Source organism: Rhyacophila brunnea, unplaced genomic scaffold (genome assembly GCF_057557595.1).
Source record: "Rhyacophila brunnea isolate RB1 unplaced genomic scaffold, BYU_Rbru_1.0 scaffold_7, whole genome shotgun sequence".
Taxonomy (NCBI): Eukaryota; Metazoa; Arthropoda; class Insecta; order Trichoptera; family Rhyacophilidae; genus Rhyacophila; species Rhyacophila brunnea.
Genome location: NW_028233339.1, coordinates 17,302,441 through 17,835,413, shown reverse-complemented (window position 1 = coordinate 17,835,413; position 532,973 = coordinate 17,302,441). Strand labels below are relative to the sequence as shown.

Here is a 532,973-nt window from a genome sequence, read left to right as displayed (position 1 = left end):
CAAAAAATACAGATTGAAAATAAATCATATGGAAATCCAAATTTTTTTTGGAAACAATGGTAAAATTGACATTAATTTTGGGCAGAAAAGATGAATACCGAGGAGGTCTTGCTTGATTATTGCATTATTTCTAGCTACCTCACTGTTTGTGGACAGATGTATATTGATCTAACTCGAGACCTAGACTAGATTTAAGATTTTTCTATCCACAAAACCAGAGGGTTGGAGCAGTCCGGTCCAGTCAGCAATAATAATAAAAAACACAGCAGTGGAGCACTGCAATTTTTCGGTGTTCCGGGTAATCCCCCATTGCTCCACTGCTCCGAGCTTCGCGCCAACGCTCTGCACAAAACGCAATAATGCACCCATATTTAATTTCACTTCTAGGAAAAGAAATAACACTCTTGAATTGTTGTGAACAGTATTATAACAAATGGGTGAAGTTTTCATCTCCGCTCAGTAGATATTGTCATATTTTTATTAATTATTTTAAATATTTGCTACCACCATTCAATACCCTGGCATATCTACCAACATCACACAATATTTTAGATTCAATCTTCAAATTCAATCAACTCAAAAATAATAGCCAATAAAGTAAGAACTGGGGTAATGAGTTGTTCAAGTTGAAAAGAAATCAAAAAATATGGACTAGGTAGGTACCTATATTTATTTATATACAAACGGTACATGCACCTATGAAACAAAGAGTAAAGGAAGACTTCTTTGGAAGAAACAATTCAGAAAGCAAGAAGCTTAAGACCTTGTCCAGATGATGCGATTTGACTCGCACATAAAAACTGCATTCATTCGCGTCATAGCGTGCATTCCAAGTACATGTGACCTCATTGAGCCGTCCACACACATTCGCGGCAAGACACGCGTCATCTGGACAAGCTCTAAGATTGATAATGAGCAACCTTGTCTATTATATTTCTTGTAACATAAATATTTTCTATTGCATTTCAGTTTTTATAGTTCATCCTAAGACGTGGAAAATGAACTGTGTAGTAAATTTCGTAAAAATGATAATCAGGGTAACAATAATAATAATGTTTTTCAAGCTCTTTGAAATTTCATCAGTTTTCTGGAATAAGGTTACTTTATTGTGAATATTCAGACAATAATGTAGTGAGAAAAAAATATTTACATAAAATTAGAGGTTACTTTATTAGTATATTCATAATATCATTACAGAAAAATTAATATAAAACAATCTTATCAAATTATATATTATCAATATATTACATTCACCAAGAATTAAAGTTATTAAATGAATATGTGGCGGTTTTCTTTTTCTTATTAGGCGGTTCTTGTGAGGTTTTTGCAGTCGGTTCAGTTTTAGTGGTGCTTTCAATGTTTATATATTTTCCAACTCCTTGACGAAAAGCTTTTATTTCGCCTCTGGGAAGTGCGCCCACTTTTTTCGGTTTGTCTTGAATCGCACTTTTTTTCAATTCTTCAGATCGCTCCATAGCCAACTGTAAAAAATTATATTTAAAAAATCAAGACACTCATTTGATTGAACAATGGTCATTTATTATTATAATATATATAATAATAATTACCTGTTCATCAGCTTCTTGAAAGGGGTCAACGAAGACTTGGGCAGATTCAATAATTATATCTTCAATTGGACAATCTTTGTTATCAACTTCAATCCTTTCAATAGCATTCAACGTGTCCAAGCCGCCAACCACTTTACCAAAAATAGTATGTTTACCATCCAAATGTTTACAAGAGCGGTATGTGATGAAGCTAAAATTTAAAAAATATATATAAACAAGCCTTCCATTCTTTTACTGCCCATATATTATAAAAAATGCTCTGTGAGTAATGTATTTTAACTTACAACTGAGAGCTATTTGTGTTCGGACCAGAATTGGCCATAGATAATATTCCTCGGCCAGAGTGATGGAGATTCGGTTTAATGTCATCTTCAAATTTTTCTCCCCAAATCGAATCTCCACCTAACCCACCGCCAGTAGGATCACCACCTTGTACCTACATATAAAAAAAATATTTTAAAATGAAATGACGTAAGTAATTATTAATGTATGAAATATATAAATATATACACAATAATTGTTAAGGCCAACATCAAGAGACGCATTCTTCAATTCTATGGCCATGTGGTAAGAAGACATCAAATCAACCTGGAGGGAAGTGGTTGTGAGGGCATGTAGTTTCTAGATGGAGCAACACCATCAAAAAAATGACTAAATCAACGATAATTACTTCAGCAATAAGATCAGCACAGGGTCGTTCTAGACAGAAGGAGATTGTTGGCAACGCTTGTAATTTTACCTCTCTCAGTAATGCAGCAAAGGATAAGAATAGTGACAATACTTAACAAGATTCATACCATAAAGTTTCTGATGGAACGGTGGAATTTCACACCATTGTAATAACCATTTGCACAATGTTTCATGAAATTTTCAGCTGTTTTGGGCACCATATCCGAATGAATTTCAAAGTTCAAGGGACCCATATTTGTCACCATGCGAACATATCCTATAAGACAAGAATATTTACATATAAGCAATACAGTCTATATGCATCAGTGGCGAAGGGTGGAGGTAGGCTGTGAAGATCTGACATCAATAGTGCATACTAAACTTTATCAGTCATACTCATTTGTTTTCATTGAACTACGAATACAAATTACAGATAGTGTTGGTTAGTTTTTAAAATTCAATTAAACCTTGCCCAAACTAAACCATAACCAATAAAAAATAGTCTTGTATCTAAAAAACATCTAAAATTATGTGGGGTTTAATAAAATAATATTTATTATTAATATTTTATAAAACAAATACGTATGACTGACAGAGTTTAGTGTGCACTATTTATGTCGGATCACAACAGCCTATCTAACACTGATTATTATGAATATAGTTAGGCACAAAATACTTGAAAGTGTGATAAATTGAAAGTACCTTTTTTCTTAACACGCTCATACCTAACATCGTCTTCATGAACGATTGCGGCCTCATGTATGGTTTCTGGCATCATGGACGTGGAAGTAAAACTTGCAGCCACAGCTCCGGTGGAATAATGGGCGGCGTTAAATTTGTCCGCTGAGTTTTTAACAACCTGTTCAATGTTAGGCGCCTTGTAGTCGCGTTCCAATTCGCTAAGAATTTCTTTTGTCTCCATCGATATTGTTTTGAGTCTCGCATTTGGATCCTTTCTTTGCGCCAACTCCTCTATAATAAAATAAAAATTATAATAACCATATATTATACATTTAAGTTGTAATTTGCTATGGATGTTTGGTAAGTACAGTGTCAAGAAAATGATACATTATGGCATCCATTGAACATTGTATGTAATGCTTTTTGTGAATTATATTATGTGCATAAGCATTGCAATAACATATTGATTGTTTCATTTAATTAAAATGTAGGAGAGTGTGAGGCACTCGGGTCGCAATGAATGAGGGCACAACCTGCAGCACACCATCCTGCTCATTGCACCCCACCGACTAAGTGAAATATGTAAAAAGAATCCTTGCATATCCTAATAATTACCTTGACTAGGTTTTCGGTGCAACATGCATCCATTAATTATAAGCTGTAGAATTAATATGCTGCAAATGATATTAATATACGGTGTAGTGTAGTTATGTTGCTCTCGTTATAACTCACCACACACAACAACCACTTGATGTTGCTACAAGCTCATAGCTTGGTGCACGGCACATATAACAATGGATATGGGTCGAATTGAGTAAACCGTATTTTTCGCCTAATTTACACTCCGCTTCGAAAACAACATACATCCGAAACCATCAAAACCATGAACAGCATTGACAAGTCAATAAATAAACATGATGTGCTATCGCGATTGGTCAATACCATTAGAAATAAATAACATATTACATATTGCTTGTGCATCAAGCTAATGATTAATATATTATTATCTGCAACACCAATGGCGTGAACACATTACGATCATGTCATGTGAGTGCATGTGTGCTCACAGTAAGCTCTCGCCGCGATCATGAGGTGCGCATCGTTTTCCTTGGTATTTAATATAAATTATCAAATCGATGCTCCTATCCAGTAACATATTTTGAACTAAAAACGAATTCAACCTCACACATGATATAACCTTTTTTATTTGATGAATAATTTCACATGCTGTCTGTAATGTATCTTTGATTTTAATGGTTTAGAAGAGGACTACAAATGACAGGCGATTGTCACAATGTTTTTGTTGGTTATCAGTTTTTCTTAATTAATGTTCTGATTGTTATAGCATGTGCACTCACGTGACGTGATGATAATGTGTTTATAGCATTATTGTACCTTGTACCGCCACTACTAAATAATCCTATAGATAAAAATGTTGTGCATCACAACTTGAATACATGAGATTAGGAAATTGCCTCTATGTACCAAAATAATAAATAAAATTATAGATGTGTTAAATTACAAAAGGTAGAATTAAATTTCAGTTATAAGTACAGTACACTTTCGATTAGAGACGCATGTTAACACTTTATTGGAGTATGTCGATGAATGGGGATTAGAACATGGCCCCCACATCCTGAAACGGGCCCCCAGGCTAGGATCTTTGGCGGGGCCCGCTACCTATCGCTAAGGATAAATCCAGTGTGATGTTCCACAGTAGCGTTTTCCAAATGGAGTACGCGGTAAAATTAATTTGTATATTTTCAGTGTTTTTTTGTATATTTTAATACATCCATTTGAATTATGGAGTTGTTGAGTATTGATACACAAATAAAAATTGTATCGTACAAACACTTCATTCAAAATTATAACATTACTGAAGGAAAATAGCGCCACAGGCGACTTTTTTTACTATTAGGAAGAATTTGTGATGTGTAGTTATATCACTTATCTGGTCGACTCGCCATGCCGGGCGCTTCCTGAGCCCGGGCCCCCAGGCTAGGGCCCTGTCAGCCTGCCCTTTGTGGGGGCCATGGATTAGAATATAGTAATATAATAGCTATGAGGAAAATTCATACTATTAGAAACTTTTTTTAATGTGTGTTTCTGAAGTGTTTCAAATTATGCATAAACCCGATCCTCTTTTTGCATGGTTTCAAAATAACACAATTTAAGAAAAGTATCGATTATTTTTTATTTACACTGATTTTTTTGCTTTAACACGGTTTAAAAAAACTAAAAAGAATTAATAGTACGTATGTATATACATATTTATCAAAAAATTGCGTTGCAATGGACCGCACGCCACTAGTGCATATGTTGTCACCGGATGCCGCCCAGAAAATACTTTTTATGTACTTATAAATAATAAATAAATTCGATTAATCATTTTTGAATTGAAGAATTTCGTATTTTGAATTGATTTTAAGTAATGGAACCTAGTATCTACCATTTTTGTATGGGTACCTTATCTTTTTTTGCACGGTAGTCTTTGGAACGTATCCCCCGTGCAAAAAGAGGATCGGGTGTACTATGTAATAGTATTTCAATACGAAAAAATATTTTGGATTATCTGTTCTCCCACTCCTTCTACCGGATATTCGGGCTGACTATTATAAATACTGTATTATTTGTTTCTCCGACACCCTGTAAAATTTATAATAACAAACTGTATAATAAATATAATATATTAGTGTGGAAAAATAGCTGAACCAAAAAATAGAATATGCACCTTCATCTTCAACTTTCAATTTGTTCTTTACATGGTGAAACGATGATATGTTAAACTTATCCAAATTATTTGGGTCCTGTATCGTAATAATATTGCTACGTTCAAAAGGTTCATCAGTGAGGAGATCTTTCCAGTTTTTCCCTTTGATATTTAACTGCTCTATAGCTTCGTACGAAAACACATTCCCTGTTGTAGATATTGCAACAATATGAGAATTTTTCGTGAACGGTTTGAATAGAACCGGACAGTGATATTCATCACTAGAATTCTTATGAAAATTCAGCTTCAACAGAGATTTTATATCGAGAGCCTAAAAGAAAAGAGTTATACACATGATAATTAGTGGGAAATTCAAATTGAAAACATGTATCTCAAATAAATTATAACCCTTGAACAATGATGAGAAAACAAATTATTTAAAAGTAACACGAATGATTTTCTTTAATAATGATTAATATTATCAAAAGAAATATTATCGATGACAAGTTTAAATCAATGTTGTTTACTCGTATTGCAAATGTTTCCAGATATCATTATATTGAAGTATTTTATGAATTTTTAAATTATATTTTTTTGTTACTATCTATTTTAATATACTTAAATATTGTAATATCAGCATACCGTGTTGCAAATTAATTGTTTTGAATAAAAAATCAATTATATTAAATATTTATTATTTTATTCCAATGTTGAGGGTCCGCAAAACTTTATTGATTTTTTGTTTAAAGGAGGTACATATCAGTGGTGAAACTACATTGTGCATGACTTCACATTGCAAGGGGAGTCTTTTGAAAATTAAAATATGTGAAGCGCCTAGTTTCAAAAGCCCCTAAAACGATTTTAGGTAGTTTTGAGAAAACATATATAAAATATCTATTAAATCTGTGAACTTTATGTATTTATTTTTTAATTCGTTACATTCTAAAGAGTATTTTGGCTTTCCATTTTTGGGTTATTTGAAAATCACCCCCAACAATTTTAGCGGGTTTTGAAATTTACCCTAATTTTAATCATACATATTGATGGTTTTAGGCGTTTTTTAATGTTCAATCTTTGGCTATCATATAGGTAACAAAAATATCCATCTAAATACATATCTAACTCAAAAATTTTCTAAAACCGTTTTAGGGGCTTTTGAAACTAGGCGCTTCATGTATTCGCCACTGTTGTATTTTTAAAAAGTAAAATTACATCAATAATAATTCTAGGTTCATTTATTGCAGCCTGCCGAAACATGCATTGAGGGTAACTCGAATGAAACACTCAACACGGATATTTCTTCCACAGTTCTTAAATGTCACACATGAAACCTTTACTACATATTTTAAGTTTTTACAGAAAGTTTTAAAGTAAATTCAAAAAGCTAGATCGTCCTGAGAATGGGTTTATAACACAAAACAGCTGTCAATATATCTTAGGATAAGCAAAAACTTTCAATCAAAAGGTCATGGAGTTTTACCACATCAGTTAAATGAATATATTTGGCATTGATTTTAATAAAAAAGTTATATGAAATATTATTTGGGTAATTAGGTAGGTACTTTAGATTTCTATGATATAGCGGGCAAACCCAGAACTTGAAATTCTGCTACTGGTAAGTACATATAAATAAATTAGGATATAGTGTATTTTTTTAGAATTATTAATAACCATGTCTTGCTTTTTGTACAAGGTGGTTGTTAGTTATTTTGTGAGAGCCACCCTAGGATATAGTGTTATTACTTAAGTCATAATATTATAGCTGATAAAATTAAGTTGCGATAGGATTTGATTTTATGTAATCGTAATCAACAGTAGACATTCACAGTCACAGTCACAGCATTGAAAATTAAATAACGAAAAACATTGCGTGGATATCGACACAAGAAAAAAACCAAATCATATTATTTTGAAATCACGTGTGGCATTATCTATGTCAATACAAATGTTGTCAGAAATATGTAAGTTTCCATTTCTGCAATAATTTTTTCTACAATTTACAATTATTTCTTGGAATATTTTGAATCAAAAGATTACATTCTACATCAAAACAGCTCATTTTTATAAATTCGTTTGTTAAATAAGTTAAAAAATTAAATTAACACATTATTTTATGTTTTCATGGACAACAAAAATTATAATGGAAAAACCAATTTATCTTCACTTACTTCTCCCGTAGCGGGGTTGATTTTAAACACTTTTATAAAATCAATAATTTCTTGCAATTCGAAAATATTTCCTTTTCCGTCACAATAAGGATGGATAAATGGTTGTAAACATAAACAACAGTGATCATATGGGAGCCGGCGAAAAGTAACATCTTCACTGCGCGGTAAGCCAGGTCTTTTCCCTCCATATAAGGTTGACCATTCTGTGTACGTAAGATACCTAAAAACAAAAGTAAATACGTATTGTTATCTTCTGAATATTATTTAACTAAATACCCATGCCCAAACCAAACCAAAATCGACAGTCGTGCACACTTCGTTATTGCTTCGTGAAAGGGTTAGTATTTTTTTTGGTAAAAATACAGTACTTAACTCCATATCGTTTTTGCGGTTAGTGTTTTGGTGCCAAAAACCAATCCATAACCGAACACAAGCCACTTATTTTTGGATTCCAGCGGGTTGTCGGGTTTTACTATGGCGTTTGGTCTCAAAAGACCTCGCGTTCACAAAAACGATATGGAGTACTGTATTTACCTGTTTGTTAAATAATATTGTATATATTGAAATATTGATAGAGTTTACTTACATTTTATCCTTTTGATGCTGTTTTTTACCCATTTTAGCTGATTATTGACAGATAAAAGTTTAAAAATAATAACTCAATAAGTTCTGATACGATTATATATTTGAACAGATAGTAGCTAATTTTGTATGATCGAAACCAATAAATCAATTACACGAGACATTGACAATCTTATTATAATATTTATTATTTTGATTTCATTCTTGACAGTTTTGACAGTTTCCAGAGGTAGAATCATAGACTAATATACTTTTGGTAGAATCATAGATAATGTAGAGGACACAGGTTCAGGCACAATAGCATATTAGTCTATGGGTAAAAAAAAATGAGTTTTGGGAATATTTCCCCATTACATCTTGTTTAATGAAAGGAGTTTTACCTACCATTAAAACTCTTATTATTCTTGTTGACGCTGAAGTCCCTTGAGATGTTGATCGTATTTTTTGCCTTGTGTTCTTCTGTGCTGGCCTCTTTTTACCCACTTTTCTTCTCAATTATTTATCTCTCTGGTTGCTCATCTTGTTTAGCAGGCTGGCAGGACTGACGCTTCTATCGTAGCGTCCTTTGTCTTTGGTTATTCAATTTGACATGTCTCAAGGAAACCAGGTAGGTGTTCTCTGGACTTCAGAGTCAACAAGAATAATAAGAGTTTTAATGGTAGGTAAAACTCTTATCATTATTCGCTATTGACTCTGAAGTCCCTTGAGATATCTGTTTGTTATCACCTGGTAAAGCAAGATAGATCCTGCTAGATAGGGTGGATGAACCTAACATGGGGTCTAACGGGGTAGTGCATGCGTACCGCACGACACAGTATCCTGATAGTGTCGCATAGCCTCTCCTACTCAATTCCTATCTCTACCTCCACGTGGTGAACCCTGGAAACCTGAGCAACTACACCTAAGATCAGGTAGTCAACCCTGGTGGAAGGTTTAGTCAGGGCTAACGGAGAAGGAAGAAATGGCCCTCCGAAAAGGGGGTTGGGCGTGGGGCTAACAACCTCATCCCGTAAAAAAACACATTGTTACGAAACCACACCAACAGCCTCGGAAACCGGACACTAAACTCAGACAACCTGGCAAACGCTTTAAGGAAATACGATTTGGAACATGGAATACATTATCACTCTATCGACCAAGAGCATTTAAACTCCTTACAGAACAACTCATAAAATACCAATGTGATATTACGGCCCTACAGGAGATGCGATGGATAGGTCAAGGAGTGATGGAGAAACGAGACTGCACTATACTCTATAGCTGCCATGATAGTGAACATCACTTTGGGACTGGATTCATCGTAAGCAAACGAGTGAAACATTTAATTATTGGGTTCGAACCAGTCAACCCAAGGATCATGCGACTGCGAATTAAAGGAAGTTTCTTCAATTACTCATTTATAAGTGTACATGCCCCTACAGAGGATAAGTCGGATGAGGAAATAGAGGACTTCTACGATGCGTTAGAAAGCACGTACAACAGTTGCCCAAATCACGATGTCAAAATAATACTCGGTGATCTAAATGCCAAAATAGGACGGGAGGAAATCTACACTGCCATTGTCGGAAAACATAGTCTTCACAATGAAAGTAATGACAATGGTACCCGACTAATTAACTGTGCAGCGTCACTAAATATGGTTATTGGTAGCACAATGTTTCCCCGTAAGGATATATGTAAGGGAACTTGGAAATCCCCGGATGGGTGCACAATAAACCAAATAGACCATATTTTGATAGACAACAGGCACAGATCGGATCTAATGAGCGTCCGGACATACAGAGGGGCTAATGTAGACTCAGACCATTTCCTAGTGTGTGGAAAAGTTACAGCAAAGATCTCGAACACCAAAAAGGAAATGGGAGCAAAAGCAAAACCCTTTGACACAGAGAAACTGAAGATTTCGCAGGAACTGGCTCGGTACCAGGAGAGCTTGAACACTCACCTGAGCGACAATGTTGAGGTTGGAGACCATGAAGAGGTGAATCAACACTGGGAAGAGTGCAAGACTGCCATAGTATCCTCAGCAAATGATACCTTAGGACGCCGAAAAACAGGTGAACGATCAGAATGGTTTGACGAAGATTGCCGCGAAGTCACTACGAGAAAGAATGAGGCTTACTTAATGATGCTACAGAAGAAAACACGGGCATCAGACGATGAGTATAAAAAGCGCCGGCGTGAAGAAAAGAAACTACACAAGAAAAAGAAACGTGATTATTTAAAAAAGGAAATGATCCTACTCCAAGAACACTATAAAGCCCAAGAAAGTCGGCTGTTCTATAGAAAGATAAATAATGTTAGGAAGGGTTTCGAGCCTCGTATCACAATGTGCAAGGATGACAATGACATGATACTCACAGAAAAGCACCGTATTCTTGCCCGGTGGGTGGGTTTCTTTGATCAACATTTAAATACCCCCCATAATGATGCCGGCAACACTAGCATTAATACTCATGACCAGGAACCAGTACAAAGTGACATGGATGATAACGAAGAACCACCGATATTAAATGAGGTAAAAGGTGCCATGTGAAGGTTAAAAACTAACAAATTGCCTGGAATAGATAAACTCCAGAGTGAATTAATAAAATGTGGGGGAGAAAGCCTGCTCAAACATTTACATAGCCTAATCCACCAAGTATGGACTTCAGAAAAGATGCCAGAAGAGTGGAAGGATGGGCTGATTTGTCCCCTGCACAAGAAAGGAGACCAACTAGAATGTAGTAACTACAGAGGGTGACACTCCTTAACTCTGCATATAAACTGTTGTTGATTCTGATATTCCAGCGGCTGGAACCCATTGTAGAAGGAATACTCGGGCACTACCAAGGAGGCTTTCGACGAGGGAGATCATGTGTTACTCAAATATTCACTCTAAGGCAGATTCTAGAAAAGACCACTGAATTCAATATTAACACGTATCACCTGTTCATCGATTTTAAGGCAGCTTATGATAGCATTAATCGATACCGGCTATACGAAGCAATGCGAGAATTTGAAATGCCGACGAAAATAATTAAACTTGTAGAGATGACAATGACACCAGTACAATGCCGGGTAAAGCTTCAAGCGGAAATATCCGAGCCATTTGTATCACTGAATGGCCTAAGGCAAGGTGACGCTCTGGCATGCCTTCTTTTCAATATTGCGCTAGAAAAAGCGATACGGGATGCAAAGATTGATACCCGTGGCAGCGGCACGATATTTACTAAGCCTGTGCAGCTGCTGGCGTATGTCGATGATATCGACATCATTGCCATATCAGAATTGGCGCTGAAAAAGGCATTCACAGCATTAGAAGCCTCTGCCAAAAGAATGGGTTTACAAATAAACGAGGCAAAAACTAAATACATGCCTGTCTATGTCACAACACGAGAAGTCGCACCAAAGTTAGATATTGGTGCATACAAGTTTGATACGGTCGACAGTATCATATACCTTGGATCTCTTGTAACTCGACATAATGATATCACAGAAGAAATCAACAAGAGAATCATATCTGCGAATAAATGCTACTTTGGTCTGTTAAGACATTTTAAGTCCCGCTTACTATCTCGTCGAACTAAAAGCACTCTTTACAAAACACTTGTAAAGCCAGTGCTCACCTACGCATCGGAAACCTGGACATTAACTCTGCGAAATGAACGGGCCCTGAACATCTTTGAAAGAAAAATTCTCCGCCGTATATATGGACCGATCAGGGATGGCACCAATTGGAGGAGAAGATATAATGCTGAGCTCTACGGACTGTACGAAGATTGCAGCGCAGTTCAATCAATTAAGGTTGGGAGACTGCGATGGCTAGGTCATGTGCACCATATGAATGACAATGAACCGGCAAAGAGAGTGATGTCCAGCAATCCAATAGGACGTAGAAGAAGAGGGAGGCCAAAGATTCGCTGGTTAGATGGAGGTGCCAGTGACTGCCGTATTCTGGGGGTACCAAATTGGAAAGCGGCCACACTGGATAGGGACAGGTGGAGGAAGCTGTTGGAGGAGGCCAGGACCCACACCGGGTTGTCGCGCCCCTGATGATGATGATGATGAACCTAACATGAGAATTAGGTATAACATCTCCTTGCTTTTAGGCTCAGTGCACCGGGCTGAACAGAGAGGTCAACATATTTTGTTCCCCCGCTGTAGAAGTCTATGTGTCTATCGGACTCTGGTAAAATGTTTTAAAAGTAGCTTCTTGGCGCCAATTACCTCTCTGCAAGATGTCATCCATGGGGTAATTCTCTAACCAATTTAGAGAGGCGACTGCTGATCGAGTACTGCCTGGTGATTCCTGTACCCTTGCATCAGCAAGTACTGACTTCACCCAATTTCCGATGACTGCTCGAGTCGCAGGTTTTGGGGGGCCTTTTGACGAGATAAATAATGCCGGAATATTACCACCCTCTTCTCTTCTCTCATTGGAAACGCAGATAAGTTTTCGTAGCCAAAATACTGGATCGATGTTTTGGCAACTGGAAGCGCTTAATTTCCATCCAGATTGGCGGTGCCTTGATGTGTCTGTCTTGGAACCAAACGCTGGCCATAGAATTATATGGTCGCCATTATCGACTAGGCCATTATCTGCTACACTGAGTAGGGTAAGGTCAGCAACCCGTCGTCCCGATGCGAGTAATAATAATATAGCTGTTCTGCGTGAAACTTCATATAGGTTGTATACTAGTGGTGTCGTTTTCTTGAGGTAATCCACGATTATGATTGGATCCCAAATCGGTGTTTTTGAAGGTCTAGTCTTGAGGGTGGATATGGTTTTTAACATATGACGCACTACTATGTTACTGCTGATGTCTTTACTAATCATAGGTTTGCAAAAGGAAGCTATGGCTGACTTATGTACAAGAATAGTGTTATATGAAAGACCTTCCTTATTGTATAAGTGACCCAGGTATCTAGCCACTTCAATCGGCTCGGGGGTATTATAGCTTATCGTGTTGGGCATGTACCATGTCTTCCATTTTTCCCATACAGGTCTATAAGTCTTCAAAGTGGATGGTCGCCAGCCAGAAGTGAGAAGTGATCTGTCCTCTGCCCACCAAAATTATCCATAACTGGAGTGATAGGGCCCGGACTTGTGGAGGTGGATGGTTTGTCACCGTATCCACTAGAAATGACTCCAAGTGCGTGATCGGGTAGGGGGGTTCCAGTGATCTCTGCTGTAGGTCTGCGCTCTAAAAACACTTCTTCCACCATGGGGCCACTAGTAAATATTTTCCCCTTGCCATGTTCAGGTGTGCCAATACTTGTGGAATTAGATTCGGTGGCGGGAATATCCAGGCTCGTTTGAAGTCCTACTGTCGACTGAAGGCATCGTGGAACAGTGCAAGGGCATCATTCTGATTTCGTGAGACATACGTTGCGACAACATGGGCTGTGTTGGTCGCGAACAGGTCTACGTCTGGGAGTCCCCATCTTTGAAATAGGGGACTGTAGCCGCCATAACTAGGTGCCATTCTCGGATGATTTTGCTGCATGAGAGATGGTCTGCCACGCAGTTGTATTTTCCTACAGGTATTGTGAAGTCAATGATATACTGGCCTGGTTGGCGATTTTCAGGATCTGTCGGCAAAGACTTAGTAGGGTTGCGGACTTTGTGCCCCCTTCGTTGTTGATGTAGGCCACCACTGTTTTGTTGTCGGATTGTAGGAGTAATTCTGATCCCCTGAGCGTTTGCTCCCGGAGTTGTATGGCTTAGAGTACTACATACAGCTCTTTTCGGTTGGAGTGCCACGTGGATTGGCGTTTTGTCCATGTACCTGATAGGTGGTACTCGTCTAACTGCGCTCCCCAGCCTGAATCGGCTGCGTCTGTGGTGAGGAAGTGTTTGTAGGTTGCCCTGTGAATCTTTCCTGAGGAGCCCACCGCTTGAATCCACAACATGATCTCCTCTCGAGCTTGTGGTGGAGTCGATGTTGTTTTGTGAGGGTGGCTCCTTGATAATTGAGCGCTCGTACGTTGTAGACATCGGCAATGCAACCTCCCCTGTGGAGTGACGAAGGTTGCAAAGTTGAGTCGCCCGAGGAGGCGTTGGGCCTGCCTGAGCGACCAACTGCCTTTTTGGACCTGCAGTTGCAGGTGGTGACGAAGTGCTTTGCACTTCTCTGTTGATAGATATTTCCGATTGTTGTGAGTATCCCACGTGATACCCAAGAACTCCAGCTGTTGGCTTGGAATCAGACAAGATTTTTTCTTGTTGATTATCCAGCCTAGAGCCTGCATGAAATCTATCATATAAGTCAGTTGCGACAGAAGAATCTCTCTGGACTGATTTGCCATCAGAAAGTTGTCTAAGTAAGTGACGATTCTCATACCTTTTCCTCGGAGGTGTTCGGCCACCCAGTTTGTTAATGAGGCAAACAGTGTTGATGCTGCCGACAGTCCGAACGGAAGGCACGTGAATTGAAGGAGTTCTCCTTGGTAAACTAGCCGAAGAAATCGGTGATGTTGTATAGCTATAGGTACATGTAGGTGCGCTTGGCTTAGGTCTTTTTTTACTAACCAGTCCTCCCTTTGCAGGAATGTTGGGAACTTGAAATGGTGGAACAGTTTGAACGGCCTTGGTTGTAGGAAACCGTTTAGGCGTTTTAGGTTGAAGACGGGTCGTTGACTGCCGTCTTGCTTCCTTACTAGGAACAGTGTTGAGAGGAAGCTCGGAGATGGTTCTGCCGATCAAATACTCCCGATTTCTTCAGTTCCGCGATTTGTGAAGTGATCTTCGGCGATTGTCGCGTTTGGAAATCCTTCTGGAATTCTACGGAAGGCATTATTAGAGGGGGTTTCTCTATAAACGGAATACGGGTTCCCGTTATTATTTTTAATAATGGTGGTGGTGCACCCTTGGCCTGCAAGATTTCCTGGAAATGCTGGAGGCGTCCCCCTTTGAACGTGGTGAGGGAGACCCGGTCACCTGCGTCTAGGGTAAGTGCCCATCCCACCACCTCGGTTATCTCTAGGAAAACCTCGGTTGGATGGGCGTGGGCCTCTCGGCAAGCCACCCCTAACCTGGTCTGGTATCCTCCTCGTGTATATCTGCCTTCGAAAGGTGTCCTTGTGTCCACCTGACGAAATGCTAGGTTGACTCTCCCTGCCCTGGTCAACCACTTTGGTGGTCTGGTCGAAGACCTTCTCACGACCCCCACCTCTTTCTAGGAACACAGCCAGTTTATCTTTATTGAAGATATGTTCGGTGCTAGGTGGGATCTTGTTAAGAGCCTCTTGCGTGAAGGTGTCTTTTATAACGGAGAGGATTTTCTTCCGCCTCGTCTGAACCAACTCTGCCCGCTTTCCACAAAGGATTCGGGTGACGTCCTCAGACACTTTGTTGAGTGCTGAAGAGGTCCCGAACTCCTTTACGACCGACTCAAAAAGAGCCGTACCGATGGTGTGGTCGCTGACAGAGTTGACCACTCGCTGTAACGCGTCCCTAATACACTTCTTTTGAGCGAGCATCGCATTTTGGAGGCCGGCGATCGTACGCTCCATTAGATGTATCGTTTGCGATGAACGATCGTAGGGGCGTAACTCATCGTTGAGTGCTAACTCAACGAACGACGGGGCCGCCAAATATTGTTTTTGGGTTTCAGCGTAGCGAACCTCCGCCCAATTATCTGTGTCGAAAAGTTGGAGTCTGGTAAGTTCCGCTACCCGAGCTTTGTCTGGCGTCGGCAAAGCAGGCTCCTGAACTACGACACTAAATACAGGCAACGGAATCCTGTTGGGTTTTTCCGCTGTTTCAGGCCTTGCGGGTGGCCGTAAAAAACTTACCGGAGAGTCGATGTTTACCGTCGGCCTCTGCGGAGTAGGCACCACTGCAGGCAGACGCTGTTGGGTCAAGATTGAAAAAATCTGAGATTCCTTGTTATCCAGTGACATTACTGATGCCCTCAGTTCACCTACTGGATCGTCCAACAGTAATTCCGACTCATTCGAGTCGATCTCCATCGCTAGTCCCTCCGCGACGTTGCTGGTTTCATTACGCTTCATGTTGATGCACAAATTTCACAATTTAACTGTACTTTCGTTTGACAATTTTTTTTCTCTTCTGACAAAGGAAAAAAAAACAATCAACTATTGAATAACCAAAGACAAAGGACGCTACGATAGAAGCGTCAGTCCTGCCAGCCTGCTAAACAAGATGAGCAACCAGAGAGATAAATAATCGAGAAGAAAAGGGGGTAAAAGGGGGCCAGCACAGAAGAACACAAGGCAAAAAATACGATCAACATCTCAAGAGACTTTAGAGTCAATAGCGAATAATATGGTTTATAGCATTGAAGGTGGAGTTTCCTGTCTTTTATAATTAAAAAAGAAGATATTTTTCAATAATTACTTTTTATTAGTAGCTAAGTAGTGTCACCAAAAGAAAAAGGAAGGCCCTGGTGCCCGACAGTTTCAAATTCCAGATCAGCGATTTCATCAAAAACACCATTGCCCCTGACGAATGTTTAGAATCTCTGACAAAGCTAAGTAAACAATAGCACCCTCAATGGGCAAAAAAAACTGTACCTACCGGCGAAATCGTCGCTCGGCCGAGTGACAGAAAAAAAATCACCGTTAGGTTTTGACTCGACCGAAGGCATTCCCTTTGTACCCCTCCCCGCTGTCTCACCACCGATAGGGTCGTGGCAGATAAGGGTGGACAGTACTCATTCTCCCGCCAAAGTGGAAGCTGATATCCAGGGTGGCACCTTTGGTGCGGCCCGGATTCTTTACGATGTAAACCATAAAGTCGCGCTCGCTTCATTATTATAAATCAGTGAATCCCTTTTGTGTAAGTGGCCCAATAATAATCCCTATAATCACCTCAAAACCATGCGTCGCGTCCTCGATAAAACGCCACCGCGCCGATTCAGTTAATGTGTTTAAACACGTGTTACCCTATAATGACTGTGCGATAGCTAAATCTAAGACTCCTGTGCAAGTGTAATTAATGATGTAATCCAACCAATGTCTGAAAAGTTAATGTAATTAAACGTCCCTGCGCAGGGAAATTGTCAAATCAAAGACGTGTTTTATCTTGAATTATATGTCCTGATGTCCACACAACCCTCAATCAAGGTGATGCTCGTGAAGAACGCTGCCAGCATACACGTGAGTTCTCCACCCATTTTTCCCGGTATTAGTAGGTATTTACATTAATTAAAAATGTTATATTAACACGGTATAGTTACATAGAAAAAATCATTTTGTAGAAAAAAAATACAACACTCGACGGGACTTGAACCTGTATCTGCTGAATTCGCACCTGTATGCTTTTCTTATTGAGCTACGGGCATTTTAACAAGTAGCTGTTGTTGAAATGCTTATTTATAGGTACCTACCAACCATAGTACCAAGCTAGGTATACCTAGTTTAATTTTTAATAATATAATAAACCGATAGCCAACATTATATGTAAAGCAATTCAATTCCGTAGATAGGTAAGTAGTATAAGACCATATTTCAAAAAAAGAATAGAAAAGTGGAGCCTCTATCGGTAGGTAGTTTACATCTATATATATATATAAAACAAAGTCGGGTTAGTTACACCATTTATAACTCAAGAACGGCTGGACCGATTTTTATGATCTTTGATTTGTTGGATTTGCCTCCGCCCCGAATAGCAGAATAATTATTAAAACATCAGATAAACCACGCAAAAAAATAATTATGAAGAAAATTAATTTTCTCATACATTTTGACATTTTGAACAATGAACCTCGCGCATTCGAAAATAAAAGAAAATCACAAAAAATTTTAATCCGTATACAACGCCTTCTCTGATACATTACAGAAACAATAAACAAACAAACAAAAGAAAGAATTATAGTCGAAATGTCTAACTGTCAATGGTGTAGTGTGCCCAACATTTTGTGCTTCATGTCAACAGCTCAATTTGTTTGAAAACGATACGAGTTACACCATTTATAACTCAAGAACGGCTGGACCGATTTTTATGATCATTGATTTGTTGGATTTGTCTCCGCCCCGAATAGCAGAATAACTATTAAAACATCGAAAAAATCACGGGAAAAAAATTGTGAAGAAAATTCATTTTCTCCTACATTTCGTATGGAGCGGCTTTTTTGATGATATCTCGAGAACTGATTTACTGATTTCGATGATTTTTTGTGCGTCATTTTTTCGTCGTTTGTTGTTCGTTTTGTACGTCAAAATCGAGACGGAGCGCTTCACTTTCATTCGGTTGAACCAAGCCAAACTGCGTTCGGAAGAGTATATTCATTTACGCGATACAATCAGCACCGAAGGACATGCAGCTAATGTTGGTCGATTGATTATTCTACTGGCAACGTACATTGGCAGCCCGCATCATATGCATGAATATGCGCAATATGCAATGACATTATATTATGTTCGTCATTACGGTCGTCCAGATCTATTCATCACCTTTACATGCAATCCGAAATGGATAGAAATTATTCAATTGCTGCTCCCGGACAAACATCAAATGATCAGCACGACATCACCGCACGTGTCTTCAAACCAAAAATCATGTCGCTGATGAACTACATTGTTAATCATCGCGTCTTTGGGGATACTCGATGCTGGATGTATGCGATTGAAAGGCAAAAACGAGGCTTACCGCATGCACATATTCTTATTTGGTTAGTTGAAAGAATTCGACCAGACCAAATAAATGACATCATATGTGACGAGATTCCTGATCCCGAAACCGATCCAGACCTGCATGATGTTGTAATTACTAACATGATTCACGGACCGTGTGGCACCATCAACCCCCAATCACCGTGCATGGTCGACAGCAAGTGTTACAAGCGTTATTCACAAAATTTGACGGCGGAGACTATCACTGGGAACGATGGTTATCCACTATATCGGCGTCGATCACCCGATGATAACGGTAGAACTATCACAACGAAAGTGAAAGGAAACGATATCGTGGTCGACAACACTTGGATTGTTCCGTATTTGCCACTTCTTTCCAAAACATTCAAGGCGCATTGCAACGTGGAGTACCTATTGCAATTCAGTGAAGTCCATCAAATACATCTGCAAATATGTCACCAAAGGCAGCGATGTGGCGGTTTTTGGTGTTCAAACTCCCAATACCAACGATAAAATCACGCACTATCAAGTTAGTCGATATGTGAGCTTCAATGAAGCGATTTGGCGTATTTTCTCATTCCCCATTCATGAACGTCATCACACCGTTGTACATTTGGCGGTGCATCTGGAGAATGGTCAACGAATTTATTTCAAAGCATAGAATGTTGTTGAACGTGCTGAAACACCTCCAGCGACAACATTGACCAGTTTCTTTTCGATTTGCCAAAGCGATCCGTTTGCACGAACGTGGCTCTACTCTGAGATGCCACATTATTATACTTAGAACGCTTCATCGAAGAAATTTCAATGTCGGATGCAAGGCGATGCAGTTCCTGATCATACGGATGTGCATTTTGCTGATGCTCTTGGTCGCATTTACACAGTTCATCCAAAGAATGACGAATGCTTCTACTTGCGGTTGTTGCCGGTGAATTTTCGTGGGCCGACATCATTTGAATCACTTCAAACTGTCAATGGTATAGTGTGCCCAATATTTCGTGCTGCATGTCAACGGCTCAATTTACTTGAAAACGATACTCATTGGGACATGACAATCGCTGAAGTAATTATTGTTTCTGCATCTCCAAGTCAGACACGTACATTATTTGCTATCATTATTTCGACATGCTTCCCATCGAATCCACCTGAACTGTGAAATAAGTACAAGGATGACATGTCAGAAGACATTTTACATTGAATTCGTGTCAGTTCAGGGAATCCCGATCTCGGGGTGAATGAGTAGATACATAACCAGGCTTTGCTTTTGATCGAAGACATTAGTTTCCTCATGTGCGGCAATTTGTTAGTCAAGCTAGGAATGCCAACGCCACATCGTGGAATGAACGACGCTTTCAATCGAGAATTGGAACGTGAACATGAATATGATTGAGATGCATTGAACCAATCAGTTCGAACGAATGTACCACTGTTGAACCCCCAACAGAAGGAAGTGTACGATACGTTAATGAAGGCAATTGATGATGAAAATGGTGGCTTATTTTTCCTCGATGCGCCCGGTAGAACTGGAAAGATATTCCTCATGTTCATGATTTCGCCATTGTTCGTGCGAGATCCGAAATTGATGTAGCAGTTGCTTCTTCCGGGATAGTGGCCATGTTGCTAGAAGGATGCTGAACGGCTCATTCAGCGTTGAAATTGCCGTTAAAGCTTAAACCGACATGCAACATTGCGAAATTCTCAGCAATGGCCAAAGGTTTGGAAGCAAGTAAAATCATCACCTGGCATGAATGCACAATGGCGCACAAACGCGCAGTGGAAGCACTCAATCGAACTATGAAAGATCTGCGATCAAGATGTTTTGGAGGCGCAATGATTCTACTATCTGGCGATTTCCGCCAAACACTACCAGTCATTCCAAGATCGACCGCTGCCGATGAAATGAACCCTTGCCTCAAATCATCGACTCTGTGGCGCTATGTGAAGAATCTTCAGCTGACGACAAACATGTGTTGCATTGCTAAACGATCCATCTGCCGAAGATTTCTACAAGCAATTGCTGACTATCGGTAACGGCCGTGTTCCTGTCGATGAATCGAATCGATTGATTTCGTTTCCGCTGAATTTTTGCAATTTCGTCTCAACAAAGGACGACCTCATCAACAAAGTGTTCCCGAACATCATTGCTAACCACGATTAACAAATCACAAGGCCAATCCTTGAGTGTTTGTGGCCTGAATCTAGAAAATGAATGTTTCTCTCACGTTCAATTATACGTAGCACGATCACGTGTCGGCAAACCATCCACTTTGTTCGTTCTCGCACTTGACAACAAAACGAAAAATGTCGTATAGCACAAGTTAGGTACCTACTTCAATGAAGGGAATCGACCCGAGTGCAACCCATCCACCAAATAGTTTAACAGAAAGTAGTGCAATAATGCTACGCGAATCATATTTATTCACTTCAATAAAGCAAATGCCTTGCTGCCACGTGAATTACATTCATTTCAATGTAATTAAAATACTTTTCATTTTGATTTGATTTTTGCACATTTATTGAACTTAATTAATTTTGAGTATTCATAAAAACTGAATTAAATTCAGCTAATAAGTTAACATAAGATTTCTTGATTCAGAGGCGGTACGAAGTTCGCCGGGTCAGCTAGTATTTAATAAAAAGATTGGCATTGGTACCTAGGTAGGTACCTACTTTCGGTAGAAAGATGGTTTTATCAGGCAATCTTATTATTGATAGTGTTTGGTCGAATATCATTACTTTTACAATATAGCAATATTAAACTCGCTAATCTCACGGAGAAGTGCTGCAAAAACCGTGTCCGTAGACCCATAGACATTGCGGGTTTTTTAAAAATGATGTATTTCGATTTGAATTTATACTAAAATACTTCATAATATCTTTATTACAACACACAAACAACATCTGTTGTAAATTGGAGCTATGTTTTCAGTTGCTTTTGATTTTACTAATTCCATTTTACCACACATATTAATTGATCTATGAAGTAAACTCACTTTTTTGTATACCTACCACTGCAGATTTTCAGCAGTCGGTACGAGTGAGGTCGCTGTTTTGCTTGGAAGTCGGTGTGGGTGCTGTTTGTGGATTTTTAGATACTATTTTATAAGAGGTAAGAAAATTATGCCTTTTAATACGCTAACAGTTAACTCCGATTTTATGAAATGCTAATGATGAAAGTATGAAAGCTTTTCTGGTTTTCAAGTTTGCATAAACATTCTTTCTAACTGAATCACCAGGTTAACCGACTGTCAAAGTATAATAGCATTACTGAAATAGTGATTTCCATAATTTCTATTCGGTATTGTTACAATAGCTTATTACCGGCTTATTATAAATATTCATTTTATACTAATCATCCTTACTAAGCATGAATTGAATGTATTATTCAGTATCTAGTTTTATACCTAAATTTAAATAACAGAACAATGTTACAAAATGGCCGACATGAATGTTTGAACAGTATTTTTCGATGTTTGCTTCTTTTGTTTGGTCCGTTTCATATCTAAAAAAGTCCGATCTTATCCATCATAATACATCTGAAGAAGGAATTCATTTATTTTTACGTCTTAATTGTCACCTAGTAAGCAGTTTTCTAAATGCGATGCCTTTGAACAAATGCTTTTCTCGACGAGTAGATTTCATTATTCTTTTTTTCATTGTAACATTTTTATGTCATTCGATAGGTGCCTGAGCGATGTCAGGCGCTTCGGGGTCTTCCGGGAGTGGAACTGGTCGCGGGCGGGGCGGTGCGGGCGGGTCTAGCGGCACCACGATGGGCGACAACAAGCCTGACACAAAGGAAACAAAACCTAACCCCAAAATGTCGAAAGCTCTAGGAACCTCTGCAAAACGTATTCAAAAGGAACTGGCCGAAATTACAATGGACCCACCGCCGAATTGCAGCGCTGGGCCGAAAGGAGATAACTTGTATGAATGGGTTTCGACCATTCTTGGGCCTCCTGGCTCAGTATACGAGGGCGGGGTATTTTTCTTGGATATTCATTTCTCTCCAGAGTATCCATTTAAACCACCCAAGGTAAATATGTCTAACTTAACTAGCAGAACCAGCCGTCTTGCTAGGTCTTGCAGCCGGCTTGTTATGTGTAATTCCTCAGTTGGTTTGAACCATTGTTAACCATGTTAAACCGATAAATAATTCTGTGTGTGAAAGGGAAAAGAGATATGTCCGATTGGTTTTAAAAAAATTAAACATTCAAAATTCATCATGCATATAAGTACCTCTTCTACACAAAGGTAGAAACGGACACATCGAATCTATGACATTGAATAATTAAAATTCATACAGAAACATTAAAGTTCCCATGTTCCAAACTCCGTAGTACCCAAATATCTTTTTTTGGCTCCCGTGAAAAGTAGTAATTTTAAACGTCTCCCCTTTTCTTTCGCATGTACAATAATTAGTTAATGTTGAAATGTACGTACCCACAGTGTGTGCAGATGCTAAATCAAAAAACCAAGTAGGCACTATTTTGCGTGACAAAATATCTGACTTCCAGTGGTCGAGTGTGTTTTACCAGTCTATATTTTACTCCATTTAACTATGTATATTGTATATAATATGCTTCGCATTTGAAGATGTTAAAAATCTTATTGAATCTTTATTATCTTTGTATTCTTAAATTTTGTTCTCCAAATATACATAGACATACCTAGTAATAAACCCAACATCCATTTTCTGATTTCAATAAGTTAATATTTTGTTAAATTGCAGGTCACATTCCGAACGCGCATTTATCACTGTAATATAAACAGTCAAGGAGTCATCTGCTTGGATATACTAAAAGACAATTGGTCACCTGCTTTAACTATTTCGAAAGTTCTGCTTTCAATTTGTTCGTTATTGACAGATTGTAATCCAGGTATGAATCTACATAATTCTCTCTTGTTACTTATGTGTACCTACCTATTTTACCATCAAGTGAAAATGTGAATATTTGCTAATTTAAGTTTGTGGCACGGTTGTTTTTTTATTTCTACACTTCTTGGCTTATGTGTCATTGAGGCAAAAGTAAGAGTACAATAATTGAATGTTTTAACGGAGTAAGGAAAAGCATCTGATGTTGAATTGCATTATTTCAGCGGATCCATTGGTGGGCAGCATTGCCACGCAATACCTCCAGAACCGAGAAGAGCATGACCGCATCGCTCGGCTGTGGACCAAGCGGTATGCGACATGATCATCCCGCCACGCTCCGCTCCTGTACCGCCCTCCGTGCCGGCCCCTTGTGTTTTACCATTTCCCCCTTCATTTACTCGCTCGTCATAGTTTCTCGGCTTAGATCGCCGAATAGGCCCTGCCGACATGTGAAATTCTTTCTACATCTGCAGCCTTCGTGTGCATAATATTTTTTTATATCTCATATTCGTTTTGTATTATTTTTAAGTAATCGTGAAAATTATATATCTTTGTCGAGCGGGCGGAACCGTCACAAGGCTGTAGTATAATATATTTTGCAAAGTTCCTCGAATAATGTACGATGAGAGCAGTGGGGATTGAACATTGAGGGGTAAAATTGACTGATATTTTTGTCTGTGCTTTTTTTTATGCATGCCATCCGTTTGAATCATATCTTCCCGTTGTTTTAGTGAATAATTTGATTTAGTCTTGATATTTCTAAACCAATGTGATTGAATTTTTTATTTAGTTTCACGGTGATAACAATACTAGTAGTTTAATCATCGTAAGGAATGTTATTTTAATTAATTTTACGATTTCACCGTGCGGACCGTTTCGGTGGGATGCGATCTCTGCTGAGGATTTCTTCAAATTAAATACCGACAGAGTTTAGGAAGCGCTCGTGCCAAAACTTCAAATTGTCGTATGCTGAAATTTAATCAACCCTCCGAAACAAATTTACTGTTGGTATTCAACTCTGCATTAGCCGTTTGATGAAACCTCAAAATAAAGTGAGATTTTTAAGTGCATACTCAAATTATTACAGTTTGGTTAATGAGACGGTGGATTTTTTTAAAGATATTAATTTTTAGAGTAAAATATATTATCTTAAGTATGATATTTCATAGTATAGGATTCGTATATCAAAGCTACATTAAATTCATGATATTATATTATGCAGACATGAAATCTAATATTGTGTAACAGGTGTCGTAACTGTAACTAAATAATTTTGTGACTGATGTTCCTCTAATTTCTTCGTGATTAAATCGAACTTGACGTATACATACTGGCTTTTTTATTTTGTCCTTAGACCTCGATGAACCTACAACTTACTCTATTCTGTTATGTAACCAATATTACGCATTTGTATTTTCAACAATCCAAAAATGTATTAATTAAAATAAAACAATATTTTTATGTAATTACCTACTTTATTAATAATCAGTACTATTATTTAGATTCTGATTGATTTAAGAGTTCTACTTTAATTTTCAAAGTCACTATAGATGATAGTACAATTATTTTTTATTTACATAAAATTCTAAACTCATTCTTTTTCTGACGTGTCCATGCTAGAGCTATGCCTAGACTCTTCTCTTCCCTACCATGCACTATGCCTTAGTCACCGTCACTGTGATGGGGGCGGAATTGGCTTCAAGCAATAATTATTCATTAAAAATTATAATTAACGAAAGTCAGCTTATCACAAAGCAAAGTACACACCTGAATAATATATTGAAAAGTAATATTCATACATTTTTGAAATAGGTAGAATAAGTTTTGATCTACAAATAATAACGGCATGTAGCACATATGTTGAATTTCTGTAAGACGTAGGTAGTGATGTCTTTCATAATACAATAATAAATACTCAGGGGAAAATGACAGCTTTATCTTTATCCAAAAAAAAAACATCCCTTAGCCATTAAATCACTATTTATATATTATTGAGGGTAACCAGACGAAACGGCGACAAAACAACATGAAGAAACAACAGCCAGTGGAAAAATAAAACATAAATTTTTGTCATTCATTTATTAACCTTTTCCACTCGAAATTTTTTTTATAGGTACATACCACCCACTCGAGACTTTTTCCCGCACAAAGCATAATTTCAATATAAAACATTTAATTGGTGAAAAAAATGTAAAAAAAAATTTTTTTTTTTATTCTGTAAAATAAATTTATAATGAATATACTGTACTTATTTTTAGTTTATTTATAATTCTTCATTGTGTGGTATTTCACAAAGCAATCTCCAATATGTAATCCTGGCTTATCACAGAATCGTAATGAAATAGCGGTATATAGAGAACTGGCTATAAACTATATGACTGTAAATATGATACAAATGAATTGCCTTCAAATACACTTGTAATATAAGCGGCTGTCTCGTAAATTTCCTAAATTAGTTTCGGGCTCATAACAACTCATTCCCAGTGCGGTACACATTATCAAAAGATTTCTCAAAAAATAATAAATCGATACGTAATAATTTTCATTTGACTCATTAGAGTATTTCACATTATATAGGTTCCGAATCGGCATAATATACTAGTAAGTATTGTCATCAAAAACAGTATTCAAATATAAAACTGTAAACTATACGAGACGCCCCTGCGCAAGCGAAAACCAATAAAAAATATAAATACACTTCAAAATCATGCGTGACAAACACTTCACTCTAGTCTGGGAACGTTCAATAAATAAAATTTATGTGACAAAAAAACATTGCTTGCAAGCGACGACCTACGAATAAAAAAAGAGAAGATTCCGATAAAAATACTATGTTGAAATTAGGCACGCAGTATTCTTTTGCCCACTTCTTTCTCAGATAAATGTAATAACCTATTATTATTCATTCTAACTTGATTGAAATCGCATTATAAAAATTTCTGAAAATATTACAAAAAATGACTTTATAGGCGGTGCCGCCGCTACGGCGGCACTCGAGTAATACGGGAAACTTCTAATGCCGCCGATATGGCGGCACTCGAGTGTTAAGGGTTAATTATATACTTAAAAAAACTTAAGTTTATAAAAGAAATGTATATATGTATTTAATATACAGTCGAACTTGGTTATTACGATCACGGAAATAGCGAGATCCCGAATGTAATGAGAAAACATTCGTTGACATTGTTCATGATTTTCTCCATACATTTATTCAGTTTTATAATGAGCTACTTCTCAGGTATACCGAGCAAAACTGTTTGTTTGATGTGTCGATTGGTTATGTCGATTGTTTAAAAACAACATTTTCGACTCTAACCAATAAAATCCGATCAGGCAGTTAACTAGACCGATGCCGCCTTTATGACACTAGTTAAATGTCTAAGTACCTAATTGGTATTTTCGCCGACAACATTGAAAAAGTATCCACATTGAAAAAGTATCCATGCATATGGTTGAAATTGCATGTAAAAAATCCAAGCTTTGTGAAGTCAGTAGGTACCTACCAGCGCCGGCGGCTCACCACTTCATTACAATAAACAACTTCTTTTGTAGTTTATGAATGCCATGCTTGTTTCGGGGTTTTTTACGATGGTTTTCAGATTTTTTATGTTCTATGCTTAAATAGAATGTGGCGCGAAAAATGTTGTACATGTAACGAGCAAATTCAGTCGGTCCCATCTTCCTCGTAATAACCAAGTTCGACTGTATTATATATCACTGCGTGTTGGCTATTCAGCGTAAAAACCTCAAGTTATCTGCTTGATTTTGATAATCATGCACAACTCGCATAATTATTAAACTCATTATTTCATTGTCATCCAAGCATTTTGAACATAATATAAGATGGGATATACCTAGCTTGCCAACACATCAAGTTGAGTCCCGTTTAATCGATTTTTTTTTTTACGGCGTATTGAAAACCCGTGTTATCAAAAATCTATACAACATAATATAGAGATAGGACAAATTCAATATTAAATGTTATATTTTTCCTGAAATGTCATTGTTCTGTTTATTCATGGAACCATTATTGAGACATAAAAATACGCAACGACCTCTGTCGCACACAATACACGCGAATGTCATTTTGATCATCTTTCGACGAGGCGCCTCTTCAGCACGAGTTCAAAATAATTAATAATGCAGTGAAAAGGGCCAAGAATGTGTGCCTGTGCTACAAGAATTCTGATATATCCAGACCACACTCGCCCACATATTTTTAAGTTTTTCCGCCGGCCATCAAGTTTTGAAGTTCGCATACTACTGACTTGCGATTTTCACACAGATCACATGAAATCAGCTTTGAAGCAGGCCTATAAGTGATGGTTAACACCAATTATGTAGTTTCATTTAGATCAGTGGTCTTCAAACTTTGTCGACTCACTGAACCCTTAGAATTAAGTTTTTTTCGGGGAACCCCATCCTTAGAAAAATATATCTTAAAATAATTATATTTTTTTTACACAATTCTATTTGTTGAATTTTTTTCTCACGAATTTTATTTTGACTCGCGAACCCCCGAACATAGTTTGAAGACCACTGATTTAGACCAAGGGTGGTGAACTGTTTTATGCCAAGACGATAAAAAATATTTGTGATAACAGATGGCATGCCGAAGAGTTTTTTAGCTCTTTTAACTTTAGTAGTCTAGTCTACCTATTAGACTAGTCTTTCCATAAATTTTCCTTACGATTCTACTATTTCCGAACAATAATTTTTTCTTCAGTTTTCAAGTCTTCCCCATTTAGGACGTTCCGTGTTCCAGTGGCTATGATTTTACAATTCTTCCACATATTATAGACAAAATATAATCAAATAAGGACTGTCACCAACTTAGCTCAGTTTACGATATTATAATGTTCTTTTTTTCTTTCGACCATGTCCGATCCTAATAAAATCATATGGGCCTCCACAGAGTGGAGGTTTATATTACAGATTTTGTTTTTACGAGAAATGGATGTCAGCCACTTGCTCAACCTATTAGGTCCATACTCTTGACTCATATACAAATTGAAAAACAATATGTGAACTTGCCAGACCCAGGATTCGAACCTTATTTATACATAACCGAAATTAGAAGAGTGGAATCACTACATGGCCAACGTACTAATACAACCATAATCTTTTTAATGTGGCCATATATGTATGGCTATACAACTATAAAGGGTTATAATAGTGGAACAAATTTGAGGTGAATTTAATTATTGTTACTGTTATTATTTCTGAAAGCCCTTCAGTGCTGCCAACCAATTTATTATAGTATTTGTACTATAATTTTGGTCTGTGTACTATTACCTCGTTTACACGTGCATGGATTTACTGCTGACATTCTCCACCAACAATGGGGAATCTCACATTGATGTCACTTTGATATCCACTGGTTCTGCCGGACGCGTCGTGAACTGGACTGTCCATTTGGAAGAGTCAGCAAGCGACCACCGTCTGATCACGTTCGTCTACAGCACTAAGAGGGGCCACGCGTCTCTCGCTCCACTTGTGAGCGAGTCACTGCCGAGGCGTTTCAGGACCAAGGGAACCAACTGGGTACGTTTTGACCGCGAGTTTGCTGAGGGTCTGGCAGGATGGCCTCGCGCCCTCCGCCAAAGGACATGCACGCTGCGGCTGAGGACCTCACGAATCTCATGATTGAAAAAGCGGAAGGCACTATCGGAAGGACGACCCCGAGACCGCCGGACCTCGCACCCTGGTGGAAGCCGAGACTGACAAGACTGAGAGACGCGATGAGGAGGGCCAGAAGGGCCTTACAAGCAGCGCGAAGATCGCTGGAGGGGCCGCTTGCGGTCAGCTACAGGACCACTAGACTTAAGTTCAAAAAGGCAATCAGTAAGGCTAAGAAGGTGCACTGGAGGGAGTTCGTCACTGAAATGGGTGGCAATGATCCGTGGGGCCCCCCCTTCCGCGTGATGAAGCTGGGCTCACGGCCCGGAAAAGTCATGTCGGCGGTAGGGCGCCCCGACGGATCGTTCACCAATAGCTCTGAAGAGTCCGCCACAGTCCTGTTGGATGCTCTTATCCCGCAGGACAACGAGTCGCTCGACATTGACAACGACCGATTTCAGCAGCTTCGCGTCTATGCGCTGCTCCCCTTAAACACTCCGCGATCCGCAGCCACTACCATGTCCAAACTAGGGATCCTGTTTGCCAGCCTCCCGGCCGGCAAAGCCCCGGGGCTTGACTGCATAGATAACGCGCTAGCAAGAAGGGCGTGGTCTCTTGCCTCACACGAGATCACGCAACTCTACAAAGAATGCATGAGTAGTGGCATATTCCCTGACTGCTGGAAGAAGGGCCACCTCATGGTGATCCCCAAAGCCGGCAGTCGCCCTCCTTGTGACCCGAAAGCGTATAAACCCAATGACATTAATATGGACGAATCATCTGGAAAAGAAAATGACACTCACTTTATTGTCGGGTCTGCTGAATGGCATAATCTGTTCTAACGCCATTACAATAAAGGTGATATTGCTATAAATTCCTGATGCTTTTTGTTGGATCTGCCGAATGGTTCGGTTCGAACGGGTTCGCTCAAATGAACATTGACATTAGAAACACTGCTCTAACGCCATTACAATAAAGGTCATATTGCTATAAATTCCCGATGCGTGATATCGCATAATGAAATTGCGTGACGTCTACATATACATGCGAATTTGCTTGCTAGCTACTGTATTGAGTGCGTCGTCCATTAATAATCTCATTGTATAGACCGATTACGCTCCTTCCCGTCTACGGGAAGATATTGGAAAGATTGATAAACAGCAGGATTGAGTCCCACCTGTCGGAAAACTGTCCAATCTTACCAAGACAATTTGGGTTTAGACCCGGAAAGTCCACCGAGGATGCGATTCGCTTTGTGATCGATTCTGTGGAGAGCTCTGGCAAGGACCTCGTTGCCGGGATTTTTCTCGACATCGCGGGCGCGTTTGGTACTGCGTGGTGGCCCTTGGTTCTGGCAAAGCTTCGGCTGAGACAGATCCCCGGGGACCTCTTTGCCTTGGTTCAAAGCTACTTCAGCAATAGGGAGATAACCTACGACTCCGGCCCCAGCCTGATTCACAGGAGGACCACCATGGGGTGTCCCCAGGGCTCCGTCCTGGGACCCCTTAGTAGACGACGTTCTGTCCCTGCCACTGCCTCCTGGCTGCACGCTCGTTGCGTACGCCGACGACTTACACCAGCTTGTTGGGGCGACGAGCCGACCGGCACTGGAGCGTGCAGCCACGGACGCCTTGGGCAGAATCCTTAATTGGGGGTTGCTGAACAAGCTGACCTTTGCCCCGAGCAAGACGGAAGCTGTCCTCCTCAGGGGTAGTTCTCGGGTCAACAACTCGACGGCCGCCCACTGTTCGTTTTGGCCAGACCTCAGTGCGTTTCTCCGAAAGGGTTACGTATCTGGGAGTAATTCTTGATGACAAGCTGCTTTCGTTCACCACGCCAAGACGGCTGTCGCGGGGGTGCTACCCCTCGATCTACACGTCCAAGTCAGAGGATCGATCACCCTCCTCTTGAGGGGGATCAGCACAATACTCGCCGGTGTCCATCTGACACCACCGCAGAGATCCGAGGACGTTCCTTACAGGAAGACTGTAAGTGACATTGTGTACAAGACCGCATTTGCAGCATGGCAGGCGAGGTGGACCGACTCCCCCAAGGGGCGGCACACTTACCGTTTTTTTCCAGACGTATTCTGCAGGCACCAAACTAGAAGACTCCAACCTTCGCACTGGATTAGCCAGTTCCTCACCGGCCATGGCAACTTCGCCGCCAGACTCCACGAGTTTGGCTTGATAGTAGATGGGCCGGGTTGTACCTAGTCCCGACTCTTCTGTAGACTCATCCATTTCAATTCGTGACACTCAGTATGCGGGTACACAAAGCGCTTAACGTCAGCGGACAGCAGAGCCAGTCCAAAAACAAAGATTTTCTTTCTTAACTTTCTTCTTTAAGCACTACGGTGCATGGTTGCAGCATCAGTCCCGTGCGGCTCCGTCTTGGGACGGAATGAGCACTTAAAATCACTTCTTTCAGGCACGTTTAAAGCGTCATAGAAAGCGGCCGTGCATATCCACGGTTGTGCATATATGACGGGTAGTGGTGGGCACTTTAACGTATGTTCTAGTACATATTATCGTGGCCATAAAAAAAATACGTGCATGGATTTACTTGGATCAATAGTGTGTATTTTAAAGTATCGCGACTGCGCTGCTGTCGGCACTTTTATGTGTGAACAGTTATTAATGTGATAGTTTAAAAAACACACTATTGGTACCAGTAAATCCATGAACACAACCATGGCCCCCACATCCTGAAGCGGGCCCTCAGGCTAAGATCTTTGGCGGGCCCCCTACCTATTTCTAATGTTAATTGTTATTGACACATCACATTAACATTTTTCAAATTTTGTTACTGCTCAAATTAAGGGCCCTTATTCAATGTATTATCAACTATTTTTAATACATCTACTTTCATCATGGAGTTGCCGAGTATCAATACGCAATAATCAAAAATTATTCGTATATAAAATATAATATATATCTATAATCGTTCAATTATATCATTTAAAATTAACAAATGTTAATAGCCATGAAGTATAGAAGCAGGCGACTTTTTTTAACTATCAAAGCAAATTTGTGATGTGTGTTTATTTTATTAATTATCTGATCAACCCGCCATGCCGGGCCCACCCAGAGCCCGTGCCCCCAGGCTAAAGCCCTGTCAGCACCCCCTTGTGGGGGCATGAAAACAATAGCTTGTTTTGAAAAATTAGGGTACTCTTCTGACATACTCGCCCAGAAATCATTTAAAGGCTGATCTTCAAATCAGAGTCACTAATTAAATCAATAAGATTTTCATAGTCACTTGCGCTTAAGCCTACTGGTTTAGCTGTCACGGAAAATGGATTCCGAACCCAGGAATCGTCCTTACTAGTTTTCAGAAAATATTGCAAAAGTGTATAAAACCTTTCCAAATTGTCGCGGAACACCTATTCAGGTTCTGCGGAACATAGTTTGGGAAACCCTGAGTTAGAGTAAGATAGAATTTTTACGGAAGAAGTAAACATTTCAACGTGGATCTTTTGGTAATGACTATTTTAATCAGTACTTACCCATTAGCGTTGCATTATTAAACGATTCATTGTTAAAGTACATACTTAGAAGCTAATTACGTCTCCAATAATATAATATTCAATACAAGAATGTGAACGGAATTTCAGATGTATTTTACAACCAAACATGTATGATTCTGTATTACAAAATCACAATAAATACTTAAATGAGAATTTAAACACAAAATAACACTTTCAACGGCAATAGTTATGTAAAAGACATGTAATAGATAAACAGCCTTTCTATATTACATTGACAACTGACAAAAAATCTGACGTTTACCATATGTCAAACCGACGACCGCGAGCGCCTCTACCACCAAAGCATATGTAGTTCAATCCCATCTGCGCTCGCACTCAAGTGCCGGTTGAGAAAATATAAAATTTCGCGCACTTTAATCGAAGTAGGTTTGCGCGACAGGTTCGTAGTGCTTCGTTCAAAATTTGGCCTTCAGCCCTTACATGAAGCAACAATTGCATCGTTTTCTCTCGCACGGCGTCGTTCGAAGTACATCATATTTTCTGTCAAAACCATCGAGCTTTACACTTATGGGGTATGTTTATAATAGAAGATGAAGATAGATTTTTTACAGTAAGTTTGTAATATCCAGAACTTTTACAACAGTAAATAAAAAACAAAGATTCAAATAAAAGATAGTATATTTCTACATATGTAAATAATAAATTAAAACATTTGGTATTAGCCAAGATTATGAAATCATAATATTAATGTTTTTTATCACCCTGTAAAATTAGTCTCGTACAGTCTTATTGTTGCATTTACTCAGCCATTACCATAACCCGGGGAAATTCTGTTTAATAACATTGGTCTTGGCAAAAGTAAAATACCGAAATGTAATGGAATATGGGGTCAATTGAAAAATGACATAATACAATCATTTAAATTGTAATTAGTAATAACATACATTGATCGGTCATAAGATATGAAAACTCTTAATAATACATAGAGCAATTTCAACATACATAGAACATTGGAGTATTCTTCGTAAGTTATTCATAAAACAAACCATGGGTAAGGACACTATAGCATATTTTTACGAATACCAATATGTGCACATACTATTGTGATGTTACAGTTTGATCCTAATACATATGCAACAACGTCTCACACATTGACACATGACAGTTAGCCCTTACGATGGCATTATAAGTATCCTACCTGCAGTAGACTTATCCTGATCCAAACAAGTAATAATAAAATAATACTAATTGACAACATACAGTGCGTCAACATTTATGTTCACAAAAAATTATCAAAGTTATACCAATAATCACATCCTACTAAATAAGGGAAAAGTGCAGTAATAATAATTACAATTGAACATCAACACCATATAAAAACTTTATTTTACTCACTAAAAAGTATGCCTCTCTACTTCATTGGTACAATAATTGCCATTTAGATAGGTATACTACGATTGACATTCAAATATAAATTTTTGAAGGGACATTTTAAACAGTTTGGTATTCTCTGCGCATCTTACGGGATATGCCCCATGCAAACATCACGACGAAGACCTGAAATGTAAAAAAAAACATGTATAATCATCTACCAAAGATTTGTACTTGAGAAGCGATAGCGATGCTGCATGTTAATCCTCCGTCACTAAAAATAATTTAATAAACAACTTTTTTATTAAACAAACAATTCACAAGATTTGAGAATGCAACATTCTTTATGGAACATACATAACTTAAAACACCTCGATGCAATTTGTGAAGTATTCAAAAATGATTTAATTTATAAACATGTTCATGGTGTTTAACTATCAATGTTGATAAAAAGGACATCATATTGATTAAAATAGTTTTATGAAGAAAAATGACACGGATCGCACTTCCTCCAGACCAGTGATGTACAAAATGTACAAAATTAAATTTTTCATCGAATAATACAAAATTCTAATTTACTATACATCAAGTTCTATCTTGTAAATACATATGTACGTAATGCTGAGTGGAGAGTGATTAGAGTAGCTGATATGTAACTATTGAATTAAAAATTATAAAATTTATGACTCGTTTAGTATATACCCACTGCGGCCTATGAAAAATGTATAAATTGGCCCTTCTTACAAATAGGTTGTGCACCACTGCTCCATCTAGACAGAGCAAAAATGGATGTATCGCAAAAATAACAAGTAACTGTGTAACCAACGTTTAAAAAAATCCCCACTTTCGGGAAAAAAATATTAACTGAGATTTTAATGGTAATCAAACATCATTATCTTGAATTTAAAATAACTGAATCGTAACTGACACAATTTTATGCACATGTTGTATAGCAATAACCTTTAGTAATATACTGCCCCCATAAACAAAAACACAGCTAATGGTAAAAAAATGAAAAATTAAAGTAAGTAGGAGGTGACATACTAGATAAAATTCTGAACATAATTACATAACAAAATAAACAGCAAATCATTTATTTTAATATACAAATCATCATAATGTGTTCATTACTTTTGCAAAAATGTTAGGTTTTTCGAAGCAACAAAACAGTAAATAATAACTATGTATTTTCTATAAGAATGTTGTCTATTATCTATGGTCTGCAGGTTGGGTTCTGTTCAAAATATTATCTATGAATATAATATCGCAAGTAATTTTAACGTACGCACACATAGAAACTGTTAAAATTAATTGAAATTAGCATGAACAATAATTCAAAATACTAATACATTAGAGTTGGCACTATCCATCATTAAATTTACAGAGGTGGTGATTGTTCAAAATATTTTCTGCAAAATGACGAAACCGTAGACTAAATTTGTCGCCGTGACAGCATGACATGCATCTCAATTTACTCTATACTTTCTCAATACAGTAAATCTTCGAAAAAGAGTTTTTTTTATAAATCGCATCGGCTTATAAGGTAGCGGGGTCCCGGATCAGGCAAATTTACATGTTGTTTTTCAATATGCATTTGGACAAAGAGTATGGGCCTGATAGGTTGAGCGATTGGCCAACATCCACTTCTGTCTACCTTAGGATGAATCATGGTAAGACAAATCTCTTTTAAAAAACAAATGATGATGAATTATATTGTTGTTTTAATGTGTGTTTGATTCAATGCAAGGATTCAATGGACAACCATTGGAACGAATCTCAAATAGTAATTTAGTTATTTTAATTTTAAAATAATATATAAGCATTGTTTACCTGGAAAACAGCCATTCCAACGAAAATAGCAATAAGAATTGAGGACTTCTGTTTAAGTGCCGCCATCAGAGCATCGAAACAACCTTTAGTGAATGCATCTTGTTGGCGGCAATCGAGCAAGTTCTTATTATCATCAAAGCTTAGTTCAGTGCAGCATGAATCGGGGATGGTTTGATTTCCGATATGCATCCAGTCATCAGCTGAATTAACACCGCAACATTGGAGCTACAAACAATATTCCACAATATTTATTATCCATACAATTTTTATATTTTTATACTTACTCGGGCGTGGAAAATTGTACATAATAAACAAATAAATTACTCTTCCGATAGAACAATTATAATAATTTATATGTTTATAGTTTTTTTTCTTTCAGACAAAAATAAGACAGGCCGAAAATGTTTAATAATCTTCTAGAAGAAGTCTTCCGTGACTTCCCTATACAAATTACTGTAACGTTCCAGTTTGACAAAAGAGCCATGTTTAAATACAACAAACAATTAATAAGTACTCCACTAGAGTTTTTATGAATATTAATTGCATATGTTTAGGGCTCAATCTTTATAAATAGAAGATTTACTTCAACATCTTTGGTGCATGCTCTATTGGACGACTGACTCGATAGTAACAAATAATATTATGTTTACACACAATAATATAGTGAACATAGGTACTGTAAATTATTAATCTCATATTACCTCATGTTGCATAATATCCCAAGACTTTTCAAATTCCTTATGAGTGGGTGAGAGTTGGAATGTTTCATTGAAACGGCTTTCAAAGTCGGCTTCAAGATTCTTATTGTTGTAACAAGCGATTCCAAATGATATCTCCAAGACGAACAAAGCCAGCAGACAGAGTGAGAACTAGAAATTAACATACCATTTATATTTCTATGTCATGTTTAATAATTGGAGTGATCTGTCAAAATGACCTATTTAATATTAAAATATAGTTGACGTAAACCCAATGAATAAAATAAGTTTAAAGCTACAAATCAGGATGCACCAAATCACCTGACAAAATACCTTGTACCTAAGTATTTAAATTACAGCAGTTTTATTACAATAACGTTTACTTTTCATGGTAAAATTCCATGACAATAATTTTGAAACAAAATTGATGCTAGTGTAATGATGACAGAAAGTTTTAGGTACATGGTACATATTGTATACTATAAAATTATGAGGGTATGTCAAGATTAAAGAGGTCATACATGGCTTACATTATAACAGTTAACTTTAATAAAACACCAATAAAGAAATTAACTATCATAAAAGCAGTCAAGATTTATTCTTCTTTGTGTTTTAATTATTATGCAAATGATAATTGAAACATATCAGAAAGATAAGTAGCGATAAATTAGAGAAGAACCCAGATGAGCTGTGAATAAAAAACATTGTGGTGCACTGGAATATTGGCTGAATTCCGTGTATGCATATCGATTGCTCATTCTCTGTGTGATTAGATTAATAATCATAAACAAAATTAATAACAGGAAAATGTCATGTGATACGTAATCTTGATTACTCATTTTACTGTTCCTGGGTATTCATTCATCATGCCTTAAATATTATTATGTGTATGTTATTTACATGACCACATAATCATTTTCAATTCTGATATAAAAATTTTTTAATACTGAAATGAACAAGTCATTATATTTATATCATATTATTCATGATTTTCAAAAAATAATTAATGAATACAATTAGACAACAATATGGTATTCTACAATTAAATAATTTTTGATTTTGAGTACAGTAATTTCTTTTTCGATCACTGAAGCCCTCCCTCCCCTAGCTCCTGTTTTTCTCAATCACTAGATCTTCGCTGCCATCTACATTCGTCGAATCCTATTTATGAGTTCGAGTCCCCGTAGTCGCTTAGTGACCCTTGGATGCCACTTTACGACTGCATTTGATTACTCGCCGAGCGACATGTCTGGCCCATTATCGGTTTGATGGCCTCTATCAAATCACATACTCTTGTCCGTCTCCTTATCCATTGTTTTTTTTGGGATGTTTTTTGTTTAATCCTTTCAACGCGGACGGCACACCTATTGTGCCCTCATTAATTGGCCATTCAATATAATTAGCATGTTATTTAAATGTGGTTATTAAATGCTCCGCGGTCAACAAGTTAATGAAGCATGAAAAAAGCTTTTGTTTAAAGCTGTAGGCTACATGTTCGAATTGTTGTGTTTAATCTTAAGTAGGGACCCAACGGGTTGAGTGATTGACTAAGAATCATTCCTCGTCAAAAAGAGTGTGTTGAAACAACTTCCACCTAAATGAAAATACCAATTCACTATTTAGATAAGAACTATTTTTTTTTAATTTACCGTGGTAATCATGCAACGATTTTCCTTCATGGCACCACAGCAACCGAAGAATGCCACAATAAAGATGATGGCACCGACCATGAGCAAAAGACTTGACGCTGAGAAGAATGAATAGTCCACAAAGGCATGTTCATAGTTAAACAATGCTTGTAACAAACCTCCCATCACCATCAGCGCCACTCCCAAAAACTGAAAACGAGATTGTATACAGTTAAAAAATAAGCAATCCAAAAATAATTTAATAAATAAAATATTAATAAGATAACTGATTTTGTGTTTTGATAACCTATACCAGTGGTCCGCAGACAGTATGCCGCGGCGCATTGCTTTAATGAAAATTTCCATAGAGTATGTAAGGTTAATGTTCATTGTTGTGATTTATATTTGTACACCTTTTAAAATACAGACAAGATTTTACAGAAAAAATGCCTGACTTCGTGTACCCAGTAAAACAATACATTCAATATAGATTTTCAGTGCTATAGTCCCCAAAGACTAGCTAGTCACTTCGGGAACAAAAATATCATTGTTGCTGTCCCTTCACGGAATGTTTAATAATATAATATTTTATGGACAAAAAAATAAGTTTTAAAAGCACTGATAGTATTTTATTACCTATAGATGCTCTTATCATGAACCAGAGATAGAACATTCGTTTCGGCAAGTGACATAGGGTAACTGCATTAGTCCCCGGACAGCTTCAGTATACGGACAGTTTTGTACAAATATAACGAAAATAAGCAAAGTATGAGAGTTTCATATGAAGGATGACTCACATATTGTGCCTGTATTGTTCCTGGACCAATAAAATTATATTTGTCACACACAAAGGAATTCATTCTATAGTATTACATTAGTAGTGGTGCACATGCTGACTCGAACAAAAAAAATATTCGATTTCTTAAAAAATAATTAGTGAATGAAGGATACAAAAAGTACATTAAAACTATGATTATTTCATTTATTCGCTTCAAAGATGTTTCATATTATTCAGTAATATGTTCTTGTATATTATTCAATGATAAAAATAATGTATTTTGTTAAATTTAGTTAAATATTTGGTGTCCGGCAACTAAAGTGCAAAATTTTATCTTTTTTTAGTTGTCGGACGCAGTGTCCGGGCACTGAATTTATAAGAGACATTGAGTATTTGTGTGTGTACAGTATCACATCGAGGCTTGCTTGGTTTCATACAAGTTAGAAAAGGACAAACATAGAATTGTAAATATTTTTAGTTTTCGGACACGATTTTATAATTTTGATCCTGCTGTCCGGCGACTAAAATTCAATATTGAATGACCGGACAAAGCTATTTTCTAATTAATTATTATGTATTTACACAATTATCTCCAATAGCTGGTACGAGTACGTCAAATGCAAGCACCAGTTCATCAAGTGTGAGCAATTTAATATTAAAATCTCATCTTTTTTACCCCAAACCTACTCAATTTGGGAGTAAAAATAGAATAATAAGACACTGTCAAAGCACCAAGCGCCATTTCTTCGGAAGCGTGGAGGAAGATCATAGAAGAAAAAGTGAAGGATGACAAAAGTACAGCAATTCATAAATGATGCAAGGTCTTCCTTAGAAAAGAGAAGACAAATAAAAAAAGGAAAGCGAAAAAGGCGATTTGCCAAAATTGTTCTGATGAATTAGAAAGTGATGTTGAGGATGGTTTATTAAAGAACATTGGCTGTGATGGATGTGTTCGTTGGTTTCACCGTAAATGCACGACAATGTCTATGTTATCTTATAGTGAAGCATCACTAAAAGATTTTGTATGTAATTTTTGTTTAAACTTAGACCTAAATTAATATGTTTATCACCCGTATAATCACTAGACACCCGTATTACCCGGTTCCGGGTTTGTAGGTGTTTAGACATTAAGTCACATATCCAGGCTATTGGGTTGGGGGTATAGCACTGAAGCATTTTTTTCTCTGTAAAACTACTGAAGAGTGCTTGATTCAAGCATGGATTTTTTACACTTAGTTCTCTTTTATATTTATGATTGAAAATAGCACTTGAAAACATTTATTTTTCGTCAGAGAAGGGATTAGGATTAGTATTGAAATTTATTTTAGTGTGTTTGGAAATATAATTATGGTGGCTGAAGTGTTGAACCTTTTTAAAATTATCAATGGCAATAATTTAGTTGCCAGCAGTTCTCAAGTATGTTTTTTTTTGTAAGCCTGCTTTGCATATTATAGAACACAAACAAAAGTTACACAGTTTGAGATTTTTTGGATGTAATAAAAATTAATGTCAAAATTTGGTCAACTCACTTGAGATGTTTATTAGTTTTACCATTTGATTTATGAAGTTCAGTTTTTTATTTCATTTTGCTTTGCTCAATTTGCACTCAAAATTAATTCGACAGAACTATATGAAAGAAACACATTGAATAAATAAAAATATGTTTTTTTTTCAAGTTAGCAGTTGCTTGAGTGCTCATTGTGAACTATTTCTGCTTTTATTGCATCACTGTATTAACTAAAATTGTTTAAGTGAAAAAATATTTTTTTAACACCAAAACTTGTCTTATTTTCTATACGAAATAATCTGTTCGACCACTAAAAATAGTACGTCCGGAAACTAAGATTGTGTGTCCGGAGACTAAAAAAACCAACCATATTTCTTAACATGAGAAATATGATAGTAATTTAAATAAATATAGATTTTTAAAATATTTATAAACCAAAAGAATATATATGTAAACATTTATAAATCATAACATATTTTGTTTTCTTCTAAAAATGGAAAAGATAATCGAAAATAAGGTGAGAAAATAGTTAACTGTCCGGATACGAGTGCATTTACCCTACTATAAAAAATTTACTATAACCACTGATAGGTACTTCACCAAGAACTTGGGCCCCTTACTCACTGTCAACCAGTCACCGTCAACGAGGTAAGTAGCAACTACGAGGAATAAGAAAAGAAATCAGCGTTTACGCACATAGTTGCGGCGACCAGTCACACTTACTGGTTGCTGACAATCACGGTTTCCTGGGACCAGTCAACAGTTCGTAGACCTTAGAGTTGCTCTTTTAAATATCGAGCCAAATTAATACAACACTATATTATTGTTCATTGAAAAAAACTCAGGTGTCACATTAATTAGTAAAGTTATTATTTATAATAATCATTATATCATATTGTATAAATGGTATGTAAATACATAATGTATTATATTATTGATTACATAAGACTAAAATAAAAGGAATAATGTTATTTATTATAAGTCTAGAATCTAGATCTTATGTGATTGTATAATAATCAAATAAATTGATGTCATTCATGTGTATTCTTAGTGTATCTTTTTACATTTATTTTTACTTGTGTCGGTTGCTGAGTACTGACCTATATATTCTTACATGATAGATTTCTGTATCACGTGAAACCTGGTCCAATTATAAATAATATTATCTGTTGTTGAGATCCTTATATTTCTTTACACATAAAAAAATTTGTTCATAGAGAGATCCTAGCGCCAACCTTACCACTTTAGACTCATATTAGGTACCTAGTAAACCAACATTTGTATTGATATATTCAAATACACTAGAAATATTAACCACTATTATTATAAATGGTTAAGTATTGGTCCAATTGACTGGTGGCATCGAAGGGAGGAGGTCACAAGCCTTCCATATTGAGCGACTGAATCAACAATTAATGAAGCAACAAGATCAGCGCGGGATCATTACAGATGAAAGATTGTTGGTACCGTTTCACAGTGATCACCATTCTCAACAATCACGCAAAAGATATAAGGAATATCGTTTTTGCGGTAGTGGTCTTTTGAGACCTAAAAACAAACCCAAACCTAATACAACCTACAGTAAACCTTTGATACTACAGTATCAGAAAACTACACTACCTCAGCCACATTATAAATGGACAAATGTACAGCATTCCCCAACTTGTAATTAAGGAAAAGGTAAATGATAAACGTAGCAGAGGACGACACTGCATTTCGTGACAATTCAGTACGAATCTTTGTTATTGGTACGAGTGCAGCTTCACCAAACTGTTCGCACCTGTATACGTGCATGGATTTACTGGCAACAATAGTGAGTAAATTAAACAATCACGATAATAACTGTTTACATGTAATAGTACTGACTGTCTCACCAATGTCACCTTTCAAGCGTAAGCGAGACGCGTTGTGATTTTATGGTTTTATTTGACTGGTTGTAAAAATTGGTAAACATCAAAAATGCACCGCAAGGTGTAGTTTGTATTTTTTCCGGCAGGTTATCTATATGCGCATACGTCATGCAAGTTCAAAATCAGAAGAATCTGAACTTTTTTGGTCCATGCATGCAATTGACAAGATACAATACGTGTTTACATGACGTGCATTTTCTTGTTATGGCCGCGATAATACATACTGTCAACAGTAAATCCATGCGGGTTATTACTTAGTTTATTTTTATTTTTCATAAAAAAAAGTTTAATAGGGTGGTTACATACTAAGTACGTTGTGATTAGTCAAGGCGCATGCAAACGCATTCGCGGACACAGAGTTGAGAAGCCCTGAAAGTAATAATTCTAGAAATGCATGTTAAGTAAAGCTTAAATTATTGAAATGGTCAATAATATTATGCTGGGAAGAGCCTGTTTCAAAATGCGTAGGTAGATCGCTAATTAGATTATAATTGAATTAATATAGCACACAAGATAAATTATAATTTATAAAATACGTTAGCTACATCAACATTTTCACATTGTTTGTTTATTTTAATAATTGAGGCGGAGAATCGTCGAATCCAAATAACAATGATAGAAAAAATGTTGCGATGTGTCATCTATTATTAGTCATAACAATAGATAGGTTTCCGCTTACATTGCTTGTAATAAAATATTGTTAAACGCGAAAGATTTTATAATAGTATCAGAGTATGATATTATGGGTAAACATACGGTACACCATATTGTGTGATAATTAGTCAGGAGATTATAATGTATAATAATATAATCTGAGATAAAATCAATACTTACGGAGAAGGCGATGCTGAACCAAAACAGCATCCCAAACGTGATACAATCGGCGTCGAATATCATTTTGACAAAATATATGCAAACGAAGACTCAAGAATATAATAAGACTTCAAACTAAATGAGGAAACACTGCAGTTGCTTTATTTACGCAATATTTTTCTGATAAAGTCAATAACCCGCTTCAACTACCAGAGTCGACACTTGACAACAGTGAACAGACCATGAACAGACAACTTGACAATATTATTATGTTTTTTCTCCGATCCGATTCAGTGTTGCCATCTTTTCGAAGTGGAATTATAGTACAGAGCCTCCAAAATTATAGTTTCTTCTTCTTGGTCGTGCACTCATGGCTGAGGATCGTGACCACATTTAAATTTCGCTATCCTTTGAGCGACCAAGATTTTCCATCCTTCTCGATCTTCTGCTTCTCTCAGGGCAGAATGGATGGTGCCCCCCCCCCAGTCAGCTCTTTCACTTGGTCGCTCCATCGCGCAGACGCTCTTCCTCTGCTTCGCCTTCCCTGGAGGCTACCCAAAACTACCAGTCTCTCCAGGTTGTCCGGTCCGCGCCTGACAATATGTCCAAAAAACTGCAGAATTCTTCTCAGACATATCGTCGAGAGCCGTTACTTTAACTTCAGTCTCTGGATGATTGACTGGTTCGTCCTGTGATCTGTCCAAGAAATGCGAAGCATTCGGCGCCAACACCACATCTCAAAGGCATCAATTGCCTTCCGTTCTCTTGCCTTCAGGGTTCACGACTCGACTCCGTACAGAAATATCGAGAACACTAATGTTTGCACAAGCATCATTTTTGTGGCAATCGAAATTCCCCGATCCTTCCATTATAGTGGAAGGCGGTAAGGCGTGTCTAAAATTATAAATGCAATTTCTGCAATCTGTGTGCGCCTTCTTATTTCCGCTTCGCATCCGCCCTTTCCACTGATGGTCGATCCCAGATATAAAAACTCATCGACTGTTTCGAGTTTTTGGAGTGTACTTGGTGTTGGTAGAAGGTTGGCCCGATCAACAACCATTAACTTGGTCTTATTCCTATTAATAAAGAGGCCGTATTTACGACTCTCTTCCTCTACCCGGTGTAGCAGCTCTGTGAGTTCTCTTTCATCAGCAGCGATTAGTGTGGTATCATCTGCGAATCTTAAAGTTGTTTATTTTCTGGCCACCAATTGTTATTCCGCCTTGCCAATGATCTAGGGCTCTTCGCATTATATGCTCTCCATATATATTGAATAACTGGGGAGATAAAACACATCCCTGACGAACTCCCTTCTCGGTTCGGAAACTCTCAGAGAACGCACTATTTACTCTTACCTTTGTGTGGCTATTGTTGTATAAGTTTTTGACAAGACAGGTAAGGTGTGATGGAACTCCCATTTCCAGAAGTACCTTCCACATACAGTTCCATCTTACGCAGTCTAATGCCTTCTGATAGTCAATAAAGCATAACATCATAGGGGTATTAAACTCTCTGCATTTTTCAATTAGTTGTCTGATGTTCAGAATTTCTTCTCGGGTTCCCTTGCCCATAACAAAACCTGCGTGTTCCTTGGGTATTTTTCGGTCAATGAAATGCTTCAGACGTCTGCTGAATATATGTAATAAGATCTTGCTTACATGTGGAATAAGTGAGATTGTTCGATAGTTTTCACATTTACGTGAGGTACCTTTTTGTGCAGGGGGATCAAAATTGACTCTGTCCAGTCCTTGGGCCATACACCACTTTTCCAGATCATGTTGCATAATTGATGTATGATTCTTTTCCCGTCATCATTGACCTTTTTTAAGGCTTCTGCGGATATGCCATCGCCACCTGGTGACTTGTGGGTTTTTAGTCTCTTTATCGCCTCTATCACTTCACTAAAAAGTATTTCAGGTTCTTGCTCATCAATACGTACGTCAACCACCTTATCATCCTCTTCTGTATCTCTGTATAGGGCTTCACAATATGTTTTCTACCTTACCGTGACCCTATCCAACTCCATAAGTAGTGTGCCGTCCTCTTCCTCGATGGCCCAGCTCATTTTCTTGAAATCTCCTGTGATTATTTTCACTTTTTGGAAAATAACGCGAGTTTCTACTCTGACAGCATGGGTTTCGATGTCTTCACACTTATTTCTGAGGAAAAGGTTCTTGTCCCGCCGACAGAGTCACTGTACAACTCTGTTTTGTTCAGAGTACCTTGCATGTTGTATAGTTGAATTAAGTCCCTTATTTCTAAGATCGGCTCTTGTTTGTATGGCCTCCCATGTTTCATCAGATATCCAGATCTTGCGACATTTCGGATGTTCCTTACTGTTATTGAGTTTCTGGACTTCCTCCATCGCGCATAAGGTGGCTTCTTTCAACTTATTCCATGTTGTTTCGACATTGTCGCTGGGGTCTACGTATAGTGATGCCATTTTACGATTCACCTCCTCGCTAAATTGCGATGTCGTAGTATCGTTAAATATAAACGGTCGAGTAGTCTCACATCGTTTAGTCTTTTTCAACTTTAATCTCATATTGGCAACAAGAAGTTGGTGATCGCTACCGCAGTCTGCACTTGGGTAGGTTTGTACATTAAACACTGATGACCGCCATCTTTTATTTATTGTTATGAAATCAATCTGGTTTCTATAGCGATCACCAGGTGAGATCCATGTATATAAACTCCTAGGGTGATATTGGAACCATGTATTCATGATTGCAAGATCCTGCTCTACGCAGCACTGCAAAAAATCTTCCCCTCTTGCGTTGCGATTGCCATGTCCAAATTTACCGATAAACTCTCTGAGATGATTGCCATTCATGGTATTACCGACTTTGGCGTTCATATCGCCTTGAACAACGGTGATCTCTCTTTTGGGTATTTCATGGATCGTGCTTCTTAGCTCCTTGAAAAATTCTTCGCTATCCTCGTCTGTTGATGCAGCTGTAGGCGCATATACTTGTATAATGTTCAGCAAATATGGCTGGGCGTTGATCTTTATTGTTATTATCCTGTCACTGATCGAATTGTATCCAATGACACTATCTCGGAGAGTTCGTGGTACAATAAGAGCTACTCCGTTTAAACTTTCGTTTTGTCCTGAACAATATACCATCTTGGCAAGTTCAGTCTCGAAGTGTCCGGATCCTTTCCAATGTGTTTCGCTTAAACCCATTATATTTACGTCGTATCTCTGCATCTCTTTTTCGATGATTGCGAGCTTTCCGGGGTGTTGTACAAGTCCCCATACGTTGCATGTACCTATTTTCTTTGGGATTTTCGTGACCGATTTACCAGTATCTGATTTCGCACACGTTGCCTGATAAATCACACCCGTGTGCCAGTAACCAATTTCACACCACGCGACCCGGACCCTGCGTGGCGTCGGGTGTCAGCCGGATCGCCTGACGTACTGTTACGATTTTGATGTTGCATTTCATGTGGTTTTCGTGGGATTTTAATGTGGTGGTTTCCCGTTGCCTTCCACATCGCAATATTGAAACCGTTCATAATGTTTTCATTATCGTCTTCAAGTATCTGCTCTAAGGCTGTTCCAATCCCCTTGATCACCACCCTTAATCAGTACTGAAGAAATTGCTGCCTTTCTCCAGTGGATCCCTTTTAGTCTGGCTCCTCAATATAGACCTGTCTGGCTTGGGTGACCCTTCCGATAGTTAGACTACCGCCAGCATAGCTCTACGAATCCTCGGAACGCGCAAGCTTCCTCACCACGACAAGGTGGAGATCCATTCGAGGAGGAAAAATTATAGTATTTGGGGTAAAAATATAGTACGCGTTGTCATCTATTGAAAATGTATAGTTTTTTGTTTCTCAGAAAAAAAAATAACGGAGAATTTGAGAAACTCCGAGACCCCTTTTTATTTTGGTACCTCTTCCAGCCAAAAATGCTTACCGAAGAATTCAAAAAAAAATCATTTTATCAGGGAACCAAATTATGATAATCTGTCGTTTCAACATAAATAATTTCATTCTTCTCATGGTTTATAATGAATGTTATTTTTTATAATATAACTTTTATTTATATTTTACTATAAATGAATTTTATTTTTCGTTTATTATTATTTTGTTTATGTACTACAAAAGGAATATATGTTGATTGTTATTAAAGTACTTATATGCATTTTTCTTTGACGAGGAGTACTCAGTGTTACGAAAATTATAGAAGGGGTACACAGATGTCGAAAGATTGGGGAACACTGGTCCAGAGAGTTACAATATTTATGCCGAATTCCACCGAAAAAATGTTTTTTTGATTTACACCACCACCGTAGTGGGTGTAGTCGTTCTTTTCGCCGAATGTTTATCGCAGATTTTGGGTTTTTTAATATTGAGGTTTCAACATATTAATTGAAAATGGACAAAAAAAGTATTATTATTTTAAATTATACACAATCTACTCAATACAACACAGCCTACTATCTCGTTTATCGGTCTTTTGTCTATTGCACTCGGTGTACCTACATCATGGCCCCCACATCCTGAAACGGGCCCTCAGGCTAGGGCAGTGGTCGGCAAACTGCGGTTCTTTGGCCCCTTGAGTGCGGCTCTGCCACAGATGCTCTCTGCCATATTTGACATGGCTACAAAGAAGAAGCAAAGAAAATGGAAGAGAATAACCGTAAATGTAATGTTGAATAGACCGTGACTTCGCGTTTATTCAAAACTTAAATGGCTTACCGACCTTTATTTATGTGTCGGAAAAAATTAGCGCATTCAAATTTAGAGAGATACTACAGCAAAAACTCGTAATTTTGCGCTAAATATTCTGTCGATGATGCAAGGAAGAAAGCAGCTGAGGATAAGAGTCAAGAAAAATAAAGTTCTGTATTTAATTAGGTAATGAATAAAATCTTTCAACAATGTTAATATTGCAAGTTTTGTGGTTAGTAAAAATATTTCCAAGAGAGGAAATCAAGAGTAAATTGAGAAATCGATTTATTGATGAGAACCTGGAATCGTGCTTAAAATTAAATCAACAACATATGAACCTGACTTACCCAAACTTTACAAGGAGATGCAATTCACATTGAGTTTGTCAGTCATTGTCATGATTCAATTTTATGGCTACCTGACTTACAATTTAATTTTTATTAATAAATAAGATCATTATTACGTATGATATTCAGTTATTCAGTGTACCTACCCATAATTTAATTAGGACTTAAAACTGTAACTTAAGTTTATTAAGTAAATTAGCAGTGTACCTACTTACTACCTACGCATATAATTCCAGTTTAAAAAATTTGGCTCTTAAAAGAAATCTCAATCGTTGTACTGTTGATATTTGGCTCTATTGACTAATGAGTTTTCCGACCACTGGGCTAGGGTATTTGACGGCCCCCTATCCACCGCTTAGATTAAAGACAGTGTGAAACACTACATTAACGTTTTTCAAATTGTGCTTTAGTTCAAATTGAGGGTACTTATACAGTGAATTATTGGCGATTTTCAATACATCTACTTTAATAGGTAATGGAGCTGTCGAGTATCGACACATAATAATCTGAAAATATATTGGACAATTATATAATTTAAAATGTTCATAGTCATGAAGTGTAATAGCGCTTTTTTTACTATTAAAGATAATTTATGATGTGTGTTTATCTCACTTATCTGGTCAACCCGACACGCCGGCCCCCCACAGTTCGGGCCCCCAATAATATATGTAGCTATCATTTTATGATGTTAGTTATAATATACAGTCCAATAGATTTTTTAAGAAATATTTGATTTATAAAATCTATTTTTATTTAAATTTGTCAAAATAATGATAAGTTCGCTAGGTATGAGGTGTTTGAGAAAGTAATAAACATAAAATGGCCCTCCATCTTCTAAATATCCTGAAAGTATTATATTTAGCTCCAGTTTTAGTATATCTTTCTTTTATTATTTACTTCTATCATAGACTTTTTATCTATGTAATTTTGTATAAAAAAAAGGCTAAAAAAAACCCAAAAAACTATATTTGACATATTTTTTTCATTCCACTTATAGACAAAGTTTACTTAAAATGTAAATACTTCATAGTAAAATTCAAAACCTATAAATATTTAAAAGATTTATTTGAATTGAATGAATAATAAATGAGTTATATCAATTTTAGTAATCAGTGTCCCTTTTAAAGTGATCCTGAAAAATTAATTCTGTCTGCAATGGGTTAACATTACCCAAAACCGAAATTATAGTACTTTGCACCAATTTATCGAAATTTTAGTACTTTTTCCGATATTCAAAATTATAGTATTTTGGGCGTACTATACCTGTTTTATGTCGTACATAGTACGCGGACCAAAATTATAGTACGGTTGGCAGCACTGATCCGATTGTAGTGTTGCTACGATGTAAAAATTCATGCATAGATAATAAATTTATGTTGCAGATTGAAATAATTTATTGTATTTTTGTACATTTTATATCGTCGCAACAAAGTAGTCAGTCAGAATGTAAAAATAAAATATTTGGAGTAGGTACCCTCAACCAGGCCACAGAAACTTACTATAGCAACAATTATAATTCAATGAAATTTAATATCTTTTATTTATGTGGATTATATACCTAGTGCAGGTATAAAAAAACTCCTGAAAAACTATTTTCCTATAGCCTGATAAAAACAACCAAAATATCATAATATGTGCAAGGATATTATTACCATGACCTACTTGAATAAGGATTAAAGGAGTCTCAAAAACTATTATAAAATAATTTAGACTATAGAATGTTTTCTTAAGAACAATGGATTTACCCAACGAATGAACATTGGTAAAGTGCATACATATTAAATATCATTAAGATGGTGTTTCCGATTCCCTATTCTTTTTTCAAAATACTACAATAATGAAAATTATATTTTGGAAGAAAAATTGAGACGTCTACATCATGGCCCCCCATAAGGGGAGGGGCTGACAGGGCTTTAGCCAGTTAAGTGAGTTAAACAGACATCACAAATTTTCTCCGATGGTAAATCACCTGGGGCGCTATTTTACTTAAAAATATGTAATTGCGATGCAATTTGACATGATTGATATAATTAAATGATAATTCACATGTCTATAATTTTATAATAGGTAATGTATTTCTTGACTAATAAAAATGACAATTTATCTAATATAGCAAATGGTCGCATGTTATTTGGCTACCACAAAAAGGGGTCGTGATCAGTGCTTTATAATATTATGATGGCGAGTGCTGATAACTCAACTATTGAAATGGATTTATTGAAAAATGGAAAAAAAAGCCTGAAAACACACGGAACACACAAGGCTATACTTCAGCTGTGGTATGGTCTAAAACGATCGTGACTACGCGACGATTGTGAAAATGACACGTGCAGAACAAAACATAATTTGTCATATAAAGTCAACATGCGTCCATTTAATGTTACGTTTATTGTTCTATTACTAATAATATATTCATTGATATGTTTTCTTTTTCAAGTAAATGGGTAAAGTTTTTTAGTCATCTTTACACGATTTTAAGAATTAATTCCCCCGACGCCATCACAAAACAAATTTGACGTGTTCACTGCTCGAATTTCGTTCTCCGATTGCCAGCCAGTCCGAAATTTCGTCGCACCTATAGTTGAAAATTATTTGCCATTTCACTGAAATACCGTCTTAATTATACCTCGCAGAACTGTTGGGTTGCGAGAAATATCATTTTGAGGAACTCTACTATAGGATATCACTGTTCTAAACCTTAGTGATAGTTAGGGGGGCTGCTTCAGGGTGTGGGTGCCATGGTATATGTCTACACAGTAGGAGTTCCATTGTATTAGGTATATTATAGCTTATAAAACAATATTTATTGATAATAAGTAATCCTATGCAATCAAGAAACGGCGTTCATCTTCTTCTTTCACCCTATCACGACCCAGCATTGGGGCATAGGGCAAGCACAAGTTCGCGCCACTCTCCTCGGTCAATTGCCAACTCTCACGCCTCCTGCCATGCAGACCTGTAGCGCGTAGATCGCTTTTGTAGCATCGCTGCAGGGTGAGGGAGGGCCGGTGATGGAACCCTTGAGGCTGTACCACAAAGATATGAAGTGTCGCACTCTCTGGCGGCATCCGGAATACATGTCTCCATAATTCCAGCATTATTCTCTATAATGGAAAGTTTGATTTAATCTTATAATATCATGACCAACAAATTATTTTCATTTTATTCTTATCTTGTGACAGATTTTAAACTACAGACCATGTGTTAAATCAGAAAACGATCAGGTTTTTATAAGGAACTAATTTATTATACTAGTTATTGATTTTTCTTAATCTATATTATTCGCTTGAATTGAAGATTCACACCATGAGACTTCATCGTGGTCAACCGTACTATAATTACATAATAATTATAGTATTGTACTATTTTTGGTCTGCATAGTGCATACTATGTACAATAAAGTTATAAAAAAGTAATACAATCACAGCAATAATAGTAAAGAGTGGGTATTTTGTCCAGCTATATACGGCTGTTTTCTTTGCGTATCACATACAATAGAACCTCAATTCCATAATTGAGCCGTTGCCCGGAATAATGTTGTATCCAACAAAATTGTCAATGTTGAGTTATTGATGGAATAATGTTGGGTATGTTTTTATGCATCGTTTAAGGTAGGTAGTATGGCAAAGAAAAAATATTTAGGCTTGTGGCAGCATTTTAAAGTTATTGGTTTGTGGAAGAACGTTGTATATGTTATTGTCAAAATGGCGTCGCCGTCCGTCAATATCACGGAGCGTGGTATAATTCACTTGAATAAAGGAAGAAAACGGACATCTAATGTTTTAAACTGGACAAATATCAAAGCTAGGAAGCTGAATGATGTAGGAAAAGAGTATTTATCCAGAAAAAATATTATTAAGCCTGCAATTTACCCGTCGAAACAGTTTTGTGGAATAATGTTGTATACTATTTGACAGGTCTGTTGATCTCATGAATAAAATTATTACTATATTTTATATTAATCGATTATATTCAATTGATTTAACCATATTGTTATTGGAAATGTTGTTTGATAATAATGCTGGCATTGTAGTGCTCTATAATATTGTAACTTAATCTAATACCGTTTCAGTTTTTTTAATCGTTCCTAGTTCTATTTTGCAATGTCGCGTTTGTGCCAAAAAAAATTAGCATTCAGGTTACTGAATCACAATGGACAAAGTCATCATCTCGTCTCATGTATTGAGAGTCGAATGTCGGACGCTATGTTCAGAAAGCAGACGAAGATAATTCTAAGCTCAAAGACCTCAATGACATGTGTGAATTCATGTTAGATTAGCATGCTGCCTTTTTTAAGGCACTATTGAGTGAAGCAGAATGAATAAAATACATTTTGCGGAATAATGTTGTATGTGAAATTTTCATATACAACATTTTTCCACTAATTTACTATATTTTTTTTGTAATAAATCCAAATTTAATTGCCTTTCTTCATCTTTTTACATTTAAAACTCTTAATAATTGTATGTTTATTGTATTTAAAATATAAAATGTAACAAAACATAACTGGTTTAATTTTTACCATTTTTCTCAAAACAAGAATATTGTTGGATACAATGTTATTCCGGGCAAGGGCTCAATTATTAACTTAACTATGAAACGTTATACCACAACCAGTTTTTTGTAGTGAAGCAGTGTAAAAAAACTGCTAGTTAATTTAGTCAGAATTAGGTGGGAAGAACGTAGCTTGGTTGGTTGAATACGAAACATCGATTTTAAAAATCAGATACATTTAGCGCATTCGAAAATGAATTAAATGTGATTTTTTTCATTGTCTACTTTGTTGACTGTAAATTGAATACAGAGAAGAAAAGCTGTGCTGCCAAGACGCAACTATTTAGAGTGCAGATGCTATTCTGTGTTTTTCATATAAGGCAGTGTTTTCCAGTGTGTAGGCAAGTATGGTACGCGTACCCCCTGGGGTACGGGAAGAGTTTGGTAGGGGTATGCGCCGCACCAGGCTTTGGCTAAGCCTAGTGCAACATGCATTAATACGACATCAAGACAACATTCTTGCTAGAAGGTTTATCGCATGCGGAAGAAAAGCAATTATTGTTGGAATTAGCTTCAGACGGATTCTTGAAAAATAGATACGGCGTGTACTTTCACATCATTCTGGTTGCAAATGCAACTTGTGTATACAGTTTTAACAGAGAAAGTCCTGAAATACATCTTGCCTTAAAGGAACAGGCTTTTGGATGTGGAACCGCACCTCCGATTAAAATTAACAACCAGGGAACCAAATTATTGTGATCAGTCTCAGCATAAACAATTTCACCCTTCTCATTGATTATAATGAATGTTATTTATAATATAACTTTTATTTATATTTTATTATGAATGAATTTTATTTTTCTTTTATTATTATTTTGTTTATGTACTGAAAAAAAATCAAATAAATATATTTTTATTGTTATTAAAGTACTTGTATGCAATTTTTTTTTGACGAGGGGTACTCAGTGTTACCAATATTATAGAAGGGGTACACAGATGTCGAAAGTTTGGGAAACACTGACTAAGGAGTCGATGTATCACAATACACCATTAAAGCGTCAATTACATTGAGCTTCTTTACGAGCTGTTTGTTGGCGAATTTATAATCTGCCTGTAAAGTCGCCCAGTGTAATCATCGAAGAAGCTAACATGTATGATGATTACACTGGGCAACTTTACACAGATTATAAATTCGCCAACAAACAGCTCGTAAAGAAGCTCAATGTAATTGAAGCTTAAGCAATAATTACTTAATTTAAAAAAAATATGGTACAAGAGGCAGGCTTGACATTTCCGATCTCATACAATACTTGCAAAGCTCAAACAAACATACGGACTTCTGAACTATAAGAAACATTTAATCCAAGCACAAAATCAAATATTAATTACTTATTGTAAAGGTTGTCTTTTTAGATTGTGATATTTTTTTTTACTTCCATTGATGAGATATCTCCTGCAGGCCTATTCTAAACGGTTATCACACATTTGTTTTTTCATCCTTCCAAGTTAACACGGAAGGTATTCTTTACACTAAACGATTAGGGGGGCCATCTCTAATTCGTAATATGTCAAAAATTTTATTTGGTAGACATGTCAGTCGCATTCGTAAATGTTCGTACTGCCGAATCAGCGCCATCTAGTCGGTAATGAGCTGAACACAAGAATTTTGTACTGATACGTCAGACATATCAACATAACCTACAATTTTATCAGTCATATGCGATTGCAGCAAAACAAGCCAGATCTTGCATCTCAATCATGTAAAATTTACATACTCTGTCTCGTTCTCTACGTTAGCATGGTCAAGCCTAGGGCTGTTAAAAAATATCATCTTTTGACAGTTCAGACGGTTACTTTTTTACATAATTAAGCACCAGGATACACACACAAAGTGATAAATTTATCACAATTAACTGTTTTTTGATGTTGGGAGTGGGCATACTGATCCTGTTTTCCCTCTCATTCGAAAAATTACATCTAAAGTGACTGACCAACAAAAGTTAAATAATAATAAAACAAGATCCATCAAATATATTTTATAATTTTAAAAGAGAATCCGAGGGGTTTTCTTGCAGCATGAAGATAAGATCAATACTAGCGACTCCACTTGATCAACTAGCCTTTTTGAGGGCATATTATAGTTCAAATTATCAATAAATTCAAGCTAAATATTTATAACAGTTCTACCATAGTAGTATTGTTTATATGTACATACATATATTTAAGGTCAACATTTGCGTCTTACCTTAAATTTAAATAGTTTTTCAACTACATATCGTCATTGAAACTATAAAATTATGTAACTCGCTACATTACAAGAGAGACAAAAAACATTATGGTTTCGTATACAATATGGTTATGGAATTAAATCATCCATCACTCAAAATCAATTTTCGATTAAAACGGAGTCATACATTTTTCTAGTTTCAACGACGATATACCTATTTACACATAAGATGCATACTTTGTTTTCTCTTATACCGGTATTGTAATCCCTAATTTATTGTGGATACAGTATACCTAGTAGGGTAAACTAGATTAATATTGATATTGTAATAATTTTGTATCAAGCCAAGATGTGTGTTTACAAAATTAAATGTCAACTTTGTTGATATTACAATGAGATGCATTTACTACTGCTAGTAGTTTGTGATTGTACTTTAAAAAAAAAAAACAAAAATAATTACCACTTTGTGTTTACTTACCCTACATAAATAAATCCTCTTACTTTCACTTTAATGCATCGTCCACCTTAACTTTTTGGATAATTCTGAATAAAGTCATCCTCCACTAAATTTGAAATGTTTCTCAAATGGGTTTTCAAATAGGACTACTATTTATAGTCAGCCATGACATGAAACTGTAAACTGTGATGGTAGTGCTATTTATGACTCATAATTCGAATGCAATATGGCAATAATTCAAATGAAATATGCTATCGAACACCTTTATTTATTGCGAACAGATTACCCCGCATTGCATTTGAAGATAATCAATAACTAGCAATACCATCGTAATTCACGATTCAGTGCCACAGCCTGAATAAAGCCAGTCTTGGTTTTAAACAATAGGTATTATCTTAGTAAATAAAAAGACAAAGTGTAGGCAGTGATGAGCAGATGTTTATTGCGCTGGCACCAATGCATACATTTATAAAATTAACTTAATTACTTAAAAGAAGAATCCTAAAATTTTTCCTCCAAGATGTTTTCTTCTTGCTTCTTCATGGTCCATTATTCCACCGCTGGTGGTCAGAACAATGAATCTGTAAAGAAATAATATAAATACGGTGAATAACATTGAACGGAGAATATGAAATTTAATGACAGCTAAAGGATATCATTGGATCCATGGCAAATCCACCAGGAAAAAATGTTAAATAAAATTTTCTAAGGAATATTTTTTTTTTGTAACACTACCAACAGACCGTGAAGCTTATTGATAGCGATGTAGTACCAAGTAGTGAAATAATAATGTAGTAGTAGCAGTGAAACAGTCACAGAAACATTCAGGCTTCGAGAAAATCATATAAACGTATTGTGACCCCACTGGGACTTGAACTTGGGACCCCTGATAAGAAACCGGTGCCTTACAAATTGGATTGAGAGTATCGCCCACTTATTCTACATCAAGAGGCAAACACGTTTTAATTACATCAGTACTGATTTTAAATCTGCTTTTCATGATTACATGTTATGATAAAAATAATAGTTTTTATCAATAATTTTTAAAATTCAACGGAATATGCTGACAATGCAGTCCAAGCCAACATACGTCAGTATGTGAAAAATATTTTATATCTCGCAGCGAAATACAAAAAATATGAACATTCATATCAAAACATGAAATGAATAAAATTCTTAGAGAAATGTTTAGCAGTAAAGTTATATACAATGTTCACTTCTTCAAGTATAGATGTATCTTGGTATGAACCAAGAGATTTTGTTATGGCCACGAAAAATTATATACATTATAAATTTAAAAAAAAACTCGTAAAGGGATGTGTTATACAACTGTAAGGCTTCGGCCACATATGCAAATGCTTCAGTAGTGCTGAGCTAGGTGCTATGCTTGTCTACTAAAAACACTACTGCCACATTGCACGCTACGTGCTTAGGTACAAATTCATTTGATATTTGGGAGCGCTCAAGTCAACAATGATAATTATGTCACTCTCAAAACTAACCAGGAAAATACTTCTCACAAAGAATTTAAGTTTATTAAAATTTTAAAGTCTCAAATTCGAACTTGTTCGGTGCATAATGTCAATTCATCCCATGTGTCATTATTCATAACTTCAAAATATACGGTGTTTGATGATTGTCATTCTGAAGAAACATCCGCCATCTTGCAAAATCACTAGGTGACAAAATAAAAATAACCAACACGTTTGTTCGCCGGGAGACTCACGAGATGACTAATAATCACGTAGCGAGGCGCGAAGCGTGCAGTGTGTCCGTTCGCTAAGATATATTACCCAGCACGTAGCCACCAAGCAAGGCATATGTGCCTATGTAGCCTTAGCCTAAAGCCGCGTTGACACGGTCCAAGTACACTCCGAGTGCCATCCAAGCGCACTCGTATGAGACAGCTTCTTACAAATTATTCCTATCCAAGCTAACTTGGATGAGTAGGACGCGGTCTGAGTAGCTTGGATAGGAATAATTAATATGAAGCTGTCGCTTGGATGGCACTTGGTCCAGTGTACTTGGACCGTATCAACGCGGCTTAAATCTTAATTCTAAAACCATGGAAACATTCATGCAAAAACAACCATAAACAACCACGAATTCAATTAACTCCATTTAACCTAACCTAATCGCCGAATTCAATTAATTCAATTTTTCAAAATTGTGGTATTTTTGACGTACTATATTTTTTGAATAGTACGCGGACCAAAATGTACTATAATTATAGTTCGGTTGGCAACACTGCGCCCACTGACAGATGGCAGCGAGCGATGGAGGAGAACCAGTCGAAAGACCCCAGGTTTTTTGTAATATAACTAATAGAATCAAGCATATTGTGAAAAAGTTTGATGCACATTTGCATCCAGTGTCTTTGTCACCACATGTCAGCCATAAATGGGAGAGCACAATTCTATACTATTTCAATACCCGAAATAAACAGAATATTGCAATAATCGATCCGAACTTCTTATAGTAAGATAGTTATTACAATTTATGAAGTATAAAAATAGCTGATTCTCACTTTTATTAATTTGATATTTCAACACAAACTTTTGATGTTTGCAATGGATATAAAATAACCTCAGAATATTCGATAAATATACGAATATAAAAAAATACTTTCACAGAAAATATGACACTTTATGAAAAATGGAGTCTTAGAACCTATGTATACTCCTAATTTACTTTACCAACCTATTTAGAAGTACTAACATGAAACCGGAGGTATAGGTATACCATAATATAAATAATTGCCAAACAATAATAATTATCCTGTTTCATAAATTATAAATAAAACTCCACTCAAACGCACAGAAAACATTTTAGAATACCACGGATTAAGAATAAGTAACACTTGAAATACATACCCAAACTGACGTGAAGGTAATAAGTTGTTGGTCCATCTTTCAATATCTCGAATAGGGACGTCAAATCGTGGTGAAATGACTCCACATTTGTTCAGACGTCCGGTAAGATTGACAACAATTTTTCCAGCCCTGTGATCGTCAACAATTTCGAATTCACCGATGTATCCATGTTTCATCATCACAGTTAAAAACCTGACGATGACTTTTGAGCAAGGCCTGAGAAGCACTTGCCTCTTGCCTCTTTTCTCTGCATTGTTGATAGATTTGAGAGCATCGCTCAATACGTTCATTCGCACCATGACTGAAACACCAAAAAATAACCTCAATCAAAACATAAACACTTAAACCAGGATACCCAGGAATACACTGCCCTATAAGTAGATCAACAGTATTTAAAACTGAACCGCGCGGAATCATTGACATTCCAGATACAACGGGTTGAGAAGACAGTCAAAAGTATTCGTAAATGACATGTCAAACATCACATTGACTTGGCGGTTTGAAATCTGAAGTTTGAACACAAATGTGAATAAAGTCACAAAAATAGCGCACTCGGTGGAAAGTTAAAGACTCTGCGTAGGTTTTACGGACCAAATATGATTGTAATTATTGTTTTTCGAGATCGATTACCTGAGATTTAAAGTCTCTCTATCGGCGCTACATACGGCCAAAAGATACGGATGAAAAAGGAGGTTATTTTTCCTGATGTTGGCAGACTTGCTTACCGGTTACCGGATACACAATTTGACAGTTAATTTTATACTATTTTTTAACACAGGGGATACATAATATTTTATCGGAGGGATACAAAATGCACATCTGAAATAATTGCAAAAATTTATTGATTTCAAAGCAGTTTTTGAATGATTATTTCATGCATTTTCATTTCAACTAAGACTGAAATAAATAACGGGTAAAATGCCGGCGCTCCATTGGCACGCAAGTCAGACGATTTACAGTCTTCGGACTTTTTTTTCGCGTGGAGCACCCCAGGTCTGCGGACTTTTTAATCCGCAGACCAGGCTCGTTGGATTTCAAACATGTTTGATATTTTACTCGCCGAGCCGCTGAAATTCGTACGTTCACCACGCTTTACCGTCACATTATTTATATCTATGCCGACGGACGACAGCGCCATCATTATTTTACTGTCATTCAAAGTGTTCGGACATCTCACATCGATAACAACAATGGTAGATCTACGAGTGCATTCGAAAAGTTTCTTGGAAGATTTTATTAGTTGTTTTAAAGACAACCCATCGTTGTGGAAGACGACCAGCCCACTATACAAGAATCGTGATGCCAAGTCCTTGGCGTATGCGGAACTTTTGGAGATTTTAATCAAGGTGGAGCCGCAGGCAAGGGTCGACGATGTTAAAAAGAAAATACAGACATTGAGGTCGGGTTACAGAAAGGAGAGAAATAAAGTAAGGACATCATATCGAAGCGGAGCCGGCACAGACGCAGTTTATCTACCCAAACTGTGGTACTATAAAAATTTGGAGTTCTTGAACGACCAAATGGAAGGTACGTAGGAATGCTTTAAAGCTATTTATTATACACGTGCAGATTATGAAATTGTCGTACCTAGCTCTGAAAGTGACATCGCATTAGATTAGCTACTATTAAGCAATTAAAACATACAGCTATGAATCATTTCTAGTCACAATAAAATTTCTTATTCTTTGCCGAGGTAGGTAATAAATAATAATAATATATAGGTACGAGGGAATGCTTTAAAGCTATTTATTATACACGTGCAGACTATGACATTGTCGTATCTCTGAAAGTGACATCGCATTAGATTAGCTACTATTAAGCAATTAAAACATACAGCTATGAATCATTTCTAGTCACAATAAAATTATTTATTCTTTGCTGAGGTAGGTAAGAAATAATAATATATAGGTACGATCATGGCGGTGGAAGCGCGGCTTATTGAGTCGTGGTCGGGTCCCAGGTTCAAATCCTGGGTCTGACAAGTACACATTGAATTTCAATTTGTGTATGAGTCAGAGTATGGACCTAATATGTTGAGCAAGTGGCTGACATCCATTTCTCGTAAAAACAAAATCTGTCAATACAAACCTCCACTCCGTGGAGGTCCATATTATGATCGGACATGGTCGAAAGAAGAAGAAAAGAAATGATCATAAAATCAAAAATCGCTCGAGTTAGGTTCCTTCAGAGACAATCAATAAATCGTCAATCATCAATCAAAATTAATGGTACAGTTTGGTTATGAGGAATACAGCGGAAAACACATTTTGAAAATACCCGATATACTGGATTACACCAATTATACCAATATCAATATTAACCGTATGAAGGAATGGGTACTTAGGGGAGAGATAATAAAAAACAAGTTTGAGTATTATGTTGTATTTTAACAATTTACATTTTGTTTTACAGAATCGAGCTCAATATCCAGCATGGTGGACGATTTGGAAAACATGTCTCCTGATGAGAGTTACTCCAACTCGTTAAACAACGAAGATTGTATTGAGGTAAAACATTTTAACTAAATTGTTACATTGGTTTAATTTATCTATTGCTTATCATACTTTCTTGCCATGTGACAGCCCCGGTAGTATTAAAATATTTTTCGAAATCTCCTCGCGCTTTCTTAGCATTGGCAGTCGAGTTCCGATTAGTCGTTGCTTCCAAAGGCGCTAAGGTGTCCTGTGACCTCAGTCCGAGCTCTATTAAACCTGTCTCAGGATTTTCCCTATCAAGGTCATGAGAAGGAGTATAAGTATGTGTTGATTTGCGACGAAGAAAGTTGTGCAGCACACAGCAAGTTAATACAACTGTATTGATATTTTCAATTTTCATGTTTATTGGAGCTTGAAAAATGCGGAATCTAGCAGCTAAAATGCCAAAAACATTTTCTATAATTCGCCTGGCTCTGCATGTCCGATAATTATATATTCTTTTACTGTGATTTAATTGCCTTTGTGAATACGGCTTTATGAAATCGTTACGTAATGCAAAGGCTTCATCGCCAATATAAACAAATGGCAGTGCATCAGAATTAGCAGTAGGTTTTTTTGGTGCAGGTATTTTTAATCTGCCTTCGTCTAAACGTTTGAAAAAATCAGATTTTCTCAGTACGCCTCCATCAGAAATACGTCCATTTGTTCCAACATCAACATAAATAAATTCATAATTAGCATTTGCAATCGCCATCAAAACAATGCTGTGGAAATGTTTGTAATTATAAAAGTGGGAGCCGGCACCTGCAGGTGGCACGATTGCAATGTGTTTCCCATCAACTGCGCCCAGGCAATTTGGAAATTGCCATTTACTATTAAATTCTTCTGCAATCGTCTCCATTTCTTCGTGCGTATCAGGGAACTGCAACAAAAAATAATCAACATTTTATTTACAGATAGAATATTCGCCTTCAACATCCACGTTGTCGACTACTCCAAGGTCGAATCTCAATAGAGCACCAGAACCCCCATCGTTCAAACGAAAAAAATCGAATGATAGCGCCAACAAAGTGTTAGAATTAATCACCGACAAACTAAGCAAGACTGAAGATGAATTTGATGTTTTTGGCAAAATGATGGCCATGAAACTACGATCGATGTCACAGGGACAAAGATTGCTGGCCGAGAAGCTGATGCATGAAGTTGCCTTTATGGGACAAAGTGACAAAATAATGCCAGCAACTACTGTTCATACTCAACCAGTTTATCGTATATTAAGCAAAAATGTACAAAAGCCGGTATAATAAATTAATGTTTTTTGTATGAATAAATATCTTGTAAAAATATTTGTTTTTTTGTTTGTTTTTATGCCTATAAACCTTAGCTTAAGCGATACAACAAATGGTAAGTATTTGAGCTATGTTAGCAAACCTATATTATTATGTGGCCTCATTTAGAAATCAAATTCCATGCTTGCTTTTCGAAGAATATGACTAGTATTACAATACATTCAACAGGAATAATTAAGCAGCTTGCTTACAGCCTATATGGAGAGTCCTGGCTAGGTACAGCATTCTAATGGTCTATTGAATATTTAGCATGTCAACGATGGCCTTATTTGTGACTATATATATACCTATCTCAAATGCATCTTGTCTGCCATTCTTATGATGTTGCCGTCTATGATTTATATAGGTAAAACAATCCACTAAACGTTCACTTTATAAGACCAACCAATGTCTACTTGTTAATGATATATTTGTAAATTTGCCCAACTTTATTAGATGACGTATAATATAATACACACCTTGAAATATTCTCCTTTCAAAACGTCAATGATGACTTGGCAAGTTTCGGGAATTATCTTGCCCAGAGTTTGTCTTCCAATCGCAGTTCTATAATGCAAGTCAGTGAATGTTCCGCCGGCAGCCAAAAATCGCAGGGTTGCACATAATCTATCATGAGGAGAAATAGCTTCCCTCATCATAGTATTTTTTTTTTTAATAAATGGGGAGACCAAATTATACAGTTCTGTGTATGGGCATTTTCGCCAAAGTTTGTACATTGCGTTTTTGGCATGTCCCATGACTTTGATTGATTTTTTCATAGTTATTATATTATAAAATGTTGGAAAGTTATGTACTTTTAACATGCAAATTTATTAGTTTACTCTATTCAATCAGTTAAATACAACTATCTGACCTGTATATATTTTTAATTGATTATTTAGATCGAAAGGTAGTGCGTTTTTACCATGTCCCACCCATAAATTCAAATAAACAAAGTCTGATTTCGTCATTAATTTTGAGTGTGTAAAATTAAATTCGTAGTGTTTTCAACAGCTTACATTATATATTTTTGGAAAATATATAGTTTTTTCGTAAATTTGTACCAATATTGAAAAAAAATCACGTTTAAAGTGTGTCCCAGGATATTTGAAAAAGTGGAACTCCACATTCCGTTACCACGATTTTAGCATGAAGGCGAAAAATTTTCACTATAAATATGTTTTTTTTTAATGTAGCAACATTTTTGTATAACACTGATCGCCATGTACACTTTAAATTGTTGGTGTGTGTCGGTATCGCTATCGGAACAGGTTGCTTTCTGGGTTGGTCATTTAAGAAGTTCCACTACTGTTACCACGATTTATAAGGTAAGAAAACACATATTTCTATTTCACATACTACACATATGGAGCTTATCTTTCATACTACAGATATAATAAAACATATCGCAGGTTTAACAATAAAACTAAGCTAAATTTTGGCTTCAAACACTTCTGAAACAGAATCCGTTACTTCCACTCCGAAACTATATTGGTGGTAACGTATATGTGGAATGTAAAAGTAACGAAATGGCATGCATAAAGTTGGGTTTACAGTGTGTGTTTAGTTCTTCATAGATTATAAAAAAAATTATTTTGTCTGTTCGTATGAAAAACAAAAATATTTTCATTAAAAAATATAAAAAATAACCTGACTATAATATAATAATATAATAAAGATTAAAAAAGTATGTGATATGTCTGAATACGCAAAAATAGCGCACATAAAAGTATGGAGATAAAAAAAAACAACAGAAGGAAAAGAAAAAACACCAGACTGAAATAATTGCGAGACAGGCACTGGCTCTGTCATACTCTTTCTGTTATACGCCACCAAAATTTTAAAACTTCTCCATACATTTTAGGCATAGAAATTTATAAAAATGTATGAAAAAGTATTTTTTTGTCACGTTTAACAGAAATGTGTACTCGATTAGATTTAATACCTAGAACTGTAGGTATTCACGAAATGTCAGAAAAGTACGTCTTGATTACAATCAACCTGTATAGCTACATTTTATGTTGATGAATACAATTAAATTTCAAGACAACATAAAGTCGAACTTGGTTATTACGAGGAAGATGGGACCGACTGAATTTGCTTGTTATAAGCGTTACTCGTTATATCAGAGAATAGGTATTTTTAAATGAGCATGTCACATTACACAAAAAGCCGAAAATAAAAAATTTGGAAACCATCGTAAAAATCCCCGAAACGAGCATGGCATTCATAAACTACAAAAGAAGTTGTTTATTGTAATTAACGCTGGTAGGTACCTACGGACTTCACAAACCTTGGATTTTTCAACCATATGCGTGGATACTTTTTTATTATTGTCGGTGAAACACCAATAAGGTAGGTACTTAGACACTTTACTAGTGTCATAAACGTAATCCGACCCCGGCGGCATCCTGTCCAATCGGATTTTATTGCTTAGGGTCGAAATGTTTTAAAACGGTCGACACATTAACAGTATTTTAGCTCGGTATATCCGATAAGTTGCTCGTTATAACAGTGAAAGAATTAAATGTATGGCGAAAATCATAAACCAATTGTCAACAAATGTTTCGTTATTACATCCGAGATCTCGCTATGTCAGAGATCGTAATAACCGAGTTTGACTATAATTATTTTCGTAAAAGTTATATACTCCGTGCCGCGCTAGGAACTCGCGTCTGAATCCCTTGCTGATTTTTTTTTTCATATATTGTTAATTTGCTTAAAAATATTTTTTATCTGAGTTACAAATAATATAAATGCCAAATAAAGTTATGGTAATGTATAGTGTGTCAAAATTATTACCTACCTTATTTTACAAGTATTGTGAAATTTATTATAAAATATGTCTATTTTAGTGATTAAGTTTGATTTGTTTTGTTATTTTGACGCACGTTGAATATTTATCTGTCTATCAAAAAATTCAAATAAATTTCATAAAACAAAAATTTGTTTTTATGGTAACATGTAACTTAAGCTTTACAAATTACACTCCGTTACCATTTCGTTCCATTCCGAAAATGTCCCCAAAAAAGTTGAACGTTAACTATTTTTCATTTGATTATTAAATAACGAAACTTATTTATTTTTCCAATAAAATTTAGTAAAAGTGATTATTGTCTTTAAAAAAATAGCAGAACGAACATTGATTGGTTTTTTCAAATACTAAAGGAAAAATGCTCTGCCATTATAGACATAGGGTAACGGAGGGGAACGAAATGTGCCCAAGAATTAAAATTCAATAATATTTTTTGACTATTTGTAGTTTTATTTTGAAGTGTATGGTTTTTTTAATCTAATAGAGCTCTTTTAAGTGATAAAAAGTGTTTCATTCATGTTTTAAAAGCTAAGTTTCGTAGTCACGGAACGGAAACTTATTATGCCCAATTTCATAATAAAAATGATATAAATATTGTATTAATCAATATTTTGCTGAAAAATTGCTATCACCAATTCAGCAATAGAACAAGGAATCTGCTAGCTATATAAAAATGGTTAATTTGAGTGAAAAAATAATATTACCCAAATTTCAAACATGTACAAACTTTGGCGAAAATGCCCGTATACATCCTCCGACATTCGCAAATAATTGCGGAAATCGCTCGGTTGCAAACGCAATTCTCGTATTAAATTTGTGTGGGATAATGTCGTTCGTTTCCTTATCCAATGTTTCACCCAGTATTTGTGTACCCTTTGCTTCGTTATTACATTATCTGCCACCCAATAACCCAAAAAACATAAAACGTCGGTATCATTTAACGCCATCACGATTTAACTGTCAGATATACGTATATTATCTATGCTGTCAAAGTCGACTGTTTTACTCGTCAAATTAAATATACTCGTTTCGTTGAACGTCTGTTGGCCAGTAGCAGAACGTAGAAAAATCTGAAGACTTATTGTCGTCGGACTTTTGGCTCGCCAATGGAGCGCTGGCATAACAGGGAAATAGCGTTTTGGTTAAAAGTGTTGTCAAAAAAGTGAATAAAACATTGTAAGTAGGTAGGTACTTAATTAATTGAATAATTTTATTGATATATATTCCTCTTAGTCATTAATAAATTATGTCAAAGACGTTGAAGAAAACTAATTTGTCACAGCCTACTGACTACCGACTGAAACGCAAGTCAGTGGGTCGTGAGACTGAGATCTTCGTATTTTTGCGCGTGGATCACATCGAGTTATTTGTTTTAAAATAATTAGGTACCTACCTATGTAGGTATAATATGTTTTATATTTTACTCGCTGGGGTATTGAAATTTTTCGTTAGCTACTAGGTACCTCGAACTGAAAATATTACAAAATAATCTTTATATAATTATTACCTATTAAACATAGGTACTACGTACCTACTTATATTTTCTTCATTCCTCTATTATTATCTAAATAATACAATTCTTCAGACTTATCTAACCGTTTATATCATAATTTTACGATTAAAACTTGGCTAGTTTACATATAGGTAGGTACCTACATAAAGTTTATTCTTTCCCTGGGCAGTAGCGAAGCAGAGGCAAAGTGGAAAAATTTTGACGGCGGAATTTTAACTAGTCAATCGATTGCAGGCTCAAAAAGTAATTCGATTGTCCAATATTAGGAGAGTAGTGATGGGCTTTCGGAGCTTTGCGCGGACAAAATAATCACAAAAAATACCACCAAAAACCTCACAAATGCTGTACAATGCAAATAACAGAACTACCTTGCATGGAAACGCAAGGGCATGGTTCGTAGTAAATTAATTAAAAAAAAACTAGGTACAGGTAGGTTGTGCTTGTTTGTAATATGTCAATATAAATACCTACTTAATTATTTGTGTAGGTACTTGATATATTGATACCTAATATATTATTATTAATTTATTCATTTTAAATTATTATTTTTTTAGAATTTCCACAACAAAAAATTCTTAAAAAATATTATTGTCTATGGTAGCTAGTATGTCGGTATAGAAGGAGATGATTTTAAATTTTATGTTGAGTAAACTTTAATAAATAAAAAGAGGTGGCAGTATACGGCCAAGTCGGACATATTTTGATATTACCTTGCGTAATAAGTACCTCCATACTGTGCAGTGAGCATGCGCCGAACAGTTACACTTTAACATTCTTTCGTAATACTTGTGAAGTACTTTCTGACAGTAGTTTGGCGTCAAACTGAAAAGTGTTTGTTGTGGCGGTGTTGTGTTTCATAGCGTTTCATCTATGAAAAATAAGTTAAACTTTACTCAACTTTTTATTTATGTTAATGCCAGTGTTGTTAATATTCCAATTATTTAATTGGTGATATTTATTTCTTAAATAAGTTGATTGAACTTCCAAGTGAGGTGTCCACAGGTGTGTTGTGGCGGTTGCGATGCTTAGCAACCGACCGTTGGCGGACGTCATCTCTCTACATATTCTTTGCACAATGAAGTGTCGTTTGAAAATATTGCATTTGCCAAAAGAGTTATCATCCCCGAGTCGCAGGTTTGGCATGCACGCGTTTAATTATTGAACGAACTTAAAACTTTGAAAAACTTTTACTGTGTACATTTTTTACCTGCGATGAGTAAAAGTTTAGTTTTGACAACTCAGAGACATATGAACATTGCATCTAACTTAGTGATGGAGGAAACCGAAAGACTGTGTTTTACTTTCAATAGAAAAAGAAGCCACGGTTTTTATTCTACCTGCCTTGGATTTATTTTACTGACTGCTGCCGTGTTTGTCCCTCCATGTCTATGCAATCCAGGTAAATATTAGTGTTTAATCGCAATGCAAATATAAACAACTTCCTGTATGGTATTTTTTAGTTGTAGCGTATGAAAACTTTCTTATTGATATAATATAATATAACTTTGCACGTACATAAGTATTTATGTTTCGTAATAAATAAATCGTATTAATTTCAAGAATTGGAAAATTATTGTGTGATCATTGTGTTTCATACCGCCTGAGCGTTGTCATATCGTAGTACTTATTCAAAACGTGAACGTAAGTACCTAATAATTAAAACCAGCGTGTTCCTTGTTAACTAATTCATATTATAAAGGTGAAACACATTTGCCTCGGCTAGGTACACGTAAATAATCACGATTTAGTAGGTACCTAAGTAAAATAACAAATTATTTTATTAAGTAATTTATAATCCACTTGCAGTTGGCACCATATGTATTTTTAGGCTGTTTTGATATCAAGAACTATTATATAATAATATAATATACCTACTTTGTCATATTATTACTCTTGTTATTGATATATTTATAATATACCTAACTAGTGGGGATTTACTCCTCCGCACCCGAGCCCCTACCAGAGCTCGTACCACCCTTCGCTGATAGCGCATAACGCAATGCAATGTCTGTTCCATTGTCTTGAAAAGTAGATCGACGACATACATATTTTTATATTTCTTTCTGAAAACCGCTCACAAGGAATATATTGGTGAAGATTTAAAATAACTAGAGAATATTTTTTTAAAACATTGTATAGATAGATACCCCTAGAGTACCGGACCGCCCCTAAATTTTAATATAATGTATTGGCACCGCATTAATATATTTATGGGAAGTAAGAACGTAACATCAAAACGTCGCAGAGTTTAGCTTGTATTTTTAGAGTAGATTGATTTAATTAGATACCATTTAATATTATTAATTCACGGCTAGCTATAAATATGAATAAGTCCTCGCCAGTGACGGATCGTAGAATGATAATTTAAATTCTTGAAGGATATACATAAAAATGTCGGTCGCTAGGTACCGAAGTATAGTAGATTTATTTCCTAAAGGCATGTCCCCACTTCACGGACCACGTGCGCCAGTTTTTAGATTTGAGTTTTGTTATTGCGCATCATAATATCTTCTATCTAGCAGTTCTGGGATGAATCTTTGTGATTTAAGTACCTACACTCTTCATGTAACTATTTTAAATAGTTTCCACGACCCTGTGTCACTTCTACTATGTAACTATGTCACTACCGGAGTTCCTTCGTGGACCCTGTGGAGAGATATGGATCTTTCGCAGATTATTACAGCGTGGACTGTCCATCTGAGTCCTCGCACTCTGATAAAGCTAGTTATCCGCGATTCCACAACCCAAGGAGCTCCTCCTATGTACGGATCTAACTGGTCAAATTATTCGTCGGTGAATTTGGTTTTTTTTTTAATATTTATCGTGTTAACCGTATGACCTGGCTTTGTTGCTTTGTTACGGCCCCGTGTTTCGCCTGGACCTGAAAAGAATTTAAATATATCAAAACTTAAAAAGACAAGACTGAAATAGTGGCATTTGTGAAATGCAACAGTTCAAAGTTCATCTTCACCTGCATAACGTATCGTCTCTGTTCTGGCAGAAGACACTAATTCGAAAAAATTACATATTGAGTTAGTTATACCAAAACGTTCCTTATTTCAAACTTTACCGTCTGGAAACCTTCTTAATAAATAAACAGTCTTTATTTTAAAGTCATCCTTTTTACGATTACTTATTAAACTCACATGATAGACCATTTCAAACATTTTAACAATTTCAAAGTCAAATTACTCAAAACTAGTATTCTCCAGTTAGTGTGTTCTGCCAGAACAGAGACGATATATTCGTGCCATTATTGTTAGTAGTCGCTACCAATGAACTACACAACGCATTGTCACGAAATCCAGTAGATATAATACCGAACGTAATTTTCGGTTATTGGTCATTTCCAACTTCGCTGACTGTTGTACTCGAAAAAATTAATGACGTGAAGAAACGATCGGATTGGAAATTCAGACAACAATCAATGTGTCAATTTTATGTAAATATCACCATTTAATCTTTACGTACCCAAAACGATCATACAATAATATCAGTTTATGTATCAATTTAATGAGTATCTATCTATCACAGAACAGATTAATCAATAGAATTCAGATGGGCTATACCCAATACACTAACTACATTTTGAAGCAGGGTTTTGAATGTTGAGAGTGCCTACGAAAATGAAACACACATTATAGACGTGCAATAGTGTGTGTTGCAACCTTTAAATACACCAATATTGCATAAACCGAGAGCAGTTGTCAAAACGAAGGACAGGCTTAGAATGACATAATCTTGACCCATGTTTAAATTTATCTCACATTCTTCCACACTTGAAATCGGTTGCCTGTTACTCCACACCCGTTAGGTATTTCAGTTCCCATTAATTCTGTATTTCCCTGGTATCCATATACTACAGGTATTGTAGGTAAGTATGTACCTACATTAAAAATAAGGAGCGAAAAGCAAACATCTCCATGTGAAGATGGGGGAGGATAGGAAAAAAAACTACAAAATTTATTACCTGCGACACACGTGAAGTCCTCTTGTCTGCTATGGGGAGGTATACTCATTAATTAAGTTTCAGCTTGAGAGGAGGTTTGATGATGTTGTATTTACGTAGTGCATAATAAAAAAAATGAGGATGTAAAGTACGAATAGAATGCATTTTGTGTGCATGGCAGATGATAACAGTTGTGGGGTTAATAATATTAAAACATGTACTTTTCATAAGAAGAATCTAAGAATTAATTATAATGATATTCAAGTTTCCAAGAATTATTGCGCCTAAATGTAATTTTAATAAAAAGCCCTCGCAGATCTTTTGATCTTGGATTCTTAACACGTTTTATTTTCTGTTAACGGACTGGGTTTTATTACTGAACATCCGCATGTGCCCAGATTATTGATTCATTTCATATTAACTCCATGACTGCGGTAAAATAGATAAAACTGTCAAAACGACCTAACCCGGCTTGAAGCGTTTTTTATTCCCGCCGAATCCATTCGAACATCTTGCCGAACCGTCGAAGTGGTTTTAACTTCTGCTGACATGTGGAATTGCTACTTACGACCTATTCTTTTTGCACTAACCTTACCAGCATAGTATTCTTAATAGCCGAATCTTGAATTAACAGCAGAGCTGCTTGCTGATTACGTAACTTTGCTAGAATCAGGGAATCGTTTTATAACCTATGTGTCTATTGAGATTAGGTTCTGGGTTGATGTCATTATTCACCAAATATAGACAACAGTGGTGAAGGGTGGAGTAGGCTATTACGATCCAACATAAATAGTACACATTAAGCTTTGTCAGTTATTCGTATTTGTTTTTATTGAACTAGGATTACAATTTACACAATATGGTGTTGGTTAGTTTTTAAAAATCAATTAAACCTTGCCTAAACCAAACCATAAGAGTTTTGGTATTTTATGGGCGATTCGACAAAATAGTGCACACTTTTTCATTCATACTTGTTTGTTTTCGATGAATTATGAATACATATTACACAATGTTGATTAGTTTTTGTTTTAAATCCATTAAGCCCTGCCTAAACCAAACCATAATAGTTTTGGTATGTTATGGGCGATTCGACAAAATAGCGCACAATTTTTCATTCATACTTGTTTATTTTCGATGAATTATGAATCCTACATATTACACATGTCATGTTGTTGATTAGTTTTTTTTTTTTAAATTCATTAAACCCTGCCTAAACCAAACCATAGTAGATAAAAAAATATTATTCTATCTATAAAATATCAAAAATTATGTATGGTTTAATGGCATAATTTTAGATATTTTATAGACAGACGATGATTTCTCGACTATTGTCTATTATGGCTTGGTTTTCGATGTGTTTAATTGTATTTTAAAAACTAATCAACACCATCTGTAAATTGTAAACCTAGTTCAATGAAAACAATTACGCGTGACTGATAAAGTTTATTGTGGACTATTTATGTCGGATCTTAACAGCCTACCTCCACCTTTCGCCACTGATAGACAATAATGGTCCCGTGAATGATCCGCTTTCAAGGGGGACGAGTCAAGTGATCGGAATTAATTTATTGCATATATAATAACTATAATAAGTAATATCTTTATTTAGTTAATATTAATAGTCTTTGACCCTTCTGTAATTGCATCTGACGAGCTGTTGTGCATGCCTACAAAGGTACCACATATTATACCTATCAATTATGCAATACCACTTAGGACATAACAGAGCGATCAATTTCAATACGTTTATCCGTATTAGAACACAATATTTAAGAATGTTTATTTTACAACATTTTTATTAGGTCGTATTCTTAGTTGTACGGTGGTTGTTTGTCCGGTACAAATCTTGCAATCGATTTTTAACTAACTTCCCGACTAGCTAGACATTTGAAACTTTTCGAATATAGCAGAACACGATGCCAATGCATTTTTTTAATACTTTTAGCCATCTTTAAGTAGAATTAAATTCATTTTCAGTTAATTCTGTTTTGTATGAAAAGTTATTTCGGAAGAAATCCGTAATCCAATCCACTATTATTGGTTGCTAGAGGGGTCTGGGGTCCTAGCAACCAAATTATTAATATATACTTACGTGCGTTACTATGGAAATCAATATGAAATGTCAAAAAGACATTTCAGTATTATTTCTATCAAATACAATTTTTTTTGATCGCTTGAGCTAGTCAAGTCATATGATTCAACAGAAAATTTAAAAACGTTTATAAAAAGTTCTTTTTATCTTGTAATTATTTCTTATAAGTAAAGGTAAAGCTTGATGTAAGTATTTGAAAATGATTCTAAAAAACAATATCGAAATTGCTATTGTACCTACATATTTTTCCGTTTGAATCTGTGACGACTGATGACATTCCATTTTATTGTTGATAAAAGCTCGTAAAGTGTGCTTTAATGGAAATCGTATGCGTGTGACGATTAATTGAACCAATTTAACCGAATTTACCGATTTATATTTTATGTTTGACAGGTAGGTCATCAATGTACACGGCTTGACTTTGATGTCACGCTAATTTGAAGTAGACGTTATGATGGGCGGAACAGACAAAACAATCGAACGTATATTGTGAATTATTAAAAAATCATGTGTTTGATTCACATTCGTGTAAAATTTATTTTAGCTTCGGAGTACTGAACATGGAAAACCATTGTAAATGGTTAATTACGAGACTAGAATTAAGTAATAGACAATTAATAGTAGATGTATATTTAGTTAATTCTATAAGACATGACTAACCCAAAGTATCTATCATTTTGATATTCGACAATATAAAACGTACGTAGGTATTTACCATAGAACAAATTAATAAATTGAATCCCGATCGGCTATTCTCCGATACACTACATTTTGAAGCAGGGCTTTGAATGTGTCCTTCAAATACACCCATATTGAATGAGAGTCAGTGCATACACCGAGAGCAGTTGTCAGAACGAATGACAAGCTTAGTATGACATATTCTTGACAGGTTTATCCCATATTCTTCCACGCTCGAGATCGGTTGCCTGTTACTCCACACCCGTTGAGTATTTCAGTTCCCATTAATTTTGTGTTCTCTGGTATTTACTTATCTTTCAATAAAAACTTCTGTATAAGTAAATACGTACGTATCTATCTAATTCTAGCTTATAGTATATTTAATAATATAGTTTAGTAGCATTGCGGCATAGGGCAAGCACACAACTTCCCTCGGTCCATCACCACGTATCGAGTCTCCCACTATGTGAGACATGCAGCGCGCAGATCGCTTTGGTAGTATCGCTCCAGGGTCGGCGACGAAACTTGAGGATGTGCCGCAAGGGTAAGGAGAGTCGCACTCTGGCGGTATCCGGAACATATTATGTCCCAGCCCAGTGAAGCGTCTTTTCGTGACTACTTCAATCAGCGAAGGATGCCGTGCAGTGTTTTTAAGGCGGTCGTACCAATGACCCCTAAGATTCGACGGAGATATCGATTCTCAAAGCTCGAGACCTTTGAAGCAGTCATACAGGAGCACAAGTAGCACGCACGCCTACGTACATAATATTTAGTGATAGTATAATTGTTTTTTTTCAACTAAGCTGTCTAAGTATACAAATATCTAACCAAGCTAAACGTTCAAAATGCTTCATTGTTTTATTAACATGTTAATTGTGAACGTTAAAAATACCTATTTTGTATCTACAGCGTGTGTCCAAACACTTCAAATTATAAACTCTAATGGATTTAAGTTTTGTACTATTCCATTTGAGTTGTTTTTTTTGCGAACCGGGTTTCGCCTTTCGGCATCTTCAGGCACTGTGTACATATATAGATATACATATCTCATTAGTTACCACCATTAATTCCCAATACGTTACCATTGTTCCCAGAATGGACGACTGTACACAGTGCCTGAAGATGCCGAAAGGCGAAACCCGGGTCGCAAAAAAAAAACGACTCAAATGGAATAGTACAAAACTTAAATCCATTAGAATTTGAATTGAAATTCCATCAAGTACCTTCGGTCGATAGTACCTATTAATACTCCAAATTATATACATGTAAGGAGGCAAATGGATGGAGCCGTCTGGAAACCAAATCCTATGACAAATACTTGTCACGGTGAAAGAAAGACATTAATTAAAACTACTCTTTAAGATTTTTACCTATTAATTGCATAATATATTACGCTGATGGGAGGGCCCGTTGGAAGATACGAGAAATAAACAGTTTTCCACATGATCCACAAAAATCCCGTTAAGCACTCGGTCGCACACGAGAGAGATGGTCGCATAGTGTGCACAAAGATTCAGCCAGAGTCTACATTTATCATGAGCCAGAATTTATCATGCAGGAGAGAGAAGGCTCAGAGTATACATATGGTGGACGCCAATACTGTATTCGGTATTCATATTGCAGAAAGGACCGTCTGTGATTTTCGAGAATGTTCAGGAGAGCAAAAATAAGATTTTAATTTACTCTAGTAAACAAAATAATTGAGTGATACCTATACATACAATTTTAGTGTATTGTTTAACCTGTTGGAGTGTTATTTGTTTAGTTTAAAGAAAAAAATAATCATATTCGGTTTAACCGAGATATTTGACAATATAATGCAAATGGCCCCTTTTGCCATGAAAATGTTATTGCAATTTTGTCAGATGTCTGATTTTGTCTTGTTCAGATTGGTAATAATTTTTTTTTCCATTATTGTGAGATGTGTATTTAAATCAATATTTTTTAGGTTGTAGAATATATCTATACCAGTGGTTCTCATATGCGGCCACAGTAGCTGCAGAAGTCCACCAGAGGACACGCCGTTATCAATTCCAAGCTATACTAAACATTGTTCATAAGGTGCATATTTGATGGTCCGCATGTGATGTATAACGTGCCATCTGTAAAAATCCTCAGAAGTTTCTATGTCAGAAGTGCCAACTGGCATCTAGTAAGTTATTTTTTTACATTTTCAGATGGCTCTTTCGGCATTTTTTGTGTTTGTAGTGCACTTGCAGATGTGCCCTTTTGCCACATTGAAGATTAATGCATTTCAAAACTTTTGTAGAACAAAACTTAAAAACAGAAAAATTTGCAGATGGTCTCTTCTGCCATATGACTACCGCTATGTGCACTTGTGCAGTACCTACTTCAGTACTACCATTGACGTATTAGTTAGAATGCCAAAAACAGAAACAGCATAATAATGCCGTTCATTCAAGTATTCAGACAAATTACGGTCGGCTTAATTAAATCCATGAACTGAGGGTTCATAAATATATTGATTTGTTGAATGCAGTTGGTAGTTATATTAGTAATTCCTTGTGGTGTCGTTAGCATCCAAAAAGTTTGGCGATCGAAGAGAATAAACTTAACCAATATTATTAACAAGTTAGCTTCCTTTCGAGTTTTCTACCATTCGTTCACTATGACATTCTTGTGTGGAATTCTGGATTGTAATCATGTGGATAATATTATAATGATCGTTAAATTGAATTCTGCTTATTTACTTATGCATTCATCTACAATCGTTTAATTAATGACCATTATATTATTATTTTAATTGTTGCTCTTCTTACGTCAACTTTCATTGTATAATGATATGCCTATATCTGACTTGATACTACATTCAAAGTGCTGACTTGATACTACATTCAAAGTGAAAGTTCACCGTGTAAATTTAGGTATTATTCAGTTTTATCGTTCTATGAATTTTACAAATACCGAATGACGAGTAGTATAGATAGGTAATAGACAATGACTTATAAGTCGTCGACAGGATTCTTAAATCCGGTATTTTTCTCTGTAGTGACAATCCAATGTCGGAAATTTATTTCGATCCAACCAACGCCAGCCTACTTAATTTAAGTACTTCTGGTTTATTCAAGGCAGAGACCAATGTAATTAAAATAATTAAAATTCGACTGTGTTTATGAAAAAGGACGTAACCCTCGATTTTTCGAAAAGTGCTTTTATTAGATATTAACACTGTATACAACTAAATACACGTTCTGTAAAAAGGAAGTAAGCCGCAAATGCCGATTTATTATCTAAATTCAGGTTTTAATTGAGTTTTAATTATGTTTTAATTTAAGGAAAAAAGCATTTTCCCTCAATTTTAACGATTTTTTTGTAATAACTTCTTTAATTATTAGTAGATCGAAAAGATATTACACTAAATAATCAATCATCATGCACCCAATGTCTGTGACTATTTTTTTTATTAATATTGAACCAAAATCATTCAAAAAACGTTTTTTTGCCTCTCCTGTAAAATTTGTTCTGTGTGGGTTACGCCCTTTTTCCTAAACACAGTCGAAATGCAAGTTTTATAAGATTTAGTACTCTCTAGCTCTAGTAGTATTATGTTGGCTAAAAAAAGTATATTACCATGTTCGGGACTAAACCAAGCATATATGGGCATCCATATTTTTTTTACGAATAATAGTTAGCCATTTTTGTCCAACGCATTGAACAATAATTAATGCACATTGAAAAAAATAACATGCATTTTGACCAACCCTATGCAATAGCCGACGTGGGTGCTGCAAATTATTTAATTGTTTTACTACGATATAATGTATTATTCAATGAACACTTACTTGATAATAGGAAAGAGGAGGTAATTATTATAGTAGGTGGCTTATTTTGAATATTATTTTTGTAGCTACTTACACTTACCTATATTTTTTTTTTTTATACTTAATATATTTTTCAATGTGGCGACAATAACATACCTATATTCAAAATTGTAGTTACAATTACAGTTGCAATAATTTTTATAGTATATGTTTAAAGGTGGCGCTCGTTTTTCACGTCATAATGTAATTATTTACGTATGTACCTACATGGATAATTTGAAATATTCTCGAATTCAAATTATTTTTGTATTACGGTAAACATTAAATAAAGTTTAGAATCGAGTCATCGCCATTGGTAATTCTAACATAACCGGATTTCAAGATTATCGTTTTGCTTAGGTATTTAGGATACACTATGAATTATTACTCACTAAATATTTGTTTATGGTATAGTATCCTCTACGTAACTCTGCAATTGTACACAGTGACAAGATTTTTGTGTAATACACACTGCGTATTAGTGTATTAGTAGATGCCAGGCGCCCGATTGGCTTACATACTTACATACTGCAGTCTGCAATTTAGAATAAATCTTTATTTAGCTACGTATTTTTGTCGACTTATACGAGGTATAAATGAGAACTCTGCCATTCTGGGCAGTGTTGACCCGTGTGTCCCTGATAACTATCTTAGAAATAGAGGACATCAGTTGTTTATTCTCCCAAGGTGCAGAACCAACCTGTCACTGGTAATGCCAATTGGGAGGGCGATAACTATGTTCAACGAAATTGCTTCGGGTGTTGATATATTCCACCTACGTGAGGATGAGTATAGGTGGACGTTGTTTTATAAATTCTTAAAATAGGGTCTGCTTAACTCATCCGGTGTACTTCCTTGTACCTATCTAATTTATATTTTTTCTCGTATGTACATAGGTATTTCTACTGTTTAATAACATAAGTACTATCTATCTCTATACTGATCTATCTCTTTTTTATGTAATACTGTTTTATATTTCTTTGTTTCTAAATGTCATGTTGTGAACGTCTTAAACTTATAATTTGTAATGTCCACAATATGTTATAAATAAATAAATTGAAATTGAAATTTCATCAACTAATTCAAAATAATTCAAACAAATCTATTCCAAATTGCGAGGTTACGTGAAGTGTGGTCTATAAAAACAATCTGAAACTCTTTTGCATGAATCTAGATTCTAGAACATATTCAATTTCACGTTCATGACGTGTTGTATCGGATGTTCATCTCGTAAGATTAGTCCTGCTGCCTAGCGGAATACATAATATAATATTGGCGCGAGCGTTTTGGCGCAGAGAAAGGGGTAATCAAGAAGGGAGTCGCGGAGTCGTTGACTCTGTCGACTCGCCGGTTCGCCTGTGCTTTTGCTTTGCTCGCAACTCAGGTAATAAAATAACGCGAGTCGGGGACAAAGACAGGAAATGGCCGCGGGAAGGAATGCACACGCGACCTTCGGCCGGGGGCCGCCTCTCAGAAAATGCCTCCGCGGCGCGAGATTGTGGGCTCTCTCGGATCTCACCGTGTGACACCACCCGCGTATTTGGCAGGAAATGAAGAATTTAATATCACAATAATTAGGCATTTTCGTCTGTATCTTCAAGCAAACAGCTCAATTACCAAATTATTACTACGGAATTTAGAATTATGAACTTTGAATTAGATACCGGAAAATGACTTATTGTGAAAGAGGATATTTTTATATTAATACAGACAATGACAAATACAGAGCCTTAATACCTATACATATTTTAGTGGATTTGTATCGTATTTTATGCTTGTGAAAGTGTGGAATAAAAGGTATAGAATAGGTAAATCAAAATTTGCATTTCATATCGGCAAAAGCTTATTATTATTACCAATAGGTATAGAATTCAGATAAAGTTATATCTAGTCAGTTTATATACTTACTTATTGTTTTTATCAGTAATTGACAATTTTAATACTGAGCATACATAATTAAATTAAATTAAATAAATACATAATAAGAAGCCGGGTGGGTGGCTTACTTTTTTCAAAAATATTTTTTATTTTGGATATAGGTACCTAATATAATATTATCTCAGAAGTGTTTTTCAAAATTATGTATGTTCCATAATTAGAATGGTACATTCTTAAATCTTGTGAATTATTCGTTGAATAAAAGAAATAGTTAAGTAATTAAAAATTCTAATAATACTGTATAATATAGGTGATTCTTTTATTTTTATAAAATAGTAACACCTGTGTGTATCTTATAATTTTATTTATCATTATCGACTGATGATATTAATTCTTTGCATGCGAAATATGGACCCTTGGTAAAAGAGAGATTCAGAAACTGAAACACCTTGGTATGGAAACATGTAGGAGAAAAGACAAAATAATTCGATACGAATTAAATAATCGAGTTATGTAATAAGAGAGAGAAATTGCTAAAAAAATTAAATGGAAACGAACAGGCGCATAATTCGAACTGATAATCGGTGGAAAAATCTAAAAACAACACACAGTATTACTAAGAGGCCGCTGACTATAAACATACCACATTAGCATGAAGTTTGATAGTTTTGACAGAAAATATGACGTAGTTAGAGCGACGCTGAACGAGAAGAAACGATGCAACAGGCTTCATTGTAAGAGCAGTCGGAAATAATAACGGTGACAATACAAATTTACCTTATGTAATTTGTGCGCTGTAGAACAAATCGCAATCTGCGCAATTTCAAGATTAAGTTGTTCCACTATAATAGTAGCAACACAATGCGTAGAATGGAGTATAATGGAATCAATTAGACTAAATCAATAATACTTTTTATATAAATTGAATATAAACGTATAAGGATTTAATGTAGTTCTACTTATTTTCATTGAAATGTAGTACCTACATAGGTAATAGTTGGAATGGTTTAATCTTTTATGGCGGCGAGTTGCGTATTGAATTTTGGCATATTTTATGATTGATGATATTTTTCTCCATTTTTTTTGTACTTACCAATTATTGACCATAACGTTGTTTTCTCCTTTGTGAAATAAGCGTGAGGTTTGGTCGAAAGCACGCGGGTACACACTTGATTACCGTATATTGTAGCGGGAAATATAATTTTTGGAATGCGTTAACCCAACTTTGGTGCATCTTGTTAAATGAAATACGCATGAACGGTTCATATACTTACTAAACCAACTCATTCGATAATGATCTACAGATTTTTCTAGTTATATTAAAACTATATACATACGTAGATACTTATATCGACTTGTCACCGCGTGACTTCATTTCGGACAATAATTATTGTGCAAAAAAAATCCGCGATTATACATATTATCCCAGTGGAAGAGGTAGGCTGTCGAAATCCGACGCAAATAGTGCACGTTAAACTCTGTCAGTCATATTTATTAGTTTTTAAAATTCAATTAAACACTGCCTGACCAAACCATCATAGTGAAGATCCGACAAAATAGTGTATACTTTTGTCAGTCATACTTATTTGTTTTCGTTGAATTAGAGTACAATTAAAATTGCAGATGGTGTTGGTTAGATTTTTTTAAATTAATGTTACCCCTGACTGAAGCAAACCATGATTGATAACAATATTTTTATTATAGATAGACGAATATTTTTGACTATTATCTATTATGGCTTGGTTACGTAGGGTTTAATTGAATTACAAGAAAACAACACAATCTGCAATGTGTATTCTTAGTTCAAAGATACCTACAAATAAATATGAATGGAAAATTTTAGTATGCACTATTTATGTCGGATCTCGACAGCCACCTCCACCCTTTGCCACTGACATCCCTATTTGTAATTCACAACAACTATACCAAGCTAGCTTGTGTGCCCATTACCTGACGAGTTAAACTTTTTATCAGCAAAGTGCACATTAAAACCAAATTACGATTTCGAAATGAGAATTGTATAATAATAAGTATCTTGTAAGTGTTATAATGTTAAGTCGACATTGACACAATAAATTATTCGCGAAAAAGCCGTCAAATCATAGGTTTCATACCTGTTTCATAGACGACGCCATATTTGCGATTATTTAATACATAATTGAATTCTGTGTTTTAATTGATATTCAATTGTATCTATTCGTATTACGAGTATGTACCAATGACAGAACAGATGAATAAGATAAAAATACTAAAGCCAGTCACCATGGACCTAGGCTTTCAGATTCGGTTTACGACTTAATAACGACCATGCTACGAGTACAAAACGAAAGAAATACAATGCCCATCTTGCGTGACGAATATTAATGCGTATTATGGTAAAGCCGAAACTATTGAAAATAACAATATTTTTAACTTGTCATCCCACTCTCGTGAATCAAACCTTTTTACAGCCTCGCCCAGAGCACACACTACCCATTATACCAATCGAATTCCGGTAAAATCTTTAATTTTTATTACGCGTTTTTTTATTGGCTACAATCTGGTGTGGGTCCTGGCTTGGCTACCTCATCGTTTTGCAACAGATTTGTTTACGAGAAATGGATGGTGGCTACTTGCTCAACCTATTAGAATAAATTAGATCCATGTTCTGGGTGCAAACACACATTAAAAAACAACACGTAACATGTCACATCTAACTCCGTTCATATGCTCAAAGTATTATAGGTTTATTATAGGTATCCTATACGCATGGAGTAAATTATTTTAATATTATAGTATTAGCGTGAAGTTGTATTTATATTTTTTATGTTATATTTGTATTTATATTTTTTAACATTCAATATTTTTAGTATTTTAGGCGAAACCAGGGCTCGAAATGGACCGGAGCGCCGTTCCTGTTCGTGAAATCGGTAAAATTATCGCTCCGTCTCGTGGAAAAAAATCACCATCTGAGCTAGATAGGCCATATAATAGAAAATCTGACAGACTTATTTTTATGAAATATACATAAATTTTGATAACTATGTAAATATCGTCAGAAAACTATCGAGCGCTCCGGTTTTTTTTCCGGGAAACTTCCATTTCCACGCTGGGCGAAACTAATATGAATGATGAAACTATTTTTAATTACAGTTTAATACTTTTGTATGATGGTGTTGATATCAATTCAATAATTATCTGCTTGTTGATATTTTTTTTTATTTTATCTTTATCCATAACTACATTTTCGTTCGGTCGAGCAATGAGCGGTTTAGTTATGTTTTGTAACTATGTTGGACATTTAAATTTGCCAGTATTTGGAATTGGCGGGACTCGCTGTATAAAGTTGAAAGTACTACATAATATTTAGTTATTCATCAAATATCTACCTATAAATATAAATGAATAAACACGTGGCGGTTTAACCAACCAAAGAAACATGAGATGCCTTATTGTACCGTCAAGCCGGTATTAAATATTCATTTCACATTTTATGAAAACTCTTATTCAATTGAAAATTTTAGCAGACTATAATACACGGTTTTTTTCTTTCACTACGTGCCCAACCAATGACCATTGTTATATTATATTGGTATGCTTTTATTAGCACACATCTTTGAGTATGTTTACAAGGATGTTAGTATTATCAGAAAGTATGTACCCATAGTCTTTTATTTTGATGGATACGTACCTACATGCTTACTCTACATCAGCGATTTCCAAACTGGGAGGCGCGGAGTGTTGCAAAGGGAGGCGCGAAAAGTTTAACACAATTAATGTAGCCACAGGTTTGCAGTTTGCAAATGCATAGTTTATAAAACGGCCGCTAGTTGTAAACTACATCAAAACAGTCATATAAAAGGTTGTTTGCATACCTGTCTGAAAATATGAAGACTAATTTTATAATACCTCAGTTCTATACTAATGTGAAGCGCGCTGGCTATCTCGTTGGAGCTTTAGAAATCAAAACTACAAAAAAAGTTTACCATGTGGAAACACTTTTAAATGATTTCTGCGTCAGATATATTGAAGCAAAAAAATCTATATACTGAGTTCTCGGTTAATTTGCTAATGCACTTTTCACATCATTTTATTAATAGTAAAAAAAGTCGCCTGCCTGCAAAAATCCATTTGTCAATGAACGATCACTAATTTGAATAGACTACCTACTACTTTGATAAATTTGATAAATTAATTGTGTTGTTGTGTGTAGAGCACATTCATCGTATGAAAAACAAATTAATTAAAAAAAATGAATATAATATAAGTAGTAAAACCTTGTATATTTTTTTCATTTTTGTAATAGTACATTGTTGACTATTTAAAAAGGTGTCTGTATTATTTAATGAAATAAAGGGGGGGAGGCGCCAAGATTAGATTATTTTCAAAGGGAGGCGTAGTAACATAAAGTTAGGAAACCACTGCTCTACATTACATAATATACTTATATATATATATTTTTTAATGAGTTATGAGATGGGTCGAATCCAAGGTAGCCTCACCTGGGTCGTGCTTTGACTACAGAATACGCCAGCTGCCTACTTGTATCTATCAGCCTGTTTCGTAGTGGCCGTTAGATGATGTATTTTGACGCTTCAGGTTTGTGGCAATGTGACTAATCGACTACGAAGAATTATGATCGTCTGACACATAACTCATCTGCCAGCCGGAGTCAGCTATCATACGAAAGTCTCTGGTCCAGCCACGATTACTTACCTGGGGTTTTGTACTACCTGTGCCTGTCGCGCAATCGCAGGTGTTTCCAACTAGAAACAGGGCTAGATGTATTTTTATTGAATATTATACTGTCATTTTAAGTAGAGATATTTTATTAAAACCTAGGTTCATTACTATTTTTTCATCCCAGAAGTATATACGTATTTTTTATGCGATATTCGGGATGAGTTTTGTAAGAATCGTGTCAATATTTCTGTATACCAGAGGTAAACTACGGTAAATCCAAAATGACAACTTCACAGGGGAGACGAATTTGTGATTTTTGGAACTTTCAACTTGTGGCATTCGTGAATGGAAAAAGATAAAATTTATCTATTTATCAAAACCTTTTTGTTTGTTTACCGCTGTAGTTCGATTATAACGTCTCTGTTCTGGCAGAACACACTAACTGGAGAATACTAGTTTTGAGTAATTTGACTTTGAAGTTGTTAAAATATTTGAAATGGTCTGTCATGTGAGTTTATTATGTAATCGTAAAGAGGATGACTTAAAAATAAAGACTGTTTATTTATTAAGAAGGTTTCCAGACGGTAAATATTGAAATAAGGAACATTTTGGTGTAACTAACTCAATATGTAATTTTTTCGAATTAGTGTCTTCTGCCAGAACAGTGACGAAAGTTTCATCAAAAGAATTGTATGTTTTCTTACTGTTGTTTACCTCTAATAGTTAAGTATGGAGTTACAATGACATTTTTAGTTTTTAACTTTTATAATAAGAGTAAAACGAGTTACAGCTGTTTACCACGTATGCAGGATAAGTAATGAAGTAACAATATAACAATAACTCCATTTCACGATTTTTGGAGTTACAATAGTTTACCTCTGGTATACAGATTTTATCTAAAATAAGTCATATTTGGACTTATTCTTGTAGTCGCAAGTAGAGGTAGGTAACTCCTCCGCACGTAGGTATTGTATTACTCATTATTGGGCGAAACAATTACTCTGCTGCATCCTTTGAGGTTTGCGCCTTATGATACCAATCGAATGTTACTTGGTTTTTTTTATCAAACCATGGTTGATGAGCATATACCTATTATACTCGACAGTATTGTCAGTTATCGTTAGTTAGTTATGAGACTTATGAGGATGGGTTTATTGCCAGAAACATCTGACAATATCTTAATAATTGTAGAATTATCAAAAACTTCGTTTCAAACCGCATTCTATTACGAAACATTCACTTAAAATACATCATATATTATGTATATCCAAGCTTTTCAGCATATATACCTATTACCATACATATGATACCACCACAGAACAGATAATAAATATAATACCGATAGGCTATATTCAATACGCCGCATGGTGAAGCAGGCTTTTAAATGTGTGAGTGTCCTATGAAAATGAAGCACGCATTATGCACGTGCAATAGTGTGTGTAATACACCATCATTAAATGAGCGTAAATGCATAAACCGAGAGCAGTTTTCAGTATTCGACGTAAAACGTATTCTAGACACGTGTGTAAGTTTAACCCGGATTCTTCCTTACTCGAGTCGGTTACCTGCTATCGCCTTACCCGTTGTGTATTTCAGTTCCCTGGATACCACATTCAAGTTAATGGACCCCACCAAGCCACGTCTGAACCGCACTACACCCGGTATTACTCAGGCGTATCAGGAGAAACATCCTTGTCATAAAACACCAGTTTTTTATGACAAGGATGTCTCAGGACCCATTATTCCAAGATTTAGGTCGCCATGCACTCAAATGTGCTTTATGATACCACATGGAGAGTAACGTACACAGATAGAGTTTCTTCGTGTGCGTAAGAATTATGTCGATGGTCGCTATGGCCGACAGTATTTACGTAGTTTCTGTCGTATCGATTTGTCTAACTCCGGTCATCCTCCCACTCTTTGGTGTTACACGCTTGAAATGTCTACACTTATGATAAATTTGTAAAACTATAATTACGATTTTTCCGTTTTGTTATTTCTGTCACAATCATGTATTAGATTAGTTGCATACCCCTGCATAAAAGTGTCCATGATTCAGAGACGGAGAACGAGTGATGCTACCTGACGATGAATCACTATGAATAAAATATTTTAATATGTATGTAGAATTCCATGTCTGCTGTGTTGAAAAAGACATTTAGTTTTTACACCTTGTAATAAATGCCAATACCACGTATGAAAGGTAATATACCTACGATCTTACTGGATCTTATTTTAAAAGAAATATTTCGCTAATCAAGTTTTTTAAATTATCTAATTAAGTATATCTCCTAACATACAATCAAAATAGCATGATCCTTTAAAATTATTTGAACATCTTCTATAGAGATTGTGCGTATATTTATTATCCACTAATTTTCATCCAAACTGTGAGAAAGAAGAGAAAAGAATAAGAAACTCACTGTTTGTTGCATTGAGAATTGGCACGTATGACAGATTAGAACTTGCTCTTTGATATGGAAACCACAGAAGGCTCCATCTTCTATATGCAACATATTTGCTAGACCACCAATCTGACGTACCTACTGCTAATTACATGATACTACAATATATATTTATTTATGATATAGGTAATAGATTATAAAAGAAAACAATATATTTATTTGGTGTCATTGTATTTGTATGCATGTCATCATCATCAGGGGCGCGACAACCCGGTGTGGGTCTTGGCCTCCTCCAACAGCTCCCTCCACCTGTCCCTATCCAGTGTGGCTGCTTTCCAATTCGGTACCCCCAGAATACGGCAGTCACTGGCAGCTCCATCCAACCAGCGAATCTTTGGCCTGCCTCTTCTTCTACGCCCTATTGAATTGCTGGACATCACTCTCTTTGCCGGTTCATTGTCATTCATACGGTGCACATGACCTAGCCATCGCAGTCTCCCAATCTGAATTGATTGAACTGCGCTGCAATCTTCGTACAGCCCGTAGAGCTCAGCATTATATCTTCTCTTCCAATTGGTGCCGTCCCTGATCGGTCCATATATACGGCGGATAATTTTTCTTTCAAAAATGTTCAGGGCTCGTTCATTTCGCAGAGTTAATGTCCAGGTTTCTGATGCGTAGGTGAGCACTGGCTTTACAAGTGTCTTGTAAAGAGTGCTTTTAGTTCGGCGAGATAGTATGCGGGACTTAAGTAGCATTATTCGCAGACATGATTCTCTTGTTGATTTTTTCTGTAATATCATTTGTCGAGTTACAAGAGAACCAAGGTATATGAAACTGTCGACCGTATCAAACTTGTATGCACCAATATCTAATTTTGGTGCGCCTTCTCGTGGTGTGACATAGACAGGCATGTATTTAGGTTTGTATGCATGTATTGTTTGAAAATAAAAATGGTAACAAGGTAATTGCGATTATACGTGATTAGTCATCTAAATTATCATCATCATCACCCTGAATCTATCCACTGCTGGATGAAGGCCTCTTCAAGCTGATTCCACTTGTCTCGGTCCTGTGCGTTGCATTGCCACGTACTTCCGCAGAACTTATCCATTTTATCGGTCGAGAGTCATCTAAATAATGACGATTAATTATTGTATGTATAAGAAAATTTAGGCAAATGCGTTACCGAGTATAAGTGTGAAGCTTGTCATAAATTAATATGAAATGTAAAATGACTTGTAGCTTATTTGATCATTAGCCTTAGTGACCTTTTTATTCAGTTTTGTTATCATATTTGCCAATAATTTATTTTACACTAGCAACATTTTCAGTAAACCGCAGAATATTATCATCAGAAGTCAGCTTTATTGTGACCGATTGGAAAAATTGTACGTAGATAATATTTTTATTACTGAAAAAAAGTCTAGGGAATGTTATTCTTCTATAAAAATCCATTCATTATAAAAAGGAATAAAACATGATCTCTGGCGTATATTGGAGTCTTTGTCGCACTGTTTTAATTAAATTTTCGAAATTGAAAAGAATAATAAAATCTTGATCATTTTGTATTCATACCATCCCATTTTATGCCTGTTACTATATTATGTATCGCAGTAATAATAATTCAACCATTTTTGCTTTCGGAGTTTGTATGTAGAGCGAAACGAAATAATTTGCATTATGGTAATGAATTCTGTTGTATTCTCTATGGCCTATGCTGTATCTATGAATCCATGTTCACCAGATAAGAATATTTAAAGATGGACGAGATTAAGCTATATCCATATGAATAATAAAACCCGGTAATTTTGTTAAAATAATATTAATATTTTTATCTTATAGAATAAAAGTATGTGAAATTTAACGAATGACCGATGTTCATTTTTATACAACCTCATTACATTAAAAGAGATTATGAATTGTATGATAATTTCACACTACAATTGTTTTTGGTCTCAATTAGTAAGAACATCTATTTGGATTAGGCCACTTGCTATTAAATTACTGATACCTCAAGAGTATTTATTCTAAATTCGACAGGGTTCTTTTCACAAAATCTATCATGAATGAATTTGTTAATTACTCCATAACATCTTCGCCTTGGTCTTAGTCTCTTAGTCATCTTAGTCTTTGGGACAAAAGTGTACATTTAAATAGTGTATGCACAGAACAGATAATAAATATAATACCAATAGGCTATATTCAATACGCCGCATGGTGAAGCAGGCTTTTGTATGTGTGAGTGTCCTACGAAAATGAAACACGCATTATGCACGTGCAATAGTGTGTGTAATACACCAACATTAAATGAGCGTAAATGCATAAACCGAGAGCAGTTTTCAGTATTCGACGTAAAACGTATTCAAGACACGAGTTTAAGTTTAACCCGGATTCTTCCTTACTCGAGTCGGTTACCTGCTATCGCTTTTCCCGTTGTGTATTTCAGTTCCCATTATTTCTGAGTTCCCTGAGCGTATGCCTCATATTTCGGATGCTATCCTGGCTATCCACTACTGACAAAAATATGTTCTACGTTTACTGGTACGTTGACCGTACTTTCATGGGCGAATGGATCGACTTCTGGTAAGTAGGGATCAGATTGGCGTTTATCTAACCCTTGTTTATATTAGGTACGAGGGTGGGTCAATACAATAAGTCCTTAGAAAAGCCGACAGGTGGCGCGACTAGTACTGTAAGCGGTTTGTTTTCATGCAGCGGCACTACCGATTCAGTATGCTGCGAAGTTTCAATCATATTGGTCGGGTTGTTGTGTGTTTCTCGTACATTTAAAAAAAAAATTTGCTTGTGGAAAATGGAAAAATGGAAAATGGAGAAAATTGAGTTTAGAGCTGTTATTAAACATTTTAATATAAAAGGGTTAACAGCAAAGGAAATAAAAAATGAGTTGGATTTAGTTCACGGCATATCTGCTCCTTCACTTGCAACTATTTATAACTGGTTAAATGAATTTAAACGTGGTCGTACATCAACAAAGGATGAACCACGCTCAGGACGTCCTGTAGAGGTGACTACACCAGAAATGATCAATAAAATCCACGATATGGTGTTAAGTGACCGAAGATTAAAGTTGAGTGAGATAATTGAGGTTACAGGGATCTCAAAAGGTAGCGTCATTTCTATTTTACATGACAAATTGGGCATGAAAAATATTTCTGCAAGATGGGTGCCGCGTTTGCTCACAGTCGACAATAAACGCAATAGGGTGGTGGCCTCTAAAGCCCTGTTGTCGCTCATGCAACGCAATCCGGATGAATTTTTTCGTCGCTTTGTGACTGTAGATGAAACATGGATACACCACTATACTCCCGAGACGAAAGAACAGTCAAAGCAGTGGATTGCGAAAGGCGAACCATGTCCAAAGAAGGCGAAAACCGTAAAATCAGCTGGTAAGGTTATGGCTACTGTATTTTGGGATGCACGTGGAATTATTTTCGTTGACTATTTGGAAAAAGGAAAAACAATAACAGGGGATTATTATGCATTTTTATTGGACCAGCTAAAAAACGAAATTGAAGAAAAACGGCCTCATTTAAACAGGAAAAAAATCCTCTTTCATCAGGACAATGCCCGTGTTCACACATGTTTACGATCAATGGCTAAAATTGAAGAATTGAAGTTCGAATTGGTCGACCACCCACCGTATTCGCCAGATTTAGCCCCCAGTGACTTTTTCCTTTTCCCAAACTTAAAAAAATGGCTAAGTGGACAACGTTTTTTTTCAAATGAAGAAGTCATCGATCGGACAAATGCTTATTTTGAGGACCTTCCGAAAACTTATTTTTCTGACGGTTTAAAAAAAATTGAGAAACGTCTAACCAAGAGTATTGAGCTCCAAGGAGATTATGTTAAGAAATAAAAAAAAAATACAAAAATAAAAACTGTTTTAATGCTTTTTTCTAAGGAATTATTGACCCACCCTCGTACCTACCAGAAACGCGCATTATAATATGTTTTAATGCATTTTAGGCAATTAAGCACAATTGATTTATTTATTTATTTGCTTCGGAAAATTTGCCTACCTCGCGAGTATTGTTTAATCCCGCACACTTTCCCTGCTCACCATGGTCTTGGTGAGTACAATTTATTATGTCTTTTATTATGACAGTAGGTATTTCAGATAATATATAGTTATGCTAGCTTTTTCGAATTATTTGGTTAAAACTTTCCTTTGTTTAACGTTTGACATTATATACCTAATCTGATTCTGTTTATATTTTTATACACTAATCTTACCTCTCTGTTTCACTGTTGTATGATGTCACGATTGTCTTATTACGGTTATTAGAGCTTTTAATAAGCATATATTCTGACTAGTGACTACACTCACGAATCGTGTGGGAATTTTTAGAGCATTTTTCGTAAATCTTTTTAACCGCATTTGCACTTCATTAGCTGCTAATTGCCATAGACATTGTGGGATCTTAAGGCGAATTCTTTGCCTCAATTTACCATCAAATGTGACTTCAACGCCATCTAAAGGCATCTACAGGCATCTACCATGAATTTCTAAAAATGTGTTACTAAAAACTTTCGTCGATCGCAACCAGATGGCAATAAAATATAAAATAAAATATTGTGTGTCGCCACATATTAAAAATCATAAGCTTGATAAAAATGCATTTAAATTTATTATATATTTACTTACCTATGTAAAAATATTTACAATTAATATTTCCCCATAAAATATTTACAATTCTAACATGTCTATTTGATTTAATTTAAAGTGTTTATGATTTTTACATTTTGTTTACCGTAGTTTTTTTTACAGTGGCAATACAAGGGTATCCTGTCCAGTCAATGAACCAGATTTTTTTACGTTGTCAATACGAATTAATATAAATATTTTTCTACAGTAAAATTCATTTATAGTAGTAAATGAACATTTAAGTACAAATGTTTATAAGATTGAGTTTAATCTTGTACAATTGACAATTACATCGAATTTCTACTAGAGGTGGAATAAAAGAATGATATGAAATGAATAGCAAAACAAATGCCATTCGAATTATTATTAAACAAAATAAGGAATATACAGTTGTACTTGGTTATTACTAGGAAGGTTGGACCGGCTGAATGTGCTCGTTATAAGCGGTACTCGTTATATCAGAGAATAGGTATTTTTATTGTCGGCGAAAACAACAATTAGACACTTAACTAGTGTCATAAACGTAATCTGTCCCCGGCGGCATCCTGTCCGATCGGATTTTATTGCTTAGGGTCGAAATGTCTTTAAACGATCAACACATTACCAGTATTTTAGCTCGGTATATCCGATAAGTATCTCGTTATAACAGTGAATAAAAATGTACGGAGAAAATCATATACCAAATGTCAACGACTGTTTCCTCATTACATCCGAGATCTCGCTATGTCCGAAATTGTAATAACCGAGTTCGACTGTAGTTATAATTATGACAATGTCGATATTATATAGACATCCCAATTCATTTCGTTTCAACCATGTCCGATCCTAATGGGTTCATATGGGCCTCCACAGAGTGGACGGTTTGTATTAACTAACTAACTATATCTGAGATAAGAATAAAGTAAGACACGCAACGAATTGAATAAAAAAGAAGTTGGAGGTAAGAAAAAACGTAAATAAACATGCGAACAAATCTTGATAAGCAAACCCAAGGACAAAATAAGTGACAAATTAAAAAAAAATTGTAAAACGTAAGAAAAAAAATTAGAATTTGAAGTAAGTGCACCACTGATTACATAATATTCTAAGAAAAAGACAGAACGTTATTTCTTTGAAAAAATCTAATGTCGATTTTAAAGAACAGTGCAAGATAAAATAAAAGATAGTTTTATTTATTTTACCTATAAATGTGTAAGTGAAATGGATTTGGAGATATAAAAAGAAACCTTATTGGCCCAGTGGTTTCTAGGTGTGGACTTTTGTAATTCCCTGAAGATCTCGAATAAATAATTAAAAATTATCAACACCTATACCATATTCCTAGGTATCTACTATGATTGAAAAGTAGATCTTAATTTTTTGTATTTATGATTGCTTCATAAAAAAACAATATTTACGACTTTATGATGTAGCAGATAAATGAGCAACTAAATAGTGATCCAAATATTATGAAAAGTTCAACTATCAAAGCATCACGGCATAAAATTAGTAATACCACGGTTATACACAATTTATTGTACCTACCTATTGTTATAATTTTCTTAGTTCATTTAATCGTTTTTAATTTAATTTATTTTCAAATTCACCTCTTATGTGTTCATTCACTGAATTGTTTACCCTATATTTTATGGAGACTAATAATAACTTCTATTTTCTACATACTAAATTATCAACCTCCACTTTTTGACAGGACGGCATACAGTTATATAGGCACGTAGATAATAATTTTAAGGCCGTAGACAGGAATGAACGTTTGATGGCCCAAATATAGTACAATAGTATGTATGTAATTAAAATTAGGGTACAAGTCGGTTATCCTGGATACAGCGGCAAAGACATTTTGAAAATAGCCTATATACTGGATTATTTGTTAGGATTACCTAATCTAACTTAAACTAACCCAAACTAACAAATAATCCAGTATATCGGCTATTTTCAAAATGTGTTTGCCGCTGTATCCAGGATAAACATATAGAACAAAAGTTAGTGAAGTGGAAGTTTGTCGAGGGTGTTTTGATCGGGTTAATTTGTCTATGAATAATATTGTGACTAGAAATTTTAACAATTCTTATTATTTTTAACATTGTATATTGTTCATAATTTTCGCGACTACCACGTGAATAGACGATTTTTTTTTTTACTTATAACATTTTAAACACTTAACATAAATATGGATAAATTGTACAGTTACTAGACAAAGATTAAATTTGATGTGTGTCAGAAGTATCTTAGGCATTTTCGCTCGTATGCTTTCTTTATATTATTATGAAACTATATTTATTTTAAAATCGCTTTATAAAAGGTAGGTACGTCAAAACAGTAATAAATATCTGAAATAATTACACAACACTATTTCAGAAAGTGGAGGTTGATATATGTAGTCCATTGACATATGCTCCAATATCGCAAACAAAAATTATTGACAGCAGAATTAACACAGTTTTTGTCTTCGTACCTGGCGAACCTTTATTTTCAATGTATGTGTGTGTGTATGTATTTTTTAATCTATGCAAGACTGCTTCAAAAATAGTTCGATTTATTTCCGCGTTAGCAGCATATGTCGATAAAGTCTTGTCAAATATTCATTTTATTTACAATCGATTCGTTAATATACAAAAATACAAGATTAAATTTAAATAACTAGCCTAAAAATTATTAAATAATATTTTTAATAGAAACGCTAATCGTTTTTTGCGATAAATTAAGTCTGAACCGAGATGTTTCGATTTTAATTGCATGCTTTCTAACCTCTAAATCGATGTTTTTTAAATTTGAAAAAAAAGATATAAGGATATAATAAATTCCAATTAACGTTTAGCGTTTCCCTAGGTAATAGATTTACGTACATTTTTATCGTAATTTTGATAATAAATCTTATGTCATTCATTCTTACCACCCGATAGAAATGTACCGAATTTGACACGTATTTTTGGTATATAGAACTCCACGATACATCTTAATTTTTATTTTATTTTTCTCATTACCTTTGAATATATATTTACCGATTAATAAACTTTTCTAGCTATTTTTCGATAACAACTTTACCTAGAGACATCACCTTAATGCGGGACGTAGCCAACTGGAAACGCAAATCGCAAACCATCCGTATCAAATTTGATGCGTCTGGATTTGTCATTTTTTTCTGCAATAGCGAGGGATAAAATAAATAATATTAACGTGTAATTAAAATGCAAAATGATGATGTAAATTTGTCATTATTTATTTCAACTTTTAATTTATTTTATATTCATTTAATTATATTGACTGTGGAAGACAGGAATAGGATGAAGAATTCTGGAAACTGAAGAAGTACAAGAACCAGTGAAGGATAATCGTGATTCGTGAATGAGGCGAAATTCCTCCATGTGATATAAAATAATAAATATAAACCAATATCACAATATTACTGAATGAACGAAAAACTCAAAAGAAAACAACTAACTTACGAAAATTTATCTGCATCTTCTGATTTTTAAATAAGCACTTATCACATTACTTAATATATGCATTATATTATAATAATCCCTGTGTTATGGTGTGCTTTTACATTGTACCTATTCACTACAATCTTGGTAAATAAAGAATAAACGTGAATTTAATACTGCAATTAATGTTGCTGTATATATTACATTTTCTAGGTCAAAATTCCCGATTGAATATAACTATAGAATGTGAAAAAGCTTTTTAAAGCGTCAGTTCGAGGTGAAAGATCTTGTTATAATTTTTGACTCTTTATTATCTTTTCACTCGCACATCACCTCTACAGATCTATGTGCAAGTTAGCTTTCAGAATTCATCATGCGACAAGCTAATACATTCAAGGGTCCAAATATCTTACGTACACTATGTTTCGTTAGTATAACTATTGTCCTTTCTATAGTTCGTGACTACGATTACTTTCCGACTGCCTTCAAGGTGTACCTACTCGCTTTTCACTCCCTTCAAGCTCGTAGGTCATTTCTGCTCTTAAAACATTTTTGCCTGCTCTCGCAAAGGATTAATTCCAATCTTGACCTGAAGATGTTGGATTTATATGAGCTCGTCAATTACTTACGTGGTCGCAGTTCATGACTTCTTCTTGATCAAAATTGTTTCATCGTGTCAGGCTTATCAGGCACCATTAGCAAAGGGTGCGAGACTAATCAATGCAGTCACAGTGCAGAGACAGTCATCTTCAGTGATCTACTGTGTATTTTGTCTTTGAATTTTATTTTATCGTTCATCATTGTTTATATTTTTTCTTCTTTTTTCTGAGATAGAGATGAGATAAAGATCAATGAGCAAACATATTAAATACTCTGAAAATAGGAAATTCGTATGAAATGACTGATTTATGAGTTGCCGTTTTTATTATGTTGTCAACTCCAGTGAGTACCAACATGATTTTACTGATGCACTATTTTGTTGATAAACAAATCCGTCCAGTTGCATCCGAATGTTCTTGTTCCTTTCTTATGATTGTTCTGTTTCCTATAAATATGGAACGTCGGTGTATATTTTTCATCTTCACTCAATGTAAACATAATGAAAATGGAAATCTGTGATCGTATCTTTCTCATCGATGCATTTAAATAGCGGAAACTGCTACTAGTTTTGGGATACGTGTTCCACCCATGTATGGTGCACAATGGCGGTTAACCCGATAAATACTGCAGCACGTCATTAACCGTTACATTTTAGCGTGCGAGCATTGTCCTGCAATGTTACAAAATTGAAGCGAGCTGCAGTCCACCCCGGCTTGGTGACCATCCATATTGCACGCTCCTAAGTGCAGGTATGTGTGCCCTTCGTTCAATAATTAATTTATTCACCTGACGCCATCGAAAAAACACGATGCTGTTTACATTTTGTAACTATTTACGACGCATTATCGAGGCGTGTTCTATCCAATGTCATATTTTTATGCAGGGCTTAGTCATTAATTTATGGCGTTATGTCTGTTTAGTAGTGCTGTACCCATCAACATATTCCATAAGATACGTTAAAAATCCCTTAATGGAGTTAATGTGATTTTTTTGGAAAGACATTGTATTAATGAGAATAAAACACAATTAGTGCATACTTATTCCACATAATTTATTAATGTTTGCGACGCGTTTCATCCGCTTCAATACAACATTATCAACCGATATAAAAATAGCTCACAGCTATTTATACTAACAATGTAAAAATATTAATTAAAATAAATCACACTATGTTTCACTTCGTTAAATATTAACTTGGACCGGTTTCTTCCGCTTCAAAGGGACATTGTTAACATTACTGATAAATGAACTTCACCAGTATAATAATGTGATATATTGGAATGTATTAAATATATTCACAGAACAGATTACAAACATATTATAAATGTTAAAAGTTTATCCTATAATTTTGTAAAGTTGAGAATCGTAACTTCTTACACACACATGGAAGGTAACGCATTTCCCGTTATTTTTATGTTCTCTGAATATCATTGTATTATTATTTTATTTTAATTATGACGTTACAATAATTACTATTACCTGATGTGTTCGTGAAGTGAATTCAAATTGTGCGTAGCAAAGACTATTCTGAACGACGTTTTTTTTTTGTTTTACAAATAATAGTTATTGTCAATTTTTACAATTTATTAAGATCATACATAAGTGAAACGGCAAATAATTTTTAACAATAGGTGGGACGAAATTTCGCACTCGTCGCCAATCGGAGAGCGGCAGTCGAGATGTGAGCACATCAATTTGTTTTGTGATGACGTTGGAGGAATATATTCTTATATCGTGTAAAGATGACTAAAAAACGTTACCCATGTACTCGAAAAAGAAAACATGTCAATGAATATATAATTATTATTACTAATATAACAATAAACATAACATTAAATGGACGCATGTTGAATTTTTATGAGAAATTATATTTCGTTCGGCACACGCATTTGCACAATCCGCGCGTCGCATAGTCACGATTTGTTTAGACCATGCCTCAGCTAAGGCCTAGGCCTATACTATACTCAACCAACCTAACAACGCAAACGGTACACAGTAATTTGAGATAGTAATCGTCACCAATATTTGAACGAAAGTAATAGATAAAGTCGATGTTATATGGCATTATTAAACTGACAAATGAGAACACGATGTCGATGTTGTGAACCGGTTCGGGCGAGCCGGTGGGGACTCTTCCAGCGCATCACTGCATGCAGTTTAGTTCCAAGACAGGTTACCGTGGCCGAAGAAGACGTAACATATTTTGACGCTCGTTCTCGAAGCGGCGGACCTGACAGAGACGAAAACGAATATCTGGACGCGTATTTATTTTGCTTGTCAGCCAACTAATTTGTTGGAATTGTTTATTTATTTTCAATTTCCTAAATCTGAATAACGGCTTTATAAATAGGCATACTCACGCACCTACGGGTGTATCTTTCCCTGCGATGTTTAAAAGGATTCTCAAAATATGCAAATTCCATAAAGGGTATATTCAAAATACATACATCACGAAATTATTTGCACAGCGCTAGTATCTAAACATATAGGGCTTATTTTATCAAAGGGAATGTTGGGAATTGCCATACATCCAATGAGATAAATTGCACGCGCCTACACTTACGTACCTACATATAATAACCGTTTTAGAAATTATGATTTTAATATATTTATTGTCAAGGCTATTCATCACCTACCCCTCTGCGCTTCAACTCTACATTCTCTATATAAATATTCGAAAATTTATACTGTTTTGTTTTATCTATTATGTTTTATATAATTAACTTTACTAATAACTCAATTAGAATTGGACGTAGTTATGCAGAATGAAGCCAGTCCACAATAATGTCGAGCTGAGATAATGGCACTTTAGCAACACCATGATATTAAAAATGTATGTAAAATGTAAAATTGTAAATAGTATTTTATTTCAAGAATATTTTTTTTTGCGGCTTGGCTATTTTCAGCAGAACGTAGAGAAAACCTTTCCGCATCTGATCTATACTATATCTCATTTATTTTTTATTTTTTGTGGACTGGCTACTTTCTGCATAACTATGTCCAATTGAAATTCCGTTAAGTATGTACTTACGAGATCAGTCGATGTATTTTGTTACAACAAAACGTTTTGTGATTTTTAGAAATAGTCTTATAGTGATTTGATAATTTATTGTCTCACGATGGGACTTAATGTAATATTAATGTAGTAAAAATAATCAGATATGTGCAGATGCACTTTTGCAACATTAGAGCAATAACAATATAGATAGACGATAGAAATTATCCGGCTAATATATATGAAGCCGTTGTCTTGTGTATGACGCACAATTAGTAGAACCTCAATTTTACAATTATTTACGTTATAGCCCATCTTGCTTTTCAGTACGGTTAGGTACCACATTTAAATACAGAGTTAACCATGTTTTCTAATAAATTAAACAAACATATTGACCAGTAACTTTATATTTCGCATAGAAAACTATATAATTCAGCAACACGTACTCCCGGTTTCGCCCTAACAGTGACGTCCCGTGGGAGTAGGCAGATTGAGCGTTGCTTGAGGGCGGCAGTTACTCGAAGGGCGGCAAATCAAGGGTCATTAGGTATATTTAGAAATAGGTACCTAAACTTAGTAATGGCGGAAATATTTTTCCATTAAAAAAATCAACTCACTGGTTGGAAACAAAATGTATTAATTTACAAAAAAAGTTTAATAGGACTGTATTTTTTGTCGGGTTCGCGATGTCTAGTTTACTTCTGTTGTCTTTGAACGTCACGTCGTTGATGACCAGTAATGACACGTGTAGATTTGAGAATTATATTTGAATTATAGGTAGGTACAAACTTATCTAATTAATTTAAACAAATATTTTTGCCAGTCACTCGCGAGTTTTGAAGGGTGTTAGGTGTATTTTTTTGTATCTGAAACCGTGGACTCGCAATATTGTCTATTATTTAGTGGTATATATTTTGTTAGTAATGTATCCATACAACACATTTCTTAGACATTGGAGTCATGAAAGGATGATAAAAAAATACTTTATAAAAAAATGGGGCGGCATTTTGGCGCTGGTGTCTAGGGGCGGAATTTTGTCTTGGGACGTCACTGCGCCCCTAAGTCAAAACAATATTTATCGGCTTAATTTCTAGCTTCACTAAGTCGATTGTTCATATCACTCCTATCTTTCTCTAACACTTATTGCGGATATTATATACGTGCCGAATGCTTTCTCACTCAAAATAATTATGGTTAGGCCTTGATCGCAACGCTTGATTCGTATGCAACTGATTTCAAAAATACTTTCAAGAATATGGAGAAATTCATGATATGAATTAAAAATTCATTCGGAGCAACTTCATATAACTTTAACCCAGCAAAACAGTGTGTTTAAAATATAGTTTGTCGATTTTTGTTAAGTTGTGGATGGATATCTTTTCCTGAGTTCCGGGTTTCATACCTATTCAATATCGCTTAATAATCAACGTGGAACAGGAAAGAAGCAGAAGAATATGTCTAGTTTAATATTTGCTACAACATGCTCAGTTATTTTGGATATTTCTTACAGCAGTTTTTAAAAAGATGATGGGGCTAAAGAACTGATCATCAAAACATACAAAAGCGCCGCCAAATAATGGCACGTATATGGTTTTTATAGTGTACCTACTTAAATCTAAAGGCAACATGACTTCGCAAGTTTGGTGTTATGTGGTCGTGTTTTGTGTCATAGTATTCATTACTGTTCTATATTTCTTTTTTGATAAAATTGACAACCCGTCTCCATACGAGGAAATGCATGAATGTATACAATCACTCATAGTTCATTACTTTTCTATTTTAGTAATTGAATTTGTTTCATTATAATAAAATAATATAAAATTTCAAATTTTCTATTTGAAAATACAGATACTCATGACTTATATTTTAAAATTAATTACGTTTAAAAAGTTTTCGGAATACTGGTGTGTACTATGTTTAAAGTAGTTGGTGAATATGATGGTAGATCTCGTCTCTTTATGTAACTATCGTATATATATATATATATATAGACTAAGGCAAATAAAATTATCTATTTATATAGGTACCTTATTTTGATAATAATTGTGATATAGCCGATGTATATGTATGTACATTTTTATACCGATTATTTTTTAGTGGTCATTGCAGTGTTCCCTGTCATTGCATAACATAAAATTGCTAATTTGTCAATTTTAACTCGTAAGATTAGTTATTGTTAGTTCAGCCAAATGCTTAGAGTATTTAGACAATGCAGTTTGTATAACACTCGTTACCGTTAACTAACATGCTGTTATAGGCAGGTATTTACTACAAAATGTAAGGTAAGTAGGTACGTATGAGGGAAAAAAATTGCAGGTACTGTTGTGGAAAGCCTTTGTTTACAATCTTTAATACGTACATACACTTTGTAATAACCCAAACGTCAAGAACACATTTTTCACATTATTTAATGCCTTGCCTAGTTCACCGAGCATTATTTGTATTAAGTTTTTCTTTACAAAAATTATTCAATTTCGTACTCTTGACATTTTTTCGACTACAGAATTAGTACATTTACCCAAGCCTCAAGGTTTTTGCCATATTTTCTCACTTGTTCATAAAGTTTATTGTCGGTATATAATCTGTTCCAAAAGTTTCCCATGATTATTATTTCAATTTCGTACAAAACGAGGCCTTTTTTAAACCGAACATTTTTTATCGTAATACGCCTTATTTAAAACGAATCTAATGGAAATCATGTTACGGAGACATTGCGTTTGAGTTTTTCCTACCAAGTATTTTTCCCTCGCGTTGGAAACTTAGTGCTTTTTCATTGTTTTCCCCCTGGCAATCGAAATAAACAGATTTTTATCCGAGAAAGTAGGCAGGCGCTTTATGTTTATAAACACCTTTAGAATGAAAATAAGATTTACCTGCAAGTTTTCTTAGAGGCTTATGCAATAAATTTGTTTTTATCCATACCAGAATATTATATTTCGATTTGACATTTTTAAGCAGTTAATATTATGTACATAATTTTACCGTAAGTATATCAAATTTATTAAGTTCCGTCTATCGTAAGTAGGTGCTTTTCTTGGACGTTTCTATATATATATAATATTGTACAAAATACTCAGCTACATAGTACATACTAAATGTCTACGTAAGTAATATGGAAGTGGGTGAATAATACTATTGTATATGTACCCAAAATCAGTCAATATCTACTTGATGGACATTTAATTAAAATCATAATAAAATGTTAAAGGTGTGTAGGTACGTAGCCATTATTCACTTTGATATAAATGTATATTATTTTCAGTATGTATTAAATTTGGTTGTATTAAAACAATCAACTAAAATAATTAAATATTACAAATTCTGTGGTTTCGGGGTAAAAGTGTTTTGTCATTTTGGTTGCAGCTGAGATAATCGGTTTGGAAATAAATCTCAGTTTTCAAAATTCCCTTGCTTTGAAGTTAATTGATATCTTTTTTAAATTTCTTTTACATTATATGTGTATAATTAAGTTTTGATATTGTGTTATATTCAATGTTTTGAATGAGTAATTTTACTTAGAGTTAAAAAATATTGTCTCAATTTAAGCTATTTTTACAAGTTAAAATATCTATTTATTTTGCTTATAATATGTATGCGACAAAATCTATATTACTCAAAAAGAGCACAGTTCTTTACACATATTGGTATTAAAATCTTAATTTCGTAAAAATGCGACTTAAGAAATTTTACCTGCAACCATAGAATTTATATTATATTATAAATACGAAGTATTCGCTAGAAATTTCAATCTCGGGATTACATGATTAGCATTTTTTAACCAAATTTTACCGACCGTAGTACCGTCACAATATATTATTATTAACAAGAAATCTTTTAATTTTAAAATTTTAGTAACACTCGTGTGATTGTTGATTTAGTTTACAATTATGGATGTCATTTTCGATTCGGTAATCCCTCGAAAATTAAGGGATGAATGGTATTTTTTTGAGGTTTCAATATTTTTACTTTATAAAGCATACTTAAACCAATCATTGTATTTAATATGTTTCGGTTGACAAAACCATGACTATTTTGGCAATTAAAAAGTAATTTCGATATTCAGAGATACCGACATCTTCAAACACGGTATGGTAGGGATTAAAAACTGAAAAGAATCCCGGGCTTGCAAACAATAAATAGTACACACCGCATATAAAAAAATATTTGGTTGGTTTTATAATATGTGGTAAATATCAAGCAAGGCCGACTATATTCGGGCCGCGGCACTGTATTCCGAATTACGATAGTAGTGCTTGTCATTGATTACATATTATTATCTTCGAATGCAATGCGGTAACCTTAACTTAATAAATAGAGATTTTCAATAGCATATTATTTCGTTCAAATTATTACCATTCATTTCAATATGCAGTAATCATCATTGTCTACAAACAGTTTATCATATTGCATTCGAAGTATGGGCAATTACTAGCACTACCACCGAAGGTTACAGTTACGTGTCAAGGCCTGGGTCATAATATTAAGTAATAGACACATTTACACGTTAAATTCTTAAAAATGATTAAATGTGACAAATAATATTACACTGACAAACGGAAATGGCTCCAAACCAAGCGGTAAATTTTAGTTGATATTTACTTTGTTGTAAACTTTTGTGGTGTTAAAGATTTATGTAAACATATACCTAGTGTTATCTTTACAGATTCTTATGAATTAATAGTAATAGAAAAATTAAATTACTTATATATACCGCATCTGTGCATATGGATGTGTGGACTGCTTCATATATTTTATACATCGCATGTGCATCCTGTAAATATTGTGGCAAATAAATAAACATATCGACGCCGTACGTTTAGTATAAACTTCAACGTGGCCCTTTGGAAAAATATTAGCTGTTGTGACTTTTAGTATAAACCTGCCGCCATATTTAACCGCTGGACTTTTCACCGCTTAGGAACGCTATTTTATTTATAAAATGTTCCGCGTTTTGTTTGCCGTAAAGTTTCAAGTCACTTAGCTGGCTAATGTGGACGGTGGAAGTCAATAATATAATATGCCCAGTGAATATCAACACCTGGCATCCGGGACTTTGTAACACTAAATAAATACATCCCTAGTATTATCGTAACAATATTAAGCTAGTGTAATAATTATTACGTTATATTTATCTTGATTTATCTGAAACGTATGAGAGAAAAAAATCGTAAATGTGTAGGAGAGAGTGAGACAGGAAGAATACATTTTATTAAATGTGGTACTTAATGTGAATGACAGGATACACGTAAACGGAAATTCTAAATTTGAAAAATAAACTTCCACGAAAATAAAGGAATCCTTTATTTAAGTCAAATTATCGAATACTCGACTGTCTACGATATGGTTACGGTCGTGCGGTGCGGAATAACCATTGGTTTGCGAGCGTGGCGCCTATCATACAAGTATCATAGAATGTTATAAATTATGGTAGAAAATAAATTTTTAATACAGATAAAAACCTTAAAAAAATAAATCACTTGGAGCTGAACCGAACCCATATATATATTTTTTACTTGAACCGGAACGTAAACCGATACGAAAAAATTAACGATTTGAAGCCCTGGTTACTTATATTTTTTTAGGTGTCGGCAACCTCTATAGAAATTTTCTAAAACACCTTGGCCAATTGATAATAAAGAATTACATTAAGTTTGTATGCTATTTATACTATTAAATTCCACATAAAATAGTTTTTTTAAAGTCGATCCTGAGCTGTGTTGATAATGGTGTTACAATCGAAATAGATATCGATTAAAAAAATAATTTTGTAGAATTTTACTTCACACCGTGTTTACAATAAAATTATAACTATTATTGAATGGGAGAAAGAAAAAGCTACATAGTGTGAAAAGGGGACATTCGGGTAAAGCATGGATTAGAAATTTACGTCTTAATACAATAAAATTATCATATATGTACTTGAACAATGAACTTAAACGAAACATCACAATATGTCTTATAAAATCGTATGCAGTGAGTACCTACACATTGATATTAAATACATAAAACAATATCTTTCCACTAAACAAGTTAAACAAACATTTTTGTTTACAGGTTTTCTTTATCGAATTATAATAACTTGGCTATAAAGTTTAGTCGATGACCGGATTAGAATGCGCGACAAACTCAATCCCCTATCAATCCTATGAAAGAACTTGTAAAGCCTTATCCGGTATCGTAAATCAACCCTAAGCTCATACCAACGATTCGCCATTCAGTTATTGACTAGTAACACTCAATAAAAAAGGTTTGCTACTCTCTTTATCAGAGCTCCGCGGGAAACTTCCTGTTGCTTATTCAGTCACGGAAAGTTTATTTTCACTGTCGAATCTTTCGAAATGCATCGAATGTATAGAATTTTAACACGGCTCGGTTTACATTTGCAATATAATAAATTAATTTTATTATATTCATTACAGCACTGGTTTTCAAAGTGTGCGCCCTCTTTGCGTGCGGTCACTTTTTGACCTCCAATATTTCCTCCCACGATATAAACAATGTTTTTGAACAGCACCTATATCAGCTTAGCAACTGGTTTCTAAAATACTCTTAATAAGATACTATAGAATATAGATAGAGAACTTCACATACAGTCTTAGCGAAATAAGCATAGTTGTGTCAGCAGATCGGGGATTGCTTGGAGGCGGCACATTCTAAAATGATTGACAATTTTAAGAAGGAATCCGAATATTACAGCCTTTTTGATTTTTTTTGTATTGGTTCGTTTAATTTAGCGAAATAATAAATGTAAAAGTTGAGAATTTACCAAACTAAAAATCTTAGAGAGCGGCATTTTGAATTTGCTTACGGGTGTCACTTTGTCTGTGCCACTGAGTAGGTCTCGTTCACAGAATATATTAAGATATAGGTAGGTATATGCGAAAACCAGTTACCATCAAACGAGTCTTTAAAGCCAGCGTGAGTTTATTACTTAATGACGGCCATGCCATAAAACGCAAGTCCGTTGTCTTAAACTATTAGCAATATTTGAGGACATTTAGCGGGTCAATGATAAACTTTTGTGTACTATGATGCAGACGTAACTATTGAAAATAACACATTCATTAACACGTGTTTATCCTATACTTATACACACTGGATAATTATACCTTCTTACAGTCTCACCCAGAAGTTAACCCATTTCGCTTATTTTTGTGTTCATTGGTATCGTGTCTTTTCAAGGTTTGAGAAGCTATTTGTATTGAACAATGTGCCCACCCATCGCAGATATTTTTTGACGGCACCGTGAAAAAAATCTTATACACTGAGGACGCCGTGAAACGGAAAAAGTTTGGAACCACTGCATAACATAATTAAACATTGTCCAAAATGTGCGAGAATTTTTATAATAAAACCTTGTAACTTGATTGACAACATTATATTATACTTATACTGCTTAGTTAATGTGACGGAACTTTTATAGGAAAAAAGGTGACATTGACATGGGTTGATTATTAAATGCATTATGTTCTGTGTTTTTAATTTTAATACGTAACGTATATTTACTTATAAAATAAATAATATATACTAATCCAGACCAATATACATACATATGTCCACAAACTGATTTAATGGTTAATCACTCGATTTGATTTAATTGTTTGTAAACTTTTTCCGATACATAAATGCACGTGCACACACATTTTGGTCGAAACTCGAGCGTACTTGCAAACATTGCTATCAACATAAATAATGTACTTTGCAAGTCTACATCATGCAAATTCGCGCACTTTCATCATTTATTAGCACTTATCCATGGGCATTAAATATTGTATACAAACATTTAAATTGTTATTATGGAATGTTTATTTATTTAAAGGTTTAAGTCCGTTATTTTTTTTCGTTCCGGTTCAAGTAAAAATATGTTCGGTTCCGGTTTTCGTTCCGACAAAAATAACGGTTTTACCGGTTTTCGGTTTTTGGTTCAGCTCCGAGTGATTAATTTTTACGTTAATAATTAATTAATTAATGATTAATTTTTATTTAAAAAAAAAAAACCGATAGTTTTTGTCGGTTCGGTTCCGATTTTCGTTCCGACAAAAATAACGATTTTTCCCGTTTTCTGTTCAGTTCCGGTTCGAAGCCTTGGGTAAAACAGCTCACGGTAAACGGTGCTGCTATGACGAAATGTACCTACTAGGGACAATTTTCATTTAACCCCTGCGGGTGCATGTTGATGGAAAAAGCAAAGTACCTACTTACAATGAGTGACATAATTGCCAGTAACCGCAAATTATGCTAAGTATATTTCAGGCTTCTTGTAGAAATAAATTTAAATGTGGAATGCATGCTCTGTATCTCTATATCTAAACTTCTCGATGGTTTTAGACTTTAGTTATAGATATCGGGAAGTTTACGTATTCCGGTTGTGCAGGCAGCTGGCTTCTTTGGCGTAAAAATAAATGTCCGACCAGGCTCAATGTTGAATATTTAATGCTAATGTAAATGGGTCAGACCTGAGGGAGGTTTGGTGGAGGTTAACGCCAGATGTGTGAAATTTGTGTATAATCCAAATAAATTTCTTTAAATTTGCGCCCTTTCATTCATTGGTGTACGTGGAATGGTTTCCACTACGAAGTTATACACTCGCTTAATAATTCCTTCAATGGAAAACATTAAGTGGTGGCTCGACCCGAATTGATATCATTAAATTGGAAATACGACTCGACTAATTCATTAAATATATATTTAAAACAAATTGCAATTCCAAGGCCTGAACAAAAACGAACCATAAGTACGAGTGGGAAAGCATTCAGCACGCCTATATTTCCGCAACATGCATTAGAGTAAGATAGAGTTTCTGCGGCTGAATTAAATATTTTTTGAACTCGTCGCCTGTAAATATTGATTTGAATGACTACATTCATTTAAAAACTACGAGCACGTGTTGCTGAAATTTATTGTTTTTGTGTTAAATATAAAGTTAGTGGTAATTATTTTTTAGTTAATTTAGTAGAACATAGGGTTACTATGTTGTGTTTAAAGAAGCACCATGATCGTATAAAGTTTCATAGTTAAGTTAATAATGATAACATTGAGGTTCTATTGTGCGTTATACACAAGAAACACGGCTTCATTTTGCTGGACAATACCCACTCTATTTATATTATTTCTCTTAGAGCAATTCCTATTTGTTTCTGCTTGTGGACAGAGTTGGTAACAGAAAAGTCGCCAGCTCTCTTAGTTTTAATAAACTGATGAAACAATGCATTATTGAAAGTTCTGATTTTATTATCAAATTTGGATGATTGTTGACTTATTAAATTTATCTATTCTTCATGTTTAAAATTGTTTGACATGAAAATAAATCGTGGGTAAGTGCTTAATTAATATGTAGTGCGATGCGCACACCTAACCATAAACGTAAAATTATTTTAAAAGAAAATGTTGCATGTTAATTTCGTGGATCATAAAAATAAACGGCTATGTTTACGCTATGTAATTAATTTCATTGAAACAGTAATTTTAGGAATCCAGTAGAGATTTTAAATCGTTGCAGAGACACGCAATAATTAATGTATAATCGCTTACCTACTTTTACTTGAAAAAAAAACTCTTCGCAAATCGGAAAGTAATTTGCATGTTTAATATCTTGCTTATCTTCATGCGCACGTCGATAAAATCGCTCATAATAAAAATACCGTTTACACGCCTCAGCGATTCCATGATTGAAGATTTATGACTTTCTGTCTTTTCATCGTAGGAACCGTTGCTACTGCACTGCAATTGCACCGTAGTAACTCTCAACCAGACGAACGATTTTTCGTAGATGAATTTGACTGATGATTTATTTCATAGGATAAAAAATTGTATTGTGCATCAAAATTTCGATGTTTATGCATACTATCGTAGTTAATAGAAAATTGTCTCGCCTGTGACATGGTTATAAATTAAAACCGCCGACAATGTTTCAACTCTCTTTTGCGCACACATACGGGATCATGACGGGACAGTGACTCGGCTAGAGAAACGAAAAGCAGCATCTGCACCTGCACTAATGCAACATTTTGCTATGGTACTGCGGCTCATGTCGAATGAAATTTGTTACATGCGACAAACAGTAGTTTTTCGGTGGTTACATTTAAATTGTACGTAAAACATTTCACAGTGGCACAGTTCACCGTGAGCTTTCTTATCGGAAAGAGATGACCGTATACAGGTCTCCAATTTTATTAGATTCAATATGAACATTAATGCAATTTTCATAGCTGATTTTGGTAAAATTCATGAATTTAAGAATGTAAACCTAGCCTAACAAATAATCCAGTATATCGGCTATTTTCAAAATTTGTTTGCTGCTGGCTTCCTGTAGTAAGCCGACAAGAACCGTGTTTTATTTAGACATGAATTTTATGTCAGTACTATACGACCCAAAGAGGTTGGACGGTCTTTAATATACGGCATATATTTCCGATTCAACATTTCACGGTCACATGTTTTGTGAATGATAACAAAACCACATCGACAATTTCGACGTTTCTAGTTTTACACAGTCATTCATAAAGTTTCGCGAACAAATGAAGATTTTATATCCAAATAATAGTTTAACCAGGTTTTTTGTATTACTATTAAATGACATAATATTATGCCCGTTTCCTTCCGTTCACAACTAGATACGATGCTTTTATTTGCCATGTCTGTCGCAATACTCGCAATACTCACACCTCGTACTATATTAATAATTATAAAGAGCAACCTGTGTTCAGAATTAAACGTCGATGCGATTCCAGCGAAGATTTTTCATAAATCTGTTATATTCGTACCTACTTGTAGACTTCCTGTTGGTTATTTATTATACTTACCTCGTATCCTCCATAAATTAACAATACACATTGTGTATTTTGAATGTGTGCTGAAGCGAGCATGATTTACTTACTAAAATTCTGATCCAAACAATTTTCAATCGCCGTATTTTTATCGCTTGATATTGCAACCAGCAGCGTATCGGGGATTTCAGTTTCAGTCGATACATAATATTGTGAAAGCTTTTTTCCGAAACATTAGTACATATTTTTATGAATAGTCATCGTAGTTCGAAAAAGTTGCAAAGTCGTCGCTCACTTTGTGTTATTAAGAAAAAATAATAGTTACTTAATGCTTTCCAATTCGGATTGTATTTGGTATTTTTTTTCAACATGTTTAAAGAGGCAACATTAATTAATACACCTAGCAGTACACTTTACTACATTATCTCTTGAGAATAGTCGCTGCAACGATTCCGAAACGTCGAGAAAGAAGACAGTGATAGCCTGCAAAAGAATATTTAGTAGGTATTCATTGAATTACAAAGAAAACTCGATATTAATACTATTTACTTGGGGTCATCTCATCACTAAGGGTCGTCTGGTTTATTATCTTATATACTTAACCTTTTCAATACCGGCAAAAAATAAATAGAAAACCCTCCCACACCGGCATGATTTCAGAAAAATCTTTCATTACATAGTTTTGTACGAAAATGCTTACAAAAGATATATTTATGGAGACATTGGAATAAAACTCAGATTTTTTGACAATACAATCAATATTTATTTATTGTGTGGTATTTTTGCCAGCATGATCCTTTGTGAAGAGGCACATTGCACTCTGGACAAAGGTATCTGGTCTCTCCTCGCCTCTTATGCGCAGCACATACTTGGCAGACTCGCGATGGATACTGTTTTTTTGCAATCTGTGGAATCACCTTCAGAGTATGTCTGGACATTATTCCAGACAATCTATTATTGCCGGTGAATTCATTTAATTCGGGATTCGGAGAATCCGAACTGTCTCCAAGTATCTCCAACTCTCGCCAACTGTCTGCAACTATCTCCAACTCTCGCCAACTGTCTCCAACTCTCGCCAAATGTCTCCAACTGAGTAAAACTGTCTTCAACTGTCTCCAACTCTCGACAACTGTCTCCAACTGTCTTCAACTCTCTCCAACTTTCGTCACCTGTCTCCAACTATCCCCAACTCTCGCCAACTGTATCCAAATGTTTTCAACTGTCTTCAAATGTCTCCAACTGTCTCCAACTCTCGCCATCTGTCTCCAACTGTCTAAAACTGTTTCCAACTATCTTCAACTGTCTCCAACTCTCGTCAACTGTCTCCAACTGTCCCCAACTCTCGCCAACTGTCTCCAAATGTTTCCAACTGTCTTCAACTGTCTCCAATTGTCTAAAACTGTCTCCAACTCTCATCAACTGTCTTTAACTCTCGCCAACTGTCTCCAACTATCTCCAACTGTCTGCAACTGTCTCAACTCTCGCCAACTGTCTTCAACTGTCTCCAACTCTCGCCAACTGTATCCAAATGTTTGAGACTTTGGGTAATTAATTATACGGAAGTAACGACGCGTGATCTCCTGGATTGTTGTTTTGATCAAACAAGTGCATCATTTTTTACGATGTGTACCTACTGTTAAAACTACGTTTAATTTTATGGAAATTTTTGCAGTTGTTGATAATATTGTAAACAATAAATTGTATAATTTGTTTTCAGACGTAGGGGGTAGATACATATTGTAAGTCTGTATTAGGTTTTAGAGTAGTTAGAGAAATTGAAATTACCTTTTTGTTTCTTCTTTATTTGGAAGCAATTGAGCTCTTCTCTGAATGGAAGGCTATTTTGCTTTACAATGGTTTATATTATATTTGTTTTGATTTATCAGCAACGCATAAGAAACACCATAATTTATGCACATGTGTAGGAGAAAGCGAGACAAGGAGAAGGCGAATTTAACGGGTTAATGTGAAAGAAAAATGCAAATTCTAAATTTGAAAAATAAACCGACACGAAAATAAAAAGGAATCGTCTGTTTTAATAGGATCGTGAAAGAAAATAAAAATGATAGGTTACTATCATAATATACATAATTTTGGAAACACTTTGTAACCAATAGAAAAAATCTTTTTGAAAAAAGTAAGACACCCAGAAGAAAAAGTAAGACACCCAGCAGAATGTTACATTCTTAAATCTTGTGAATTATTCGTTGAATAAAAAAGTAATTAATTAAAAACTATCATCATACTAGTTGACAAATACTTACAGTGCAGTATTAGCATATCGAGTAGGTATATAGAACGTTTTAACGACATTACAATTACATTCAATTTATTTCGACAGGTGGTAGGTACCTACTGCTATCTGGTATTTTTTCTAGTTATATGAAAGAAGTGTATCTAATAATTAATTATTTAAGCCTCTAAAATTTTAAATAGCGAAGTTCATCGTCAGTTGCTTTGTATCGCCTACAGTTTTTAGTCCCCTAAAAAGTAAATTATTAATGGTTGCGTATCAAGAGTAATCCTTTTCTGAAATCCCGTTATATAAAGCCTCTCACTGATTTAGCTAACCGTCACGTTGGAAGTGACAGGTTATGTATATAAAATGTGAGGATAGTCTGCTTCTATCATACACCTATTATAAATTTGAGTGGCGTTTTGTTATATTTAATTACCCGCTCCAGGTGTATGGCGTGTGGATAAGCAATAACGTATTGTAGGAATCACGAGCTGGTAATTCATTTATCCTCTAAGCTTTTCTACGTGTTTCTTTTAATTACCAACGTAGTAAGCACTTGTTAAGTTAAAAACGACTATCACGTGCCTGTCACTTTTTAATGAATTGGATGCAAAATGAAATGCTACCGTTTTTAAACATTAAACTCTTCGGCAACATTTTAATTTAAAAAATAATTTACGATTTAGATAAGTTTAAGTAAAGTAGTTCGAGTCATTGACCCTGAGAGAAAGGAAGCGGAAGGCAATTGATGCCTTCGAAATTTGGCGTTGGTGCTTTGTATTTCTTGGACAGAGCACATTGAAGTTAATGGCCCCAGCAAACCACACCCGCCCTTAATCGGGCTATCACGGGACCCTACGTCTGGATGTGAAGCATATTTTTTTTAATGACTGGGAATGTCTCAGGAGCAGTTACCCAAGACTAAGATCGATATGCACTCAAATGTGTTTTGACTTGATTTACAGGACTTAAAGTTAAGGTATACCCATGGTAGAGATGAGTACGTAGAGGCAATATTAGAAATTGTAGTAAGTAACAAATTAAAGCTAATACAAAACTGCCGAATATTCTATGTGAAGAGATCTTCACGTTGGCAGTATGACGCCGCAAACAGAGCACAGCACGCACCAGTTAATTATCTAAATAAGACGACCAAACAATATGCCTGAGACGCATTCTGCAGTTTTTTGAACATATTATTCGACGCAGACCGGATAACCTGGAGATACTGGTGGTTTTAGGTATCCTCCAGGGAAGCTTAAGCAGAGGAAGAGCGATAAAATATAGGAGCTCTTCCTGTTCTGCGAAAGGCAGATGACGGATAGGGGTGGACAGTCTAGGTCGCCCAGAACATGACTGAATTTCAAGACGGTCACGATCTTCAACCAAGAGGGAACGACCGAGAAGAAGAAGATTGTTATATAGATGGATTTAGATTAAACTGTTTCAAAATATCTGCAATCATTGAAACCATACATCAAGATAAAAAAACAGTTTCCATTTAAATAATAAATTAATAGGGGAAACTTAAGTAGGATTGAATACGTCTCTCTGAAAGTTTTCGATTAAGCGACATTCGGCCGGATTTCATACATATTTAATAAAAGAAAATCTAATTATTTCAGTTAAGTGAAAAGCTGATTCCATTTTATTCAATTGTCAAATGCTGATCTTATAATTTAACTCAAAAAGTCGGAACTACTTACTACACACAACTTATTTGGAATGAATCCTAGTGGAATAAATATAAATCTAGTAATTCTAGTTTATCAACGTGATATTATTACTATAACTAGAATCATCATATTGTGTTAGTGCTATATGGACTGTTACGGACTTGAGCAAGGGTTGGGGTAGTAGATTTATACTTGAAGTGCGGGGGATCCGTAGTTCCGATGATCGCCGCTAAGGCGTCCGTAGCCAAGATATTACAGTAAGGCTAAAACTGTGTACTTCCTTTTAAAATGATGTCATGATATTTATCATTAGATATTTTTTGTACTGCAAACCCTTGATGAGTCAAAGTCTTTACCCCAACACATGATTCAGCGCTTCCGCTATGCAATGTTTTTGCATTGGCTTTTCAAATGTGTCCAATCATTTCAGTGTCGGTCATTTAGGAAAATTCTTTTATCCTCAGGTGGTGTGTACCTACATACCTTGCTGATGGCTCCTTCGTCATGTTATATACTTGGTCGATCCTGCGCTGTATTTACAGTTTTGTATGCCATGTGATCGTTTCATCCCCATGAAATAAAAATTGATCTTCACCCAAATATAATTTCCTTTGAACATACGAAAAAATCTTCTCATGCGCCACCTCTCAAAGACATATATCCGTCTTTCTTCTATTTCGTGACATCCCAGCATTCTGATCCATGTCATAAAATATATTCGAATGTTAGAGTGGTTCGCTTTTCAAGCCGTGAACATTGGAGTCTGAGAATTACTATTGTTGGTTTTTCAATGTGCGTTGTTATACAGAGCATGTACCGCATAGGTTGAGCGAGTTGCTGACCATCTTTCTTCAATATTCTTAGCGGCCAAGATCCATATTAGATTTTTGAGCCAAATTGAGAATTAATAAAATATTTAATGTACATTATTATTTATAATATAATATTACCGAGTTAATTGAAACGTCCGATTCTTCATTGAACAAGACATATTTTTAATGTTATGATTTTACCTTACATTATTTAACATCTCTTATTTTAATTTTATTTTGTATATTAACTGCCACATATTGTATTTTTTAAATCCGAAACAAACTTTCAAATTGTAATATATTTTTTATAAAAGCACTGGACACATGCAATAGTATCCCTTGGGAGTGGTGGAGTACGATATGAATATGGATGAAAAACTTGCGGGATACAGGCATGAGAATTAATGCGAATTCACACTTTGTAAATATTTTACGAACATTCAAATATATTATGTAGTTAGCATTGCAGTTATACAAGCTGTCTTGTATATTTTCATGCCCAGAGAATGGCAACAAAAAGTTAAGTTTTAATAAATGTTACGGTCATATTTTACTTTCAAACTCGTAGCGACATAATAAAAATATCTGATACGGTTTTTTTAAACATTGAGATAATATTATGTAAGTCATTGCTTGCGATATCTTGTACTAGTGTGCATAGTCAATAGCAATCAAATAAATAACATTATTAAATTCTTGAATATAATTCCTTATTTTTATTAATGCCTATGTTAGGAATGAATGTCATCAATGAAAGTATGCCTAAATATATGAAATCTATGCATATTTTAACTAAGTGACAGATAAATATTGTAACATGTCCAAAATTCTAAAAAAATTAAATACTGTCCAACAACACCATCTCAGCGATAACAGGATGTCGCCGTAGTCGTACTTAGAAGATTAATTAGATTAATTTGAAGAAAAAAAAATACGGCGAAAATATGTTTTTAATTTATATCAATAAAATTGTATTCTCAGTTATTCACTTAGAAGTCTAATTATTATTAACAATATGAAAATAATTTCACCTCTTAGTTATTATGATAGTTAGGTTAATTAATACTGTATTAATAATACGGTAATTATTGAGTTTGGGGAAGAAATAAATCATTAAACGCACACAAAACGAAACTCCGATTAGGTGTACTAGAGGGGTTGCTAGTTTACAATTTTAACACGTAGACAAGAAGTTCTTGTTCGTCGGTACTTCATTGAGTTGAGTTAAGTTAATAAAAATACCTACCTGCGCTACAAGTGGGGACACAAATAAGTAGACTGGGAATAAATGGAAGGTTCTTGTATTCCGTTTGAAAAATAATTTGGTCTATCACCATAATATATTACTTCTAGTCAAATATCACATTATGATTTAATTTACTCAATATTTCCATTAATAGTAAGTTGTCACCGATAAGAGCGTTTTATTAATTACATGCATCAACCTCAGTATACATGTCACTGACTAATAAATGTATGAGGTATTATTTTCTTCAAAGGTAAATCCGATAATTTTACCCTGGTCACCGTTAGATTCTGGTAAAGTTTGATTTGAGATTATTACGAAATATCGAAATAATTATTACGGTGCCGCTTAACATACCTAGAGAGATTTTTTCGTGTGGCTTTCTGTTGGACTTGAACGTCCTTGACTAACCAAGTGAGATGGCTGTTGTCACTATTATAATATATGTAATTGTCAAGAAAATTATATTTATTTCCAATATTTTTTTAAATATCTAAATAAAACTAAATATTGTAAAAAAATATGTACATATTCTAATCGTTCTTGATCTCCAAACATACATACAAATTTTATATACTGTCTCAGTGGCGCACCCAGGATTTAATATTGGGGGGGGGGCCAAGGAGGAGAATGTAAATTAGTCCTATAGGCTCTTTTTCTTCTTCACAGCCTAATTTCTCGTTTATCGGTCTTTTGTCTATTGCACTCGGTGTACCTACACCATGGTCCCCACATCCTGAAACGGGCCCTCGGGCTAGGATATTTGGGGGCCCCCTACCTACCGCTAAGATTAAAGGCAATATGAAACACTACATTAACGTTTTTCAAATTATGTTTTAGTTCAAATTAAGGGTACTTATACAGTGAATTATTGGCGATTTTTAATACATCTACTTTAATAATGGAGCTGTCGAGTATCGACACATAATAATCAAAAAATATATTGCACAATCGTATAAGTAATTGAAAATGTTCATAGCTATGAGTATAATAGCGCCGCAGGCGACTTTTTTTACTATTAAAGCTAATTTATGATGTGTGTTTATCTCACTTATCTGGTCAACCCGACACCCCGGGCCCCCAGGCTAGAGCCCTTTCAGCCCTCCCCAGCCATGACCTACACCACTCCGGAATTCGGGTGGACACCGAGAATTTTTTGACAGTTCCATTAGGGATTGGGTTTCTAAAAAAACCTGACATTAGTGTTTCGAAATTTTGTTTTAGAAATTAAAATCTAAGAAATTTTTCTAAAAAGGGTGCTGGAGAATTATTACAAATCATTTTTTTGCCGTGTTTTTATTTGTCTAAGCTCAAAGGTATAGTTTATTGGCTTTCAATTTCAGTGTTTAAAATCATTCTAATAATTTTCATTATTGGGGGGTGCCAGGGCCCCTTGGCCCACCCACTGGGTGCGCCACTGTTCTGTCTACCATAACACTTGTTTTAAAAACCCTGAAAAATTGATAACGAAAATCGAAGTTGAAAATAATATGTAGCTCTCATTCGTGTGAAAGGCATTATATTTTGTATTTATTAGACGTTTACTTTGTGGAGAAAGGGCTTAGAAGACTACAAGTTCTGACGATGCAGGCTGACGTGCTCTTAAATAGCGTAGCTGTCAGGAAGTTACCGATGTCATATTGAAAATAATTTTACTAGAGTGGGAAAAGTTTATAGAATATCAATACGTTAGTAAGTACCATTGAATTACTCTTCGACAATATTTGTCTGAACGGATAGTATATAAATATGACTATACACATAGCCGGGAAAATGTAAGTAGAATTTTATTAAATTTACGTAATAAAAGACGTGTTTAATTTTATTACATGGTTACCAAAATATGTACTAATATTTTAACAAGTTACATTACCTCCGATGTTCATCTTCAATGTGGTAAAATGTAGGGCCATGCGTGGGAGAAATGTGCCACACTTTTGGCGTGCGCCCCTCGCGCCTCCTAAATCTGCCGTCACAGGAAGTCGCCCCCATCCTTCTAACCGCCGTCTTTCCGCGGGGTGGGGGAGGGTAAAACACGTTCCGTTTTCAATTTTCACTCCATTCTTTTAAGGCGTTCTATTCTTGACGTGAAAAGCTCCCACCTTCGCAGAAACTTTTGAAATAATTACTTATACCGCATACTTACATTATAATGTATCTTACTACAGTCACGGCACGCCTCCTGGGCCCACCGGACAGTACAAATATTATAATACATTCTGCATTGTTCAGATATTTTTTCATAAGTTCACATAGATACGTGAAGTTTTTTGTCGTACAACTAATACAGCTACCTACTAAAATTGTTCAATTAAAAAGTTTTTCTTAAATTAAGAACACATTTGCAAATATTATAGTTGTAGAAAAAATCGCGATACACTGGTTGGGAAAAACTAAGCTAGACAATATAAGCGTTTGAAATTTTCAGTATACTCGGTAGAATTCCATCAATAATTATCGGTAGATTTTCCGATTGTGTGCAAGAGTATGGTCAACAAGGCAGGACATAGGCCAATTACGAAAATCTACAGGAGATTCGCGAACTTGTGTGTAAACTGTAAAATGTCACTTTTTCATATTACATAATTATTAATTTTAAACCCAATCTATTTATGACGATATACTTTTGACGGATTTTTTGAAAAGAGCATCATTTGTCACTACCTTAATCAATTAAAATATGAATTTAGTGGGATTTGGCGTTTGTCCAACTTTAATACCACGCTACTCATAGTATGGTAAGAATAGTAGGTACCAGTGGCGAAGGGTGACTTTTGGAAAGAGCACACTTGTCAGGTATACTTACGAGAATAGTACGATATTTACTACTAATGAATAGGTACACACTAGTAAATGACAACGACACACTAATTCAATGAAACTTCAAAAACTCATTGACAACATAAAAATGAGCGATGTGTTTAAATTACGTATTTTTCAAAACATGTATTTATACTTCTATAAACTTTTATATACTATACTTATAAAAAATGCATTGTTCTTATTTACTAATTATAGAAAGATTACCCATCAAAAATCATTAAATAAAATTTATTTTTATTTATAAAAACAATCTATAAGTACTTATTTATTAATATTCGATTAAACGCCGTTGAAATTATTTTTTTAATTATCTAATTGTTAATGATTTTGGACAAAGTGCGCAGTCGTGACAACATTATTATGCGCGAATGTTTTAGGCTCTGCGATAGGAGCTTACCTTATTTCGTACAAATCAGCAGACTTGCTGAGGTTACGAGACGTAAAGTCCATACGAAAAAAATTCAGAATTATTTCACACATAATCGGAGATTTATTTACGTCGAGACGTCGCGGCGTTTATTATTTATTTACGGTTGCTATTAATACTTGCTGGATTTTTTATTAAAATACTTGCTGTTATTGCATATAATATATACTTACCCAATAATTTGAAGCCATTAATGTGTCCTACACCCACGGTGGCCGCGCGGCATAAGCGTTGGACTATCACGCCGTGGGTCTCAGGTTCGAATGTTTATTATTTATTTACGGTTGCTATTAATACTTGCTGGATTTTTTATTAAAATACTTGCTGTTATTGCATATATATACTTACCCAATAATTTGAAGCCATTAATGTGTCCTACACCCACAGTGGCCGCGCGGCATAAGCGTTGGACTATCACGCCGTGGGTCTCAGGTTCGAATCCTGGGTCTGGCAAGTACACATATTGTTTTTCAATTTGTGTGTGAGTCAGGGTATGGACCTAATAGGTTGAGCAAGTGGCTGACATCCATTTCTCGTAAAAACAAAATCTGTTAATACAAACCTCTACTTTGTGGAGGCCCATATGATCCGATTAGGATCGGACATGGTCGGAAAATATAACATAAAATAATGAAGTGATTAAGTATATAAATATGTCAATATGCAATTAAAAATTATTTTTCTTAAAAAGGTAGGCTTTAAATAATCGCCTAGTATGGAGTCTTCGCCACTGGTAGGTACCTACCTAAATGTTTAATTTCTTAAAATATTTTTTTAAGAATCCATGGATAATTCGACGAAGATATTTATTTTCGATACTTATATATAAGGATGTAGAGTTATAGAACAGTGCACATTTTTTTACATTAGGTAGGTTATTGCTTTTAAGAAATTATTAGGGCAAACGTGTTTCATGTCATTCGTCGTTTTAGGTACTTAGGTATCTAGGTAAATTTTATTTTGGGTAATCGCGTCAAATTACAATAAATCTGTACATACACGGTTCGGGTGTATGGCTGAATAGTATGTTTCCATTTATTTGTCGAGTTGGTGTGAACGACCAGAATTCAAACATTTCTTCAGACGGAAGTTTAGTTTTTTTATGACATTTATACCTAATGGAATCAATAAAACATCTTCGGTCCGTGGAATCTTCTAAGTCTGATATGAGACTATTGCGTAACGGAAATCATCTTTTTCTTCGAAGCAACGAGCTAATCATACATGTTGGTTTTATTACATACTAAAAAAACTTATGTGAATTTCAATACCCAATTATTGATGTCAGAGCCATACGGTGCTCGTAGACATTCTGATGGTACTTTTTTGATATCGCAACATTATACATAAAAAAACAATTAACACATCTAATAGATTTTTCATTCGATATAATGTTATACGTTATGTATTCTAAAGCACATATTGTAATTTATTCATCTTCCTTATTAATTATTTAATAATAAAATTAATAATATTCTTTCCGCCAAGAATTATTATTGACAGTTCACATCATTAAAAAGATTATATAATATATTTCCATAACATATGTTACTCGTATGTGAGGTATTGAATATTTTTTTTCAATTGAACTATCGCTAAATAGAAATTGCAAAATATTCACCTATTGATTAGATAAAAGTACAATCATTCATAAAGTCTGCTTATGCTTGTATTTGGTTTTTAGGCATATTATCCGAAATGTTCTAAACTAATCTACAATCAATAGTTTTTGTAAGTTTGATGTTTAAATTTATATTAAGTAAATTGTGTAGCATTAATATTGTTGGTATTAAAAGACTTATATCTATATAGATAACTAGGTTTATTGTGATATCGAATTTACCAGTTATACATCGTACATTTGTATACATACATATTATCGACTATAACCTCCATGTTTTCGGTTGTCTACAACGGTGATAGAGCTACTAGTTGACGATTTAAATTTGAGGGGTTGGCGCATTAATCAATTTCCTAAGTTAAACAGCACATAACATTTAACAGGTGAACACATTACTAGAGTATACAAAAAATACTGTTATTAAAAGCACAATAAAGGGGGTGTAAGGAATTAAATTTCGTGCCCCTCGAAAAAAATGACGGCTGAATTGGCATGTTACATAGCGGAAAGAGGAGCATAATATATTGCTCGGTCTTAAATGATCAGAGAGGCCACCGCGTAAATTATAGACAACGAAAATGTGGGTTTTCTCCCGGTGTTTATAAAGTCTTAGGTTTGTAATAAAAATCGAACGGGGGTGTGTTATATTATAAAAAAACTAAAACCCCAGCACAATAATGCATTCGTTCATATATCTAATGCATTTTTTGGTACTTTTCGGTTATCAGGAATACAGCGGCAAACACATTTTGAAAATAGCCGATAAACTGGATTATTTGTTAGGTTAACCTAATCAAACCAAAACTAACTTAACCTAACCCAACCTAAACTAACCCAAACTAACAAATAATCCAGTAAATCGGGTATTTTCAAAATGTGTTTTCCGCTGTATTCCTCATAACCGAACAGTACCGTAAAATACACCGATTTAACTTTAAAAAATGTAATTAAAGGGAAATTAAAATTTCCCTATATTAAAAAAAAACATTTAAATTGGTTTAGTGCTTGTTTTTACAAAACTATTTAAATATTAAAAATTGGTTTGAAAATTTTGTCTTGTACCTAAGTCATCAATGCATAGCCTTTACCCCAAGGACTGCGGACGTGTCTATAAATATAAACGCAGTTAATTATTAATTAATATTAATATTATAATTTAACAGTTACACATGTTAAAATAAATTAAATTTTTATAATGTAACGTTGATTGAATTTTGAATATTTCAGTCGTAAATTGCGGGAAATATACGGAAATATACTTGTGGTGTGAGTAAGTAGAAAGTTCCTACTTTAGTTGGTCTGTCAGGAATCTGAATTATTTAAAAAAATAATAGACGGTTTAAGTCGCCAGACATAACCGAAGCTGAAAATATATTGTAAATGTAATTTGTCAACTTGTTCGATAAATTTGTATCGAAATCTCATATAAAACTTTACGGAAAACAACACTCTAAACGGGCCCAGTCCCGTGGGACGCCGAGCAAGGAAGGGTTTTCCTAATAGGCGAAAAACTCTCCCATACCTGCGCGGGCTAAATTCTAAATTGAAGTTGTCGCCAAGGCTTCAGCGGGAGTCGCACCTGGCGAACTAACGCATACGTTTGCCTGATTTATTAACTCGACTTTAACCGCAAAAAGGTTGCTATCGGAGAAAAAAGTTTCCGCACTTTCCATGAATAAATTACCGGCTTTAGGGTTTTTTTTTTGTATTCGGGGACATCCAACTCACTCTTTATATCTAATCTGTCTTTTTAACGGAGTGTCTGAAACAATGCTTAACAGTTTGCGGAAAAAAAACGGATACCTATTTCGGAGATGACGTATCTAGTGACTTTAAAACCGACATTGACATATTATACTTATAATTGTCATGAATCATTGGGACTATCGGGGGTGAGGGTTTTCATACATTTCGTTTTCCTGTTCCAATTGTCCACTTGGGACGTTCCAATTTAGTTGACCCGACATATAGTATATTTTTGTTTATGCTGAACCCGACTAAATCGGGTGTTGTCTTCAGACGTTTAAATTTTGTCAGTTGATTCTTCCTTCCCTTTTTTACTTATGCATATCCGTGCCTCATTTTATCAAAAAGCCAAAAAAACTGGGATCGCGCTGACAGTGTAGCATGTTTTGTTATTAATGCCGGTCAGCCAACGTCGCCCTACACCACTTGACAAATTTATATTACCCGACTCATATACAGTATATATTTTTAGGTATATACTTAGAAGCCCAATGTACTTACATGTTTGTGAGGCCCCCTTGTATTTTTCCCTGTGCAATAAACTGCCATTGGGTATTGTAGATAATAATATAACAATACTTATGTTACATAATTTAACAAAAATCTTTTACTAGATTTTATAATCCAATTATAAAAATATGCGTATCTACAATTATTATTCATCGATTAACAGGCCATAGAATCGTCCTCTCTAGTATAAATTGAGTTTAATGTAATCAAAAGTATAACTATCCATAATTCAGTGTTTGGAATAAATGATGATAAAAGATTTGTGTGTTTTTACTAATTCACTATTTTTACTCTTCGAAAGGGTTAATTTAATTAATTTATCATAACAATAAGTAATTAAATCAAGTGGTATAGAATCATAAGTAGAACTATCCATTATTCATCGTTTCGAGAAAATGACGAAAAACGTTTTGTTGGGGTTTTGAGTTTTATAATACCGTGAAAGATTTTTCTACTTTTAGGGACCAGAAATTCAACACTTGGGCAGCTCTGTGATTGGTCATAAACAATTCTACCTTTCCAAAGCCTCATTTTCATTCACGTTTTTATACCACAAATATATGATTTTGATACGAAAAATTTTTTGGTACCTAGTCGTATGTTATGATCAGAAAAATACTATGGCATCATTAGTTCAATTCCAACATATATGGGACCTAAGGGAGAGTTCTACTTTTGATACTATACAACTCAATTAATTGATAGCACCACTTATGCGTCAATGACATTGATATACTTTACAAGCTATTTGTTGGCGAATTTAAAAGCGGGCGATTCAGTTACTGCGATTGTGATTATGACACACAAAACTTTCCATTCGTTGAGAAGCCAACAAGCTAGCGACTATTTTGACAGAACGTAGTTCGTTTTTTTACCGGGAGGTCGCCACTAGGCCCACACGCTAGCGTGTAGCGTGTAAAGTTGACCGGCTTTCAACTTTTCCCGGTAGATTGTTTACAATCTGCCTGTTAGCTTGTTCGATGATGACACTGGGAGACTTTGCAAGCAGATTGTAAATTCGCCAACAAGCAGCTCGTAAAGTAGCTCAATGTCATTGACGCTTTATTGAATTATGGATTGTTTTACACTTGATTGTAAACAATTCGATTATTGTATATTTTCTGTAATCTCTATATATATTATACATAATTATGTATTTTTACATTCTGTATAGTGTACAATTATCTACGATTGAAGTAGGTAGTAGTCCATAATATAATATGTGAACCTTCACACAACAGTTTTTTGTTTTGTTAATTTATACAGTTTCCGGAAAATGGCTTTATTTAGTTATTAATGTGATCAGGAAGTAGCGCCAAGGTAACGAACGATTTTGTTACTTATTCGCTGCGTTTTCGTCTATTCTGATAATTAATTTAGATTCCGTAATCTAAACGCTTACGCAGTAAAATAAACAAATCCACAAGATATCAATTTTTAGAACGTTTTACACTTTAACGCTCTACCCGTCGTCTGTGTACCTAAATCATTACTATCAATTATTTTCAATTTGTTTTTTCACGGTTTATAACGAAATATCTCTTCGACACGGTTACGCACTCCGCTTTACTCTCGAAAGAGATCTTTTGTTGGTCTTTTCGCTCTTGAAAAAAACTTGTTATCTTGGTTTCGGGGCGTGAGCGCCTCTCCTACGCGCTCTTGTTTCTCGTATGCCCCCTTTTTATTTTTTAATAGGTAAGACTTCTCAAGTAGCCCAATCAAGTGGTGACTTTTTGTCCTGTAGTAGGTCGTAAAGTGGGGTTTGGTCGCCTTTGTGGATACGTGTAATTTGGGAAAGGTCGCCGTGCCATGTCTCGCATGCGTGCAATATTGCTGTCAATTGTTTACGACTCCTTAAACTTTTTATTAGCGATGAAATCAAGGCTTTATTTCCATTTTATACTGTTTGTATATAACAAACCGTTTCAATTTAGAGTAAATCTTTTTTTTAACACACTTTGATATACTTTTTTACAAACTGCAAGCTGAAGAAGATTCAGTCAAATTGATGAAATATATTAAAATTATATACATAATCACATTTTGCCAGTGTTGCAACTTATCTAGGTAGTTAGTGCATGTGTTTTGTTTTCTTTATTAGGTTAGGTTTATGTAAATGCACATAATTTAGTGGTCCTTATTTTCAGGTTTGTATTATTATTTTCTAATAATGCTAAAAGTCGTCGAAAGCCGTGAAATTGTTTAATATTATACTTATACATTTTTTTATTATTTTTAGTGTAAATTCATTTCGTATGTACGCATCGATGGCCCATATGGCGTTGATTAGACGGTAAAATATCCTTTTAAAAATGATGATTCATCAAGAACTCAACACACGGGCCAGAATGAAAATCGAAAAATTCTTTTATATTGGTGATTGACAATACAACATGTGCCGGTCACCGTGATTAGACTTTATTACTTCGTAGTGCCAATCAATATACTACTTTCAATTGTTAATCCACTGTCCTTTTTTCGTGAGTAAATAATATTGTCCTTAAATACATTTTCGTTGGATGAGTACAAGTAGATGGCCGACAAATAAGTCGCCCCCAAATTCATATTATTCATTGCAAACTGTAAGTGTCATTCGCCGTCACCTAATAAAAACCATTCGTGCTAGTGGCTTATGGAGACACTCCTAATCGTTGGTAACCACACGCTGCAGACTGCATTTCCTATAATATGTACTCTTCGTATGTGACGTCTGAACGCACGCGTAGCATATGTTGACTGGATGCAACTAACTGCGGCATTACACAGCAAAATGTTACCACTGACTTCCAATCTTACCCCACCGCAATGGATCCACGCATTCCCTATCTATACCCACAGGACATGCTGTGATTATATCAAGGAACACCTGACCTGGTGCTAAACGTTGGAAACTGTTGCACAGTGGTTACTGGTTATCGTGTGCGCGACGCCTTAGGTACCATTTGAATTGCAGAATTGGTGTTAGCAGAGTTTCAATAAAGTATCAATAAATTGAGTGCATTAATCTAATGGTAACTGGTAAATTATAATTTCGTTTAGTAATAACTTAATCCACATACATTGAGTAAAGATCAGGATCAGTTTCATCCACTTAGATGGATATTTTCTATACTTATCAAAATTATATTATTATGTTCACAGCCATCAACAAATCTAATATCTACGAAATACGATAGAAGAAAAAAGTACACATGACCAACTTTTGTTGTATAATTCCACAACCTCTCAAAGTTATTATCATAAAAACAAACCAACATTCTACATGACAGTTTATTCTAGTAACTGAAGTTTGTTTACTGGTGCATAAATGAGATGGTGAAGTTTTGTTGCTGGAAGAAAAGAATACACTAAAATCATAAATCATCCGATATTATTATGGGGAAGAGTGGATAAACATCCAGTCCGAAACACCTGTCGGCGTTTCTAATAAATATTTGTAGCATTAACATAAATTATGTTCGCGCCATAATTTTTGTACTAATTACAGATCATTATGGCATATTATAAATGGCAGGTTTTTTTTTACTCATTCGCTGTATATAAATGGCGGTACAGATCGTTGTAAGTAAATTCATTTACTAGGCTTGTTTCTTCGCGTGCGTGTTGAAAATGAAAGCCACAAAAACCTACACAAAGGAATATATTTTAGCACCGCATAATCCTTTACTTTGTTTTTATTTAAAACGGTGCATAATAGTGACCTGGATGTGGTTTGATTTGATTACTGTTGACATGTCAGGAACCAAGTTTATATAATATTAGGGCCACCCGCAACGTCACTTCATTGGAATAACAGAGAAGTCATTCCACCTTTCACAAGTACATATTATTATTATGTATGGTTTCAATTTCTTTTCGTATGTAAAAATACAAAAAAAAAAACAATATTTTCCATACTTCTGAGTATAATTAAAAATGTCGAATTTACGTTGCAGCGCATTGAATTAACGTAATTCGTTAATAATTTTCGATAAATGGTAAGAGTATCTACCTATACGTTTTATAACTTGCACTTTCCACTACACTGATACGCCTCTTTGCTTGATTATCTCGCATAAAATTAGATCAAATGATATTTACTTGTATTAATATATGTGGCAATAAGTAAATAGATCGTTTATGTAAAAAATATATTACATTATTGTTATTCTAGAGCCGGAGTGCAAAGTTATGATGTGGCAACTTTAGAATGATATCAATTCTTCTGGCAGTGCAAGCGACCCATTTAGTATCGTTACTTTCAAATGACACTAAAACCGTTCCAAAGTACCTAATTTCGTCGTGTCCGCAATGTCAGAAGAATTTGTCCTTCTAATAGTGGTGTGCGGTGAGTTTTGCTCGTAGGGATGTGGTCACCATTGGACCCGTTCAACAGTTTTTAACTATATGTTTGCAGACGTGTTCAATAGGTTAAATTTGTAATTGTTTTATCATTTTACTGTACTATTTACATTAGTATATACTTTCCTATTATATTGATTGTTACTAATAATTATGTCATTTTTATAATTTATGTATTATGGCGCATTGGCCAATCGAAAATATACTTAATTAGATTATTCGTCAGTTTTGTATTAAGTTATTTACGACATTTTTTAATTTTGCCTCTATTCCTTTCTCCCACAAGCACTTTAACTTACAGTCGTGTAAATTCGGTCAAAGCACACTTGAGTGCACGGCGACCTAAGTTTTGGGTAACTGATCCTGAGACATTCCCAGTCATAAAAAATACTGATGCTTTTTACACCAAACGTAGGGTCCCGTGATACGCCCCGATTAAGACAGGGTGTGGTTTGGTTTGACCATTAACTTCAATTACTTCGTTACTTACTATTCGTGACATACATTGGAGATTGGTTGCCTTGCAATGTTCCATAAATATTTACGCAATATTAATAGTGTAGAACATTAGAACCTTCAGAAAAAAGTAGTACTTTGTATTATTTTGTAAATTACACAGTATGTACTTTATCGATAATTTCTGGGTATGCTTCGTAACTACATCATCGATGAACCACACGCACTTGCTGGGTACCTTGTGCGTTGACCATCATGTGGCCATTAGATATAATTAGCATGTTATTTAAATGTGGTAATTAAATATTAATTAAAAGGTCCGCAGTGAATGGGTTTGGAATGGGATTTTTTTATAGCTTTATTTTCTTATTCTTGCCGTAGATTAGTATAGACAGACTGTAGACCGTTGGAGGTCTGTTTTATTTAAGTGTGTTTTTTTTTAATATATATATAATATCTTCCGTCTTTTGGTCTTCGTTGCAACATGATGTGTGGGATGCTAGTTTCGTCTATCTTTTCTACATGACTTGCTTTCACATGTCTTTCCCAGCTGACCACATCCTGAACTATATAAAATTCTCAAATTTTTATACATAAGCCCTTTTAATGCAAACAATCTGAACGTCTTCATGTCTAGGTTTCTCAGCATAAATTTGATTTCTTCTTATCAATGTAATTGTTTATAATGTAAGTACAGCATTTGAAAGTATTTTTCATAAAGAAAAATCTTGGCCTTCAAGCTTTTTAAGTATTTATTATTTTTTACGCTCTTGTCGGTTTTTGTGTTGTTAGAAATTGGTTATCTAGTAAATAAGATGTTACGTTTTACATACATAATGTTTTAAAAATACAATTTTAATTTAATTTCTTGATTCAATGTTTACTATGTTGTGCCGTATCCGCAGAAAATATTAGTGTATATATTATTTTGCACGTTGGAAAAGCGAACCTCGCACCTCAGTTCGGCTTCAAAGCACTTCTTCCGGCGCTACATCTTTTGTTTTAGATATTCATGCGGTTGCGACAGCCGCAGCGAGAGAGGTGTCGATTTCTCCCTGGGGCTTATTTCCCTTCGATTTTTATGGTTTTGGAAGGATTTGAATATTCAAGCAGCAGTTTTGTATCGGCATGAGGGTGCGTCTGGGAATAATTACCTTCCCTTCTACACATGTACGCACTTATTTCATTGACTTACCGCCTACGCGCGTTCACCTGGTACGGATGCCACCAACAAACGTACATACTCATTGCATCGTTGTTGATAATCGTAATTCGTACTTGCAGATAATCTATAGAACACTTTGAGTAAATACAAATTTTTGGTTTTATGATGTTAACTGTTAATTCCTGATGGAACGGTATTATATCTATTAAATCTAAATAATGTTAAAAACACTTCTGAGAAAATATATTATAACGGTTACGTCCTATATAAGTCCTATGTAAGACACCCGCAGGAATCGAACGCGCATCTCTTGTGAATTATTCGTTGAATAAAAAAATATTTAATCAAAAATTATTAGCAAGTTCAAGTAAGTTACAACAAAAAATCTTGGAGTGATCCGTGACGTCGATTAGTAATTAAAGTAATACCTACTTTGATTTAAAATACAAAAGCCGATCGCCAATAGTAGCTCAATTTGGAAAATGTTTCAGAGAGTATTAAAAGCCACTAGTTAAAATGTGTCTCAATTAAGTATGACACCTTTAGCATAGTAGTCTATGTGCAAGGGCGCGATACCCGAGAGACGCAGGTTCGATTCCTGCGGGGTGTCTTGCTTTTTTCAAAAAAGATTTTTTCTATTGGTTATAATATATTTTTTCAGAAGTAAATTATGTATGTTCAATAATTTCAGTGTTACATTCTTAAATCTTGTGAATTATTCGTTGAATAAAAAAATAGTTAATTAGGTACCTACATATTATATTAATTTAAATAAAACACAATAATTATCTATTTAGTATGTAGGTACCTACTTATTCCTTATTATATGATGTATTTTTTAAAATTAAATTTTATTACGGAACACAAAGAGTTACATTGCTTATATATATGTATAAAATAGATTAGATAGCAGATATTGCAACCAGCAATGTTTACATATATACATTATAATATAGCTTAAGCCCGCCCACCAAGATAGTGATAACATAAAAAAAAAAGAAATTACAGATGAATAGAAAAATAATATTGAATAATATATAAATGAAAATGTAATATTTCCTTTCGTTTAGAAGGATATTAGCAACTAATACAAGAGATTCTGGTTTACAGATATTTATGTCAGTAATTATTTAAGTACCTACCTATCAAAATTATTAATTTAATTTAATTCATTTAGATTCGAAGAATGAAAAATGAATATACTCATGTAGGATATCGCACAAGTATTTTCATTATAATATAACACATATAACCCTCCTTACTAGGGAATCCAATCCCGGGATCCCGAATCCCGGGATCCCGGGATCCCGAGCTTTTTTCGATACCTATGAATCCCGGGATTGATAAACATAATCCCGGGATTTCGGGATTGATTTTTTTATCAATTTTTATGGAAAATATAACAGAAAACATACTTTTAATACAAAATAACTACATTAGAAATAAACTGAGTTTGAATGAAGTTTGATGTGTAGGTTGCCGATTCATTTTATTTTTTCACATAGATTATTAAAAATGAGAAAGATTGGTAAAAAAACAATGCTTCGCACTTTTAACAAAGTAATTCCACCATGATATCATACGTTTTACGGCAGTTTCATATTTGGCTGACTAATTAGATTTATGAAGCGGAAAGGCCATAAGTACGCCATGATTATTTGCTTTACTATTTTAAATCTCGCTGATCTATTCATTATGTCTTTACTATCAGAAATAGCAATCTCATATTAAATTCACATTATTATTTATATTACAATATTATTTACTCCATTAAACTTGTGTATTTCCAAGATTTAACGTATACAATATTAACAATAAATGTCTTAAATAGTATAAATTATACTAGATTTATTTTTGACCGATTTTATCAATGTTATTTGTAAATATAAAAATTTTATATTAACAATGGAAAAAAATCCCAATCCCGGGATCAGTCCCGGGATCCCGGGATTGTCAAATTGTAATCCCGAAATCCCGGGATCAGAATTTTGGCTCGGGATTGGATTCCCTACTCCTTACTAACTTCAATAGATTATTCCGTAATCTATCTGGAAAAACGTACACATAAGCAATGAATGTAAGTGAACGCAAATTAAGTTTTGATTGCCTCGTCTGGTCTGAGATCATCTGAGTAGGTAATATGTAGCTACCTATATACCGAATTATTTTTATTTGTGTTTATTGATCTCCATACCTCGAAAACAGGTAAAAATGCGCAAAATAATAAAATAATAATTTAAAATTGTGATTATTATTTTATAACCTAACTTATATAATTACTTAATAGTTTGTTAACAACGTTTTTTAATTCTACAGTTTTTGAATTATATATTTGCTGCTTTTCGCGTTATAAGCCCATTTTAAGTGTGTGGTATAACTAATGCTACACATCTAAACAGCAAATGGAAAGTCCAGAGTTTCGATGTTCGCTATTATAGCTTTAGGTATAGTTAAGATAGTTTTGAGGATGGGTTTGTAGCCATTAACACAAACACCGGTTCAATGAATTACTTCAAATGCCTATCTTATTTTGGACAAGCGTCTTTCATTTATTCTACAGATTGCGAATACGTTATTCGTTGCGACCATTTTAAATATTTAAAAAAATGTGTAAAGTAAAACATGATACAAATTGTAAGATAATTATAGAAACACTAGGACTTGGAAATCATTCTCACATCGAATAAACATTTACATATTAGCATTTGTGTTATAGGTATCAATTCACTGATTTCACCCACGAGATTTCATTTCACTATTTTTGAATAATCTATGTATATAAGTTGACTTTACATTTTCTAGGACCTTACCTGGAAATCGACAACCTTCTCCCCGATACTTTGTGATGTCTTTTGGTATCACATTACTTACTTCCTTTCAAGCGGTTTTATGCTACTGCGGCTAAAGAAGTTTACCTTCGAAAAGCAACGGTGAAGTTTTCATTACGTTAAAACACACTGGAAAAGTTTACTCTGTTCTTTATTTTAAAATACGCCACATATCATCCGATACCGATGTATTTAATGAACATTTTTGATTAATGTAAGCAAGCTAGCAACTTAACAACCCATCAACCCACTTCAGTTTTATTTTGCTAGCCTGGCACAGAAAATGTAAATTAACAATTTTGATGAAAAACATGTTTTCGATGTTTCCTCTGCAAAACTCTCTCTCGTCATTTTTGACAGGAAATTACACTGGTTTACTTGTAAAGCAAAGCTTTTCATTACCCACATGACTCGTGGGTTTCTGTACGTACGCCAATACTTACTAAACTCGTGCTTCGTCTTTATTCCGAAAAGCATTTACTTATACTTCTTAGTTTGTGATACCTTAAATTTATACCCTCGCCGCTTGGCATTGATTTATGAAGTTAACGTTACTAATTAGAATTATCAAGCGTTCACACACTGGGCTTACGCAAATGCCTCGGGTCAGGACCCCTAAATAATCAAATACTACAACAGTGTTATGCAAAGCCCATTGGAATTAGTCGCCGGCTATTTTATGACAATATTTTAAACCGACGGTGCCCTTAAGGTCCGGGAGTCGCCATATTAATTAAATTTAATTATTTATAGCTACTATCGCAGGGTGCTTGATGATTTAAGAAGATGTCACATACTAGTATATCGTCACAGTGTGTTCATAACCTGTCTGCCGTAGTCTAGTTACTCTAGTTAGTATCGTTGCATACATAGATTCGCACGGTCTGAGTTCGATTCTCCTCGGCTGGTTTAAGTCAGTATTTTTTATTCAATGAACATGCATCTGAAAATTTGAACAAAACATACCATAATAAGTCTCATATTATTTAGTAAAAAACACTATCTAGATTCTAGATCAATGATACTCAACCTTTTTTTTCTTCGGGCCAAATACATATATTTGTAAAGTAACGCGGGCCGCGTGTCGAAAAAAATCATGAAACCCCCCCTTTTTTACAAAACATTTTTGAGATTTTAAAAATTATGCATGTTTTTTAAATTAATCGTGTGCAATAGCAACACTCTTATACCAGATCTGATGTGGACCATAATGACAATCCTCTTCGGGTGTCACTATCTGTGCGTCAAAGTCGAAACGAATCTCAAGATTTACGAAATTCCTGATAATAAATGTGTTTCGGGCCGCACATAAAAGCTTAAAGGGCCGCAGGTTGAGTATCGCTGTTCTAGATTGATGATTAGTTTTTTTTTTTTTTAATATAATGTATATTATTACCGCTCCGCCTAACTTTGTTTTACCATTTGATTTATCTCACAACAGGCCACATGGGTGAGAGAAGGAGAAGATGTAAATATACGCGCTTTAAACTGAGGCGTAGTTTTATTCACCGTCGCGCTGTATACTCTTTTTACGGTATGAGAAAAGTTTGATGATGTGTATAATGAATGAGTGCCCAAAATTTATTATTTTCAATGACAAATGGGAAATTTAGTATGTATTTCTTTGTGATTTTTATAACGCGTCATTATTTTCAGCCAAATATTATAATAATGTGTTGACATTAAGGTGAGAGATGGGAATGAGAGAGTATGATAGATCACAGCCAGTTGAAATTGGGCATGTCTGCTTAGCAGAAGGTTATTTTCTTCTTTAGATCCTTTTAAATCAATGTGTGTGATCGGTATTGTTATACGCGAGTTAAAATTTATTTTGATTAATTTTGCGCTCTTTTCAATTTCAATCGACGTAGAAAGATGTTTTCATAGATACAATAACTTCTAATATTCGCTCATTCATTAACTGTCATCGTAACATAAATTTCCACAGAAAAGCAATATCGTCCATTGTTTGGAGTGAATTAAGGCCCGTGTTAAAAAAATCAATTGTGCTCACTTTCATTGTGTCGATAAAACCCTTCGAACTATTTAGGCAGCTTATGAAAATAATACATGCCTAAAATTTGATGGATTATCAAATATCTTGTGCGAAAACTATTTTTATAACGAAATAAATAACGTTTAATCTCTGTAGTAATTTTATTTTTTAAATAATTAATTCTTCTGATAATTTTGAATTAGTTTGCCCTAATAAGCATACCTATTGCTCGCGTGCTAAAGCAACATTCAAGCTCTATTGTCGCTGTAGCTCCATGTAAGGCTTACGAAAACCCATTCAAGATTATAAATTATCACGCTTTATGAAAATATATCGAATATTTGAAAAGCTTATCTTTGAAAATGAAAAATTGAATAAAATATACGGAATTTATGTTTAGATTTTCTTCTCATAAATTAAGGGAAACCTTCAGAATGTTTGGACTATAACCTACCTTGTTTGTGGGAATCATATATGAAATTTATGTGCTACAGCAGTTGATAGCGACTCCAGTACGATTTTAGTACCGTAGAATTGTTACTACAAAAAAATCTTTACGTTGGCACTATTTTTTATAAAAATGAAAATGGCGACCTTTTTAGGTTTTTATTTGCTTATTTATTGAAGCACTTACTGTTATTTGCGATTGTGGCCAATGTGTTATTTTTTTATTGACAAGTTGTTAGACATTACAAATTATACCGTAGTTGTATATGAAATTTAGATGTTTTTTTTTGAAAATAGTAAAAAAAGGATAATATAGAATAGGTACCTCTAATCTTAAGATTGTTGTATGAGTGTTGGCAAATACAGTAAGAACAGTGAAGAAACGTAATTCTTCATCAAAACAACGATGATGCATTATATATATATATTTTTGAGGCTATCTTGTTGCAATCCTGACAAATAAGTATCAGAGCACATTACGTGTAAAGCTTGACGAATGATTTTCAGATGCAAAATGACATGATGCTAATTTATTCAATAGATAATCATACTCCACCTTCAGTTTTGTATAAATCGGCTCCATCTTCATAATTAATTCTTCAGCATATTTGGAAAACTAGCTTTTTTGTGATTCGTTTATATCCGCGCCATTTAAATATGACAATCGTTTAATTTACTACAATAGATTTCGAGTAATACGTTACAGCTGCAATTAACTTTGAAAATAATTACAAGATAAAAATAAATTTTTTTATACAACGTTTTTAAATTTTATGTTGAACCATAAAAACTTGACTTGACTAGCTTAAACGATCAAAAATATTTGTACTTGACATGTCATATTGATTTCCATAGTAACGCACGTATATATTAATAATTTAGTTGCTAGGACCCCAGACCCTAGCAACCAATAATGGTGTCGAAATAACTTTTCATACAAAACAGAAATAATTGAAAATGAATTCAATTCTACTTAAAGATGGCTAAAAGTATTAAAAAATGCATTGGCATCGTGTTCTGATATATTCTAAAAGTTTCAAATGTCTAGCTAGACGGGAAGTTAGTTAAAAATTGATTGCAAAATTTGTACCGGACAAAGAACCACCGGACAAATAAGAATACGAGCTAAGAAAAACGTTGTAAAATCACTATTCTCCACCCACACCACCGCAGGAGATCCTCAGCCAAAATCCACTGCAGTAATCGCTGTACCTATCATGCAGTTTGCCGCAGTTTTTGCGGCAATGGTGTGGGCGCTGACCCTTATTACAATGTTTTTTTCGGCAGTTATAAAAAAATGTATAAAATTCCGTACTTTGAATTCGCATTCGTTTTGCTGTCCATCTTGTAGTCAAGTGTGACTCTTTTAAGCCGCAAGGGTCACTTCTAAATGTATTCAATTCAAGTACTTTTTTGTTTTTTGCTCGGTCTTTGACATACCATATATTATGGCGTTTCCTTCTAGATAAGAACGTAAGGCACTTTTCCGTTGTTGGTCTGTTTGAATACTTATTTACTAAATGACATGTTATTTTCACCACTATATACCTACATGCCACATGGAAGAATACAGAATCACATGAATTTGAAATGGTGACCGTTCCTTTATATGAATTTACTTCTTCATAGTATCGAATTAACTTTTCTAGAAATTAAGAAAATATCTAATGTATTGAAATTTATACCCATTTTTCTGAGAACCGTTTAGTAACTACATCGGCGTTATAATCTGAGTTAAAGTAAATTTGATAAACATCTTTTGGTAACTAATCTTCTTTTAAGTTACTGAATTAAGGGTGTATACTGTATATGTTACAATCTTACATCTTACCTTGTAAATTGCCTGTAATACATCCGAATATTACATTTTAATTTAAAAAAAAACCATAGTTAAATCTAAACAACTCTTGTATCAGTAACATCTGATGAGGCTAGCTGCGTTAACGTATATTTTGAATTATTTAAGCTGCCTTATCTCGCTGTTGTCATCTAGAAATCTTCAATTGATCAATTTGTTCACCTGCAACAAAATACCTGCCACCTAATAGGCAAAAGCAAACAGAATATTGAGTGGATTAAAATGAGCGCGTGCACCTAGCAATTACAGGTGCTGCAACGGTCTTTATTTTTGGCTTCCGATCAATGAATTTCTCCAAAGTCTCACCAGAGAAAAACGCCTTCTGGGCTAACGATTTACGCACGCGACGGAGTATAGGTACCTAACTATGTTCATAAACGTTCAGACATACAGTTTTAAACTTCTTGTTGTTTGACGCACGAGATTGCGTTCCTCGCTCTATTATCGAACTTATTAAGAAGTACCTTTTATTAAAGTTTTAAGTAACTAGAACCACTAAGTATTATGGACTTTTAAAGACAGCTTTGACCTTGAATGGGCTCCAATTAAGCGCGCATAGAATTTAACCAAAATAACATAAATAAAAATAATAAATGTTCAGAGATTAAAATGGATGCACTTAAATAAAATTATCTCACATTTCAAGCGATCAATCATACCTAGTCCAGACCAAGAAACACACGAGATCGTAACAAAATATATATTAAAAAACATTCAGAAGTTTACAGATTTTAAGGTAGCGTTGACGTATTCTGTGAAAGTGTCAACTTTATAGTGTTGAAATGGGTTTGACTCAAATTTAATTTAATTTATTTTTATAAGTAATATAATAATATGTTGGAGTCGGTAATCTGTTAGTTTCAAAGATAGAAACCTCCATATTCCGCCACTTGAAGATATTTAGAAAAACCCGTCAATCACATTTAGGACTGTACACACAATATTTTACAAGTTAGTAAACAATTAGAAAAAGCGAATAGCAAAATAAAATGTCATTAACAGCACCAGGTAATCATGTTTAAAGTTAGTCGTAAAATATAAAAAAATGGCGACTGAGGACTTTGCAATAAACTAACAAACGGAGCTGCATTTGATATTTTATATAATATATTACATGCGATCGGAATACCAGGTAATCATGTTTAAAGTTAGTCGTAAAATATAAAAAATGGCGACCGAGGACTTTGCAATAAACTAACAGACGGAGCTGAATTTGATATTTTATATAATATATTACATTCGATCGGAATGTAGCAAGAATCACGAAAAATAACACACATAGTAAAAATGGAGCTTAAAGACTGCAGCTAACAGCCTCTAAAAATGTTTAAACATTTTTCTAGTACAATAGTCCATATATTAATTCATGTAATAACTACTAGTTAAAATCGTCGTAATTAAGTAGGATGCCAGTAGCTTAATTGGAAAAGCACACGCGCGCGAATCCAGCTGTTACATGTTCAAGTCCCCTCGGGTGTTTTTGAAAAGATTTTTCTAGTGGGTATATGCATGAGATGTTTTCAAATTATGTATGTTCAATATACCTAACCCACTACCAATTACTAATGCTTCACGATCTCTTTTTCGCGCTTTCATATAAAAATACAAATCAACAAAAGCTCTCAAGCCACCAGCTATCTTCTTTGTTTTAAGTAAAATATCAAATTCCGTAGTTGTCATTCGATAGCTGCCTGTTTCCCGGAAACAAATTCAATATAAGTTTTGTATATTTCGCGTGATAGGATTAGGTAGATTAATGCAAACAATATTCTTATTAATCTGTTATGATTGCTATGAACGTCTTAGAACTTGAAATACAACCTACCGTAAGCTTTACTGTTTGTATTTCGTCTTAAAAGGAAATTGAAGGGAGATTGATTTTTACTTTGAAATTGTGATACCCGCGAGATGCTAATATTTATCATGACGTATATTATGAATACCTACGTGAAGCCGGTGTTGTTTTTTCATTAATTTTTCATTATGTGTGTCGATTTATAATGTTACTATTTTTAATTTGTACCCATTTAGTACTATATACATTGCTAATCGATTGTTCTCTTTTTTATAGGTAAGAGTTTGATATTCCACTCCCACTTCATTCAACTATTTCGAGCCAGATATTGCAGGTAAATAAGCATACATACTTGCGTTTAACATTTTAGCTGCTTTCAAATTCCCAGTGAGAAATCGTCGCTATAGGATTGGTTTGTCGAATATCCGTTTTTGTCGAAATCGACCTTTTAATGCATAATGATCTTTTGTATTTAAATGGACCAGAACCATCATTTTCTTTAAATTACATTGTAATGAATGCATCATTCATATGCTGTAACAACAACAATTTAAATACTATCATGTATTTAAATATAGGATAATGCAATTTGTTTTTCGTCTCCTGAACATTCGACATTTGGTCTATTCGACAAACCAATCCTACAGCGACGAAATGTTACCATTTATAATTATTGACTTAAAAAATATATGTTATTATTTATAAATCACCCTACAATATTTATTGTGCGACATCGAAATATTATTTTAACGTAATTAAATGTGCAAAAAAAGATTCGGTTTGATTATATATAGCGCAGTAGGAAGTTCCCGAAGTAATTTACCATTTCCGTTGTTTAAAATTCAAAGGGTTCAAGTATTTTAACTGCGGTATTAATTTAGAGTATGTCTTCTATAAGCTGGCGTGCCGGTTTCATCCCCGCTTCAGCATCCATCTCGTTCCCTCCCATTGAAAACTTGCAACAGTTGAACGCGATGGCACAATGCTTTCCGTGTGACGTGTACGCCAGTTTATAGAATACAGACTCTAGTTAATAATATACTCGTAGTTATTTCGCGTATGCCAAATAGTGAAGATATTTTAAGTAGACATTTTTCATAATTATTAAGATATCCCACTAACCTAGATCTGAAACTGCGTATAGTTCGATGTTCTTTCAATACTGTTCTTTGGCATGTATGGACGTTAAACTATGTGATGTCACGGATAATTTAGGTGACCACATATTATGTTGAAGTCATCAAACGAATCGGAAATGACCGGGAAGCTCTGGATAGTATTAAATCCAGAAAATTACAGTGCCTCAAACACATTATTGGAGAACAAAAGTACAACTCGTTATCCAAGGAGAAATCAGCAGTAAACGTTGCAGAGGACGACGTCGCATCTGGTACCGGTTTCGTTCGGTCGAAGGGACGTGTTTAATACAGCTATTCAAGATGTATTTTTATTTCCATGTCAGTTGACAATATTCATCTGAACGGACGAACCCAGTTTAATTGTTATTAAATTACGTGTTTTAAGTAGGTACTACATATATCATTTGTTTTATTTTTACAACGTTTTTATTAGGTCGTATTCTTATTTGTCCGGTGGTTGTTTATCCGGTACAAATCTTGCAATCGATTTTTAACTAACTTCCCGACTAGCTAGACATTTAAAACTTTTAGTATATACCAGAACACGATGCCAATGCATTTTTTTAATACTTTTAGCCATCATTAAGCAGAATTGATTTCATTTTCAGTTAATTCTGTTTTGTATGAAAAGTTATTTCGATAGAAATCCGTAATCCAATCCACTATTATTGCTTGCTAGGGGTCTGGGGTCCTAGCAACTAAATTAATAATATATACGTGCGTTACTATGGAAATCAATATGAAATGTGAAATGACATTTCAGTATTATTTCTATCAAGTACAAAATTTTTTGATCGTTTAAGCTAGTCAAGTCAAGTTTATATGATTCAACAAAAAAATTAAAAACGTTGTATATAAAAGTTCTTTTTCTCTTGTAATTATTAGTAATAGGAATAATGTTATCACCGAGAATTAACAATAAAGGCAGAGGAAGGACAAATTCTTCTGACGTTGCGGTCACGACGAAATCACTTTGGAAAGGTGTTTGTGTCAATTGAAAGTATAATCGAACGATACCAACATAGAAGAATCTCACAGCATTCCACGTGGGATTGTCTATATTGTTTCCGACTATAGTATTGATTTTAGTTAAAGAAACATTTATATGTACACATGCCGTAATAGTGGCTGTAGTTGTTTTATTAAAAGCCTTATTATCACAAATTAATTTAATGACTCCTGTACAGTGAGTTTTGTTGTTGTTATAGCTATATAAACAATTTAACTACGTAAGTACGTATGAAAACATCGGCCAATAGTAGGCACACTCTAGCTCTTAGCAGGTGATGCAATTCAATCTGTATTTGTATAGGCACGTAATGGCATTAATATCCAGATAGATTATTTTTTCTTTTTTTTCATCCGTGGTCTTGAACGTTAAATAATACTCGTTCATACAAATCTGATCATCCGTCGATCTGCTGGCGACGGTAGATGCTATCTACAAGCCAGTTAGAAGTTAAAAAGGAGTACCTTAGTGAAGTTATTTCTAACCCGTTCAATAATACAGTGAAAACTCGCTTCGGTTAACTCTATCGATCATTCATTGGTGACATTTTTAATACATTGAATCAGCGACTTCACTCAGCAATAATAGCATTAAATTTATTTATTTATTATTATTATTAATTTGTTGTGTGCATATGCCATACATATTAATAATATAACATGACTTATTAATCTTTGTTTTACATTTACATAATATATAGAATATTACAGTGGCGAAGACTCCATACTAGGCGATTATTTAAAGCCTACCTTCTTAAGAGAAATAATTTTTATTTTCATGTTGACGTATTTATATAATCACAAATAATAATATATTCAATATGCCCAAAGACATCTATCGTACAATTGTCATAATTTTACGACCTTTTACCATATTTCAATAAACACCATCTATGGCATCTCTCGAAAGTTTTAAAAAATAGAACACACCGCGTTTCGCTTCACATATTGTATAGAATTATTTTCGCGTGAATCGACGGGTCTTTCAATATGAAGTTTTTTCTCATTATTTCAAAATGTCTGGCGTCCCGCATACAAATGTATAAGCTGTTTCGTTAGCGCTTACGTCGCGAGAGCACATTTATTCAAAATAATTAATAAGAAGATAATTTAAAAAAATAATTTCTATAGGATTCAATCACTTAAATATGTATTGATTGTTGATAAAAATATAAAATAATTCATTTCGTGATTTTTATTTATTTATTAGTTCACTCATTAGACAATTTAGATATCTGATATTGTACCTACCTAAGTCTGTGTTTTAAATATAGAAGTATTTTAAAATGTCTAGTTTTACGGGTTAAATTATAAATTGTTATGGAACATAATATATATACAACAACGGATATTTTCATAGATGATAGGTAATATATTTTGAGCGTATGTTAAGTTTATAAATGTTTAGGAAAATACATAAGTAATTCAAACTAATTGCTTATTTTTAAGAACTAATTATAACAAACCAATTAAGCTTTTGAAATTTCTTCGTTTTAGCGTACCTATTCATCAGTAGTAATATTGGGTTATCTTCTTATTTCCCGCAAATATATCTGACAATCATGGTTACTCCCACAGCCTACCTCTTTCTAAAAGTCACCCTTCGCCACTGGAATATTATTACTTTATGTATTTGCAATTGCATTCTTCACTGTCGTAGTTTTTTTTCTATGGGTACTTAACATTACATTTAGGTAGGTACCTACTTGTAGTTATGCATAATATAGATTTAAAACAACAACTGCATTATAGTATAATACTTCCCTATATTGAATTTTCCTGTATTTTTTTTTCGACCATGTCCGATCCTAATAGGATCATATGGGCCTCCACAGAGTAGAGGTTTGTATTAACAGATTTTGTTTTTTTACAAGAAATGGATGTCAGCCACTTGCTCAACCTATTAGGTCCATATCCTGACCCACACACAAATTGAAAAACAATATGTGTACTTGCCAGATCCAGGATTCGAACCTGAGACCCACGGCGTGATAGTCTAACGCTTAAGCCGCGCGGCCACCGTTAATATCAATTGTATGTCATTAAGAAAACACGTAAATATTGTAATGCAATGCACTGACGTACATTGTTGATGGAAAAATCGTTTTATTAAATTGGAAGCGAAGCGGTATGATTGTCGCTTTCACCTGAAGTAGCATCAGTGGACTATCTGTCAAAGCTCAAAGGCACGACGCGATAATGGCGGACGATGATAATAACTATTAACAGTAATAACATACTTTTCGCCGAGGTTTCGTTGAAGAGAAGTCTTTGCAACGATATTATTATCTTGAATTCACGAATGTATCCAAAGGTAGGTAAGTACATCATTGTCTGGCGATATTTTGTTCAATATACGTTTATCTGGTTTGAGTGTTTGTAAGCTTGCTCGATATTGACGTTTTGACTATGGAATAAATCGCCTCAAGCTCAGATTAATTTGGGGTCACGACGATTGCCTGTGTGCAGTCTTTTTCTGTATTTATTTATGCCAATCGAACAATTCAAGGCCCGATATAGTTAATGTCTCAGAGGGACCGGTCACGTTGTTAGATGCGATGGATCTAGAGCTCTCTGAGTTTATGACTGAATCCTAGTAGGCAGTTGGCCCCTTGTCCACCAGCGGATAACGTCACGAGAGACGTAGAGAGGCTGTGTGTGAGAGTGAACTCGGGATCCTAGAGGACGGGCATGACGTCGGCTATGGCAATCGTCTGCAGTTAAGTAAGTAGTCAATGATCGAATTTTGAACTTGTATAATCTATTGGACCAGTATCTGTGTGGGCGGCTGAAGGTTGATATGTGGACGAAATTATTGGAGGGACCGCTGGTGATCATATGGTCCACCTAAGTAGAAAACGTGATTTAATAAGAATACAAAAACTTTACAGGGCACCCCTTATTCATAATTCAAGAAATCGGACATTCTAGACCACGACCTTCTGTAATCTACTCATCATACCTGCTTTTAAAAGCAAAATAGATTGTTTGAATTCAATGTTTAACGTGAGTTATGTATGTTGTCGTTCTGGCGTTTTAGTGTAATGCTTGGTCAATGACCGACATAAAAATAATTTACATTTATTCTACTAGAAGAACATCGTAGAATGTATAAAAAGCAAGAGGTATAATTATATTATTAAACGCTGTGTACACGGATTAGCCAAATAATGTATCGCTAATGGGGTGGTAAAATATGCATTTGATAATTTATTAATGACAGTAAGCCGACGCAAAATTTTCCGGGCACCATGCTAATGTTTTTTGGGGATCTTGTTTTTTTTAGCGGGAAATATTATTTAAAATAAAGGGGTTTAATTTAAACTGACTACGCAAAGACGAAAGTGTAATAGCACATGGCAGACGGCCTGGGCTATATGGCCCGCGAGACCAATTTTTTTCAAAAGCTTTCTGCAGCTTTTTTCATTTAATATATACACACAGTCATATTATGCATTAATATGGAATATAGAACTATTGTGAATAGGTATATTTAATCTTTTTATCACAAAATCGCGTTTTTATCCAAATATTTTTTCCCCCTGTAACAGTCAAATAATACGGATGGATGCCATATATTATGTGTCTGTCAATTCAGCAGAGGTCGGTAAACTTTTTAAATAGTAATGCATACTTTAAGAAAGGTAATTCGTAGATCGACAATATAATGAATACGTGTATTAATTAAGGCTCTAAGTACCAAAAAGTAGTATTGCCTGTGGTTACAAAATACGGAGTCATTGCGGTAAAATTGCATGAAGCAGACCTTTTGAAAAATGTATTTTCACAGTGTGAAGCAATCTCGGCAGCTTCCATAATTTTAGGAATTAAGAACTCGCGAGTGTCAACACACCGTCGTCAGTCATTTTATATTGAATGCCGTTGACCACTGCAGTGGTACTTACACCATTATATATAAAACACGCCAACGGACTTACAACGTCACCAGATTTAAATATTTTGCTGCATTTTTTTGACTTTGAGGCACTTAGACCATAGTTGACATTATTGGCGTTGGTATGTAGAACATTTTTCTATAAAAATGTCAGTTTTTATTTTTTTGGTACTTAGCGCCTTAATTAATACACGTATTCATTATTATCGCATGATTGAGGAAGTGAGCCTTGTTCCATCACACTAAGCCAGGGGTCGGCAAACTCTTGGACCAAAAGAACCAAATATGAATACCACAACGGTTAAAATTTTTTTCGAGAGCCATACATATATTTTTATAAATATGATTTATTTCAGTAAATGTTATTGTTTATTTATCAAGTGAAGAAGATTTTGCAAAAAATAAGTTTTTTTATTGTTGAAATTATAAATATAATTTTTACAGAAAATGAGTGACATACAATTTTCACGCATTCCTTAAAAGTAATGTGAACAATGACCTTCCTTGCATTTCTTTGGAGAGTGTCTGTATGTTCGGTATGTAACTTGTAGTTTTCAATTTTAGGTGTGACTCCAAATTGTCATCGGTTATTTGGTTTCTCTAAATGCTTTTTATATTGTTCATGTTTGAAAATGATTGTTCACATTCGTATTATGTAGGCTCGAATATGAGTTCGGAAAGCTATACCATGTATTAAAAATCGTAGTATCTACCTTATTATGTAAATCTTTTAGAGCGCTCCGCTGTGTTGTGAAATTAAATTGCATTTTTCTCTCTCCAAATCCTCAATTTTGGTAGCAAGACCTACAAATTTGGAGCTACATAACTCTTTGCTTGTTAAATCCAACAAAAAATCTATTTTAAAAGTGCTCGTGTCAATATGAAATGGAGAAAAATTTAATTTGTCGACTTTTGCAATGGGCAGATTTAAAACGACAACAATCATACCTTTTATAAAAAATGTGAATTGGGATTTTGGCAAAGAGCCGCACGCCAATACCCAAAGAGCCGCGGTTTGCCGACCCCTGCACTAAGCAATCGCTCGCAGTTTAAGAAAAAAAATGTTTTAATACATTATATTTTATTATATAAGTATTATATTTTCCACACCATCGTTTGCCGATCCCTGCTGTATATATTTATTTCTGTCGTGGGGGCCTTGACTATTGTACCCGCGAAAGGTATGTTTTAATTTGTAAAACGTTTTCAATGATTTTTGTTTATAAATGTGAATAGACCAATTATATAATATTATATACTTAATATATAATTATATATTTACATATTATATTTATCAGTTGAATCAAGCGAAACCAATGACATTAATATGGACGAATCATCTGGAAAAGAAAATGACACTCACTTTATTGTCGGGTCTGCCGAATGGGATAATCTGTTCTAACGCCATTACAATAAAGGTGATATTGCTATAAATTCCTGATGCTTTTTGTTGGGTCTGCCGAATGCTTCGGTTCGAACGGGTTCGCTCAAATAAACATTGACATTAGAAACACTGCTCTAACGCCATTACAATAAAGGTCATATTGCTATAAATTCCCGATGCGTGATATCGCATAATGGAAATTGAATAACGTCTACCTATACATGCGAATGCGCCAATTTACTTGCTAGCTACTGTATTGAGTGCTGAGTGCATCGTCCATTAATAATGTCATTGAGCGAAACCATCAACATACGACTGATCGTTTTGGCCGGACTGGCTTTGCCACAAACTCTCGAGTAAGACGTACATCGTGTAGCTCCCGGGTCTTTTGTGCTTTAAAAATCGAAAAGTCATCCGATTTTGAAAAAAAAAAAGGTTTCTCTGTTTTGGCTCATGAATGTCAGTCAACCTGGTGATACAAAACTTTTCCGAGAGATTCCTCCGGAAAGCCGTAAAACCGGAAAATCTTTTTGAATGTTAGTTTTTTGATAAAGTGTCGCGAGAAAGTGTTTCAGAAAAGTCGGTTTTTGCTCCCAGGCGTCGACGGGAGCCCCCTTGCATTCGAAGTCGTCGGAAAGTTTTCGGAAAATCTCAGGGTTCTTCGTGAATCGAGTGAAAACCATTTTTTTTTTGTCTTTTTTGTGCTATTTGTGACATTGTGAAGGCCCCCTTTGGGCTATAGTGATAAATTGTTTGTGGGATACAGGCGTATGTGCCCTCAACGTTTTGGTGTTTGTCCGAAGAAATTCGGTTCAGACCAACCGATTCTAGCTCCAAAAAACCATAATTTGTATTGTACCATTCCCCGAACACGTGCAAATTATTCATGTTTTGATTTGAACGATTTCCAGAACTTTCTCGAATGATCTGGAAGAATCGAATTTCGAAATCCGCATAGCAATTACACTTAACTGCAAATCCTTCTAGAAGTTTCTCGAAACTACTGGAGAAAATCGAAAACTTCGAGGGACTTTTTTATTAAGGCCATGCATTAGTTGAGGCACGGTCTAAAAAGATCGTTGCTAGGCGATGTGCGGATTGCGGGTCGCGGGTGAAAATGACGCCTGTCAAACGAAATATTATTTCTCATATAAATCCAACATACGTCCATTTTATGTTCTGTTTATTATTCTATTAGTATCAATAATAATATATTCATTGACATGTTTGCTTTTTAAAGTAAATGGGTAAAGTTTTTAGTCATCTTTACACGATTTTAGAATTAATTGGCCCGTCGCCATCACGCAGCAAAGTGACGTGCGTCCGACTCCACGTTCTCTCATGAATGCGAAGCAAGTACAAATTTTCGTCGCGCGTACAGTTGAACATTATTTGGCGTTTCACTGATGCGTCACCTTAATAATATTACTTGCATATATATTTTAAGTTTAAATTTAATTTAGATTATTTTATTGAATTGAATATTATCATTTACCTAGTTTCTTTAATAAAGAATATATATTTTATATATATTTTTAGAAATATTTTTTAATTTTTTTTTATAATTCTAAAAAAGGATTTTTTAAATAGTTTTTTAATATTTTTTTTAAATAACATTTTTTTTTTTTTTTTAAATATTTTTTTCAATAATTTGAAAAAATATATAAATTTTTTTTTAATTTTTAAAATTTTTTTTTTTACTTTTTCTTTTACTTTAGTCATTTACTTATGCCACTAATCTTATATATATATATTATATAATAAGCTTCTCCACAGCAACTCCACAAGAAAAGCAACGGCATGGGAAAACCTGCAGTCGATCCGCCCCCGGGAGGGGATAAGCCAATAGTTCCCGAGGACTGGTACAATACGCAATCCGACCCCTCCTCCGAGGACTCTGACACAGATGCAGTGCTTGACACCACCAAATCCGAAAAGGAAACGGTGAGAACTAGGGCGGAGGCTGCCACAAAGGCGAAAATCCTTGCTCGAAAGGCTGCGGATCTGAAAGCGGAAAAAATCCTAGCGGAAGCTGCCGTGAAAGCCAAAGCATCCGAACGCCAAGCGGCCACAGAAAGAAAAGAGAGGAAAGAGGCGGCAGCCACCAAGGCCAACAAGAAGGTCAAAAAGGTCAGGAAGGAAAGACGTTCCCTGGCTGAGGAAATACCACAGGACTCCGAGGAAACCCCGAGGCCAAACGCCAAGAATCCAAAGAGCGTTGCCCCTCCCGGGGGTAGGATAGCCGACTCGGATGTTACGGACTCACAAAACGGGGCTACTAAGGTTGCTCAAGCAATCCAAAGAGTGAAAGAATTACTCTCCGGCGACGGAAATATCCCCGCATCGACAATTAAGGCGATAACAATGGAACTGGAGGCAGTCGTCGCGGAGACTTGGTCTCTCGCAATCAAGCTTGAATCCAGCAAAGCCATACTGGAAGATCGTGCCTCCTACATAAACGCGGTTGCCGCTGCCACTGGTGACGCAGTCAGTGAAGGAACCAAGTATTCTTGGAGCGACGTCACTCGAAAAGGCGCCAAGCCGGTCAGACAGACTTCTCCGGAATGGCCAATTGTGCCACCAACAACCGCCGCAAGGCCCGGCGTGTTCTTTTTTCCTACACAAGAAGGAATGGAGTCTCCGGCCACTAAAGAAGTCGTCAAGAAAGCCATCGTGCCCGCGGAACTAAAAGTCCAAATAACGGGCTTGAGAATGGTACGTGGAGGTGGGGTAATCATTCACCCCAGAACCGAGGAAGAGGCCAAACGACTGGCCGCCGCTCCTGGTCTAAAGGAGGCCGGTCTCCGGGCTGAAATCGCAGGAAAAAGGCTCCCGCGGATAATTGTATTCAACGTGCCGGTCAAGACGACGGAGGACGACCTTAAGGAAGCCATTAAGGCCAACACTCAAGAGGTCACGGGTCTCCCCTCGGAGGCATACCGCCATGTTAAACTGAGCCACAGGGCAGGCCCCAGAATCGGAAAATGTCACATGGTGATATCGGTCCCGGCAAAGGTGAGGGAAGCGCTCATCAATGACGGGCGCATATATATGGGATGGGAATCCTTCCCAACCAAAGACTTTTGTGGCGTCATCAAGTGCACAAGGTGTCACTTATACGGCCACATGGCAAAGAATTGTTCGGCGAGAAGCGCCACATGCGGCCATTGCACCGAGGAAGGACACGATAGGGCTGAATGCCCTAATATTAAGGCCCCCGGAAAGTGCCCGGCCTGCGCCAGGCACAAGAAGCCGCATCAACATGCAGCGATCGACCCAGATTGCCCAGCGCGCAAGTACGCAATGGCACAGGAGCGGAACCGAACGGATTATTCGATTCAATGATTCGGTTCGGTCAGTTAAATGCGGGCAAAGGGAAGGCTATAACGGCGGAGCTGATCAAGACGGTTCGGGAAATGGACATCGATTTGGTCCTGGTGCAGGAGCCTTACTCCTACGGCCCCAACCTGGGTTTCAGTGGGGGTCGGGTAATGCACCACGGCCTGGGGTCCATGGCCTGCATCTTCGTTGCGAATCCTACCCTAGTGGTGCTACACCTTGCCCACTTGTCGAGCGAACTCTTTGCCGTAGCGGAGGTCTCCGACCGATCGGGGAACTCCATTGTGGTGGTCTCTTCTTACTTTAAATTCAGCGTAAACATCCTGAAATGCGTCGAGCAGCTCGATAAAATTCTGGTTGCATGCCGCGGCAAACAGATTATAGTGGGAGCGGACGTCAATGTTCAATCATGGCTGTGGGCCCCCCGGGGGCCGCGGTCTGGCCGGGACAATCCGGCGCCCCTCGAGGAACTCGTGGCAACTCACGACCTGACGGTGCTGAATAACTCTAATGGTCCAGCCACATTCTCTACCAACAATGGGGAATCTCACATTGATGTCACTTTGATATCCAATGGTTCTGCCGGACGCGTCGTGAACTGGACTGTCCATTTGGAAGCGTCAGCAAGCGACCACCGTCTGATCACGTTCGCCTACAGGACCGAGAGGGGCCACGCGTCTCTCGCTCCACTTGTGAGCGAGTCACTGCCGAGGCGTTTCAGGACCAAGGGAACCGACTGGGTACGTTTTGACCGCGAGTTTGCTGAGGGTCTGGACAGGATGGCCTCGCGCCCTCCGCCAAAGGACATGCACGCTGCGGCTGAGGACCTCACGAATCTCATTATTGAAAAAGCGGAGGGCACTATCGGAAGGACGACCCCGAGACCGCCGAACCTCGCACCCTGGTGGAAGCCGAGACTGACAAGACTGAGAGACACAATGAGGAGGGCCAGAAGGGCCTTACAAGCAGCGCGAAGATCGCTGGAGGGTCCGCTGCACGCGGACCATCCGCTTGCGGTCACCTACAGGACCACTAGACTCAAGTTCAAAAAGGCAATCAGTAAGGCTAAGAAGGTGCACTGGAGAGAGTTCGTCACTGAAATGGGTGGCAATGATCCGTGGGGCCCCCCCTTCCGCGTGATGAAGCTGGGCTTACGGCCCGGAAAAGTCATGTCGGCGGTACGGCGCCCCGACGGATCGTTCACCAATAGCTCTGAAGAGTCCGCCACAGTCCTGTTGGATGCTCTTATCCCGCAGGACAACGAGTCGCTCGACATTGACAACGACCGATTTCAGCAGCTTCGCGTCTATGCGCTGCTCCCCTTAAACACTCCGCGATCCGCAGCCACTACCATGTCCGAGCTAGGGATCCTGTTTGCCAGCCTCCCGATTGGCAAAGCCCCGGGGCTTGACTGCATAGATAACGCGCTAGCGAGAAGGGCGTGGTCTCTTGCCTCACACGAGATCACGCAACTCTACAAAGAATGCATGAGTAGTGGCATATTCCCCGACTGCTGGAAAAAGGGTCATCTCACGGTGATCCCCAAAGCCGGCAGTCGCCCTCCTTGTGACCCGAAAGCGTATAGACCGATTACGCTCCTTCCCGTCTTCGGGAAGATATTGGAAAGATTGATAAACAGCAGGATTGAGTCCCACCTGTCGGAAAACTGTCCAATCTCGCAAAGACAATTTGGGTTTAGACCCGGAAAGTCCACCGAGGATGCGATTCGCTTTGTGATCGATTCTGTGGAGAGCTCTGGCAAGGACCTCGTTGCCGGGATTTTTCTCGACATAGCGGGCGCGTTTGATACTGCGTGGTGGCCCTTGGTTCTGGCAAAGCTTAGGCTGAAACAGATCCCCGGGGACCTCTTTGCCTTAGTTCAAAGCTACTTCAGCAATAGGGAGATAACTTACGACTCCGGCCCCAGCCTGATTCACAGGAGGACCACCATGGGGTGTCCCCAGGGCTCCGTCCTGGGACCCCTTCTGTGGAACATTCTGTTTGACGACGTTCTGTCCCTGCCACTGCCTCCGGGCTGCACGCTCGTTGCGTACGCCGACGACTTGCTCCTGCTTGTTGGGGCGACCAGCCGACCGGCACTTGAGCGTGCAGCCACGGACGCCTTGGGCAGAATCCTTAATTGGGGGTTGCTGAACAAGCTGACCTTTGCCCCGAGCAAAACGGAAGCTGTCCTCCTCAGGGGTAGTTCTCGGGTCAACATAACTCGACGGCCGCCCACGGTTCGTTTTGGCCAGACCTCAGTGCGTTTCTCCGAAAGGGTTACGTATCTGGGAGTAATTCTTGATGACAAGCTGTCTTTCGTTCACCACGCCAAGACGGCCGTCTCTAAGGCCAATTCGGCCTATCAGAGAATGGCCCGAATGGCGGGCAGCAATTGGGGACTTAAGCCTAGAGCCCTTAAGGTTGCATACGGCGCAATTTTCATGGGAATTGCCGGTTACGCCTCCAGCATTTGGCATTCTCGAGTAAACTCCTTAACTCTCGTGAGACGCGCACTATTAAGCGGGCAGCGACTTGCGCTGATCTCGCTTACCAAAGCCTACCGCACAACTTCTACTGACGCGCTTGCCGTACTCGCGGGGGTGCTACCCCTCGATCTGCACGTCCAAGTCAGAGGATCGATCACCCTCCTCTTGAGGGGGATCAGCACAATACTCGCCGGTGTCCATCTGACACCACCGCAGAGATCCGAGGACGTTCCTTATAGGAAGACTGTAAGTGACATTGTGTACAAGACCGCATTTGCGGCATGGCAGGCGAGGTGGACCGCCTCCCCCAAGGGGCGGCACACTTACCGTTTTTTTCCAGACGTATTCTGCAGGCACCAAACTAGAAGACTCCAACCTTCGCACTGGATTAGCCAGTTCCTCACCGGCCATGGCAACTTCGCCGCCAGACTCCACGAGTTTGGCTTGATAGTAGATGGGCCGGGTTGTACCTGCGGGCATGACCACCAAGATGTTGAACACATCCTCTGGGATTGCCCGCTTATGGAATTCGAACGAGCGGAGCTGTTTGCCAGGATCCGTCCTCACACGGGCCCAATTGGTCATGGAGATCTGGTAGCAACCGAGGCCAACTTTGCGGCATTTGAGAAATTTGCAGCGTCGTATGGGGAGCGGGATAGTCCCGACTCTTCTGTAGACTCATCCATTTCAATTCGTGACACTCAGTATGCGGGTACACAAAGCGCTTAACGTCAGCGGACAGCAGAGCCAGTCCAAAAACAAACATTTTCTTTCTTAACTTTCTTCTTTCAGCACTACGGTGCATGGTTGCAGCATCAGTCCCGTGCGGCTCCGTCTCGGGACGGAATGAGCACTTAAAATCACTTCTTTCAGACACGTTTAAAGCGTCATAGAAAGCGGCCGTGCATATCCACGGTTGTGCATATATGACGGGTGGTGGTGGGCACTTTAACGTATGATCGTTTTGGCCAATTGTATTGTGTTATGAGTTTAGAAGACTGATATGACATTATAGGCTTTCAGCAATAACTTAGGAAACAATTTCCTTGATGCTCACTCGAACGTATTAATTCCTTTGTTATACCTAGTTCCGACTTTCTGCAAGTAGTGTTATATTCTAGGGTAGTTTGGTTTTATGGGGTAGGTACTAACAAACCGCTCTTTGGCTCTGGAGTGATAAGGCGCGGAATCCCAGGAGAATTGGGTGGAATGTTTTTGATGAGGGATAGGATGAACACTGTTTTGATTTATTGACACTTTAGAAATTTGAAAGATGGTATACTGTGAATTTTCATATAAGGATGAATGTTTTCTATGAATCCGGGGTAACATCAACCAAATGCCTACGCCTATGCCTGCGGACAGGCGGTGAACGTTCCTATGGGTGCCATCATAAAAAGGGGGTGTTAGTAGGTATCTACATGATTTTTAATTTAAAAAATCTGTCCTTTAGTGCTATAACTAGAAAGATATTTCTAGATTTAGATTATGCGCTAAATCTCTTCGTTATATAATAGAAAAAAATACTGTAATCTGTATATATTTAGCGTAAAAGAACTTAGAGATAGGTGAAGGTACTAACTAGGGTTTGCAATACCGACATCCTGCTGAATTTCTATATACCCACATTTTGGGATTAGTTTTTAACCTACCTACATATTTTTTTTATAAAAAAAAGTAAACCGCTACAGTAAAAAAAATGCTACCTAATTTCACAATTTAATATTTATTTTTACGTTGTCTACGTAACCATTTTTTAAGTTTACATATTATATGGGTCAGTTATATTAAAATTTAACGTTGTTTATTTTCTTAATGTGTGTAAGATTTTATAGATACTATATGTTTTAAGATTTTTCAAAAAAGAGGTGTATGCACTATTCTATGTGACCAATAATTTTATTTATAGTTTCAAAACCCTAGCGGAGGTCGGCCACCGTCAGAGAGATCTTAGCTTTATCATCTGCTACCCGGAACAGTTTAGTGGAGCTGCACTCGTACCAATCACGGAGTTTCTTAACCCACGAAATGCGGCGTCGTCCTTTGCTACGTTTACCGTTAATCTTTCCTTAGATGCCAAGTTGGGGAATGCTGTACTTTTGTCCTCTCATAATGTCGCTGAGGTACTGTAGTTTCCTGGTTTTGATACTACGCAGAAGGAATATAAATGGATTATCCCTACCTTCATCCCTACTTACGCAATTATAATAAAAACAAATTATACATTTTCTATGGGATTTTATATTAAGTAAGTACTAATTTTATTTCTTTTTCGCCAATCGAAGAACTCCGGAAACAGGATGAAGAACACTAATCCCGAATTCCTGGTATTTATAATTTTGTCCTGTATTGAAATCCCCAGTACACCAACTCGTATGCAAAATATCTGATTGATGTGGTAATTTGCGCCGTTTTTGAAGTCGTGCATGTTAAGCATTTCCAGAGTGCTTATACGGCAGCACTTTTCTTCTGGGGGTGGCTTGTGGGGGCTGGGGGGTCGCGGGCGAACCGGCACCATAATTAATAATACTTCATCACGGTGCGGATTTTTCCATACTTCCTCCAGCGATGGCGGGCCGTTTATGTTTCGGCTTCTGAACGCCGGAGAGAGCCCGAATAGTAATAGCGCCTATTTCACCAATGACGTGAAACAATTTGTAATAGCTTCATATGCGGAAAATTGAATGTTGTATATAAGAACTGTTGGGGAAGGTTGTCGGTTCAATCAGATAAATGAATTTCGTATTACGTAGCACATTCGTTAAGTACTAAACTAACGCTAGTGTTTTGTATGTTTATTATGTGTACCTATGCTCTACCATATACATAATTACATTATATTATAATGTAAAATATACTAATTACTTATAATATTTTAAATGCTACATATCGATTATTTTTACAATGTAAAGTTCACCCAATCTTGTTAACATTGGTTGTCTCATGTTAATAAATATAAAACGAATGAAAATTTCAAATGGTTTTTAATTTTGGACCGAGTGCGGTCGAGCATAATAATTATATCTTTCGCTTTCCAGGCAAGCGCTCTAGAGTCTAGACAGTAAGATACTGATTTAGTTTGATAACTGACTGGTTATTTCCTATGAGATAGTTCAGGATGTTTTCAAATGCTGATTTTATGTTAAATCAATGTAAATTGCTAAATTTGATTCATGGTTGTCTGGAATACTCCATATATTTTGTGTGACGTTATATCTACTTTTATTATACACGAATAATTTGAATGTTGTTATATTTATTTGAAACTGACTGTACATATTAATTTAGTTTAAATTGTGGACGTTTCCCGATTCTTTGTTATGTAAAAGAAAAACTTTGAAACTTGTCATGCTATATTACATAGTTAAAAAACAATAACATATGATAATAATCACAGGATCCCATTACTCTGGAGTAGCGCAAAATTTCTTATAATAGCATAATAATGCTGTGTATAAAAGCAGTTTATTGTCAGTAAAATACTGATATTTTTCATTCTGTTGCTGCTAGAGATTTAAAAAAAATATAATTACATATTACGAACTGTCCAGATTTTAAATGCCAATTTGCCTAATTAACCAGCAGATAGACAGATAACTAGGATACATACTAAAAATGCGATTGAAATTACAATGTAGTACTTTCCTGCTTATCAGTGGCGTGCGGTTCATAGATACTGTGGATGCAGCGCATCCCTAAAACATTCCATGATATTCACATAAAATATATAAAAAAAAATAACAATAATTTAGTAAAAACCATGGGAATAAGTAGATTATTATCATACTATTATTTTAAAAAAACAACTATGTACTATACATATTATAGGTACTTAGCTGTTACGGTATTTAATGTTGGATGAAAAAAGACAAGGAATTTTCCTACAAAATCTACATATTATTCAGGTTTAGCTCGCAAAGATCTGTAGGTACCTACAATTGTGTTTACTGGAGATTAGGCGGGAACAGCGGCAATTTTCATAGCCTATTTCGGTAAAATTCGTGAATTCAAGAATGATAACCTAACCTAACTAACAAATAATCCAGTATATCGGCTATTTTCAAAATTTGTTTGCTGCTGGCATCCACTAAACTGACAAGTCAATTCATTTATTTTTTTTAAATATTGTGGACATTACAAATTATAAGTTTAAGACGTTCACAACATGACATTTAGAAACAAAGATATATAAATATAACAGTATTACATAAAAAAAGAGATATATCAGTAGATGAATTAGATAGGTACAAGGAAGTACACCGGATGAGCTTAGCAGACCCTATTTTAAGATTTTATAAAACAACATCCACCTAAACTCATTCTGACGTAGGTGGAATATATCAACACCCGAAGCAATTTCGTTGAACATAGTTATCACTCTCCCAATTGGCATTACCAGTGGCAGGTTGGTTCTGCACCTTGGGAGAATAAACAACTGGTGGTCTCTATTTCTAAGATAGTTATCAGGGACACACAGGTCAACACTGCCCAGAATGGCAGAGTTCTCATTTATACCTAAGTCGAAAAAAATACGTAGCTAAATAAAGATTTCTTCTAAATTGCAGACTGCAGTATGTAAGCATGCCTAAGAGAAAGTCAGTTGGATAAAGCCACGGATAGTATCCATACAACCTCAAGTAAAGGAGTCTCAAGAATTTCTTCTGTACCCTCTCCACCATAAGGCCATACTTCAACTGGTGCGGTGCCCAAACAATAGACCCACTCTCAAGGCTGCTTCGAACTAAAGAATTAAATAAAAGTTTTAATACCGTAACATCTGAAAAGACCCGGGAAGTACGCATGACGAAGCCCAACATTTTAAGCGCTTTGTTACAAATGGTAACTATATGGCTAATAAATGTCAGTTTACTCTCAAACGTAATGCCAAGATCCCTTACAGATGATATTCGTGACAGAACTCTGATCTTTATTATAAATAGAGAAGTCTTTATTTTCTCACTCATACGGCACCCGGGCCTTTAAAGGGGAAACAATAAATTGCTGTTTTGATAGACAAAACAATTTATAAAGATGAGCATCTCCGATCTCAAAAGTCACCGTACGTCACTACTGCGTATATGATAAATGTAATAGTTATGAAAAACACTTTTACACCAATTACCCAACAGGTTTATAATATTTTTGTTTCGTGTACTTACCGCCTACGCCTTTCACACCTTTGTTCTCGCGAAGTAATTTTTGTATTTCATTGCGCAATCATTGAAGTGACCGAAAAAATCGTTATCGTTCTTCCCATTTCAAGAAAACAAAATCACAATGCTTCAAAATACTTCCATTGTTAAAATTTTTGCACCATCTTCAAGTAGTGAATAACCTTTTCTTTTCACATCACGGGATAACATCGTTATTTTTCACCTTTTATTTTAATATACAGACACAGTAAATTTTATAAAATTTATCTTATCACTACCACATAATATAATTATATAAAAAAACATTTAATTATATACGTGGTTCGTTTACGTCAGTACACTTTGTACAATATTGTTATATGTAGAAAATGATAATTTTTGCATATTGAAATAAATGATACCTAATAATTTTAACGGAATATGCAACCGAAAATCTTCATTGCATTCGAAGATAATCAATAACTAGCACTACCATCGTAATTCGCAATTCAGTGCCACAGCCTGAATATAGTCGGCTTTGGTTTATATAGTAATATTGACCTTTCTAAGACAAAGGGGTGTTAGTGACAGTTTGCTTAGGGAACGATTTTGTCATAGTTACAGGCGGAAGATGAAGATGACATTTTAAATAATACTATAGTGTTACCTAATTGTCAATTATTGGTGGAAATACATCGTATTAATTAAAATAGCACAATATATAGTACCGATTCCATACAGATTAATATAAGGCAGTACCGGTTTCGTCTATTTCAAAGAGTCATTGTCAACTTTACTGGTAAATATAAGTACAACAATATATTAAGACGATACATCAGTGAAACGGCAAATAATTTTTAACTAAGGCGCGACGAAATTTTGGACTCGCTGGCATTCGGAGAGCGAACGTCGAGGTGTCAATACGTCAATTTGTTTCGTGATGGCGACGGGGGTATTAATTCTTAAATCATGTAAAGATGACTAAAAACGTTACCCATTTACTTGAAAAAGAAAACATGTCAATGAATATATTATAATTGTTACTAATAGAACAATAAACAGAACATTAAATGGACGCATGTTGGATTTATATGACAAATTATATTTCGTTGGGCATGCATCATTTGCACCCGCAATCCGCGCATCGCCTAGCTACGATCTTTTAAGACCATGCCTCAACTGAGGTATAGCCTTAATATTTACTAACAAATTTTAAAATCCAAAATTATTTATTGATGAATAACTCCATAAAAAACTCACTATCGCCATGATGTTCCTATCATCATTTTATCTTAGCACCCATGATTTATTATAATTATTGTAATTAGATGCAGTACTCACGCCTGCATCTGAATCATGAACCTTTATGCACATATATATTAAGATTTTTTCCATAAAAATAATATATAATTATATACTATATTTTATTTCATTAGGTTTGATCTGTCAATTTTCTAAACGTATACTTTGTTCGACATGGTATTATCTGGAATACATTTTATCATAACAAGGTACACGTGGTACCTATACAGTTAATTTTATTTACATTTACAATGTGTTGAATAAAATTGTAATTTGTTGACCGTCTATCCCTCAGTTAAGATGGACATGATTATAGCGTCTATTTCTGTCTAGTTAGATATTTTAACGAATAAAAGCAAAATACGTCTCTGTGTGGCAATAAATTGGTCAATAAACAAGATGACAATCTAGGAGTTTTACCGAATATTGTAAACCAAGGCAGTAGCGCACCCAGGGGGGGGGCCAGGGGGCCTTGGCCCCCCCCAAAATATGAAAATCATCAGAATGATTTTACACATTGAAATCGAAAGCCAATAAACTATACCTTGGGCTTAGACAAACAACACGGCAAAAAATGATTTGTAATTCTCCAGCACCCTTTTTAGCAAAATTTCTTAGATTTTACTTTCTAACAGAAAAATTTCGAAACACTGATGTCAGGTTTTTTTAGAAACCCGTTCCCTAATGAAATTCTCGGTATCCATCCGAATTCTGGAGTGGTATAGGTGATGGCTGGGGAGGGTTGATAGGGCTCTAGCCTGGGGGCCCGGGCTGTGGGGGGCCAGCGTCTCGGGTTGACCAGATAAGTGAGATAAACACACATCATAAATTATCTTTAAAAGTAAAAAAAGTCGCCTGCGGCGCTATTACACTTCGAGGCTATGAACATTTTAAATTATATAATTGTACAATATATTTTCAGATTATTATGTGTCGATACTCGACAGCTCCATTATTAAAGTAGATGTATTGAAAATCGCCAATAATTCACTGTATAAGTACCTTCAATTTGAACTAAAACACAATTTGAAAAACGTTAATGTAATGTTTCACACTGTCTTTAATCTAAGTGGTGGATAGGGGGCCCGTCAAATACCCTAGCCCAGTGGTCGGCAAACTCATTAGTCAATAGAGCCAAATATCAACAGTACAACGATTGAGATTTCTTTTGAGAGCCAAATTTCTTAAACTGAAATTATATGCGTAGGTAGTATGTAGGTACACTGCTAATTTACTTAATAAACTTTAGTTAAAGTTTTAAGTCCTAATTAAATTATAGGTAGGTACACTGAATACAACTGAATATCATACGTAATAATGATCTTATTTATTAATAAAAATTAAATTGTAAGTCAGGTATCCATAAAATTGAATCATGACAATGACTGACAAACTCAATGTGAATAATGGCCTTGCATCTCCTTGTAAAGTTTGGGTAAGTCAGGTTCGTATGTTGTTGATTTAATTTTAAGCACGATTCCAGGTTCTCATCAATAAATCGATTTCTCATTTTACTTTCTTTGTAATCTTTTTACTAACCACAAAATTTGCAATATTAACATTGTTGAAAGATTTTATTCAGGACCTAATTAAATACAGAACTTTATTTTTCTTGACGCTTCTCCTCAGCTGCTTTCTTCCTTGCATCATCGACAGAATATTTAGCGCAAAATTACGAGTTTTTAGTTGTAGTATCTCTCTAAATTTGAATGCGTTAATTTTTCCCGACACATAAATAAAGGTCGGTAAGCCATTTAAATTTTGAATAAACGCGAAGTCTCGGTCTATTCAACATTACATTTACGGTTATCCTCTTCCATTTTCTTTGCTTCTTCTTTGTAGCCATGTCAAATATGGCAGAGAGCATCTGTGGCAGAGCCGCACTCAAGGGGCCAAAGAGCCGCAGTTTTTCGACCACTGCTCTAGCCTGAGGGCCCGTTTCAGGATGTCGGAGCCATGGTGTAGGTACACCGAGTGCAATAGACAAAAGACCGATAAACGAGATATTAGGCTGTGTTGTATTGAGTAGGTTGTGTATAATTTAAAAGCAATAATACTTTTTTTGTCCATTTTCAATTAATATGTTGAAACCTCAATATTAAAAAACCAAAAATCTGCGATAAACATTCGGCGAAAAGAACGACTACACCCACTACGGTGGTGGTGTAAATCAAAAGAATATTTTTTTCGGTGGAATTCGGCATAAATATTGTAGCTCTCTAGACCAGTGTTCCCCAAACTTTCGACATCTGTGTACCCCTTCTATAATTTTCGTAACACTGAGTACTCCTCGTCAAAGAAAAATGCATATAAGTACTTTAATAACAATCAAAATATATTCCTTTTGTAGAACATAAACAAAATAATAATAAACGAAAAATAAAATTCATTCATAATAAAATATAAATAAAAGTTATATTATAAAAAATAACATTCATTATAAACCATGAGAAGGATGAAACTATTTATGTTGAAACGACAGATCATCATAATTTGGTTCCCTGGTTATTAATTTTAATCTGAGATGCGGTTCCACACCCAAAGGCTGTTCCTTATTTTTACTTAATGTCTACAAATGCTGAAAAAGCAACTTCACATAGATATGAAGTTGAAAAAGGCAATGTATTTCGGGAATTTCTCTGTTAAAACTGGATACACATGTTGCATTTGCAACCTAAATGATGTTTAAGTACACTCCTTATATTTATTTTGCAAGAATGCGTCTGAAGCTAATAATTCCAACAATTGCTCTTCTTCCGCATGCAATAAACCTTCTAGCATGGATGTTGTATTAATGCTTGTTGCACCAGGCGTAGCCATAACCAGGTGCAGCGCGTACCCCCACCAAACTCTTCCCGTACCCCAGGGGGTATGCGTACCACACTTTGGGAAACACTGCTCTAGACCAAGCAGGTAGCACAGACGATATTATTTAAGTAATGTTTAAGCATACTAGGTACACATGTCCAGCATGGTCGCTGTTAACTTCCAATCCGCCAATCGCTGATGACACGCTCAACGGTTACCGCCACTATGCCTCCAATTTAATAAAAACTAGGAGAAACTGTACAAATATATCGCCGTGTATTGTGAAATTATGTAAAAATATTTATATGAAGAAGAAAAAGAGCCTATGGGACTAATTTCCATTCTCCTCCTTCGGCCCCCCCCAATAATAAATCCTGGGTGCGCCACTGAACCAAGGCCCACCCCGGATTTTAGACATCTAATGAAAACCTTGCACGGCCCAATGAATATACAGTTTGGTAACTTGTACTGCAATTTGATCTTTGCATAATGCGTTGTTTATCGCTGCTTGCGAGTGAAGTGGTTAACCAGGCAAATAGTATCCGGAGGCGTGTTTTGTTTCTGGTCCAGGATTGAGCTGTGCTTTAGTTCCGATCCGCAAAATAATGCAAATTCGATCCTTATCAGGAGAACCAGCCACGCGCAACAATAGACGCCATTGCAGTAATACTAATAATAATAATTGCAAATCCGGTTTGAATACTAACTGGGCACTGTATTGCAAGTACTAGAGTATTTCCACTACAATGTTCTCTTATAGTAGTTAGTGCATTATTGCCAAAGGAAGCATATCCCATTTCGACTTTGATTCTGTAATAACACTAACAACTATTACCGCGCATCAAGCTGATATTATCCTAAATATTTTGCAATGCATTTTATCACAAAGCAGGTAAGCATTGTATCATGTAGGTACTTAGTACACATATTATATAAATAGGGGTGGTAATTATTCGCGTTTGGCTTTAGTCACGATAACAAAAAATATTCAAACGTTTAGTAGTATCACAACTCACTTTTTTTGAAACACTGCTTTTACAAAGCTCTGGCAAGTTGTCACATTGGAAATGGGTAGTTTTCACAGATCAACGACAACACGGTAGCTGGTGTGGTTAATTTGGACGATTGGTAGAATATTTTTTACTTGTCAATTTGTAATATAATAACTTTGCTAATAAAAATTCAGCAACATAATATTTGAAGACAACCGGAAGACATTAAGCCTTAATAAATAAAAAAGGATAGTGTAATAATAACATATGACCCTGCAACGCATTCACATTTTATTACATTTTTTTACAGTTGTAAGTTTATCTTTAAATAAAAAAAAAATCATTTTAATGTTTCAGATACATATTTATTAATTAATACAGTTGAAATTGTAAATTATCAAAAAAAATCTTAAATTGCAAGCTTCGTATTTTTCCGCTAGGTTCTCTGCTGGCATGTCTCTCCCCCTTAATGCAGAACTATCCAGAGTGCAATTTTAACCAAAAATGAGAACACTACGATTGAATTAGTCCCAACGGTTTATAAAAAGAATCTAACCGAACCGTATAGAGATATGGACTATCCAACAGTGGCGAAGGGTGGAGGTAAGCTTTTAAGATCTGCCATAAATAGTGCACACTAAACTTTGTCAGTCATACGTATATGTTTTCATTGAATTATAAGACTACAATTTACAGATGTTGTTAGTCAAACAATACTCGTCTATCTATAAAATATCTAAAATTATGCAATTAAATCAAACATAAATTTGGATATTTTATATATATGAAGGCTTTTGCTTTAGGCAGGGCTTAATGGATTAAAAAAATGAACAATGTGTAATAATTTATTCATAATTCAACGAAAACACCAAATAAGTGTGCACAATTTTGTCGTAGCGCCCAAAGTATATAAAAACTATTATGGTTTGGTTTAGGCAGGGTTTAATTGATTTTTAAAAACTTACCAACACCATCTGTAAAGTGTCGTATTACATAGTTCAATAAAAAGAAATACGTATGACTAACAAAGTTTAAAGTGCACTATTTAGCATATTAACAGCCTAGACAGCATCCACATATAAAATAGCCTAGCAGCGACATATAAAATGCTGTTAAAAGTTAATTTGAAAAAAAAATAATGCGAAGCATTAATGTTTGTAAAGTGAAAATTGTGAAAAACAAATAATATTTATTTTAATTAAATAGACAGCCGCTTATTCGTGTTTCTCACGTAATTATTCCTATTGAAATGTGCATAATAACAAATGATTGTTGGGAATCGTAATCGTAAAAATATTTTAAGATTTTGTCAGAGTAGGTATTGCTACGTTGTATATCACGTCTTTATGCACCGCATTAAGTATAATGGCCCCGAAGCCCCTTAACGTCATGATGAGATCAATTTGGAACTAAGGGTAGGTAATAATAGTTCCAGTGGTGCCCTATTTTTATCTGAGTATTCAAGCCATACCACTAAGTATTTGTAAACACAGATACATCAGCTGTAACAACTTTACTGTCATATCGTAAATAATAAAAATAATTAATTTGACGCACATTAACGGCCCTCATGCCCAACGAAGGTCAAAATGGAGATTTTATGGTATTTTCAAAGCATTAACCTGAGCATTCCTTAAACGTTGTAGATGATCTATTTATATAATTTTGAAGCCTTATTATCCTTTATATTTATTTTAAACATTTGATGACTGCATACAGTATTTTTATTACATAAAATAGTATTCTTTTAAACCTCTCGATCTAATGTTTTAGAATATAGTCATATCTCAGTACATCAATGTGCAGTAGTGTTAAATTAGATTTATTAATTTTTAAACGCATTTATAAAACCATTAGTAAAATTTATGTCGACATTATTATAGTGAAATATTTATGATAAAAAAATATATTTATAATCTCTATGATCCCAAATTTGACAAGAATTAGACATTTTATTATTCAAAAAATGGGCAAGATTACCACATTTGAAGATAATTCTAAAGATACTGATTTTAAGCTATGTCTTTGACCATTCAAGTGTGATAAACATCCCACGAATAATGATTTAATGATTGATGTGTATAATAATTATTGACCTAAAAATAAGGTAGTATTTTTTTTAAAATACGCCATTTCTGTTGGCATTTTCCAGTGGTTAGGCTACAACATACGGCCGTAGCCAGAAATTGACAAACTATAATTGAAGTAGGGAGTAAGATCATGGTAACGCGCGTGTTTGAACATGTGAAGTGCGAAATAAAATTGAGGTTTTCAAGATGTGCGATCAAAGAATTTTTAACAACGTCATTGGGTTTAACAAAATCCATTTTTTTTATTCAAAGTGAGGAAACGGAAACCTGAATTCTTTGGCCACACCGTGTAAAATGTCAATATGCAATGATTCAGTTGATCATCCAGGGAAAGATAGCGGGCAAAAGTAGACCCGGAAAAAGACGCATTTCTTGACTGAAGATTTTCCGTCTTCAGTCAAGAAATGTACCGTCAGTGGTTCGACCAAAGCACAGAATACCAATATTTTTAGCCGTAATGAATAGGAAAGAGATTGACAGAATGATAGCCAAACTTTGTATCAAGTCATTGAATTGAGATGTATAAAGTAAATATTAATTATTGTTATCGTAATATGCAAATGTGATTGTAATGTGTTCTATCCCGCTTACACGTGCATGGATTTACTGCTGACAGTGTAGGTATTATTGTGGCCATTCTTAACATGAAAATGCACGTGTAAACACGTATTATCATTGCAAGATGATTGTATGTATCAAAAAAGTTCAACGATTTCTGAATTTTCTCACGATAGTTGGTGCGATATCTGCGCACGTGCAGTAGTACGATAGTGCTGAACCTGTCGAAAAAATATGGACTACACCACGCAGAGCATTTTGACATTTTCCAATAATTGTCTTAACCTCATCAAATATCACCACACAATGAGATATTGGAGAGACAGTCAGCACTTTTGCATGTAAACATTGTTATTATCACTATAGTTTAATTTACACATTCTTAGTGGTTGTAAATCCATGCACGTGTACAAGCGCTATTATCCTTTTAAATTAATTATGCATTGTATGATTATCGATTTGTATTCGTTTGTAGCCGCTTTTGTATTTAGGTACAGCATATCTACAGTACGGCACTGAATGCATCAGATGGATGGCCATTTATTTAACGGAGTAGAAAATGCATCCTATCTAATTAGCGCAAAAACTACTTGTGTATGTAGGTACATCTAAATCACCTTTGCAAACTGCACATCTTTTAGAAAGTGATCAAAAGTAATCTAATACATTCGTATTAATCCATCTTATCTGTTGTGGGAAGATGTGTTTGTATGTATTAATCAGGCTTTGTTGTTTTCAATACGATTGTTAATTTTTTTGTGGGAACTGTCTTGTTAATTTCGCTTACATTTGCGGAAGTTTTTATTATTAATTATGAGATACTAATTAATATTTAGTCTGCTAATTGGCATTCAATATTAAGTATTTTTTTTACTTTCATTTTCATTCTATCGATTGTATAATGTCGTTACGGACCTTCTTCTTAAACTATGAATTTGTAAGAAATAAAAGTTAACGTACCGGTTAATTCATATGTTTTTGCTCTTTTATTTTTATTACACTGATAAATTAGATCTATGCTTCGATAAACATAATACTTTCATTATCATATACTTCACTCTCTATCCGTCTGTAGGTACTACTATTCTGCTTTGATAAAATAAATATATATCATACTTCAGATAATGTAGTCTTAGATTTCTGTAGAAATGATATGATACGCTATCTATCGGGGGTTGTGTGTTGTATGTAGGTATGTAATATGATATTTTATTGTCCGCTCGTGTATGGAACAAATGTTATTAAAGATTTCAACATTATACTTATTATAGACTAGATACCTTTTTATTACATAGAAATAGGAATCATCGATGTTTGTGCAAATGTAATAAGATAAGATCTTAGAAAAAAACCCTTCGACCGAGTGCGTCTCGAACATACATGTTTTGCTTACCGGGTGACGGTGAGGACTGAGGGGTACGGAGTTTTCATCCCAAATATCCTTCTTGTGTAAGTATGTTTTTTTAAATATCTAAGCTAACAGAATAAATTCAAAATCCGTCAACAATATGCCTAACATATTATTATTACATATACATATTGCAACAATGAAAAATAATTTATACTAACAATAACATTAAAATCTATTTTGGTCAGTGTTTTGACTATTTCCACGATACTTAAGCTTTCTGCTCACGAGAATACTCAAAAAGACCAAGAAAGCCAGTATCTAGCTAATGTATTTTTTTCAATGGCGGCTCGCTCATGGCGAGACTGGAATCTATTAGTTTCAAAACGTTCGCTACTAAACTGAAGAGACGCGATATGCTAGTCTCCCAGTCTCTCAGTTTCCAGTCTCCCATAAAACAGTGGTGCCAATATTAGTAGATTCGATGAAAACATATATTTTCTTACCAAAATTGGTGGCACCGAACTGAGCTGAACAAGCAATAACAAGTGAAGACGTCAAAAGTTAAAGATGGAAGAACCGATTTTTATTTTAAAATTTGTGGCAAAAGTTGAGAAATCTTCCTGTCTGTGTAATAATTACAGGCAGCCAGAATATTCCCGTAAAGATATTACGGAAAAAGGTTAGAGTGAAGTAGGAAAGACAATGGGTTTGGCAGTTTGAGGTTATGAGATTATTATTCCAAGTGGGTTTCAGTAGCGCCGTGTGCGAAGCATCAATCATTGGCCAGTTTATGAGTTCCATCAGCAACCAGCTTGTCGGATTTTAGTTTCTCAAGTGGGTCTATTCTATACTTATCGAACACTAAATTGATAAATAGTATCAAACTTAGGGTAGGTTTGAATCAAAATATTAGCACTTATTGTAACAATTACACGAAGCCGGTTTTTATTGTTGCAATAAGTGCGATATTTTAACAGCAGCAAGATAGGTGCTGTTAAAATATAGCACTTATTGCAACAATAAAAACCGGCTTCGTGTAATTGTTACAATAAGTGCTAATATTTTGATACAAACCTACCCTAAGTGTGATAATATTTTTCACTTTATCACTTTAGCGGTCGATAAGCATAGAATAGACCCACATGAGTGAAAGACCTTAAGTGCAATGTGTATAATGTATATAAATTTTCGTCTGTTCCGTTATGACTCAAAACCAACGGGACCAATATTCACGAAACGTGTACGTACAGCTTAAAGAGAACATTGTTATTACAAATTTATTACCTACTTACATTGACTAGAATTCAAATATTCATATAAATGGGACAGCTGAGTAGATGCAACTGTTGTCTATCTGTGGGTCTATTCTATACTTATCGACCGCTAAAGTGATAAATATTATCAAACTTAGGGTAGGTTTGTATCAAAATATTAGCACTTATTGTAACAATTACACGAAGTTGGTTTTTATTGTTGCAGTAAGTGCTATATTTTAACAGCACCTATCTTGCTGCTGTTAAAATATCGCACTTATTGCAACAATAAAAACCAATTTCGTGTAATTGTTACAATAAGTGCTAATATTTTGATACAAACCTACCCTAAGTTTGATACTATTTATGACTTTAGTGTTCGATAAGTATAGAATAGACCCACTGATTGGCTTGAACAAATCAAACCGAATCAATCTATTTATTCATTCTGTTTCTTCTTTTTAGTTACGTATTTCACGCGGACTAATTCGCAGGCTATCGCTAGTAATAAATAAATTAATCACATATATTTCTTTTATAGTGTTAACTGTCAATTCATGGTGGAACTGCATTGTATTTGATTAATGATTTGTAATTAAATAAAACTAAATATAGTAACTAAATATAGTCCTCTTCAATGGGACGAAACCGGTACAAAAATTTTAATAAAAAGTGGAATAAGTACTAAACAATAAAAAAGTTTTATTTAATTACAAATAATTAATAAAATAATCACATATTCTTAAGTAAATTAAAAGTTTTTTTTTAAACGAATGCATATTTCGCGTGTAATGTCCTGATAAATACTATGTCGACCATGCATTTTACATTGGTTGTTTATTTACCTACATACATAAAAAAAATCCCACAACTTTGTTACGCAGACAATCCATACAATATAATATTAAGTGTTATCAAAAACAGTGTATTTATTCAGTAACTATACTGTATAATTAATAGTCGGGTGTACTGAAAATTGTATCGTCCACTAAAATTATAAGGGTGCTGTAAAATAATTTGTCCTGCTTGCTTATTCAATCAAATAAATACCCCTCCCGTGATTCTATAGGTAAGTGAGTCTTTCCAAGTACCTACCGCGGTCAATTTCATGCAATTGAGCCGGTTATTGGATAGCGTCATTACTTCACCTTACGACCACCAATGATTGTGGTTGGTTTTTATTGAAGCCTCTTTGCTAAGCTTTGCTATAAAACGATTTAATTCGATTGGATTTTCTAAATAATATTTTTATACGATTAAACGTACATGTGTGTAAAGTTTGAACACTGCTATCAATTCCATAACGTTTTTAGCATCGTTGTATCGTATGTACATTAGGTAAATTAATATTCTCTGCATTGAAAAAGATAGTTGCGACTTGTTACTGACGCATTATTTTGGGTCTGAAGTAGGTAGGAACTGTTATTTGCGAAATTTTTAATCTAAAAAATTATGGTTTGTCGTATAAAACATATTTTTTAGACTTGTAACTTGTAACACAAACGCAGCAATGTTTTTATACCAATGTGACCCCGGAAAATAAATATCAGTGTGCAGTTTGCTTAACTCATTCGCTGCTGACTATATAATGAGATTTTAATTAGCACCTTTAAAATGCACGTTAATTACATCGATCGGCCGCCTGGTCATTACGCGCATGTGCGTCTTCAGCGTCCAAAGTATTAATAAATCTTCAATATGAAATGACTTGCAACCAATTTAATCATTTGCTTTAATAACACTTTTCAAATTTTCCTTTCATATTATATTGTTGTTTTTATTTAATAAAACGCATTTTTTTTTGTAGTACTTATTCCACTTTCATATTATATAAAGTTATATTAACACTTGCCTTGCTCTGCCTTTCAGGTCTAGTTGTTATAACTATTTTAGAAAGCTACTTAATGATTTTGACTAGTCTCAAACTGGGGAAATTTGATAAAAGCAGGTAACCTATTTTTATGTGTCCGGTAAATTATACGTAAACAATTGTACGTATACATAATGACTGAACATCTATTCAATTAACAGATGGCATAATAGTATTGAGACCGGTTGATACGAGTAGTTCGTCTTCGTCAAGCAATGACAAATTAATATTGAATGAAACTGTATAAATTACCGTTCGGTGAAATACTCGACAAGAACGTGTCATCCGGTCCAATGCTATTCTGATATCTGTTATTTGAATACATGTTCACGGCCATAATGTATACGTACAACTATTTACGTACAATAAATTGTAATCATTTTTATAGAATTAAAAAACGTCTTCTATTCTTCGAAAATGTAGATACATATTAGATTTTATCGTAAGTTTAGTTTTGAGTATTTTGATGAATGGAATGTTTGATAATAAAATATATTGTTAAAAGCATTTAATATTATAGATTTTACTAGTGGTCCTAGATCAGTGACGTCCCTTATGTAGACCGCTGGACAATACGGCTCGAATAAGTGAGTCGTGGTCACGATATTTTAAAACTCGGGTATCGATAGGCATCCATTGTATTGAATCTAGTTCATTTCCTTTGTTTAGGTAAATTTTAAGAGATTGTAACTCGTAACCTTTGCAAGCCTCTTATTTTTAACTGTACTTTTAATTAAGTAATTCGCAATGTTATTTCAGATATCGACAATTTTACAGACTGTCAAACATTGGTCGCAATTTTGTATTTTGAAACAGCAGTCTATTCGATCATGACAATTATACTTATATAATATATTATTTAAGATTGTCACGGTTGTTTGGTAGGCATCGTAATATATTTTTGCATTTTCACCATGTGTTTTTCTTCTCTTTTTTCCGAAACGTCGAAGAGAGAAGAGGAAGAATACATAGTGACAACCAAAAAAATGTATGACAATTTACCTATATGTTTGTGTCACATCAAATTATTTTTTTAATATGACAGCTTTTTTCAAAACAATTGCATATAGTGTTGCTGTCATTTGTTCTCATTTAAATAATGTTACGTGAATATGGTTGATTTTGCTACCTTATCAAAATAATGGAGAACTGTTATACAAAAAGAGTTTTGTGGTAAAATTCGGTCACTTGGGTAATAATTGTATGTAATTGTGAAATCTTGATACTTCTTCAATCTGCATAATAATAGGTACAACACGTTTCTGTTGCTAAACGTAATTCATGGATGTAGGTATGTATATTTGTTGTCAGTGTGCATTTATCATTAGTGAGTACGCATAGTACCTGAATATGCCGAAAGGTGACACCCGGGTCGCAAAAAACAACTCGAATGAAATTCCATTAAAAAAACTAGTTTATTAAAAAGCGCTCATTTTAACTATAATTGTGACGCCCACCAGATTAATATTTATTATAATATGTGGTTGTATGTAAGTAAATGTGCTATATATCTACACATTACCTAGGTACCTATGTACTGTTACCATCGTGATATTACGGCCTAACTAAATAATTAGTTGACCTAAACAGACCAAATTTAATTTCATTTATTCAAAATTCCCGCCTTTTCAGGACATAATTTCAAAATATGCCAATAGAGGCGTTAGCCGCCCGGTCACTAGATTGCTAGTACAAAGCACCTGCAGTAGTGACCTTTTGAAAAATAGCAGTTGAGTAAAGACCCACATGAAACTTGCTTCCCTTGAAGAATAAAAGTGTCTCTCCGTGTGCTAAATGCAGTGTTTAAATTAAAAACATCAAACCCACCCTCTCCAGAATTCTTGCTCGATCGTATGCTGTAATAAGTTGAATGTCATCAGTCCTAGAATTAATTGATCGCTTTCTAGCCCACTGTATATCCGCAAAGTTAATTAATTACGTATTATAATATTATATACTTTTGTCTTTCTTATTGTACATACCATGGTGCCCTGGCTTGTACCTTTACGACATAATACTCCGGTACTGGATTACGGTTCTTTGTTTTTTACAGACTAACCTCACAATGTATGGGTAACCGCAACCATCTGCCAACGAACCTAACTCAATATGTATAAATATTTTCACTGTATTATTTTACCGCTGGATGCACGCTATAATATACGGGGATCGCAAACCACTCTACTTTTTACTTTTTACTAATATATCAACATTCCCAATTATAATATTATGCTGTAAAATAAAAATATTCAATTATAACATTACATTTTCTTCAATTACTTCCTGATCGATAATATTAACTAGGTACTCAGTTATGGCTAATAAAGTTTATTTATGGATGCCCCTGGTAACTGTCGAAGAAATCGCGAGCATCATCATTACATTTGTTCTCCCAAAGTGTAGAATTAACTTGCCAATAAATGAAACATAATATAATAATACAACTGATGCCAATTTGGAGGACAATGGCTGTGTTTAACCAACATGCTTGAGCTATTTATGATATATATAATACATATTACTTACTCGACTGTTTCAGGCTTAGACTATAGATACATCTAGACGCCACCCATTGCATTGCTAAACGAAGCTGCATGCTGTGCGTTTGGTTTGTGGGCGAGCGAACGCATTCGTACACAAATGTTTGAGACCATAGACCATTTCGCTAGTGCTCGCACTAGACGCTCAGAATTAAAATATAATTTTCTATTTTTGTACGTTATATAGTATTTTTAAGCGGTCAAAATGCAACCATTAGGTAAAGATATCCATAATTTAAGTTATTGTAAAGAAACACTAGGTCACTGATATTAAAATATATAATAATATACAAATAAATTATCACGAACATGACCAACTTACCTATGAAACGTAATACCATCTTCTTGCTTATCATGGTATCATATTATGGTTACCATATTTTAATACAACACACAGAACCATCTTTTCTACTTAATTAACCAAAAATATTTACCACTGACTTTATGTTTAACACAAAAAATATCAATTTTAGCAACACGCGCTCACAGGTTATCGACACTTAGCTATGCAACAAACTAATATTTGGCGGCGACACCACAGCAAATCATCTCACACATCTGTAAACCTTTTATCTTACTCTAGCGAGTGTCGCAGAACTTATAAGGGTGCCGAATACTTTCTCACTCGCACTTATGCATCGTTTTTGTTCAGGCCTTGGTTTCAGGGTAGTTTTGGGTGGACGTTCTTCTATAAATTCGTAAATTGTGTTTTCATTACTCATTGTAATTATTCCTTATACTAAAACTGTAGATGTTAGAATATTGTATATTTTTAACACTTTTTTCATTATATTATGCTTCATGTAATTGCGCTCATGGAGTCTAATGATTTTGAATTGATTTTTTACTCATTAATATATCCAATTTATAGTAGTTTAATATTATTTCGAATCAAATTTTACAAATTTATATTTCATCAATGGTTATTTCAATTTTTATATTATTATGATAGTAATATACAATCACCTATCTTTTAAATTATTCAAGCGGATGTATCTATAGTTTAATCCTTTCCATAAAATATGCCTGTGACTGCATAATAATATGTTATATTTTTTGTTAGTTTGTTTTAAATCGTCTTTTATATAGTATCGTTGAATGTTTGAAGCATTCGCATAAACGGTAACTGTACTTACTATTTATCTAGGTAACAAACAAGTGTTGCGTGATTTTGCTCAAAGCCAGCATGTACTTGTTATAAACGAAGGTACCTACAACTTGTCAAAGGCAATAGCCAAGTAAGTACTTACACGCAATGCATGCAAAGTGTATTAACTACAATGATTATCCGAACTGGCCAGCCGCATGATAAAAAAAACAATAAATAACCGACCAATGCAGACGATATTTTACCTATCGTGAAGGTATGTAGAGAGTGTAATATTTTTTGCGTTAACATTTTATAAACTTGCTGTTTTGTCAGTGTCACGGAATGAAAACTGCGTTGGCAAAATGAAAATTATATCCTAATATATTTAAGTTTTATTCTATTATGTACCATTTGAGTCGTTATTTGCGACCTGGGTTTCGCCTTTCGGCATCTTCAGGCATCATAGACTGACTGAGGTTACGATGCCGTAAAGTCTATACGAAAAAAAATCAGAATTCCTTCAAAAATAATCTGACATTTATTTACTTCAAGACAAGTGGCGCGCAGTGGTATATTTTTTAAACATTTGCAGACTGTTTGTAATCTGTATAATACATTCATATATATACGACACCTGTCGTTGAAAAATTAAATTATTTATATAGAATATATAAATATATCAATATGCAATTAAAAAATATTTTTCTTAAGGCTTTAAATAATCGCCTAGTATGTAGTGAGTCTTCGCCACTGATATACTGCCGGATCGCTCACATTGCAAAAATATCATTAAAATTTCGAATCTTTGGTAAAACATCGACGCATCGAACCTAACATAATCGGAACTAGGTTCCCAAACCAAAACTCATTTGGAATGGATTAATACCTACCACTTGTTATAATATATTTTAAGTATCTTGTACCTACTTACCTTTTTAATTTGGAATAAGTGTTTTTTCAGTGTCTTCTTTATTCGATGGGCCTGATTTATTAACGGAAAACGTACTACCAAGTATCTTTTCTTAATCTTTATTGATCGGTTCACTTATAGTGGGTAAGTGTAAGAAGCTTGTAACTTGATATCTTTTTGGTGTATTTGATCAGACTTCCGTTGCAAGGGGAGACGAAGCCCTACATCCTCAGTCGAGTCGAGTACCTTCACCGATTGGCCACGTACCGCCATCGATGTCTTGGCACTTAATTTAACAATATTGCGGTATATTTATATCACTTCCTTAAGTCGTATGTATCAATTGTTCGCATGGTTAATACGTATCATTATTATTTCATCGATGGAAGCATGATTTATTATTAATGGTCATTTATTGATCAAGCTGTTTTGCATTTTATCTAAGAATTTCAAATAGAATAATATTTCATATTACAGCCATTTCCGAACGCACAACGAAACATGGTTATTCAACAAAACATCTTGACATCTAAAAAATCTGCATACCTATCAGTGGCGAAGGGTGGACGTAGGCTGTTAAGATCCGACATAAATAGTGCACACTAATTTTTCTTAGTCATTAATCTAAGACTGCACTGTTTATATATAGCATGGCCCCCACAAGGGGGGGGGGGGGGGGCTGACAGGGCTCTAGCCTAGGGGCCGGGCTTAGGGAGGCCCGGCGTGGCAAGCCGACCAGTTAAATGAGAAAAATACACACCACAAATTTGGTCGAATAGTGAAAAAAGTCGCCTGCGGCGGTATATGTCTGCGCGATGTAAGTAATTTGATGTGATATGATGATTGATATAATTAAATGATAATTCACGCGTAGAATTTTGTTTTATAATTATTTTATTTGTGTTTCCTGACTTAGGCGAATATATGGCGAAGGATTCCATGTTATTTGGGTACCACAAAATGAGGTCGCGATCAGTGCTTCATAATATGGTGAGAGCCGACAACTCATTAAATCAACTGGATTTATTTAAAAATCGGTAAAAATACACGGAATACTCTTAACCCAGGGGTTCCGTGGAAACCACTTTAGGAACACTACTGTAAAAAATCACACTTAACCTTAGCGATAGGTGGGGGCGCCATAGATCCTGGCCTGAGGGCCCGCTATATGATGTGGGAGCCATGATATATAGTGTTTGTTAGTTTTTTAAATGCAATTAAACTCTGCCCAATGCCCATAGTACCTACATAATAATCAAAAAGTATTCATTTATTTATAAAATATCTAAAATTATGCCATTAAATCGTACACAATTTTGGATATGTTATAGATGGAAGAATATTTTTTATCTATTATGATTTGGCTTGTCCAGGGCTTAATGAAAAAAAAAACTAACCAACACCATCTGTAATATGTATTCAGAATTCAACGAAAACAAATAAGTACGTATCACTGAAAAAAGGTGCATTATTTTTGTCAGATCGCCCATAGCATACCAAAACAATTTTGGTTTGGTTTAGACAGGGTTTAATAGGATTTTTAAAAACGAACCAACGGTGCCTACATTGTAGTCTTAGTTAAATGAAAACAAATACGTATGACTGAGAAAGTTTAGTGTGCACCAGTGATGCCAACCGTACTATAATTATAGTACAATACTATAATTTTGATTTCGCGAAAAATGTAAAATACTATAATTTTAAAGGATTCAAGACGAAAAATGTTCCTGTACTATATATTTTTCAGAAATACTATAATTTTTACGCCTTTGTACTATAATCAGCATAGAAAAATATGGCAACACTGGTGTGCACCCTTCGCCACTGATACCTATTAATACACAAAATCACATAACGATAGGTTAACGGCGTCGGGTGTTATTGTATGTAGTTTGTAAAGTTATATACAAAACGCCCATCTGCATCATACATTCTTTATTCTGTAAAAATATTGTCTGTCTAAAATAGTGTACATATTTGAAAACACATTAGGGGAACTGTACCGAATACTGGATACTTTTTGTAGAAAAATAATTAAAAATAGTAGTAGACATTATTAAGCATTGAATTTTTGCATACATGTTAGGAATTTAACCTATAATCACATGTTACATTAATCAAAGTGTTAATAAGAGGCTTAGATTTATTATTATTTATTTAAGGCATTTGTAGAATAAAATTGTCAAAAAAAAATGTGTCCCAATATTGGATATCCAGTATTAGGGACATGTGTTCCCTAATACTGGATATCCAATATTAGGAAACAACTTTTTCGCAAAAATAAGAAAACATGTTACTATATTTATTTATTTATTTATCGGAGAAAATGTTACGCATACGCAATAATGAATAATATGTTGTCTTATAAGAATGGTTTGGTGACAAAACAATGAAAATGCTTACTGGATCAGGCATATTTCACAAATGAAATCAATCACAATCTACCCCAGCATATAACTCGTGAAACCATTTAAAACAAACAATGCATCGTATCCATTTCTCTCTGTCAACGTCATTTGAGTACGAACTGTTACAAAAAATACATTCAACGTCTTCATCATTAGTGTCTTCGTCACCACTTTCGAGAAAAAGCAGTTCTTCATCTTGACTTTCTGATGAGCTTGAGTCTGCACGTTTTCGTTTAGGTTTTTTTAATAGTTTTCCCTTTTAGAGGCTTTCCTTTGTCTATCGTCACCGGAGCTTGTTTTTTTTGTTTGTATTTCAAGTTCGTGTTTGTATGGTGAACCAGTGATCAAGGTTGATGGTCTCTGTCTGGATCTGCCTGCTGCAGTATGGGATTTGAGTTGAGGCACTGGACTGATATTTGCAGGGGTAATGAAAACCGAAAAAGGTCCTGATGTTAATAATTTAGGTGGTGCTACTGTTGCTCCTTCGATTTGTTTTTCTCACAAGCCAGCATCAATTGCATCGACCACATCAAGATTGCTCGTGCTCAAATTATATTGGTTTTGAAACTCTTGCAGGGCGAAGTCAGAATCCACGTGCTAAGCCTCTAGCTCTGCGTTGAGCGTTGGTTTATGTCCCAACTTTGGGTTTATCAATTGATTAACAGTAATTGTTTTCTTTTTAACATATTTTTTTAATGTCGAGCGAGGTACAGCAAACATCTTCGATGCTTTTAGATTGCCCATTTACTTGTTTTAATGGCATTATCATCGTTTCCATTGCCTCAGCGCTCCACTTTTTTCTTTGGTTTGGAGACATGCTTAAACTGAAACAAACAACAACAAAAAAATAAACTTTGTAGAGAAAATTAAATCCCCATAATGCTGTATCCCAATACTGGATATCCAATATTAGGACGCACCTAGTATCCAATATTGAGAACCAAGTTCGCCTAAATGAAACTCTCATTGTTTTTTTTTATGAATACGTTTCCATACTTATAACATACCCTAAACCCATCCAACATATGTATACTATAGCAACAAAAACATAATAGTACTAATTTAAGACCTTACCTGTGCCAAATCGTATCTAAAAAGCCACTATTTCAAAAACTCTGCTGACGACAAAAATCTGTAAATCACCTCGTGTCACCATTTCTCACAAATACTTCGATATATCTAAGCAAGTCGTGTTATTTACCAAGTAGCAAACGTTATGTAAACTTTTCGCTAGATGATACTGCTTACTTCTCCAGGAAGTCTGGTATCCAGTATTAGGAACGTATCCCATATTCGGTACAGTTCCCCTACTATTCCTTTCAAATACACAATATTATTTTCAACTCGTGTTAAATTTGTAATTTATTCGATTTTTAAACTCAAACCATTCAAAATCTGTGCACTAATTATGTGAATGGATCGGTCCTTCTTTGATGGGTAAATTTCAACCGTAGTTACATCACGACATAACGTTATAAACCGTATTTATGTGTGTTTATAATGAAAACAAAAATTGAATGCTTACTTCACATCCATTGAGTGTATTTACCAAACCACATAGGGAACAAAAGCTAATTTGCCATTTTAATGTAGATGTAGCCATTTGGAGAGAGAGAGAGGGTTAATTACATACCATTATAAAGTACAGTTTAGTATATTTAGTATATGTTCCGCGACGGTTTCTATAAATCTTAAATTCATTGCAAAAATAATAATAAAAATATGTATAAATGGAATGATTGAAACTTCTAATTATAAATGTGTTGGTGAATTTAATTATATCATCTTGTTTTTGCTTTACATTATCATTAAATTTTACCGTATTTCAAATAAATAACTTTTAACGTTTAAAGAAACAAATAAATTGTAGGAAACTATTTGATAATGACAAAGGCAGTGTTTCTGGAATTTAGATTTTATATTGTGCTTCATTAAATCATTCTCACTTAATTACATTTACATTTTAAATACAGAAACAGGATTATTTTATTCTTACTGTGGCAACATTGTGAGATCGTTCTTGATATTATTCATTTTGTTATGGAATAGTTTTTAGAATTAACATGCCGACATAGATATCTCATTAAAGTCTAGCTATATTACATATTATTATTAAAGTGTGTACATATCTATTCCGTTCATCATAATCTTTAATACGAAATTTATTTATTTTGTGTACCAGAGTGAAAATAATGAGTATATTTTTCCTGGAAAATATCTATACTTACTTTGAGTTATTAGCAAGGCGATGAAAAGCTTCCGTAAGCTCTCGCCTCCTACAATAGGAAAATAATATATTGACCACACTGTGCTATTGGTTCGGTATAATGTTTCTGTCATGATTTATTTTCTGCTTTCGTTTCCAACTAAAATACTAATCAATGTGAGAACAATGATAATTATCTGTTCCATGTATATCTGTTGGTAGATGTTAACCGACAGGCCTAACTGACGTTTAGGACATGTTTATAATAGGTTCGCATTTCGTTATTTTCACATGGTCGACTTTGGGGTATCTTTGTGAATTTAGTTTGTTGTTGGAAATTTATATAAATACTTATCGTAGGATTTAACATTTTATGATCACGCAATATAGTATTATATACCATAAAATAGTATTATTCTGAATATCATCGTTTTAAAATTGAGAATAAATAATACAATATTGTGATACATGATATATTCGCAGTTATGGGACATACTTAAATTATATTTTTTACATTACGTGTATATAATGCGTTAATTTAATGTTTTCTTTACATTATGTATAATATAATGCAATAATATGTGAACTCTTTCCAGGTCTTTGCATTCTTGGGGTCTCTCTGATAATTACCTTAGGAATCGAGGGCATCCGTTGTTTGTTCTCTCACGGTGCAGAACTAACCTGCCATTAGTAATGCCAATTGGGAGGGCAGTAACCATGTTTAATGAAATCGCTTCGGATATTGATATATTCCACTTACGTGAGGGTGAATTTAGGTGGACGTTGTTTTACAAGTTTTTAAGAAAGGGTCTATCAAAGTTCACTCTGTGTGCTTCCATCTACTTTTATTTTGTTACTTATTTTATTTATTTTCTTATTTTATTACTTATTCTCTGTATTTTTATTTTTAAAAATCATTAACAGTTATTTTATGTCATGTCGTGAACGCTTTGAATTTATAATTTGTTATGTTCATTATATGTAAAATAAATAAATTTGATTTGATAATAAAATGTATTCGATAAACTTTCCATTCGAGTTGCAATTGACTCGTAATTTCTTCAAAATAACAATATTTTTGTTTTTCCATTTGTTATGCTAGTTTAATATCGTATTTCGTCGTGATCCATTTCCCAGGGTTCTCGAACGTATATGAAAAAATAAATTTTCCCTAAGATACCACAAGTTATTAATTTTTAACAGCACATGGGCCCCTAAATAAGTTACAAACTGCTACTCACTCACAAGATCAATTGTTCCACCCGTACTTATGTAAAAATAAATTAATAATCGGCTGACATTCGAAATATAAAATTTCCCGCAATTGCGCTGACCAGCTTATAAAATGAAAAATAATCATTCGCTGACAAGTGTGTCAAATTGATGTTATAATCTAGATTGACATTTATTTACTTAATCGATGTTTTTAGGCACTTTTCTAATGGTTATTAATTATGTAAGAGTAAGTTGTGAAATATTACAGTCTCCGAGGTCAGACGGACAATGTAAGGGCACCGGGGTTACGCTAACTTAATTATTATATTTTTGTCAACACCGCTAACTCGACTAGCATTGGAATTTTTCTCTAAATTCCTTCGCAAAAGGTCTTTACCTAATGTCTCGTGCTACGAGTTTAATTGTTTGAATTGAAATTTCATCATCTAATATTCTAATGTGTGTGTGAAAATATTTTCTTCCGCATTAATACATTATTTTGAGTTAATATATTACAGACACACTAGTATTGTTTCAACTGAAAATTCTTAAATGAAAGGCATTATAGTAATTAAAACGAAACACAATAAAATTGTAAATAAACCTATCTTCATAATTTAATAACTATCACGACTTTTTATGTAGTAGCCTACATATCAGTGGCGAAAAGTGACTTTTGGAAAGAGGTAGGCTGTGGAGGTCAGACAAAAAGAGCTCATTTGACCGGTATATTTATGGGAAATAAGAAGATAATACAAATTCCTGATGAATAGGTACACTCTAATGACATCGACACACTGATTCGGTGAAATTTCAATAGCTGACTGATGACATAAATCGAGCGATGAGTTTATAGTATGTATTTTCCTAAACATTTATACACTTTTATTTTTCAAAACAACATACATTTATTTACATGTGATTGAATGCCATACAATTTATTTTTATAAATTATCTAAATATTAATTATGTTGGACAAAGCTGCAGTCATAACCAATAATATTATGCGCAAAGGCTTTCGACTTAGCCACAGGAGCCTACCGTATTGCATTCATTGCGTTAGACATGGTGAGGTCACGTGACAAAAAGTCCATTCAAAAATGCATCGGCATTCCTCGGCGAATCATGCGATAAATACGTTGTCTGTTGACAGATGTCGTTGGCAAATAAAATTATTTTTATAGAATATAAGTGATTATTTAAATACGTCAATATAGAATTAAAATTAAGAAGGAAGGGTTTGAATAATCGCCAAAGGCTTCGCCACTGCTACATGCCATATTGTATTTAAAAATAATATTATGTTTTCTCAAGGTTTTAAGAATCCAAACATCTGAATTAAGAATAGCACACGTCATACCTATAACATTATTAAAAACTATCGAACAACTGACCCATTCCAATAAATTGTGTTGTTTCATTTTTGACAACATTTGAAATTAGGAGCGACTTGGATGCCGTCTTCGGGTCCAAACGATTGTTGTACTTGTACTATACGAATTTACCTATTTTTTTTTTAACAATTCACTGTCCGCACATTTTTAATGTTTATCCCGTTTGGGATAATTTACCTCTGTATTACGACCCTTGATTTAGGGGGATATTTTTAACTGAATAGTGTCTCTCCAACCCAAGCAGAAGTCACTGGTCTGGTCGTAATTAAATTACTTTTCCGACCATGTCCGATCCTGATAGGATTATATGGGCCTCCACGGAGTGGAGGTTTGTATTGACAGATTTTTTTGTTTTTTTTTTGTTTTTACATAGATTATGTGCTGTTTAATAAAGTATTCTTTTATGGCTGTTATAATCATTAATTAATCAGTCAGTAAATACAAAATCAATATTTTAAGCGTTATATTATAAGTAAGTTGTTTATATTTCCAAATATGTTATTTTAGGTTTACTGATCATATTTGGATATAATATGCATTAGGTACGTGTTCTGTTTATTAACGTTGAAATGAAATTATTCGTGGACATGTCTACATTTTGAGTACGATCGTCGTTTAGTTTAATGGGTATTTATTTACAGTACCTAGTCAATCAAAATATTAAAATGTTTGTTTAGACGGGCAACCTCCGCCCACGTTTCTTCAGTTTATTTTTACTCGCGCGCTTTGAAGTTTTTATAAACATTTTATAAAAATATTTATCAGAAAATCATTATGCACTTGCATGGATAATTTATTCAGACACATGGCTGAGTTTCGTGCTAATAAAAGCGAGAAAATCTTTGCATTGTGATGCAACATCGCTGAAAGCCGACTACCCTATTTAAAGATCGCGACCTGATTTACTGTTCGTTTATTTTGAGAGATAACACTCTTTTCGTATATATTTTCCGGTGTATCGTTTGCCACGTTGCTTAATTGACAGGATAAATTTCGAAATAGACGTAATCTGGCTATTGCAGGTTTTCGCTTTTGATTTGCATCGCGCTGCATTTTATTTGAAATCGGTTTTGGTTTATTGTTTCAAAATCATTTAAGTACAAACATCGTTCGGCTGACGATCGACTAATTGCCGCTTTAATATACATATTAACTTACATCTTACGTTTTACATGAAAAAAGACTACATATTCTATTTCTTTGCATCATCTTTTTATGGTCTCTCAAATGTATAGAAAGGAGAGTTACCAAATATTGTAGGTACGATGTTTAGTTGGGTCGATTGGCTTTTGCAATCTGGTTTTCAGAGGTATAAATTATTCAGCTTATTAGTAAATTTGCGACGTGATACGGCGAGGGACAATGTCTTTTTATCATATAGGCTCAACTGAATAAAAATACGTACCTATGTAGATTGTAGAGTATACGCTTCATAACTTTGCACTCCAGCTCTAGTCCTATCTATTTATTTATTTATTTATTTGTTACTACATATATTAATACAAGTGAATATAATTTGATCTAATTTTATGCGAGGTAATCAGGCAATGTGGCGTATAGTAAAAAGTGCAAAGTTATAAAACGTATACTCTAAGAAAAGATTCGAGCAGATTGGAGAAAAGAATGATCTCGGGTGGCGTCGAAGGAAAGATGTGAAGGCGTGCGCCTTCCAGATAGAGCGACACTATCAAGAAAGCGACCGAATCTACAATAACGGAAGCAACACAGAATTACTCCAGATGGAAGGATATTGTTTGCAACGCTTGTAGATTCACTGATCAACCATCCTTAGTAATGCGGCAAAGGATATGAAAAGACCTATGTAGTAATCTTGCACAGTTCTGTCACCTTATACCCCCCGAAAATGTGTGGCGACGTGGCGGGTAGGGGAGGAACGTTTTAGAGACACGTTGTCTCTAAAATTTTGTTCGTATTAATCTAAAAATTGAAATCATTCAAATTGAATCAAGATACATATAAAATTGCATTGGATTGCATAATACGTATATCGGATTTAATTGCAGTCCGATTAGCACCACCGAATAGTTATTTTTAGTACACGAAATAATGGAATGTGTATTTTTTTTTTTTAATTTATTGGTCATTACGTATAACTAAAAAATCCTCTAAAATGGATACACTTGTAGCTTGGCTAATCTTTAATTTATATCGTTCATGTATGGCTGAATCTTCCTGTTAAAGTAAACTGTTGTACATTGTTTTTGTTTGCTTATAAAATATTACCATTTTATTAAGCAAACACCACTCATTAATTAGATATTACGGGGCTCTAATTAACACTATTCTTTTTGATTTTTAGCCGTTTTTTATTTGAAACAAATTACACTAATGGTTTTCTTGGCAAGCTGGAAACAAAGTTATCGTTTCGACTCGCGCCCACAGGAATTGTGTTTCTACATTCTTATCTTGCATCCATTGTTTTCTTTTTTGACTAAAATGCTTTATTGCTTTGGTTTAATCTTGTTTGCTTGAAGCACAACCAGGCAGGTAGAGTTATCGTTGTTTGTCAAAGCGTAGGTGATATAATTTTTGAGTGGAGTTTATTTTTCAATCGCCTTATCCGATCAAGGGATGGATACTGAAGCTTTTTGTAAGCTGTTTCATTATACAATAAAATTGCTACTGCATGTACCTACTTACTTTAAACATTATTAATTTGTCTACAACGTGCTGTGTTAAACCATTGTGTGAAACCAAACATATCACATGCGTGTGAAAGATATGTTAAGAAACTTACTGTATGACAGCGTGGTATGGATATGACAAATCGAAATAATTTGATAATGGAATAAGCAAAAGTATAGTTTGATTGAAGACGGGTGGAAAGATGGAAATTATCAAGATACAGCTCAACGAAGGGATAACCATTAGACAAATTTTGGACCCAAGGTGTAGAAAATGTATGAAAAGTAGACCTAGAGGCTGCTGGATCGGCGAGATAGTTGAGTTTTGCGGGGATGTACGTGGCAATGCAGTTAAAATTTATTACAATAATTCAACTCGATATTTTATAATTTAAAGTGTAAATGGGTTCTGTACAAATGAAATCAGTTTGTGGAAATCTTCCTCCAGCAATGGATTGATTCAGGCTGATGATGGTGATGATGTTTGGTGCTATAAATATTTATTTCGTAATATAAAGTACCAGTGTTTTCTCTCTATAAAAAGTGATGTTTGAACATTTAGTTCCACTCATACATTGTGGTATTATTTAATTCGTTCATAATGGGTTTATAATAAGGCTTATACATTCGGGTTATTTAATCAATTTATTGTATTTGTTCTGTTCGTATTAATCTAATAATCATGATAGGCGATTACACCGTTCGATATACTCGAATGGCTCTAATTGCGACATTAATTTCCCATTTGGTTGCATTTGTGAGTTTGTTTTATCTGTTTCACGCCTACTAGTTTCTGGTGAGTTTTCTTGCCGATGTCGAAAAGATTCCAGCCAGGTACCTATATCATGTGTATTTATCAAATGGAGAAAACAACAATTTATCCGCAGCCCATTACGCATGATGGCCGGCCGTGATGATAGATAATTACAACCCGTGCTCGTGTCCAAACTTTTATTTCCTCGTCTAGATGGGGTGTGAAAATAAATCTTTCGCCTAAAGAACAGCATTTTTATGGTATGTTGCACCGTATCTTATACTATACCAGAGCTTCGACACGGGAGGTAAATCAATTTAGTTTATGTGATGAGAAAATATCCCGAGAAATAATAATATCTGTAATACAATACATTTGTAGATTTTCAAAATGTCGATGAACGTTCGCTTTAAAATAAAAAAAATAATTATAACTTCATAATCAAATATTTTTTGTATAATAATTATTTACATTATTTGACTATTAATTATTGCATTGAAGGCGTCTTTCGTTGATCCGATCGAGTACGATAAGGGTCTCTCAATACATTCAGCTATAGAGCTAATGCCTATGCAGGGATCATTTGACAGACATAACTACGATATTTCAAAGGAGTCATGATCCTCAACCTTGACAGACACGAAACCAAAAAGTTTATTGTTATATAAATGTATTTTAAATCCATTTCACGACATGGTTCGTAATAATAAATAATTAGTAGATACATTCACTATACAATAAGTAACTATGTTCAGATAAATAATGTATCAAATAATAAAAAATACAATTATTTAAATGCCTTATGGTTGTCTCCCTGATCGTTAAATATTTCCTTAAGTCCCCTGGTTATCTTAGCCCTGTCGCACATATAAACGCGTCTCGACTGCAATATGTCGAATGACGTGTCGATGAGATTTTGTTGTCATTAAAAAAATACAATATGACATTTAACGTACTATCGCACATTGTGTTTTTGGCAAAAATTACATCTCCTTGTAACTAACAAATTTTACTCAACATGAGCCGCAGGTAGAATAGAAAAATGTCACTTTGGCGCATGCGCCGATGCTGCTTTTTGTATCAGTCAGTCATTCGTTTTGGCTAGCCGCATAACGTCACTGTCCCGGCATAGCAAACTCTTTCTTTAATCACTAAGGTGCATGGTTGCTACATCAGTCCTGTGCAGCATCGCTTCGGGACAAGGAAGTGTGGCACTAGAATCTTTTCATTCTGACACGTTTATAGCGTCATGGAAGGCGGCCGTGCACAAACCGCGGCTGCATATAGTACATGGCGGGTGGAGATGAGGTAGGTAACTCAAATCACGTGCGATTGCCAGGTGTTTTGATTTACGTCAAGACAATTTTGTATGTCTTATTAATCGAGCGCATTATGAAGCCCCACATTTGGTTAAGAATCACCAGCAGTTTTTTACACCCGGGAAAAGGTCACCACGCACTCAAGTATACTTTGACTGAGTTTACATAGACTTAAAATGGGGCACACGCGCATGGAGATCTTGATGTTGTTAGCAATTTAATTCATTGGGCCGTTGCTCTGTATCAAATACACATTGAAAAATAACTCTAGGACTCTATCGTTGGGTACCACAAAATGAAGTGTCCGTCAGTATGAGTAAAAGTTATTATTCATAAATGGGTATTGAATCCATACAACTGGGTTTTTCATTTATTATTTTTTAATTACGTATTCTTTTTCACCCGTTGACCTGTCCGCTTGTCTTTCTATTCAGATACCATAAAAGTTCTCAGGAATTCTTTGTCGGACAGGTAATTAATTATCACTGTACAACATGCACGGCCAAGGTTTGTTTTGATATTTAGAGTAGCTAGCAAGTCAAATTACATATTTCGTTGACAAAAAATATTTTCGAACAATGTCAATTTATTAAACTTGGTATTATTTTTGGACATTTCATATTTTTACCGTATTCGGAAAGACGAAAAAATCACGCTAAAGTGCACAGCCGCAGAATTATAATACAACACAATCGTCAATCGGGGTGATCAATTACTGCTGTGTGAAGGCCTCCTGTAGTTCCGTCCATTATTTTTGGTCCCTAGTTCTTCGCTGACATGTATCCTGCGGCCGTGTGGCCGTTTAGTGCCCCTTGGATAGAGTAGCTACATTTAGTCCTGGCACTGTGTTTTCGGAAACACGGATCGTCTTTCAGCGGGTGCATGAAGTGAGAAGAACTGATTACCTACGTAATTTCTTTACATCTCGCTCACCTAACGAAGTTGAGTATACACGAACGTAGATAGGTTTCCATTGCCATTTAACCAACAAGACGACCTCTATCAATTATCTTGTAAGTACTCTTGGTCTTGTGTACCGCCTTAGCCATTGGTTTTTTTTGGGGTCTGCGTTATGTGCAAATTTGCACATCATTGTTTAATTATATTTGGAAATAAATTAATGTAAAAAAACAATATCAAACACAATCAATATTCACTTAATTCAAAGTAAGCATTCCGGAACATGTATATAATAATATGTAATTGTTTCAAGAGATTCAGCATTTACGTGGTGGTAATTCATGATAACTCATTTTATATCATCATCATCATCAGCCGGGGTCAATCCACTGCTGGATGAAGGCCTCCCCTAGCTTTCTCCAACTCTCTCGGTCATGTGTCGTTCGCTGCCACGTATTTCCGCCGAACTTGACCAGTTCGTCAATGCAGCGGCTTTTAGGGTGACCCTGTGGCCGTTTCGTACCCCTTGGGTACCATTGGATGACGGCATTTGTCCAGCGGCCGTCCTTTCGGCGAGCAATGTGCCCCGCCCATCTCCATTTCAGCTGTTTGGCAACGTCTATTACATCGCGTACTCTTGTCTGCTTTCTAACCCATTCGTTTCTCTTACGGTCCTTTCGCGTGATGCCCAACATGCACCTCTCCATGCCTCGCTGTGTGACTCTTAGCCTTTGGACATCTCTCGTGTTGAGGGTCCACGTCTCGCAGCCATACGTGAGCACGGGAAGCACACATTGGTTGAGCACCCTACGCTTAAGGCATAATGGTAGGTCACTCTTGAAGATACTATTCAGACGTCCGAAAGCACTCCATCCCAGCTTTGTTCTTCGAGCAATTTCATCGTGAATGCTTTCGTCTATGGACGGACACCTGCTGTCCGAGATAGACGTAGCTGCTGACTTGCTCGAGTTGGGTGCCAGAAATACAGATCTGTATTTCATTTTATATATTATATAATATATATATATATATATATACGACAAAGATCTAGTCCAAATAAACACATTTAAAGTGAATGCAGAATATGCAGAAGCGTTAAGTGGTCATTAGCGATATTAAAAATTCAGATCTCTGTATTTTTACAATGGAAAGTGTTTATTTCCGTTGATTAAAGCAAAACCTGGTTTACTTGCTTTGCGCGAAAAGAGAGCAAAATGCAAATTTATGCTACACTCACTTAATTGAGTTTTTAGACGGTTATGAACACTATAAATTGTTATTAAATGGGGTAAAAAGTAAATTGAAAATGTTCCCAAAGGACGATGATTATTAACGCGGAAGATGCCGAGAAATGTTCAATTTACAGGTATCACATTATTTAAAATAATATTATTTTATACTTGCATGGATTTCTTTGTTTATTCGCGGCAAGAAGTCTATACTTCTGTCACATTGTTCCTTCCGTGCAGCGCTAAGTATTTCAGCTTTATTGATATTTTATTCATTTATGCTGTATTCATATATCATATAACATTATATCGCCGCGTAGAAAGATCTAGATTCTAGGATATGTTTGGGAAGTACACATTTACACATATTATAGTATGTTGTCACTCTCTTGGCAATAAGTAATATTCATTTTAACGGTGTCAACATACTCTCAATTAAAATAATAGTCAATATTAAATAGTATTTAATTCATATTATTTCAATAACGGTCTAGCTCTAGACCAGTGGTTCTCACGTGAAATTTGACATTTACAGTTTTATGGAAACCTCTGGTGGCCGCACCAAATTTCACTTTTGATGTTATTTAAAATATTAAAGCTAAATTTAATTTACTAAAAAAATGATCAATTTATTTATAGACAAGTCTATTTAATAAAAGACTTTTGAACATTTTAGTACCTATATATCGATACCCCCCAGTTCAATAGGGGAACAACTCATAAAACCTTGTTTCAAGATAAAGGCGTTTGAATTTTTTGCAGTAATTCTCATTATAATTTTAAAGCCTTGATTTCGTTAAAAGTGTAGGTATGTTTTTTTATATTTAATTTAGTGGAATTCATCAATACACAATGAAATTGTACATTTTAATAAGGAATTAACCAATAAATTTGATTATATATAACGGAATTACTAATTAATCTCAGAAAACATTATTCGATTTTATGACACATTGAAGACATTCTTGACTATTTTTTTGCTGAATTATAAAGGGAAGACTTTTCTACATCGAATGGCATTCTTAACTCAAAACCTTTAAATTTTGAGTTGTTCCCCTATTTAACTGTGGTATCATCTATTTATTTAAAAATCATGCAAATGGAAATTCCCCAATACTCTTTTTTATCCAATGCGAGCCGCAAAAGACTTTTTTTTAAACAAATACGTGAAATTGTGTACCGGCAGAAATTTCGGACTATTTGACACATGATCTATTCACAAGAACACATTATGGATCTTTTTAGCTTGGAAAGAAATTTAAGATAAGTCATGTGTGTTCAACCAATTTTATAAATAAATTTTTGAAATATTATTCTGTAAAGCGCTGGTGGCCGCACATGAGAACCACTGCTCTAGACTATTGCGAGTTTCCCGAATTGTCATTCTAATTGCCAAAAAATAATATATACAATTAATTAAAATAAAACACTACATGGTTTTAATCCCACTTTAATGATAATTAGGGCTGGTTTCGTCTGCTTCAAATGGCACTGCCAACTGGTTAATATACTTGTTTTATTTTAATTAATACAATGTAGGTATTTCCATCAAGAGTTGTCAGTTTACACCATAAAATAAATATACAGTGTGTATTATTTATTTCAATCATTTTATTTCCACCAATAAAAACCAGTAAATAAAATTTATAGCTTAAAGTAGTATTTAATGTGATAGTAATGTCAATATTTTTATTTATTTTTCTCCTTCATCAACAATAATTATTATGTAATACCTATATGTAAAATCAAAATGTAGATTTTTGTACCTACATCCCGTATTATTTTTTCTATTTGAATGAATATGTATCAGTATTCAATAATGTCTATTATACATATTATATGAGGGCTCTAGAAACAAAAATGTAGTAAAATCTATACAAATATTTCATTGCTTACTAAAAAAGCATAGTTACTTAAATGTTATATGTTATTTATTATATTATTTGGTTCTACAATCCGGTGAGGATTTTGGCCGCCTCACGAAGAGGTTTCGTAATATTATTTTTACGAGAAATGGATGTTAGTCACTTGCTCACCCTTGTCGGTTTATTGAAAAACAATATTATGTTAATTATGCCAGACCCGAGATTTGAACCTGAGACCCTCGACTTACTAAGCGGATACGTTACCATTCGGCCGTCGCGTTATAATATGGTATTACACTTATCTTATTATATCAGTATACAAACAACATTTAAGTAGACTTGAAGTTTTTCAACTTATACCAGTTATAAAGTAACAAGATATTTAAAATGGAAACTGCCAATTTTATTTTTAGAGCACTCATATGTATGTATTCGTAATCCTTATTATTTATTGTATCTGCATACAACACATATAGAATTAATACTGTGTATTTCAGACCCTACACTCCTAATTCATCAAATTGAAAGCTAGTAGTTCGTTGTGTAGTGAATACATAAAACATTATGTTCATGGTCTGTAGTTGCGGCTTAAATCTTGGAAGTCCTGCAAACCTGTGATAACCAACTTTAATCCACAGGTTATAATCATTAATTAAGCGTAACTATTTCGTACACATTATTTTGTAATTTAATTTTAGTTATGTCAATAGTTTTGATAGAAAACCAAATATGTACACTAAACTTCAATAGTATTGAACATATTGAATATATTAGAACTTCTATAGATAGGCCATATAGCGTTTTCATCGTTGCTATCGTAGACTCCATGTTTATAGACTAGCTTAAAATTACCAAGTGCCATTGCCACCTATCGACATTTTCTAACTAAAGAATGCGGCGTCTTTGTTTTGGTAATTTTTTTTTACCATGTCCGATCCGAAGAAGATCATAATATTTAACAGCTTTACAATAAAATTGACACTTTTATCAGTAAAGAGGTATATTTAGTTCATCAATCTGGGATTAATTGACGTGTGACTTGCTATTCAATATATCAATCTGGGATTAATTGACGTGTTGACTTGCTATTCAATATTTTTCTTAGGTGAATAATTAAAAAGTTTATGTTAGCATAAATCAGATTGTCCAGTTAAACAAAATATGAATATTTAGCCATATATTTGATGAATAAAATAGTATTTTATTTACGTATTTTGTAATGGTTCGCCATTATGTTTTATACTACAATCGTAAAACGCAAATGTTATTTTATGATGCCAATTGGATTTATTCAACTCTCACACATTTCTTCGTTGAGCTCCATCGTAAAGATTTATTATTTTATTGTATAATATCCCGAAGATATACCTATACCAACCCTTTAATTCTACCCTGATTAAGAAACAAACTAATTTCGAAACATTCTAACAATTGAAAGAATCATGCGTCGCTTTATTACTTTTTTTTTAATTTATAACTTCCATGTCGACCGTTTTTAAATTATTAGTAAAAACAATTTCGCAATAAATTTATTCTTTAATAATTAATTTGTATAAACAGTAGGCATATGAGATAAATTACTATATCGATACTTACCCTATTTCTATACGGAAACATCTCAACAGTTCAAGGTTTCGAATTAACGATGCCATTCGATATGGACACATTTTATTTTTGTAATCCAGTTAAAACAAGCCAAAAATATCTTGAATGTGTCATACAATCCAACAAACCTTTCTGGGATGAATAATTATTGATACAATTCTGTCTGTGGAGTTTCTTTAAAATTCAATGTTTTCAATTCAAATTTCAAACACCATTATATTAATACTATCGACCGAAGGTACTTGATGGAATTTGAATTTAAATTCTGATGGATTTAAGTATTGTACTATTCCATTTGAGTAGTTTTTTTGCGACCCGGGTTTCGCCTTTCGGCATCTTCAGGCGCCGTATACACTCACCAAAGGCAAACATACTTTGATGTGTGTATACGGTGCCCGAAGATGCCGAAAGGCGAAACCCGGGTCGCAGAAAACGACTCAAATGGAATAGTACAAAACTTAAATCCATTAGAATTTAAACACCATTATCTTGGGATTCTTAAGGATTTTTGAGTTGTTTCCGTGTTAGACAATGAAGTCGATATCTTATAAGTGGAGTTGGAGTGACTGTTTAACTAAGAGCAACAATTGTTACGTATTCAACCAATCGTATCCTTTCTCCCCCTAGTTGAAAATGTTAAAATACATCGAAAAAATCATAACCCAAATTAACCGCACAAATGGCAAAGAGACAGCTGTACTATCACGCTCTTTTTTCGCTGCGCTCTTGGAGATGTCCTTAAAAATAAAAATCGTACAGAGTACCATCTGTTTTACTAAGCTGCATGATTGCGATATACAATCTCATCGGCTGAAAACAGCTCCATACTAATTGGCTGACACCACACAGGCTGATAATATACCGACCAATTGACTGCCTCGATTGCCTCACGCTCCGTCAGAAATTGTGTACGTCTCAAACCTATCTTAATTTAGCGAAAATCCTATCCTATTTGGTAAATCAAATTGGCTGCAGACTATAGATTTTAATTGCAAGTTTCTATTATATTTTTTTCAGGAATCAATTAAACTAGTCATTTAATTGGTTTTATAGTCAAAATTATAAAGGAGGCATTTCAATTCGTCTTATTAAACGTTTTTTTATTTTGAATAATATTTTTTTTGTGTTTGTGTTTGATGATTATTATTTTTATTTCTACGTAAGTAATAGTTTTTTTAGTACAAGTCTGTTTACGGAAGCCAGACGGGAACAGCGACAATTTTCATACGCGATTTCGGCACAATTCATGAAAACATAACCCACCCTAACCTTACAAATAATCCAGTACTTATATCGACTATTTTCAAAATTTGTTTGCCGCTGGCTTCCTCCACCAAACAGACGAATACCGTTTTTTTAAATGACGTGTGAAATAATACTAAAACTCACATTTGGTTTTTTTAGAAGGGAGTTTTTTGAAAAAACCTACTTCAATTATTTATTATTTATATAAATAAATGTATACATCAAAATTTAGTAGAAGTGTTGATGAATAAAATGATGTATACATTTACTTATATAAGAAATAAAAATAACTTAAGTAGGCTGTTTCAAAAAACACTTCTGTAAAATATTTCAAATGTGAATTAGAATAGTACTGCATTCAGCTGATGAATTATTGGCCCTGCATCATAGTGTTGTTATAACCATTACTATTAAATGTGGCTATTTTATAATATTATGTAGGTGCTTTGTGAGTTGTAGATGTGAAGATAATTTATTCGACCTTTATTGTTTTGCTAAATAATAATTGTATCATTTTTCATGTCTCAGAATCCGCTGGCAATGATAATGTGATTGCGTATCATCATAAGTATTGGCCATTAGAGGGTTTAAGATAATTCATAAAAATTGCTCAGGTAAGCATTTAACATTGAAAGCACTGTTTTATTATAATAGGCTTTGTAACTCATTGTTTAGCGGGCGGATGTAGTTCCTTCTACTCGCTACAGCCAGACAATGCATGCTTACTAAACTACATTGCCGTATCAGAGATTCACCTGAAATTCTATTCTTTGTATAGCTAACAAAATATTTCTCAGAAGATTTTACCTCATCTTTACCATTTCAAAGATGAAAGAGAGATAATAATTATAATAGTCTAACCTTTAACAGCGTTGCCAACTTAGCGTTTTTTAATATGCACATTAAAAATTCGCATCTGGCGTATGGCGTTAAATCTAGTGTTTTCGACATTGCAAGAATGTTAGGTACATTATAGTATATTTATTTTGATTTATCTGTCTGTCTGTAACGCATAGAAATACAATACAGCACAGCACACACAAACAGACACACACTCTCTCTGTTTCAATCTTTATTATCGTAAAAATTAGGACTTATTTTTGTTTTTAGAAATTTCTTTTAATTTTGACAAAATCAAGCATTTTTTTCTGCCATCTACCTCTTTTCTTACTTCATAGTCTATCTGGCATATTTTTGTGAATGTCAGTTGGTAAGACTGCTTACCTAACCGCCGATTATTTAAAACTATACACTTACTATGCAAGTATGGAGTCAGTTCTTAGTAATTTAATAAAAATGCAGACATGTAATTGATATAACAGGGATGGCGAACATATGACACGCGTGTCACTCAGTTAAAAGTCGAATTTTGTACACACAGGTTTAGTAGTGTTTGTTTATAGATACTTAATTTATCTAAAATCTGTATTTTTAGAATTTACTTTATCTGGCAACACTGACTCGTTTGAACAGTCTGGGCGATAATATGAATTTCATTAGCAATATAAATATACCTACGTGAATAAAATGTTGGTATGTATAAGAATGTAGATAGGTATTTAAAAAAATAATGGAACCCATGACCCGATACGTTTAAATGAATGGAACAATGATTATTAGAAAACCTCTATTTTAACCATCGTTGGGAAAACGTTAAACTGTAAATAACTGTCTTCATCAGTGAATTATTTCAAATCTAAAATAAAACATCGAAATGCTAATTGGTTTGACAGAATATATGCAGGTCTATCTTATTATAGTGTATACCGTGTTTTCGAAATATCTCGTGATTTTTTATAATTTTAGAACAAACCATTGTGTACAAACATAAATATTATTTTATTTTATTTAATTTAATTTATCCGACAAGCGATTTTGGCATGTAATTTGACATACTTGTGGGAAAATGTTCGCCATCCATGTGATGTAATGTACTATAGCGTCTATATCATTGGTGTTTTATTGGTTTTCTTGGACTTGAACTGTGCATTTAATAATATTACCTACTGGAATACTAGCTATTTCATTTTTATGTCACGCGTAAGGCAGGATGTTCACTACGTAGATATGTTATATAAACAATTCTTGCATGCATAATACTAGTAATTGATTGCACAGGCACAATCACAATTGGTGGACCGAAAATAACATAATATCATACCGATTGGATTACCAGTAAGTACCCAATAAATTTGTAATAAATAGTTATGACAATCATTTTATAACCGAAACGCGCTAAATAAATTATTGTAGCGTGTATAAAAACACACGATTTGATGCGGGATTTGATTTACTTTATATAATTATATCCGTTGTAACTGAATCGTTAACAATTAATAGGTAAACTTTTTTTAAACTCGGTTAAATCGGTATGTTGCTACTGCGATAAGAAATGCAAAATATATTACGTTTTATTGATATGCGTACTTATTTCTTCGTATTTTTTGAAAGGATGGACCCTTCAATTGTTGTTGTATGTGTATGTGTTTCTACCGTGAATCGTCAGTTGACACCATTTTGTGTAGAACGGAACTCGGAAAACCAACCGTATTATTATTTCAGAACTGAAACTAGGATCATTGTTTCAGATTTAAATGAAAATCTGAGACCAGAAACCTATAAAGACATTGGGATTTTAATGGTTCCACATACCCTTGAAAACAACTTAAACATTAATGCTACCATCATGCGAACACATATAATTTGTTTGAAATCATTGTTTTTTGTCAATATATACGACGTACCTATAAATATGAAAGTGAATTGTCAGGGAAAATACTTATTATAATTCTTTTACTTTACGAAGGCGCACTCTGAACTTTGTTAAGAATTATGTATGCACAGTATCAAAATTCAAAGGAGATAATCTTATAATGTCCAATTGCTCTGCGCGCCTTCATCAAGTAAAATAAGTATAAGACAGGGTTTTACTGATGATTGTGATATTGTCAGTAGATACTAGATACATCACCATTCAGTGGTATGGATATGATGAATAAGTTGAGAAACCTGAGATTATCCCATAACATGGATCTTTATATTTACACTTATTATTTAAATGTATTACATATCCTAATTCCGAGCTCTATTTAAAAAAAAAACCAGAACGAACTTCTGATGCTTTTCTTTTATGGATACTTTTAAATATGTATGAGTTCCAAAGTTCCTGTTGGAATGACGTATTCTACCTAGCCATTACATTTTTATATTTTAAGATTTTCTGACTTTTAAATTAATGGGCAGTCGCTACTCAGATTGTAATATGGCCATATTTACGAAAATGTAGGGTTATACATCAAAAGAAAACCTACAAATTATTTACGAAATGCCCGCCCACCATAACATGGTCAGTATCGATTCAATACTTTGGACGCGGAAGACGCACACGGCGCGTAATGACCAGGCGGCCGATCGATGTAATTAACGTGCATTTTAAAGGGGGCGATTAAAATCTCATTATCTATTCAGCAGCGAAAGAGTTAATTATTTATTATATTATGACTTGGATTGTATTTTTGAGGTTGTCATTTCCTACTGTCGAATTATTCTTGAAGACAATTCAAATAATAAAAAAAGCATTGTGACATGATAATAGTATTTTGTCAGACGGAAATTTTAAATCGATGCTTCGTTTAAAATTAATAATAATATTGTACTGCAGAAATTAAATAACAAACACTCCAATTTTTAGAATAAAATAATATACCTATGTTCTTATGTACTAAGCATTCAATATTATGCCATGTTTATTCGATAAGTTTATTGTTGATTTTAAAATTCGAAGAAGAGCAAAATAAACATGTTTACTAAAGTAGCAATTTTTATACTGTTCTGTTTTCTATTTCCGATATTTAAAACGGTCTTCTCTGATCGGCAAGATAATAATTATTATTATCACGATAAATTTCTTACGTATTTATTTTTGTAGATATCAATATTATAGGTACGTGTTACATGGGTTGTCAACTTGTATGGTGTTGCGAGCTACCTATTGATTTATCATAGTAAACGAGCACACTTAGCAGTGCTAATATGGGTTTTCACTAGTATGTGTATGGAAAAAAATCAGAAAATTATTTTTTTAATCTGCTTTAAAGGGGAAACATCATGCCGAATAATATTTAGTCCTCCATAATGTTTTTTTTAATTTTTACTATCGTATTTTTGAAAGATAAAATTGAATTTAAAAATGTTTTGTAATAATAATTGAATTTGAACTAATTATCGAATGTGAACAAAACTAACAATTACTTATACCAATTATTTTTTTCTGAGAGTAGAATATTCCGCGAGGACATTGTTCTGAATTAAAAATGTGACGTAATTTAGACAGACCAAATATTATTTTGAGACGAAATTTAATGTGACATGTGAAATGTGGGAGATCTCAAAATTACCGAAAATAGTGACGTCATTTACGGACGACCCTCGAGATATTTATTTTAGCCGTTGTTTCGATAACGAGAAGAATTTTTTTGTCAAAGTATATTTTAAAAAATTACATACATATACAGAGTCTCCGTTTTATAACTTTGCACTTTTTTGCATCATCATCATCAGGGGCGCGACAACCCGGTGTGGGTCCTGGCCTCCTCCAACAGCTCCCTCCACCTGTCCCTATCCAGTGTGACCGCTTTCCAATTTGGTACCCCTAGAATACGGCAGTCACTGACAGCTCCATCTAACCAGCGAATCTTTGGCCTCCCACTTCTTCTACGTCCTATTGGATTGCTGGACATCACTCTCTTTGCCGGTTCATTGTCATTCATACGGTGCACATGACCTAGCCATCGCAGTCTCCCAATCTTGATTGATTGAACTGCGCTGCAATCTTCGTACAGCCCGTAGAGCTCAGCATTGTATCTTCTCCTCCAATTGGTGCCATCCCTGATCGGTCCATATATACGGCGGAGAATTTTTCCTTCAAAGATGTTCAGGGCTTTTTTGCACTCTTTACTATACTGATACGCCTCTTTACCTGATTACCTCGCATAAAATTAGATCAAATGTTTTTTCTATAATCTAAGATCAAATGATATTTACTTGTATTCATATATGTAGTAATAAATAGACAGATAAAATATATAAAAAATATAAATTTTGAATATATTACACGATTTTCATCCTAGAGCCGGAGTGCAAAGTTATGAAGCATAAATACTCTACTTACTATGTCAAGTTAAATACTGTCCAAATCACGAAACATTCGCCCACTTGCTCCGTAGTAGTATTAAGCAATGCGTTTGGTTTGATGCCGTAGGCTATATGGAGCTATTAGCATGTCTTCGTGAAGCTTTTTATTTACACGTAATTAATTAAAATTGATCGAGAAGTAAAAAAAATATGTAACATACGAATGCCCGTTTGAATGTCTATCAGCATCGGCTATAATAAAACCTAATAAGCGTTGTTATTACATTTGGCGACAATTGTCTAATTTCATTCTTGTAACCATCGCGGCAATCGGTTACGTGATCCAATTGTGGCTTTTATATTATGCTCCACACACTGCGAGGATGGCCAAAGAGGTTTTTTTTTTTGATTTATTTCGGGTTCGCGAAATTGTATCCCTGTGGATAGATGTTATGTTGAAAACGATCATCAATGGAAACTATCCGCGCCCCATACCAGAATTTTTTTTAGGTATCTAATATTATGTAGTAATCCTATATGGATGATTGTAGAATATGTGGGTTGATAGATACCGCTGTCTCGCCAAATTACATTATATTTACGGTGACCATACGTTTTATATTATACATGATAATACTTTATTATAGAGCGTTGTTCTTTATCTGGGTCTACCATTTAGATTACAGAAAATCATTCTAATAATTCGTGCACAGGATTCTCACTGACGATCTATACCAAGGGTAGTCAACCTGGTCCCTACCGCCCACTAGTGGGAGTTTCAGCTTTCATGGTGGGCGGTAGGGGTTTTAAAAATATTTCCATTCTTTTTTCATAAAATTCCCCGTGACAATTTAAATTTCGGAAAATATACTATTTGTACCGAATATGTGGAAAATGATATTCAGTTTATTGATACCTTTCCCTACCTCATATCTTGTGGAATCAGGCTTTAGTGCTGTTAATCATGTTTTGACTAAAGAAAGAAACCTCCTCAATATTCCCAAAAGAGGAGACCTTCGTTTGTTCCTCACAAAAATTGATCCAGATATCCAGTATTAAGTTTTGCAGTATCAGCGTCAGGGATCTCATTAATAATCTAATTAATTAAATGTAGTTTCATCAGACTTCATGCGTAATGTATGCAAAGTATAAATAAAAAGATAGATTTAACTAAGTACAAAAAGTTGTTTTATAAAAATTTATTCTGCCAAACTTAGCAAAAGTCTGACATAAAGTATTTGGTAAGTAAATATTATTATTTGCTTTAACTTTATAAATCCCCATTACTGTGGAACCGGTGGGCGGTTAGAAAATTTTGTGAAGAAATTGTGTGTAGAAGTGGGCGGTAGGTATAAAAAGGTTGACTACCCCTGATATATACATTCAACGTATGTGATTATAAATATTTACAAACCATTTTCACAAAGTTTTCACACAGTTGAAATATGTTTTTGTATGTAACACAACATAATGTATTTAACTAGATTTCATTAGCTGTTGTGTATCTTGTGTGATGTATTTTTAGATGGTCAAACTGTCCGCTTGCGTGTGAACAAACATCGCATTTAAATCAATTGTTACTGGTTTGTGTTACGTTTACTTTGTTTTTTTTAATAAACCATTTCTTTTATTCAAAGAATAATTCATAATTTTTTGAGAAGGTAATATTCCATATATTGAATATACATAACTTGAAAACACCTCAGATGAAAAAATCCCGTCGAACATCGTATTTTTTTCAAATATGTTTTTTTAGTGGGTATCTGAGTTGTTTTCAAGTTATGTATGTATTATTTTATAAGTTATATTTTTTTATTATGTGATACCAAGTGGCTTGGCTTTTGCAGTGTTTAATTTAATTGAATTTTACAAAACTAAGCAACACCATCTGTAAATTGTAGACTTAGTTCATTGAAAACAAATACTTATGACTGACAAAGTTTATTGAGGACTATTTATGTAGGATCTTAACAGCCTACCTCCACCTTTTGCCACTGATGACACCAAATATCACACTTATAAATTAAATTTGCATAGTTATAGTTGTGCTCTTTATGTTTTCAAAGAATACGTGGTCTCCGTTTGTACTCCATTTTTTGTTTCATTTTCTCTATAACATAATATAATAATTTTCGCAATTTTCTTGTCGTTAGACAAAACATCGTAAATGAAAGTTAGTACGACCCCAGAGCCATACCATATTATAATACATAACCATATTATATAGTACGGCTGTGGTATGATCGGACTTTTGATACTAAAATAAAATAGACGAATCATAACCTATAACCTATAAAGACTTCCCTCGGTTCGCATCCGCCGCACACTCCGGTTTTTTGACCAAATAACCCGCAAAGAGGCAGACAGCTTGGAAAAACTCGTGGTATTTGGTCAGGCCGAAGGTCGAAGATGGACAGAACAAATTAAAAGTTCCACTGATTTTACATTACCACAGGCATGTTGCGGAATGTGAAGAGTGGTGTAGTTGAGCCTGGGAAAAGTTAAGTCAATGATCCCAAACCTTTTTTTGTTTCTGAAAATCTTCTATTTGACCATTGTAAGGTCTATGTGTAGAGCGTCGAAGTCTTTGAGTATCTGATTTACCTGAACAATTTCATGCAAATGATAAAATGAGCATACCAATAATAATTGCCAATAACACTTTGACAGTATCAAAAAGAGGAGTGCATAATATTATTAAGCGATGACGTTTATTACTTCTTTATGATCTTAATTTGTATTCGTTAATAGTTCTGTGTTGTTACAAAAATTCCCTTCCCATCCATCAATCAGAGCTATACTTTCAAAATTAAAAATGGGTCACGATAAACTTTTCATTCTATTCTACGCTACCAAGAAGTTTTCCAAGCTAAACCTTGTTGGCGATCACTGTTCACGTTTACGATATGGTTCCTATTACCACTTTAATTTGTTTGTTAAAATGTGAAAGATTCTCCCCATTTTTTATTACAACGTTTTTCTTAGCTCGTATTCTTATTTGTCCGGTACAAATCTTGCAATCGATTTTTAACTAACTTCCCGACTAGCTAGACATTTGAAACTTTTAGGATATATCAGAACACGATGCCAATGCATTTTTAATACTGTTAGCCATCTTTAAATAGAATTGATTTCATTTTCAGTTAATTCTGTTTTGTATGTAAAGTTATTTCGGAAGAAATCCGTAAAAAGTAAAACTATTATTGGTTGCTAAGTGGGTCCTAGCAACTAAATTATTAATATTAATATATACGTGCGTTACTATGGAAATCAATATGACATTTCGGTATTACTTCTATCAAGTACAAATTTTTTTGATCGTTGGTCAAGTCAAGTTTATATGATTCAACAGAAAATTTAAAAACGTTGTATATAAAAAGTTCTTTTTATCTTGTAATTATTATTCTTTCTTTTTTTCTCTACTTGTGACAGTATTGTGTCTAAAAACTCTAAAATATTGGTTTTCCAGTACCATATTATAATAGTGTACTATTTACATTAACTTAAAACGCGTAGAAAATGTAACATAGAACGACGAAAGCTAATAAACTGTGGTACCTAGTTGATACGTTGAGTGTTTGGATTCTTCTAATCAACCATTTTACTGGGGAAACACAGTATGTTTGACCTGTGTGCTGTTTTTCGTGTAAAAATCGTAACACTGTCATATTGATACGATCTGTTTTTTACTCTCTAAATTCCTGTTTCTAGCAACCAAAATGAACATTTATGAAATAAAAAAACATGTTATATATCTTTATAAAATAGTTGCCGGAAATCTTACCGTCAGTATTATGATACAAATTAAAATAAACATTCTAAAGAAAATAGCGTGAGAAATGTGTTCCCACGTTATGAATAAAATTGTTATTCATATTATGAATATCATATTATTGCAACGCTTTTTTTATACATTTTATCAGGGTTTAATGTCTCGAATTAAAATTCCCTAGAACTACTTATTTCTTATTTTATGAAATATTTGAATACTCTCAGATTTTTTTTCCGCAGTTGGCTACGTATTTCTCGTTTTTATAAACCGACTAAAGCTTTATCTTTCTTCTTATCTGATGCGACGTTTACTAAAGTAACTGTTTGGAGTTTTTTGTGGGGTAAAACTTTTTTTTAGCGCCTGTGAGAAAAAAACCTGGAAACGATATCTTATTTATATTGGCACTACAGCATAATGTTGTATATTCGCGTCATTTAGTTTACTTGTAAATTATGATTGTATTTTACGTTAAGTTTTCCCTCGGGTCCATGTGATGTTATTTATTTGCACACACTTTACATATTACAAACTTTGTAGAGCCATTTTACAATTTGCATCTTGTATAATGTTCGTTTTTAATAATTTATACTAGACGAGTATGTTTACCTGTATATCTACTTGATTGTATTGTGTATGTATTAAAATAATTCCTGGAAGTTTCGTTGAAATAGTTTAAAAAACTCACTATTTAAGTAATTATATTATTGTGAAAAATATTAAACCTGAAATTGCGCTTGGGCGTTTAACGTATCGTTAGAAAATTGTATATTAAGGGGGGACATGCTCGTCGAAGGTCAAAATTGAGTTTTTATTGTATATTCAAACCATGATCCTGGACACTCCTTAAACGTTGTAGATGATCTATTTATATAATTTTAAAGCCTTATTATCCTTTATAGTTATTTTAAACATTTGATGACTGCATAAAGTATTTTTGATACATAAAATAGTATTCTTTTAAACCTCTCGCTCTAATGTTTTAGAATATAGTCATATTTCGGTACATAACTGTGCAGTGGTGTTAAGATTTTTTACATTTATTAATTTTTAAACGCATTTATAAAACCATTAGTATAATTTATTACGAGATAATTTTTGTAAAATATTCACGATAAAAAAATATTTTGATAATCTCTGTGATCCCAAATTTGACAAGAATTAGGCATTTTATTATTCAAAAAATCGGCAAGATTAACACATTTGAAGATAAATCTAAAGATATTTATTATAAGCTATGTTTTTGACCATTCAAGTGCGATAAAAATCATATGAATAATGATTGCTTTATAATAATTATTGACCTAAGAATAAGGTAGTGTTTTTTTGAAATACGCCATTTCTTTTGTCATTCCCTAGTAGTTAAGCTACAACATACGGCCGTAGCCATAAAATGACAAACTATAATTAAAGTAGGGAGTATAATTATGTTAACGCGCGTGTTTGAACATGTACTTAACCGAATTTTTTTTTATTTTTTTTTAAACGGTACATGTTCAAACACGCGCGTCAATATCATTTTACTCCCTACTTTAATTATAGTTTGTCAATTTATTGCTACGGCCGTATGATGTAGCCTAACCACTGGGGAATGACAAAAGAAATGGCGTATTTCAAAAAAACACCACCTTATTCTTAGGTCAATAATTATTATAAAGCAATCGTTATTCATAAGATGTTTATCACACTTGAATGGTCAAAGACATAGCTTATAATAAATATCTTTAGAATCATCTTGAAATGTGTTAATCTTGCCGATTTTTTGAATAATAAAATGCCTAATTCTTGTCAAATTTGGGATCACAGAGATTATCAATATAATTTTTTATCGTGAATATTTTACAAAAATTATCTCGTAATAAATTATGCTAATGGTTTTATAAATGCGTTTAAAAATTAATAAATGTAAAAAATCTTAACACCACTGCACAGTTCTGTACCGAAATATGACTATATTCTAAAACATTAGAGCGAGAGGTTTAAAAGAATACTATTTTATGTAACAAAAATACTTCATGCAGTCATCAAATGTTTAAAATAATTATAAAGGATAATAAGGCTTCAAAATTATATAAATAGATCATCTACAACGTTTAAGGAGTGTCCAGGATCATGGTTTGAATATACAATAAAAACTCAATTTTGACCTTCGACGAGCATGTCCCCCCTTAAGCTTAATAATTATTATATCTAAGCGAAATTGAGGCAGTGTAATCATTTAATTTAATCATGAACACCTATATTTTTGATATATATATTCACATTACCTTCATATTTATATGCATGATATTGATTTTTGTAAATATTCAATGTTGTTTTCTGTGGTAGTATTGCTAAATTTTTTTTTTCTGATTGTGACTAAAATCAATACGCATTTAAAACCCTTTGAATGCTAAACAACGATATATCGTTGTTCATAATAACAGCTAGAAATGCCAACAACGATCGTTATTGACATAACAATGGTGAATTATTTTGGTAACTTCCTACTGCGACATTATCAAACCTGTTTTTATTTTGTTTATTTTGCTCAATTAATTACTTTTTTTAAACACTTTTGCGAATTGGAAAGTTATTTATAGATGGGTAAGTCCAAGTAGGAATCTCCCTTGTCATAAAACTTATACTTGTCAATTAAACGATATAATGAATTACCCGCGCGGAGAGGTGTTAGTGTTACATTCAGACAACAAGAAATTGGCGATAACAGGAAGTCTCTGTAGTCGCATATAAAAGACTTCTCAGTGACGTACCTGTCATGTCGGGCAACGCGTGTTTAATTAATAATGTATCGGCTCTCCCTTTAGATGCTACTTTTTTTCTTCTTTGCAATAAACCAAAAGTTTACTAATAATAATTCTAACATCACTCATAATCGTTTTAGACATATTTATATTATAAAAAGCTTCAAATTACGTACTTACATTGATAGATTCGTACACCGCGGGAGCGTAAAAAGAAATGATAAATTCGGAAGCTCCTCATTTAAAAACGGAAGTGCGATTAGCTGTGCTGGAGGGGATTATTAATTCACAGTTTTAACACGTGAAGTTCTTTTTCGATTATACAAATTTTGGGCTGAAATACCTACTCTCAATCGATATGTTTTATTTATCGCTAATGTTGCTATTATTACTCTCCCGCACGCAATGTGTTTTAAAATAATATGTCGTACAATCAATAAAAATGTGGGTCATTAAATAATACCATATCTTTTTTATCAACAATACTTTTAAATGGTAGCATTTCTCACTGGAAATTTGAAAAATATAGCAGCTAAAGGCTTTTAAACGATATACCTAAATAGTTTTTACAATAAAAAGATAAATACAACATATCGAATACTTTTGTCAAATGTATTACAAATCAATATTTTCCGGTAGTTCTGGCATCCAATCACTAGACCAGACTGTTTTATGGTCGCAAGTTGTATGTACCATGTATCTAGCAATTAAGGCTATTTAAATTCATTGAATTGTTTTGATTTTAAATAAGTAGGTATCTCTATACTTTCCTAAGTCAACGCAGTGTGGGCGAGTTGTCTAGCTACATTACGATAAGAAATTCAGAGAAAAACTTGCATACCAGTATGCCAACTAAAATTAAGCAATACGTAAACATAAATAAAAATTGGAACAGAACGCAGTGCTGCATGCTGCAATTTGATTTAAAAAATGTGATACCGGTAGTGTTTTTTTATTCATACGTCAAAGTATAGTAAAAATGGCCTTGCCCAATTATTGTCAGACAGTAATTAAGTATTATTTAAATTTGCCAATGATTAATATAATCGATTATAGTCAATTCATTACACACGTTGCCTATCAGAATATGCTTTTATGTTTGAATCAAAGTGCCAACTTTCTAAATTTATTTTATTAATTGTCTTTTATTAAAAAAAATCACAAACCCTCTTAACTGTAAAACGTTTATTTTTCAAGAGATACAAGTTATTTTTTACCATACCAGTGGTCTCCAAACTCAATAAGGATGTGAGCTACTTTCAGAAATTGAAATTGTCTGGTGAGCTACTTATACATATTCCTTCTTTATAATTTTTTATCATCGTCCTTCATCGTAGCATACCTACATAATATTAGTATATTACTTAAAATAAATTAGGACGTCGGACTTCCAATAAAACATAAAATGCGTACTTTAAATATTTATTTATAAACAAAATAATAATTGAAAAATAGTTTGAAATAAATGTGAGTAAAACTAAAAATTATTAGTGAAAGACTTTCCTCCACATTTTTTTCAATTCACGGTGAGTAGCTTGTCACTTCCATCCTAATGCAATTATCAAGATGTACACCTGTGAGTCTGTTTCTATATTTACTTTTAACCACCTTTATAGTAGAAAAGTTGATTTACATAAATAGGTAGAACAAAACAATGCCTTCATTTTGAGCGCAATTCGAACTAAAATTGGATACTTTTCTGTTGGGACGAAAGGCCTTACAGATTCTACAGTTGAGGCAACCAACTTTTTAAGCATTCCATTGAAACTTAGTTCGAGACATATTTCATAGTCCAATAATGAAATTTGACAGGCAAATTTATATATATGATAAAATATCCCACGCGAGCTACCGTTTGGCGATCACTGATCTAAACCATTTATACTTCTGATGATCTTCATTACATTATAATCTATTATGTAGTTCAAAGCAACATGTGAGAAAATATATACCTTTGTAAATTATTATCATAATGTTTCATTTATTCTACTTTATTATCTACGAAAATATCTTCAAATATATGTTGACCCCTCCTTGCAACGGTTTGATATACATATTTATATTATGTATATACGTGATATAAAATCAAACACGTGTGTCTTATTGATTTCCATCTAATTTTGACATTCTGTATTTATATGTTCGGCCTTTTTTTAAATGAGGTGATCGTCCGATTCGCTGTCGTCTTAACTCGTTTACCAAATGACCACTTACTCGGTTGATTCATGCTCCACAGATACTATACCCAATCCCACCGAAATCTAATTTTTGAATCATTGATTTTGTTTTTGTGGCTTCCTTGTGTAAGCTGCGGTCATGCCCCTTTTGTTTTAAGCTCTCGGCTTATTAGTTTTCATTCCTATTTAAGCTCTTAACGCGGGCTTGAAATAATAAAATACGCGATCATCGGTAATCTTAATAATACAAAAAAATGCAAAATATAATAATACGAAATACACAATTCCGAAAAACCTCATAAACGTGCATACCTATTCGATAAAATCATATAAAAAGTTGAACAGAGTGGGATCCAAATTCATATCATTCACGTCAGTGTTCTTATCCGTCTATGATGCTTATAACTACGTTATCTAAGGTATTTCAAATTCCGTAAAGGAAAGGCGAACAACTTTGTAATCTAAATCGTTGGGAGTTATATCCAAATTTAGTTTGAAGTCTTCGCACATTCTAATTTATAAATTAAATTATTTCTGTTAATTCACAAGATTTGAGAACACTAGTTTTTTTGATTTGTTAAATTATGTATTATTAGGTATTGCGTAAAAAATAATTAAATTTTAATAGTAATTGTTATTAACAAGTTGCCTACTTAATTAAATTTGAACGTTCTAAACTCTTGACACCAGCTGTAAAGCATGTCCGTATTATCGTTAGGGACTTACATTGATTTTAATTACAAAGTTGGTGGCTATTCCTTTGCGGAATTTAAAACCTCATATAGAGTAGTTATTGGCATAAAACATAGAAGGATTGATGACTTAATGGATAAGGGTACTCACCTGGACAGCGAATGGCTTGTTCGCATCTCACTATATCCCAACATATTTCTAATATACCTACATGTTGCTGAGGTTTTTCAGAAATATGTATTTTCAATAAAATTAATCTGACATTCTTAAAGTGTGGGGATATTTAATATTGCTTTATAAATAATTTAATTAATAAAATATGTACTAGTATATCAAATATTTCAATTTGATTTTGTAATCTTGTGTGAATTAATATAATGGCTAGAATTAGATGTATCACTGTGAGAACGAAACTAGCGTTATTATTACAGGTTAATTAGTAAAGCTATTTACAATCACAGGATGGCTATCTTTGAGATACGAATATTTATTAAAACTTCTACGTCAATTGAACCGTAGGAAATGCAGTAATCGGGTGGGAAATATCTGGGTATCAAGTGATGCAAATATTTTTAACCGGGCTGTTATGGAGTTATTCTAGTCGCTGGTCAATGTTGCCAGGTGTTGCTCATTGTTTCACGCTCAGCTGCATCTGTGGCACGTCCTGCTAATAGCCGCAAGCACTTTGAAATCGGGCAGAGTTCTATGTTACGAGGATTAACCACAAATTATTTCATTTTGAAACGATAGAAAAAAAATATATTAAACAGGTTATAATGTCCATCCTATTTGAAGCTTTTAAAGTTTGCTTCGTTTAGACTTGTGTTTTTATATTTACTATAATGAATCTGACTGTATGGAAAAATACACTACACATTATCGTGAGGTTTGATAGTTTTGGCATGAAGCAAGGGTAACAAACATAGTCTACAATAACAACCGTAACAATAATCACATTAACCGTGCCTAATTCCTGCACATGAAGCGAAATGTGCGCATATTCGTGGTTAAGTCGTTTCACTATATCAGAATATTATCAGAATATGACAAGTGTAACTCACCAATTACAGTAATGAAATACACCAGAAATACAAAAAAACTAAAATAGTAAATGTATAAAAACATTTTATAATGTTTAAAATGGATAATATAAATGGCCGAGTTTTTTGTGTGGATATGTTTGCGAGATTTTTTTACTTTTTCATCGGAAGTAGCGACGCATGGTCTTGTTGGATGTTGTTTTGATGAAATCGCGCATTTTTTACGATGTCAATTATTGTCAAAAGTATATAAATTTTAGTTTGACCATGTGTTGAGTTGTGGATGTCTAGCGACAAATTTGTTTACGGGAAGGCGTGTGTCGCTCTGAATCAGCTTTGAGTAAATAATTTTGACCTTTCTGGGAATCGAACCCGGAACACCTGCTATGAGAGGCCAGCGACTTGCTCATTGCACTACGATCCACAAATTATCGTTATGGTGTGAAAAAAAAAACAAACGTCAACCAATCGAAATCCGAGACAGGTATTAAGTTGTGTTGTGGCGTAAAAAATGTTTAATAATTGTGTGTCACAGCTGTTATGACTGTTATGAATTATGACATTATGAGTATGACAATTTGTGATGTTTGCGAAATTTTTTCACTTTCTTAAACATATGTCATAGATCACATAACATATCTAAAATATGAGTAAATTCGTACACTATTAAATTGAATAATAAAACTTATAACAGACGGAAAATGTTTCACGGAAAATTTACGTGGAATTGCTGCTTTATTCAGGAATGTTTAAAAAAGCATCCACTTGTGAACTCAATTAATTATTGACTGTAAACTGAACATTATAAGGGGTATGCTCCAAATCATATTATTAAACATAATTTGTTACGAAAAAAGTCGTCAATACACAATTAGGCCGAGCTAATGAGTCAACGCGTGTCCGGTACACTTTTCCGTCGACCGCTACAGTTTCAAGCCGCCGATACACTTGTTTTTTTATTACCGCAGCCAGTTTTATGTTCTAATTTATAACGCCAAATTATGCGTTGACTCATTAACTCCGGGACGTTCATAAACATAATAAAAAGGCCCCTTTATTCGAATACTAACGCCTCCTATATTATATCGAGCGCGACACCGGTGTCCCGTCTGAAACGGGCCTTATTGTTTTGTAATGTAATTATGAGTATTAATTTTATTCAATGTCACACTGAAAGCTTTAATAGCTTACCTATGTAGTAATTTTTGAATGGTACTTTTGAATCTTTCAATACGGTCGGGTACACAGAGTAATATAGACACGAAATATCGTCACCCCTATCGTTTCGTAGCTTGATATGTATATGCATAGGGCCAGTGGCGCACCCAGGATTTAATATTGGGGGGGGGGGGGGGGGTCAAGGAAGAGAATGTAAATTAGTCTCATAGGCTCTTTTTCTTCTTCAGAGCCTAATTTCTCGTTTATCGGTTTTTTGTCTACCACTCCACTCGGTGTACCTACACCATGGTCCCCACATCCTGAAACGGGCCCTCAGGCTAGGATATTTGGCAGGCCCCCTACCTACCGCTAAAATTAAAGGCAGTGTGAAACACTACATCAACGTTTTTCAAATTGTGTTTTAGTTCAAATTAAGGGTACTTATACAGTGAATTATTGGCGATTTTTAATACATCTACTTTAATAATGGAGCTGTTGAGTATCGACACATAATAATCAAAAAAAAAAAATGCACAATTATATAAGTAATTGAAAATGTTCATGACCATGAAGTATAAAAGCGCCCCAGGCGACTTTTTTTTACTATTAAAGATAATTTATGATGTGTGTTTATCTCACTTATCTGCTCAACCCGACACGCCGGGCCCCCCACAGCCCGGGCCCCCAGGCTAGAGCCTTGTCAGCCCTCCCCAGCCATGACCTACACCACTCCGGAATTCGGGTGGACACCGAGAATTTTTTGACAGTTCCATTAAGGATTGGGTTTCTAAAAAACCTGACATTAGTGTTGTGTGAGAAATTAAAATCTAAGAAATTTTTCTAAAAGGGGTGCTGGAGAATTACAAATCATTTTTTTGCCGTCTTTTTATTTGTCTAAACCCAAAGGTATAGTTTATTGGCTTTCAATTTCAATGTTTAAAATCATTGAGATAATTTTCATGTTTGGGGGGTGCCAGGGCCCCTTGGCCAACCCCCTGGGTGCGCCACTGCATAGGGCAGGGTGATCAATTTTATCTTCATCGTTTTTTTATCAGTATGTATGATTGAACAATACTGAAGGAAATATATTTTTTTTGGACAATGGTTTTCTATTTGTATCACAGTCGAAACCTATTTTTAGTACCTACACACATAAAAAATCGATCAATTCAGAGCTTTCACATTGGTACTATAAAATGACTAGTGACAGCTAATTCTAGTTGTATAACTTTAACGGATGGGACTTAAATACGGTATTGCGCTAATGGCAAGCAGCATAAATAGTCAATCATTGTCCATTATCTCTTTTGATTATCAATTCCAAAACGTGACTTAAGTTGTTCGCAAGTGTTCCTGACCCACTTCTCTGCAACTGTACAATATACCCATTTGAAAATAGCTATCGATTTATAATTAATACCTTTACTCACTCTAGATACAAGTCTGGCAAGACGAGAGGAAGTCGTTATACTATTATAAAACATTCATAACAATAGTTTCATTTATATACCATTATTATATATACTTACCTTCAGTGATTTTAAGACTTCACAAAATATCTGTTAAAGTGTTCCATGAGTGTCATGAGCCTATTAATTTATCACACAAGCTCAGAATTAAACTAGTCACAGCTGCTTTCGTCTGAGTGATATTATTTGGCCTTTATTACAGTTACCGCCAAAACCCCAGCTTCTTCGCAGAGGTAATTCTTCGCAAATGGAACTATGGATTTACTGAGCTTTAACACTGAGCAACGGTTAGATCTGTTGGAAAGAAAAGTGTTAAATTTTGTTTATAATATCGGTACCGTAGCGATATCATCTACCAGTGGCGAAAAGTGACTTTTGGAAACAGGTAGGCTGTGGAGAAAGCACACTTGTTAAATGTATTTACGGGAAATAAGAAGATAATCCGACATAACTACTGATGAATAGGTAGGTACACAAAAATCGATGAAATTTCAAAAGCTCACCGATGGTATAAAATTAAGCAATTAATTTGAATTACGTATTTTGCTAAATATATTATAAATATTTTCCTATATCCTAGATACGTTCAAAATATATTGAAAATATCCGTTGTTGTGAATCTGTTCCAGAAGAATTTATAATTTAACCCGTAAACTAGACATTTTAAAATACTTCTATATTTAAAACACAGACTTAGATACAATATCAGATTTCAACTGACATAATTGGCTGACTAAATTGTCTTAGTCTATAAATAAACTGACAAATAAAAATCACGAGATAAATTATTTATTATTTTTAACAACACTCAATATTTATATGTGATTGATTCCCATAGAAATTATTTTTTTAAAATTATCTTATAAATTATTTTGAATAAATGTGCACTTACGTAAAATGTAAGCGCTCCTTAAATAGCTTACCAATTTACATGGGGCGCCGCAGACGTGTTGAAATTATGAGAAACAAACTTCATATAAAAAAAAAGTTTTCGATTCACGCGAACATAATCCATACAATATGTGAAGCGAAACGAGATGTCGCTTATTTTTTTTAAACCTTCGAGTTATGCCATAAATGGTGCTTATTGAAAAAGTGGAAAAGATCGTAAAATTATTATGACAATTATACGATAGATGTCGTTGGGTATATTGAATATATTATTATGTGATTTTATTATTTAATATGTCAATATAAAATAAAAAATATTGTTCTTAAGAAGGTAGGCTTTAAATAATCGCCTAGTATTGAGTCTTCGCCACTGTCATCTACCGATGTAAAGTTAGATGAAGAATTAAAAAAACGTTAGAATTTATATTATTACCTGGACATAGAAGCATACGACTATAATATAACATTGTGACTGCATCAGCGCACTAAATTATGAATGGTAATATTAAAATTGTTGATATACTGCGGCGCATACGTTGAAAGCCTTATAACTTAATCATTTTCAAAGTATATCCATGTGTTATAATATATACTCTACGAATTAAAAAAAAGAAGGAACCAGCATGTGTCAATGACATTAATATGGACGAAGCATCTAGAAAATAAAATGACACTCACTTTGTGTCGGGTCTGCCGGATGGCGAAATTCATATTTTAATATCGGTATCCTACGCTCAAATGAACATTCTGCTTGCAAGCGGTCTGGCGACACCGCTGGGTCTGCCCATACAAAATTTCTGACTGTCAGGTTTCGACTCCACCGTTATTATTGTGTTACAAAATGCCAATGTGCCTAGTTAAAAATTGTAAAAAAAATCTACTAAACACTCCAAGAAAGATGGGATATCACTTTTCATGTGTTAGTATTATTTATTATTTATAAAATGCCATTTTAAGATAATGTTTATTCAATGCAATTGAATGACAGAAACCATTGGACAGTCGCCTGTGATCATTTGCGTCTAATCTCCGAGAAGTCGTAAGTAACTGAGAATCTGTTTCTAACGCAATGAGTCATGACACTAATACGCCATTACAATAAAGGTTATATTACTATAAATTCTCGAAGCTTGTATCGCATAATGAAAACGGATACGTCATATGGTCACGTGACATCTACCTATACATCTGTGAATGACTTTCATGCACAATTTCTCGTGCGCGCCGGTATGAAGTGAGTTGTCCATTTAATATGTCATTGGCATGTGTACAAATCACGGCAATCAGAAAGGCCGGCAAATATAGCCGACATTGCGTGAATACAAACATAAAATACCCAAAATTACAAACACATACGAAGTTTATACGCACACGTACAGACCACGTGATATTTGCTTACGCAAAATCGTCGCTTTCCAAGATGGCGAATTTGGTTGCCCGTTTTTATACTGCGATGAATCAGTATGTTCCTTCTTGTCTTTTTTTATTCGTAGGTTATACTAATACACTGCATTTAAAAATTTATGTATTTCATAGTTTTGAATTATTTTAGATGGCTTCTTTAAAATAATTTTGTAAACACTAGGCTATCAATCTTTTTTGGTATTTTGGATAAACAGTTAATTCATTAGCATTGTTGATTTCTAACGCCTGGTACTGAATCGTCAAATCCAACATATCACGGTGGGCGTATGATAAAAAAAAATCGTCATCCCTTTTTAAGTTAGAAGCAAATCCGACGAAAGCGTTTGAAATAAAATTGTAATAGTGATACGACCTTTTTGATCAGGACGATTATGGCATCGTTTGAAGTGGTACCTGTCCGTTTTATCTATCCATGTAACCAAGTTATTACGAGCATGCTCCACCGACCGGTTTCGTTACGCTCTGACGACGGGGCGAGGTTGTCATCGTCCGCATGAAGAGAGCAGGTCGCAGTGCGCGCTCCGTTCTGCGCACTGCGGAGTGCTCGCGACCTGTCCAGGTACGCGTGACGCCGCTGGTTTAGCCACTCTTGATCTCGTTAAGTTTATTTCTTTCTTTCGTTTTTTACACTGACACTCTTAGATGCACCGGAAAGTGGTTTGTTTTGATTTGAGATGTTTTCTTTACACCTTTGAAATAAAATTTCAATTACAACTCATTTACCAGCGAAGAGTAACCTAAAGTTGACTCCTATATATCGTAGAAAAGTAGTTTCTTCTTTTGTATTCTGTACTCAGATTTAAAAAAAAACTTGTAAATTTCAATCAACTTTGTTAAATCATCCACTTTGTGATACAGTCAGTGTTGCCATCTTTTTCTATGTCGATTATAGTACAAAAAGGTAAAAATTATAGTATTTCATAAAAAAACTATAGTACAGGAACATTTTTCATCTCGAATCCTTCAAAACTATAGTATTTTTGGCATATTTGCGTAAAATTATAGTATTTTACATTTTTCGCTGATTCAAAATTATAGTATTGTACTATAATTATAGTACGGTTGGCAACACTGGATACAGTGACTAGATTTTCCTTCACTTCCCGTTACCTTTTCATCCCCGTTATGCGGACATACATATTTAAAAGTTGTGCCGAGAGTGTTTCGGGGTAATCTCCCTATAGTTTGATTATTATGGCCCTTGATAAGAAGAAATGTGTCGCTAGATTTCAAAATCAACCAAGTCCATAATGGATGAATAGGAGAAAAACAGCTTTTTGTTTTCTCAAGTACACAGTCACAAGGGTTAAAGTTTATACTATTTCGAGTATAGAATATTTAAAATTAATAAGATCCACATTTCGATAATGTAGGAATGTTAGAAAGCAGTAGTTCTTCAGCAATTCACAAAAAAGTAAAAAATATCTAAAGGTGGACTTGGCTGATTTTGAAATCTAGCGACACATTATCTTTTCGCTCGCCGTAAAACTATAATTTTATTGCTGAAACATTGTGATATTATTTATTTGTATTGCACATATATTTTTACATTATAAACAAAATTAGGTATGTGTTGTTGTAGAACCAAATTAAAAAAAAATCGCAATGGTGTCTTACCACGACGCTGCCATTAAAGAATGGTCTCTGGTTTTTATTGAAATCATTTAATAATAATTGGGCTATTTTTTATAAGTGAATTCAATTTAAATTTTCATTTAATTTCTTACTATTTCTAAAGAGACTTATGAGATAGCGTAGGTAGGCACCATTCATAAGTTATACCCAAACGATAAAAAATATGGTATTTCAGTGAAGGTGATAATATGAGCTCATAAGCTCAGTCAATATTCGTAAAATGCGGAGAGGGCATCTACGTTTTCCTTGCAATTTCACATTCGAATGAACTTCCCCGCGTTTGACAAAGTTTTGTGTGTGTGTATGAGGAGATATCAATTGCACATATCTTTATTTGAAAAATAACCCGCTGTCATGGAATGGGATACGCGAAATGATATCGAATAATAAACACAATGAAAAAATACTTTATTTTTCTAAGGTGTTTTAAAAATAGAAAAGAATTGTATTATATATCACTAATATGTAGATATAAAACTTTCTTTCAGTAACAATCAATCCGACTTGTTGGTGGTTGAAAATACAGAACCTGGAAAAGTCCCAAAAAGTATACAATATTTCGGTAGCTCAGTGGTTAGAAGCTTCGTTTATAAAATAAATGTGTTCCACTCGGTTCAAGAGTCTTTTCCAAGATACATGCTTTTATATTAAATTTACATTTTTAGTTTTGGGCTACAACACCATCATCAAATTGGGAGTTAGTCAAATACTAAAAATGTGCTTTAATTTGTGATTGAGCGTACTGATGATGACAATTACTGATAACGTGGCCAACTTAAAATTTGGTGACTAGAAAAATATGTTTTATTATAGTCATGGGGGGGGGGGGGGTCAGAGGGCTCTGGCCTGGGTTCCCGAGCTTAGGAGGGGCCTGGCATGATGGGTCGACCAGATAAGTGAGATAAACGCAAATTAAAAATTTTTGATTATTGTGTGTCAATACTCGACAACTCCATAATTCAAGTAGATGTTTTCAAAAATACAAAAATCGCTAAATATTTTACCTCGAACAGCATTTGGAAAATGCTTGTATAGTGTCATATTTTTGTTAGCCTTAGCGATAGGTAGGGGGGTTCATGATTATAGTTATATAACAATAAGACATATGACTTGGCACGTTGATTTCATAGTTATATAGTATGGAAATAAAAATATAAACACAATATGTACATAGGTAGATAATAATTCCATTTAGTTTACTTAGTTCAACTAAATGGAATTAGTAACTACCTCGTATTATGTTTTATTTTACATAATACAAAGTATTTCCACCGAAGACAGTTGACACACTTAACACAATAAAATAAATATATGGAAATTACCAAAAACCCTTGTTTTAAGAAGCTACAATAATGGTGTTTGAAATGTTCACACAAATTTTCATTTCATTTAAAAAGTGTTTTTTTTTGTTTAACATAATATAATTTAGCAATACTCAATGGAATTTTCCAGTTCAGATTCCTGTATAGAATGAAAATAATGATTAATCCAACAAAGGGTATTCCAAGTTTATGATACATTGGCGTAGGTAATTGTATTTTTTTTTACTAAATTATAAAAAAGGAAAATTCCACATCGTATGGCAACATTAAGACAAAACTGTCAAATTTTGAGTAATTTCTGTACAGAATTGTCTACAGGTAATGTCTATATTTTTTAATAATTTAATTAAGGTGTAAACTTTGAGTGCACAAAAATAGTGTTTACTTTAAAATTAATTTATTTTACCTCGTGAATGTAATTTTATACTTAGTAATTTTCTCAAGCTAAGCGTCGCTATATCATCATGGTTGAATTTAATATCCCTAAATTCAGGGAAATAAATCTTTCCACGCTTTGTGAGCATTCCCAGAGTCAACATATTTAGCCTTTGGCGTTATCCTGAGAACTGCACCGCTATAAGTATAATGCAGCTATGTACCTAATTGCATGAGTTTGTTTTAACGCCGCAAAACGTACCTACGTACCGGGTGAATATTCAACTAACGTAGGAAACTTTAATATCCACGTTGAATAGTATACCATGGGTTAAACTGCACCGTTTATTTTTCTCCCGTTAATGGAGACAGCAATAAAAAATAAAACCGAGGTACGATGTCATTAATCATGTTATAAATATTTGAATTAACGACCGACGTTCTCAGAATGAATAGTGAAATATACAAAGGTATTTTTATTATATTACTAGCTAAAGTACCCGGCTTCGCACAGGGTCGCTTCGTGGTTATATTTATCTTAGATATTTGATAAATAATAAGAGGTAATTATTTTTTAATATTAAAATATCTGTGTAATACAATATGGCAATATGAAAATAATTGTAATAAAAGTAAAGGTCAAACATAAGAACACTAAATTAAAATCGAATCCAAAATATGAAAACGTTATTAATGTTATTAATATGTAGTAAAAAAAAATTCAAAATTGGATGGAACAAACAAACAACAAACTTTGTATTTTATATAATAATAATTTAGAAACCTTCGCAGGTGTGCGCACAACAACTGACAAAAGTTTCATCGCAATCGGATGAATGGTATAGGAACGCATACGAATAGTAGAAGAAGATGATTTTCTAAATCAGAAATCTTTGTGGGCATGCGCATGACAACTCACCAAAGTTTCATTGCAATCGGATTAATGGTATAGGAACGCATACGAATAGAAGAATAAGAAGATGGTTGTACTAATTCAAAAACCTTCGCGGGCGTGCGCACAACAACTGGTCAAAATTTCATCACAATCGGATGAATGGCATAGGAACGCATACAAATAGAAGAAGAAAAAGATGATTGTACTAATTCAGAAACCTTTGCGGGCAAGGGCACAACACTTGATCAAAATGTCATTGCAATCGGATGAATGGTATAGGAACGCATAAGAATAGAAGAAGAAGATGATTTTCTAATTCAGAAATCTTCGTGGGCATGCGCACGACAACTCACCAAAGTTTCATTGCAATCGGATGAATGGTGTAGGTACGCATTCGAATAGAAGAAGAAGATGATGGTTTTACTAATTCAGAAACCTTTGCAGGCGTGCGCACGACAACTCACCAAAGTTTCATTGCAATCGGATGAATGGTATAGGAACGCATACGAATAGAAGAAGATAGAATGAAGAAGAAGAAGAAAATGATGATTTTTCTAATTCAGAAACCTTCATGGATGTGCATACAACCACTTACCAAAATTTCATTGCAATCGAATGAATGGTATAGGAATCAAGGAAGAAGAAGAAGATACTTGTACTAATTCAAAAACCATTGCGGGTGTTACCACAATAACTGACGAAGGTTTCATCGCAATCGGATGAATGGTATAAGGACCATACGAATAAAAGAAGATAGAATGAAGAAGAAGAAGAAGAAGATGGTAGTACTAATTCAGAAACCTTCGTGGGTGTTGGCACAATTATTGACGAAAATTTTATTGCAATCGGATGAATGGAATAGGAACGCATACGAATAGAAGAATATAGAATAGAAGAAAAAAAGAAGAAGAAGATGGTTGTACTAATTCAAAAACCATTGCGGGTGTTACCACAACAACTGACGAAGGTTTTATTGCAATCGGATGAATGGTATAGGGACCATACGAATAAAAGAAGATAAAATGAAGGAGAAGAAGAAGATGGTTGTACTATTTCAGAAACCTTTGCGGGTGTTAACACAACAACTGACGAATGTTTTATTGCAATCGGATGAATGGTATAGGGACCACACGAATAAAAGAAGATAAAATGAAGAAGAAGAAGAAGAAGAAGAAGAAAAAGATGGATGTACTGTTTCAGAAACCTTTGCGGGTGTTTACACAACAACTGACGAAGGTTTCATCGCAATCGGATGAACGGTATAGGAACCATACGAATAAAAGAATATAGAATGAAGAAGAAGAAGAAGATGATGATTTTTCTAATTCAGAAACCTTCATGGGCGTACATACAACCACTTACCAAAATTTAATTGCAATTGGATGAATGGTATAGGAACCATATGAATAAAAGAAAATAGAATAAAGAAGAAGAAGAAGATGATGATTTTTCTAATTCAGAAACCTTCATGGGTGTGCATACAACCACTTACCAAAATTTCATTGCAATCGGATGAATGGTATAGGAACGCATACGGGACAGACACACAGACAGACAGACAGACATTCATTTTTATATATTAGTATAGCCTATACTCTTCCCGCAAGTGCAAGCAATAAGTTTATAAAGTTTTATCGCAATCGGATGAACGGTATGGCTGCGCATTAAATACGAACAAACAAACACACAAACACACAAATATTAATTTTTATATATTAGATACACTTTTTACTGCGATTATTAAATATTATGTAATCTCGAACAAGTTGTCCATCATAGATAATATCACTTCCCTCCATTTTGGTAAGAGATTTATTTTCTCAACTGTCACTTTGTGTTTTGTTTTCTTTTTTATCGTCTGTATTTGAGATGAAGGTGGATAATTGAGGCACCGGAATTGTGATGGAAGCGGCGAGTTTATTTACGTTTATTATACTATATGGTTACATTTTTTAATAATTTTATTTTATCTGTACGAAATCGGCGTACTCGCGGTTTTTGCTGCTTGTCGCGATCTCCGCGCCATCTTGTGATTTTTTCCAACGAGAGCCGTTGGCGAAAGAAGGCGACGTTGCAAATCGTCAACGGTTAAAATTATGGCATTGTTGCCAGCAGATATTCAACATTATTTATTTTCGTAATCAGCGCTTTATTATTTGCTGGCTTCGATACCGATTCGGGCCTCTTCAGATACACAAAGACATCCCCAAATGGGGACCATACGGGGGTGTCACAATAAGCAGGTAGGTTTATGTGATGGTGAGAATGCTCGTAGAACTAAACTGACGTGGAGCTTATTCAGACGCCTGAAAATTAATAAGTAATCATTAACTGATTTTCTTTTGAGCTTTAATAGATTAAAACGGATAATATTCGATCAATATATGGTACGAGTAGGTACCTACCGATAGTCAAGTTTGTATACACAAATCAAGGCCCACCTACTGTAATCAGGCCGTGACACATAACTGTAAATATCGATGGTGTTGCTAGTTGTTGCTCATGCTTCAAATGCAATAATATGGTAAACTGTTTGTAGAAAATGATGATTTTTTTTAAATATTTAAATAAGTTAATCGATTTGAACAAAATATACAAAACAAAATCTTCATTTACTGCGAACAGGTTACCTAATTGCATTAAAAAGTAATCATTAATTAGCACTACCATTGTAATTCGAAATTCAGTGCCACTGCCTGAATATAGTCGGCCTTGGCATAAATCCGCATACACAGAAAAAGTTGGCAACTTTATGTAATAATTATTATAATAAATTATATTTATTTGTTACACCAAAACCAGTTTCATTTTTTCCCTACATTTTATAGGCAAGTCGAGTGAGTTGCCATTTATGTGATGTTGTCAACTTGTATTGAACAAAGGAGTCACCCACCAATTAAGAATTACGCAATCTCACGGAATGTGCGTGTTGGACGAAACGCGGAAGAATCACAAGAAACCAATGCTTAAGGATACAATACATACTATAATAACATTAACATTAGTCATCCGTTAGTATCAGAGTGCAATAAGTGCACACAGTGCTGCCATATAAGGCGCTTGTGGCATCGAATTGATAATGCCTGAGTGTACATGAACTGTGTAGAAGGTCTTATCTGCCGCTGCTGATGGTGGGGTTTTGAAGATGTTTTTTATAGGTATATTTCACTGTATAGTTGGCTGAAATCTACGTTTCTGAAGTTAAAATGCGTAAAAATGGGAAAGATTTCAGGATCAAATCGTTGAGTTCTGTTGGTGCGTATGGTTTACTTGCACCCACATACGTGAGTTGGGTAAAAATGAGTTATATTTCTTATTTATTCCACTCTCGTAAGTTAGGAATGAAAAAGCATCGTATTTTTATTCACGTTTTAATTGTATTCGAACATTTAAGTTTGTATTGTATCTAAATTTTCGTCTCGTATGTGAGTCACGTATTTTTGTAAAAGGTGTGAATACGGAATGTAACGTAGGTATGCTCTGCAACATTAATCACTGATAATAAAATTGAAAGTAACATACTCTTAGCGCGATTGAAAATTTGTCTTTGTTTCCTTTGGAAAATTATTTTCAGGAATACTCGTGACAATTAAAAGATGTATTGAGATCATTACTAACATAAATTTTCATTGTAATTTATTGGGAACGTCTTGATTTGTATGGTTTGACCAAAACGTCGTGAAATCTGTCAAAGAAGAAAATATTACGTATAACTCGTATGCATAATGTTTCTAAATATATTTATTCACTCAAATCCATTTTTTTTTATAACATATTACATATAGTGAACATTGCAAATTGTAAATTTAAGACGTTCACAATATGATTTTTAAAAGCAAAGTATTAGTATACTTCTTATTGTGCCATCCCCTAGCGGAGGTCGGCCACCATCAAGGCGATCTTATCTTTGTCGTCTGCTACCCGGAACAGTCCAGTGGAGCTGCACTCGTACCAATCACGGAGGTTCTTAAGCCACGAAATGCGGCGCCGTCCTCTGCTACGCTTCCCATTGATCTTTCCTTGAATAACAAGTTGATACACGTTGATATACGTTGACAACGAAATGATAAAATTAGTATACTAGTATAGTATTAAAACAGTTTAAAGAAGAAAGAAATATATGCAGTATCACAAAACTCGTATGGTGACAGAAAAATGCACTCTCCTTCACATTCAGAAAAAATAATTTTCTTGGATAATAAGTTGGTGAATGCTGAACTTCTTCTCGATTCTTTACCCTCCGTTTAAGAACCTCAACATTTGCCACCCTTTCAATCCACGGAAGAGAATACATATTTGCAGCCAAATCTCAAAAGCTATTAAGATATTTCGTTTTTATTATATAATATTAAGTAAGATTTTTAAGTTTAATTACGGTGTTAAAACACGATCATTAATATTTTCTGCAATGAAAAGTATGATTTACTATAACTGATAATGCAGGGGAATGTAGATGGCAACAGAAGCGTAGTCAGAAAGAGATTATCTTGGCGACTCCTTAAGTGGCCGTCCGAGGTGTTGGGGATCTGATACGACTGGCTCAGGATAGGGAGGTGATAACAAAATAGAAGACGGCAACAAAAGAAGAAGAATATTAAAATTACGATGATATGATTTTCGTATTGATAATGGCTTTATACAATTTCACATATCGATGGTCTAATGCTAATCTACCCCGTATCTGACCGATATGACGAAAATGACTTTTTGATATACTAAAAGTACTGCCCATCGGCTGCGAAATTCCCATATCTGTAGTTATTTTAACAAAAAAATGATACAGCCATTTTAGTAATTTCCCGTATCTGCATTGCAGAAATAAACCTGTTAAGTATAGCCCGTATCTTGCCTCTAAGCGTCTAAGCTGCCAAGCGTGTTGCATGACGTGTGTTGAATTCAGCTTCAAAATGTCACTTTTGAATAATTATTTAAAAGGTAAAACAGTAAGTAAGAACAAATTTGGATGTTTATCTTTGTATACATGTCACATTTTATTGGATGTTATCATTATATTAGGCGTTATGTGCTTTGCTTTACTACTTTTTTTAGAATTTTTAATTAATCCTTAATGCATGTTTGCTTTTCGATTTTGTTTCAAATGAAATCACGTTCTGTGTTGAGAAGAATCTCGATCTGTTACAAAAACGAGCGTGAGTTGAGTGGCCGTCCCTTGCAGATGATGTGGACGCGATGAGACCGGTCCGTCAAGTCAAGTCAAGTCCTTCCATGCACCGTTTAAGGCTCACTACGTGCGATCATTATTCCTACTGGACGCCATAGTAGCTCTCGCTCGGCCTGTATGCTTTATTATTATTTTGATATCGTCGAACGCGAAAGTATTTTTAAAGTTTCCTGTAACTCGTGGCTGCGGTCAAGAATTATTGACGTGTTGTACCTCGGTATTACAAAGACTTGGAATTTTTCGTGATAATACTCACATGGGAACATACTGGAAGTGTACTGTGCAGTACCTAATACCAAAGAGTGGATAATGTTCGGCTATATGAAGCCGTTTTCTTTGCATGTGATATGACCAGTAGAAAATCAAATTTATGATTATGAACTTATCTATGAAACGTTATACAATCATCTTGCTTCTCAGTACGGCTACCATATTTTAAACAAAACACTGTTTTATCTAAAAATATTCACCAGCAACTTTATATTTCGCACAAAATATTTTTCAGCAACACGTACTCCCAGTTTTACCCTAAGCGCTTCAGTCAAGAGTCGTTTATTTCAATATCTTCTATATTACTCTAATGCTAACGCATATTGCAGAGATTATATGCATTCCGAATGCTTTCGTATTCGCACATATAGTTCGCTTTTGTTCAGGCCTTGACTATAGTAGGTACTAGTAGCGAAGGGTGGAGGTAGGCTGTTAAGATTCGCCATAAATAGTGCATATTAAACTTTGTTCGTCATACGTATTTTTTAATGAACTAAGACTACAATTTAAAGATGATATTGGCTAGTTTTGAAAAGTCAAATAAACTTTGCCTAAACCAATCCTTAATAGTTTTGGTATATTTTGGGCGATACGACAAAATTGTGCACACTTTTCCATTCATACTTATTTGTTTTCGTTCGATTAAGAATACATATTACACATATTGTTAGTTCATTTTTTTAAATTCATTAAGCCCTGCCTAAACCAAACTAAAATATATAAAAATAATATTCTATCTATAAAATATCCGAAGTTATGTATGATTTAATTGCATAATTTTAGATATTTTATAGATAGACGAGTTTTGTTGACTATTATCTATTATGTCATGGTTTTAGCAGGGTTTAATTGAATTTAAGAAAATGAAATAACAATATGTGTAATATGTATTCTTAATCGAACGAAAACAAATAAGTATGGATGGAAAAGTGTGCACAATTTTGTCGTATCGCCCAAAATATACCGAAACTATTAAGGATTGGTTTAGGCAAAGTTTATTTGACTTTTCAAAACTAACCAATACCATCTGTAAATTGTAGTCTTATTTCAATAAAAACAAATACGCATGACTGACAAAGTTTAGTGTGCACTATTTATGGCGGATCTTAACAGCCTTCCCCCACTCTTGGTACTTACTTGAGGATGTACAACCAAACCTAATTGTACACCGGTATTGTCAGAATAAAACTATCCATATAATATGTTCAGCTTATCGTTGTTGAACTGTTTAATGCTCCGATGTGATAATTTAGTCAACGTGGTTTTATTACATTTTTCTGTGTATTTATACTGGGCCGTATGGGTTAATCAATTTTCTTAATTTAATTATAGAAACCTATTAAGTATGTAATATGTTTCATTTTAATAAGACCGTACTAGCTCCAATGTCCACGATGACGAGGCCTCCAAAAACCGTTATTTATATAAATCAAACGAAAATGTCTGCATACTTTAAATTTTGTTCCTATGAAGCAGTTTTTGTCTATCCTATAAAATTAAAATTTTGTCACATCGGAGGTTCTCACAGCTAAACGGCATTATAATCGTGTTTTTGCGTTCTTCCCGATCCTGCGTAGTGATTTTCTATATTGGCTGTATTTCAATAACCAATTATTTATGCATTAATTACCTATATCCACCAACTTAGTATAACTACCTATCACAATAAAGATGTCTAAAAAATAATATATGTAAACTGAGTAAATTACCCAGGGAACTCAGAAATAATGGGAACTGAAATACATAACGGGTAAGGCGATAGCAGGCAACCGACTCGAGTAAGGAAGAATCCGTGTCAAACTTACACTCGTGTCAAGTAAACGTTTTACGTCGAATACTGAAAACTGCTCTCGGTTTATGCATTTACGCTCATTTAATGTTGGTGTATTACACACACTATTGCACGTGCATAATGCGTGCTTCATTTTCGTAGGACACTCACACATTCAAAAGCCTGCTTGAACATGCGACGTATTGAATATAGCCTATCGGTATTCTATTTATTATCTTTTCTGTGAAATTACCTTTATAATATAAAGGTAATTTGCTCAGTTTATATTCCTCTCTCTATATCTTAGGAGATATTATCTCCTAAGATATGCATGGAAGAGTGGAAGTTATTTAAATAGATTTTTTACGAGGAGCTTGGTGCAATCCTTCCACTAGATCGTCTGGATCAAACAAACATTAAAAAGAATGATTTCTCCATGTCCATGAGCATTTTAAAATAAATATCTTCATTGGCTCTACGATCCGATGTGGATCTTGGCCGCCTTCCGAAGAAATTTCTTGACAATTTTTTAATGAGATTCAGGTCCATGGTCTACGTCAAAATACATATGAATTTGTCAGACGCGAGATAAGCCGAATTTGCTGAAATTCAAACCGCAACATTGTCCTACTAAGTACCTACTCCAAGAGAATTTTCCCTATTTACCTAATGTTATCTTAAAATAACGATAAACCAATTGAGTTTTGAACCCGTAGGTATCTATCTAGAGGTAATTATATGATTTATTTATGCTATATTAGAAATATTATACATATCGCTACCTATTATATCGTATAGATATAAAGTTATCTAAGTATCTGTTACTGTTAGACATATTACATCACATATGATATGTACATCGGCATACGAGTAATACATATTATTCTGATATTTTGGATACACAGATAACTAGATTTGAATCAAAGAATTTGGACTATAAATAGGAGCCTTTATACGTTATTTCTGTTATGGCATATGAAATTTAGTAAACACAAGAAGCATAATTAAGTTAATAAACTCGACGAATATTAACATCGCTCAGTTGCCTTTCTGAATTTATCATTCACGCAAAATGGATGCCATTTTTATGTTTAGTTATTGAAGTGCTGTTATAAACGGATTAACTTAAATTTTATAAAAGTTTTCAACTAAATAATAATGCCAAAATGTAGTATTATTGTTTGCTTATCTAGTCGTGACAGGCTGTATTTTTATACACTTTGCAAATTGGCAAATAAATGTCATATAAGTAACGTGAAGTTATTTGCAAATAAATGTGCAATGCGAAGTAATTTGTAACTAACGTAATCAGTGGATTAGAGTTCCCTTTTTGCCTAAATTTCATACATTTAGGCTCCATCACCATAGAATGACGAATCCATTATTTCAGAACTCGGCTGTAAACATCGTTTACAACACGAAATCCTTTTCGAAGGCCCTTTTCAACTGTCAAAATAATTATGATATTTTTTGCAAAATATCTATTATTATATTATCATCTTTAAAAAATGATTTATCTAACTACCAGTCAACCTGTATTATATTGAATACGTGTCGTCGACAAGATTAATGGATTTTTTTTTGTATTCGACTGGAAAGGATTATAAAATAATATATCAATTGAGTTTTTGATTTTGTAGCTGAAGAAAGTGCTACGTTTTACGTCTGCTAAACGCCGAGCATGACGAAAATTTATTCCTTTATGCGTCCCACATAAGGTCACAAAAAATGAAAAAAAATCTTATGATTTAGAAATACCTTTTATTTCGAAAGAAAAACTCAATTTAAATAAAACATATTCAGGGAATTATTTGTATGTTTGGTATACTTATTATTATTATTATTATCAATATTAAACTTCACTTGGGTTGGGTTCTGTGTCTGTATAATATGTCTTTGTTTAAACTGTCAACTGGGTTTCGCTCATTGTATTTGTATCCTATAGACCATAAATTTGGTAGAATGATGCTGACGTAGTGACGGTATGATATCTTTGCTAATTGATTCCTTGTGGTCATTTTTCATAAGTTTCATATTAAATATAAATGCCACAACTTATAGTATAGGATAGATAGGTAAATCAGTGTATTGTAGTTACACCATAGGGAACTACAAGGCGCTGTACCGTGCCGCTGTATACTAATTAACATGTCTGACTTATGACATTTAATATCATAATTAGTCGTCCCTGATGCAATCCGACAATTTCATATAACTTTTGTCGTCAATATTAAATTCCTCGCATTTAGTTTTTTTTTTTTTTTTGCGACCATGTCCGATCCTGATAGGATCATATGGACCTCCACAGAATGGAGGTTTGTATTGACAAATTTTGTTTTTTACGAGAAATGGATGTCAGCCACTTGCTCAACCTATTAGGTCCATACCCTGACTCACACACAAATTGAAAAACAATATGTGTACTTGCCAGACCCAGGATTCGAACCTGGGACCCACGGCTTTATAGTCCAACGCTTAAGCCGCGCGGCCACCGTGGGTGCTGATTTAGTTTTTAGTCGATAGCTATTTCCGTTGCTACACCTTAATCAAGGTAAGAAGATCTCTGGCGTAGTCTGGAAAGACTAAATTTATGGAATTTAAAATAATTCAGAATATACCTACTGTTGTAAAGTGGAATTTTACTTGGAGGAAATTATCTATTTTACCTAAACAAAAATTATTCATTGAAATTTAAAAACCTCCCGATATTAAGTTTTGAATTTTTTTTGGCAGATTTTGAGAAGGTTCATCATATTAGTCAAATATTCGCTCATTCATTTATATTATTACCGTTATGGTTCGGTTTTACATAGATTTGTACAGAATTTTTATACAATAATAATTATGTAAACAATAATATGGAAGTATTTTGTTATTTTATCTTTTATGCCTTAATCATAAATAACCGTATCATTCATGATTAATTATACCGCATCATGAACTGGTTTTTTAATGTCATTTACAGTAAGTTATAGTTATTATTATGTATGAAATTACTCTTAATTATTGAAGTTTTGCACGATTCTGTTTCACTAATGATTACACGAAAAGTTAGCCCAACCTTCCATGACGACGCGTCTCGTAATTAACATGTCATCACATTTAAACAAATATTTATAATCACTACCATTTTTATTTAAAATATCTTACTTTGATTTGATAAAAATCAAAAGCATAACTTTGTCATTTCGTAATTAAATTACTTGGATCCTAAAAAAGACAGCTAAAAAGAGACTATATACAATAATCATGGGATAAATAATCTACATTTGCCATGTTAGGGTAGTGATACCTCTCATCCCTGGCACTCCTAAAGAGGACAGTAGATGGTGGAGTGGCGGTACCCCATTGTCAAGGTGGTTAGCAAACATTTTAAGAATACGGGTTATTATAGAATGAAAATATAATATTTGGCGGCGTTATCTTGGTTTATTGAGTCACTTAAAAAATTATTGAGCTGCACAGATTACGGCAACTTATTTATCCCTGCGAGTGGACGTTTATGTACGAACTAAACCGCGGGGTAAAAGATGCACGACTACTCTCTAAGAAATTCATTATCTCCACATTAAATCATTAAAAATCGTGGGCCTCCTGTAAGGAGAAAGATGGAGTGATATGACAAATGGAGAAAGCGTGTCATCTAGTATAAACCGAGTATAATACGAGTTTTTTTACAAACAATAAATTACTGCAAGCACATTGATTGAAGTATTTAAACTGGTTGAAACAAAAACTGTACTGTCGGCGGCAACTTGATGTCTCTATTTTGGTGGTAGTAGATACTTCAGAAAATTAAGAAAAATGAATTTAAAAAATACAACTGCATTAATTTAACCCTGCAATTAGAGGCGGCAAAAATCAACAACACAATACTTACTTGTCACCCAAACGAAAATGGAAGAGCGAAGCGTTGTCAGATACAAAATACCTTACTTAGAATCGTTTTTCTTACACAAACTAAGTCATCGATTTTGTCACCGTAGTTAGATGTCTATCTTTTGGTTCTGCATTACGATCTTAATAGTCCAAACATGCGACACGCAAAAACATAGATTTTCCTACACCTTTAGCGACGAATTGATGTTCTGAGCCATTTGAAAATCTTCCCTCCGGATTCAGATGTAATCGATTATTTCTCTCTGGTGTATAAGTATCTTACGCGTTTTTAGTACATGTATAAAAATACTGTACAAATACTGCGCGTAACACCGATAAGTCAAATATTTATACCTCTTTAAATCATTCGCATGCCACAGATTGTTTTACAGGAATATTATACATACTAGCATGTCGTGATAGCGAACTTCCACAATTATTAGGAGACGCCACAAGTGGAAAGAGAGAAGAGAGTTTTAACTATTTTTTATAGAATGTAATTTGGCAATATAATTTAATTACCACTAGTAATTCTGTTTTTGCAACTCTCCAAAACTAGTCTAAATAGTATTTTAATTCATTTATATTTTACCCAAAAAACATTTACAATATATTTTAAGGTGCAATAAAACAAGTAAATTATGCTTTAATGGTACTTTCCGTTGAAAAATTACTTTTCCATTTCGGTTCAATTAAATTCTGATATGGCACTAGTAAGTCTATTTACATAAATCATGAAAAATAGTGACCCCGTATTTTTTTCACTAAACGTATGAGAAAATGTGCGTGATTTATATTTTCGATTTAATCGTCTGACCTTACAATAAAGGACGAATTACATCAATTATTAAATAATGCGAAATGGGGCCACGACGCTTAATTGGCACTTAGTAAGCACTCACAAGACGTATTCCACGTGTCTTTCGTCACCCATTAAACTTCTTAGTGAAGACTAACTTTTATTTAGAATTTTATCGGTCCCTAGACGTACAAGTTAAACTTATCTATTCCACACGACATCGCTGAAGTCTATGACCCTTATTACACCAATAAATTTTAACAATGTCGATAAATATATATTATTAATATTAATATCAATATCTTATCAGGTACTAAATTACCGATGACTTTATTAGTGCAATTGAACTTATTTACATGCAAAACATTTATGTTACAAAATGATGAACAAGACGATAACTTGCCCAATTTTTTATCAATATTTTTTTAATTGCGTACACTGTCAATTATTTGTGAAGACACTACAATCAAGACAGGTTTCAATGGGATATTGTCAACTGATACAAAATATACAATATTACAGTTATACTAGCAAATTTAAATAGGCAGATTTAAAATAAATCAATTAAATTTTCCTAGCTTTTCAGAAAACATTCGTGTAATCGTATATAATATAGCTATTGTTATAATATATTTAATATATTGTATTGAATAGTTGGGATGACTGCATTTTGGCTGAAGGCAAAAGATACGTGGTTAACCGAAATGAAAAGTACAAATTTAACAGTAAAATCATAGAAAGATTTCCTGCTGCACGTAATAAGGCGTAATAAAGGCAAATAATAATATATTTTATGTACGTAGATATTACATCACTGAGTCTATTCTATACACAAGGCGACTCTCGGCGGCTATCAACGGTAGTTTATCATATTTATGTATAGTGGTATTATAATTGTTACAATAAGTTAACAGTCTAAACTATCAAAAAGTTCTATATTTTAACAGCCCCTCTCTTGGCTGTGTTAACTTTTAGAGTGAGATAGACAGATTTGACAGTTTAGTTTAGACGGTTAACTTATTGTAATAATTAACCTTCTCAATACATAACTATGATAAACTACCGTCGATAGCCGCATGGTGTATAGAATAAACCCACAGGATACAGTTTTTCGACGTGCGGCAATTATTTTCTAATTAATTGATTGATTAACTGCTGCAAATTTTGGTTTTAATTTATTTTGACCATATTTAAATATCTCTTTGTAAATAGTGACTATCTTAATCTGTGCTAGCGGCGCTAACGTTCTTTGTAAGCGATTTTTCGAGCTTTGTTAGCAAGTCAATATAATTTACATACTTAATTTAATATTATTTTGTAAAATAGAACTCTACCAAGTAAATAATAACTTTATTTAGGCGTAAATTCTTGAAATTTGCTAATGAATTGTCTATATTTTTTCATTTTATCACTCAACGCTGCTAACAACTTTTATAACACACACGGGTTACTTACAGTCGAAATAATCTAGAGAATCGTTTGAAATCACATTTATGCATTTGAACACGGACATTTAAATTAAATTGCTTTATTTTTGAATCTAAGTGTATATTGTAGTAAATAAACACCTATTCACAATTATAATGATTTCTTTAGAAGTCAAAGTAAACGTTAAACAGTAATTTATTATCGAGTCCTCGCTATAGAATTACGTATTTTACATTTGAATTGTAATTTAACTGTGAACTACAAAATTATTTCCATCTACATGTTGCAAAATAATGAACAAAACTTATCGATAACCAATCCTGATTTTTTATATATTAGCTCTACCTACATGCTATCAATATTATAATTTATGTATTACGTTTTTTAATTCAAATTATGTTTATAACATTATCGTAAATTCGAGAAATTTAACTCACATGAAACGAGATGCTATTTTTCATCTGGTTAATTTTATTCTGCTCAAAGTGCCTAGATAGATATTAAATCAGATGGCTCAGCTTAATATCATTTTCTGTGTAGCCAGACGAGAGAAATGGAAAATTAGGAGCCTTGTAGTTTGTTTCATGTTTCTGCTCCTACGATTATTTATGCATGTTTATATTTTAATATTTAACTGTTATATGTGTAACATTTAACTAACATTACCCTTTCTTTGTTACAGGTATGTCTGCCGCATTTTACACAGCAGTACGCTAATACGTTAGATGTCTTTGTGGTATTAACAAACAATACGTCATAAATTATTAGGTAAGAAGTATTTAATCTCGTTATAAGTTACATAATAATAAATTACATGCCGTAATTTTGTCGTTCTATCAAAATCTGTCAAGATTTACTTTCCTGCGATGGCAAAATATTGTACAGTAATTATATCATTAAACAATGATTTTTTTAATGGAATGAAATTTGTAGGAAACGTCAACCTGACGATTCTCTGTATAGGTGCTAAATTGCACGAAGAGATAAATCGTGGGTCGGGATGTGTAGTCAGGTAAGTCACAAAACAGCAAAAATGAGATATGAATGCCACTATACTAAAAAAAAAAAAATCTTTCGTTGTGTGTAGTCAGGTAAGCCGTACGTCTCACCATTGCCGAGATGCAGTTTCAGTCAAAACATATTTTTTATTTTACGGGGTGTGTACACAGTTAAGTCACATGAGTAGTCAGATAAGTCAACATTTTGTGTGACTTACCTTACTACTCATAGTTGGCTTACCTTCAAACGTCATACCTACTCAGTGTTGATTTTGGTGAATTTAACGTATTTTTTAAGATATTTTGAGAAATTTTGAAAAAAAAATAACAACAGAACCTAAGTAAAATAGTCATATTATAATAAATTATGACTTATATAAATAAGTATGTGTATTATTTGTAAATAATAAAAAATATCCAAATTTATCGAATTTGATTTATTTAAATCTAAAAACACGTACACACTATCCAAATAAACAATCTTGCTTCTAGGTTCAACCACATACTCCAATAACTTGTATGTTGACGATTCATTGATAGCATAAAAGATCCTGATTTTAATATTCAAGAATTATTACAGTTTAATTTACCAACATTGAAGAACCACGCCCTTCATGCTAAAATAGTGCTTCCACGATTACACATCACAACGATGTTTTAACGTTCTCGTTTACGTTTTAACGTAACTCGTTCTCGATTGAGAAGTAATAATCACCAAAAACGTAACTTTAGGGATGATACAAAACCTTCAGAAATGATAAAAAAGTTGCACGAAATACTGGAAAAAGTTACACAACAAGTACCTATAATGGATGTTATGAATACGAAAAAAGTCGTATCAGACAAAGCGAACCAGGAAAACAACATTTTTGCCAACAGTTCAATATTACTTGACTGTTGAACTGTTACGGAAACCAATTTGTAAAGGTTGTACACTAAAAACATTAAGTGAAAGTCACAATTTTTTTGTTTTGGAAAAAAAAGTGCGACTACTTCCGGTATACTTATTCAAGAAGATGCAAGAGGAAAAATATCTCTAAAAGATAGCGAAGAAGATAGGCAAATAGCTAAGACACATATTATAATTTCAATTCCAGCATTATGAGAGTCATTACTCCTCTAGAAGGAACTGTCAGAAAATACTTACCGCTACATATGACAATAACTGTGATGTATTCTCAATATTTGAAGAGTATTAGCTCTAATCCCATCAATATTCGTTTATACGCAGAAATATTACCTGGCATGAACTTAACATTCAAACGGCCAAATAAGGATACTTACTTGCCAAAAATGCGATAAACTTAACTTAATTAAGAATTCCACCAACGATGAAGAAAGAAATAAAAATCGTGAGGAATTGAAAGAGCATCATAACGAAGCTGACTTTGCATATTCAGCTAAAAGTTGTGATAAAAAGTACTTGCAAGATTCTTCTTGCCAAATTGTAACATTTGACATGCAGCAAAGTTCCCTGGCCTTTTACAAACGGCATTTGACAGTGCATGATTGTGATAATAACCAGGGATATTGCTATGTATGCCATGAGACTCTTGCTAATAGAGAAGCTAACGATATCGCTTCATGCCTGTTCAAATACTTAACCAAGGGGATACATGATAATATTAAGCATGTGATCATGTATTCTGATAGATGTGCGGGTCAAAACAAAAATAGCCACGTAGCTGTAATGTGCATGATAGCAGTAAAACATTCTGAGACTTTAAACAAAATTGATCACACTTTTTAGTACCTGGCCACACACATATGGAGTGCGATAGTGACCATCGCATAATTGAGAAGGAAAAAAAAACATTTGGTGGAACGATCGAACATCCTCATGATTGGGCCAAATCAATGTGTGAGGCTGCAAAGAAAAATCCTTTTAAAGTTACTGAAATGACTTGTGCAATTACAAATTTTTAACTACTCGGATCGATTAAAAGGACCATTGCCACTCAGAAAAATAGACACAGATGGGAATAAGTTTGTTTGGAGAGATGTTAAGTGGCTTCAATTCAACAAACACGAACCGGGAATAGTGAAATTTAAAAGAACTCTCGACGAAACGACTGCATTTTAACAAATTTCATATAGGTATAAAACGAAAGATTTGATAGACTTACTTCCATACATTTCACCGTATTATAGAGAATTTTATGAGTCACTTGAGACATCTGAGATAGTGAGCGATATTTAACCTGATACCATTGAAGAAATTCATACTGAAGTTTAATGATAACGATTAAACTTTATAATATTCAGGTTTGTGTGCTTTTTCATTACTTAAATAACATTTAAGTAAAAAAAGTTATAAAAATGCTACTTTTAAATTTATATAATATTTTGTTCAATAAACCAATAAGATTTATGTATAAAACGTGTGTTTTATTGCTAATATTAGTCGGATTTACATGAAAAAAAAAACAATATTACTTTATGCGTAGTAAGGTAAGTCAATCATTTTTTGTGCAAATCCAGTTAAGTCAATTCCCTTTTTTTTAAACCAATTAAGTTTTAATGAAACAAAATAGTTAGAATACTTCTAGGACATATAATTGAAAGCCAATTACATGTACTTTGATTTGTTACCCTTAAAAAAACATAACTATAATTAGGGGAATGTGGGGAATTTTTTGAACTTTGTTTTTGCTATATCTCAAAATGACATTTTGTGACTTATCTGACTTCACATCCCGACCCACGAAATAGTATCGAACTATAGTCACTGTGCATTTTCCAGTTCCACCAACTTAGGATGTCGTAACGTGCTAGTCATTTATGTTTCATATTATATTATTGAATTTATGCATATTTTACTGTTTTCTTTCCCTAGTCATTCATCTTAGGTGTATCCTATCCACTCAAGTATTACAATAAAATGAAACTGCATTTTATTAAGTACATACTCTAGACTAGCTTTAAAATTGCAGTTCTCTATTAGACGGATTTATATCTTAAAATGTAGTATTCATCGATTTTGTTATATCGCCAGATCGTAATATGACGAATTGCTTAAATTCGAGGCCCCATATAGTCAAACAGTGACACGAAACTGTAAATTTTGACTGTAGTGCTAGTTATTGCTTATACTGTCTGTAGAACATGATGATTGTTTCATATAAATAAATGGTAGGTAATACGTTAATTGATTTGAACGAAATATATAATCGAAAGTCTTCATTTACTCTGAACAGGTTGTCTCATTGCGTTCGAAAATAATCAATAAATAGCATTACATTTCCCAACTCGAAATCCAGTGCCCCGACCTGTCTATAGTCGGCCTAGTAGGTACAAATTCCGCATCATGTTTCGAAATCTCAATGGTTAGATCACACTCCCGGGAAGCAAACGATGAGTGTTCAAACCCTACTCGGTCAAACCATAAATGTAATAAAAAATATAAATATATATTTTATTTTTGCAATTTAAGAAGATAATACTACGTTGTTGCTATTGATTGACAATAATTACAACGTCATACGAAATCGGTAAAATAATTATAAACCTTACGTTTCATACAATTTTCCGATCTGCTTTGAAAATATTCCGGTAGGTGGCACGGTATATTTGATACAACTAGATAATAAACCTACTGTCGGACTACAAGATCCTATGTATGGATTTGTATTGATTGGTTTATACTTATCTAGTCTATATTCCACATCTGGAATGTCTACATAGTACGTCGTACGTATATAGGTGGTATATTGCGACAGCTATTAAATATTTATAATATTATGTAGGTATACATATTAATGAGTCTTTGCCAGTCGCCACTGTATAATATTGTTAACTGCTATATTATATTCCAAACACAAATCCCTCTTAATTTGCTAATGGTGTGGTAAGTATCTCATAAAATGTTTTATTTAAAGTTTTAAAAGTCTTTATAAATAAATATAAAGTTTTTTAGGTTTTAAATACAAAGGTCCACGTGTCTGTAGATAGATGTTTATTGTGATTTATTGTTTGTACGTAGCGTAGAACGGTAAGTAGGCGGATGACAGTAACTTTCATCTCTCGTCTCTTGTCCATGCTGCCAACAACTAGCTAACAGCCAGTAGCCGTATTATGAACTGAGATTGTCTAATTTGAATAAAGCGATTACATGCGCACGGTGGATCACAAAAGATGCCTCTATGGGGAGTTTGTACTCGATCCAGACTTTTTACTTGTTAAGTAAACATAATCTAATTTCAACTCCAAATCCAAAAAATACGTATTCAACATTGAATTAAAATATTTTTCAACCGAATGACCTTTCCCACCGATGTTTATTATGTAAAATATCAAAAATATTTTAAACATTTCCATGTTATTGTTGTTTTAAAAGCTCTGAAAATTTTAGTCTGCGTACTAAGTTGATGCGTGGGTGACTATTTCAATGAAATAATATTACTAATTCTTTTTTACTGGTTCGTCAATATTGTTTTGATTACATATCTATATAATTATTATGTTACTCCTCCATCTTGTGGTTACGACTGTGTTCGGCAGTATGTAATAATTATTATAATATTATGTTTGAGCCGTGTGAGATTGTTAACACGTTTCCGCTAAGCTAGTATGTACCTAACTAGTTTGCAATAGTTTCAATTTTCCATATCGAAATCCAATATGATGAAGTGAAAGCAGAGGCGGATTTAACTTGTCGCGGACACTACTCGCAGCACCAATTAGAACCCCAGAAAAACATATAATGTTTTTTTATATTAAAAAAAATATTACTGCATACTGACCTGTTATGGTATGAATACCTGCGTTTCATAATAATTATTAATTTCTTTTAGACGCACCTAAGTAAACGTATGGTGGCTGTAGGTAAATTATTTATGATACGTGATTTTTGGATTAACCAAAAAAATCTAACATTATCACTCACTTTTACACAGAAATATACCGAATACCACAGTTATAATATAATTATTATTTTCTGATAATGGAGTCATCACAGTGATCGAGTGGAACTGTTTTGTTCTCTTGCCGCTTTTAAATTACTTACTCGAAAATTTACTACTCATTGTAACAGGAAGACGATATTTTTGATTGCTTATTTTGTTCTTATATTGCTTATCCTCTTCATTTATACTTGTTTAGCTACCTATGTTTTCTTTTTCTTTTAATCATTTTTAATAGCTATCTCCAACGTAGTTTTCGTTACTGTGTTTAATGTTTAATTTGATTTAATTTAACTATGTTCTGTGTCTGCCTATTATTATGACCTAAATAAAAAGTCTAATAAGTTAAAGATTTAAGTAAAAATGTTATCTGGGGAAGTCAGAGGGTAATAAAACTATTATCCATGCTACATTGAATTGTGTCAGTTTTTTGTTGACATTTGATACATAAATGATTTAGAAGTATTTATTATATTTGCTTATTAATTTTACCCCCCCCCCCCGCCCCTGCGCGAATCCCCCTGAGTGGTGGTAGTTTATTACCAAAGGATGTTTAATATCAGAAAAAGATCAATGAAACTAGTGAGTGACTAGAGCATTTTAATAAGAAACCAGAGCTGGGTGGATTTTGTTAGTATCAAGTTAATAATAATCGATAAACCCATGTTGATATATTGGCATCGGGAAATAATCATTTTGGATGTTATACCTACCTATAAAAAATATAGATAATATTTTTATCGGTCGTGTAGATTAGAGTTTAAGAAGTTTGCTTTTAATTTTGATAATCTAAAATTGCAGTTGACAATTTTCTTTTACAATTTTACCGACGTTTGATTGCGACCCGCTGTCAAATAGCCTCTTCTCCTCGAGACTGAGGATTCATTGTTCAAATCCTCCCCACGATTCTGTTAAAGAACTCGACGATTTTATGTTATACGGTGAATATGCCATTACTCATTGTTGGCTATAATTCCGGAAATCAGATTTCTGCTTTATTTATTTAGTAATTTTTCGATAGATCTGTCATGTACATGTTGTGTATGACACATTTTTTATCTAACTGTGTATTTTGCGAATCGTGTTTGGTCAATCGTAATAATCTGTTGCTCAAACGCTAATTATTATTATTGTTGTTGATTTTGACGTGAGAGCGAAAGTTGACCATAATTGGTTGGTTAGTTTTTCTTTTAAAATAACGCCATTAGACCTTAATCAATTTTTAACGATGTTTCTCTGAAAATGTTTGCTTCTTTCGTTACAGCATGCCTGTAGTGTGGCGTTATTGAGGTAATTGTTTCGTCAGCCAATTGTCTGGCCGGCCGTACCACTACTAATTCAGTAGTGTTCAACTTACAGCTTCAAGCCATTTATATTTAAGGGCAGTCAGTCTGCGCCTATGTTTATTAAATCAGGCTAGGCGTATATTTGGATACTGATAATCGTTCAAAGGGCTAACATGGTTATATTTATATAATCAAGTCATGTCGAGTTAGAGGACATCTATCTATATCAGTAAAACGTACCTATACGTATGTCTAAACGGTGGGATTTACGTATTTTCGTTGAACCGATATAAGAATTTTTCTGAATGGTTCTTATTCTGGAATGAATTATGAATTACAAATTAATCAATTTTGATGGTGAAAACATTAGGCACAGTCAATAACATTATGTAACCTTAAGTTCATCTGCAATTTCTGATAAATTAATATTACTATCGTTGTTCAATAAATTATTATTTTCTTAATAAATTATTTCTGGAAAACCATCTTATTTATAAGAATGAATTTACACCTTTTGGTATTTACCACAAATATAAAGATTGCTTTACGACACGTCTCTCGCACACATGGTGAGCTTTATTAAGTAGTATGAGTGCCGAAATTTACGTTTAATACTTAATATTGTCAATTCTGTAATTCAGTAGGGGGGGGGGGGGGGATTTTTTGATAGGAAAATCGTCTGTATTGACAATAATTTTATTTAAACTATTATAAACAACTAAAATAAAAATATTGGTATTCTTACGTGACGTAAAACAATCTTTAAATACCAAGCGATTGGGTCGTTTTATACCACCAAATCTAGGAATCTCTTAAGCAGATATCTTATTTCTTTTAATATGAAGTTAATGAAAGAAATTATTTGAATTTATCGAGGGTATACTATACTGACAGAAAGCATTAACTCATTAAAACAAGTTCTGAGATAATCGCAAAGCGTTCTCCCACGTAGATTTTTTTATGATTTAAAAACAATTATAAAGACTAACCTTTATGGTAAACACAATATACGACATGTTACAAGTCCTGTATTTTGTATACGCAGAACGCATTAGGTCATTATCATGCTTTCTATCAGAATAAAAAAAATAACAATATGATTTAATAATGTTTCTATTTTCTCACCATTATATCCTATGCCTTTGTGCTTTTACCAGGACGTAGAGCATACAATTGTATACATTTTGGCATTTAAAATAGAAAAACAGCAAAAACTGAAATAATGCGTTCTGTCAGTATACCCTCGTTTTGTACCTATAAATTGTTATATATTCTCTTCCAATAACCAGCCTCTTGACGTGTTACCATTAATAAATTGATATAATCCTAATTCCACGATTATCCATGTGTCGTCGCAGCGTTTTGTATGTTGGTCATTACTGACTGTACTTAATAAAACTTGTGTAAATTATGATTAATGACGTGAATCGCCGCGGTTGTTTCGCGTCGCTATCTTAAAATATATTAATCTAATTTGTTTTGATTAATTGCGGCGCTCGGTGATGCTGCGAGGAGTGATTCTGACGCTGGATGACGAGGATTGTGAAGATCCCCGCCTCCCGTTTAATGGGCGGACAACTAACTGTCATTCATTCATTACCTTTGATTTAGGCATGTTTAATTGGATCCTCAAAATATAACAACCTGTGACCTCCAGCAGTGACGATCACTTTCTTAATATAAATCAAGACCACTTGACTGATTTTCATAATATTTTATTATTGTTTAGGGCCGTCATGCCGTCTAAAGTCCAAAATTAAGAATTTGGGGTGTGTATATTTAATGTAACTGTATGTATATGTAACAATCTGTCGATTTTTTAGGAAATTCCTTTAATTAATATATGTATCTTATTTATTTTTTTATCATAGAAATCACCATTTCGTGATTACGTCAAATATAATATGAACACCACAAAAGGGTATTATTTATTGTAAACGCCTTCGTTTTAAATCGAGAATATAACTATTCTGGCAATAAGTGGTTATAGCACTTTTTAATTATATTAATACGTGCCTTGTACCTTTAATTTAATTTAACTAATATTAAGTACATACGTATATATGGTAAAATATATTCGGTAAATTTTCCATTGGACTTTGCAATTGACTTGTAATTTGGAGAAATTGCAACATTTGGCGTTCTTTATTTGCCACGATATATTGTGTATTTTATGGTTGCCCTAATCTATTATTATCTCAAGATCCATCCTCCCCAGTTTAGTTTTTTAAAGATAAATGGTAATTTTAGAATATAAATAAGTTAAGGTATACTAAATTATTCTCAGAAAATACATATAATGTTTTTTAGACATATCTACACACTGTAAAAAAATTTGTTATATATAAATTATACCATTTGTTATGTTATGGTGTATGAACATCACCCCCTAATAATTTATTGTAATGAAATCGTCAGATATGCTGCTACCCCAATAGTAGCAGTGTGGTTGCTGTTTTATAAACCAGGATGTCGTCTTTTTTATTTATATGCGCCTCCATCGTAAAAAAGCGCACCCAACTGCATTAATTTAATAGCTAATTTCAAACATGATAGCTATTTAATTTGAGGGTGAGGGTTGTAGCGAATATAAAACTGAATCGATGCACGAATAATTGTAACTTTGGCTAAAAAAAGCTCCAAAGCAAAACATTTTTGATTACTTAATGGCTGTGATTTTTCAATCAATTTAACAGATTATACATGTTATATTCAGAGCTGGAAATGGAACCAGAACCGGGACCGGATTTGATTCCGAACAGAAACATGAACTCCCAAATTGTCGGGTTCTGAAGTTTTCGTTGTTTAAATAAAACAAAAATTGTACAACATAATAATAAATCTTTTATTTATTTTTTAGGTCATTGTTCACTCATGCTGGAACCAGTTATTCCGAAAACAAATATGTGCTTTAAGACCTAATAATTTTGTTTTCCATCTGGTAAGGATATCTCGAAACGAATGTATAGACCTTTTGAATTTTGAAAATAAAATAAAATATCTATAATATAACCATTACTATGCAGATTCGTATGAGTTTGTAAATAGGTATATTGAATTTTGAAAGAACCTTAATTATAACTGAACCCTATTCGATGTATCCACTAGAACCGAACTTGGAACAGAAAATTTAAAAAAAAAAAATGGCTCGAACAGCTCTGTTTATAATACGAGTTTTTCTTGAGCTATGTTTCAAAGCACAGATTCTCAACGCGAGAATTTGCAAAAGCTTGCGACAAAAATAGGTACAACTTTCGAACATTTTTGTAACTCCGGACTGGAAAAGTTTAGGCGCATCTCTCGTTCGGACACGACAAGAGATTGTATAGAAAAAAGGTTTTCGCGCAACATTTTTCTTTTCTTTCTTGGTTGGGTGTATTTAATACAAAATTCACAATATGAATCGTTTCAAAATATCAACGCACTATGCGACCAGTTTGTAACAAACAAGGGAAATGTAAAGTGAAAATTTACGTTTGTCGAAATTTTTTAAACTATTTCTCCAATACAAAAAGGTAGGGTATGACTGGTTTAGAGTATCGCTAAAATCACGGTATTATCGGTCCACATCAAGGAAAATACATGTGAAATGAATATTAATACTTAAATACATTAACGGCCCACGTGCTCGTCGTAGGTCAAAATTGAGTTTTTATTGTATTTTCAAACCATGATCCTGGACACTCCTTAAACGTTGTAGATAATCTATTTATATAATTTTAAAGCCTTATTATCCTTTATAGTTATTTTAAACATTTGATGACTGCATAAAGTATTTTTGTTACTTAAAATAGTATTCTTTTAAACCTCTCGCTCTAATGTTTTAGAATATAGTCATATTTCGGTACATAACTGTGCAGTGGTATTAAGATTTTTTACGTTTATTAATTTTTAAACGCATTTATGAAACCATTAGTATTATTTAATACGAGATAATTTTTGTAAAATATTCACGATAAAAAATTATATTGATAATCTCTGTGATCCCAAATTTGAAAAGAATTAGGCATTTTATTATTCAAAAAATCGGCAAGATCAACACATTTGAAGATAATTCTAAAGATACTTATTATAAGCTATGTCTTTGACAATTCAAGTGTGATAAACATCTTATGAATAATGATTGCTTTATAATAAATATTGACCTAAGAATAAGGTAGTGTTTTTTTTGAAATACGCCATTTCTTTTGTCATTCCCCAGTGGTTAAGCTACAACATACGGCCGTAGCCATAAATTCACAAACTATAATTAAAGTAGGAAGTAAAATGATATTGACGCGCGTGTTTGAACATGTACCGTTTAAAAAAAAAAAAAAAATCGGTTATGTACATGTTCAAACACGCGCGTTAACATAATTTTACTCCCTACTTTAATTATAGTTTGTCAATTTATGGCTACGGCCGTATGTTGTAGCTTAATCACTAGGGAATGACAAAAGAAATGGCGTATTTCAAAAAAACACTACCTTATTCTTAGGTCAATAATTATTATAAAGCAATCATTATTCATTAAATGATTATCACACTTGAATGGTCAAAGACATGGCTTATAATAAATATCTTTAGAATTATCTTCAAATGTGTTAATCTTGCCGATTTTTTGAATAATAAAATGCCTAATTCTTGTCAAATTTGGGATCACAGAGATTATCAATATAATTTTTTATCGTGAATATTTTACAAAAATTATCTCGTAATAAATTATACTAATGGTTTTATAAATGCGTTTAAAAATTAATAAACGTAAAAAATCTTAATACCACTGCACAGTTATGTACCGAAATATGACTATATTCTAAAACATTAGAGCGAGAGGTTTAAAAGAATACTATTTTATGTAACAAAAATACTTTATGCAGTCATCAAATGTTTAAAATAAATATAAAGGGTAATAAGGCTTCAAAATTATATAAATAGATTATCTACAACGTTTAAGGAGTGTCCAAGATCATGGTTTGAAAATACAATAAAAACTCAATTTTGACCTTCGACGAGCATGTCCCCCCTTAATTACAAGATTGATAATTAAAAATAGTATCATCATCAGCCGGGGTCAATCCACTGCTGGATGAAGGCCTCCACAAGCTTTCTCCAACTCTCTCGGTCCTGTGTCGTTCGCTACCACGTATTTCCGCCGAACTTTACCAGTTCGTCAATCCAGCGGCTTTTAGGGCGGCCCTGTGGCCGTTTCATGCCCCTTGGGTACCACTGGATGACGGCATTTGTCCAGCGGCCGTCCTTTCGGCGAGCAATGTGCCCCGCCCATCTCCATTTCAGCTGTTTCAACGTCTCAACGTCTATTACAACGTTTCAACGTCTATTACATCGCGTAGTCCTGTCTGCTTCCTAACCCATTCGTTTCTCTTACGGTCCTTTCGCGTGATGCCCAACATACACCTCTCCATGCCTCGCTGTGTGACTCTTAGCCTTTGGACATCTCTCGTGTTGAGGGTCCACGTCTCGCAGCCATACGTGAGCACGGGTAGCACACATTGGTTGAACACCCTACGCTTAAGACATAATGGTAGGTCACTCTTGAAGATACTATTCAGACGTCCGAAAGCACTCCATCCCAGCTTTGTTCTTCGAGCAATTTCATCGTTCATGCTTCCGTCTATGGACACCTGCTGTCCGAGGTAGACGTAGCTGCTGACTTGCTCGAGTTGGGTACCATAAATACAGATAATCGCAGGGTCCGAAAAACAGTTCCTCAATACTTTTGTCTTTGAGATATTTATCTTTAGACCGACCGTTTGACTGACATCCGCGAGTTCTAGCATTCTACCTTGGAGGTCTTTCGGGTCTTGTGAGAGTATAACAATATCATCTGCAAAACGCAGGTGACTGAGGTGCTCCCCATTAATTGGAACACCTTTTTCCTCCCAATCAAGTTTCCTAAATAAGTCCTCAAGAGTAGCGGTGAATAGTTTAGGTGAAATGGTATCACCTTGCCGGACACCTTTGTTAATGGGGAATTTACACGACCGTTTGTGGAGTTTCACGCATGCTGTGGCATCACTGTATATACTGTTCAATATGTTTATGTAGCGTCTGGAAATTCTTTGGTTGCTAAGGGCGTCTATAATTGAGAATTTTTTGGTGGAATCAAACGCCTTTTCATAGTCTATAATACCAAGATATAATGGTAGTTTGTATTCCTGGTAGCGCTCTATGATTTCCCTGACGACCTGTATATGAAAAATTGTATAGTAAGTTAAAAAGTATTTTTCAACTTTGATTATTATATCAAATTTTAGGCATTTCAAATTAAATTTCGTCTTCTAGATCGAAGACATGAAGGCGATGACAGAAGGTATACTTTTATATACTTACCAATGAAATCATCATTATATTTTAAAATATATATTTTCTGTTGATTTCCCGATACATTAACATGTATATATAGTAGATTAGATATAACATAAGATTTAACATTAATGTAAGTACGCCGAATCTAATCCTACCACGTTTTGTTGGTAGACTCAGTACAAATTTATAAGACGGTTTTGTGTAGCTTTTTGTTCTCAAAAATAATAGCTTAAACTAAAATATTATATACAATAAAATTTAATTGAAATAACTGATAATACTGACTAAATTTATATCGGCCAATGGGTAGCCATATAAAGCAAATTCTATCGGATAACAAATATTATGTTGGTGTTGTTGATCGTCTTAAATATTAAATTCACGTATATGCTTAAATTTCCACGCTTTGTTGACACTGTAAATGAAGTAGAAGTTGTTTACCAGAAGAATGTAGGTATATGCATATCGAATAATGCACTCGTGTTTTGTACCCAATTATTACAACAAAAATAATCTTATCGATGTTATTGCTGCACTTGTTTATAATTAATTATAATGTTCTACATATTATATTTAACTTTATTTTATGTCTGTAAATAGTATTGTCTAAATACTCTTAAATACTTATCAAATCGCCCCAAATCAATAGTAATTATTGCCCTGAGTTGCGGTCGAGTATTGAACTCGAAAGTCAACCGATAAACCTAAATGAACTTTATATAGATTAAATAAGTTGAACACGAATTGCCCAATCAATTCTAATTAACTTAAAAAAGTGTTAGGCAGTTACTACACTCCCCTTGCCTAGTATCAAGTGGAAGTTGGGTTATTTTCGGACACTTACCTCAACTTTAACCTTCTTCAAGTTTTGCCCTTGCTTTTTGAAATTTGGGAAATTCTTAATGAGATAAAAGGAAAAACTTTGAATACAAGACATGGGCTGTTTCACCTATACTAAATTATACGAACAATTTTCTTGGCGGATGTTTAGGTTATTTTAAGTTAGAACTAAGTGCTATATTCCCTAAGTAATTAATAAAACATTAAATTAACATTCTTCTCTTTACTTAATAAAATTAATGAAATTAAAACCACCTAATTTACATTATCTTATCACAAATAAATCAAAACAGCGTGTATGATATGAATTATAATATTATATAACATAAGACATAACGACATAACATATAATACAATAACCATTGTTATTTTTAATTCATATTGTATGTAGTCTAATTATTTTTACTCGTGATGTATTAATTTGCGAAGAATCGCAACATTATCGTATATGTTTTGTAAATCGGAAGATGTATTTTTCAGTTCCGAGTTCTCACGCCCAGATTTAAAATTTCGAATGATATTTTTAACATTTTAAATCCACCCGCATATAAAATTCCATATTTGAAATCATCCACTCAACACTGACGCGTGCCATTTCCGTTGGCATTATCAATTTGCAAACAATTACAATGTTGTATTTATCCATCCGAAGATTGAAAATAATTTCTGAGTCTGTATTCTCACGCCCTGCTCTCAAATTTCGAATGATATTTTTACCATTTTAAATCCGTCCGCAAACAACGTTTTCCATATTTGATATTATTTATTGCATACTGACATGTGTGTCATTCCCGCTGCAATTATTTTTTCTCTGCCCACTGCAGTAAAGAGTGCTAAAAAATAAGCCAGATGCATTTCGGATTAAGGGCATTTGAAACGAAACGCCTGATTGAACTTTGGTGTTTGCTGTGGGGTGTCTTTTTAGGGGTGGCCGTTCTTTTTAGGTGACAGTAGATTATCCAAATTTATAGCCTCATATACTTACATATTATTATTTACTGTAAAATGCACGTAGTAGGTAGATTCGTTGCATATATTTTTCTAGTATAAGACGATTATTCATATTGAGACATTTGTAACGCCCTGAATCCCATATCCTCTCCTGTGGAAACTTTGTAAAACTAAATTTTATTAGTTGTTGTTGGTATTCTAATGTCAAAGATCACGGCCTGTTACTTAGTAGGTAGTTTGTTTAGACTGAAATTTCACGCTGATTAAAACGTTTGAATAATCTGTCGAGTGGAAGAAATAAGTCCTGATCATTAATAAACTAGGTCTTATAGTCAGGAAACGCTCACGGGATTTAAAATTTCAAATTAAAACTCAATTACAAATGAAACAAATTTTAAATTTCCCTACGATTATTATCGTCTGATTTGATTATTTTTCAGTTTAGTCGTGTATTTTATAGTGCTGAATACTAACTGGTTCGAAGTTAAACATGATGTTGCGATTGGCCAATAAAATAAAGTATTAAAATTCTCTAAATTTAATGTCGTAATTTATTTCAATAAGGTGCGCAAGTTTCATCAATATTGGTCCAGACTAGGGATTCCAATCCCGAGCTATTTTTGATACCTATAAACATAATCCCGGGATTTCGGGATTGAATTTTTTTTATCAATTTTTATGGAACATAAAATAAAAGCAAAAATATAACAGAAAAAATACTTATAATAAAAAGATAACTACATTAGAAATAAACTGAGTTTGAGTGAACTTTGATTTATACCCGTGTGTAAGTTGCCGATTTATTTTATTTTTTCACATAAATTATTAAAAATGAGAAAGATTGAAAAAAACAATGCTTCGCACTTTTAACAAAGTAATTCCACCATGATCTCATACGTTTTACGGCAGTTTCATATTTGGCTGACTAATTAGATTTATGAAGCGGAAAGGCCATAAGTACGCCATGATTATTTGCTTTACTATTTTAAATCTCGCTGATCCATTCGATTAGTCTTTACTATCAGAAACAGCAATCTCATATTAAATTCACATTATTATTTATATTACAATATTATTTACTCCAATGTATTTCCAAGATTGAACGTATACAATACAAATAGTATAAATTATATAGTATAAATAGTATAAATTATACTAGATTTATTTTTGACCGATTTTATCAATGTTATTTGTGAATATAAAAAATTATATTAACCATCGAAAAAAATGCCAATCCCGGGACCAGTCCCGGGATCCCGGGATTGTCAAATTATAATCCCGAACTCCCGGGATCAGAATTTTGGCTCGGGATTGGATTCCCTAGTCCAGACAGTCCAATTTTATTATTATAGATTATTTTCACACGTCCTTGGATAGGTTTAGTTTATAGCCTACCTAGTTATGCAGTGCTACGAATAGGTACAGCAAAATACACAGGTATTGGTTGTAGATATCATTTTGAGATAAGTTTTTTTTATTTTAATCTTAATTGATACCAGTCTGCATTCTAATTGATCTGATTGTATATTTTCTGATAATCAATAAATAATTAACAATGTAATATTAATTCTCGTTGATTTTATTTCAACCCTATAATATGTTATGTATAATGCAAGCATAATTGTATGTCCTTCACCAATTGCTCAACTGGCCAATCTGTTACAAACAGAAACAACCCTTCTCTATCTTGCGGGATAAATAATATTTTTAATAATATAATATAAAAGATTGATGGGGGTAGGCTGTTGCTGTCCAACAGTTGTTCAGCTGGATTTGTCCCTGCGATATTGCTATCATTTTTAGTTACCCGAAAACACAATAAGACGTACACTAATATATCAGACAGCATGCTACCTACTGTATCTTATTACTAAGCTGTGTGAGTATCCTTTTACTACAATCGGATGAATCGTACATAATACTATTATAATTTCATTTTGCACCAGAATTAATATTTTATCCATTTTAATTAGGCAAAGTTACTCCATGTATACAAATAATAACAAGCCGCTAATATATTGTACTACCCGTGTTTTAACGAAATTAAAATAATTATATTAAGTAGTTTTAATTCCGTGAAATGCAATTTGTGTTTCAAAATAGGCCGATAATGGAGTAAACTGATACTTATATTATTATTTTAATTTGGATTTATTCATACAATAATTAATTATTTTATTACAACATTTTTATTAGATCGTATTCTTATTTGTCCGGTACAAATCTTGCAATCGATTTTTAATTAACTTCCCGACATTTCTCATTTCATTCTAGACATTTGAAACTTTTAGAATATATCAGAACACGATGCCAATGCATTTTTTTAAAAATACTTTTAGCCATCTTTAAGCAGAATTAAATTCATTTTCAGTTAATTTTGTTTTGTATGAAAAGTTATTTCCGTAATCCAATCCGCTATTATTAGTTGCTAGGAAATTATTAATATATACGTCCGTTACTATGGAAATCAATATAAGTGTCAAAATGACATCTCAGTATTATTTCTATCAAATACAATTTTTTTTTGATCGTTTAAGCTAGTCAAGTCAAGTTTATATGATTCAACAGAAAATTTAAAAACGTTGTATATAAAAAGTTTTTTTTATCTTGTAATTATTTTTTTTTAAACTCGTGAAGTATTGATTAGGCGTGTACAATTTTGTTTGATGTAAATTCAAAAGTTTATAGTTCAAAAGTTCAGGGAATTTTCAGTAGAGAATAGCGATTGTAATCCGGGACAGAATTTTTATATCCACGATTACGTGATTAGTAGTCTCTCAGTCCCGGGATACGCATACGCCAACGGTAATAGATACAATAAATAAATTGTCAAGTCAATCGCTTATTTAAAATATGATATTTCCCCCTCTAAATAAATATATTACTTGTTAATAATTAAATGAATTTCATCTTTTTTTTTTTTTTTGTATTACCTATTTTTTATTTATAAAATAGAAACACTTACACGTTTCAGTATTTATTTATTCAGTGTTCACAGAGATTTAATCAATAATAATAGAGAATACTTCAAACGGTACCTACACGAAAACAGATTAACAAGATAAGATGACTCGGTCGACCAAATATCCAGATAAATTTGTCAAAGAATTAGTTCAGTTCACGTAAGTATCACATTTGACAACTAGAAACCACACTTATCACTAGAAATGAATCTCGATAATGTTGGTTTTAAAATCGAGGACCTGTATAATCAAAAGGATCAGAGCTAATCAGACTAAGCTGACTGGCTGTAAAACTGTGAGAGATAAAAATTGCGGAGTTAATATAGAGTTAAAACCTCATCCGTCTACATAGCGCTTGCGGCGTGTATATAAGATATACCCTTTTCCCTTATTTATAAATCCATAGGTACCTACTTTATTTTTTTTCAAATTGTGAAATAGATACTAAAAACAAAAATGTGGCACATATGGAGAAAAAAATCTTTTACACTTGATTATGTAGTGATAGGTATGTACTTTCAATTGACTGCAAAAATGTCTCGGGTCTGATTCTTTGATGGAAGGGAAAATTTTCAGTTAGCACCTCAGAAACCTTAATAAATAACATAGTAACATTTTTAGGGTGCTGTGAATGAATCTTTATACACTAAGAGCGCCGTGAAGTTTGATAATTCGTGTTGTTCATCGAGAGAGAATGGAGAATCAAATCAAGAGGAAGAGGTATTTCTTGACTACAGATATCTCCACAAGTTGTTTGAATACAGTATCACAGCAAAAGAAGACGACCTCCTATATTCCACTGGAATCCGGTGCATGTAGAAGAAAAAAGTTTGGTAGATTTAGATGTTGTTTATTTAATAATAATAAGTGAATAAATAATATTGATACAATAATATAACCAAACCGCTGCAGTAACCCAGTAACCGTCACTATGTAACCTCAGTTTCCCCCAAAACATTTCGCATGCACACTGTTAGATTCATAACTCACTTAATCCAATATTATTACAAATGTTTAATCAAAGACACATTACAGCCGCATTATTTGAATAATAATAATGTGAGCAGGCGACTTGTGACGACATATGGCGCGTGGAGTGTTTGTTTCACCGCAACATCCTTCTCACCTCCCAAACTAACTCCGCTTTACCCCGCCAGTGGTGTTTCTAACCATAAATAAAATAATATTGCGCCACCTGTCGCCAAATACGGGTATGGGTAGTTTTTCTGCGGATATTGCGTTTTAAAAATGCGCATTTTTACCATTGAGACGAACCCTTATTTCGATTGGTTTATATAATATGACTTCTACCTTGGTGTTGAGCAGGGAACACAAAAAATAATCTGTTCTGTAGTGCTGACATAACCGGATAATCATTGTGTTGGTCACATTTGTTAAAATTTAACGTTATTTTTTTATTTTATTGATGTTTCTCTCACTAACTATAGAACGACTAACAGTCCGTCCACATAATATAAGCTTAACCACTGTTGCACAACTGAAGAAATCAGACGTGCTTAGTAAAATTACCAAGAAAACGAACAAGTAAATTAATGCTTCTACATAATAAATGGATTGAAAAATATAAACGTTAATATGAAATTTAACATTTAATGAACGTTTTAAAATACGTACATATCTCTATCTATTATTATGGCAATATGGGCGTGGATGTGCTTAGTCTATAAGGAAAGGCATGCCTGAATGATGCACTATCCAATGACATTTTTTTTTCGAGAATTTGTCTAACAAAAGCACTATTTCGCTCTTACAGACGGGTAGTTCTAAGACGAAAATTGTCACCATGATTGTCGACCTTCCATCCACCTGAAGAATGTAAAATCAAACCCTTGACAGTCCATTTAAATCTGTACTGGAGAATGCCATGGCCCTTTCATTTCTTCTGAACATAAACAGCTGTATTTAGAGAAAATTATTAGGTAAGTAATAATTCGTACTATGCAAGTATTATATTAACACAGCAATTTTTGTAATGTTATAGTTTTGACGTCCGTTTAAAATACTAACCTTCTAATCTAACTTATTATTTTCTTGTCGACCTTATCATCAATTTTGTGCAAAAGGCTAATTTGTGAAATGTTTTTACACATTTTTATTTGTTCGCAAATAATTTAACCAATAGGCAGTAAAATTGTAACTTAAAAGCTCGACATGCGATAGATGGATTTAAATAATCTTACAAAATCTTTTCGGCAATTATTTAGCAGGCTTTCTATTTGCCACTTTGCTGCTTTTTATTTTGAATTATAATTATTATGCTGGTGTACACCACTGACCTTATGCTTGCGGCAATCACCCCCTTGTGACGGCCTCCCTTTGGTGGCAAGGCACTATAATCGTAGGGGGGTGATGCATGAACGGAAATAGGCACTTTTTTGTGTGAATACTTTTTAAAAATAGACCTATCCACTTCTTTCATAGTTTTGTTAATGTATCCGACATCGGCTTTTTGACGCATCATGCATAAATTACTTGAACCTTTGTATATTCGGTTGGATGGGTGTTCGACGGCTACAATCTGTGCTAATTTACTGTTTTTGCGATGAGAGTTTTTCAATGACATCTAATGTATTGAATACTCACGAGAAAAGTTCTCAAAATAAATTCAAACAATGAAAAATAAATAAAAACATTTTATCACGAAATTTTTACTTGATTTTAATTTATTGTTATTATAAACATGAGCAGGAATGCAACACAACATTCAAGAAGATTAGGTGATCCTAAATAATATAGTTAATAATGTATTTGCCATTTTAGTCTATGTACTTACTTATATTATTTTATAACTATCGTGAGTGGAAGGAACTATAGAATAATAAACATTAATTAATGAATATAATCAATATAATGAAAAATTCGGATTGAAATTATTTTTAGGAATTTGAATTATCTACGAAAAAAATTATATTAAGTACCAAAAACATCAAAAGAAAACCTTTCTATAGACCGATCAGTATTGCCATCTTTTTCTTTGCTGAGTACAAAGGTGTAAAATTGTAAACAATATAGTATTTTATGAAAAAACTATCGTACATGAAAATATATTAATAATTATAGTATTGTACTATAATTATTATAGTACATACGGTTGGAAAAATTGCCAATTTTAACATATAAAAGTGCATCTAAAACAAGGACGCAAATGTTTACGATAGCATTGTACGCAATTAAGTTTTGTACCAATCTTCATACTGTCTTGTGGCCTAGCATTTAATTATTGATCTAACGTCATTCTAATAAAACACATTGCATTAGTATTACAAGCTTAAAATAAGTGTTTTATACGCTACCTTACCTTTATTTAGTTAGAATAAGTTAGATTATCAATCACGTAACATAACATTGGAAGAGAAAATTCTTCTATATTTTATCTTTGATTATTACCCATTTTCGAAGGATTAGCATACTATGTGGTGACTGGTGATGCACGTGTCAACTGACCGCAAATATGTGGATATCTATAATTGGTGCAATGGTTTTTGGTATGTTATCGCTGTATCAGTAAGCCTCATGCATGGGTTAATATTCAGGCGTCGGCCGCGTTACATATTTCGATAACTGGGAATGCTATGTCCCGTGTCATAATAATAATAATAATATGTTAGTACCTATATGTCATCATAATAAATGCATCGTATCTTTGTTTATTGTAAGTAATTTGTATGTAGCATTTTATAAACAATAAAAGTTTCTGTAATATTACTGAGCGTAAACCAATGACATTATTAATGGACGACGCACTCAATACAGTAGCTAGCAAGTAAATTCGCATGTATAGGTAGACGTCACGCAATTTCCATTATGCGATATCACGCATCGGGAATTTAGAGCAATATGACCTTTATTGTAATGGCGTTAGAGCAGTGTTTCTAATGTCAATGTTCATTTGAGCGAACCCGTTCGAACCGAAGCATTTGGCAGACCCAACAAAAAGCATCAAGAATTTATAGCAATATCATCTTTATTGTAATGGCGTTAGAACAGATTATGCCATTCGGTAGACCCGACAATAAAGTAAGTGTCGTTTTCTTTTCCAGATGATTCGTCCATATTAATGTCATTGGCGTAAACAATCTGTTTATGAAGGGAGAAAACAAAAAAGAATGAACATTTGTTGTGTATTCGAATTAATTTTAATATCTACATACCAATAAAGGGACATATTACAATTTAACTTTGAGCGAACAGAGCAACGGATTATCTTAAAGTTAATTGACACAGGGGCCCCGATTCTACAAAGCCAGTATGTACATATTACCTTGATGCACTAGTTTATTATGTAACCCAATAATTATGAAAAAGTTCATTAGGTATATATTTACAATATTTTTCAAATTATTCGTCAATATAATAATGATCTGATTCATTGTTATGGGACAACATAAAATCGTATTATAGTATACGTTTTGGTTGAAAGGGTTGGGGGAGGAGGGGGTCTAAATGTCATCGTCTAGGAGGCCTGGATAATCTTTCTCAAGTTATTACATCCATGGTCCTGGATTCAGATTCTTCGAATGAACAAGTGAAATATTCACCAGAGGTAAGCATTTTTATCGCTAATCCATCGCGGGTACGGTAACGCGTAGAATAAAATCATCATTATCATCATTGGCTCTACAATCCAACATGGATCTTGGTCACCTCCACACTATAAATAATTGTTAGCCTCTCACTCAAACTATTGGATATTATGTTCTTGATCCAAGGACGCATTGAAAAACATGTGAATAAGCTACAGTCGAGATTCGAACTCAAGACCTACAGTATTAGAAACGGACATGTCCAACGTAAGACAGTAAATTTAAAAATATATTATATATATACGAGGGTGGGTCAATAATTCCTTAGAAAAAAGCATTAAAACAGTTTTTATTTTTGTATTTTTTTTTATTTCTCAACATAATCTCCTTGGAGCTCAATACACTTGGTTAGATGTTTCTCAATATTTTTTAAACCGTCAGAAAAATAAGTTTTCGGATGGTCCTCAACATAAGCATTTGTCCGATCGATGACTTCTTCATTTGAAAAAAAACGTTGTCCACTTAGCCATTTTTTTAAGTTTGGGAAAAGGAAAAAGTCACTGGGGGCTAAATCTGGCGAATACGGTGGGTGGTCGACCAATTCGAACTTCAATTCTTCAATTTTAGCCATTGATCGTAAACATGAGTGAACACGGGCATTGTCCTGATGAAAGAGGATTTTTTTCCTGTTTAAATGAGGCCGTTTTTCTTCAATTTTGTTTTTTAGCTGGTCCAATAAAGATGCATAATAATCCCCTGTTATTTTTTTTCCTTTTTCCAAATAGTCAACGAAAATAATTTCACGTGCATCCCAAAATACAGTAGCCATAACCTTACCAGCTGATTTTACGGTTTTCGCCTTCTTTGGACATGGTTTGCCTTCGCAATCCACTGCTTTGACTGTTCTTTCGTCTCGGGAGTATAGTGGTGTATCCATGTTTCATCTACAGTCACAAAGCGACGAAAAAATTCATCCGGATTGCGTTGCATGAGCGACAGCAGGGCTTTAGAGGCCACCACCATATTGCGTTTATTGTCGACTGTGAGCAAACGCGGCACCCATCTTGCAGAAATATTTTTCATGCCCAATTTGTCATGTAAAATAGAAATGACGCTACCTTTTGAGATCCCTGTAACCTCAATTATCTCACTCAACTTTAATCTTCGGTCACTTAACACCATATCGTGGATTTTATTGATCATTTCTGGTGTAGTCACCTCTACAGGACGTCCTGAGCGTGGTTCATCCTTTGTTGATGTACGACCACGTTTAAATTCATTTAACCAGTTATAAATAATTGCAAGTGAAGGAGCAGATATGCCGTGAACTAAATCCAACTCATTTTTTATTTCCTTTGCTGTTAACCCTTTTATATTAAAATGTTTAATAACAGCTCTAAACTCAATTTTCTCCATTTTCCATTTTTCCATTTTCCACAAGCAAATTTTTTTTTAAATGTACGAGAAACACACAACAACCCGACCAATCTGATTGAAACTTCGCAGCATACTGAATCGGTAGTGCCGCTGCATGAAAACAAACCGCTTACAGTACTAGTCGCGCCACCTGTCGGCTTTTCTAAGGACTTATTGACCCACCCTCGTATTATGTGCTTATTTCCTCCAAAGTTCCGTTTTGTCTTTACAAATTAATTGTTTCCTGATTACGTTATGGTTAGGTGTAATAGCAGGTATTCGATGTCAACTATGAAGTTTTATGAAATGTTGTGTTATGTCATACAAATTTTGTGCGAATTTGTAATTTCCTTTTTATTACAGGTATTTAATGTTTGCGTGTGGCACAGAATCGTGTGCATGCGTGCTGAACTCGTATTGAAAGTCAATATTGTAATAATTGTATGCTAAACAGGCAAAAAATCATATTTCACGTAAAGGCAACATATCATGCGCTTTATATATTTTATAAATGTCGCTACCTTCAAATAGTCGTTTTTATATTTAAGAGTTTTTTTTGACATCGTAAGCAAATTACGAGTTGTTGTAAATGTAGACGAAACACCCCTGTTTTTAACTAACTTGAAAATAATATTATAAGAATATCTACCTACAAATTGAGAATGCTATGTAGGTGACTATTTGTATATTTACAGGAGAGCAATTTGAAATAAGTAAGAATGTTATTTTATTTTTCATATAATTTTTACTGAAGACCATTGCAAACAATAGTTGTAACTTCGACGCGGAATTGCTGATGTAATTTTGGGACTTTGAGGTTCTGTATGGCGCTAGAAGACTGATGAAGGGCGCTGGAAGACGAAGGGTACACGGCTGCGGTAGAATGCTCAGAAGAGACGAATAATACAAATCTATTTCATATGTGCATAAAGTCGTATTATAACAGAGCTCTTTGATTTTCCCGTTTTATTATTTTAAGAATTCTATTACTCATTATAATTATTTTGAAATATAAAAATAACATACAATCAAAAGTGTTTTATTAAAAAGTATGCCTACAATATATAACCGTTTAATTATAATATACTGAACGTTTCTATATTAAGTATTTTCTCACGACATTTTGTTAGTTTAATTAATATGTATTAGTATGTAATGATACAGGTTTAAATCAAGCTAAATATTACACATATTTTAATCAAAATGTCAGGTGATTAGCAGGAAATTCGCTGAATATATTTGTGACTGACGTCATACTTATTTGTCATCATCGCACCTTGACGAGTCACGAGACAACGCAAACGTCACTTGCAGGCAGACGGTTAACTCAAAAATGACAGTGAAATTGTGCAAAATAGCTAATGCCAGGTATTACCTATAACCTACAACTAGGTTAACGGCGAGAAAGTTGAAATAAGTAAAATATTTTCGAATTAATCGTACTAGTATTAATTATATATATATGTATATTGGATCGAAATGTAATATAATTACTCTGGTAGGTATGCAATATTTGCACTGTCATTTTGAATCTATTATCTAACCTTTTACCTATACTATAACGAAAGTTCGAAAACTTAGCACAATATATTTATGTTAAACCTGAAAAGATTGAAAGTATCAACACAAATCAGTGCGGTGATGTATCTATTCTACCTTCAAAAAGTGAATAGCCCCTAACTCACATGTCGAAATGGTGTTAAGGATGCGAGGTTATCTGTTTCCCATAGTTTTTTTAATACAGCTTACCAAAAACATTTATAATTTTGGAGATTTTTTAAAAACGTATTTATTTAATTTTTTTTGTCATTTCCGAAAATCGTTTAAAACTGATCCTGATCAATATTGAATTATGTATGTTTTTTTAATTTATTTTAATGATTGAAGAGTTTAGTTACATCTTGTAGGTACATCATTTTATTTGTATTTGCAGAAAACTACTTTAATATTCCCAAATCTATTTATTGTGAGAGAGGCCATATAATGTCCAAATAAATAAATTATTTTATGATATGTTTATTTTTTTATTATAAAATTAGTTTAAACCATAATGAAAAAAATTTCAATGTAGAATATTTTTATGGACATAAAAGGAGATTGAAGCAATAATAATTGATTAGAGGTTCACATTATGTCCACGTAATATAGAAATTTAAATAGCCAACGCAGAGTGACGTAATGTTGAGAATTTTTATTCTTCAAAAGTATTATCGAAATTACCTGAATAATGGACCTAAATCTTTATTGTATTAATTAATGTCAATTATGCACCATTTAAGTGACTTAACTCTCGCGTTAAAGCGATGAAATGATCCATTTCAAGGCCTCAGTCGCGTGATGAGTTTTCTTAAACGACATAAAAATATCACTATTTTTCGAGCTAGGATTATAAATCATTTCTATTGAAGTTATTTATTTTTCTTCTTCATAATATGACTGCATTTGACAGGTCACATATCATATGCGTTTCGATTCTGGTGTCTGGCACATGGAAACGATTTATGTAATATCGATTGGTAGCAAAATCAAGGTCGGAAAATTGTTCCCCGGGAAAAGTGTATGTTAAGAAAATTTATCATTTAAGTTAGTAAAAATAGCTATATATTACAAAATTCTGGAGTTGATTTAATCCCGGAAATGTCAGTTGGTGATTTATTTAATTAATTTTTCTCACTCCCTCAAGTCCCATACCCTATTTACTGACTTCAAACTCCTATTTTTTGTCCTTTAAAATTAAGTTGTTGCTCATGCAAACACACACCTATCTACGTGGTGGCTGTAATGATAGAACTTTCACTTTTTATAATTTTTACTTTGTTATAAAATAACATTCATTATTTTTTTATACTTTGTCAATTCGAAACGTTATATTTACATACTGAGCAGGTAGGCACTTTATTTTTCATGTACAGTGAGTGATATTTCTGCAGTCGTGCGGACTAATGATACTTCGTGTTATTTTACAGTATAGACCACGCTTTCCTCAAAACAGTCGTGGATATTATAAAAAAATATAATTTTCATTTTAAACTTTTAGGAATATTACACACAGGGAATTCTAATAAATGCATTTTAAAATTATAATACCATACTGAAACAATGTATGTGATTGCTTATTTCGAACGTTATATTATTATCGAACAAAACGTGTCAGATGAAAACTCTTTGTCATAAGTTTATTAATATAATATTTTGCGTGGGATTTGCTGAATGATAAATAATATATTATGAATACCTATATGAATTTCATGATGTTTTGTTAGTAATAATCTAATAATCCTAGTCTGCAGTCATAGTGTTCACAATATACATTGAAATGATAATTTTATCAATAAAATGTTTATTTCCCTAAATTATAAAAGTGGTCCTTTCGATTTGTCATTATTATAATGTCATAAGTTCAGAATATTCCAAATTCGAACAGTAACATTATTTTACAGGTTTTTTCAACACAACTTTATAAAGTTTGTTGCGTGAGTACTTATGGTTATTTATTTTATTTTTTTATTATTTTATTTACTATTATGCTTTATATTATGATAACTGTGGTTGGTAGAGTGTGGAACGGGGATGGGTGATGTTTCTCAACTATTTATTCATTTCGTAGTGCTTGCATATTATAATATAACCATTTATGGTTTGTTAAGTTCTGTTTCTTCAGAATTGTTAATAATATTATTTTTCGGCTGTTACTTATTGTAGGAAAGACATTGTATTATAATTATAATACTTTAATTTATGAATTAATTTTAATGCACGGTGATTGTATAATCTGAGTAAGCTATTTTTATTGTACTTAAATAAAGTGATGTAATTTTATTTTTAACACCATTCTTCGCAGCAACGAGAAAGCACACGTTGTAAAGCACATATTATCAGTATACCTTAACATGAGTGGACATTGTTAAAAGCAGGAAACAATCTTTCAGAAGGACAGTTGTAATATGATTACGTCCACGCTTGTTAGAATTCAATTTGTTGCGAGCGAAGCAAGGATGGGCGATCCTTCAGATCTGTTGGCATCGGTCACATCCATCAAGACTGCCACCGGTCGCGTATAAATCCGTGCAGCAGTCTTTTAAATCACGTAATCATTGCCATTTGTCAAGATCGTGCAAGACGTCGAGATGAAGTAGGAATGTAAGGGAAGGTATGTAGGTACTTCAAGCTTGGTAGAGGGGAGAGAAGAAGCTGTCACGGAACCCTAATTAATTTAAAAGAACAGCGTTTCAAGTGTATCGGATGTATTTAATAGAATCTTAGGGGAGCAAAACTTGTTACGTATGTACCTTATTTATTGCCGTCTACCTTTTAAATTAAATACATGTATTATTTAAGAAAGTATCTACGTATCGATAATTTCATACTTAAATAGACAAGGTAAAGTACCAACTTTATAAGTATTATACGATGACTATAAATTTCCGCAAAATCTAAGTACCTACATACTTATTTTACGAGAATTATTTGCTGGCTAATTGCTCAACCCCATGTCCCGATCCAATCAAATTTATTGGTTGAAGTAAATAACACGTGAATTAAACCCTGGTTCATGGATCGAGAAGCTAGAATTCTAATTCAAACGCATTAATAGATTACGATAAACGTATCACCAATTTTAATAATAAAACCGTATTAAACGAATAACGCTGATTTGGATGACGGTTTGAGTCTGTCAATGTATTGGAATCGTTCAATGAATTAGGATAAATTACGTGACTTTGAATTGTTTGTCTTCGTTTGGAAATGTTTTAACTTTACGAAAGAAATTGGTATTGGGTTTTTTAATTGTCTCTACAATCAGATGTAGATTTTGGCTGCTACTGAAAGAGATTTATAATGAGAATAGGATGAAATTATGTACCATGATCTGGATCCAAACACGCATTGAAAGCAACATGTAAATTTGCCGGATGCGAGATTTGTTATGAAAAATATAAAGTAGAAAAGTGTACGGTTTATTTATTTTTTATAAGTTTCACTAAGAATTTACACTGAAGAAAATTAATTACTTAAGTACAAACTTATTTATTATTTACCTCACATAAATTTGACGTTCTTTGAGCAATTTTTACTATTCATATGTGAAGTATATTCGGGTACTTTACATTTTATAACATTATCGTGGATAAGGTAACACGATGTACATGAAAATAGGTCGACAACTCTTGCGAATTGTTCGAGGGAAACTCCTGCTGTTTGTCATTTTTTGCGGCAATTTCATTTTGGTATCGTGGGTATGCTCTTTGACCTATACATTAATCCCCCCTCTCAAGTAGGTATATACTAAATACGATGGCCGTATACACTTAACTAATCCTGCTTTCATTCTTTTCATTGTTCAGTGGGTCCGTGTTTCACGATCAGATGGCGAGTAAGTAGTAACTAAGGCTTAGATCACGTTTGCGCCAAAGAGGAGGAGGAGGTAAGAGGAATGCAGTTAACACTTAGAGGCTCACCTATATTTTTTCACTTGGCTTTTTGTCACATTACCTGTTAACTATAAGATATAGAAAAACACGTAACGGTTAATTAAAATTAACAAATGCAGTCGGCAAATGTTCTGTATTTCACTTGGTTTAAATTTACATATCTATATAATTTTTAATTTATAGAATTTAAGAGAAAGTTATTATTAATTTCTTTTACGATCGTTATAATAATTATATGATGTTACGAGAGTCAGTATGATAATGAGAGAATGATTGTTCCACAGCTTTCCTCGATTTGACCCAGTTTTCTATGTCTCCTGTACATACAGTCCTTGTTTAGGAACTTCCTGACACTTTCCCAATGGTCTCTTTTCTTTTAGTTTCCTGATTTTCACGGTCCCCGTGTTACATGAAAATTGTATATTTCACCGTATTACAGTTATCTGTGAGCTCTCGTACCGGAAAGAGATGTCCGTATGGCATTGAGATCAAAAAATGACGCGTTTGTCGTGGAACATTGCAACTTATCAATATATATTACAAACATGGCGTATAATACCCATATTGTGTTCCGCTCAGAAGCTTTTAAGTTATCAATTTTTGCATATTTATTTATTTATTGTTAGTTGATCTCTTCTAAATTAGAAACGTACTAACGTAGCATCACATACATTTTAATTTTCAGCGTTATTTATGAACGGATTAATCTTTTTTTCTAAGGTCAAGTTATAATAATATGTTCGATAATAAAATTACATCAATAATATTTTGAATATTTTTTTGCTGCTTTTATTATCTAATTAGTTCTGTTTTGACCTCATCGTCGCTATTTTACTAAAATCAGTATTGCTCAGTTGAATAATGAGTCATCATCGTCATCAGTATTTCAGCAACCCATAGGGAGGATCATAGCCTCCTCCAAGAACATTCTCCATTGTCCCCTATCCTAGTCCATTATCCTCTAGATGTCACCGGCCACTCTAGTATCCTTCTTGACATTGTCCAATGAGTGTGTGTCTGTCAGTCGACGTCTGACCGTCCGGTCTGGTTTCTAGGATGCCCCTCTAGACGGTTGGTCTGGTGCATAGTTCTAAAAATGAGTATTATTAATAAATATTATCGTAGCCATTTATATCATTATCATCAGGAGCGTGACAACCGGAAATACATCTTCCTACATTTCTCTATATCAGAGACGTCTTCATGGTTTCATCATTTTTTCTTTTCGCAGTCTAGTTATTGAAATGGTCGTTATTTTTTTCGTCACATTTAGTTGAATACAAAAGAGTTAAATATGTATGAGCAAACTTAGCTGCACATATATGATCAGGGTTGTTTACTTGGGCCATTTTATTCTTCAGATGCTGCACCCACTACTCCCACTAGTACGCAAATGATTCCTATTCAATGTTGCCGCTTCCCAATTTGGTACCACATGTTAACAGCTGTTATCTATATTTTATAGCTCCACCTAGTTACCCAGTGAATTAATACATGAGAAGAAGTCACTGATATCCTTATTATTTTATTATAACTAATTTATGATTTAAAAGTGCATGATATTCGTGTTATTTCGAGTATGTCGTTGCATGCGGGTGCAGAATGCGTTATAAAAGCCTTACATTAGCCGTACTGTTTGTTGTGCCTTGTTGCCTTGGCGGAGTGCAGTTTTTTGTTGCATCGCTCTCAGCGAGAGCCGCTTCGATTCGCGAATCGATGAGCGATCACTGCAGCAGGCTCGCAAGTCGTGCGTTTGCGACTCCTTCACGCCTCGTCGACGCCGCAAGTTGCACACCTGACGTCATATTGATTTGCATTAGCCTCGCATTGTAAGAATGTCATGAATATGTACCGCTTTAAATCTTCATCTATCGAGGGATGTTTTAAAAATTAAATATAGGTACCTAATCACAACTAATTACAGCATTTTCTGTGACCATGACGTCTCCGGAAATAATTCGTACGAAAACGCTTTTACAAAGGAAAATTGGCCGAAACTATTACGCCGATCGACAAGATGGCAGAAATGCTATTTTCATTGATCAACACTTTGCCGAAACGGTAATTTCTATGAGTTTTAAAACACGACATTATGTGAAAAGAATGTAAATTATAAAATTGAATATTTGATTACATTTACAGTGAATTAATTAAAATTTTACCATGTCATGAAATTAATCATTAAATCATTAATTCAAAAATTAAAATGTATGTATTAGAAACATTCAGAACGACTAAAAGGTAAGTAAGTACCCACCGAAATTATTATTTGGAATTAGCGTGATAACTGGAGTGTTTTTAACGCTTTCGCTGCTGAATAGATAATGAGATTTTAATTGCTCCCTTGAAATGCACGTTTATTACATCGATCGGCCGCCTGGTCATTACGCACCGTGTGCGTCTTCCGCGTCCAAAGTATTAAGATGCTATTTATCGCATTATTTAACTTTCAATTAGGTAGGTACTTATATAAAATTAAAAATTAAATAAAATTAACAATTCATATTTATTTATTTATTTGTCACATTACCAATACCGAAGAGATCGCGATCTTCAGCCATGAGGATGACGACGATGAGGAGAAAATTATTTATCATTTTTATTTTCATAATATTTGCAGATAATTGAAATCCTTTTTTTTTTTAATAAATATCACATAGGTAGTCATAGTAGGCCACTATCTGTTAATGTATTTAACTCAAAATTACGCACAGACACTGGCAGTATTGTAAAATCAACGACAATATGCAATACGTATATTCAAATAATTCCAGTGTTGTAATTAATTAGGTATATCTGGCTGTTGAAGAACAAATACAAACTGGAGTAAATATAATAATTGTTTAGCTGGTTTACACACATTACACACAGTGTATCATTATTTATTCTGAGATGCGCCGTTTTCAGTATTATTAATAATTCACCCTTATATACAAAATTGATCACAGAAACAAAAGGCGCTGTTTGAATTTGCTATTAGAAGCAACGCCACGAATATAGACTGCCGTATTGTATCGTCGTCAATCGGTTGTCAATTTTTAAATATAAACTCTATCGATTTATGCAGTCTTTGTAATGCCAGGCGCCGACTTTAATACAGTTCACCTATTTTCATAACATAACACACTGGTACTGACTTACATACATAAGTAGTTTAAGGAAACATTTTCTCGGAAAAGAAAACCCGTTTTTCACCGTCTATTTGAATGTTGTAAATGTAATGGAACAGAAGTGAAAATGTTTTTTTCACTCATTCTTTTCCACCTAATAGCAATTTCATGTTCACTTTCGATTTCTATTGCACTCCTTTGTAAGCATTTTTTGACATTATTATACGTATGTACTTCCATGCTTTTATGATACCTTTATATTATTTTTCATGATTCATTGTTGAATCAATACTAATAATGGTGTCATTATTATAATATTATCTAAAATTATATAATTATTTACGTTTAACTAGCTTCATTCTTGATATAATGATGTTTAGAGCTTAGGATTTTTAGGCGCTAAAAATGAATAATATGTACATATAATTGGAAAATATGTAATTAAAATTTCATAAAAATGTGCCAAAAAACAAAAATAGGTGCCTATTACAAGAAATCATATCTATTTCAACAGTTTAATTTATTATTTATCCACAAACAGAAAGCGCTTTATTACAATAAATAATAAAATAATGCTTCAAATTTTTGAAAGTGAATCTTTAACGATTTGATCTTAGCAAATTTGTATACACGGAAAAACTTCTTTCCACTTCTACAGATGTTATTATTACGTGTGTAAATGAAACTATTTCGGAAGTAGAAAAAATTGAAAACATCTGAGGAATCTGACGGATTTTCCAAAACAGCTTTAATATTCTGCAGCGTTTGAAGTCCAGTATTTTTATTTAAAACATTATTTAATTGGTCCAGAAACATTGAAATTTTGTTTATGCGAAAATATGTGCTTAAACCTATAATATGTAAAAATATGTAATTATCCAAAAATATTTAAAAATAGTTGCTAACAAATAGGGCTTAAATGTTACAGAATTGTCGGATACTTATAGATAGTTTTGATATTTGGTTGTGGGGCCGCTCAAAAAAATAGGGCTTAAATGTTACAGAATTGTCGGATACTTATAGATAGTTTTGATATTTGGTTGTGGGGCCGCTCAAAAAAATATTTAAATACCTAAGAATCCTAAGCGTAATGATGACATTATCACATTTTATACATTATAATTTATATTATTGATTTATAAAACTTTAAGATCTCACGTTATTTTTGCATTGATATAAATGCATAAGCATAATATGAGGTCATGCATGCAAGATCAGCGGAATCATAACGGTACAACGAAACATACTGAGAAGATTTATACGTGCAATTTTGTAAACGTCCTTGCAATTGCATCAAGGCTTGTGTGCAACTTTCAAATCGTTAAAAATCGCCCACAATGCTGCTAAATTTAAAATTGGAAACAAATAAATTATAAAACTCACGAAACACGGCTATGTTAAGGGGATTGCACGCGTTTGTTTAATGTTTTATGTGTATCTTCCAAGCATTATAACGAACTGATACACGCCTGTCATTTATTTTTTTAAAGATCTTGTATAAACGGTACGACTATTTTTACTATGTATTTATAACTCGTGTAACTTGGAGAATAAGTAAAGAGCAGATAATAAAAAAAATATTGTGGGAAAAAATCCAAAAATTAAAATATAGCTGTGACTGCCATTTATTTAGAAAATATCGAGGGTATACTGACAGAACGCATTATTTCAGTTTTTGCTGTTTTTCTGTTGTAAATGCCAAAATGTAGACAATTTTCTTTCCTTTTCTTTCGCTCCTCATTTTACCTTCCTGGTAAAACGCACAAAGGCATAGGACATAATAGTGAGAAAATATAAACATTATTAAATTATATTGTTATTTTTTTATTCTGATAGAAACCATGATAATGACCTAATGCGTTCTGCGTATACAAAATACAGGACTTGTAACATGTCATATACATATTGTGTTTGCCATAAAGATTAGTCTTTATAATGTAGAAAAAATGTTTTTAAATCATAAAAAAATCTATGTGGGAGAACGCTTTGAAAAAAAATTAAAGTCCTTTTTGCGATTATCTCAGAACTTGTTTTAATGAGATAATGCTTTCTGTCAGTATACCCTCGATATACAGAGTTATAATTTTCGAATGTTACAAATAAACACATGTGAGATGGGGTTTATAAGGTATTTAAAAATAAAATGATTATAATATAGTCATGCTTCGAAGATAAACATTTTTTGAAGACCCCGAAAAAAGAGCGAATCGCCTTAATTTAATTAAGAGTTTGAATCACATCGCAAGCAGGATAACATTGCTTGAATTCTTTTGCATACTTATTTATTGCGTAACTGGTCGATTTGCTAAAGCATGCGATCCCTTCGAGATGATTCTACTTGTATCATTTTTTTTGCATCTTATAGTAGTTTTTGCATGCGCTCTTGAACCGGTTTTCACTTGGTCTTTGTCGATTGTTAGCTAAAATTAACGGGCCCGGCTAGGCTTTCGATAACTTCTGATCGATTGGCTCGCGGCTTTCGGGTTGACCATAGCATTTATGGCGTTTGGTCACTGACCCATGGCATGATTCTAGGCTTTGCTTGTCCACTTGGCTCGCCGCAACTCACCCAGTGTGCTGAGGTCGTATGCAGACTGCATAATATTATTTACAACAGCTTATCACACAAACGAAACAACTTACATGGATATTCTTAAAACAATGACTGCATAGCTGAATGAAATCCCATAGAAACGCTATACTCCTAACATAATTTTATAAATGCAGTTTTATATTGTAAGTAATATAATATTTAATATTATGTTAATAAGTACCTGCCTGTGTTAGAAAATGTGGTGTGAAGTGAAACTTAGTATTTAGCACTGGCGAAGGGTGGAGGTAGGCTGTTAAGATTCGACTTAAATAGTGCATACTAAACTTGGTCAATCATACATTGAACTAATAATACAATTTGTAGATGATGCTGATTAGTTTTTAAAATTCAATTAAACCCTGCGAAATCAAACAGTAATAGTTTATGTATGTTATGGGCGATCAAAGAAAATAGTAGTGCAGATTTTTTCAGTCATATTTATTTGTTTTCGTTGAATTAAGAAAATCTACATATTACATAATAATATAGTGTTGCTTAGTTTTTTTTTAAATCATTAAACCCAGCCTAAATCAAACATAATTGATAAAAAATATTTTCTATCTATAAAATATCTAATATTATATATGGTTTAATGGCTTAATTTCTGATATTTTATAGATTAACGAATATTTTTTGATAATTATCTTATATAATATGCTTGATTAGGCAGGGCTTCATTGCATTTTAAAAAATAACAAACACTATCTACACATTGTAAGTCTTAGTTCAATAAAACAAATATGTTTGACTGACAAAGTTTAGTGGGCACTATTTATGTCAGATCTTAACAGCCTACCTCCACCCTTCGCCACTGGATTTGGTATTCAGTAAGTAATGAATTTAATATTTAAAAAAAGTGGATTATTATTGTGATGTATAATTAACAGCTATATTATAACTGTTAATAATACCCAATTTAGCTTACCCACTCCATACGCAAACAATTATAGCAATTAATGCTGCATTCATTCGGTTTGAGAATCTTGTCTTAGATCAATAAAAAAATCAGTTCTAAAAATATGTAGGTGGGTACTTAAAAATAATCCCTACACCGGCATTAGTGAGATCTGAGAAATAACAAAATATTAAGTGTAGTTGATTACTTCATTTAAATTATTTATGTGCGAATAAGGTTGTATGCCGTCCTTCAATAGGTACCAATATTGCGAAGAAATAAGGTCATGTTCGTAGGAATTTTAAAAGTATACTTAATTGGCCAATTTTGTTGAAAAAAATTAAATAATTGTACGATTTTTGAGTAAGTAATTTTCTCGGCGGAATTATGGCTGCTGCGAATTTCGATCGTGGACTATTTTTGAAATATTCACTAATAAAGAAACGATTAAAAAGCATGCTGAAAGGCAACTTTGTTTTTTTGAAGTCGTAAATTTTCTATAATTACATACTCGTACATGTCTATAAAGTGAAAATTATTTTTCCACCTCAGTTTATTCAATTGTTCACGATCCCGAAACAAGTTTTACACATTTAATTATTACGACAAAAACAAAATGTGAGTGAGCTTAGTTTCATTCATTTTAACCAAACGTATCTTTAAACCCGTAAAAGAAGATATAGATTAACTCACGATTCATTTGGTAAGCATGTTACCCAAAACGCATTTTGAAATTGATAATCCCACGGTGCATTAACATTAATAGATTTTTTCTTATGATGGGACTGGTAATCTCTCGTGGTATTTATTATGTAAGCTTACATAAACATTTTTATCTTTATCCACATTTGAAAAACACGTTACATCTCGAAAAACGATAGAAATCTACCATAACGATGTAATCTAGTAATATGTAGTTCTTTACGTAAGAAAAATATGTTAAAACTGATGTTTAGAGCGAAATGCAGAAACATTTGTCATAACTAAAATTTCCTTAGCAGAAAACACTATGCAGATTCATTTATTCATTCATTCATTTCTATTGAAAATAATACCATATTTAAAAATTCTCTTTCCTATAGTTTAGGTAAATTATTTTATAATTGTTAAACGATGACAAAAATATGATAACTGCTTTTTATAAATGCAATAACTATAAATACATATTACGAGTAATATTAATTACAATACTCTTATGTTTCCGTTATAAGTCATTATACGTGATTCCATAGGCACAGCAAGATGTTTTTTAACATGGTAACACTAGCGTCAAGTGTCATTCTATCACCTGGCATCTTGTATAAAAGTAAAATAATATTTTGCAAGTACATGCCAAACGAATTAACACTATCAATATCCATATTGAGATACATTGTTAAATGAATTTGAGTGTATGGACTGTTTTATAGACATGCGAATTTATTTTGACAACAGCTGTCAGTGGTAAATGGTAATACAGAAGGTCGCGTGTTCATAACAAAAGTAGTCTATGGTTAAGGATTCCTTAACTCTATACTCAGGATTGTCTATAGTTAAATCATGCTTTTTGGCGACTTATCCTTAGGATCGAAATCTTAGATTGTACATGCCGCTCTTAGTTCGTAACTTGTCGCGCTGCCTACCTATAGGTATAATAGTGACGAAGACTACCCGGTGCATGATGGTGAAAGCACATGATGGGTAACCGAAAAGGATATTGCATACCTACCTGGACAGTTATGCATATTGTATACTAACTTCAAATAAATCAAGTACAGTGTATAAAATATTAAGACGGTACTTCAGTGAAACGGCAAATAATTTTCAACTATAGGTGCGACGAAATTTTGGACTCGCTTGCAATCGGAGAGGGAACGTAGAGCTGTGAACACGTCAATTTGTTTCGTGATGGCGACGGGGGTATTAATTCTTAAATTGTGTAAAGAGGACTAAAAAACGTTACCCATCTACTTGAAAAAGAAAACATGTCAATGAATATATTAATATTGTTATTACATTAAATCAGGGGCGGGCAAACTTTTTGGATAGAGGGCCAAATTCAAGAATTCAAAATGAGCGGCGGGCCGCAAGTAAAATACCATTTTTAGATATACACTATTTATTATCACGAAAAATAAACATTACAAAAAAATTAATGAGAAGAATGAAAGTGTTGTACATTTTTTCAAATTCAGGTGTTAATTTTGTGGTTGATATTTTCAAAACTGCTTGTAAATGGGCATCGGAGATATTTGATCGTAAAGAATTTTTATTGAGGTTCATGATCAAAAATGTTTGTTCACATATATAGGTTGATCCAAAAACAACAAACATTTTTCTTGCATAATCTTTAAGTTGTTCGAATTTGTCTGAATTAAGGGCATTGTAAAATTTGGATATATCTTCACGACGATGCAATTCTCTTAAATCAGTGTCACACTGCAGACCAATAATCTCAAGTTGTAGCTCTGTCAGTACACCATCAATATCTATTGAAAATGGATCGCGTACTGTTGCTAAACTTGTCTCAATTTTTTGGAAGTTACCAAATCTTTGTAAAAAATCGTCATTCAGAGCTTTAATAATTTTACCATATTCTTCAAATTTATATTCTGGTATATTCAGCAACTTCAAAGTTGGAAAGTGGTCCACGTTCTTATTCGATATTTGTCGAAGGAACAACTTGAGTTTTAATTGAAATCCATTCAAACTCTTCACCTTATCGTGGGCATATATTTTTTTTCCTTGCAACGCAGAGTTAAAAGTATTTAAATGTGTCACGATGTTCAACATAGAAAATAGTGGTTACATAGTGTGAGACGAGACGCAAGGAAGACGTACTGAGATAATACATTAACGAAACAACAAATTCTTCAAATTTTAATCTATTGTCAATATTTTTAAAAAAAAAAAAAAAAGTTATTCGTAATCAGAAGTACAATTAATGATGGCGGGCCGCAAAAAAATACCCGGCGGGCCACATGCGGCCCGCGGGCCGCAGTTTGCCCTCCCATGGATGCATTTTGGATTTATATGACAAATTATATTTCGCTCCCAACGCTTCATTTGCACAATCTGCGCATCGCCTAGCCACGATCTTTTTAGACCATGCCTCAACTGAGGTACAGCCTTAATGTTTATAAAAAAAGCATTATTCAATACGGTTAGGTACGTAATATTACAAGCTAGCATCAACCATGTGGTATTATAATTTATACTTACATTATACGGGTTACATTCTATCAGAAAAAATGGATACACAAAAACGCTTTGATATTTGGTTGAGCTGTAAACATTTCAAGACTGGTTTTGACAATTTTCAAGGGGTCTTTGTCTTTGACTATCATAAAGCGGAAATTGCCGAACAACGTGATTTATATCTTATTGTCGTTGGATCATTTAGTGTACCTGAGCGAGCTAAGCATGCTGCAATTTTTTTTATGTTCACTGATCAGCTATGGAGCAATTAATTGTTACATTCCCTCTCGGTTATCCGGATTATCTTCACCCTCAATTAGTCACGCAATTAATCACGTTATTGAGTGATGAATTTATGTATATATTGTATTTTTTTTAAACGATTAATTAAAATCTACAATATCTTTTGGACACGACCCGAATATTAAACTGGACACGTTTACACTTTACAAGTGATAAATTAATTAATATGGAATACTTTTAAATTTATTATACCTACCTATTATCAATGGACCGCCACCGATGTTTTTTTTTTATAAAAAGGGAAAATTAATATTAAATGTGTATATTCGCGTATCTCTCCAGTACCTACAACGTCTCACTACTTTGATAATTGTGCGCTAGGTGATATCTATCGATTATAATACAAATATTTTACAGAAATAATTTGTTTGATATTATAATCGGTGAATATTAAACGTATTAACCACACTTTTAAATGTATGATAATATTTAGACAGTTTTTAATACTTATACTAACTTGTAATTAAATATACTTTTTCAAAGTAAACCCCTATAAACCTCTTGGACGTTTGTTGCGACTGAAACAATGTCAGTAAAATGTATGTTAAATGTTTTGACAGATAAATCGAACTTTTTTCAAGAATCCGTGAAATATTGCAGTGATACTCGATGCGACAGGTGAGTCGAGGATTGTTCCCTCGCAGAAAGGTAGAGGAGCACACGATCCGAAATAATTCGATCATGCTTACGAGAAAGTTTCAAAGTAAATGGTCGCTATTGCTATTCCCAGCCGTGCGTCATGCGTCACGGTGGCTTCTTTATTTACGCTTTATTGAATATTGAATAAGTCTTTTTCTACAGCTATGCAAGATAGTAGGAAATATTATGGAGTCTCGATACGGATCGATGAATCCTATTTAATCTAATAACGTATAAGTAGGTACTTGACTGTTTTCATGCTGTAGCACAGGTTGACATTGACTCTGGAAAGTTATAATGTTATGAAAGTGGTCAATTTATTATTGATCAAAAACATTAATGATTCAAAGTTTTACATATATTAGTCTAAACGTAGCGATGTGTTATTTCGATTATATATTATGAATAAAAGATTATAATATTTGGCGTTATGACGGGACGAGGTAACGCCACAAGGGATCAACGTAAGTTACAAAAATAAAAATCAAGATACATTGCTGGTACTAACAAAGACAGGGTGTTTTATTGTCGCGAATTGCGATGGTACGATAAAACTAGGAAATCCAATCCCGAGCCAATATTCTGATCCCGGGATTTCGGGATTACAATTTGACAATCCCGGGATTGGCATTTTTTTCCATTGTTAAAATAACATTTTTATATTTCCAAATAACAATGATAAAATCGGTCAAAAATAAATCTAGTATAATTTATACTATTTAAGATATTTATTGTTAATATTGTATACGTTCAATCTTAGAAATACATAAGTTTAATGGAGTAAATAATATTGTAATATAAATAATAATGTGAATTTAATATGAGATTGCTGTTTCTGATAGTAAAGACTTGATGAATGGGTTAGCGAGATTTAAAATAGTAAAGCAAATCATGGTGTACTTATGGCCTTTCCGCTTCATAAATCTAATTAGTCACCCAAATATGAAACTGCCGTAAAACGTATGAGATCATGGTGGAATTAATTTGTTAATAGTGCTAAGCATTGTTTTTTTCAATCTTTCTCATTCTTATTAATTTATGTGAAAAAATAAAATGAATCGGCAACTTACACATGGGTATAAATCAAACTTCATTCAAACTCAGTTTATTTCTAATGTAGTTATTTGTTATTAAAAGAATTTTTTCGGTTATATTTTCCATAAAAATTGATAAAAAAAATCAATCGGGATTCCGGGATTGGAATCTCTAGATACAACGTAGGTTACGATAGAAATACTTATATATAATATATTTACATGCAAATACTTATGTTCTAGAATCTAGATGGCATAATAATATTTCAGATCTTAACAATAGTTATATGTAAATTACAACCCAAGTAAAATCTACATGAAAGTGTTCGTTTCGTCCAATTTTCAATTTTTACCACAGATTAAGATTTCATATTTTGGATTCGATTATCATTCTGATATATTGTGTGCCTCGATATAGTTATTCTGATATTGAAAATGTAATTATTATTATTATTCTTAAGATGTACCTACCTATTATATCGATCAACGAAATGACCTCGTGTGAAAACGGGTAGGTACTACAGCTTGTAAACAAATATAATATTATCTTCCTCTCGTTTTTCCTTCGCATTCTTTTGATCGGGTGACAAGTACTTGTGAACTTATCTTTTCTTGATGATAAAATATTGATTTAAATTGCAGGGCGTAAGACTAGTGTGCAAAAAGTTCGTTAGCTAGAGTACACTGAACTAGAGAGTACTCTGGATGGGCAGTGACGTCCCGTGGGGGTAGGCAGATTGAGCGTCGCTTGGGGGCGCCAGTTACTCGAAGGGCGGCAAATCGAGGAAAATCATCTGGAATATAATTATATAAATAGCTACCTAAACTTAGTAATAACGAAAATATCTTTCGATTATAAAATTGAACTCACCGGTTTTGTCGGGTTCGCGATATCTAGTTTACATCCGTTGCCCTTCGACGTCCTTGGTGACCAGAAACGACACGTGCAGATTTACGAATAATTAGTCTGATATTTATTACATTGCATTACATCTATGACATTATTGACACATTTATTAGATATTGGACTCATGAAAGGATGATAAAAATAATGTATAAAAAAAATGAGGCGGCATTTTATCTGGGGACGTCACTGTGGATGGGTACAAGCAGGTGGAAATGGCTGTAAAAAAACTAGGGCCCACTCCATGCTACTGCACTCCTAGCTCACTGTCGACTGAATCGATGTGACAATAATGGTACAAATACTGAATTCAAAATTATTGTAAATTTATTCTTCCATTAATTGAGTTAGCAATTACTTGGTAGAATTCCATTTTAAAAGAAATGAAAATATAATTAATATTAAATTCTACAGGTTTTTTAAAAATGTTTGTCGATAGCTATTTCGGTTGTAACACCATTATCAAGACAATTTGTCTATAGTCTTGATAATGGTGTTACAACCGAAATAGCTGTCGACAAACCTTTTTAAAAACCTGTAGAATTTAATATTAATTATATTTTCATTTCTTGTTTATTCTTCCACTTAAATATTGATCGAAAACCAGGCTCAAGGCGTTAGTACTTACTGTTGGTAGTGTAGGTACAAATTTCGAATGATTTTGAAATATAATGATAGCAAATGTATATTGCTGCATTGAATTTATAAAATAACCCTGTACTATAGGAAGATACCGAATCAAAGCTGTAATAAAGATTCCGAAATGAAGACGAATTTTCCCGATAACCGGCCACGTTTTAACCTCTCTCTATCGGCAAACCGTAATAGCGTGACCGCCGAATACAAATGATACACTCATGGGATTGTGTTTTTCGCCGTTCCTTGAATATCAAGTTTTTGATAAATTTCAAGACGTGAACTTTCAAGTTTATTTTGATGTTTAGAGCTTTGCGAGAATATTAAATTGCGGCGCGTACTTCGGATCGATACTTGCTGCGTGACGCGAGTACCTATAACTTGTGATTAGGAGTCGTTAAACATGTAAATGCTAATTTATTTTTAATATCTGTCTCTGAAAAATAGCAACGTTTAAATAAATACCTACTCACTTGATAAAATAATTTGATGCCAAAAGAAATATGCAGTCAACACAGGTGATTTTGGTCCAGTTTTTGTATTTTAATAAATCGCCATTACACTTAATTAATGTGTCGTATAATTTCGTATAAAAATGTATCAGCCGTGAGTCGCATTTGGGAAAACGTTTGAAAAAATATTTGTATGTTTGATACCTATATAAATAAAGCAGATTGGGTAACTTTGGCGTCCAACACAAATTATTCAAAATAATTGCTAATCTTCCAGCGATTTTATAGTATTTGCAAGATTGTTCTGTTTCATACATTTTGTAGGTATATAATTGAAAGAAAATATAATTTTTTTATGAATTAACAATACAAATTGAAAAAAAAAAGATTTCACTAATCACTAAGTTCAACGATCACTTAAAATTGTATCCAAAGTAAGACGTCAACAGTAACCTGCAATTTTTTTTTTAACAATGAAAGCTGCAAACTGAGGGAATATTATTTTTTAAACTTACCACTTCAACCATCCTATTAAAAACGTTCCGGAATCTATTCACTCTTATTATAGTACCTAGTTCTATTTTTATTTGGTAAAAACTAACAAAAAAGAAAAATGATAAAATAATGCTAATTCTGAGCAATAATAATATTTTATATAAATGTGGCGTTCAGCTCCCCTCTCATAATGTTATTCCCATTAGGAATTATTTCCCCCTTATTTTTGTAAAATATTCTCAGGAAATTTCTTCCCCGCCCTATGTAGTACGACATGATATTATTAAATCAATTGAAAATGTCGAAAACACGTGTCGTGGTGTAAAGCGATTTTGTATTTGCTACGAGTTATTTCTTTTACAAAATTTGATAACTCTTATCGCTAATCACCTATGCACTGGAAGTGGACATCGATAATATGTGACTTTTAACATACATTTTTATGACCACATGTGAACTATTTAACTCTGAGATGACGTTATCTGTTTTTGTTCCACACGCATAATATTGAAGATACGTCCCAGTCTCGCCTGTTCTAACTGCAATTAGGAATTAAAAAATAGCTGGTCCGTCTTTATTTGTCTGGCATTCAGGCGGTTCAGGAGTCTGAAGACGTGGCTGGTCTATCTTGTACACTTGTATCTTGTACTTAGAACCCTGTCATTATTTTTTTCATTCAAGGGTAGAAAATATTGATTAACATACGTGTGTAAATTGCGAATATGATCTGCAATACTTATCGCTGCAATTTTTTTTTGTAGTTCGAGTCCTAATCGTTTTTCTCCACATCTGAAATTTATATTTACAATTTATTCATCTAAGACGATAAAATTATGTTATTTTTCGCATTAAAAATTTTATGTCGTTCAACCGAGAAAATGAAGAAATTACGTACAGAATCAAAGTCGAGAGGTTTTTTAGCGCTTCTAGCCATTTTTTTTAAACTGAGGTAGATACCTACCTATTAAACACATTCTAAGTCGTTTAGGTATAGGTTTTTCGGCCAAAAGATAGATTTAAGAAATTCCGTACACAATCAATGTCGTGTTTTTTTGAGTAGGTATTTGCCTCAATTTTTAACCGATCTTTCACCTTCCACGCGAGCTTTCTCTAAATCTAAATAAAACACGGTTCTTGTCGGTTTACACTTTACAGGAAGCCAGTAACAAACAAATTTTGAAAATGGCCGACATATTGAATTATTTGTTAGGTTAGGTTTTCATTCTTGAATTCATCAGCTATGAAATTTGAATTAATGCCCAGATTGCATCTAATAAAACTGGAGACCGTATGGTATACGGTCATCTCTTTCCAATATAAATCTCATGGCGAACTGTGCTATGGTGAAATGTTTTACGTACAATTTACATGTATCTAACCCTCGAACATAACCTATAATCGAAATGTATGTAAATGAAACGTTCGAATAATAACTTTACCTCGTGTTAACGGGTTTTTTCGTGGAACTCCTTTGGGAAACACTTAGCCTACTATGAGAGTCTAAAGTAATGAGTTTCTTTACTGTATAATCCCTTTTGCTAACGTAATAAGAAGCCATTGTTGGGTAACAATATTGTTGTGTGGATAAACAGTTCCATTGGTTACTTATAATTTTTTAATGGACACTCGCGAATATCTTCACAGCGCCTAGAATTTTATCCGTTTCGTTGTACCGCAGTACCCCATTCACCGCCATCAAATAAATTGTGTACTATCGCTGTTCTTTCATTCAAAAAATGCTTTCTTTTCCTTCCCACTGAAAGCGGAATGAGTCTATTGAAACTAGTACAAAAGTAATCCTTGGTACCGTATCAGACGAGAATAGAGAAGAATGGTGATATTTTGTTAAGTTTATTTTGCTTTTGTAACGCAAAAAAGTTCCACCCTAGAACAGCCGCGCAAGATTTATTCACTGTACTATTACAAGATTATTTGTAAAATTTGATTACAATTTATTTTTTATTATACAATGTTGAACAAGAACAATCTATAATTATTCTATAAGTATGAATACTTACACGACTTATATACATGCAATAGCAAAGTGTGGAGGTAGGCTGTTTAGATCCGCCATAAATAGTACACATAAACTTGTCAGTCATACCTACGTATTTGTTTTTATTGAACTACACTACAATTTACAGATGGTGCTAGTCAGTTTTTGAAAATCAATTAAGCCCCATCTAAACCAAACCATAATCGGTTTGATATACTTTGGGCGATACGAAAAAATTTGCACACTTTTTCAGCCATACTTACTTGTTTTCGTTGATAAAAAATATTATTCTATCTATAAAATATCAAATAATATGTATGATTAATTGTTATATAATATATAATGTTAACATATCTCTTGATAATGGCCTCTGCAACGAGCCCGAAACGTCGAGTAAAGAAGGAAGAAGGAGACACGGTGAAAACCCAAGAATATACTACGATGTATGATTAATTGTTGGCATAATTTTAGATATTTTATAGATATGCTAGTATTTTTTGACTATTATCTATTATAGTTGTAGCTTGGTTTTTGCAGAGTTTAATAAAATTTAAAAAAATAAATAACACCATAAATGTAAATTGTAGTCTTAGCTCAATGCAAACAAATGATTGACGTATACTGACAAAGTTTAGTGTGCACTATGTATGGTGGATCTTAACAGCCTACTTCCACCCTTCACCGCGGATACATAGGTAATACAAAAAGGAGATACCTACTGATATTTATAAAATGTCTGATTGAGAATATTATTGTCTTTATGATATTATTATACTGGTATGGCAACTATTGCCAAAGTTTTAAGAAATCTGTTAAAGATTAATCCTAACCGAATGCATTTACCTCATCAGCTAGGGTCGTTCCACTGACGGATGGCCACCCCTAGCTCTCTCCACTCCTCTCGCTGCTACGTACATCCACCGAACTTTATGAGTATCCAACGAGTTTTAGGGCATCTCTGTGGTCTTTAAGTGCCTCTCAGGTACCCTTAGAGGTATCAGGTACCTCATCATGACGGTATTTTTCTGGCTCAATTTCATCTGCATAGTGACCTTTATCATATCGCGTATTCTTGTCTGCTGCATAATCCATTAATTTATTTTGTGGTCTTATCGCGTTAGACACAACAATTACCTTTCCGTGCCACGTTGTGATGTTACTCGCAATTTTTGGATTTTTTTTACATTAAGTGTCCATGTTTCACACATCAGAATCTGCGAATAAATAATATTCGTAGTTGTTTAAAGTTATTTTGTGCAATAACAAAAATATTGATTGGAATCGTTTCTTTTTCGATTTTCATTTTATATTTTCAATCAAACTCATGGATAGTAATAAAATACATAGATTTTTGACTGACCGCTAAGTAAAGCAATTGAAAGAGAAAATAAACAGAATCTACATACATTTTTAAAATTGAATACGGGGGAAAAAGAAAATCCTCTCATCAGATTTCCATAATTATGCTTGGGCGATATAATTGCTAAGTGAATCAAAGATGAAAAACATAGTTAAATTAATATTTCTACGTATACATACGTAAACATATTATTTATGCATACCTAGTTAATTAATATACATTGCTTGGATATCAGAAAATAGATCAATTATACATGATTTATTTTATTCTTTTTACTGTTTTTTTATATGTATTTTGTGAAACAAAGCAGGAATAAATAAATAGATACATACTTAGTTAAATAATTCTAACCAAACTTTTAATTAACAAGTCTTCTCCAGATATTCTTCGTTTATTTAGTGGTAATTCATGATAATTTATAAAATAAGTAAACCGGTAAATTATCAAGTGCCTCAAATTAAACACGTTACATTTTGTATTAAAAAATATCAGATGGTTTCAAGTATCACTGTGTAGTACATATTATATGACTGTATCAAGTAGAGTGTATTATGTTTACGAGTATGATTTTTTGTAATGGTAACACTATTAAACGGGTTTTAAAATGCGCGCGTCGTCGAATATTCGCAATTATTATTTGTAGTGACTAGTGGTCCCCGTGCATAATGTAATTTAATTTCCCATATGATTTGAAAAGTTGCGGCGGTCGAGCGAGGCCTTAAAATATTAACAGACGCACTCTCTAGTTTTCGATTAGTTTATCATCTCCACATGTCGTTTAATCACCCCATTATTATTTATCCACCCTAAGCGACACTTCACCCCCATCGCTGCACTGATTAGCTATGTTATGTAGTGGAGTGACGTACCGCGGAACGTTGCTACTGAAACTTTACGCATAGACTACATTCTACAATGAAAGCTCTACAGTCTACTCTACACAGTGCACGGTTATTTGATACGGAAGCTTTTTACGGATATGGGACACAGTATTTGCTTTAATATGATTATTACAATTTTATTACGTGATATGGCTGCATATATTCCCCAAATGGAAAACAATACATTAATTAACCTACACAATATGTATGTTATATTTTAATAGTATGTTATTAATACTATAACACTTGTTCATGCGACCAATTTGTATTAACAATATTATCATCTATCAATTGCTTATATTATGTTTTATGTTTAATCGTTATCATATAAGCAGAAGGTAATCTGGGAATAAAACTAACTACAGTGGAACCGCGATCTATCGTTCTCGCATAAATCGTTTTCCCGCACGGATCGTTCATTTTTGAAAGTCCCTCCAAACACCCATAAGAACAATGTTAAATAATTCCGCATTAACCGTTCCCCGATTTATCGTTTTCCTCGATCTATCGTCTAAATATTATGGTCCCGTCATAAATATTATCCCGATTGACCGTTTTTGTTGAATATTTTTCATTTCGCATTCGTGGAATTGTTTATGATACATACAGACCTTTCAGTCGCGTCGCTTTGTTTGCATAGGTCGGTCGGCGATCAGGCTTACCTTGCATCGTATCACGAAATCGCAACTAAAATGCCCTCCATGAAGAAAACTAGAACTCTAGCTGAGAAACTGAAAATAATTTAAGATGTCGAAAAAATCCAGGAGAAAAACGAGTTTTTTTTTAAATTCTTTTTTATATATATTCCGCATTTACCGTTTTTAGGGTCCCTTGAAAACTGTAGAATCGCGGTTTCACTGTATGTATATTAAAATGATAGTTTCAAAGGTCACGGAAATTGGAAGGACAGCTGAACCTTTTGAAGTAGCCAACAGTATTTTTGAAACGGTGGACAGTTTCATATACATGGGATCATCCATTTGATTAAGAGCGAGAAGAACATTAAATAAGACATCCATTTATGAATGCTTGGTAATACATATCGATTCGGCCTTTCTATGTTTCTGGTATCTAGCCACTATTGCAGTGCATCTTATACAATACACTGATAGTTCAAGATTAAAGACAAATATAATGCTGGTTACTAGTGAACGGAGGATGCTCCACTGTATATCCGGTAACAGTCTGACAGGGTGGAGAAGGAGTTCACGACACTTATAGGAGTACGCTACATAGGATATGGTTATAGTGCCAGAAGGAGTAAAATAAAATGTGATGATATTATATTTGTGGCCAAACTACTGGAATGGTACAGGGATGTGCATGTCGCTAGGTAAGCGGATAACCACTGGACAAATGACTAAGTTGGTTACTTTTAATTTAGCCAACTCCGTGCAATAGTTTCATTTTTATTGCCTTTGATTAGGTTCAATGAGCAAGACCAGTCGATTTTATGATGAGTTATTTCTTTGTCCATTATCTAGATTATTCCATTATCTAGATTCTAGGTGAATATTTATGTCATTTGCATTTTTTCAATATGATATTAATTATACCGTACTTTGTATGGGTTCAAGATGACATACAAATTTAATATTGAAACTCTATTTTATAAGGTCCCGCTGGGTGTTCAATTTGTTGCATATTTACGATACAGGTGTAACAAGGAAATAAAGTTTTCATCACTGCGAACAGAGTTTTGTTAGGTGTTCTAACTTATAATGTAATAATAAATAAATTGTATAGCCTTTCCCGACACTCATTGTGCTTATGTGTTTTCATCACAGCATCCCGCTTCCCGTATACCTCTGATTTGAAATTAACTATTTACACATTGAAAACTTAACAACACCCATCACGGTAATGTGGCTCGGGTAAGACACTGTTGCTTTGTTAGTTTCGTAAAATTTCATATTATTCTGAGACGTCTCCCACCAAAGTATCCATCATAAAATAATAATATGGAATCCAGAGGAATACCACTGTTGAGTTTCAGCTAATAAACATTCATACGAAATAAATGAATGTCTACCTTTTGGTTATAATAGTAGGTACTTTATTATATGGTCTACAAAATATTTCAAAGCATTATTAATCTACATTTAGAATCATATTAGTAATTATTATAAACACTCAATTATTGTTAGTTATATATTTTTATTTGTTATAGGTACTTATGAATCTCTTAATGTCTTGATCTCAATTGATACAAAACATTTTAACAACACAATATTTTTGATGTTACACAATCACAATTCTAACCCGAATATGAATTAATGAAAAGAAGATTTTAGTCTAAGCAATAATAAAGAAGAATGAATGAAGATTGTAATTTTATATTGTGAGTAAACATCTCTCAGTTTCTTGACTCTTTTCTGTAGATTATACTATGTATTTATTTTAGTCTTAGTTAATGTCCTCGTTCAATAATTATCCTTGCGTACTGCGGAGACTGAACTCTTGCTTTGATTCGTTCATCTTTGTTGCTAGAGTTGGGTTTCGAGAATTTCCCGACGGGAATTCTCGAGAAATTTTCGAGATTCTCCATCCCGATTCTCGACAATTGAAATTTTTAACATTTCGGGAAATACCGGATCTCGAGAATCTTTTCTCGGGATTCGGGATTTCTTTATTATCAGATATTAATTGAAAAAACGATTTTTCTATTAGAAAAAAGTGGACAGAAAATACGAAACGTTCAAATACTAATCGGGGCATTTTACACAATTAAGCCAACGTCGACTCAAAATGAGCGCAATCAGGGAATTTTGTGTCTCAAAAGCGTACGCGATTATCAGACGCAGCCATTGACAGTCTGTGTTTTTTGAAATCCTATTTTAATAAGTAATGTTTTAAATTATTTTTGTTTTCCTACTTCTATTTTCTTTGTCACTTCAAAAAATATTTTTTTGGAATTTGTCTGTTTTTACACTGATTTTAGGATTTTTACAGGTTTTTTTTAATTTTCTCGATATCTCGAGAATTCTTTTCGAGAAATCCCGAATCTCGAGATTGAGATTTTCTCGGAAAATATCCAACTCTATTTGTTGCTATGCCTTCTTTGATTCTTAAGGTCCCTGTTTCTCCCATGCCACGCACTTCCACCGATCTTGACGAGTTTGTCGATCCAGTGGGTTTTGGCATGACTTTGCCCCATTTATTCACCGGTTATTCTATATGTCTGGCATTTTGGTACTTACCAGATTGACAACTTCTAACAATTGGTTTCACTTATGGTATTTCGTGTTCATGTCTAATACCAAGTGTGTATTGTTGTTAATTGTATTTATTTTACGCATTCACCTTCATTTAACATGCAGGTGTGAAAGTAGAATATAAGGCACTTTACCACCTAAAGTTAAAATACACTCTCAGACTCTCCAGTCGATTGTGGAGTGTTATTTTGGATTGGTCTGTCGAGATGTGGCCAAATTCATATTTTTTCCTAAATGACATTTCACGATCGGGGCAGACGAATATGCCGATATAATTTTATATCTGGCTCCTAATCAATATGTTGGGATGCCGGAACTGAGATAGTTGGACAGTATAGAACCATGGTAGATAAAATAAACATTATCTTTCGGACCAAGGAAATGGACCCTGTTTTCTCAAAACAACGGTGTATGGAAACGTTTTCTGCAGTCATTATAGGGACAGTTTGTTTTAGTACCAACGTGGTCAAAGCTACATATATTATAAGCTTATCATATTGCTCTTAGGGTGGGTAATAAATTAATATGCGAATGTGTGTAGGCCTTGATAGTTTATTTTTATCTTGCATCGATTTGTTTTGAAGATATTACTCGACTGTAAATTGAAACTTTCCTAATAAAAATGTCGAAAGGCGAGGCCAAATAGCACATGATATAGATATTTATAAAACTCGAGCTTTTACCACTTCTGTCATTCCCAAATGAGATTATTATGTTTATTGATACCTGATATCTTATATCTTTTACTTATAACTAAAATTATATAAAAGCTGTTATATTGCTGCCTATAGAAAATGGTTTTATAGTAATCTTCTCATCTAATTCTATTTTCCAAAGCAAATAGCGATTAATTCTTATTTATCATAATAATTATTAATTATACCTAAGTAAATATATTTTTTAAAATTCAAATATAGTTATATACCTATGTGATGAGTGAGATGACACTTGTTCATGATAATAAATTGTTGTGGTGATTGAATGATACATACTATACAATTGTTCTACCGGCGTAGAGCCATATGGAGTAACATGTAAACTAAACTCCATCTAATTATTCGAAAACCGAATTTTTCGAAGAATACTTAAATACACTTGGTGAGATAAAACCAAACATGATGCATTCGTACCAACCAAATGCTGCGTTCATTACTCTTTTGAGCCCTCATAACTGACGTAAGGCAGAGATTCAGACCGGAAGTAGGATGCGAGAAATACAGAGCTCTCTACATGATGTTTTCTACAAGGGAAATCCACTAAGCACTGGACACCGAACACTGGAAGCCTGGGCCGCCCACATGAGAAAAGTGCAGAAAGTGTGCAAAAGAATACAGAAATGATCGAATGTATTCCTAACCCAACTGATGAAGGCTCACCATAGAGAGGTTGTATCTACAGTCGTCTGTAGACATATATTAATAATAACTGTCTTTATCGCCTGATAAGTTATGTTATTTACGTCTCGAGTTCCATATTTGTATATCTTCAGGTCTCATAATAACTAAGTACATACTCAATTTTACGACAGTAATGTAACTTTATCGCATATACACATGCAGAATTTTATCACATCACTCCAAATAAATTATTAATTTAATATATATTAATATTATTAATTTTACATTATATTACCTTTTATTAATATTACCTCTACCTATCTACTTGAAAGGGCTCCATGATTATCTATAAAACGCTATTTCCTCTGAAGTGGATACGAGATGGTATATTTATTAACTATTTTTGTATTGCTTCTAAACTAATCGACATTTCTATTAATATCAATATCGAAGCTATTTATTATTATAAATCATGCCATAGGTATTATGTTTTCTGGAATAGGCAGAATTATAACCTCTTGTGTAGGTATTGAACAAGATATTTACGTTTTCTTGAATTTATACACTGATCTAGTTATCGGAATTAATATACGTATGCAGTTGGCCGTATCACAATTGACTGTGCGTTGTTCTATCGGAGATATATGGCCGTATAGTGTTGGGATCAAATTAATGTCTAAATAAAATACGTACCTAGTTAAAACCACCGCAATATGAGGGAAACAGAAGAAAATAGGCAAGCCAATTATAAATAAAATAAAATCATCATAATTAAGTATATAAGTATTTACTGGGCTTGGACAAATGCTGTCATTCAGTGGTATCCAATGGGCACTGAACGCCCACAGGGACGCCTCTAAAACCCGCTGGATAGGAACTCATAAAGTTTAGTGGATGTAGGTACGTGCCAGCAAATAACTGCGGACCGAGAAGAGCGGAGGGAGCTATAGGGAGGCCTTCGTCCAGCAGTGGATCGACCCTGGCTGATGATAATTATTTACATACAGTTATGAATGCTTCAAAGTTAGAAAGTACGTGTTCGTACGTAACAAGTCGCGTAGGTACCTATGAAATATCTGATGATAATAAAATTATAATTAGATATTGGATATTGGATACCAATCAATATAAAATTAATGCTGTTATTGAATATAATAAAGTTGAAACATTACTGTCTGCAATACTCCACGGACAACGTATCATTTTTTGATATCAATGCTATAAGGCCATCTCTTTCCAGTACGACAGCTCACGGTGAACGGTGATACGTATACTTTACATCGGTAATATCTAAATTTTAACTCACCCAAAAGTTGTTACACAATAATAACATTGTTCTTAGTATAATTTTTTCAGAGCCTCGTTATCGTTGACACATTATCTTTTCGTTTCTTGAGAGGTTTCATGTAAAAGGTTCGTGTCACGTCTGTTTTTGTTCGTCAATGTTTAATACAATATATTAGAGGAAGGAAAGTTGATGCACTTCCATTAATGCACTTGAGATGCAACCCACATAGTATCCTTAAAAAGTAGGTACAATTAGGTCAGGTAGGTATGTAGGTAAAATGTATGGTATCATTTACTTGTATTATATTTCTTGCTTTCCATTTTATACATTATTAGTAGGTCACAAACAAGTCTAAGTAGTATATAAATAATTTGAAAACACATCAGCTGATAACTAGAAAAAAATCTTTGAAACAAAATACGACGTCCGGCGGGACTCGAACCCGCATCCACTGGATTCGCGCAAGTGTGGAATCGTGGATTCATAATGTAAGATACATCCAAAACTACAAGTAGTGCAAGGTGGCATGGAAAGTTGCGTGTTGGGCATAACCAGGAAAGATAAAAAACTAAGGATAAGGAGGGAGACCATAGTATGCGATATAATATACAGTGGTAATCCGCTGGGTCACTCACAACACTGATTAAGATTGGCGGACGTGGCAGTGAAGAACTAGGGACAGTGAGCAGTGGGATGAGTTAGTTATGGCAATACGACAAAATTTTAATGTTGTTTTTCCAATGTGTGTTCGATTCAAAGCAAGAACCCACTAGCTTTGGCGAATAGTTAACAACTGAGTTATTCGTAAAAAAGTCTGTTAATATTACCTCCACCCTGTGAATTTTCGTATACTCTGCATGGTTACTGTGGGTAGAAGCCCCAGTAGAATAAAACACCCGCATATAATAAATAATATCCTTGGGTTGGGCGTTCGAATCCCGTGGCTATATGAAATTCGCAAGATATTTATGTGTATTTGGATTTGAAGCTTGGATCCAATGGGTTAAACCACGCCATCACAAGTGTATGTAATGTTTCGCGTCAAAATTCTGTGGTCCTACTTCGTACTACCTTAGTAACTGTCAAAATCATGATGGCGTAATGTCACGTAAGCGACTACCTATTTTTGCTTGATGTATTTGTATAGGCACATAAGCAGGTACAAATCGTTAATCATTAATATAGTTTCCATTATATTTAAAAAAATATATACATAGCTATCTTCTCAAGCTCTGAACCTTCGTAGAGTTATATTGATATTGAAATGCAGTTCCTTTTGGAAATTAAAAGTCTTCGTTGAACTATTTCAAACTTATCACTTATCAGTGTTATATATTATATCTATTCTGCGAATGATATAAAAAGCAATCGTTTCGATATGAAGGCGAATGTATTGTATTAATTTAACGAATAGAAGTGGTATGTGAATGTGGTGTTGGCGTTTTATCGCGTATTTATTAAACTTTTTCGTTTACAATATAGGACTAGGTGGTTGGCGTGTATTATTTTCTTCAAATGCTATGTAATCTGAAGAACGTTTATCAGATATTGTAATTGCACCAGTATTAGAGAAAATAATACACTCACGTATGGCGTTCGGAAGTGTATTATACACTCGGTGTTAGTTTTAAGTAGACATACACTATTCATTCCATATACCTTGCTTAGGTATAGTGTTGGTACACCTAATATCATTTTGTACTTTAAGATTTTTTTGTAAATATTACAAATAAGTGGCTGACAAATTATAATAATACCTACTAATTACATACTCGCTTCATGCTCTGTAGAATTAATATGCGTTTTAAACAAAATTCGACCGTTGATACATCGTGTGATGTATATATTTACTATCCAACATCTAAATAGTATGGTTGACAGTAAATTACCTACAGCGTAAAATCGCATAATTACTATATTACTGTCTCTTGATGGTTTGTTTCAACTGTCCCATAATCGGTGTCAAATGACCGTATTAATTCATGGTAATTGAGAAAAGAAGTACCTTTATGTTATAGTTAATTCCCACGGTGTAATAGCAGCATACCCAGTGTTGCTAACTGTCGTCGACAAAAACATGTCAGACGGGGTATGAAAACAAGCTATTTGGCTGAAAAAAACGCTAGATTTTGTGAAAATAAAGTTTATTTATTCTACCAAGAACGAGCGTATCAAAATAATAAGTGCAAACATCGAGAAAATGTCGATACGTGTGAAAACCACACATTTTAACTGAAATATATTTCAATATTGACAAGAAATACCTATTTTGTGTCAACGGCGTTCAAGTTTCGTTTCATGTTTGAAGACAAGAGCATCTTTTTTTTAAAGGGCAGACATAGAGAATTAAAGAACATACCTTTTAGATGAATAATTGTTAAATTATTATTTCGTATACGCGGGACATTCGGAATAATATACAAAAACATTAAACAATGCATGAAATTTTTTCATCGTGTTTTATTTCTCACTAAAATAGGTACCGACCTACCTGCATTAAGTATCCGATAGTCAGAAATTTGATGCGCATGAAGATAAATAAACTAAACATCTAGTGTTTTTTCAAAACATTTAAAGCTGTTGGGGGCATTAAAAAACGTTAGTAAAAACGCCATTAGCCAGATGCGTTTTTTGCAAACTGGATGCCTGTCGAAAAATTCTAGATCTGACAAGAAAAACGCTAAATTGGCAACGCTGGGCACACGGTTATCTCCGTGAGTGTGGGATTGATTCCTGCGCCTGTCGACAGCACAATATAGTATTTTTTTCTTCTTTCAATTTTTGTTTTTCTCGGAGTTAGGACACGATGGGTTGAACGAATGGCGAACAGCTATTGACTTATAAAGGACACGCCCTAAGGACACGTAATATATGCCTAATCTTAATTTCACAGCGGGTACGTTAGAATAATAGTTCAAAGACATTAGCGCGAATTTAAAATGCAGGTATAGTTCATTTTTCAATCACAATGTAACTATAAATATTTAAGCGGACATGCACGGACAATCTAGTGTCTAGTAATACAATACAACGCTGTAAAGTTGTGAATGCGAGATTTGGAATATGCAACCCGTATTAAAATGTACCTACGTACTCATCAGCAACATCTTCTTGGCTACGTGTTAAAACTGTGAACTAATATGCTCCGCCCATTTTTAACCGCACTTCCATTATAAACTAATAAGCTCCTCCCATTTAGTAGACAACAGCGCCTAGAAGCGTAGCCAAGAAGATGTTGCAGAAGAGTAGTTTCAAAACGATTTTATGAAAGAAAATTAAAGTTGTATGAACACAGTCAAATGTCTCATTAGGGCTCATTGATTCTTTAGATGCTGCGTCCATGCGTCAATTCTTCCAACCTTCAAACCTCCTCGAAACCCCCTATCTCCAAAATAGTCTGGTAATATCACCATGAAATACTATGTGAATAACATGGGAGCCAATATAATTTATCACATGAACCGATAAGGTAGACAATCACAATCCGATTCATAGGTATAATGCATTATAATAATTATTAATTAGAGTAAGGATTGTCAATGTGGCGCCCGTTAAGGACATTAAGACGCTATCACTGGTGTTGCCAAATCTCGCCGGCAAAAATATAGAAAAAAACACTATTTGACATGAAACATGCTAAATTTCCTTTAAACCTTTAACATTGTGTCTTATAAATTTTTATAGAAATTCATATTTTAAATTTATGCCATGGAAAGTAAAAATGTCGCCTGCAGCACAATTTTATATTGTAACTAAATACATTTAAAAATGTTGCATGTGCGATAATATATTACTTTTTAAATTCAAAGCTATTAATCTGCAAATAAAATCAACTCAGTTAAAGCTTCATAGCGTGGTAACATCAGACTTGGATATCTGCTCCTGAGATATTACCAGGCGTAAAAACTACTGATGTTTTACATCCAAACGTAGGGCCTCGTGATACGCTCGATTAAGACCGAGTGTGGTGCAGGCGGGTTGGTTTGGAGCGGTCTTTGTTTGTGCTGTTAATATGTACACATATATAGAAGTGCCCATGGCGACTTTCAACTTTTGTATTGCGCTTTCCACGGGGAAAAGGTTGCTGACATCTAGATTAGAGAATGGATTAAAATTGTGTATACGTATACGATACTAGCGGTGATTGACAATTTGTGTATTTTAAACATTCATACAATATACTCATTAAGTAAACCTGTCTTTGTATCGTGTGAAACTCTTCCTTACCAGTTGAATCGAGAACTTTATACACGAGCTTTATATACGTAGGTATAGTATTATGCAGATGACAACCCTCTTTTTTGTTTTATTCTGGAAGCATCTGCGGTTTTAAGTTTTAAGTGTTGTGCTTAAGCTTTTTACTCTATTATTTTTGCAGAAAGGAAAAGAACGATTAACAAGCTCGTGTACGTAACATTTAAATACCTCGAAAAATATTTTTTCATTTTCTCCTTGCGGGGGAGGTAGGACAATATATCTTAATTGAAAAGCCCATAATTTGAGACTTCTCCACTCCTGTTTTGACAATTTTGTGGTTCTGATTTTATATCAGTCATCACAACGTTCTCCGTGTGAGTGAAAGACGTGTGTAGTAATCAAATGGTTTACACGTACTTATTGTTTTTTGAATTTTATTATTTTATTATACGAATTACGAAAAAAACATTTATTACGGTTAAGAATTTGAAATAAGAATTGAGATAGCAAGGAGTGCCTCAACCTAGACCTTAATAATCTGCATAGAGTTCGCGTAGATGTCCTGCCAATTAGTTTATAATGACATGGAGAAAAGGACGCTAAACCAAGAGATATGGAGAGTTAAGGCTTTTTTATCCACAAAATCTCGTCGACTGACAAATCTCCTGTAATGAATGGGTAAATATCGAGAAGTTCTACATAGTATCAAAACTAAAAAAACCGCAGTACACGGCCACATTATAAGAGGAAAGAGGACAAAGGTACAGTATTGGACTCCAAGGAAAGATCAACGGTAAACGTAGCAAAGGATGTCGTCAGATTTCGTGGCTTAATCACCTCCGCGATTGGTACGAGTGTAGTTTCACTGAGCTGTTTCAGGCAGTCGATGATAAAGCGAAAATCGCTTTGATATTAACCGACATTCGATAAGGGGGTAGTATTAGAAGAAGAAGATTGTGAGATAGTTAATTAATTAATTATTTAGTTATTAGTTAGTTAGTAATTAGTTAGTTAATTCCTAAAATGTTTGTATAGTTATATTACACAGACGTATAAGTCTGAGATATTATATATATAGATATTATATTATTTACTTAATATAGAATAACAATATCATTTTACTTCTCAATTTAAAATTTTTGTTACCTAGTGATTTCGCTATTCCTATAATTAACTTGGCTTTCACCGCTAGAAATTTCAAACGAAATACAACTGTCATTCTATATAAGTAATATGCACGCAACCTTGTGTTGTGGGTGCATAAGAAATATTCGATGCGTTATTTTAAGATTAGTAAAGCAACATGCAATGCCGAGATGAAGAATTCTCCGGTTATTCTCTAGCGTGCAATGTACTAACGAGCGTCTTCTCGTTATCTTGATGATCGATCTGGTAATGCATCTGCGTCTCGACTGTTACTCGATCATCAGCGTTCAGCTACCGTCTTCGAATATCTTCATCTTTCACCGCAATTTTAATTTAACTACTCCGAAGAGTTCGCTATGAAATTCAGTAAGATTGCAGGGTAATTACACTACTTAATTTGCGTGGCAATTTTTAGGTACACAATTGTTATTGTCAGTGCTCTTATAATGAGGAGATTTTTGATTTTTTTATGCTTGTCAACTATATTGTTTGTAGACCATGACGGTCAGTGAGGCCATGACCTTTGGGTCATTCAACCATTGTTTCTAATGGCTATTGCCATATTTAAAAAAATCTAAATGCTACTGCCAATCTTTCATATATTTAGATTCCCTATAAAAGACGATTTTCTCCAATGTCTTTGATATTTCTTTTCAAAAACCTCAGAAAAAATCTCAGAAAAAGGTTAGACTAAGTGGAACTAAAATCACCTAGACTAGTGATAGCGAACTTACGGCACGCGTGCGATTAGTGGCACGCGGGATGATTTTGCATGGCACTCAAATGTTTTATTTTGTAGAGAAAAAGAAAAACCTGTATTTACATAGGTACCTAATTGAAATCTAAAAAAAAAGTAAATATATAAGTATATAATATTAAGAAATTATGATGACATAGCCGTGCGTATTTTCATCGGTTAACACTATTTTTACTAATCGATGCGCAAACGGAAACTACGAAATTTATGCAGTATAAAAATAGCAGGCAAATACTCTTCAAGAATAAGAATTACGTTTAATGTATATACTTATATACTTCCATAGGTCGGTTCTTAGGCTGTATGCGTCAAACATAATATTATCGCACTGACCAGATTAGGCGGCTGGGTAGGCCGCGCCGCGAACCTCTGATTTTGATAAATTTATAAAGCTTGAGACTACTGACTAGACTACCATCGGAGCAATTCTGGTGTCAATTTGTGCGTAAAAACCAAATTTAGAAATACAGTAACAAACAATTTGATTTCTACCCACAAAAATAGCTGTAACAAATAAGAAAGACAAAAATGGTGGAGCTAGTAGTAGTAACTCTGGTATAGTTTCAAAATTGGCGGACCGAAATGTATGACCACGATCTCTTTGAAAATTTTGAAAACAAGGAAAAATTATTTAAAGAATAAAAGATATGCCTTCGGCTAGAAATACGGTGAAAGATAGAATCTCTAGAACTCAATTGTAATTTTGAAACTTTGTTTTTCATTTTTTCCCCTTATGTCAGATAGTCGAAACAAGGTCGAAACATAATATTTGAGAAAATTTGGCACGTGTACGTAAAAAAGTTCGCCAACCCTGACGTGTGGGTCTATTCTATGCTTATCGACCGCTAAAGTGATAAAGTGATAAATATTATCAAACTTAGGGTAGGTTTGTATCAAAATATTAGCACTTATTTTAACAATTACACGAAGCTGGTTTTTATTGTTGCAATAAGTGCGATATTTTAACAGCACCTATCTTGCTGCTGTTAAAATATCGCACTTATTGCAACAATAAAAACCAGCTTCGTGTAATTGTTACAATAAGTGCTAATATTTTGATACAAACCTACCCTAAGTTTGATACTATTTATCAATTTAGTGTTCGATAAGTATAGAATAGACCCACTGGACAGTGTGACATGTAATAGGTACTTTTTTCAAATCATATATTTTCAATAATAAAAAACATACGATTCATTATTCTTATGTAGGTACTTATTTATACCTATCCAGTGTTTGATAAAACAAATCTCTTTGATTAAAATCAATTTCTCCCAATATGAAATTATTTATTTATAGTATTATGATCATAATAATATATTATAAGACATTCCAAAATAGGCGTATAAAGTTCACCGCAGGCTTTCCTAAATCAAGAATAAATTAATCAATATTTTGTTCAGTTTGTATCCTTTTGCCGGACTTCATCCAAATTTAATGGCCAGCCTAATTTTTAAGACCCAGAATTGACATTATTTTGAGCGGAGAGCGACGGCCTGCTGTCAAGTCGAAAACTTAACAACTTGTCGCTAAATAACGAGTAAATTCTCTTCAAACTTTATACAATATCCATTTCTGTCAACAGTGTCAACAGTAAGAGCTAATAATGTTATATTAAATTTTAATCCGATAGTTAGATAACAGGTTGGTAGCCTTCGTTGACGAACTTATGTAGGCACTTAAGGAGTGTTTAATCACGATTAAAATTAAACTATTCAAACTATCAATTTTGCTGTCGTCGTTTTTCGCATAATAATGTTATGACTTCTCTAAATACGCAATAATTATACGTGCTTAATTTAAATGAAATTTCTCATTTGGCGTTATATTCTATAATGAACATTCAGAGTCTTAGGAAAGCTAGCGTAAACATTGAATTGTTAAACACAAAGCCATGGATTATATATATATATATATATATATATATATATATATATATATATAGAGCTATTTTTTAGTTCGCACATCGACTAGGGCGACTAGGCGGATTCTGCGATGTTTCAAGCGCTACAGGTATGATACCAGGGGCCTTATGTTAGAACTTGCGAGTCCCAGTCGCCCGGTCGACATGACTTCATATGACATCATTGTGACCTACTACCGGAGTGATAATAGCATTCGATAAAATAACGCTAGTCAAATAATGGCGTTATTCATTGTCACCATACACAAATAGGTGTTTCAGCATAATAATATCTATGGTGAGCAGTGTGTGTTGGGCGGCTTGCCTCGAGCGTGTATTGGCTGACGTCACAATTACGTCATGTCGTCGGGTGACTTTATATCACCAGTTAGAACATAGGGCTGCAGACGTCTGACTGGACCAAGGGAAATTGGTACGACATGATTGCATATAAGAAAAAAAAATTGTATACCTTTGTATAAAATTCTTTCATGATGAATAAACACATTCTATGTGTAATTTTAAACATTTTGAGCAGCTTCAATATTACCCCGGGGACCAAAATTGCAAAATGGTGGAGATAAAAATACATTTTATATAACAGCCATCTGATTTGATTGATTTTCGATATACATATGTATTTTACGTTACTAAATACTTATTTCTAGTTTAATTTGACATTTTGCAATCGTAAGCTTATGAAATACCAAGATGGCGACCAAAATTACAATTGTTTAATTTCTTTCAGATTTGACTGATTATTTTTTAAGGAATTTATAAGTGTATACAAGTTTAAAAAATATTATTTTTATTTCAAGGAAAAAAACCTAAACAATTTTGGATAATAAAACTATTTTCCACCATGGTAATTTTCTCGAAAAATGGAACCTGAAAATGAAGATACTTGCCATAATATTTATTGTGTTCCGTTATAATGTTAAATTATACAGGGTTCCGTGACTAAAATATATGTGGAAACGCCTGTTATCGCGGTTATCGCTCAACACTATAGTTTTGCGACGTCAATAAACACCCGACAATTTATTAGCGAAGAACTTACCCGATCTTAATATTTCATATACGATTTATCAACACCATATTGTGCAGATAGTAGAATAATTTTGCGACGTCAATAAACACCTGACTTGGCAATTAGCGAGAAACTTACCTGATCTCAATATTTCACGCTCAATAGGTATGTTAAGACAATGTTTTCCCTTGTCGGGCAAGTGTTGCTGACTAGAAATTATCTTACACCACGGCTGCACTAGCAGTGAACATCGCAGATTGCATTATTTACTGTGCATAACGCTACATGCATTTTCATTTTGTCCTTATGGCTTGTTATTAATCCGTATTCCAGTCCTTTTAATAAACTAGTATTTTTTAGAAACGCATTTTTATGATATTATATTTACATTTTCTTGCCTTGCATTCACATTCGATGTGTAATATAGAATATTTTAAATTGCCAGATATTCTTTAATTAATTAATAATCAAACTATTTTCTTGATCAACAAATAATTCACAAAATTTAATAAGTACCTATTGATGCTACCTTGATTCAAACTGCAAAAGCCGGTCGCCAGTTTTATCGAAATTTGATAAATAAACACAGTTACGAAGTTGTTGGTTAATTTCATCTTAATTAGGTAAGGTGCAGGTGGTTTCATTGGTCGGAACCCGGTAGATGTAGGTTCGAGTACCGCCCGGCACCATATGTTGTGTGTTTCTGGGGTACCTTTTTTCCGAATTATGTCGGTGTGTTCAATAGGTTCCTCATGTATGTCACAGTATTATTCTAATATTACCTACGTGAAGTGTACATCTTTTCAGTTATAAATAAGTATTCCTCATCTGTAACGGGAAGTGTTTTCAAATATGTTTTTTTTTTTTTTTTATAATAACCATACCCTTGCTTTTTCGTACAAGGTGGTTGGGTGGGTTAGTTGCATTGATGTGGGGCTAATTAGGTGCCTCCATTTATATCTTTAATTTTCTTTATGGCCAGGATTAAATATTTTGTGTAGTGTTCTTGTGTTGTTCTATTGCTTAGTGCTTCGTGAGGCTTTTGGAGGTCAATTTCGTGATTATGTTGTCTACATCGAGTCCTGAGAGTCCATCGCTCCCTTTCTAGTATAGGGCAGTCGTTGATGACATGCCACACAGTTTGAGATGTGTTGCCGTCACATGGACAACAGTCGTCATCCCTCAATTTAAATCTTTTTAGATAAGCTCGCACCGCTCCGTGGCCTGTTAGTATCTGTGTGAGTTCGTGTGATATTTTTAAGTTCCTGGCAAGAGTGATGGCACAGTTTATGTTTGGAATAAATTTCTGCGTTATTGATCCTGTGGCGGATGTTGTGTATCTGTGGTTCCATAGCTCTATGGCATCTTCGTTTAGTTTTTGTTTTGCGTAACTCAGAGGGAAGTGTGTATAGGTTAAAGGTCTTTTGTCTGTTGTGGCTTGTTTAGCGTATTTATCAGCTTCCTCGTTTCCGGCTATAAATATGTTTCTGAAAGGTTACAAATTACAATCTACATTTTCAATGGTGAATTTTTTATGGGATGTCATTCGTCCATATTGATTCTATAGGCAAGATTTCCCTCGGCTTGGAATCTAATTTCTGATTTTTTAGTAATGGCTATAGGTTTATTGAATGCATGTTTTATTAACATTGTATTCACTAACCTAGCCTCGAGACTAATGAGGATTATAAAGAAATATATCTACATTCTCCTCGTCTTCCTTCTCTTTCCATGTGGTGACATCAGTTTTGGCCTTTAAACTATCACCAATAAATGCAATCGTCATGCAAATACAAGAAAAATCAAATCAGTCATGGATGACCACAGCAATACTTGAATTTAAAATATTGTTATACGTACTTTTTCACGTGAAAATATTGATATGTGGGTGCTAGCTCCGCTCCACGGTCTGTTCCGCTCTGGGTAAAAGTTTAAAAATGTAAAAAAAAGGTTTTAAAATAAGGTTTATTATTCGTCATTTTCATTATTAAAATGTTAAAAAGGTGAGGTTAATTATCTCTCGGCAGTGTTGTCGTATTTCAAATAACTCCAGTGTTGCAAAGTGTCAAATATAATATTTTTATTGGATTTTAGAATGAAAATTTAATATTAATAAAAAAAACAAGTGGAGCACTACAAATTTTCGGTGCTCCGACTCCACTCCTGCTCACTGCTCTACTGCTCGTGCTCCTGGTCCGAGCTCCGCTCCTATGCTCTAGTTATTTTCGTTTAGATTTAATTTTACGGTGTCCGAAAAGTACCATCAGCAATAGTCATTCCGTGACCAAGCTTTGGTAAAAAAATATATCGACAATTAATGGTCCCTTATGCCCTTTTGGATTAGCATTCTCGATATTATATTGTATGACTACACTATTCTTTTTCCGTAATGTTACCTACTGGAGTCGATAATACCGGAGTCTTTTTTCTAAGCTTTTAGTATCATGTTTGGACGAAAACAAAACAGTCTTTTTGTTTGCGAGGTGTAAACTTTTCTCAAAATAGGCGCATACACGTGTTGCTTTCCTTAACTAATGGGTGAAATATGCCTTTGTTGTCACCATCTAGCTTATTCTAGCTCCTTACGAGTGAAAAAATAAAAGACTCTAGCTAGAATGACACCGACTCACTAACATATCTCGAATACCTTGAAGCTACTCACATACGAGGAGTTAATGCGCTGTCTTTTGAAGCATAGGACCACACTCCGAACGTTTGTTTTTAGAGTTAATTTGCTTTAACAGGTTCCAGCGAGACGTTATTTAAAAAGACATCTTGGATGTAACTACGGAATAAATCGTGGAATCATTTAGAATCTCATAAAACTATATTTAAACAGATCTTATGTTGCCAGGTCCGTACTCGATGTTGCTATTAAATTGTATATCCGTTTTATGCGGTGTAAATGCCGCAAATATAGAGCACTGAATAATTTGAAATTAATAAATATAAAAATATATATATATATATATAAATAAACCATCGGATACATACGTTTTAAGGTACGAGGGTGGGTCAATAATTCCTTAGAAAAAAGCATTAAAACAGTTTTTATTTTTGTATTTTTTTTTTATTTCTCAACATAATCTCCTTGGAGCTCAATACACTTGGTTAGACGTTTCTCAATTTTTTTTAAACCGTCAGAAAAATAAGTTTTCGGAAGGTCCTCAAAATAAGCATTTGTCCGATCGATGACTTCTTCATTTGAAAAAAACGTTGTCCACTTAGCCATTTTTTTAGTTTGGGAAAAGGAAAAAGTCACTGGGGGGGCTAAATCTGGCGAATACGGTGGGTGGTCGACCAATTCGAACTTCAATTCTTCAATTTTAGCCATTGATCGTAAACATGTGTGAACATGGGCATTGTCCTGATGAAAGAGGATTTTTTTCCTGTTTAAATGAGGCCGTTTTTCTTCAATTTTGTTTTTTAGCTGGTCCAATAAAGATGCATAATAATCCCCTGTTATTGTTTTTCCTTTTTCCAAACAGTCAACGAAAATAATTCCACGTGCATTCCAAAATACAGTAGCCATAACCTTACCAGCTGATTTTACGGTTTTCGCCTTCTTTGGACATGGTTCGCCTTTCGCAATCCACTGCTTTGACTGTTCTTTCGTCTCGGGAGTATAGTGGTGTATCCATGTTTCATCTACAGTCACAAAGCGACGAAAAAATTCATCCGGATTGCGTTGCATGAGCGACAACAGGGCTTTAGAGGCCACCACCCTATTGCGTTTATTGTCGACTGTGAGCAAACGCGGCACCCATCTTGCAGAAATTTTTTTCATGCCCAATTTGTCATGTAAAATAGAAATGACGCTACCTTTTGAGATCCCTGTAACCTCAATTATCTCACTCAACTTTAATCTTCGGTCACTTAACACCATATCGTGGATTTTATTGATCATTTCTGGTGTAGTCACCTTTACAGGACGTCCTGAGCGTGGTTCATCCTTTGTTGATGTACGACCACGTTTAAATTCATTTAACCAGTTATAAATAGTTGCAAGTGAAGGAGCAGATATGCCGTGAACTAAATCCAACTCGTTTTTTATTTCCTTTGCTGTTAACCCTTTTATATTAAAATGTTTAATAACAGCTCTAAACTCAATTTTCTCCATTTTCCATTTTTCCATTTTCCACAAGCAAATTTTTTTTTAAATGTACGAGAAACACACAACAACCCGACCAATCTGATTGAAACTTCGCAGCATACTGAATCGGTAGTGCCGCTGCATGAAAACAAACCGCTTACAGTACTAGTCGCGCCACCTGTCGGCTTTTCTAAGGACTTATTGACCCACCCTCGTACCTATTGAATAGGTAGGTACTGAATATTTGTATACTACTATAATTGGCATCATTTTAAAATCACAACACTAAAAACAAACTAATAATATGCATATGTTTATGACGTCTCAATTAAAAATGAACGAGTTAATATGAGTGGTGTATATTAACCAGGGAACACAAAATAAAGGGAGTTAGTTAAATTCTTTGTGTGGCTGTAAAAGGATACACTCTTCGACTGTGAAAAGATATGTTATAAACTTAAACACGTTAATATGTTACTTTCAATATTTAAGTCTGTGACATAATATAATTGAGGACATTCAGCAGGATTTTTTGCGTTTTATGATCTGACCGACATTAAATCATAAACCAAAACTAGCTTTAAAGTCGTCTATGGTCTCGGGCTTTCTCTGGTGTTAAATTATACATCTTGATGAAAATAATTCCGGACCCAGAGGTAATGGGTTGTTTCTGACATATTTGGTATTTTGAGCGTTTTTAACATTTTTGGCATCAGGTTTTCTAGTTCTATTGAATGGTATAATGCAATCATAACACTTATCCATAATAAAGATATCTTAGTTACATTGGCGTTTTTGCTTACCGGTTTGGGAGCCTAAATGACCATCCATATTCTGACTACTGAATAGATTACAATATGTACCTACAAAGTTTTCGATAAGTATATTATATATTTTAATGTAGTAATAGATGCGAACAATTTTCAAGCGGTAGACCATTTTAGCAAATCCAGGTTTTTGTTTTTTTTTCTTACACAAGTTGACAGGAAAAGATTATTAACTAACAATGAATAAAACTAAAATTCTATATCATCAGACCATTTCATATAATATAAGCAACATAGGTATAAACTATCTCAAATATAGTACACGATCTTTGCTAAATGCAATTTTTGCATAGTTATACAATTTTTAAATACCGTTTGGTATTTGTGAAGGTGAAAAATAATATTTTACCAAGTTAAATGTATTCAAAAAATACAAATACCTACTATTTATTATTGGCAGTGCGTATGTTATGTCAATATGCAAGACTGTAAACATCAAAAGTACCTATTACTTTGCAAATAAGCGAATATTTCGCCCTTTACCTTTAGGATCCAGAGTTTATTTTATTTCTTAATAAAATTAGTCATTATTTCACAATAATAATAATAATATTGTATGATTTACATTTACACGTTTCTCTGGACACATAACGTTTGCATTTCGAAGATGTATTTTTGTCGTGTATTTTCTGCAATGCGTGTAGTTTTAATAAACGTACTGAAAAAAATTGGGTAAGGTTCTTGATACAGCCCTGCCTGTTTATGTCAATCAGAACCCATTTTAAAATACATACGGTAATTTTCGCTGTCTGTGTAGGAAATTGTCTTCGTAATGGCTGCCTGTTGGAAATACCTCACCATCAATCGGAAAAACTATGGGAGATTTCATTGTTACATGCGATGGCCTTTCTCATGGTGGATATCTCAAGAGTGTGTGTTTATGCGAGACAAAGAGCAACGGATCCGAAATAAGTACATTTTAATTTTAAATAGTTTACCAGGTGGAACGGTTCGCTTTACACGCAGCCGTGTGTGACTGAATATTTTGGCTATGTAATGGGAACGGACACTTCTTTTTCATCTCTACTATTCTATTGTAATTCTGTTTGCTTTTTATCGAATGCTGTACGGGCACTGCCTGTAACCATATATTTGATATTAAAATAAACTAACGGGTCTCTCTGCCCACTGACTTTTTTAAAATAAAAATTGAATATATAATTAGATAGCGTATGAATTATTGCATCCGATAAGTGCTTATTTAAGTATTGTGGCAACTTACTAAATAAATATAGGATTACTTTTGTTGCATCATTCTGATGTATCCGCTGTTTCGTTTTCAAAATACTGTGATGAATGAATGTAATAGTATTGTTTAGAAATGTTCAATTACGTTTCCAATTGAATTTAAAATATTCCTTCAAGTAATCTTCATTATATGCAAATACCAACAACAACACTACATTCCCGGGCAACTGTAATTAGTAAATACTATTTGTAATATGTGACTTTACCGTTTCAAGGTATTTTGGCGGGAAGTAATAATATGTAGGGTATGCAATTCCGGACACAATGTTTATTCTTGGGATTTCGGGATTAGTATTTCTACATATAAGTACTCGATCCGGGATTGATTAAAAGTGGTGTGAAAGATTTATTTTTTCACGTTCTTGCGATCCTGAAAAACATACGAATTTCTAAATTTAGGTACTACCAATTGGTGCAGTCACCATATTTTTTTTAATATACCTAGCAGTTAATTGAGAGTTTTCCGTTGATACATATTCCATCTACAGTACAAGCAAAATCATTATATAAATTTAATATAAGTTACTAGTTAAAAATTAAGCGATCTTATATATTATATGTTATAATTAGATAAAAATCAAATCAACGATTATTCTACAATCCCGGGATTTGGAATAAAACAATCTAGTGGGATTCGAGATTCCGGAATTGGATACCCTTGTAGCTTAGCATAACGATAGTTTACCTTTATGATGCGAAGGACAAGGTAAGGGTGCAAATATATTATACGGCTCTTTAAATATTAATTCAATGTTGACGACCCACAAATTAATATTTGCACTCATGAATGACATTCAGAATAGACAGTAGACATATCAAAGTCACGGTGTATCATCATTTCGATTGGCTACTCCGCAAAATTACGATGTCTGTTCTATTTTTAAAACAAATGTTATGTATAAGAATTTTATGCAGCTATCTTTATCTTTCACTCCGAAGATTTACAATTTGAAATAAACTGAAATATTTGCACTCATGAATGGTGAATACAAATAGTACGATATTAGTACATCAAACTATAGCAAGTGTAACTCTTTTACTTTGAAGGATTGCCCCCACCAAAATTTAAAAGATACCTACCTACATTATTTTCTAATAATTGTTCTACCTACGTGGTCGGCGAGATGAGGACACGCATTCATGAGGTAACATAATTATACCTGGGAGATTAGTGTTAATTAATTATTAATTATTGAAGTAAAAACACTCAAAAAAGGAATAGATATGTGTAATTTATTGTTCAAATATACCGGATTGGTGATGGATCCAGTGGTAAAATTTCTAGGCGCGTAACTCACATGAAAACACGCCGCATACGTTGCGGACATATTTGATGGTGGAGATTAAATCCATCTCCTTTATGTGTGAGTGTAGAGAAATCGAAATCGCTGAATATGTGGGACCTGCGTTCTGTATGCCTTCCCTGGGAAACTTTCTGCCATCCACGAAGCTGATGAAAATGCGCTGGCACGGATTTTTGCCACACCGATGCTTTTCCGTCTCGAAAATGATGTGATCTGTGGTTTGGTTCCTGTTGATACGTTTATGTTGTCTTAACTCTATCCTGCCGTCATACGAGTGAACGAATCTAACAGTGATGATAATATAAATGTAATTCAGTGGAAATACGTTCCAACAAAGAGCTAAGGACTGAGAGGGATGGAAGAAACTTACGGAGGCCTTCATATTGGAATGATTTAAGTTACTCCATCTCCAATTGTCATGTCTCTAAATCAGCAAATTGTGCACGGCCGCTTTCCACGACGCCATAAGTGTCTTATTGAAACGAAGTTACTCTTACTCAGGGACTAAGCACGGGGCTGATATAACAGCCGTCCACTGTAGTGCTTAAGGGGGACATGCTCGGCGTAGGTCAAAATGGAGCTTTTATTGCATTTTCAAACCATGATCCTGGACATTCCTTAAACGTTATAGATGATCTATTTATATAATTTTGAAGCCTTATTATCCTTTATATTTATTTTAAACATTTGATGACTGCATAAAGTATTTTTATTACATAAAATAGTATTCTTTTAAACCTTTCGCTCTAATGTTTTAGAATATAGTCATATTTCGGTACATGAATGTGCAGTGGTGTTATGATTTTTTACATTTATTAATTTTTAAACGCATTTATAACACCATTAGTATAATATTTATGACGACATAATTTTAGTAAAATATTCACGATAAAAAATTATATTGATAATCTCTGTGATCCCAAATTTGACAAGAATTAGGCATTTTATTATTCAGAAAATCGGCAAGATTAACACATTTGAAGATAATTCTAAAGATACCAATTATAAGCTATGTATTTGACCATTCAAGTTTGATAAACATCCTACGAATATTGATTGCTTTATAATAATTATTGACCTAAGAATAAGGCAGTGTTTTTTTGAAATACGCCATTTCTTTTGGCATTCCCCAGTGGTTAAGCTACAACATACGGCAGTAGCCATAAATTGACAAACTATAATTAAAGTAGGGAGTAAAATTATGTTAACGCGCGTGTTTAGTTATCCTCTCTACTAGTGTACTGAAACTCTGGCGACGCAGAGGAATCACAAGTTTGGATCGATCGATCTAAGAAAGAATCGTGATTTTTTCTGTTCTTCATGCGGCGAAGATTTTTTTTCAAATGCCTCAAAGTTCTGTGGTGTATATCAATACGTCGTGGCCAATTGGGCTGTTCGTGGATGGACAATGGCAAACAGCTCCGTTCGGTTGGATCCCATCAGCAGGCAGTCCCAGAGGACGTGTTCAGCGTCTTAGTGGTCGTGACAGCTTTGCGTTCCGAACCATGTTCTATCAAACGAAAGCTGCGAAGTCAACATAGCTGGTCGAGAACTAGCTTCCAGTGTATTGCCTCAAATTATAATTATTATCATCTCATGTATGGAGCACACATCTCAGATCTTTGTCGGCCTTGATGGATATAAGGATACCGATCACTTCGGCAGCTAGTTTGTTGACTCTGGATCATGGTGACGATGATATTAATATAAGCATTTCAAATTGCCTTACATTAATTTACAATTAGGGATGGTAGCAATGTTTCAACCGAAAAGTTAATGGGCCTCTGGTAACAATACATCACTACATCAATCTTCGTTAGATGTGAACTTTAGAAAAGCTTTATTTTATTTCGCGCTAAATTTAAAATGCGCCCCACTTTTACCGCATGTGTCTTCGGGCAGGCCATGCACCTGTAAATATTTTACACCTCGTCTTTTGTTCGATTGTGCAAGTTGTTAGATTTACATCGATATGCTTAGGTACCTACGTGCTTTATCTGCAGAGCTTGTTGAGTGTTAGCCTCTCTATTTTTATCGAAATGCATTGTGTGAGTTCAACACAGCATCTTTATAGCTATCGCACTGTTTACTCTTTAAGACATTTTAACTATGCATTCCTTTTTGTATACTGACATCTACTATATTGACTTCGCTTCGCGGATTAGACCATAACCGTCTTCTGCTAGTCTTACAACTACGATTTAAATTTGATTTGCAATAATTTTAGGATTCTGTTATATCTGTACACATTTTATTAGCTGTAAGTATATAAACGCGAATTTGCAATACGTATCCTTATTGCAATGTATGTAGAGTTAATTTTTCAACCATATACATTTGCATTAATCTGTCAACTCCAATGAGAAAACTATTTAAACTGATGAATATACAGACATTGATATAATGAGAAGAAGAACAATTTTTATAAATTATTTTAATCCACAGTATAATTTAGTGATGTTTTACTGATATAAATATTTTTTATTAAAAGTACATCAGGCTTAGGGAATACAATACCAAATAAAAATACAAATACCGGTATTCGTGAAATATATATGGAAAAAACAAGTATCTACCAATATATAGGTAAAATACTTATATAAATCTCTTTAACATATTAATATTTTATACTACGTGCCATTGTTGGTCTCCACGGGCGTTGTAGGGCAACGGAAGTAAACTAGACATCGCGTAACCCGACAAAAAATATATTCATTATACACCTTTTACGTTAATTACCTACTATATTTTGTTTCCATTTTCAATACCGAATATATGGGTATTTGATTTTTAAAACCAGTATTTCGGTATCGAATAATAGTGGGATATTGATTTTTAAATACCTTTATTGCAACCCCTAGTCAGGCTATGTACGATTATTTAACATAATATGTGGATACTAATTAGGTACATATAATATTCGAATACTACATGAATAGTTATATACTGTTTAAAGTTCGCATAGTTCATAATACAATATAAAAGTCGGTTCCATGTGCATATACTCACAACCAAGAAAAGTGTACTGAAACCACCGAAAACACGAAATTTTTAATCATTTTAAACTATTTTTAATTCGTTGGCATCTACTCGAATTAGTCTAATTAGGGCAATTACACACGTCATGATGGTTAATGTATTGTTTCTTTTTTTCTTACAGGACAACTTCAGCCTCCACGGTTCACCACACATCCATCAGCAGCAGGAAGCGTTGTCAGTGAAGGGAGAACAAAAATCTTACAATGTTCAGCGTCAGGTGAGCTTTCACTTTTACTAAGGTTATACAATAACAAAGATTTTAGTCTTAGACATTCTTGAATTTATATTTTCTAAGTCGTCTATATAATATACGGATATCAAACAAAGTTTTATTTCTACGTTTAAAAAAAACTTGTTTTTATACCCCCTCCCTTATTCTGCCGGTATAAACATTTTATTCGCTGGAATCAATAATCTTTCGTCTACGGTAAATGCCGCATAAAAATAAATTACCGGTACAAAAGATTCACAGACTGTAGTATGTTTCGAGCGGTAATCAAATATGTCTTTTCTCGCATATGGTATAGACTAGAGTGCATATACCGTTAGATACAGACCTTTCGCCTGACTCTTCCCGCGGCTTTCATAAACAATATATTTTCATTTTCATTAATATCTTCTTAACTCATTCGCTGCTGAGTAGATAATGATTTTTTAATTAGCACCTTTAAAATGCACGTTAATTACATCGATCGGCCGCCTGGCCATTACGCGCCGGGTGCGTCTTTCGCGTCCAAAGTATTAACCATCTAAAATATAATAGATTTATGATTAAAAATATCCTTATGTAATTCAGATAAGGGTTTCTGATGTAGACCGGAATCACTCCGCGAAACAAAGTTTAAACTGTGAGCGAGCAACCGTACGTCAACAAGTTGGCAATAAGGACTATTTTAAAAGCTCGCAATTTCCATTGATAAAATATCTTACTCCATTTACAGGCACTTCCTCCACTTTTACTGACAGAGAAACGTCTTTACGATGGCTTCTGATAATCCCATATGATTTGAAATAGGTTTAAACCTTTTCCCATTAGTTGGCATTATTTATTCTATCAACGAGCTTTTCCCATACTTTTAGATATCGTATTTGAAGTTGGAATACTATCATTGAAATAGAGTTGAATCTGAAATTGGAATACTTAACGATACTAATTCGTGTCTATATATTTATGTGTCTTTCAGTATAAAGTATTTTTTTTTAAATAATATAATTAGATAAACACTATAAGTTTGAAATGAAGATGCATTATATATATATTTTTTATAAAGTGGATATGGAATGTACACGTTTTATTAGAGACCCGAAGTTTCTAATAGACGACATCCGAGTAATATCCAACTAGATTCATGGTCCATGAATGTTTACATTATTGAGTTGTCGCTTCCATTAGTGGGTACTTACTGTTAATCTGATTTGCTAGGAAACTTCCCCTACATAGGATACCTATGTGATTGGTACTAAAACTTTCTCCCCATTCCTTCTAAGTAGTGGACCACAACCAAATTTCATCTTGAGATTGGGTGTATTAAATTAACATGCAGGTATTGGCAGGCTCGTCGGTTTATTAAGGCAAGATTTTACTAATAAAAAAACCACAATATTTAAATAGTTTTTTTAGAGAACACTATGTACTCGGTGCTTCAACAGCTGATGAGGGGATTAAGAAATAAACTTTATCGTCCCCGAAAACAATGGCGGGATTAATATACAACTTTAAAACTACTCTGTTATGAACGTCTTGATTGGGCGGAAGTCTAAAAGTGAAGTATGTCTTTACTAACTTATATGAAAGTCCGCGAAATATGATTTTTTAAGCGAGGCGATAATATTGCGTCAACAATATCCCAACCATAATGATACAGTAGTTTACGTCCTTTGCATTATTATGTTGGTTGGTATATTATTTCATCTTACTGATTCATTTGAATTTTAATACTGCGCATCCTGTATAGCAGAGTGAGGGTGCGTTTTCTTGAGAGAAATAATCTAGACAAATAATCAGAATAATTGACAAATTGGCTACATACAGTACCTATTTCTTTATTTTATAGTAGGTATAACATGCTTATCGGGGTTTTAAAACAATTATTGCAAAATACAGTGTTGAGACCTCTATGAAATTAATAAACTTTTTAGTGTTATTTTTTTCTAAATTTGTGTAGTTAAATTATTGCGTTGTTAGTGTGAATAGACAGAATAATCGTTATGGCGTTTAAATTTAAAACAATGCCTTTGGGTTGTGTAATTAGTCTAATAACTCCATTAATGCAGTGTACCCAATTGAAGAAAAAAACTGTGAAACCGATTCTAAAGAGATTTATATAGATTGAAGTATAATATATTATTATTATGTTATTATAAGTTCATGTCGATTTTTGTCTTGTTATGTAAAGACAATACAACAAATTACAGTGTGTTATAGAAAATAGTGCTTATGAATGGATGTGTGATTGATATTTATTAAGTAAATATGGTTTTACTTTGCTTTCAAAAGGATTCGATTGAATTTCGTGCACGATTTTTTGGCACAGCGAAACAAGCCATTGCATGCTTTCCTGCAATAGTAAAAATGGGCAAATAGAAAGCAAAAAAGTTTGTATTGCTCGACGATTTTCATAACCGCACAAGTGGTGGCTGGAGAGAAAGAAGCTTCGTCGTGACTCGGCCATCGTCATTTCATTCACGACGCGAATGGGTATATCACAGGGCTGGCCCAATTCCTACACCTATCATACTTTCTAACTTATTGTATACATTATTACTATGAGGCAATGGAGATAACCTTATCTATTCAGGGTATAGACGGAGCCTTAATAGTATAAATTATGAAATTAAATAAATTTTCTAAAAGTATTTCGAGTAGCATATTTATTTTGTAGCAAAATTCACACTGTTATCACCCGCATCAAAAGTCAATAATGAATCACTGAAGTATTGCTAAGATAAACCCTTAGGCGTAAAACCCACTTAACGCAGCGAGTGGGGCACTCGCGCAAAATTTCACAAGTGGCGCGTAAATCATCGAAAATACAGCGTAATAAATACGCCAGAGCACACTAGATTTGACGACGAATTGGTTCCGCCCGCCCCATGATTCACTGTTGTTTGGCTTCTCAGCGGGACGAATTAACGAAAATACAACGTAGCCCATTCATTGAACACGGCAAGCAAAATCACGCTTCTGGAAGCGTCGTCGATAGACGGGCGAGTAGGCATTATTTAATAACAGTGAACTCATTGTTTAGTTGCTGCGTGTCCGATATTTCGCTGGTAGAATGATGTCATCGTGAATATTAATAACAAGCCACCAGAAATTTAATAATATTTGTATTGCTTTGTTATGAGAGACGCTGATAATAATAATTATTTTGTGCTTCTTGTGCCCCTTATTACACAGGTGAAGGGTAATGCGCGGGTGGGAGGGGGCCTACTTCGTAGTGAGCGCACCGAGCGCCGCTTTGGTGGGCTTTATCCCTGAGATTTAAAATTGTTAAGAATGGAAGGTGAACGTTAATTATTTAGAAAGGATCTCGTAAAATCGTCAACAACATTAGTGGGTATACGTATCGAGATGATAACACAATGTCAAAATAGCTTTGTCCTTTCCGAAGTGGCTAACTAAAAACGTTGTGAAATCACCACCAAGTAATACATAAAGTTCATATAATTCCCTCCAGTATAGTCCAAACTCTGCTTAAAACCTTCTGGGTCATATTGTATTGTCTTGTTTAACACAGTTAGATTTAAAAACATCGTTTTTTTATTAAATTTAAACTATTGCGAATTTTTGAACACAAGTAGTACTTACGTTTGATCGCGATATTAATGTCTAATCTTAAATGACAAGAAGTTGTGTCGAAATTTAGTCGGAAATTTTTCATTACCCACGCAATTTTCACGGATTTCGAATCACAATACTGGAAAATTAAAGACACCTTGAATTTTGTAGGTACCAATTTGTATTGAGACAAAGAGATTCGGTTGCAAGGTTGATTATACAGCGATTTCTGTTGTCGTTTAGTGTTTGAACAGTCGGCCGATTGAAAAAAGCTATTGTAATTTTATGTAGGTCTTGATTGTTGTTTGAAAACCATATTTGTTATTAATGTAAATTTTCAGTGTAATTATTGATCTAATATATAATAGAGTTTTCGTTCGCTTCATTCATTCGTCATTCGGGCGCTTAAGTAATATATTCAAGAGCGACCTTCCAATATGCCTGAAGCGTAAAGTGTTCAACCAATGTGTGCTACCAGTGCTAAAGTATGCTTGCGAAACATGGACTCTCAACACACGAGAGATCCAAAAATTGAGAGTTGCGCAACGTGGCATGGAAATGTGCATGTTGGGCATAACGCGTAAGGTCCGCAGAAGGAACCAATGGATTAGAAAGCAAACAAGAGTGAGAGATGTGATAGAGGTCACCAAATTGATGAAATGTGCGGTGGGTCGGACACATTGCACGGCGAATGGACGGCCGCTGGACGAATGCAGTCATTCAGTGGTACCCGAGGGGCACTAAGCGGCCACAGGGGCGCCCCAAAACCCGCTGGATTGACGAACTTGTCAGGTTTGGTGGAAGTACGTGGCAGAGAAAAACAAGGAACCGAGAAGAGTGGAGGGAGCTGGGGGAGGCCTTCATCTAGCAGTGGATCGACCCCGGCTAAAAATATATATAATAGAGTTTTATCAAGTGAAATAAATGTGAATGCTAAGAGTTTTGTGGATGGCCAAATGAACCAATGGTTACATAATCAGCGAATTCCAAATTCTAAACACTCGGTTTACCTTCGCTGCACTCTCTATTATTTTGGTCATATAGCCCGCAGGGATGACAATATGAAAAAAACCCGTGGCGAAGGTCGGAGCTCCCTCCAGATGAACGGACACAATCAAGAATGCCACGGCTTTCCAGTGTCACAGGTGATGCGTGCCATTGAATGCCGAGAGAAACGGGGCAAAGCCACGGATATGGCTGTCAGATGGCCAAATCATCTCGGTCACGAATCCCGACGAATAAGTAGTTCTAGTGAATGCAATGCCACCTTAATGTTTTAAATATAATAATAATAAGATTATGTATTCACTCGATTTTATACCGAGAAAACGTATAAATATTAAAATTAATATTTTATCTTTCATTACCGAATATATACAAGAATTAAGAACGATATATTCTAATTATTGAAAAATACATATTATATTTTAGGAGGTTTGTGTCGTAAGACGTTATAAACAAATTAGATATAATTAAAAATCATTTTTCCTCAGGAATTATATAAATGTGGTCCATATATATCCCGGACAGTGAAAAGATGTGAGGTTCGACTCCCACTGTACGGTTTCTGCGGTATTTCAAGACGATGAATTTCAATCTCAGTCAATTTCAATTTCAAACTTCAATCAGAAGAATTCAAGCACAGAACAGAATTAATAAATAGAATTCCGATATGCTATATTCAATACACTACGTTTAGATGCAGGGTTTTGAATGTGTGAGTGTCTTACGAAAATGAAACACGCATTATGCACGTGCAATAGATTGTGTAATATACAAATTTAAATTAGCGTCAATGCATAAACCGAGAGCATTTGTCAGTATTCGACGTATGACGTATTCTTGACACGTTTTTAAGTTTATCCCGGATTCTTTCTTACTCGATATCGGTTACCTGCTACTCCTTACCCGTTAGGTATTTCAGTTCTCAATATTTCTCCATTCTTAAATCGTTTGTCTATTTAATAAATAAATAAATCACTAATGGACGAAAGTGGTCTAAAATGAAGTTTACTTTTGAGTGTGTTAACGAGAAAATACGTATATTCATCTTCGTCGTCAGATACAACTGGTTGCATTGCAAATTACAATATTCAAAAATACCATTTAGTCAACTGCTACAGGATTGCCCATGATTAACTTTTAATGAACCTAACGTCATCTAAACTCGCAGCTACACATTATGGACGCCGTACGGTGAGGCACACCCCTCGTGGCGGTGATTGCGAGAAGAGAGGTACCGAGTAGCGGGTCAGGTGGTGTTCATTGAACGGGGCGTCGGGCATTCATCAGGAGCGGCGTCGTCGGCGTCGGCCCGGGTAGCCCCCGCGGGACATGAATTAAAAACGAGCCCCCATTTCGCGGCCCAGCCTCATCACGCCGTGTTTGCTCGCGTCGATTTGGCCAACGTCATGTGTCGACTCTGCGGACGACAGTGGGAGTGCTAAATCTTTAATGATCTTCGTTTATTTACTTATTTATTTTTAACTAATTGCAAATAAACATGTTGAATTTAGGGTAATTTGGAATTTAATATATTATGTTGGTAATACGTAGTAGTTCTTCAGAGATTTTCATATGCAATATTATGGTGTCCAGCGGTATTCCTCCGTGGGATTATTTGTTGGGTCGGTATTAGACTATCAAAGATCATTGATAAAAATGTGTCAAAATCAACGATTTTACTTGATGAAAATAAAATATATTATAGATTAGTGACTTTTAAAGCGATCTATTGTTACAATCTCACAAATATCGACCCTTAATCGGCAGAACAACGTAAGCGACAATTCATAAATTTTAGAGGAGAAGTTTTTTTTAAATTATTTCCGTAATTAGTTCCAAAAATGAATTCTGTTAATGTGGTTAATAATAATTGGTTACTGCCTATACGGAAATTATAAAACAATTGCATTAGTGCTTTTAGTTTTCGAGATAGTGGCGGTAACGCTGTTTTGCTTATGTCTATGACACGATATTTTTTCCAGGCATGTCGCTTACGCTATTTGGCGTAGTCGTTTTTATTTATAAATTTCATGCTAATTATCATCACAGGGCATTACTAATTAAGTATTAAAATAAATAACATAAGCACCCATTTATTTTACGAAAGTGGACGTTGTTAAATAAATTAAAAATACTTTGACTTTTTAAATTAATATTTTTGCTTGTAGATACTTAATCACATATAGGTAAAATAAAAATAAATGATTGGTATTTTTAAGATTTCGCTTAATATTATCAGGTATTGCTATTTCTCAAAATGAAATAGGTACGTATCTACTCGTACATAATTAAATATGGGGACCTACAAATTGTAATCAACTATTCAGTTTTACAAAAAAATTACTGTCCCACATTTTTTAAGCAGTAATCGCTGTATTATCCTCATTCACATCTTCCTGATCGGATTCCGGTAAAGTATCTTCCACTGATAATCCATGTGGCAGTTTCATAAACTCATCCATCATCTCTGAGGGATATTACATTTAACACAGAGACTTTTAAGATCGTTATACTCGATCTCCGATATTGGTGATTTAGCACTATACAGCAAGGGTGGCTGCGCTTAAAGCATCACAGCACTTGATCGGGATCTGATGACATTTTCTAGGTCTAACAGTTTAGTCCTACTGTCACCAGAGTAGGTACAATATTTGGTAAGTTTTTAAAATTATGCCTTTCGTAATTCACCAAATTTAAGTGTGAACTTTGAACGAATGCAAGTATCAGCGAAAGATTTCCAGTCACGGAATTCTGCATATGACATGATGACCTAGCGTTGGAAATGATGGTGGGTCATTCTGATAGTGCCCAAACTACTCTGAATATAAATGACTCAATTGTCGCATGAACGGAATCGACCGGCATCGTAGTACGACCAGTGGGTCTATTCTATACTTATCGACCGCTAAAGTGATAGATATTATCAAACTTAGGGTACGTTTATATAAAAGTGTTAGTACTCATTGCAACAATTACAATCAACGTATTGTAATTGTTACAATAAGTGCTAATTCCATAATACAAACCTACCCTAAGTTAGATAATATTTATCACTTTATCACTTTAGCGGTCGATAAATACAGAATAGACCCACTGGTAATAGAAAATGTAAAATTTGAATTTTAAAGTTTTTGAATAAAAGTTGAATTTTTCATAAAATAAGATAGCATACCCAGTGTTGCCCGGTTCTTATTCTGACCAATCACAGTATAATAATTCCTTGATTTTTTCCCGCTTTGTCAGTCCTGTCCAAAGATTTGTGCATGATTGCTGAGATCTCATTACTGCCACGTTTACCATCAGTTTCACCCCATAAAAGCAGTATCCATTATTTGTTCCACTTTCGTAGATACTTTCATTATAGTATGCGTATTTCGACTAGGGAGTGTTTAGCACCTTCTCGAGGTCAAAACTTGCGCACAAAATGTCATTGTGATTTTTACTTTTGGCCAGATCATTAAAGAACATCTCCTTGCATTTATCCTTTACGGTAAGGGGACATTTGTAAGTATCCGTTTCAATTAGCCGAAGTCTCTCGTCACCAGACATATTTGTTACTTTCTAGCAAAAAGAACACTATTATCTTTTTTGGTAGATGAAAACTCAAGTTGAACTTACTGTCTATTAAATACGTTTCTGAAAACATTCCGAATCACGACATTAGTGGATTCATTCAAAGAATCCAAATTTTCAGTATAAATTTTATATACATTTTTAACATTTCAAAAATCTACAGGAAGATACTATTCTTCGTAGATTATTCCGACAGTATTGAGATGGAACGGCGGGTAATTATTGTTTAATAAACTCTATTACCAGGTTTATTTTATCTCAGCCAGTTTTACTGGACGGCGCGAACTTTGCTCCCAAATCGGTTTTCGCACAACTCACTACCAGAACGACCACCGAATAAACCGTACCGTGGCTTACACTATCAAATAACGTCGGTTACGTTGTTTTTCTCTACTTTATAATGCGATACCAGTTAAAACGCTAAAAGGCACAGACCCTAAAAAAATGTCACGCGATTGAGATCGGGCTCTAATATTTTTGTCACTTATGCGCTAGGTGATATTGAACAGTTCTCCATTTAAAACGCAATTTACCAAAAAGTGTCGCTTACGTTGTTCTGCCGATTAAGGGTCGATATATTCTAAAAATAGCACATGTGAAATATTATTAAAACTACTGAATTTTCTTCAGTAAACAGTTGTGACAGCTTGTTTAAAAATGGAACACGGCAACAAATTAACAAAAAAAAATATTAATACCCCGTTTACACATGCATGGATTTACTGCTGACAGTACCTACGTATTATCGCGGCCATAACAAAAAAAATGCATATATAAACACGCATTATTGTGGAAATTGCAAGATTGCATGCATGAATCAAAAAATTTTAGAAGTTTCTGAATTTTCACGCGACAGTTGGATCGTGCAATATCTACGCCTGCGCAGTAGAACGATACTAGTAGCGAACCTGACGGTAAAAAAACGAATTGCACCGCGCAGATATTCATTTCGAGGTTAACCGATTTGCACGTCTTGTTAAATAGTACCATAAAATGACAACATCGCGTCTCGCTCACTCTTGAAGAATGAGATAGGCGAGACAGTCAGCACTTTTACGTGTAAACAGTTTTTATCGCGATAGTTTAAAATACACACTATTGGTGCAAATAAATCAATGCACGTGTACAGGTTGTATAAGACTGTCAAAGATGTTTCAAAATCAACGATTTTACTTGATGAAATATATTATTGGTTAGTGGCTTTAAAAGCGTGCTATTGTTACAATCTAACAACTATATTCCTAAAAATCACGCAAATGTGATCATTTATCCAATATTATATTATTAGATCTACTGAAATTTCAGTAAACAGTTGTGACAGCTTGTTTAAAAATAGAACACGGCAAGAAATTAACCAACAAAATTATGAATTGTACCTAACTATCGTATGATCGTTTCATTAATTATTTAACACTCCTTAAAGTCTTGAAATACTACGTACGTCACTGTTACTTCATATTGATGGCTCGAGTCTCATTTTTCCTAAGGTAAACTCACAAGTGCTTTTGGATGTCTTCACTGTTTTTCTTCTGGAGATGAAGTGTGTTTATCTTTAGAAATAAAAGATTTTCGGGAATGACAGAAATTGTTGTAGACAGTTCATTATTTTGTCCATGTCTAGTGTACTCATTTGTATTTTACAAGTATTTGACAGCCGACCTGTACAACGTTACTATAATAATTGAAACACTTTAAGGAAGCCAATGTTTATAATACTGCTGAAACCTTTCTCTTTATTATTTACTAGCGATGATGTATAAATATAAAATACACATGCATACACAATAAAGAAATGGACCGATTCATATTATTACATTCATGTTCGATTCCTGGATGCGCGAGCCTTACCTTGTATTGTTGTGAGTATATTATTTCCGAGAAGTTTCTTTTGAGATATCGAGAATCAAACCTACCAAAACTTTACTTAGTTGCTAGGTACCGACAATGTAGTCTACTAACTGTGCAAGTTTCATCAATATTGGTTTAGTAGTTTTTGTTTTATAAGTGTTATAACCGAATAAACGTACAAACAGTACAACTACATTATCAATTTATATAAATCGGGTGTAAGCTGCTAAGATTCGACATACATAATGTACTGTCAGTCATACTTATTTGTTTTCATTGAACTAAAACGAAGCATACAATTCTCAGATGGTTCTGGTTAGTTTTTAAAAATCAATTAACCCTGCCTATACCAAACCATAATACTAATGGGCGATCCGACAAAAGTAGTGCATACCTTTTCAGTCATACATCTCTGTTTTCGTTGGAATAAGACTAGTTAGTTAGTTTAGTTTTTTTTAATTCATTAAACCATTATCGATAAAAAAAATCTTCCGTCTATAAAATATCTAAAATTATGTATGGTTTAATGGCATAATTTCTGATATTTTATAGATAAACGAATATTTTTGTACTATTATCTACTATGGCGTGGATTATACAAGGCTTAATTGAATTATAAAAAACCAAGAAACACTATCTACGCATTGTAGTCTGAGTTCAATGAAAATAAAATACGTTTGACTGACAAAGTTTAGTGTGCACTATTTATGTCGGATCGTAATAGCTTACATCCACCCTTCGCCACTGGTACATATTTACCTTCATTGATTGGTATTTTTCTGTCTTTCTAAATTATGTATGTGCAATAATAAATGTTACATTCTCAAATCTTAGTAGCGAATTCAGCCATAACATTTAATAAGGACAAAAATATTTTTTTCTTAGAATCTTCTGTTTCGTTCTACAATAATATACACAAAAATCAATACAAGGCATGACATCCTAAATAAAACAGACCTCGCTAAATATATTTTTTTATAAATGCGTAGGTATCTATAATTCTACCATGGCAATAGTAAATAGAAAATAATTTTTCTTATAAATGTCATATTAGTGTTTTTCTCTCTGCCGAAAATATACCAGAACACAATTCTGACATTTTACTCACTTTATCATTGTCGTCACAATCATGGTAATTGGCTTTGAGATGTCCTGAGGGATTCGTTAGTATGTATACTATGTATATAATTTATATTTTTCTAAATTACTCGTATATAATAAATGCCATAATACCTAATAAGTAATAATCTTTCATTTATCGTCTAATGGGACGCATTGCTCCTTTATCACAGTGATTCTCAAACCATGATACGCGAAAGTTTTGAAAGGGAATAGGTTAATATAACAAGTTCCTGATTGATCAGTGATTCGATTCGCGAGGTGTTACCAACCGTACCATAAATATAATATTGTATTTTATATATTTAATATCTACGATGATAGGTGTAGGTGTGGCTAGCATCCCAAAAGTACAATACTTCTGCATTTTGACTGCTTAATCTGCAAACCGGCTAACTCCGTTTGGGCGAATTGTTCAGGAAGGAGAAAAAACATAATAATTTAACTATCGAACGGAATTTAGCAATTCCAAAAATACACTGTTTTTTTTTTTAGATATAAGCTGCATTATGAATTAATACACTATGTTAGCTTTCCTTTTATATATAAAGAGCATTTTTATAAAGAGCCATTTACGATATTATATTTCGATTTGGTTTGAAGAACGATAACCAATGACATTAATATGGACGAAGCATCTAGAAAATAAAATGACACTCACTTTGTGTCGGGTCTGCCGGATGGCGAAATTCATATTTTAATATCGGTATCCTACGCTCAAATGAACAATCTGCTTGCAAGCGGTCTGGCGACACCGCTGGGTCTGCCCATACAAAATTTCTGACTGTCAGGTTTCGACTCCACCGTTATTATTGTGTTACAAAATGCCAATGTGCCTTGTTAAAAACTGTAAAAAAATCTACTAAACACTCCAAGAAAGATGGGATATCACTTTTCATGTGTTAGTATTATTTATTATTTATAAAATGCCATTTTAAGATATTGATTAATGTTTATTCAATGCAATTGAATGACAGGAACCATTGGACAGTCAGTCGCCTGTGATTCGCTGGGCTCACTTGCGTCTAATCTCCGAGAAGTCGCAAGTAACCGAGAATCTGTTTCTAACGCAATGAGTCATGACACTAATACGCTATTACAATAAAGGTTATATTACTATAAATTCTCGAAGCTTGTATCGCATAATGGAAACGGATACGTCAATGGTCACGTGACATCTACCTATACATCTGTGAATGACTTTCATGCACAATTTCTCGTGCGCGCCGGGTATGAAGTGAGTTGTCCATTTAATATGTCATTGACGATAACGCATTTATTTATAGGTTTATGAGTTTGAAATTTTGTGTGAGCATAGAAAACATGCTTCATAACAAAAAATCTATCTAGGTTAACATTGCAGTTGGCTGGTTAGCAGTTTGAGCAGTCGATTTATGTTGCTATAATTTTGGGGATTGCTGTAATTTTGAAAATAAGAATGTAACAATGAAAACCCTAAAAAATGTTTCGAATCTCATTCTGACGGAACTCAGAAAAAATAAAAATGGCGATAAAACTTGTCTTAAAGTATTAGCGTGTTGTAAGTTTGGGAAAACTTATATTATGTCGTCAACCGAAAGAGAGAGTCTACATGACATTTTAGCGAAAATTATTTATTTGTGAGGTTTTATTGATTTCTTTTAGAATGTTGTTAAGTCCCAAAAGTGCGTTAGCAAGAGTTATTCCGTGACCAAGTTACAATTAAAAACTGTTTTTGGTACCTATGGTGAGAAACCTTTTAAAGGGGATAATATGCTATTATATTGTTGTTTTCTGTTCCACACTTAGTTGTTATCCAAGAACCCCGTAGTTCACAAACACATATATTATTTACACTGCAATCTCGACGAGCATAAGTTTCAGTTGACACGTAGTGCGCTTTCTAGCGGCGTGGCCGTGTAAACTTAGACCGCCCTATCAGAAAACATGTTGCACAATAATTCAAAGTTTCCAATAACATTAGTATTTACTCACAAATGTTCGGCAAATCGACAACACTTAAATTACGTTATGTTGAACATTTTAATTAAACAGGCTCACCCTGTTTCTGGTAATAACCCTGGTTATCAAGTGTATTATTAAAACAGTTATAAGTTATAACAATATTAATTATAAATTTGAATCTATCATGATAAACTTCCTTGATGAACAATGAAAGTTCTATAATATTGTTTGAATGCAAGCATCAGATAATGTTGCCATAGGAAATTACATGGTATGCGTATCTAATAATTAATCACAATTAATATGATTGTCAAAACAAAACCGATGTTATAAGAGGTAATTTTATTGTCTGGGCTTCTTCAAGTTCTTCTACCTTCGTGTTCAATGTTTAATATTATTGAACATACATAACTTGAAAACATATCAGATATACACCCACTAGAAAAAAAATCATATTTGAAAAAAATACGATGCTCGACGGGATTTGAACCCGTATAACCACTGGTATCGCGCCAACTGTGCATTAACCAATTATGCTACGAGCCTCCTATCCAATTACGATAATTTAAACTAGTAGGTCATACATGAAATGCTTATCAAATGACTATCGATTTTTGTGTATTAAATCAAGAAATATTAATTACCTTAACTACTAACCGACGCCTGGCCTCGCCAAATATTTTAGTTATAACGTCTACTTGAACTTGATAAGATTTTTTAAAAAATCATTTCTTATATTCAACGAATAATTCACAAGATTTTGAGAATGTAACATTCCATATAGTAAACATTTTTCTAGTGGGTATACATATATGGGAGGTGTTTTAAAGTTATGTAGGTATGTTCAATATATGGAATGTTATATTCTCAAAATCTTGTGAATTATTCGTTGAATAAAAGAAATGGTTTATTAATTAAAAATTAATATTATTCTACTTTCAATGTTTACCAATTTGCTTCCGTCGTATGTACGAAAACAAATATCATGAACTTCAACTAACGCCAATGATGCAAAATAATATTATAAATGATCACATAATAACAACGAGGACGTATTAGAAGACGAGACATGTGGTCAAAAAAATAATGCTTAGAAATAATGGAAATACGCGTTGCATGAGTTTTTTCGTTTGGTAAGATGTTGATGTCAAGGCGGAAGAGATATAATGACGAGGACTTAGGTACATTTAGTCAAAGCTATGAATATATAAGATTTTAGATAACTGGGTTATACGGACAACAAATTAATTGACACTCAGGTTACTAAGAGTCAAAATACTGGATGCTAACTACACAGCACAGTGATCCTTAGTGATTGATTCTGGAGGAGGCCGAGACCCACACAGCCTTATATAATGTATGAAACGACAAAGTACGAAAGTTGGTAGTGACATCACGTTGTTAAAAATATTATATATTTTTTATTCATCACTGAATTTGTGTAAGAATGTGAGATAACTATTCATTAATCATTATTTTCATTAATTACAAAGTTGCCCTTCCATTGAGAGAAATTAAAACCTTTTTAGAATAAATCCACATCGGTCATAGATGGATCGGTAGCTTAATGCCTTAATGGATACGAATACTCACACAGACAGTAAAATATGTGTGTTTGATTCCTACTCTGTTTCTGAGGTTTCTCAAAATTTTATATTTTGATTTTTATGTTAATTAAGTTTGAACTACCTAGTTTTTATAATACCTAAATAATTATGCCTGTCGGTCGTTTCGGTTCTCCATTGCGGAACGGAATTCACATGTTGGTTTTTAATCAATATCATATTGACATATCAGGATAGGTATTGTAAGTTTGACAAACGTGATCTCGGATCTGTTACTTATACTTACTTATCTATATCGTGATATATGCTCAAAAACTGTGAAAGAATATATATTGTATCACTTTAGGTAAATGTATAATTTTTCCATTTTCGTGACATTCAATAATAATAATTCTCAGGGACGTAGAATTTATTTAGAAACTTTTCTACTCCGAAGTCAGTGGGTAGGTATTGCGAAAGCCTCTGGCGAGTAGATGTGACCATGCACACCACCCACTGAGCTGAAGCCGCACATCTGTGTTCCACTTCCCATTCCTAAGATATTTCCAATTTGCAAAAAGTTCGCAGTAATAATACTTAAAGCGCTTTTTGTGGAACAAATTAAAATAAATTTCGCTTCCAGTTCACTGTTTCACGATAAAACAATACACCCGGCAGCCTGTTTTTATAGGGCTGACTGAATATATTTTTAGATTATTTATTCCTCGACCTCGACAATTAATAGTTAAAGTTGCGAAAAATTATTATTGTTCGCTGTATTTTTACTTTTTCTATAAAACGTTTTAAAATAATGACGTTTTCTCTTTTTGCTTGTCATTCTTTTCCAATTTGTCACTTTTTTGACCTTTTTTGACAAAATATTGCCTTTTAATTAATGATTGTCACAATGACGCTACCCTATTCAAATAGATGTAACAATTGATTGTAAAATTTAAATGCTTGGTATTGGCCTCCAAAGACAGTGATGGTCTTTCACGAAACAAATGTGGCGGTCATTTCGTCAGGAAATACAAAATACTTCTTAAAAATATACGCATTTCAATCTGGGTGGAAAAATTCAAACAAACGTATAAAAACAAATAATCAATATGTAAAACTATCGTGAATCGAAATGTGTTTTGGTCGGTATAGGGCGTAGGCATTGTTTTCACAAGGGGTCTCCATATATGTCAGTGCTTTGGGCCTCCGCATATTTAAAAGCCACGTTGGCGTATCACATTTACTTCGTTTTTGAGTTTGATCCTAAGAGGATCATATTATGAGCCTACACGGAGTGTTGGTTGTATTAACAGATTTTGTTTTTACGAGAAATGGATGTAAGCCACTTGCTCAACCTATTAGGTCCATAATCTGACTCCAAACACAAATTGAAAAACAAATTTGTATTTGACAGACCCGGGATTCGAACCTGGGACCCCACGACATTACAAGCCGACGTAAGTTTGGCCATCGTGGGCATGGGCGATACAAATATAAATATATATTTTAATACTGCAAAGCCCGTAATTCTAAATCAGGGTATCGTGAGAATTCTCAAAAGCTGTCAAAAAGCTGCAATTTGCCATTTTATGTAATCTAGTAAAAAATAATGGTCGTAGTTATTACTTGTTTTATTATGTAAAATAGTAGTATTTGAAAATATAGGTAATTCAAATATTCGCACGATGGTTCTTATTGAATTTAAATTTTTCCATCCGATTATCAAAATTAAATTAATGTTAACGCATTGTTACATTACGGGGATTAGCTTTTATGTTAAGGCGGCTTAAGATTAATGGTATATAAAGATAATTATATTTTACCCAATCAAAAGATATACTAATTTTCCGATTTGTGTTTTTATACGAAAGTATGTGTGTACACAGACATTGTCATAAAGGAAGCTGCGAAAACACAAATTCTTTGTAATATAATAGATTGTGACATGACAACATAAGATTGGTTTTTATTCAGTTAGAATAAATGGAAAATATTTGCAAAATGCTTCACTCGAAAATAAATACTTATGTATTGTTCGCGGAAAACGTCTTTCTCATTTCCTTTACGATTATCTCAATATATTATACCCACTGATTTCTAATAAGTGGTAGACATGGCAAAAATAAACGCTCCACCAAGCATTTCATTTCGTATTTTTTTATGGAGGTACATTATTTACTTTTGTTACCCGATACAATATTGGGAAAGGTTAAATTAAATATGTCCCCTTCCCGTTGTTGTTTCATTTTTTTTTATATATAAGAAATTTTGTTAAATTAGTTTCGGATCCTGATAAAATCGCTGTCATTTTTATCGATCAGTTCAGGTGTCACCGGTTTTACGGTCGGGAACCTTTTGTATATAAATTTGTAGGCTTTTGTTATTTTTTCAAAGCTCAAAGAAACCATCACAGCGTGCGTGAGAGGACAGATATAAAAAAAATACTTCTAAAACTCCAAGAGTTCTAGTTGGAAGGTCTCTCGAGAATAACCTGGCCCCGTCGTGTACTTGGAAAATAGTTATTGAAAAATACTGCTGGATTATAACAACGCTCCCGATAGATAAATCGGCCTTTTTGCAGTTTAATAATAACTATCCGTGCACACAGAAAAATGCGAAATTCACGGAATTCGCCGGAAATTGAAAATAAACAGCAATCTATTAGAATTTGTATCACTTTTAATTACAGGTGCCTCTAAAATAACAGCCTAAACAACCTGCTGGAAATTTGTTTGCAGTTTTTTTTTCTGTGAATATATTTCGATAAAATATCTCTTCAAAATAAATAGTACGATGAGAGTTAGGGTACTTAAAAAGAGTTTTTATCGAATTTCTGTTTGTATGTAGTATGTACATAATATGCCACCCTCCAATGTAAAATTTATTTTCATTAAAATTGGTCAAAATTGATTCGTAGAAGTGGCCCTCAGTTTCAGTATTCAATTAATTAATTCAATATTGAATTTATTTAACTTTCAAGATATAATTTTTTTTTATCGGAAATGCCTTTTCGAGTCGCAATCGTTGTGATTGAAAGCAATATATTATTTAAATGAAAAAATGTGATCGGCTGAGCTATCAATTGTGTGTGAAATAAATCTATACGATACCAACATTATTTAAAATTCGCTCAATGATAAGTATTGTAAAATAATGTTAGATTAAACCTTATAAATTTATTCAATGATGAAAAGTAATTTTGCAAAGTTGAGATTGATTATAAAAGGAACGAAATCTAGAGGAAGAGAATATTGATAGTATAGATAAGTACCCGAAATTTCGGTAATCGTTTTTTTACCTATGATTTTTTATTAAACAGGAACTATGTAGAAAATGACTTTGAATTGACAAGCATCTTAAGAAAACATATATTTCATACTTATGTCAAGAAATATTATCGACTCTATCTTATTTTAAAAAAAAAATGGCCCGGTTTTACTAATCCTAATAAAAAATACATCGACTTTGTTTAGGAAAATGGGCGTAACCCTCAATTTTTCGAAAAGTGCTTTTACTAGATATTAACACTGTATACAACTAAATATACGTTCTATAAAAAGGAAGAAGGCCGCAAATGCCGAATTATTATCTAAATTCAGGTTTTAATTGAGATTAATTAAGTTTTAATTTAAGGAAAAAAGCATTTACCCTCAATTTTAATGATTTTTCTGTTTCTTTAATTATTATTAGATCGAAAATATATTACACCAAATCATAAATCATCATGTACCCAATATGTGCCTAATTTTTAAAAAATATTAAACTAAAATCATTCAAAAAACGTTTTTTGCCCCTCCTGTAAAATTTGTTCTGTGTGGGTTACGCTCTTTTTCCTAAACACGGTCGATATGTAAAATTTACTGGTATATGTACCTACTTACATACTTTCTATATATCATATTATTCTATGAATTATTGCTTTAAAATTGTATTAATCATCTGCGTTTTATTTTATCAGGATTATAGTATTTTCAAATTAATGTTCTTAATAAAAAAAAATCTTGACTGCTCATTACTTTATTCTTTTGTTTATAGAAACAGTGTTTCTTTCCTATCCCGAGATTGAAAACTCTGTTCGGGATTGCAATCCTTAGTGGCAGTCTAGCAAGTTGGTGACGAATCACTGTTGAATGAATGTTTCCCCTCCCCCCGTTCCTCTCGACCCTTAATTTGTGCAGAACTTTAATCGTCAGTGATAAATACTGATAATATATCTATCCCGTTGTAAATTTGTTTAATCCATCTGACAACATCTATCACATTAGTTTATTTTGGAAAAATTCGCTTTATGGTCAGCATGCACATATCCATACGCATACTCAGTAATTGCTTAGGCCTTAGATGGTTTTTTTAATACTTTTTTAAAACGTACGAAGTGTTTAACTTACTTGTAAGTACTAGTTATTGACGTATGCATATGAAATTTGGGTTCTCAATTAAAAATATAGGTGAGCATACAAAGTTATTTTATATACCTACATACATACGTTTAATGATACATCTAAATTCCTCAGCCCGTCGTAGTGGAGCCCGCTTGTATATATTTCAGAATCTAATATCCATTCAACCCTTTCTAGGATGATTTGATTCTACTTCTTAATCAAATATTAGTCGGTTGACCTTGAGATGTTTACAAAACACACGTTGATATTTTGAAAACATCTTTACCTGGGTTTGTAGGACGGCTTGATTCGATATGCAGGTATACCTGCAGCTATCTGACCGCCTTTTGATGATATAGAACAAAAAAATAAATAAACGTTTCGGGGTAGTCGTTTTTTGCTTTCCTATCTCTAAAATAATATGTTGGTATACGGTATACGGAAAGCTATAATCTTCAAAGCATAATTAATGTTTATTACAATAAAAACGTAACGCTAAGTGCTTCAAAAAGGTGTTGAAAATTTCACACTTACCGGTTAGGCTCCCACGCTATTCAATAATTTATGTTAAGCATCTACCCTGTTGGTACATCATTTTCATAATATCTATATTATTAATATGGTTATAACATCTTTTTTAGTTTTATTATTTCTCATAAATCAGTAGACCTTTGTTAGTCGCAATTTTACTGTCTTTGTAATTTATCATTTTAATGAATTGGTTTGATGTTTAATTACATTTTTTTTTGGATGAATAAATATACAAGATTTAAGAATCAAACATCCTTCATTCAACATACATAATGTGTAACAAACCAGCGCTCGAAATAGAGAAGTGTATGAACCGGAGTGTTCGATAATTATTCAAAAACATTAAAGTGGAGTTTTTTTGTTATATACCTTATATTATAGGTACTAGACGGACAAATGCAATGATAGTCTTTAGACATCTGATGCGCACTGCTACTAAAGATTTTGGTAGGATACGTTTTTCAGCACCGCAGGCGATTTTATTTTTTTATTTTTACTAAATATGTTGTCAAAAATGGTGTTACTTTTATTTCATTCTAACTGCATATAGGCAATGCATGATGCGTCTACCTCTGCGGGACGTCACTGCTTTGTGCTTATAAATAATGTATTATTTCCAATGGTTTAATTAGTTAAATTACTAATATCATACACTCTCTACAGATATTGAAGTTGTCGGAAGAATACTAAACCCAAATTATATGGAATGGTACAAAACTCTCATTAATCAGAATTTATGTAATGTTAAGATCGCATAATAACCTTATAGCAAAACATTACGTCATCTTATTATTGTTTATAGAAATGGGTGTGTACATCATGTCAAATTCCTTATTAAAAAAATGTAAATTAATGTAATAATGTTCATAATAATACCTGAACCGGAGCCGGAACGCCATTTTAAAGTTTTTCACGAAACGGAACGGTATTTGGGAGGATTTCACGAATCGGAGCAGGGCTCCGGTCCATTTCGAGCACTGGAATAAACTAAGAAAAAATATAATATCTATTAGAGAAATCCTAGACTTTTATAAACGGAATGCGACTTCAACACATCGCAATTTATTCTGTCTAGACTCTAGAGTCTAGCTAAATATTCTGTCAATTTTATTGTATGTCACAACTATTTTTTTCTAATTTTAAATCGATGTAGATTCCTACCTATTTACTTTTATATTTTTTCTATGTAGTTCCAAATTGTGTAAATTGATATTGTTTTTATAGGTGTACGAAAAAAGGTAAATTACAAAATTTCCTTCCTAATGAGCATAATATACCTCCACAGACTAAAAGTAATATACATATATTATAACAGGCATGTCAAATGCGTCGATCGCGGGCTGGATTTTGGTCGATCACACCATAGTCAGTCACATATAAATTGAATGGTGAAAACATAAAAAGCGTGTATGTACGTTAATTTGTGATACAATATCATTCTATTGAGATTATGACGGGGACGAGTTAACAATTGCTATTTTTTATTTCCTTCAGATTACTCGAAAGCCATTTTCGAATTAATGAAGAAGTTAGTCCACACCACCTCGTTATTGCAACTATATAATTTGAATTAGTCTGAATTTAGCCTCCTTCAAACACTAAAACATTAATAAACGTTAAGAAAGTTTTTATCTTGGAATTTCAATTAATAATGTATCATTTAATGACAAGAATTCATATTGCTGAAAACAGTTATGCAGAACGTAATGTCGCATTAGGGATTCCAATCCCGGGATCCCGAGCTATTTTCGATACCTATGAATCCCGGGATTGATAAACATAATCCCGGGATTTCGGGATTGATTTTTTTTATCCATTTTTATGGAAAATAAAATAAAAGCGAAAATATAACAGAAAAAATACTTTTAATAAAAAATAACTACATTAGAAATAAACTGAGTTTGAATGAAGTTTGATTTATACCCATGTGTAGGTTGCCGATTCATTTTATTTTTTCACATAAATTATTAAAAATTAAAAGATTGGAAAAAAACAAAGATTCGCACTATTAACAAAGTTATTCCACCATGATATCATACGTTTTACGGCAGTTTCAGGTTTGGCTGACTAATTAGATTTATGAAGCGGAAAGGCCATAAGTACGCCATGATTATTTGCTATACTATTTTAAATCTCGCTAATTCATTCATTAAGTCTTTACTATCAGAAATAGCAATCTCCTATTAAATTCACATTATTATTTATATTACAATATTATTTACTCCGTTAAACTTGTGTATTTCCAAGATTGAACGTATACAATATTAACAATAAATGTCTTAAATAGTATAAATTATACTAGATTGATTTTTGACCGATTTTATCAATGTTATTTGTAAATATAAAAATTGTATATAATCAATGGAAAAAATGCCAATCCCGGGACCAGTCCCGGGATCCCGGGATTGTCAAATTGTAATCCCGAAATCCCGGGATCAGAATTTTGGCTCGGGATTGGATTCCCTAGTCGCATATAATATATCTAATTTTGAAGTCGATTGAGTCAATATGGATTTATTTTCGTTCAATCCCCACGACCCCAATTATTCGTGTTATAAAATTTATTCTTTATTCTAAGGTAAGTACATAATTTCCTGCATTTAATAAAAATGTGTTTCGTATGCTTCTCGAATGTCGTGTGTTTCCAGATTTTTGTGCTTACTTGTACCGGTATACTTTATGTTAAGAGTATGATATATTATGGCGAATATTTTTTTGTAGGAAGGCTCACAAAATGTCAGATTTCTTTCAAAGCGGAGCCGTAATACATGCGGGAGCGAGAGGCTCCCGGGCGGAGAGAGGAAGAGTTATAGAGCGGATGTAAAGCTTCCACCTGATCCTAAGATTTCCATTCGCGTATGATGCCGAAAGATATAGATTCAAATCCGCATGAAGATTGAGTATGATACGATTTTTGCATATCTATTTTTTTCTGAATATAAACTGCCGATCTTCGTCCCATAAGTTTTTTTTTCATTTTTATTTTAACAAATTGAGCACATAAATATTTAATTTTTGACTTCTTTTTACTTTGTAACATTTTTGTTGGATTTGAAAAAAATATAACTCTTAGCACAACTATGATTATTAATAGTCTCACGTGAGTTAATTTTAATAAAATTGTAGTTCTTCAAGAAAATGAGTTCACCTATACTAAAACAGTTAATAGTTAGATAGCAATGTTTGAGAAAATAGCATAGATTGAGGTATTGTGACCTCATTGATGATAGAACACGAAATCCCCGCTATTAGAAGCCAGTGCATTACGCATAATTTATATTATAATATATATATTATGCAATTGAGAAATGGGCTGATCGAGAATTCTCGAGAAATAATCAGAAAAGGCAAATCACGAATCTCGAGAAATTATTTTCCGAAATTTCGATAATTCTCATTTCTCGAGAAATCATCAATGTGATTAATGTCACTAGGTTAAACCGTCGAAGGAAATATTTGATTTCTCGGTAAAATAAAAAACCCTCAACATATTTGCCGGTAAAAACATTTTTTCACCGGAAAGCTAATAAAAGGTTTTGAGCTCTTTGGCCGGAAGAGCAAAAATAATATAAAATTCTTTAAAAAAAAATGGCTGGAAAATTAAAAAATTAAATCGGCAGGAAGAGGCAATTTCGTTATGATGATTTCTCGAGAATCTCATTGATGATTTCTCGAGAAATCAAATCAAACAGAAATGAAAAAAAATGAGAAATCACATGGTCTACAGCTGCACACAGCAACATAAAAAACTCAAATATTCTTTTAGTTAGTTACTAAAAAAGTAGTGATTTTAGGATATGTAATTGTTTCCCATTTTCGAATGAATGCTCACAAATTTATTCATTGATGATAACAAGTATTAATATTATAGTATGGGTAAGGTATCTAAGTATCTAAGTATCTAAGTAATTTTATCTTATTTAATAATGAGAGACTGAAACACATCTTTCCGAGCTAAGAAGCATTCCAATTCAAAATAATGTCATTAAAATTTCAGCTTTCTTGAAATAGATTTCAGTTGCCTTACGAACCTAAAATAGACTTTCCAAATTTAAACACATTTGGTTATATCATATTATTAATATTTTAATGGTAGTGCTCCACCGGCGAACTTTAGGTACTTAAATTTATTTTATTATATGACACTAATATGTACCTAGATATCGAGGCAATTCTTTTTATCTCGTCACAAAGGAAATCAATGAAAGAATGTTAACAAATCAACGAGGTACCAACCCACATAATATGGAATCGATTTTTAAGAAAATACGCGAAATGAAAGTAGGCATTATTTGGTAATGCTCTATAAAATTACGTAATCATGTACATACATGTATGTACAATGAACTCGTTTCGCATACCAATGAGATCCCACGATCGATGGTACGAGTACCTTAATTGCTTGAATGATTTAATATGTTTACTTACAATTATTAATTTAGTACCTAATCGGAATAAAATAATGCTTATTCATTTTTGTATATAGTACATATCTTAAAATCATTTTATATTAACTACAAGTTACGCTGAAGAGAACTTCTATATCTGCAGTATTTCGTGAATAAGTTATGGTAATTGCAAAAAACTGATATATTTATAATTAGAATAATAAGTCCCCGTAAACCTAGAAAAGAAACTGCGATGTTAAATGTTATAAAACTAACCATCAAATAGGTATTATCATTTTAAATAGTTTAAAATTATCTGCAAGTCATTTTGCATTGCTGATTAATTTATAATATAAAATCTTATCGCCTCATCTGTTAAAAATCGTAAGAATTTAAACACAATTTTAGAACCGCCGGATCAGTCAATTCCATGATTAATTATTAGATGCACAAATATTGTCAAGATAAGTATACACTGAAACTTGAAGCTGTTGTGAACGAATAGTAAGTACTTATTATTTTTTTAATTCCTACATGTTATATTGACTATTTAGAATATAAACATGTTTGACTTGTACTGGAATCAAAACATTCAAATTATAATACTAATTTAGGTTTCACTGCATGTGAAAGGATAGGCCTCGTCAATTATTGTACATTAACTTGCTCCAGAATTATAACACAGGTCAGGCACAAGGTCGCGTCACTTCTCTTGGCCCATCGTCTCCAGCTATGTGAGACATGCAGCACGTATATCGCTTATGTAACACCGCTGTAAGGTGAGGCAGGATCGGCCTGGTTGAAATAGATATAGACACACCCAGATATGTATACTGAACCATTGTTGTTGAGAATATTTTGTAGTTAAGCAATCACAAAAAAATCGCGTATGTCCTACGTACTTATATAATAACGAAGAAAACAGTCCAAAGATGGCGGCTACAGGCAAAAGTTTGTAGCCATCACCGTAAAATGCGCCAAGTTACAATTTTATTATATGGATAACCTACCCACTCATCCACACCAATTACCCACGGCGGTCTTCGTAGTGTTGTAGTCCAGGCATTGACTTCTCGTCCGGAGCCTTGATTCCGATTCCCGAGAGGGCACAACTCACAAATATTTTGTGATTGCATGAGTGTTCTGTGATTGTTTCGTTTCTACTACACACTACCATTGGGTCTCATGGCAGATCGCCATCGTTGTGTTTTAAATCAAAAAATCAAAGTAGTGTTGCCAATCGTACTATAATTATAGTATAATTTGATTAAGTAATATTTTGATTAAGCGAAAAATGTAAAATAGTACGTTATACTACCAACTACCAGGTTTGCCAAAAGTACTATTATTTTGAAGGGCTCAATACGTACGAAAAATGTCACGTCTTTTTATTATTTTTTTTCAGAAATACTATAACTTTTATATATTTGTACTATATCTATATCTATATAGAAAAAAACATTGGTTGTAGAATGGTGTCAAATTCTTCTAGTATTGGTGACTCATTTAGCTGTTGATATAGTTACTTTCAAATGACACTAACACTATTCCAAAGTGATCTTGTCGTGGCCGCAAAACCAAAAGAATTTGTCCTTCCTCTACCTAATAAGACTCATAAAACTATATTATGAGTTGTACGAATAAATGAATGATACATAATATTATCATTTTCGCTTCTTTTCTTTCCACGGCGTGATTACTGCGTCGGCTGTCGGAATGTCGAGGGTCGCAGGTTTGAATCCCGGGTCTGGAAAATTCACATGTTTTTTTTCAAAATGTGTTTGGACCTATAGCGTTCCGTGCACAAACCGCGGCTGCATATACATGGCGGGTGAAGATGAGGAAACTCAAATAATTGGACCTAATAGGTTAAGCAAGTGACTAACATCAATTTCTCGTTAAAAAAATCTGTTAATACAACCTTCACTCTATGGAAGTTCATATTACAATCTTAGGATGGAAAATGGTATGTACATATATTATAATAAAATAATATACTTAATAATAAATATATTATAGTGATAAAATTAAAATGAAAACCAACGGTATTAATAAATAATCATGTGTTTGTATTCTTCAACTTTTCCACGTTCATTTCATTTTCAAAATTTTAGGATCATTAATAATTTGATCATAATAAATTTGACGGTAGAAAATTCAATAACGCTCACCAAATATCCTTTTTAGTCTGTCGGCGTAATGAAATTTGCGAGGAATTAATTATTAACAAATGATTACTGTGTATGTAGGCTTCGTGGCTGAATTATTATCTATATTCTATGCTATTTAATTGCTGTTATCAGTTTCTGGGAATCATATTTTATTTTAAACTGTGGAAAGGTTCCGCTCTAAATTTAGTAAGCTATCCTATAGCCAGGGATAATGAATTTAATGTGAATTTTAGTGCAGCGTTTCCCAATTGAATTTAGTCACGGAACCCTTTTATATTTTGTTAAAAATAACGAAACCCATTAGCACATAATGCCCCGGAGATGAAAAAAAAATCTTGCTTCAAGGTCTACATTTAAATTGAAAGTTACATTTTCCCAAAAGAAATAAATTACACAATTTGCCCTCGATCACGTCGTCCCGGAAAATTGTCCCTGTACCGGTTAACGGATTAACCTCTGTCGGGTTGCACAATGTCACGGACTTTGAGAGACCGCCGACTCCATTTTTGTAACGTTAGGACCAAGCAAAAGGGAAATCATACAATTGAAGAAAACGACGGTCTTATCTTCTTCTTTTTTCACCCTGTCACGATCCATCGACAACTCTTGCGCCTTCCGCCATACCAGACCTGCAGCGCGTAGATCGGTTTTCTAGCACCGTTGCAGGGTGCGGGAGGGCCCGCCGCGACGACAGAACCCTTGAGGCTGTGCTACAAGGGTACGAAGTGTTGCACTCTTTGGTGGCATCCGTAATACATATCCCAGCCATGTAAAGCGTCTTTGCGTGATTACCTCAATCAACGGTCTTATACTACAAAAAAAAAATTTAGTTGTCCTGGATTTTTGAATTTATATTTTGCTGACAGCACTGAGGGGAAAAATCACGACATTTATATTTTGAAAATGTTTTTTTTTATGTAAGAGTTTTAAATCTTTTACCTTGCATTAAAAGTACAATAGCATAATCAACATCTAATATTTAAACCAAATGCTTACATATTACAAGCTATTTAAACTACCTACTGTCGTTGGAAAATTGTATAATAGGTACTTTTGTTTACTTGTGGGGATTTGTTGTTTTTTTTTTTTTTAATTATATAATCGAATAAAATTCATGACGTTCATGGCATTAGCATATGCAGATGATTATTATTGTGATGTGATGGTGTAAAAAACCTTTAAAAGGGAAGCAGGATGCACAGAAGCCCTTCGGGGTTATGACTTTTAGTCGGAAGTCAAAAACGTGTGAATTCTATCACTTCCTCTTTCGTCTACACGTGTGCGATATTCAACTCCACACGAATCTATGCTCATCCGTTAAAAATAGTTTTACATGTTTATTCATTTTTTTAATATCTATCATTCTATCATAACGTACATTAATAAAGAAATGTACACCCTCTTTCTTAATTGCTATTATCAAGTATGGGTTTAATATGAATTGTGTAATTGCTTAAGGGGGGACATGCTCGTCGAAGGTCAAAATTGAGTTTTTATTGTATATTCAAACCATGATCCTGGACACTCCTTAAACGTTGTAGATGATCTATTTATATAATTTTGAAGCCTTATTATCCTTTATAGTTATTTTAAACATTTGATGACTGTATGAAGTATTTTTGTTACATAAAATAGTATTCTTTTAAACCTCTCGCTCTAATGTTTTAGAATATAGTCATATTTCGGTACAGAACTGTGCAGTGGTGTTAAGATTTTTTACATTTATTAATTTTTAAACGCATTTATAAAACCATTAGTATAATTTATTACGAGATAATTTTTGTAAATTATTCACGATAAAAAAATATTTTGATAATCTCTGTGATCCCGAATTTGACAAGAATTAGGCATTTTATTATTCAAAAAATCGGCAAGATTAACACATTTGAAGATAAATCTAAAGATACTTATTATAAGCTATATCTTTGACCATTCAAGTGTGATAAAAATCTTATGAATAATGATTGCTTTATAATAATTATTGACCTAAGAATAAGGTAGTGTTTTTTTGAAATACGCCATTTCTTTTGTCATTCCCTAGTGGTTAAGCTACAACATACGGCCGTAGCCATAAAATGACAAACTATAATTAAAGTAGGGAGTAAAATTATGTTAACGCGCGTGTTTGAACATGTACCTAACCGAATTTTTTTTTATTTTTTTTTAAACGGTACATGTTCAAACACGCGCGTCAATATCATTTTACTCCCTACTTCAATTATAGTTTGTCAATTTATGACTACGGCCGTATGTTGTAGCTTAACCACTAGAGAATGACAAAAGAAATGGCTTATTTCAAAAAAACACTACCTTATTCTTAGGTCAATAATTATTATAAAGCAATCATTATTCATAAGATGTTTATCACACTTGAATGGTCAAAGACATAGCTTATAATAAATATCTTTAGAATTGTCTTGAAATGTGTTAATCTTGCCGATTTTTTGAATAATAAAATGCCTAATTCTTGTCAAATTTGGGATCACAGAGATTATCAATATAATTTTTTATCGTGAATAATTTACAAAAATTATCTCGTAATAAATTATGCTAATGGTTTTATAAATGCGTTTAAAAATTAATAAATGTAAAAAATCTTAACACCACTGCACAGTTATGTACCGAAATATGACTATATTCTAAAACATTAGAGCGAGAGGTTTAAAAGAATACTATTTTATGTAACAAAAATACTTCATGCAGTCATCAAATGTTTAAATCAACTATAAAGGATAATAAGGCTTCAAAATTATATAAATAGATCATCTACAACGTTTAAGGAGTGTCCAGGATCATGGTTTGAATATACAATAAAAACTCAATTTTGACCTTCGACGAGCATGTCCCCCCTTAAGTTACTTCTTTAAAGCAGTCCTGTCCAATTCTCTGGTCTGTGTGTTGCATTCAGTCCTGGTCAGCTAGTAATGTGGCCCAGTACCAAAATTACAGTTTTATCTTTTATTTTAAAAATCGTACTTTTCTTTAAAAATATAACGACGATGAAATTCTGGACGAAGGTTTTACTGTTGAGTGGAAAAGATGATCGCGCTGATTTTTTACAGGAAAGAATAGCTAAAATACTCTTCTGTATTTAGAGTTTAGACGGATAGCTAAAAAACTAGGATTTGGATTATTTATAAGGAATTTTACGGAAGAGTTGTGCTACCCGAGAGAATTCTTCTTCACTCAATGTGACATATGCGATGTCCAAAGGTTGGATACCCATGGTAAAGCCAATGTACATAATATTCTGAAATCCAACATGCTATATTAATTTTAGGGTGACAATTAATCGCACTATGAATCGTGTCACATTTCACTAAAAGCAGGTGATTCAAATAGTATCTACAATCAATATTTACTTAATTATTTGGAATAAGCTTAAAAACCTAATACAAAAACTCTCGAATGTGCCTCTAAACCACATTCATTGCAATGCATGGGGTGAGCAATCGTGTCAGTAGCTTAATCGGTGAATTGCAATGGATGAGAGTTCACATCTCATTCTTCACCCATTTTTTGTATGATTTTTTTCTAATAAGTTTGATTCTAAGGTTGTTTATTTGAATTAGTCATTGAATAAATAGAATTATTATATGTTTCCATTATTGTTATGTAACCAAGTGCGGAATTTCAGTATGTTCATGCACTAGGCACCACCTACTTGTAATTTTCGAATAAATTTAATCAAACTATTAAACATCCATAGTTCGATTAAATACTACAGAAATGCGTCAGTTTTTCTATGCATGCAAATTAAATTATACTCTTGCGCTTTAAGTATAAAAATAATTATGATTACTAATTAATTTCGCTTCCATAGAGGATTTTCAATTACCTAAGTATCATGTTTGTAAATATATTGTACCTACGTGCCATAATACCTCCACTGAATTTTATGGAAACATTAAGGGGGGACATGCTCGTCGAAGGTCAAAATTGAGTTTTTATTGTATTTTCAAACCATGATCCTCGACACTCCTTAAACGTTGTAGATAATCTATTTATATAATTTTGAAGCCTTATTATCCTTTATAGTTATTTTAAACATTTGATGACTGCATAAAGTATTTTTGTTACATAAAATAGTATTCTTTTAAACCTCTCGCTCTAATGTTTTAGAATATAGTCATATTTCGGTACATAACTGTGCAGTGGTTTTAAGATTTTTTACATTTATTATTTTTTAAACGCATTTATAAAACCATTAGCATAATTAATTAAGAGATAATTTTTGTAAAATATTCACGATAAAAAATTATTTTGATAATCTCTGTGAACCCAAATTTGACAAGAATTAGGCATTTTATTATTCAAAAAATCGGCAAGATTAACACATTCGAAGATGATTCTAAAGATATTTATTATAAGATATGTCTTTGAGCATTCAAGTGTGATAAACATCTTATGAATAATGATTGCTTTATAATAATTATTGACCTAAGAATAAGGTAGTGTTTTTTTGAAATACGCCATTCCTTTTGTCATTCCCCAGTAGTTAAGCTACAACATACGGCCGTAGCCATAAATTGACAAACTATAATTGAAGTAGGGAGTAAAATGATATTGACGCGCGTGTTTGAACATGTACCGTTTAAAAAAAAAAATAAAAAAATTCGGTTAGGTACATGTTCAAACACGCGCGTTAACATAATTTTACTCCTTACTTTAATTATAGTTTGTCAATTTATGGCTACGGCCGTATGTTGTAGCTTAATCACTAGGGAATGACAAAAGAAATGGCGTATTTCAATAAAACACTACCTTATTCTTAGGTCAATAATTATTATAAAGCAATCATTATTCATAAGATGTTTATCACACTAGAATGGTCAAAAACATAGCTTATAATAAGTATCTTTAGAATCATCTTCAAATGTGTTAATCTTGCCGATTTTTTGTATAATAAAATGCCTAATTCTTGTCAAATTTGGGATCACAGAGATTTTCAAAATATTTTTTTATCGTGAATATTTTACAAAAATTATCTCGTAATAAATTATACTAATGGTTTTATAAATGCGTTTAAAAATTAATAAAAATAAAAAATCTTAACACCACTGCACAGTCATGTACCGAAATATGACTATATTCTAAAACATTAGAGCGAGAGGTTTAAAAGAATACTATTTTATGTAACAAAAATACTTTATGCAGTCATCAAATGTTTAAAATAACTATAAAGGATAATAAGGCTTCAAAATTATATAAATAGATTATCTACAACGTTTAAGGAGTGTCCAGGATCATGGTTTGAAAATACAATAAAAACTCAATTTTGTCCTTCGACGAGCATGTCCCCCCTTAAGTAGTTTCATAACTTTTCTTTATATTTCATTTTATTTACCGTACCTAAATTCTCTGAAATATCGTAGAAATGGATAAAGATAATTTTCATTGCTACGTAAGCAGTTTTAATTTAAACAATATCTCTACTGAATAACGTTTCATTTATATTTATACTATAATGTTATATGTACATATCACTTATATAATTTGCGGTGTCTGTTTTTATAGAATACTTAATTCAATAATTTTTTCAAGTCGTAAATTAATATAAAAATAAATATGATTGTCCATATTTTTATTAATTATATGTTATGTGGTTACGTATTTGCTTCGCTTGGTCAATTGGTTACAATTATTTATTAATATCATTTCACTGGAACACAATTCTGTCAAAACAATTTTGATGTGTCATTTGCAAATTGTTCAAATTGCACTTGATTGAATCAATTATCCCAATAATAAATAGGTATATTACTTAAATAATACCATCAAGCGATTGTGCTTGATGGAAATTGATTTATAAAATACGGTTGCTTAAATCTTGTAAACATCATATGTGGCTTTGAAGACGACCGATCTGCCACTGCTCCACGGCGGATCCTTATGTTATAAAAATCTGCAATATATCTGTAACAGAATTGGAGTAAGGACCTGATCGGCGGATCCTCTTCTAGATGAGAAGAGGCGACATGACAGCGAGTCGCAGTCTAAGCCTCAGTAAAATCATAAAAAAAATATTTTATTGATTTTTAATTCTAATGGTGAATTTATTCTCCAATACTAAATCCTAACAAACAATATTCCTGTGTCATCTTGTACATTATAAGTCTATAGATAGAAATTTAATATCGAGTATAATATTGACTTGAAACCTGATAAAATATAATATGCCATTTTTCAGGTAATATTAGATATGTCACGTGCATCAAAGCTCAACTCTAAAAGCCTTCCGATGTAATATTTTTCCACGTTGATTTGATATATTTTTACTTTTTGTTATATTGGAATTATGATGCACGATATTCACTATTTAGGTGTTTGAATGTTGAATATACGAACATGTTTTCTGTAAAATAGTGCTACAATTTCAATTAAAGATTTAAATTCAAATATTAATTTCTTAATTAGTATTTCACATAAATGAACTCAATTGCATCTCAAACCCTTATCCATTTTTTTGTAATTATTTATGACTAAATTTACTTACATTATGTGTATGACACCATATATATATTATATAATATCAGATATTTTTCGCTACATGTCGCTATTACAAGAAAAAAATACTTCAAATAGCGTTAACTTAAAATACTGTACCTACCACCAATATTTTAAAAATGGTAACGGGATTTTGTAAAAAATTGCATTGTCAGATATATCTTATAGTTACCTATAGTTTTTTTAAAACTTCAAAACACCATATTTCAGTACCTACTTTGGTTTGATAGACATAGTGCTATATACTATGTAATTACAATAATTTGACTGAAAATTGAATTGAATAATTTTGAGTGAAAATATACTTGATGTGATATTATTTATTAATAATTAATTGGAATTAGACATTAATAAGCAGGTTATTAGTAATTAACTATTATTTAATGCCATATTTATCGAACAATAAAAATACGGGGTATGGTTTAACGCACATCACAAATTAATGAAACCAGTTTCACCCTACGTTAACCAAATATGGGTTATTGCTATTCTTATATAATAAAAAACAAAATAATAAAAATGAATCGAATAATATGGATAGATACAAGCAAACCATATGATTATATTTTGAGATGTTCCTCAACATATTTCAAGTCTCCCACGTAATTTTTTTATTATATTTTTTCAGAAATATTGTGATAGGTATTATGCCTACTCTGAAACACTAGTTTAGAAATATAGGACGGATTCACAAGATTAATTATTTATTATGTATGCGCCCTCGATGCAATACATACCGAATTACAGAGCGTCCCCTTATAAACTCGTGGACCGCGAATTTTGTAACTGGTACAGCAATTTCAATGTGTGTTGGATCAAGAGAAAGTAGCCAATGGGGTTAATCGAATGATTCGATCACTCATCGTAAAAATACTTATAATTTCTATTCTGTAGAAACTCATAATATGAGAACAATATAGAATATGATATTCTGTTGAGCAAAAATGGTAATTTATCGAAGAGATTGACAATGTCTCACCGAGTGAACGATTTCGTTAAAACTGAGGGTTTACGCGGTTGACTAATACGGTAGTTTGAAAACATACTGTTTTTATTTTGACTTTATGAAAAATACAGTGATTTATTAGAATCTATTAAAATTATTAGCCTATTCTACAAAGGCATGCGTATTATTTTTAGACTAGGTATCATGTTTTTGAGTCATTTCCTGTTTTATTATTATGATTTTCATTTTCACCATATCCTTCTGCAAGCTTAATGGACTTTTGTCATTAAGTCACCAAACGCCGTTGTTACGCTTTGCTCCGAAATGTTGGCCCTTCTTTGTTGAAGTTTATTGTACTTCCATGTTAGTTTCGGTGTATGACGGTACCCATTGTTAATAATGCATCTCATGATGATTCAAATATATAACTTAAGTACTAAAACCTCTAGTTTTTAATGAAAAAAATGGTTCTTGAGAACGTGTTCAAAAACTTGTGAATTTGAAACTGATTTTACTGAAAATCAAAATCCAATTCCACAATTTCCACTTGGAACCGAGCATTATTATTATGAACCCCACTCAAAACATAGAAGGTGACTAAATGGACTTTTTTTTACCCATTCATTCAACCCGTACTTAGTGGGTAGAAATTTATTGGGGTTGCAATCTCGGAGTACATCTCGGAATTGCAATGCCTACCTAGTAAGATTAGTGGCTTGTATGTCAATATACTTCCCATTCCATGGTAACCATACACATTTATTGAACAATAAATGATTAGCCTAACCTTCAGGATTCAAGCTGAGACCCCTCCCCCGGTGCTCATAAAGCATAACGCTACCGATCACTGCCAGTCAGGGGTCGGCAACCTTTTCAGACTCATAGACAACATTTTAATCTTTAGTTCTAATAATAAAGCCGTACGAGAGTGTAAAATATTCCTTATCAATTTTCATTAAGTACTGCAATATTGAAAAATACAGAAATAAATACGAGATATGAATCAAATAAAAAAATGTATTAGATTTTGTTGGAAAATAACAATTTATGATGCATCACTGACGTTTCCTTGCTAATGTAGGTTTTGTGGCAGTTTTCTATTGGCCAAATTATCTATATACCTACTTATACTTTAAAATTCAGTGCAAATTGCATGGAGATGCAGATGCTTAGCTGTCAGTCGAAAAGAAAATCTATTCTTACCAAAATTCGTGTTAGGATATATCGTCTCTGTTCTGGCACAACACACTAACTGGAGAATACTAGTTTTGAGTAATTTGACTTTGAAGTTGTTAAAATGTTTGAAATGGGCTATCATGTGAGTTTATTAAGTAATCGTAAAAAGGATGACTTTAAAATAAAGACTGTTTATTTATTAAGAAGGTTTCCAGACAGTAAAGTTTGAAATAAGGAGCATTTTGGTACTAACTCAATATGTCATTTTTTCGAATTAGTGTCTTCTGCCAGAACAGTGACGATATTATCTACTAATTGTTTGTGTTACTAGAATTGTCTTCGTGGAACTGTTTAATCTTTCATATTTTTTATAAGCAAGATTAATAGCTCGCAATCAATGACATATTCTCGCAATACACTCATATCGCCACACTAGCGCCAAGGCCGCGCCTCAAGTCACAGTTGTCGGTCTCTAATCCTCTAGTCAGTTAGGTAAAGGGTTCAAAAATATTCATGTTTTGCTACTTTTTATGAAAATGTTCAATCCAACGAAACTTTTTTCGGGTTTGTCATCAAACTATAGATACGTATTAAATATGTATCATATATCACAGGGATGGCGAACCTTTTTTCGCACGCGTGCCAAAATTTCCCAAATATTATTTTTGTTTATTTTTGTATTTTTGTGCCGTTTTTAATAATAATAATAGTTTTTAAGAATCCTATTAAAATAATGATGATGTTCTAGATACCACTCACAGAACATAGCAGACATAATATAATAGCTTTATCACTTTTTTCAATTACGCCATACATTTCGGTCCACCGATTTTGAAACAACTGTACCAGAATTACTACTACTTAACTAGCTTCACCAAGTTTTTATTTCTTATTTGGTGCAGTCGTTTTTTGTGGGTAGAAATGAAATTGTTTGTTAATGTATTAATTGGTTTAGTACTTATCGCACAAATTGACATGACAATTCCTCTGATAAGATGCATTCTCTCGCTACAGTGGTCTCAAGTATTGTAAATTGATCAAAATTAGAGGTTAGTGTGATAATATTATATGTGACGCATGAAATCTATGAACCGACCTATGCAATTATATATTTTAATTAAACATCATGCTTATTATTGAAGAGTATTTGCCTGCTATTTTTATACAATGCGATCTGTCATTTATTATTATAGGTATTTTTTTCTCTTCAAACACGTGCCATAGGTTCGCCATACCTGATATATCATATATACAAATTTTGCAAAGTATTTTATTCGTTTAAAATTTATTAGGTATTAAAATAATAGTATATACGGGCCTCTTGTTGGGTCAAAAATTTATAGGGTCCACAAAAATGCACGCTTAGGCTGCATGCATATGGGTCGCCGGTTACCGACTTCTGCACTGGGCAATCTTGGTATCGATGTTTTGCCGTGTTTATATCCTTTTACTTGACATAATATGACAAGGATTAATTTTTTATTTTATACTTTGAGTTTGGTGCAGGAAAGTATTTTGTTGTCAGAGCGAAGCAATTAAAAAAAAGACAGTCTGCTCCAGATCCATGAATTAAATGAGGATTTTTTTTGCTCCCACCTAGATGTCGCAAATGATAATATAATATTTATCGAATTTCTCTCTCCCCTTTTCAGGTATCCCACAGCCGATGTACAAATGGCTTCGAGATGGCCAACCGTTAGGTGACTTTTCCCCAGACGTCTTCTACAAGATCCATAACACACAGAGAGCAGATGCTGGTGCATATCAGTGCATTGCACAGAATGATGTGGGAGCCATATTCAGCGAGAAGAATCATGTTACCGTTGCATGTAAGTCTTATTGAATTATTCATGTCAGTGACTTTTGATGATGTTTCTATATCAGTGTACCATTCTTCCTCAACCGAGAAGCGCCTACATGTAAATTTGTTTGTTCACAGATATGGGACTGTTTAAAGATTCATCGGAGAAGATGTTGTTTGTGGAGTCTGGGAATGCTGCTATATTAGATTTGCCTCCGATAGAGTCCAATCCCACCCCGTCTGTCATCTGGCAAGACGAAAATGGACCTCTGCGATACGACAACAAATACGCTGTGACCGATTCTCACCAACTTGTTATTCTTTCATGCTCTAATGAAGATGAAAAAGCGTACAGGTTAGTTGTTGTGGCCAATGGCTTGTTCCAATACCCATCTCTAGTATTTTTTTAATATTATTATTTCGGCCACCTTCGATCTACTGCAGAATAAAGGCGTTTCCTTCTTGTCTCCACTTTTTTCAGTCTTTAGTCTTTTCTTGCGATGTACTTCCGCTAAACTTGATTATCGATCTGACTGATATAGATTACCTCTTTGTTGTACTTTAGTATTGTAATATCTCTTGGATAATGCTGGATGATAACATTTGTCCAGCGGTGATCTGTTTTTTGAATGATCATTTCAAGTTTTTTTACATTTCGTAAGTATACCCAAAACTCTTATATGCTCACATGCCCATTCATTTTTTTGTTGATCCTTCTTATGGCCAACATGTATCTTTCCATACCATACTATGTTCCTCTCAGGTTTTTAACCTCTTTTGAATTCAGGTTACATGTTTCGCACCTGTGGGAGAACACATTCGTTAAACATTTTATATTATGTAAAGTAATAAAATCACATATTATGCTGACGAAATAATAAAACTTCAGAAGGAACACATGAATAGTACAATTATTGATGTAAGGTGTTGACTTTCGGTGCTGATGTAATATTGTGATTATGTCTTTTTAGGGCTCGTGCAATAAATACTCAACTCGGGAAGGAAGAAAACAGTCCTTATATAACTCTCAAGGTTACAGGAGATGCTAACAGCGAAATTCCTCCAGAAATCATAATCAAACCTAAAGATACTCAAATAATCAAAGGTCAAGATCTCACGAATTTGCAGTGCATAGCCAACGCTAGGCCATTGCACGAGTTGGAAACATTATGGTTCAAAGATGGAATTATTATTGAATCGGCTGGAGTACCTTATGATATGAACGACCCATCGAATCGAACTTTGAGTTTATTATCGGCAAATTTAACCCATACCGGTCAATACGAGTGTCAAGTCCGGCTTAAAACTGGAGGCTTCCCGACGGTGACTGCATCGGCTACGGTGTTCGTCCTCGAAAAACCAATGTTCTCGAACAGTCTGAGGACAGAAACTTTGGGTGATTATGGTTCAATGGTCAAATTGGATTGTGACGTGCAAGGTGTGCCACCTCCAGGGGTGACTTGGTACAAAGATGGAAAAAAAATCGGATCTTCCGGATCTATCCCGGATGATAACTTTATCGATGAAGTCGAGCACGGAGGTGGAAGATATTCCGTTGAAGAAGATAGATCTCTTGTCGTGAAAGGTTTGAGAGCAGAGGATGTTGGAATATTCCAATGTATAGCCGCCAGCGAAGCGGGAGAGACATCTATTTATACATGGTTAAAAGTAAAAAGTGAGTATAGTTTTAATTTTAACTTTCAATAGAATATTTTTTTGAGTTTTGTACTGCTGCAGGATTTTTGACTAACATATTGTTAATTTGACCGGTCCAGCGCGTAAACGGTTCCCAAGAGGCGCCCTACCCAAAATCGTCCGAATGAGATCGTCTGACAAACAAATAAAGAGTTTCCAATTTGATTCTGGCAGTAAGAAATACTCATTTTGTAACAGAAAGAATACTGAATGTTTCCAATGTAGAAAAATTATTCTTTTTCTTTGCTGGTGCACCTTTATTAGATCGGACACGTTTTTTTATTATTTATCACTATTTTATGATTTTCACAATAATTTATTTTGCAGTGTTTTAACTAGAAGTGTGGTTTTATTTAAATGATTTTTTTCATAACATTTTGAGAATGATCATTACATGATACATTATATATTTTTATTTTTTCAGTCACTAATGAATATAAAATATTTTATTTCATATAATATATAAATGTCATAGATATTCTTGTATGTGCCTACGTATTAGGTTATAAATGTATTCAAGTATGCCAATATATTTTACGTTCATGAATTTCTTCAGTTTAATTTACATATGTACTTAAATATAAATTTTTTGATTTAAAAGTTTGTTTGCTTACTTTTGCGATGAAACAAATTAAAACAATTATTATTTTATTAAAAAAAAATATGCTTTGGTAGTTCACCTTAGTGCATGTCTCCACTACTAATATAAATTTGTTGACTTCTTTGTGCGAGGCTAGTGTTATTGTATATTAACAAATTGTGGCTTGTACCCTTGATTTAGCGTCCATGCCAGTGATGGAAGTAGCCCCATCCAACCTGACGGTTTTGGATGGGAAGGACGCCACCATTTCGTGCCGAGCGGCAGGAGCCCCCACACCCAACATCACCTGGTTCCTTAACGGTATGTTAATGATCTTTAAAAATCCATTTAATTCGAAAAAAAATTATAGTATAGTTAATTAAATCGTCAATGTGTTCAGAATTAAATATCTACCTAATGTCTATTGATCCCTCTAATAATTGTAAAGTGCAGTGCTACTGTAGAAATATGCAGAATGTGCTTTAATACAATTTACTGATAACTTTGCAATACCATGTAAAAAGATAAACAAATATTATTTAAATAATACCATGTAAAAAGATAAACAAATATTATTTAAATTTATTTAACAAAAAACTGTTGTAAATGTAATATAATTGTCCTTGCAATCCTTGAAGGCTTTCATCTTATTATTACGTATTATTTTATGCTTATTTTTATCATTAAAATGTAGTTTAATAAGTTCTTGAATGTGTAAGAAAGACTTTAAATATAATTCGTGGTTTGAGTGTAAATTTAATTTTTAAAAAAAGTCTATTTTTGATTTTGATTTTTGAGTCGATAAAAATGGCCATACCCAAGTTATGTTAAAATTTAAATATTGTTTATTTATCTGATTGATGCTTATGAATACATATTAATTTGTTAAAACACACATTCCCCCCAACGTTGAGCCTGTAGTTTCATAGTTTAATGTTGTAATGTAAATATGTGAAAACCATTTTTTTTTTTCAAATTTTGTAGGTATATTTGTAAATCTTACAAAATTTGATGAATACAATTAAAATTAAATATACCTAATGATTAATTTTTTTTTTAGAAACTGCAATAATAACAAATTCAAGAGAAACTAGCGGAAGAGTACAAGTATTGGATGAAGGCGATCTGCTGATTGCGGGAACATCTGTTGCCGATACCGGGAAATACAAATGTGTACGGGCTAATGAAGCAGGTCATGTGCAAGGAGAGGCATATCTTGTTGTCATGGGTATGTTTACAAATACCTTTATTAATAATTAACAAAATTTTGCCTACTATTCATAAAAATTATTTCATAATTGAATTTCTTTACAGTTCGCACACAAATAATAGCTCCACCTGTTGATACTAGAGTTCTCCTAGGCCACACAGCTACATTGCAATGCAAAGTATCCAGTGATCCAAGTGTCCCCTTTAACATTGATTGGTTTCATTATAAGCAGTAAGTATGATTGATTTAATTTTAACTTTTTTGATTTAGGTACAAATGTTAAAATGTTATAATTAATGAAAATATTTTAGAATTATGGTGTCCGGTCCGAGAGTTTGGGTCGGCAGCGACGGCAGCTTGGAGGTCAGCGCTGTTCGGGCGAGCGATGCCGGGGACTACACTTGCTCGGTGACATCTCCCGGAGGCAACCATACACGACATGCCACTTTGGCAGTGATCGAATTACCATTTGCCCCCACTAATGTGAGAGCACTGAAAATTGAATCACCCACTCAGAGAGCTGTCAATATCACATGGACTCCAGGATTCGATGGCAACTCTCCAATCAAGAAATTTATTGTGCAAAAGAGAGAAGTGCCTGAATTAGGTAAGTTTTTAATGATAAAAATTAATTTCACAAATATTTTTTGATCTATTACTTTTCTTACATTTTGTTTTAATGTCTACCTACTTATGTCAAATACATAATCTCTTAGGAAAGACATGAACAATCTAATATGTGTACTTATATAATAGAATTATGAGAGTAGTTAGTTCATAATAATATTGTTTAAATTTTTTAATAACTCATTAATGTTGTCTTGAAATTTTACAGGTCCCATTCCTGATCCTCTTTTGAACTGGATAACGGAGCTTAGTAATGTGTCAGCATCGCAGCGTTGGGTATTGTTGACGGGTCTAAAGGCCGCTTCAGCTTATCAATTCAGAATATCTGCCATTAATGCCGTCGGTGAAGGCTCTCCATCGGAACCTACCGGAGTTGTCACACTCCCGCAAGAAGGTATGAATGAAAGACATTTTTTCTATCCAATATATTGTACAATATAGACTCTATGATAATTTTATTACAGTCATTTCAATTTCATACCTCTAAGAAAATTCAAATAATATTTCATCTTTTTCCATTTGATATCGTGCACTTCATGAAAGAGCATTCGAAATTATTTTCCTTTGAAAGTTTATTTTTTGCATCTTCAAAACGTCTTGTGTGAGAGAACGCTTTATATATTTTTGAAATATATTTAGCCGTCTCGCTAAACAGCATATATTTCTTCTACATTATCCATATCATTTGACGGAGTTGAAAAGAAATGTATAACTATTAATTATTAATAATTGAAATACTGAAAATTTATTCTGGTTACCGTTCTGTATCGTTTGAATAATATGGTAAAACTATAGTTACTGGTGTTGTATTCCTGAACAGCCAGCGAAATGATATGCTGTCAAGGTATTGCTTGCTTATGACTTCTTCGTGTCATACACTTTTCACTATCTCTCGCCCAAACACATTTCCACTTCTGTCAACTATTTCACTACATTATTTCATTTTTTTTTTAGTTCAATCAGTGATATTAATAACTTCCGATGAGTATTATTTATAATCTCATTTCAAATGTTGGTTTTCGTTATGTTACGTTTCGTATAGGCCTTGTATAATGAATTTATATTTTGCTTTATATATTGTAATGTTCCATGAATTATTTCAATGTTGACCATTATATCCACAGAAATTTTAACTTCATTTTTATGGTAATTATGTTAAAATGAAAATTTAACCTTTCTCTATTTATTTTGTGGATGTCATGTTATGTTAATTATGTAGGTACTCAGCATGTCCTTTCATATTTTTCTGAATTCACCTTCAACTGCATGGTAGAAAAAAGTCCATTGTGTTTAAAATAAGAGACTATCTTACCTTATTATTGTTATGCAAGAGAAAATAATAAACCATGTAAGAGATTCTGTTAAATATTGTATTCTAGCGTTACAGTTGATAAATGATACATAATAAGAGTTCTTGCTAATTATTGATAATTTATTAACAGCTCCCTCTGGTCCTCCACTCGGATTTGTCGGATCGGCGAGGTCTTCTTCAGAAATTATAACTCAATGGCAACCTCCTATGGATGAACATCGCAACGGGCACATATTAGGATATGTCATACGGTACCGACTTTACGGCTATAATCATAGTCCATGGACCCATCAAAATATCACGAATGCTGCCCAAAGAAACTTTCTCATACAGGATTTAATAACGTGGAAAGATTACGTGGTTCAAATAGCCGCTTACAATGATAAAGGAGTCGGCGTGTTTACTGAAGGCGCAAAGATAAAGACCAAAGAAGGCGTACCGGAAGCGCCACCCGTTGATATAAAGGCCGAAGCATTTAATTCAACAGCTGTGACGGTCTGGTGGACACCTCCAGATCCACAAAAGATTAATGGAATCAATCAAGTAAGTTCAGACAAAATTGTACATTTATCGATTTTAGTTGTTTTTCTAAAATAAATTAATATAATGCCATTTTCTATTCATATATTTTATTGAATTGTTTATTTAGAATCATTCTTCGTGGTGTTACACAATACAATCAAAGTTTTGTCAACCAAGTATTTTATTTTATTTTAAGATTATATTCATATTATGAATATTTTTTTTTTACATTATAGGGCTACAAACTTCAGGCATGGCGCTGGGATTTTGTGGAGGAAAAGAATGTTGAAAAAAGAGTAATTAGTGTTCCACCAAGTTTGCTAGACCCTTTAGCGGAGCAATCAGCTATTATTAGTAACCTCGAGAAATACACTCCCTATAATATTACCGTTGTGTGCTTCACTGATCCGGGCGATGGAGAAAGAAGCGATTATGTGTTCGCCATTACTAGTCAAGATGGTAACTAACACGTTCATTCTGAATACAAAATTTATAATGACTATTTCAACATACTAATATATTTTGTTGTAAGTTCCAATAAAAATACATTTTTCTATAAATAAATTACATAAATTCTATAATGTTTTCAGTTCCTGATGAAGTTTCTAGTTTACAATTTGATGATGTGTCGGATAGGGCAGTCAAAGTGGTGTGGTCTCCACCAAAACAAAGCAATGGAATTTTGACAGGTTACCGGCTTAAATATCAAATTAAAGATCAACCCAAAACTCAACGCGAGGAAGTGTTTTCGTCAAACGTTACCTCAGTAATGATTGAGAATTTACAGGTAATAAATATGATATTGTTATATTTACTGACTGATAATTGAGTTATTTTAAAATAATATGATGAAAATTATGTAGGTATATTTTATAAAATAAAATTAGTTTGTTTAAAATGTTGCATGCTTATTAAATTTATGTTTCAAGAAATTAGTGCGCCAAAACAGTGTTCAATAACAAACTTTTTAGTTTTACTATATACTTGAGTGAATGTTAACCGGATGCCTGCATACAAAAATGACGTCTTTGGACGTCCCGTTTTAAACGGTAAACGGGGGGGGGGGGGGGGGGGTAAATCAATTATTTTAAACATACAAATATGTTGAACACAACGACATTTATTGGGAATATCGTCACATACTCACAATTGAAACAGAATTCGTTTTTACCACTTGAAACCTAAATTGATTTTATTTTTTTATTTTTACAATAAAATTCGCGGCGTGCAAAGTACCATACATACACCTACCGGCAGTAAAATTTAATTAATTTAATTTCTTCCAGGCTACAACTTTCTACATGTTTGAGATATGCGCTATGACTGCAATAGGTGATGGAAATTCAAAGGAAGCGTCAATTCAATCTGGAGTTAAGCCTGTTCTGCCACACGCACCATACAATCTAGCATTGTCTAACATAGAAGCCTTCTCTGTAGTTCTGCAGTTCACTCCAGGCTTTGATGGCAATTCGTCAATATCAAAATGGACTGTTCAGGTACTTTATAGCAATAAATGTACATACTTAAAAGCTTATTATTAATATATTAAATTATAATTATTTGTATCTATTATTTATTTATTTATAGGCTCAAACTGCAAGAAATACTAGTTGGATAACGACTTACGAGGTAATTGCACCTGACGCCCAATCACTTATTGTGAAGACCCTTGTCCCGTTTACGACGTATCGTCTACGAATTATTGCGAGTAACGTTGTCGGGCCGTCTGTTCCGAGTGCTCCCTGCAAAGAGTTTCAAACAATTCAAGCTCCGCCATTGAAGCCGCCCAATAATGTCACTGTAAGGGCAGTCAGCGCCAATGACTTACGAGTGAGATGGATTGTGAGTAAATATTTACTTTTAAAACTTACATAATACTTTGTAATGAATATATTCTGAAATATATTACTAACATGTATATTCATGTGACCAATGTAACAAAAACACTATGTCACAAAGTCACACCAGACAAGCTGATGTGACAGTCTCTTTTGTCACTTTGTTTAACATTTACACATGTTACATGATACTGTTTATACTGCAGAAACTGTTCTGAGAAATGTTCAGTCGCATTGTTTATTAGCATTTTTTTCATAAGATGTTTAATTTGTAAGGTACTATAGAATCTGAAACTACTGCTGTAGATGTCAAGGGAGCCAAGCCACAAATTTGGAGAAAATGAGTAAAGTACACAAAAGCATTTTAAAATCATCAAAGATGCAGTGGTCAATGGATTTAAGCCACAAAACTCTTTTGACGACATTTTTTGTACATTTCAATATTCAGTGGTCAAGAGATATAACACACATAACTTCTAAGATACTATTTTTTTTAGTTATTTGTACAAAATAATAATAAGATAACACCACAAAGTATATTCTATGTTGAAAGTTTCACCGTTATATCATTAAAAACAAAAAAGTTCAATAAAAAAATGTTACTTTTCTTTGTCACACAAAGTCTTTGAGTGCCTGTTTCTCAGCAATATGATTTTGTGGACTGGCTCCCTTGATATCTACGTCGACAATTTGGAACAATACACTTCGAAAGTTGATAGATGAACTAATGATGAAGAATGATGAGATGAATGAAGATTTGAACTTCTGAATAATTATATAAAATGATAATATGTATGTTTTTCCGTTTTAGCCTTTACAGCAAACCGAGTGGTTTGGAAACCCCCGAGGCTATAACATAACTTACAAGCCAACTAATTCTGATGAGGTTGAAAATGTATTGATCGATGATCATACGTCTAATTCACATATTTTGGACAATCTTCAAGCGTGGACTCAGTATGAAATCAGTGTCATGGCTTGCAATGAAGTAGGATCATCGCCCGGCAGTCCATCGGCCATCGAAAGAACCAGAGAAGCCGGTAAGAGATAATATCAATATGTACATATTGGGATTAGTATATTTGTTTATTTAATACAATTAAATGTCGTGGAACTCCATCTAAATAGTTTGAAACAAAGTTTTTGTTAGTAGTTTTTTTTTTTTTACTACAAAAAGTTTTAGAAGCAATGTTATTCTTTCAAAACGATTAATATAAATGTTAATTTATTTACTGTGTACTTTTATCATAAAAGCTTTGGGCCAGATGTATATGTAGATGTATTTGAAAGTTGATTTTGTGTTAAAATAAATAGTTAAAGACTCATCACATAGATGAGAGTTACGTATATTGTTACATATTACCTAAATGATACATAAAACATTTTGCCTTTTAAATAATAGCAAAGTAAAATATATTTAAATTGACATATATATAATGGGTAGAAATATGAAAACTACATATGTAATATAAAATTTATAGTAACTATAAATTCATGGTTAATAAATTTTAAATAATATAATCAGTAATGGTTGTTCTATCGGTTCCATGACAAAACAGAGACAAACAGAACATGACAAAACAGAACAGTGACAAAACAGAACAACGATAAATATAACTATGTCCTTTCAGGAAAAATATAAATTATATTGTCCTATCTCTATTAGGTTGAGAGATTTTTAATAGCACGGATCTTCAATACGCCATAATAAATCAAATTATATATTTAATTTCTGCATTCCTAATCGCTAGAAAGCCTCAAATAAACGGGGCTTAACTTGGTGTTGCCAGCAAGCTTAGGATATCTCATCTTATTCAATATAATATGTTCAAAATGATTGGGTGACTAGGTGCAACGAAATAATGACCTAACCAAATGTAACCTAACATAAATAGATTCCACAAAAATTAATGTTTCATTTTTCCCCTGGCTGTTCTGTTTTGTTACTGTTCTGTTTTGTCATGTTCTGTTTTGTCACTGTTCTGTTTTGTCATGTTCTGTTTTGTCCGGTTACCCACTTGGTTTAATTGAATAAATGCGCACACCACGAAAACAGTATCACTTGCATTCAGAATTCTTTGAATTGCAACACTACATTAAGCATAATTTAGTTGATGCATAAGTACATGCAATAAAATATTGATTAGTTTGGATAGTTTCAATAATATAGTACGCTACGTTATTAATACTGATAATCTTTCGTGTTTGCTTAGATAATCAGTAATCGATACGTACATGCAATAAAATATTGATTGGTTTGGATAGTTTCAATAATATAGTACGCTACGTTATTAATACTGATAATCTTTCGTGTTTGCTTAGATAATCAGTAATCGATACGTTTTTTTTTTGCCGGAATGATTAAACAACATTTGATTTCTGTGTATGAAATATACGTATATTTACAGCTGTCATTTGTGTTTCTAAATTCTGCCACTATATCAAGTGGAGCCGATTTTCATCTGCATAAGGTCACTTATTTACATAAGTATGCCTAAACATCTGCTCTTTTATTATTACATCAATGAATCTTTGTTATTAACATTTTAGTGCCATCAATGGGTCCAAGTGACGTTAGCGCTAATGCAACATCATCCACTACCATTGTAGTAGTGTGGGGCTCTGTACCTCCTCAGCATCAGAACGGGATGGTGGAAGGTTATAGAGTATGCTATGCACCACTGTCATCGCCTTCATTGCCCGGATCTTTGTCAGTTAGGATACCTCAGCCGGATTGCAAGCCCCTTTTGTCCAATCAGACTCACACGACAACTCTTACGGAATTGAGGAAATATGTCACATATCAAATTCAAGTGCTGGCCTATACTCGGCTTGGGGATGGATCATTGAGCAAACCGCCAATAACTATTCAAACATTTGAAGATGGTAAGTAGTTCAAAACTTTTGTTATTATTTTTGTGTGAATTGATTTTTATTATTAACCGATAATTTAATTTAATTAGATAAAGAATCTTCTTTATCCTGTTTTCGTATGACAATGGTCTCCAGTAATTTTTAATTAAGTAGTAGAAAATATAAAATTTTGAATGTAAATTACCATGCTATTTTTTTCCGGGGCAAGGAGGACATGCCATGCTCTGAAGCAGTACAAATAAATATTATCATCAAACGGTTGTTATTAAACATGTTATGAAGCCCTCAAATTAGAATCTCGCTTTGTGGCTCTCCGAGGTTACAGTATATTATGTGTCCATTTTTTAGCTCCCGGTGTGCCGTCAAATGTATCGTTCCCCGATGTCTCATTCACGACAGCCAGAATAATATGGGACGTTCCAGAAGATCCCAATGGAGAAATCTTGGCTTACCGTGTGACATATCATTTGAATAGTACTAAAGATCTCATATTTTCAAGGGAGTTTTTACCATCAGATAGAACTTTTAGGTAAACTATGTGTTACTTTTCAATACAATATAAAATATTACATTGTTTTTGTATTCGGTTTAGCCTCTATTTTGCAATTATTTTAATCATTTTTTAAAAGTAATATGTAATTCTTTTTTTATAGGGCGACTGGTTTAACTTCAGAGCGTTACTATCTATTCACTGTTACGGCTCAAACGCGTATCGGATGGGGACAAACGGGACGAGCTCTTGTCTTAACGACAAACAATCGAAGTCCACCGCAGCCTCCCTCTCAACCGCAAGTTTCTCAAGGTCAATTGCAACCTCACCATATCACTTTCTCATGGACACCTGGCAGAGATGGATATGCTCCATTAAGGTAAAACTATCTTCCATATTTAATTTACTGTCTTCACGCAGCTTTTATTACAAATTGAATAAGCTTTTTCGTTCTTATTGAATTACAGATATTACACGGTTCAGCTGAGAGAGAATGATGGTACGTGGCAGACAATACCTGAACGGGTCGATCCATTTGTCACATCCTATACTGCCAGCGATCTTAAACCGTTTACTTCATATGAGTTTAGGATTCGTGCAACTAATGATATTGGGCCAAGTAGATTCAGTAAGGAGTCTAATAAAGTTCGCACTTTACCAGCAGGTAACAAATTTCCTTCTTAGCATTGTACATAAATAAATTATGTAATTAATACTATCAACCGTGGGATGGAATTTGAACTATTCTGTTTTGTACAATTACATTTGAGTCATTTTTTACAACCCGAGTTTCGTCTTTTGGCATCTTCAGGTAAATACGTATGTTTAACTCATATACCTTCTTAAAGCCTGACATTTTAGTACTGCGATTAACGCATTCAGTTTATCGATTATGGATTATACCTTAACATTCCTATTTGTTATTAGTAGATACGTATAATTTATTAAAATTTCTCATTAGTTCACCATATCAGATTCCCAACATGAAGTAGATCCATGGTTTCCAATAATGACAATTAATATGTTTACAGAATGTATTAATGTAGGTATCGAAATATCTACAAACACTTCAAATATTCAAAATTTGTTTTTTTTTATACATGATCTGTACCATCTTTTATTATATTAATTTATTATATAAGCGAGAATTAACTGTGTTCGTTGTCAGTGTGCAGTTGCCATTGATGAGAGCGCAGGGTGCTTGAAGATGCCGAAAGGCAAAACCTGGGTTGAAAAAATTGACTCAAATGGAATAGTACAAAACTTAAATCAAATAAGTAGAATATAAAAATATATTATTCAATTATATGGATGGATATTTTATTGTAATTATTATTTTTCTAGCTCCCAGCCGTAGTGTTCAAGGATTACGAGTGGTGCCTATCACAACGAACAGTGTTCAAGTTTACTGGAATGTGGTAGAAGACAAATTTTGGAGCGGAGAAGTAGAAACCGGAGGATATAGAGTGGTGTATCAGCCGGTCTCTGATTTTCCAACAGTTCTACAATCCCCCCTCAAAGAAAATGTCATGGGAATAAAGGTACCTAATTGTATTTTGTATATCTACAATCTTCATGTTTTTTCTGGTTTATATTCTGTGAGAATATTATAGGAATTATTGCATGATCACTGAGTCGAAGTACGCTCGTCAAAGAGGCAACATGTCTTTCTATGTCAAATTTGTTCATTCGTTTGATTGAAAATTTTATACTTCAATTTTAAAAATATTGGTTTTGAAACAAAATTATTTTTGTAAATTCTACTTTAATAATGGAGTTCTACTATGCAAACACCAATTCAATTAATAAATTTAAAAAAACATTGCTTCAAAAACTTGCACTTGAAAAAATCAATAGTACCTAATCGTCAGTACAGAACTACAAGTTTCAAAGTGTTTATTTTCGGCAAAGCAAAAGTAACTCCATTATTGCATTTGTTTTGTCAAAACTGAACAGTTGTCTCCGTAGGAAAGTAATGATAGAAAAATTTAGTTTTGATTTAGTACACCAAAAGTGATAGATACACATCATAATGATTTCCTAAATTCTTATACATATTCACATTTGCATCAGCGGTGACCATTACGCAAATGATCAGTAAACAACGCTTACTGCTGAATAAAACCTTATTATGTTATCTGAAACTTGTGTGGAATGAATTTATGTACCTACCTATATCTTATTAGATTAGTTAATTTATACATTTTTGAATTTTCAGTCCGACAGAATAGTATTATCAGATTTATCCGTGGACACAAATTACGAGATAACAGTTGGTGCATTCAACTCGCAAGGAGAAGGTCCTTCTGGTCAGGTGGCAGCCGTTTGGGTGGGCGAAGCCGTTCCTACTGCACCTCCGCGAGATGTTGCCGCGACGTCTCTATCGTCTACGGAAGTTGAGCTCACGTGGAAACCTTTGTTAATGAGTGCGCAGAATGGAGATTTGTTGGGATATAAGGTAATTAATAAGGATCATAATATTGTAAAACAGAGTTAGTCCAAAATGACTTTTCATGTTTTAATGGAACCGTATACTGTGGTGTAGTCTAAGTAATAATTCGTTTGTTATTTTAATATACATACAGTAACATGTATGTGTATTTTCCTTAAAACACACTAAGGTAACAGAGCCATATAACAGATTTAGATGCATTTTTAAATGCATTACGAACCCGAACACAGAACAGATTAATGATATAGAAATGTGAAGGCCAGTTACCGTGGACCAAGGCTCTGTAGTCAGATACGGTTTATTACTTTATGACAATTAGGTCATAAAACCTGAGACACATAGCACACCGAGTGTCCTCAAATATTACCAATATTGAATGCGCGCTTGAGAAACTTTAATGGATTATAATATGCATTAAAGTTTCTACAGTTTATACAGATCTAACTATTGAAAATAACATATTTTTTAACGTGTTTAATTTTATCTTATATTTCTCCACACCCTGGACCGAAAGAAGAGGACACATTATTTAGAATCAATTTTGTTGTAGGTTTAATATTTAAAACTTTTATAATGTCACTCTTTAGTTATAGTTCATTTTATTTTAATACGCTTTAAGTACATATTGTAGGATAATATATGTTTATAATAATAATTAAAATATAAGCTTTCATTTGCTATCTACTATCATGAAGATTTCACAAAATAGTTAAATATCTGTAAATATATTTCAACAGTTGGCGCAGTAAATATGATTGAGTAGTAGTTTGTCGATATTCTTTTATGGTACCTACTCTAAAATATGGCCATATATTTCAATAACTACATATTAATGTCTGGTAATCGTGGTTTTAGGTATTTTATTTGGTGACTGATTCTCCTCAACACCAAAGCACCGATAAAAAGATTGAAGAGGAGATTGAAGTAGTACCAGCGACATCCACCAGTCACAGTCTTGTTTTTCTCGACAAATATACTCAGTACCGCATTCAAATACTGGCGTTCAATCCTGCCGGCGACGGTCCGAGGTCTCAAGCCGTCACTGCCAGAACCCACCAAGGACTTCCGGGAGCTCCCGAGGCCCTCAATTTCACCGATATTACGATGACCAGCATGAGAGTGAACTGGGAGCCGCCTCGCAAAAGGAACGGATTGATTGTTGGATATATTGTGACATACGAGACAACACAGCAAAATGAAAGTTAGTTCTTTTAAATTATCATACACATTTTTCATAAAAGGTATCAAGCGAACGCATTAAAATGATCTCTACATGTTTATTTATTAAAATACCCATTAATACCCATTAATGTTTTTTCTTCCAAAGAATTCAGTAAGCAAGTGAAACAGAAAGTTACCGATACGAGTTTGGTAGTGGGCGGACTGGAAGAAGAGGTGGGATACACATTCAGCGTGAGAGCCATGACTGTTGACCTGGGTCCTCCCGTTTGGGGGAACATCAGTACGGGGCCCCAAGAAGGCTCTCCCGTTATACCGAGACAACTTGTTCTCACAAGAACACCGGCCGGAGTCGATATGCATTGGCAAAACTCACCTAGCGGAAAAGGCCCTTTGCTTGGTTATTACATTGAAACTAGGAAAAAAGGTAAATTATCAAATACAATTTATTTGTTAATACTTTCATGTCTAATTTCGCTATTGTGTTTTACGCATGCAATCTACAGATGTGTAAAACGCAGACGTATCTTGCGTGTGCATAGTCTGTATAGGCGGAAAAGGATTAATATGAATGTACACATTCATGTTTTATGGGTGTGTAGATTGCATACGTCGAGCGCGATGACAAAATTTAGATTTCAAAGCTAGAGACGATACATTAATTTGTTTGTGTTTCTGAGATGCAGATTGATATAACATGAGGCAAATAATATCTCATGAATGTGTAAACGGCATAAGCTTTTATTGCATAAATGTTAAACCTTTTCTCCTTGGAGGTGCATACAAATCAACGTATCGTCTAAAATTTACAGGCATTACAATTACGTTCAATTCTTTATCTTTATGTTTGATAATATAATATTATATAAGTATTTATTTATATACATACGATGCTTCACTTCTCTTCTTTATCAAAGTAAAATATTTTATTGCATCAGCTTTCATAAAATTGTATAAATGAAATCAGATTGCTATTTTAGTTTTTGTACTGTCTATTTTTTATTGCTATTTTATTCAATAATTGGTAGTTTTAATAAATAATGTCATGATTTTTTTAATACCAGCTAAGGAAACATGGCAATATTGTAAGTTTCAAACTTGAATATATTTTGCACATATCAAAGTACACTTATTAGGACATCTTAGAGCATGTAGGTCAAACACTAAACTTGTGATATAGTAAAAGTAAATAAATCAGTTGTTTTCTAGTGCAAAATGACATGTCTATTTTGTATTGTTCCATGTGCAAACCTATGGCCTAGATAAGCTCTTCATTAGTGTTAACTGTCAATTTTGAATGGAAAGACATTGTATTAATTAAAATAAATCACATTATGTATTCCATATAATTTAATGATAATCAGGACTCGTCACAGAGAATGTCTGTAAATGAGCAACATTTTACAGCAATATGTGGCTACAATGTTTCAGCAATATACGAAAATGTTACTGCAATATGTCCGTGCAATATATCCTAATATTGGTGAATGTTTCACATACTGGCCGTGATATCGATCTGCCATCGAAAATTCGGCAACATGTCTGACATACCATAGACAATATAAGCAGGAATAGATAATAATAAACCATTCTCTTGTTCACATTCTGTTTTCGGTGTTACTCAAATAAATTAAAGATAGAATAGATAATATAGATCAAAACTTTTAAAAAAGATTAAAAATAATTTTATTATACAATGTTAACAATGACCAAATGGATGTAAAGGTTGTGGACCTTATCAATGAAATAATTCATGTACGTCGTTCTGAATTATGTATATGATGTCACTGTCGGCCATTGTTGCTCTAGTGTACTCAATGTTGTTGAGAATATGGCTGCAACAGTATTGCCGGAAATGTTGTCTGACTATAGTTTTCAAAAATGTTTCCGGCAACATGCAATTTTTGTTGCCCATTTACAGTCCCATTTAAAATTTTATTTTATTATTGTCCATATCTTCAATCAATAGTTTTGACATTAAAATTTGTTAGTATAAATAAATCACTGTAATATTGTATGATTTGTATCAGTCCTGATTAATATTAACTATATAGAATAAATACTATCTGTACACTGTGTTGCTACTAAATAACTTCAGTAAATTTAAAAAAAACATGTCGTCAAACTAACAATTTATATTATAAGTAATTTATTGATATGGAACAATACAATATAACACAATCATGTAATCAAACATCTACTAATCAATCTCCCCCATTATTTATTTCTGTTTCTCATTTCTATTACTGCCTGCAAATTTTTTCATGTAATAATCATTGATCCTATAAGAATGGAGATCAACCATAAATTTTAATTTATTCTTGTAAAGCATCTTAATAATGTCACCTTAGCAAACTTTAAGCGCACCTTTACCTGTGAAAAATAGTAGTGAATAGTTACAGTACATGATGTAGGTGGCTGTTATAGAAGTTGATTAGCATAAAATGTGTGTAAAATTAAATTTATCATACCGTCTCGAACTTTCTTTATCTTGTATGATATTCATGAGATTTTCTTCATTTCAGACGATTCTCGATGGGAAACTGTCACTCGAACTAATAACGGTCCTCTGGAAGATTTTACGATATCTTACCAAACATTGTTACCCTCCACGGGATACTCATTCAGACTCATATCGTATAACGGCTTTGGCATAAGTTACCCGGCGTATACAGACGATATTGTGATGACTCCGTCTAAATTATATTTGGAATATGGATATTTGCAGCATAAACCGTTCTACAGACAGACATGGTTCATGGTAGCATTGGCTGCAACATCTATAATTATAATAATAATGGTTATAGCAGTTCTTTGTGTCAAGAGCAAAAGCTATAAGTATAAACGTTAGTGATTCTTTTTTTGCCTTTTAAAAGTACAGTCAACTCCCGATTATCTGTGCATAAATTTAATTTAAAAAATAAAAACGCTTACTTTCGTAAACATGCTTTAGAAAAATTCAAACTGATATTAGAAAGATTCCTGCAAACAAACGAAAAATCACAAATTTTCTTAATAAATAATAAGTATTAAACATGTTAAAATAATTTTCTTCTTTAAAAATGTATAATATGTAGTATTTCAAAAAGAAAAAACCATAGTTCGGATTATCCGTGTTTTTCGTTTTATCCATGCCGCTTCTCCCCACCATTAGCCCGGATAATCGAGAGTCTACTGTACCTAGATTATTGCACATAATGTGATATAGTATTATATTTTTTTCTGGATAATATTTCTCGACTTATGACAGAATATCACTTTCGTTGTAAGTTGAGTTTCATAGGAAATATTAACCCCTTGGAATGCTAACAACGATCATCGTTTTGCTTTTGATGCTTGAAATGTTAAGTTAATTTGGGAACATACTACGCACCAGTGGTATGAAATATTTATTTTATTAATGTATTTAGTTTTATAGTTGTCTAATATAAACCAATTGATATATGTTTTGTGACTGGGTAGGTTTAGAAATGATAACTATTGTATTTTTTTTGTGGTGGTATATGAGTTTTCTCGGCAAAATCTTAATCCAAAAACACTTCAGAAAATGCTACTTCGATTTCAGGAATTAAAATAAACGAAAAATAAATTTCACAATAATATGTTATGGAGAGCACGTGTTGTTAGCTAACGCAATCGAATGCAATTAAAATAATATTTTGATGTAACCGATTGTTTCCAATAGCTGGTAAAAATCAAAACTGTGAGCGGATCGTACATTTCGCTCGCGCGATCGCGCCCGTATAATGGAGTGTTTATGTAATTGCCTCATTATCTATTCAGAACGATAAATTAATTACGAAAGGTGTTTTCATTGTAGTCCGATTTCGCCAAATCAATTAAAGAGGTAAGGTGTCTAAAAATAATGCAATTTTTTCATTTATCGACAATAAATGGTAGCAATCCTCGGAAATATTTTGAAAAACATTGTAGCATCCAAAGGGTTTTAAGATTGATTGTTGTGGAATTCCTGTAGAAGGGAAGGCAATGTTTTTGAAATGTAGACCTTTGACATTTACCTATTTATAAAATAAAATATTTGATAGTTCAGTCGAGCTCTGAACAGTTTATTTCTAATATTATTCTTTTTTAGGGGAGTTATACGACGTATCTATTCGGTCTAGATTGCCAATGATTAAAAATTATTATTTCAAGTAAATATTTGTCAAATTTGTTAATTATAATATTATATTACATTTTAGAAGAAGCTCAGAAAACATTGGAGGAATCCATGGCAATGGATGCTGATGAAAGAGGCGAGTTGGCGCTCGATTTGTACAGAGCGCGGCATAATGGGACCGTAGGAAGTACGGGAACGCTGCGTCGAGCTCAAGGAACTTTAAGTAGTAATCTAACGGGTGCTCGAGCAAAGACAGCGTCCGCACACACTCCTGCGCTTAGCAAATCGCCACCGAGGCCTTCTCCAGCGTCTGTCGCTTATCATAGCGATGAAGAGAGTCTCAAGGACTATGAAGAAAATCCCGATGACAGTTCTGTCACTGAAAAACCTTCAGAGATAAGCTCGTCAGAATCACAGGTAATTTAATTATTAATTCTGAATCCGAGAGATCGAGTGTTATTTGAAAAAAAAAAATTTATGATGGCTTTACATCCCAGTCCAGAATTCTTAACAATGCATTGTAACTGTGCCAGTTTTAGTATGATTTATATCTCAATTTAGTACTTATCTTAAAATAATTCCTACATATATTATAATATATGAAAGAGATAATAAATTAATTTATGAATGATGTCTCACCACTTTACACACCGATTTTGGTAGTCAAAAATGTTCGCGTATGTAGAGCATTATAATAAAATGTATGTCTCGTCAAGCATAATATATCATTATTTATCAACATTTTTACCTTTTTGAAAAATTAGAAATTGGATAAATAGGCCCTTCTTTCAAATAGGTTGTGATGTGGTGATTGACAGTAGACTTGCATTGAAATGCATAAATATATTTTTTATTTTTTAGGGATCGGAAAGTGAAAATGAGAGTGTTCGCTCGGATCCGCATTCCTTTGTTAATCATTACGCCAATGTGAATGATTCTCTCCGGCAGTCATGGAAGAAGCAGAAACCGGTGAGGAACTACTCTAGTTACACGGACTCGGAACCGGAAGGTAGCGCCGTTGTCAGTTTGAATGGTGGTCAGATTATCATGAACAATATGGCTCGGTCTCGGGCGCCCCTGCCCGGATTTTCATCATTCGTTTGACAAGACGCTCTCGGTAGTGATATTGTGATCACGGATACGATCCACATATAAATATTGTCATAGTGTGTATTGTATTTCAATAATTTATAACGACTAATATTCAAATTGACTGTTTCGTCATCGTGCGAGATGACTAAAAAATAATTATTAGTGCGAAGACATTTTTATACGTGAGGACTTTTCGAATTACTATAAATAAGTGAAGCTTTTTAACATGTTTAATAGCACAAATTTTTAATGCCATCGCGATGTAATTTATGACACAATCCTTTCATTTATTTTATGTAAATTAAAAATATGTTTCTGTGATTTTAACTTAGGATTCTCTGTAAATAGTAATAGATAGTATAAATGTAGTGAACTCGGTAGGAATAGGCACTATTGCAAATGTGATAATTTTGCAAATTTCATAATTTTGACTTTATAAATCAATGCATGCGGCACTTACAAAATTCACACTTTGAGGTATGTAGACAAATAATAGCTTTAAATTATTATTTGATACTGGTTTATTTTTATTAATGTGAGAATAATTGCATTTAGAATTTTATTGTGTCCCTCTCGGAAAAGTAGTATTATCCCGAAATTTTCATTTTGAGATGGTAGCGATTAAATATGACTCAATAGTTTACAAATCATGTGATATGTGCTGTGTATCATCACGAAGATTTCTAGTATCGTCTGTTATCAAGATTATAATGATTTTTAACAGGTATGTAGACAAATGTGTGAACCGAAAACTATCATTGTCACAACCTGTTTTTTCAGAGAAGGGTTCAACTACATACTGCAGAATCGTCGCGTAAAAAAATTCCATCTCAAAATACTACAGTAAAACCTCGTTAATACGAATTCCATGGTACCGAAAATAGAAGAAAATTTGAATTACGAAATATGAAATGTATGGGTTTTATGTGCAAATAATGTTCAAGGGACTTTTTTTTCGGGAAACTTTCGAATTACAGCGAATTTCGAATTATGAGTGTTCTTACTAACGAGATTTTACTGTATTAATGTACAGAAAAATTGGTGTTAAATTTTATGTAAAAATACAACTGTACATACAATATACTTTATTTTATTTAGTATGTAGGTATTAGAATTTCAATTTCAGTTGGACTGGTGTTATCGCTGTCAGCTTCCATATTATTGAAGAAAAAAAAATGCTAATGGCAAAGTGCAGAGATGTCGACATTAAGTTCTCCTTAACTAAGATGTTCTAATAATAATAGTTACATGTCGCTTCTTTTCACTTCACCACTACCAATTTCAGTGCCGTGCAATTAAGTATTGCTTGAGGCTACTTACGTAATGAATAAGCATGTGTACCTCGGAATTGCCAATCGCGCATGATATATTTGACATAGTGTAAAACCATGTATTACTCTATTATTTTAAAATAAAACAAGTGATTTAACAGGAATCTCGATAATTATAGCTACATTCCAATGTAGGATGAAATGTGGGGATTCGATATAATTTTGATAAATTTCTTTGTTCAACTTGGGTGATATGTACGAGAATAAATAAAATATTGTCAATATGTCTTTACAGGGTTTAATGGAAATGGCGATTTAAGTGTTGTGATTTGGATTGTGATCTGTGGTAGAATTTGCATTCTTTGGAATCAAACTAAACAAAATGCCGGCTGTAAATAAATGTGTTCATAATAAAGAGATGTCTATTTCATTTTTTAACTCAATTCCAAGTTTTCTGTTTGCCGAATCTGTTTGAGATCAAAATTCGGGCCCATACCTAAATCTTGTTCATTGGCGAATTCAAAATTCTTTTGTCCAAAGATAGAAAAGTTGCCCACAACACCAAATAAGAAATTTCATACCTGTTCAAAGTCGAATGCTTTTACCCTCCGGGGAATTTCAGAGTTTTCATTACACTTTACAGTCAGCAGCATTCTGTTATTTTGACCTAGTAACAATTTCTCGAATACTAAAGATTTCTCATTGATGATTTCTCGAGAAATGAGAATACACGAAATTTATTTCTCGAGAATTCTGAAGACAAGATTTCTCGATCACAACCTCTATTTGTGGATTAACCATAAATATTGGAATTTCATCATCACCATTTTAAAGTTGAAAATGAAAATATCAATATAAAACAACATGTAAGTAATTAATATTTTTTGTTGTACTTCAATATTGTCTAGTTTTTCATTCACAAACTTGCACTCTTTAAAGATAAAATATCATTAGTGAATGGCACAGTCAATATCAAATTAGAATAATATATCGCTGAGTAGGTACACTACAATATTGTATTATGTTTTTATGAAAATAACACCAACGCAAAATATATTTCGCTGCTAAAATTAATGGAAAGTTAGTGAATGGTTAGATTCATTTAATTAATGTTCTATGGAATCCTAGTTTACAATATTACATCTGAGAGCTGAGGTGGGTTAATCGAAAAATGCAACTTTGCCAGTCTAGAGACAAATGATGTTCTCTTGTTACTTTCTATTGCCATTAATTATTTATTAATCAACTTATTGGTTTGGCATAACGTTATACACGTTTCAATTAAAAAAAACCACGTACATTTTGCAAATTTTAATGACATTGTAATATTTCAAAAAATATTATTATGTACGATGTTCCTAATATTAATTCCATTTTATCAGCTTATGTTTATTAATTATTTTTTATGTGAAAGATTATTCATTTCTTTACTTATGTACCTAGCTACCTAGTTTTATTTCATACATGTTTTAACTATGGTTTCACTATCAAAAAAACCAAGACATTACATAATAATTATAGGAGAACTAGTAAAATAGATTTTTTTAATATATAAAATCAATATTAACAAGAATTTTTGTATGTACTGACCAAAACTTCTTGGCAGTACTGCTTACTCTGCAGACCACATAATATGGTTGATGAGTATTGATAAATTAACTGAGAACATATTTACTCGGCAGAATTCCATTTTACAATCATATTATACTAATTAATTACCCATAATATTAATCCTTTCAGCGGTGACGGCACACCTATTGTGTCCTCATTAGTTGGCCATTCGTTTTAATTAGCATGTTATTTAAATGTGGTAATTAATAAAATTCCGCGGTGAAGAAGTTAAATAACACAGATTTGGTTTTTTAATTTATAGGTTTTTTGGTTGTAACACCATTATCAAGACCAGTAATAGACAATGGAGTGTTGATTTGTATAATTTTAGTTTTAATAATTCCGAGTATAGAGTGAATAAAGGTCTTATTATCACTGCCATCTATGGACTGTTACAGTGTAAATATATTTGTAAATTTAAATTCAACATATAAATGATTCTTTTTATACTTTCATTCATATATTCGTCCATAGTTTCATCCATAAATTTTGTATATAAATTTGTGTATCACAGATATTGGACACATGATTGAAATGAAACCAGAGGAACATAATATTAACTACACAGTCATTACATACATAATATTATTATGTATGAAGGATAATGTTTTATAAAATTAAGTAATCATTGTGTTGCTATTATTCCAATAGATATGAGATAATACATACATGACCATTATTGCATTATTTAATTTACCTATCAACAGTATAGCATTTATTTGAAGAGAATAATAGATTTGGCATATTGTGCAAATCATTTGTGCCATTTTTTAACAAGTGCACGAAATCTCTCTTCAATTATCATGAATCACATTTTAATCAATAATAATTATTGTTATCTATCTGTCGAACTTTCATGTCAGTGGTTAGTAATTTGGTATTATTTACTAATAAATATATTATATATTATGCATATGAAGGGAAATATTTAGCTAGTGCCAAATTTATTATTTCCAAGAAAATAATAATTTTATTGTGAATGTAAATAAGTGTCAATTGTAGAATATATCCACCTCTTTAATATTGTTCACGAATATCCTTAAATATAAGCCATAAATCAATATCTATTTCATATTTTATTGTTTATAGATTTTACACAATAGTTCATTCTCCAATAATACACACATTATTATATGAATATATGTATTTTCAAATTTGATTTGGCTATGAATGTGAAATTTATCAGTGAAGAGCTTTTGTCAATAAATTAATCATTTTAATTAGAATAGAAGTCATAGAGTAAAACCACTCGGTTTAAAACTATATTTAATACGGAGGACCATTTCAGTAGATTAAATAAAATTAAAATAAGAACTTCTAGAAGCAAAAATATCTTAAATACTCATGGATAATTTGCATACAATGTGGGGAATGTAACGGAAATTAAATCTTGAATGTCAATGTGTTATTGATTCTCACAGTGGTTTATTTTAAATAAAATTAAATAATTTTCAATCAATTGCTAAAAAAACCCTTTGATGAATGGAATATCTACTTTTGCTTTTCTTTATTTTTGTCCGGATCCAGAGTTGGCCTTATGAAAGAAATAACGAGTATTTTATCTTTTAATTTATAAATTGTTTATTATTAATAAGTTGTGTCTGACAATATATTCTTATATCATTGTGAAATTAGCAAAAAGTTGTGAAAACACTGTAAATACATTTTTATTTAATGTATGTATGTATACCTATATACTTGTTAATTATATCATGGAAAATTTTGTTACTAGTCTTGGTGAAAATTTGATTGGAATTAAATTTTTTTATTCATCATAACTACATAAAATATTACATACTTATGTTGAATTGAAAAGTATTTTTTCCATACGATGTGGATTTAATTCACTGATCTCCTCTTTTGCATGAAATTAATGGTAATCGTTGTAAAAATAATCTAATAAATATTATGTAAACGCTATTACCTGCTGTAAGTAATATGCAAATCTGAACTGATTTTTAATCTAAATGTAACTAAAAATATGTATAAAAATGTTTTCTAAAAGTACTGATTAGGATAAAATTTTCTACTTGGAAATATTTTCTGCCTTTGGTAGTGTTGTTAATAATAAGAATAAAAATTATGTCTATTGAACATACAAAGAAATCTTGTATTTTTTCTTCACAATAAAACCATCTGTGATCAGAAAATATGTTTGTTTTAATATCTCGCCCTTTCACATAATTTTCATCTTAACCTAACAACCACATTTATAATGGTCAGTTAGTTGAAGAACGAAGGTGATCATTTTAATAATACATAATCATACCAGCCGCCTCAGACTGAGAGCGAGTCAGTGGATGCCTGGCCAGCCTCGAGCGTGAGGAACATCTGTCCAATTATGGCTTTATACCCTGTTTACACGTGCACGGATTTACTGCTGGCATTACGTATTATCGCGGCCATAACAAGAAAATGTAGTTGCGAGATTACATGCATGAATCAAAAAAGTTTGGAAAATTCTGAATTTTAATGCGACAGTTTGGATTTTTTCTATCTGCGCCTGTGCAGTAGAAAGATAGTGGCGAATCTGCCAGCAAAAAAACAAAGTACACTGCGGAGAGACTCGTCTTGAGGTTAACCGATTTTTACGACCTGTCAAATAGTACCATAAAATGACAATATCACGTCTTGCTTACTCTTGAAGAATGAGATTGGAAAAACAGTCAGCACTTTTACAACACTTATTGTCACAATAGTTAAAAATACGCACCATTGCTGCCAGTTAATCCATGCACGTGTACAGGCGCTATAAGTGTATCAAACTTGATAGTTTCTACAAAAAGTGGAATATGGTAATTTAAATTAATGAATTACAAGTCCACATGATATAGGTATAATAATATGTCTTTCGTTCAATTCAATATCATTGCAACATGTGTGGTCTTTCGTAAAATGAAATATTTTTCAAGGAATATATCAATTCAATAATTATTCTTATTGAACACCTCAGATATCGTCGCCCTAGATGTCAAGGGAGCCAGTCCATAAAATCATAATGCTGAGAAACAAGCGTGCAAAGATTTTGTGTGACAAAAAAAAGTGACATTTTTTTATTGAATTTTTTTGTTTTTAAAGATATAACGTGAAACTTTGAACATAGAATATACTTTGTGGTGTTATCTTTTTATTATTTTGTACAAATAACTGAACAAAATAGTATCTTAGAAGTTATATCTCTTGACCACTGAATATTGAAATGTGCAGTTGGCACACGTGTGTGGTAGTCAAAAGAGTTTTGTGGCTTAAATCCATTGACCACCGCATCTTTGATGATTTTAAAATGCCTTTGTGTACTTTACACATTTTCGCCAAATTTGTGGCTTGGCTCCCTTGACATCTACGGCGACGATATATCGTCGGTGTTTTGTAGAAAGGGCGAATCAACCATTTTGGCGAAATCGAGATTTTAATGAAAATACAATATGTACCCCACTAGCTTTATTGTGTAAAAACGGCGAATTTGTATCTCACTGAATACTTGTACTTAAAAACCATAATCGACTAAAATTAAATTAATTAAAATTACGAATAAAAAGCGAATGTGACATATTAGGCCTTTAAAAATATTATATAATAATGCTTATTATGATGACAGTATTCTTTCTACGCTTTATTATAAACTTGTTAGATATTTATAATCATCCACAGGTAATAAACAAATAAATGTCAAAAGTTATAAATCCTCATGTAAAATAGCATTTTCATAAATTAAAAACACTGACGATATAACCACTAGAAAAAATCATATTTGAAAAAAATATGAAACTCGACGGGATTTGAACCCGTATAACCATTGGTGTCGCGCCAATACGTGCATTGCATTTGCATTTGGAGCATCCTTTGTGATTGTTCTGTTCTCGCACAACCATGCCATGTCCTGGTCGATGAATAAATCAATACATAATGGAAATAATAAAAACAATTGTCATTAATTTACTGCTGTCAATACGAGTTTATTTTAGTAAACAAAAAGAATTACATACCTCGCATTTTTTAAGCCAATTTTTCATATTAACAGTTAAGTCATTTTCGTATGCGCCTTGTTTAATAATACTCCAAGCTGCAATGTCCACCACAGAAATATTGTCACTGCCAGTTATCCACTGTTGTTTACCTAAACTGGCATTCAGTGATCTCAATATTGATTGTCGCTCCTTCACAGTTTTGTGGTCCTGAAGCCGGTGGCAAATATCAAGCAGTGAATCAATTTCCCACGCGGAGGGTTTATTGTTGTAGGAAAGTCGGCATGGAATAGAAGAGATGAGATAACGGAGCATATTCACTTCACCGCATATCACTACCGGCATCGTAGAAGATGTTACCAATTCCATGTTAATATCAACTAAAAAAACAAATTTAATTAGTCTACTTACACAATGAACGTTTGAATAGAAAATGATAGGAATAAAAGAGTTGACTTGAAAGAATACTGGAGCACATTGGACCTGGAGAAGAATGGCGGAGGACAGGAGTCAGTGGAGAGCAGTGGTGGAGGTGAAATCTTGCCCTGGGAATATTGGCAAATAAAAGTTAACAAAAGAATTAGTCGTTTTGTACTAAATATTATATTGCCAAGCAACGTTCCTCTGATTTTTCTATTGTGTGTGCGGATCATCGACGCATCTGAGCAGTCGAGCCGTCACCCGGTGCGGTTACCCCCCCACGATTTTTCATTAAAACTTATATTTTTAAGGTATTTATTAATTTCAGTGATTTTATATAATAATAACACTAACAAAAATAGTCTTGTGATTTATCCCATATCGATATTTGACCTACAAAATTAGCATTTTTTGATATGTGTTACTCATATATCCATACTTTCATCAACAATTAATGTATGAAACCGAGACTTCCGTAATTCGTCAAAAAATCTTTTTTAATGACTGCAATGCATTCGACAAATTCAAACGCATAATTAATTTTTAGTTCGCCAGCTTTCGGGAATATCTGTGTGTTTAGATACATGATTGTGAATATCTTGTACAGAAAGCATAGAAGCATTAATTTTTATAGCCAATAGTACATTATTAATTAACACTTTGAATAGATCTGAATCCTATTCTTTTGTTTTTCGGGTGTTTCAGTCATTATTTTCAAAAGTCCACATCTTTTCAAATGTTTCAATCTCGTAACAGCATACCGGTGTACTTTTTGACTTAAATGTTTTTTAAAAATATACAACCTCAATACAATCCACTTGTTTCCAGATGTGAATTCTCCTTGCATATTTGCTGCGGAGCATATGATGCATTTGATCCAATCATATGTTTCCGAATGAACAAATATTTATCACCAATTCTTACTTTTTGCGAATGCATTGAAGATGGCATTTCTGTTTCGACGATTTCAGAGAGCCATTCTAATTAAAATTTATCGCAGGATTTCTTCTTAATGATCGCATTTGAAATATCACATCCTATCCTTTTTTACATTTTTATGAGTCGAAGAATTGTGCATGTGATAGTTTCGTGCATTCGAGCAAAACTAAAAGCTGGAAAGGAAAATTTTTTTGTGTGAGGACTGTACGGGGGATGAAAACATGTGTGGGGATACATTTTGGTATGTGTGCGCGCGCACACGCGCACACCTTACGGGGAACATTGTTGCCAAATATTATTTAAATAGATAGAAAATATATTAATGTTAGTACCTTCTTTCCATATTAATGTCACGGTGACACAAGGTTCAATAGAATTGGAGATCTTTCGAGAGAATTCTTCGGCAGACGATGGCATCTTGGTAACGGAAGAATGAGTGTGGCAGGAAATATTAATGTTTAATAGTTTCTGAAGACTCAATAAAGAGTAAGGTGGGTGTCCCGGACTTGCCTTAATTACAATATTCTTTGGTAAATCCACCTGTAAAATAAAATGCAATATTTTGGTAGATCTTAGTTTAAGTTTGTAAATTGATCAGGCGCAATATAGTGGATCCCGTAACAAAAAAAAATGAGTTACAAATGCAATCCACAGGCAGAACCTTAAATTGAATAAGAAAAACAGACAAAAAGTTTATTGATGTTACTTTGAGAGAATTTAGCATCAAGAATCAATGCGAGCGACATGGAAAATTATTGAAAATTAAAACAAACATTAAAGTTATTTATAGCATACATATTAATTTAGAAACACCTTGGGACTAAATAGAAAAAATCTTTTTAAAAAAAAATAGGACGCCGGGTGGGACTCGACCCTGCAGCCATTAGATTCTGACAAATGTGTTTTACCGACTGAGCCGAGCCGCATGAGTCCTAAATAATTATGATGAAATTAACTAGTAGTATTTATACTACTGAGGCGCCCAAATCTCCTGAATAACCATTTGTTGCAATAAAAAAAATAGTTAACTGTTTGCCAAAAGCCTTGTATCTGTAATGCCTTGTTCGGACTGTGCCAGTGATTTAGTAAAGTAGCGAGTGATTTGGTAAAAAACCGTGTCGGAACAGACAAATTTAGTCGAGTAGTTTAGTAAAATGGTCAGTCAATTCGATCCATTTTATTCTATTATTTCGGGCGAGTAGCGATCCCCACCACCTCTCACTATATACTAAACAAGCCACAAACCAAGTCTGAACAGGCGAGTGCATTAGTTGTCGACTGCCGTAGGAATGGCACAGCGTTGAAACAAAGATCACTACTCGTAAAAATATAACTTCTATTATTATACTTCAATGCGACAAAAAGTCGAGAACGTGTGTTGATAGATCCGTAGATAAATGGCGATATTTCACAGAAAGCTTGTTGTTATTGAGGATAGGTAAAGAGGTACACATTATCTTATAATTATTATATATATTATTATATATAATTATTATAATCATTTATTATTCTGTTTAGGTACATTGTACACTCAGTATGAAGGATATTATGTCATGTCAGTAGGTAGTGTGGATAATTTGTTGATTAAAACTTTGATAAATAATGGAAATATTTCATAGAAAACTTGTTGTTATTGAAAGTAGGTAAAGACGTAGGTAGGTAGGTACACAGTATCCTAGTGTTCATTAGAATAATTATAATTTATAATTATTCATTTATCATTCTGTTTATATTTTATAGTCAGTAAGGACAATGGAGCATAAGATCAGGGGCGGATCAAGTCAAATGGAGGCCCTGAGCGGTAAAAATTTCGGGGCCCCCAAATTCAAGTTAGAAAAAAAGTTTTATACATAGAAACACTCATTAATTTATTAATATAACAAAGGTAATAGAAATAAAATAAAAAAACATGTTTTAAATAAATTTTCGTCTTGCAAATTCGTCATTTTGGCAGTGTCAATGTACCGTTTAAAAAAAAATAAAAAAAAATTTGGTTAGGTACATGTTCAAACACACGCGTTAACATAATTTTACTCCCTACTTTAATTATAGTTTGTCAATTTATGGCTACGGCCGTATGTTGTAGCTTAACCACTGGGGAATGCCAAAAGAAATGGCGTATTTCAAAAAAACACTACCGTATTCTTAGGTCAATAATTATTATAAAGCAATCATTATTCATAAGATGTTTATCACACTTGAATGGTCAAAGACATAGCTTATAATAAGTATCTTTAGAATCATCTTCAAAAGTGTTAATCTTGCCGATTTTTTGAATAATAAAATGCCTAATTCTTGTCAAATTTGGGATCATAGAGATTATCAATATATTTTTTTATCGTAAATATTTTACTAAAATTATCTCGTAATAAATTATACTAATGGTTTTATAAATGCGTTTAAAAATTAATAAACGTAAAAATATTAACACCACTGCACAGTTATGTACCGAAATATGACTATATTCTAAAACATTAGAGCGAGAGGTTTAAAAGAATACTATTTTATGAAACAAAAATACTTTATGCAGTCATCAAATGTTTGAAATAAATATAAAGGATAATTAGGCTTCAAAATTATATAAATAGATTATCTACAACATTTAAGGAGTGTCCAGGATCATGGTTTGAAAATACAATAAAAACTCAATTTTGACCTTCGACGAGCATGTCCCCCCTTAAAACAGAAACGATCTTTCACCTGATGCATTAGATAAGGGTATTGTGAAAAAAATATTTCTACATTTGGGAATGTGTAAGACATTTCTTTGGCGGTTCGATAGATGTCTGGTGTGGTTTTAATATTGTGCATAAAGTACCTATTTATTACCTAAACAAACTACAAAAATGTATGCAACCACAAAAATATAATAGGTAGGTATCCTATGTAAATTAGTATTCATCAATAGGAATTTGGAGCATAAATCGATTTAATTCAACAACGCCGTTTTTGCATAGTGTCATTTGAATTATTTTTGAAGTTACGACAGACGGCAGCACTGCACTCTCGTGTCGCGCGAATGGTGTCCGTTTTAAAATATCCGTCGCTCTCGGCGCTCTGTTTATTTTGACGCGTCACTCACTAATGAACTGTGTTCGGACACTTTTCAGTTACTAATTCACTAAATCACTCGCCCCGTCCGGACCGGCCTTAAAGGATAGTATAGAATTTTCATTTTTAATACCTAGGGGCGGCAGGTTATATAAAAGTATGGTGAAGCAGGCAAGTATGGGGAAAAAGTATGGTGAGGCAGGCTGGTAATCAATTTGTGGCAAGATTTCCATATTAACATTATATCATATGATTACGTTATAGTGACCAAAGTAAATCCTCCGTGATGCCCTGCATTTTTTTTATCGGGTCGCTATTTCTCGTAAGTTGTCGGCTATTGTTGGCCTGCTTCATTCAGTTGTATGAGAAAGCCGATTCTTGCCCCTCTTTATATTTAATATCTCTATGTTTAATACCTATGTATGTTTTCGGGAAGTTTTAAATACCATGTTTAGAAAATAAGTACCTAAAGTATATTACTAGAGACCGACAACTATAACTTACGGTGCAGCAGGTGTGACAACTAGTATCTCGAGATACTATGGTAATACTCACATCATGACATTGGCGTCAAGGTCACGCCATCGAGTTATAACTCTATACTATTACTACTACAGCTTGCTTCGTGCAAAATCAGACATGAGACAACCTCAACTGCATTGATATCTTCTGATAAGACATTGCGGACACAGATAGTTTATTTTGTGGTCTAATCTTAGTTATTTGTAATATTAATACTATCGACCGAAATTACTTGATGGAATTTGAGTTTAAATTCTAATGGATTTAGTTATTTGTGTTGGAAGAATTAATTGACATCTTATCTGATGTCCCTCTATGTTGAATTGGATTCTATGAATGAGCTGTTGGATGGCCTGCGAGAGCACATGGTTTTTATTTATGGCGATAATTAATTTTATTAGGTCTTTATCTCATCCAATCGTAATACTCGTGTACATTTAATATAAGCTATTTCGTATATTATATCCTTCACAAAATTTATTTTACCATTATAAGTAGGTAGGTCATGATTGTAATTATTTTCTGAACAATTTTTCTAATGTTGATCATTGGCTCTTTTAAAAAGCTAAATCAGCAATAAGGTGTGCAATAAACATACCTTTTTGGTAATATCAGTTGAGACACATTGGACTTCGGCTTTTACCGGTGTAGATTGGAAATGCTTTTTCATCGTCACCATTTGGGTTCGCAGACTCTCCAATTGTTTCAACAAAACCTCTTGCCTTGCTTCAAGCATGATTAGGAGTTTCAAGGGTTCCTTAAAAAAATATTTTTAGTATAAATTAAGTAGTAGAGATAAAAAATATTATGACGAAATTATATAAGTACCTGCTCAAATCCATTAGCACTCATGAGAAAAAAAATAATATTAAAAATATATAAATAGGTACTTTCGTCAAATGCAGACAAAGTTTCGGCAGACATTTTTGAAATATTATTCAGTCATCGACATACTTCCGAAGTGCACGTGTGAGATGTCCAAGTGTTTTAAAAAGATAAGGGAGTAAGTAAACTTAACCAATTTTACTGTATCTGAGACTAAATGTTTAGAAAAATCACATCAAAACCTGCAAAAATCTGATAACCTGTTGGGCTATTTCTGGATCTTTCGTGCGGGATGATTCGTTCGTCGAAATGTCGTTGAAGACCGTGCTTCCATGGATATTTTTTACTTCATACATACACGACGGCAATGATATTTGATCAATTTTTGAGATAATCGGTTCCACTTTATACATGGTGGTAGATTTTATTTTATGCGTCTCAATCGGACCAACTGAATCTGAAAGATTAGTATGCCTAATTGTGTAAAATAATATCGTGAAAAAGTATGAATTTCGTTTCGAGTTAGATTTTACAATTTTCTACATGACAGGGGCTAGCTATGCTATCGATACCTACTTGGCAAACGTCATTTAAACGGAAAACGACTCTCTCTGGTGGTACAAAATGTAACTATATTGTTTATGGTAAAATCATGGCCAGCGTCGAGGTTTTTGATAAAATATCTGTTGTGTTTGTAAAAAGTGACGAGTGTGTAAATAATCTCCAAAAAATAGCTTTTCCTCTTGATTAGTTCTAATTGAAGTTGTGAAATACTACCGATTGTATTTATTATAGTCCTGCCTCACTATTAATTAATAAAAATAATGATAAATTTTATTGTTCCTTTCGATTAATAGAAATGGCCCGTGATTGGATGAACAACGTTATATCCACATTTTACTAATATAAAATCGTATAAATATATTGTGTCGATTGAGCCGTGAAGCTTTTTATAACCATTTCGTACATTTTTAAAACGTTATTTTATCATTTTTGACCGGTGAATTACAATTTTGTGTACAATTTGTAGTAAATTAATTGTAAGTCGACATGGCCGCCTGTCGACGGACCAATCACAGCGCAGCTTTCATTCGACCTAGGCGAGCTTCGCTCACCTTGCAATCGCGTCAGTGAAATATTTTGTGCGTCTTTTGCCGTAATGAGAAAATTATCGAAAACCGTATTGCATTTCGAATGAAATAAGTGTTTAATGTGGAATATGAGTGTTTTATGCGACAATCATCCGAGACAGCGGCGGATTTTTAGTTCTGTCGTTCTGAAATTATGCCAATGATGGCGCAAAGCTTTAACTCAAAAAGTCAGCTCGCTTAAAATGCAGTTGTGTCATTTTGTATTTGTATACAATTCGGTGTTTTTGCTATCCACGTGCTGAAGAGACGTCTATAATTTGACAGTTATTATCGAAATGTCGGGGAGGGGGGCAAAAAAGCGCGGGAGGCCCCCGAAATCTGGGTCCGTCGAAAAGAATCGGAAATTCCAATTTCACTTGATGAAAAAGCCTAAATATCTGTTGAATCAAGGATTAGGATCCGACTCCCAGGCGAGCACCCCGACGGCTTCGAGGGCGTCCTCGCCCCAGGGGAGCGACGTGAGCCGGAGGAGCGCCAAACGCGGAAGAGGCGCCAGAGCTTCCCAATCGAAATCCAGTAAAAGGGGTGGACTCACCGGGTCGTATTCCAGACGAGGATACAATCCTCAGGCGGCCGACATTCACGATTCGGAGTATCACTACGGTTCCGACTTCGGCGACGAGTCGAGCGATAATAAATCTGACATCGAAGAAGATAGAATCAGCGAGACGGCTTCAGAGGTCAGCCTGGGCGGCGACGGAGCCCGCAGCGAGAGCGACTTCTCCCTCAGCAGCTTCAGCACGGCCAGCGGCACTCCGCGAAAGACTCTAGCCGGAATGGCCAGAGCGCCCAGCCCCGAGCCCCTCTGGATCCGAGATGAAAAAGACATACCCCCCCTAGAACTTCCCAACACCTCGGAGGATTTAATAATTCCCATCTCGATGGTCATGCAAGTGGCCGGTATATATGAAGTGCTGCGTCACTTTCGGCATCTCGTCAGACTGACGCCTTTCCGACTGGAAGATCTGTGCGCCGCCCTATCCTGCGAAGACCAAAGCAATCTCCTAGTAGAAATACATATCATGCTTCTCAAAGCGCTGCTGAGAGAGGAAGATTCCCAGCAGACTCACTTCGGTCCGTTGGATCACAAAGATAGTGTGAATATAACTCTGTTTATGCTGGACACAATGACATGGCCGGAAGTTTTACGAGTCTATGTGGAAAGTGACAAGTCATTCGATAAGGAAGTTTTGAAGATATTAAACTCGTGTGAATATCCTTTTACGTCCATCGAAGATAGAGTTAAAGTCGTTCAGTTTTTATGTAATCAGTTTTTGATAACCAACCCTGTGAGAGAAGATTTGTTAAGTGAAGGTACGATTTCCAAATATAAGTTTACTCTGCATTACTTATCTATATCTACAGTTTACCAACAGTTTACCTAGGTCCAAGTACATTTATCAACATGAAATTAGTTTTCTGCTATCCCACAAGTTTACGAAGAGCTTGTCTATTAAATAAATAGAAAATCTCATTTTTAAATCTTCTTCAGCATTGTAATAGCCACAACAAAATGCATGAACTCATATTATTATACCTATATTATGTAACTTGTAATTCATTAATTTAAATTACCATTATTCCACTTTTTGTAGAAACTTTGATACACTTATAGCGCCAGTACACGTGCATGGATTTACTGGCAGCAATAGTGCGTATTTTAAACTATCGTCACAGTAACTGTTTACACGTAAAAGTACTGACTGTCTCTCCAATCTCATTCTTCAAGAGTAGGCCAGACGAGATGTTGTCATTTTATGACACTATTTGATAGGCAGTGAAAATCGGTTAACAAAATGAGTATAGTTCGTTTTTTGCCGGCAGGTTTGACACTGTCGTTCCACTGCGCAGGCACAGATCGAAAAAATCCCTACTGTTGCATGAAAATTTAGAAGCTTCCAAACTTTTTTGATTCATGCATGCAAGCTTGCAACTGCAGGGTAATGCACGTTTACCCATTCATTTTCTTGTTATGGCCGTGATAATACTTATACCCTGTTCATCCAATATTTTCGAATGCGATTTTACGCCAGATGGCGTGCAAAACGTATAATTGCGTTCATCCAGATTTTGTATATAAGCATCTCGCCGAATTCGTACACAGAATGCCCCTCTACCATAAGTTTAGCGAACCGATTGCAAAATTTGCCAGAGTCGATGTTTGACAGATTGCAACTGACAGCCCGTGTTTGTTGATAATTGTCTGTTTTCTTCCTTATTTCATTATGATTCTGTGAATTATTTTGATTATTGTCTAATGGTACGAGGGTGGGTCAATAATTCCTTAGAAAAAAGCATTAAAACAGGTTTTATTTTTGTATTTTTTTTTTATTTCTCAACATAATTTCCTTGGAGCTCAATAGACTTGGTTAGACGTTTCTCAATTTTTTTTAAACCGTCAGAAAAATAAGTTTTCGGAAGGTCCTCAAAATAAGCATTTGTCCGATCGATGACTTCTTCATTTGAAAAAAAACGTTGTCCACTTAGCCATTTTTTAAAGTTTGGGTAAAGGAAAAAGTCACTGGGGGCTAAATCTGGCGAATACGGTGGGTGGTCGACCAATTCGAACTTCAATTCTTCAATTTTAGCCATTGATCGTAAACATGTGTGAACACGGGCATTGTCCTGATGAAAGAGGATTTTTTTCCTGTTTAAATGAGGCCGTTTTTCTTCAATTTTGTTTTTTAGCTGGTCCAATAAAGATGCATAATAATCCCCTGTTATTGTTTTTCCTTTTTCCAAATAGTCAACGAAAATAATTTCGCCCGCATCCCAAAATACAGTAGCCATAACCTTACCAGCTGATTTTACGGTTTTCGCCTTCTTTGGACATGGTTTGCCTTCGCAATCCACTGCTTTGACTGTTCTTTCGTCTCGGGAGTATAGTGGTGTATCCATGTTTCATCTACAGTCACAAAGCGACGAAAAAATTCATCCGGATTGCGTTGCATGAGCGACAACAGGGCTTTAGAGGCCACCACCCTATTGCGTTTATTGTCGACTGTGTGCAAACGCGGCACCCATCTTGCAGAAATATTTTTCATGCCCAATTTGTCATGTAAAATAGAAATGACGCTACCTTTTGAGATCCCTGTAACCTCAATTATCTCACTCAACTTTAATCTTCGGTCACTTCACACCATATCGTGGATTTTATTGATCATTTCTGGTGTAGTCACCTCTACAGGACGTCCTGAGCGTGGTTTATCCTTTGTTGATGTACGACCACGTTTAAATTCATTTAACCAGTTATAAATAGTTGCAAGTGAAGGAGTAGATATGCCGTGAACTAAATCCAACTCATTTTTTATTTCCTTTGCTGTTAACCCTTTTATATTAAAATGTTTAATAACAACTCTAAACTCAATTTTCTCCATTTTCCATTTTTCCATTTTCCACAAGCAAATTTTTTTTTTAAATGTACGAGAAACACACAACAACCCGACCAATCTGATTGAAACTTCGCAGCATACTGAATCGGTAGTGCCGCTGCATGAAAACAAACCGCTTGCAGTACTAGTCGCGCCACCAGTCGGCTTTTCTAAGGACTTATTGACCCACCCTCGTATTATTTATTTTACAATTGATCCTATAATTGGTGCTTCATTTTATTCAATCATGACTGCTTTATTTATCAGACGCAGATTCATGAAAATCTAATAAATATAATATAATATTTTTAACAACTCAATTCACATGATTGTGCTGGAATCGTTTATGCATAATAATTATATGGTAGGTACCTATACTATCACGATAACCATTTAATTTTGTTTGTTTACCCTCCACGTTAAGAGATTTCCTATAAATAATTGTAATGTACTGATTAAATGTATTGTAATGATTATATATTTATTCAATAACGTAACATAATGTAGTATTAAATCTAAAAATAAAAGAAATATGAAAGTATGTAATAGCGAGTTCAACATATAGAGACTACTAGGGATATCTAGCGGCAAAATGCGAAAATTTATCATTTATTTGACAGTTAAGCGTCCATAGACATTAAAAAGTGGCCATAGAGGAAAATATTTTTCTGTTTATGTATAAGGAATACTTGTTTCAAATAGACGTGCATGTACAAACACCATTATTTGAATGGAGCATTATGGAACACGAAGCGATTTCTGCATACAGTTTCGCAAGCACCTCCATGAACACTCGACCAGTTAGTACATGGTTGTAAACGGAAACAGCGTAAGTTTTGAGGGTAATAAACGATTCGGTTTGGCTTATTCCATGGAGGGGCTATTACTCAACAGTAAGGGCTTGCGCAGACAGAGAGCGGTCAAAGTTCTGCGTTCAACCGACCGTTGACCGCTAGCGTTCAGGGACAGCAGACAGGTGGCGGTCAACAATAAGCGTTCCATTTGTTTACAAACGTTGTAGTGACACAGGCGCTGCATAATGCGAGACTGCTATATTCCGACTGCGAGTGGAAGTGAGAAAGCACCGCTGTTGCGTACTCACTCCCCCGTGTGGTTTCGCTCTATGTTGTGTGACTGCTCAAATTCCTATGATGGGACTGGACGGGAGGTACGGCGTTCTTTGTAATTCCGGGAATAGAACTCTAGAACGCTAGCATTCCAATTGACCGGCGCGGTCTAACCGCCGGCTGTGTACCCATACAGTATGAAGTCCATACAGTACAAAGAACGCAGAACTCCGAACGCGGAACGCAGACCGCCTGACCGCTCTCTGTCTGCGCAAGCCCTAAATCCATGCACGTGTAAACAGGATATTATACTTTAATTGCAATAAAAAAAGTAGTTCTGCAAATCTATAATCCAAATTACATATTTAAAACATCATCCAGGTCACATGAAAATGTATCTTGAAAAATAATGTCGACTATAATAATGTCAACATAAATTTTACTAATGGTTTTATAAATGCTTTCAAAAATTAATAAATATAAAAAATCTTAACACCACTTCACATGGACGTACTGAAATATGACTATATTCTAAAACATTAGAGCGAGAGGTTTAAAAGAATACTATTTTATGTAATAAAAATACTTTATGCAGTCATCAAATGTTTAAAATAAATATAAAGGATAATAAGGCTTCAAAATTATGTAAATAGATTATCTACAACGTTTAAGGAATGTGCAGGATCATGCTTTGAAAATAGCATAAAAGCTCCATTTTGACGTACGCTGGGCATGTGGGCCGTTAAGGCCGTACATCAGTTGAGGCACGGTCTAAAAAGATCGTTGCTAGGCGATGCGCGGATTGCGGGTCGCGGGTGCAAATGACGCCTGTCAAACGAAATATTATTTGTCATATAAATCCAACATACGTCCATTTTATGTTCTGTTTATTGTTCTATTAGTAACAATAATAATATATTCATTGACATGTTTTCTTTTTAAAGTAAATGGGTAACGTTTTTAGTCATCTTTACACGATTTAAGAATTAATTGGCCCGTCGCCATCACGAAGCAGAGTGACGTGTTTCTAGCTCGACGTTCTCTCACTGAATGCGAGCGAGTCCAAAATTAAATAATAAACCTTAATAAAAAACCATGTGAACTCATTTGGTCAACTTCTGCATTACATGAGAAACCATTGTAAATACCGTTGACAGTGTAGTAAACCATCGAGTAAAGTAAACGCTCTTGAAAAGAAGTACTTCATTTTTTATGAATTATAGCGTCTGTACACATGCAGGATTTACTTGCACCAATAGTGTAATTTTAAACTATCGCGATAATAACTTACTGTTGACACGTAAAAGTGCTGACTGTCTTGCCAATCTCATTCTTCAAAAGTAAGCGATGTCATTTTATGGAACTATTTGACATGTCGTGAAAATCGGTTAACCTCAAAATGAGTCTCTGCATGGTGTAGTTCGTTTTCTTACCAGCAGGTTCGCTACTATCGTTCTACTGCACAGGCGCATATTGCACGGTCCAATTGTCGCGTGAAACTCAGAAGCTTTTGAACTTTTTTGATTCTTGCATGCATTATTTTTGTTATGGCTCTGGTAATACGTACCTACTGTCAGCAGTAAATCCATGCGCGTGTAAACAGTATGAAACTGGTCCAACAATGCTCACCCTGCTCATAATTGTTATTGGTGAGACTGAAATGTAACTATGCCCTGTCCGCATATTATGGGGCATTGCCAGAGTGCTAGATTGATATTGTGATACTTTCCACAATTCATTTTGTGGGCGTTTGCTGGAGTTATTTTTGGTTTTGAAATTATTGGATTGTGCACCATAATAAATAAATCTTTTGTTCAACATTGACAGTCGCCATCCACTACGATGACCACTGCCGCATATGCCATCGCTTGGGAGACTTGCTGTGCTGTGAGACCTGTCCGGCCGTGTTCCACTTGGAGTGTGTGGATCCGCCCCTGGTGGACGTGCCATCTGAAGATTGGCAATGCGCCCTCTGCAAAACACACCGGCTGCAGGGTGTCACCGACTGCGTCTCGGAAGCCGAAAAGCAAGGTCTGCTATGTCGCCACGAACACCTGGGATTCGATCGCCACGGTCGAAAATACTGGTTCATCGGCCGTAGAATATTCATGTTAGTAAATTATTATTTTTCTAGTATGTATGTATACTATTTAAATATTTAAACTCTCCATATCCATTTATCCGATTCAATGTTTCATTTTGTTTGCAGCGAATCCGAAGAGGGATCCGTGTGGTACTATTCCACGGTTCCACAGCTGGAAGAGCTGCTCTTTCTGTTGGACCCTGACCGTATGGAGGCGCCGCTCTGCAGGGAACTGATGGATTTCAAACCGGAAATCGTCCGTCAGATGGATCTGACTGAAAAGATCACAAACCAGTTAAAGGGCAACAGAAAGTCTTACATCGAGATTGAAAATTCCAATATCGTTAATTTTCAAAAGGAGAGGGCTGAGAGGGCTTTGGCTCGGAATGTTGGACCTGATTCGGAAAACCCCGAAGAGCCAAGAGACGACGACCTTGAGACGATGAACGATGTCCACTCGGAAGTGACTGTCAGCACCACGGCGGACACGGAGATTGGGACTGCGACCGACACCGGGCCAGTCGCTGTCTCGCAAGTCACCGTCAATTCCAACGCGGGTGAAGATGATAAAGAAGATACTGACGAAGACGCGAATGATCCATCTGCGTCCAACAAAAAGCAAGAAAAAAATATCATCACACGGTCGAAAACCGGATCTCTCACTCCTCGCACTTTCAACATGGACGATATAAAGCGGAAACAGTTAAAAGACGATGATAAATTTGATGGTGAGTAATGTAATTCATTTGAGATTGAAATAATGCATATTGGTTTTGATGACTTGGCTCATGGAGTGCATTTTTATTTTAGGTGATGGACATCGGCTCACTCGCCTAAAGGTCAATCAAATGGCTTCCGGCAATTTGATCTTTAAGTTGGGAAACGAAAACAGCTTCAGAAACTACGTCAATCAGTACACGATCAACAGTCTCGCCCTGAACAAACCTCAGCGCAATGAAGAGAGAGACAAGAAGAGGCATCTGGCCCATAAGTTTTCTCTTTCTTGCGGCCAAGATTTCAGGTGGATCGGACTTTTAAATGGTAAGCTTCCGCTTTTATTCAAAATTAGTTTTCTCGCCTGTCTTAGTTGTTATTTACTTCTCTCATTTGATTATTTCTGTTCACATTCTCCAAGTCTCCCTTAGTCCCCTTGTGAAGTTTGTTTTTAAAATGTAATTTAAAGGGACCCGTCCTCTGCTGGTGAGCACATTGAAGCAAACGCTGCTGCAGCTGGAGAGCAACATCACATGTTCATTCATGCATCCCAACTGGTCTCTGCTGCGCAAACCCTGGCTGCAGGCCGTCCACTCCTGCAACATTCCCAGAGATTTCGCTCGGGCCATGATTGTCTTGCAAGTAAGTCAATGTTTGTTCACTTTCTCTGTGTGTTATGTAGGCAGGCGCCGATGAATAAAATGTGCTCAATTGTATTTCTATCATTTTAGGCATGCATAAAGTCAGTGGCTTTTGTGCCTGTCTGGCATGAACAATTGGGACACGTTCGTTTTCACCGGCTGACTGCAGCTGAAAGGGAAGAACGCAAAAAGCTCGACAAGAGGGAAAAGAAAGAAAAAGAAGAGGAAGAGGAGAGGAATAAAATGTTGTTTTACATCAAATACACGATACCATTGAAACACCAGGTAAAAATAATTTAGAATACGAATGAGTAGTTTTTCAGACATAAACCCTCAATCTTTGACATGGAAAAAATGCACAGAAAACAAACTGGTACCTTAAATCGATGCAACCATGGTGAAAATTAGTTTCAATTATATGTAAACGAGTGATTTCAGAATTCATATTATTGACTAAGAGCGAAGCCACACGGGCGCTGCGTCACTCTAAATCAAAGATAGACAATATAACAAAAATGTGATTTTTTTAAAAATCTAAGTTTTAAAATCTAAGGAAATGTCCATAATTAATTGCATTTAGTACAAAAACAACAATATAGCTTAAGGCTATACTTCAGTTGAGGCATGGTCTAAAAAGTTTGTGATTATGCGACACGCAGATTGTGCAAACGACGCGTGCAGAACAAAACATAATGTGTCATAAAATTTCAACATGCGTCCATTTAACGTTATGTTTATTGTTATATTAGTAATAATAATAATATATTCATTGACATGTTTTCTGTTTCGAGTAAATGTGTAACGTTTTTTAGTCATCTTTACATTTAAGAATATATTCCTCCGACGCCATCACAAAACAAATTGACGTCCTCACAGCTCGACTATCGCTCTCCGATTGGCAACGAGTGCAAAATGTCGTCCCATCTATCGTTGAAAATTATTTGCCGTTTCACTGATGTATGCTCTTAAGGAGGGAAATGCTCAGCCTACGTCAAAATGGAGCTTTTATGCTATTTTCAAAGCATGATCTTGGACATTCCTTAAACGTTGTAGATAATCTATTTACATAATTTTGAAGCCTTATCCTTTATATTTATTTTAAACATTTGATGACTGCATAAAGTATTTTTATTACATAAAATAGTATTCTTTTAAACCTCTCGTTATTAAGGAATGTCCAGGATCATTCTTTGAAAATAGCATAAAAGCTCCATTTTGATGTACGCTGAGCATGTGGGCTGTTAAGTGATTTTTTATTCTTCAAATAATACACAAAAAGTAGGTAACAACCCACAGGCAGGGAAGGGGGTTGCCACGGTTAATTAATGAATAATGAAGTAATTGATTTGGCATATTCAATTTGTTTTTGAATTTGTTCGACTATACTTGTGTGACTGGACTATAAATAGCTGTTGTGTGATTTTATGAAACCTATTTTGCTTGCATAATATTATATGTGAATTTTGTAGGTTTGGAAACAGAAAGGTGAAGAGTATAGAATTCACGGCCAGTGGGGCTGGCTGTGGCACTCTTCCACTCGAAAGTTCAGACGTTTTCCGCTGGGCAAACCCGGCCTTACCTCGGGCCCGCAAAAAATTACTGTTCAAGTCGAGGACGGGGAATCCATCAAGATCATCACCGTCCAACCTAAAACTTACCAATATCTCTTGAATCGGAAGACTGACAATCGACCTGAGTCAAAAGGTGAGTTTCACTATTCAAAAAATGCAAAACATATTCATAATAATAATAATTCTCGATATAAATCTTTCTCCCTTGTGTATAATTTCAGTTCACTCGGATTTGAAATCACTGACACTGGTCACCCCGCTGCGAAATTTCGAAGAGATCGATGTTCAGAGGGCCCTGACCGAAACTTCTCGCATTCATTATCCTAAGATCGCTAAAAAGTCACGCCTGGACGACCTGCTAGCCAGACGGGTACGGTTGAAAACAGCAGAAGAGAAAAGAATTGAACAGAATGCTCTGTTGCCTAAAAAAGAAGATCAGGAAGGAAAGACTGACGAGGAACAGAACGTGGACGTTGAAAATGACGAAAGTGAGGGAGAGACCGCTCCCCGCGAAACTGTTTATGGTGACTCTGGACCGGCATTGGATAAATCTTCCCCTATCACCCCGTCAGTCCGAAATGCGAGAGCAGTGGCGGCAGATGTTGCCGAAGAGATCCAGGCCGCCAGACGACTCTATGCTGAGGCTGCTCTCGTTGGGAAAGGGCACCGCTGTTACGCAAGAGGGTGTGACACCGGAGATGCCACTGCGCATCGTCTCTCCTCCGATTGCTATTCGCCGCTCTGCGCCCGGAAAGCGCGCCTTCGTCGGGTGCTCTTTGACCTGCTGAAAAAGGTTCGAGGCTCCGCCAGCGGTGATTCGCTCAGTGACTCCGCCGCTTACCTAAATGAATCTCCAAAATTTTCCATCCTCGAGCAACATCTAACCTGCAAATCAGACGTTGGATTCGGAGATGCAGGCGACGATGCTGTCATGAGAGACCTGGCGGCCGCTGTCGCCTCAGCCCGGCGTTGTGATGACAGCGCATCGAGCATTATAAAGACCCCTGTCAAGAGTGAAGACGAGATCAAACATGAGGACGGCATTAAAGAGGAAACCCCTGACGTCAAGACCGAGCCTGCTCTGGATGAATCAGCCGTTCCCGCCATAGGCAACGAGATGGAACTGGACCAGTCAGGTGCGACCGAGAGTGAGATCGGGCCCCTTGAGACTGACGATGCTGACGCCGCCGCGGAGACGGACCGACCGAGCAGGCGCGAGCGCCGCTGCAGGGATTATGTCGTCCAAGCAGATGAAGATGCTGTTGATGACAGCGATCGCCCACCTATCCCCAAGCTGAGGATCTCCACAAGGGGCCGGCCCCTGAGGGGTTCCGGAGTTGCTGAGGTGCCCGCTTCCATCAGAAAGTCTGCATCACACTCTGACTCAAATGACAGTCAGGCACTGTCCAAGTTCGTCAAGGTCGCGTACAAGAGCCGGCCAAACCGGCGGTTCTGTGCCGGGCGCTTCATTAAGCGAGAGGACCGCACGCCGAAGCCGGAAATGGCCAGTGGAATCGTGAGAGTCTTTTCCGCATCGTCAACAGTGGGCAGAGTATACCTGGAGAGGGGACCTGGGTCACCGGCTGATGGAAAGAAGAGGCGGGTTCCCGTCAAGTATCCCCAGTGTTCCACTTTCCGCACCAAGAGCGAGGCCAAGAGTATCATGGTGCTGCCCGCGCATGAGCTGCGCGGGCTAGCGAGGCGTGCTGGTCGACTCCCCGTGACTGGTTTCCACCATGGCGCCAAGCCCAACCCTGGCGTGTGGCCGTACGCCTGCTCACGTCCAACCTTCAAGACCTGCTGGCTGTACCGAACTGTCGACCCGTCCTCTCTCACAGCTGTGTCAGCACAGATCCGTGTCCTTTGGGCGTGTGTTCGCTGGGACGATATGGCTGCCAAACCGTCCAATGCGGATGGCAAGCACCAGATCACCACTGAAACGGAGATCATCTCCCTAGAGATGCTCAAGCATCGGCATACGGGCCGCTTCTCTGATAAGACTCAGTACCTGCGACGCAAGGTGGTCATCCCACTGGAGGTGCCCAAGACAGTGCGCGAGGTTACCTCCATTCGCAGCGGGCTGCGCAAAAGGAAACGCGCTGAGTCGCCGCAGAGTATGGAGCCGCAGGTGAGCGAGGAGTGGGTGGATGAGGACAAGCTGGAGCTGTGGGAAATCAAGCAGTACGCGGAGAAGGCGGAGCGTGCTGTGCCTGTCACGCGTACCACCACTGGCAAGTTGCCGCCTGCCCGCCACGCACCTGACTCGAAGGACGGCACTGTTGCCAAGGAGAGTGCGCAGGACATCAAGGACAAAATGGAGCAGCAGTTACGCATGCAGCGCGCTGCGCACCAGCAGAAGAGGGCCCTCGAGCTCACACAAGGTGAGTGTTTTCCACTTTTATTTGTTCGTTATATTTGCGCTGAAAACTACAAATTTTTGGTGGCACCATATAATTAAATTAAATATGTAAATACAATATGCTGGTATACTTTGTTGCTCTCATTTTATCCATGACCAAAACATAATATTATATACATAGTGGTCTGCATCTGTGAATGAAAAAGATAAAAATAACACTTCCAACTGTGCAGACGCCGCGCAGTAATACGTGCCGACAGTACAATGAGCTGTGTGAACTGCGTCGCCAGCATACGCTTAGCCTGATTGTTTTTTTTTTAACAAAAATGACAATTAAAACAACAAGACAATAAAAACATTTCCATCATGTTAAAGTAAAAATAATATCATTTTCCTTTTAAAATGGAGTTTAATAATTGTCATAGTTGCCACTTTGAAGGAAGATTTAAACATCACCCTAGTTGCTATATCCATGGATATTTAATTGTGCCCTTCTAATTCGCTCTTATTTTTTCAAAGCCAAACATAAACTGGATGATTCCAAAGGTAAGTTATTGAAAATTACTTTTGGAAAAGATTTGTTTGATCTGTATTAAGGTGGGAACAGATTAGGAACAAGACACGCCACGCGTGTGGAGTGACATTGTATCTTACCATTTTCTATTGTGTATTTATTTCTCATTATTTTTAATATGACACATTATTATTATTGTCCAAAAATATTTTTAATGAAAATGAAATGCACAGTGGGCAGTAAGTCATTCCGACACCCTCATGTTGAAACTCGTCATTGGAATTTTTAAATTCAATAACGAATTATAAATAATTAAGTCATTCCGACACCCTCATGTTGAAACTCGTCATTGGAATTTTTAAATTCAATAACGAATTAAAAATAATTTACTCTTTCAATGTGGTGTGAAATTTGTGATGACAATATCTCTCAGGATACATTCAATTTCACCTCAGAAAGAATAGTGAAATATCAAATGGATATCTCCGTTGAGATGTGAATGTTTGCCCTGTGTAACATTCCCATTTTCTGTTATTTTAGTGACTGGCCAGGACGGCACTGTCAAATTGGTGGGAAAGGCTGGCACCACGCCTTCTTCCGGAAAGTCTGCTCTGACATCACTCCTAACAGCCAACTCAGGCTCACTCGGCACACCCACCGGAAACAAGACTGTCATTGGGACCCGGAGAATCTTCATGTCTAAAGGGGCGGATGGAACTGCCCGAGCGGCCGCACAGCCGGCCATCCTGCAGAAGGCCCAGCAGGCGCGCCAGCCCCTCGCCGCCCAGCAGTCTCTAGTGAAGGCCGGGCCCCCACCACAGAAGGAGGGTCCGCAGAAGGTGCAGATTATCCGGGGCCCCGATGGCAAGATCACTGTCAGGGGCCTCGTAGCCGGCCAGCAGCTCCTGCAGATGCCCGATGGAAAGTTGCACGTGATCGTGTCAGGCCAGGCGGGTGGTGCCCCTGCTGGCGGCCAGATCATCGCCACAGGAGGAGCTCCACCCACCCCTAAGATTGCCGTCACATCGGCCGTCAAGCCGCACTCCAGGGCCCAGCCGGTAGCGCTTTCGCCTGCCCCCAATAGGGTGGTCATCCGGCAGCAGACACCCCGCCTTGCTGATGCCCCGCAGACGACCCCACCTGTCCAGAGGATCGCGGCACAAGGGACCCAGCAGATTGTTATCCAGGGTAACCGGCAGATTCTAGTCCAACCCCTCGCTGCACAAGGCCAGCCGAGGCCCACCATCGCGTCGCCCCTCGTCCAAATGTCGCCGGGCCCCTTAGTCCAGCAGGCGGGCCGTCCCCTCCAGACACTAGTAGTTCAAGGAGGAGTCGCCCAGCCAGGACGTGTTCTGCAGGGGGCTTCGCCACAACAGATCCGCGCACAAACGGTAGCTGTCACACGGCCTATGACCCCGCAGGCCATCCGGCCTGCGCAGGTGCAGCCCCTGACCCGAATGGTGACGCCCAGTCATCAAATCATGGTGAGCAACCCTTCCCTGGCACAGCAGCTGGCCGCCGGAAAGCTGCAGCTGGCCACCGTCAACGGCCAACAGGTGCTCATCCGCCCCACGGGGAACAACCAGGCACAAATCGTGGCGCACATCACGGCCCAACCCCAGAGCGCTGTGCAGGCTGCGGTCAACCCTCCCTCTCACACTCTCGTAATCCAGAACCAGATGACAGCCATTCCGCAGCCTCAGGCAGCTGTGAGCGTGCCACAACAGCTGCAGGTATCCCCTGCCAAGCAGGGCAGCCCTCTGCAAGCGCCGCCTCCCCCACACGCTGTGCAGCCTGCCCAGCCTCCACCTACCCCCCTCACCGAAGAGCAGCTCATGGAGCAGCGTCTGCTCGTTGGCCAGCCTCCCGGGACTGTCATCAAAACTGTCACCGCGCAGGTCAGTCTCACTCTTCTCATTCTCTAACACTATATGAACAGGAAATATATGCGTATGTATCTATTTATCTGGACTGATCGGAAATGAAAACAGTCTGGGTACAATCATTCATAACTGTTTCATGTGGTAAAAGCATCACTCGTTGTTTTACATTTTTATTTCCATTTCACATGCCAGGGGAGGGGTGTTATATCTGTTACAATAGAGTATCAGTAGATCATCACATATTTTAAAAAAATCGATAAAATTAGCGCAGCCCATAGTAACCCACATACATATACAGTACAACCTCGTTAATAAGAACACGGATAATTCGAAATTTTCGCGAAGTCCCTTGAACATTATTTTCATATAAAACCATACCTTTAATTCAAATTTCGTAATTCGAAATTATTTCAGAGTCCTGGCATATAAAAATAATCAATAAATCGTAATAAAGTACACTATCTCATGAGCCAGTCATTGAAAATTGTGACAGACTTTTCGTAAAACGTCATAAAATAAGTAAATAATTTTAAGGTAATAAAAATAATCATGCTATTTTATGACCAATTAACACACACAGCACCGGAAATTTGGTAGGGCAGATCTATGATCGTAAACAATATTGATGAAAATCAAAATATTTTTTTTTTAATTTTAATATTTTCCCCCCATATATTTCATAATTCGTATTTCGATTTTTTTTTCGATTTTCGGTCCCGTGGAATTCGTATTAACGAGGTTTTACTTTTTCATTTTTTTGAGAAAATCAATAAAAACTTCTCAGTTTATGGATAATGGGATTATTGATGATTTTCTTTTTTTGCCTAATGATGGATCATTATTGGAAATCTTTTGCATATCTATTTATATTTATTCTAGTCCACTGATGTTAAATGTTAGGTTAGAGCAGCTTTTGTAAGTTACATAGTGTTATAACGGTTTTTGAAATACGCATTGAAGGTTATAGCGTATTTTGTTAGGAAATAGTTGGACAACTTAACTCACTTGCCAACACCGCGACTGGCGCGTTTGCGTTAGTTGGGCCATTAGATATAATTAACTTGATATTTAAATGTGGTAATTAGATATTAATTAACAGGTCAGCAGTGATTTTTCGGAATGTTCCATAGGTGGCGCGTGGTAGGATGAATTAGGATTATTTTTATTTAAACTACAACAAAACTACCTACAAAAATGTTGTTTTCTCAACACCAAAATATATGCATCTCTGAAATGAAACAGTTAGTTAGATAAAATTTGAATTTTGAAATTTGAATTTTTTTGGCGCATTTGGTTGACTTTCCAAAATTTTGGTTGGCTCAACATCTTCCTTGCCTTATTAATTGGACATTTAACCATATTCACAAGCTCGTCTCACACACTTTAAGACTACAATTAGTTATATTATCAAATCAACAAAATAACATTCTTCTCGCAAGTCACAACATAAATGTACTGGCGGCCATGTTGTTTTTAGTCTGATTCTCGCTTTTTATTGCTTAGTTGTGTTAAAGCGGTTTTTGAATATTACACATAGTGTTATAGCGGGAATTGATAGACGCACGCATTGATTTTGTTTCATAAATGACAGTCAATCGTAGCAGATTTTGAAAGAGGCGATAAAGTTTTCATGTAGAGATTTTAATAACGAATCCATTGATATATATATCTTAATTATTTCAAAAACATAAACCGAGAGCAGTATTCGACGTCCAACGTATTCTTGACACGTGTGTAAGTTTAACCCGGATTCTTCCTTACTCGAGTCGGTTACCTGCGATCGCCTTACCCGTTAGGTATTTTAGTTCCCATTATTTCTGAGTTCCCTGGTATGTATATTTGATCACTAGTATATACATACCTGCATACTACTACTTAACACATTTTATGAGCAACTTCAAATGCTATCATTGTGAGCTCATGTATCTTCATGGAGAATTCGATTGCAATCAAATGAATAATGAAAAGTAGGTCTTGTGCAGAAAAATGTGTGACGTTTGAGACATAAAGATGCATTTTCATCTTTATGTCACATTTAACCAAACCTGTATCCGGACTGATTTACTGAGAGTCACATTTGCTGGTATTGAATGAAGTGAAATTGTTGTCAACAGGTGGTTCAGCTGGACGGGGGGCCTCGCATCGTCCTCCAAGGACTGCAAGGAAACTCGCTCACCCAGCAGCAGCTCGCTTTAGTCCAGCATCAAGTCAAACAGCAGCTCTTGAAAGGTAATTCATCATCACGGCGTGACATAGCGTACCTTGATTTTATTGTACTGCAACGATATTGATTTATTTTTCAATCTGTAGCTCAAGAAACAACAGGAAAGCAAGGAATGCTCGGTCCTACGAAGCTATATCTGGCCGTGCAACCTTCTCAGCCCGTGCCGACACAAGGAAACGCCATTTTGAGTGCCAACGGTCAGCTGTCGCAAAGCACGCCTCCTCCTCTGGCGCCCGTGCGGCCGCCTCAGCATAATCAAATATCGCAGGTATTGTTTTACTATTATTGAATAAATTTGCCCGATCAATTCACGCACCAATTATGTCGGTGCGCTTGTGATTTAATTAAATATGTTCATTTGAAGATTGTCATAATCACATTGGATGACTAGACTAGCTCATAGTTAAATGCGATGCGATATGTTGCAGTGGCCTCACTCGGAATAATCTTTTGATAATTTACTGGCACTGCTTGATGTCAAAATAAACTGTCTTTTGACCATTATTTATATAGAGAATATCAGTAATCTTAAATTTAATTGAACCACAGTTGACTTGATTTACCGCAAGAGTAGGGAAAATCTATTCCCTACCCTGAATATTTCTTTTTGGAGGATTTCATAATTTTCTTACTCAATTACTCTGCGTGCATTGAACATTGTACTGATAACATTCCGTGCTGACAAGAAACGAGTCATCCGTTGAAATATAATAATAGCATATCACCTACCATCTAATGCAAATTATGTTTTTCGATTGCATTAAAATTATTTTCTCCACCACGCACGGCTATGAATTTAATTATTCTATCTGTGATAACGATGATTATGATTAAAAAAATCCTCTCTTCCTCGGGATTAATCTGCGGCCCTGTTAACAGGACCCTGGTAAATCAAGAGTCAACTGTAATCTCATATTGCAGTGGCAGTAAGGAGTGTTTTGAACATTTCACTTTTCAAATTTACCTATCACCGGTACAAAATACCTATAATGAGATATTTGTAATTTATATTAGGTATTTGGGTGTTTATTCTTTATTCTATCAGAATTACAAAAAATATAATGATCTTTATGACTAATGAAAATAACTGAAATACCTCAATAATAATAATAATCGAATTAGGTATGTATTATCTACTATCCATCTGATGGTAAAGAGAATTAATCTTAGATCTTATCTCTCCTACTGCACTGCAATATACACAGTTCTTCCAAAACAATGAATAAATAAGCAATGTAAATAACGTGTAATTAATTTTCTGAACAATGTAAATAATACCAATGATTCCTATGTGATATAATATTAATCTTAATTGTAGATCCTAAATTACATTGTATTTTAACATTAAATTGCATTGTCACAAAATTATAAGCCAAAGCAGTCATATTTTATGCATTTTCTTGTTTTTAATATTACCATAAAAACACCCATCATAAAACATTTCTGCTTCTGGCTTGTATGTTATTGAAACCATTAATTACTATTGTAATTTGATCTTAGTTCTTAAGTTATCATTAAAATAAACACCAAAGTTATACTTTTATATAGGCCATATTAATTATTGACTACAAATGAAATCCTTTCTTAGTATATTTTTTTCATAGTAGTGTTCTTCGCTATAAATAATTGTTTTTTTGATTCATTACTTTAAACAAAATACAATTATAAGTTTATATAAAAATCTTTATATCCTTGGTTCCTACAATTTAGTATCTAAATATTATTTATTTTGAAGTTTTACTCCTTAGTCCTCATTAATCTGTAAATTAATTGTGAATATTAAGTAATAGAAATGAACACACCGTGCTTTCATAGTGTTAGCACTGTTTGCACTGTTGGCAGTGTCAACTTATTTGATTTACACTTGTGATAATCATTAATTGTGAAATGGAAAGGTGTTTCTTTTGAATATGCTGAAACTTTTGGAACATGTCTCATTGAGAGAATGAAGAATGATTAGGAATTAAGAGCAACGAGGATTAGCATTTTAATTTTTACAGTAATGCATTTCAAATGAACCAATTTATCATCATTGTTTATGCAATTAAAAACTAAAAAAACAATATATGACCGTTGCAGGCATTTTATAATATTACATATTCTATTTTTAAGTAAACGGGTGATGCTTTAGGGCTCCTTCACATAGTTTGGGGTCGATGGAATGATGCCAGTATTATAGTTTAAAATCCAATGTAAACATTCATCTTGCTAACCAATTTTAAATAACATTTTATCGATGGTCGTGCTGTAAATATCCCTAAAATCCTTACATTATTATTATACTCATTGGAAGCTCTTCCTTCTTGACCTTCTTGGCCTTCTTGCTTCTCGATTACAACTTTCTTAATTTAATATTGACTTTATTTTTAAATTGAAGAAAACAGTTATTATTAACTCTAACAACATTATTATTATTATAATTTAAGTTTTTAAATGAAGAATGAGAAAACTCTCACAGTGGACACAATTGTTTCCTCCTGATTAAAATATAAGTATTTGTTTGGATACCAAGTTCATGCAGTTTTGAGAGTAAAATCGTTAGTTTCCGCTTCATTACCAGCACATATATCGTCGCCGTAGATGTCGAGGGAGCCAGTCCACAAAATCATAATGCTGAGAAACGGGCACTGAAAGATTTTGTGTGACAAAAAAAGTAACATTTTTTTATTGAACTTTTTTGTTTTTAAAGATATAACAGTGAAACTTTCTACATAGAATATACTTTGTGGTATTATCTTTTTATTATTTTGTACAAATAACTAAAAAAAATAGTATCTTAGAACTTATGTGTGTTATATCTCTTGACCACTGAATATTGAAATGTACAAAAACTGTAGTCAAAAGAGTTTTGTGGCTTAAATCCATTGACCACTGCATCTTTGATGATTTTAAAATGCTTTTGTGTACTTTACTAATTTTCGCCAAATTTGTGGCTTGGCTCCCTTGATATCTACAGCAACGATATAGCCTATTCAGTTTGATCAATTATTTGTGTAATGTGATTGTTATTTTGAGTTTTACAAATTCTGTATGTTATGGGAAACATGAAAGTTATATTATTTGTATTGTGAAAAAGTACCCGATCAAAATATGTTTTGTCTGTCGGAGGAAGGTTGTGATGCGATAAAAAATATCTTCAATCTCTGCCATGTATTCATTTGACCATTGTGCAATAAAAATGACAAACTTGACCAGATATGTTTTGCTCGTGTATGTGTTGTGCTCTGAATATGCCATTTGTGTATTGTTAAATGTAAGAATACTTTTTATCAGGCTATTGAACGTAATTATAACCAGAAAAATTCAAACAAAAGTACTATGTATTCAACTAGCCGGGATCGTCATTTATAATTTTGAAATCAATAAACGATTCTTATTAACAATACATGTATGGCGTTTCATTATCATAAAACCTGCTTTTTTCTATTTTGTTGTAATTGATTTTGGTTTGCTCTTTTTATTGCACAATACATCACAACCGTTTTCAAATGACAGTGACATTACACTAAAATATGATGGTGTACCCTCCATTGTATCCGTGACACTGGGAGACGACGCTCCGGCCATTGAAAAGCATGGTTAATCGGAGAATTATTACTTGTATTTCACAAAAAAATATACAAGCTTTACCCCCCAAGATTGCCTTTGTGTAATCAATTTGAAGTCCCCAAAAGTTTTCTTGGTGACATGCATTTTTATCACGGATGTTGTGTTATTCAAAGTTGAATTTTATCGAATAAATAACTAATGAAGGAGGGAATACATAGAATTGGTAAGGGATGGGGAAGGTTTCTTCAAAAGAACTTTTGAATATACATATTCATGTTAGACTATATAATTTAACACTGCTCGACTGTAGTATCCCTTTGTGAAAATGGCGAATAACAGTTCATGTAAAATAAAGTGAATGTGTTATTTATTTTAGAAGATCACTACAAGTATTCAGATATATTTACCCATGAGTTCATAAGCGTTGTTTTAACCCCCCAATACTTAACTAACATGCTGATTTTTCAAATCTATGGACATTGCTAATTTTTTAAGGAGAAAAAAAAACAGACTGCGTTTAAGTCCAACAATTTAAAAAAAAAAAATCCCAATAGGTGCAATAATAACATCTGTTTTTAATAAAGGTCTTCACCAAAAATATTACCCTCCCTCAACTCCCTACTTGGATTGGACCAGCACGCTGGTTGAAAATTACAGGGCTTCGAACCGGAACTGAACCGAAAACCGGAAAAACTGTTATTTTTATCGGAACCCAAACCGGAAAAATAAACAGTTTTTTCGGTTCGGTACATGTTCAAACACGCACGTTAACATGATCTTACTCCCCGCTTTTGTTGACGTTAGTCATTGACGGAAACACCAATTCGACGAGCATAATACATGTATATGTAATAAAAAAGCCGCTGTTTTTCATTTGAAATAATATGTGTGTCAAATGCAAGGCGCGAAGAAATCATTTAAGATCGTGTGACACTTCTCGACACAATTCTCATAATTTATATAATATATTGTTTTAAAAATTTATGGCACGACCTTGCGGTGCAGCATATAACCATTGGTTTCAGAGCGTGGCGCCTGGCTAACATACAAGTACCATAAACTGTTCTAAATTATGGTAGAAAATAAATTTCTAATACGAATATAAAAACATTTAAAAAATAATCTCTCGAAGCTGAACCGAAAACACCGTTATTTTTTTTCGGAACAAAAACCGGAACCGAACCGATACATATTTTTTTACTTGAACCGGAACGGAACGTCCTGGAAAATTGCTGCACTAATGTAGCTTTTTTTTTCAATTTTGCTAAAAAATAATGTAGTCTAATAAATTAGTACAAAATACTGGTTTGTTATGCAGGATTCAAGTTACGACTATTGGTATTTAATTGATTGGTTGTACAAAGCCAAACCAAGAGCACAAAAAAATCCATAGTATTGCTACAATGTTAGGTTTCTTATTACTGCAATAAAATAAGTGTGGGTGAGTATTTCTGATAAAATGATAAGTCTTATTAAAATTAGAGGAATGTAATTGAATGGCATGCATTTATTATTGTAGTGTAGATCAAGTGACAAAATATAAATTCATGTTACACTGAGAGAGATTTGAATTTAGCATACTTGTGCCAAAACACAAAACTTTTAGTCAATTATTTCAGTTTCCCTATGTCACTTGATTGGATATTGCAGTCCAATTAAGCAATGACTTTTGAGACGAGAAATGATTAATTCTGTGTTAAGAGTATATAATAAATGCACAGTTTTCATTTTAATAATAGAAATATTTAATTTTCTATCCTGAAACGTAAGTTTTGTGGTGGTATGTATATTTTATAAAGATTAAAATGACTTATTATAAAAGATTGTCATATAAACATTAACCACTTAATGAATATTTCATTAATATTTATTTATAATATAATATAATTATTATATTAATATAATTAATAATATTTCATTCTCATAACACTCTTGAGATAGAAACCTATTGGGCAGTAAAATACCTAATGGCATCATGGCGGTATGCTGAAAAGTAAGCGGGTGGACGTATGGTGTGGGTGGGTTTCTTCTAGGGTAGCTACCCTTCTATCTGTCGTCCGTGATAGCCTCTCCCTTGACAGAAACTGACATTTTTAAAAAATCCGAGAAATGCCAAGGGGCCTTAACACCTTTAGACCTGGAAAACCTATATCACTAAAACAAGTAGCGGATGTTGGGTGTCAGTTAATTGAAAAGGCTGATAGGTATTCGGGGTAAGGAAATTTACTTGTTAGGGGTACGCCTTAGATGTGATCAAGTTTTGGAAGCTGCACAATTTAATGTTTCCCGAAATTTTGTTGTCGCACCTCTCGTTTCTGCTATTTAATAATTTTATGATATTATGTCTAAAAATAACCAATTTTCTGTTTTCAATTCATCTGTTACAGGGTACGTAATGATATGTAAGATATATTACCTGGAATCGTTATTAATAATAACTTGAAATTCTAGGAGAGTCCGATTAAATCGACCCCCGCCCCGCAGCCGGTTGTCAAAACGCCAGCCAAGGTTTCACCCATTCCTTCGGTAGCATTTGTCAACGGACAGGATCCTTCAGAACCCGTCGCTCACATCATTCACAAACCGTCGCACGCCAAACCGCAGCCGGATGCCCGACCACCCATCGAGTTGGCCGGAGAGAAGCCTGCCTCCGACGCTGACTCCCCTGCTGCTGCCGCGACTGCTGCTGTTGCCAACAAATTTGTCCTCACCCCCGACTACATTCAACAAAGTTTGTCCATTCAAAGTTTCATAGAATGCAGCTCAATTTTATCACACAGGTAACCCTCTCTCATTGATCGCCGAGAATACTTTTTGGGCACAGTCACGCGAAGCAAAAGAAACAAGACAATTTAAAATATGAAAACATTTTATTAACACATTGATCGCCAACTTGTTTTACGTAAAATAGTTAAAAAATGTTTATTTGTTTCAAAAATATATTTTTTTTTTCATTTTGATGATTTTTTTACGTAAATATTGGTTTTTATGATGTGCCGGCCTCATGTGTCCGTCGCAGCGCCAACGGGTTAATTTATTATATTGCGCCGGGCCGGCCATTTCACTGGTCACCTGTCCATATGTGTTGATGAGAGTATGGTGCCATTTTGAGGTTGAATTATATTCAGATGGTATAATAAACAGAAAAGGCAGAAATACGGAATAAAAGTTTTCAAATTGTGTAGTATACCTGGATACACATATAAACTGGAAATACATTATAATCATTTTTGCTGCTTTTACGCTGTAAATCAACTCAAACGTAGGTCTTCCTTGCCGGTCACCGGTGACCCCCACGGCTCTTGGACAAACCCAGTGCCGGCCACCAGTGACCCTCCATGGCGGTCAAAGTGTTAATTACCTAAACTAAATAATTAACAAATTAAATATCATACATAACATATAAGTACTCAGCAATAAAATGAAAAAATAACATTTTCTTCCGCGTTCAAAAAAATAATGTACAAAGTACATAATTATACCTTGTTTAGCCTGTCTGCACTTATTATGTAAGATTTGTCGACTCATATAATCTCATCATACATACGTGATTACAGGACAAAAAATATTATCAAAAATCGAATTCGCACTCGCCGGTGTCACAATGAACGAGGGTTACCTGTCATAGTTATAGTTATTAGGATTTAACTTTTCTTAGTGAAAACATAATTTTCATACATAAAATTTTGTTTCTCACTAGAGTTGAGAAGTGATAGCTTCGTAGGTGTTTGTAGATAGCGATCAAAAATACACACATGTACTCAACACGACACCTCCTACATATAAAGCTGTTACTGCAAAATGATACTTTTCAGTAGTACGATTTTAATAAATTTTATTACCAGAAGGTTAATTTTTAATCCTGAAATCATAATTTTTAAGTTGATAATATATATTGTTTGAATTTTTTTTCGATTATTGTTGTATTATCTTTAAATTATTTAATAAAAGGCAATCGAGTCTAAATAGCCAAAAACACAATTACGGACTTTTATGTAGGAGGTGTCGATATTATCTATTCGTGACAATTATTTACTACTATAGACATAACTCCCTCGATCTGATTGTGCTATGTTTAATTTTTTTAGCCATTAAAAACGCCTTGAAGCAAGAAAATCTGAATCCCGAAATAGAAGAGAAGCTTCTGCAGTTGCAACGTTATCAAGAGAAGCAGATGAAGCCGGAGCCGGCAGGAGCGACGAGCCTTTCGCACCCGCCGGCTCCTCCTACTCGCCACTCACAGGTCACACCCGCTCCTCTTGACCCTCCGCACCCACCGCCACGCCGACGCCCACCGTCCGCTGCAAATCGGCACCTCGATGACGACGACTGGATTGAGGCATCGCCTAAGAAGAGGCAGCGCCCTTCTGCTGCTCACCATGATAGGTGATTGTCCGTCCATATCGTTTTGATTCCAATGATGATAAATCATCAATGTTTAAATGCACTGGCTTCAAAATAGATACAGTACTCTCTCAGTAATCCGCCACCCCAAAAACCAGACAAGTGTCGAATTAGTGAAAGCGGCGGATTATTGTGCATACATACAAAATATGGTAAAAATTAAAATAGGTATTTCGTAAAAATAATTTTTTGAGAAATTTGTACTAGCAAATTAAAATTTTACAGTAAAACCTCATTAACGGCCCACGTGCTCGTCGAAGGTCGAAATTGAGTTTTTATTGTATTTTCAAACCATGATCCTGGACACTCCTTAACCCTTTCGCTGCGAGCCATTTTCGCGGGAATTTATTTTCAGTCAAGTGATCTGTTAAAACGCTCACTACAGCTAAAACAGATCGATTCCAAAATTAAAAAATAGATTACTAGATGAACTATATATCAGTTATTCCAAATGCACCAAGAAATAAACTATATTCGTTACATTCTCACTAAAATAAATCGAAGAAAGTGAAGACGCTAAAAAATATCCAAGCTTTGACCGCGCGTTCAAAATGGCGGCCGTCCACTCTTCACATAGACGGTTTCAACACATACTACCGAGAAATTCGCCGCGTTTGTATTTGTCATACACAGGGCTGTGTTGAGTACATGCTGCCGTAGTTGGTTACGGTCTATGACAGATATATTACTAAATCACTTGTGGAATAATCAGTGGGTTATCGCTTATCGCATTTAGTAAGTCGTAAACTCTAATTTTATTACCGTTTCAAATTCTGAAGCTATATTTATTTTCGTCGCCATAAAATAATGTCATCCACTTATTCATTAGGATGTTTTGGAGAATAAAACACTAAAAATAATTACCGCACTGCTAAACTATTATTATTTTATTATAATATAATTTATGAGGCGCCGTCGGCTTTTTCATTGTACAAAGGGCCTGTCGAATAATCGCCAGGCATAATATGAGCATGTGAACAGAGCTAACACAGTTTCGTGGCACATAAAAATAAAAATTATTACCCATTATGAACAAAGCCAAACAAATTTACTGGAGAGCTGTGCATCGATAAAATATTTTCCAGCATTATTTCTTCGATAATATTATCTGGTAGTGACATTTTGGTGGGTGAAATAATTATTTCACTTATATTTATAATGACAAAAAATACTAAAAACAAATCTTCAAAATGTTTCTATCGAGATCACAAATCACTAAGAAAAAATACATAACACTAACGTAATCATAATAATTAATTAAAAGGTAAATAAAAATATTATCGATGCACACTTTTCGATGCATGACCAATGTTTTGTTTTGATAACCCTGGTGACGCAACTAGTACACCCGTCTTCGCAATGGCGCGCGATTCAAACGACTGAATAACGAGTGTTCTTTTCAAAAATATATTTCCTTGTGTTTTACTTGACATTTTTATGATCTGTTGCCTGATATGTCTACCTAAAGGTTTGAACTAATTTTTAAAGCATATTATCCACAAGTGTCTCTTCTAGTTTGGTCAAAAATACGAGATAAAGTCTATGGCATGTTTACATGCCATACGCAGTCTAAGGGTTAAACGTTGTAGATAATCTATTTATATAATTTTGAAGCCTTATTATCCTTTATAGATATTTTAAACATTTGATGACTGCATAAAGTATTTTTATTACATAAAATAGTATTCTTTTAAACCTCTCGCTCTAATATTTCAGAATATAGTCATATTTCGGTACATAACTGTGCAGTGGTGTTAAGATTTTTTACATTTATTAATTTTTAAACGCATTTATAAAACCATTAGTATAATTTATTACGAGATAATTTTTGTAAAATATTCACGATAAAAAATTATATTGATAATCTCTGTGATCCCAAATTTGACAAGAATTAGGCATTTTATTATTCAAAAAATCGACAAGATTAACACATTTGAAAATGATTCTAAAGATAATTATTATAAGCTATGTCTTTGACCCAGCGTTGCCATGTCTACTGAAATTTCAGTAGATCTACTGATATTTTTGGCAATATACTGAATCTACTGATATTTTCTGAAATCTACTGATATTTCTTCATTTCACAAAATTCCCACCAGCCGGGAAAAAAACTAGCTATTTTTGAAAACTTGGGAATCTGCGGCCCGCGGCGAAATTTTTTTCCTAAAACAGAAATCTACTGATATTTTGTCGAATCTACTGAATCTTTTTTACACATTCTACTGAAATTAAAAATTTTGACTTGGCAACACTGCTTTGACCATTCAAGTGTGATAAACATCTTATGAATAATGATTGCTTTATAATAATTATTGACCTAAGAATAAGGTAGTGTTTTTTTTAAATACACCATTTCTTTTGTCATTCTCCAGTGGTTAAGCTACAACATACGGCCGTAGCCATAATATGACAAACTATAATTAAAGTAGGGAGTAAAATGATATTGACGCGCGTGTTTGAACATGTCATTTCGAATATGGTTTTATATGAAAATAGTGTTCATGGGACTTTTTTTTTCAGGAAAATTTCAAATTACGGCGAATTTTGAATTATCAGTGTTCTTACTAACGAGATTTTACTGTATTTATAATACAAATTTTTTTTTAGTTTGACACAACTAGTTGTTCAGTGAGGCAGATTTTCTTGAATGGCTTAGGCCCCTTCCAGGGTAGACATGTTCGGCGGGGCGTTGAGCAGCGTGCGCAACTCAAACGTATCCGGCGAATTATAGAGCTTGATTTTGTGCTTTCAACTAGTAAAAATAACGACGGATTATAGTAGTTGTCGGATAATCGAGCGGCGGATTACTGAGGGTGTACTGTATATCCAAACTATATTTTTACATTCATTATAAGCCCTTAAATCTGTTACCTTCCTTGTCATTGAAAATTAAATAATCTATGAATTCATCATATCGTCACCGTTCAGGCAAAAGTCACCAACCCTAAAAACATAGTTTTGAGATATCGCAATTTGAAAGTTTGAAAATGCAGGAAAAATCAGATTTACATGTTTTTATGGTTTTATCCACATTACATTATTTTCTCATGTCTTCTTTACAATTTCTTTAAGCTACTTTTACTTTTTGATGCTAATTAAAAAATCTGGAAGGCTTTGAAGGAGGCAAGGTAGCTCAATTTATGGTTTGGTGACTTTTGCTTGTTAATAATCTGAACAATGTTAGCCAAAATAAGGATAGTGACAGGTATTGATATAAGTAATAATGAAGATAAAGTGGTAAATAATAAGTTTTATTGAATGAAATAGTCTTTTAACATGTTTATTTTTGTGTTTTAAGATATAAATACATAAAGTTAATGAATTAAGTGGTTTGTTTGACTGTAAAACTAATGCTAATAACAAACCAACGAAAAAATTTGAAATTTAAGTAATAACATAATGAAAGCAAAGAAAGATTAACGGATAATAATTAAAAACTACTCCTCGTCGGTATCACTTCCGACATCAGGTTCTGCATTCCTATTAATAACGCTGGTTGAGCTCGGCAGAGATTGGTACCAGTGGTGGAATTCTTGGGGTATCACACCTTTTTCACATAATACCATTAAGTCTTTATGTTTCTGTGAACTTATTGGTAGAGGCTTATTATACGCCTTTGACAATATATTTGGAAATGTTGGAGCAAGATTCCGAAGAGCAATATTAATTTCTAAATATTCGCCGGAATGGCCATACCTATATTTTATAATTGAAGGACTTTGTTTTTCAAATCTGAAGCATTTCACCTTTAACCAGTTAACTTTTTGCCCAGCCGTGTTCCTGGTTTTATTTTTTAATACTTGTTTGGACAGGAGACCCAAATCATAAAAATCGCTGTATTTCAGTTCTTTTGTGGTATACGGTTTTTTATTGCGATTAGATCGAGCAGCTGAAAAAATGTTTATCCAATCATGCATCGTATACACACTCATGAATCGCTTCTGTTTCTCAATAGCACTGTGCATACTGTCACATTCCATCATTGAATGTCCGGATTCTAAAAACTTTTGCTCCAATACTTCAATATTGTCTGAGCTCTGCACCACGTACATCAAAAAGGCCACTATATTTTGATTGCGGTTCTGGCCACCGCACGTGTCACTAAAAATGGACACTTCTTTTATATTGCTTGGCAAGTTAGTCATATAACTATACAAGCATGTACCAATCTCGATGCTACCACGCTTGCCATTTACCTCATGCCAAGCATAACAGAAAGCATTATTAGGCGGAGCTCCTTCATAAATTGTCAAATTGTAGCAACAGAGTTTTCTGCTGTAATACAGAGGTGAGACATCGCTACTTGGAATTTGTAAAACACTCTGTAAATCAAAGGTTACTGTTGCAAAAGTGTTTTCTCGAGTTGCCCTTTCTTTGTCCATAGCTTTGTCGATGTTGGCTTCCCTCTCCCTGTTTTTATGTTCGGTGTAGTTTTTCTCCAATTGTTTCTTCTCGTCACCGTCCTTCATTGCGTTATATTTTGTGCAGAGAGCACACTGGTCTTTTCTCGGTCTAAAAAAGGAGTAATTATAGTCCTTGCAAAATATCCTTTTGTAAGATGTGATGCTTGGAGGTATGACATCCTTTCCTTTGCAAAATTCTGTGAACAGTGCAAACATTTTTGATATCGATAATTTACTGTCTAAATATTGCCGGCTCGATGATTTTCTTACGTAATGTGACTCCGTTACAGGAAATTTTTCAATGTGTTCCTTAATTAGTTCTATCATGCTGTTGGGTAGCTTGTTAGCTGGAACATGCTTACCCCTCTGATCTTCGCTGTTAAATATATTAAATTCATTGGCATTTTCGTAAGCTTTGTTAACAGGGTCATTACTGATACATAATGTTTTTAAAAAGAAGTCTCGGCAAACTCTTTCTTCACTGCTATCCTTAATAAAATAGTATTGCTTCGCATTCGATCGTTTCTTGAGAGGTGGCTTTACCTTTCTGCATTTAATTTCAACAGTCTTTGTGTTGTTCAATATAAAATCCTTTTGACGACAATACTCACCTAAATTCCAGTATTCGGAGCATATTAATACTTTTTGTTCTTCAGTAAACTTCGTGGAGTATAATAAAAACAATACAATTGGTTGGTTCTGTTAAAGTTAACTCACATCCTGGGTATCGTCATTGGAATCAACTTCATTAATTTCCATGATATGGGGATTTTGATTTAATACATCTTTACAATGCATAGAATCATAGGTTGTACTCTGAAACATAAATAATATTTTTTACATTAAATTCAGAACTTAGGTGTGGAACAAAACACCTTAATTATGCTAAAATGAATATGAAAACAAATTTACCGCAGGGGCAGAGTTAACATCAGATTCATTGACGTTCATAGTGCTTAAATTATGTTGTGTACCGGATATTCTGTATCCATCTTCAATAAATTCAGTTGAAGCACTCTGAAATACAAGAAAAGTACTTCATTATCAAGTATAACCTCCAAATAATTAATATGGTAAATAAGACAATTTCAGTCGATTCACTTTAATGTCTTTATTGAATATAACACAAATATTTCATTGTAATTTCATTGGGAATTGAATAAAAAGTTTTGTTTTCGACAAACACTTACCGGTACAACAATTTCAACGTCACTTGATGCACTGTGATATTTCGAGTAATGCATGATAACAGAACTCCTGTTCGACAAATAAATATTACAAATCTTGCAAAGCATTACGGAATCTGGTAATATAACAACAATTAGTCCCAAACAATCCACAATTGAAACAATATCGTAACTCGAAAATCCAAACGTTCAATGACAGTTGACACGATGCAAGTGTAATCATAGATGAAAATGACCATAAACGAAAATAATTGTCAATCACAACTCTCTATGGTTGGATGGTGACTTTTGCTTGTTTATTTCGTCATCGCTGTGCTGCATTTACGAACAGACAAATGTCACCATTACGCTATGGCGAGTTTTGTTTGATTTAATTTAGATCAAAGCGATCTTATTATAACAAACTATTCCTGTTTGGTTATTTTTGCGTATTTCAGACAAGTATTAGATGTTTTCAAATGACAAATCAGTAAAACTCACCATCCATAGTATAGGGACTTTTGCTTGTATATTTATAACGAATAATTTATTTTTTTATAGAGTCAATAATGTCTATTCGCCTATAATGATTTATGCTTGTTAAGATTTTATCGAAAGTCATTTAGTGAAAAACAAATAATTCCGATTTAAGGAAAATTTTACTAACTAATGTACCGTGGTGACTTTTGCATCTTAAAGAACATAATTTTACGCTTCGAGTGACATACTCAACTCAAAACTGCCATTTTTAGGTTTGGTGACTTTTGCCTGAACGGTGACGATATGAAACAGTGTTCTAATAAGAAATATTTTCACAGGGACAGGGAGAAGCATGAAAGCGCAGACGAGGTGAAACCCGCTCCGCCTCCTAGTAGATCTCGCACGTATCGGCCGGCGTCTTCCCCCTCCCAGGCCCCCGCCAACGTACCTTCTTCTCCCAACCCTTCCCCGTCATCAGCGACAACACCACTGTCGTCGGGTGGGGGCGCAGAGGAGAGACGTCGTGCCGCACACCACTCCAAGCTGCAGCTGTTGCTCTTCCGTCAAAAGGAGCTTCTCAAGAAGGACATCATCAAGAAGAGAGGCCTCCTCGAGAAGGAACTCGGAATTGAAATTCAGGTTATTATTTCTTGACCATTTTCGTCATCGGTCAGTAAGGCTTGTATATTTTACAAGAGCAATCCGAAAAAAAATATTCTTGTCTAATAATTTTCACTAACTATGCTGCTAAAAATATATCGTGAATAGTTCTTTCTGATGCATCATTTTTGTGATGTTGAAGATGACATTCTAAATAATTTAATCCTATAAATAACTTGTCTTTTCACTTTGCATCCTCACAAACTGCACAAATTCAAGATCATTTTTATAATTCATGTAGAAACAATATGAAACTTTGACATTTAATAATAAAAATATTGTAACATAGTGTGTCAATGTCAGTTTAGCTGCGCATATCTCCCATTCATCACAGGGAGCAGTAGGAGGATATTCTGACAGTGGATATATTTTTCAGAAGGAACTATCGACGGAGTTGGCGCTTCGCACCCGAGCGGAGAGGAGCAAACAGGAAGAGGTGCGTGGCGTCTCGAGGCGACGCCCTCCGCCCCCTTCTGCCCGGACCCTCGCTCCTCCCCTCACTCCTCCCCACTCGCACCCGCAGCCACACACTCCCGCGCGCTCCAACAAGCACCACCGGGTCAAAAAAGAAAAGCTACTCTGCATTTGTCAGACACCCTATGATGATACTAAGTGAGTCATTTTTTTCTTCATTCTCGCCCATTCAATAGTATACTAGCAGAGCCAGCTGGCTGTCGCCAGTCTGTCTCGACAGCTTGGCGTCCTAATGACACGCTGTTTGATTTTAATAAAATTGTAAAGTATGCATAGACGGTGCCGTAGTTTTCCCTTCGGGATGGATTTTCACTCACCTCAGGCAGTTTGAAATTTCGCTGATTTGTCAGTTATACGATTTGCAAATCGTCACTGCCAATATAAATTTGGGGTCATATGCTGACTTATTGATACAATATATGTGTAGGTATATAAATGTTTCATTAAATCAATTGCATTTAAATATGAAAAATAATTATACAATTATACAACTCAATCATTCGAATATAAAGCAATATAAGCACATATGTGATTATCATAAATAGCGATCCAATGTAACTTGAATATTAATCTTCCGCGGTCCCATTTAGATAATAGAAGAAGGTTAGCTTAGCAGTTATTATTATTTTGTTTAATTGTCTACAAAAAATAAATGCTTGCAGCCATAGAATAATATTTAAAAAATCAAATTTCGAATTAAAATTTTAACCTTAAATAATATAGTTTCCTGGTGCGGGACATTCATATCGAAATAGATGTTGATAAATGACATCAAGCAGTGGATTGATGACACTGATGATATAAATAAGTATATAAAATCACTAATTCTGATAAGAATAGGAATTTATATGACCCAAAGGTGTGGAATCAGTTTAGAGAGGCCTTCATCCAGCAATGGGTTGATACAGGTTGATGACAATATAAATGGGTAGGTATATAAAATCACAAATTTTGAAAAATATAGTAATCATATGACCAAGAAGAGTAGAATCATGTTAGGATAACCGCCATCCAGCAGTGAGTGGATTGATCCTGGTTGATGATGTTGACGATAACAATAAGTAGGTAGATACAAATTTCTATAAATATAGCTATTCGTATAACCAATAGGAGCAGAATTAGGTTGCAGAGCCCTTCATCCCGTAGTGGATTGGTATAAATATGTAGATATTATATTTATCACCCTTTGTTATATTATTATGTCTTTCATGTCAGATTGTATAATAAAATAAGGATTTAAATTTGTTTCATATGTTGCAATGGCAACTTTTTTTTTTAGAATTATTAATAACCATGTCCTTGCTTTTTCGTCGAAGTTGGTTATTAGTAATTTTGAACAATCACAAACACCCAGGCTTTCAGAAAATCACATAAATATTGTGTCCTCATCGGGATCAAACCCAGAACCTTTGGGTGGCAGGCCAGCGCGTTACGCACTGCACCACGAGAACCGCCTATTATGACTATTGTTATCTATGTAAATTGGTAGCCTCAAATATCTAGGTAATTAATTATTCAATGAAAAAAAAAGTGTGTAAAGAAGTATTTAAAAAAAATCAAATTTGGAATAATACAATATATGAGGGTCTAATTCCAAAAAGCGATAAGTCCACATTTGGTCAAAATCGAGAAAAAAATACGCACGTATTCTTTGTATAATTTTACACAATATGTATTGATCTATAAATTCCAAAACGCGACATAACCCTACGAAAAAAAATATTTATATATCCTGAAAATATTGAATTGTGGACTTGTCGCTTATTGTAATTAGACTCCTCATATTATATAGTTGTTTATCTATGGAATTAAATCAGCGACAGTCAGACAATATTATGTAGGTACATGGTGAATTGTACCAAGATTATGGTTTTCTCCCCGGAAAAAAATGATGTTCGCCAATGTGTACATACAATATTTGAATTAAAATATGTGAGTCTATCTGTCAATACAGAATTAGAAAGTCTTAACCCGATCGCCGCGGATGGGACATATGTTGTTTTTTACATAAGCTCTGATACTGGGCGGATGTCGCAACTGTTGATATCGAAAATTGAAATGTCGGTAAAGTAGGAAATACTTCACGCATAGTATTAATTTTTGTATTGAAAAATGCTCTGATTCGTGTTCGTACCGCCATATCGATAACTTTGTCCAAAATATGTTGTTTTAATTTCATAAACATCGATCTTTCGAACCCCCTCGATCTATCGAGATTCGCCGGTACGATTGCATCAGTTCAAATCTACGCGCTATTTTTCGCGGCTGCGCAGTAGGTATACAAAATATATTTCATTCGAGTTGAGTGTGCGCCGAGTATTTACCGTGTAAAGTTGAATTCACCGCGATTTTTACATCATGTGCGGGAATACGAAAAAGACAACCAAAAAACGAAAAGAAATTTGTCATAATATTTCTAAAAATGTACTTGAACTTGTGTTCTGGATTATGTCATTTATTACTCATGTGTCTCCCCAATTGTTTCAAAGTCATAAATCGAGCTCATTATTGAAAGTCGTAAATATTTAGTAAAGATGCGTCCACACGGAATGAAAAAAAATATATTATTATATTTTAGAGGATTGCAAGTTTTACCAATAAATTACGAATTACCATGAAGGAATATATAAAACGTATAAATTTTTGCTAAAAAAACACACGGGTAGGTATAAAATATAATATAAAATATAAATCATGGAATATTGACTTTTCAACTATATTACATATTATCTTCGCGTACAATTTAATGCTTATAAATTTTTAAAACCTTACCCAAAAAAAAGTTTTTATAGCACTTGGAAAAATTTACGCAATTTAAAAAATAAATATTGTTTTTTTTACAAAACATAAAATGACAATCACTAACATAACACAATAAAACTGAAAAGTAATCTACAAAATCCAAGTTTCACTAAAAAAAAAAAACAAAAAATTATTATAATATTTTCAACCAGTGTGGACTTATCTTTACGCTTAAATTAGAATGGCCCATAAAACATGTAAAATGCTGACACAATCTATGCCACGAAATAAAACTGGTGACTACCATCCAATTTTAATGGATTTGTCATCAATAAAACTTACACTAATTAACATTAATTCATAAATCACCAATAAAAGCTATTATTTTCAATAATTTTTATGGCATTTTGGTGTTTAGTAAAATAAAATTAGTCAGTGATTAATTGTCTTCATGGCGCACTTGTTTTGAAGTCGAGTGCTTTGTCATCGAAAATGGCTACAGAGTTTATCGGAACAAAGCAATACGGTAGTTTTGTTAAAGTAAACACAGCTAAATTCAACACTCCATTATGTGTTTTAGTGTGGCACTTGGATCCTTATGTATCTAGGCATGATAACAGTTGTAGCCACAATTTTTAACTGCCGTATTTATTATAATACAGCAAAGAATAACATTTCGAAAAACCTACCGCGGACTGTACATCTTTTGTATGGAAACTTAACGCGCCGATCGGGTTAAGCGACAAAAATGTGATTAAACATGAATAGTAAATATGGCAAACGTATATGGTATGTAAGGAAACATCGGATAGAAACATCACGTACCTGTAAAATCATCAGGACAATTCTCAAATGTGTCCAAATCAATTGGTAGACATTCGGTAGTGCACAGATCGAAATGAAGATGTTAAAATGTTAATAAAGTGTCATTCAAATGAGAAATTCGGTGCGTTTTCCAAAATGTCTTAGGATAATAATACAGGAGGACCTCGACTTTCGCACATAATTGGTTCCTGAAAAGGTGTGCGAATGTTGAATGTTCGAAAGTAGAGGGAAGTAAAAAAAAAAATGGGTATTTTGAAATATTTATTTATCAAGTAAATATAAGATGTTTAAGAGACATGTTTAAGTGGGGTTTGCGGGTGTTCCCCTTAAAAAGTTATCAAGAGTTAACTCTTTGCCACTCTTCTTTTTCTTATTTTAAATAAAATATTTTAAATGGTAAATCATTAACTTTACAATATTGCTTAACTGCTGGCACGAAATGTAATGTGAACCAATCTTTTAATATTAAAGTAGTACCCAGGCTTTTTTATTTGATTACTGGAAGCAATTCTTTATCCTTTCCTTTCAATGCTCGGGGATTTTCTGGTTGATAAATTAACATTGGCATCAATTTTAAATCACCAGCCAAGTTTCCACCAAGAAGCAATGTCAATCGGTTTTTAGAAGGTTTATGCCCAGGGGCAACTGATTCTTCCTTAGATAAGAATGTACGACTAGGCATTTTTTTCCAAAATAAACCTGTGTCATCTACATTAAATATTTGGCTAGAGGAATATTCTCCATCTTCAATAATTTTGGATAATGAGGAAATAAATTCTTTTGCAGCATCTTTATCCGCATCAGCCGATTTTCCAGTGAATTTAATATAAACCAACCGTTACTTGCTTGAAAAATCGTGTTAAACTAAGAGCCTTCGCTTGAATAATTGAATAATCTTTTTAATGTTGGTCGTCGATCCATGATGACAAATATTTTTCCATTTCATCCATAACTATGCCGTGTCCTTTGGAAACAACCTTTAAAGATAATACCACAATTTTGAACGTATTCCTTAATTTTATTTTTATTTTTCAAAATTGAACATATCGTAGTAGACCTGTTTGTATCATACGAACGTCCGATTGAAGCAAAAGATTCACCGCAATCAGAACGTCATGTGAATTTTATAAGTCCTTGATTTCTTTTTGTTCGTATCAACACTGCAGTTTTTCCGTTTCTCTCTCATGTTTATAAATTTTTAGGGTGAAATATTTCAAATGAAGAAAATTAGCAAAACGCACAACATCACACGCCCGCACGCGCTCCTGCGCAAGACTAAACCTATCCTAGCTAGCTCACAAGCAAAGTGACGGGTGCGAGCAGGATGCAAGTGACGCAAGAAATGCACTTGCCTGTGAGCGAGCGAGAAGGGGATATCTTAACCCCACGGCCAGCGCGACGTTTTAAAAAAACGATTTTTTTTAAATGTGCGAAATAGCGAATTGTGCGAAAGTCGAACGTTCGTATGTCGAGGTCCGCCTGTAATAGATTATTTAAAATGCACATTTTCTTCATCTTTGGTGTGTGTGATTGTCAGATTCTACGTTGGCTGCGAGCACTGCAGCAACTGGTTCCACGGGGAATGCGTGGGCATCACGGAAGAGATGAGCAAGACCATCAACGAATTTGTGTGCAGTGAATGCAAACACGCCAGAGACACCCAGGAGCTCTACTGCCTCTGCAAGCAACCTTATGATAATTCACAGTGAGTTGATTAGTAAACATTTGATTGTCCAGCTAGATCACTGATAAGTTTACATAATATTATTTGTCTCAAGCTAGTTTTGCCGTTTGTGTTAGTTTCGCTGTACTGGTTCTTGTCTGTAGATCTTTAAAGATTGCCCATGGTTGACGTAAATAATGACAGTTCAATGTAACATTAAAGTGAGATGTTTATATCTCGAACCATGAGTGTATTCTGCTATCAATAATCTCTATGCGAAATGACGTGCTGCTAATTTAATCATTAGTTATCTTGCTTCGTTTTCATATTTAAAATTTCCTTATTCTTATATATAAGGTCTTCTGTTTCACGTTGATTGTTTATTATTTTTAGGTTTTACATTTGCTGTGACCGGTGTCAGGACTGGTTCCACGGCAGGTGTGTGGGCATCTTGCAGTCGGAAGCGGACAACATTGACGAATACGTCTGCCCCAATTGCCAGAAAAACAACTCGGTGAACTTTGCTAACATGAAGGACCTGACCATCAAAGACTTCGACAACCTCAAGAAGCTCATCAAGCAGATACAGATGCATAAGAATGCTTGGCCCTTCATGGAGCCCGTAGACCCCAGAGAGGCTCCCACATATTACAAAGTCATCAAAGAACCTATGGGTGAGTGCTTTTCATTTGTATAGCTTTAATTTATTCCACTGAGATTACGTCAGTCGTGAAAAGGCTCGAAAAGAACGGAAATGCGCCGGAGGGAGACGGTATGCATCCCGAATTACGTAGGTGGAGTCAGCGTGCAATCCTGTTCCCGATGTTCTCGTCAGGGAGATTTAGGAAGAAAAAGCGCTGTCCGAGGATATTATAACAAAAGTCATAGAATATTATTTTTTGAGTTCCTATAATATCATTTTTATTTTGTAAATCAAATATTTGAATATGCTATGTATCTTTTACAGATTTGCAAACTATAGAGAAGAAAATTAATGAGAAAACATACAACATGCTAAGCGAGTTGATAGGAGATATGACGAAAATATTCGACAACTGTCGATACTTCAACCCGAAAGATTCTCAATTCTACCGATGCGCCGAGGGCCTGGAGGCTTTCTTTGCGCAGAAGATTAAATATTTCCGTGAGAAACTCTTTGAGGCGAACCAATGACCGATCTAAAAACATTACGTTATAACTGAATTTCCTTATATGAGTTTATTATAAATTGTTAATATCCGATCGGCAGTCTCGGCTGAATTTCTCAGTGAGATGTATGATATTTAAAAAATACTACTGCCGCCTGGTCGACCGCTGTGACCTGTGGAACCGACGGTCGGCCTCTCAAAGAGTCGGCGGGTCTCAATAAACCATGCCTGAATTATATAATTTAAGTATTCTAATGAAGATATATTTGCCATTATAAAGTTTTAATGTATATATATAATATAAATGGACTACATAATATGTTGAAAGGACGTGGTCGCCGTGTCATAACATTAAGATGTTTAGTGAAGATAAACTATGATTGTAATGTTATTATTTTTTTTACCTAGATTATTAAGCTATTTTAATTAATGTTTGATACTTATTCTAGAAATTTTGTGTTTTACCTTTTTTAAAATAAGGTTTTTGTTTGTATTTAAAATGCTTTTTTAATGTGTTTGCTATTGTTATTGTTAAGAAAAAGGTTATTCTAAGAACATATTTTACTTTAGTCCACTAGCTTTATGTTAAAGCAAAGATAGTATAAACAAACATAAACGTATTCTAAATTAAATTAAATTAAATAGCACATTGTAAAATATTTATTTTAACTTTTATTTTTACTTATAAAAATACCAGTGACAAGAATCGCTCGATAATCTCTCATAACAATAATTGTTAGCCAATCCATATTTCTATTTAAACTCATTATCATCTAAATTTCTGATGTAGTGCTGGTAAAGGAAAATTTTAAACTTGGATGAACATTTATTTTCTGACTTGATGTTTATTGTATATAATCATACAGCTGGATGCATGGACTCGCTGTCTATGTGAGATAAATTTATCATCTACTATCATCAACTTTCAACGAGTTTGGTCAAGGGTCGGCAAACTTTTGAGACGAAAGAGCCAAATAAGAGTACATACATACAAAGATGTCGAATCTTTCTTTCAGATTGAGACTACTATGGTTTCTCTATAAAAATCACTGAGCTGGAAGTTCCAATTTAATAATGTAATTGCCGGTTTGTATATACGTATATGTAGTGGTGGCTTGTGGTCATAAAAACAGGTGGGGCTAGGGTTAGTGGAATACAAAAAACTTTTAACAATTTATTTAATTCATATTGATTTTCTCCAAGTTTCATAATTTACAGATTTTTTTTTATATTGTATATTTTTGATACAATTTCTTTAAGAAATCAGTGGTAAACTATCGTGCTTTACAATCCAACATTATGTGATGGTGGTTGAGAAAACAATCAATTATCATAAAATTGACAAGAAGTTGTATTATTTATCCTATATGTATAGTTTTTTTGTATTCAAGAAAGTGCCCAATTAATTCTTTCTTAAAAAAGCTAAAAGACATTGTGGAAGATTATTTATCATTAAGTGAGTCAAAGTTGTACTCACTACAAAAGCCGTTGACACTTGAAATGTCACCCCCACCTACTCAGTAAGAATGTGTATGGATAGGTGTACTTAAATGTTTATTAGGTTTTTGGGACTTTTTTTGTACTCGGTGACATACTTCTCATTTCTGTTAAAAATATTATGTTCATAGATAAAATCACTGTTTTTTATCTAGCGAGTTGTATTTATTGTAAAACAATTTAGTACGACCCTAAAACAGTTATTATTATTCCAAGTTAGCAAAGAAGCTTACTACTATACAGGTATTAATGCTTGACACAAAAATTGTTGTTTCGTTATACCTTTTTGTATCTTTTTGGGGATGTTTATTACACATAAAATAAATGGCACGTTTCAAAGGTCGGTCGCACTTAATTGATTAATAAGATAAGATAGTCATGCGTAAGCCAGTGCACACAGATAAAGAAGCCAGCTTTGATTTACGATTTAATGTTGATCGGGCCAATGAAACGCAAAAAATACAAAACCCACCTGAATGTTCTCTAATATTATGAATATTGAATTTGCGTTTCGTTTAATTTTCATGATTGTTATGATACAGACGTAACTATTGAAAAAAACATATTTTTCAGCATGTGTTTACATATTTTCCACACTCGAGAATTATACCTTACAGCTGCACCCAGAAGGTAACCCGCTTCGTTTATTATTGTGTTTCCTGGTCGGCCACTACAATTTGTGGAAATACTGTCAATATTTATTTTCATTTATCAGAAACTGCGGCTTGACACGAGCTGCCCCTGTATATATGACTAAGAGTCCTCCACTCCATCTAATATTTGAACAAAAATATGTATTTTGTTAACAGTAGTGTGTAACAAACATGTAGTTAATCTGCATGAATAAATTCTATGTACTTATAAATTTGCTTGAATTGATCGGTTTTCATTGACATGTTAAAATAACATTTAACAGAGGAGGTATACAAGATATGTGTTGATTACTTAATTTACATTATTATATATGGGTGTTTTAATGTAATTCATGTTTATTGGACTATGGTGAGTGTAAATTTTTCTTTTGTTTATTATCGCATACATAAATTTAATGTTTATTATGCAGATGTAGACGAAGTAACACAGCATGAGATAATCTACCTTGAAGTTCTGTCTGTTTATAAATATGTGTGCAATAACGCTCAATACAAAAGCACCTCCAAGAATTAAGAGTCAGATGATTTATGTCCATTGATTGTACGAATAAAATAATCATGTAATTGAGCTTACTTTCTTTCGGACATGTATAAACCGAATCTATCCTCTGTAACAATGTTTTTTTATCTGCAGTCAATATTTTTTTACATGTCACTTCCTTTAATTATTTGCATTGAAATTAAAATCAACATTTGCTGAGCATTTTCATGATATATAATTAGGTGCGTACTAACTGAGCGAGCAGCCTCGTGTGGTCGCAAGGCAGCTTCGCCATAGAAAATATACGTAAAAGCCTCGCGAGGAAAAAGCGTAGTCAGTCAGTACGCGACTAGCCCGAGGCAAACGCATGTGCCGCCTCGCCCGAGCATTGCCACAACCGATCCAATCGTTGTCGGTTTATCGATGCTCAAAGGTGTTGCTCGCGGTTGCCTCTCGTGACGTTAGTATTTTTGCGAGCTGCCTCGCACAGGGATTTTCGGGAAGCAAATGCCTGAGGCTGCTCGCTCAGTCAGTACACGCCTATTCCCTTTAAATTAGATTTGCCCACCATCCGAAAAATGTGAAGTAACGCAACAGTGGTCGTAGTACAACTGTATTGGTCAACTAACTTTAAAGATACATTTAAATTGATCGGTCAATCACAGGTAGGTAGTATAATTTATTCCATTCTAACATGTTGTACTCTCACACCAGCCGTGGCTTTGAAACGAGTAAATACTATCGGTGAATTGTTGACACTAAGGGTATTTGTTGCACACTTCACATTATTATTTTTCGTATCTATCTAAAACTGTAAGCATTCCGACACAATTCAATGAATCAATTCCATAACTGTGCAGATACTGCTGAAACTTCAATATGTGGATAACCAACGGTATTTAGAATATTTAGACAAACAGTCACATATCGTTGTTGATTTTTGGGTTGTCACTGCATGTTCCGCTTTTCCTCGACGTTTCCAGTTTTATTGCAGAGGCCATTCTCAAGAGCAAAGATCTCTTGAGAATAGCTTCTGTAACAACCCGAAACGTCTTAAGAGACAGAACAAGAGGTGACAACCAAAAATCTATCACGATAACAAACATCTGTGAAGTCAAAGAACATTATTTAACCTAATGTCACCTAATATTACATTATGTGTGCATAATAAGAACAGGCCAAAGATGGTGGCTATAATAGGAGTTTACAGCCATTTTTCAATGTGTGATTTTCTATGACTAGTGATTAACACTAAAAACATTGAAGAACATCCGCCGAGTGTTTGGAATATGAAAAGTTCTCCCCTGTAGGTTTGTAGTTCATAATTTGTTGTCAAAATTGTAATTAAACCTTCGGTTAACAGTTCAGACTTGATGTAATGATCCAAATTTCATGATACCTTAACCTATTTGAGACAACGTAGATTTTTCAGGATCACTTAAAAAGGCACTCTGATTACTAAAATTGATATAACTCATTTATTATTCATTTGATTCAACTACATCCTTTAAATATTTATAGGTATTGATTTCTTCCATTATTTGTTTAAATTTAAAGTTAAATTTGTGTATCAGTGCAATCAAGATAATATAGTTTTTATGTTTTTTTAGCCTTTTTTATAGAAAATGACGAAGGTAAAAGAGTTCATGTTAGAACTTTAAATGATAAAATAAAGATATACTAAAACTGGAGCTAAATATTCAAACACCTCATACCTACCGAACTGATCATTATTTGACAAATTTAAAAAAAATGGATTTTATAGATCAAATTAATTCTCAAAAAATATATCGGATATAATTAACATCATAAAATAACTACATCTATTAAATAATTTCAACTTTAAAAAAAAAATTAAACTTATTAAAAATGTTTGATTTTCACCATGACCTGCAATCCTGTAACAGCGGCGCTGATTGTCTCCAATGGGTTAATGCCTAAATTTAATATCATTAGTATCTCTCGATACCAAAATAACTTGATTTTTTCTCTACTTGAATGAATTGCATGTATCATTATGCATTTTGCCTGCAATTTATGCAACTAGTATGAGAAACTTTTCGTATTCAAACTACATTTAATATTCATTCTTGTTACTTGAACAGCCTAAAACTCATCAGTATTTATGCATCTTTTATAATTAATGATTTTGCAATGTATAAATGAAATATTTTTTTCCATTTTTATGTATGTACATTATTTATTTATCACGTCTCAAGCGTTTGGAAATGTATAAATTACATTTTCTCTTTTCAATTGCATTTATACGTCTTGTACATTTAATGTATTCTGGAAATAAACCTTTTTTCTTGCTGATCTACATCATGATGGTCATATTTCTAAATTCACATTAATTAATGAAGTATTTGCAGTCAGTCACTGAATCGTGATAAGAATTATATACTCTTCATCTTCAGTTGATCCTTTACAGAGCAAAGTGTACAAAATAATTATAATTTATCTCAAATATATCTGTATCTTGTTATTATCTATTGACAATTCTTATCAAAGAGGTGGCATGATATGTTATGACCTTGAGAAATCAATAAATATAATGTTATGTGATTGAAGTATGTTTTCTTTAATATTTATGTAACATAGATATCTTTTCCTCATTTTCATATTTATTGTTTTTATTTTGTCATGATTTGTCTGGGATTGCAGAACAGTTCTTAGTGTTGGGAATTTAGATTACACGATTGTTGGATTCTCTGCTAAAGAATTGGGTGTGATATGTTTGTAATCTCAGTCGTCATTGTCATCTTGTGTTTATGCATGCCCGTGCATAGAGATTTATTGGGGAACCCCTCCCCTAAATGAAATAAAGCCACTAATATTAATAACCGTGTTTAATTTTCCTCTATGCTCCCTACAATCATGCAACCGCACGACTCAATTACCAGATATATTATTTATTTTGCTACCCTGCAGATGACAAACTGGTTTTAGCAGTTTGACTTACATTATGCTCATTTTCTGTGATTTCATCTTGAATGTTTTGACAGTTTGTTGTCAGCGTTGGGGTAGTGGTAGGGGTAGACAGCATTATATTCTAAATTATATTCAAACTGTTGGAAGTGTGCATGCATTAAGTATCAGCTAACCGTCCATAACATCAGTTTGCTGGAACAAAAGATTAATTGGAAATGGGATGTTTCGGCGCTGCCGACTGGACGAGAGACATCTGAGCACCGCACAGATGGATGGAATGCGTGAAGAAAATATAAGAAACATGATTTGAACCAGCATGGAGTCGTAGGCAATTATGTATAATGTGAAGTATTTCGCTCTAATAAAGTGAGGTTTAAGGTTGCTTTAAAGACTCAATGTCGATAGGATGCTTTCGCATTCTCAGATATTGTGCCACAATCGTCAAAAAGGAATCGATATCGTATTTTAATAGTTTTGATTAGCACAGCATGTGAACTCATTTTAACAATCGAGAGTATTGTGCAATATTTGATATTGACAAAGTTTGGTTGATATGTTGAAGGTTTGTGCAGTATTTATGGTGCCTATTAAAATACATTGCGGGATATTATTTACATTTCTAACTTATTGTGCAATATCAGGATGAGAAAGCACACCATCAACATGGGTCTTTGCAACATCTTATCTTGTTTTATTATAGGTAGATATTTTATATAATAAATATTAGGGTTTTTACGCGTTTTATATATTTGTACGGCATTCAGTTGGTGACACCGCGTAGTACTAGATCCGGGAAGAGAGGATTAGTTAACCCATTGAATACATTAAATGGGAACAATTTTGGACCAACAGCCAGATTTAATTTTGTAGTAAATTTTACAAGACTACCAAAACAGCTGCAACTTTTATATTATATGATTAATTTTAATATTTATTCAAAACTTGTGTATTGAAACAATTCAATTTAAATTAATCTTAAGACATGTAGGTAAATTTGTAGGGTTTCATTAAATATTTGAATGCAAAAAATAAAACATTTTTACCAAAGATTTTGTCCAGAATCACTTGGTCAATAGCGGTGCCGATTGACTCCAATGGGTTAAACATAAAAACATGGTGCTTGGTAAATGGTGATTTTTTCAGTAAGTTATATATTTGGCCAATAACTACCTACTTACAAAAATTTAGGTTTACATGCTGGACTTACATCACAGGTACAATTTTAATTAGGCCATAATCGTCTTACGACAGAGCAATGAAATCTGTACCCGAACATTATAACTATTTTCCCCTCAAAGGTATTAAAATTAACGAAACAATTAAATTAATAACAAAAAAGCGAATTGATTATTTTGATAAAATTAAACTAAATCAATTTAAGGTTCTTTATCATGACTTGTATTATGCAAATCAAGTAGGTAGATAATTAATTATTATCCTATCGTTATTCAATGCATTGAGTGTTCATTGCGGACGGTCGAAAAAGTCCTAAATACTAAAAAGACAAAATATGTGAATATAAGCCCCCTATAAATAGAATATAGATGGTAGAACCTGCAAAGTTAATCGAGTGCCCTCGGACAGAGCACATTCCTTTGTATATTTATGTTGCACTCTAGATGATAAACTGAAATGCTAAATGAGAGACCCAGGGGTGCTTTTACTCGACTGAGGAAAATACTATGAAGCCGCGACCTAAAACTGGGACTCAGAATGAAAATGGTTGGATACCTAATGTGACTTTGCAGTCCTACTACTATTACATGGAGTGAAGGTGTGGATACTCCAAAAACAACGCTCACAAAATTTTAAGTTTTTGAAATGTGGGTGTACGACACACTCCGTATCCATATAATATTGACACCCCGGAAGTCCGGGTAGGGGCTGCACTACCCGTTCCAACCTCCACACTCAGCTCTCCGGTCGACCTGGCGTTAATGACGTCGTCGGTCGATATGTGTAAGTTACTGATACACCCCTGTTACAGGCGGGCTTCTCCCGGTGTAAAATAATCATTTAGTAGCTATAAGTCGAAACGTAACCCTGACCTCTAGAAACGGCTTCATAAAACATCTAATCTGATTCCTTGCTCAACCACGTAAGTATTTTTTATTCATATGTAAAGGCCTTCGTCCGGTGTGTGAAAATCGCATATTGGGCGGAGGTGTAATTAAGATAAATTTAATCTAATTTAAAAAGTATAAATGATGATGGATGAAAGCGATAATTTTAAGACTAAATATAAGTATTTAAAAATAATAAATTTTGCCGCACTTGCCGGCTACGTCGAAATATCTGCGCGCCTGCGCCGAGGTGGTCCTCGTGATTCGTCAAATTAAAAATCATGCGATAAAATTTGGCCAATCACGAGAGTTCTTTTTGCTGAACGGCGTGGGTACGCGAGATTTGAAAAAGAAGAAAAAAGTTAGTGAGCGTCCGGTTTTAGAACGATACGGACTGACGACTGTAACTGTAAAAAAAAAAAAACTACAAAATAACCTTGTCAAACTCAAGATTAAAATATATACCTAATACCAAGTGACGCACAAGAAAGTCTTAGTATTTTATTTAACCACAAACATAAATATATAATTCCTTTTTTTTGTGAATCCGGGGTTCGATGTACACCTGAGCTAGCCGCTGGAACCCCGGGGATCTCATTACACGACCAGCTTCCACCCTTCGAATAGTTCAGTGATGGTAAATTTGTTCAGGGCGGTCAATAGAAGCTAGGTTTGGAGTTGGTAGAGCACGTTCAGTGTAAGGTTAGTCTTGACAGTTGGGTTAAGATGTAGGATCGACAGTTGATGATGGTGAATGTTTGAAATGAAACACACGTTGTTCGTAGCACAAATCTCAAAAGAAAGTTTTATTTTAACAATTAAAGTTCACAAAAAAGTTACTCACTATTACACACATAAATAGAGGTCAATATTAATACACATTAAATTTAGGTAATGCAATTAACACATGAAGTATTTAAATGTTTCAAGTTTATTTTTAATTCACCGAAATAATTTGCAACAGCCCTAAATTAGTTCTTGAGATCGTCCAAATAACTCCGTCCGTGACCGCCGCACTATGCCAATGGTTAGCGTCGACGGGTATGACGATCCGATTTTCAAATAAAAAATAAATGTAATTTAAAAAAAAAAACTATTTTTATTCACATTCAAATCCGAAAAAGTCACACTAAAAGTTATCTGTTAAGGATGGGCGCCGTGAGCTGTAGCAATTAAAGTTTGAGAATCTATGAATGACTTGATTCGTAGCACTAGCGAATTCTACACTACAACGTATCACGACGTTTAGGTACCCGGCGTAGCACACAAATTCTACTGATACGGAAATTATTTGACAAGTAGGTAAACAGCAAAAGTTATAAATCACGGAGTTGAACACGGTGAAACGCGGTGCCCACCTCTACCCAACGTCCTCGGCTTACTGACCTGCCAGATCGGACATCTACTGCGTGTCGCGGCCATGTCCCTTTTCAGGCTTTATCGCTGTCCCTCTCAATCTACCCTTCTACGCTCACCCCTCTCTGTCATTCTCGCCCGCGGCGGAACGCTTGGCCTCTACCTGCCAAGGGTAATTTGGCTAGAATTTCAGCCAGGTAGTGGTGAGTTACAGCGATTCTGAGAACTGTGTTCAAAAGAAACAATATTAGGTATGCGCCGGATGATAGGCATTGTTTTTTAAATATTTGAACCTAACTAAACGCAACAGCTATCATTACAACAAAATCTTAATATATACGATTTAAAAACTTAAATTATTTCTTTCGAGTCTCGATTATTAATACTAATCTCGCGTGACCAACCTTTATCTCACCTATCTAGTAATTTGTAGATTTTTAGTTAATACATGAAAGTACAGAGCATTTTATTTTATCGAGCGGCGATAGACGGACATTTGGCTTAGCGGACTATAAGAAACATGAATGTGACATCCATAGCTTCACTCGCACTTTAAGGGGTCCTTCATACACGTAAAAACGTGGAGGTATCAATAATATAAATTTCGAGGATGAAAACACAAAAGAAATAAAACAAAAAAGTTGTCATAATTTGACTATAACATGCAGCATCCCGAGAGGTATCATCTTCTGTATCCTATCATCGATGGGAAGATCTCCGGTAGCCCTTGGTGAGGCCCCGGTTGAAAATAAATGTCCTGGCTCAAGACCCTCGGAGACTGGTTTGAGCTCAGCACTCAATCCCTATTCAGAGTAGCGGTGGACTGGGAGAAAATGGCCGAACTCATCACCGACTTCCGATAACGGATATGGCACGAAAAATAGAATAAGAGGACATTGCGCACGCATCAGTTTCGTATACATCAGGAGTGGCCAAAGCGTCGACGGCGTAACTATTCCTAGTTGCCCGCCTGTCTGATATGTATAACAAATCTCTGATGGCCGTCTCACACAGCGTGCGAGACAAGCCATGTGACAGACAACGCGCTACAATCTCGAAGTTAGCCGATTATCGATGGCAGTCTCTCTCTAAAACCCGACGGGTTAAACAAGAGTTGACTTGTAGGTAACTCACGTGGCGACCGTAGCTATAAGTACAATTTCTGTACCCGGGAGGCATAGGACATCATGTCCATTTTTGCCAAAAATGACTTTTCAACACAAGAATACTTAAGTTTTTTTCCTCTACCTAGGGGTATATAACAGTATATCCAATTCAGTATATTAACAGAAATAGTAGTGTATAAAACAACACTATATTCATTTTCATTCCGGGGCATATAACACTATGTGAACATGTAGTTATATGCCTCTAATTATTTATTTTTCTAATGACATCATATCCACATATCGTTGTATGCCTCTAAGAACTTTTTCACTTTTAATCTTTGGTACTTAACTGATATTGGATGATTATTGAGTGTCAATTTCACGAAATATAGCAGCTATTTTCATATAAAAGACCCATATATTTGTAATGTAGTGTAATTATTGGTGTGGGAACTATATTTTTACAGTTTTTCATTTTTAAGTTTATAAGGAAATAATGAGTTCGCGTGCAAAATGGATAATGTTGTTGGCGTCAACATCAGCCCAAAATCCTAGAGAATGTCTACCACCAGGTAAATATTCACACCTACATTAATAATGAATCTATCTACAGTAAATATGCTCTGTGATGATATATTTTAAAGTAAGTACTGAAGTGTTATAATGAGTTGTTTGGTTTAAATTTATAGTCATATAATTTCACACAACTTTATTCTCCATACATAATTTACATGTTATTATTACCACCAATTATTATTTTATTACAGTAACGATTAGGGAACATTTGAATGATACTCGAAATTTTGCAATAGAGGGAAATACGTTGTTACATGCAGAGAGCTTCCATTAATCTTCGATCAACAGCTTGTTGAAGAAGAGATGTCACGGAGAGTTGTAGCTTTCGAGATGCGGCTGTATAGACGCAATCTCAAAATTCCTTAGACTGACCGGGTGACATAATATGTTAAAGTTCTCAATCGAATGGGAAAGGACCAAGAAGTTCTGCGTAGTATCAAAACCAGGAAACTACAGTACCTCGGCCACATTATGAGAGGACAAAAGTACAGCATTCCCCAGCTTGTCATTCAAGGAAAGAACAATGGTAAGCGTAGCAGAGGATGACGCCGCATTTCATGGCTTAAGAACCTCCGTGATTGGTACGAGTGCAGCTCCACTGAACTGTTCCGGGTAGCAGATGACAAAGCTAAGATCGCCTTGATGGTGGCTGACCTCCGCTAGGGCATGATATAAAAAAAGAAGATACCCTTTGCATAACATACAAGACTAAACAAGTAATCATCGATATTGTCATACCCCACACCCATTAATAATAAAAAGTATAATGATATTATAATGTCCTATTCGACAAATCAATCGAGGGCATTCAGGAGATTATCGACATGTTGCATGAAAACTCGTCTCGCAATGGTTTGAAAATCAACGCAAAGAAAACCAACGTTTTATGCAACAGCACCTGTCCTGATCCAGATTTCCCTCTGATTAGCGATGGGCAAAATATCGAGCGTCGACAGCTTTAAATACCTGGGGGATACACATCACGGGAGATGGCATTTTGGAGAGAGAGCTCGCTATACGAATGGGAATAGCTGGAGCAACATTCTACTCGATGCGGAATGTCTGGGACCCACGATTGTAGTCGGTCAAAACCAAATGCCGCCTATTCGATGCTTGCATTCTGACAGTGCTCTTTTACGGTAACGAATCATGGCACCTGACGAAGGCTCAGAGCAACCGTACACTGAGCTTCGAAAACAGATGTTTGCGACGGATACTGGGTGTGTAGGTGTGCTTTAGTACTTTAGAAGCAACGAAGAGATAATAGAGCGCACCAAGCAGCCTCTCATCATGCTGAGAGTGAAGAGGTGGCATTGGACCTGGCTCGGCCACGTGATGCGGATGACAGAAGAGAATTTCAACCTGGCTTGCCTGTTCTTCAAGCCAACCGGATTCCGGCGTCCTGGAGGGCCGCTAAATAGCATCTATAGAGTGTATATGGCGGAGCTGGATGCTGGTTTGACCTGGAATGATGCAAAACGACTGGCGAGCGACAGATATTCTTGGAGGCGCCACGTGGTGTCCATATGCTCCAGCTAAGGGGCGGATATGGCCGAAGAAGAAGACTTTCTTGCCTTCATATTGTCATGATTTTTATAAAAAAAATAAAACATGGGGCCAATTCTCACGATAATCCTGAATGTGACATTCCTGATGACAACGAATCTGGTGGAATATTGTAAATCATTTTTTTTTTATTTCAGAAGTACAATAAAATTATATTTCGTTTACTATATTATTCTTAAATTCCTCCATCATGTCCAATATTTCTACAATGTTATGTATATTTACTTAGAGGGACAAAACACCATGTCCATTATAAATTGTTTTATACATTTTTTTTAAATTTTTATTTCTTAACATCTTCGTAGGTTTAATTGAACAAATAAATAAAATAAAAAGTTAAACAAATGCGTTTTATTTCAAAACATATTAAAAAACACAAAAAATATGCTCTCCTGTAAAGTTGTCAAAATGGACATGATGTCCTATGCCTCCCGGGTACACAATTATGAACCACAATCTGAGAAGCTTGCCGAAAATATGCAGTCATGTTTCCAGCACGTCCTCTATGACATAAAAAATAATAGTTAATATGTATTTACAATAACATTGTTCGCATTAATAATAAGAAAATAAAAGAACATACCTATTGTTTTATTTATGAACTACTTAATTAGTTTGTGAGAAGACATAGTTACTGAATTTGCAACAAAAAAGGCCAGGATTTTAACATGGTACATGCTTTAAGCCGCGTTGACACGATCCAAGTTTGACTCCAAGACTTGGACCGAGCGCACTCGTATGAGACATCTTCATACTAATCATTCTTATCCAAGCTAGCTTGGAAGTGTAGGAGGCGGTCCAAGTAGCTAAGATAGGAGTAATTTGTATGAAGATGTCCCGTACAAGTGCGCTTTTGCGAGTTACCACCCGGGCGGATTCGTTACGAAAACATCGCACAGGCAGCGGTAACGAAAACAAAAATAATGTCATGAAAGTAGCGCGGCGCGGGCCGGAGTGGCTTCAGTCGGCCCGCGGTCTTGAACGGCGCTTCGTGTGACCCGCGCTCCGCAATATATTTTATTTTCCTTTGAATTTGGACAGCATTCAGAGAATCAGTAGGCATTGCATGTTCCATGTTTAATAACCATCATCAGAGGGGCCCAGGGGGTCGAAGTTCCGCGCGAGGCGCAAAGTCCCGAGTTTTTTTTATTTTAATGGTTGAGTGTTGAGACTATGAATTAAGTGTATCTTTGATCAAAAATACCTAGGTGTTAAATAAAAATTGTTTTGTTTACATATTGTACAATAAAAGCATAGATAGTAACAATAGTGTGAAGATAATAATTCTGTGTATTGCAAAATGGTACAAACCAAATGTGTCAGAAATATTATCAACCAAATAGGACCTCAGACCGTGACTGAAGTCTCTAACTTAATTATATTATAATTTTATTATTCGCTTTTTATATCTAAATTTAATTTTGTATAGTATTTTAGTGGTAAGCATATAATATTTTGTTAGAATGTATCCATACAACACAATATTTCTTAGATATTTGAGTCATGAAAGGATGATAAAAAATACTGTATAAAAATGGCATTTTATATAGGGACGGCACTGATTAGATGGAACCCATTCCTTACTCTTGGATACTATATAGAGTTATAGACTTTTCTTGGCGCTAGTATCCAAACTCAATAATAATTATTAAAATATGTGAGGGCTGAATTCAATGCAGGTGTGTTTTTTTCAAGATATAGTTCTGTGGCTATTTGGCAGAAGCAGATATGTTCGTTTTACCTATTTTTCAGGGGAGCAATTTGAATGTTGTGTGTCTGGTGATAAATACTGTGTAATTAATTATGAAGGAAAGTTAATGTAATATTATTAAGAAATTATCAGAGTTTTAATCAATTGTAAGCATTTTTATTTAAATAGCACAGTTTTTCTTAAAAATCACATTAAAGAACATATCAGGTTTTGGCAAATTCAATTTTTAAAATAATGTAAGTACCATACATATCTCACACATATTATCTAGGTTAGGCATATTATTATACATTATTATAGGTGGCTTAAAAATAACAATATCCATGTTATTCATGCATAATCGTCTTCACTGGTTTCATCATCACCACTATTGGGTAGAGAAGGTTGGGTTTCAAGTGAATTATACAAAGTATGATACACGGGATCTATCAAATTTAATACATCACGCTCAGAAGTCCTTCTTTTTTTGAGGATTTATTCGGGCAGGTGCCATATGAGTCCTCGGTATTCTAGGAATATGTGGACGCCCTCTAGAATTCCTTAATAACTTCATTGTTCTGAATGGTTCTTCATCATTCTGAGAGTATTTGAATTTTATATCACCGAGTAGTTTTTCATACCGTAGCCACTTTATACTGTGCCATTTGATCAGTTGCCCTTCAACACACTTTTACTTCTTAATGAAAGTAGTTTTCAGTATCTCCGAGTTTCTGCTGACATTTTTACCGCATTAAACGGATTTTTTGCCTCGTACAGTTCATACAAATTGGTATCAGTCTTGTGGGATGTTAATGTTAAGTTCAATAGATTTTTTAGCCTTTTCGATGCAGGCATGATCCGTGTAATATTCCATTCTGGTGTGTCCCACTTCCAAAAAAATATGGTCTATAGAATGCACGTGTTCAGATTCACTGACAAAATAAGACAATGCTGAAGAAAAGTTTATGTTTTTGTTTTGCCTTGGACAGGAGTCTGAATAGGCTAGGTACTATATTAGTTACAGTTTCTGAAAGATTCTGCAAATGTTGTACGAAGCACAATGCTATTTGATCAGAACCCCAACCAGCAATCCCCTCATGCCACATGTAACAGCTTGCGGTATCTGTTTTACAATCTCTAATTATAAAATTATAAATCCACACTTGCCTTTTATAGTAGGTAAGTAGACTATGTTGATATTCAGGGAGGGCGTGGGCAGGCATTGTTGCAAATCAAAAACTAGCCTTCGAGTAAACTGACTAGTTTTAGATAACAATTTGTTATGTTCTTTCTTCTTATATGATTCATCAGTCTTAACCAAGTGTTTGTTTTTTTCATCAAGTTCAGCTTTCCTTTTTAAATCGTTTGCACACTTAATCTGATTCTCACATACGTTAAAGTGTCTATACTAGGACTAGTTCACGAAAAATTGAAGCATATTTAGAATATGTAAAAGGTTTTTTTTCTGTCGAGAAGTCTGGTTGTTTTTATACAGATCTTACATGTTTGAAATATTAAGTTGCGAGTATAAATAAAGCTTGCGTGTATTGCTTCGGGAGTAGCGACATTGATATTTCGGAAACCTGTTAATGTGATTAATTACTTTTTTTTTTTCAATGTTATTTTTATTGTATGGTTCGTGACGTCCTCTTTGGTCACCATCTATGATTCCTGTTTCCGAGCTGCGTTTTGTCGCATTTGCGCCATCAATTTTATTTCAGGATACGCCAAAAACATTCTGAAACATCTTCTTGCAAAATTTTACTGAATAAATAAAAAGAATGTTCCAAAATCCATATAATACCTACCAAAACGGTAACCATATCTTGTTTTGTCAAATAGTAAATACATTGATTACATTAAATACTTAGTGTTTGCTAGAAGCAGATATGGTACCAGATATAGTACGAGGGTGGGTCAATAAGTCCTTAGAAAAGCCGACAGGTGGCGCGACTAGTACTGTAAGCGGTTTGTTTTCATGCAGCGGCACTACCGATTCAGTATGCTGCGAAGTTTCAATCAGATTGGTCGGGTTGTTGTGTGTTTCTCGTACATTTAAAAAAAAAATTTGCTTGTGGAAAATGGAAAAATGGAAAATGGAGAAAATTGAGTTTAGAGCTGTTATTAAACATTTTAATATAAAAGGGTTAACAGCAAAGGAAATAAAAAATGAGTTGGATTTAGTTCACGGCATATCTGCTCCTTCACTTGCAACTATTTATAACTGGTTAAATGAATTTAAACGTGGTCGTACATCAACAAAGGATGAACCACGCTCAGGACGTCCTGTAGAGGTGACTACACCAGAAATGATCAATAAAATCCACGAAATGGTGTTAAGTGACCGAAGATTAAAGTTGAGTGAGATAATTGAGGTTACAGGGATCTCAAAAGGTAGCGTCATTTCTATTTTACATGACAAATTGGGCATGAAAAATATTTCTGCAAGATGGGTGCCGCGTTTGCACACAGTCGACAATAAACGCAATAGGGTGGTGGCCTCTAAAGCCCTGTTGTCGCTCATGCAACGCAATCCGGATGAATTTTTTCGTCGCTTTGTGACTGTAGATGAAACATGGATACACCACTATACTCCCGAGACGAAAGAACAGTCAAAGCAGTGGATTGCGAAGGCAAACCATGTCCAAAGAAGGCGAAAACCGTAAAATCAGCTGGTAAGGTTATGGCTACTGTATTTTGGGATGCACGTGAAATTATTTTCGTTGACTATTTGGAAAAAGGAAAAACAATAACAGGGGATTATTATGCATCTTTACTGGACCAGCTAAAAAACAAAATTGAAGAAAAACGGCCTCATTTAAACAGGAAAAAAATCCTCTTTCATCAGGACAATGCCCGTGTTCACACATGTTTACGATCAATGGCTAAAATTGAAGAATTGAAGTTCGAATTGGTCGACCACCCACCGTATTCGCCAGATTTAGCCCCCAGTGACTTTTTCCTTTTCCCAAACTTAAAAAAATGGCTAAGTGGACAACGTTTTTTTTCAAATGAAGAAGTCATCGATCGGACAAATGCTTATTTTGAGGACCTTCCGAAAATTTATTTTTCTGACGGTTTAAAAAAAAATTGAGAAACGTCTAACCAAGTGTATTGAGCTCCAAGGAGATTATGTTGAGAAATAAAAAAAAAATACAAAAATAAAACCTGTTTTAATGCTTTTTTCTAAGGAATTATTGACCCACCCTCGTACCATATCTTGTTTTGGCAAATATGACTTGCTTAATTTTTAACATATCTGAAATTTGTTTCATTGATTATGAAGTCAGTAGAAGAGATAAACCATATCTGATTTTGGCAAATAAAAATATACACATAAAAGAACAAATCTGCATTTAAACCTCAAAACACCAAAAATCGAACATATCTGCTTCTGCCAAATAGCCACAGAGTTATATATTTGCGTGGAAGCTCATTATAATCTTTACACCTTTGGAGTTTTTGAAGCGCCTCACACATCCACTATATACGTCGGCTTCCTATTTACATACAATTAGATGTAAACACAGTGCTCGAAATGGAAAATTTCACGAGCAGGAACGCTGTATAATTTTCCGAAACTAAATATGCTAATTTTTTCTTTACATACGTACGTACTTATGATGTACAAATGCAACAATTAACTTTAAACTTCTTACTTGGATGTATATTGGGCAGGTGGATAAGGATTGTCAGCGCCACAGGCGAAATAGTCTCGTTTTAACAAAGTATACCGTCAAAAATTGTATTATTCTTTATTCTTACTTTATCTACCATTATAACCAGTGCATGATACCTCTACCACCACTCGTCACTGATTATAACTTATATTACTGTCTCATTTGGGATAGTTAAGTTTGTAATTAATTAGTCATAATAAACAACAGTGGCGCACCCAGGATTTAATATTGGTGGGGGGCCCAAGGAGGAGAATATAAATTAGTCCCAGCCTAATTTATCGTTTATCGGTCTTTTGTCTATTGCACTCGGTGTACTTACACCATGGTCCCCACATCCTGAAACGGGCCCTCAAGCTAGGATATTTGGCGGGCCCCCTACCTACCGCTGAGATTACCTAAAGGCAGTGTGAAACACTACATTAACGTTTTTCAAATTGTTCAAATTAAGGGTACTTATACAGTGAATTATTGGCGATTTTTCATACATCTACTTTAATAATGGAGCTGTCGAGTATCGACACATAATAATAAAAATATATATTGTACAATTATATAAGTAATTGAAAATGTATTTTTTTTTACTATTAAAGCTAATTTATAATGTGTGTTTATCTCACTTATCTGGTCGACCCGACACGCCGGGCCCCCCGCAGCCCGGGCCCCCAGGCTACAGCCCTGTCAGCCCTCCCCAGCCATGACCTACACCACTACTGAATTCGGGTGGACACCGAGAATTTTTTGAGAGTTCCATTAGGGATTGGGTTTCTAAAAAAAACCTGACAGTGTTTCGAAATTTTTGTGTTAGAAATTAAAATCAAAGAAATTTTTCTAAAAAGGGTGCTGGAGAATTATTACAAATCATTTTTTTCCGTGTCTTTATTTGTTTAAGCCCAAAAGTATAGTTTATTGGCTTTCAATTTCAATGTTTAAAATCATTCTGATAATTTTCATGTTTGGGGGGCGCCAGGGCCCCTCCCCCCCTCCTGGGTGCGCCACTGACAAACAACATATCCACATACACAAAACTGATAATGGCAAGTCTATAATAATAATTATTATTAATTAAGTTAATATTTTAAGCACGCTTTTTAGTCGTGATTAAGTAACGACTCAGATACTCATAATATTATTTATTCTGAAAAAATATTCTCATTTATAAAATTATTATTATAAGTAGCTTAGTAACTATTGTATAATATGGTAGGCAGGGAGGTATGTATATTTAATAATTAATGGCAAAACCCTACCACCTAGAAAGTCGCCGAGCCGCCAATGCTAAGTACCAATAATGTTCTCATTAATACTGCGTAGATATAAGTTTGAAAAAGTACCTCGCCTAAATACCTAGTTCTCTTTTAACTTTCAGACTACAGTATGTAAGCATACGTCTTGAGAAATCAATCGGATAAAACGATGGATAGTACCCACTATCCACACAGCTTTATAGGATCCTCAAAGATTTATTTTGATCCTTCTCCACTTACAAGGCCATACCTAGTTCTAAGAAAAGTTTCAAGTCATCACCATTTGTAATTACCAATGGTGTGTCATTTTCATTTATATGAGATAAAACATGCCGGAAGGTGAAACTCGGGTTGCTAAACGCGATTCCTATAGAATAATATAAAATTGTCATTAATCAGTACCTACAATATTCAACATTATAAGGACTAATATTGTAGTGTACGCATGTACCTATATTATGATACAATGGTGATGGTTTGGCTACCATTATTGTAATATACATCTACCACCGTATTTATTTAATAATCTATGACTAACTACCACCTAAAATTAGATGTCCGCACTGGACACGTAGGTGCCTATTTTGTAAATACCTACCTATTCTAAACGATTCAATTTATGTTGTTTGTCCTTCTCTACTCTCATTATTATTGCCATGGTAATGATAATAGGTACCTACACCTACATACAATACAGATATTATGATAGTCGTAAATTTTTATTGGAGGATATTCCTATTTTTTTTAAACAAATTTACAAACAAAAATTATCTAAAAGTTCTCTACACAGTATGTATTATTTCTATTATTTTTAAAGTCAACGTTTATTACAACGCATGTAATAATAATTGTAATACAATAGGAACGTCCCATAAAAATAAACTGTGCAGAAGGAAGGCTATTCAATATTTTCTGCCCAAACACATTTTTGTAGAAAAAAAATCATTCATTATTCATTGTAAAAATAGGGGTTGACTTATCATAAATATTTTTTTAACACGAGTCAATTTTTGAGATGATAATATTGAATCACAGAACAGATGTTACCACTGTATTGTCTACCGGAAAGAATTCCTAATGTTTTAGCGGATTTACACGAAGTACCTAGTACGTAATTAAGCCTTCATTATTTTTATAAATATCCACAAAATGATCAAATTGTGCGTGTGGCCAGAATTATTTTAAATCAGTTTGGATACCAGCGACAACAGTATATTATATATATGTTATAATATAATTATGTAAAAACGGCGAATTTGTATCTCCACAAGAAAGTACTTAAAAACGATAACTGTAAGGGTGAATATCCACTTAGTGTTACGAATAAAAAGCGAATTTAACATGATAGGTTTTTTAAAATATCATATTATAAAGCCTATTATAATGACAGTATTCTTGTTAAGCTTTATTATAAACTTGTTAGACATTTATAATCATCCACAGGTAATTAATAAATAAATGTCAAAAGTTAAAAATCCTCCTCATGTAAAATAGCATTTTGGTTAATTCGCCCTTTTTTACAAAACACCGACGATATAAAGGTATTCGTATCGCCTGCTGATAATTTTATCCAACTCTTAAGAGAACGAATTTTTATTAAAAATTTATGTTCAACACAAATTTAAAATTAAGACACAAAACTTACCAGAATGTAGCAAAAAAACACAAAACCAATAATATAAACAATTCTGTTTAGAAACGTATTTATTCTTAAATAATACAAAATGTTTTAAAAGGCAACTAATAGGAATATTATAGCGGAATTGCACAATTCAAATTATCAAACTTTTTCGTATTAATTTAACCACCAAAAACACAATTCATTCAACTGGAAATATATGGCGAGGTAATAATTTTTGTCACTCCGAATAAAATAAATTAGTAGATAAGAAAATTAAAAATGCGTAACAGTCAAAGGCGAGACTGTATTGAGATTGAAATGTTTCATCCTTTAGAAATTATTACACAAAATATACTTTATTTTTTAAAAGATTTCAAATAATGTCAGCAAGGCACGTTTTTTTTGGGTAAGAAAGTAATTTACGCTTGCAGCTGGTTGTTTCTTATTATTTAGACAATGCATTTAGGCATGGACATATCGACAAAAAATAAGAAGATTGAAAGAAATTTAGGGATGTCATAAATTTTATTTTTAACCCTTGTGCGCCCGGCACAACGTAACTTCGTTAATACTTAATTTTGACAAAAACTTTTTAAGAAATATTCATGCATAAATATGTCAATGTAACGAAACGGAACGCAATTTTAAATAAATCCACGAGCCGGAACGGTATTTTTTAGAATTTCACAAACCACAACGGCTCTCCGGTGCGTTCTGGTCCATTCCGAGCGCTGTAAAGTAAACACACACTCGACGAAAAAGTAGCGCCACTTTTTGAGGCTGACGCGTCATGACGGTACGTCGGTGTTTTTTTTAAGCGTTTGTGCCATTCCTAAAAAAACGCCAATGTAAGGGCACTTAGACATTGCAAATAATATGAAAGATTTTAAAGCTTACTGTTGTCATTTATCTAATTCTATTTCGACCACTGCAACTTTTATGGTAAGTACCATAAACGTAAGCACGATCAATATTTTCTTTTTAAAATTATCAATGGTTTTGTTAACTCGCCAAACCTACTTACTCGAAAGGGTGGGTTTCCATTGTCCATCAAGATTTACGTGAAACCAGACTTTGTACCATATCAGTCGTAGCGGTTCTAATTATGCACAACACTCTTTTATTCGGCGCTCTTGTTTAAATTATAATATGTATTTCTCCGCCGTTGATCCTTTTAATAATTCACTTGTTTCATTTATCATTTGTCTCCAAAACTTGTTATACCTAAATAGATATAATATACTTATACATAAATATTTTTTTTATGTTACTTTTTTTGTATATAATTTAATTATTCATTATTCTTCCTCATTTTTCTCATGTAATTTTCTTATGTAATTTCTTTATATTTATGTTATTCTTACTCTCTATCTTGCTAGGCTTAACTATATGTATACATGGAAACTTTGCTGGTTGCAATAACTTTTCATTATTATATTTTAAATTTTTGTAATCAATATGTAACTGTTTGTTTCCTTAATAAATAAAAAAAAATACACGATAAGATAAGTATAAAGAATCCGGGGCAAGTTAAGCTGGTTGCTTCAGATATTGATCTACATAATTATACAGAACGGTTGTCAAGAGCATACCTAAAAATTACGATGTTAGGAAAAACAAAAAAATAAATTGGCTTAAAATAACACTACCGACTTATTAAACATATTTTAATCGGATACCTATTAAAATGGTTATGGTGTGGGAGTAAATAAAGATTATACGTGTATACAGGGCATTTTTTTAAAACAAAGGTGCCGGAACTCACTTCTTGCAAAACTTCTTACCTACTAAAGAAAATTATATTCAAATAAAGCAACTTTTCCTATGCCACGAAGCGCGCAAAATTAAACAAAGTATAGGTATAATGATTTCCATGACCCCACATCCTGAAGCGAGCCCCCTACCTATCACTAAGGTCAAAGGCAATGTGACGCTCTTTAGTAGCGTTTTCCAAATGGTGTTCGAAGTAAAATTAAGGGCATTCAGGTATCAACAAACATTAACCAAAAAATGCAATTACACAACCACATGTTTTAAAATGTTAATACGCGTGAAGGAAATTAGCGTCACAGGCGATTTTTTTTACGATTAGAGCAAATTTGTGATGTGCGTTTATCTCACTTATTTGGTCGATGCCCCAGGCTAGAGCCCTGTCAACCCCCCCTTTGTGGGGGCCATGGCGATGTCCAAAGTTCAGTCCAATTTTCGTTTAGCAAATCGTCTCGATTCCTTTTTTTAGTGTTAGAGTCCATGGCCGAATGTCTTCCACTGAGTAACCACCGATCAACGTATTTTGAAGGATACGAAAAGTGTCAAAGGTGGTCCGACGAGTTTGATAAACAAAAGTGCCGAAACTGTTTTGGTCTTCAACGAAGCTCTTATTGGGGTAATAATTAGATAAATTTGCGAAAATTCGCGTTCACATTCACTTGAAGAAATGGTAATAGAATTCAATGCATAAGTATATCAAACGCGATATTTTTCAGCCGAATGTCTTTTCATATGAAATGTTTCAGGAAAATTAACTTGTACTATGTAAGCGCGAACATTGTTTCGTCTATTTGCTTTTGAAACATTAAACATACCGTGAAAAAAGGTGCCGGAACGCCGTTCCACCGCGTTACATGACAAAAAAGTCCTGCGTGTCTTATTTAGATAGCGGTCGCTCAGTAACGTCCCTAGACAAAATGCCGCCCCTAGGCAGCGCCAAAATGCCCTCCCCCCATTATTATACAATATTTTTATCATCCATTCATGGCTCCTATATCTAAGAAATGTGTTGTATCGTTGTATGGATACATTACTAGCCAAATTTAATTTTTATAATATTTTTTTAAAGTGAGGATACAGTGGTTTCTTACATGTCATTTTTACACATTGATATACTACTGGATGAATCATATGCTTCTTAAAATGACGCCCGATTTTCAGCGAGTCGGCCTTTGTTAAAACTTACTGAGTAAGCCCGGTCTAGCTCGCATCTTACTCTAACTAATAGTCAGCGCATGACGACTTGCTCTGTCTGTTTTGCGTTGCAGCCACCCTTAGGTTCACTATTCCAAGAACGCAAATTTAGTTTTACAGCCAGGGCAATACGGGTGAAATTCGGGAATCCACGTTAACGGTCTTAACGCATTATACCTACAAGGAAATATTATAAGACGATATTCGTTATATCTTTTGTGGTACATTTTTAAAATGACACTTGTATGGGAACTGCTCATCTAGTAGTATATCAATGTTTTTACAATACATTAATTGACTTTGTCTTGAGGAGTTAAGGGCGATTCGTGTCGCTTTTCTTCTTAAAAAAACTTGGTAACATTTGTAATAATATTCTTAGTCTAAATCGCAAAGGTTTTGTCATTAATAAATCTATAATCGATATAATGACGGCGCGATTCTTCGATACAGACTAAAATCATGGACCAGAACCGGTAGGTTGGACGCTCTGTAAGAGGGGGGTGCATCTTTAGTTTCAACGCCCAACTCAATTTCCATACGCACTGGTTAATAAGTCAAACTGTAATTATTAGCAAATCTGCAGTCGTTTCTAGTCACTACGGACGTCGAAAGGCAACGGAAGTAAACTAGACATCGCGATCCCGACAAAAAAGTACAGCCCTAATAAATCTTTTATGCTAATTAATACATATTGTTTTCAACCAGTGAGCTTATTTTTTTTAATGGAAAGATAGTTTCGTTATTACTTTAGGTAGGTAGTATCACTCCCCTCCATTTTGCGTGTGTGTGTGAATTTTTCAACTGTCACTTTTTGTTTTGTTTTCTGGTTTATCGTCTGCGTTTTAGGATTTGGAGGTAAATAATTGATACACCGGAATTATGATGGAAAGCGGCGAGTTTATTTACGTTAATATACTATATGGTTACATTTTTTAATAATTTTATTCTACGGAGGGCGAAATGTACGCGTTCTCGATTTAGCTGCTTGCAGCGTTCTGCCCGCCAAAAAAAAAAAACCGTTGGACTCGCGAGCTGTGCACAATGCGACGTTGCCATACGTGTTTTTTTTGGACAATGTTGCCGGTCAGATATTATTTATTAGTGGTATTATACATTATTTAATTATTTTCGCAATCAGCCGTTATTATTTGTTGGCTTTGATACCGATTCGGGCGTCTCCAGGTACACAAAGACACACCCAAATGGGGACCATACGGGGGTGTCACAGTAGCTATTTCTACATAATACCAAATGATTCTCCTCGATTTTCCGCTTTTCGAGTGACTGCCGTCCCCAAGCGACGCTCAATCTGCCTACCCCCACGGGACGTCACTGCGGTCGCTACTTTATTTGCCACACGTGCTTGGTACTTGATTAACAACTAAATAGTGATATTTTTGAGAATTTATGTACCTTGGTACTTAAAGATTATTTAATAATATTTTATCCATCACACAATATCAAGAATTAATACTTTAATACTGAGCAATCATTGAATCTCCATGTAAAAGGTATGTTATTATTGACTGTTATTGTGTATTGTTATTTTTTGTTGCACTATAAATAAAATAAACTTTGATAATTTCACCGAGTTTATGAGAAACCGTGCTGTGTTGATGAATTCGTTAGGCAGGTACCCGAAATAGCTGTCAACATTGCCAACTCAATGTTATCGCAGGATTAACAAAAAGAAAATTCCTTTAATATCTTGGAGGCCTCATTTTAGGTGTGAAGTTAGAGTTATCGGATTTCCTTTTCTTCGTTAGTTATGCATTAGTTGAGGCACGGTCTAAAAAGATCGTTGCTAGGCGATGCGCGGACTGCGGGTCGCGGGTGCAAATGACACCTGTCAAACGAAATATTATTTTTCATATAAATCCAACATACGTTCATTTTATGTTCTGTTTATTGTTCTATTAGTAACAATAATAATATATTCATTGACATGTTTTCTTTTTAAAGTAAATGGGTAACGTTTTTAGTCATCTTTACACGATTTTAGAATTAATTGACCCGTCGCCATCATGCAGCAAAGTGACGTGCTTCTGGCTCAAGATTCTCTCAGTGAATGGCAGCGAGTCCAAAATTTCGTCGCGCCTACAGTTGGAAATTATTTGGCGTTTCACTGATGCGTCACCTTAAAATATTAAGTACCTACTTCCTTATTATGACTAAGATGAACAATATCTGATTCCTATACGAATTCGAATCGTATTCTATAATATTAAAGACCCAACGAAAAAGAAAATATTTATAGAATTTGTGAGATGCTATTTATATAATAGTCATTAATTTATTTTGTCTCAAGTTCAAATAAAAACGTGCGCATTGCGTGTTTTGTCGGATGATCGCCTGGCGGCCGCGGCTAGCTAGTAGCTAGTAGCTACGCATGTGCACAACCATCTTATTGGAGTCTAGTGGGTATACTCGCGACCATTATCCTACTCCCCGCCAGCGAGGTCAATATAATTTAAACAGTTTATTGTTATTAAGTGTTCCGATCAATTTAGGGATTTATTTAAATTACCTTATACGTCACATCTCCAACGTCACTACGTTAATATTGTCGAGCCTCTGAATGTCAATATCGTGTTTCTTTTGGTAGTGCATTAAGTTTCCGCTTCAACATGAGAGCTTTCGGGAGAATCTCCGTAAATATACAAAGAATTGCGAATGCAGGTATGTACCAATTAGAATGTTTTTTTTAAATTAATAAGTATATTTTTAATACACGTGATTTTTAAGTAATTCCAATGCTTAAATTTAAGGACAGGTATTTGGAAAAACATCGATACGAGCCATTTCTGCAACCGGTGTTCAAGTTGAGCCTGAAGGTCCATCGGTGAAAACATCGATACCGGGACCGAATTCAAAAAAGCTTATGAAAGAGCTCAGTGAGTTGCAGGTTTGGATACTTTTTTATTTTATAGATGTTTAATTCATTATTAGATTTACCTGCGATATTTTTTGGGATATAAAAAATTACATTAGGTATATGAGTGAGCATTGAGTAATTAAGTAGTAATTACAGAAATCGACCGATATACTATCAACGCAGGACCAATGCATTTTAATGATTATTACGGTCGTTTACTTCAAATAAACTAATAGGAAATAATTATTATTCAAATTACCATTAGTTCATTTATAAATTACAAGCAATTCAATTCGTTAATACAATGTGATTACATTTCTTTAGTCCAACTGTTATTTCTTGATGGAAAGACACAATAGGTAATACATACAATATTCAATAAAAGTACTTTTTATTTTATTATGCTTCTTTTTATAAGTTGTTTTAAAGTTATTGGTAAATTGTTAAAAATATTTATTTTATTATATATTAACTGTCAATTCATGGTGAAAATGCATTATACATACATATTATTATTAATTCTAATAAAATTAATAATGTTAAAAATATAATGTGTAAAAGTCGAATAAAAATAACATAATTCTGAGTTGATGAGAAAAAATATTCTTGCTTATTTTTGAGAAAAGGCTTTATTATAAGTACGGTATGTAGGTGTGTACTTACGTTTTCTTGTGAAAAAAAGAGTGGACTCATAAAGTGTATTTTTTAAAACTTGTAATTATTGTAAAAAATAATACAAAAAATAAACTTTTAAATCATTTTTTTTTTATTCGAAAGATGTCATTAATATTGAAAAATGATTTCCGGCATATTATGGCCATTGCGGCTGTTCTTGGCGAAGGGCATTCAGGACGTCCAATTTTCACCATTTTCAAGCACCACTGGGCCGTATGACAATATCATGAATAATAAGAGTAATGTTGGCTTTCAAAGCGTCAGTTAGGGGATATGTGATGTCTAAAGCTAGTCTGGAGCTAAGGAAATAATCTAGAGGTGTCCAGGTCCATTTCTCGAAATTAACTTATAGCCAAATTTGGATTTCAATAAGTCGATGGTTGTGGTCGACGTATGGCCTGTTGAACCCGGGTTAACGTCATCCATATTATTTTCCGTTACGATTTCCACACGTTACGATTTTATACAGAAACTAAACGAGGAATTTTAATCAGTTTCTATCTACTGCTTAGTAAAATAGTTTTAATTCATTTTGCTCTTAACATATATTTTTTTTTATTGCGGATTGAGAATTATCATGCCCGAGGCTTTATATATATATATAAAACTCTCTTCGAGTTGTAACATAAACATTATGCACAATTAAATCATTATTTACGTGTGCATATTTAAATTCTCACAAGTATTAAATAATATAATAATTTTATGTAAGCATTAAATATATAATTTAAAAGTAAGTACATATAATTAATGAACTTCTATTTATTTTCGAATTTCATTCGATTGCGTGGCGCCCAGTTGTCCCGGCGCCGAATCTTCCTAAACCTAAAACAACGTCTATAAGTTACGTGAATCGACGACTGATTTGCAAAGTACATTCTGTTAATTTGTTAGCGTCGTTCAAGCGAAACTCTATGCATGATGATTTACCAAGCTACGCTGATCAATGACCATAAATGTCAAAAAGTTGGCGCAGTATCACGGCTCGGTTTGACAGTTAACCCTTTCGTAATTTCTATGTGTAAGCAAAAAAAGCACTCGTTATGTAGGTGCTTATTACAAAAGAGATCGGAAGTCGATAAAATTAAATAGTTAAAACAATATAAAGTAGTCGACTATTTTACGACGTTTTTATTAGGTCGTATTCTTATTTGTCCGGGGTTGTTTATCCAGTACAAATCTTGCGATCGATTTTTAACTAACTTCCCAACTAGCTAGACATTTGAAACTTTTAGAATATATCAGAACACGATGCCAATGCATTTTTTACATACTTTTAGCCATCTTTAAGTAGAATTGAATTCATTTTCAGTTAATTCTGTTTTGTATGAAAAGTTATTTCGACACCATTATTGGTTGCTAAGGGTCTGGAGTCCTAGCAACTAAATTATTAATATATACGACATACGTGCGTTACTATGGAAATCAATATGAAATGTCAAAATGACATTTCAGTATTATTTCTATCAAGTATAAATGTTTTTGATCGTTTAAGCTAGTCAAGTCAAGTTTATATGATTCAACAGAAAATTTTAAAACGTTGTAAGTATATAAAAAATTCTTTTTATCTTGTAATTGTTTAGGATTAGGTACTATCTATGTATCTTGCTATCAATGAATTTACTACTAATCTTGGAAATATTTTTATGAGCTCATCTCATTGAACGACCAAGGTAAGTAGTATTAGGGCATTTATTAGTGTTAATACAATTATTATTGTTATTAATCGTTATGTACATAGTACTGCGTATTTAGTGTATCACAATTGTATTAAGTACTTTCAATTGGCGGCAGAATATTAAACAAGTTAATATGGACACTGACGACCAGTGGCGCACCCAGGATTTAATATTGGGGGGGGGCAAGAAGGAGAATGTAAGTTTGTCTCATAGGTTCTTTTTCTCCTTCTCGTTTATCGGTCTTTTGTCTATTACCTACACCATGGTCCCCACATCCTGAAATGGGCACTCAGGCTAGGATTGGCGGACCCCCTACCTACCGCTAAGATTAAAGGCAGTGTGACACACTACATTAACGTAAAATTGTGTTTTAGTTCAAATTAAGGGTACTTATACAGTGAATTATTGGCGGTTTTTAATACATCTACTTTAATAATGGAGCTGTCGAGTATCGACACATAACAATCAAAAAATATTTTGCACAATTATATAAGTAATTGAAAATGTTCATGATCATGAAGTATATTAGCGCTGCGACACGCCGGGCCCCCCACAGTTCGGGCCCCCAGGCTAGAGCCCTGTAAGCCCTCCCCAGCCATGACCTACACCACTCCGGAATTCAGGTGGACACCGAGAATTTTTTGACAGTTCCATTAAGGATTGGGTTTCTAAAAAACCTGACATTAGTGTTGTGTTAGAAATTAAAATCTAAGAAATTTTTCTATAAGGGGTGCTGGAGAATTACAAATCATTTTTTGCCGTGTTTTTATTTGTCTAAGCCCAAAGGTATAGTTTATTGGCTTTCAATTTCAATGTTTAAAATCATTCTGATAATTTTCATGTTTGGGGGGTGCCAGGGCCCCTTGGCCCACCCCCTGGGTGCGCCACTGCTGACGAACCCTCACAAACAATAAAAATGGAAGCTCATTTCTGGAAAATATGATTCCCCTACCAGGCGTCGTAGATTCTTTTTGATATTGGTTATGTTATAATATAAATAATTACAAGATAAAAAGAACTTTTTATATACAACGTTTTTTAATTTGCTGTTGAATCATATAAACTTGACTTGACTAGCTTAAACGATGAAAAAATTTGTACTTGATAGAAATAATAGGTAATGAAAACTGAAATATCATATTGATTTCCATAGTAACGCACGTATATATTAATAATTTCGTTGCTATGACCCCAGACCCCTAGCAACCAATAATGGTGTCGAAATAACTTTTTACACAAAACAGAATTAACTGAAAATGAATTCAATTCTACTTAAAGATGGCTAAAAGTATTAAAAAAATGCATTGGCACCGTGTTCTGATATATTATAAAAGTTTCAAATGTCTAGCTAGTCGGGTAGGTAGTTAGTTAAAAATCGATTGCAAGATTTGTACCGGACAAATAAGAATACGAGCTAAGAAAAACGTTGTAATAAAAAACGTTGTAAATAAAATATGCAGTGATGTCTGATAAATAATATAGTGTCGGGTCGCAGTTTTAAATGTTCTAATTAACCCCCCCCCCCCACTTTATCAACACATTATTTTGATTTAATAATATTTAGACGGATACGTATATAAATTTTTGTACTTAATATCAATAAGAAAGATTATCGATAGCAGGGCTCGAAATGGAACGGAACGCACCGGAGCGCCGTTCCGGCTCGTGAAATTTGTAAAATTATCTCTCCGTCTCATGGAAAAAATATGTTGACCGTCTGAGCTAGATAGGCCATAGAATAGAAAATCTGACACATATATTTTCGTAAAATACACATACGATTTGATGATTATGTAAATATCTTCAGAAAATTTGTCAAGCGCTCCGGTTCGTAAACTTTTCCATTTCGAGCGCTGATCGATAGACAAAAAATCGAAGCGATGGGATGCTTAAGTCAATAGATTTTTTCAGGAGTCGAACTGACTAATTACTTCCCTTGCATTTATACACATAGTTTACCAGTTCTCGATTGTTTGAAAGATAAAAACAGTGACATTAACTGAAAACATTTATTAACGTGACTCAAAACACGTGTAACGTAATATTGATGAAATTTGTCTGGAGAAATGCAGAAGCGATTCCAGGCCGCTACTCCACTGGTTATTATGCTATTTATAAGTAATAAGTTATAAGAGTGAAGAGTGATATGTCAAGAATAATTTGTATCTGAATGTCTGAATTCATCTTGATAAATGTTATACTATGTACCTATTTAATGCATTTTTTTTTAATTTACCATGTCGGATCCTAAGAAGATTATACGGGTCTCCACGCAGTGGAGGTTGTACTAACAGATTTTTGTATTTTTTACGGGAAATGGATATTACCCATTTGCTCAACCTATTATGTCCATACTCTGGTCCAACTACACATTGAAAAACAACATGTAAATTTTCCAAACCCGGGATTCAAATCCACGACATTATAAACCGACGCGGTACCGCTCGACTATCGTATGTGTTGATTACACACAAATTATTGTTAAAAAATATATTAAACTGTTTACGTGGGTAATATTATTTATTATAACTTGTAACTGAGGATCCATTGCATTTTTATCACTTGTTTTTTGATACTGGCATAATCTAAAATATGATAAGGATGTAAGTACACTATTTTTTACCATTTTCGTTGTTGGTTGCATCGCCTCACTTTATTAAGGAGGCAGGGGTTCTCGTCAGCGTACCCTATTTGAGCGCGCCCACAACAAAATGTTCGTGAACGAAAAGAAAAGATTCTTTTGTATAGAAATCATAATTTCATAATAATTTAATAATCAGAATAATTGGTGTAAGTCGATCAACGTCTCTAAAATGACATCATATTTCTCCGTAAATCTTGTAAAATCTGATACAATCATAATTTATAACTCATTTCTGTTTCATACAATGGAAAAAAGAAGTGTACTGTGGTGCCATTTTGTTTGCAATAATCCTGCTCGCTTGCAAATCAAAAAATACGATAAGTATTTAATATTATGTATTCATAAAATTTTATATTCTTTTAAAGTATTCGAACAACGAAGAAAATATTATAAGTAATAATATGTGTCCGCCTCTCTTTTCTGGATCATATCGTCGGTGTTTTGTAAAAAGGGCGAATCAACCATTTTGGCGAAATTGAGATTTTAATGAAAACACAATATGTACCTCACTAGCCTTGTTATGTAAAAACGGCAAACCTGTATCTCTACGGGAAAGTACTTAAAAACGATAATCGTAAGGGCGAATATCCACTTTGTGTTATGAATAAAGGGCGAATATGACATATTGGGCCTTTTAAAATAAAACTGTCCTAAAGTAGTGGTAAGTGTTATGATGTACGGGCGAATATACGATATTCGCCCTCCCTGCATATCCACCTACATATCAATGTGACTATTGTTAAATCAAAATTGTCGAGTTCGCCCAACGTCACTGTAATTCGTGTCATTTTACTAATGACAGTAATGACAAAGCTTATTGGCGGGATTGTTTTCAGAAGTTTCCTCAGTGTAATTTATGGCTCGATGACATTGAGCTACTTTACAAGCTGCTTGTCGGCGAGTTTAAAAGTGGGCGAGTCAGCTAGTGCGATTGTGATGATGACACACAAAACTTTCCACTCGCTTAGAAGCCAGCAAGCTATTGATTTGATACCATCATTTTTAGTACTATTTTGACAGGACGTATTAAGTAGTTCATTTTTTACCGGCTGGTTTGCCACTATCGCTCTACTGCGCAGACGCAGATCGGCCCACACGCCAGCGTGTAGCGTGTAAAGTTGCCCGGCAGTCAACTTTTATCGGTAGATTGTTTACAATCTGCTTGTTAACTTGTTCGACGATGACACTGGGCAACTTTACAGGCAGATTGTAGATTCGCCAACAAGCAGCTTGTAAAGTAGCTCAATGTAATCGAGCCATTAGTGATAAAAGAATGTTTTAGTTGACAATTTGTTAAACAATCGTTTAAAATATAGTTATTTGCTTTTTCTACTAAAACGTCAATTACATTGAGCTAATTTACGAGCTATTTGTTGGCGAATTTAAAAGCGGGCGATTCAGCTACTGCGATTGTGATGATGACACGCAAAACTTTCCATTCGCTGAGAAGCCAACAAGCTAGCGACTATTTTGACAGAACGTATTTCGTTTTTTACCGGGAGGTCGCTACTACGCTCTACTGGCCACACGCCGGCGTGTAGCGTGTAAAGTTGACCGGCTTTCAACTTTTCTCGGTAGTTTGTTTACAATCTGCTTGTTAACTTGTTCGATGATGACACTGAGCGACTTTAAAGGCAGATTGTAAATTCGCCAACAAGCAACTCATAAAGTAGCTCAATGTCACTGATGCGTAATTGAACAGCATTTTTATTCAATATTAATTATTCATCGAGTGATACAACATACTTTACCTCAAAATGAGCGAGATGTAAGTTTTCTTGTTTAATTTTTCGTGTTGTACAGTTGTTAAGCAATTTTGGTTTCGATATGTAATATACATTAAGATAAAATACCGGAAATCAGGCTATGGAAAGAAAAAAAACAGCTGAGAGCCGCTGGAAAAGAGTATAAAACTGCGGCAGGAAATGTTGTTCAACAAAGGAAACAATTTAATTTTTTCTGCAGAAAATGTACATATTATTATAAATGCAATGATAGATTTTTGGGGAATTTTGGAAACTCGGTGAAAGCGATGGCAACCAAGATGAACGGAGACAATATATTTCAGATAGTATAACTATTGAAAACCCCAAAAGGCAGCGTGTAAACAATATTTTACACAATTTTATTCATTTTGTATCTCCAGTCCAGTTAATTTGTCCTTACTTAATAAAAAATAATCTGATGTTCCATAACTATTTTGATTAGATATATAATGCCTTTTAAGGACAAAAACACTCTTAATGTTTACTAGAATATGGTTTTGATTTAATTTAACTTTCACTAATATATTGTTTTGTCTTGTAAAAGTTTAAATAAAATATTATAAACATAATAAAATTACTTTCCTTATAATTATTCCCTAAGAAACCCACATATCTAAGGGCGAACGTGCAACTGTTCCGTATTTTTTATCACACATAAAGGGCGAATATCCATTTAAAATGATTTTTCCGACCTTTTTATACAAGTTTATACATTTTTTTTATATTATCAAGACAGTAGTTCCTCTAAGGCTTATTATGTATTTGTTAGAAATTTATAATCATCCATAGGTAATTAATAATTAAATGTCAAAAGTTAAAAACCCTCTTCCTGTAAAATAGCATTTTGGTTGATTCGCCCTTTTTACAAAACACCGACGATATATTATGACGTGGTCCTGATCAAACACCAGTTGGGAACCCATGCAGTAAGGAATTCGTTCTAATTTGTGTACCTACGTAATAATTTTATTGTTTTACCAAATCTGTATTCAATTTTCACGGCCAAACTTTTATCTCTTCACATGTTTACGTAATCAACACGATAAGATACGAGAACTAAATGTCATTCATAAATAATCATGTTGCCAACAAAGATATTAAAATAAAACACCTGCATGTATGTTATTATTATAATGCTCTAATTATCTCATTGTCTCCCGTAATCGGTCCAGCAGTGAGCAATACAGTGGCGTACCCAGGATTTAATATTGGGGGGGGGGGGGGCCCAAGGACGAGAATGTAAATTAGTCCCATAGGCTCTTTTTCTTCTTCACAGCCTAATTTCTCGTTGTTTATTGCACTCGGTGTATCTACACCATGGTCCCCACATCCTGAAACGGGCCCTCAGGCTAGGATATTTGGTGGGCCCCCTACCTACCCCTAAGATTAAAGGCAGTGTGAAACACTACATTAACGTTTTTCAAATTGTGTTTTAGTTCAAATTAAGGGTACTTATACAGTGAATTATTGGCGATTTTCAATACATCCACTTTAATAATGGAGCTGTCGAGTATCGACACATAATAATCAAAAAATATATTGCACAATTATATAAGTAATTGAAAGTGTTCATGGCTATGAAGTATAATAGCGCCGCAGGCGACTTTTTTTACTATTACAGCTAATTTATGATGTGTGTTTATCTCACTTATCTCGTCAACCCGACACGCCGGGCCCCCAGGCTAGAGCCCTGTCAGCCATGACCTACACCACTCCGGAATTCGGGTGGACACCGAGAATTTTTTGATAGTTCCATTAGGAATTGGGTTTCTAAAAAAACTTGACATTATTGTTTCGAATTTTTTGTGTTAGAAATTAAAATCTAAGAAATTGTTCTAAAAAGGGTGCTGGAGAATTACAAATCATTTTTTGAAAGTGTTTTTATTTGTCTAAGCCCAAAGGTTTATTGGCTTTCAATTTCAATGGTTAAAATCATTCTGATAATTTTCATGTTTGGGGGGTGTCAGGCCCCCTTCCCCCCCTGGGTGCGCCACTGTAACCACATCACTTCAGTGTGAAAAAGCAAACATTCGTACGTAGCTTCCATAGAAATGCAAAGTTTTTTTAAAAAAATGCCTGTTTTTATAGGTCTGGATTTGATGAAATTTACCATATTGGTCTAGTACAGGTTTTAACACTGTGGTAATGTTTTCGAAACTATAGATACCCTGTGTAAATAAAACAGTGCGTATATATAATGTTAGGGTTTCTTGTCTTTGCGAGGGAGGGTAACAAATCCTTTAAATGAGCCTAACATTGACGGAGCACCTTCCATACAAATTCCTCCATGATATTTTAGATTGTTCTAAATATGAAGAAATAGAATCAAAAACATCTTGTCATGTCGTACTGTTATGTCCTAGTGATGAGTACTTTAAGAAAGCAGGTGATCTGGGTTGGCAGGTCCTGTATAGTTTGATGATATTAACCTTCCTTAAGTTTCTTACCAGAATTGGGACACTCTGTGAGACTCCTTGATGTAATTCTTCACAGTTTTCTTGTACGGTTATAGACTGTACGTCTTGAAGGTAGTTTGTCAGGAGATTTACCTTCTAGGATGCTTGAGCGGTGGACGTGTATAATTGATTGTGAACACGGGGAAATAATAGGGTTTTACGTAAAGTAAAACATTACTATTTATTTCAGTAATAATTTTAGTACAAAGTGTTTGACAGACAGAGGTTACGTACTGTACAATGGTTGGAGACAAAAGACAACAGGGATGACATTTCCTGAGATTATATACGATTCACTTTAATGGGTTTTTTGACTTGAACAAAGTCCATTTCATCTGCACGTGTTCATTATGATATATGCTTTACATCAACAAGAAATAACATTTATAACATTATTTGACTATGCAGGTGTCCATAAGTGTCTATCTAACCCAAAAAGATGCACACTTGTGCAATTAATGTAGATAACAGATTGCTTTACCCCGAGTATTGAACATAAGCTCGTAAATAATATTGGTAATTACCAGTTAAGTGCATTTTCTGGCTCATTTCTATGTTTGCAGGAGCGTGGGAGCAATATAATAATGATGCACGTGTTTAAATCAACATAGTTAAAATAGAGTGTTAAATGCAGGTGTCTACCCCAAAAGGGTGGGTAACAGATTGCATGAGCTCGTAAATAATATTAATAATTATCAGTTAAGTGCATTTCTTGACTCATGTCAATATTTTAAAAGAGGGTGAGAGTATGCATGTGTTCAAATCAGTATGGATAAGAGATTGTCTTACTTTGATTTTAAAGTGCTACTTGTATAAAAAAATACATATATCATCTTATTTATTACTGCAGGTGTGCATTTGGTTCAAGACGATATTTTAGTTAATTTACTGCTTTTAGATGGTGAGCTGAATGTTGTGAGACCTTTTGAACATTTCTTAAGTTGACACAGTCAAGTAGGTACATAAATGTTTATATTATATTATATTGTTTGATTTAAAGGCTTAAAGTTTGTATGATGCTATAATCAAATAGTATTGTAAATTAAATAGATGTAATGCCTTATTAGTGTACACAACAGTACGCTCGGTGAGTTCTTTGCAGCATAGATAGATATTGATCCACTATTTTGTTTTCATTTATGAAACGAAAACCTGCGAGGCCAACGGTAGACGCGTGCGATCGATTCGGCAACATCGAAATCACATTAGATCTTTCATCGGCTTTCATAATTTCACGAAGGACTTTTTCGGTTTTCGCTATTTCGCGGATTTTTCTGCTTTTATCATTATTTTCGCGGTGCACTTGCAACAAGCCAGCGGTGCACCGGTTAAGAACCACTGGTCTAGAGCCACAATATTTATGCTGAATTCCACCGATAAAAATGTTTTTTTTTTTAATTTACACCATCACTGACTGTGGTGGGCATGCCCCCCACATCATGAATGTTTGGCGGGCCCCCTTACCTATCACCAGGGTTAAGGGGAATTTGATGTTCTTCAGTAGTGTTCCCAAATGGTATTCCGTGGATTTATCTATATTGTTAAATAATTCACTTGAATTCTTGATTTGTCGGACCTCATATCATATTATCGATCGTTATCATACTATGAACCACTGGTCGCGAACCCATCTTGCGGTAGCCAAGTAGCATTCGACCCTTCGATATTGGATAAATAACCATTTTTATTTTTCTAGAAACACTAAAAATAATTGTAATATAAAATGATACACGTGAATTATTATCATGTAGTTACGTATATCATATTTTCATTATACTTCATATTTTTTTATGTTAATTTTGATGAAGTAGTATAGCGCCATTACATTACATTACACATAACAAATTTCTAGTGTGTGCTTATCTCACAATTAGACGAGCCGCCACGCCGGGCCCTCTTAAGCCCGGGTCCCCAGGCTCGCAGGTCGTCGATTTTGAGTTTTTTAATAGTGAAGTTCCAAAATATTAATTGAAAATGAAAAAAAAGGATTATTGCATTTAACTTATAGTTACACAAACCTATCCAACAGAACACAGCTTAATTTCTCGTTTATCGGACTTTTGTCTGTTGCACTCGGTGTACCACTCCGGAATTCGGGTGGACACCGAGAATTTTTTGACATTTCCATTAGAGATTGAGTTTCTAAAAAAACCCGACATTAGGGTTTCTTAATTTTTGTGTTAGAAATTAAAATCTAAGAAATTTTTCTAGAGGGTGCTGGAGAATTTCAAATCATTTTTTTGCCGTGTTTTTATTTGTCTAATCTATTGGCTTTCAATTTCAATGTTTAAAATCATTCTGATAATTTTCATGTTTGGGGTGCCAGGGCCCCTTGCCCCCCCCCCCCCTGGGTGAGCTACTGGGTACCTAATATAGCCTTTCATGGTTGGTAGAGCGCCCATGTTTGAACTGTAGGTGTGGGTTTGATCACGCGTCTAGGTAGGTATATATTGTTTTTCAATGTGTGCAATATAAGCAAGAAAATGGGTTGAGAAAATAACTAACAACAATTCCTCGTAAAAATCTATTAGTATTATTACATGCATTGTTTGGAGCCCACATAGTAATTTACATTTTTTAATACCTATTTCGAAAATGTTGCTAAAATATATTAGGTAACTACCTACCTATTGAATTTGAATAAATTTATCATGAAAACGTATTTCCGTCTGTATTACTGAGATCCCCGGGGTTCCAGCGGCTAGCTCAGGAGTCCATCGAACCCCGGATTCACAAAAAAGAAATTCAAACGGTTGGAGTGTAAATAAAACACAGTCCTTCGTGCTCGTAACGTGATATTGTTTATATTTTACATTTTCTTAATTTTTTAGTTTTACAAATTATATTTGGGATTTTTACAGTTGTAGTCGTCAGGTCCGTACCTATCGGAAAGGGGACGCTTACTAACATCTTTTTTTCTTTTTTTTTAAATTCCTCGTACCGACGCCATCCAGCAAAAAGGACTCTCGTGATTGGCCAAATTTTATCGCGTGATCTTTGATTCGGCGAATCACGAGCCTGACCCTGGCGCCGGCGCGCGAGGATTTCACGCACAATGCGCGGCAAAATTTATTATATTTAAATCCTTATATTTAGTCTTAAAATTATCTCTTTCATCCATCATCATTTTTACTTTTTAAATTAAAAAGAAATACTTACGTGGTTGAGCAAGGAATCAGATTAGATGTTTTATGAAGCCGTTTCTAGAGGTCAGGGTTACGTTTCGACTTAAGCTACTAAATGATTATTTTACACCGGGAGAAGCCCGCCTGTAACAGGGGTGTATCATTCGCCCCATCTGGATTAAAGTCGAAAGGTACGCCCTGATCTCATCGGCCACCCATCCAATTCCTTGTTCATCCGTTAAGTACATGGCATGATAAACAGTTTATAAAAGAATTCAACTACAATCTAACTATTCTAACATAAAACTCTATACTTTAGCTCTATTTTTATTATTTTCTATATTTATTTTGGATTATTATTTTCAGCTCAAAGCAATGCTTTCGCGATACTTTTGAATAGGTCAGAGTTTGATTTAATTTCAGTGTAGTACATTTATTTTGTGTTACTTTGTTTTAATTAGGTTTTCTTGTTATTTTATTCGTTTTTATTAGTCAGCGGAGGGGTCGCGAAGCTGCAGTCTTTGACTCTCGCGCTTTCCAATCTTTCTTTTGTATTCCTAGGGGCTACATTTGTAGACGTTTGGCCCTCGTTCGGAATTATTATTTCGTGTTACGTTTTTCTTCTTCTGGTGCAATAGGAGCGTACCTCGTTTGGCGTCGTCTGCCTTTGCAACCAGGGCGTGGTAGTGGCGTTACTATTGAGCCAGGCTCGTTCCGAGCAGCGGATATCTTCCTGTGGAAAGTTTTCCACTGATCTGCTGGTCTCTGGAGTATCACCTCATAGATGGACAGGTACTGTGTCTCCATCTGTTCCTATTACTGCGGGCAAGGCATCGTATAGCGGTACAACGGCCAGGCTCGTTGACGGCGGCACGGCTTTCTCACAGGTACTAGGATGGATTTTCACAATAAGTATCCTTTTCTCTTTCCTTTTTTTATAGATGGTTACACTTCGGAGGTACCTCTTGTTGTTTCACGATATCTTTCAGGCGTCACGTCCCTAGTCTCTCCATGAACCTGCGCGAGAAAGGAGAGTGCGCACTCTCCACACCATCAAGCTTTGGTATCATGAATTTTCGGCTACGCTGCCTTTGGATGCGCTTACTTCGAGAGGTGGCTCCCTTTGTGCTTCCAAATTGTCTTCATCTGTATTTATTCTTTCTCTTTCTTTAGTAATTTATTCGTTCATTAGACTTCCTGTACTTTAAATTTATTCGAATTTACTTTATTAATTACTACTACCCCATACATTAAATAGCTACTAATTTTATATAAAATCTTCCCATTGTACTTATGGTACTTACTATCACTTTTAATATTTTACCCTAATACCCATAATTATTTTGCAACATTGTATTGACTGTATAAATCACATTGATATTAAAAATTGAAATATTCCACCCTCTCATTATATTTATTTCTGAATCAGTACACTTAAAACTGTGTAATTAACTTTATTTTTAGTGAAACCCATTTTATCTAAAAAAAATTGTTGTTTCGTTTTACGCGCCCGACATCCTATTCCAAGGCGCGCCGCGCCGATTTGCGGTGCCTCTCACGTTTTGTTATTATTATTGAAACCCCGTTGAGAAATTTACGGCTTATTGACTCATCTTTTTTTTTTTTTTTTATCACAGGCATACAATCTCTACTTTCATCCTCTTATACCTAATTTTAACTTATTAAAATTTAACATAACAACTTTCGTCGAGTGATGCCTTATTATTCCCGTTCCGTTTTCGCTGTGTTAAATTTACGATTGGTAATTTGTAAAGAAATAATAGTGACGGTCGTATACTATTTTCTTCGTTTCTCTTTGGATTCAAATTATTAACACGGCGTAACTTTAAAACAGGTTTCGCGCTACTGTAGAATATCCTCTTTCCCGTTTATAAAATTGTTTGCGATTTTCAATGTTAATGTTTTCGAATTCATTCATATTTACTTTATTTGAACGGAAAGAATTGGCGTCACTTTGCGAAGCGTTATTTTTAGAACTAGAATGTACATTTTTCTTACTAACGAACTTAAGATTATAGGGCTCAGAAAGTGGGTCCTTAATTAACTTTTTATCCGTAATTAGAAGAATTTCCGGATATTTACGATTATTATCTTCACTTTTAACTACACTGTTTACACTGAAACTTCCAACAGCAACTCGGCGTTCACCCTTGACTAGAGGGTTGGCGACTGGTCCTGCTTCATCTCCTCGTGGTCGAGCCTGCGCCCGTACAGCTTCTTCGATTCATCTCAGCTTGCGCGCCTTCTCAGCCCTCTTGTGAGGCTCCCTAGCCTCGCGTTTCCTTTTTCTCTCCTCACCGAACATCCCGTGGTCGACTAGGGTACACATGTTAGTGATACCCTAGAAAAATCGGCATTTTGCTCGCCGTTTTTCGTCGTGAGTGGGCCGTGGCCTCTACGAGCCCTCCTCGCTGGATACCGTCGATGATGTGTCTGGTCTCCATAGGTGGGATTTGTGCAGCCATTCGTCGTACTGGAGACGCGCTGGTGCTACGGTCTCCAGCACGACGCTAGGCGCGGTCAGCTCCGTATGTGGACTGTCTTCGAACACCAGAGGGCCCTCCCGGTTTGATGTTGGAGACAGCACTTCTTCTTCGATAAGGGTTACGTCAGAGTCCGCTTTTTAGTTAACCATTTCTTGGTTGTTCCGGCTCCTGGATCGTAAACTTTTATTTAGCGTTCGCGGGCGTAAATTTTATTTCGCGGGTTCGGAAGAATCCATGCGATTCTTCGAGCCCCACGTTGGGCGCCATTGAGATCCCCGGGGTTCCAGCGGCTAGCTCAGGAGTCCATCGAACCCCGGATTCACAAAAAAGAAATTCAAACGGTTGGAGTGTAAATAAAACACAGTCCTTCGTGCTCGTAACGTGATATTGTTTATATTTTACATTTTCTTAATTTTTTAGTTTTACAAATTATATTTGGGATTTTTACAGTTGTAGTCGTCAGGTCCGTACCTATCGGAAAGGGGACGCTTACTAACATCTTTTTTTCTTTTTTTTAAAATTCCTCGTACCGACGCCATCCAGCAAAAAGGACTCTCGTGATTGGCCAAATTTTATCGCGTGATCTTTGATTCGGCGAATCACGAGCCTGACCCTGGCGCCGGCGCGCGAGGATTTCACGCACAATGCGCGGCAAAATTTATTATATTTAAATCCTTATATTTAGTCTTAAAATTATCTCTTTCATCCATCATCATTTTTACTTTTTAAATTAAAAAGAAATACTTACGTGGTTGAGCAAGGAATCAGATTAGATGTTTTATGAAGCCGTTTCTAGAGGTCAGGGTTACGTTTCGACTTAAGCTACTAAATGATTATTTTACACCGGGAGAAGCCCGCCTGTAACAGGGGTGTATCATTACCCTAGTATTCTATTAATTATTGTTAAAGTCCCACATCAATGCCAAGTGATGTGGTCAGGATTTTTTTAACAGGTGGTCAGGTTTAATTTTTTAAAAACTGTTAGTACAGAAGTGATTTACTTTAATATTGGAACAGTTTCTCTAAACTGCATACTTAACCCATAGCTTACGGGCCGCACAAAATTGTGTTTTTGCTAATTACTTTTCAAATGCAAATTAACACGTTAATTACAAAATTAATTAAAAGGGTCCGTAAGCATTGTGTTAAGAGTGGGTTAAACAGGCTAATATGATTCACATTTAAGTCAAAGAGAGTCCACAGAGCGAGGAGCACGTCATTTTAAATCAAATTTACAACAAAATCCCGGGTCATCGAAGATTTTATTTAAAAAACATAATAATAATTATTGTCGGTAGAGCAATTCATTGCAATAATTTATTAGGTCCTGTCAACGCTGTTCGGCTGTTCGCTGATGGCGACTGGCTTCTAATAAAAAATAATGCGAAAAATAATAAAAGTGTATGGGGTGCTGCACGATAATATTTATTTTTAGGCGTTATAAATTATTTCGTGCATTGGCTTTACTCAACCAACAAAATACAATAATGGTACCTTCCTATTGTTTCACTAGTACATATTATAAAAGTAAAGTTGCGTTAATAGTTTGTAAAAGTGTCAGACTAAACTTAAACCAATCGGGTAAGTAATAAAAAGTCACTTTCTTTTTATAATAAACAAACATCACTAGGTATATTCTACGTTTTTTAAAAATATGCACTAGATTAAGCAATTCTTACCTATTTTTTTTAATAATTATGTAGGTCTTACACATTAAAAATAAATACTATTCATTAATAATGTTTTTTGGATAGCACATGAAATAAAAATGTTGGTAGATAATGTGTTTCAGAATCCTTCGTATGTTTGGTTAAATTTAATTTAGTGACCATTACTTTTGAGGCACGCATCGTCGGCGGCGACTTTTTTTATATTACTAGTAGACCAACTATTTCGGACCACATATAAAAACATCATATTTTCAATTCTCAAGGGCATTTCTGTAGAGCGTCCCCTTGAGGGGGATGCGTATACCAACAGAGGCACCTAGCGGAAAAATACGAAGCTTGCAATTTGTGACATTTTTGTGACAATTTACAATTTCAACCGTATTAATTAATAAATATGTATCTGAAACCATTAAAAGAAAAATATTTTTTTTTAGTCAAAGATAAACTTACTTACAATTATTGTAAAAAAATCTGAATTTGTTACATATTTATGTCCACACTTACATTATTATTACATTATATTTTATGGTCATATTTAGTTTATTAAGTTTAAAATTTTTCCGTATACAGATTTTTGACAAATTCATAGTTTTAATATTTTTTATATTTATTTAAAAAAACATTGATTTTTATAAAAATATAAATGTGTATAACTTGAAATCATTTTTATTTATATTTATACTGTCCAACAGGATCGTCTTGGCTATGTGTTATAACTGTGAACTAACAAGCTCCTTCCATTTTTAACCGCACTCCGATTGAAGCGCCTTCCGGTTAGCGACGAGTTGTCCATGTGTTAAAACTGTGAACTAACAAGCTCCTCCCACTTTTAACCGCACTAGCGACTTCCTGTTATTGCCTAGATCTTCTTGTCGGACAGTAACTGTGGACATAATATGTAACAAATTCAGATTTTTTTACAATTGTAAGTTTATCTATGACTTAAAAAGAAAAATTCTTTTTAATTTTTTCAGATAAGTACATATAGTTGAATTTGTAAATTATCAAAAAATGTCTCAAATTGCAAGCTTCGTATTTTTCCGATAGATGCCTCTGTTGGTATAAGCATCCCTTTCTATCAATTTATTATTACAATCCAGATATAAAGCTGATTTTTAAAGCAGACAGAACTTGAAATTGTAAATATAATAGTAAGTACATTCCAACACCCCCAGTGGCCGCGCGGCTTAAGCGTTGGACTGTAACGCCGTGGGTCCCAGGTTCAAATCCTGGGTCTGGCAAGTACACATATTGTTTTTCAATTTGTGTGTGAGTCACGGTATGGACCTAATAGGTTGAGCAAGTGGCTGACATCCATTTCTCGTAAAAAACCAAATATCTTACAAACCTCTACTCTGTGGAGGCCCACATGATCCTATGATAGATTCAGGGTCCGTAATTCTTGCTCGATGCAATTTGAGTGAGGGAGTGAGGACGCACCGGCAAAGGTTGTGTGGCCTCACTCTCACTCGTGGTCAAAGTCATGGCAGTGCGTTGGTGGCCTCACAGCGTCTTGTGTCGAGTTGCTCGACTGTGTGGACGCAACAACGAGTATGCTTCCAAGTCAACATGCTCGATCAAGCAAAACCGTCGAGCAAGAATGTGCGTGGATACTAGGCTTAACACATAAATGAACTTTTCTAAACCGCATTTTGGGCGTCCAATTTTGGGCTAGGTTTTTGTGCACTGCTGGGCGTATATCACGAATAACACAAACAATGTTGGCTTCTAAGGCGTCAATATTGTTGCTTGTTTATCAGCATAAACCAGTAACTTCACATAGCCCACCTCTCTGAATACTTTCTGCAGCACAGTGCATGGTTGTTAGATCAGTCCTATCCGAAGCCGTAACGGGATAGCAGAGTGAGCACGTAAAATCTTTTACAGTAAGTCATGGAAGGCGGCCCTGCATATTCACGACTGTACCTACACACATGACGGGTGGAGATGAGAAATCTAAAATAAGGCACACAGGAAATAATCCACACGTGTCCAGGTCCATTTCTCGAAATCAACATATCGCCGTTGTCGATGGTTGCGGTTGCCGTATGCCACGTAGCGCCTTCCTGTTGAAACTACATCTCGTCCGGATCAATGTCATCCGTATTTTAAAAAAAAATCATTGACCATAATACGAGATCTGGGCAAATTTTAAAAGAAATAAGGTCCGATGATGCGACCGGTTAGTATGTAAACCGCACCAAACGATGCATTTTTGTGGATGTAATCTCTCTAGTTCAATTGAACACAATGTTAAATTCAACTAGTAGTATACATAAATATTATAGATCTTCTTCCACACTTTCATTTACAGTGGCGATATTATCGTTATTATGCGCATTCCTTTGACGGGTTTGTGTTATTGTATCATTTTTAGTGAGCATCTGGTACAAAATCTATCCACAGATCGACGGAGAGCTTGCTCAATGGACGATTATATTATGCATCATAAAAATCACGAACTCGTCTATATGTTGCGCGAATCGACTACTGATTTTTAGAGTAAAATAAGATAATTTGGTAGCGTAAATAGTAACATAAAAAGTCAAAAAGTGACCGAGTATCATAGCTCGATTTGTCTGTTAACCCTTTTGTCAGTTCTATCTAAGCAAAAAAATAATACCGTTACATACCTTAACAACACTTACCAGAAGTGAGAAGGAATATTGTTTGCCCAGGGTACCAAAGAGACCTAAGTCTATTTGAGGTTTCATTGCATTATTATACTGACAATTCGATGTTTGACATTTTTTTTATTCTTCTTTTAGCAAGCAGGATCTGTACAACTTTTCGCTGATTATGATCGCTCCTACGGAAATTACCTGGCAGACGTGGATGGAAACGTTTTATTGGATGTGTACACTCAAATCTCCTCCATGCCTCTGGGCTACAACCATCCCGAAATGCTGAGCGTTTTTACAAATGAACACAACTTGGTAATAATTACCTACTTATTAGCATTTTAGATATCTATTTTTTCCACAGCAAATCCCGCAAACATAAGAATATATAATTTTGTGTTCGTGGTGTTATTTATACACCATTTATAAGCCGCAAGAGGTACTGGTTTCATCAGAAAATTCCAAAAAATTAAACATATAAACAGAGAATTTCACTTAAAAACATCATTACAGCACGACTCTATTAGGGGGCTTATTGTACAAGTTAAATTTCGTAAGGGGCTCGAAAGCTGTCATAAAATACGAATAAATAAGACATTGCATATTGTGGATAAGATGCGTAGGTACGCAGATACGCTGATTTGATTAGATACGCAATACAAATTGTCTGAAAAACTAGATACATGTAATTAGGAATATTTTTTACTAAGAATAGAGTAAAACAAAATAAGTGAGAAATGGCGTAAAATTAAACGACATAAGTACATAAATAAACCAATAAATTAATAATTACCAAACTATTGATATACCTACAAGTTTATAAAATACCTTCTCCAGTCTCTTGGATATCTAAAACAGCGACTGCATTATCTCTTTGGATTTCCATGCCTATTTGCTGTCTCAGGTACTCGGTAGTGCGTCACTCACCTGTTTTATCAGTCAAGCGATGACCAATCTCAGCCACCGTCTTCAAAGTAGAGTGTCCCCAGGGGCCTTATGTTAGAACTTACGAGTTGTAGTCGCCCGGTCGACATGACGTCATATGACATCATTGTGACGTACTACTGGAGTGATAATAGCATCCGAGAAAATAACGCTAGTCAAATGCTGGCGTTATTCATTGTCCCCATACACAAACAGGTGTTTCAGCGTAATAATATCTATGGTGAGCAGTGTGTGTTGGGCGGCTTGCCTCGAGCGTGTATATGCTGACATCACAATTACGTCATGTCGTCGGGTGACTTGATATGACTAGTTAGAACATAGGGCTGCAGGGGCCTTATGTTAGAATTTACGAGTTGTAGTCGCCCGGTCGACGTGACGTCATATGATATCATTGTGACGTACTACCGGAGTGATAATAGCATTCGAGAAAATAACGCTAGTCAAATGCTGGCGTTATTCATTGTCCCCATACACAAATAGGTGTTTCAGCGTAATAATATCTATGGTAAGCAGTGTGTTGGGCGGCTTGCCTCGAGCGTGTATTGGCTGACGTCACAATTACGTCATGTCGTCGGGTGACTTGATATCACTAGTTAGAACATAGGGCTGCAGGGGTCCAAATTTCTCGAAACTCAGACGATATGATTAGGCGATTGACAGTTGTATTAGGCTTTGTTAGACTCAGCTAAAAGAGCTGCTGAACCTGACAATTGAACTGATTTATTCAAGTGAGATGCCGCGCGTGTATAAATGATTTATTAATATGAAATATCAGCTGCATATGTGTGAATATCTAATAACCAATCCTCGTAAAAAATGTGTCAAAAGATACCTCCACAATTTGTCAGTCCACATTCGCTGTCTTGGAGTGGGTATTACCAATTATAAAATAAATTATGTTAAGCATCCTACATATTTAAATTACAATTAACTGTTTAAATACATACAGCAAGTATATATTTTTCTTTCCAATTGTTTTTAGAAAACTCTTATAAATAGACCAGCATTAGGTGTTTTCCCGGGGGCAGATTGGCCCAAGAAGCTGAAAGACATCTTGCTGGCGATTGCTCCCAAAGGATTAGAGAACATTACCACAATGATGTGTGGGTCTTGCTCAAATGAGAATGCCTTCAAAAATATTTTCATCTGGTACCGTCAGAAGCAAAGAGGAGAAAATGTTACATTCTCAAAGGAAGATATGGAGTCATGTATGATAAACATGCAACCAGGATCACCGGCTCTCTCTATATTGTCGTTCAAGGTAATGATACAAACTGAATTATTGTCTCTCGGTTTTATTGACAGATTTATTGCATACATACTACGTAAGCAATTGGTGAAACAACTTGCCTATACAAAATATTTAACGGAGGTAGGTTGCTTTGTGCTATCAATCTATTCATGTATTGTATGTTAATATTATTGATGGTACCTATAGCTGTTGTAGAAGTATAAAAAATTCAGATTTATGTATGAAAATGAGTTATTCTGACCTATTAAAATAAGTGACAATAACTCCATATTCGGTGATACATAGCTAGGTAGGTATCTAAATTTTATTTTAATATATATCTAAATATATTAATGTACTTATATTCTTTTTAATACTACAACAGGCCATGAGGGTCAATCACTGTAGGGTTGCGAAACAGTAGTGCAGTAGTAGAAATGGTACAATCACATAAAAAACACCCAGGCTTTGAGATATCCACATAAATATATTGTCACCTCACCGTATCGAACCTTTAGCCCCCGGGTGAGAGCCTAGTTCCTTACGTACTGGACCACCTTTTAAAATTTTAGATATAAAACTCTCATATTTCTGCAAAAATTTATGGAATAAGATTTAGTTTTACTTTTTTTATTATGTACTTAATTAAAATAATATACGGCGACTCTGGTCTTGAGACCAGTCACGCGACTGGTCTCTTCGTGCGATTTACTCGGGCGACTTGCCGGCGACCAGAGAGGCAGCCAACAATAATAATAGTATTGAATGTACACGCAAGTATGCAAAAAATACGTTTTCTCCGCGGTGTGGCTGCCGGCGACTGATCGCCTAGTGTGGCAGCGCTCAATACATAGCTATATGTTTTCATACATCCACTACCGATCGCCCGACCAGAGAGACCAGAGAGACTGGGAGACCAGACCGAGCGCACAAACGAGATTTTACTGATCGCCCGACTTTATTGCTTGCACGACTACTGGGCGACCAGGTGTGCATAGTCCATATAACTGGATGCATCGGTCTGGTCTCGGCGACTGGTCTCGAGACCAGAGTCGCCCGGTGTGACTCGGCTCTTAATTTAGATAATTTAATAGTATCAGGACTGATTTCATCCGCTTAGAAGGACATTGTCAGCATTTATTTATTATACACACAGATTGTTAAAACAATTATTGTAAGGATGTAGGTACATGCCTAATATTACTTGTATTTTTGGTAAGCAATTTTGTAAAAAAACTATTCATTATAAAAAGGCATTAGTTCTTAACGATAATGATCATTTATTCACTTAAAAAATTGTGCTAGGTATGTTATTTAGGTAGATAGATACCTAAAAGTTAATTAACATTTATTTAAAAGAATTAATAATTAATAATATATTTACTAAATGGATATTAAAAATATTTCAGGGTGCATTTCATGGCGGACATTAGGTGTTTTATCCACAACACATTCCAAAGCTATACATAAAGTGGATATCCCAGCGTTTGATTGGCCAATTGCATCTTTTCCTCAGTACAAATATCCATTAAACGAAAACAAACGTGAAAATGACGCCGAAGACGCAAGGTTTGTTTTTAAATAATGTCGTGTACGCATAAAGAATGTATACTGTGAGGCAAAACTTCAGACTGGGATTGGCGTTAAAAAAAAAAGTAATTTAACAACTCAAATTAATATACATTGCTTTTGGCAGAGTGGTATATTTTGTGTGTAAGACTTCGTACCCCAGTGCGTGAGGCATTGGCTTCTGATCTGGGTTCGAATCCTGGTGAGGTCACAAATCACAATACATTTATGTGATTTTCTCAAAGCCTAGGCGTATTACTACACTAATGCCAATGGGCATTATAAACATAATATTTATTTATTGTACCTATATTTAAAAAAAAAAATGAGTTGTAGGATTGTATCCTGTTGGAGGGTAATTTCACATTTTTTTAAAAGTGGAACATGTGCTAAATATCAATCCTCCTGTATAAGTCTGTTGAGATACTGTACGAATGGAAAATGGTAATTTAATGTACTTAATGTAATTCGTGGGATCGTCCCCACGAACCTTTAAGGGTATAGCCGCCCCCGGTAAAGACAATGTTTTTAATATACCTTGAATAATTCCACAGGTGCTTAGCAGAAGTAGAAGAGTTGATCGAGACATATAGGAAGAAAAATAATCCAGTAGCTGGGATTGTAATTGAACCTATTCAATCAGAAGGCGGAGACAACGAAGCTTCACCAGAATTTTTCCAGCAGTTACAAAGAATAGCTAAAAAGGTTATATAATCATTTTAAATAGATTCTAAACTATCACTATTAAAGAGAATTTGAAGATTGTTTTAGAAATAATATTATTTTATTTTTTCTAGATTTTCATGAGGTCTGTGTTGACTTTTAGTAAAAAATATTATTGTTAGAATGTTGAATGGAAGTTTATGCAAATACTCTGCATAAATTGGGAAGAAAGAAGACTGGCTGCGCTTTATAGTGGACTGTAATTTTGTGACGGAATGATTGTGATAGTGGATGTGGATGCCAGAGTGGGGTGGTTATGTAGGATGTCAGACACTAACCTTATTGCTATTGAGGCTTGCTTCGTGATAGGGTTGCACTATCACTCGCACGGTATTGTTTGTTGGGTTACCCGGTGCGCGGCACTTGGCGGTACACTTTTTGATGAATGATATGAGCCGGTATTCAGAATTATCGCTTGGACGACGGTCACACAATATCAAGCTGATCCGGCCGTGGTCCAGAAATAACTTCTAAATCAGTCTGTATGCGCTTTACGCTTTACTCGCCTCAAACGCGCCCGCAGTCTTCAAGTAACTTGAGGTAACTGGCATTATTTAATCAGGGTCGTCTGATGACCCGTAACTACTTGCGACAATATCTGGGGATTCGAGGTAGGTGAGAAAAAGTCAGACAATTATTGATGATTAGGAGGGTTCTTATAAACCTTAGTATTTCTTGACAAGCTTACCAAATTTGGAAGTTATAATTATTATATCTACTTACATTATGCTTCTCTTAGGTAGGTAGCTGATATCTCCAAAGTGTGGAGTAAAGTGTTTCCATTTTGAATAAGTACCTACCTTCCTTCTTAATTAGGTAATGAAATTTTAATTTCTTTGATTTCAGAATGGGTCAGCTTTATTGATTGATGAAGTTCAAACGGGCGGTGGGCCATCTGGAAAACTTTGGTGCCACGAACACTTCAACTTGGACTCCCCACCTGATATTGTTACTTTTAGTAAAAAAATGCAGCTCGGAGGATATTTCCATAGTTCAGAAATGACGTAAGAATAATTTATTCTTTTGATATTACTGTGGGACTATTTACGACTTTTAAAAAAGTATGTTAATTAATAAAAAGTAATTTTAATATATATTTATTTTGAAGGCCTCTGCAACCGTACAGAGTATTTAACACATGGATGGGTGACCCAAGCAAATTGCTGATGTTGGAGCGAGTTGTAAAGGTTATCAAAAATCAAAATCTGCTCGGACAGGTTCAAGCTAGCGGGGATGTTTTAATGAAAGGGTTGCTAGGTTTGCAAAAGAATTTCCCAATCTGCTGAATTCGGCTAGAGGGCGAGGAACATTTTTGGCAATTACTTGCCCTACAAGTAGTTTAAGAGACGATCTTGTCAACCGATTAAAACAGAAGGGTGAGTGTAATAAAAATTCAATATTTGGATTATATTGTGATAATTTATTATTATAAATATTTCGTCTTTTGATAATTTTCTGTAAATTGGTAATGAGCTAGAATGTTTGGAAAAAAATCCCGAAAGCATATTTAAAAGTAGATAAAAATGTTGCTTGATAGTGACACTACATATTGGTTTTAAGTCTAAGCTAGTCGTTTTATTGAATGAATAAGTAAAAAAAGATTACGAATGTAGCATTTGTTATTGAACATTAGTTTCAAAGTTGGTAATTTCCATTTTATGTATTTTCATAAAATATCAAATCCAACTTCGTTAATTAGTTAAAAATAATTAAGCGGGTTGATTGCGAAGTCGTCTATATTCATCAGCTGCCATTTTTTGTGCTTTACTTATTTTTTTTATTGATTTTAATGACGTTAAGGACATTTTATTTCGCTATATGAATTAGTTTAGTAACTGTGTTTTTGAACACCCAAATCTATGAAATTTACAAATTTGGTATAGGTTAGTTAACCACCGAGGTGACAATTCCATAAATAGGAATTGATGAATATTTAAATATTGTCAGATATATATTTATGGACACATACTATTTTTCAGGATTCCAAACCGGCGGTTGCGGAGAAAATTCAATCAGACTAAGGCCAGCTTTGATATTCACACCTAAGCATGCAGATATCTTCATTGAAGGTTTCCGTAATACTTTGAAAGAAACCAAATAAGCAAACATGGTACCTTAAATATCTTCCAGAGATAGCAAATATTGATATACCAATAATTCTAGGTGCAAAATCCTATAGGTCGTTTCTGTTACGCAATATGCCAAATATACTATATTCAGACTGCTTTGGATCTATCCAATCATAATGTCTTCCATTTTTAATAATTAGATATAATAATGTTTCTAAAATAGAAAATAGTGTAACATTTGTTCAAAGATTATATTCTTCCTATAGAAATAGATATAAATGTGCCCAGAGTTAGACAACTCGTGTAAGTATTTTTATTCTGAGCCACATTGAGTATATTTTTATACTTATTACGTGAATGTACCTGTGAAAAGAGTGTAAAATCAAGTTGCCACATTGTCAACAAAGCTCAAATATGTCTTCCAAATATAATATGTCAACTGTCAAATAATAACCGCACGAGATTATAGTATGTAAATATTTTTTTTGTATACATGACTTGTTGAGTGCATGATATGAATAAAATAATAAATAAACTGAATACAATAATGAAACATTTGCGTATCGTCTATTCCACCCATTTTTAAATATGTAAGTTGGTTGGTAAGTACGTATATCAGTAGCGAAGGGTGGAGGTACGCTGTTAAGATCCGCTATGAATAATGCACATTAAACTTTATAAACGAAATGCTAAAAAACATTATTTATGAAAACCAAGGGAGAAGATGTTCAGACTTTTATTTTTGATAAATAAATAGATTTATAAAATTATAGCAAAATTAACTTATATACCTACAGATTTATAAAACATGATATTTCATCAAAATCATGCAAATATTCTAATGTAAAGTTTGTACAGTTTATTATGAGCTTAAAATGAACATATAAAAGTAAATAATTGTAAATAAAAATTGAAATTTTCTACAAAAAATGCTATATATGAATTCTTACATGCATAAGTAGTGCTTCTTTGGAGGTAAACATGTCTCCGCACATATCACAGGGTAATTCGACCGACTTGTTTTCAATGGATTCTATCACAGGAACTGACACATTGGCAAAGTTGGTCTGATACACATTGTCCAATTTTGTTTTATACGTGTCAATAGGCGGATAGATATCTTTTTTGACTCTAAGTTTGACCGTTTGAGTTTTCGGTTTTGAATCGGGAGAAACATTGGAAGGTTTCTGTTTGTCACGGGCGGCAATCAGGTCGCTGTGCTTGACGATGTGGGCGCACAAGTCTTCCCGGTCGGATAGGATCTGCGGGCACAGCTGGCAAGAGAAGCGAGGGTTCGGAGCTTCGCCGGGTTCAGCCGCCGCGTGAACCCACCGCACGTGTTCCCGTAACACCACTTTCTGATTGAACGCTCGCAAACACAGCGGGCAGATGTGAGGACGCTCTCCGGTATGAATTCTTTCATGCTTCCGAAGAGTTCCACCATCACGAAAAGCTTTTAAACAAAATCTGAAATAGACATATAATATTACATTCATTGGTACGGTACTAGGTACATAACACTTCTTTGAGTATGACTAGACTACTATTTTAACACTTGGACAATGTTACAACGATGTGAAGATATTTTATCAAACATTTTCACAAAGACCGCTTGTAAGTCATCAGCTTTTAATTAGCAATTTCAACAGGTGAACACTGTAGAATTCATGTTATTAATTTACCTTACCGACAATATCTCGGTGGATACATACGACAGTTAAAAGAAATAACTACATAGTTAATATTATGCATATTAGTTTATATTTTTTCAAATTTTTAAATAAAATAAGATTGATTTCGTCGGTTGAACAAACAGTTGAAGTAGGTCAAACGAAAATGCCTAAAGACAAAGTCGGTCTTGGGTCAGATATGTATATAAAAATGTGGAAAAGTCCCAGCGGTACATGTAGTTCCACATGCACTGAAGAAACTGCTGGGGAGCTGAGTATTATACCACCCGAGTGTCTCACCTCGTGTGGAAGGAATTTGAACAACGGTCTTCCTGGATACATGTAACATCATCCGGAGATTCATGGCGAAATGAGTACTCGGCTACAGGTCATAATTTAATATGAGGAGCAGAGGATAATAATTATATTATATCTTTTAACCCACATGATACATCATATTTGAAAAACCCCAGAAAACATACATACTAAAACATACATACTAAAAACCACCAGTTTTATGATTGAATTCAGGTAATGCTACATATTATAATGTTTGAGACTTTGACGGTTGTCTGTTATTGTATTTATAGATTTTTGGGTTTTCACTGCGTGCACTTCTTCCTTCTTTCCTCGGTGTTTTGGGCTCGTTGCAGAGGCCATTCTCATCTCTTGCAATGAGCCCGAAAATTCAAGGAAAGAAGGAAGAAGTGTACACCCAAAAGTGAAAACCCAAAAATCTATAAATAAGGTAATGCTACATATTACTAATAAGCTCATAAATGGTGCTATGCATCAGTGCTTAGTATTCGGTATCAAATAATCATGTTGTTATCTATAGTAACACTACACTAGTTATCTATAGTAACACTAGTCCAGTAAGACTATCTAAGTGTGCGCACTATTTCAATTACCCATTGCTTGCCTCAGTCAAACATACTCTGGCCAGTAGTAAGTGTGTACCCAGTTACCTCAGGGTGAATAGGATTTATAGCGCCACTGACGTAAGAAAGCATCAGGAGAGGGGAGAGCATAAATTTTACTAGGATAAATTAATTAATTTAGTTGAATTATTAATCTCCTAAACATAATTTTTTCCATGATTGTCGATCTATTGGACTAGAATGCAGTGATTACTACAATTTACATGTCTATTGAACATACATAATTTCAATAATAAATCCTACATTCTTAAATCTCATGTAATATTCGTGGAATAAAAAAAAAGCTTTACATGTTTATGTTTAAATTACCTGTCCCGTTTCTTTCTTTAAGAGTTCCAATGTCGGTGGTGCTGCAGTCCCTATGTTATTAGGGTAAAATAGAGCGGAGGCTTGATATCATCAATATACTGTTTGACTATGTTAATAACATAAATAGTAAACTAATTTGTTTATGGTTACCTGCATCCATAAGGTCTTTCTCCCGTGTGTGTTCTTGAGTGAATCAGGAACCCTTGTCGACTGGCAAACTCCTTGGAGCAAATCTGACATTGGTGAGCGGCCGCTCCTTCCTTGTGGGTTCGAGTGTGCTCCCAAAGACCTTGGCGGGATGCAAAGCATTTTCCGCACGTAGTACAGCCATGAGGTGTATTACCAGGATGTGATGCTAATCTAAAGAATGATACATAAATGTAATGTGTATTTTTAAAACCTAATTGCACATACTAGTAATATAGACAGATTTGTAACTAAAAAGCAGTGAATAATAAGGGTTTACTTAATGTTGACTTGACTCATAAAAGTAAATAAAATATGATAATCACAGAAACAAATTTAATACATATAAGACAGCTGTCACGATTAGCAGGAATTGATTTATTATTCCATACATAAGTAAAGAAATTACAACACATGCAACTAATGACAATGTAAAATTGTTGGGTAAGATAAAGGTAGTTATTAAGGCACATACAGGTGATAATTGTTCATTCATACCCATATTCAAGAAGGGTTCAACAAATATAAAGAGTGTATTCTAGCATATTTGCCAAGCACCTTTATGGAAATGAATATAAATAAAGACATCAGGTGAGGGGCTTAAAAACAAAAATGGCAGTTTCCATGTTTGTGAGTTATTAAAAATGTCTTACATATTTTAAAATATTGTTTGTATAATATATAACATTTTATAATAGTTTTTTTTAGAAATCATACATATAAAAGAGAAATTGACTTGCCAAAATTTTTCAAAAATGGAAACTGCAATTTTTGTTTTTAGAGCCCTCAAAAGTGTACAATTCTACAAACTTATCTAAAGAACAGTCAAAAATGGAACTACGAACTACCATATGGACGCCATTTTGAAAACATCATTCGAATGTCAGATTCTTCCAGTTGCGAGTCTTGATTGGGTAGTTTTCGACAGTGGCTCCCCCCTCCATTGTTTAGATAAGTTTGTAGGTCTGTAACCATCATTGAAGTGGTATGTATACATTGAAGTGGTGTGTATACCTGTGTGTATCTAATTGATTCTGTAGCGAAAATGTCTCTCCACATACTTCACAAGAGAAAGTTTTCTTCCGGTGGATCCACATGTGCCTGAACATCTTCTGCTTTGTTGTGAACCTCTTGGAGCATTGCAAGCATGCGTGTTTGTTTTGTTTAATTTTCGCCGACGGGTCAATCAGTTCAGACTCCTCAGAATCATCTGAAACATGCCCTATCACAACATTAATACGTTAATTTAGATAAAATTTGTACAAGAAATTGGGAGTTCATATAAGAGCTGGTTAAGAGCTGGTGAGCCTCTTAAGCCTCTTAAAAAGTCAATAAACATTTTCTTTCTTAATCGGAGTAAATATTCTTCCACAGTTATTTTAACAAGCTTTTTATGAGGAATGGTTATAAGCCATCACCAACCCATTAAATCCTTGCATTAGATTTAATATACATTGCAGAAACAACATGCATTTTTTGTCAACTACAGGTTTGAACCTGTGATCCACGGCTTCAGAGGCGGCTACTCTACGCACTAGGCAACTGTGGGTGCTACAAAAGTGAGAAATGAGAATGGCAAAATACAATGACCTAACCGCATATATGTTGAAGAAAACCTAACTAACCTAAGCATTTCAAAAGTGAAGCAACAACAAGGGCCCCATGTCTACTGATTATGTTAGCTACAAATGATTTCACATGGCAGGTTCGTTGGAAGAGAACTTCACTCCTCTATTATATTTATTTGCCAATTTGCAGGGTACATGAAAAGACAATCCATCGTAATAAGTAGATAAGCAGCCAATAATACAATGCTTCAGCATAATCATTCAAATGTCATAGTAGGAATAGTGCATAGGACCCCTTATATGATTCGAATTATTTGCCTGAACCACATTCTTATTCCTATTAGAAAACCGTATTTTTTAATTTGTGAGTAATTAAAATTTTAACCAATTTCACTAGAAAGGAATAGTAAATGATTAAACACATGGCAGAAAAGTACTCGAGGTTATGTTTAATTGAAATATTGTTGAAAGCCATACATAATAACATATCAAAATATAATAAAAATAATAAAGGAGCTCTAGTTTACTTATTGGGTTAGCTACAAGTGACTGCATTGTAGGTTCACTTAAAAATAACTTTGGGTTTCATATTTATTTGCCAATTTAAAGGCCATATGAAAAAACAACCCTTCATGATGAATGGATAAGTAGTCATAGACATTTTTAAGTTGATAAATCCTGTAAATCATGTATAACTAACTAACTGAACACGAGTAAGTAAATAGCATGTCAAAAAGTGGCAACCATTGTTTGAGTTAAGACATCAGAAATTTAATGCTTACATAACCATGTCAAACCCCCTAACTTTGTCCGGTTTTTTAACAGAAAGTCGTTTTGCCACCAAAATATCCACCAATATGAAGTCTTATCGACGTTATGTAATGCACAATGATAGTGTTTATTTTTATTTATATTGAAGTAACACCCTTTTCATACTAAATAATACAATCACTATTTTTTATATGGACGAAGTTACGGCACAATTTCCTAACATCGCCTAGTGTGTTTTAGTAGGTCCAGTACAAAATAATTGTCTATGGATACTCACAAAATCCATAAAAAAATGACCTCAAGCAGATGTAGGTCTTATGCCAGAGACAATTAGACATATTTTAAAGAAACATATACGTAGGCGAAGATAAGAATCACTTCAATGACTGTTTCATACAACCTACCAGTTTACGTTAGGGCTGCCAAAACCCTAAGCATTATAGTATCATTTTTATGTATTGATTTAGATAGTACATTTTTAATAAAGGAAATATGAGAAACAATGTTAACCGGTGATTCAAAGTGATGAATAGTTTATAGTCTAAAAACCATAAAAATAAAAAAAACACATCTATTTCAAGAAAAGCATTTTTTTGTGACAACTCTAAAGCCAGGGGAAGTATAGGAACAAGTAGTTCATAGCCTGACATTGCATACTCAAATAATTGATGTTTTATTATTAATATCGGAAATCGCACGTTACATTTGGCAAGCAGACTACATCACTATATTATAGTAAAAATATGAAGAACCTACCTCTACAAGATTCGTAGAAATCAGCAAACGTTCAGAGGTATTCCGAAAAAATCTCTTCAAACCGGACTCGAAAAAACGTTACTAACACAAACATGGCGAAAATAATGGCGGTTTGAAAATTGTGTGTCGACAGGACGAATATTATCTTTAAAATGGCCTTAGTGGCTTAAAGTGGTACGATAGTAAAAACATGAGTTTCTAGTGTTTAGGTGAAGTTAGGGACACTTGGCGAAGTTAAGGGGTTTTATGGTATCCGTGCAGTTTAACATCGTAACCATGCATCATTCATTCAATAAATTTATTCGAATGTCATAATATAAGTATATCTAGACTTCCACATAAAACAGGTAACCCAAATTCTTTGGGATAACTGGAGCTTATATGTAACACTGTCAACAGATGTCAAAAAAAGGGAGGTAAATAAACTTACAATAATAGTCTCAAATGAGATACTAAAATAATGTAAATGTACAGATAATTGTATAATCACCTTCAGCTAAATACTCATTGAGCTCCAAATCATCTTCATTATTAAATGAATTATTGTGCACGTCACTGGGTGTTACTTTACAGGCAGTTTTATCTTCATCGATCTAAAATTATACAATATTAAAAAAAAAAAACCAATAGGTATGTATACTTATTATTAAAATACGTTGTTCTGCCATTGAGTGATTGTCTGTACATACCATGATTAATGGGCATTGATTGATGATACTAATCAATTTCATAAATTAATTCTGTTCACAGAACATTAAAACTTCTGCTTGAAACGAATATACAATAATTATTGTTTTCCTTATAAAGATTGCTTTATAAAAATGATTTGAGTATTTGATGTATAAATAATAGACCTGTCTCTTTGTCTATCGCTGGAAATTTAAATTGATATAAACAGCGAAAGGTAGTTTTTACTGCAAATTTAGAATGTAAAATACATAATTATATATTTTTATAAAGTTTCAGCAGAACAATTTTTTTTTGTGTAATGTTGAGTATGTACTTAATTAATAATTTTGACCAAGTTTTTCAAAGATAAACTTTTCGGAAAGATATTGTATTAATTAAAATAAAACGCAATATGTAATTACATATTTTATAGCTAGAATTATTTTTAAACAGGGAAATTTCATAAAATTTTGTATATAATTAGTCTTCAATAAATATATTATTATAACTTTAAAATTGTTAGCAAAAGTAGCTGTGAGAATGTATATTTTATGTTTGGGGAATGTCCAATTGTGGCAGACGAAACCGGCCCTGATTATTATTAAATTATATGGAATCTTTTTAAATAATACTATCTTTTCCATTTTCACAAGCATATTTTCAATAATTTATAGAACTAATTTATTTATTTATTAATTTAACAAAAGATGAAATACAACTCACCACATTGCAACTTATCCGGTATTTTTCTTGCAAACTCAATTTACAAATGTGCACTTTCCGAGAGAGGCTGTCATTAAAGATATCTCCGCACTTTTTGCATTCGAAATCTTCATTCCAGTAGTCTTGATGGAGTAGTTCGTGAGAAATGAGAGCTTTGGCACGGGTAAAACTAACTCCGCAAAATTTACAAGAGTGTGGCTTTTTTTTAAGATCATTCTATAAATAAAAATATAGGTTGAATGCATACACCATACCCCATCAGAGGAATTTTATATATTCAGCACTCAAAATGGAAAATTTTACGAACCAGAGCGCTCGATAATTTTACGTAAATATTAATGTAGTTATCCAATTTTATAAAAAAAGTATGTTAGGTTTTTCTCTTATATGGCCTATCTAGCTCAAACGACCAAATATTTTTTTTCTTGAGACCAAACGATAATTTTGAGGATTTTATGAACCGGAACGGCGCTCCGGTCATTTCGAGCCCTGAATATATTTCTTTGCAATTAATTTTTGTTACCTCGGATTGATTCTGTGTAAAGTGCAGCGAGTCAGTTGGATTATCAGGTAAAATATAGGGTAGGGTCTCTACTTTGACTGGTGAATTTTTCAGAGTGTCTTGTCTCAGAAAGCGATTGTCACTTTCGTTAGATGTTTCTGTTTTCAAAGGCTGATTTAAATCTTCGAAATCATTCTGGAAAGGCATAGACTGTTCCAAATCATTTGAGTAGGTCGTATTTACAGTCATTTCTTGGGCAATGTCCATCGAGTCGGGCAGTTCTTCATTGGCCAGCGGATCACTCAAGTTCCAGTTGGGCATTTCAGTAATGTTTTTATTATAATATCCGGAAGTTTGAAGATCGAGCTGAGGTAGTAGAGTTGGATACGAGTGCGATTCAGGCCAATGAAGCGAATCCATCTGCTGTGGGTTCCCGATTTCTCCGCTGGCCAGGGCGGCCGCCACCAGCGCTCTTCCCGGCACGTAGCAGTGAACTTTCATGTGGTTTATGAGGCTGGACGTACGCGAGAATTCCATGGAGCACGTTTGGCATTGCAGATTTTGCACGGTGGGACTGCAAGCATGATTCTGCAGTTCTAATTTCTGTTTGAACAGCGAGCCGCACGATCGGCACGAGTACGGCCTGGAGACTTGATGACACACTTTATGATTTTCAAATTTAGATATCTTTTCAAATGTTTCATTGCAAATTGTACATGTGAACACTTTTTTGATTCGACTTTCTGAAACAGAATAAATAATCAGATTACACACACTGCAAGTGTATTAAGATATTATAATTTTTTAAATAAATTTTTGTGACATACCACATATGGAATGATGAATATGCAATGCCACTTTCGAGGGAAAAGTCATACCACAGCTCTCACATCCAAATGTAGAACAAAATTCTACGGGGTTGTTGGGTATGGGTTCTGACACAGATATGGGTACGGGTTCTGAGTCGGGATCAGATTCCGGGACAAGTGTGGAATCCGAAACGTGTGGTATTGTTTGAAGTTGATCCTTGCCGCTATCTATTTCATTGACAACTCCTCCACCGAGCTGCCAGAGGGCTTCAACTGCCATACTGAAATTATATCATAATATAATAAGTATTACGATTAAGTGCCACAATACCATGTATGTAAAAAGATACCGTCCTTAATAATTTTAATGTTTTCTTTTAGAATGAATAAATAAATTAATCACCTTTCATCTTCTGTAGCTTCCTCTTTTATATTTTTATCACTAGAATTGCTGTCGCTGTTATGTTCCGTTTTTGGAACATATTCATCCTATAAAAAAAATTAAGGTACATTGTTAGTCATAAATCATTTTTCTGTGAATCAAATGAACGTGTTAGCTCAAATTAGATTGGCAGATTCTCATGCTGATCATCTACCTTGACCGTCTGCTATGATCGTCACCGATCGTGAAATGTCACTTTGGATCGTTCCATGGAGTCGTGGCCAAAATAGAATTCTTATTTCGAATGCCCAACTCACTCGGTGATCCTTGACGGTAGGGTTAGAAGGTATGAAAATATTCCAATCAACCGTGAGGTTCTGAGTAGTGCCCTGTGCCCTTGCTTTTGACATAACATTTATTTAACATTTACATAATGAAGGCTACCTGACTTTGTTCAGTATTTTAACAAACAAAAATAATATTCTAGTAAATACAATCAACAACTTGTTAGTCGGTCAAATGTCTTCAATGGTTTCCATTGGCATTTCACATAACAACACATGAGGGAAGACGGTTTAGTGTTGCCACCGAGCTGACCAATATGGTTTACTTATAATTTTATTGTAGTAACTCTAGCAACTGAGTGTATTTTATGAACTAATCAAATCAAGCATCAACACAATAGCGTTAGTATATGAATCGTTTCAAGTAATTACTATTTGAAGTTGACGATTGCTCATGACGATCGGCGTGGATCGATGAATCTTGTCGGGTCTGCGAGTATGCTGGTGTAATAAGACCTTTATGCCAGTGGCATAGCCAGGATCCTATGGAGGGGTGTGTTGTTCTTTATGTTTAAAAATCCCATATTTATAATATGCACAATAAAAATTATTAATCCATATGTATATAAAAATAACAATTTAAGAAGTTACAAAAATACTAAATATATTATATAGTGTTATAGCACCTGTACACGTGCATGGATTTACTGGCAGCAATAGTGTGTATATTAAACTATCGTGACAATAACTGTTTACACGTAAAAGTCCTGACTGTCTCTCCAACTTCATTCTTCAAGAGTGAGCGAGACGTGATGCTGTAATTTTATGGTACTATTTGACAGGTAGTGAAAATCGGTTAACCTCAAAATGAGTCTCTGAGCGGTGTAATTCGTTTTTTACCAGCAGGTTCGCTACTATTGTTCTACTGTGCAGGCCCAGATATTGCACGATGCAATTGTTGCGTGAAATTGGCGGGTGTAAAGTGGAAAGACAACAAAAGAAATGAATGAACAAGGAAGCATGCAAAGATTTCCATTTCAACAGTATTTTGATATCATGATCCTAAAAATATTATGACTATAAAATGTACATATTAGCAATTTCATACAATATGACATAATGATATATAAGTTCCGAATCCTGGCATAAGCGTACGAAAACGTTTAAAAACTTAATGACTTACAGCAATTAATTAGTTGATTAAAATGATACAAAAAAATGTAGATATATCGTCGCTATAGGATTTGTTTCCCGAATAGACCAAATGTCAATTTTTCAGGAGACGAAAAACAAATTTCATTGTCGTGTATTGAAATATCAGTAGATGTATCAATCATTCTTTCTACACTGTATGATTGCAACATTATCTAAGAATAGATTCCAAGAATAATATACTGGTATAAATCAGTAAATGCACAGTAAATGCGTTTTATTTACAAGTACTCGTTGTGGATATTCGGGAAATTTTTAGCGCTCTCTCAGAATAATGGATATTCGGGACAAAACAAGGACGTTCGGGACTTAAGACCGTAGCGTATTGCTGCACGGCACACGGATCACTGAGTGGTTAAAAAGTACGCACCTCAAATGTTATATTTATTTACACGATAATTGGTAATGATTACTTTTACTATTTAAATACCTAATGATCGTAATAACCCAAGTTCGTAGGTAATAATAACATGCGGCATTCGCTTTTTTCGGTTTTTTTCCTAATAAGTAATAAAATAGTTTTTAATAATCTTTTTTTTTTTATTCAACGAATAATTCACAAGATTTAAGAATGTACCATTCTAATTATTGAACATACATAATTTTGAAAATCACTTCTGAGAAAATATATTATAACCAATAGAAAAAATCTTTTTGAAAAAAGTAAGACACCCGGCAGGAATCGTCCCTGCATCTCCTGGGTTTACGACCAAGTCCACGAATTATCCACTATGCTACGAGGTGACATACTTATGACGACAAACATTAACTATTGGCCTGTTAATACCTGCTCATCAGTATTCTTCAAAATCAAGCGACTATCGGCGATCAATTTTTGTTTATTAAATAAAAGTAGGTATCTACTACTTCAATTACTAACCGACGTCACGGATTTCTCCAATATTTTATGATGGTACTTACTCGTACTTGCTAACAATTTTATATTAATACTTTTTCAAAAAAAAAAAAAACTATGTATATATATCTGTATATTATTATATCTATATATTTCTAAAATTAACAATTAAACTTATTACAAACCACCAAATAAATATTATATATTTACTATTGGAATGACAACACAAAATAATAGCATCTATAAATTAATTACCATTGGCTGCTAATATTAGGTAGGTACCAATATCCTAAGTATATAATATTCACCAAATAAATAGTTACTAACATACATATTAAATTAAATTAACTATCAGCGCATTCAAAAATAAATCATAGCATCGCCTTTATTTTCATAGAAATACCTAGATTAAAAGTAAAATAAAGACAAACAATGTTTGATTAATAATAATTTGAAATAATAATTATTTTTTACGTCATAGTAGTTGCCGGGCCATACTGTAGAATTCATATAACCGTTGGGATTTTGTGTCATTTATCAAAACAAAATGCAGTTATTTAGGTTAAAATACTCACTTCCATAACTTTACTATAAGTTCAGGGCAAACTGGTGATGTATCAGCTATAAATGATCTCTTCAAATTAGATGAATTCACTATTAAAACAATAGTAACTTTAAAAACAATATCAATAAGACGAAATTTGAAAGAGGATTCCAGACGGCCGAAAAATATGAAAGTGGGCGTGATTGTTTTAGAGCTAGACAGCGTGAATGTGGGAGCGAGATGCACGGCGTCAGCGCGGTTTGATTGGCTAAAAGTCATATTCGGGAAATAAAAACTCAGCCAGAGATTTATTTCGACAGAAATTAACTTGGATATTCAGATACGAATAGTTGGACATTCGGGAGAACAACACGGAGTAATTGTAACTTAACATGGCGTATTCGGGTTTTTCAAAAAAATATCTCTGTTCCTAGATAAAAATTTATTTTTTTTATAAATGATTTCGGTAGCGTTCGATAAAAGAAATTGAACTGCATTAAAATGTCGATTTCGACAAAAATGGATATTCGGGAAACAAATCCTATAGCGACGATATAATGATATATACAATATCATTTTCCTTATATTTATCGCAATAAAGGGTCTTTGGTTAATAAAAATGAGCATTTACTAAAGTGAAATTTAACTCATGGGTATATAAAGATTAATTATGGTAATTGTGCCGCAGAGGTGACCATGAGCTTTTATAATATTTTTTTACGAAAACAGTTTATTCCATGTAGACAATTATAATAAATACCTTTTTCTGTCGGCGCATCGGCTATTCGATCCAATAATCGTTAATTGAAAATTTAAAATTTTCATACATTTTGATGTACCATTATCACAAACCAAGATTATATGAGGTAATATTGGGTTGGGGTAGGTTAGATTAGGTTTGGTTATGTTAGGTTAGGTTTGGTCTAAAAAGAAAGTTGTAAAATCTCATGGCCAACTCTGCGGCACATTTCCCAAAATTATTATATGAAAATATAATAAATACCTACATATTTAGGGACAACTGAAAAAAAGTAACAACCGACCACTTAGGATTGAATCTCAAAAAGTTGCTTTGTGAACACAAAACCAAAACTGGAAGTAAGCACTTTATGAAGGAAATAAAATTAAATTTTGTAGCACATTTCCTAAACACTTCCGGCATACCGGTTTTGAATCAGTGGTGTAGACACTCAAACCCACCCATTTATAAATCAAATAAAATGAGGGTACCTAATTTTATAGTAAATAATATGTTTTGTTTGGTTTTGGGTTGTTTTTCAGTAGGTTGTGTTGGGTTTTCGTTTGAATTTTGGTTTCAAAACACTGTAACCACAATGACGATATGGAGTAAGTACTATACAATTAGGAAAATGAGTACTAAATAACAACGGCTAGTAAACCATTACATAAACCAAACCAACATATTAGGTAAGCATAATAAAAAAAAATTAACAGCCAAAAAAAATGTAGATCTATGTTCTTTTGTGAAGTTTAAATGAAGCAATGCAATTACTACATGCATATTAAATAAAAGACAAATCTGTATAGCCAATTAATTATCTTAGTAAGTAGTTAATGTTTATATAAGTTATAAGTACTTAAATGACATATTTTTTAGTGATTTTAAAGATAGTCTTTTAAGATAGAAATGAATTTTTAAAACTTTGCAATAAAAAAAGGTAATAGTGCCGCAGATGACCGCACGAGCTAACTTTTTTTTAGACTAAGCACAACCTAACCTACCCCAACCTGATATAATCTTAGTGTGTGATAATGATGCATCGAAATGTATGAAAATATCAAATTTTAAATTAACAATTATTGGATCGAAAAGCATCTGCGCCGAAAGAAAATGGTATTTAATATAGTTGTCTACATGGAATAAACTGTTATAATATAAATTACCTTTATATTGTGCCGTTCAGCTGATTGTTTACCGTCTGCCGCAGGAAGTTGGTTGTTGGAGCTGCTAGTATTTTCTTCAATAACAGATTCTGGATGCACAACATCCTTTTCAATGGAAACGAAATCTTCCATCTCAAACATTATCGTAACGTATGGGTATCAAGACAATATTTTCTAGTCTCGATACGTACACTTTTGTGATTTGATTATTAATAATTAGGTAGGTAGGTACACTTTAATATATTGTATTTACACAAAAAATATTATATTACACTTATAAAATATACTTGTATTGTGATCATACATATAATTAAAACCATTCTTTTAAATTAATTGATATCCAGATCATATACTTTTCTTAAATAAATACATTATCGCACCTACATAGTTATTTTTGATAATAAATAAAAAATAGCTGTCAAAATAAAAAAATACCTAGGGTTTGCAAAATGATAGGTTAGTATACTTTTGTGTTGCCAGGCAGCTTATAATCATAATCATAGATAATATAGGTACGTAATATAATAATTTTGGCTGATATGGCTGAGGTATAGGTAGGATAAAACAAAAAGAGATTGGACCTCTGGTATAAAACGATGATAAATGTTTCATCAACTCTCACAAAAGCGCCAAGTATCTAATGCCAGCGCTCCATTGGCGAGCCAAAAGTCCGAGGACAATAAATCATCCGATTTGTCTATGCTCTGCTACCAATGACATTTAATATGGACGAATCATCTGGAAAATAAAATGACACTCACTTTGTGTCGGGTCTGCCGGATGGCGAAATTCATATTTTAATATCGGTATCCTTCGCTCAAATAAACATTCCGCTTGCAAGCGGTCTGGCGACACCGCTGGGTCTGCCCATACAAAATATCGGTTGTTACTTTGTGAAAATTTGTAAAAATTGTGTTAGAAAATGCCAATGTGCCTAGTTAAAAATTGTAAAAAAAATTCTACTAAACACTCCAAGAAAGATGGGATAACTTTTCATGTGTAAGTATTATTTATTATTGATAAAATGCCATTTTTTGATATTGACGAACGTTTATTCGATGCAATTCAATGACAGAATAATTTGACAGAAATGGCCGAACATTTTTACGCAGGCAGCGATGATTTCTCCGTTCCTATAAGGGCTCAACGTACAAAATCGTGATTTATAAATTTGGTCCGTATTGTAATGACAGTAAAGTAGATATTCGTTCAATTTTTCAAATACGGTAGTATTGTTTGCACCTTACTTAAGCTTATTGATTTGCATGAACGGACTGGTAATATTATTTTCAATTTATTATATGTAATTAAACATATTTTGTGACATCGTTTGTTTAATTTAAAATACTTTTTGTCGCGAAATCGATAAATGTATTGGGAAGTATATATTTTTATAATTGAATCGCTACAAATTAAAAAGTGAAATAATGAAGAAGGGAATTCTCAGTAGTATTATGTCAATGGATTTAGCGGTTTTATTGTCATTATTATCTCTCATAAAAATTTTAGAGTTCCTCGCGAAGCAGAAAGGTGATTACATTGGTCATAATATATACTTAGAGTATTAAGGTGCGATCCATGTTGGACACCATCGGATGAATGTGTAATATGTTCTGATCATTTTGATAGAAAACATTTCATCACGACAAGGAATGGACTTCGTCGATTAACAAAAGAAGCGGTGCGGTGCCTTCTTTAGTAATGATTATAAGATTGCATACAAATATCCAATTGATATTATAAAGAAATTTACTATATATAAATGCTATCATAAATTTACATAGTTGTTACAAAATGAATATATATACATAATATTGAAATACATATGAATACATACATACTAATGAATTTTGGCTGGTGATTACGCGAACAATAATTAATTAATATATATATAATATATATGATACTGGTTTTTTCATTAAAACATTTTCAAAAGATCAATTTTCAGTTTCAAAATATTCTTATTAAACGCCGCTTTAAATTATACCAAATTATTATATTGCAATTCAATAACCATCATATGTTATTGTTTAATCTCAAACATCTTAAGCAAAGCAATATGATCAAAACGTGAAAACCTAATTACATGTTCGTTGATATTTATTTGTACACTGTATGGTTTGTTAGCGCCGTAGCAAAGAATATTTTGGTTAGACAAACAACTTTTCTCAAAACTACGTAATATTCGTATTTCTTCCATAATTTGCCGCCCCTCATAATGTGGCGCTCCTAAGCAACGTTTGGTCTGCTTATCATGTATTTTGTATAACTTGTTTCTTGATATTTTTGTTCTCATTGTTTATGTCATAATAATTAAATTAACAATACCATTGTTATCATTACCATGATTTGATAATATACGGGTATCGTTGTTATAACATTTTCCACGGATCAAATTTCAGTTGAAAATGTCGTAATGATGAAACTGGTATCGCCTGTTTGAAAATAAATGTATGAAGGTAAATACGTCAAACATACAATAATAACATATTTTTATATCTTGTTTTTATCTCGAATAAATGGCGTTCAATGTAAATTTAATTGTGTTTGACATTTTTTTTTGTTATATTTATCTACCTCCGTTCTCTTATATTATTATCATAGGTACTACTTACTTTTGTATTCATACTTCGAAACTGTGTTATTAATTGATAAAAGGCATGTATTGCAACAACAAAAAGAATATTAATATAATTATAACGAGTTGCAAAAATATTTAAAGTTATTAATTAAGGGCGAAATTCCCAGTTTGCGCCTGGAAGCGTTTCGCTGAATCTCCGAGAGACGTAAGTAACCCGAGAATCTATTTATAACGCGATGACATTAATACGCCATTACAATAAAGGCTATATTACTCTAAATTCTCGAAGCGTGATATGGTATAATGGAAATGCAATGTCATATGATCACGTGACGTCTACCTATACATCTGTGAATGAGTTTCATGCACTATGCTAGTATTTTCTTCAATAACAGATTCTGGATGCACAACATCCTTTTCAATGGAAACGAAATCTTCCATCTCAAACATTATCGTAACGTATGGGTATCAAGAAAATATTTTCTAGTCTCGATACGTACACTTTTGTGATTTGATTATTAATAATTAGGTAGGGTAGGTACACTTTAATATATTGTATTTACACAAAAAATATTATATTACACTTATAAAATATACTTGTATTGTGATCATACATATAATTAAAACCATTCTTTTAAATTAATTGTCGCCGATATGAAATGAGTTGTCCATTTAATATGTCATTGTCTGCTACTGGTCAACGAACGAATAAAAAAGTCGAGCATTCAAAAGTGAAAAGTTACGATTCTCGTAATGTCTTCCGATAATCCTATAATTTTGTGTTATTTGTATGTAGACTTGCATAAAATAATATAGCAGTGAAAACAACACAAGTTTTACGATTTCTTTTATGAATTTCATAAATACAAATAAAAAAATAATTGGTAAATCTCTCATTTTCTAATGTGTAAATTAACAAATTAATCAATGAAAATGTTTAAAACAATTACAGATTTTTTTTCGGTCCGAATGATTGCGTATTAATAAAGTATAAATCGAATTTGCATAGTGATCGACTGACGAAGTCTGGCAAAAATATCAAACGTGTTTGAAATCCAACGAGCCTGGTCTACGGATTAAAATTATCAATATACTATTGTAACTAATTAATCGTAAATAAATACAAACACTAATAAAAAAACATATTCTAAAACATTAGAGCGAGAGGTTTAAAAGAATACTATTTTATGTAATAAAAATACTTTATGCAGTCATCAAATGCTTAAAATAAATATAAAGGATAATAAGGCTTAAAAATTATATAAATAGATTATCTACAACGTTTAAGGTATGTCCAGGATCATACTTTGAAAATAGAATAAAAGCTCCATTTTGACCCACGCTGAGCACGTCCGCCCCTAAACAATAATTATATTGACACCTACGTATCATTTTTCCTTTGCTTTCTAATAAATTGTATTGCTGCTACAATTTTATTATTACTTTGACATTTGAGAATTTTTACGATTTCTCTGTGCGATCTTTTATTTATCGGTGAAAACAATTTTACCAGTGTGTAGTTGTTAAAATTTTGTTAACTTATATTATTCGCTATATACTCTGAAGTGCCTTGAGATGTTGATCGTCTTTTTTGCCTTGTGTTCTTCTGTGCTGGCCCCTTTTTACCCCTTTTTCTTCTAGATTATTTATCTCTCTGGTTGCTTATCTTGTTTAGCAGGCTGGCAGGACCGACGCTTCTATCGTAGCGTCCTTTGTCTTTGGTTATTAAATAGTTGATTATTTTTTTCCTTTGTCAGAAGCGAAAAATTTTTGTCAAACGTTAAAGTACAGTTAAATTGTGAGCGGCAACGTCGCGGAGGGACTAGCAAAAGAGAGCGATTCAAATGAGTCGGAATTACTGTTGGACGATCCAGTAGGTGAACTGAGGGCATCAGTAATGTCACTGGATAACAAGGTATCTCAGATTTTTTCAATCTTGACCCAACAGGGTCTGCCTGCAGTGGTACCTAGTCCGCAGAGGCCGACGGTAAACATCGACTCTCCGGTAAGTTTTTTACGGCCACCGCAAGGCCTGAAACAGCGGAAAAACCCAACAGGATTCCGTTGCCTGTATTTAGTGTCGTAGTTCAGGAGCCTGCTTTTCCGACGCCAGACAAAGCTCGGGTAGTGAAACTTACCAGACTCCAACTTTTCGACACAGATAATTGGACGGGGGTTCGCTACGCTGAAACCCAAAAACAATATTTGGCGGCACCGTCTTTCGTTTAGTTGGGACTCAACGATGAGTTACGCCCCCTACGATTGTTCATCGCAAACGATACATCTAAAGCCTCAATTACATTGAGCTTCTTTATGAGCTGTGTGTTGGCGAATTTATATACTGCATGTAAAGTCGCCCAGTGTAATCAGCGAACAAGCTAACATGTTCAATGATTATACTGGGCGACTTAACAGGCAGATTATAAATTCGCCAACAAACAGCTCGTAAAAAAGCTCAATGTAATTAAGGCTTAATGGAGCGTACGATCGCCGGCCTCCAAAATGCGATGCTCACTCAAAAGGAGTGTATTCGGGACGCGTTACAGCGAGTGGTCGACTCTGTCAGCGACCACACTATCGGTACGGCTCTTTTTGAGATGGTCGTAAAGGAGTTCGGGATGCTTCAGCACTCAACAAAGTGTCTGAGGATGTCACCCGAATCCTTTGTGGAAAACGGGCAGAGTTGGTTCAGACGAGGCGGAAGAAAATCCTCTTCGTTATAAAAGACACCTTCCCGTGAGAGGCTCTTAACAAAATCCCACCTAGCGTCGAACATATCTTCAATAAAGATAAACTGGCGGTGTTCCTAGAAAGAAGTGGGGGTCGTGAGAAGGTATTCGATCAGACCACCAAAATGGTTGACCAGGGCAGGGAGAGTCAACCTAGCACTTCGTCAGGTGGACACAAGGACACCTTTCGGAGGCAGGGATACACAAGGAGGCAGTGGCGAAGGGTGGAGGTAGGCTGTTAGGATTCGCTATATATAGTTCACACTAAACTTTTTTAGTCATATGTATTTGTTTTTATTGAACTAAGACTACAATTTACAGATGGTGTTAGTCAGTTTTTAAAAATCAATTAAACCCTGCCTAAACGAAGCCATAATAGTTTTGGTCTAATTTGGGCAATACGACAAAATTGTGCACACTTTTTCATTCATAGTTATTTGTTTTCATTGGATTAAAAATACATATTACACATATTGTTGGTTATTTTTTTAAATTCATTAAGCCCTGCCTAAACCAAACTATAATAAATAAAAAATATTATTCTATTTATAAAATATTCAAAGTTATGTATGATTTAATTGCATAATTTTAGATATTTTATATATAGACATGTATTTTTTGACTATTATCTATTATGGCTTGGTTTCTCAGGGTTTAATTGAATTTTAAAAACTAACCAACACTATCTGTAAATTGTAGTCTTATTTCAATGAAAACAAATATGTATGTCTGAAAAAGTTTAATGTGCACTGTTTATGGCGGATCTTAACAGCCTACCTCCACCCTTCGCCACTGCAAGGAGGATACCAGAGCAGGTTAGGGGTGGTGTACCGAGAGGCCCACGCCCATCCAATCGAGGTTTTCCCAGAGATAACCGAGGTGGTGCGAGGGCCACTTACCCTAGACGCGGGTGACCGGGTCTCCCTCACCACGTTCAAAGGGGGATGCCTCCAGCATTTCTAGGAAATCCACCATTATTAAAAATAATAACGGGAACCCGTATTCCGTTTATAAAGAAACCCCCTCTAACAATGCCTTCCGTACAATTTAGAATATTATACTATTTATACAAGAAGGATTTCCAAACGCGACAATCGCCGGAGATCACTTCACAAATCGCGGAACTGAAGAAACCGGGAGTATTGGAATCGGCAGAACCATCTCCGAGCTTCTTCTCAACCCTGTTCCTAGTAAGGAAGCAAGACGGCAGTCAACGACCCGTCTTCAGCATAAAACGCCTAAACGGTTTCCCACAACCAAGGCCGTTCAAACTGTTCCACCATTGCAAGGTCCCAACATTCCTGCAAAGGGAAGACTGGTTAGTAAAAATAGACCTAAGCCAAGCGTACCTACATGTACCTATAGCTATACAACATCGCCGATTAATGTGGTGTAATATTCCGTGCGGTAATGCCGTGGTAATATTCCCGCATTATTTATCTCGTCAAGAAGCCCCCCAAAACCTGCGACTCGAGCAGTCATCGGAAATTGGGTGAAGTCAGTACTCGCTTATGCAGGGGTACAAGAATCACCAGGCAGTACTCGATCAGCAGTCGCCTCTCTAAATTGGTTAGAGAATTACCCCATAGATGACATCTTGCAGAGAGGTAATTGGCGCCAAGAAGCTACTTTTAAAACATTTTACCAGAGACTGATAGACACACAGACTTCTACAGCGGGGGAACAAAATATGTTGACCTCTCTGTTCAGCCTGGTGCACTGAGCCTAAAAGCAAGGAGATGTTATACCTAATTCTCATGTTAGGTTCATCCACCCTATCTCGCAAGATCTATCTTGCTTTACTAGGTGATAACAAACAGATATCTCAAGGGACTTCAGAGTCAATAGCGAATAATGAAAGAAGTTTTACCTACCATTAAAACTCTTATTATTCTTGTTGACTCTGACGTCCAGAGAACACCTATCTGGTTTCCTTGAGACATATCAAATTGAATAACCAAAGACAAAGGACGCTACGATAAGCGTCGGTCCTGCCAGCCTGCTAAACAAGATAAGCAACCAGAGAGATAAATAATCGAGAAGAAAAAGGGGTAAAAGGGGCCAGCACAGAAGAACACAAGTCAAAAAATACGATCAACATCTCAAGGGACTTCAGAGTCAACAAGAATAATGAAAGGAGCTTTACCTACCAATAAAACTCTTATTATTCATGTTGACTTTGAAGTCCTTGAGATAGGGTTTGCTCTTTCTTCTTCGCGCGAGGTTATATTCTACTAATTTATTTTCCTTTCTCTTGTCGTTGGTCATTCCTCCGTTTTCATTTACTGGTCATACTCGCGCGTCTATTTTTTATGTATAGAGTTTGGCATCACTTTGTTTTCATTTTGATATGGCTCAAAGAACCAGGTAGAAGTTACCTGGACTTCAAAGTCAACATGAATAATAAGAGTTTTATTGGTAGGTAAAACTCCTTTCATTATTAGAATTTGACTTTGAAGTCCTTGAGATATCTGTTTGTTATCACCTGGTGTTGGGTATGCCAAATTCCTGTATATGACAATGATTCATTGACAAGGTATAGACCATCGTGACTTTCCATGTACATGGTTGAATAGAGAAGTTAATGGGTTCTTTTCCCCTTCTGGTGGTGGTGTATCCATCGTTCTCTGGTAGTTGTCGTGAAATATCGACTCACTACGCCAGTTACCTCTCTTTAAAATATCATATATTGGGTATATTTACAGTTTAAGGAAGCCACCACTGAGCGGACACTGCCTGGTGGTTCTTGTACCCCTGCTTCCAACAGTACTGACCTTATCCAATTCCCTATAACTGTCCTGGTGGTTGGTTTTGGTGATCCTCTTGAAGATATAAATAATTCCGAAATATCCCTACCTTCCCCTCTCCTTGGGCTTGACATGCAGACGAGTTTCCGTAACCAAAATACTGGGTCGATGTTTTGACACGTGGAAGCGCTTAGCTTCCATTCCGATTGACGATGCTTGGCGGTATCTGTATTTGAGCCAAACATTGGCCATACAATTATGTGGTCACTTTTTTCCACTAATCCATTGTCTACTATTACTGAGTAGTGTGAGGTCATGAACCCTTCGTCCCGATGCGAGAAGCAGCCGAGTAGGTGGCTGTCCTGCGAGAGGTTTCGAATAGGTTGTACTCCACCGGTGTTGTTTTCCTAAAATGATCTACCACTCGTCCTGGATACCAAACCGGTGGTTTGACGGGTTTCGTTTTATGTACCGAAATTGCCTGTAACATATTGTGTTGTACTACCACGTTGATGCTGATATCTACAAAGATAATCGGTTTGCAAAATGTGGATATGGCTGACTTATGTACCAGGATGGTTATGTACGACAAACCCTCCATGTTGTGCATGTAGCGTAGGTATCTGGCCAATTCCATTGGTTGAGGGCTATGATGATCCATTAGGTTCATGTTACCCATCTCATTGTCTTCCATTTGTTCCAAGCTGGTTTATAAGTTTTTAGAGTCGAAGGCCGCCATCTGGAAGTAAGAAGTGCTCTTCCACCATTCAATTTGATGTTATTTCCACCCCACCTGAAATTATTCATAGTTAAAGGGACAGGTCCCGGGTCCTTAGAGGTGGACGGTTGGTCTCCATACCTTTTGTGTCGTATGTAGGTGAGGCATTGTATAAGGAGGTACTATCGCCCTTTTTCGTAAGTCCACTAACCAAAAGCATTGTTTCCAGCTCGGTGCCTTTAGTAAGTACTTCCCTTTTGCTGAGTTCAGGTGCGCTAGGACTCGTGAAAGTATGTTTGGTGGGGGAAATATCCACGCCAATCTGAAGTCCTACACTCAGCTGAAGGCGTCGTGAAACAGCGCGCCACTGTCTGTAACGTCTCGTGACACATACGTTGCAATGAATGTGCTGTTTCGCTTGCGAATAAATCCACCTCGGGAACACCCCATCTTTGAAACAGGGGGGTGGTTGCGGTGTTGATGAGGTGCCATTCGGGAATGAGTTGTCTGCGGGAGAGATGATCTGCCACGCAGTTGTAATTTCTGCGGAAGTATTATGCAGTAAACGTGATGTTGGCTCGACTGGTAAATACTAGTATCTGTCGGCATAGGTTTGGGAGGGTGACAGATTTTGTGCCGCCCTCGTTGTTGATGTATGCCACCACTGTTTTGTTGTCTGTCTGCAGAAGCAGATCTGATCCTATGATTGATTGTATCTGATATTGAATTGCAAACATCTCCTTCCTGTTGGAATGCCATTCCATGTTAACTGGTCTTGTTTCCACGTACCTGATAAGGGGTGTTCATTCAGTTGGGCTCCCTAGCCTGTGTCAGCCGCGTCTGTCGTCAGGAAGTGATTGATTTGTGTCAAATCTGAGGAGCCTATCACCTGGAGCCACCATATGAAGTCCTGTTAGGCCTGTGGTGGGACTTTCGTCTATTGGAGAGAATGGGACCTCGACAATTTTGATGACACTGGAGCTTTGTAGCCGTCGGCAATGCAACCTTCCTCGTGGAGGTAGGATGCGAAGTTAAGTCGCCCCAGAAGGGATTGAACATGTGCCTGCCTGAGGGACCAACTGCCTTTTTGTACTTGCGTTGTGTCAAATCTGAGGATCCTATCGCCTAGGGCCACCACATGATGTCCCGTTGGGCCTGTGGTGGGATTGTCATCAATTGGCGAGGATGGGACCTCGGCCATATTGATAACTGGAGCGTTGTAGCCGTCGGCAATTCAGTAGGGTAGGGTAGGATATGAAGTTGAGTCGCCCCAGAAGGGATTGGATATGTGCCTGTTTGGGGGCCCAACTGCCTTTTTTGTACCTGCATTAGCAGATGGTGACGGAGTGCTACACACTTCTCCGGCGACAGAAACTTCCGCTTGTTGTGTGGGTCCTACGTGATGTCCAGGGACCCTCATTGTTGGCTTGTGTTCAGACAGGATCTTTTAATATTAATTAAACACCCTAAAGACTGTAGAAAGGTTATCCTGTATTCCACCTGAACCGAGACTGTTTCTCTTGATTGGTTGGCTACTAAGAAGTCGTCTAGGTAAATGAATAATCTCAGCCATTCTTTCGTAGGCGTTCGGCGACCCAATTGGTCAGGGATGCCAACATAATCGGAGCGGTTGGCAGCACGAACGGGAGTCACGTGAATTGTCGGAGCTCCCCTTGGCAGGCTAGTCGAACGAATCGACGATGTTGAGAAGCCATTGGTACCTGGAGGGACGCCTGGCTTTGATCTATTATTACTAGCCAGTCTTCTGTTTGTAAGAAGGCTGGAACCTCGTAATGGTGAATTCGTTTGAATGGCTTTGGCTGTAGGAACGCATTCAAACGCTTTCGGTTGAAAACAGGGCATAGGACCCCGTCTTATTTCTTGATCAGAAACAGGGTTGAGAGAAAAACTGGGGATTTGACCTGCTTCTTCTAGAACCCCTGAGTTCTTTAAGTCCTCGATCTCGAGAGTGACCTCTGCTGATTGTTGCGTTTGAAAATCTTTTCGTAAAAGTAAAGAAGGTCTTAGCAATGGTGGTATCCGCACAAAAGGTATGCGGGCTACGGCTATTATTTTTACCAATGTTGGGGGGGGGGGGGGGGGTACACTACGCCATCCAGACTCCCCGAAAGTCTCTTAGGCGGCCCCCAATGTTGTTGGCCGTCCAGATGCGGTCACCTCCGCTTAGAGTACGGATGGATCCCTGGTGGAGCCCGTACCTCCGATGGAGAACTCCCTTCCCACAGGACGTCGCCCCTTGAGAGTACCCCGGCCATAATGTGAGTTCAAGGGCCTTCCGGGACTCTGAGCTCGGAGGAATCCTTGATAGTGCCTCCCGAGTGAAGGTATCCTTCCAGTAAGGATCTGAGTCATGTTCTCGCAAATTTTATTATGCGTTGTCCCCAAAACCCTCTTCGATTTTTTGGTGCAGGCCCATCGCTGTTTATGATGTTTTGAGGATTGGTTGCCCAATCCACTTACCCTTGCATACCCTTTAAGAAGCTGTCCCGTTGGGAAAACATCGCATTCTGGAGGGCCGCGATGGTCCTCTTCGTCAGATGGTTAGCTGATGACGAGTGGTCGCACCGACGCAACTTGTCATTTAGACCTAACTCTACGACCGTAGGGGCCGCCAAGAATTGTTTTTTGGGCGTTGTGCCACTCCTTGCCGGTCCCCCTGCTGAAATAAGGTACGTAACGAGGATACCTCAAACATCGGCATCTTAATCGACGCTCGTACGTTGAATTTTTCCTCCTGTAGCAGTTCTGCTTCGCCGTCTGGTGTCCATTGCTTTTAGAATATCCTCCTCACGGTCATTCAGATGTTGCGCCATAATCACTGATCACTTAACGTTCACTTAACTATCACTTAACGTTCGTCCAAGATATTTTTTTTTGATAGTTAGAATGAACTGTCAGACCTAACATGTGAACAGTAAGAAAGTCAAATCCTTAATGAAGACGCCAAACTCTATACATAAAAAATAGACGCGCGGGTATGACCAGTAAATGAAAACGGAGCAATGACCAACGACAAGAAAAAGGAAAATAAATTAGTAGAATATAACCTCACGCGAAGAAAAAAGAGCAAACCCTATCTCAAGGACTTCAAAGTCAAATTCGAATAATACAGGTTTTAATGGTAGGTAAAACTCCTTTCATTTTTCAATGAGCAGTGTATGATTTTTGTTTTGTGAAACAAACTATTTTATGTGATTTCATTTATTTATTTGCGAAATCATTTATTATGTGTGAAAACTACTTTCCAAATGTTAAAGCTATTTTTTGTTGTGAATTTCGATTATTGCATTGTGCGATTAATTTCCACCTTTTTTAATCAAATCAAATATATTTTTATGGCAAGATTTTACCATTCTTTTTCGTCGTCGGTCACAAAAAATCAAAAATTGTCTATTGTAATTTATTGTCAAAATTGTGTGTTTGCCGCCGACAATAGAATAGTGGAGAGTCGTGTAGTTTGGTTTAAGGGTTTTATCTGTTGTCAAAAATGTCCATTGCTGTGTACGAACCGCATTTAAATGCTGAATTGTATAGAAACCACGATAGGACAAAAAGAGAACATAAATATTTGGAATTTATGGACATATGCACAGGTAAGAAGGTGATGTTTTATCAACAGCACATGTTTTACTGTAGGGATAGTATTTAAAATGTTTTGTTAATGGCCCAATTTAAGAATAGGTACCTATGAGATTAAGTTGCTGTTTTTGTTATTGTGACCAATGTATTGTGTTAAAACCTATGATCCGAATAATGATGTAGTTCAAAGATATTACGTACCTACCTACCTATTACAAGTGATAGGTAGGGTGATGTAGCGTTTTATGCATATGAACTTCAAATAATTTATACCTAGAGCGACACACGTACAAGATAGGTAGCCAATTTCAGTGCAACATTGATAAGTGTTGGTACCTACATATAGGTACCTAATTCATTTCTCATCTCTTTTTTTATATAAATGTTTTTGCCGATGTGTAAATATTTTTCTTGATCTGTTAAGATGGCAGTGTGCTCGTTGCGGGATCAGACTTGCAAGGTCGTTATTGGGACGGAGCGGTAAAAATTGGCAAATCAGCGAATGATTTCCTTGCTCCACAACACGAGACAAGTACCATATTGCAAATGAAAACTGATAGCGGAGTCACCGATGGAAGATTTTTACAAGACTCTTCAAATGTAGGAAACAGTACAATTTATTAAAAAAAAAAAATTCATTTTACAAATAACATATTTTCGAAGCAGTTTTAGTAAATTATTGTTAAAAATTATACATTAGTCGGTAAAGTTGTTTGTTTATATTAGTGTTTGCATTTCCTTATTAGAAATCTATTTTGAAATAGTAATTCAAATTGTATATTTGCTAAACAACACCTATTCTTTATTCACATGAAAAGCATGTTATAATGCCTTACTTACATACTATCTTTCAACTTATATGTCTATCTTTTGTACATGATGTTATTAGATATATTATTATCTACTATGTAAGAATGCCATAGAAATTAAAAATCGGGCAATCCAAAATTAAATCACATAATTATTTTCTCTTATGTGTGTGTGTGTGCGTTGGACATATTGCAGGTGGTGATTTGTGAAGATAGCGGAGAGTTTCGTATTTGGCAGAAGAATAGTACGTGGAGTTCAGTGACAGAATCAGGGGCCGGCCAGCAGAGTTGGATAGTAACGGCCACGGCTTGGGAACACGATGAAGCCATCATCGCCATTGATTTATTTCCCTCCACTGATAATACTGTCACGGGCGGTGCCGATAATTGTATAAAAGTATGAATACATATTGTTTGGGAACATTATTATTGTCTATATATTATTAGTTATAGTACACAATGGTGTGATTTTACTTATGCAATCATCGCATTGAACGCCTTATAAAAATGCATCTACCTACCTGCTATGCGATCATCGTATAAGCGAAATCACCACTTCATTACCGCTGCCTTATTTTTATTATACAAGATTCTCAAAATTTTAAAATTCCTGTATATGTAGCTAAAACATTTAGTATTGAAGAAAAATAGTATCTATAAATTAAAATTATTCGTAAGTGCAATAGAACTCTGGACGGATGTCCTGCCCTCTATAGATCAATTTTAGAATGATTATTACTTTGATTCAATATAAAGGTTGTTGATGTAATTTGAAATCATTGTCAGTAATCAATCGTTGGTATTATTTATCCACAAGATAGAGCTGCTGGCTTGATGGTATAATGGTAAGTCACCTGGCCGGTGAAATGCATGTATTCAAATCCCACTTGTTACAAGATTTTTTCCTAATACAGACGGCCCAATACTTTCGCACAATTCATTATTTCGTACATTTCTTAAAATTTAATTTTTGTTGATAATGCTAAAACTGTGCGCTTCTATGCAGTCACTCCTAGCTCCTCCGCTCCCCGTCACCTTCTCAAATACGTAAGAAGGTGGAATTCATCTATCTCTTGACAAGTTTATAACGAAAACCCTTGATTGCTAATATGTACGCTTTGTTAACTGAATGATTTTGATGTTTTTTTTTTACATCAACTATCAAATATTCAACATTCGAACATATTTTCAGGAACCAATCACATGCGATAGTCGAGGGCTGCCTGTAGATTTGTTTCCGAGGTGTTTCCTTGTTATAAATATTAATGTTATACTTTTTTCAGATATGGGATCTATTAAATGTAATATCGGTAGAGACATACTGATACCAGATGGAAATCTCCCACAGGAGACTACCTCAAAGGGCGGACCGAACCATCATATTTCCCAAAATACCACAGCCTACGTCCACTCTTCGCGGTGATCGCAACCCTCGGCCGAGCGGAACCCGTCTCCTTGAAATTCAAATTCGTCAAATTCCCGCCAAAACAGACGCGGTCTATCAAAAACGGCCGCTCGCGCCGCCACTAGTCAATCCGTCGGTAAAACAGGGAGCTTCCCGACCGACGGATAAAACAGGACGCTGCGAATCTGGCAGTTGGATCTGGATGGGCGCGAAAGCTCTCTCTTGCCTGATACGTCGACCAGCCAGCATCTCTCTTACATCAACCGCCGAACCAGCAGCATCTGACATCGGCAAAATCTCTTCTCGCCTTCGCTCGCCTCGGACGCGAAGCCAAGCCAGCATTCCGGACAGCCCGCCAAAAAGACCACATCTGACATCGGCAGATCGCCACGCCGCAAGCACTGACTCGCCTCGGATGCCAAGCAATCAATCAGCAGCCCAGCCGCGACACCACGTTGCAGCCCGCCAATTACCAACCGACCGCCAACGACGACAATAACCTGTATCGTATCTGTAACGACTACCCTGCAAAACGATGAAATAAACCAGCCTTGACCAAATACCCCGTGCGTTTCTGTCCCCCACCCCCGCTTTGACCTTGACGTTATCACGGCCTGCCATCTCCGCTTCAGAGCGCGCAGAAGGCCGGTGATAAGTTGATCGCCGTCAACGTGGGGCTTGTGGGCAGGATTGTGTCCACCGGAGCCAGCATCGACCCTGAGATACGCCAGCAGAGTGAGTACAACTGTGAACTTCCTCAAGCAGTGACATTTGCGAGTACTCACTCTACCGGGGGAGAAACACACGGCCGGTATTTACAATGTCAAATTGACTTTGTTTCGCGCGTGCAATCGCAACATCGAGACACGCGGCGATACGTTCCTCGCAGCGGAAATGACACACGAGATCGCGCGAACCGTACTCCCGCAAGTTCATTCGATGTGGGAAGCATAGCCAGACAATGCTGGGGGCCGCGCAAAAAACCGCGTGGTCCCGAAACCTGGAATTCAGCACACCAGTGGCGCCTGACAGAAGCAAAAGCATGGACATCGGCTCCATCACAAGACGGGACAGCACCATGAATCAGCAGCATCGCTATGTTCCTCCGACCAGCTGTATCATCCCTCGACCCTGGCCCACGGAGGAATACATAAGATGTCATGGCCAACGGCGTCGCGACGCTACACGGAGATGCCCCGGCTACCGACGCCGACGCTCTTCGTGACCGACGTCACCCAGCACAGCGAGGTGCCAGCCAATGGCGCTCGTACCTCCAACCCAGGCGAAACATCTGCCACCAGCGCGGATGTCTCGCCTAGCATAACCACCAGCCTTATCAAGCCTAGCGAGCCTTACGACGCTCCTCGCAAAGACTCAAGGTCAAGCTTCAGTACCAAACCCCATAACCAGCCGCTTACCATTTGGCACCGGCGTTATCACGGAGTGCCCCGGCGCGACGCCCGGCACCTTCGTGATATACCTTACGGCAGACCGAGGTTGGTCGCCTAGTCTCTGGTTGCCCAACCGGCGGTGACCAGCAGATACATCAGACACCGCCTCAATCGCCGACGGCCCAAGGCTACATCGGATCTGCAACCTGAGGGTCCAAGAAGACTGAAGCGGAAGCCAAGATTCCAGGGACGCAGCAAGACCCCCAGCATTAATCGACCAACAAGACAAACATCCGACGCCAGCGAGGATGTCACGCCCGCCTTAAAACTACGACACCTATGGCCAAACCGCTTCGACGCCTTGGACGTGCGAGAAGACGACGCTCAAGAACTCAAGGTCCCACTTCCAACACCAGACCCCATCACCAGACGTCTATTCTTGGAACCGGCGCTATCACGGAGTGTCCCTGACTGACATGTCTGACACCTCCGCGAAAACCTCACGAGGAAGCTGAGATTGGTGCCCTGGTCTCTAGTCACACAATGGCGGCGACTAGCAGGCGCAACAGGTCCCACCTCACTCTTCGACGGCCTAAGGATGCGATGAGCTGGTCGATTCGAGGGAACCACCATGTGGAAGTGGAAACCTCAGCAGTTTTGACACGAAAGAGCCTCAAGCACGCCAAGACCATCGGACGCGTCAAAGCCGCACAGAGGTGAACCAGCCCCCAAGGACAAGCGACGGTAGGCTGATGGAAAAGACGACGGTTCGGTCGTTTCCCGGAGAGGTCGTTTGATACCAGATGGAAATCTCCCACAGGAGACTACCTCAAAGGGCGGACCGAACCATCATATTTCCCAAAATACCACAGCCTACGTCCACTCTTCGCGGTGATCGCAACCCTCGGCCGAGCGGAACCCGTCTCCTTGAAATTCAAATTCGTCAGAATCCCGCCAAAACAGACGCGGCCTACCGATAGCGCCGCCACCGGTCAATTTGTCGGTAAAACAGGGAGGTTCGCGACCGAGAGCGGGATGACGCCGAATCTGACGGTTGAACACCATTTGAACACGCGCGAAAAGCTCCTTCTTCGATTGGCCGCCGGACAGCGAGCATCATCTCTGCTCGCCTCGGACGCGAAGCCAAGATACATATCCCGCCAAAAGGACCGCGTCGGCAGACTTCTTAAGCATCTCCAGGAAATAAAGGACCACATCGGCAGCACGCCAAGCCGCAAGCCCCGATCCTATCTCCCATCGGACAGCGAGCATCGCCTCGGATGCCAAGCATCAGCAGCTAGGACGCAAAGAAGCCACGTTTGCAGCCCGCCAATTACCGACCGACCGCCATGACAATAACATGTAACGACTTACAATAAACCAGCCTTGACCAAATACCCCGTGCGTTTCTGTCCTCCACCCCCGCTTTGACCTTGACGTTATCACGGCCTGCCATCTCCGCTTCAGAGCGCGCAGAAGGCCGGTGATAAGTTGGCGCCCAACGTGGGGCTTGTGGGCAGGATTGTGTCCACCGGAGCCAGCATCGACCCTGAGATACGCCAGCAGAGTGAGTACAACTGTGAACTTCCTCAAACAGTGACATTTGCGAGTACTCACTCTACCGGGGGAGAAACACACGGCCGGTAGTCACAATGTCAAATTGACCTTGTTTCGCGCTTGCAATCGTGACATCGAGACACGAGGCGATGCGTTTCTCGCAGCGGAAATGACGCACGAGATCGCGCGGAACGTACTCCCGCGAGTTCATTCGATGTAGAAAGCCTAGCCAGACACTGCTGGGGGGCCGCGCAAAAAACCGCGTGGTCCCGAAACCTGGAATTCAGCACACCAGTGGCGCCTGACAGAAGCAACAGCCTGGATAGCAAATCAGCATGGACATCGGCTCCATCGCAAGACGTGACAGCAGCATCGTTATGTTCCTCCGACCAGCGGTATCATCCGTCGACCCTGGCCCACGGAGGAATACGTAAGATGTCATGGCCAACGGCGTCGCGACGCTACACGGAGATGCCCCGGCTACCGACGCCGACGCTCTTCGTGACCGACGTCACCCAGCACAGCGAGGTGCCAGCCAACGGCGCTCGTACCTCAAACCCAGGCGAAACATCTGCCACCAGCGCGGATGTCTCGCCTAGCATAACCACTAGCCTTATCAAGCCTAGCGAGTCTTAACGCACTGGAAGACGACACTCCTCGCAAAGACCCAAGGTCAAGCTTCAGTACCAAACCCCATAACCAGCCGCTTACCATTTGGCACCGGCGTTATCACGGAGTGCCCCGGCGCGACGCCCAGCACCTTCGTGATATACCGTACGGCAGACCGAGGTTGGTCGCCTGGTCTCTGGTTGCCCAACCGGCGGTGACCAGCAGATACATCAGACACCGCCTCAATCGCCGACGGCCCAAGGCTACATCGGATCTGCAACCTGAGGGACCAAGAAGACTGAAGCGGAAGCCAAGATTCCAGGGACACAGCAAGACCCCCAGCATTAATCGACAAACATCCGACGCCAGCGAGGATGTCACGCCCGCCTTAAAACTACGACACCTATGGCCAAACCGCTTCGACGCCTTGGACGTGCGAGAAGACGACGCTCAAGAACTCAAGGTCCCACTTCCAACACCAGACCCCATCACCAGACGTCTATTCTTGGAACCGGCGCTATCACGGAGTGTCCCTGACTGACATGTCTGACACCTCCGCGAAAACCTCACGAGGAAGCTGAGATTGGTGCCCTGGTCTCTAGTCACACAATGGCGGCGACTAGCAGGCGCAACAGGTCCCACCTCACTCTTCGACGGCCCAAGGATGCGATGAGCTGGTCGATTCGAGGGAACCACCATGTGGAAGTGGAAACCTCAGCAGTTTTGACACGAAAGAGCCTCAAGCACGCCAAGACCATCGGACGCGTCAAAGCCGCACAGAGGTGAACCGGCCCCCAAGGACAAGCGACGGTAGGCTGATGGAAAAGAGGACAGTTCGGTCGTTTCCCGGAGAGGTCGTTTGATACCAGATGGAAATCTCCCACAGGAGACTACCTCAAAGGGCGGACCGAACCATCATATTTCCCAAAATACCACAGCCTACGTCCACTCTTCGCGGTGATCGCAACCCTCGGCCGAGCGGAACCCGTCTCCTTGAAATTCAAATTCGTCAAATTCCCGCCAAAACAGACGCGGTCTATCAAAAACGGCCGCTCGCGCCGCCACTAGTCAATCCGTCGGTAAAACAGGGAGCTTCCCGACCGACGGATAAAACAGGACGCTGCGAATCTGGCAGTTGGATCTGGATGGGCGCGAAAGCTCTCTCTTGCCTGATACGTCGACCAGCCAGCATCTCTCTTACATCAACCGCCGAACCAGCAGCATCTGACATCGGCAAAATCTCTTCTCGCCTTCGCTCGCCTCGGACGCGAAGCCAAGCCAGCATTCCGGACAGCCCGCCAAAAAGACCACATCTGACATCGGCAGATCGCCACGCCGCAAGCACTGACTCGCCTCGGATGCCAAGCAATCAATCAGCAGCCCAGCCGCGACACCACGTTGCAGCCCGCCAATTACCAACCGACCGCCAACGACGACAATAACCTGTATCGTATCTGTAACGACTACCCTGCAAAACGATGAAATAAACCAGCCTTGACCAAATACCCCGTGCGTTTCTGTCCCCCACCCCCGCTTTGACCTTGACGTTATCACGGCCTGCCATCTCCGCTTCAGAGCGCGCAGAAGGCCGGTGATAATACCAATCAGCACATAGCAGTATAGTATCTGATGTGGCTTGTAATAAAACATTACAGAATACATTTTTGTCCAGCAGTTTGGATGGCTCTGTAACTTTATGGAATTATAAGAATCCTGAAAAAATATTGTGTAAGTCGTGTGTTCTATTGATTTTTGTAAGATGCAACATAAATTACTGCACCCTAAAATGGAATTTAATTAAAGAATAAGATTTTCATCTGAATTTGCCTGTGTGTTTATTGCTAATTAATTTCTATACGTCTCTTAAGCACACAGAGTAAAACATATCAAGTACATATTACTAGAGTTGGGTTTCGGGAATTCTCGAGAATTGAAATTTTTAACATTTCAGGAATTCCGGGATCTCGAGAATCTTTTCTCAGGATTCGGGATTTCTTTATCTTGCTTTTGATTGGTTTAAAATAAACAGTGTTGCTATTATTAAAAATGTAGGTTGACCGAAAACTATTTCTTCGTTAGATTGGTGGCTACACTGAACAGTTTTCCCATGCAATTTTCATCAAATCTCAGCTGTCAAACCTAGCGGGTGCGTGTTCGGATATTTTCGTACGTTCTCGGCAATCTTTGCTTGCTAATGAATGGATCGTGACAGATGAAAATAGAATTTGTTCCAATTTGCTCACGATACCGGAAAACCATAGATAATAGATGTTGGCAATCGTGGCAGACGATCGGGCCAGATGCAATCTGCCAATGTAATTTGAGCGTGAGAGGGGCCCCATATGATCTTCTTAGGATCGCACATGGTAAAAAAACAAATCATGCAACACTTCTGCATGAAATTTATTTTCAATGCCAGTATGTTAACAATTCTAGCATGTATAATAGAATTGGTATTTATAATTACCTAAAATAACTATCGATATCATTACAGTCCTACAAACTTCTCTGAAGAACGGTTAAAAATGGAACTACGATCTACCATATGGACTCCATATTGAAAATGTTATTTGAATGTCAGATTCTGTCCAGTCTTATTGGGTAGTTTTCGACTGTGGCTCCCTCATCAATTCTTCAGATAGTTTGTGGCACTGTACCTTGAATCACAGGTGTTATAATTTGTAAATGTGTTTCAGCTTTCGGTTCATCATTATGTGCCGCAAGATGTGTAACATGGCTCTCTGAAAATTTGTTTGCTTCCGGTTATGATAGTGGCGAAATCATACTCTACAATACATCTAATGATGTCCAATCAGTGCATAGTATAAAAACAACATATCCCATTCACAAAATGGTGTATAATGATGGGTAAGAAATTATTTTACATTATTTTATTGTCCACCAATTACTCCCTAATCTGGAAAAATAATATTATTCAAAGTTGCCTACTGCCATCTAGTAAATGAAAGAGCAAGATGCATTATCATCTTCATCTAAGTAGTATGGTATTAGTACAGTAGAACCTCAATTATTTGGATTAATTTGGAACGAAGGTAATCCAGATAATTGAAAAAACATCTATTTTACATACTTCCAGGATAAACCTTTGAGCTCGAAGAGCTATTTTTATGTATTTTAAATTGTACACTTTCTGAACTGAAACTGATGATCAAAAAGAAATCTGGATAATCGAAATTCTGGATAATGGAGATTCTATAATATAATGTACACAGGACAGGTATCGACAGAAATGTCATTTGGGTGGAATTAAATTCCTTTGATAATTTTATTTAATTATACTTTTACAGAAATTGGCACACTATTATCATTATGTATCATGTTTTGTTTTGCTCTTTGAAAATATTTTTGCCATCGGCCAATTTCGAGTTTTGACAGATTACGAACTGTGCAAAGATTGTTTGCATATTTGCCGTTTATATTTCGGGAATTGGCAACACTGGTGTTGCTAGGTGCAATTTGACTTCTGAATTTTGAAGTTTGACATTTTTAACGGCAAAAGTACTCAGCTATTATCAAAATGTGTTTTCCGCTGTATTCCGTATAACCGAACAGTACCAAAATTTGTTTTTGTTTGTAGTTCCCGAAATATAAACGGCTACCCTCGTAAAAGTTTATTTTACCTTCCAGTTTTATATAGCTGTCGTGAAATCATAGCAGTTTGCTACTTAGAAGTGTTCTTTGTGTGATTCTTATTTTATGTAAATATTTCAGGTTGAAACTGTTGGCTGTTTGCGGCGATTCGACTCAATTAACTGTTTATAAAAGAGATGAAAGTGACAACTTGAAATTGGTCTATGAAGATTCCAGACATTCGGATTACATCCGAGGACTGGCATGGGACATTATTGATTTCTCAAATTTGTACACATGTGGTTGGGACGGAAATTTTATACGGCATTCCATTCTTGTTAAATAAATTAAATTTTGTATCGATTTCAATAAATATTTTTTTAAATTCTCACTACAATTTGTTTAATTTTACAATTTTATAATATATAATTTTATTATTATTTATATAATTTTTATAATATATAATTTTATAAACCTTCAAAATGGCGTCATCACTGCTGTAAGTATTGCCAGAATGCATACAAAGTTTTAATGGAGCATTTCTCAGTTTGCTTTAATTTAATACAATAAAAAAATATTTAAGCAAAAATTTTATTCTATAAACCAAGCAGATCATCTTGAATATTTTCTGTTTGGTGTTGATGTGCAGGTATTACATCGTAAAATAATTTTGTACTTTTTTGATGTCACTAGTCATCATCGTCATCGGAATCATTAGATAAAAGGATAAGTGCCGCCATGTCCATAAGAGTCGTTCGTCTTCTAGCTCGATTGAAAAGTTCTTTGGGCACTTCCTTCGTGAGTGTTAATGCTTCAAAGGAAACTTTTGAGCATCTGTCCCTACTTTGTTTATCTAATACAGTCGTCGCATATGACTGAATCAACTCCAGGGCGGTGTCTGAAAATGTCATCCAAATATAATAATATTGAACATAAATCGATTTTAAACATATTTCGGTTTTTACCATATTACATAATTATTATTTATACATGTTAGGCACCTATACATTTTTTTTGTCTCACAAAGGTGTGTTATTTTATTTTTTTATAATTTAAATATTTTTTATGATTAAATTTAACACTACATTATGTGAATGTGTGTGTAATAGTGAAAATTCAAAATTAGAAAATGATATTCTTATCAGTGATGAATGAACAAGGCTTGCAATTCACTTATACCTGCATCAATTTCAATAATAAATATCTTACCTATGTCAGATTCCTTAGCATGTTCAGAATTAACGCACATCCGTATTGCATACCTTCCTTTCAGAAACGTAGGAATCAGGAATATATTTCGGCTATCATTTAATCGAGCGAGTAATTCCTGGTTCATTTTATCACTAGTATTTCTCATCCTAAAAGTAACTAAGCCGAAAATGACCTTGTTGAGTATTTCAAAGCGGCCATCGTCTAACATTTTTTTTTCAAAATATTTTGCAAGAGTCATGTGATTCCTTTGATAGTTTCTTAATCCTTCAAGACCGTACGTCCTTATAGTATACCACAATTTTAGCGATCTGAATCGTCTGGTCAATGGAATTCCCCAATGTCGTAGATCAAATGTTATATCTGTTTTTCCTTCTTCAAGGTAAAGGGGATCTATAATAAAGCTGGGACAATATCTGTCTCGATCTCTAATCCACAAACAAGTGCAGTCGCAGTGCACCAAAAACCATTTGCTAGCATTGGAATTGAACGAATCCGCGTATTCTATTCCCTTGATATATTTCCTCATTTCCGGACAGATCAATGAGAATCCTGCGTACGCAGCATCAATGTGGAACCATATACCGTATTTTTTACAGAGAGGCCCTATTTCATCAAATCTGTCTATCACAGTTGACGAAGTCGAGCCGAATGTTGAAGATAAGAATATCGGCGTGAATCCGTTAGCGATATCCTCTTCAATGGCCTTTCGCACTGTTTCACCTCTTAACATGTAGTTTTCGTCAGTTGGTAAAATTTTAAGCCTCAAGAGGGCGAGTTTCACTCCCTTTTCCACACATGAGTGGGACTCTTCCGAACAATATGCTATTAATTTTGGAAGATAAACGCTATCGTGAGGCTCTTCATTTCCTTTCCTCAATTTTTTGATGCCTTCTGAACGAGCTGCTATTATACAATTAAATATGGCATCACTGCTCGACGCTTGAATTATTCCTCCCCCTTTGCCACTGCTCAAAAAATGTTTTGGTAGATCGAGAGCTTTACATAGCCAATCCATGACAACGACTTCCAGTTCACTGCATGCGGGGCTGGCAGTCTGAAATAAATATCAGAATAAGTGTTATAGTATTATGTATGTTGTTTGACTCTCAAGATGTTCGTTATCGTATTTTGTTTATGGACTGTCACAGTGTGGACTTTCTTCAAAATAGATGATGAAAGTACTTGCCGTGTACCTACCACATGGTGAGAACCCCAAAAATATTGTGAATGAGCTTTGATTGTAAAATACATAGCATATTCACATCTACAGTGAATTCTCGATTTACTACCACCTCGACTTACGATCATTCGCATTTACGACGAATGAAATAATCGTGCCATGTGGGAAAACAGTGTCAGACTTGTCACGAGAACTTAAATTATACCTACGATTTGAAGAAGAAAGATGGTGATAACTGTAACCGAAGTTCCGGCAGGTTTGAAAGATTTAAAAAACGTGAAAGCTATCATAATGTAAGCTAATGCATACCCGGCTTTAAATCATGTAAAGATTGTGTAAACGTAAACCTTTTTGTTGGGTGGAAAGATCACCGGTTATAAAATGAAGCCATTTTTGATTTTTCATTTTAAAAATCCAAGAACCTTCAACAGAATCAATTGATAAGTCTATTTTACAAGACTGGTTTGACAACAGTGTTTCATTCCAGAAGTAAAAAAATATTGTGAGAAAAAGACAGCTATTAAAATATAATATGTAACATTAAGAGAACTTGAAGAACCACCCAAAAAATGTACAGACATGGCTGCCGCTTTTAGCCAAATCAATGATGTAGTTCAAAATCTTTAAAATATGGACTCGGACACTGATAGATCTTTGAAGGTACGCCACCTCATTCAGCAAGCACTTGCCTGTTAAATAAAGAAATTTGACTTACGACCTAGGTGGCGGAACGAAACCCTGTCGTAATTCGAGAACTCACTATAAATTTATGAACATTACTCAAAGCAGAGCAATGCAACAAGTGTTCCATCTGCAAATCTCCAGATTTTTATCAATATACCCCGTCTCCTTCAAACAAAATATTTCATGGCTGTATTTATTAACAGGAATTGGTTTGTAGTCATATGTTTAACTACATTTAGGTGTTTGAAAAGGGAAGAGATGCTGAGATGCAGGCAACTTTGTGTCAAATTTGAAAACATGGCAATTTATTATGGCACTGGTAATTAAAATCTAGACTTATTACACAGTGCTAGATGTTTTTAGTGCGACCACACCGGTCATACATTCATTTATATGGAACATAGATTTTGTTATATAAAAATACATTACCCAGGAAAATGGGACACCGGCTATTGCATCAGAGATCATGTCGGCAAGTAATGAAGGATAAGCATCTCCATGCGGGAAGTACCCAAAGAATTGTGGGTGCTGCCAATGTGTGATCCCAGGCAAGATATATTTTTCTGTATCCTTTATTATATGTGACCATTTCTCTGGCTCTTCAGGAGCGTGATCTGGAAGACGTTTTCTTAAATATCCTGGATTAACACTCGGATAGACATGCCTTTCCGGTAATGTCTCTGCCAATTTGCAAATATAATCGATTGTCGCCTTCCCATGTTTCTTGAACTCTTCAACATTCATGTTTAAGTATTTATTTGAAAATTAAATATTTATAACACCCATAAAATTTACTAAAATTTTTTACTGTTTTTTCTTAGAAAACAAAAGAGTTCATATTCACCTCATTTCAAAATAATTCAAATATGCAAATTGCATAAAGGCATTCCTTTGTTTATGGCTATAAATAATGAAGTGTTTTTTATTTGGCATCACTAATAAATTGTTTTACTAATTCAGATTTAGCATATATTTTGGAAATTGTTTAATATATTTCTTGATTAACTAACTTGATGAGATTTATAGTAAAATGCTATTAAAATAAAATGAAAAGATTATTGTAAGACGGCTCAATGTAAGGAAAGCATTGGTTGAATTATATAGAAAAGATCAATAAATGCGAATAACATTATCATAATACTCGAAGCAGTCTAAGCCAAAGGAATAAATCAAGAGGGATATGGATACTATAATAAAAACAAATGTTAGTGCACTTAAGAGATTTTTAATATTCTCACATAAACTTCGTAATTTCTTTATTCACACATACAGATAATATAATATTATAACAGTTTAGGCAATTTAAAATAAATTATCACAATCTAATAAATCAATATCAATTTATTTATCTAGGCATAGCTAACGTCAATAATTACTACACAAAAATAATGATCCATTATTTTTCTACAATTAATAATAATTAGGTAGGTACGTAATTTTGTGACCATTTATTAAAACTTATAGTTTGTATAGGCCAATATAAAATCTGCAATGTTATGTCTTTACGAATGCTTCGTATGAGTTGTTAAAACATCTCGGAAGCAAATTGAATTAATTTCTGTGTAATTATAAATATCCACAGTTGGAGGAAATTAGAAAATATGTTTGGTGATCCTTTAATAATTGGCTAACATAATATTTCAGTTGATAAAAGAGTTTCTTTTTACTCAATAAAATATCAGAATAAGCTAAAATCCAAATATTCTAGACTAATTTTTATGGAGTCTGAGTGTCGACCACTTTTCCATCAAATGAAAGACTGATGAGCAATGAAAACCGTAATGTTTCGAATAGTTCAGCGTTTATTTAGTGACAATCCATGGTTAGTTAATTCATAAAATTTAAATTTCATTTTGTATTCTCTTTATTTATGCTCTATTATGAAATAATTGTTTATTATCATCATTAATAGTTACCAGCACATTTTATGATGTCCGTCAGAGCGAACAAAATTACACAGGGGAATATGTAGTGAAATTTAATTTTTATAATTTTAAATCGGCCTTAGTAATGTTGTGTTTAATTTTTGTTGGGCGAAGAGTTTTGCTTTCGATGAGTAGTCGGCGACAGTCCTCTGGGAGTCCGAGCCAAATCTCTTTCCGGGGAAGGAGAGCCACTACCCCGTCTACTCTGGTCAGGGTTCTTCAGTCGAACCATCGTATCCAAATGCCGGAATCTATATTTAAATAGTAAATTAATATTTTTATTCTTAAAACTTATGAATAAATATAAAACATATGTTATCTGGCCTATTCCAAGAAATATTTGAATAACATCATTATTTGAATTTATATACAATGTTTATAAATAATTATAAACATTAAAAATACATAACTAACATTATTATATTATTATGGTATGATGGAGTCAGCACACCATTATAAGATTCAAAATTAAATACATACCAATTTTTAATTGAATGAATATCTATAAATAAAATTAATAATTAATAGCTATTCTATTGTATGCTTTTTTGAATATTAAAATCTCGGGGCGGCAGGTTATATGAAAGTATGGTTAGGCAGGCTGGTAATCAATTTACGGCTAAATTAACGTTAACATTATTAATTATATGGGTACGTTATAATGACCAAAGTAAATCCTCCGTGATGCCCTGCATTTTTTTTCTCGTAAGTTGTCAGCCATTGTTGGCCTGCTTCATTCAGTTGTATGAGAAAGCCTATTCATTGCCCCTTCTTTTATTTAATACCTCTATGATTAAAACGTATATACCAGAACTGGAAATGGAACCGGATCTGAACCCTGGAACCCCATAATTATTTTGGAACCAGAATCAGTTCAATATGATTCCGTAGGTTCCATTGTTTTTTAATTTTATAATATTGGGTCATCGTTCACTCATGCTGGAGCCAATAATTAAAAATTTATATACTTAATACATTTTAATAGAATGTCTTTTACTAATGTGGCTAAATATTTACTAATACATAGTTGTGGTCTCAATATACTCCACCTGGTAAGGATATTTTGAAAAAAAAATAGTATAAACATCTATTCTTTGAGTATAGAAATTATAAATATTATAGGTACCCTTCACTAAGTACCTAGGTAACAGTGGTGTGTGGTCTATAGATATTGTGAATGCGGCATATTCCTCCGTTATTGAAGGATATTAATATATATAAGAAATATGTTCAATTGGAGCATCCCTTATCTCAAAAGTCACCACCCTCCACTGTTGGGAAATTATATTGTTTTTATAAGAACTGTAACCGGACTATATTAGATTTTCCGATGTAACACTGGATATTTATGCATCTGGGTGAAATACATAATCCATATTACCTATTGCTAAGCGAGGTAGATATAAGTTGGTAGTTATACCAACTAAAGTCATTTTTATGTAATGTTCTGTGCACAAATATTACAGTCGTGCTTTTCGCGTCTGTGTTAGTGCTGGTATACCGTTAACACATTAAGAGGCCATCCATGGACTGAAACCGTATGCGGTTTAGATCCGTGTGCCATACTAAACTTATGATTTTTGTTCATGAAAATATATTTTCACAAAATTTGTAAGTGTACGTGTATGGTATAAACGGATACGATCAGATGTTTATAATATAGTTTGTGAAAATATATTTCCACGATCAGAAAAGATAAGTTTAGTATGTCACACGGTTCTAAACCGTTTACAGTTTCAGTCCATATATAATTCATTTATATTTCATGCCTATAATGCCTATAATTCATGGTGAAATGAGTCACATAATACAAAACATATATACCTAGATTAAATTGAATACAAAATTATTATACACAATCAATACCATTTATTTATTAAAGGAGTAAGATTTAATGGATTTATATAGTTATGTTATGGCATTACCATTTTAAAGGTTGACGGTAACTTATGAGATAACATAAGAATGTTAGGTATATTATAAAAATAATGTTAACTCTCTCAATGCCGCCAATTCGTTAATTTGTGTAATTAACGTAAGAATTGGTGTAATTACGGCCGCGTAGTTGCTTCAAAACATTAAAATCTGTCTGGTTGAGGTATATTTTGATTTATGTACTAATTAGAATGTACTTACGTTTTTCCATACAATTTTTCGTGATGTGACAGTGACAACATGTGGAAGTGGACGATGTTGTTAAAGAGTTTTGGTTGGACTAGACACACAATATAAAAACAGTAAAAGCAACATGCAACATAAAGAATAACAGTTTTTACGAAACATATACTTTATTATCTTAAGTATTTGAGTATATACAGTAGGTGTTATAAAACGTAGAAGAAAACAAGTAGATAAGTAGAAAATAATTGAAGAATTCAAGAAATGCGAGATGAAAAAATATATTGAACCGTGATGGTCCCAATAAGTTACAACATTAATATTGAAGAAAATAGCACTAGTGACTAGAAGAGGTGTTTGTTTCATTACACACATATTGTTTGAAAATGATAAGATATAAAATGCAGTAAACAAACAGAATGAATAATTGTGAGCAATAATAATGCATTACTTCAGTAGGTAGATGCAGTATTGAAAAAATAAATATATAAAAAAGAGGCACATGCGATTTCATTAATTAGAGCTAATATTTTGTACTCTTGCCTCTAGCTTCATATTTATCATCTCTTATCGAAATCATTCGCTTTGTAATATAAAGACGAAATTTGGCATACTTGCATGGCTCTTTTCATTATTCTATTGTATTCTTACAACCATGAATTCAACATTATGGCACTTTTCCAATGCGGAACCGGACGACGAAAAATTCAGCGCGTCGCCATACCATTTTTCTTTCGGCGCGACAAACTGTACGTACAAGTATGCTAGATTTCATATCAGTACCACAAAAGGAACGAATATGTCGCTAAGCATGTAAAATATAACTACTGAACAAAATCCGGCTCGCATAAGGCATCTTAGAATATACCTTATATTCAAATCGTTTGGATTACTTCCGTTGTCATCGTTGCTCTGGAAGAAGAACGCCAATGGCCAACTTATCCATGACGAGTTGTTGTTTCTGCAAATACAATATTGACATAAAATTAGTTATGGATACCTATTAGGGATTTTAATTTAGGAATTGGAGAAAACATTTGTAATTTTACAAAAATTAACAATGTTCAGAAAAAAATATCTTTAATAATTGCAAGATAAAAAGATCTTTTTATATATGTTTTTAAATTTTCTGTTGAATCATATAAACTTGACTTGACTCTTAAGCGATCAAAAAATTTTTTGGGTACTTGATAGAAATACTGAATAAATATACTGCAATGTCATTTTGACACTTCGGGGGGGATAAAATCAAAATGTGTAAATCTTGCCCATTTTTCGAACAATAAAATGCCTAATTCTTGTCAAATTTGGGATCACAGAGATTATCAATAGGTATAATTTTTTATCGTAAATATTTCACTATAATAATGTCGACATAAATTTTACTAATGGTTTTATAAATGCTTTTAAAAATTTATGAATATAAAAAATCTTAACACCATGACGTACTGAAATTAATATGACTATATTCTAAAACATTAGAGCGAGAGGTTTAAAAGAATACTATTTTATGTAATAAAAATACTTTATGCAGTCATCAAATGTTTAAAATAAATATAAAGGATAATAAGGCTTCAAAATTATATAAATAGATTATTTACAACGTTTAAGGAATGTCCAGGGTTATGCTCTGAAAATAGCATAAAATCTTCATTTTGACGTACGCTGAGCATGTGGGCCGTTAATATAAATAATTTATTTGCTAGGACCCACATAGCAATCAATAATAGTTTTACTTTTTACTGATTTCTTCCGAAATAACTTTTCATACAAAATAGAATTAACTGAAAATGAATCCAATTCTACTTAAATGGCTAAAAGTATTAAAAAAATGCATTAGCACCGTGTTCTGATATATTCTAAAAGTTTCATGTGTCTAGCTAGTCGGGTAGTTAGTTAAAAATTGATTGCAAGATTTGTACCGGACAAACAACCACCGGAGAAATAAGAATACGAGCTAAGAAAAACGTTGTAATAAAAACGTTGTAATAAAAAATAATATGGCATTCTAATCACATTTGCGATGCTTTTGAAAGTTTGCAAACTTTCTACCAAAACGTTTAGAAAAACATTTGCAGCTGCTTTCCAGCTATAATATTTCAAAAGGTCATTAATTATTATCCTTATTTTAAAATATAGAACTACCAATACGAATGTTGAACATTATTTTTATAATGATTTATTTATTAGGAAAGAAGTTGTTTTTAGTAAGTTTTTCTCAGTCTAGTAATCGACATCAATTATATGCTTATTGTTTAGTTTAAATATAGCTGTAAACAACTGATCATCCATTGTTATTTGTTTGGAAAACCAAGACGATTTTTTATAAATAATTTGTATGTTTTGTTTATGCATAATAGCACCTAGGCATAATATACTTTTTTATTTCACTCATATAGTAAAACTCATAAAATCCAATCCAGAGATTCTATTGTTTCGGGATCGACCACGCAGCTATGTAATTATTATTGAAATCGACAAGTTTTAATGTGATTTGTATTTTAAAATAAAGCTTTCACACTGAGACATGATTAATTATTCGTTCATGAGATTGTCGATGCATGCTTGAATATTATGTTGTGTAGTAAACTATAAATTAGTTCATGTGGCACAATTAAATGATACCGGTTTTTATTGATCTATGTTCTTAGAGAATAATAAAATTATAATTATGATAATAATTATGTAATAAGAATTACATTAATTAAAAAACGGATTGATATATTGATGGATTGTCCGGCTGGGCTCTAAAGCTTTGTATGCTCTTGCAATAACGGTTTCCAGGCGTAGGTGAACAGTTAAATTTAAAGTTGTGATATTTTTCAGTAAAATCTTAATATTTAAACCAAAATTCGACAAGGTTTCACAAATGACATTTGTAGGTATATTTTGAATATATATTACGAGTATGTAGTCAAATACAACTGAGATGACAGAAGAGATAATATCGTTCACAAAATATTGCAGACTATTTTAAATTTCTACCAATGCAAATCGAACAACCTATTTACTTGTCAGTCGTATTTGTATGTTAAGTACCTACCTAGGTACTATGTTATTTTTTGTTGAAAGTAATTGAAGTAAATAAGTATACGAACGTATTTGGCGTGGTCTGCGAGAGCCTTCGTTCCTGTTCGTTGATGGGTGGAACAACAGGAGTCGCCTTGACGATGGCAGGGTTGTAAATCTTAGGGTCGCTAACCATTCGCACGAAGAACGACCTTTTGTGGGCCAGAGTCTCCTTGCGTTTCTTGTCCAGGGCAATACTGAGGCTTGCCAATTCCTGTGACAATAAATATGATGATTAACGATCTAACAGTCTCAAATTAAAATGACTAAACCTATCCATTGTATTTTTTATATTCGCTAAATTTAATTACTTAGTTATAGATTATCATATTATCTATATATTAAGTTTAAAATCCCAAAATATGTCGTTCCAGAACTATGTAATGACTAAAAATAATAGCGTAAAGTTTAAAGGATCGATTTATCCTTTCATTGACTTTGGTGGGACACGGTTTATTTAAAGCTGAGTGCCTTGGAAAACTTTGATTGTAAAAGTTTTGTACGTGCGTTTGCAAATGACAAAATTTTCGAAAATTTTTGAATATGAATATAATATTATGGTTACCAGATCCCATCACTTACATAACAATAAGGCAGATGAGGATTTACAAAATAAATATGAAATACTCACGGCGTTTTTGTCGTAAACTTCCAGAAGCTCACTGGCGAATTCACAAATGCATTCCCAAGCATAATCTATGGAGTAAATTTGAAATATTTAAATTTGGGACTGTGATAGGAACTATATGTTTATTTAAAAAAAATCATTAGGTACTGCAGTGACTATACAATATAGTAGTTTTAACTAATATTAGCCTGAATTAGTTTAAAATACCAACAAAGCTCCGACGGATAAGAAGCAACAGCAAAATTCTGTCACATAAAAACATACGCTATTGGTTGAAATGTATAATATCTTGTATAATACATCGAATTAATAAAAAAAATATAGTCAGAAAGAATTTCGTTTTGTGTCATATATAAAAGTTGCGTTTGGTACTGACACATTTTACTTCTCGGATCCAGGATATTCTCGTTTATAAAACAAGGTATTGGAGAATAACACGCATGCATTGCACATTGCGCACGACGTGCTTTTCATATATTTATATATATCGATCCGGCCCTGCGAAACACCCGGTAATACCCTGGTAGAATGATGAGCCCCAAATACAATTTTTATTGAGTAACAGGACAATTACCCTATAGAAACCCCCCTTAGATATTAACCACCCCCTGTGTAAATAACTACCTGAATATTAACACCCTGTATAAAATAACCCAGATGATTAACCACCCGTATTTGCAATATCAGTAGATCAAATTAAATATCACAAAGAAAAATTACTTAATAAGAACATAAAATGACAAAATTTTGCATTAGAATGAAACTCTATAATTTTGAAACGATTGAAGAGATCATACTCAATAATTTATTCGTGGTGCCTTGGCGTGTTGCGTTCATCAGATTTGTATCGTCTTCTGAGCAGTTCAATATTTAAAATAGGATTAATTATTTTCATGAGAACATTTTAATTTAAAATTTTTGCCCATTTTTTAAATTGTTGGCCGATTGGGACTAGAAAATTTCCCGAGCCACCAATGCATGTCATGTCTGAAAGTTGAGTGCGTGTGCGCGCGCATGGTGGGTATAAGTCTGAAAGAAGAACATAATGACTCAACCGGGTTAAAATGGGTATTTTGCGAAACACAAATTGGTACGAAGGTACATACCTATATCAGCTTCTGTAGCATTTTGGGCCGTTACGCAAAACCTTATGATATACTTGTCATGAACGGACGCAGGAACCATGTGAATTTTTCCAGATGCATTGATATTGGTTAGTAGCTTAGCATTTAGTTTGTTCAAATCTTCGTCAGTTTGGTCTTCACCACCCTTCAGCCGGAAGCATACAAGACCCATCTGAAAGATTATGCATAAATATTTAAAATAACTTCAAAAGTATACGTATTAGAAAAAATCCTAGAAAATAATTGGAATGTGTGGGATTTAAACTTCAATTGTTCACGTTTCGGGTGAGTTTTCTTATCAATTAAAGTATCCATCTGCTGGTCAGAATATCAGATAGCGTCGATGTTAATTGCAAGAATATCAGATTGGTCAGTAGCCTAGTGGATAAGAGCATTTAACCGGGAAATGAAAGGCGTGAATATGAATTTCAACCAGTCAAATTCTGTTTTTAGGGGTATATTTGTATGTTCATGTATAACAATCAACATTCTTTAATTTTAACTTTAAGTATCAGATTTTCTACTAAACTTAAACTTAACTTAACAAACGGTATTAGAACTAAGATATATTGTTATGAAGTTAACAGGTGCACTGCGGCGTTCGATTTCTTTTTTGGAAAACACTTCGAAAGAGCAAAAAGAGTTTAATTATTGTGAACGGATTTCTTTTATTTCGGACGGAAAACCCGAGATCATCGGAATGTCGTTTTAAAAAAGAGTTAAAAACGTGTCATTCTCGATTCTGGATGGAAAGATTTTTTACAAACTAAGGGCGACATGAAATGATTTTTTTGAAAACCACTGTGTGATTAAAATTTAAAAAAAGCGAATTTGAAAAATCCACAAGCAAAAGTTTTCTGTATAATTTATACAATTACTTACAATATAATAATATTATGAATGCATTATGAGTTATAATGCATTTTTAGGAAAAAGTTTTATGGAATGAACGATTTTTGCACGCTTGTCTTGTATCTTAGCTTAGAATGCGTTAGATAACTCTAATGTAACGAAATAGGAACGGACCATCGATAATTAATAATCATTGTGAAAATGTATGGTCAGACCACTTTACCATAATGAAATCTGGTCGATAAAACATATTACGGTGTATAAAGATGATAATGCTTAGTATTCTTCCTCTACGCCGTAGACTCTGAGGCGCCAGTCCACACGGTTGGCGTAGAGGCGTAGACCAGGCGGCGTAGTCATGTACAGAGGAAGATAATAATAATTAATTATTATATATTTAATACGTTTAATTTTTAACGTGTTATAGTGTGACTAATTGTAATAGATTTTATTATAATCGAAAGGTTGTTACATTCCTTCGCTAAAATAATATTAGTTAAATGAAAACAGGTGAGGTGTCTCTCTTCTAATTTTTCATTCATAATATTTTTCTGTTATTACCCAAAAAAATAACAAGTATAATTAGCATATACCGGAACAATTATAACTATATTTACTTAATTAATTAAGCTAGAATTTACGCGGTAGAATTCCATTTTATAAAACCATAATATAAATAATATTCAATTCAACAGATTCTTTTATCAGTCGATGGCTATTTCAGTTGTCATATCATTCATTATCAGGTAGCTATGCTAATGGTGGAAAAACCGTAATAACTATCAACTAATAAATAAATCGATTGAGTATTATCATTTTTTCATGGTTAATTCTTTTTGGAAAGACATTTTATTGATACATAATAAAACACTTCATTTTGTTAGTAGTTATTATTATTAAATTTACACGTAGGTAGTGTACTATGAAACCGGTCTAGGAGTAAATAGAAATATGCGGAAATAGTACGAAACGTATAATATAGTAATTAATTGAAAAAATAAAGGGTTTAATATAATTTATTTTACCATTTTGTATATTTTACATGCATAATAAGAAAGACCTACGAAACATATCCATTAGAAAAAATATTCCGTCCTCATCAGATTCAGACCAATGCGCGTTTTCAATTTAACCACCTACGTCATACCTAATCATGACGTAATTAATCAATAACCATACATCTGAGGATTTAATTTCTTTTATTTTGTGAACTGTAAATTCATGGTGGAACTGCATTGTATTGTTGTTTTTATTTAATAAAACGCAATTTTTTTGTAGTACTTATTCCACTTTTAATCAAGAGATTAGGACCGGTTTAGTCCGCCTCAGAGAGACATTTTCAACTGAAATTTAATCTGAGGATTTAATCAAATTTAGTTAATATCGGCGCCCATTTTTTGTGATTTTGAATTAAGGTATTAATTTATCATTGATCTTAATTTATAAATGACGTCACGATCCCTCCAAATTATCAATTTTTAACTTAGGTACCATAATAGGTAATATAATCGTGAAAAATGCGGGCTGGAGGCATCGATTTTCTTCCTAATATATACGTATTTCCGAATTATGTCTGTCCAAGAAAGCATGCTATGTTATTCAATCTTGTCAATTATTCTTTGAATAAAAAATAGTTTAGTATATTTTACCTTAACATCATTGCAGACTTCGAACCGATTATCTTTGAGTACAAGTGCTTCAAAATACTTGGCCAACCGACAATGCAAACGAATGTATTCCTGGAGCCCAGATATTCCGAAGTTCCTCAGCACGAACCAGAGCTTTAATGAGCGGAACCTTCGACTCAAAGGCACGCTCCAATGGCGATAGTCGATGGACGTCTCTTCATGACGATGCTGAAGGTACAGTGGATGAACTACCAGCGCCGAAGACAGCAGCCTCTGGTTACGCACCCACATGGTGGAACAATCAAACGCAGTCAATAGCCATTTGTTGGGATTTGTATTAAATGAATCCGCGTATTCGATGCCGTTGAGGAAGTGCTTGTTCTCTGGGCATATAAAGGAACTGCCTGCGTATGCGCCGTCGACGTGCATCCAAACTGTTGGGAACCGCTTGCATACGCGCCCTATTTCGTCGATGGCGTCGAAGGAGCAGACTGAGGTCGTGCCAAGGGTAGTGGATACGAAGAATGGTACTCTACCGGCTTCTTCGTCTTCCTCCATTGCCTGTAAATATAGACAATTCCGTTATTAATTAACTGTTGTTTAAAAAAATATAAAAGTACCTACCTCCGTAAAATTAATCTTCCTTACTGCTAATTAAATACGACGTAGATATCTAATGGTCTTTAATGATTTTAGGTTCCCCATTATACCATAAGTATTCATCGTATAAGTTTTTTATAACCTTTACTGCACGGATACTCAAATCAACCATTCAGGAGCGATGGTGGTAATTGACATTTTTTTGTTATATGACAGATATATAAATTCGCGCTACGGATTTTCTAAATACATAATAAAAATCCGTATCAAACAAATTATTATACTACTCGAATTATTATAAACAGTACCTACAATATGGTTAAACTATTTCTTTTTTTTCTTTTTACTTAATTTATTTCTCATTGGTTATTAATAGTGGCTAAGCTACGTGTACCAACCTATATAATAATATCTAGAAGACAAAAGCATATTTTTCAAGAGGGCAATACAATCATTCATTTGTCTTTAATTTAAAATCTGTAAAAAAATAAAAAGCAAACACTCTTTTATTTAAAAAAAACTAATTAGGTATCTACATAATAAAAAAATCATATCTGTAATTATTCTTTTTCTTCTTATGCGAAAATTATTTTATTTGTGTGGTTTATATTGATTTCTTTTAGAATGTCGTCACGCCCACGTCCCAAAAGACGTTTCGAGGGGTTTCTTTTGCACTACTATGCCATGCCCGACTCGTTATAGATCGTGGGTAAACGTGAAAGTTCTGTGGATATTTTACTTACGTCTAAGTATATTAATTTAAAAAATACAAAATGTTCCAAAGGATTTTAAAGTTGCATTTATTTTGATGTGACACAGATGCTGCTGCCTGCAGAAACAACCTACTTTCGTAAGCAAGGGTTTCCTACATTTGTTAACTCGAAACACAAAATAATATAAATCGTTTGAATGTCCGAAGTTGAGATGTTTGAATGAAAATGACACAGTTCTTCAATCATTTTGAAATTAATTTTGTATATATTGTGTCTAATTTTTGGCAATATTTTATGAGAAACTTCTTTCAGTTTCAGATATTATATAATTCATGTTCTGTAAGGTTGCTATCATTAACAAAATCATTGGATTATCGTTGGGATGAAGCCGGGACCGATTTCAGCTTTGTTAAATATGTTATAATCTCATAATTGCAATGACATATTAAATGGACAACTCACTTCATACCCGGCGCGCACGAGAAATTGTGCATGAAAGTCATTCATAGATGTATAGGTAGATGTCACGTAACCATATGACGTATCCGTTTCCATTATGCGATACAAGCTTCGAGAATTTATAGTAATATAACCTTTATTGTAATGGCGTATTAGTGTCATGACTCATTGCGTTAGAAACAGATTCTCGGTTACTTACGACTTCTCGGAGATTAGACGCAAGTGAGCCCAGCGCATCACAGGCGACTGTCCAATGGTTTCTGTCATTCAATTGCATTGAATAAACATTCATCAATATCTTAAAATGGCATTTTATAAATAATAAATAATACTAACACATGAAAAGTGATATCCCATCTTTCTTGGAGTGTTTAGTAGATTTTTTTACAATTTTTAACTAGGCATATTGGCATTTTGTAACACAATAATAACGGTGGAGTCGAAACGTGACAGTCAGAAATTTTGTATGGGCAGACCCAGCGGTGTCGCCAGACCGCTTGCAAGCAGAATGTTCATTTTAGCGTAGGATACCGATATTAAAATATGAATTTCGCCATCCGGCAGACCCGACACAAAGTGAGTGTCATTTTATTTTCTAGATGCTTCGTCCATATTAATGTCATTGCATAATTGTATTAAGGGGGGACATGCTCGTCGAAGGTCAAAATTGAGTTTTTATTGTATTTTCAAACCATGATCCTGGACACTTCTTAAACGTTGTAGATAATCTATTTATATAATTTTGAAGCCTCATTATCTTTTATAATTATTTTAAACATTTGATGACTGCATAAAGTATTTTTGTTACATAAAATAGTATTCTTTTAAACCTCTCGCTCTAATGTTTTAGAATATAGTCATATTTCGGTACATAACTGTGCAGTGGTGTTAAGATTTTTTACATTTATTAATTTTTAAACGCATTTATAAAACCATTAGCATAATTTATTATGAGATAATTTTTGTAAAATATTCACGATAAAAAATTATATTGATAATCTCTGTGATCCCAAATTTGACAAGAATTAGGCATTTTATTATTCAAAAAATCGGCAAGATTAACAAATTTGAAGATGATTCTAAAGATATTTATTATAAGCTATGTTTTTGACCATTCAAGTGTGATAAACATCTTATGAATAATGATTGCTTTATAATAATTATTGACCTAAGAATAAGGTAGTGTTTTTTTGAAATACGCCATTTCTTTTGTCATTCCCCAGTAGTTAAGCTACAACATACAGCCGTAGCCATAAATTGACAAACTATAATTGAAGTAGGGAGTAAAATGATATTAACGCGCGTGTTTGAACATGTACCTAATCAATTTTTTTTTTTTTTTTTTAAACGGTTATCAATATAATTCTTTATCGTGAATATTTTACAAAAATTATCTCATAATAAATTATGCTAATGGTTTTATAAATGCGTTTAAAAATTAATAAATGTAAAAAATCTTAACACCACTGCACAGTTATGTACCGAAATATGACTATATTCTAAAACATTAGAGCGAGAGGTTTAAAAGAATACTATTTTATGTAACAAAAATACTTAATGCAGTCATCAAATGTTAAAAATAATTATAAAGGATAATAAGGCTTTAAAATTATATAAATAGATTGTCTAGGAGTGTCTAGGATCATGGTTTGAAAATACAATAAAAACTCAATTTTGACCTTCGACGAGCATGTCCCCCCTTAAATATTTACGTCTGTATGAACATAAAAAAAAACTTCACAATACGTCACGTGTTATGCATACATTCTGATAACTCGCATTATGTATTATTTTCTACCTCCTTGGTACCTGTCAGTTCTTTTATAATCGCTAATCTATACATTATATCGACACTAAAATACCAATGTTTTAATGCATTCTTTTTGTAGCACGTTTTAATCTGACGCTATAATATACCAGAAAGAAAACAGTATTAGTGTATTCCAATAATTCAAACACTAAGATGCCTACGTAAATTGTAATGATTTTATAAGGAAATACACATAGTATTATATCGAATATTCATAATGTATATTGTAATATATTTGCTATAACTACGTACGGTGTTACCTACGTATTTCTGATAATCTTCCCATATAATAATATTATCAATTAAAGGTAATGGTCATCCTCATGCAATGTGATATTAATAGTATCTTATAAGTAAGTTATGAAGCGAAATTGTCGAGCTTCGGTTATGACTGCCTACTAAAATGCTCCTAACTATGTTGTATCGATACTGCCTAGTTAATTGAAATTTTCTGGATGTTATTTTCACATAAAATAAAATTATTGAAAAAAATTGTTAAGTGAAATTGGTTTTCATTGTAAATAATTGGATAGTGTGTAATATACTAATTATATTTTTAAAAAAATCGAGTCTTTTATAAGTATCCAACACCAGTAAATACCATGAAGATTGTGAATCGGACATATGATAATTGAAAACAATATCATTTCGAATAAATAGCACAATGAAACTAAATAATATTACTAAACATGTTCAATATAATATTAATACTATCGACTGAAGGTACTTGATGGAATTTGAATTTAAATCCATTAGAATATTAAATATACGTAAATAATTTATAGTCCAGCTATCTACGAAAACTATTCGACTTTGTCCTTTTAAAGAGGTTGTCATTTAAGACTATTTTTTCATTCAATAACTCACCTTTGTCATTATTTCGAAATATGTACTTCGATGAAATTTAAAAAGTCAAAAACATTTCAACTGGTTGCTTATAATAAATAAAAATATGAAAAAAAACGATAATATCCAAAATTTTTAGACAATATTTATGGTCGTCGTACGTATATCTATCTCATGATGACAAGTCAATCATGTCAAGATTTAACTGCTATTATTGTGTTCTAATCCTAATGGATTTAAGTTTTGTAGCAAGTATTCCATTTGTCGATTTTTGCGACCCGGGTTTCGCCTTTCAACATCTTCGGGCACTGTGTACACTCAACAAAAGGCAAAGACACACTGACAACGAACACTATTAACTCTAACTTATATAACAAATCAATACAATAAAGTAGGAAAAAACTTATTACCTAACTATTAAGTCAAGGATCCAATAAAAATATATATAACAAATTATGAATAGTTAAAGTGTTTGTAAAAAAACCCCATACCTTATCAATAATAATACACTCGATTAGCGTATAATAAATCGCCAAAACCTAATAATAGATCATTAGTAATTATAAACAATAAAAATACTACACTCAAGAGGTGTAAAATCGTCCATTCTGGGAACAATGGTAACTGAAGATGCCGAAAGGTGAAACCCGGGTTGTAAAAAAACGATTCAAATGGATAAAAAACTTAAATCCATTAGAATTTAAATTCAAATTTCATCAAGTACCTTCAGTCGATAGTATTAATGTTAATGCTATTATTATAGTTTTAAAATAAAATATCACAGCCAAAAAAGATATATAAGTAGACTCTGGTAGGGTCTGGAAGTGGTGGCTACCCCCACAGCAGGGTTGGTTTCAAGTCTACAAAAATGATGGCCCTGATAACTCCAGATTTAAGTTAGGAGGTAGTTACATTATTTACCCGGCGGAGCTACAGATTACAGTATATTAAGTCACACGGTGATTAAATTATGATTTACTTTGGGAACGAGCATAGACGAAGAAGAGTAGAAGCTACTACTTACTAAATAGTAAAAGAATATATGATTTTTTTTAAAAACCTTTTTAAGTGTATCGCCTCGCAGTCGATTGTTTTCGTCTGGTGGAAGAATTCGAATCTTGACGAAGTTGATCATGGCAGCTTTCTCAACGCAAGAATGCGCTTCCTTAGAGCAGTAGGCTATTAGCTTGGTCAGCAAAATTCCATCGTCGACGTGAGGATGCTGCAGCTTGAGACGTTTGATGGCGTTGGCTCTTGCGGCTAGCATAACCACAAGGACGCATTCACTGGCGGAACCCTTCGGAAGAAGAATTAAACAATATAGGTACAATTATCGAAACTGATATGTATCATCAAACAATTAGGGATTCAACGTAACAAGTCTACGTAGATATTATATTCAATGTATTTATATTTAAATCTACTATAATGTCAAAATAGTAATAAATATATAGGACGGAATATATGAATGAAATAATAGTTAAGTTATGTAGACAGGGTCGGATTTAACCTTGATGGAGCCACGAGCTAAAGGTCTGATAAGAGTTATTTTGTAAATACAACATTTTATAAACACGCAAAAAAAAAAACTATTTCTGACGATAAGATTGTTGCCGTTAGTAACTTGCCAGTTTCTCAGTTTATTTCTTATTAAGCAGATCTAACATAGAATGTGTTTAATTTGCATAAAAAACATACCTAATAGGTACATACGTCATCTAGTCCAGAACATATCGGACGGGAAACAGTGTAGGTACTTGCTCGAAAGATAGCTAGATATGAATATGAACACATTAATATTATTATTGTATTTAACCTAACCTGACGGGACGGGTGTGGAGTAACAATCAACCTATCTCGAGTGTGGAAGAATATACACATGTCAAAAATACGCTTGTCCTTCGTTCTGACAACTGTTATCGGTTTATTCACTGACTCTCATGCAATATTGGTGTGTGTGAAGGTTGCAACACACACTATTGCATGTCTATAACGTGTGGTTCATTTTCGTAGGACACCCTCTCATTCAAACCCCTGCGTCAAAGTGTATTGTATTGTGGTATAGCCTATCGGAATTATATTTATTAATCTATTCTGTGATCCGTTATCTAAAGAGAGAAAAAAAATCTAAAATAAAGTTGGGTTTTTTACAATTTGAGATTACATCTGAAAGGGGTGGTATTTGAGTCTACACTACTTTGTCACGGTATTTTGCATTTATTTTAATATTATGTAGGACATACCTAATTTGTTATATCAATTTATTTCGTTCACTTTTGGTCTTGATTTTTATGTTAAGTATTTACTTTGACTCACTACACGTCACAACAACTACTTTTGGTTTAAATAATATTTTTATAAGACACGATTAATTAGTTATTCATTGTATTTATAATAATTACTTTAATATACCGATGATTGTAAAATATTGCTTAAATGCTCATCACTCTATAATATATTATATATACACAATATACACTCTATAATTTGCCATGATAATAAAATATAACAATAATATAAATATATATTCTTTTTAAAACTTCAATAGGCCACGAGAGCCAATGACAGTAGTGTAGTTAGTAATAGAAATGTCACAAGAATCACAAACACCCACACTTTTGAAAATCACATAAAAATATATTGTGACTTCACCGGGATCGAACCCGGAGCTCCCGGATGAAAAGCCAGAGTCTTAATCACAACGAAAATAATCACTGTACACACACACACTATCACAAATCCTTAAGCTTTAATAATGAACTAGGGACGTGATAAGTTGATAGGTAATATAAAAGTAATATTACCTGATATAGCGCTGATACAATTGATTGGCAAAGAAACGATGCTCATCTATGACGGTGACGTATTTGTGAACGGTCGATGATGGGTTTACATTTAAAAAGTATTTTTTTTAAATCTTTATTCAACTTGTAGGTTTTTTTATTTCCGAATTCGGTAAATGTAGTTAAACTGTCACATGCTTTAAAAATAATAGTAGCACCAGAGAACATTTCTGAATAAACCTTTGGTACCCAAACAGCACCACTGAATCGTCGAGATGGTTAGGGCAGTTTCAGACGGACACCAGTGTCGCGCTCGTATATAATAAAGAGGCCTTTGTATTCGAATAAAGGAGTCTTTGAATTATGTTTATGAACACCCCTGAGCTAATGAGTCGACGCATGTCCGGTACACATTTCCGTCGGCCGCTACATTCTCAAGCCGCCGATACACTTGTTTTATCACCGCAGTCAGTTTTATGTTCTAATTTATAACGCGAAATTATGCGTTGACTCATTAGCTCTGGGGCGTTCGTAAACATAATACAGATGACCCTTTATTCGAATACAAATGCCTCCTATATTATATACGAGCGCGACACCAGTGTTCCGTCTGAAACGGCAGCTTAAGCTCTGTAAAATAGTGTCGCGATACAATATAATGTATAAAATCATATGGCTATAGTACAAAATAAAAAATAGCCAGTACTCAGAGAAATGCAATCAGCATGAAAAGGGATTCATCCAGCAGTTGTTTGAACCTGGCTGATGACAATAGTAATGCTACTACAACACGTCATTTTTACAGTAAGAGATTACAATTTAATTTAATACCTGAAAGTAAATCAATAACATTCTGTTTTTTCATTTTATATTTTTTGTGACTGTATGCTTTTTTGATTTGATTTTTGATTAGAATGCCATCACATTATTGATACCTACAAAATATTAATATAATGCATGTTAATTGTACCTGAATAACACCACCTCCCTTGCTTCCTTCTTCGAGTGCTAAAAATTCTTTTGGCAGACCAATAGCCTTTCCTGAAAAATATCGAAACATGTTAAATTATTAACACATTTGACAGTGTGCAATGTGATTTTTTTACAACGTTTTTCTTATCTCGCATTCTTATTTTTCCGGTGGTTCTTTATCCGGTACAAATTTTGCAATCGATTTTTAACTAACTTCCCTTGAACTTTTAGAATATACCAGAACACGGTGCCAATGCATTTTTTAATACTTTTAGCCATATTTAAGTAGAATTGAATTCATTTTCAGTTAATTCTGTTTTGTATAAAAAGTTATTTCGACACCATTATTGGTTGTTAGGGGTCTGGGGTCCTAGCAAATAAATTATTAATATTCACGTGCGTTACTATGGAAATCAATATGACATGTCAAAATGATATTTCAGTATTATTTCTATCAAGTACAATTTTTTTTGATCGTTTAAGCTAGTCAAGTCAAGTTTATATGATTCAACAAAAAATTAAAAACGTTGTATATAAAAAGTTGTTTTTATCTTGTAATTATTTTGTATAATGTTATACAGAAAGAAACTTTTCTTACCGAACCAGTCTACGACGATCGTTTCCAGTTCAGTGCACGCGGGACTTGCAGCCTATCAAAGTACATAGAAGTTTTACAATTATTATGAAAACAACATTATATATTATGTCAAAAATGAAAAAAATGCACATTCAGTAAGATTTGTGATTTGTAGGTAAAGATTAGGGCCACGGTGGCCGCGCGACTTAAGCGCCGGCCTATAACGTTGTGGGTCCCAGATTTACACATACTGTTTTTACATTTGAATATGAGTCAGAGTATGGACCTAATAGATTAAGCAAGTGGCTGACATTTATTTCTCGAAAAATAAAATCTGTTAATACGAACCTCCACTCTGTGGAGGCCCATATGATCTTATTACGATCGGACATGGTCGAAGAAGGTAAAGATTGTGTACCATTTTGATCGATCGTCTTTGCTCGCTTTTGATCATATACAATAAATACTTTTATATAATAAATTCATAGTATATTAAAATTTAGAATAAGTCTATATTAGCGTTATGTAATAAATTTGTGAAGGGTGCATTTTTTTTCTAATATACAATATTGAATAATTAGAAAATTATCATTCTAAAATTTATTAGGTATGTACTTTATCATTTATTTAACGGCCCACATGCTCAGCGTACGTCAAAATGGAGCTTTTATGCTATTTTCATAGCATGATCCTGGACATTCCTTAAACGTTGTAGATAATCTATTTATATAATTTTGAAGCCTTATTATCCTTTATATTTATTTTAAACATTTGATGACTGCATAAAGTATTTTTATTACATAAAATAGTATTCTTTTAAACCTCTCGCTCTAATGTTTTAGAATATAGTCATATTTCAGTACGTCCATGTGAAGTGGTGTTAAGATTTTTTATATTTATTAATTTTTAAAAAAAGCATTCATAAAACCATTATTAAAATTTATGTCGACATTATTATAGTGAAATATTTACAATAAAAAAATATATTGATAATCTCTGTGATCCCAAATTTGACAAGAATTAGGCATTTTATTATTCAAAAAATGGGCAAAATTTACACATTTAAACATAATTTTAAAGACACTGATTATAAGCTTACGTCTTTGACCATTTAAATGTGATAAAAATTCTACGAATAATGTTTGCTTTATAATAATTATTGACGTAAGAATAAGGTAGTATTTTTTTGAAATACAGATAATAATAACGTAGATCGTGGGTACAGTGGAAAATTTCTTAAAAAATACGAGCCTCACTTTAAAGTTTTACCTATTAATTTACAGAACAACGTTATTTAAAAATTACGTTACGATAAGTAAAAAGGGTTCAATTAACACGGGTATTAAACACTGACGAAATAAGGCTTCAGCTTAAAAAAAATAATGAAGAGGTTTAAATTAAATGCAATACAAATATTTATATGATCATAATGCGTGTATTATATTATTATAAGTAGTAAAAACTCGGAGTATCATGACACAAAAAATATCTTTCCTAAAAGTTCACAATTTATTCATGATACCCCACCAAAATTATTAATTTTCTACCTATTAAAGCAACATCCCTAAATGTATAATAAATTTATCAAAATAATTAAATTTCCCCCAACGACACGATGAGTTTTCTTTATCGTGAAGTTAAATCTCCGCGACAATCGAAGGCTTTACAAGTATTTTAATGCGGGTTCCCATCGCTGTCCACATTTCAACACATACGAATTCAAGTAAGTAACAAAAGGCTACTTTAAAATATAAATAATATAGAAATACATTTAATTTGAGTTTATGTTAGAATAATTTTGAAAGGGTTTTTGAAAAATAATTAATTTCATTAACTGAAATTGGAGGAGTTTGGAGAAGATTGGCGAGAGACATGACCCATGGGAAGAGACAAGTCTTGTGGAGGAGGCAAAATCCCGACCTGGGATGTAGCGCCAAGAAAATAGAAAGAATTCTCTATCATAAATTAAAAATAAGCCATACACTTTTCATTTAATTTTTATGTATAACCGACATCGATATACTGGTATCTATTGAAAATGCTAGATCCTCGTGATTTCGGTATTAATTTCTTTATTAATATGAGAGAAAAAAGACATGCTAAGATTAATTGAATAAATTATGTTATTAAGAGAAAAATGTTAGTTTATATACAAACTGAAAATATAATTAATCTCTTAAAATGTGAAATTATACGGCAGTGGCAAAAGGTGGAGGTTAGCTCTGCTGTAGAGATCTGACGCAAATAGGGCACCGTAAACTTTGTCAGTCATGGTTATTTCTTTTCATTGAATTAAGAATACAAATTGCAGATGTTGTTCGCTCTGATCTCCACAATCTACATTAACCTTTTGCCACTGAGCTACGGTGACCATTTATCCTTTATTTCAGAGGTTTTTGTTTTAGTGCTGTGGCCTAAAATTGATTTTTATTTAAATTTCATAAAAAAAAGTCTTGATCTGATTCTAAATGAGAAATTTATAAGCGGAATCAATCATTATATAAGTGTCTAAAATTGCCAATCATTAACTGAATGTGAAAAATTTATTATAAGCTTTGCTGTTCAAATTTAGGCAGATTTTTTTTGTTTTTTATTTTGAGATTATTTTTTAAATTATCATGCCTTTTCGTACAAGGTGGTCGGGAGAGTAATTTAAATTGATGTCCAGTAATTATGTTCCTTCATTTATATATTTAATTTTATTTATGGCCAGAATTAAATATTTTGTATTAAGTAAGTACTAAAATATAATTTGTAAATTACTAATAATTTATAATTATCTCTAGAATTGCAATCTCTAGTTGTTACATTATCAAAAATAGATATCAAGTCTAATTAAATATTTGCATAAGTAGGTAAATATAAATTTCATTTACCCATGAAAAGCCCACACATCCAATGGCGTCAGAAAGCATGTCAGCGAGCACTGAAGGATAAGAGTTGCCACTTGGAAAGTAAGCGTGGAACCGCGGATGCTGCCAATGCGTGACGCCAGGCATGATCTTCTTCTCCACATCAGCCATGATATCTTCCCAAGGCTCAGGATCCATCGGCGCGTGGTTGGGAAGCTCCTTGCGTAGGTACCCTGGTTCGACGCTTGGCATTACCCGTCTTTCATCGATGGTGGAAAGGTATTGGCAGATGTAGTCCACCATCTCCTTTCCGCGGACTCTGAACTCTTCAGTTTCCATCGCGAATTCAGAAACTGCTCGACTGGTGGCTAGATATGGCTATAAAACGAGAAGACACAGTTCAATAAATATATGGAGGTACTTAAATACATCACAGTGTATCATTAAGTATAAAGAAACATGCTGATATAGAGATTATTTCCGGTAATAGATGTTTCATTTCTGACATGAGACATATTATGGGTTCCAGTAGAGAAGGGTGGAGGTAGGCTGTTAAGATCGGCCATAAATAATGCACATTAAACTTTTTTTAGCCATACTTATTTGTTTTTATTGAACTAAGACTACAATTTACAGATGGTCTTGGTTAGTTTTTAAAAACCAATTAAACCCTGCCTAAACCAAACCATAATAGTTTTAATATAATTTGGGCGATACGACAAAATTGTTCATACTTTTTCATTCATACTTATTTGTTTTCGTTGGATTAAGAATTGGTACATATTATGCGTCATATTGTTGGTTCATCTTTTTAAATTCATTAAGCCTTACCAATACCAAACTATAATAGATAAACATATTATTCTATTTATAAAATATTTAAAGTTATGTGCAATTTAATTGCACAATTTTAGATATTTTATAGATAGACGAGTATTTTTTGACTATTATTTATTATGGCCTGGTTTCGCAGGGTTTAATTGAATTTTAAAAACTAACCAACACTGTCTACAAATTGTAGCCTTATTTCAATGGAAACAAATACGTATGACTGACAAAGTTTAGTATGCACTCTGTATGATTGATCTTAACAGCCTACCTCCACCATTCTCCACTGATGGGTTCAGAATGAATAGGAATACAGTTAAGAAGTACCAATGTGTATTAAATACATTCCACAGAAAATTATCCGCATTTAATCTACAACTGTATACCTAAGCAAATGTTACAATGGAACTAAAATTGATAAACATTTTTACTAAGACTGTAATAATTTACGATTATTAATTATTACGAATCGTGGTTAATGAGAATTAGATATAGGCATATTTTAGTACCAGTCAGGCGCGCACACAAAGGAGGAAGATTTCGAGAACAGACCCCCCCAGGAACGGAAAAAAATACCAACTATTAAGGCAAAGGGAATATTACTTCTTTCTATGGTTTGGCTATCGAACAGACTTCTCAACTGGTTGAGGTTTTGGCATTCTACGACAAGCAATGCCCACGTCAGTAGAACTTATGAATTGGTGATAATTGAAGCATTCAATGTTTGCTTTAATATTCTGATACAATACGTCCAAAATACAAGACAGTACAGACACTAACGATCCTTAGAATTACGACCATTGCGCCACGCGTATTCGATAACCACTTGTGGATGTGACAGCTCGCTATTACTCGTAGGTGAGCACCTAGGTATGGGAAATGTACTTGGAAAAGTGTAGGGGTCCGCGGTTAAAACGACGAGAAGCTGTAAGTAGCAGTGGGTCTATTCTATACTTATTAACCACTAAAGTGATAAAGTGATAGATATTATCAAACTCGGGGCAGGTTTTTATCAAAGTATTAGCACTTATTGTAACAATTACAATAAGTTGGTTGTAATACTTGTAATTGTTGCAATAACTGCTATATTTTAACAGCAGCAAGAAAGGTCCTGTTAAAATGTAGCGCTTATTGCAACAATTACAACCAACGTGTTGTAATTGTTGCAATAAGTGCTAATACTTTGATACAAACCTACCCTAAGTTTGAAAATATTTATCACTTTATCACTTTAGCGGTCGATAAGTACAGAATAGACCCACAGGCGTGGTAATCTGGAAATCAGTAGCACCTGCTAGATTTTGATTTTTGCTTAGATCCATCAATGAAAAAATATTAAAGATATTTTTTTCGAAATCGACCCTCCCAAACCACTTTTTTGTATGCGCGCCTGTAGTGCCTAAAGCTTGTAAGTACGTAAATTGAGCGCAAATAATTATTCATTTACGAATTATGCATGCAAATATATTAAGTACAATAAGATTATTAAGTTTATTATCGTAACCTTTTCAAGACTAATATAAAAAAAAATTAATGCGTCATACTTGACATTGTTAAAATATAATATATTCTACTATAACGGGACGGGAGATGATGTAGGTTCGTGAAATGTTAGCACATTAAATATAGACCATACTATCACGTATGCGCAATAAAAGGACTTCCACAATATTTAATTCTATTGATAACCTTGGCTCACGAAAGTTGGGGTTAAATATATTTTGAATACCGAAAAATAATACCAGCTATTTTTATTGCCATTTCAAATAAAGAATAAATTGTACCTACTATCAACCCATGTAAGAACAGCAATTCGCTTAATTTTAGGTTTATATTCAGAGTATTTGAACCTTTAATAGTGAAAGCTATCTCCAAAGGAAATAGCAAAGTTCTAACAGTTTGTTAAGTTAATGATTTTCTAATTTATATACACAATGAAGTACTGGCAGAAACCCCGCCCCGGGTCACGGGTTTTTAATTCCGGGCTGGGTGAAATTCACACGTTGTTTTTTTTTATTATATCGAAAGCAACAACCGAATGGTATGTGCTAATGGATAATAATTATTAGCCATAAAACGCAGTTAGGATAACCTCCGATCTGTGAAGGACCACATGCCCAGCATTAGAGCGAAAATGGTAATTAATATTTTTTATATAAATATTTTATTATGCACATTATACACAACTTATAAGTACCTAGTCAAATCAAGCACATACGTAATCTCTATTTTAATGTTAATTCTGGTTTACAAATCTAAATAATAAAAAAATTAATAATCATTATGAAACAATATATTTATATTTTTTCTGACTAAATTGAATTTTTAGTGTGCAAATTTACATTTGGTTAATGAAATGATTTAATGGTTAATGATTCATTATTGATAGAACTTTCAGTAATATTGAGTGTATTAATAGTGTTTTTAGTTTCACAGTTTAAGTGAAAAAAAACGTTTTTTTAGCTATATGTAACTACATATCTACCCATTTATAATTAGGTTATTGAAATAACGATAAATTAATTTTGCCACTTATGTAGATACGTATTGATTAAGCATCTGGCCCTTGGAACCTTACCTACGTTTACATTATTATACGGAAAATGTACATAATATATGCGGTTTTCTAAAACATTATTTCACTCGATCTTGCTGTGGAAATATTACTTATTTATTTTATTGAAGAAAAAAAAACACTCAAAATTCAAATTAAAATAATCGCAATATTCTTAATGATAACTAAATTACATAATTGGCGACCAAAGATGATTGATTTCTCACTGCAATCATTGAGACGTTCTTACAATCGAAAATAGTACATTAACCACCTTTAATTTTAACTATATAAAATATCACTGGCTGAAAATTACTGCATACTAATCAGGCGATACTAATTGTTTGCATACCTTTTAATGCTAATACACCGACCAATTAATGACTCCGAACACTCTAAAAACTGTCAGAAATTGTGTACGCATTAAATATATCTGAATTTAGTTGAATTTCTATCATATATGGTAAATCAATGACGTCGACACTTTGTGTTAAATAATGTAGTCAATATGTAGTAAAATAATATTATCAATTGATATTAGTGACATAATATCGATATTGTGTGTTAAACACAACCTAATTGTGACGATAGCACAGATACCAAAGTTGGAAACATATTATGTAGGTTTATAGTTTGGAAGTTTTCACTTGTTGCTGATATGATATATAATATATTAATTATTTCAAATTCACTAGCACAATATTATAAAATATTAAGTACATCTTCAATGAAATTATATTACTACTGACAAGATTCTAATATGGTAAAAAATACTTTCAAAAGACGAATGAGATTAAAGGTTTTTCGCTTCGGAAAAATAATGATTTGATTGGAACAGGTTGCACAATCACCATCTGATATTTTCAAATTTCCACCATTTTGTGAGAATGCCAAGTATCGACGTAATAATTTGTAAATCAATGCGAATTTATCATAGAAAGTAAAAACACGAGAATATAATTACCGATGCATCCGAAATATAAGTAATATTCAAATATCGACAAACATATAACAATAAAAAATGAGCTTTAAAACGTATTTTTTAGTATTTTTCTCGCTCAACATTTGGTGAAAAATATATAAGTCTCTAGTAACTTTCACATTAGGCATACACTGTCTTATGGTATTTTCCCCATTCCAATTTACAAATAAAAATTAATAAGTTGATAAAATTGCGTTTTATTGCAGTACAATTGCATTTATCACGAGCAAATAGAAGTTAGATACCTACTTGTTTAAAAGGTCTCTTATAAAGTTGAGATTTTTGACATTACTTATAGGTACAAGATATACAGATACAAGAGTAGTTTTATTATATTCTCACAGTACTGACAGCATTACTTTACAATGCAATACTGTTCGTCACTTTCGTTGTTTGGGATATTTTAAAGACTAATTTCACTTAAAATGTTATATCTCACGAAAAAGTATAATTATTTACTAAAATAGTTTGATTAATTTAAATATTATAATTACCTTGCGCACTCAAACGATTTACAAATTTATATATAAAAAAATATAACTATCGTTGCGTTTCTTAGTAGGTTTTATTGTTTCATATTATTTATTGCCGCAAAATTGTTAATATGCGTGGAAAACAATAACACAAACGACCGTTTTTAAATTGTAAAAATAAATAGCAGAACGCGACAGTTATGCGCGTGATGAAAATTGAAAAAATACTTTTAAAACATATATATATGATAAAAGTAGTGTGAAAAATAACTGCACCCACCTGTTGGAGCGTCGACCACCGCCTACCGCGACGCCTGAGAAAGTGTGTCTCCACGGAAAATGTCTCCTCAGAGCAGCCTTCACAAAACGCCCCCCTCCCTGCATCCCACCTTCTATCAACGACTCATCTCGATCCGCAAGCTACCCCCTCATTATTATCTTCGGATGATAATTGAAGTTGGGGAATACTTCTGGTTTGAATATTAAAAAAAAAACATGGATAACTTTCATAATAACAACAATAGATTTAAAAATAACAACAATTCATAAAAAAACAAATAATTTGGTGCTATACGGTTATACAGCGGCAAACACATGTTAGAATAGCCGATATACTGGATTATTTGTTAGGATAACCTAAAATAACCTAACCTAACTTAACTTAAACCAAACTAACAAATAATCCACTATTTCGGCTATTTTCAAAATGTGTTTGCCGCTGTATCCAGAATAAAGGTATAGTACCAATATTTTTTATATTCCATACTTTTATTTTCTGTTAACTGTCAGTGGAAATACATTATATTAATTTTAAAAAAAGACGATACTGCACGGTACATTATGCACGCACCCAATCAAATACAATAATCAGAAGCGGTTTTGCCAATTAAAATTGATATTGACAACAAATAAAAAAGGAAAATTATAGAGCTATTTATGAAGATGTATGGTTTTGACAAGCAAGGCCAAAATATCTTTTGAGCTTTGAGAATCGATGTCTCTGACGAATCTTAAGGGTACACTGATACGGCCGCGATATAAATACTTCAGTCCCTGAGCTTATACGTCGGTGCATGGTTATGGATGTTATCCTGAATAGGCGCTTCGCGCGACTTGGATATGTTTTCCGATATAATTATTAGAATTACAATTAGAATGTCGCACCGGAAAGTGCGACAATAATTCTGCACCCTTGTGGGATAGGGGTACGAACTCGAACCAAAAGCAGTCTACATGGCCATCGCGATCTTGTGCTTGCTCTATCCCTGATATGGTAGTAATAGTACCTAGTCATATTTATAAACTGAACTGGTTTTTCCGCAGTAGAACTCAATTACAATGGTTTGGAAACAAATATTTTGTTGTCAATTCTACGAGGTTTGAGTTATTTATGATGACAGCTGTTTCAGGCTATATTGTAGACCATTCCGAGGATAGGTTTATATCCTGCATCGGCTGTCAATATAAATAATTCAAATATTATTGTAGAATTTGAACAAAAAAACTTTGTTTCATAACCAGTAGTAAATATTTATTATTTTACTGACAAATAATTATTATGACTACAAAATAAAAACACAAGTCAGGCCGGGGTATTGAATAGCGAGTTACGATGGTAGTGAATGCGGTAACTTGTTCGCAGTAAATAAAGATTTTTGATTGTATATTCTGTTGAAATTAATTAATGTATTACCATTTTACAACAATTACCATTTTCTACAAACAGTTTGTTTGACGTTGGTTTTCTTCGCGTTGATTTTCAAACCAACGCAAGAGGAGTTGTTATGCAACCTGACGATTGTCTCTTGAATGCCCTCGATTGAGTTGTTGAATAGGACAGCGTCATCGGCGTATTCCAGGTCGCATAGCTTTGCCGTGGGGGTAACAGGTATGCCTCGGTCGGGTGGTATTGACTTCCGTAGTATGAAGTCAAAGAGAATGATAAAGAGAAACGGTGCAAGGACACAACCCTGTCCGACTCCGGTCGTTACCCCGAACCATTCCGTGACAGTGTCTCCAATTCTGACACAGCATTCGCTATTCTAGTGCAGGCTTTTGATTATGGCAATGATCTTGGGAGGGAGATCCCGTATGCTCCCAGTATCATCCAGAGGAAGGGGCGGTGCGGACTGTCGAAAGCCTTCTCATAATCCACAAAGCAGCAAGCCATCGAACTGTTCAACTCATGGCTCTGCTGGAGAAGACATCGAAGGTTGTGGATTTGGTCTGCACACGCTCGACCAGGTAGAAATCCGGCTTGGTTTTTCCTGAGGACGTGCATTATTGGGTCCCTTATTCTCATCAAAATGATGTTTGCCAAAATCTTTCCCGGAACACTGAGTAGCGTAATGCCTCGGTAATTGTCGCAGCTTAGAGGGTCACCCTTTTTAAGAAGTGTGATGATTTCACCGTTCACCCAGTTCCTTGGGCAGCGCTCTTCTTCCCACACCTTTGTCATCAGATGAAACATAGGGTGCAGGATTGCGCTCAAGCTGTACTTGAGGAATTCAGGATAAATCCCGTCTCCCCCCGGTGCCTTTCCGTTCTTGAGCCTTTTTACAGCCGATTTTATCTCGGTGTGCGTGGGCGGGCAATCGGAAATGTCGGTTGCTCGGGGAATGTCCAAAAGTAAAGCTTCCGCAGATATATCAAAGGGATCCAAAGGGGGTGGGCGGTTCAGCAATCCGCAGAAATGATTCTTCCAAATCTTCTTGACGCATTCTGCGCCAGACTCTATTGCTCCACTGGGACCATGAATGGCTCTGGGAGTCGGTGGTCGCCTGCCGCAGACTTCACGTGTGATTCGGAAGAGTTTCCTGGTGTCATTTCTGCTTGCTGCCTTCTCTGCCGCTTCAATTTGCCGGTTCATAAAATTGCGCTTGTCCAACCGCACGGATCGTTTGACTACCCTGTCTTGGGTCTGGTAGTCAGTCCGGCGGTCCTCGGTTCGGTCGGGGTCTGTCTCCTCGTCTCTCAGGGCTTTCAGCCTGGCTCGTTCACCAATTTCAACCCAAGTTTCGTCAGAAATCCACTTTGGCTGCTCACTCCTTCTGGTACCAAGGACGGTACGAGCCGACGACACAATCGCACTCTTTATGAGGCTCCAGTCCGCCTCAATGAGGTCGGATTGAGATTTGTGCCGCTCGTAGATACGATCTACACTATCTCGTACAGCAGTTTTGAAGTCGATCCGAATTATTCGGCGTCGGAGCTTCTCAACGTCAATTCGTTCGCGCTTTGGATGCCTCGCCTGGCGACTGAGTTTTACTCGGATGTTTCCAATAAGTAACTCATGATCGCTATGGATATCGGCACCTCTCTCACTGCTGTTAAAATATAGCACTTATTGCAATAATTTCAACCGACGTATTGTAATTGTTACAATAAGTGCTAATACTTTGATACAAACCTACCCTAAGTTTGAAAATATTTATCACTTTATCACTTTAGCGGTCGATAAGTATAGAATAGACACACAGGTCCGCCAAATTCATTGTATTTGGACTCATAGCGTGGATCTAGCGTCCTAACAGGTTGAGCAAGTAACTCATATCAGACTATTACTCGTAAAAAACTGTTATGAAACCAATTCGCGAGGGGGCTAAGATTCACAACGAATTAATTGTAGAGCTAATAGAAAATAAATCAACTCTTTAAGCAACACAGTAAGGGCAATCACATACTGATTTATAATCTAACAATAATTTGTTATGCTTTCAGGTAGGTATTTGTAATGTTGTACCATACAAGAAGAAGACTATGCAGATTGCAATTTATAAGTGATTCAACACGAATATCTTTGTGATTAAGATTGAATTCATTATG

At 34.5% G+C, this 532,973-nt stretch overlaps 14 protein-coding genes across 20 annotated transcripts; 6 read left to right on the top strand and 8 right to left on the bottom strand.

Moving 5' to 3' along the window:
- Positions 1-1,148: 1,148 nt before the first annotated feature.
- On the bottom strand, positions 1,149-8,622 carry LOC147064559 (RING-type E3 ubiquitin-protein ligase PPIL2). Its single transcript, XM_085958480.1, has 8 exons — positions 8,383-8,622; positions 7,797-8,016; positions 5,650-5,959; positions 2,940-3,209; positions 2,366-2,514; positions 1,853-2,004; positions 1,569-1,758; positions 1,149-1,481 (listed from the first exon to the last, which is right to left on the bottom strand). The coding sequence occupies exons 1-8, from the start codon at positions 8,412-8,414 to the stop codon at positions 1,251-1,253; spliced, it is 1,554 nt and encodes a 517-aa protein (XP_085814606.1). The 5' UTR covers positions 8,415-8,622; the 3' UTR covers positions 1,149-1,250.
- A 13,367-nt stretch (positions 8,623-21,989) lies between these two features.
- On the top strand, positions 21,990-25,161 carry Ubc2 (ubiquitin conjugating enzyme 2). Of its 3 annotated transcripts, none has more exons than XM_085958475.1 (4): positions 21,990-22,068; positions 22,643-22,995; positions 23,692-23,839; positions 24,060-25,161. In XM_085958475.1, the coding sequence occupies exons 2-4, from the start codon at positions 22,654-22,656 to the stop codon at positions 24,155-24,157; spliced, it is 588 nt and encodes a 195-aa protein (XP_085814601.1). In that variant the 5' UTR covers positions 21,990-22,068; positions 22,643-22,653; the 3' UTR covers positions 24,158-25,161. The 3 variants fall into 3 exon arrangements, with proteins under 3 accessions (XP_085814601.1, XP_085814602.1, XP_085814603.1); XM_085958476.1 differs by lacking the exon at positions 21,990-22,068 and adding an exon at positions 22,176-22,257; XM_085958477.1 differs by lacking the exon at positions 21,990-22,068 and adding an exon at positions 22,176-22,539.
- An 8,443-nt stretch (positions 25,162-33,604) lies between these two features.
- Positions 33,605-43,712, bottom strand: LOC147064557 (CD63 antigen-like). The gene is made up of 5 exons (XM_085958469.1): positions 43,501-43,712; positions 38,493-38,681; positions 36,847-37,014; positions 36,146-36,370; positions 33,605-34,501 (listed from the first exon to the last, which is right to left on the bottom strand). Exons 1-5 carry the CDS (start codon positions 43,561-43,563, stop codon positions 34,436-34,438), a joined length of 711 nt encoding a protein of 236 aa, XP_085814595.1. The 5' UTR covers positions 43,564-43,712; the 3' UTR covers positions 33,605-34,435.
- Positions 43,713-56,105: 12,393 nt separating this feature from the next.
- LOC147064556 (small ribosomal subunit protein uS8A) lies at positions 56,106-59,249 on the bottom strand. The gene is made up of 3 exons (XM_085957404.1): positions 59,191-59,249; positions 58,561-58,861; positions 56,106-56,268 (listed from the first exon to the last, which is right to left on the bottom strand). Exons 2-3 carry the CDS (start codon positions 58,857-58,859, stop codon positions 56,175-56,177), a joined length of 393 nt encoding a protein of 130 aa, XP_085813530.1. The 5' UTR covers positions 58,860-58,861; positions 59,191-59,249; the 3' UTR covers positions 56,106-56,174.
- Positions 59,250-59,697: 448 nt separating this feature from the next.
- Positions 59,698-62,334, top strand: LOC147064555 (uncharacterized). The gene is made up of 3 exons (XM_085957587.1): positions 59,698-60,087; positions 60,973-61,067; positions 61,952-62,334. Exons 1-3 carry the CDS (start codon positions 59,751-59,753, stop codon positions 62,297-62,299), a joined length of 780 nt encoding a protein of 259 aa, XP_085813713.1. The 5' UTR covers positions 59,698-59,750; the 3' UTR covers positions 62,300-62,334.
- Positions 62,335-67,408: 5,074 nt separating this feature from the next.
- On the top strand, positions 67,409-359,937 carry sdk (sidekick cell adhesion molecule). The gene is made up of 29 exons (XM_085958445.1): positions 67,409-68,050; positions 302,188-302,283; positions 338,634-338,810; positions 338,921-339,137; positions 339,754-340,457; positions 340,558-340,650; positions 341,259-341,378; positions 342,118-342,285; positions 342,372-342,498; positions 342,579-342,874; positions 343,103-343,288; positions 343,715-343,738; positions 344,337-344,749; positions 344,965-345,187; positions 345,319-345,515; positions 346,015-346,224; positions 346,316-346,570; positions 347,378-347,606; positions 349,117-349,452; positions 349,789-349,969; positions 350,094-350,309; positions 350,398-350,594; positions 351,275-351,471; positions 352,149-352,388; positions 353,238-353,583; positions 353,710-353,988; positions 356,087-356,407; positions 357,764-358,098; positions 358,543-359,937. Exons 1-29 carry the CDS (start codon positions 67,864-67,866, stop codon positions 358,783-358,785), a joined length of 6,813 nt encoding a protein of 2,270 aa, XP_085814571.1. The 5' UTR covers positions 67,409-67,863; the 3' UTR covers positions 358,786-359,937.
- A 5,306-nt stretch (positions 359,938-365,243) lies between these two features.
- Positions 365,244-371,951, bottom strand: AIMP2 (aaRS-interacting multifunctional protein 2). 3 transcript variants are annotated; one of them, XM_085958466.1, is made up of 5 exons: positions 371,620-371,951; positions 371,151-371,309; positions 367,312-367,519; positions 365,642-366,000; positions 365,244-365,535 (listed from the first exon to the last, which is right to left on the bottom strand). In XM_085958466.1, the coding sequence occupies exons 1-5, from the start codon at positions 371,788-371,790 to the stop codon at positions 365,401-365,403; spliced, it is 1,032 nt and encodes a 343-aa protein (XP_085814592.1). In that variant the 5' UTR covers positions 371,791-371,951; the 3' UTR covers positions 365,244-365,400. The 3 variants fall into 3 exon arrangements, with proteins under 3 accessions (XP_085814592.1, XP_085814593.1, XP_085814594.1); XM_085958467.1 differs by having other exon boundaries at positions 371,638-371,951; XM_085958468.1 differs by lacking the exon at positions 365,244-365,535 and having other exon boundaries at positions 365,587-366,000.
- Positions 371,952-372,501: 550 nt separating this feature from the next.
- On the top strand, positions 372,502-411,129 carry E(bx) (nucleosome-remodeling factor subunit NURF301 E(bx)). Of its 2 annotated transcripts, XM_085958443.1 has the most exons (19): positions 372,502-373,842; positions 378,794-379,076; positions 379,176-379,777; positions 379,860-380,090; positions 380,233-380,405; positions 380,495-380,689; positions 381,874-382,108; positions 382,197-384,356; positions 384,854-384,880; positions 385,389-386,746; positions 388,846-388,960; positions 389,042-389,223; positions 394,956-395,235; positions 396,593-396,890; positions 403,296-403,596; positions 403,994-404,229; positions 409,196-409,363; positions 409,715-409,995; positions 410,289-411,129. In XM_085958443.1, the coding sequence occupies exons 1-19, from the start codon at positions 372,804-372,806 to the stop codon at positions 410,492-410,494; spliced, it is 8,370 nt and encodes a 2,789-aa protein (XP_085814569.1). In that variant the 5' UTR covers positions 372,502-372,803; the 3' UTR covers positions 410,495-411,129. The 2 variants fall into 2 exon arrangements, with proteins under 2 accessions (XP_085814569.1, XP_085814570.1); XM_085958444.1 differs by lacking the exon at positions 384,854-384,880.
- LOC147064552 (uncharacterized) lies at positions 402,020-402,644 on the bottom strand. The gene is made up of 3 exons (XM_085957613.1): positions 402,502-402,644; positions 402,224-402,328; positions 402,020-402,127 (listed from the first exon to the last, which is right to left on the bottom strand). The coding sequence occupies exons 1-3, from the start codon at positions 402,604-402,606 to the stop codon at positions 402,020-402,022; spliced, it is 318 nt and encodes a 105-aa protein (XP_085813739.1). The 5' UTR covers positions 402,607-402,644.
- A 25,116-nt stretch (positions 411,130-436,245) lies between the features above and the next one.
- Positions 436,246-462,626, top strand: Gabat (4-aminobutyrate aminotransferase). Its single transcript, XM_085958442.1, is given in 11 exon segments — positions 436,246-436,579; positions 436,669-436,805; positions 456,066-456,233; positions 457,846-458,124; positions 459,504-459,516; positions 459,519-459,663; positions 460,218-460,368; positions 461,233-461,390; positions 461,495-461,637; positions 461,640-461,762; positions 462,366-462,626. Coding segments are annotated over 11 exon segments (1,491 nt in total). The 5' UTR covers positions 436,246-436,527; the 3' UTR covers positions 462,488-462,626.
- Positions 462,627-463,175: 549 nt separating this feature from the next.
- Positions 463,176-477,016, bottom strand: LOC147064549 (zinc finger protein 532-like). Of its 2 annotated transcripts, none has more exons than XM_085958440.1 (9): positions 476,543-477,016; positions 471,763-471,848; positions 471,378-471,640; positions 470,572-471,293; positions 470,049-470,264; positions 469,147-469,249; positions 466,576-466,783; positions 465,526-465,735; positions 463,176-463,922 (listed from the first exon to the last, which is right to left on the bottom strand). In XM_085958440.1, exons 1-9 carry the CDS (start codon positions 476,681-476,683, stop codon positions 463,388-463,390), a joined length of 2,484 nt encoding a protein of 827 aa, XP_085814566.1. In that variant the 5' UTR covers positions 476,684-477,016; the 3' UTR covers positions 463,176-463,387. The 2 variants fall into 2 exon arrangements, with proteins under 2 accessions (XP_085814566.1, XP_085814567.1); XM_085958441.1 differs by having other exon boundaries at positions 466,576-466,771; positions 476,543-477,006.
- An 11,724-nt stretch (positions 477,017-488,740) lies between these two features.
- Positions 488,741-498,670, top strand: LOC147064548 (methylosome protein WDR77-like). The gene is made up of 7 exons (XM_085958302.1): positions 488,741-488,931; positions 489,342-489,517; positions 489,923-490,123; positions 491,010-491,048; positions 496,290-496,416; positions 497,385-497,556; positions 498,421-498,670. The coding sequence occupies exons 1-7, from the start codon at positions 488,826-488,828 to the stop codon at positions 498,623-498,625; spliced, it is 1,026 nt and encodes a 341-aa protein (XP_085814428.1). The 5' UTR covers positions 488,741-488,825; the 3' UTR covers positions 498,626-498,670.
- Positions 498,671-498,968: 298 nt separating this feature from the next.
- Positions 498,969-502,099, bottom strand: LOC147064547 (histidine decarboxylase-like). The gene is made up of 3 exons (XM_085957670.1): positions 501,785-502,099; positions 499,930-500,545; positions 498,969-499,177 (listed from the first exon to the last, which is right to left on the bottom strand). The coding sequence occupies exons 1-3, from the start codon at positions 502,097-502,099 to the stop codon at positions 498,969-498,971; spliced, it is 1,140 nt and encodes a 379-aa protein (XP_085813796.1).
- Positions 502,100-502,709: 610 nt separating this feature from the next.
- Tdc2 (Tyrosine decarboxylase 2) lies at positions 502,710-529,468 on the bottom strand. The gene is made up of 11 exons (XM_085957356.1): positions 529,429-529,468; positions 524,336-524,689; positions 521,481-521,532; positions 520,881-520,951; positions 518,188-518,424; positions 512,721-513,260; positions 510,202-510,391; positions 509,099-509,163; positions 508,497-508,681; positions 506,267-506,359; positions 502,710-503,531 (listed from the first exon to the last, which is right to left on the bottom strand). Exons 2-11 carry the CDS (start codon positions 524,648-524,650, stop codon positions 503,375-503,377), a joined length of 1,905 nt encoding a protein of 634 aa, XP_085813482.1. The 5' UTR covers positions 524,651-524,689; positions 529,429-529,468; the 3' UTR covers positions 502,710-503,374.
- Positions 529,469-532,973: the final 3,505 nt, after the last annotated feature.

Coding starts and splice junctions, on each gene's coding strand:
- LOC147064547 (XM_085957670.1), bottom strand. CDS start 502,099: ATGAATGTTGAAGAGTTCAAGAAACATGGGAAGGCGACAATCGATTAT. Junction 500,546..501,784: donor CCGGTGTCCCATTTTCCTGG/GTAATGTATTTT, acceptor TATTTATTTCAG/ACTGCCAGCCCCGCATGCAG. Junction 499,178..499,929: donor GGTGCACTGCGACTGCACTT/GTTTGTGGATTA, acceptor TGACATTTTCAG/ACACCGCCCTGGAGTTGATT.
- Tdc2 (XM_085957356.1), bottom strand. CDS start 524,650: ATGGAAACTGAAGAGTTCAGAGTCCGCGGAAAGGAGATGGTGGACTAC. Junction 521,533..524,335: donor GATGTGTGGGCTTTTCATGG/GTAAATGAAATT, acceptor GTACTTTGATAG/GCTGCAAGTCCCGCGTGCAC. Junction 513,261..518,187: donor GAGGCGATACACTTAAAAAG/GTTTTTAAAAAA, acceptor CTATATTTACAG/GCAATGGAGGAAGACGAAGA.
- LOC147064549 (XM_085958440.1), bottom strand. CDS start 476,683: ATGTTTGAGATGGAAGATTTCGTTTCCATTGAAAAGGATGTTGTGCAT. Junction 469,250..470,048: donor ACCGGATAAGTTGCAATGTG/GTGAGTTGTATT, acceptor GTATAATTTTAG/ATCGATGAAGATAAAACTGC. Junction 466,784..469,146: donor CAATGAGTATTTAGCTGAAG/GTGATTATACAA, acceptor ATGTTGTGATAG/GGCATGTTTCAGATGATTCT.
- LOC147064552 (XM_085957613.1), bottom strand. CDS start 402,606: ATGCTTTGCAAGATTTGTAATATTTATTTGTCGAACAGGAGTTCTGTT. Junction 402,329..402,501: donor ACGTTGAAATTGTTGTACCG/GTAAGTGTTTGT, acceptor CTTGTATTTCAG/AGTGCTTCAACTGAATTTAT. Junction 402,128..402,223: donor ATGTTAACTCTGCCCCTGCG/GTAAATTTGTTT, acceptor TTTATGTTTCAG/AGTACAACCTATGATTCTAT.
- LOC147064555 (XM_085957587.1), top strand. CDS start 59,751: ATGGTAGATCTACGAGTGCATTCGAAAAGTTTCTTGGAAGATTTTATT. Junction 60,088..60,972: donor CTTGAACGACCAAATGGAAG/GTACGTAGGAAT, acceptor TTTGTTTTACAG/AATCGAGCTCAATATCCAGC. Junction 61,068..61,951: donor ACAACGAAGATTGTATTGAG/GTAAAACATTTT, acceptor TTTTATTTACAG/ATAGAATATTCGCCTTCAAC.
- AIMP2 (XM_085958466.1), bottom strand. CDS start 371,790: ATGTATAAAGTGGAACCGATTATCTCAAAAATTGATCAAATATCATTG. Junction 366,001..367,311: donor GACATTAATATGGAAAGAAG/GTACTAACATTA, acceptor TTGTTTTTTTAG/TTGATATTAACATGGAATTG. Junction 365,536..365,641: donor ATTGGCTTAAAAAATGCGAG/GTATGTAATTCT, acceptor TTCATCGACCAG/GACATGGCATGGTTGTGCGA.
- LOC147064548 (XM_085958302.1), top strand. CDS start 488,826: ATGTCCATTGCTGTGTACGAACCGCATTTAAATGCTGAATTGTATAGA. Junction 489,518..489,922: donor TTTTACAAGACTCTTCAAAT/GTAGGAAACAGT, acceptor GACATATTGCAG/GTGGTGATTTGTGAAGATAG. Junction 490,124..491,009: donor GTGCCGATAATTGTATAAAA/GTATGAATACAT, acceptor TACTTTTTTCAG/ATATGGGATCTATTAAATGT.
- Ubc2 (XM_085958475.1), top strand. CDS start 22,654: ATGTCAGGCGCTTCGGGGTCTTCCGGGAGTGGAACTGGTCGCGGGCGG. Junction 22,996..23,691: donor ATCCATTTAAACCACCCAAG/GTAAATATGTCT, acceptor GTTAAATTGCAG/GTCACATTCCGAACGCGCAT. Junction 23,840..24,059: donor ATTGACAGATTGTAATCCAG/GTATGAATCTAC, acceptor GCATTATTTCAG/CGGATCCATTGGTGGGCAGC.
- LOC147064557 (XM_085958469.1), bottom strand. CDS start 43,563: ATGATATTCGACGCCGATTGTATCACGTTTGGGATGCTGTTTTGGTTC. Junction 36,371..36,846: donor GGGATATTATGCAACATGAG/GTAATATGAGAT, acceptor TATTGTTTGTAG/CTCCAATGTTGCGGTGTTAA. Junction 34,502..36,145: donor TTGGAATGGCTGTTTTCCAG/GTAAACAATGCT, acceptor TTTACATTTCAG/GTCTTCGTCGTGATGTTTGC.
- sdk (XM_085958445.1), top strand. CDS start 67,864: ATGAGTAAAAGTTTAGTTTTGACAACTCAGAGACATATGAACATTGCA. Junction 342,499..342,578: donor GATTGGTTTCATTATAAGCA/GTAAGTATGATT, acceptor AAAATATTTTAG/AATTATGGTGTCCGGTCCGA. Junction 353,989..356,086: donor CATTGAAACTAGGAAAAAAG/GTAAATTATCAA, acceptor TCTTCATTTCAG/ACGATTCTCGATGGGAAACT.
- LOC147064556 (XM_085957404.1), bottom strand. CDS start 58,859: ATGGTGCGAATGAACGTATTGAGCGATGCTCTCAAATCTATCAACAAT. Junction 56,269..58,560: donor TTACCTTCACGTCAGTTTGG/GTATGTATTTCA, acceptor ATTTCTTTACAG/ATTCATTGTTCTGACCACCA.
- LOC147064559 (XM_085958480.1), bottom strand. CDS start 8,414: ATGGGTAAAAAACAGCATCAAAAGGATAAAAT. Junction 2,515..2,939: donor TGAGCGTGTTAAGAAAAAAG/GTACTTTCAATT, acceptor CTTGTCTTATAG/GATATGTTCGCATGGTGACA. Junction 1,482..1,568: donor TTCAAGAAGCTGATGAACAG/GTAATTATTATT, acceptor AATTTTTTACAG/TTGGCTATGGAGCGATCTGA.